Source organism: Miniopterus schreibersii, assembly GCF_964146895.1.
Source record: "Miniopterus schreibersii genome assembly, chromosome: 7".
In the NCBI taxonomy this organism is placed as follows: Eukaryota; Metazoa; Chordata; class Mammalia; order Chiroptera; family Miniopteridae; genus Miniopterus; species Miniopterus schreibersii.
The window spans coordinates 36432819-37009534 of record NC_138108.1 but is presented as its reverse complement, the minus strand read 5'-3'; the positions used below and the strand labels follow the sequence as shown (position 1 = coordinate 37009534).

Genomic DNA, 576716 nt, shown 5'->3' with positions numbered 1-576716 from the left:
GTTCAGAAAAATAAACAGAAATAGACAATTAAGAAAATTCTATATTTTTCTGTGCCTAAAGAGAGAGAGAGAAACTATCTCAGGTTTCAGTTTCTTTCAGAAGCCTTCAAAGGCTTCACATCTCTCAAAATCACTTTCAAGGCCTGTCTTAGCTTGGTTTCTCTAAACACAGAGACTGAGACGGAGGGTTGCATCTGGAAAGTTTACTGGGGAATGCTCTCAGGAAATATATCTGTAAAGAAGGAGGGTAAAGGGAAAAAGCGTAACTGCTGTTGGTTACAAAGGAGGCCTCTGCCAATTTTAAGGGGACATCTAAGCTCCTTTTAATTTTTAAATTTTCTCTTGAAACCCCTACGATGAGACAGCCCAAAATGAAACATGAGCTAGTGCTGAAAGATGACTCTGGGGTCAGAAAGCTCTCAGCTACTGGGGAAGAGGGGAGAAGTTATTGCTAATGACACAGCTTGTCCTAAGCCGGAAGGCGTCTAGTGCCTGATGTGCACAAAGCAGAGGGAAAGTGCGGTGCTGCGCGGCACATAAAATCAGACACGGGGTGTAAGAGGCCTCGACCCAGGGGAACGGGAAAGGGTAAAGCTAGAACTGGGACGTCTAAATAATGCAGGGCTTGGTGTTTGGGAACAAAACTGGGCTGGATGGGACATTTTCAGAAATAACTACAAAGTGTTTTACCCTTGAAACGACAAACTCAGGAGAAATGGAGTGACTTTAACACTGAGGCAAGACACAGCACAGCCAGGGGCTACGGTGCAAGGTCTAACCAAAGAGTATCAGTCAGACTTCTAAGAAAACCTGGTAACATAACCGTCCCTCGCGTCCGTGTTTCAACTACGGAAGATGAAATTGAAAGCTTTTAGGGAGGCATCCAAGAAGAGATTAATCACACACCGAAGCAAGACATCTGATAAATACAGGTGAGTGGAGCACAAAAGTAGGAAATAAAGCAGAATCAAATGTCGTTGGGAAATTTGGAGTAGGGGTGAGAAATTAAGCAGAAGATTGGCTTATGGGTTTCTGTGAAGCCAACAACTTGTCCGTCAAAAACACGTGCTTTAAGCAACGAAACAGACGACTACATACAAGGACATCACCAGATGGCCAACACAGAAATCAAGCAGACTATGTAACTGGGAGCAGAGATGAAGAGGCTGTGTTCTCCCTGCCGGAACTAGACCAGGAGCAGACTGCAGTGCTGACCACGAACTGCTGGTATCAAACATTGGAGTAAAGCTGAAGAGCACTAAAGGAATTGTAGAAACAAAATAGAACAGAAATAACATTCCGATGAATTTGAAGTCCACATGAAAAATAGATTTTAACTGTTAAACTTAATTGAACAAGAGCCAGAACTATGGACTGAAACTAGAAATATTATTAAGCAAGAATGCCAAAAGACAATGCAGGAAGTAAAAAGGAAAGAAAAATCGAGATGGATGACAAAAGAAACACGAAACATTATTAAGGACAGGCAAAAGGCAAAAGTTAAAGGTGACAAAAGTGGGTTAGAATCCTTAACACAGTTTTTCAATGACTACCATGTAGAGATAACGAGACCTATTGCAGTAGTCAATGTAAGGATAGATGGGAACAACAAAAAAAGGAAAAGCGAGATTTCTACCAGAAGATTCAAGAAATAAAAGGGAGAGTCAAACCTAGACAGGAATGCTGAGCCGCTGACAAAAGTACTCATTACCCGATACGGAGAAAATAAAGGGAAGGTGCAAACAGTGTATTGAAAACCTATAGTGAAAAGGCAAAAGAACGAACGATGCCTTTGAAGATGATGCCTGTGAAGAAGAACCTGTAATTCTAGAAAACGAAGTACAAGTTGCCCTAAAAGTATCGGAAAGAAAGAAATCAACAGGGGCAGATGGGATAGCAACAGAATTATTTCAAGCCACAGAGCCTGAATCTGTCAAAATCCTAACAAGAATCTGTCAACAAATATGGCAAACAAAACAATGGCCTACAGATCGGAAACGTTCCATAAATGTCCGGCTCTTCCAAAAAGGAGATGCCAAGGAGTGCAGTAACTATAGGACCATTGCTTTCATTTCCCACGCAAGTAAAGTGATGCTCAAGGTGATGCAACAGAGGCTCTGCCTCCTACGGAGCAAGAAATGCCAGATGTTCAAGCTGGATTCAGAAAATGATATAATTGTGAACATTCACCAGATGCTGGGGTGCCCTAAAGGATTTCAGAAGGAGCCCTTCTTTGTGTGGATCATGAAAAGCTGTGTGTTGCTCTGAAAGAAATGGGCTCGCCTCAGCACTTGATTGTCCTGATGTGTAACCTGTACTGTGGGCAGAAAGCCATTGTTAGGACAGAAAATGAGTGACAGAATGGTTTCCTAGGCAAAGGTGTCAGACAAGGGAGCATTTTATTTCCCTGTTTGATTAATCTGTACGCGGAACATACACAAAAACCTGGGCTAGACTCAGAGGAAGGAGGAGTGAAAGTGGTGGGAGAAATATCAATAACAAGATATGCAGATGACACCATCTTACTGGTAAAAAAATAGCAATGATTCGAATTGACCTCTGATGAAAGTGTAAGAAGAAAGTGCCAATGCGGGTCTGTATTTGAACATCAAGAAAACAAAAATCGTAACTACAGAAAAAAATATACAACTTCAACAAAGACAATGAAGACATTGAATTTTGCTCACCTTGGTTGCCATCAATTTAAATGGAGGCTGCAGCCAAGAAATCAAGAGAAGGCTGAGACTCAGAAGGGCAGCAATGAAAGAATTAGGAATGATCTCCAAGAGCAAAGATGTGCCCTTAGAGACCAAGGCTAAGATCATCCACACCCTGGTACTCCCAAGTACTATGTACCGATGTGAAAGTGGGACACTGAAGAAAGCCGATAGAAAAAACTTGATTTATCTGAAGTACAGTGTTGGAGGAGAGCCCTGCGGGTACCCTGGACAGCCAGAAAGATGAACAAGTAGGCCCTAGAGCAAATTAAGCCTGAAACATCGCTGGAGGCAAAAATGACAAAACCGAAACTGTCCTACTTTCAGCACATCAGGAGAAGGCAGGGTTCTTTGGAAAAGGCAATAATGCTGCGAAAGATAGAAAGCAGCAGGAAAAGAGGAAGACTATGAGATGGATTGACTCCATAAAAGAAGCCATAGGCATGAGCCTACAGGAGCTGAGGAGGGCTATCGAGGACAGGACACTGTGGACATCACTCGTTCAGAGCCACCAGGAATTGGAGCTGACTCAATGGCACATACACACTAAGCAAGGGTGGACCAAGTTGAGAGGGGTCGAGACCATTTTGTTCTCACATTAGTACAAACCTTGGGGGAGGCCGTTCTCTGCAGCCAAGGGCCAGGACCATGGAAAGACACACAGTGAGCCTATCGGCAGCTGCTAGGGACGGGTGCACCCACCCTGAGGAGAGCATTGGGGTGGAGTGCCCATCCCCTACAAGGCCCCACATGGTGTGACCTTTTCATATTACTGACCTCATCCCGTTTAGCTGCAGTGGCCTTATTAGTTCCTTAGACTGCCAGGCATGCTCTCATCTCGAGGTCTTCGTCCTGCCTCTTTCCTCTGTCTGGAACACTGCTGAGGCAATCAACTGCCTGGCTTGCCTGGCCTGGGACAGCGCTGGTTTCAGCACCAGGATGCTTCCTGGGAAATCTCTTAGTGGCACACAAGCCAGGATGTTGGCCACCTTGCCCTCCTCCTGATATCTGCATGCTTCACTCCCTCCCTCGCCTCCTTCAGGTTTTTGCTTAAATGTCATGTTCTCTGACCATCCTATTTAAAATTGCACTCTTACCCTCACACGCATAGCTTTTCCAAGCTTTTGTTTTTTCTCGTTAGCACTTAGTACCTTCTAACATACTACATCACTTATTTGGTTTTATTTTTAGTTTAGGAACATAAACTTCATGATGAGTTTCTGGCACATAGTAGGCATTTGATGAGTATGTGTTGAATAGATGGAATAAATATTTCTAATATTTTATAGAAAAAATATAGCTCCTGGTTCATATGAAATGAATGCAATTCAATGATTAGTTACAATATTTCATTTATCATTGTTAATTATTTGGCAATTATGCTGATAAAAGGTCAAATTGATCACAGAATCATTTCTTTAGTAAGTGAACGGAGAAAGGATTTAAAATGAAATCATTCTACTTGGTGGTTGATGCTAATGATATGCTATTTTAGAATTTGCAACTTGAAAAAAATAGGCTGGAAAAAAATGGGGTGATCTAATTAACTGGCAGTATTGCCCGCTGTGAAATTAATACATGGTAGCAGCCATTTCTCAAATGCATCTTTATAAGCAAATATTTAAACAGGAGCACAGGACAGCTATGAGATTGAAATTTCACCAGTTGTAAAGTCAAATCATTTGATTTTCCTTTATCTTCAGTGATCTGTATTTTCTTCAAAAAAAGAAGGGAGGGGAGGCCCAGAGGAAGAGACCAGTATTATTTATTTGCACTTGAAAGAAGTATTTTTAGAAAACATAATAGATATTCAAACACACATTTCCATTTCTATAAAATGTAATAAATGCCTAAGCAGTTAACCCAAACTATAGTTTCATTTGTTCCACAAAACATGAAATATAATAAATATGAACTACTCTCTCATGATATTTTAAATGAACTTTTTTGCTTTTGGTTTTAGTAGAGAATGAACATTCCTCCAAACCCATTTATCACCTGACCTTTAATATGGACAAATTAATTATTATTCTCAAGCCAAAATAGAAAATTCTTTAATTTTATTTCTGAAATATTTTATCCTAATAAAATGTAATAAGTGAAACCCAACTGAACACATTGTAACATGAGAGAAATTATGTCTTTTGCTTCCCATGATTTATACATGGATTCATACATAATATCATGGAGTTAAAATAGATCCTATAACTTTGTTCTATTTACAGAACAATAGAAGGAGCTAATTAACCTAAGTACTTTATCTGAAAAGGCCTGTTGTTGTAACACAGGGTCCAAAGGCTCCCTTTGCTGATCAAACTTTTGTTTCCTAATATTAAAAAGGCGCTGAGTTCAAATAATATTTATTGTGTCTTTGTTGCAATTCGACTAAAGGCAAATATACTTTACTCTATGTCCCATTAATAAGTTTGCATTCTCTTTAAAGTTATATGTTAAATTGCAACATGGACTCAAGGCATATATGAAGAACTTTTATTTTTTAAATATATCTTTATTGATTTCAGAGAGAGAGGAAGGGAGAGGGAGAGAGAAATAGAAACATTAATGATGAGAGAGAATCGTTGGTCGGCTGCCGCACGCCCCTCACTGGGGATCGAGCCCGCAACCTGGGCGAGTGCCTTGACCGGGAATCGAACCACAATCTCCTGGATCCTAGGTCGATCGATGCTCAACCGCTGAGCCACGCTGGGCCAGGCTAGATGAAGAACTTTTAAAAAGTAACTGAAATTGGTTAAGTACTGTTATGGGTTAAATTGTGTCCTTATAAGAAGAGGAAATTTGGACACACAGAGAGACACCAGGGATGCGCAAGTACTGAGGGAAGACCCTGTGAGGACACAGCGAAGGCAGCCATGTATGAGGGGGACTTCTGTGCTGCCTAATCCAGAAACTGGAGAAAAAATTCAAAGGTCATGCTAGCATTTAGTGAACACTTACAAAGTAATTAGGAAGTATACCTGCTTATATTCGTATATAGTTTATATAAATACATAATAAACTACAGATTTTTATTTTGATGGGAATATAATTAATGTCTTATTTTTTAAAATTCCTCATATTTAGCACAAATTTCTCCCTAAAATACACTCCTTCACTCTTATTTACTTACTCCCCCATGCATGTTATGCCTAATAGCATTATCGCGTTCTTTGATGTCTCCATTTTATGTTTTGGAGTGCAGTTTCGGCTAAAAGAACAAACAGAAACTTTCTTAAATATCAGAAAAGAATTTTTGCATGAGTAAATTTTAGGTAAACATATCAATCATCTAATCTGACAAAGTCACAGGCGATGAAATATATTACACTTGGTAAGTTTTTTGTTGTTGTTGTTTTGAGGATAATTGAGGCCTATATCATAAAGCTGTAAGTCTGAATAACAAAAAATCACCAGTTTTATGATGGTTTGTGATCTGTGGTGAGGTCAGGACAGAGGAGAGGAACGGGGTCATGGGCTCTGGTTGTCCAGTGAGTGTCTGGAGGGCCCAGCGCCGTGTCTGGTTCAGCTGTGCCGAGTTTGTTCTGTTATCCATCCAGCCACATAATGCCTACGGAAGGCCTACCCTGTGCAGGTGCTGGAGAGGGTGGAAAAGGAACCAACATCCTAGGTCTAGGTCACGTCTGTCATGTGTGTATGACATAGGTGGCAAGGCTGCAGTGGGGAAATGTCTTTTCCGTAAGTGACGCTTTTTCGGCTGGATGTCTAATGTGGAGAGAAATGAACCCTGACCCTCTGCCTTCCATCATCCTTAGGACTCAATTCCCAATGGATTAAAGATCTAATGCTTCTGCAAGTTTTAGAAGAAAACTTAGGAGAATATCTTCTTAAGTTTGGGATAGGCAAAAATTTCCTAAAATGAATGTAAAAAATGGTAACCATAAGGAAAAAAAATTATATATGGGATAGCATTAAAGTGATAAACTTCTCTTTATCAAAATATTATTAAGAATAAAAAGACAAGCCACAGAGAAGATACTTGCAATGCATAGATCGCACATCTAAAATGCATAGGCTTCTGGTTTCTGCTTCCACATGGAAGAAACTGGGAAGTCACCACTCTGCCCTAACAAAAGTAAAAAGCCAACAGACTGACAAATCACCAGCTCTTCTTGGATCCACGAGAGGGGAGGTCACAGACCCTTGGGTAATTTTGACCTTCAGGTTCATAGAACTATAGTGACTGATTTCCTCCTCTGCACACAGACTGCAGTCCAGGTATCGGCAGAACCTGGTGAACAGTGTTGTTTTGAGTTACTGTTGCTTATCTCCACTACACAGGTTTACCTGGGATGTGGGTAATTCATCAAAAGGAAGATTAGCCCAGAAGCTCATCAGTTCTCTATAAAAATTAGCTTAGTTTACATACCAAAGTTTCCCTCATATACATTTATAAAGAAAAGACCAGTGTCCCCTCAGCATCTTGAAGTCCCATTTTAGCTGGGCCGTCAGCGGTGCTCAACAATCACTCTGAGTCCACTGTTGATGGCTCCTTCATTCATTCCCCACAACATCTATTTGTAAATCTTCACAAGTCTAGTTAAACCCCCTGAAGTACACTATCTCCCTCTTTGTCTCAGAAGACAAACTTGTTTGTATTTTAAAGAGAAAAGATTTTCAGAGGAACAAAAATCCCTCAATTTCCTGCCCTTCCATGTCAAGTTTGTGACCCTACCCGCCTCCAATCTTTCCCTATTTCCTTGCCAGCGCCGAAGTTCCGCCTCTTCCTCTTGTATTTCCTAAGTCTTATTTTCTGCTTCCCCTGAGCTCCCAGTTGATAAATCTGATAGACACTGCAGGTCCCATCTTACTTTATTCCCACCTCTTGGACCGTTCTTTTCCTGGCCTTGACACCCTGTGCCTGAGCCTTCCCTTCTTTCTGCACATATTCTCCAGAGAGAATCCCCTCCGTTTTATGACTTTAAACGCAGCATCTGTGCTACATGCTGAGGATTTCCAGAGTAACATCTCTAGCCCAAACCTCTCTTCTGCATTCAACTCTTGTAGATCCAGTTGTTAACTTGCCATCCTCCTGAATGTGTCACTTCACATGTCCAAAACATGTTTTCTCCTAATCCAGCTTGTCTCCCAGCTCTGCAGCTCAATACCCTCACTGCCATCTACCTAGATGTTTACGTCAGAAACCTGAAAGCTATCCTCAGTTCCCTTCTCTCCTTAACTGTCTACACCTATAACATCTAGTCTAATAGCAAGTCCTGTGATATTACCTCCAAAAGAAATCCCAGACCGTTCCACTTTATCTCCTAATCCTAGGCCACATTGACCTCTCTTCAGAGAACAGGCTCCCTGCTTCTGTCCTTGCTCCCATGTCCGATTTCAGGCCCGCGGCCCTTTTCCCGTGGGCCACTGCCACAGCCTCCTGCCTTCTTTCACTCTAGTCCCTTCTGCACGTTGCTGCCGTTGGACCTTTTAACACCTGCAATCCAGAGGCTTTAGCACCGCCTCTCACGATCTGGTGTTTCTCTGTCTCCAAACTTATTTCCCTGCCTTGCTCTCTCTCACCTCTCACACATGTTACATGCTCTCCGCACTTCCATGCTCTCCCTGTCTGTTGCCGTGACAACCACCCATTATTCATCTGCCTTACTCTTATTTGCCCCTTAAGAGGTTCAGTTAAGATTTTATCCCTTTAGAAAACCACTCTTGATTTCTCGAAATTCAAGAAAGATGGCCCTTGAGTTCCCTAACTTCTGTCACGGCATTTATCTCAGAATCTTCTCTCTCTCCCACCAGACTGAGCAGTTTGAGAACAGAGACTCACATTGTGTACTAGTGACACAGAGTAAATTAACAGATGAAGAATACAGTTTTGAATAAAATTAGGGAGTGCAGATGTCTGGGCACAAAATAAAAAGAGTTGTGGGGTGAAGCATTGAGTATACTAATTTTCATTTTTTTATGTGCTTAATTTAAAAAAATAACTGGACTATCGTATGGCAGTTATGAGACTAAGAGAGTGTGACATGAGAGTTATCAGAAGTGGGGTCTTGCCCTACATTAGACTCCTAACTAATTGAATAATCCTGGACAAACCACTTAACTGATCTTGGCCTCAGTTTCCCCATCTGGATAAACTTGTTCTTTTAAGATCTTTCTCAAGTCTAAAATTCTACTGCTCTACAAATGGAACAAATGAACTACTCTGTAATGGAACTCTTCTCTTTTAAGAAGACAGCTTAATTTAAAGGAGTTCAATATAAACTTCTGTTTTGAGACAATTTTTATATCCTCTTTGATGTTAGAAAGTAATCCCACCATTCCCTAGGACCAGTTTAATATCTGAGGGTGGCTTCACAGCAGTTCTGAATTTTCTGTTTGCAGGATACCAAAGAAAGCATTAATTTGCTGTCTTGGCATGCCTGACGTTTAGTGAAAAATGTATGAATAACTAACTACATGTTTCTTTTGAGCTGTATTTTCCAAGCCAGTGTTCCAGGAGATGGAAATAGCTCACCTCAGTAGAGGTCAAGTAAGTTTGGGAAATTGCTGTGTCCTAAAGCCCTTTTTGGAGGTGCACAATCTATTTTGGTCTGCTGAAGGCTGAGGAAGTCCTGTAGTGTAGAAATGTGCTTAATCCAGCATTTCCCTAACTGATGTGAGCATGGAACACTTTTCTCATGGCACGCGCATTCATATCCTGTGGCAATTTGTTCAGATGGCACCAACTTGGGAAACTCCGATTTAGAGCAACTTTCTACTGTTCTTTTTCGTTTTTTGTTCACAAAGTTCCTTGTATAAGCAGAGTGACTTAAGCTAGGACTATTTTTTGGCTTGATCAATGGCCTTGATGGTTCCTTTCCAATCTCACCATTTTCTCCACCTGATGCATCTTTCTGCTTTAGACTGCCTGAATGGGAAAGGTAATTTTTAAGGAGTTTCTTGAATTCCACCGAATAAGCTTCCATTTTACTTTCTTGCTACTGATTACAGTGGCTATAACCTTTCCTTTGTAACATTTTAAAACTTGTTATAGATACATAGCTACAGAAAATTTCCAGCTAATCTATTGGGCACTTAAGGTTTTCTAAAAAGTACATTATCTTAGAAATTGCTTGAATTTCTTGTCCTGGCACACTTGAACCACACCTTGTTGGTAGTTATATCACTTAAAGTACAGAAGAATATATTCCTTCCATATCCCTTCGCACAGAATAGATGCTATTCGGAGAAGTCAGTTGAACCCTAAGTATGATATGTCATCCTGTTGTTAGCAGTACAAACGGAAACTCTGTAAAATGTCTCTCTCGTGGTTTATTATTCAAACAACAGCTTCTCACCTCTTTTCTAAGCACATCTACTAATGCTTCATCAATTTAAGATCAGAGTTGAGGCCCCGAGCTGAAAAATTACAAAGCTTCAGTTACTTGTCCTACTTTATAGGGATTTATTTTTCAAGCAGGCCGAGAACAGTGTTCTGACGGCTGTGCTGCCGGACCTCACAGGCTCAGCGTGACTGCAGACAGCTGCAACCAAAGTTAGCAAGAGGCTAACAGGCTCCGGCCTGACTGCGAGCACCATCAATAATCTGCAGCGAGGGCTGCAGGCCGCAGTCAAGAGAGTTGACAGCTGTCTCCTGAGGAGCATTTCAGAACAATTTCAGTGAGCCTGATTGTAACCTCCTTTTAAAATCTTTTGGTTTCCAATGTTGGAAGATTGAGTAGTTAAATGTGGCTAATCTGAATAATGTCATAACAACTCCATTTAGAATTCAAATGAAACAATACATTTGAAGGAGCTGTGACATAAATGCTGTTTAGAGAGAAAACAAGGTATAATTATTATTAGCACTGTTTTTAAATAGCAGACCCAGCTCTAAAAAGGAAACTGTGGTTATAAGATACACGGGTAAAATAGACTGACCCAAACCCCTCCAAAAAAGTTATAAGTATTTTAACATATTATTTGTAGATACGTCATTTTATAGGTATGATAATTAAAATAGCATATTGGCCTAAGAGCAGATAGATTAATGGAATAGAATAAATAAACGAGAAATTAATAGTATAAGAATTTAATGTCAGATAGTAGCAGCACAAATTGAAAGGAGATGAGAACATTATTGAGTAAATAGTCATGGTAACTGGATAGGCACAAAAATAATTATCCCCATCTTGTACTATATACTAGTGTTTCTAGTAGGGGTGGGTATATTAAAACTAGAAAGCCTTTAGAGCTAAATAAATAAATGCCAATTTAAACATTCAGTAATAGGAATTGCTTATGTAAATTGTGGCACATTTATGAGATGAAATTGTAAAGAGCCATTAAAAATTATGATTACTGTCTTAATCCATTCAGGCTGCTGTAACAGAATACCAGAGGCTGGGTGGTTTATAAACAACAGAAATTTATTTCTCATAATTCCAGATGCTGCCAAGATCAAGGCACCAGCAGTGTCTCTGTGTCTAGAGCCTGCTTCCTGGCTCACAGATGGCTGTCCTCTCTCTGTGTCCTCACATGGTATAAGGGGAGAGGGAGCTCTCTGGAGTCTCTTTTAGAAAGGTGCTAATCCCATTCATGAGGGCGCCTCCTCGTGATTTACTCACCCCCCAAGGCCCTGCCTCTTAATACCATCACATTAGGGGTTAGAATTTCAACCTATGAATCTTGGAAAACACATTCAGCCTATAGAAGTTACACAGAATATTTGGCAATAAAATGTTTTATATAGTATTAAGCAAAAAGGATGGACCATAGAAAAATTCATGCACCTATATTACGCAAGATTAAATGCAAATATATGTGAAGAAAATCCTAAATAACAGCAGTATAAAGCAGAGAGCAGCTTATTTCTCTGTTAAATGAAAGTGCGTTTGGATGCCTAGGGCTGGTACGCTGATAGCACACAGATATTAATCTTGTTGTTCCACTCTGCAAGGACTCAGCCTCAAAGCTGAAGATGGAGGTGCCTGTGTGTGTTTCAGGCAGTAGCATGAAGGAAGAGATTAAAGAAAAAAGGCAAAGGGCACTCCTGCTGTCTGTGAAGGACAATTCCCAGAAGTTGCCACATGACCTTCCTGCATAGATCCCTATGGTCTCATCAGTCAGGAGGCCTCTCCTAGCTGCAAGGAAAGCTGGGAAATGAAGTCTCCAATCTGATGGCCACGTAGAGCCAAGAGTCAGGGGCTCTTATCACCATAGAAGAAAGGAGTAGAAATTTTGGAGGACAACCAAAGGACTCTGTTTCAACACCGTTTTATTACTATGTAAAAAAGCAAAGAGGGAAAGGAATGGGGAAAAATAAACCAAAGGAAGAGAAATGTCACTGGAAGGAAAGACACCCAATTCCTACCTCGGCTTTTCTGTTGTTGATTTTAAAGTCCCTTCCTTTGTTGTGCAGCCAACAGGAGTTCCTTTTTCCTGCCACTTCTCTGAACATTGTTCTCACCTTTCCTCGTTCTGGGATTTCCCTCCCCAAATACCCAAATTCTAAATGCCTTCCCCTCTCTTTAGTATGCAGAGCAGTTGGCCTCTGCCTCCTTTTAGTCTTCAGTAGGTGTGCAGGTGCTGAAAAACAAAAAACCTAGATGGTTAGGGGACCCACTCTTCACAAGGCAAGGATGTTTATTATTTCAGTTCACAGGCAATCTTCTCCCCAGAAGGAAGCTGTAGTGAGCACTACGCCAGTGAACCACTGTGCCCAGCTTGCCCACAACCTCTGAGCAAAAGCTGCCCTGCCCCTAACCTGGAGCTGAGGCTGCAGGCTACAGTCTTTGACCTCATTTCCTTTAAGCCACAGCTGGCTGGACCAGAGATAAGCATCTGATCCAAGAACAGCCTGGAGACAATAGTACAGCCTGAAGAAGTGACAATGGAGGTGAGCTGGGCCAGTGAGAAAACACAGTGTTCTGAAGGCGAACGGAAAGCTGTAGTAAGAAGTAGAGGACGGGGAAGGGGGGAGGGAGAGGAGAAATTGGTTGATCATGGTATTTCCATGTGGAAATTTCTTCCCAGCATTTCTCAGGAAATTTGCATTTTTTTTTTTCCTGAATTCTGAATCCGTAGAAAAATCAGCTGAGAAACTGAGAAAACAGAGGCAACTTACCAAAATTTTCCTGTGAGAATTAAAGCCCAAGAATCAACCTGGAGACATCGCTGGATTAAATGCTGACAAGGGACTCCTACTGCACATACATGAATTTACCTTACACCTGGAGTTGCTGTGGGTGTTCTAGTTGGCCAACCCTCTTTTCTGTGTTGTTGAGGCCCACATATAATACAGTTCTTCCTTCCATGAGAATCCTGTTCTCTTTATTGGCACATGTTACCTTACTATAAATTATTGGAGGTAATCTGAGCATATCAAAAGACCCTAACATACACAGAAATTTAGAACTAAAGCAGCGATTTTCAACTGGTGTGCTGTGGCACACTTATGTGCTGCATGCAAGAGGCACACTCGTGTGAGCAAGAATATTTAAAACATGCAATACCTGATTATCTAGTCAGGAGCACTGACCTCTTTCCCTTAGACTGTTAAATAAAAAAATGATAGCAGCCAACACAACAATAGCCATCCAGTGCGAATGAATCAAAATTATACCTATTTTTTTTGTCAGATCGGCCAAAAATATAACATATTTTTGGATGTGCTGCAGAATTTTAGCAATTAATTTATGTGTGCCATGAGATGAAAAGGTTGAAAATTGCTGAATTAAAGTGTCAATCAGGGTGTGATTGAAGAACATTAGCATTTACTTTCAAGTAGGTATAATCAATGAAAAAAGAAATGATTTTATTTCCCCTCTTGATTGAATAGCTTTATTTACATTAAAATACAGTGTAATCCTAGGCTTACTATCTCTGAATACTGCATTACCTCATAAGCCCAGGTCTGGCCTCAGCCTGATATAAGAATTGTTAAACAGACTGAGAAATCATACTGATTTTCCATATATCACTATAAAATGCCTACTACACTTAGTAGAATATAAAATTATTTCTTTGGTCTGAAGTCATTATCAGCAAGAAAGCCAACACTTCCAAAATAGAACTAAAATTGAAAAATTGTGCAGATGTATGGAATTCAGGAAACATTTAACAACTTCACCAAGCATGTTTCTTCTATTATAAGTCATTTAAATGTGTTACTAAATTGTGTTATCATTTCTCTTTCCAGAATTTGAATGGAGTTATTTCTTTACTCAATTTTTCTGTCCCTTGTTTTGTTGAATTACAGCCAAAAGAAATTTTATATCATAGATCAAAGAGCCCCAAAATAAAAATGACATATAGATTCATTTCCACATCTACTTAAAATTAATTTTTTTCTTTTATTGAAGGGGCAATTAACTTCACCTATGTATCCACTATCTCAACATGACTATTTTCTCTTTGTAATACTAAACCTTATATGTCCACATAATTTATACATATTTCAATCTCTGGCAACTTTATTATATTTTAGCATTTCATTTTAATCAAACATGAATGCAATTCTTCATTGTTTGACTATTTACTGTTGGGATACAAATGACCTCAAACTCTGTCTGTAAGATTTCAGCAAACTTCTGTAAAGGGCCAGCTAGTAAATAGTTTAGGCTTTGTGAGTCATACAGTTTCTGTCTAAATTATTCAACTCTTCTTTGTAGCATTAAAGTGGCCTTAGATGATATACAAACGAAGGAGAGTGGCTGTATTTCAATAAAACTTTATTCATGAAAGCTGAAATTTAAATTTCATGTAATTTTTATGTATCACAAAATATTCTTCTGTTAAAAATGTAAAATCCACATTTATGGGTCATACAAAAACGAATAGTGGGCTGGATTTGACAGGCGGGCCATAGTTTGACAACCCATGTACTGTGCCAGATTCATATGTGCAATAAATATTTTCCACATGATGTTTCTATCCACTTTTACCGCTTAGGAATGAACATTACAGTATTAGCTAGTAGTAGCCAGAAATCAAGTTTTGAATTCATTTAAATATTCCAACACTGTGTTATCAGGATGATAGGGAGAAAATAACTAGCTTTCATTTCAGTCAAAGTGGTTTAATCTTATACAGAAATAAAATTGGATTAATAATGCCTTCTTCTCATCCTCAAAGGAGAATTGGAAGAAGTAATTAGTGATTTTTACATCATATAAGAAGTAAAATTGCTATATAAATATGGAATTTAATAGGTATATGGACCTGGCTTTCATCAAGCCTCATTATGAATGCCTGGATTTATACAAAGGAGAGCGCAGGGTTATTGCTGACGTTACCCGAGAGCACATGCTTGTATCACTTTATTCAGCAAGCTCACTGAGTACATTTAAAATATAACTTGGTTTGCACATGGTTTTCCCACAATTTATCTCTCATATAAAATGAAGAACTGTGAAGTATTACAAAAACATCTACAAAGTTTTCACCCACCCACTTTCTACCATGCACACTGAGAAGCACAAATTGAAGTTCAAAAGGATGTATCATCTGGCTCTTACTTCAGAGTGATCGGTGGAGCCCTGAAGGCCCATGGCTGTTACCCTACAAAGATGTTTCTCCATGTGTCAAAGGAGCCCTTTGGTATACACACAGCAGAGTTTATCTGTATGTTAAATTTTTACATTTAGGAAATTCCAAAAGGCTAGGAACAATCCTTTTAATCCCATCACTTCCTAAGTCTGCCTTCCTGATCAGTCTTTCCTATTGTCTGTATTCTGCTTCAGTCACTGTTTAATGCAAAAACCTTTTGAGCCTGGCTGAAAATTCAAAGCAGGGACTCAACTCCTAGCCATGGACAATTTGCTCCCATTGCTTTTGGAAAGGTGAGGTTTGCAGCAGCTTCTAGATACCATATGCGGGTGTTTGCTATGAACGAGATGCTTTCTCAGTGGTGGTAAAACCTTTGCTCTTCTCCTATTTTTTTTAACACAAATTGTAAAGTGGAAACTCCTACGCTGTCAAGTGAGAGTAGAAAGTGACTCATTTGATTTTGGGCTGGGTTCCACTGTTGCCAGGTGGTAGAGGAACCCTCAGGTGTGACTTGGCCGTTTTGGAGTCAAAACCTTGCCATGTATCTCAAGAGTTTAATTCTGGTGGAAAAACTTCAAGCTTCATAAATCTTCTTCCATGTTTCCAATTAAATATTTTTTATTTGCTCTGTAGAGTCTGACCCTTTCAATTCTCTTAGTTTCTGGCTTAACTATAACAAGATCATGCCAACACAAAACTCACCTAGTCTCAAGTGGAATATTAATTTACTTTCTAAAGGAAAATTAGATTTTAAAATTCCAGATTTACATAGTTTTCCACAAAGTCCTTTATCTAACATTAAAGCTTACCTTTATTAAAGTCCTTACTGTCAAATAATTTTACAGATGTGGAAAGTACCACAGGCAAATAGAGTAACTTTTCTAAAAGTTGTCAGGGAATCCTGGATTCCTTGAATTTGAATATCTTGTTTATCCTTTGGAGTTACTCCCCATCTAAGATTTTCAAAACCCCCTTAAACTGCTGTTAAGTTAAATAGGTTTTCCTTAAGGCTGAGTCAAATTTCTTTGGACATTACAGAACATTAAACAAAAAACACATAAATATAGCTCAACTTTTTTCTCGTGAAATTTCTATACTCAATTTTCATCTTTTACTTTAAAACATAAAATAGCTTCTTAAATACATTTTCCTGATTGGAATTTGAGAGTTCTTACTTATCTTCTATTTAAAATGATATTTCAGATGGTTTTGGAAAGGTTCACTATGACATCAACTATTCAGCAGGACTCAATCTTCATTTTCCAGATGAAGTCACTTCTACAGAGGGAACTTCAGAAACAGACATAAAAATCAGTTCTTATATTCAAGGCTTAGATCATTGAACCATACACTCTCTATAAAGTACATAGGAAATGATGTACATAGTAATATTATTTCCTTTAAATACTTTTGTATGTTTCTCTAGTGCCCTTAAGAAAGACTAGGTTCTCAATTTTTAATTCATAAGTTAGCATTTGTATTGACATTCTACATGTGTCTCTAGATTCATAAATGATTAAATATTGAGACTTTTACTAGATCAAGAACCAGAGAAGATAATACACTGATACCTAGCCTTACAAATCTTTAAGGAGGAATGGAAACTGTGGTTATGTAGAACTGACTGAAGAAAGATGAAGAACAACGTTATCTAGGACATGAAGGTTATTATTGTTAATCAGAAGACTAAACCAAAGAAAGGGCAAGCAGGCAAGAACCAGAATTGTGAGTCTTAATTATAATGTAGTTTTCTAAGAAATAGACCAAGAAGCAACTATTTTATTCATTCTTTCCAGCTGTAAATAAGGATTTCTTGGAAATCCAGTCTGACTCCTGCCCTCTTTGAACTCATGATCTAGCTGGAGAACTTCTAATCTGTAAGAACAAAGCGTCTCTTACCATTTGTGATGAATTACTCCCCATTGCCCAATTCAAAATTCAAAGGATTTCTTAACTATACTAGCAAAGGTACACAAATGTCACAGAAATTGCTTTGACTGTGGTATGAAATGGCTTAGCTTCCAGGTCTCAGTGGTTAAAGGTAAGATGCTTTATTGCATTCAGATATGTAGGTTGCCACATCTGAGATTAGAAAAGTGTTCAGACATATTGAGGTAAATTCAAGGAAGAGAAATGTGTATCTTGTCATACAGTAAAATTATTGATTTTATTTCTGTATTTATCACCAAAGCATTATACTTGTCCTCTTGAAGCTTCAGTTTTCTCATCCATAAAATAAGATACTTGTATTAAATCTCTAAGACCCCTTTCTAGATTTAATTCAATGTACAGGGTGGGGCAAAGGTAGGTTTACAGTTGCTCATATGGAAAATAATACAATAATTAATAAATAATAATACAAGAACAAACTCTGTACTTCACGTACTCATAACTGTAAACCTACTTTTGGCCCACCCTGTATTGCAAGAATTTAAAAATGAGAAGCTGGTTCATTCATCAGATACCAGGGCTGATATAAATTGAGTAATTGCAGGTTCTAGGGTTCCAGTGACCAAACAACTATGATAAGTAGAAAGAGAGGTAATAACACAGAAAGGAAGAATGTTTGCTTCAGAGGCTTAAGAGGCAGACAGCAAACATGAACCATAATCCTACCAGCCCGGCGGAAGCGCGCTGGGGCCGGGTGTGCAGGCCAGGAGCGTAGCAAACCAAAACTCTTCTGACTGCATGTTCCCTTCCTGCCTCAGCCCCGTTTCTTTCCTCCCATTCACAGCAAATGTACTGAAAAGGGTGGTCTTTACCTGCTAGCTCATGATCGAATTGCCATTGAGCTTCTGACCTTTTCCTCCACTAAAATGGCTCTTATAAAGTCACCGGCACTCCCATATTGTCAAGCCCAGGGATTAATTCTTCTTCCTTCCCCTCTTCTCAGCCGGAGTGACAGTCCGCGACCCCTCTAGCTGTCTCCTTGAGCCCAGCCTTCCTGACTTCTGCCTGCCCCTCTGTTAACTCCTTGCAGTTCCCACCTCTAGCTCCCTCTCCTGTGCCTGCTCCCTAAACACTGGAGTGTGACAGAATTCGGGCTTCTCCACCTACACAACCCTCGGTTCCTAGATGACCTCCTTGGCCCCATGGCCTTAGAAAGCAGTTACGCTCTAATGACTTCCCAATATTTACCTTCAGGACTAAACACCCCCAAATTCCAGATTTGTAGAGTTCACTACATACCTGCTCTTTCCCTTTGGATGTCAATAAGTATATTAGACTCTACATGTCTAAAGAAAATGCTGGAAATGATCGTCCATCTCTATTTCTAGGAAAGCTGCTCCTCACTCAGGCCTCCCTATATTAGGAAATGATACCAATAAACCTCTCATTGCCAAAGTCAAAACTTGGGCATAATTGTTGATATTTTTCTTTCTCTCATTCCCCCCATCCTTACCCTGTCCTCACCATCTAATCTTTCAACTAGTCCTGCCAACTTAACCTCCAAAATGTATCCTAAATCCATCGGGTTCATTCCCACCATATCTACTCTGCTTAAGCCACAACACCCTTTACATGGGAAATGGAATAATTGTCTTCCTGCTTCTACTCTTGTCAATCCAAATGATTTTTTACTGAAAAGGTTAAATTTTTATTAGTTTTTTAGAACTGTGGTTTGTACTCAACATATTTTAATCCCTTTATGCCTTATTATCAAGAAATAAGTTACAAGTCAACTTAAAAAAATTATTTTGAAATAATTTTTGGTTTACAAACTAGTTGCAAAGAGAGTACAGAGTTCTCAAAGGGCTTCACTCAGCTTCCCCGAAAGTTAGCATCTTATACACACAACCTCAGTACATCACCAAAACCGAGGTATTTACACTGGCACGAGACAATTAACTCAACTAGAGACTTTATTCAGATTTTGCCACTAAAGTCCTTTCCTGCCCCAGGATGGAATCCAGAATATCGAGTTGTCCTGAGTCATCATGTCCCCGTAGACTCCTCAAGTCTGTCTCGGTTCCTCAGTCTTGCCTTGTTTTTCGGGACTTTGACACTGGAGAGTACCGCTCAGGGATTCGGTAGACTGTCTCACGCACTTCAGTTTTACTTTGTCTCGTGCTTCCTTGTGCTTAGACTCGAGTTACGGATTTGGGGGAAGAAATACCACAGAGGTGAAGTGCCCTTCTCATTGCATCGTAAGTTATCTTTTAAAAATATAAATAACTCATGCTTTTTGCTTTTCAGCAATACCCATAAAGGCGGCCCACCACTCTTAAAACAGAACGCAGGCTTCTTCCCATGGTGCGCAGGCCCGCCTCGTGCCCGGGCTCCCGCCCGCTTGGTGGCCGCCTCCTGCGCTGCTCGCCCGTCACCGGGGTCCAGCCCCGCCGGTCCTTCTGTCCTTCCCACGGCCACGCTCCCTTCTTCCTCGCGGCTTTCGTACCAGCAGTTTCTTCAGCCCAGTGTGTTTACGCCCTTAAACATTTGCATGACTGGATCTTGCTTGTCACTCACACAACAGTTCAAATGTCATGTCCAAAGAGAGTTTTTCCTTCCTCTGTGTTTAAGGTTACCTCCCTTTTAGATCTTCTCTATCACATTTTTTTCCCTTTCACCACACCCATTACTATTTGAAATTATATATATATATCAAATCTTGCTTATTGTCAGTTTTTCCCTCTAGAATGTAGAATAGGAACTCATCTTAGGTGTTCATTACTATAATTTATGTCTCAAACAGTTCTTGGCACATACTGACAATCAATAAATACTTGTTCAGTAAATAGATGAATGTCGTACAGAAATAACCGTAGACTTCAGATTGTAGAGCTCTATGAGACTTGAAGATGAACCATTTCTACTCTCTCATTTTATCGACGTGCTAAGTTACAGACAGGTGAAGGACAGATAAGCTGGCTGGTTACTTAACCTAGTTGCATAGCTAGTTAGTGGCAGAGCCAGTGATAAAACTCAGATCACTTGAGTCCCAGTTCAAGCATTAAAATATACCCCATACTTCTTTGGTGTGTTTGCATAGGATTTCAGGTATAACTTTGGCTATCAGTGGTTTCTGACCCACCTTTGAAGCCATTGTGTTATAAGTAAGAAATGAATTCATTCTAACCTCCCCCTGCTGCCTTGTGCACCTGCCAGAGGAACTTGCATAGTGACATAAACTGGTGTCATTATAATTCATATCTCTTCCAGCCTTACCTGCGTTCGCAAAGCTCTGTAAAATATTCCTGCTTATTTTTACTTGCCTTTCTTTTCCATCTATACATCAGCTGTCCCAAACTTTTATAATTCACTCATTTATATTTATTAAATTACTTTATCTTCAACTTCTCATGAAAACAGAAGTGACCTGGTAAACAGTTTCTCAACTTCCCACCATCTTAACTATGAACATCCCTTTACTTTCATTGATTTTTCTCCTATTGATATGAGGCTGCTATAAATTAAATTTTCAATCTAAAAAATGCTTTGATGAGCTAAATCTTCCTTCTTCTTCTGGGAACTCTGTTTCCCCTTGAGGTCCCTGTCACCATTACCTCCTGTTTTTTTTTACCTCTCAGATCACATCTCAGACTTATTCACTGAGCTTATCTACCCCTTACAAAGTGTTTCACTCTGGGGTTTCATTCCAGCTCTTTTCTAATGTTTAAAACTCTCTCCCCAGGAAACTCATCCATTCCATATCTCTGCATAACACCTGTAGGTAGGATACATATTTCCTGCAGGGATGTGAAGGTGATTTGGCTATATTTTCAGCTCCCATATTTTATCTGAACTTCATATTTGTATCTCTAACCAGACATGGTTATAGTAGATACCTGCTTACCATGTGGTGATGAGGTTCCCAAAGCACTATTTTCATACTACATCTAACTGAGATTTGCCTGGAGATACCGGTTTTCAATCACAGCCATCAAACCTGTCAGCAGATGCTTATTAAGAATCTGCAAGGCATTGTGCTAGGCCCTTTCTCTCCTGCTTCTAACAACTCCATCAGGGCCTGCTTGACTTTGACAACATTAATTCAATCAATGAGAACTTTGATGAAATTGATGTAGGAGAAAAGAACATATAGGGGCATAGCTCTAAATTAAACTTAGAAAATGTTTGTCTTTTTTTCCACCAAAATTTATTGTGTATGAAAATTGATGTGTTCTACATTGTTTCTAAACAAACTGTGAAGAAGTTTCTATATTCCAGCCCGAGGCAAATGAGCACCTTAGGAAAAAAAATACCAGAAGGGTGACTCTGTACTATGTAAGAACCCCAAATTCATCTTCTGCCTCTAGAAGCTGATCATTTCTGACTGGCTGATTCTATTTTGAGCAATATGAGAAAGTATATTTTCTGGACATCAAAGATAACAAATACTGCACTTCTAAATAGATTGATTTGAAGATGTTCTAAGAATGCATGAAGCAGGTGCACACAAAAGACAGAAGGATCCAATGTCGTATGTGGCATTGGATTCCAAGTTTAAGTTCAGACTAAATAGGGAAGATCAATGAGTGATATTTGCCTTGGTTGTGTAGTTGGGAAATGACAGCACTCTCACAATGTGTTTGCCTATCTGAGTCTAAGGATATTAGTGCCATGCCAAAAAAGAGTCTGGAGTGTAAGATGTAAACATGATTCCTGAAAATGGAAATAAAAACCCATCATACAGCCCCCAGGAAATATGTGAAACATTGGTAAGATAAAAGGCAAAGTCTGGTATGGGAAGAGATAAGTAATAGTTCTTGAAGGAAATTCTGCACCCTAGTAATATTTGGAATTTGTGACCTTTGATACAGTTGAAATAGCATGATATAAGGGGTTAATTATCAAATAAGTAATGGGATACCTATAAATCAAAACAGGAGAGAGTGCACATTCCTACTGTCCAGAGATGTGCAGCCCAGACAGCACTGATTAGTTCCACTAACCCAAGATTCAAACTGTGAATGCAAACACGATATGAGTCCAATGTTTAAACAAATAGCTAATGTTCAGGCTCTTTTTCCACTTTGTCTTTGTTTTTATGCCAATTCCAAGGAGAGCCTTTTTCATAACTTGCCAATCAAGGTATCTCTTTAAGTCTCCCTTTCAGTCTAATATCTTTTATAAAACATTTCTGAGATGAGATATAACAGGAAACAAAGAAAAGACAAGGAAAATTAAATGACTAATCACCTAATTAAATTAGAGGCTTATCTCCTACCTCTTTGCTTCCTGCAGCTGGCTAACACCTATGCATTTCGGAAGAGTTCAGCGTGCTTTGCAAAACCATGGGGCCATAAAGAAGCGTAACCTGTTTCTCAGCAAGCTAAGTTAAACAGATGCCAATTACCACATTTTCTGGCTTAATTTATGCACTTAAACGGACTCTTTTCTTAAGAGGGGCAGATTATAAAAGTACAGGGCCATTATGCCATGTGCGATGGAAAACATTTCACGTCATCTGTAGGACTCAGACACAGTTTGTTCTATTCAGCCTGTGAAACATTCTTAAAAAGCCAATTTACTAAAGATTACAAGGTCTTCAAGCTTAGTAATATTACCTCCGTGCTCAATCATCTTCCTATGTCGTTCATCGTTCACCTTCTCCCTTGAAGGAGGCAGAAGACACAAATTCAACTTTCGGGAAGTTACGGTTTTGCTGGGCTAAGTACAGAATCTTAGCCTTGAAGCGAAGCCTCAAGGAGCGAGGGGAAGCTCAACTCGGAGGTGTTTCTGAGGGAAGAGATGGGAACAGGATCTCCCCAAATCACTTGATGAGTTCTTGTAATACCAGTACATTGTACCTAATCATTTAGAAAAAAATGTATTAACCGATTTGATTAAATACGTACTTATTGAATATCTACCACAGCATGTGCAAGGTACCAGGCTGAGCGCTGTAGAGAGTTACCAGGACAAACAAAAGACAGACTCTACCACCAAAGAAGTGACAGGAGAATGGGGGACTTAGACGTTTATATAAATCTGTCTCTCCATCAAAACTGTAATAAGGGTCAACAAGATATAACCACAATAGTGGGGTCAGAGAATCATCTTGCTCAATATGATTTATCTGGCAAGTGGCAAGTGGTTTTCTAATGTCTTCACAAACCACAAAATATGCACTAGGCATGTAGGTACTGGAAAGAGCCCCATTAAATGGGAGAGGGAAGATGGGAGCTGGACTGTGGAAGAGGGAAACAGTGGAATTAGAAGACATTGTGCCAGTTACATTATTTACTTAGAACAATAATTAGGGAATAATTACATTTATAAGCAAAAGAATGGTCGGAGGTTGTATACATAGAGTATTTTCTTGCTTCTAAGGTGCATGCTTGTCTATAGTTTAATATTTCTGAATTCCAGATTCATCTTACAGTTAACATGCATATTTACTATAAAGCTGTTATTAAACTGAAGTTACTTCTTACAATCAGTGACCTCTTAGACGAAGAAACCCTTGTTCTGTCATCCACTAACTAATCTGGGCTCTCTGAGTCTCATCTAGCTTTCCTTATCTAAAAAATAGGAATGACAGTGTCTCACAGAATTTATGACAATTAAACGAGATAATGTATATAAATCACTTAGCAGTACCTGGCACATAATGGGCTCACAGCCAAGCACAGTCATGGTCACTGTTATTTGTGCCTCTGCGGGTGTGGGCCAGTTCACAGGCTGAGATCCTTCACTGTGAATCAGCTATCAAATACTTTCTGTCAGAATTTTATCATTATGCACAAAACATGACATATTCCAGTCCTGAGCCTACTTCTTGAGAGAAAGGGACCATGATAGGGTTGAAAAGATAAGGCAAATCAGAGGGGGGTGGGGTTGCCAAATGCTGCAAACCTTCCTTGGGAACGTGGCCTCTGAGAGAGGAACCGTTGCTCTGCGAGCAGTTTCTCTAACGCGTCGGAAGAACACGTCCATTTCCATTGTGCGGAAGGGTGAGCAAATTGTGGCTTCTCATCAAAGAATTCAATAGTGACAATAATATGAGGACAGTTAACGGATGACAATGACAGCCACGAATGGGGAGAAGGTCTTCGGAAGAATAAAAATTATAATTAGACCACAAGAAGGATAGAAGAGTGCAGAAAGTAGGGGGCTGCTTACAAGTCTGCCGAGGCTACCTAGGAACAGGGTAGCTTTGTTGAGGCTGTTGTTAGAAGGCGGCAACATAGACTCGCCAGAACAGGGTGCAGGGCTGAGCTCAGGAGGGCTACCAACCGCCTTGAGAGCAACAGCGACATAAAACGGGGAGCTGTGGCCCGTGCTTCAGGGGGTTGGCTGCATAAACTAGGTGTGTGCGCATATGTATGATAATTTTATAACCACATTTATAGGAAGAAGGAATAACCAAAATATAAAGAATTTAGATTGTATGGGGGGGGGGGGAAGTCCTAGGTACCACCCTCAACTGGAATGTGCAAGACAAAAAAATTAAACTCAAGGAGACATTCTATATAAACCAGATGTGAGTTGGCTAAATATAAGGCTTTCTTTTCCCAGTAATATTTACATTTTAGGAGGCAAGTCCTGAAATAAATTCTTCTAAGCTGTAAGGTACAGGGAGGAGTAGGGATTCTAGCACCTGCAAGGTAGCTATTTTTGAGATAGAGAATCTTTGCAACAGCTGAGATGAGTTTATATCACACACACAATCTGTTCTCCTGCCCAAGGTCAGGCTGGCCAAATGAAAAACTGCTCTTCTTTAGAAAAGGCTAATATCATCTGCAGCAGCAGCTACAGAACAGCATACGCTGTCAATCCAAACCAGCACGATGAAAATTATTCAAATCAATCAACTAAAAACAAACACATACATAATGCATTCGCCACCCAACTTTGTTCTGTTTTCCCGGCAGGGTTCATAATCAAGGGAGTTAATAATGCTCTTTAAAATGCAAATATACATGTTTTTAACCTTTGAAAGGCCTTGCTAAATAAAAAAATAATAAAGTTCTACCGGGTGTAGTTCATGAAAGCTCTTAGGTGGAAAGCTTTTGACTCACAAATTCCAGTGTAAGGCAGAAGGAGATTGTAAAGAGAACAACACCTATGTCTCCATAGGTTCTCCAAGATCCTTGAAAGTCCTAAGCCAGCGTTCACTGGTGTGTCCCCCCACCTCCTGCATACAGGCAATGCAGAAATAAGCAAACGGCCAAATCATTCAGGGAAAAAATCAGGTACTCTCAACATCAGCCTGCAGCTGACCCCCAGGATCTCTTAAGTCCTAAAACCGTCACCTTTCGTTATTCTTCGGGCCTTTTTCATTGTGTTAAAAGACATGCAATTGAATTCTCTACACTCCTGTCTAGAAGGGCACCGGCCATTGGCCCTCTTCAGTCAGCAGGGACAAACAGGCACCTTGTGCTCCAGCAGCAGATCTCCCAGCACACTGAGTCTCTACATCTGGAAAATATTTGCTTCTTAAAGCATCATTCCAACTGTGCGCTGTTGGCAGGAATTCCTGCTGTGCAGACTTTTGGTGTTTATTGGGAGAGCCCCGCGTGCTGGTGCAAGGATGCCCAGAGGGGGCCCTGGGAAATCCTCCTGAGCCTCACAGCCGGGCTCTCTCTAGGCTGCAAGCTGGCGCTGTATTTGAGCAATGTGCCCTAGCTTCTGTCTGTGTGGATGCAGAGGCCACTCCTCTGTGCTGTCTGAACACCTTCAGTTTCTTCCACTATCCAGCTGTTGCCTTTGTGAGAATAAATCTTGAGTTGATTGGTTCTTAAAAGCCTTCAAATTGCTAGCAATTCATTAATGCTAAATTTGGTAGGTTCTCACAAAAAATTCCTATAGATTAAGTGAGTATTGTCTAACTCTGAGAAAAAAGGTATTGTTAAAGTTAAAATAATGTTATGCAGCAACTACGAAAAGAGAATTAAAACTGGATTTTCTTGAGCATTCAACTGAAATTTTAGTGGACTTTCAACTCATTCCTAAAACTTCCTGATGTCAGGAAAGTAGTTAGATTTTATAAAGGACATCAAAATCATCTTGCAAACATCCTCCCTAGGTCCCTCATACTATTCTCTCTGGATAGTCTTGACTCCATTTCCAGGACCAGGATTTAGCCAGGATATATGTGAACCAATCAGGGTAACCCGTACCCTTGACACCTTTACTAGTTCAGGTAACTTGGGCCTAGGTAATTAGCACATGAAACAGTCCTTGCTAAGTGGTTGGGGGAAGCCTGTCTCTTCTCTCCTTTTGGTTGTGAATGAGGAGAGCAGGTGGCCCCAGCGGAAGTTGGCAGCCAGGGTGTGAAACCAGCCTCAGGGCAGAGCTGATGAATGACGGAAGGTGGGCTCAGAGGTCCATTTCTCACAGAGTCTGTACCCTCCCTCAATCTCATCTCCACCCCCACGCGGTTGCTGGACTTTTGAGCCCCAAATCCCCACTTACTGTTTGGTTCAGTTTGGGCTGGGTTTTTTGCTTCTTGCTTCCAAAAGAATTTCAGCCGACGTAAAGGAAGGTGCGATCTGAGTACCCACAAGTTTCTCCAGCCTTCCGTGGTAATTCTTTATTTTAATGCTGTAATTCCAGCCCTCACCCTGGGAGGCTGCTAGAAGTGCCGCGAGCTCTCCAAGGGCTCTGGAGCGGCCAGGGAATGAGTCTTTCTCTTGCTCCCTTGTTGCCTTTTCTCCCGTGGTTGGGGCCACTCTCATAATCTCAGTTCTCTCTTTCCCTTCTTCAGTTTCAGGATGACCACTCTGCTCTTTCTGGGACAACTGCAGTCCCAACCGGGAAGTTTCAAGTCAGTGATCATAACAATCTCTGCACTGGGGGAAGGCAGCCTTTTATTTAATTACGGAGAGAATCATTGTCGCTCTGTAGCACCTCATTGCCTGAATCCTGCACCCCACTCCCCCAAACACCACTGTAGTACAAAGTTTGGTGCTTTATCTTGACTAAAAATTCATTAAAATATTTTCCCCAAGAAATGGTCAGTTTTCTCTAAGGATGTTGCAGCCACCCCCATTAATACAGAATCCACTGCAGTTGTTTTATGCTAGTACATATATAAACACTAGGCAAGAAACTATGATTATGGCTGAACTTTTTCTAATGCCTGAAATTGATTTCTGTGTTTTAAATAATAATGAATACAATTTGAGAAAACGATTAGAGGATATGAACTATGTCTTGTTGACTAACATAGCACAATATAATGAATACTCAGAAGTTTAATAAATATTACTTAATGTTTAGGTATAAAGTCAGTAAAACAACTTTCTTATTTTATTGGAATTCTCTTTTGGATATAATTTAGCAGATACAATTCTTTCTATACTTTCTATTACATTATTTTTTCATTAAGAAAGGCTTTGTTAAATCTCCCTACTCATCAAAAGTGCTTTCATCTGATTTATTGCTGTATTTCATCAGGGAAGGTCTAGGCAAGTAAACATCATTGGGGAAGTATATGAATCTGGAAGATAGTATTATGATTAATATTATGCTTTAATTAAGTTACATTGACATTCATAATACATCTCTATCTGGCTGATAAGAACGAATATTTTCTTGGATATAGAACAATGCGTATTACAGGCAGACAGTGATCAACTACTAGTGCTTGGTTTTAGTACTTCAGATAAAATGGATCATACTCTACGGGGAAATTATAGAACTAATTATAAAGAGCAATGATGCTCTGAAAAATAGATTCTAAGCAGGGGATAATTATAACAGTTACTGATAAGTCTAAAATTTTAAAATCTAAAACTTTTCATGAGTGGGTCAGATTTTAACATTGTCATTTTCTCTTCAAAAGCCACCATGATTGAGCGGCTTCCAAGATAACTCAACGTGCAACATACTACATAAAGTGATAGGGTCAGATACCATTTCTGCTCATGGCGAAGATCATTCCAATATGTCCCCCCCTTTTTTAAAAATATGTCTTTATTAATTTAAGAGAGAGAGGGAAAGAGAGAGACAGAAACATCAGTGATGAGAGAGTCATTGATCGGCTGCCTCCTGCACGCCCCCTACTTGGGATCAAGCCTGAGGCCTGGGTATGTGCCCTGACCAGGAATCGAACCTTGATCTCCTGGATCATAGGTTGATGCTCAACTGCTGAGCCACACCAGCCGGGCTAGGTCCACTTCTGAACATCAACAGAACTCAAGTCAACCCAGCCCCGATACACAAAGTATCTTCTTTTCCTTACAACCAGCGATTAACCACAGGCTGTAAAAACAAATGGAATTACTGCAGAGCTTGGTGCTTCCAGGCTCATTACATTGTGCTCTCAGGTCATCTTCACCTTCCCTACACCTTCCACCACACAGACATATATACATTCATTGAATCTTTGCCAACATACTTTCATTCACATCACTCTCTACCTTGTTCGATTTGTTACAGACACTAATATTCTTTTTGTTCCTCAAACATACCAAACTTGATCTTACCTGGGGGCCTTTGGTGGCTGTCATCTACTGGCAGGCTCTTCCTTGTATGGCTAACTCCCATTCAGGTCTCAGAGCAAATGTCACATTCCCAGAGAGTCTTTGCCTGATGGATGAGTCATGTTAAAGTTGCTCACTTTCCCTACTCACAATCACATTACCCTCTTTTTTCCCCCTATAACTAGCCAAAATAATCTTTGTTTATTTGGCTAATTGCCCATCTCCTTGTTCACATTCTAGATCAAAGTCAGCTTTCCCAGGGCAGAGATGTTGTTTGTCTTTTTCCCTTTATAACCCCTAGCTTCTAGAAGGTACTCGAAAATATTTGTTGAATAAATGAATGAAAAAATGAGTGAATGAAGGTACGAATGAAATTAAGTAAAAATCACAGGTGTACATCTTTAGAAAGGAGGAAGGGGTACCCCCCCCAAATAGGCTTTCATGGTAGAAAAAGCTTCATGGACTGGGTTTATGGCTCTGGTTGCAAGAACCTCCTCTCCCCAACACTGCCTTCTTGAGTTATTGGCCAGTTGCCCTCTTTTAAGGATGGAGCCTGAAAGATTCACCTCAGATCAGGAATAACCCCATCAATTAGATTTCTCTTTCCCCTCCATATATTCTGGCACCAGAACTAATGGGGAGGCCACTCAACCATAAATCGATTTGTAGTGAGTGAGTGATCAGAAAACGCACAAAAGCTACAGAGGCAGGAGGCCTCATATTTCAAGATTTTTGGAGCATTCTGCTGTCCTTTCAATTTCCTGCACTTGTACCTATTAAAAGGGAAAATACTAAAGTGTTCTTTTGGGCGTTAGGTGTTAGCACCACTCCTTGAAGAATACATTCATTTTTAATATTTGTCTGGAATAACCTATTGATTTTTAGGCAAGAAAACAGAAATGTGTTCTATTCTTGTACCTTGATTTCCCCAAGTCTTACATGTCCTGAAAGCGATGACATGATCAGGATGCGAACCCTTTCTTGCTCAAACTCTCCTTCTCTCTACCTGTTCATGCTTTGCGCACCCAGAAACTTAAATTAGTAGGAACAGGCGCCAGAATATGGAGGAAGACCCTGGGCAAACTCACCAGGAGGTGGCAGGGATTCTTGAATGTGTATGTGTATATGTGAAAATATCTATTTCCTGTCTTAATACAAAAGGATTTAGAGCAGTTGATACTAAAAGGCACAAATAAGCTCTCACGTTCCATCCAGCCAGCCAAATAAAAGACGGAGGGACACAGAAACGCTGCCAGGACACGCGATGTCTCTGTGTCTGAATAATTCATTTATTCATCCATTTATTGATCATCCATTCATCACAGTAATATTCTAAGAGTTAGAAAGGCAGTTTCTTTCCCAAGTCATACTGTTCGAGGATGAACTGAGGAGCCTAAATAGTGTGACTGTAGAATCCCTGGGCAAATATACTTCTTCAAAATTATAATGCGTTAGCCCTGTTCCCCAAAAGGCCAAAGAAGACCCCAAAGCTATTAAGCCAGTGCTTCTCAAACTTTAATGTTCATGAGAATTACGTATGGAATTCTTTTAGAATGGAGGTTCTGATTCAGTAGGTCAGGGTGAGGTCAGAGACGCTGCTTTTCTAACACGCTCTCAGGTGACAATGCTGCTGCTGGTCTGTGGGTCACATTTTGAGGAGCAAGGGTTAGGTGAGGAAGACCCGCCCGGACCCAATTGGCTTTATACTCTCTGATACGCTGCCCTCTTGTGGCTCCTGGAGGAACTGCCCTCTGCGCAGGCATTTTTATTGAATTAAACATCAGCAATCATTCTCTAATTACCCCAGGTAAATACTTTCCAAACTTCAGTCTCCTCAAAACACTTTCATATTTTCCCGTATCTACATGTCACTCCATATTTCCACATAATTTCTAACATATCCATATCTAACCTCTTCTCCAACTATTTTAATTGACTTTCTTTTCCTTAAGTAGATTTGTTTTCAAAGGAAACTTTATATCATTACCTCAAATGAAAAGAGCAGTATCATTTTTCACAAATACAAGGTAACTGTAAAAATAATTGAAAGGAAAACAAGACAGTGTTCAAAAGTCCAGGTGGATGTCCTCCAAAGCTCCAAGCCCAAGTCTTTGTTAAAGGGAGATTAACAAGTAGTAGAGAGTGTTAAAGACTCAGGTAACTAAGCTGACTTTCGCTTTGATAACGTCAGGGGTTTGAAAAGGAGCTGACTACAGATTAAGTACTGTGCAATTCAATGTATTTAATGCAGTGGCACCTCCTAAATCATCTCTTGGGGAACTTGCTGTAGATAACGTGTTGAGGGTTTTGTTCTGCATATTCATGTCATTTGTACTTGAGAAGTGTATTTATAGCTCTAAGCTAATCACTGTCACAACAGGATTGGTCTAAGGCAAAATATGTGTGAGTGGAGCCAATGGCGTAGAGGCATCCTGGGTTCTTTATTAGACAAACATGGTTTATTTCTGCACCGATTCACTGTCAGTTTTCTGAATGCTACTAGAATTTCTACCTGGAGTCATAAATAAGCTTCTCATTCATGCGTCCTTTCAAGAAGTAGTAATTGAGTTCAAAAGTACAAAGCTTTGAGGAGGGTGGTAAATGAACTCTACTTCCCTTCAGATGACTAATCAGATCAATGCTGAGTCCATCTCCCTTTACCAATGAGTGAGATGCACAGAGAGGCTAGCAGATTGTAGAAAATAAGCTCTTTTTTTCCTTAGTAGAACTACAAGGAGGTAGCTTTCCTCTCCTTCCATACATAAGTGAAGTGTGATTGCTACTGGCTACTGTAGATCACCATAGCGCTCCTTCACCGGCAAGGGTAACAAGCCTTTGAGTGGAGCGGGTCTTGTGGATGGCGGATCAGACAGCAGGAAGCTAGGTCTTCAATGACATTGTTGATTGCAGAATCGCCACCTCTCAGGCCTGCCCCGGCCATCCTCCTGAGTTAATGGATTTCTTTCATGTTTAACCCAGCATAAATTTGGCTTCCAGAACATGTAATCAATAGCATTCTAACTGACAAGAAAGATACAAAGGAAGTATGAATTCTAGGATTTTTAGTCTAGCTGGGAAACCATAACACATAAAAAAGTTAAATATCAGTGCGTTTCGGCGTAAGTCAAGACTTGTATGGTCATGGTCTGATTCTTATTAAGCACCTAGTATGAACCAGGCTCTGTGCCCCATGTTTTACATACATCGTCTCATCCAGTGGCTTTCAAACAGTAAGCAGACGTTGTTATCCCAGCTTTAAGGCCGAGGAAGTAAAGGTTCAGACAACTGTGGACTGTGACCAGTTTCACAGTGAGTGAGCTGACACTGTGGTTTCAAATTTTACGTCTTTTCCACAGGGTTCCTGAGAGAGGGAAATTAGGTAGAAGTCAGTGTAGCCAATTAGCCAGACAGTAGAAAAAAGAGTGGCTTTGAGTTCGGATAGACCAGGCCTCTGCTTCTTACTGTAGTATAACCTTGGATAAACTACCTAATTTCTCTGAGCCTAGTTTTTTGTTTGTTTAAAATATAGAATAACTATACCTACCTCATATGGTTCTTGCTTGAACGGGTAAGATGATATACCTATAACGAGACCACACTGCTCAGATGGAGGCTGGTGTGCGTGTGATTGGGGTGTGGGAAGGGTTTGACGAAGGAGCTGAAATACCACACTCACATATTATTTGCGGGGAGGTGCCTCTGTGTTTGGGCAGGACCAATGCTCATTCATAAAGAAGTATTGTTGCGCCCTGGCTGGTGTGGCGCAGTTGTCTGGAGTGCCTTCCTGTACACCGAAAGTGGCCGGTTCGAGGCCGGGTTAGGGCACACTCCCAGGTTGTGGGTTCCATCCCTGGTTGGGACGCATATGGGAGGCAACTGAGTGATGTTTCTCTCTCACATCAATGTTTCTCTCTCTCTCTCTCCCTCCCTCTGTCTAAAAAAATAAAATACAAAAAAGAGAGCAGAAAGAGATTAAAGAAATGTTGTTACTTCACAAGACGTTGCCACCGATACTCATTTTTAAGGCTTATAGTATGAAGCTTTACTTGTATATCCTGCTACATTTCATTCTTTGGCTTAAAAAGTTTATTTTTAATTCAGCGTCCTTTGGGAAATAGAAAATGGAAAGTTCAAATGTACCCAGGTTTTGATTTTGAAGCAGTAGGTATTTGGAGATCAGCAGCTGCGGCGCAGAGCTCTTACACATCCATCCTCGGGGTACCGGAGGAGCAGAGGCCATCGTGTTCCTGTTGACCGGTGAAAAGCCCCCAGGCTGAGGCCTGCCTCCCTGCTGCTGAACGCAGGACTTTTCCACGCGCCCCGTCTTTTCATTTATGAAACATGATCTTCCGCAGACTGTGTGAGACGGACTTTGGGCCTTTCACCCTGCAGGGACTTCTCGCCCACTTTCCTGATCCTCCTGAATTTGCGCTTTCTTGAAAGTGAACTTTTAAGTCCTGGGAAATGATTGTTTTTTCAATCGACTGCTGCTGCCCACAGAGTCTCTGGCTCCCTTCAGTGACTCAGCACCTTAGAGAGAAAAACGGTTCTGGAGGGGATGTTAAGACAGGCCACGGGGAAGAAAGAGATCAGATGCCGCCTTCGGGAAAGTCGAAACACCAGACTTAAATATTAGAGAAAAACCAATGGATGACGGAAATCCTGTACGGACAATGGAGAGGAGAAAGAAACCCGGGGGCTGCCTTAGGAAGGAGCAGGGCAGGTACCCGAACAAAGGGCCTGGTCACTGACTGCGTTGTTGGGGGGGGGGGGTGCTCTGCAGAGCCTCCCCTCCTTTGTTCTGATTCTTGACTTTGTCTTCTCTTTGCTGAAGTTGAAAGTTTGTAGGTAGAGGAGTTTGTGTAATGAGCAGATTCAATACAGAATTTGAATTTGGAAAATTTCAAAGAAACAGAAAAAAGTCACTGTTACCTCCTGTCTGATTCATCCACTTAAAACCAAAGCAGCCGGCCTAGTCCCCGAAAAAACAGTCCATTTTAGGTTGTATCTATTGTCACAGTGGATCTTGGCAGAACTGTTCCTGTACCTGGGACATGAACTCAGCTATTCTTCCTGAAAACAAGTAGCGGGAAAGGTCTTCCATTTGTCATGTTCTCATCAAGACAGCAACTCTTGAATCACTGTAGATTGTTCTAAAACACAGAACGAAACAACAATCCTCTCCTCTTCATTGTGTTGACTTGAAATTATAGTCATAACTTCCCACCACAAATTTGCTTTTATTTACTCATTCATTCACTCACGTCTCCCTTCCTTCTCCCTATCTGCTTTGAAGAAGTATATAAAAATGAAAAAAAAAAGGGGGGAGGGAATCAATTCCTGAATAAAATCAGAGATCAGTACACCCAACGTACATTCATGCATTTGCTGGAGGAACACCATATATTTGGCCCAGAGCTTTACAGCATCTAAGGCAGAGGGGTGTGTGTGGCCTGTAGTTTTAAAATTAATAATACAAATTACAGTGTCCATAAGATTACAGCAAACTCCTTCTGTAGAAAGATCGTGGTGATTTTTGACCCAAGGAAAAAAATCTCTCCTGAAGTGTAACAATGTGGAGAGCAACTGTTTCAACAGCACTTCTACATTTAATGCAATATTGGGTTTCATAGGATTGTTACTTATAAGATCCCTTAACACAAGCTAATGCTTTCATGGCCAAATTCAGCTCCGTAAAGGTAATCCTGTAAGGAGCTCAACAACACGGTTATAGGATACAGCTGTAAGATTTGGTGGTAAAATGTCAAGTCCCAGAGAAATGATAGACTATATGGCCATCTGGGAGTTTTACCTCCAAAAAACATTTTTTTTTTTTTTTTTTTACAGTCAAGCTTTTTATCTGTTTTGGACAGCAGAGTTCAAGGTTATGCTCTGTGGAGAGATGCTCAAGTATAGATAATCTATGATGACAATGAAGGGCACATCTATCAGAGTCAGCTGAGCTGATGGTAGAATTGACATTTTCTTATGAAAACTAAGGAGTTTAGTCCAGAGAAAGGGCTCGGTAGGAGGCCTCTACCCCTGGGGAGATGTGCCTGTGATTGTTTCAGCCATAAGCAAAAACAAAAACAAAAGACTCCTTTCTCTTCAATGCTAGAAATTAGAAAAAGTTTAAGATTTTTTTATGCTTTACTATGCCTTATTTTTTAGAATTTAAAGATAATATATGGCCATTTCAAAAATTTAGAAAATACAGAGAAGCATAAAGACAAAAAGTTAAAATCATCTTTTATTCAACCACTGGAGATCATCAGCATTGACATTCTATTTTCTATATTTTTAAAAGTACAAAATTGGGATTTTAGTGTATAGCACTCTTTCATCTCATATTATATTATGAGCATTTCCCCATATCATTAAATATTTATTAAATCATTATTATATTTTATTATTGCTTGATATTTCATTGCATGGGCAAACCATAACTTAGTCATTTCATTATTTGGGGCATATTATTTGTTTGTTTTTTTGTTTGCAAACATTCTGGTCAGGGGACCCATCTCTTACTTTGCTTCTGCAAAGATACAGTCTCTGCAGTCAGACTGCTTGGGTTCAAATCTCAGTTCAACCACTGTATGACCTTGAGAAAGTTGCTTAACCTCTCTGATTCTCAGTTTTTTCATCTGTATAGTGGGAATAATATCAGAGCCCGTCTCCTAGAGTTTTTATCATAGCTGTTGTCTATTAAAGAGCTATCACATAGAAAGGCTTACCAAGTGATAGCTATTATTATGATTATCTTCAAGAGGAGCCTATCCAGAGTTGTCACATCAAAGATCCAAGTTCAGGTCTTGGGTATCAAGATCCCAGGTATTGCAACCTGCTTCTAAGAGAATTGGAAGCTTCAGGAGGAAAGGAAGAAGGTAGCCATTACGATGAACATTTCAGTATTTAAAATAAAGGTAAAGAGGAAAGCAATGAAATATCTTGGGGTTCAATATTAGTTTGTTAGGGGGTACCAGAACAAAGGACCGCAAAGTGGATACTTTTATTGTCTCACAGTTTTTTGTAACTTTATGTTTCACAGTTCTGGAGGCTGGAAGTACAAAATCAAGGTGCCAGCTGGGTCGGTTTCTCCTGAGGGCTGTGAGGAAAGGATCTGTTCTGGGCCTCTCTTCGGCTTGGAGATGGCTCACTTCTCCCTGTGTTGACTCACATCATCTTTGCTCTGTGTGTGTCTCTGTGTCCAAATTTTGCTTTTTATAACAACACCAGTCATACTGGGTGAGGGCCCAATTCAATGAGTTCATTTCAACTTGATTACCTCTATTAAGACCCCATCTACTAAGTAGGTCACATTCTGAGGTACTGGGGGTGAAGACTTCAACACAGGAGTTTTGGGAGGGACACAAACTCTTAACAGGTGCCAAAATAAGCTTCATTTTACCTTCCTCTTTGGAAGAAAATCACTTCATCGAGAAAGACAAGAACCACACCTGTTCTAACTTTTTAAGTAGCCCACAGTAGCATCAAAAGCATGGGTGCGCAATATAAGCTCTCTCTGAGAGCCAAGGTGCTGGCCAAGGCTTGGATGCAGGGAGAGACTCAGATTGGATAACAGAGAGGTCTGCGGGCCGTTTTGTCAAATTCTACCACTCAAATGGTCTGTCTCTTCATCAAGCAATTCTTCATGAGTCCTGAGGTGTTCATTATACTCCTGAGTCAGCTACATGAACATTTTACAAGACCTGCAAGATACGGTAGTGTGAAGTTTGATATTGTTTCAAGTCTAAAGGGACTTCGTGTCCTTGGTAAAAATCAGAGAACAAAACTGAACGTCTGATGTGACTAAACAATGGCTTAAACAGATAGGAGAATCGGAGAAAATCATGGAGAAAATGTTTTGTTTCCTACAATTCAAAACTAAAGCAATAAGCTAATATGTAACTATAAATTTAATTGGCTGAAGGAAATAAGCGTTCTAGAAGGAGATCATATGTAGGACTCAAATAATGCAAGAATATATAGGACTGGATGTTCAGGGCAATGAAAACCTAACGGATCAGCAATAACTGAGCAAATATCCTTGGGAGGGGAGATGGAGATTCAGCTTTACTGAGCCTATTCTATCTTAGTCATTCTTCTTACTACCAACTAATAGAATCACAATTGAAGTTAAATCGCCCCTAGATTTACAGAGCCGCAGGGCTTGAAGAGGCATTAAATATGAAAGTGGCAAGCAAAGAACTACTGACAAAATTACAACTCAGAGTCTCCTGTCTTTGAAGATGGTTCTAAATTCCGAAACTTGTACAAGGCTCAGTACTCAAGCTCCAGTACTCTTGCTTGAATGTCCAATCTAAAGGCTCAAAACTGATCCTGTGGCATCTCGGAGCACGACAGATTCAAAGGTTCTGCCTTCAGATTAGATTTTGACTTTCCTGATCTAAGGAGCAGCTGATCACACGATGGTGCCTGGGATCTCCCTGGTCTGTGCAGGAGTTCAGCATGCAGCATTACTCAGGTGCAATTTTACCTCCAGTGCTGGACAGTGTTTGTCTAGAGGAGGGGCCAAGAACTGAAGAAGCTTTAGAAAGGAGAGGAAACTGAAAGTAGGACAGCACTTCGAAGCACATTTGTCCCAGTGGCTTTGGGTATGTTATCAGATATTTGAGGAGTTTTAATGTTTTCTAGCCTTTCTAGTTGAAACAGGGTTTCCTCCTTTTTTAAACATCAAATGATGCCACAGGTAATTTAGGAGCAAGGCAGAGTAGGTTTTTGATAATATTTTACCCAGCTTTAGATAGAATTGGACAGCAGGAAATCATAGCGCTTTCTGAGAAATGTTTGCTGGTGTATTTTGCTTCCAAATTGCTGTCAGTTCTGACGTGTGCAAACACTGAGGCTGCTTGGGAATCTTCCTCTTAGTTTATAATAAGCCAAATGCGGAGACATCATTCCCTGGACCTTGAAATGATATTTATAATTAATTCATGATTTGTTTCAAGTGCACCCAATTTAGTGAATGAGTAATTTCCATCCCCTCATCAGAAAACTTACATGCAGAGGGATCTACCCAAATTTTAGTTTTACGGTTGTAATGGAAACACACAAAGAAGGGTATATAAATAAAGGGGCATGAGAAACTCCATGTCATAAATATTTTATTCTCAAGTTTATATTGCTCTCTCCATCACAAAGACCTGTAATATATGTCTGAAATATGTGTCTGTAACAAACCTTTCTAACAGATACTTCGTATGAATAATGAATATGGCTTAGTGACTTAATTTAACTATTCTGGGGTTTTTTTTGGTAAGGTAACAAGGACTTTGATTCCTGAAAAATTGGTCCACTGAATTCTTAATATATTTAAGAATAAGAATGAGCTAGCTATTGCCTCCTGTTTGAAAATCAAAATTAGAATGTCTTTCCTCCAGTAATTTATCCCATGCTATAAATAGTATTTGCTCATATTAACAAGGAACTGGCCTACTTTTCTTTAACCAAGAGATAAAAGGTAACTGACTTTCCAATTACTGAGTACTGCTCTTGCTATCAACTTGTCTCGTTTTATAAATATATTGAAATAATTTAAATTCCAAACCTAGGGGGGAAAAAACTGGTAGAACTAGAATTCCCTGCCTTTCTTATCAGGAGAAACAGGAAAGTATGCCTAACAACATATCTGGTTCCTCAGCATTATAGCTCCAGAGGAAATATTTGGAAATATTTTTAATTAAAACCCAACAAAAGGTAAATTGCAGAGTGAATGACAGAAAAAACCGAATGCCAACTTTATCAGAAGGAATCCATTAGGGAGACCCATTAAAACTAGGAATTCATGGTGACTTGCGGTTCTGGGAGACAGAAAGTGAGTCTACTGCTACTCAGAAAATATTTCACAGCAATATAAAATAAATTCAACAAGTACAGATAATTCAATTGGACATCTTAGTTCTCTGGACATTCAGGGACAAGCCATGTCCTGCTGGGGTTGGCACCTGGGCTGTGTACTGGGAGATCCCGAAGAGAGGGGGGTATATCTACCTCTTTTGAAGTCCCAGGAAAAAAAAGATATATGCTTATTGTAAAACTTCAAAAGTCACTGAAAATATCCAATGAGAAAAATGAAAGTAAACTATGATCCAATCCCTTAGAGATAATTCATTGTTGACAGTTTGATAAATTGTCTCCTAACCTTTTCAGGGGCTAGCAATATCTATTATTTACCTTTCTATTTTAGACAGCAAGGTAGGAATATTTTTGTTATATTAACTGCTGACCTTAAAATTCATCATAGGTTGAGGCTGGTAAAATATCTTAATAAATAATTGAATTAAAAGGGGAAGGCTTAGAGGTGTTGGCCAAGGTGTAGGTTGATAACCGAACTTCAGAAAATAGGGCAGAATTGCTCTTCCTGAGAGAGGGAGAGGAGGTTGTTTTTTCCCCCAAGAATGGGAAGAGGGCAGAGCTGAGAAGAAATAATCAGGAGAAGTAAATGAGGGAGAGGAGAGAGGAGCCTAAGGATGCTGCGAGACTCAGCACTGCATGGAGGAGTAATGAGAATTCACGGTACTGGGGTGCCAAGAAGTGGGTGGACACCAGCATTCTCTCATGGGTATTTCATGCCATTTGGTTCATTCCTAGGCTCCCAGTGATTCAGTAAAGACTATTATATCCACACAAAAATTGGTGTGAGTGAGCTTTTCTTGAAGTTGTGTGAATGGAGACCACCCCAGAGGAGGCTGTGAGACATAAGTCCCTTCCTCCTTTGCCTCCTGACCCCCTTGAATTCACAGAACACCTGGGAAGGTTTTAGAATCTATAAGACTTGAAAATGGGGTTGGGTGTTTAACCACCTTTACCTTTGAGGGTTATAATTACTCTAATCCAAACCATGCTGGCGAGGCCCCTCCCCAGCCTTCTTTACTGATTAAGATGGAATCCCCTGCAAAGAATGTCTCTCAGATATTTCTAATGGTTTTTGGTACCTAACATGCACTGAGGAACACGTCCCTGAAACTCTTCCCCTTGGGTCCCCCCTTTCCATCAAAATACTTTCACATCGTCCAAACTACTACCACCAGCGTGGACACGAGCTCTCCAGTAATTTCCCCTCAGCACGCCTCAGACCTTACAGAAAGACAGGGGCGAATGGAAGGGAAGCCCAACACGAAAAATAAATTCCTGCTGCAGTCAAGTTCAGCATGCCTGGGATCCTCTACGGCCCGAACCATCTTCCTGACTTGTCACCAGCTTGTCTCCACGTGGTCTCACCATCTCCAAGTCTCGAACCCAGAGAAAGAAGGAAATGTTTTTCTTACCTCAGTCTAATTCCAGCTCACCAAATCTTCACTTTCTCTCCTAGGCTGAATCTCTCCTTAGCGTGATTGACAGTGAAGAACATCCACCTCTCACAAGCGAAACCCAACTCAGACTCCAAAGTGAGACCTGGCTCTGTGTCCCTAAGAAGAAAATCACGAAGATGATGCTTTTCCGTCATCTGGGTTAGATGGCTTTACCCTTGGTTAACGATGTAACATTATTTTTATAAGAGAAACATGTAAAGTAACTGTAATACAGTGTGCTATTCCCATTTCCTCATTCACTTGACAATGTATAGTATCCACCATTCCATGTAAGTACATATTCCCACCCTTCTTTCAACAGCTCTATGCGACTCCACTAAATGATCATTCTGTGGTCTGTCCATGAACATGTTGGTAATTTCTAAAACATGTTGCAAGTATTTATTTTAAAATACTTTAATAGATATGTAAGTGGAATGTATAATTCAACATTTACTGTCCAACGCCTTTTAAAGTTGTGGTCAAATATCTATAACATAAAACCTACCTTTTTGAGCATTTTAAGGGTACAGTTCTGTGGCTTTAAGTACATTCACACTGTCCAGCAACCACTACCACCCATCCTCAGAACTTTCCCATCTTCCCCAACTGAAACTATGTCCATTCAACATTAACGCTCCATCTCCCCTTCCCTCAGCTGCTGGAACCAACATGCTTCTGCTTCTATGAACTTGACTACTCCAGGTACCTTGTATAAGAGGATTCTTACAATATTTGTTCCTTTGTGCTTGGCTTATTTCTCTTAGCATAGTGTTTCCCAGGTTCATCCATATTGTGGTGTGTATTAGAATTTCTTCCTTGTTAAGGCTGAATAATATTCAGTTGGATATGTATGCTACATCTGGTTTATCAATAAACACTGGATCGCTTCCAGATTTGGCTACTGTGAACAATGCTGCAATGGACACGGATGCACAAATATCTGTGCGAGTCCCTGATTTCAGTTATTCTGGGAATATGTCCAGAAGTGAAATTGCTGGGTCACATGGAATTACCATGTTTCATTGAGTCACCATGTTTAATTTTATGAGGAATTCCCATATCTTTTTCTACAGTGGACATTTGGATCATTTTTAATAATACAAAAACAGCTCTATACATATATTTCTGCACAGTCATGCAAAGTATTCATGTAGGATAAAGTCCTAAGAGTGCAGAAGTAAAGTTACTGAGTCAAAAACATCTTGGAAATATTGCCAAATTTACTTCCCAGAAGACTGTACTAATTGACACTCCTACCTGTAGTGCCGAAACACCCTGTTTCATCATACTTTCAAAAATTTCACACGAACTTTTAATATTTGCCAAGATAATCAGTGAAATTTTTAGCTTGTTAAGGCTTGTGTGTGTCTGTAATCATTAGTGACATTGGACATGTTTTCAATGTTCTCTGCCCGTTTGCATTTGCTCCTCTGAGCTTTGCCGATTTATGTGCTTTGCCGATTTATGTACTTTGCCGATTTTTCATTGGGTTGTCTTTTTCTTAGTGACTACAGAGAGCTGTTTGCAAATTAGAAACTTAGCATTTTGTCTTCACAAATACTACGCATTTTTTCAGTTTTTGCCTTCTGACCATAATTGCGGAAGTCTTTTATAAATAATTTCAGAGTTTAAATCCTTATAGCATTGTCTTTTCTTTATGGCCTCTGGTTTCGTTTTATGCTCATCAGTGCTTTCCTCACTCCAAGAGATATTAAAATATTAATTCTCATTTATTTTCAGTATTTTACTGTCTTTTAAAATTCAATTCCTGGATTTTACTGGAATATATCTTGGTGTGAGGAGAGAAGTAGGGCTTTGTGTATTTTCTCCAAATGGTTAATTAGTTGTTCAAATCCCTTTTGCTTGACCAATTCAAAATACCGATATTAGCATTTACTAAAATATCACATATTGCTGCTTGTTTGTCTTTCTATTCTGTTGATATACCTCTCTTTTACTGTGCTGATAGCATACAGTTTTATTTGTTATGGCTTCACACCACCTTTAAACACATATTAAACCTATTCCTTGCCTTTAGTGCCCTTATTTTAATTTTGCTATTGCTCTTGTCTATTTTCACTCGCACATCCTTTCAGATAGATTTTAGAAACATTTGGTTAAGTTTATTAAAATTCCATTGAACGTCACTGAATTTCTGGGTTAATTTAGAGAAATTGACATCTTATAATACTGAGTCTTTTTATCCGGGAACAAGACATTTTTATCTATTTATTAAAGCTATTTTAATTTATAGTTATCTCTTGATGACTTGCCGTTGAAAATAAGTCTTAATTTCAAGTGTTTGTTGAGAACCACCTGTTCTTTTTGATGATCTCCTTTGTTTTTCTTAACTGCTTTTATTCTCATCATCTACATTCAAACTGTAACTCATTAGGAATTTGGAAGCAAAAACTTTAGAATAAAAATATCTAATTAAACTTCTACCTGAGAAGACAGAGACAGAGATAGCAACACTCGTGGCGGCAGCTGTCCCAGGCCTCACGTTTCCCTTCAGGTTGGAGGGTGCGCCCAGGCCCTCTCGGGGGGGGGGGGGGGACGGGGACGAGGCACAGCAAGAAAGGAAGGGATAGTGGATAAAGCCTAGTTCCTGCAGAATCGGAATTTTCAAATGGGGCTTCTTTATCTTATTTCAAATGTTGTAAATTCTAGAAAATGAGATGTGCTCATGACCCCAGATGAATAAAAGGGCTTCTGAACACAAATATAAATGATATTTGGGGATATGCAGAGTGCTACTTACACTCCCTCCAGTAGCGTGAATGACTAACTGCCTACTAGCAATATTCCAAAATTGCTTTCATTCTGGAAAGGAAAATTAAAGCCTTTTTAAAAAGTGGAATGAAATTTGGGTTGACGAAACCTGAGGAAAATGAGTCAATCTCCTATGAAACTATTTTTGATGCATTTATAAACACCATAGTGCAATATAAATGATCTTCATTACTGGCATCTCTGGAAAGATTGATAAAATTCTTTTGTAGTGTACAGTTTACAGGATAAGTCCAAAGAATGAAATAAATATGTTTTAAAGTAAATATACAGTGAATTTACAGTAAAAGGCCAAGGAATGGAATAAAAATATTTTTTAAAAGAATGTCAAAATCACCACTAGAGGGTACAATAAGCAGCCTTTCTTCCAGAGACTTGAGCAGAAGAATATTACAGAGAAATAAAAGGCAATTGAGAATCACAGTACTTGAAACAACCTCTATAGGTCATCTGGAAGAGAAATGGTTTTTTGGAAATGTTCATCAGACCTGACATCTAGCCAAGGGCAGAGGGTATCACATGATTTACAAGGGCACAATTTGACTTTGGTAAAAGTAAAGTGAGTTTATCAAGGAATACCGAAATGTTTCTGAAGTAATTACAGGGAAAAACAAACAAGCCTTTTATATACATGGAACTGCACATCCATCTCGCTCAGCAAGCCTGTTGTTTAAAGCTCTGAGAGTGATTTTTCTCTGGAAAGATAAACTCCACGAGGGCTTAGAAAACAAAACAATGACATAGGTTTTCAAAACTTCAGCAAGATCCACGTTAGCAGTAAAAGAGAGAGACAATGTTCTCAAACTAGCTAGTGACGACTGCCATGAGACAGACGCAGAGTGTACAAATTCCTTATTTCAAATATTTTACCAGACTAGTGGAGCCCATGCTGTGAAAAACAAACACATTCCTCATTAGAACTGTAAGAGCAGTTTTTTGTTTAAGTTGGACCATCTCATCCAATGCATCACCTAATCTGCCGTAATGGTCCCTGAAAAAAAAGTCCTTTCCTTAATACATGATTTCCCCTATCTCCCATTATAAACGTGCTTCCAACTTTCACATTTTAAGTATTATTCTGTTCTCCAGAATAATTGTGCTTCTTAAAAAAACACACTGAACTTCATAATATAAGAGAAAATAAGGCAAGCAAACCTCATTATAGGAGGAAAATTTAAGCCCTCTTTTATGAACTACTTTTCTAAGTATAATGTTGCTTAACAGGTACATGGCGCCTTACAGAGTATAATGTACCTTTACAATAATCTTTTGATCTAGTCAGGTAGGTATTTTTATTCACAGTTTCTAAGGACAAAACAGAGACTTGGAGCAGTGAGAGAAGCCTTCCTCAGTCTCCCAGTTAATAGAGTATGGAGCTGGAAAGTGGGAATTTGGGCTCCTTAATCCAGTCCTATTGCTACTACACTGTGGTGCCTACAGTGAACCAGTGTTAGAAATCCCCTTAAATGGTGGGTTGACATTTCTCTGAAAGAACTTTAGCCTTAATAAGAGAATTTTCTATTTGTCTGTGAATGTTCTTGTGTTTATGTCCAGAATGTGCAGTTACTAAGCATTTCGATTTCTCAGTCATTATAGTTTCCCAGGTCTATTTCATCATCTGGGTACAACAGCCCAGGCAATATATCACCAAAGGATTATTATATTTCTCCAGTAGTTGAAGTCCTTTGGCCTTCCTTATAACATTGCCCTGTCTTGTTTTATTGATTACCTAAAAACATTCTCAAAATGTACAAAGTTGTTGAGTGTATGCTGAAATCTCCCTAGCATTTGTTAAGAATAGTTTGCAGAATTTATGTATATTATTACTCAGCAATTTAAAGCACATGTATTAGATGCTGAAAAATATTTATCATAATTTTATATTTTAATATCTTGAACAGAAATAACACTAGATGTGCTTTACAGAAAATAAAAAATACAATAATGTCTTTAACACCCTAATCATTTTAGCATGATATGGAGACAGAGTGCTATAGACATATTCTTTCCTAGAAATATTTAATTTAAATCCCAATCTTGAACTTAATATGGCCACTGACCACTTTTAAATGGATTCCTAAATGTTGATTATAATTTCATATAAACTTGATGTGGTGAGGGTTTCAAGCCTCAGTCATTTCTCTTCAACATATTTTTGTCATGTCTATATGTCATCTGTTCTATTATTTACTGTGTACATGTTTATACATATATTCATAAAACCAAATTTTCTTTTAATGATTTTTCTAATATATATTAAAATAAATGTGTGACTTTAAACTTTAAAAATATTTTTTCATTAACCATTTATAGTAATTATGGAAACCATAAATGCTGCATGTACCATATTCTGTGAGACTCTAGTCTAGTAAAATGAATTCTGAACTAAGAAGTAGAGGCCTGGATTGAGGTATGAACATTACCATTTTCAAACTTTGATCACTAAGCAAGTCAATTGACTTCCCTGAGCCTGAACGTTATAAAGCTGTGAGGATTAAAGAGCTAATGAAGTAAAGATCTTTGCACATGCAATGTACTCAATGCACTGAAATGTTAGTTTCCATCCCTGAAAGGGAATTCCACTGAATAAAGACCATGTTTACCCAAGTCAAGACAGTATGATTTGGTTCCAAATACTTTCTTCTCTCTGAAATTCTTATCCACATCATATGCAGAAAAATTCTGGTAAAAGACACAAGCTATTTCAGAGAGAACTGACTGTTGATGAAACCAAATGAGGAGGCAGATCCCCATTGTAAATGCTTTGTATGGACATTCACACAATTATTTATCGCATGCTCTTGGGAACCCTGTTGTTCTTTCCAAGGCTGCAAGAACAAAGGCCCACATGAAAGGGTAATGAGTCTATTGTAAGGCACTCAGAGACCTCATGGAATATAAGGACACCTAATGGCATTCAGCGAGGTCTCATGTCAACCAGAGCTGGAAAACCAACCTGTCTTCCAGATGCATCCTGGTCTCTTCTTTGTCTCTGTCTTGTTTCTGCTCATTTGGGGCTCTTTCTCATCACAGTTTTCTTTGCTCACTCATCTATGTCATGAGTCCTAAATAGCAGTAAGAGAAATCTGGTCCAGCTTGTACATTTCCATGAAGCCAGACGTCTCTGGCTCACCAACAGACAGCCTCCTCTGGGAATCCACCTCAGAAACAATGAGCTGTGAAGGGAGGGGAGATGCACTTTATTTATTGTCATGAATATATAAATTCCTTCCACTACCCAACCCTTCCTCCCAAGGTATTAATAACATTTTGCTCGGTGTTGTGGGGCACATGGAAGATCGATAGAAACACATGATTTTAAGATTGTTTTATTTTTTATGATACATCAAATGTCTGAAAAATATCCTGTCAGTACAACATACTTTACTTTTTAAAAAACTGTTATTCCTGTGATTCTGGCTTTCAAGTTAAATCTACAGTCCTTTCCTGGGCCAGGCCACAGAGAAATTGGATTTGTGAATCTGACTCCTCTATCAGGAGGAACATAGCTCCAACAAACCCTTCTAGAGTGGGAACTGAGGAAACAGTTACTAACACCCTGATGGTTCACTAGCTATGACAATATTGTGATAAAATATTTCATTTCTTAAGCAGGGAATCAGTAGTTATTTTTCCCCAAAATGTTGATATCCCATCATGCAGACATAGGCTAATAACATACAATACCACTAATTTCAGAGGTGAAAATTCATATTTTCAATGTAATTTCATATAATGAGTGAATTCAACACAAAGTCAGTAACTTTCTTATGCAAAATTTTACTCGACTCTCAACATAAGACTCTCAACATAAGCTTAGGTAAGCTCTAGCATACCTAAGAATCAAATTAAAGATTCTTATCCCCCAAGTCTGAGAGAGCTCCAAGGAAACTGCCTTTTCTTAAGCACTCCAGATTTTATTGGTGCAGGTGATCTGAGCACCACACTTTGAGAAACATTTTTGAGAAAACTGTTATGCATGAATGAGAACAATCTAAGTGAGCTCCTTGGGGGATGATCTGGTTTCTACTTTCTGCAAAGGGATCATCACATCATATACTTTACATTTGGGACATTCATGCACTAGATATACTAGCGTAAGTCCCTCTTACCTACTTTGAAATCGTTATATAACAACTGGTTTTTTGAAAACAGGGTTTTTCTCTGTGCCTAGGGAGGGAGCCTGGACCCTGTCTGGTTAAGTGCAAGCAGGCCACCCTGGTGCAGTGGGATTCTTGTGTTGGTTTTGTGTTAGACCACAGTCCTTTATCATACATCGCTCTAGTGGTTTCATGCTTTCAGAGGATGCTGGAAAAGTAAGAAAGTTTGTTCCACTTTGAAACAGTTGTTTTGCCAAGGGAAATGTGTCTTTTGAAACCAGGTACATTTTCTTGGGTGTTAGAATACATCATTGTAGCAAATGATTATAGAAATGCTATGATAGTCTTTGGGGCTATTTTAAAACAGTCATACCATATGATTTTTTCAATCATAAAACTTACAAGTAATACCAGTTCAAATTGAATATTGTATGACTACAGTACTTAAGATATTCTGGAGTCCACAGGGATTTTTTTTCCCTGTCTCTAAAGGGAAAATGTAGAAAAATTGAAGGCATGTGATAGCATAAGAGACTTTAGGTTATTTATCATAAAGATCTCCTGGGGTTTCAATGGAATTTCAAAAAATGATTGTACCAACCAGAAAAAGAATTTAAGAAACAACAAAAGCAAATTTATATTCCAAAGTTTAACCTGTTTTTTTGCTTTGTTTTGTTCTTCATAAACCAACGCTTCCTATGTGCTATTTATAACCCTCTATGTTCTTTACCCTTAGGTTTGATGCTGTCCTTGGGTTCTTAAAATGCTTTTTTCTGTTTTAAATTTCTTCTTAGCCCTGGCTGAACTTATCTTTGTTTTTTATTTTTTATATTTTTAATCTCTGTACCATGAATAAAGCTAGATTCTGGAAACGTTTAATTTTATTTTCTTTCCCCTTGGAGATTTATGTTATCAACCATTACACTTTTTCAATCAAATTTTCAGAAGCCTCCAATGATTTTAGCTCTCATTGCTCCATATACTATTAAAGAAAAACACAATTTATTTTCTAAACTAATGAGACTTCTGTATCAGGTATGTTTTATCATGGTGTCCCTGTTATAAAGCCTGTTTTTTTTTCCAGCCTCCAGTCTGAAATATTTCTAATTATCCATGTAGTCTTAGCCCAGAGCTCCTTTCTCTCTCTCTTTGTTAATTTTCACCCAAGGATATTTTTTCCATTGATTTTTTAGAGAGAGTAGAAGGAAGGGAGAGACAGAAAAAAGAGAAACATCAGTGTGAGAAAGACACACCGATTGGTTGTCTCCCGCATGTGCCCTGGCTGGGGCCTGGGATCGAGCCTGCAATTGAGGTACCTGCCCTTGACTGGGAATAGAATCTGAGACCCTTCAGTCTGAGGGCCGATGTTCTAACTACTGAGCAAAACCGGCTAGGGCAAGAGCTCCTTCCTCTTAAAGCCTTTCCTGGGGCTCTCCCGATTACTTTGGTGTTCTTTGTCCTATTTTCCAATCTCTAGTCCTACAATTATCCTATGGTAATATAACTGTTTACCTATCTTCTTGTTAGATGCTCATGATAGGCAGGGAACTTTTTTTGAAATCCAGAGAGCCTAGTGCATTGTCTACTAAAAATAAAATGCCAAGTAAATATGTGAAGGAATGTATATATCTTAGACTCAAAACCATATGCTCCAATTTACATAAACATTGAGAATTTTATTTTGGACAAGAAAATGTGAACAAGAAAAACTTCCTTGAAATGTTAAAAGTGTTTTTTTTTTAAATCTTAGAGAGAGGAACATTGATGTGAAAGAGAAACATCTATCAGTTGCCTTCTGTTCGCTCCCTGATTAGGTATTGATTGTCGGGACACAGTCCTCTACAAGTCTCATAATTTCACACATCTTGGAGGCACCAACGGCCTTTCCTCGGGACTATCTTTTCAAAATTGAATGTACAGCTAGCAGACTTGGAGGAAAGTGACTCCCTCTGTGACAGAAGGAAGATTTATTTCCTAATCATGATAATAAGACAATATCTACTTCTGGGGCAAAGTTCACATAGACTTACAGTCCATTATGAAAGATTCAGGTTTCCTAAACTCAAAGTTTCCTGTAATGTGATCAACTAGTATGCAGGAGTGAGGTGGCTCTCTTCCTGTCATTTGTGGACACTCAGACTTCAGAAATGTATGCAAATGCTGACCCTCTGAATACCTCTATTGATATGATTAATTAAGTCCTTTGTTTCTGACCAGGAGTCTGTGCTGTGAAGTTGGGGAATGGAGGAAAGGAAGGTATCAGCAGCGTTGATATTTTCCCACCCACCCTGCTCCCTTCTACGCTGTCTACTATACTTCCTAATCCACCAAGTCTAGGATGTTTGTTTTCTTAATTCCTCTACCTATGTTAATAGCACCTCAAGCAAAACATCATGATTAGGATCACCAACCTTGGCTCTGTAAAGGAGAAAGTAAAGGAGTTTAGAAAACCCTGTGGACTCTTTTTCTCCATAAAAACTTGTGAATTTTGGTGTCAAAGCTGAGTATTAACACTTTTTTCCTTTTTGCATTCCTGTTTTAAAAATTCTAAACCTCCCCTAAGCAAACTTATTGGCAGAATAGATTCAAGATTAGCATAAGAAAAATGCAAAACAGAAAACTTCATGAATATTCTTAAAAAGTATCATTATTTCTAGCTCTCAGGAACTACTATGGAGTGATTCCCATCTCCCACTAATATGTAGAATCAACCAGTACATTGTGGTTAAGTTTGGAAGCACTCTTTGCATAGAATGTTTCTTTGGTGTAGCTGGCTATTTCAATTCCTATATTTCTACCCCTTTAGAAAGCTCAGTGTCCTTCATGCTAGATAAAGAAACTGAACATGTGGAAACCTATTGAACAAAACCAAGGCACTCCTGTAGGTATTTCTACATTCATGACTCTCTCCAGCCATTGCTCAGAGCTGAAATATGTATCCTACTCCCATTCTCAATGCCATTGTCAGCTTCCCTAAGCATAACTCAGAATGGTTGAAAAGCAGCTGAAAGAGAGGACACTGTCTAGCAATGTGATAAAGTACATTTTATTTCTATTTTGAGAAGTGTGTCACTTTAGATTTTCACTAGGATGACATTGGGTTGATTTTTCCCATTTATATGTAGTATTTAAGTTAGAACTCATATCACCGGGGGTGAACTTTATTTAGGGACTCCAAACTGCATTCTTTTCCTGGATCTAAAGTATCAATTCAGTTTTTACAAGGTGGAGACAGGGAGGTCAGTCAATAAGTCCACCAACAACATTGAGTCACCTTCTTTCTGCTCCTCTCGGGTGCACACTGAAAGTCATTTGAGTACTTACTGTTCTCAGTTTATCTCAATTCAACATATTGATCATTTGCTAGGTGATTAGCATGGTTCTGAGCATTGAGTGGAATATTTAATAAGTACCTGGAGCTTATAACCTTATTGGGTCAACTTGATACTTGAATGGAAAATAATATAAGGCAAAATAAAAACTGTGCCAAAATATATAGTAAACCAAAAGAAATGGAAGCATATATCTATTACAAAGGTTTGCATACAAATGTTAATAGCAGTTTTACTCACAATATCCCCAAACACAAAACAACCTATATTAGTTTCCTATTTTTGTATAACACATTACCCCCAAATTTAGCTACCAACAAACACTTATTATCTCACAGTTTTATAGATCAGGAATTTGGGAGCAGGTTAGCTGGGTTATTCTGGCTCTGGGTCTCCCATGAAGCTACAGTCATCTGAAGTCTGGTCTGAAATTAGATTTGCTTCCAACATGGCTCACTTGCATGGCTGTTGACAGTTTCCCATTACAAGGGCTTCTCCATAGGGCTGCTTGAGTGTCCTCACATTACGGTAACTGACTTCCCCGACAGTGGGTAATCCAGAAGAGAGCAAGGAGGAAGTCTCAAAAGTTGCATGCTATCACTTCTGCTTCATTCATTAGAAAAGAGTTGCTAAGTTTAGTCCACAATGCAAAGATATGAAATTAGGCTCCACTTCTTAAAGGAACTAGTATCAAAAACCTTGTGGACATATTTTAAAATCACCATACAACCTAACTGTCTACCAAAAGGAGACTCCATAAAGAAATTGTTTGCATGTTGTACAATGGGATACCACACAGCAATAAAAACTACTGAAGTTCTTTTTTTTTTTTTTTAAAAACTACTGAAGTTCTGATACACATATGACATAGATAAATCTCAAAATAAGCATGCTAAGTGAAAGCAGTCAGACAACAAAACAAAACAAAACAAAAAAACACACACAGACTGGAGGATTTTATTTATATAAAATTTAAAAAACTGCACACTAAGCTATATATAGAGAAAGTAGATCAGTGGTTGCCTAGGGACTGGGTTTGAGGGCATGGACTGATAAAGGGAAAGAGGGAGGGATTTCAAAGGAACACAAAGAAACTTTTTGAGGTGATGGACATACTAATTATCTTGTGACAATTTTAGAGATATGCAAATATGTCAAACTCTTCAAATTGTAAGTTTTAAATATATGCAATTGATTGTATACCAATTATACCTCAATAAGGCTGAAAATTTATGGTAAAGACAAGAATTTCTTAAGTTCATATACTAATTATATTTTCTAGAACTTTATTTTTTTAGTTCTGTCTTTTTGGTCCCCAAATAAAATTAATAAGTCTGGGACTTATCCACTACAGGGTAGTTTTCATCACTGAAGGAATGTAATAACCTCTTTTAACATAAGGTAACACTTGTGGGATTCTGGGTTCTTACTCAGTTAATCAACACACTTCAGGTTATTTTTATTTAAAAAATATGCCTTGAAGAGCTTTATATAGCCAACAATGTCTATTTTGTTTTGTGTGGTCATCCAAAATTAAAACAGTTTCTTCCTCCACAAATATGCTCCTTTATCTCAATTTATTAAATCATTCACTCAGAACCATGATCTAGAAACATCTACTACTTCTTCATTGACATCTTCTTCCTTAACCCACCCCTCACAATATGTTTACTAAGTCAACAAATATTCATTGAGCAACAATTATACGCCAGACATTGTACTAGTTATTTGGTGTCCAGGGGGAAGCAAATGTCCTTGATTAGTCCACAATGCCTCTTATGCCTCTTACATTTTTGTGGAGAATTTAGTCTCCAAGTCTGGTCAATTCTATACTGAAAATGCCTCTTATATCTTCTCTGTTCCCCATTCTCATTGTTTCTGATTCTGTTTAAAAACTCATCATCTCTTGCCTAAAGTAAGTTTCTAATTGGTATCTGTCTTTTTTCTCTTTTCAGACTAGCTTGTTCTCCATAGAGCTGACACAATCTTCTAAAATGCGTATCTGATTACGTTATCCTCTGATTCAGGTCATTTTTGATGGACCCATATTACCAACTGAATGAAGTCCAAGTCCCCTCCATGACTTGACCACTACTTATGGACTCAACCTCCCCGACGCGCGTCCCTCATTTATTCTGGCGTATGCTGTACTACCCAAAGTTCCTCATCACGCTGTGGGCTTACATCTGCTAATGCACTTTGTTTCTGCTTGGAAATGAATGTTGATCTCCCCTTCACCCAGTAAATTTCTGTGCATCCTTCAGGACACCATTCACATGAAACTCCTTTCTAAAAAATACCTATTCATAAGCCAAATTTATCAGTTTCTCAGTCTCTCAAACTCCCACTCATTTGTGTGTTCTTATAATTTAGCAGTTATCAAAGTATAGTGCAACTAAGTATTGAGGAAGAAAAAGCAGCCTTAGCTTCCAGCTAGGCCATGATGTTATCACAGAAAATCAAAATGACATGAAATTACTGAGTAGCTAATCCACTTAATGAATTAAAGCATAAACAAGAACCCTCCATAATCATATCTGAATACAGACAAAAACAAGGACACTCTACTAATCACAGAAAATAGGCACACATCCCCCTTCCCCAGATAACACAAGAGGCTGCTGCTTCTTTACCAATTCCAGGTTTAACCCCATTCCATTCCTCCCTTCTCCCACATAAATATTATTAAGATATCTGGTCATAGAATTGCCCCACTTTCTCACAGTACCTAATCCAAACCAAATCTCTGCTTCCTTGAACTTTCCCCCAAATTAACACCAAATCCTATAAGTCCCCCCAACACCCTTTATCCCCCATGGTGTGAGGTCTCGTTTGCTGCAGTAAATAATAAGTCCACCTTTGTTGGAATGCAAGTATATTTCTGGTGGGGTTTTGCTGTTGGGCATCAAAGCATTTACTTATTTGATCTTTCTACCAGACTACGAAGACTTTGAGATCTGGGGCATTCATTCATTCATTCATTTTGGGACTCCCTGTACCAAGCACACTGCCCGACTAGATACTGAGTATATGTTTGCAGGACAAATGAATGAATGTGTATTTTATGATTGAAGGCACACACTTCAACACCAGAAGCTGCTTTCAAAAATCATGCTTTTTCTCATCAGAGTGCCCTGCTAGTCTGCTACTGACTGAGTTTGCTTTTACATGTGCAGGTGCTCCTGTGGTGGTGTTATTGGCTTTGGCCCGTTCCCACCATCAGCAGAGCTGATGTCTTCATTTTTGCAGTGGCAGTGTCCTGTGTTGTACCTGCACAGTTCTTCACGATCCTTACCTTTCCCAGCATGCACAGCTACACTGCCCACCAGGAGTGAGGATGCCGTTACGCCAACTATACATTTCTGGAAATAAGTCGCAGTAGGAAAGCAGATTAGGACAGTTTAAAGTGGGGGAAAGAGAAGCTATGAAAAACTAGGAAGAAAATTGATTTCTGACTACAATTAGACCTCATACTTTCTTTGACTTCATGGATGATTCAAGATAGAGTATAGTTGTCCTCTCTCTTCAGGACTTATTTCTATCTATAGATTTCCAGAGCCCTCTCAACTTTAATCTGATGGATCTTTCTGTTTTGTGCTTTGGTAACATATTATTCAAAGTGGAATAAAAAATTCTAGTTCTAGTTCTAGCACTATCTTGTTCAGTATAGCAGAGTGCTTAAGAACTAAATTTTTTTGCATCAGAAAGACATGAACTGGAATCCAGACTCATCCAATTCCTGAATATGTGACTTTCAAGTCACTTAGTCTTTCTCAATCTTAATTCTCACCTATAAAATAGGCATATCAATAATAAATACCCGATAGAGTTGTGGTAAGAATGAAATGAAATGGCATATAAAAATCTTCCCTGATGCCCAGCCAGGCATGGCTCAGTGGTTAAGCGTCGACCTAGGATCCAGGAATTTGTGGTTCGATTCCCGGTCAGGGGTGTGCAGGAGGCAGCCAACCAATGACTCTCTCTCGTCATTGATGTCTCTATCTCTCTCACTCCCTTCCTTCCTTTCTCTGAAATCAATAAAGATATATTTTTAAAAAAACCCAAGCATTCAAAAAATATATCTTCCCTGGCACATAATTTGCTCAAAAATTATAGCTGTTATTAATGTAATTAGCTTATTATTTTTCATTAGCAGAAACTGCATTTCTAAATCCAGGGTGGAAGTAAGATACTATACATTATATTATATAATGTACTACTTTATACATTACCATGATGTGCAACATATCATGTATATTATAGCATATAAACTAAAATATAATGGTTTATATTATAGGATTTAGTCAAACTTGTCATTTCAGTAATAAAAATTTTGCACAACTGGTACATGTATATTATATCTTGCCTGAAATAAACTAAATCTAGAAAAATAAATTATTCACAATACCTATCACAGTGGGAGCGTTAGTGATTGGACTTGATGACTTTCCAGATTCCCTGTTGTCAGAAAGAGAACAGTGAATTTCATAAACAGCAGGACAGACCAAACCAAGTGGGAAAAGATGCAGAAAGTAGATTGGCCCTTGGGAGGGATAAGTGTTATTGTCATATCCACCTGCAGATGACAAAAGGGAGTTCAGTCAAACTGGAAATGTTAACAAGAATGGTGCAGGTAATTGGTTGGACTAAGCAGACCGTTAGCAGTGGCGAGAATTCAAGAAAGAGTTGGAACACAGCAGAGCAATGGGGTGAAATACGTAATTAAGTTATATTAGTATTAGCAGTAGCTAATATTAATGAATCCTTCTTATATGCTAAGAGTTGCACTTGTTAGCTCATTTAATCCTCATAACACTCTAATCTGGTGGACACTATATTATTTCTATTTATAAGTGAGGAAATGGAACTAAAGTAGAAAATGGTGAAACCTGATTCCAAACAAAAGTACTTGTCAGGTCTCTTTGGGTTGGAGTTTCTTCGGTATATTTAATCTCTGACAATGTATTATTCATGTTTAGAAGATCAGTTTGGATCATTTTTATATCTTTCATGTTTGTTCTTAACATGCTTTTGTTTTCCTCCACATTGTGAGCATATGGAATACAGGTGGGATAGCTCTTTTTTGTGTTGTTTATTAATTCTATCATTTGCATAATTTCTGGTTCCATTTTGATTGCCTGAATAATTTCTCCCTTATTAAGGATCCTATTTTCCTGCTTCTTTGAATGCCTGGTAATTTTTGACTGTATGACAGACATTGAAAATTTTACTTTGTTGGCTGCTGGAAATTCATGTATTTAAAAAAATATTCTTGATCTTTATTATTAGACAGTTTAATCTTTTTGAAACTTGCTTTTAAGTTTTGTTAGGTGGAACCAGTTCAGCCTTTAGGGCTAATTTCACCCACTAGTGAGTCAATACCTTTCTGAGGATTCCACTTGATGTTCAATGTATTAAGCCATTTTTCTGCATTAACTCGACAAACACCAACTCTTCCTGGCCTCTGGTGAGTGAGCTCCAATGATTGCTCTATTTAACCCCTTTGGGTGGTTCTTTCCATGGCCTTGGATAGTTTCCTCATATGTATAAAATGATTAGGACTCAGGTAAAGATTTGGTGGGAGTTGGAAGGAACTCTTAACTCCAGAGTTCTGTTTATCTGCAGTTCTCTTTATATCTGATTCTCTGCTCAAACTCTGGTTTTATTGGCCTGTGTGAACCCCCAATTTTGCCTTTCCAACTCAAGAGAATGCCTGATTTCCTCCTCTCTGCATTGCATCCTGAAAACTTTCTCTAGGCAATAAGCTGAAGCAATCTTGGAACACATCCCATTGGATTTCTCTCTCTCAGGAGTAACTGTCATGTGCTACCTGCTCTCCAATGTCTGAAAACCATTGTTTCATCCCTGCCCCCCACCCCCAACCACCACTTTTTAGTTTGTTGAGACTAGTGGGTATTTCTAGTCTTTGTTTTTCCATCTTGACCAGAAGTAGATGTCTCTGGTATGTTTTTACAAAGTTCCCTGAAGCTACATCCCGAGTGAGCACATAATTTATATCCTAAACAAAATGCACACAGTTTAATCAACACTTTCATGAACACATAGCGTTCTACCTGGACTCCGTAAACTCTTCATTTTTAAAAACATATATCTTATTGATTTCAGAGAGAGGAAGGGAGAGGGGGGAGAAAGAGATAGAAACATCAATGATGAGAGAGGCATTGATCGGCTGCCTCCTGCACGCCCCCACTGGGGATCGAGCCCACAACCTGGGCATGTGCCCTGACGGGGAATCGAACCACTATCTCCTGGATCCTAGGTCGATGCTCAACCCCTGAGCCACGTTGGCTGGGCAATAATTGTGGTTTATGTTGTTCAACTGATATGGCTTTCTGACCAAATAGTTTGCTCCTTTAAAAATTCCAAGAAATTGGTAGTGACTGTCTGATCTATTGTTGGTGTAAAGAATTCTGAGATTGTGTTTGGACTAAGCTGAAAAGAATGACTTTTATTTTACTTTAAAAAACATTTTTAAGAAATCCTCACCTGAGAATATGTTTTTATTGATTTTAAAGAGAAAGGGAGAGGGGGAGAGAGAGAGAAACATCAATGTGAGAGAGAAACATAGATCGGTTGCCTACCATACACACCAGGACCAGGAATCAAACTCACAACCTGGGTATATGCTCTGAATGGGGATCAAACCCATGACCTTTTGGTGTATGGGACGATGCTCCAACCAACTGAGCCACATCAGCTAGGGCTCCACAGTTACTTTTTATTCCAGTATGACCTGTTAAACGTATTAACATGGCTCATGTTCTGAATTAAGAAAGGGTAACTACATCTGGCTCTGGTTTCATTGGGTTGCTTGGCTTGGGTAAGTCATACAGAGTTACCTAAGATTCTATTTCTACAAAGGTAAAAGGTTTACAACACATATTCCACAGAGGTTGACTAATGATGAAAAATATATTGCTTAGTGATATATATATATATATTTTTATAGTATATATATATATATGTACTATAAAAATATTTTTTAATTGAGGGAAAAATAAAATTTAGGTTAGTGATCAACTTTAGGGAGCAGGAAGAAGACAAAGGGAAAGATCTTACAAATATAGTAATTTTATTGTTCTTAAATTGGGTACAGGGCTCATAGTGTTTATTTCCTTCATAATTATTATCCTTTATAACTTATATAAATATTATATATACCTTTTGAATGTACAAAATATTACCCAATAAAACATAAAATAAGAAAAAAATAATTCCTTTGATAAAACACACTAGCATTTGAGTAAAGGATACTCAGAAGAGCAAAAAGATTCAGTTCAGTTCCCTAACCCTACATACATCTGTATTCTATGTTAGACTCTTCTAGTTTAATTTAACACATATGAAAGAGATTGCACAGGGTATTATGGGAGATAGTCGACACAAGCCTACTCTGACTTTCTTGTGGACACATAAAATATAATTTAACTCATATAAACATAATTTCTTCTGTGCTTATTACATATCAGTCACTGTGCTCTATACTAAGGATTCAAATATGGAAAAGTCTCTCTACTTTATAGTATTTCAATAGTACTGTTGGCCTCATAAGCTTGTATAGAATCCATTTGAAATACAGGAGAAGCTGCATCCAAGTGAAAGGTGACAGGAGACACAGACTGGGGTGACTTAACAGTTTCTAGTTCCCACAGTGGCTGAGCTTGATTTATCTGCCATCTCATCTAGCCATGTTATCTCTGCCTAGAATTTGATATGTGAGCAAGAATGGAAAGCTATTGATCATAAGTCACCTTGGGGTAGGACTCTGGAGGGAAAATCCTAAAGCTCTTGCTGCACGGGTCCCTGGGGTTGCCCAGGTTTCTGTTCTCTCCAAGGTTGAATTGCTCAGCTCTTCCTGAGATTTCTGGGAGGCATCAAGAATTTTCCCAATAAATCTTCTGTTTCTATTCTTTAACCACAATCCATTTCTGTCCCTTACAACCCATGAAATTTACCAGGTGCTGGAGGTTTCAGAATAGAGGCAGCATTTGAACTGAGACTTGAAGAATAAACATGGATTTTCTAGATAGACATCTAGGCAGAGAATATAGATTTTCAATTTGCATATTGGCTATTTGTCAGAGCCAGATTATTTTCACCCATAATAGTCCTTTGGAATCTGACTGGTCAGGGTGGACAATAGGAACAAACACTACTGAGAACAAACTTGAAGGATCTAGGAAAGACTGCATTAAAAGATGTCTCTTTTCTTCAGCAATCCATGTACTACAAGTTTTTGAGCAGATACCAAGTACAGATTTATGTTTTTGGTGGTGTTAGTTTAAAAACTAGTTATTTCATGCCAAGAGAAGTTTATATACACAAATTATATAATTTTAAAAAACTCTATTTTATACATCTAAAAATGAGGAAATTTAAATCATTTAACTGGAATACTCAAAATTGATCATTTATTTGCAAACATAACTGGGAAACCCAATAGCATAAAGTAGTCTATCAAATGTCGGCATTATAGAATGCTCAGGCAAATATCTTGGCTTTAGTAAAGCCTACAAAATGTTAATTGGATTAAAGTCTCATTTGCTTATTACAGAGATTAGGTAAGCAGGTAACCAAATCAATCAGTTGATTTACTTGCCTTAATCAAATAAAAAGTCAATTAACTTGAAGGGAAAAAAGTCAATCATATAGATAAAACAGACAAAAAATAAGATCATTGTTGGATTAAAGAAAAATTCCATTTTGAGAGCAACTGGGTTGGCATAGTAAGAAAGAGCTGAAAAGCTGAAAGTAAAAACACGAAAAGTTTTGATCCTGAAAACTTTTTGGCCACTTCTTTTTGGTCTGATCATTCTATCCAGATTGCAACTGGATAGTTCTGCAGAGGCTTTGAGGGTCGGGAGGTCCAGGGTTGTTGAAAGGAATCAGCAGTTTTCCCAGGGACATAATGTAGCAAGCACCGACTTGCTCTCCCTCAGAGTATACCATCAGGGCAGGAATTTGCCAAACTAATCTAATTTGCCATGTAATTAGCAGATTTAAACACATGACCTCTCCTTGGACTCTCCAAAGAAACCTAAAGGATTTACAGCTTTGCCTGTCTGAGGGATTTAGAGTGTTTTCTGACCAAAATTCCTGTTCTATTGGAGATTAGTTGGACAATTTCTTAAACTTAGGATTTGTGTGTCTAAAAATCCACCAGACTTCAAGGAGCTAACAAATTCTCAGGAGCTTCTTAACTGCGGGTGCCCAAGTGCTTCTCTAACTGAGCCAGCAGCTGTACAAACCTTACATTAGAATCCTGACAGAGAAATGCAGGAAAGGACCAGGTGAAACATCAGCTATATATACTCTCAAATACAATCACACTGATGGAATCAACAAAAGCATTTTGTCCTTAAATGTTTAAAATTTTGTCTGTGCAGATATACACCTAAGGAATTTGTCAGCATGGCATGTCCTCAGAAATATAATAAGTGAGATAGGTACCCAAAGGTTTGGATACCATTTTGTTTTTAAATTCTGTTGCTTTTAAAAGATATACTTAGGAAGTAAAAATCAATAATTATGCATATGGTTGAAAACTGAAAAGTACCATTAAGCTTAAAATGAAAAGTAAGTCCTTGACCAAACTTCATGTCTTGCTACTCAAATATAATCTTTTGGCTATTTTTTGCTGCTTCCTCTATTCTTAAGTCTCTATTTCTAAATGACAAACCGATATTACTATTTCTTCAAGTTATTAATTTAGGCATCCTGTTATCACAGATGTTATACTACCTTTCCCTGCCTCTTACCCATCTCCTATTATATACAACTATTTTAAATTAAATCAATACTTAGTGTGAAATCATTACAATCTTGTAAATACTAGCCACTGCAGAGCTAAAGTGTATGCTCTATGCTATGATACATTTCTCCCTTTGCAGCAGTTTTTTACCTTGTAAAACTTTTTCATTTGTAGTACTTGCTCTCCACAAATCCTCTCCTACCCAGTGCCCAGTCAAAAGGCTCCATAAAATAAAGTGAACTCATGACTAGTTCTTCCTGGAAGGCATCTGATTGTGGTCTCTCTGTTCTCTTACTCCAACATGGGCTGCATGGCCGGTTACCTGGGGGTCCTCTTAGCTGCTTTATTTGGCTGGTTCCATTGGTCTCACATTTTACATTTTCTTCTTTTTTATTTTACTCCATGATTTTGCTGGGGCCCAGACTTCCATGGCTCCTATTGAAAGAATGAATGGAAGGAAAACATCTAATCCTCTGCACATCTGAATATGTCCTTATTCTAGATTCATCTTTGAATAATTTGATTCAAACTGCTTTAAGCAAATCATTACTTTTATAGAAATGAAAAGTTAAAGGATTGATCAGGCACAGCTGGATCTAGGTGTTCAAAAAATGTCTTTAGATTATCTCTCTTGTTCTGCTCTGCTCTGCTCTGTGGCTGCACTATCCTCAGACAATCTCTTCCTGTGTGGTGGTAAGATTCCATGAGCTCCAATCTTAAATCTTATCAGCCTAGAAAACCCTGAAAGAGAACTCTTTTTCCAGATTGACTCAGCCTGGATCTTGAACCCATCCTTGGACCAATTGCTATGACTGAGGTGAGGGGTGGTGGTGTGAAGTCAGCCCTGCCCGAACCACATGGACACAGTCAGATATGATTTTGAATGTAGTTAGAAAAATGCACAAGTCAAATCTGGCATCAGATGATTGGACATGGAAAAAACTTAATAAGGATGAACTGAGAAATGACTTTAAAGAAAGGATATCAAGAAAGTGTTAATAAAGTAGCAGAAAGAACAAAGTATTGGCAAACAAGAAAATTAGGAGAAAGCAGAAATGCTGGGCTGAGGCAACTCCCACGTCAAAGTTACAAAGAAAGCAGAAAGAATTTCTTGTAAAGAACGAAGACACACAATCCTTGCTTGGATATGCTTTTAGATCATATATTGAATATAGACAATGTTTTGATTGAACTTAATTTCTTCTATAAGATACTTCTTTCTTCTACTCAGAAATGGCTAGTGAAGGAAATTTATAATTATACTTGCTGATATATCCCAGTAGCATACATATGATTGATGGTCATCTGGGGGAAACTGTGAACTAAATCACAATTTATTTGTAATAAAGTAGGAAAATATATTCATTGAAAGAAGAGTGGATATTTTCAGTGCTCTGGAAATAGAGTTCTTATTAATTTATAGATTTAAAAGGCCACTCTGACTCAGCCTCATAATTTGAGTAATAAAACTCTTCTAGTGGCTTTATAACAGATTTATAAAATAAATGAGCAAACTTAATCAAACCACAGTGCTTGGCCAGTACAAACGTTTTCGTTGTCAGCAATTTACTCTTTCATTTGAGAGATTTAGTTGTAAATATGAGTGGCTACATGCCTCATGTTCCATGAATATATTAGCTGGATCTTCATAAATGCATTCTTATGGTAAATTAAGAAAAGAACATTCTTAGCAACCAGCTGAAGTAAAAATATTTTTTTTCTTTTTTATAGTAATGAACAAACAATTTTTTTCAAGTTCCATAGAGATACATATTAAATGAATTTTTAAAAGAATCTCCAGGGTATTATATTTAAAGGAGTTAAGTTTCACCATTTATTATCATTTCAGTTAATTAGAACAAATAATACAGAAGTGTCCACTTATTAGATGTTTTATGTATCTGGGGCTTCAACTTGGAAATACTTATATAGGCAGACAAGGTTATTGATTTATAATTTGCATTTTAAAATTAGAGACCAGAAAGATAAAAATAATTGTTGTCTATAGTTTGTAGTTGTTTCCTTGAATAGACTGTGCAAAGGGGCTGCCTACAGTGAGGGGGAGGAGCCTAGGAATTCCTTCTGCCCATGAGGTTCCAGTGGGGCTGATCTCACTCATATGTACCTTAAATTAATTCCATAAGTAAAAATTGATTATACATTATTATGGGGTCATAAACTTTCTTGAGGTTATGATGGATGTCACAGACCTAACCCCTGGTAAAATGCTCATTCATACATACACACATAATATATGTAATTTCTGAAGATCAGCTATAAAATCCAGAATCTTTGGACCAGACTAAGTTCTTTTATGTATAGAGAAATGGATATTTCCTCTACAATATAAGTGTTGAAATAAACATGTAAAACAAGACATAGATTAATGTACTGATTTAGCTTGGGAAGCCACTTGTATAAAAATTAGACGAATTTTACTCACAAGAGAATTTGCTTTAATGAAAAGAGCTAAGAAAGGAGGAAAACTACACTTATTAGGGGGACATTGAATCAAGGGAAGATGGGAGGTGGTACAGCCTGTCAAGTACTCCTGCTGACCTAGAGGGTTTCAGCCTGTGGGAGAAGACCTGGAGGATGGTGACAAGATTGCGTGGCAGTTTGGGGGTTGGGACTTGAGAGTAGGGAAAATTATTTGGTGAAGATTGCAATTTATGTGGAAGTTGTTGAGAGGGAATGAAGCAAAGGGGAGAGGAAATTTGTAAAGTGTATATAGTGCATAAAAAGGCAACACTTGTACATTTTATATAACAACTTTGAATAAATTTGTCAATTTTCAAAACCTAAAAATATAAATGCTCTACAACTCAGCATATCTAATCCTGCAGGAACTCTTATATATATACATAGATAAATTTTTATAGCAGCATTGTCAATAGTAGCAAAAATTAGGAAATATGTAAATAATATAAATATCCATTGATATAATAGACAAAGAAACTGTGAAATGGTCACAAAGAGGAACACTAAACACCAGTGAAAATTAATGAACCAGAGCTACATATATTAACAAGATGCAATCTGAAAATATAATGTGAGTAAAAGTAAGCAATTTAATATGTGGTATACACACATACATAAAGTTTAAAATGTATGACCAGATAGGGAGGAACAAGAAGGCGGCTTAGGTAACAGCTGTACCCTCAGCCTCCCGCAACCACATCAAAATTACAATAAAACAGAACCACCATCACTCAGAGCCTCCTGAAATCCGGCTGCACAGAAGCCCTACAACCAGGGAGCTGAGGAAGCACCGAGAGCGGGAGGAGGGGCGGAGATGCAGGGGATTGGGGCTGAATTCTGGAGACTCCGCCGCAGGCCCACATCTGGTGCCAAAGGTTAAACCTGGAGGGACAACTCAGCGGTGGAGGTTTCCCAGAGGTGAGAGGGGTCCCAGCCCCACAGCAGGAGCCATATTTGAGTCGCCAGCACCTGACTCATACCTTTGGCCCCGCCCGCCCCATGATTCCCGGAGGCCCCTCCCCTCCCCACCTGCAGGCTCATCCAGGCCATTTCCAGGGGCTTTTCTGTGCAAGCGGTCTCTCGAGCCTCATGCTTAGGACTTTCCTAAAATCTCTCAAACAAGCAGCAGCTGGCCCCATAGGGCTTGATAAGTGGCCCCAGGCCTGGCACTAGTAGCAGCTGCACTGGCTCATAGCTTGGCCTCTCCTGGGCACCTCCAAGCCCAGCACAAGTAGCAGCCAACTACGGTTTGCTGGGTAGCTCATGCTGGGTGGCCCTGGGCAAGGCACTGGCACAGGCTGACTTTGTACCTCCCCGGAGTCCCGAGACAGTACACCTGGTGGTCAGACTTGACCACATTGGATTACAACCCTACCACAGCCACGAGTGACACACTCAAGGGGCACAACTGGTGAACACCAAAGCTCCACTGAAGTAAATCCTGCTCCATAAGGGTGTCTCCAGCACAGCAGCTCTCTGGCCATAGTTGCAGCTGGTCCTCACAGCTGATTGGTCTGGGGGTCAGTTCCTCTCAGTGACAACAAAAGCAACCAAGGTGCAACTACAACAGGACAGTGCATTCAGCCCACACAGGGGAGCATCTGGAAGGCCCAGCTCAGGTGACTGGGGAGGCTGAGCCACTGGACCCTACAGGACACCTACTACACAAAGCCACTCTACAAATTCCAGGAGACACAGCAGCTCTACCTAATACCTAGAAACAAACACCAGGAAGCAGCCAAAATGTGGAGGCAAAGAAACATATCACAAAGGAAAGAACAGAAGAAATCTCTAGAAGAGGAACTAAATGAAATAGGTCCAAGCAAGCTAACAGACACAGAGTTTAGAATAATGGTTATAAGGATGCTCAAGAATATTAGTAAGAGTATGATGAAAATAACTGAGAAAATCGATGACATAATAAAGTACCAATTTGAAATGAAGGCTACACTAACTGAAATGAAGAATAATTTACAGGGAATCAACAGTAGAGTAGAGGACGCTGAGAATCAAATCAGCGATTTGGAACATGAAGAAACAAAAAACACCCAACCAGAAGAGCAAAAAGAAAAAAGAATCCAGAAATATGAAGACAGCATAAGGAGCCTCTGGGACAACTTCAAGAGGCCCAACATTCATATTATTGGGGTGCCAGAAGGAGAGGAAAGAGAGCAAGAAATTGAAAACCTATTTGAAAAAATAATGACAGAACACTTCCCCTACCTGTGGAAAGAAATAGACTTACAAGTCCAGGAAGCACAGAGAGTCCCAAAAAAGAGGAACCCAAAGAGACCCACAGCAAGACACATCATAATTAAAAGGCCAAAGGTTAAAGACAAAGAGAGAATCTTAAAAGTAGCAAGAGAAAAGCAGTTAATTACATACAAGGGAGCACCCATACGACTGTCAGCTGATTTCTCAACAGAAACTTTGCAGGCCAGAAGGGAGTGGCAAGAAATATTCAAAGTGATGAAAAACATGGAACTACAACCAAGATTGCTCTACCCAGCAAATCTATCATTTAGAATTGAAGGTCAGATAAAGAGTTTCTCAGACAAGGAAAATCTAAAGGAGTTCATCACCACCAGGCCAGCACTAGAGGAAATGTTGAAGGGTCTTCTTTAACAAGAAGCTAATGAACAAAAGAATCTGATGAACTAAATAGATCCAGTGACATTGACGCATGTAACAGGTGATCATATTTCAGAGGGAAGAGGGAAGGGGGGTTGGAGGGTGGGAAGAGATTAACCAAAGAAGTTATATGCACATATGCATAACCCATGGACACAGACAATGATGAGGTGAAGGCCTGGGGAGGGGGTGGGAGCAAGGTGGAGGGGGTCAATTGGGGGGGGGGATGGGACACCTGTCATACTTTCAACAAAAAAGATAAATTAAATAAATAAATAAATAAATAAATAAAATGTATGACCATGCCATTAGAAATATTTAAGTATTTAGTGAAAGAACAAATAAATGCATGGAAACAATCAACATCAAATTAATGAAAGGGGTTACCTCTGGGAAGGTGGTGAGGGTATTCCATCAGAGATGAGTACACAGGTGGCTTCAATTCTATTAGCACTTTTTTTTTTATCAAGGTGAGTAGTGGGTACATGTGTTTGGTGTATTAGCCTTTGTTCCTTATGTGTACATTAATTATAAGAAAAATTAATGATTACCACAATCAAGGTAATTAACACATTTATCAACTCAGCTATCTTTGTGTATGTGCAGTGAGGAAACTTAAGATCTACTGAAGTGGGTTATTCTTTAATGATAAAAGGAACATTTGAGAAGAAGTTATAAGATGTCTAAGTCTCTGTGAACCTAGGAATGCCTCTCCCCTTTCGTGTAATTTTCAGAGATTTAATGAAGACTTAGTATGTTTCATTGCTTTTCATTTGCTGACTATTTATTTGAAAGAGACATTGAGTCATGGGTGCTTCTCACTGGGTTTCTTGATTTATTTGTAGCACATTCTAAAAGCTCTCAGCTGATATTTTGGACTTAGACTGCCCTTTGGGTTAAAATCACTATCTAGTCTCAAACCAAAATTAAAATTTTACCATGCCCATTTTAATTACCTTGCACATTCAAGTCTTTAATTCATTTTCATGGATTTTTGTGTGCACTGTGAGGTAGAGAGAAATTTTCCTTTATTTAAAAATGGGTATCCAGTCATCCCAGTACCATTGACTGGTTTGTTCTTTCCCCAGTTATCTACAATACTGTCACATCATTTCCAAATGTGTTATACGTCTGTTTCTGAGCTCTGTTCTGTGTTACATTGCCAATGTGCTAGTCATTTTTTGGCTTTATTATAAATCTTTAAATAATTTTTTTTTCAATTACAGTTGACATATATTAGTTTCAGGTGTACAACATAGTGATTAGGCATTTATATAACTTATGAAGTGATCACCCTGATAAGTCTAGTTCCCATCTGATACCATACATAGTTACTAGAATATTATTGACTATATTTTCTATGCTGTACCTTACACCCCCACGACTGTTTTTATAATTGGCATTTTGTTATAATAACTCTTGATAGAACACTTCTACTGTTTCTCTCTCTCTCCCCTTATCCCCTCCCTGGGAACATCTTGGCAATTCTTGGCTTTGGCCTTTCCACAGGAATTTTAGCACTTGTCAAATTCCTAGAAAAGCCCTTAGGGAAATTTGATTGTAATGCATGGAATCTATACATTAATTCAGAAAGAGCTAGGACTCTTAAGAGCTGAATATTCTTATTCACTACCGTATCTTCTTTATTTATTTAGATTTTCTTTCATAGCTTGCAACAAAATTTTATAATTTTCTCCATAAAAATTTTAAACATATTTTATTAGATTAATTTCTAGGTACTTTATGTTTTTGCTGCTACAGAAATTAGCCTTTTCTTAAGAAGTATGCTTTTTAACATTTTTGTTTTCACTGGCATACAGAAATACAATTGATTTTTGAATATTGATTTTATATCCAGTCACTTTGCTACACTTTATTAACTTGAATAATTAAAAAATGTATTTTAATGTTATCTATGAATAAGTAAAATTTGGTTTGTTCCTTTTCAATCCTTCTATCTTTTAATTAATTTTCTTCTCTCACTGTGTTAACTAGAATAGGAAAATATAACTGGATTAGGATTAGGTATCTCGATGTGAGGACAGAAATACCATGTTAAATACAAGTAGTTATAGCAGTTATCTTTCTCAATACTGATTTTTAAATGGAAAATTTCCAAAATTTCTCCATTAAAAATGATACAGCAGTAGTTTTTGGTAGATACCCTGTATCAGATATGTAAGTACAATTTTTTTACATGAATTTTCTAGTATCTGGTTGCATTCTAGTAGGAGATGGGGGCTTTAGCCCAAATGCTTAGACATTCACTTTTTATTATCCAAACATCACACGCACCCAGTTCTTAAGAAATGGATGACTTCCTTTTCTCTTCCAGGAATGACATCAATTGAACTGCTTTTATAATTTGAAGTTTTTGGCCAGTCCCCTTGCTGTGGACCAGATCTCGTATCAGCTACTTAGTAGCTGAGTAATTGCTATTCAGAATTTTTTTTTTTTTTTGCAAGAAATAGCATGCCAGGGACTAGAGAAATGAACTTTCAGAACAATTGGAACATCAATAAATAACATAGTGGTGAAAAACACTGATAATTGAGAAATATTGTCAGCTAAATGAGAGCCTAAACTTCTAAGTTTATGGAAAAATACTCCACTGCTCTAGAGAAGGCATATGTTAAAGTAGTCAGTTACTGGGACTCACACATCAAATTAATAACCAAGCTTGGAGAAATACTTCACCTAGGTGTTCAGGATGGACAAACTATTACATCATGTCATCCACCAGGGGGCAATAATGTGATGCTTGAAGTCTTGAAGTTCCAGAATACTAGTGCTGAAAGAAGAGTTGGGATCTAAGCAACAGTGCCACCTTGAGCACAAGCAAGGCAGATATTCTTCCTGCTGCTTGATATGGGGCCTCAGATAATGGCCTCTGCCCCTGATCAAGGTGACAGTGGGGCAAGATGTGTCACAGTAGGATCACACATTTTTATCACTCATTACTGGGCATCTTTCAAACTCTTGTATGGGTAGAACAGATTCACGAATCACTCTCAGGCTGCATACACATTTGGAGGTGGGAAATATCCCCGTTTGTTTCCATTGTGAAGAGAAACATCACCTCCAATGGTTAGGAAACAACCAAACCCCTTTCTAGACAGGACTTGTAGGGCACCAGGATTGGATCTTCGTGATTGCTTCCTGGGAACTTCCCTTCCTCCCAGTTCCAAAGTTTGTGAGTAGGGTGGATTGAGTGTACCTGAGAAGAATCCTGTTCAAAGAAGGAAACAGAGTGAACAGAGAGAGTAAAATTCCTTTTCTGAAAAGAACCAGAAAGATTTAATTGGGACACAGAGTATTTAATTCACTAGATGTCAGAGGGTTAGGCTGGGAGTGAGGGTTGGTTCTCTGTTGATTTCTATACTAAGGTTTTGGAGTCCTGAGGCAGGACAGGAAGATAGCTGTGGGTGGGATGGACTAACCCAACCTGCAGAAACAGAAGCACAATGAATACTTTGTTTCCTTTGCTAGTGTGTAGTGGGTATGCGATCAAATGATCTGTCCACATCCTTGTCAGAATAATCCTAAAATGTAAATTTGAAGGCAAATAACCTACTCATTTTTTAAAATATGTCAATTACTTTGGCATTTCATCATTAATTTTTTGTTCTAAATTAATGCTTACCCATGTCTCTTGGTTGTTCTTTCTTCTCCCTTTGTTGCTTCCTCAGTAACAAGGTGAAACTTGGAGATTGTGGAAAGATAAAAAGCTCCAGATTGGTAAATAAATAAGAAAAAACCTTTGTCACAGAATAGATAGAAAACGACATGATTTGTGGGGCCTAGTGCAACATGAAAATGTAGGCCCCTTGTTCAGAAAGCAAGAAAAAAAGTGCCATTAAAAAGTACTGCTGTATAAAGCTTTCTTCATAAAACTATTTTATTTCTTATAAGACATAGTAAAGATAATTGTCATTTTAAGTAAATAAAAATTAAAAATGTGAATTATTAGCATGAATTTTACCATTCATCCTTACATGGTGTAGTGCCAATTTTAATAAGTATTTAACTTATGTGGAATCACCAGTATTTCACAGCTCATATGTACATATGTATTGCATTTTTGCTTAAACAATTGAAATCACAAAACTGTTTTATCCATTTCTTGTTACCCACACATTCTACCAACACTCTGTCTTTGGATTACAGATGAGTAATGAAAAACTGAAAGGAAAAGGGACTATGTATGGGTTGCTCTACCTTTCCCTTTTCTTTTATGTTAATTGTTAGCATAAATTTTTGCTAAGTAGTATGAATAAGAGAGAATAGGGTTCTTTGGATATTTATGTTTCTTAGAATATCACTAATTTCTGCATGACCTCTTGGGGCTGTCAGGGTCCCCACTTATTTAGTCTTAAATGTGTTGGTATAGAATGAGCACAGCATCTGGTGGACCCACGATGCATGGGAATTTGGTGAGACCCAAAACTAGTACAAGTTAAATTTGTTGTGGAAGCCACATAGCAATTACTAATACTATATTAAAATTCACAGTTGTCTCATGTCATTGATGGTTCCTTTTTTTTTTTTTTTTTAAATCTGTCCATGCATTCATTCATCCAACAATCCATTTATCTATTTATCAGAGTTTGAACCGGCTTGGCAGGCATCTCTGCTCAAGGTAGTTACTCAAGGCCAGGGCCAATAGAGAAGTTCTACAAATTGTGATTAGTTGCTTTGTCTTATATTTCTCCTTTAAGCCATAGATTTCCCATCTATTTTTATTTCAGATACAATTTATATGTCACGGTGAAGAAATCAGGTTATTTTATGTAGTTTTTCATAAAAGAACCCTAAAAATTCCGCCAAAAATGAATTCCACCAGTAAATGAATTCAGTAAAGTAGAATACAAAATTAATACTTAGAAATTGGTTGCATTTTTATTACACCAATAATGAACTATCAGAAAGAGAAATTAAGAAAATCCCAGAGTGAGCAGTAAATTGGGGCAAGTGTGGGGTGTGCACGTAGAGGGCTGGGTTCTGGGGCCACTCTCACCTGCTTTTGGAGGCCTGGGAAGCAGAGAGGGACTGGTGCAAAGCTCCATGCATCAGCGCCTTTCTTCTTCCCTTTGGAAAAAAGTTGGCCTCCAGGACTGCTAGGTTTCAAGGGGTTGAGGTGACTTCAAGCTTTACCAAGGTGCAAGAAGTTGGTTGAGGGGCGGCGTTGGAAGGCTGGTGCAAGGTGAGGAGGGCAGTTTCCAGAGAAGCTTGGACACTGTGTTGCACCTGTTGTCACCATCACTCATTCAGCCAAGCAGGCAGAGTGGCACAGGTCCTTGGCTAGGATCTGCTGCTCAGCCAATCCTGGCTCTGGAGCCCGCCCCAGGCCAACACAAGAGCGGCTCCCAGGGGCCCCACCGGCTTAGCACCAGCTGTCTGCACAGAGCCTCTGGAGCTGGCCCTCCATGAAGCCACCGGTGCTCGGGAGAGGGCGGGGACTGTGCAACTTGGCTGCAAAGGCCAGTAGTTTTGGGATCTCCTTTGAAAGAACACTGCTTTGTAAAAAATATTTCTAATAGGTAGCTGAAGATATAGGATTTTGGCAATATGCAATATAATATACAAGTTGTAAAAAATTACAACTAGGTAAACTTAGGTTTTAAAAAAAATCCCATTTACAACTGCTTCAAAAAGAATAAAATGCCTAAGAATAAATTTAACTAAGGAGGTAAAAGACCTGTACTTGAAAAACTTTAAGATACTGGAGAACGTAATTGAAGATACAAACAAATAAAAGGATATATGGTTCTCACGGAGGAAGAATTAACATTGTTAAAATGCCCACACTCCCCAAAGCAAGATTCGGTGCAATCCCCACCAAAGTACCAATGGCATTGTTCACAGAACTAAAACAAATAACCCTAAAATTTATATGGGACCACAAAAGACCCTAAACAGCCAAAGCAATATTGAGAAAGATGAACAAAGTTGGAAGTATCACGCTACCTGATATAAAACTATATATGATGCCATAATAATCAACAGAGCATAATGCTGGCATGAAAACAGACACATAGATCAATGGAACGTAATAGAGGGCCCAGAAATAAACCCACATCTATTTGGTCAATTAATCTATGACAAAGGAAACAAGAATATACAATGAGGTAAAGACAGTCTCTCCAATAAATGGTGCTAGGAAAATGGGACAAATACATGCAAAAGAATGAAACCGGATCACTTTCTTGCACCAAATAGAAAAATAAACTCAAAATGGATTAGACTTAAATGTGAGACCTAAAATCATAAAACTCCTAGAAGAAAACATAGGCAGTAAACTCTTTGACATTGCTCTTACCAATATTTTTTCAGGCATATCTCCCTAGGCAAGGGAAACAAAAGAAAAAAACAAACAAATGCGAATACACCAAAGTAAATAGTTTTTAGACAGCAAAAGAAACCAACAAAATGAAAAGACAACCTACTGAGTGGGAGAACATGGTCGCCAATGACACATCCGCTAAGGGGTTAATATCCAAACTAGATAAGGAACTCAAGCAACTTAACACCAAAAAACCAAAAAAACACCACACCCCAAAATCCAGTTAAAAAAATGGACAAAGGACCTGAATAGACATTTCTCCAAAGAGGGCATTCAGATGGCCAACAAACGTATAAAAAGATGCTCAGTGTCACTAATCACCAGGGTAGTGCAAATTAAAACCACAATGCGATATTGCCTCATGCCTATCAGAATGACTACAATCAATTAGTCAACAAACAAGCGCTGGCGAGCCTGTGGAGGAAAGGGAGCCCTCGTGCACTGCTGGTGGGATTGTAAATTGGTGCAGCCCCTGTGGAAAGCAGTACAGAGGTTCCTCAAAAATACCATATGATTTCACTTATATGTGGAATCTGCAAAACAAAATAAAGGAACAAACAAAGCAGAATCAAACTCATGGGTACAGAGAACAAATTGATGGTTGCCAGATGGAAGAGGGGCTTGGGGATGGGTGAAGAACATGAAAGGGATTAAGAAGTACCGACTGCCGGTTATAAAAATAGCCATAGGGATAGAAAGTACACCGTAGGGAAGATAGTAACTCTGTAATGACTGTATGGGGTCAGATGGGTACTAGGCTCACTGGGGTGATCACTTTGTGAGATATGCAAATGTACAATCATTATGCTGTACATCTGAAACTAATAGACTGTTATATGTCAACTGTCATTGGAAAATAAATTAATAAAATAAAGTTTCTCACAGTTTGGCTTTTGCTAATGGCATCTTCACTGTATATTTTAATATTTCCTTCTGTTCTCTTTCTTATGTAAATGTATTGTTTTCTCAAGGCTTGATCAGATGGAGGTAAGAAATGTTTTACAAAACTTTTTATTTTTTTACATATTTTTTTGGTCAAAGCACGCCGCGACTAACCTCAAAAGGGATGGAGGAGTGAATCAGCAGCCACCGAATCAATACCTTGGTCTTCAATTTCTTCTGCATTTTTGGTCTCTAGGGTTTTCAGTACTTTGTTCGGAGCTCAGATCTTCATTTAAAGAGATGTTTATCATGTCTTACTTTGTATTTCTAGGTATTTATGGTAATTAGGAGGGTTTATTAAAAATGTTATTGTGGTACATAGCCTTCAAATATAGCAGCCAACAGTCCCTCCCATTCTTTTATGCTCATGCTGCTTCTCACATCAAGAAGCTGAGTCTATTTTCTCTCCCCTTGAGTCTTCCCAATAGGATGTGGTGGAAATAATATCCTGGGACTTATGAGCCAAGGTCTTGAGAGTCTGGCAACTTCTGCTTTTATCCCCTTGGAGCCCAGCCATCATGCTATGAAGGAATTTAGGCTAGACTAATGAATATTAGCGACCACAGGAAGAGAAGCCCTGGATTATGAGTGGGCACCTTTGAATGTTCCAAACCACAGCCCAGCTTGCAGTGAAATGCAGGTATGCTAGTGACCCAAACTGACATAATTTGAAACAGAACAAACCAGCTAAGCCATGCCAAATTCTCGACTCACAGGATCATGAGAAATAACAAATTGGTGTTTTAAGCCATTAACATTTAAGGCGATTTGTTTCACAAAAGATAGTGAGACAGTGCTACTTGCCAGAAAACATGAAGGATCTTTTTTACATGCAAATATAACATATTATGTCTTTGATGTATCTCATACCCACAGTACAGTGGAAAAGAGACAGATATATAATTAAAATATGATTCAATAAATAGTATAATAAAAGCATGCACAATAATACTACGAGGGTCATCCAAGCTAGCCCTGGGAGAGGGGAAAAAGGGGTCAGTAGCATAGAGTTATTCATAATCTTGTTTTAAATGAATTCCTCTGTTCTTTTTGGGCAAGTGACTACATCTTATCATTTTTGAATGTACTTTGACTAGTATGCTTTTGGGTACATTGCTGGCACATAATTAGTGACTGAGCTCAATGTGGTCTAATTTTGGAAAAACACGTAAATCACATTGTTTTTAATCTCAGTTTACTAAGAATATACAATTGATGTAGCATTAACATAACTTTTCCGTGACTCAAGGCTTGAGTGCCCATACTGATAGTGACATGGTGTGATTTCAAGTGCCTTATGAAATAAAAGCCCTAAGGTTCTTTCTTCTCCTCAGGCTGGAGGTTCAAATTTCAGTGTAAGTATGCTATTGCTTTAGCTAAGTAAGGGCCATGAGGCTAGCCAAATATACCTCTTCCCAGGAGGAGACTGTCACTCAGCTGTGATGAGTTATTTCACTCCAATATAGATTGGTTTCATATCATTCCAGACAGCTTGTTCGAATGGAAAAAGAAGCAGAGGAAATCTTAGGATGTGAAGGGATCTGCTAAAGATGATCATTGCCTACCTACACTTTAGCTGAGGGACTGGTCCCAATCTTCTTGTTAAAAATGAAACAGAAAAGAGAGTGGAGATTGTCACACTCTGTATGTGCCCACACATTTTCCCAAAGGACAGAATATTCATTTCTCCTAGATTTAAAATCTATTATTTTGTTATAAAGTACTCTTTCAGAAAGAATATCTAGTTCTTTTTGGTATGTTGGTTTCTTAAAAAATGATTTCAAACTAATTAATTCTTAGAAATTGTGGTAACATATATAACAAAATTTACTGTTTTAACCATTTTTAAATGCACAACCATCAATGCCATCCATCTACAAAACGGTTTTTAAATCTTGCAAAACTGGAACTCTATATCCGTTATACAATAACTTCCCATTTCCCCTCTCCCAGCCTCTCCCAACCACCATTCTACTTTCTGTCTCTATGCATTTGACTCCTCTAAGTACCTCATATGAGTGGAGTCATACAGTCTTTGTTCTTTATGACTGGCTTATTTCACTTAGCATAAAGTTTTAAGATTCATCCATGTTGTAGCATGTGTCAGAATTTCCCTGGTATGCTGGTTTTTATGACCTTCTTTCAATGTTTGTTATAACTTCTAAAAGAGTCATCTCCAGACATAGAAAGTTAATGAGCATAGAAAGAAAGATAACCCCTCTGTATCAGAAAATCAAAATGAATGTCAGTGCCTGATGGTGAAAACTTCAGGTATATTTTTAACTTTAACACATGTAAGAGTGAGGCTCTAAATTTCCCTTTATATCCCTTTAGAGACAAGTTCCTTGCATGAAGAGGAATGGTGCTGGCAGCCTCCAGGGAGCACCAAAGGCTGTGAGTTTGCTTGCCTCAAGCCTTAGCCTGAAGACCTTTATAGCAAGTTTAGAAATAGCAGGTTACCTGGGTCCTGTTTGCGGTCCCATTGATATTCATCACTGCATAGAATTCCTAGCTGGGGAATTTGAGGGAGAAAATAATTCCAAGGTTTCCTTCTAATTCTGCTAGGAGGCCTGGGGAAGTAGTAAGCAAAATAACTCTGTTATATTCTGTTAACTCAGCTTAACCCTCAAGAGAATGGCCTGAAAACCTGAAGGCTCTAAAGTCACACCAAGGTTATAGATTCTTTCACCACAGGGCCACAGGAGAGGAAATATTTATTATATGCTAGGCTTTGGGTTAGATACTTTTCAAATAGTAGCTTATAAGTTATCTATTACATTGTTTTTAAAAAATAATAATAAAGGTTAGTACTTTGTCAACGTCAAGTTGCTAATAAGTGTCAGAAAGAGAAAAATCAGGTCCAATTCTAAACCATGGTACCTCTGGAAATGTCTATTATGCACTGGACATAATTATGGCTATTTTTATTGTATTCCCTTTAATGACTGAAGGAGGTAATTTTTTCAATTCATAGGTTAGAGGACTTTGGTATCCTTGGAATTATTATGGAATTTTGAAGTACTCTAACAACAACTCAGTTGATTCTGGCTTGATGCTTATTTAAAAAATGAATAACTAGATGTTCTATGATTTACTTACAAATGCTTGAGCTTGTCCAAGTCACAGGAATAGACTTGGCATGATCTTGTTTATCAGAACTAGATTCCAAAAAGTGTAAATCCCAGAAAAATTAGGATTTTTTTTTTTTTAATCTTTCAAACTCTGTTTAGTGAGTTGAATACAGCAGGGGAGTGCAAATACCACTGTTAATGAGTTTCTGTTCTAACAACAGTTTGTTTACCTCACCCAATGTGTTGATTAAAAAAACATTTAAGATATATTAAAAATATAAAACCTGCCCTATAATAATAACCAACCAACTGTCATGTGATAACAATGCTCAGGGGCACCTTTTATCTAAGGATTTCACAGTGTTTTATATACTCATTAGCTCACAACCCATCTGTTTTGCTCCATTTTATAGTGAAGGAATGGATGTGCCATGGAGATCACACAATATGTTGGTGCAGTACCTTAATAGGGAATTCTTCAAATTCTGAGTGTTCCGCCTGTCCATTCCGGACTTAGTATGAATTCACCAGACACGGGAAGCAAGGAGCACAATAGCCAATAATACTGAGAGTGTATTAAATGCTAGGCTTTGTACTAAATCCTTTATAGGTACTAGGTCATTTATACCTTTAAGAATTCTATGGGTCCTTTCCTCAGCAGCACGTATACTAAAAAAAGAATTCTATGTGGTAGATGCTATTATTGTCAGATGGAACTGAAGACCAGAGAAGTTAAGTTACTTGACATCAATTTACAGTAAGTGATAGAGCCAGGATTCAAACCAGGCAGAGCCCATGTTCTTATTCATCTCATGACATTGCCTCTCAACATAATAGGCTTTGTATTTTTAAACACACTGGAGCTTAGTGAGGTTAGAGAGAAATCAGTCATTTTGCTTTGAAATGTATAAAGTATTTACCAGTATATTAGTAAGGATTCTCCAGAGACATGGAACCAACAGGATGTGAGTATTAATATGTGTGTGTATATATATATATGTATAGATGGAATGGGTTTACATAATTATGGAGGCTTTCAGTCTTTGGTAGGTCCAAAATCTTTAGGGTAAGATGAAGACCCAAAAAAGAGTTGCAGTCCAAGTCCAAAGACAGTCTTTTGGCAGAATTCCTTCTTTCTCAAGAGAGGTCAGTCTTTGTTCTAGTAAGGCTTCAACTGATTGGATGAGTCCACCAACTTAATTGTTCATCTCATCCAAAAAATATATTCATAGAAACATTCAGAAGAATGTTTGACCAAATACCTGGGCTCCATGGCCCAGTCAAGCCAACACATAAAATTAACCATAGTTGTCTGCTATTGGCTTTACCTATCTGAGTGTACTGCCAGGGTTCTGACCCTGCATTTAGTGTTCATTTTCTCTCAGCTAGTCTTTCATCATAGCTCTGGCTTATTAAGGATCTTCACTGTGGACTGTCTCAGTCATTTGAACCTCCTCCATTTCACCTCCCCTCTGAAACTCACTTGGTTTTGGTTTCCTGTTCTCTATGGTTGGTTCTCTCTACTTCTCAAGATGACTAATTTAAGAAACCTGAAAATTCTAAACACAATTCTTAGCTTCCCAGGTAATAAAAAAAGACCAATGAAATTAACTCTTTTACATTTAGGTCTTCAATTTTACACCCTACTGGAAACCATGGTGGGCACTTACTGATTGTTCAGCAAATTAATGAATGTGTTTGGAGCTTTGGCCAATTCTTATAGTTTCTCTCTCTGTTTCCTCATCTGTAAAATTGTGATACTATTACCTGGTTATTCAGGCGTATTAGGAGGTACATATCAGAACATTCACATTAAAATGTCTTTAGGAGAAACCAGATGGCGGCGTAGGTAACAGCTGCACCCGCAGCCTCCCGCAACCACATCAAAATCACAACTAAAACACAGAACCACCAGCACTCAAAGCCTCCTGAGATCTGGTTGCACAGAAGCCCGACAACCAGGGAGCTGAAGAAGCACCGAGACCGGGAGGAGGGGCAGAGACGCGGGGGGGTCGGGGCTGAATCCCGGAGATGCAGCCACGGGCCCACACCCGGTGCCGCGGGTTAAACCCGGGAGGGAATCTCGGCAGCAGAGGTTTCCCGGAGGAGCGAGGGGTCCCAGCCCCACAGCAGGCCCCCTGCCCAGGGCTCCAGGGCTGGGAAGAGATGTCCCCACAACTCCGGGCTGTGAAACCAGCGGGGACTGTCCCTGAGGGTCGCGGAGGCTGCGGGAGCCCCAGCAGCTCCTCTAAAGGGCCCGGCACGGAGTCACTCGGACGCTCCCTCTGAGCCCAGCGCTGGGCAGCGGCCTGAAAGGACCCGGGACACTCGGGGAGGAACTAACCTGCCTGAGATCTGGGCGAGAGGTGGAGGGCGGCTTCCTCCCAGGCAGAAGGGCTGGCGGAGGCCATGGCTCCTTTGGCGCGTCCTCCCCGCACACAGCCGGCAGGCAGGCGCCATATTTGAATCACCAGCACCGGACTCACACCTTTGGCCCCGCCCCGTGATTCCCGGAGGCCCCGCCCCTCCCCACCTGCCCCTCATCCGGGCCATTTCCAGTGGCTTTTCTGTGCAAGTGGCCTCTCCAGCCTCATGCTTAGGACTTACCTAAATCTCTCAAATAAGCAGCAGCTGGCCCCATAGGGCTTAATAAGCGGCCCCAGGCCTGGCGCTAGCAGCAGCCTGCATTGGCTCATAGCTTGGCCTCTCCTGGACACCTCCAAGCCCAGCACAAGTAGCAGCCATCTACGGTTTGCTGTGTAGCTCATGCTGGGTGGCCCTGGGCAGGGCACTGGCACAGGCTGACTTTGTACCTCCCGGGAGGCCCCAGAGACAGTGCACCTGGTGGTCAGACTCAACCACACTGGATTACAGCCCTACCACATCCATGAGTGACACTCAAGGGGCCCACTTGGTGAACACCAAAGCTCCACTGAAGTAAATCCTGCTCCATAGGGTGTCTCCAGTACAGTAGCTCTCTGGCCATAGTTGCAGCTGGTCCTCACAGCCGATTGGCCTGGGGGTCAGTACCTCCTAGTGACACCAACAGCAACCAAGGCTCAACTACAACAGGACAGTGCATTCAGCCCACACAGGGGAGCACCTAGAAGGCGCAGCTCAGGTGACTGGGAGGCTGAGCCACTGGACCCTACAGGACACCTACTACACAAAGCCACTCTACAGATTCCAGGAGACACAACAGCTCTGCGTAATACATAGAAACAAACACCAGGAAGCAGCCAAAATGTGGAGGCAAAGAAACATGTCACAAAGGAAAGAACAGAAGAAATCTCTAGAAAAGGAACTAAATGAAATAGGTCCAAGCAAGCTAACAGACACAGAGTTTAGAATAATGGTTATAAGGATGCTCAAGAATATTAGTAAGAGTATGATGAAAATAATTGAGAAAATCGATGACATAATAAAGTACCAATTCGAAATGAAGGCTACACTAACTGAAATGAAGAATAATTTACAGGGAATCAACAGTAGAGTAGAGGATGCTGAGAATCAAATCAGCAATTTGGAACATGAAGAAACAAAAAACACCCAACCAGAAGAGCAAAAAGAAAAAAGAATCCAGAAATATGAAGATAGCATAAGGAGCCTCTGGGACAATTTCAGAGGCCCAACATTCATATTATTGGGGTGCCAGAAGGAGAGGAAAGAGAGCAAGAAATTGAAAACTTATTTGAAAAAATGACAGAACACTTCCCCTACCTGTGGAAAGAAATAGACTTACAAGTCCAGGAAGCACAGAGAGTCCCAAAAAAGAGGAACCCAAAGAGACCCACAGCAAGACACATCATAATTAAAAGGCCAAAGGTTAAAGACAAAGAGAGAATCTTAAAAGCAGCAAGAGAAAAGCAATTAATTACCTACAAAGGAGCACCCATATGATTTCTCAACAGAAACTTTGCAGGCCAGAAGGGAGTGGCAAGAAATATTCAAAGTGATGAAAAACATGGAACTACAACCAAGATTGCTCTACCCAGCAAAGCTATCATTTAGAATTGAAGGTCAGATAAAGAGCTTCTCAGACAAGGAAAAGCTAAAGGAGCTCATCACCACCAGACCAGCACTAGAGGAAATGTTGAAGGGTCTTCTTTAACAAGAAGCTAATGAACAAAAGAATCTGATGAACTAAATAGATCCAGCGACATTGATGCATGTAACAGACGATCATATTTCAGAGGGAAGAGGGAAGGGGAGTGGAGGGTGGGAAGAGATTAACCAAAGAAGTTATATGCATATATGCATAACCCATGGACACAGACAATGACAAGGTGAAGGCCTGGGGAGGGGGTGGGAGCAAGGTGGAGGGGGTCAATTTGGAGGAAAAAAATGGGACATCTGTAATACTTTCAACAATAAAGATAAATTTTAAAAAGTCTTTAAACAGTAGACTTGTACGGTTGACCTTTGGACAAGAAGGTTTGAAGTGTGAAGGTCCACTTACATACAGATTTTTCCATTGATCCACATAGTTCAAATCCACGTTGTTCAAAGGTCAACTGGCGGTTGGGAATCCATGTATGCAGAAGGATGACTTAAATTATACATTGATTTTTGACTGTGTGGGCAATCAGAGTCCCTAACCTTTGTGTTGTTCAAGAGCCAGCAATAGTATGTGTAAAAGATGTCTGTACATTCTAGAAGCAGTTCTTTCCCTAGGACTCCAAAGCAGTGATTTTACTTTGATCACCAAAACAGTCACAGTGAACATTTCAGACCAGCGGAAGAAGGAAACACTGACACCTGTAGGAGGATGAGGTGCTGAGAGGGACCGACTTGCAGGGGCAGATGGGATTCTTAGTGCCCCTTAAATGTCACTTTACAGGGACTCCTTTGAAGAGCGGTTCTGTTCCATGTATATATGTTGACATATTGGCTGCATTCTATTAAGGAGTAAAATAAACTACTTAAGAAAATATGGACATTTGACTGGTATAAATGGGACAAAAGAACACTTACAAATGACATCACAGTAAGGGGACGCTTCAAACAGTATGTCTCATCCCACAGCTAAAGGGAGCACTTATGTTGGCTATCACAAACTCAAACTTATTGAGCATATTAACTAGATCCACAAAGGAGGAAATAGAGCCAAAATAGATCTATAAGAAAAATAGCAAAAAAGAGAAATCAAATGAAAAATTAAAGGGAGGCACTGAGCCAAAAAGATTAAGAACTGTTTCCCTCTGAAGGCATTGCTATCAGGGTAAGCTTCTCACTCCATAACTCTCTCCTCCCTCCCTGGGGGCTCTTTAGCTTCCCTCCATTTGGGGCAGGTGACCCTGAGAGAAGTATGTTTGCTTTGTTTCTGCAAATAGATTTTTCTCACAGCCTTCTTCCCCCAAGCTCTCCAGATATGCTCAAATATGCCTGAGCCCCATAGAAGACTTTGGGTCCAAAAGACAACCTTGCTACTTGAGTTTAATTAAATTTAGAAAAGATAATTTTACACATTTTATTGCCAGTCCTCCTGCGTTTGTAACAGAGGTTGTATTACCATTTTTAAACAGCCTTAGGGGAAAATCCTCTTTCTTGGAGAGAGTGACAACTTATTCTGGGGAAATAGTAGGAGTGGTAATGCAGAGTGTTGATTTGATTAATTTTACTGCCTGTCTGCATTGCCTGGGAACAGGTAAAATAACCAAATAAAATGATAACATTTCATCTTCACGATCTCCATTATAGAGTCAGGAGGAACTTACTCAATTGTGGAAGCCGCTGTGCAAGGCATGGGTCAAAGATTATGAATGAGATGTTGAGATCCTGAAATCAGAGGTACACTTACTAGGGGCCCTCTGAATCCAAGCTCCAGTGGGAACTGAAAAAGCCAGGGAATGGTCCTCCCCTGGAAGAGGGCACCCCCATATTATGGGTGGTGCTGGAAGGGGAGAGAGGGGCCAATATGAACTTTCGATGGAGGCATTATCTCCATCGGAGCCTCATACTTCTTTAATTTGTACTGATTCATACTTAATTCCATTCTTTCCCTATTTTTTTCTTTTCCCCCTTTTCTTTTCTCTCCAAAGTGGTTCAATTAATTCACAAATGTCTTGCTTATCTTTTCCTAGAACATTCCATTTCCTTCCAAGCATCTTTGGGAACAGCAGAAAACTGTTCCCCATTTAACCTGTGGGGGCAGCAAAACCACAAGCTTTCTTCCCCCTTCGGCACCTGCTGGGCCGGTTCCCAGGAGGGAAATGAACACTGCACTGCCCTCCAAGTGCCAGGGATCCAGCTTTCCCACGGTGGCTGCGAATAGAGCCGAGCACGTGTGCAGTCACTCCAGAGCCTTCCCTTTACCTTTGCAGCTAAAGCAGTGCCCTACTCGTCAAAAATAGCTTCTGATCCTAAATGTCACATTGCTCCTGCCCCTAAGGATTTTGACTCGTCCGAAGTTGTCAAGTTTCAGCATTACCTAAGAGCTGAGCTCCACTACCTGTGTTTGCTTAGAACAAACATGATTTTACTCACTTTTTGAGACAGTGAGAGTAGGTGAGCAGGCCCTGGGAATCAAACACTGAGTGGGAAGACCTCAGGGCTCTGTCAGAGAAGTTAGCCCCCCACAGCTGCGGCTCCACCTGCCCTGGGATGCAGAGGCCTTGACATCCACCGGCTTTATGAGCTGACACAAACCATGCTCAGCTCCTCCACATTCCTGTGCTCACAGATGATCCATCTTTGCTTCCAGGTGTGAGGGAGTGAAAACGTGCAGGAGGCCTTCCATTACCTATTGGTTTCTCTCTTCAGTGGCTAATTTGGGCAGAGCTCCGTAATGGGCCAGTCAAGACTTAAGAGTCCTGGGAAAAGTGATTGCTTTTCTGCCTGTTAATGCATGTTTTCTAGCTTTGCTTTAGTGAATATTGGAACAGAGGCAGAAAAGGGAGTCACCCTACTTTCCTCTGAGATAGTCATGGTCAGAGCATGAGATAGTAGTCATCTAGTGGCACCCCTAGATGAGAAAGCCCTTAGCCAAAGGATTTGTATTTAGCTAGCAAAATGGGGTAGAATTCAAAAGATGAAATGAGAAAGTAGGGAGAGGCCCCCTCTTCTCTTTCTGTCTCATAAAATAAGTTCTCTCTCTGCTGCATAAAATATGATTCTGGTTGTGCTGTCGTCTCCAGCGCTAACAAAGACGCATGGCTCTGTGCGAGGTTCCCCCTGTGGAATGATTACAATTATTTTGGTCTGGCACCAGTAGTCTAACAGATTACTCTGTGCCACTTTAGGAATTTCATATTTAGATATGTAATTTTAGGAGATTTAATCCAGATTTTATTCTTTGCTGTGAAAATTTTAGTAATCAGTGATAACACCCTTCTTCTCAGCCCTCCGTGAACATAGTGCCAGGGGACAGTTCAAATGGTCTGGAGGTCCGCATATGGGTGGATTAGTCGGTGGTGAGGGGGAAAAGACCTCTTTGAACTAAAATGTCCTCTGTCCCCCACCACTCATGTATCTGGAAGGCTATTTTCTTTGTTCCTCAGGCTTGGGAGATGTACTTTGCCCTCAAGTACTAGCCATCAGAGGCAGCAAACTTCTCTTGCCTTTGTATCTGTGGTTCTTTTTCAGCTCTAAATGGTTAGTGGACCTCAAACCTGACTTTCCATTAAGATCACCTGGCCAGTTTGTCTGTTTGTCTTCCTATTAAAGCCAGGGCCCACCACCTGAGATTCTGATTCGGTTGGTGGGATGTCGAGGCCATGGTTTTTATATTTTTTGAGAACTTCTTAGGTGATCCTCATCGAGTTTAAGTCCTCTGGATTAAATTCATCTCAGCATTATCATAAACAATAAATTCAAGTTAAAACAGACACATATAAAAACTAACCTGCTACTAGAGATGTTACTTTTTTTGAAGGTCTTAATAATTTTCAGGGCCAGGTGGGAGCCTCATTTATTTTGGTATTCTTAACGCAGTATTTGGCAGGTTGTGGCTTGTAGAATGAATTAAGAAAGTAATTATTGCCTGGTCGCTGTGGCTCAGTGGTTTAGCGTTGACCTATGAACCTGGAGGTCCTGATTTGATTACTGGTCAGGGAACCTGCCTGGGTTACAGGCTCGATCCCCAGTGGGTGGCATGCAGGAGGCAGCTCATCAAACGACTCTCTCATCGATGTTTCTTCCCCTCCCTCTCCTTTCTTCTCTCTGAAATCAATTAAAAACCTCATTTTTTTAAAAAAGTGATTAGTCTTGTTATGATAGTGATTCATAGTATATGTCCAGAAGTCATTTGTATTACGTCTTCAATTTACAAACATTATGGAACACCTGAAATTAAGAAAGGGAAAAAAAGTGCTGTACTCAAGCAGCTAAAATAAAAGTCAGAAAGTCTAAGTAAGAATGATTCCAATGTACTTTACTCCTGGGAGCATCCCTCAGGCTGCTCTGGGATCCCTGTTGTTATTTTGCACACAGTTCTAACAGCCTTGCTTCTCTAGTTCTCCGTTCACAGAAACTTACAGGGGAAGGAGTGACTGCTTTGCAATTGGACACTAAGGAAAATGGCACATCAAAAAAGTTAACAGTGGAACTCAGAGATTATTATAGCTTGAGACCCTTTAGGGTGAGGGCAAAAGTTCTACATACCCAGCCACCGTGACTTCGAGCCCCGTCATTCATTCATACTCACTAGTGCAGGGCTCCACACAGGGTGCGTGGAGATTAACGACAGTGGGTTCTTTTTTTTCCCCCTTTTTAAAAAAATTTGGTTAAAATATTACAGATGTCTCTTTTTCTCCCCAATGACCCATTCTACCCCATCCTATCCCCCTCCCCAGTCCCTCTCCCCACCATTGTCCGTGTCCTTGGGTTGTACATATATGCATATAAATTCTTTGGTTAATCTCTCCCCCTCCACCCACCCGCCCTCCTCCATCCCTCTGACATTCATCAGTCTGATCTATGCTTCCATGTCATTGAATCTATTCTGTTCATCAGTTTATTAAGTTCTTTAGATTCCACATGTAAGCGAGATCATGTGATGTTTGTCTTTCTCTGCCTGGCTTATTTCACTTAGCATAATATTCTCCAGGTTCTTCCATACTGTCCCAAAGGGTATGAGATCCTTCTTCTTTACAGCTGCATAGTATTCCATGGTGTAAATGTCCCACGGCTTTTTTGTCCACTCATCTACTGATGGGCACTCGGGCTGTTTCCAGACCTTAGCTATTGTAAATTGCGCTGCTATGAACATAGGGGTGCATGTATTCTTTCTGATTAGTGTTTCAGGATTCTTAGGATACATTCCTAGGAGTGGGGTCACTGGGTCAAAAGGCAGCTCCATTTTTAATTGTTTGAGGAAGCTCCCTACTGTTTTCCATAGTGGCTGCCCCAGCCTGCATTCAAGGTGGGCTCTTTCAATGAGTATCAAGCAAGCCTCTGGTTCTTATTCTTGCTCTTTGTCTCCTTCCTGTTATGTTGGGTGGGTGGAGAGAGCGGGGGTGGGCACACCTGATAAAATGCAGATTTCTGGCCATCACTCCTGCCCTCCTGAGTAATTAATAATCTCTGGGGGTGGGCCCAGGAATATGCATTTTAACAAACTTTCCAGATGATTCCTCTACATACTACCTCATACTACCTTTTGAGAATCTGTCGTCCAGGTTGTACTTTGCACCTTGGTGAAGACTTGGCAGTCAGTTCAAGGTTTTTGCTTGTAGACAAAACTAAGTGACCACCTTTAGAAAACGCTGCTTTGTGGTTCGAGACCAATGAAACTTTTCTCCTTTTGCTTGGTGTTCTGCTTCCAGGTCAATTTCAGTGTTTAACTGTTTAGTATATTGATTTAAAATAGGCTCAGCCATGTTGAGTAAAAGCTAGCCTTTTGTCTTAACAAAGGTGTGAACTTGACTACCAGCTATCAGAAAGATACTGCATCTCAGGGGAGCCTCCTACCAGGAGCTATAAGGAGGAGCCTACTGATCTTTTTTGTTTTTTAATTTAAAATAATTGATTTTAGAGAGAGAGAGAGATGAAGACACACAGAGAGAGAAACATTGATTTGTTTCCCATATGGGCCCCAACCAGGGATGGGGCTGCAACCTGGGTATGTACCCCAGCTGGAGTTGAACCCATGACCTTTTGCTGTACAGAACAATGCTCCAACCAACTGAGCCACACTGCCTGGGCAAGCCTACTGATCTTCACCTTGGAGAGCCAGAAATCAAAGTGCAGAGTGTTTCTTCACTACAGGGTTTTCCTATTAATCACACAAGCTTCCATTTTAATATTCAGTCCCATACATGCCATGTTTATATTTAGTAGTAAGTGAAACAGTTACTGGCAACCAAATAATAAGTTCTTTTAGGGGGAATGTTTGAATGGTATTCTGACTCCTTGATGTGAGAGAGAGCTTGCACCATCCTCTTATCATTTGAAACTTCTGGGCCTTGTAGTTTAAGCAGCTGTCAGCTGCTCCTCAAGGAAAGTGTACTAGCTATTTGTATTTATATAGCCAGTGCTCTTTTCACATATAATCCTTCCCTGCTGCCTAAACTGCAGAGAATAAAATATCAGACAAATATGCCTAAGATGATGGTCATCTCACAGAGAAAAAAGGAGGCCCATCTTTCCTTTCAGTTGATGGCCTAATTATGAAACTGTATTTTACAGTAAAAATATACTTCCAGTCAATAGTGAATTTGAATGCAGGTCTTTTGAGTCCAAATTCTGTATTATTCTCATTTATTTTTCCTCTATCCTAATTTTTCTGTTTACTAAAATAAAAATGAAAAGCAGGTGCTTAGTGACAAGCTTGCCCAATCATCTGCAGATAAGTGACTTTTTATAATGAACAATATGACATGAAGATGTTTTCATTGTACCCACAGAATGCATTCCATCTGACAACCAGAGGTTTGATGCAGTTAGAGCACCTAGTGGGGGAGTAGAAGAAAACATTTTATTGCCACTCTGGCTTTAGAAATTTTAGCTAAAGAAATCAGAGCAATTCCCTATAGTCACACTGCATAGCTGCTGAGAACCTGCATTATGTCCCCATGGAGCTAATTACTTGGAGGAAGGTAGGAGACAAAGTTGAGCATGCCCTGTGGGATCTGCTCTTGGTCTACACAGCTTCTCCTCAGCCCACCAAGTTACCAGACACTGGCATTTTCCCAAAAGAAGCCCTGTCACCTCTGATATTCGGGCCATCATATTAACAAAACAAGGATGTGATGGAAGGAACACTGTAAAGAGATGCCGGAATCTACACAGCAGACCTACAGAGGTGAAATGAAACCCCTCCACCTTTACCTGAAGATGCTTGTCTCGATGCTAACTTAATCTTGTAACTATCAAAGAGTTCCTGGCCATCTCTCCCTCCCACCATGATCCTCTCCCATGGCACCCCAGGGGTTGGGTTCTCATTTCTCAAAACATCCCCAAACTCAGTCTCCTTAGACTCCCAAAGGGATCTTAGCACAGCAGGATTTCCACCCAATGCTCCGTCAGCTTTCCCCTTTGTTTTTTTCCAATGGGAATCTCTTGATTCTGTTTCTCAGCTATATTAACTGTAGTGTAGTTTTCCTTAATGCACTGTCTCAGAGAAAAATTCTGCACAACCATAACCATTTCTGCTCCAGAAAGTAAAAATTATCTTGGGGTGAAGGCCTGAGGAGAGGGCAGGAGTGGGGAGGAAGGAGTAAATGGGGGAAAAAGGGGGACATCTGTAATACTTTCAGCAATAAAAATAAATAAAAGAATTATCTTAGAGCAGAGAAGGAACAAATCAGGGGGTGATGTGTTTGGTGCATAATACAATGAAAATTCTAGTCTTTTACTTTTACAGTAGTTTAATGTTGTTAACAGGTATCCACACAGCTTTAAGAAAGAGGCCTCTGTAGATGCATTGTCCCCTGTTCTGTCCTATCCAATGTTAATAATATATCATTGGCTTTCACTTATTGCAAATCCCTTCCTCTGCCTATTTATGAGTACATTTCACAATGTGCTTTTAAAAACTCATTATTTAGTTTTTAATACCCAAGAGGCTGCTTCTCTCCTGAAGAATAAATGGCACTTGAGATGAAGAGAAATGCTCCTGAGACAAGGGTTGCCAGATTTAGAAAAACAACAACACAGCCTATCCATTTAAATTTGAATTTCAGATAGACAACAAATATTCTCTTAATATAAGTATGTCCCCAAATATTGTATACTTATTTATGGGACATACTTATGCTATATGTAATAGTGTAATAAAAATTATTAGGATATTATACTGAAAATTATCCATAGTTTATCCGAAATTCAAGTTTAATTGTGTGTTTTATATTTTTTTCTGGCAATCCTACCTGTAGTAGTTTTCAGATTCTACAGAGACCAGAGCTGGACCATGTCAGAGTAAGCAGCACATTTTTAAACTTTCCCAATAAGTGGAATGGGTAGAGTGGTGGTGCTGAAAGGTTGCAGGTTCGATCCCTGGTCAGGGTGTGTATGGGAGGCAACTGATCAATGCTTCTCTCTCTCTCTCTCTAAAAAAATCACACAAAAAAGCAGAAAGAAATGGCATAAGAAGAGGTATTAGTTCAAATATATATATCCTTTCAGGATTGACCCACTGTGCCACCTCAGAATCAGGCTGGATGATATGTCTGTTTAGTAGTGTTTTATAAATTATTGTTCAAAGCTACTCCTGGCTTAGTTTTGGGAGCATTCATTTTAATTAATTGCTATTCTTTTGTACTTCCTCCATGAGGTGATTTTTAAAAATCTTAAACTCTGAATATAATCAGTCAATTCCTGAGTCTATTTAAATATTGACATTAGAAAATTTTTGAGGATTGAAGTAATCTTTAATGGAATAGATGGTGATACAAGAGAAATGAAATATAATTGCCATTGGAGTCCATAAAAATAAAAAAGAGTTCTCCAAAGTGTTAAACACAACTCCTTCAGAGTATGGTGTCCATAAACTATATCTGAAGGTCCAACTAAAGTTTAGTGTATCTGGTATTGGTTAGAGCTCAAATTAATCATATTTTAAAAATAACCAAATTCTGAATGCCAAACTGGAATCCTAATAGACTCTAAAAGTGACCTTACTATAAGTCTAGAATATTAAGGTCAACAATTTTCAAATAGTTGGATAAACTCTTTGGTAGAGGAAGCCTATTGCTGTGTATCACAGCTGCACTGCCATCCTTGGCCTTCATTTTTAGAAATGAGAATTTAGGTCCTACTCCCACTCCAATTCTTCTCATTTTAAAAAACTTATGTGGTTTGGGCTTATGGTAGGGGGAAGGGGGATCTGTAATAGCTTTGTTAGCACTCACTTCAAAATTCTACAACAGAGTGGTAGATTAAAGATGGCTACAAATTCTCTGCTCTTCTTCATATTGAAAAGCAAATAATTTCCTTTCCCTTGAACCTGGATTGACCTTAGTGAATGGCTTGATCAATAGAATGCACCACAAGTGACATGCTGGGAGTTTTGAGACAACTTTATAAGAAGCCTTTTGACTTCCACCTTGGCCTCTTGAAATGTTTTGAGAGTCCAGAGTTACCAGGTAATTATCTGAGACCATGTGGCCGGGGAGGCCACATATGGGCTCTCTTGTAGACTGCTACAATAGTTAGCCTTCCAGCCATTTTCATCCAGGCAGACATACAAGTGAAGCCATCGTGGGCCTCTAGACCAGCCCACGCGCCAGCTGGTCACTACCGAGGGGCCTCTTATTGCTGCCCCAGGGAACAGAAGAACAGCCCAGCCTAGCCCTGTGAGAATTCCTGATTCCTGAAATTGTAATAAAATAAAATGGTTGTTATTTTAAGCCACTAAATTATGGTGTAGTTCTTTGAGCAGCAATAGATAATCAGAACAAATAGTGATGTATTAATCTTTACATTTAAGAACAGAACAAGGTGGAAGGAAAGAGGGGTGAGCTGATTAGAGAAGGTAAATGGGAAGAAGTGAGATAAAATTCTCTAAAAAGAGATTGTGATTGCCACAGACATGAATAAAAGATGGGCTAGGGATTGAAAAGATTCACAGCAAGCTTAAAAAAAATCAGTCCCAAATTTTTGGCAGGCTGCTACTGTGGTTTTGGGCCACACTCACAACTTTGGCCCAATTTCTTAGAGATTTGGAGGGAAAACAGCAGTAGTGTCTCGCCTCATGCAGATGCCGTGAACAGTAATGAATAAACATGACAACTAAATGCTGCAAATAAGAGCTGAAAATGCTAAATATGTAAAAAGCAATCTTTGCATCTACTGAAAATCTTTCATCAGATGATTTCAAATGGATGGTGTCTCAGGAGAAAATAACTTTGAAAATACAAACAGATTTTTATTTTTTGTACTTTTATTGAAAAGGTACATTTAAAAAAATACACAGACATTTTACCATTTACAGATTGCAGATACAGATGCTCAAAAAGAGTTCACTCTGTTTTGTTGTGTTATGATACCTCTTGCCTCTGATACCACAAACATTCCAGTCTTGTTGATACCAGCTTAGAAAGGGGGCATGGGAGCATGACCTGCAACATACTCGGTGAACAGAAAGACAAATTGTTCAATTATAAATTTTTTATCTTCTGTACATTATTGCATTAGGGAGCCACAAGATTATGTAGCATCGTTACAAATGAAAACAGGTTAAAAATGAAAAAGATAATGGCACAGAAATACATGGATTCATTGTCTTCTTGCAAATTGCACAAGAGGTGCAAAAATGTGCCATTTAGGAAGCTCTTCTCTGTTTGTCTACATTTGCTTTAGCAACTCAAACTGGTGAGGGAGCTACAAAATAAGTTAAACAAAAATAGCAAACAGGTAGTAATTATAGCTATGTTATATGGCTTTCTATTTCATTTAAATATCACCAAATAAAATGGAAAATGAAGAAAAATACATTACTTTATCTTTTGTTCTCTTAAAGAGAAAATTCAAAGCTACTTTGCTTCCTAACATGTGCACAGCAACTAAAAGTGTTTAACTGAGACAAGAGATACAGATCTAGCACTACACAGGGCAGGACAGGACGTGGGTCTAACACAGGACACACTCCCTGTCACCGACAGTGCACCGGGAGGGGACGCCGTGAGCTGTTGGTAAGATGGGTCCGCAGCAAGCGCTCGCGTGCGCCCGCGGTTGTTCCGCACTAGCAGGGGCCCCGCTGGACTCCAGAGTTATTTACAGACGTGTGAGGAAGACCCTATTTTTCAAGCCCGTCAGGAAAAGATTCCACACTGTCTCTGAGCCGCATCACACTCATGGAAAAAGAGTTCAGAGAATGATATATGTATAGTATTTCTTTTTTTTTTCCTGACCAAGACAGTTGCAAGAAACCAAGTATCTGAGACACCCCGGTGGATGGGCGGGGAACAGGGGCTGGAGCCTGTGCTGCTGGGGTGCTGATGCCAGGCGCCCCTCGGAGCGCGCCGCACCGCGGCCACGGGATGGGCCCGCCGTCGGGGGCGGGCTCGCGCTCTGCGGCCGGCGGGGGGCGCTGCAGCCCCGAGCCCTGGGCCGCGGACCCCTCTGGCCGCCCTCTCGCCGCCCGACTCGCTGGCCGCGCCCCCGGCTCGGGCTCAGTAGGGCGCGAAGAGGATGGAGGCGGGCGCGGCGCGGATGGGCCCGTGGCCCGGCCTCAGCAGCGCGGGCGGGACGGCGGGAGCCGGGAAGAGCGAGGCGGCCGGCCGGGGCGGCGGCAGCGACAGCGCGGAGGACACGGCGGCCGCGGCCGCCAGCGGCGAGGACAGGAAGGCCGGGCCCAGAGGCTTCATCAGGTCCTTCTGGAATGCAAGTTTGGCCTGAAGGAGGGAGAGAACAGGAATGGGCTGGGAGGGTGTTTCGAATAAGCTCCGCAGACGTGTTTCCGTAGTGGAACACGAACATTAGGAAGGAGCCACACTGTGAAAGCCTTTCCTCTCAGGCGTGGAGGAAGGGCCGTTTTCACAGAGCAGGCCGCGGGCTCCGGGAGCGCCCTCGGGCCGACTCGCGTCCCTGCTCCTTCGGGGGGCCTCTGCCCTCGGCGGGCGCGAGGCCGCAGGAGGCCCGGGGCAGGCCCTAGACCCGGAGCAGGTCCTAGCGCCCGGGCAGGCCCTAGAGCCCGGGCAGGCCCTAGAGCCCGAGCAGGCCCTAGAGCCCGGGCAGGCCCTAGAGCCCGGGCAGGTCCTAGCGCCCGGGCAGGCCCTAGAGCCCGGGCAGGCCCTAGAGCCCGGGCAGGCCCTAGAGCCCGGGCAGGCCCTAGCGCCCGGGCAGGCCCTAGAGCCCGGGCAGGCCCTAGAGCCCGGGCAGGCCCTAGAGCCCGGGCAGGCCCCAGCGCTGCGTCTCACGGCGGCCCCGACGGCACAGCAGGCGCCCCGGGGCTCCAGTGGACGCGGAGCTCAGCTCAAAATCCCCACGGTCTTAAACCTCAGCGCAGCCTCGGAATGGGGCTTTCCTGTTGTTGTTTTTGAAGAATGTTTACGACCCTTCACCTCACTTCTCCGACAGCCGCACTGGGGTGGGTGACTGGGCTTCTAGACACTAGGGACCCACGGGGCGCCGTGGAAACAAAGTTTCCTGGCCACTGACAGAGCATTCCCTGACACACTGCAGCTAGCGCAGGTTTCTGTCGCTGGAATCGCCTTGGTGGGCTAGCAACTTTCTCTAGGCCAAGGATTCCCGGGGTGGAACCTTCCTGCGAAGTAAGAAATCGATCCCTCACTTCTCCGTTTTGCCATCAGGAGTTTTGAAGCTGGGCTTGCTTAGGGCGGGTTACATTGTTTGCACCCTCAGCACGGCCTCCAGCGGGCCACCCCAGCTTCAGCCTCCTGCGGAGCCTCAGCCTGGTCCCAGGGAGATTATGAAACCCACTCATCTGGGAATTTACAGGATGCCTATGGCTGAAGTCCTTGGGTATTTTTGCAAAGAAACTGGAAACAGCACATATTGAGAGCAGGTGAGACAGGCCGATTACCAACATGCCTGCTAGACATGGAAGGAGAGCAGCACACAGGCCTACCTTACTTTCTGGGGAGGGAGGGGGGAGGGGCAGGCAGAGGGAAAGGGGGGGAGGGGAGGAGGGAGGGAGGGAGGGAGGGAGGGAGAAAGAGAGGGGGGGGAAGACAGAGGAGGGAGGAAGGTATTAAATGAATGAATTCTTGTTTTCTGAAAGCAATTCCTTTTTTCCCAGGTACAACAGTCATCACTTGTCCTTGTTCCTCAGCCTTTACTTTTCCTTATAGGCTAAAGAAGGTAACATTTTCAAAAGGTCTTGGTAAAGGGTACGTTACGGTGTTAGCTCTAAAGAGGCTCTGCTTCTCTTCTCTCAGGAAGATTTCTTCAAGGTGCCCTACGGCAGGAACTAAGCAGTTCATTCTAAATTTTCTATCTATGTGGGCTATTTAAGTTCCAAACCTTTCAGGACCCATTAGTCCCTAGGCCCTCCTTACCCACAGAATCTGCCCAACCCAGCAAGGCTGCCCCACACCACAGGTGAGCAGGCAAGGTGAACTTACTGCTAAAAGGCTTGGGCTCCGCTGGAGTTTGTTGTAAGGGCTGTATTTCGGCTTCAGTGGTTTCCCTGCAACTCGATCCTTGTGTCTTCGGCTAGAAATGTGCTGAAAAAAGTTTGATGCATTAGCTGAATCTAGATGTGAGTTTTATTCCATGTAAAATATACTTCCTAGATAGAGGTAGCTGGTTTCACCATGATTTAGGAGACTTTCATAATCAGACGGAGCTGGGCCCAGTTCCAGGTACAAGTTCCACGGTAGTGTGGATAAAGACTTGCTCCCCACTCAATTGAAACGCCTCTCTGCCTTCCCTCTTTCTCCATAGCTCTTATCCGACTTTGCCTGGTATTACCACCGTGACTGTTGAGTCTGTCCCCCTAACCCGATTTTGGGTTGTTGGAACTGAACATCTCCCTTATCTTCCAGAAATTCCTGCTTGACTGTGAGCTCCAGGTATTGCTGTGCTCATGTGTCTCTAACACCAGTCTGAAATCTGACATATATGTGCAAATATTTGGTGTGGACTTTTTCTTCCACAGAGTACCTGTATTTTGTATATTTTATGTATCCTATAAAGGTTAATAAATTTAACTTTGAGCACAGTGAGAACCATTATATAGATTAGGAGGTATACAGTCAAGTGGTGACCCCAAACAACAATGACTACTAATTCAGAGTACATTACCTGTTTGAGTTGAATTTCTGAATTAACATGAACATCACAGATTTCACAATGAAATGTCTTGTTCTGTAGTCCTGACCCCTTACTACCATTCTGCATCTTTAATCTTGATCCAGGTCTAGGATAGGACTTAATTGGACCAGCCCCATTACGAGCTTCAACCATGGTCTTGTGTTTAGATCCTAAAACAGAAAGAGACATATATTAAATAGCTATTGAAGAACTACATGGAGCTCTTTGTTTTCTTATTCTTGAGAAGTTACCTTCAGGTTGAATTTCCCATTGCTTTTATTTTTAATGACCATTTTAATTCTTATTATAAATTTAACACATTTTCATTGTAAAAAATGGGATAACAGAAGAATATAGAATAAATATATAGGAAATATAGAGAAACATGAGAAAATAAAGATTACGCATATTATCAACACTCAGACATAATCAAAGTTATCATTTCAGTGCATTTCTCTTCTGGTTCTTTTTTAGTATATAAAAATAAATATAGTCAATAATGTGAGAAGTTTGCAAGGTGAAAAATGATTATTAGAATAATAATTGTAAGGTATAAAAATGTCAAATTTCTATATTGTATATCCGAAACTAATATAACTAATATAATATTGTATACTAACTACACTTAAATTTTAAAAAATCAGCATAAAAATATATTTTTCAAAATTGGGATCATACTAACTAAATATTCTGAAAATTTCATATATCAAATTATATACATATTTTCTTCTAATTACATTTTAATGGCTGAATAGTGTAGTCTGTCACATTGGGGTACTCTAATTTATTCAGCATTTCCCTGCTGAAGGACTTTTAGGTTGTTTCCACTTTTTTCTCTTGTAAGTGTATTGCAGTGAACATTGTGCATAGATATTTGTCTTCCCTGTCTCTTCCTTATGAGTTTTGGGAACTAGTACATACTTCCTGAGAAAACAAAGAACAGAACAGGTTTTATCTCCAACCTGCTTTGCCTTGCTGTTTCTAAAGTCAGTATGATCATACTTTTCTCAAAATCATACATTTGAATCAAAAAAGTAGAGAAGACATTGAACAAACCTAATGCTCGAACATCTAATGGCATTCTGACAGGAAAAGTTGGGTTTTGCTATAAACATTATTTAAATCCCAACAGTAGCCGCTAACCTGTGTTGTGTGCCTCCAGCTGTGACAGGGAGTTCACAGCCACTTTGCATAGTGAACAGTAAAGCAATTTTTTGGCTTTTTCTTCTTCTGATTCAGAGACAGTACCAGGCGCTCCATTTGTGCTCTTGGAGGGAGAGGCGTCTGTTCCAGGTGGCAGGGGTGTTGTGCCAGATTTGAGGAGAAATGGGCCACCTTCAGAGCTTGAAGACTGACTGGAACTGTTGATTTTTAGCTTCCCTTTGTCTTCTAAGAGAGACACAGAGAGATGGTATTAAAGCCTCATGTAGCATATCAACACAGATAAATTGACATAAAGGAATTAAAAATAGGAATTTGATTTCAATATTCAGTTTTACCCTAGCACAGAGTTAAGTCCATTGAGTCTGATTAAAACAGAATTCCATGCCATCATTTTCCAAATCAAGTCACTCCAAAGTCATGATGACTTATGAAAAATGACTTCAGTCTCCCACTTGAAGCAGGTAACTTTCTATCTAATATCCTTGAGTTGTAAATTTTGCTCCAGGGAAGTCTTATATATATAGGAAAACCAGCTATCCTCCAATATGATTACCCTATATGACAGTACCATGAAATAAGTCATTAGGCAATGGGAGTTTCATTTGATTACTCATGTTTTAATTAGGACATGAATATAAAGTTAAAATTCAAATTTTTACACCAAGTTAAAAATTTTAAGTTTGGGGTGTGGAGCAGAGGAGGGAAGAAACATGGTTTATTTGGGTTATGATTAGTTAAGTTTTGCTGTTCTTTGAATGGAAATGAAATTTATCTGAAATACAGGATGCAAAGATTCCATTATAGTTATTAACTACTGCCACTCTAAGTCAAATTTTAAATAATGAGTTTAACCATAAGCACAATATGAGGATTAATCAAATAATTTACAGTTATCTTGTCATTTTGATCATGCAGCTGCTAAATGCTTCTAATCCTCAGGGTCCATATGCAGTCTATATGAGGGGCCAGAGTGGCTTTAACTCTTGGGGGTGCATTTGCTATTCAAGATGGGCTCTGTTCAGTGGCTCCTCTGGGAAAGAAACTGGAACTTTTTAGGCAACAGCAACATCCATCACAGGTTTAATCCTACTAGAGCTGGTGCTCTTAGAAAATGTCCAAAGATAGGCTAATAAACTCATTAAGAGAGGAAGGGAATTAAAACTGAAAATTTATTTGTTCATTGCCCTAGCTAATTTGGAACTCTGTACCCTGGGCCTGGATGGCCAAGAGGGCAGGTGTGACCGGGGAATAGCAACATGGCTGTGTGTCTGTTCTGCATATAAGGCAAACCAAAGCTTTCACACACATAAAAAATAAAAGATCACATTTCTACTTAATTGATTTAGGGGTCGGCAGGTGAATCCCATCCCTTTTTATACATTGGATCCATCCAGGTCAACACTAGATATAGCAGGGCTTCTAAGGATTAATTCCAGGTTTGGGTGGTATTTAGAATAAGTGGATACCCAGGTCCCTTTTTATCTTTGGGTTCCACAGTCTATATTCCTTCCCAGCAACTTTATTAAAGCTTCAGAATACCATGAAGTCTGACGGAAAAGATGACATTCACTAAAATGACCAGTAGTAGGAGAGAAAAATAAAACCATCCTTCCTAAATGGTAATAGTGAGTAAATTAGATTGAAGATTATTTGAGGCCTGGAACTCTCTCATCTATAAGGATCCCTCTGATTGCAGTTGCAGAGCAATTTTATAGAACACACACAGTGATGTTATTCAGTAATCAGAATAATTATTCACTAATTTCATTCGCCCTCATGGAATTACTGTTTCTTGTGATGGAAACTTAAGTTATTGCATAGCAAAATCTTTCCTTCGATCATTTCATAAAATATTTCATATAAATTTGACCTAAAGAATCTGACCTGTTTTAGTCACTTATTCATTCTCTTTCTTTTTCATATTACTATTTTAATGTCCCTTATATTGATCTACTTCATATATTCCTACATTTATAAAGAATTTTACAATTTATGAAGTGCTATCACTTACATTGCCTTATTACCCCTCACAGCAAACTTGTGAAGTAGGTAGGGCTGCAAGTGAGAATTCCTTTCCTCAGGATGAGGGAACGCAAGCTCGTGAAGATTAAATGATGTCCCCCAGGTTATTAGGTCGCATAAAGGAGCATGTTTTCTCTAGCTATTCACGGGCTATAGTGTATTAATCTACCTGCACAAAGGGAGGACTTCTATGCATTAACATGATAAAGGGCATACAACAGCCACCCAGAAAGGTGAAAAAGCTGTTGTGTTTTCTTTTAAAAGTACAGTTTAGTTTTAAAGCATATTTCCCTTAACATTCAACAGTTATCTGATTCTGGGAACATTGAGAAGATGAACAAAATTATACCTTTTTCTCTGTATCCCTATTCTAAGAAAAATTAAACATTTCCTTTTTATACCTGTTTTTTCAAAAGAGGTCATTTATTCATTAACAAATGCATATTAACACTATGCTAGTTGCTGACAGTGTGCTAGACTGAAGAACATAGTAAATAAAGTAGGCACGGACTTTTAAAAAGTATCAGTTTAGCATGGGAAATGAGACAGTCATTCAGAGATCCCTAATTTATGATGGAAACTGGTAAGAGGCACGAGAGCATAGAGCGGGGAAATGATTACTTCTGGCTAGGAAAAAGACATTTGTCATGAAGAAAGTGGCATTTTGGCTGGGTTTTGAAGGTCAGATTTAGATAAGCACAGAATGGGGTGAAAAGCAGTGGGAAGTGAATGGGTATAAGTGGAAGCGTGGGGAAATGCTTAGGTGTTAGAAAGCTTGGGGTCTGCTTGGTTAATACCTGATAGTTGAGCACAGATGATGGCAATGGGAGTAATGGGGGATATAATTATAAAAGTGGATTGAACCAGAAGGCAGAGAACACCTTAAAATCATTATATTAGATACTCAGGGTAGCCATTTCCAGTTTAAAAAATATTAAGAGGTATGGTGTGTATAACATGATCTAACATTTAGATAAATTACATTTTAGTTTTTATCACCTAGATAGGCCAGAGTCTTAAGCTTTGAGAATATTAGGGAGACATTTTTTGACTGGGAATGTGTAAATGGTTCCATCATACTCAGGGAATTCTACCATTCAGTTGATACTAGCTAGTCAATAAGACAGATCCCCAGATCAAGAAAGTCGGTTATACAATCATATATTAAATTATGGCATTCTTTCTGGATGTATAAACTTATAAACTTCAAAGCCTAAATTTTTTATTTCTCATTTTAATTGCTTGATTTTAAAAAAATCAAAATCCATTATATTATTTCTCTTTCCTTACTAGCATTTTAAAGCCTCCTCATTTTGTGTATTAGAAAATTTAATTAATGTACTGTTTACTTCTGTTTTAATAAAGAGGCATGCCATCTGAAACTTCTGCTTAACATGAATTCCACTTTCAAGTGTTCCCTCACATGAAGCAGGGCTCTGACTGTCTTAATTATTTCCTGATTACTCAAACACCTTTTCAAAGGTTTTACCCTCCAGGATTTTGAAACAAAATTTGCTTAGCTACATCAGAATTGCCCTTTGTAACAGATACCCATAATTTATGCAGCCAAGTGAATTTAGTTCTTCAAAGTAGCCTTCTTGGGAGGTTCCACGTTAATTTACTTATTTTCCAAAGCTCTAAACATTTTTGAAAACCTCTTTTTTGGGAGCTGTTTTCATATCCAGTTGATAAACCATATGAAGGAATCAGTCTTCAGTGTTTTTTACTCCAGAAACTTTACTCAAATTAACCCACCCATTCATCAAACTGAGCACTATATAACCCAAATACAGCCTCAGAGGATTAGTATGCTAACACAGAAGATAGAAAGAACATGCCCAAAGTTCTAAAACATTACACATTGGGCCAATCTAATGCTGGTGGTTCCTTCACATCCAGTGCCATGTTGTCATGCCTCACTCTAAATTCTGGAAAAATCTGTGTCTTTAAGCACAGTTGATCACTGGGAAGCTGGCTAATTCCTAATTAACTACATTTCCATCCAATTTTCATCTCTTGGCTTTTAGACTAATCCTGGAAGCAGTGAAAGTTGTCTGAGTTGAAGTGATTCTTCATGCATCAGATTCTGTATGTCCTTACCTTAAAAAAACAAAGAAGCTCATTTATTTTAAATAACTTAGGACCCATGAAAATCAGGTGACTAATTCGTAAGTTCAAAATGGTCTTATACTATAACTGTCTGCCAGGCTATGATCCTGACTCAAGATGTCCCTGCTCTTTCCATTTGGATGCCTATGTCAGTCGCGTCCAATAATATGGCAGTAATCGCCCTCCTTGTCTGAGGTCAACTGCATGACAACTGCCCCACTGTCCCTTGTGTCACTTTGTTGGGGAACAGAAGCTGTCGGTCTCACACTCAGATAAAACAGTGGCACCTCCAAATATATCTCCATGTTGAAAGCTGGCACTGATATTAATGAACTAGTCACTCCTTTTTCCTTGCAATTATTATAAGAGTTTATTTGAGCCAAACAGGATTTGCCTGCACTTGTCACTTTTCTAAGGGAGCACAAAAGAGGGCTTGTTTGCTAGAGTTTGAATCTAATGAACAGCTTTCTCCTATTTTGTGTAGTTTTCCATTCATTTGACTTGTACAATATAGAAGTCATATTTCAACTTCTTCAGGTTGAGAAATGGCCCCCTTTCGATCTGTCACTGAGAGATGTGAAACAGTTATTTCTGAGGCAGCTTTATTATGGAAAATAACTAACTCACGCCACTCAAATCAAGTCCCTCAGGGAGAAGGTTCAGTAATGATTCAAAAGCCAGGAATAAGACTAAAAACTAATTTTCTAGGTGGAACGAGGAGCAGGTTCTTTCTCTTCTAACCGAATGGCCTTTACCAAGGAACCATAGGTTCACAACGTACAAGGAAAACACCTGAATTCTGCTCCTCCCACCTCTTCCCTCGCTGGATGGAGAGTTTAGGGTTTAGCTTTGATAGTCCAGGCAGAGGGAAATGCACACTGACAATGTGAGGGTCAGTCTGAGAGAGAATGAAACAGTTTTTCTTCATCTAAAAAATGTATCTTTATTTAATACAGAAAATACAAAAAATTTACTGTCAGCCAACAAGCTATTGCCTCAGGATGTTCCAGGGGGGTAAGGATCACCCCTCACTCTTTATGCATCTAACTGGGTACTGCTTGCCCTAAGGAGACAGTGCAGACATTCAGGGGCTGGACTGCCCAGATGTGAGAAAGCTACCAATCCTTTAGAACTATATTGTTAAAAGCTAGTCATACTTTTACATTGCTAATCTAGCATTTGTGCCTAGATTCAATCTGCTGCTTTATTACTAAGCTCTCAAAGCCATCTGTATATTGAAGACCTATAGGTTGAAGGAGAAAGTTTGCTGACCATAGAAAGTGATATTAATTTAAGAGGCCTGTGTCCCCAAAGGGGGTCTGTCTGGGGTTTCTCATCATGCTTGGTCCCTTAGGAATTTTGAGACATGAGGACTCATAACTGTGACTACAAGAGGACTGAGCAAGGAAGATATAGGACATCGCATTACAGACTGTGAACCTTCCAACTACAATACAAAGCAAGAAGCTAAGAGGCTCTTTCCCATCTTACCTGTGGCTTGAGGTATATAAACCTCATCAAGTCATTAGAAGAAGTAATCATGCAAATACCATGTGGAGAATAGGGGTGGGAAATGCCAACCATAATCCTATCACACTAAACAGAAGTTTCTAACCTGGGGTCTGTGGACTCCTAAGGGACCCAGGAGTTCACAGGATCCATGAACGTGAATGGAAAATGTATCTTTATTTTCATTTATCTCTAAATGAAATTTAGCATTTCTTTCTATTATAATTGAAGGCAACAAACCATAGCAGCTTTAGGAGTACCTGTAACTTTGTCACCAAGAGAAATCAGATATTTTCATTGGATATTACAGTTGTCATGGAAAGCTTGAATACCATTTATGCTCATCAACTCTTCAAAATTATGGCAGATATTAGACCTATTGCTATATCTTAATGAATGCATTGTATTAATTACTGTATTGCTATATCATAACGAAATTGAAAACTATTTCAATGTAAGTGGTTTTCTTTATAAAACTACAAATTTTATTTTATGGATTTAAAAGTATTACTTTGAGACTAGGCTATAAAAAGAGGTGAAGAACCTCTGTATTTATGTCTATCACTTCATTCTGCCTTCATTTCTGTCCATAGCCATCATTTCGACCACATTCTTACCAATATCCTAAATTCCCTCCTTCATCCCCAAGTGTCCTTTCATTACGTGAGTTATTTAAACAGGGCAGCTTGTCACCAGTCAACTCCTGTGAAGTCCTGGTCCCTCTGATGAGAGGACTCTCATCTTTTCCCCCTCTACCTCCAAACTAGGGTCCTGGCTTGTGTGGCTAAACCAGACAGAGAGAACTTAAATCCTCTGCCTAGGCCTCTTTTTCCTTCCCAGACAAGGTCAGCATCCCTTTCTTTTCACTCATCAAGCTTGTCATCCAATGTTCAATATCTACCTTTCCAGACATGCTTTCATGAGGGCAAGGCCCAGGTCCGCCTGACTCACTGTCACGTACCCAGTCCTAGCCTGATGCTGGATGTTCAGTGGGAATTCAGCAAATATATGCAAATAGATCCATGGATAAACCATTTTTAAACTTTCAATTTAATATAATTTGAAACTTTTGGATTTAATGTATTACATGCATTTTCCACATTATTTTATTTACTTTAAAGCAGTATAATATTCTATTGGATACAAGTACTTTAAATTCCCTCGTACTGATAGTCTTGTTTACAGTTCTCATTAATACAAGTAATGCTGGGATGGAAATCTTCATGCAGAATGTTTTATTTTTCTCGCTTTGCATTTAGGATTATTTCCTTGGTATTAATTAACTGGTCTAGTGGAATGAATATTTTTTTGGTTCTTGATTTATCCTATGACATTATTTTCCAAAAAGGTTTTCTCAATTTAGGTTTTCTCAGAAATGGTTTCCTGAAATGCTTTAATATAAACAGAACATCTCATGATTTTTCTAAGTACTTTAAAAACTTTTGCTAGATATTAATTATTATGTCTTACAGGTTAGTCAAAGGATTGGGTAAAATTTTGGTTGAAAAAAATACAATAAATAACTTTTCCTAAACTCAAAATGTGGTACACTAATTTTCACATTGAATAAAAACATTTTATTTGTTAATAGAGAACTAAGAACAAAGATATTGTGCTAGGAAGACAGATTATTTTAATTGAATATGCATTTTGCTAGTTAAATGGGTAAAAATTATCCTAAGACTGACAAAAGTTCAAATATTGGGGAGCAAGGAATAAAATAATCTCTATTGAGACAAGAAATTCTAGTGTTTATGTCATGTCCTGTTGAAAGAAAATAAAGCACATATCTTTTAGAGGTTAAATAATTAACTGTGTACAAAAAATACCAAAAAATTGTACAGTAAGAAAAATTTTTACCATAACCTAGGAATAAAATGTACGGACTGACATGTTTCCCTCATTTACTGACATAAATGCCAGCAGGAACTTGTGGGGTGGGCAAGGGTGCGTTTCTCATTCGGATTACCTCATCCCCACCCCCACTCCTTTGATCTCAGGAGCCAGCCCTGGCTTCAGGAGGGCAGCTTCTCCGCATGAAGCACCCAATTTTCTCCTTCTACAAATGGAGACGTTTTAAACTGTCCCTTCTTCGATTACTGTAGCTGTATACAGAGCAGATTTTTTTACCTATGAGGTGGGGCATCTATCTCATTGAATATGAAGAAAAAGAGCCAGTGTCTTTTGTCCTGTCCGTATTGTAGGGAGGGCACCAGAGCTTCCCCTATTCGACTCCACTTAATGAATTCATTTAATATGTGCTAACTGTATGACTGCTAAGAACAGGATGAAGCACCAGGAGCTGCAGGGGCATGATGGATGAGATGCATTAAGAGTGAGTAAAAAGACATTTCGTCCATTGCACAGAAATGTGAGGAAGACCAAGAAGGTCCTTCTACATCTTTAAATGTTCCACTGGGAAAGTCACGCTCATCGAGTCTTAATGTCCTGGAATGAAAACACAAGTGCCATAATTACTAAGAGACAATAAAAGAAGCATGTAAAGAAGAATGTAACTGCAGATCACTGTTGCATGGCAGCAAGGCATGAAATGATCGCAGAGTCTCGATAAGGTCAGGGTCTGGGGATTTCTTTGAACAAATGGTTATGTTTTATGGCTACCATCTATTGAGTCGTCTGCTAAGGGATAGGCACTGATCCAGGCACATTTATCAGCTCATTAATCCTGACAACAAACCTGGGAGGTAAGTATTAGTCCTCCCATTTTATAGATGGGGAAATGGAAGGTCAGTGAATGTGAGTTGGTCATGTGAGAAGTGGAGCCAATCTGACTTCAAGCTCATGCTGTTTTTACTATGCTATATGCAAAGTAGGTAAATATGGCACTCAAGAATCATACCTTGGTCAATATAACCATATCCAAAGCCACTCAAAACTTTAAAAAACCAACAAAACCAGTTGTAAAATAGGGCATATGGAAAGGGATAACACACTTTTCTGAGATATCAGACTTCTAGAAATATCACCTAGTGAAACATAATCTCAAGCCTTCAAAAAGCATGTGCAATAAAGTTCATGAACCTTCATCCAAAGGTAGCGTATCATGGTAGTGAACTTGAGGGACTGCCCTGGGGAGACTGGCCTTGAAACTATTTTCTGTCTAAGTGACTCTGAGCCACTATTTCCTCTCTCTAAGTTTCACTTTCTAGCATCCACCAGAGGATTGTTATGATCATTAAATAAGGTAGTATATATAAAATATTTAGCACTTTAGTATCAGGCTACATAATGCTCATTCAGTTTCACATTAATTATTACTAGTACTGCTGTTAAGATTATATTTTGTATATAAGTCTAATAAGCTTGGATCTGTTTTTCTAGAATATGCTATATTAGGTGAGCATAATGAAAGATGAGAGCCAACCACCTTTCATTGATGGCAGCAAGAGACAGTTGAAATAAGATACCACAGAAGGACCAAAAAATCAAAACAAAAAAAACCCGGATTACTTCAATCATAGGCATTTTTATTATTATTTACATTTGCAAAGTTCTTTCATAATTATTTCATTTGTTCCATCCATCACTGCTGTGATGTGGGGATGGCACTGTTCATATTTCACAAATGAAAAAAGAGAGGCTCAGAATTTAATGCCTTCTCTGGGGTCATAGCCAGTCAAAAGAGCAAAGAGTACCACAGTCTATAGATGCGCTTGCTGTCCAATACAGTAGCCATGTGTGGCTACTTAAAATGAAATATTCAGCTCCTCAGTAGCATAAGCCACACTTCGTGTGAATAGCTATGTGTGGCTAATGGTACTCATGTTGGACAGCACAGATAATAGACCTTTTTTATTACCACAGAATGTTTAATTAGAGAGTGCTGCTTATAGAAATGGGAGCGCCAAACCATTACTGCATAATACCATGCCCGATGTCCATAACAGTGAACCTGATTTTCAAAGAAGTCAGGTAAGATGAAAATACTATAGACACGATTCTATAAAAATTACTTTAAGCTTTATACTATAAAGCTAAATTTGTGTGACACTAGACTGTAAGCATAATCAGAATCGGGCCCAGAATCCCCAAAAATGCCTAGTACCAATGCCCTTGCACATGGAATCTATGAATATTGATTGAGTAGTTCTATTTGATCATCCACTGATTTCAGGAAAACATGTCACTGTTAAGAGAATTCTTCCTGAAGCAAATAAGTGAAGTGTCATAAAATGGAAGTAATAACCTTTATTAAAATTTCAAGGTCACTTATGGTTGTGCTGTTACAAAATTATTCAATGTGCTTATAAAGTCCTTTCATATTCCAAAATCTTTTAAATGCAGAAAAGTTTTTAATGGTGATATAAGCATGAAGGAGATATCCAAGATTTTGCTTTTTAGAATAGTTTATAACATATTCCTAGTAAATCATAAGTTAATAGGTCTCAGTAAGTCATAAGACAGTTTTAACTTTCAGTTTACTCTCGTAGAGCAACAGTGGGTAACAGCTTTTAGAAGTGGAGAACCTAACAATAAATGCTCAGTATTATTTGGAAGCAAAATAAAAAAAGCTCAAAAGTTTCAGAAGTTAGTTTCCAGAGTATAACACACAATTAACTACCTAAGAATGTTCAGCCTTGCCTGGCAGGTTGCTATGTCAAATTCAAGGTGGATGGGCGAAGATGGAGGCAGCTTCATTTTTTAAATTGACTTTGAAAGTCTTAATGATATATGTACATTTCATGAAAATATGAGCCTTGGTATAATGGTCTGTTCTCTTTAGACAGATGGGACTCAATTTATGTTCTACATGATTGTACCCCAGAATTTCATACTTAAGATGTTTGTCATAAATACAGTTAATCTATTATTTTATGAGGGATACTAAATCTCGGCCTCCTGGATTTGGATAGATGTCTGCCAAATTTATGATTGTGCCTCTCTATAAATGACAGATGCTGCCAAAGCGGAAAACTATCATTTTTTTCCTACTCAACAGCACAAGGTCCTGTTGTTGGAGACAGAAAGGGGGAAAGAGGCAGTTACGAAGACCTTGCTAGCTAATCGATGGAGTCCTGCGGCAGTCAGCGGAAATGAGAAGTTGTCATTTGGAAAACTTGGCCCCATTTGTAACAACACACAAAAAAATGCAAAACACACAGGGGAACCCATAAAAATAACGAGGCGAGGGTCTGCATTTGTATCCTTGGCAGAAAAACTCTTGGACAAAATTGAAAGTGCTCTTTCATAAGGCAACAGGGTGATTGTAAAAAGCTGAACTGCAGCCTTCCCAGGCGAATCATACTGATTCACTAGTTGATAACTGCTCTGGGTTCACACCCAAGAGATTGCCACCAGGCAGAAGGATAGTATACTGAACACTGAAATGGGCTGTTTTGAGGTATCCTGTCCTCTTCCTCCTTCTGTCTTTTCTGACATTGTCATCTCACAGTCTGCACAGTATGGTCATGGGTGTGGGATAAATAAAACGATCTCCATGTCCCCAGTGGGAATATTTTAGATGGACTGATTCAAAAGGCTACTGAAAATTTGAACAGTGTTTAGGACAACACAACTGGATACCCTGGGAGGCCGTTCAAGGCTCCTGCCATATTGGGGATGCCCCTCCCAGTGTTGACCTCTGTCTCAGTCAGAATATTTGGCTTAGCCACATAACATCTACAATTGTCAAGCTGGAGCTTTGAGAACATTTGTCATTTACCTCAAATGAGTGTTTTCATTCAAACTTGTCCTTGAAAGGATCTGTGAGTTCTAAAGCTTTGCTCTATTAGTTAAATGCTACAGACAACATACTGCATAGGAACGAAAGATTATCAATAAAACAAAGCCTTAATGGCCCTTTCAATGCCATAGCTCCTACTGAAAAATATCAACAGTCAGCAAATAATTTAAAAGTAATACATGGTCCTACTCACTAATTCTTTAAAAAGTGGTCTGACTTTGCCCATTGGGATACTCGTATTTTCTCCCCCAAATCAGAGAGATGTTTAGAAGTAATGGGAAAATGGAAAATGCATGGAACAGGGAGCTCTGGGTTCCTGCTCTGACTCTCCTTGGCTATGAGTTATGAACCTCAAACAGGCCACTTAATCCTTCCAAGACCCCAGGTTCTTCACTGCTACCATATTTTTGGGAGCAACTTGAAGGTGATAACTATTTTTTTTTTTTTTTGTATTCCAAATATCCAACACAATAAAAACACACATGCTAGGTTAGAAGTTCTTTGATGGCAAGAAAATATCTTTCTGTTCACTGTTAAACCCCTGAATCTGGCAAAATATACAGATATACTATACTATGTAGTGTAGTAATATCTGTTTGTTCAGTGAGTAAATGGATATAAAGTTTGTAGTATGAATTGGTGAAAGATGAGTGCTAATTTCAGCCCTACCAGTTACAGGGTTGGTGAGAGGGTCATATGAAAACATATACGTGACTGGATTTTATAAACGGAACAAATTTAAGGTGTTCCTACTGTTGTATTTCAAGCAGAACATGCTGGTTTCATCATCTTTGCTCTTAACTGCATTTGTAAAAATATCTGTAGTATTTTAATCATTCCATTGGCTTTTGTTTATTTAGACAGCAACTGATTAAAGGCTGTTTAGCTCTAAAGAGCTTTATACACTTTGAAGAACTAGAAATGTATTTTTCCCCCAGCTTGGTATCTAATTAATTTTTAAAAAAATATCTACTGCTAAAGACTAGACATATGGACCATTAGGTTATCACAATATTTTATTATTTTCGAGAAAAAAGGTTTTTCCAAGGCACTTCTTTTGAACTTGTTATGAGTGGTTAAGTGCTGTCACAAAAGAACATTCAATTTGATGTATGGGGCGTATTATCACAGGGAGGTGTATTGTCATATGGCATTATGACACTTGAACTCCAGGGAGAAATTTGGGTAAAGTGTCTGGCCAATATGTTCTCACCATCTTCCTAAAGCTGCCTAATGCTTGCTGTGTTTTGACCCCAATTCTCCCAAAGCACATTTCTCCTCCCTTCTATGTTTTGAACTCCCATTAATGTGTCATTAAAAGTTGGGATAGATCCTTGGAGACCATAAAGTCATTTCTTTGGATTTTACATTTAATTCTACCCAACTTCTAAAAAGTGAATAGGACAGCTGTTCTTACTTAACTGCATTTAATGAAACATATTTTTTTCCTAATCAAGTGCATAATTCAGGTAATAAAATATTTGACAAAGTATTGTTTCATAGAACCAACAATATCCTATAAAAAAGAAAACCAGGCAGGAAATCAGGAGATGATGAATCCTGTTCTTCCAAACACTGGGCAACCTCTAGCAAATAACTACCACAATGGGGTCTGGACTCAGTTTGCTATTTTTTAAACTGGAGATAACATTTCCTAATATCTGATCAATCTGGGTTAAAAATTCATTAGATAATATGTGTAAAAGGCTCTGTTCTTTAAAAAGGAAGAAGTGTGATATAATCAGTATTTATTATCTATCCATTAGATAACATAATTCAGTGATTCTATAACATAAAGAAAAAAACCCCTTTATTACCAAATTTGGGTTATCTTACTCCTTCTAGGCTGCAGAGCTTTTGGAACCAGCATTTATGTGACCTAATTAATAATGGTCTCTTCTTACATAGTCTCTGTCTGATGAGGCTTTTCTGAACCTTCCTCTTACTGCAATGGATTTGTACTCTAAACGTCCTGGGCACCCACAGGAAAACATTTTAAGTCTCTTCCTTAAAACCTACAGTGATTTGAGCCCTGCCTGGCTGGTTGGAGTGTCATCAAGATATGCCAAGGCTTCGGGTTCGATCCCTGGTCAGGGCACATACAAAAATCAACCAATGAATGCATAAATAAGTGGAACAATAAATCGATCTCTGTCTGTCTGTCTGTTTCCCTCCCTCTCTCAAATCAATAAATAATAATAAAAAAATCTATAATGACTTGAAGGGAATCAGAAGAGAAGTGTGTGTGTGTGTGTGTGTGTGTGTATGTGTTTCCAACATCAGAGAGGTCCCTAAAGAGAGAGGCAAACAGAAAGGGATATATTCTCTTAGTCTCCTTTAATAGACACTGGTCCTCAACTACTCACTAAAACAAGATGACTCATCCATCTTGGGCCCTGAGGGGCAGATGCAAGTGCGTGAAAGCCTATTAAACATCCAATTTCATGGTGTACATGCTAGAAAAATGAATTTTTTCTCTTCTATTCTGAATCATTTAGTTTGAACTGACTCAGAAAATCTGCTGACTCACTGGGACTGTGAAATATAGACTCTTCTTAAAAGGTACTTCCACTAGTAGCCCATTTCTAACTCCAAAAGTTCTTCTGTTAGTTAATTCATTACTTTGTAAATAGTTCTCTTAAACTCGTTGAATTCATTTGTAACTCTGAGGGGAACTCTACAAAGATCTTCAAAAATCAAAATCTTTTGTTATTGAATACATTTTCAGATTCATTTAATTAACACCACTCTCTCAGAAAACACCGTTTTGCCCCTCCATTCCCCTTCATTGCAGTAAAGGAACACGAAAACATCTATTGTAGACAAGTTTAAAAATTCTTTCACTAAAAAAGTTTATAGTAAAAACCAAACATAAAATGAATATAATGGAATAATAAAGTCAGTATTTTAGATCCATTTCTTGATTTTTGTCTAAACACATTGTGACCGAGTAGCCCATATATACATATATATATATTACACACACATATATACTTAAATGTATATATTTAACAACATGGAATGGTAACATATCAAATGCGTAGATTCCATGCAAACACATAACCTCCTGTGAAGGAAACATATTAATATTATAAAAACAAATCATGGAGAAAACATGCAACGGCTGAGAGGAGGAGAGGGTTGGGGCAGGGGACCAGGAGGAACACAAAGAATGTAAAGAACAAAAAGGGTCATTGACCTGATTTGTCAGAGCTGTTGCCTGTGAGTGGAGTGATGGAGCAGCTGAGATTAGCCTTTGCGCTGTCCTTGGAAGGAACCATTTTGGGTTTATTTTTCGTTGCCTCTAGTGCTTTGACCTTCTTGGCATGTTTACTTCCTTTGTAGTGGGCCTCGGCCTGGCTCTACAAAGGAGAACAAATCAGGCTCATTTTTTTGCTACTTACAAACACCACAATGGATGGTCATGCAGGAAAAAATACATTCAATCATATGCAACATGGACATTTACCACTCAGCACTCAGCTATGTCTGGCATTTAATGACGTGGTAGAGCCGTATCTAAGACGTTTTTGCATATCGAAGCTTTCACTACAACACAGAGGACCTGTGTCTTTGAAAACCAGAGGTCAACAGGGCCAGGGCAAAATTGTGACGAAGGTAGGCTTTGTCCTCAGTGCCTTCTCCTGCTGTCCGCTGGGTGTCCTACCCAGGCATGTCCTTCCACAACCATTTCATTTTGCCTCCTTCAGCTGAAAACCTGCCTGCCCTGAACCCACTTTCTTCTGGACTGAGCTCTGAGAACAAGTGATGTAACAAAGCAACCTGCTAGTGAGTGGAGGTGGCACTGCATCTGGAAGTCATCTCCATGTGTTTCATGCAACTTTTTATTTTTCATGATCCCAGTTCTAACAATAGATGATGTAAACCACAAAGGGGACAGGGACGATCCTTGTTTCTGATCTCAGATGTGATTCTGAAGTCAAAGCAGTTATTGCTACATTCATACATACACAAGGCATGGGTACAACTGTGACTTCAGTATTAGGTCAAAAGGAAAAAAAGAGATCAAGACAAGTGACTACTAAAAACCTTTAAAAGACAAAAACAAGTTACAGCAAAACAAGAAAACATTTAGTCAACTTATTGACATTTGGAAAACTCCTCTCTGACTAAAGAACAAGGATTTTATTTTTTTGGCACCAAGTACTAATGTACATATTAATGAAAGAATAAGTATATTCACTTCGATTTCATTTTGAATGACCCTGAAAATATAAACATCCACTTGGTGAAAAAAAGTTTAACATACCTTATATGGCATATTAGCTTACTTTTAAAGATGAAATGGATGATAAAACCATCATACAAAATGAGTTTTTGTGAGAGAATTTCTAAAGTAGTAACTATTTTTACATCAATTCTCCATATATAACTGTATGTGTTGAAGATGATTATACCAATGTTTCCATTCAGTTTCCTCAGCAAGCACAATATAGGTGGTGTATGTGCATGTTTGTGTGTGTATCTGTGCAGGTAGGTAGACAGAATTAACAATGGACAGAATGAGCCAGGTTATAATTCTATGTTTCAACAAAAGATATATGCATAATTTTCCTAGCATATAATCCCTCTCACCCAAGGTCAGTGCCCTTGTATTGACTGTACACAGTCCCTAACTTCCTGAATATCGATTTGTAACTGTTTTAGATCATCATTGACCTGTCATTGTTCTTAGTTGGTGTGCTCAGGAACTTCTCATTAGATACTCTGTTGAGTTGGAAAAAATCCCAAGGGAGGAGAAAAGGAGTAACATTATTTTAAGTCTTATTTATTAGCAACCAAGAATGTTTAAATCCAGCTAGTGTAGCTGGGTAGATATAAATTAAGAAAGTATACAAATAAAAATTTAAAAATTGATAATATGTAGTTATAATAATAATGACTAATAATATTAAGCCTTTGCCAAACATAGTTCTAAATGTATTGCATGTATTAGCTCATTTAATCATCATAACACCCTGTAAGGTAGGATTATTAGCACTTTACAAATAAAAAAGTGGGCACAGAGAGGTTAAATAACTTACCAGAAGTCATACAGGTAGGTGTAGAAGCCATTTTGCAGATTCAAATGCTTATGTGTGCATCCCTATTTAACTATATATCCATACACGATACATATACATACTCCCACTAATATCACATTATAACTTTATTAGAAGTAAAAACTACACAAAAAGAAAGCACACTTTTAGGTATATAACAATTTCACCTCCTCTTTCCAACTATACTAAATAGTGAGATGCTACATTAGCATCCTTTGGCTAAAGGAGCTTATGGTTCTCAAAATAAAACCTCCTAGCACAAGATAAGCAGAGTGTCACTTCCTCACTACTATTTCCTGGCATCAGTGCAGAAAGTTAACAGCATCAATTAGCACTTGGGACAAAGATCCAACTAAGTGACACCTCGCTGGATGCCAAGATGGAAAGAACTGTCCCTCGCCATGATCCACTTTCCCTTTGAGTTCTGGGGCATGGAGAGAAGTGTAACAAGGGTTCTTAGCTTCTACTGATCATTGTTTGGGAAAGATCATGGAATAAAGACGGTGGCAGTCACCACTCACTCACTCACCCCTGGCATCCTCCCAATTCCCCTGCGATATTCTTGGTAGTAGCACTTTGCTATCCTTAGTACTGTATCTGAGGCAGTGTCAACAGCTTCTAAGTCCCTGGCAAATCTTCAAGAGAAACTGAGACGTGGTTAATTAGTAACATGATTAGCCTGACTTCATTATCTAGGAATCTCCTTATTTGGGAAGTGAGAGGAACAAGGACAAGAGCCAGAAAACCCATGAGTCAGGCAACTCAATCAAGCCCAGTCAACAGTGGCTCTTGTATCACTTCTAAGAGACCTAGTTGACCAAAATAATTTACTTTACACCTCAATGGCTAGTCAGCAGACACATATTTGTCTAGCACCAATGGCTTGCTTTCTGCTTCCCTGCCAAAAGTGCTACTGTGCCCCCAAACAGAGTGATAAAAAACACCTCTTGCCAAGAATTGCCAGAATTAGAGAGTTGCCTAAACCACCATTCTGACCTCCATACAACGTTCAGTGGTATCTAGAGTCTCCTCTCAGAGGTCACTCTGGTAACTACCCACCACCCACTGGTAGAGAAATAGCTTCCATTCTTCTCCATATTTGTTGCTAAAGCCATTCATTTCCCCAAATGCTCTACATCTTTCAGAACCCTATTGGGCCAAACAAAAGAGATAAATAATGAGATAATGTATTGCTTTAAAAATCAAAATGTAGTAATGAGAAATTCTAAAATTCACTGTGCTCTCATTTCTGGTTTTCACCTTATTTCTAATTTGTGCTTCAGAGAAGTGGCTAGGATCTTGAAACATGATGTTATAAATGTGTTCACTTTGTAGAGGAATTCATAAAGTGGTTGGGGAAGGTCAATGTCATCAGAGAAAGTCCTCAACTATTTATTTACCAATTAAACCAATTTCTTTTCTTTTTTTCTTTTTTTTTTTTTTGCATTTCAAAAAGTAATTAGAACTATTCCCTTAATTAAAGGAAGTTCATCATTAAAACTATTGGCATCTGTTATTCTGAGACAGATTTCAATGTGTTAAGCAGTGTTATATGGGAAACGGCAGAGGTCAGTTAATTTTTAGAAAAACTCTATACACTAAAATGCCAAATATAGCAGATGTCAAGTGAACTAACATAAAAAGGAGCGAAACTAACAAGGGGAAAACCTAATTACTTATTCCACAAAGAATTATTTAGCACCTGCCGTGTGCTAGACATTGTGAAAGATTAAAAGCAAAGACCCCGACTTGCAAGAATGGGAGCTGGAAGGAAAGACATGCATGCAAATAACTAGAGCCCAAAGCCCAGAGTGCGCTGTAAAACGGGAGGTGCGGGGCAGCAAAGCGTTGTGGGCGTCAGAGCAGAGGCAAATCTCTTCAGATTGCAGGGGATCGCGAAAGCTGCATAAAAAAGGGATGTGAGAGCTGTGCCCTGCTCTGGGGACAGAGCTCTGAAGTGGCAGTGTGGACGGGGAGGTATTTCAGGCAAAGGGAACAGAATGTGTGAGGGCCGTGAGGGCCCGTGAACTGCGCAATGTTCCCTAAGCACACCTGCTTTTCTGAGTCACTAGAACACACAGAGAGATAAAAGGATCAACAGGGAAGGGCTGCTATGTTGTGCTACCTCAAAACTTATCTTCTGTAAAATGAAAGACATAACAGTTCTAAAATTTTTAAAAAAGTTATATTGTAGGCATCTTGTACAGATGGTTATGAAGAGGTTGCCTTTTTCTTTTGTTTTAGGCCAAGAGTCCATGAGATGCTCTGGGCAGACCCCCAGCCTGTTTGTGGGCTTGCTTCTTTTATTATTTTAAATATGTTTTTATTGATTTCAGAGAGAGGAAGGGAGAGTGAGACAGAAACATCAATGATGAGAGAGTCACCAACTGTCTGCCCCCTGCACAACCCCCAGCAGGAACCAAGCCCACGACCCAGGCATGTGCCCCAACTGGGAATCGAACCATGACCTCCTGGTTCATGGGTCAGTGCTCAACCACTGAGCCATGCTGCTGGGCAAAGATGTTGCTTTTACATCACAAATTTTATCCTGTGCTCTAAATTGTAATCCAATATTAAAAGAACAAATTATTTATATTGAAGCTTTCATAATTATTTGAGATAAAAGCCTGGCATTTGAAATACTATAGTTAAACCTATTAAGAAACAAACTAAAGATTACTGAGTAATAGCTAGATAATTACTTGAATCTTTTGTTAACATGAGACTGTTTCTAACTATTAAAATGCTCTTTGCTATACTTGTTGCACTGACAAGACTACACATTCTCAGAGACAAAGCTACAAATAAGATGCACTCAGGAGCAAGGCTTACTTAACCCAGAGCCTGCTAGTAAGTCTTTGTGCTGATATTTACAATGGTAAGGCCTGCAATATCAGTAACCACATACTCCTGGCTTTGATATTCACTTCACTCAATCTTTATCTACTGTGATGGGTTGAACAAGAAGTCTAGACAAAATTATAACCATTAGGAGATTTTTTAGCTTAAAAAGCTACAATTTCTTTGCTAATTTCTAATTTTTAGCTAAGTGAAACACTCCAGGTTTCAATGGCCTGTCCAGAGTCACTACACTGTGTAACTCTCTGGGGGTAGGGGGCACTCACATATATAATTCAGTGTGGATGGTGTCTTCTGACTCTTGCAAGGCCATCATTCTGGCTATGGCATGCCATATCTACTTGCTTTATGGTATACAGGGTGTCCCCCCCAAAATGTATACACACTTTAACAGCTGATAGCTCAATTTTGAAAATAAAATGTATTTTAATAAACACTGCCTTTATAATTATTCAAAGTGTGTGTGTGTGTGTGTGTGTGTGTGTGTGTATATATGTATATATATGTCTTCACATACTTGGGACTCCCTACATATGTAAAAAAGCTCATCAATTCCAAATATTTCTATATCACTAAAGACAAAAGTGGTAGCGTCTAGGAAGAAAATGACGTACACTCTAGACTACTAATTTTGGGCCTAATTTAGATTTTATCAACTATCGCAAGACAGAAGTCAAGTTTTGGAGCTGGAACTGATTTAAGATGCCACTACTTGAATACATGAGCATTATATTATATTCATTCACATTATACATTCCATGTAGGCAAATTAACTCATTCCTTAAAACACTAAGCTCTTTAAGAGGGCTTCCGGTTAATATTCCGAATGTCACCTCTTAGTCAGCTAAGAGTCTTGATGCTCATGTTTCCGGTGCACAATTCACTGGTGAAAGTACCACACACATGGGAACATGGAGAAACTATAGATGGACCTAAAAACTATGACAGAATTTACATGAAGAATTAGAAAAACACTGACGTTTGAGTTTAAAATCATATGGAATACAGCAAAAAGTGACTTTAAAAAAAGTGCTTTTGAAAAATCAAATTGTTTCTTGTCGAGTTCTGAGTGATCAAAATTTGATCTCGTACCCAGATGTTCACAGCAGCACAGTTTACAATAGCTAAGATCTGGAAACAGCCCGAGTGCCCATCAGTAGATGAGTGGATAAAAAAGCTGTGGGACGTTTACACCATGGAATACTACGCAGCTGTAAAGAAGGATCTCGTACCCTTTGGGACAGTATGGAAGGACCTGGAGAATATTATGCTAAGTGAAATAAGCCAGGCAGTGAAAGACAAATATCACATGATTTCACTTATACGTGGAATCTAAAGAACTTAATAAACTGATGAACAGAATAGATTCAATGACATGGAAGCATAGATGAGACTGATGAATGTCAGAGGGATGGAGGAGGGAGGGTGGGTGGAGGGGGAGAGAGTAACCAAAGAATTTATATGCAGATATGCACAACCCAAGGACACGGACAATGGTGGGGAGAGGGACTGGGGAGGGGGAAAGAACGGGGTGGAACGGGTCACTGGGGAGAAAAAGGGACATCTGTAATATTTTAAACAATAATAAAACTTAAAAAAAAAAAATTGATCTCATTTTCCCAGTGAGTTTTATATTTTAATTATGTGAAGGTGGAATCTTAATTTTAGGAGATTTCCAGCAATCTAAGATTCTTCCTCTGGATATCCAAACATATATCCTATGTTTCCCATTTAGAATTGAGTAGAGCAGGGCAGGGCAAAAAAGAGAGTTATTTGAACTTGGCTACTATCTGAGCCACAAAGTCTTTCATTTGTTTAATTCTGCTCTCTACTTCTGTTCTCTCATTTTCAAATTAGGCCATAATTTTTAAAAAAAGTTTATTTATTGATTTTTTTTTTTTTTTTTTTTAGAGAGAAAGAGAGACCCAGAGAGAAACACTGTTCCATTTATTTATGCATTCATTGGTTGCTTCTTGTATGTGCTCTGACTGGGGATCGAACCCGCAACCTTGGTGTATTGCAGGGCTGGGGAACCTTTTACCTGCAAAGGGCCATTTGGATATTTATAACATCATTCTCGGGCCATACAGAATTATCAACTTAAAAATTAGCCTGCTATATTTAGTCAAATATTTAATTAACTCACCCCTAATGTGACGGCTGGAACTGCTTGTCTTTGGTGAGGCTTTGGCAGGACCAGACCAAATGGTTTCTCGGGCAGTGTACAGCCCGAGGGCCGGACATTCCTCCCTTGGTGTACTGGGACGATGCTCTAACCAACTGAGCTACCTGGCCAGGGCCAATTAGGCCATAATTTAAAATTATATCCTTTAAAAAACTATATCTATAAAGGTAAACTTCACCTGAGAATTTTAATATCTTAATTCTACTTATGAATACTGTCAATTATAGAGATCATGTTTTGAAAATAACTTTTCCTCCTAAGTTAATGGAAATAAGCTTATGTGATTTTTTTTCAGTATAGATAATAGAGTTTTATTTAATAAAATTTCTTTGACATCGCCACAATTTAGTTAAGAATGCAGCAAAAAGTATCTGATGTGCTTATCCTAAGAAATAAGACTGCTCACTTCTTCATTTTACATTATATTAGATTTTTTTTGAAAGACATATTTACTTTATCTTCTGGGTTGGGGGTAAATGTCTGTGTCAATTTAATGATAAATGTTTGTGTAAAGTCCTAGTATGCGCACTAGAGTTTAACTGAGGCAAAGTGAAGCAAATGAACCCTGGAGAAATATGCCCTTAATCTTTCTCCCAAATCATAGGGGAGTGATCGTGAACTCCACCCAGAATGACTTGACAAGCTAGATTCCCTACGTTATTAGGCCCAAAGTGGGAAAATTAGTGCTCTGTACACTAACATGATCTTGATTATGAAATAATGGGAGCATTTATAATTTATTAAAATATCTAATTTTCCTCAAAGAATTATGCATTTGGGAACCTAACCTGTTCAAACTTCTAAATCTTAGAATTTTTATGAAGCATATGGATGTCATCTTTTATTTTTATAATACGTTATAAAACATTAAGGATTTGTTAATAATTACTCGATTTTCTTGAGTCATTTATTTCATGATTTTCCCTAAAGTATTTAAAAGTAACAATTATCTACCTCTCTTAAATTAATTTCACATTTTATATTAAACTTGGAAATTTTAGTTAATAATTCCCAACTATTTAAGAGTTTATAGTGATTTCAGTTATATCCCAAATTTCTAATGTGTTTGAGAGTGTTGCTATCTTTCAGTGGGGAAATGGATTGCCATTGTGTGCTGTGTAAGAGCAATTATTGCCACTCAGTGATAAGTAATGCAATATAATTCAAGTCTATGCATTAAAGCTGTGACTACAGCTAACTAATTCAAGTCTTCTGATCGTCTTTTAAATTAGGCTCCCGGGCTTCAACATATTAATTTTTAATCAGGCTAGAAGGTAGTACCTTAACTTCCATTTCCATATTAAAGAAATTTACATGAATGATACAAAATAAATCTAAAATTAGAATTTGCTTTGTGTCTCCTAATATTTGATATATAATATCCCTAACATAGACCAAAGTGGCAAAGTAACTTTGAAAGTGCAATGCTTAGAAAACTGGTTAAAAATGGCTTTAGTAAATTTTATATATGTCTAATATATTATTTATTTATCATTATTCATCTGAAAACCTAACAATTAGGTTTTTGTAAACCTCATACTCCAATGCCCTAGACTAATTTTTAAAACCCAGCAAATATTTGATAATTCAAAATTAAGTAAATTATGTAAATGTAAAGATTAGTACAATATCCTTTCAAAACATACAAATATAAATAACAGAAAATAAAGAAACTACATTTATACTAGTTACCTAACCAACCTGGGTCATGTCCTTACACTAAAGTACCAGATTAAACTAGAATTTTTCATTCCAGATTAATCTCACATATAAGAGACTGGTCTACTGGAAGCAAAACTAAAATAAAATGCCCATAACTTTGAATCAGCCATAAATACCAAACTATTTCAATGTAATCAGTGAAATGTTAAGTGGACTTCCAGTGTCTGATTCTGGTGACACTGTCTAAAAGTTCTACTCACCAATAACAGTCATGACAAAGGTTGTTCACATACAGTATGATCCATGTGAATGCTGTCCTATTCATCTTTGAGTCTTCTGAAGCACCTGTTACATGGTACATACTCAAAAAAGGGTTGGTGAATTGTATATAATATATATGGGACAGAGTAGGAATAGTCTTCTAAAAGTAAGAATTTAATGCTGAGGGTCTGTCCATTTATTCTTTGATTCAACAAATATTTATTAAATACCTATTATGTTCCAGGCATCATCCTATGTGTTGTGGGATGCAGGTCTAGTAAAACTTACATTCTAGCATGGGGAGATAAATAATAAAATATCAATTTACATATATTTTATATAGTAAGTGCTCAGTGATAAGTGATACCTTTATGAATATGTTAGGTGGTGCTACAAAAAAATAAGAAAATGTAAGTAATATAGACAATGATGGGATGGGGTACCATTTTAGGTATCAAGTAAAGTCTTTCTTTTGTGGGGGTATTTGCAGAGAGACCTGAATGAAGTGAAGGAGATGATCAGGCAGGTATCTGGGAGAAGAGTATTTTAGGTCTGGGGAACAGCATATGGCTATCATAAGGATTTTGACTTCTATTCTGAGTAGGTGGAAAATCCCAGCAGTGTGTTGAGCAGAGGAGTAACCTTGTTTGACTTCTGTTTATACAATGATCACTCTGGTTACTGTGTGGAGAACAGCTATGTGTACCATGGGGAGGTTGGGGTGAGGCAAAGTGAAGACAGGCCGTCACAATCATCCAGACAAGTGGTGTAAAGGGTTCAAAATTAAAGCCCACTGGAGGATCAGAAAGGCTTCCAAAGAATGATTTTCTTAACCAGTTGTTATAATATTTGGCAGATCTACAATCTTTGGACTTGAATCAGTCATGATTTCTACAGGATTTTATTTGTATAACCATTGCTAACCATTGCATTTGTATTTTTTAAGTTTACATTGTATTCCTTTTTAAAATTTTTAAAATTTTTTATTTGTTTTATTCTTTTTTAAGAGAGAAGAAGGGAGAGAGAGAGAAAGAAAGAAACATCAATGTGAGAGAGAAACATCGACTGGTTGACTCCCACATGCACTCTGACTGGGGACTGAACCTGCAGCCCAGGCACGCGCCCTGCCCAGGAATCAAGTCCACCACCTTTTGTATATGGGCTGATGCTCCAACCAACTGAGCCACACCAGCCAGGGCTACATTGCATTCTTTTTTTGTGTGTCTAGGTAATATAATCACACAATTTAAAAAGTATTTTAAAAAGTATACACAATGGAAAGTCTACCTTTCAGACTCATCAACTAGTTGTCACTTTCTGTGTATCCTGCCAGAGACAATTTAGATGCCTATCAAGAAAATATATACATATGTCTGTATTTTTCCTTTCTTTCATTTTTAGACAAATGCCTACACACCACATATGTTGTTCTGCATTTTGCTTTTATCTTAGAGATTTTTAAAACGAGTAATTAGAAAGTTTCCTGATTTTTTAAATGATTGTGTATATTTATTTCATTATATAAATGAACCGTAATTTATAGCACCTTATTGATGAATATGTGGGTTGTTTCCAAAATTGTTCTGTCACCCATGATGTAAAAGTAGGCATTAGATACTTTAAATGATTAATGTCTTCTTTGACAACTAGAAATAATTTTAAGTACTTTAATTGAATTAAAGCAGACATTAAAATTTCTCCTAATTAGTTTTATACCTTAATTTGTAATTATGGATATGTGGTACTTATATGTTCTCCTAAGCATATTTCTTGAAATCAGACAACAAAATGTGCACCTCCTGCTTCAGGCTTAATAAAATAATATGAACACTGGAGAAAAGAAAGGGCTTTGAGATGGGTCTTCAACAATAAAAAGAGTTCCAAAGGCAAGAGGTATGTACTCCCAATGAGGAGAAGACTGTGATAAAGAAATGTCTGGAAAAACCAATTTATGTTTAGGAAAATGTGAATGTGGGTGTGTGTAGAGTAGGAGTGGAAGAAAAGATTAGAAAGGTAAGTGCCAGATTATTTAGGCCTTAAATACTAGATAGTGGGATGGTAGTTAACAAATAGCATACTTAATTACGTAGGTAATGAGAAGCCACTGAGGGCTTTTGTTATAGCAGAATCTAATAGCAGCAAAGGCCTGCTAGAAGGAAAGACAAGACAGGAGAGTAACTAGAAGATTCTTACCACAGTGAGTCAGGGAGTAATGGTGTTCTTAAATATACAGATTTCGAATTTCAGGGACATTATAAACCAAAAGCCAGAGCTTTTATAGAAAAGGAGCTATTCCTCCTAGTAAGACAAGTCTCTCTAACTAAAGATGCTGTGCCTTTTTGCCTTCCCAAGTGTCTGCTATTCCTTCTCTTTTTTACATTTATATTCAACCCCATCCCACAGCACTTCCTTATCATCAGTGTTTAAACAAGCTCAGATCTTCCCAACCCCAAACCAACCACTGCTCAACCTACATTCACTCCTACCTTGTAACTCTGCTACGTTTCACAGACTGATTTGTTAGATTCATTTTAGGCACATCTCCATTTTCTCTTCTCTAATCAGTCCTCTTCAATCCACCAAAACAGACATCGCCCCCAATCCCTAAATCTTAAAACCAAGAACATCTTTTATGCTTCATCTTGGTTGACTGATCAGGTACACCTGAGTCTGCTGACCTCTCAGTTCTTCTTAGGAAAGCACTCTTTCCCAGGCTCACTCTTAGGTTGGTGTCCCTCCGCCTCCATTTCAGAACCATCCTCCCCTGCCCAGTCATTGAATGTCGATATATTCCAAGGCTTAGTTTTAGGCCTTCTTGTCTTCTCACTCCAAACTTTCCAGTCTGCTTCCTATTTGGTCTCACCCACACTACAACTTCCCAACCATCTCTAACACCAATAATTTCCTGGTTTCTCTAGTCCAGATCTCTCTCCTGAGCTCCAGGCTCATAATATCCACTTGGATATCTCAAAGCACCTTGAACATAAGTTCAAAACCAAACCTTTGCTATCACTTGTCTCTGCCTTGCTGCCCAAACTACCTAGTCCTTTCCTATCACTCCCTTTCAGCCAATAGCATCACTCTACATCAGCTGTAAGAGCCAAATCCAGGAATCAACCTCATTGTCACACTCTACCTACATCCCAGATTCAATCAATCCCTAAGTCCTACAGATTTCACCAGCTAAATATTTTTCTAATCAAGCCAATTCTGTCCAAACTGCCACCTTTTTTTGCCTGGACTACTGCAATAACCTTTTTAGCGATCACCCAAAGGCTCCTCTTGCTCTCTTATAATCTGTTCTCCACACAGGGGCCAGAGTGATATTGTCAAAATGAAAATCTGATCATGTCATCCCTCTGCTTAAAAAACTCAATGCCTTTTCACTGTTCTTGGTTTAAAATAGAAAATCATATTCAAGACCTATATGGCTGATTCCTTCCCTCCCTCCCTCCCTCCCTCCCTCCCTCCCTCCCTCCCTCCCTCCCTCCCTCCCGTTTCATTTGGTAGCAGGCTCTGTTTTTCTCTGAGGAACTGAAAGAGTGTGTGGCTGAAATGTGAGTATAGTGCTATCCTTTACACATGCCTGAAATACTATCTCTTTTCTCTTTTCCTAGCTAACTCCTAGGTATCCTTCAGAACCCACCTAAACATACTTCCTAAAAAAGTCTTTCATGATGCCCCAGACTAGACGACATCCTAACTTTTTGGATTCTTTCCTTCATAGCAGTTCTTACAATTTTAAAAATTATTGATTTTTATAATTTGATTAATTTATTGTCTTTCCTCACTGGAAAATAACCTTCATTAAGACTTGTACCTATAAAGTTTTTGCTTTTCACTCAATCTGTTGCACTTAGCACACTGCCTGAAACATTCTAGGTGTTTGATAAATACTGATTACATGGATGGATGAGTGAATGAATGAAGAAAGAATCTTTATTACTTGATGATAGAATTAAAGTAATGGTAGAGGAAGAAAAAATAATTGGAGCTTACTCTAAAAGTTTCAGGCCTAAATGACAAGGAAAATGATGAAATGATGAACAAAAGATGCAGTTATGGTGGGATGAGGAAATTTTGCAGAGGAAAACGAGAATTCAGTTTGGACATCTATTTAGACTGCCCAAGAGACACACAGTGGAAAGACCCAACAAACAACTGGAAAGAAAATTGGTGGTTGAGGGAAGGGGCTGGAGACATCCATTTGAGAACCACATGGTAAGATGATAAATAAAACCCTGTGGAAGTATGAGATTCCTGAGGAATTAAGTACAGAGAGGAGAAAACCTATTTTTAAGAAAGAATCTTGAGAAACAGCTATATTTAACAGTTAAGAAAAGCAAAAAAAAAAGTCACAATATTTTCAGGATAAAGAAAATAGGCCACCAGGAAAGCTGGATGTACCAGAGAGTAATAAAATACAGAGGTCAAGGGAAGTAAAAATTCCAGAGGAAAAATACATACATGCAAGGATAAAAAAGGAACTATAGTCTTACCAAAGAACAGTAACTTCTTAAATGCTAAAATACTTTTCTGTAATTTCAAAACAATCTCATGAAATAACTGGAAAATAACATGAGGTCTTTATGTCCTGGAAGAACATTTGATGACGTTGCACAAAAAGTGTAGCGGTGGCCATGTCTGTGTGAAATAAGAGGCCTATTTATAGCTATTGCTCCCAGGAAAATTACTGCGCCTCACCCATCACTTCAAAGAGCTGAGGAATGCAGAGCATGGAGAGAACCCAGCAGCCAGGAAAGACTGCAAACACAATGTCAGGTTACAAAAACTGCTCTGAATTCAAAAATAAAAATAGTGACAAATAGTTATTATTAATTATTTGCTATGTACCAGGCACTCTGTTATGTACTTAAGAGATAGCATCTCTTTTAATCCTCATAAAACCATGTGAGGCAAGTATTATTAGCCCAAGTTTATAGACTCTGAAAAGTTAGGCTTTTATCCAATATCACACTGTCAGAAATGGAAGACCCTGAATTCAAACCCAGGATCAAAAGATTAGTCTCTTAACCACTATGCCACTAAAGCAAGGCCCAAGCTCAGGGTCCAAACAGCATCTACTGGGAAAGATCCAAAGCACAAAAGACTGTCTCCCTTTGCTACTCTGGTAAAAGAAGATTTTCATTTCATTGGAGTGAAAGATCTGGAGGTGAAAACAGGTCTGGGGGTGTGACCTTCAAGGTCTTATAGAGTATAGTTTTCACTGTACAGAATGGACTCAATTATTCTCAACCAATCCTTGGGTTATCATAAATGAAAGATTTTTAAAAAATCCCCTTAAGGACCATTTATTCAAGAAATATATATGTACTGTGCTAGGCACCAGAGAGAGACAGCAATGCACAAAACATACTGTCCCTGTCCTTATGGAGTCAATAATCGTGTATGTGTGCGTGCGTGCATATGTGTGTGTATGCATGTGTATTTTGAAAACAGATATTAAACAAGGAGTTACATAAAGATGTTTTTAAAAATTGTGATATATTTCATAGGGAAAAGTACTGGGTGTCATAAAATTATTATTGATAGTGGGGCAAGTTTAGACTGGGGAGTCTAGAAAAGCTCTTCTGAGGAAGAGACATTTAAGGTGAGACTGAAGGAAAAGTGTGGACTAGACCAAAAGTAGGAGGAGCAGAGGCAGCTTGGCAGGTTTATGGGAATAAAAGAAAACCATTGTGGCCGAAGTCTGCAAATAATGGGGCCAGTGGCAAGAACTGACAAGAAAAGTGCATTACTAGTTAGAAACCTTCTCTCACCTCCTCTCTCTCTAAAATCAACATAAAAACATATCCACAGGTGAGAATTAAAAATAAACAAAAAACCAAACAGATAGCCCAGGTCAGAACACAGAATCAGTGATTTATTGATTATTCAGTTAATTTGATCAATATAGATAATTAAATTGGATTAACCTTCCCTCAAAACAATGTCTATTGGGCCTGCAAGAGAAATCCATGCTGTCTAAGTTAAAACACTTGACTCAAAAGATTTTCAGAGAAATTCTAACCAAGTCACAAAAATATCATTTGCTTTAAAAAAGAGAATAGTGTTAGACATTGCTAAATGATTACAATTTCAGAAAAACTTCATTAACATAGACTGATTTGGGTGAATGGCATAATGAAATGGTAAAAAAAAGGTTGAAAAGTAGAACATATTTGAACAAGTACTGTTAGTTGATAACTGTTGGCTACCAGAGATTCTTAGGTGATGCATCAAAATATATAAGAATTATTTTAAATTATACCATTGTTTGTACTTCAGCGAGTGCCTTTACACTAGTTAAGTAAGCTTGAAAAAAATGGCTCTGTTGGTATTATAAATCTCTATGCTTTAATCTCCTTTGCAACATCCATCTGTATTTTCTTTGAAGAAAGAATTTGGACCAAACAAAAGTTCAACTCAGCCTATACCTGAACATCACAAACCTCCAATTACAGTAGTCCAAATTAACAAGAATTCTCTGCATTTATAAAAATAAAAACTTAACAAAAGACAATTATTCAACGTCTAGATCTTTAGAAAACTAGCTTGAAGAGAATGTCTTTCAGATATTCAAACTTTGTATTTTTTAAATTTACATCTGCAAATTCTGTAATTCTCTTCTGGCATTTTACAAATATAGACATCCATCATTTTCCCAACATATACAGATGTTAATGAATACCCCCTCCCATGACCATCTGTGTAAATGTATAAATTAAAATTTAAAAAGAGATTATTGGTATTTTTAGTTTAAAAGTGCATACAGAGCATTTTGTTGGCTTAAATATTTTAAATTATAAACTGTAACAAATAACCTAACTACCCCTTTAGTGAATCTATACTCTTGCATTCTTCTCAAATGATATAAGAAAAAGCCAATAAAAACCATGATATAAACAAATAAATCATCACATAAAAGGATTCCATAGATGTTATATCTTTCCAGAGCAAAAAGCAGGTAATCACTTCAAGCTCACAGTTCAGAGATAATGAAAGCTACATTTCAGAGAACATTCAGTGGGCATTATCAAGATGAAAAGGAAACTATTCGGTGATTGCGAGTATAAGTCAGCACTACACATCTCCCATGCTAAATGCAACATGCATTTAAAGCAGAAGTAGAATTTCATTAACAAACATTTACAAACGTCAGTGGTATACTGGAGTTGGGCAGTTCACCTTCAGGAAATAAGAAGTTTTACTGTCTGCAAATAATTTAAAAGCAATAATAAAATTGACTAAAAATCAGCTTGCTTTTTATTATCACTATAATCTAGCAATTCTAAACTTTGTAAGCAAATATTTCTCCTTGAAAAAAATTGCTGGTCTAAGTTCTAAACAATTGCTGTGGTTACAGTTGAATTTTAGCAATATATGTAAACTTAAAACTAGCACATTTTTGTTACTTACCTTTTAATTAACTACATGAAAGTTCATATAGGGAACTTGCAATTATATCAACGTTACCAATGGAAGCTGTGGAACGTTCACTTTGTGAGAAGGGAAGATTCAGTCACGTTGGAGAGGTCCTCTGAAGTGAGCATGGTTTCAGGTATGCAAACAGGCAAATAATTTTACGGGGGTTCATGGATCTCCCTGCAGCCTAGTCATGGACAACATCCTTAAGGAAGCCCTATCTATTTTAGCTCTCGTATTTAATGATTCTTCAATTTTTTCTCCTTCAAATCCTGATATCTCTCAGGCGTCTCCCCTGGTTTCACCTCCTCCATGAACCCCTGAAACTGCAGAGATAATATATGTGGAGAGTGTCTAGGAGCCCCTGGCAGAAGAACAGGCACCCATCCAAGGCTAGCTTTCCACTGGCCATTATTATTCTAGCTCGTGTGCTGTCCCCTTTCCTAAATTTATATTACCCTGGAGCTAACATCATGCGGTTCAGCAGTGTTTTTAAGTGCACTCGTTTTGTTTCCCTAGGTAGATAATTAGGTGTTTGAAAATAGGGAACTTGTCTTATATTTCTTGAATCTTCCTTTCTTGGCAGGAACTATTCTGACGCTCTTTTGTCTCTGGTCAAGTTCACTGCTTCTTTACTCTCCTTGAAGAGCTCACATTAACCAGCAGCACTATTTTCCTACAAAGTCTTCTTAGCTTGAAATTTTAGAAATTGGCTAGAGTAAGTCTTCCTCGCATGCTCTCCTCACGCCCCCGCCCCAGTCATGTGTCATTAGGTCTCTTAGGGCCAGTCAGGTTTCCCCCCAAACCTGCTCTTCATGCTGACCCACCACATCTAAAGTTCTCTGGCCCCGGGCAAATGCTGTCAGTTATTTCTGAGAGCTGCCTGAGAGATGAAAGCAGCTAAACGTTACGTCCTTTGCAGGTTGTTCAGTGAGCCACTTGGAATAGACAAGATTACTTTTTGTCGCATGCAGGTTTTTTTGTTTTGTTTTGCTTTTGCCTTACGTAAGTAATACCTTTTATCTTGTTGTAAAGGTTATGAAAAGTAGTCAATTGTTCACTCAAGCATACAGAATGAAAGACAAGCTATGAGACAGCAAAATGCCTAAATGAAGCCTGAATATAAACTTTAAAGCAGCAACCAATCATTTAGGAAACCTATAGGTATTCAGCCTAGAAATTCTACCTGATAGCTAATCATATGTTGAATAAATTTTTAGCTAAAGAATCCTAAACCACAAAAATTGAGTGAAACATTATCTTGTTAAGGATTCCACAACTAATCTTAACTAAAGCAACCCATACCAAGCAAGGAAGGAAAACCCACAAGCTTTCAGCAGTCTTTTTCCAGTCCTCAAGGAGCAAGGCAACTTTTAGATGACAAAATCACCACGAAAATGACTTGAAAATCCTGCCAGGAATCTTTTACTTCTCCTATGAGTTACAGGAATTTTACACAGGGAAAAAGAAGACCCAGAGTATTTTTTAAAGGTGTTATTAATGTTTGGTCAGCAAAGCAATATTGAGTGGAAACGTGCCAAAGCTTGCAGTAACGATGGTGAATTGTAGATACCATACTTAATAGTTTTCCAGAGATGTTTAGGTACTGTCCTTGTAACATTCACATTTGCTGTTCTTCACATCATACTAGGCTGATCATCTTAACTTTGAATATTATTAAGTACATATAAATAGCTAAAGTAACATGTCATGTAAACATCTATATGTTTTAAGAAAAGCCAGAGAAATACTGAATAAAGTGTATTGCCTAATTTCCCCATTAGTTAAAGATAGGATCTGAGGAGTCTTTATAAGTCATAATGCTCACTTTTTAAAAAAACTTCCTTTTTATCCTAGTCTTCTCTTTCAGTGATGAATTTAAAATCAGTCCTAGCCCGGCCGGGCGTGGCTCAGCATTTCAGCATCAACCTAGGATCCAGGAGATCGGGGTTCGATTCCCGGTCAGGGCACATGCCCGGGCTGCGGGCTCCATCCCCAGTCGGGGGCGTGCAGGAGGCAGCCGATCAATGACTCTCTCATCATTGATGTTTCTCTCTCTCTCTCTCCCTCTCCCTAAAATCAATAAAAGATATATAAAATAAAATAAAATCAGCCCTAAATTATCCATTCCAAATAAGGTAGTGCTGAGAAAGACTGACATTTTTATAATATTACAGTGTTGCTTTAGAGGCAAGTTAAAAAAAAAAGAAAAGTAACTAATAAATGCCTCAAAAAACATGACTAAACTTTTAAAGAACTTTGTTACACAGCAGCTACTGAAGGCAACTTAGCACGGTATGTTCCTGCTCCCTGTAATCTTGCTGTATTTCTGTCATACTGAAGCAAAAAATGTTCATCATTTTTTCGCCTCTGTCTACAAAGCAGAGAGTTACCTTCCCAAGCTCCTGAGATTTATGCTTTTAATTACCTCCTATCTGCTTCGCTACCTTCTATACCTACGAATCAATATAAATAGTCTTATTTATGGGGAAAATGTAAAAAATTTGACCAAAGCAGGCTATCACTTTCCAGATTTCCATTTGATGCTATCAATTCCTTCTCTCTTCTGTGCTTTTTTTCTTGACAAAATCAGTTGGTTTTTAAAACTCATGCAATTACTCATTTATCTAATCACTTGTACTGCTTAATAGCAGATGTAAACTTTACAACTAGCTTTTGAGCTCTAATCCCACCAATGAGATTAGTATCATTGTGGTATCTCTTTATTTAATCATCAGCTGCAGAATTCAGTGTAACTGTGGTTTTCTCCAAACCCCCTTCTTCATAAACTCACTTTTCAGTGAGGACCTGCTTTCGTGGCTCATTTCGTTTCTGAAGGGAGGTCACTATCAGCATAGGTGAAACCTGGCAGGCTAGGCACCAGTGTGCTTCAAACTCTGCCTCTCACATTTTATTGGCACCAATTCTTTAAAAAAACCCCAACAAATTACATATATATTTATAGATAATTGCATATGTACAATGTATATATGATTATATAAATATATTATAGGTTAATAGAGAGGCTGCTAAAGGAGCTGCTCTCTATCTGAAGGGCTTCAAGAGAATAGAGTAGATGTTTATGGGTGGCAGGCAGTGACTGTATGTGAGAGAAGGCAAGAGTCAACCTGCAGAATTAACATGTATAGATAGATATCTGTTGAACATATCTGACAGTGGTGACGTAGGGAGGGTCAAATATTGAAAATGAACATTCAAAGTTTTACTTAACATATCAGTTATCAAATGTGATGTCTGAAAATTCAGAAAATATAGGATAAACTCATTTTTTAAAACAGTATGTTGGTTAGAGTTTCAAACAATGTGCTCAATACGTGCCCCTCACCATCACCAAGGGCAGTGCCTCTGAGTTTAAAGCAATGAATCCAGTCATTAACCTAAAATAAAACCAACTTAATAAAGAAACTATGAATGTCCAAGAAAGAACCAGAGGGAAAGAGAAGATAGAGCAGAGAAGATGGGCAGGAGCAACTTGATGGTCTAGTGGAAGAGAGGACGTTTGCAGAGGGAAGAGAAACACTGATAACTCGTGGACAGAATTTCTAGAGTTAAAAGCAAGCACGAGGCAGCCAATAGCAAAACATGGGCTCCCTTAGAAGAACTGATCCCTCAGAAAATGCAAGTAAGTGCCCTTGCGGCCGAGTGCCTCTCCTGCTTCTGCTGCGAGGGCCACCCGCAACTGTGGTGTCCAACGGTCCCTGTTTCGGGCCGCGCTGACCCCAGGGAGGGAAACAGCTGCTGCAGGGACTCGCTGCCTCAGGGCAGCTGGTGGAGAGGTGCAGCGGGGTAGGCATGGTGGCCAGAGGAAATGCAGGGTCAGCCCCGAGCACGGGAAAGGACACTTACCTGGACCCAAAGTTGTGGCTTTCTCTCTAATCTCATGACTGCTGAGATCTCTGCAGGATGATCGAGAGTGCCAGGGCCTCTAGCAGAAACTGCACTAATGCCTCTGAGGTGGCAAATGGTGGATAGGCCAGTTTGTTTATGCAAGACAGAGAATTTGTGTCATGTGAACTGCTTAAAGAAATCAGCAAGTAGGCCCAAGTTTAAAACTAAAAAAATGAGAGATAGGCAAAGAGAGAGGCAGAAAGACCCCGGAGGGCATAAGTAAATAACCTTATTCAAATGAAAACTGCCAGGATGACAAAGATGCAAAATGCAGTGGGAAATGACACTGCAGACATATCAACCGCACATTAATGCAGTCACATGGGAATTGAAGGTGATCACTGAACGATTTCACTTTCTCAAATTTCAGAGAGATTTATAGTAAAGAATAGGAGAGAGAGTCAGGTCGCCCACAGAGCGTTCATACAAATGGTTGGTCCCCCTGCCATCTTAACTTCTAAGCAAACCTTTAGTTTCCTGCCACGTGTAATGAGTCTAACATAAATCAACGAAATGGCATGAGGTCATCTCCTTATGTCTTGACATGAGGAAACAGAACGCAGCAAAAGGAACGGTGAGCTAAGATGAGAGCCAGAGATATTAGATAACCGAAAACCAAAATGAAGGCAGAGAACACAACAAGATTAAAAACCCAGAGGAACCACAAAGTAAGATGAAATACAGACAATGTAAACTGTGAGCGATTTGAAGTCTATAATGCTATTCGAAAGGCAATACTATAAATTTGACTAAGCCCGTGGGGTCAGCAATTAGGGACACTGCATCTCATGCTTAATCAATTGTGGTATTAATGCTGAGTGTCAAAATTTCAGGGTCAATTCCTGAATTAAAATATATAAAACTTGATTTAAAAGATCATTATGCTTTCATCCCCATTTGCCTATGAAGTATAAAGGACCCAGTCATGTATTAAGGGTATTTATAATGAATTAGTCTGTGATAATAATAATAAAAATAAAAGATGATCACCTTTATTTTTAAACATTTAAGAGAATCAAATTGCCCTGATTTTCTGTAAGAATCTGTTGAAGGATCAGTTTCCTTTACCCTTCTGTTGCTATTTTCCAAGGAACTGATATTAATATGCAAATTAGAAATTATGTGGGATCTGCCAACTTACGACCTAGCCAAAAAGAGAAAATATTAGCCTCAAAAATATTTTAGAAGCCTATATTAGGAGCTAGTTTCCTGTATTTTGGTATGAAAACCAAAAGCCCAGTAATTTTGAGTATTATTTAAAAACCAACTACAGAACAGTACAGAAGACCTATTTTCCTGGAAAGCCTTAACGTTAGAAACATTATTTCCCATCTAGAGAGTAAAGATTCAGATTTAGGCTTATCAATTTATGACTATACTGCATTTGCAGTATACTCATTCATTCATTGGAGAAGAAAGGGGCATTCAGGGTTGGGATAACCCCATTCAGGGCTCAGCTTAAACCATGTTAGCGGGGGTGGGGGTGTTGGGAGGTGGGGGTGTCTACGAAGAAACTTGGGATTTGGGTGCTGTACACATTTGTGCAAATGTCTGGGACTCAGTTGGAAAGACCTATTATTCCTGGACTACAATGCCTGCCCCCTGGCAAAGTTAATGGTGTTAATTTGTAAAGGTTCATTTGGGAAATGTTTGTGATTAATGCTTGCTCATTTGCATAACACTGTATTGTGTAAATAAAGCTGTAGCCTTTTGCTTTCCAATAGTGGAGTTCAACTGAGATGATGAAAGCTGGACAAAGAGGGCTACTATGGGACACTTAAACTAGGTCACATTGAATTTTAATGCATGAAGCCTGCCCTGCTACATTTTATATGGGTAATGGAAAAACTGCAGAATGCAGTCTGTTTACTGTGCAAATCTGCCTTCCAGATTGTTCAATAACCATATTTTCTACCCTGAAGAGTGAAGGCAATTCAGTCTCAGGCTGATTTAGAAATGTTATTAAAGAAAATAAGGATGAGCATCTTCTCAATTCTTACATTAAAATGTAAATAGGGTAATTATAAAATAATAAACTCTCCCCCAAATAAAAAATGCTCGGTTTCAGAGCTCAGTTATGCAGATTACAGCACCATTACTAAACGGAGAACATGTATATGTCACACTTGTGAATTTGCCATCCAGACTATGTGGCTTTACTGCCTAGAGTCTAAGTAGACTCAGAAATTTTCTTTCTGTCTCCACTATCAACAGAGCTTTTGAGTGGTGACAAGGAAGCTGGTGGCCACGTGCTCACATGTGTGCATTTGTCCCAGGCCATAGAGTGAGTACAAAGACAATTACTGACAAGCCCTGAAGCTCAAGTGAAAGGTGAACCTACTCCCAGAGCAAGTCCGGGGTATAGAATGAAGACTGGCCCACCAACCCCAGCCAACCCATGATACAAACAAAAAACAAGACTTGCTGTCATTCCTTCTTGGTCTTAACTGTTCCACCTGTAAAATGAGGGTGTTTATACCCTGTTCTTCTAGCAGAAATGCCATGGAAATGATTTCTAATCATAGAACTGGAAAGGTCCTTCTGAAGATCATGTAGTCCATTTTAAGCTACATCATAGGAGAGGAAACTGAGGCCCACAGTGGTGAAGTGATTTATTGAGTTAAGACTTAGAACACATTCAAAGACTCTTAATTGAGTGTTCTATATTAGATTGTGGCCTCTCTATGTATGGAGTAATAAAAATATAGAGCAGAAGGCCTGGAACAGGTCCTGGGAGGATCTGATAAGGTTAAACCTTAGATGCTTTCATTCACACTGTTAATAAATTTGCTGCTGGACTCTGGAGCCTGGTACAGTGCTTGGCATAAAATAAAGGCCAATAAATGTGAAGAAAATGAGCAAAGTTATTAAGGGAAGCAATATCATAGAATAGGAAGAGCTGTGGATTTAGAAGCAAGAGACCTGAATTTACGTTTGAGCTCTGTCATTTGCTGACTATGAAAATCTATGTAATTCTAAAGGTTGGAAATGACCTGAATGTCTGCCAATAAGGGACTACTTAAATAAACTATGGAACATCCACATGTAGGCTACTGTATTAGTTTTCTATAGTTGTTGTAGCAAATTATCCCAAACTTACTGGCTTAAAACAACACACATTTACTATCTTAATATTTCCGGAGCACTGTGTTCTTTTGGAGGTTCTAGGGGAAAATTGGTTTCCTTGATTTTCTAGCTTCTAGAGGCTGCCCACATTCCTTGGCTTGTGGCCCCTTCTTTCACCTTCAAAGCCACAATGGCCAGTAGTTGTCCTCACATCATATCACTCTAACCTTCTTGTTAAATGCTAAATATGAAGCATGTCTTCAGGTGGGCATTCCTTTCATAAGGAGTCAGTTATGTAGGGAGCATTTTCATTTTATATTCATAAAGTTATAGATACTTTAATTTCCCTATGTGACTGTAGAAATCTGGATAATAAGTATGCAAAGCTGTTAAATATTCTTGGATCTATTTCACTATGTATTATTCTGTATTTTCTTGCAAAAGTCCTTTAATTATTTTACCTTAAATCTAACAGTAATATTATACTTTAGTATATCTCTAGTAGTTATGTCTCCATAGTTTTGTCTTTTGCAGAAAGTTATATAAGTGCAATTATATAACAGTACACAGAGTATTTCTTATTTTAGTATTTCCAATAAACACGAATCCTGTAACATACTCTTTGCAAAATGGCTTCTGGGGTGAAGGCATTTAAGAAATATCACATATCATATGTAATCTCCAGATTCAGATTTGCACTGGCCATTGGCTTTATTTGGTAATTAAATATTATAAATATTCTAATATTATTTATTTTGATTTCATGTTATTTTATTTCTACAGTATAATTAAGCTGGCCAGGTAAAATAATTTACAAACCTTTCTCTATATTTCCATGTTTTAGAAAATATAAATTGTATAGTAAATTATTTTCTTAGGTATTTAATATGATTTGGCACACACACACATGAAATGTGACACTTGTTATCAAGAGTAATAACAACGGTTTTCTTCAGCATTCGTTGCATTTTAATTATTTTCATACTTCCATTGCATTTTAAACTTTAAAACATATTTCCTGCTATTTGAGTATTTTTCAAAAGTAAATATAATTGGTCAGATTAAGTGTAAAATGGTACAGGTGAGTCTGATTACATAGAGAGAGCCTTGATTTTTTTATATTAGCCACTCTTTTGCTCAAGTTTCTAGTGTTTAATCGAAATCCCTTAAAAACCTGGCACACTAAAATAGTGGGCCACCAAGAGGAGTGGCTGCTACAGATTATGTAAATAAAAATATATATATATCCATATATATATATTCAGAACAATCAGACTTTCAGCTTGACAGACTATAGAGAGCAATGAAAAGGTGATACTCACATCTGAATTAAAGCGAAGCTGGCAGACATTACAAGAAATAACTTGTTTCTTCTTTGGGGGAATGGACACTCCAAATGTGTGGTTAATGACTGCTTTTTGCACAGGATCCATCTGAAGAGCAAATGATAAAAGAGTCAATTTATAACTTCAAAGGATAGAAAATAGTGTGAGCAAGTAAAAGTAGCTGTATTATTCCTTAAGGTTTTACTTTTCATTCCCAAACAAAGATAATAAAGAATCTCATTCAATAATGTATTTGTTTCCAGGAACTGAACAAAAACAAAAAACTTGTTTGAAATCATAACACAAATCAGATGAGAGTCCCAAGAAATCATATGTATATAAGGAGCCTTGAAAAACCTTAAAAGAATCATTAAACAAGAATATTTAAAATCCAAAGGTCAAGGTTAAAATTAACTTGTTAATGTTTTCCCTACGTGAGGTGATAATACTTATGGTAGTCTGAAATGACGTCAATGACAATTATTACAAATATATTTAAGTTTCTTATATTTTAATTTATGGCAAAGTCATAAATTACAGGTTCATGTCACAGCCCAGAAAATGTTGATCTTTATTTTAAAATAATTTATTACTTTTCATGGACTATAGATGAAATGCATTCTACTGGAAATGCATGTCACAACTGTACACTCAAATGCCCATAACAGATTGGTTGATATGCAACCCTTGTTTAAATACTGATCAAGTAAAATTTTTTTACTTATAACTTGTGACTTTCCTCCTGCATATACCATACATATTCAGAAAAATATACAGTGATGAAAGTACTCAACCACAGAAAAAGTATGGCACAAAGCCACGAAAATACTTGGGAAAAGATAAAGCACTATTTGCAGAGCCTATAAAAAGAGACACGGCAGTGATTCTCTTGTGTACTCCAGATAATAATCTCCAGCATTAAGATTGGACAACTGGCAGTTCAAAAAACAATGAACAAAACACTACTTGTAAACAGATGTAACATGAACTGACACCATCGTCTAGGAAATCTCCTGAGGTTAGAGCTTAAATTAGTTGATGATATTTTGTAGAGAGGAGAAATTAAGACTATCCCTGGTCAGGAGTATAAATCAACAAAGTGCAAAATTGGCAATTAGAAAAACTTAAATACATTAGAAAGAAGGCTGGATTACAGAATTGTTGAATAGTAAAGTAGCCTATTTTTGCTACAAGTTTAAGATAGGTAACACATAATAAAAACAGTTCTGTGGTTTGGGATACTTCAAAATTCAGAGTGGAGTTTTCTGGAGTAATAGAACAATTCTATAACCTGACTGCAGTGGTGGTTACACAAATTTATATATGTGTTAAAATTCATAGAACTATACACACTCCCCCAAAGTCAATTTTATGTACAATAATTTTAAAAGTATAAGAAAAAATTGTTAATAGTTATTATGTTTAACTATTAAGTGTAATATAAAATTACTGGAAAATCTGGGGATTTGTTTTGTTCAAGACAATAATTGATTACATTAAATTGTATTTAATGAGAATAAAAAAATAAACAAGCATCCATAGGCAAAGGAAATCTGAATATTCACTTTCTTAATTTACTCACAAGTGCATACACTTAAGTTTCATTCATCCATTTGTAAAACATGAAACTATACTTTCTGATTGTTATTAGAAATGGAAATCACTTTGGACAGGAAAATAGCCTTCCTATGTTGGTAGGATAAAAAAACAACTACAGTTTTTGCAAAATTAAAACATAAGAGCATTTTATTGAGATATTTTCTGTTCCCAGACTCTACAAAATACATTTGGTGCTGCATAAGCTACATGGGATAAAACTACATGAACACCCTCAAACACCAGGTTTCACATGCCACTTTCATTACTTCTGTCCTCCACATACTATTGTTTTATTATTATTCAGTTAATATTTTTCTTTAAATCAAATTAAAATAGACTTTAAAAAACTTAGCAATAATTATGAAATCAAAGTTTTAATGTACATGCTTTCCTATTACTCAACATTAAAAAATGAAAACCTTCATCATCTAAAATAAATAGGTACATCCTAGTTGTTCCCATACCACAATACAGAAACATAGACAAAAGGTACAGCTGCAAAAATCTTGTTCTAAGTTTTTAGTAAACCAAGATATTGGTTCACAGCTCCAACATTACCCTTGAATATAAATGTCCCCTCAAATTTTAAAAAATTGTCTGCCTACATAATTTTAAAAATAACTCCCGATACAAATTTATGCTACTCGAATCTCCTATTTGCACATGAGCCTGAACATTTCCATTTATGTTCCCAAGGCTGGAAGCTCTCCGCCCTGAGAGGTGACCGGTGGCTGAGCTCTCCAGATCCAAAGGCAGCCGAGTTCCCAGCCACCTGCTCCCTGCAAGCCAGCTAAGGCGGCTCCCTCAAGAAACTCTCACCGCAGCTGGCTTCTCTACTTTACATACACAGTCCCACTTGTACCCATAAAATCAAGCGACATAAACGCAGCCCTCTACTCCGTCCCTCATCACCCATCATATAAAACTTTCATCCTCCATGCTTCTCACTTGCAAGAGGTTTATTTCTATTTTCCTCTTGATTCCCTATTTTCTTAGAGGTAGTATTTCAGGGAAAGATTCACTTGTTTTTTCCTGCCTAAATCTCTTTTACTTTCTCTGCTGCTAATCACAGAATTCTATAATTATATTTCTTATTCATCATTTGGGGAACATGATTTAGTTAAAAGGAAACTTGAAGTGGTGTAAAAAAGAATGCCCCAGCCTGGCTGGTGTGGTTCAGTGGTTAAACGTTGACACCCATGCACCAGGCGGTCACAGGGTCGAGTCCTGGTCGGGGGCTTGCAAGAGGCAGTCAGCCGATGTTCATGTTTTTCCCTCATTGATGTTCCTTTCTCTCTCTCTCTCCCCCTTTCTCTCTCTCTAAAAAAATAAAAACATATCTTTTAAGAATTTATTTAAAAACAAGAATGTTCCGTTTGCCAAATCATCTATCTTGAAACTCACACCGTCTAGATGATATTTTGTGTATTTTCCATCTGATGCCATAATTACAAATACCTGAGTCATTTCAGTGGGATCCAGACTTGTCAAGAACATAGAAAATGTTTTCAGATCTCTGTCTTTATCTCTTTTTTTAAAGTGTAAAGTGGTAAAAATCTGAATTTTTTTCTTATTCTCACAATACTATAAGAGTTAGATGAAAATAATTATGATGTAAACCTACATTAACTTAAAATTTTCCCTCCATTAATGCAATGTAATTTCTCTATAATCATAATGAGATATGTATAACTAAATCAGTGGTAATCATTTTATTCAATCACCAATTTTCAGGATGAATAAAACTTTCAAGATGAATTAAAACAGTCTTATAAATCCTAAAATGTGATACATGCAAAGTGATTCAATTTAGTGTAGTCAAACTATATCTATCATAAGAATTTCATATATAGAATACTCAGGAAAATTATCAGAGGTATTGCAATTATATAACAAACTCTTATTTTTAAAGATTCAACTGACATTTCATAGACATTTGATTATTAAAAATGAGCAAGTGTCTCCAAACATCTTTATTAAAATGTTTATATCACTTTTAAACTAACAAATTCCTTCATAAGCACTCAAATTAAATTTGCACTCATGTTAGTTCACATTGCACAAGAAAGCAGTCTGTGGATTGAGAAGACTGAGATTCATTGGTAAATAATGCTGAAAACCCTACCATATAGCTCTAGCTGCTAATATTCCTTACCTGACAGAATTTATTGGTTCCAAATAAGCCTCTTCTTTTCTAAAAGAGTAAAAGTTAGAAGTAGTAATCTGCAATTTTGAGGCTAGAAAGCACATTTATATAAAAACATTTTTAAAACCCTATTTTCCCTTTGCTAATCTCTGATTTAAAAGCCTGAAATGCTTACTAACTAAAAAGCAGCAAGAGTTAACACTTGCCACTTTGTCTAATGAAAATCACATAGAAATGAAAGCAAAACCTATTCATGCAATTAACTGGTAGGTAATAAAAATGAAAAATGGGGTTGTGGCTGTTACCAAGAATCAAGGAGATAATTGGAGGCCTTGTATGGAAAAATTAACTATTATATTATAGTACTTATGAAGGAGATTAATGAAGCTGGCCTTGTCATACCATTGATTATATGTTCAATATCAAAATAAGAACAACCAGGTATCTTTGGCGTATTCACCAAGATTATGGAATCATAAATCTGAGTGAATTTTTAAAAAGATCATTACTTTCACTGAGTATACCAAAAAGTAATTTACATCTGTACAGTATAAACAATCATATAAATATATGCAGCTTCCAATAAAACCCAGCCACAGGGAAAAGAAACACACTGCAGCACTTCACTAAGGGCAGGATGAACACCATGGGCTGGAGAGAATATAAGGTAGGGACCCACGATCAAAGGACTTCATGCTAGATGATATTTAGATTCTGGATAGTATTGCTAGATGAAACTTCAGGCATCAAAAACAGAATTGCAAACTTTTCAACGGTCCCAATAATTTTCAAGAGCCCTGAGGTCTGAGTTGTATTGTGAAGAGTCTTAGGATTTCCCTGGCCATCAAGTGGGGCTGGGTATGGAAGTAAACTGACTGCCACCCAATTCAAAGCAGAAAGGAATGCTCAAGAATTACACTGGGCTTCCTTCTTTGAGGGTAAATGGCTGGACACCCACCCTGTTCTTAAAGATGGGGACATTTCATCTTAAATTTAGCCGCCTGCTCTACCCAGTGCCCTGAAAAGCATTTGGTAAGCACGTATCATACCACATAGCAGGCAATGCTAGCTTTCCTACTAAAAAGAGGCAGATACCGGTTTCAGCTTTTCCAATGTAAAGATCAGTCACCCGACAGACCCTTCTGGAGGCCTAACATGTTTCAGAGGCTGTCCCGGGCATGAGGGGGGAGGACGAGGCCACACAAGAAAGGGCTTAATTATAAATGTTGAAAAGTGAATAAAATAGTATCAACTCTGGTTAACTGGAGGGGGGGAGGAGAAGTGACCATCAAGCAAAAATGAACCAAAACAGAGGCACGAGAAGGCGCAGAGAGGCCTTTCTCCTCTGCCCCGCCCCTACTTAGGACTTTGGCCCCCTTTTCTGATTTCCTCAACTTTAAGCACCCAAGAGCCTCCCTTTAACAGTGACATAGATGTGTCACCCTCCTGGGCTATTTGCCTTTTAATTCCTTTTCTAGCTGTGCAGCGATAACACTGAACATGCTGCTGACGGCAGCTTGGCTTTCCGAGCTTTTGCTCTGCGCTGAGGGACGACCTCGCGGGGAGTCCGCCCTCACGGGGGGGGGGGGGGGGGGGGGACACCATCACCGCCCTCCTTCTGCTAAGGGGGCGCCCGAGTTTGGAGGGGCAGCGCCCTTCGGCCAAGGTCAGGGCTGGAGCCGGGGCGCCGCAGGGCGGGAGGCTGGGGACAAAGGGCCAGTGTCCCTAGAGTTTCTAGGGCCTGGAAGGCAGCTGGCTAGTCCACCTGCTCACAAGGCCTCCTTGGTGCTTAAGTAAAGGTGTCCTGGAAAGTGTCTTTCTTGGCTTTTCTCTTTTTGACCCATTTATGCCCCTCTTGGGACAAACTCCTTTCTTCTGTGCAAGGCCAGGGGGGCCAGCGAGAAGCTGGGGCTGCCCTGCCTGTCCCCGCTGCAAGGGCTGGGCTCGCGGGGCCCGCGCACACGCACAGCACACGCGCGCGGACATCCCTGGGAACACTGGGAGGCTGCACACAGCAGGCGACGGTTATGTTTTGCACCCGTCCTGGTTTTTCTTCAAAGAGGACCTCGGTTGCTAAACCCTTGTGATTTAGGACTTCCTGGAAGTTGGGCAAAGCATCCGGTTTTTTATAAGCAAGGTATGTTCAAATTACAGTCGTACAAAAAAAGTGACACGTTTTCCTCCCTTCTTTTTTCAATATCTGATTTATGGAAAAGAACATGAGAATAGGGTCTCACTAAAACTTCATGAAGCGACACATTTAAAAGTGTCCCTGTGTCACTGAAGAGCAATATTTCTCTGAAGTTACTTCAGAGAAATAACTTCTCTTTTATATTTAAATACTCTGACCACATGATTTTATATAACTGTTTTACTTTTCTCAAATCCTTGAAAACTTAAACAGAAATAAAATAGACACAACTACCACAAAGACAAACTTTTTCTCAAGTATCAAAAGATGCGAACAGTTTCATATCGTGGGCAACATTTGCTCAGCCACATAACATTGTACTGTTTTGGATTTCAAATCAGAAGGCTCAATAAAAATGAACCACACGGAACGTTACAGTGGGATTGCATGCTACTGTGAGACCTGTATTTTTGCATCTGAAATGTGTAAAAGCTGTGACCTGCCACACTGACACTGCTTCTCCTACCCAGGGCACCCTAAGAGGGGCTCACCTGAATGCCATCATTGTCATTGAAAGGAAGACAGATGGCACGTCACTTTCTCCACAGATCGTTGATTCAACCAAGACCCATATGTTTGGAAAGGTGTGCCCCCACGAATCCCCAGCTCATTGCTAAAACCACGTATCGCCTGTGCCTTGCAAACAAAATCAAATGTGTCCCCATTCTACTGGGTTACCATGACTCCACCAGAAGGTCAACCAGCCATTCAGAACTGGCCTGAAGGCTAAACTAACAACAGAACAGAAAGGAACAGAACACATACTGAAGAAAATAATAGGTCACCTTATATCTAAGTCTCAGACCTAACAAAGCTATTATTATTACTACTGCTACTACTATTTTATAAAAATGTTGTAGGCTGTTAAGTATTTTGAGGATGGCTGACAACTAACAGTACCTAACTACTGCAGAAATTAAGGGGGACCTCAGGATCCTTTTCCAGAGCCTCCTGAGTGTTGGTCAATATTCCCTGTAGAAAATACAAGTGGGAGGCAGCCCACTTAGTTGCAGCAACCAATTGGAGCAGATCACAGATTAGAATTTCCTTTCCCTGCACCCCCCCCCCCCCCCCTTTTGTGTTAGTGGATTTAGAGAGCTTGATATCTTACACTCAAATTCCATATAGTCAGGCAAAAGCTCCGGGATTCATCAAACAAGTTGTATATTCCATTGACAAAATCAATGACTAGTGTAAGGAAAAAACACTGTGGTCTATTTTGAAAGAAAAACTGCATTTCCAGTGGGTTTTTAAAAAAATAGAAATTCCATCTCTTTTGGAAAAATAAAAACATAGGATACTTAAGAGATCTCTGTTTCTGCCATAAAATAATGTCATTTTTCTTTATATATATATATGTATATATATATATATATATATATTAAATATATCTTTATTGATTTCAGAGAGAGGAAAGGAGAGGGAGAGAGAGAGATAGAAACATCAATGATGAGAGAGTCATTGATTGAGACCGCAACCCGGGCATGTGCCCTGACCAGGAATCGAACCCCGATCGCCTGGATCCCAGGTCGACGCTCAACCGCTGAGCCACGCCCGGCCGGGCAATGTCCCTTTTCTAGACCACTCTGATAGTAAAAGATGCAACCTTTTTAGAAGTTAAGTATTTCATATCTACTGAGTTCTGTCCTTAGGAATTTTTGCTCCTTTCTAACACATCACACATTTATAAATAACTTTCAGTTTGCACAAAAACTGTATCTTCTTGAAAATTAATTCATTTAACAAAAGTTTATTAAGTGGCTGTCATGTACTCTCTTAGGAGCTGGACATAGAGTGGAGAGCAGCCTTCAAAAATAAAATGTTCTAGTTGGGGAGACATATCTAAAGTAAAAAGGTATTTTCAATGTTTTAAGTACCATGAAAAAAATTAAAACAGGATAATGGGAGTGAAATAATATCTTACTATGGATAATTCCTATAAACATTTTGGTTGTCTTGATACAACTGTGACTCAGATACTTTTATATGTACAACCATACTAAATATGTAAAAATAAGAACTAAAATTCCATGAATTCCGGCAGTTGATACAGAATCCAAACTCATAACAACTTGTAACAGCTGTGGAGTAAGGGGCATGCTCCTCAGCTTCCAATGTGGTCTGTGAGATATTTGCAGAGGATTTTCTTCAATGACCAAGTCCGAGGACAGCAACTAGATCTCAGAGCCACCACTGTCATCATATCCCCAAGGAGAAAGGAAACCAAAGTGATCTGCATTTTGGAAGTTCCCTAAGTGCCAGACGCATCTCATGTGGAAACCTTCCTAGTGGGTCTCTGTACAGTGTGATTGGCCTGGGACTTAGTGAGTAGCAAAGTGACGTGAGCTACTTCTTTTGTTTTTTAAATAAGTACATGTTTTTGTCTAAGACCTAAGTCTTCTGTAACAATATTACAAGAAAACAATGTTTTTCACTTGTAGTACTTTTAGCACTTTAAAGAGTTACCAAATGGTAAAAGCAAAAAGCTAAAAGCAAATGAATGGGTGGTTTCACCACCTCCCTCTCTTTAGTGGAAAACCAGTTTAACACTTTTGACAGATAATTTTTAAATTGTTCTGAGTAAAAAGAATACTTTTTAAAGTTCTTTTTCAGACAGTAGCTGTTTTGTAAAAGGAAGATGCCGTAAGATTAGACCTGTGCACTTTCCTGAAGCTGGATGTCTAACTCCGACAGTAGATCCTTGTATGTAATAAATATGGCCAGTACAAATGTAAAATGTTCCATTTTCTTGGCTGGCTCCGTATGCCTGGTGATTTTCCATGCTGCCAGGGATCAAGGGTGATGCAGCAAAGCTGTAGTTATGCCGCTGGGTAATTTAAGAAGCCACATCAAAGAGCATTTCAAAAAGTTCAGTTTAACAAATAAGACTTTCAGCTTATGTCAGCAGTGGTTATGAGACTTAATTGAAGGTCCACTCATACCTCATTGCATGGACACACACATACCCAGCAAGCTTTGGAGTGTTGATGTTCCTATTCAAACATTAGATGTGTAAACTAAAGAACTAAAATTCAATTGCATATGTGTCCATATTGACGTTAAAAAATATATTTTGAAAGGTCTAATTGGTTGATGTGATGTATTAAGGGAGACCAGACCACCCTCAACCCAACTGCAGCTACTCCTTTCAATGTAGGTAGAAAGCATTCCGGTAATGAGCTGAATTATGTCTCCTAAGGAAACCCAGTGTTTTTCTTTGTTTCCATTCTTGAACAAGCAAATACTTAGATGTGACTAGAAACCATTAAAAAGAGAGGTATTTTTCCGTCAGGACACAAAAAAAGTTCTCAAAAGGGTTTCCATTTTATCAAGATTTGATGCTCCTATAACTAAAATAACTTTTGGCCACTAAATGTATAAAGATTTAAAAGATCTGTAAGATCTGTCAAAGACAAGGTAACTAAACATTCATATAAAATTGTTAGATGCCCTTTTGAAGTAGAATGAGAAAAGTTACAAAGTTTTTAAGGAAAATGAAAAACTACCAGAATCTTTAAGGGAATTATTAAGATGTTAGGTCTATTGTGAATTTTAATAGCACAGAAAATGAAACGAAATGATGACAAATACTGTTAATATTTTTTGTCTGTGGAAACGTTACTATCTTCAAAATATTTTTAGTTGGTATTTCTCAATGAGGTATATTCATTTTTCAAAAAGAAGCCAAACATCCCAAGGTATGCATAGTTGACAATAAACTATATTACCCACAGTAAAACACCAACAAAGCTAGTTAGAGAACACTATTCTGAGTGATGGGAATAGGAACAGGATTCACCAAGAGAATTTAAGATAAATGAGTCAGGTGTTTCCTATGTTCTTTAGTACTGTGTCTCCTCAGGGTAAAATATAACAAAAAATAAATCATTTTACTGGACTGAGGGATATTTTTTCAATAGATGTGAAAAATATTCAGTAAGATCTTCATTTGAGAATGAGTCATGAGGAGTGATTATTCTACGGTACATTGGAAGAAGACATCCATCCTGAAGTTTGCAAGGACAGGCTAATATCTGACCTAGAAGACAATCATCTAGTTCTTGGTGTTTCCCACTGTTGATTTTCTTTTTTAAATAGTGACTTGAAAACAACCCTCCCCCCCAACTGTCTCCAAGAGTAAATTTCCATAACACAAAATTCATTACCAAAAATAGGTCTCAGAAATATTTCTTTAAAATAGAATTTTTAAAATTTTTTAGGAGGAAAAAAAAAAGGCATACAAGTAACTAAATCACTTGCTGATACTTATGCATGTAGTTAGTTTTAAAAGTTATTTTAAAAATTTATCGGTGCTACGTCTCCAAACCTAAGTAAGTAAGAATATGTGTGCTTGTTTTCTGGTAAACGGGCTAAAAACTTTAAAAGGGCTTTCTAAGGGACTAGGGAAGTAATGAGCTTTCTTGATTTAAAAATCAATATACTTTCTGAGCAGCCAAATGCATTAACTGATATTCTTTCAAAACCATTCTGTCAAAGCTAAGTTTGAGAGGCTGTTCAAGTAACTAATCAGATATATCCTGAAGCTAAGGCAAAAACAGGTCCGTGACGCAAATTAAAAGGTATTCGATGAAAAGAAAACCCCACCAGACAGGAAGAAGTTCAAAATCAGAAACTGGGCCTGCTGGAATGTATTTCTCATTCTGCAAAGCAAAGCAGAAATGAAGCATTTTCCCCCTCAAGTGGAGGACAACACATTTCTTACTCTTGCACTAAGAAGAGGCCTAACAGTTGAGGACTGACCAGGCTCCATGCAAGGCAACGGATCTGCAGCGCTCCGACCGTAAGCATCTTGGGCTCTACTCCCCATGCTACTCTCATCGCACAGTGGTAAAATGTCAGAGATCATCTCCGTTTTCGAACTGCTTTTTTATTTGTTTTAGTTTGAGTCCCAGAACCTTCCCCCCACCCTAACCCCAAACAGGATCCTACCTAAAAACTCAATACAATGAAACCCTGAAAACAGTTCTTGTTAAAGCAGGTAGGCCAGGCCCTAGACCCACCAGCATGTCTTTAGTAAAACTTCCTCACTTGAAAATGGGAACAGATTTGGGGTATTTTAATAACTTGCTTTTGAGCCTCTTCGGCTAAGACTAGAACCCAGATCTCCTACTACGGTTCCAGATTTGCATAGTATAAATATATGCCAAACATTGCATAGGATATTCTTATACCATGACTTGCTATTTATCTGAAATTCAACTTTATCTGGGCATCTTGCATTTTATCTGAGCCCCCTCTCCAGTTCCCATCCAAGGATGTCACTGCTATACCCATATTGTTTCTACTTGTCCTTCTTCTTGCAGGCCTGCTTGTCACACTTAATATTTTAGGACTTTAATTAGAAAAGTGGTCCTCATGGTTTTGTGGACAGGTGATATAAAGAATATTTGATGTCATTTATTGACCTCGCTATTGCCTTTTTTATTGAATGTATATGTGTATACATTTAACTCTGCTCAGCAAAAAATTATTTTTTGGGTTCAACTCTACACTTGTATTATGCAAAATAAACCATACTTGTAAAGTGAAATAAAGAGCATTAATAAAGTGCCTTCCTTTGCTCTCTGCAGTGATAATTGCTTTATTAAATAAGGCTCTGTTAATGGTACATCTTGACATTTTACATTTTATCCATCTGATTTATAATCATTTTCATATGATTGCAAGGAGGCTATAGTTCAAACCCAAAGTAGTTTAAACTGAACTGTCTTCCTTTTCTTATCAATTTGTAAGAAAATTGGAGTCACTTTTGGGTAAAACAACTTTACCCACAAAATTTATTTCAAATATACATAAAGTCCTCTCTGCATCTCTATGTTCTGAATAGAGTAACACATATAAGATAAAAAAGAATACAGCAAGTGACATCGTCAAGTTAAAAGTGTGCTTATATTTTGGTTGCATTTTGGCCATGGATATGGCATCAAGGTTTCCCAATCAAGCAACGGAGAGAGACCTACATGAACCACATAGCAAGTTGTCGTGAAACGTAAAGTCTCTCAGTGACTTTCATGAACGTTTTTATAGTTTTAATGTTATGACACAAAAGTCATGTGTATTTATAATCAATCTATTCATGATGAAGATTTTCAGCCATGTTTCTCAATTATTCTATCGTTTCCTTCGGAAATTCAGCCTATCAGAATGCTTGCCACACCGAAGTCTTCACAACACTCATTTGAAATTTTTACTCACCCCTGTCTTTCTCAACCTCTCACACTTTTACTAAAATGAGACAAATACCTATATCTAACAACATGAGAAGTTATGCCATCTTAATTTAGAAGATTTCATATAATTAGTCATGAATCACCGAATTCCTGCCTCAAGAATATTACAATAACAATTGTTGGCAGGTATCAAACCACTGCAGTGGGACTGGCCTCCAAAGCTGGGGTTAAAAGCCGGCCTCCGGACATCAGTCATGCTCTCGGCAGAGAATATTTCAGTGATATGAAGGCTGAAATGGAGACTATAATCTTTTGTGATTACCCTTGAGGCTGATGCAAAAAGGAGCCTATGAATTGCTGATATGATGACCAAGCCCCAGGAAATTCTGATATTGGTCTTGCTCTGTAACAAAATGATGGTTCCTCAGAACCCCACATCTGGGTGCCCAAAGCCTCTTCAGGAGAGACTCACCTTTCAAAGGGGCCGGGCCCGCAAGGCAGCCGCTCTCTCTCGGAAGACAATGGACGGTCTGATTGCAAGACAAGGAGTGATGAGCTATGGGCTACAGGCTGCCTTTCTAGAAGGTTCTTTTGTGAAGGAACTGATTTAAAAATGAATCTGTTTTAAATCTCCCCCATTCCCCTCACACAAAGGCACAGAAGTCTAAAGACTGATACATTTCTCTGCTGTTCCTAATAGCTATGGAGCTATGAATATCTTGGCTGGTATAATTTTTAAAGTTTTAATTAGGCTAATACTTGTATTTTGAAAACAAAGTAGTTCATATACATATGTACATACCCTTAAGATCTATACAATATTTTGGAATAGAATATAAAACTGTTCATCTATTTTGAGTAAGTATCAAACTTACAGTTAGATGTCACTGCTCAGGGCACACAGGTTAAGTACTTCTAATATGATTGGCAATTTAAATTCAGAAGGAAAAAAAAGGGAGAGGAATGGTGAGGGGAGATCTGTAACAGTCAAAAAGTCAAAGAATTTTTAGAATACATTTTCATTATCACTATAGGAAAGAGAATTCAATATGTTGACTACTATGACTAAGTTTAAAGTATTTTTTAAAATTGCCATTTTAACTAATGTCAATTTGACTAATGCACAATTTCAGAATAACAGTCCTATATTTGGAAGTCAGCAATACTTTAAAAATATAACAGAAAACGTCATTATGTCTTAGGACTCACTGACAATGTGTTATAGGTACACAGCTCTCATGTTCAAAATACTTTTATACACTGTCTTTAAAGTCTAAATATTGTTGAAGGTAAACAAGGAAAAATGTAATCCAACCAAGCCAGTTGCAGTTATTCCCAGCCTCCACCCAGTGCACCCTGCCCCCAGTCCTGCTCCAAATTCAGTTATAGTTCCCCTTCATTGCTTTCAGGCGGTCAGGTGATTTTGATGGTCAGGTACGTCCTACTATTGTCTCATTCTACTGACATAAATTGAGCACCTGCTTAGTACTAGGCATAGCTACTTTAAACTGAGTGTAAATTTCTTAAATTCAAGAACCAGGTCTTGGCCATACGTATATCCTTAGCATCTACCTTAATCAGGATTGCTCTAACACACCCAGCTAGTAGCCCCAGTGATAAACATAACTTGGTTTATTTAAGGTAGTTGGTTAAGAAAGATCAGAGATAAAAATAGTCATAAAAATCTTAATGTGATTTATAAGAAATGGTTTTGCTGTTTTAAGGGTTCTTTCATAAACATCTCATTTGATATTCATGGGTATTTTAAATTATTAAAAATAGTATGGTGATATGTTACATAGTTATGATTTTTCCCCAGGCTCTTACTAAATTCCAGAAATTTTCTAAATATTCAGTCATATCCCTCAACTCTCCATAAACATAACTCAAATTTTAATGATGTAATGGTATAGATTAGGAAGGTATTATCACACCTACTTTCAAAATGAGGAAAAGTGGAGTAAGGGGGCTTTCTCAGGATCAAAGAAAATGAGTCTAGATATGGGTCTTTTGACTCATATCTACTCACTCCTCCCCTTTACCCTGGCGCCTGCTACCCCAGGTGGCATGAAGGCGAGTCAAGGTCAGGTAGGACTGTTAGAAGCTTACTTTGGAACCAGTCAAGCAGCGTTACTTCTCTGAGAGCTAATGCTCCAAGTGGCTTTTGGGAGGAGGTGGGATATAACTGATGAATGAGTGACTAAATATCGAATGTCACCAAGTCCTTTAGAAGGAAAGTAATTCAAAAGTTAAAACTTAAGTATATGACATGTGATAGTGGCTATTAGGAATCATTTTAGCATCTAATAGCCCAGCTCATTTTGGGAAATAGAGATTTTGTGGGTTTGATTATATTATGATGACAATGAACTATTTTATATATTATGGAAGTTTGGTGTCTACATGAGGAAAACAAAGAAATTAGACCCAGACACACGTTTTTAATTGTTGGAGACTTTGTGCACACTTCTAATTATTTGTAAATCCTCTGCCTGTAAAAGAGGTCAGATATATGTTCTACTATATCACTTAGATCTTGGCTCTAAAAACTGTTTACAACAAGGGAAAACAAGTATAAGATCGACAAGAAAAAAAAAATCTATCTTCTAAATAGAATATACTGCAAAGGAGAGAATTTCAACCTGACTTTAGGAGCCACCAGGATTTATTGGGTATTTAAAAAAATATGTCTCACATGAATAACCTGTGAGTAATACACACATTTAAATTTAGGATATGGTAGGGTGGAGATAAGCTCTTGCTTGTCTAATATTTAGCTTTTTCCTTTTCAGCGGCAGAGCTGTCTACTGGAAGAAATTAGAAGATTAGATTATATTCTTCAATCTTCTGAACTGTAAAAAAGGGTACAACAATGACACATGTAACCTGTTTTATATGTAGATGTATCTAAAAAACTAACTGTAGAAGTCTTTAAAATATGCTAAAGCCTTCTGATACTAGAATTCCATAAAAATTGGGTATTGTTTATATAATTTATGCCTTTTCATCTTATTTCAAGCATCAGGACGTGAAAAGGAGGGTAAGAAAACATAAATTGACAGCTAAATCTGTGAAAAAGTATTTTTCCAAGATTCCTACTGAGCTCCTCAAAGATGTTGAAACTTCACAGATTGCTAAATAGCACTTCAATTCATCTTTAGCACCCTCAACGGCAACTATAAAAGTAAAGGGACTGGAATATTCCAAAACATGTTTTTCCCTTTCCAAGAGAGATTCGAGACTTAATTTTGAATGGAAGAATCTGGAGAGAGGGAGGAAAAGAAATGGTCTGTGCTATTGGATGGATTCCCACGCTTTTGATAAAAGTATCTCAGGGAACACCACCATCAATTAACGTTTATAGAGCAACCAACTTAGAAATACTTTTTCTGGGCTGGAGGGAATGTTTTACACAATAATATTTTGCCACTTTTTACATTCATTAAGCTCTCCTACTTTACCACAGGCACATAAAGGCTTGTTCACTGAGAGACGCTAAGAACAAGGTTGTTGTTGGTTCTGTCTTTTTTATATTAACTGACAATTTGTTAAGAACAAGATTATTATTATTATTATTATTTTTTTAAGAAGAGGGCCTGACATAGACACTTTTTCCAAGTTGACTCTACTCTTGAAAAATGCTGACCTGGGACAGCACCAAGACTGAAGACCTGTCTTGCCAGAAAATCTGATGTACCCTCCAAGTACACATAATCCTTGAAACTCTAGCACTAAAGATGAAGCCCCAGAGCCATGCGAGGTTGAGACTAGGATAATGGAAGGGGCATGCAAGAGGACATGGCATGGTGGGCCTCCAGATGCCTCTTTTCTCGGGCTCCTGAAACCTGTGCTCCCTTACCCCATAAAGACCCACCAAGGTCTTAATCTGATGTTTCTTGGCAGCTTTAATCAACTGAATTGACTATTATGCTCTATGAGCAGAATCCTCTACTATGTTGTGATGAATTATACAAGAGAAGGAAGTAATTTCCATCAGACAGTGAGCAACTTCTGTCTTATTTGCTATAACTCCTCCTTAGCACAATGACTGGCACATGTACACATTCAGTGAGTGGTTATGAATGAATGCCTGTTCCTAGGTGCCCTGAACAAAAATTTAATAAGGGAGAGAAAATATATATGACCACACATTATATAAACAGACGTGAATATATACATACAAAACACAGAAATAATATCGGCATTTTCTAAAAGGGTTTCAAGAGTCAGCAGAGAAAAGGAAGGTATGAATACAAAGTCTTTAGTAGATAAATCTTGAGACTCTTGAATAAGGCAGGGGGCATGAATTAAACTTAAAAAGGACACGTTTGTTTGTGGTTTCAAGGGGAGAGGGAGATAATAGTGCAGATGTAGTATTTTTTCCCTCTTAGTGGACACGTTTACATAATTTTTTGCTCTGTCACATTAAATAGGGATGTAAAAACTTCTAGGCAGGAATCTATGCTCAAATATGTATACAAAATCTTCATTAGTTTTGTACCACATTTCAAAGATTTCCTATAACCACATTTTTTTCTAATGATCTGGGGAGTATTGCTGTTGACTTATCTAAACGCTATAATAGGCCATTCTCCTCTTCCCTTTTCCAGTAAATTTGAGTAACTACGGAAAATTTCAACTTGGTATATTTTAATATTATACATTTCTTTAGAACATATAAAATAATATTACCCTTCAATATATTTTAAGCATATCCTAAAAGTAAAAATTCGACCATATTCTCTTTTTTATATGACTGGGATAAATGTGTCATTTCAAATAGCTGGACATACTAGTATCCTAGGAAACATGGAATATGTAACTTTTTAGTGACAGAAAAGCATTACTAGAGTAAAAAAGAAGACTCAATAGCAAAAATTCACATTTGGGTTGCATTAGCAGAGGTAAAGTATTTTACTTAAATCAAACTAAAGGAAAAACTCAAATTAAAGAAAAATATGTATCCAAGTATTTAAATACGGAATTTATTAAGTAGATAAAGGCATTAAAGACAGGTAAAAAAGTTAAATGTTCTGGCTTACCTCAGGTTTCTCTACAAGAAAGCTTTATAGGAAGCATGGCATGAATTAATAGCAAAGTGTGATCTTGACTCCCAAGTTCTTTATTTTAGATCTTCTGGTTAAATATATTATTAATTCAATTACAAGAAAGAAAAAATCTAAAAATTTGTTGATATTGCCATACTGGGAATGACCCAGAATTTCAAAGACTCTGGCATGATACAATAAATGGTAAGCATACAGGTCATTTCACAGCCTGTCACGAATGATTCAGAGAATCACAGAGCAATTTGGGACTTTATCCTTTAGAAATAATATTTACTCTGTTCCACATATTTGTTCATGCATCAGAAAAAATATAATTTCAAGGTAGGCAGTAAAAATCAGATTATTTTCCACAAAAATACGATTGTTGACTCTTGCAATAAAGCAGCAGTGACCTCCATTGTACTTGTACTTTCCTGGAGCAACTGCAAAAACATGACAGAGCCGACAAAAACATTCAAAATAAATAATCATGGAAAACACCTGCCAATCTGCAGAGACACTGACAGGTGACTCTGGTCTCCAGGCAGCTCTTGATTATAGCTATAGCTCTGGGGAGTCCAACAGATACAGCTCTGCATGTACCCAATACATGGCTGTTTAAAAGAAACCTGACCTACTTATAATCACATGCAATATATACATTGGGTATGTGTCTTAATCTGCTTGGGTTGCCATGACAAAGTACCATAGACTGGGTGGCTTACACAACAGAAATTTATTTTATCATAGCTCTGGAGACTAGAAGTCCAAGATCAGGGCTGTAGCATGGTCATGTTCTGGTGAGTACTCTCTTGCTGGCTTGCAAACGGCCAGTGCTCCCTGTGCCTCACACGGTGGGACGAGGGAAAGCTCTCTGGGATCCCTTCTTAGAAGGGCGCTGCTCCCATTATGAGGGCCCCGCCCTTCTCACTCATCCGACCTTAATCACCTCTCCAATTACCTTTGCTGGATGTTAGGGCTTAGGGAAACTGGAGAGGAAGATGCAAACCTTCAGTCCACTGCACCTATTTTATTATGGCAAATTCGTACTATCCACTGAGGTAAGGATACAATTTATTTCAATTCTGAAGAAGTGTCTCCCCCCCCCCCCCCCCAGGATATGTTTTACTGATTTTAGAGAGAGGGGAAGGGCTGGAGAGAAACACTGATGTAGGAGAGCAACACCGCTCGGCTGCCTCCCACAAGCGCCCCACCGGGACTGGGACCCAAAGCCCAGGCGTGTCCCGACCAGGGATGGAAATGGCAACCTTTCGGTGGGTGGCCGATGCTCAGCCAACTGGGCCACACCGGCCAGCGCTGAAGACACATCTTCGTAAGGAGAACTTAATGTCAAGTGTTATCTCAGTTGTTAAACACCAAGTGTTAAACGCCAAGTGTTATCCTGGTTGAACAAAGATAAAAAGTGGATCCACAGTGAAGGAGATGGTAAATTCTAACAGGAGAAACAGGTGCATATATTTTGGAAGCTGCCAAACCCTAATGGACAATAACTAGAGGATGACCATGGAGCATTTAGCATTTAAAGTGAATAATAAAATAATGAAAATATCTCTACTAGCATACAAAAAAAATTCATTTTTTATTGAACACTATAATAATTCAGTAACTATTTTCATTTTGCCCATATGTCTTGGGTTTTATTGTCTTGCTTTTTCTAGTCTATTTATTCTATTTCTTACAAGTTTCTTAGGCCCTAGGGTAATTTTGTTTATCTTTTTTCCAAAACCCAGAACTCTTTAGTGCATATGCTCTCAATAAAATTCAGTAACTAACAACTTTGTTTTCTAACTAAATGCTCTTAAAACTGGGGCTTAGGAGAGGAATTTAGTAGATACTTGCAAAGTTTCCACAATATCCATACAGAGAAAGCCAGAACTATAGCTGGGGAAAAGTGTGTAACTAATCATTGCCTTTATTTTATTTATTTATTTTAATTAAAAATTTTTAATGTTGAAAGAATGACAGTTTTCAGGAAAATAAAAATAAAAGTAAACATCTGGGCTTATCACCTCATACTTAGAAGGGGTGCAGAAATGCTGGCATTCCCTTTGCTGGAGGGGGAAGCAGGAATATTTAAAATGAAGGAACTGGGGGCCTTTCCTTTGTCTTTTTTTCTCTTTCTCTCTTTCTTCCTTAAAAAAAAAAAAGTGTTATTAAGCACTTGGGCCAGACACCAAGTATACAAAGATAAATGAGATATAGCTCCTGTCCTCAAGGGCCTGACATTCTGGTGAGGAAGATAGATAACCAGGTAATTAGACTATGGTGGAACAACTACAATAATGGTGGTAATCTGAGGGTACACATAAAGAAACTAGCACCATGAATAATGCTGCAGTGAACATAGGGGTGCATATATCTTTGCAAATAAATGCTTTTGAGTCTTTCAGGTAGATATCCAGAAGAGGGGTTGCTGGGTCATATGGTAACTCTATTCTTAATTTTTTGAGGAGCCTCCAGACTGTTTTCCATAGTGGCTGTGCCAGTTTACATCCCACCAGCAGCGAATGAGGGCTCCCTTTTCTCCACAGCCTCTCTAACACTAGTTACTACCTATCTTGTTGGTAACAGCCACTCTAACAGGTATGAGGTGGTATCTTATTGTGGCTTTGATTTGAATTTTCCTAACAGCTAGTGAAGTTGAGTATCTTTTCATAGATTTGTTGGTCCTTTGTATTTGTATGTCTTCGTGGGAGAGGTGTCCATTTAGGTCCTCTGCCCAGTTTTTAATTGGATTGTTTATCTGGTGTTGAGTTGTATGAGTTCTTTATATATTTTGGTTATCAACCCTTTTGTGGGAGCTGTTTTTTGCAAATATCATCTCCCAATTGGTTGGTTGCCTTTTTGCCTTATTGTCAGTTGCTTTTGCTGGGCAGAAGCTTTTTAGTTTGATATAGTCCCATTCATTTATTTTTGCCTTTACCTCCCTTTGAGGTCAAGTTCATAAAATGTTCTCTACTCGGAAGGTTCAAAAGTTTAGTTCCTATGTTTTTATCCATGTAATTTATAGTTTCAGATCTTATATTTAGGCCTCTGATACATACTGAATTAATTTTTGTACATAGGGACAAGCTGTAACCTAGTTCCATCCTTTTGCAGTGGCTTCCCAGTTTCCCAGCACCGTTTATTAAGGCCTTTCTTTTCTCCATGTGTTTTTTGCTCCTTTGTCAAAAATTATTTGCTTCATATTTATGGTGGCCATGACATGGAGACAATCAAAGTGTCCTTCCATAGAAGCCTGGATAAAAAAGATATAGTACCTATATACTATAGAGTCCTACTCAGCTGTAAGAAAAGATGAAATACTGCCATTTGCGACGACATGGATAGACCTTGAGAATATTATGCTAAGAGAAATAAGTCAGACAGAAAAAGCTAATAGCTATATGATTTCACTGGTATGTGGGATATAAACCTGAAACTCATAGACACAGACAACACTATGGGGGTTGCCAGAGGAAAGGGGGTGGGGAGTAGTAAAGGAAAAAGGGGGCCAAATATGTGGTGGCCCTATTAACCAATGTCACCCCAATAACTTTAGTAAAATTTAAAAAAGGAAATAGCAAAATTTGAATTTCTAAAACTTTTAGCTATGTTCGCAAAGTACACTGTTTTCCTTTTACTGATAATAACTATGAGTTAAAAATATTTCTTATATTTACTAATATTATCCTTGACTAAAAATAAAGTAATTAAAGTAGCATTCACCTCGGTTTTCAAAGAACAAGTGGATTACTGAGTAGAGTATACTTGTAAAATTTGCTAACAAGAAACTGTAACTGTTTTTAAAATATATTCTGCTTCATAGATTTTGTTTGTAAAGAGGTCCATATTATGCATTCAAAAAAGCGGGTATAAGGGGGATAAATGGTGATGGGAAAAAAATCCTTTCCTCCTTTTACTTATTGAAAAAGTCTGCTGAAAATTGTCTACCATGTTTCCAGAAAAGAGCACAAAAGATTTCTGATTGAGCTTTGTTCACAATGAATGAGGTGGGAGGTGACATGGACTGAAAGAGCTAATGACATGTAAGAGCTGGGATATGAGCTTCAAAGTTAGAAGATTCTAAAATTCAAGTCTCAGTTCTTCCTTTACTAACTCTCTTTCCTCCTCGAGACAATAGAGATAACAATCATGGTCTACTCAAATGTTCTCCAGTCTGGGTCCTTTGAAGGATATAAAACATCACAAATATATAATAATCTAGTGTAATTATTATTAGTGATGTAAATAGTTTTCTAGGAAAATGTTGACAATGATTTTTATGTAATTACCTTAGGAAATCTATTGGGTAGAGTTAAACACTAGAATGGAAAAACCTATAGGAAAAGGGGTAGAGTAATTAAAACTGTAGCTTAGTGAAAAAAAATTATAGGAAACCCTCCAATGATCCTAGGAATTCATTTTGTTACTAGATGATAGAGGGTCCTACTGCAATGACTTAATTTTTAAAGTAGTATCAATAAATGCCTTTGATATAATATATAGAAAAAAAATGATTATTTAATGTAGATTTTTGCTGTTCTTCATCTTAACCAAGAAGTACTTTCATTTGAAAATTACAAGTTTATTTTCTTCCAAGAAGGAAAAAAAATAACTTCTATTAATAGAATTATTCTTTGCATATTGTCAAATGCATCACAAGGTTAATTGCTATGTATAATAATACAGAAACAAACAAAAAGGCAAGTTAGTTCATGTGTAAGCCTTAAACAACATTATAAGCCACTGTGACACTCTATTTTTATGTTAAAAAACCCTTTATGAAAATATTCTTTCCATTTTTGTTTTACAGTCCTTAAGGACAGAGAGGTATATGCAAGGCACTTTGATAACTGAAAAAAAGTGACTTAGAGAACAGTGTTAATCTGATCACAATTGTAAAAAGACAACTGTGATTGTATTCCTTTCAGGTATGTACATAACCTATTTCCAGAAGGGGGCTGGAAGGATGCCCACCAGCTGCTGAAGAGCACTTTCCTCCAGCAAAGGGAGTAAGTTTGTTTGCAGGGGTAGGGAATGGTGAATTTCACATTTTGCTCTTTGAATGTTAATGTTTTATTTGAATCTTTGAAACAAGTATCTATGTATTACTTGTGTTAAAAAAAATACAGAGGTGACCCACAGTAGGAGCCATTTATGCCTGCCCACATCATCAATGCTGCCTCCTGACAGCAACTGGACTTGTGCTATAGCTACAAACGCTGTCTTCCAAACGCACATTAATCAAAATACAAATACCAGCTAAATGTTTTAGGAAGTATGTAACTGAATTCAGTGATGTTGGGAATATACCCCCTGTGTTTCCACAGAGGCTACAACAGGCACGCTTGAGTTCAAGTTCCCTGAAACGGCGCAATCTTTGGGTCGGTCACTTCTGATGGAGCAATGTGACCACGGGCAGGCGTGGTTTGTCTTACTGAGCTGTTCACCTGCACTAGAAATGATGCTCACCCTTTAATGCTCTTTTAAAAGTACTGTCTGACTTGTCCCTGAAAAACCGAAAGAAGAAAAAATACTCAGTTATTTACCCGGTAAGTCAAGGCCAGTGCTTTTTAAAGTTGGCTGAGCCCCTAACCTCTAATTGCCTTACCAATGCTCAGCCACAACAGAAGGCCTGTCAGCAGATTTTATTTACAGCCCTTGAGAAAGAAGCCTCTTGCTGTTTTCATTTCATACAAAAGATAAGTTTGCAAAAGGAAACATTTGGCAGTACTTCAGATGCTCACTGTCTGGTGGTGCTGATAATGTAATTTTTTTCTTGATTATGGCAGCTTCTATAAGGCTGTATCCTTTATGTTGACCATCTTGCCCCAACTGACTGTACTTATTGACTAAGCAGACATAATTCATGCAAGCACCTAAACTCTTTTTAACGTTTTCTCTTACTATAAGTTTAGAATCTGGCTATGAACTGATTTTATGCTGTATTCTATTGTTGAAAGATGTCATGCTCTCTACTTGGCTAACCTGCAAAATATCTTTTATTCAGATTGAAGGTCAGCTGGCCTGAATGAAGAACATTGGTAATAACAGGTAATTCACTAATATTTATCGCATATTTTAAAGGGGATGTCAAGGTGTTATACAGACAACTAGATTTAAATGAGTTTTTTCTTTTTACTAATAGAGTCAGGTTCACATACTCTACAATAGACTCCAAATGAAAATTCTGTTTGCAAAAGAGTGTTTATCTAAAATATCTCTCAAATAAAAATGTACCCAGGGCGATAAAGCATACAGTTTTTTACTTGGGTAGTTGGGAAAAATCAATGTGGCTTATCTCTCTAAATTGTTTTGAGCATATGAATGGCATCCCAAAACAGTATGGCTCTCAAGCCACTGAAAAGTCTATCAAAATTGCTCAAAGCAACAATGAAAAGTTACCTGTGGAAATTGTTGCAAAATAAATATGCTGGCCCTTGTTTGGACTAACTCCCACGGGTGACGCATTACCTTCCGTAACACAGCTGAGCAGTATAATCAATATATGGTCTAAAATGATCCACTTTAGGAACAGGCTCCACCAATGGCCTACTCACGAAAGAAACGGAGGAGGGCATGAAACAGAAACGCGTTTACTCACTGTGTTAAAATTTGGAAAGAGTCCCACAGCAGAGCTGCTGTCCACTGGGAACGACATAAACGGTTTGACGTCCAGCGGAGGCTGCATCATCAGCGCAGGCGTGCGCACCAGGGCAGGCAGGGCGGCGGTGTGGCAGGTACTGCCTGCCGAGAGCGAAACAAAATTAACTCAGTCTCTTGCTCACGTCATCTCCTTCCCCAACCTGTGATGCAAAAACAAGACTGCTGAGCTGCAACCTGCAAGCCAGAGAGCTCCTCAGGAAGTAAGCCAATGGCCCAGGAGGGGACAATCCAGTTCAAATTGGTCGTCTCGCTCACTGTCTAGGACAGTGGTGCAGAAGCTTCCCTCCGGCAGGGGCCAAGCTGCTCCGTGTCCGCTGGGCTACACGGCACCCCGACCCTGCTGGCCGAGGGCTGGGCTACACGGCACCCCGACCCTGCTCCTCCTGTGGTCTATCCATTGCCCCGGCCTAGCCAGAAGTGTCGCAGAAGCGGGCGGGAGCCTCGGAAGCCAGATGCTCTTTACTGTCCAGTTACTGGATGACCAGGAGGCAAATCGGAGATAATTACAGGGTCTATCACAAGGGGAAGGGATCGTGGGCTCTTAGAGTTACCGTCTGCTCCCAAGAAAGTTATGACAGAAATAATTTGTTCTCTAAAAATACAAACTGAAAGTTGGCCTTTACTATGTGGGAAATGGGTGGTTGAGACAGATTGTGAATCTTAAAAGGCTTATTGCAACCTGGGTCGGTGCAGGGTCCTGGGGGACAAGGAGGAGTGGGGACAGGAACTCAAAACTTTATCTTCGACCTTTATTTCTAATGAGCCTTGTATTATTTTAGCAACTATCCCTTTTAATAATTATATTAGCTGTCATCTCTTTAGATATCTGGCCTAGGCCATGAGTAGGAGATTTAAAGCTCTTTTCTCCAGGAGCCAGCATTCTTCTTTAGCCTGTGGCCTCCACATAGCAGGCAAGTAACAACGGTTGGTGAGGGTGGTGCTCTGCGAGACAGGCTCTGCCATGCCCCCCTTTTAAATATAACAGTTTTATTGAGATATAATTCACATACCAGACAATTCAACCACTTAAAGTGTACAATTCAATGGTTTTTAGCATAGTCACAGAATTGTGCAACTATCACCACAATTTTAGAACATTTCACAATCCCTAAAAGAAACTCCATAGCCATGAGCAGTCTCTCCTCATTTCCTCCCTGTAACTTCCCCAGTTCCTGGGCATCCACTAGTCTACTTTCTGTCTCTAGAGATTTGTCTATTCTGGGCATTAGATTTAAATGACATTATACGATATGAAGTCTTGTGTGACTGTCTTCTTTCACTTGGCATAATGTGTTCAAAGTTCTTCCATGTTGTCACATGCATCAGAATTTCATTCCTTTTTAAGGCTGACTAATATTCCACTGTAGACGTACCACTTTTTGCTTACTTATCCATAAGTTGATGGGCATTTGGAGTTGGGTTGTTTCCACTTCTTGACTATTATTAATAATGTTGCTATGAACACTTGTTTCTAAGTTTTCATATGTACATATGTTTTTACTTCTCTAGGTATATAACTAAGAGTGGAATTGGGGATTGTTAAATCACGCGGTAATAATATGATTTAACCTTTTGAGAGCTTCCAGACTGTTTTCCAAAACCGCTGAACTATTTCACATTACCACCAGCAGTGTATGAGGATCCCAATTTCTCCTGGCATGCCTACATAGCACCACAAATTATTTTATGCATATAATCCCCTTCTGACTTCAAAGAGAAATAAACAGTATGGGAAAATGCTCCTATTAATATTTCCACCATTTTCCTTATACAGTGTCCCAGAATAATAAAAATACCTATCTCAATGATATTTTTGGTAATGAATTTCATCAGTGAACTCTGCATCATATTTTAAATCATTCCAGAACATTATTGGCAATGGTGTTTAATAAACTGTCATACCTTATTTACACTGATCCTAAAAACAGAAAAAAGGAGAAAGGCATCTGAAGCACTTATCTGTTATGCCAAGTCTTCAGGTCAGTCCCATCCTTTAGAAAATATAGAGTAAAATCAGCAAAAAGAGAATAGCCAAAAGTATAGATCAAACAGCAATGGTTGTTTTCTGATGCCAAAGTAAGTACTCTGATCTCAGCCTGGCATTCACATAAGCACCCTGTATTTAATTATACCTCTTCTTCTAAGTAGGTAACATTACATTCATTGCTAACTTCAGAGCTGGTAGATCCAAGATGATGTATTATATCAATATGTCAAATGTTGCAGAGTCACTTATTAAAATATTTATTTTAAAAGCTTTGCTGTGAAATCTTAGCTAAGTTGAAAAACAGATTTATTATATTAGATCAACAGCCTTTTACAATTTACAATTGTTATAATTGTTAAAAGTCTAAAGTAAAACATTTTACAGAATCATTCTATTTAAAGCTGCCTGATGAACAAATGTATAATTATTTTGCCACGGTGGCTCCCCCAAAGAAAAGAAAATGCTAAACCCACGATGGTCGCTCTGATAACAACTAGGTAATACATGGCCCCCCAGAGCCTGGCAAGAGTCACTTTGTACTAACAAACTAAAATCAAACAGAATGAAACATGGAACTTGACAAACAGATTGCTCCATCAACAAAGGTCAGAATGCACAACGATCCCCTTACCCAATCAAATCTCTATGCTAATAAAGACAAGGCTTGAGAGTTACTAAACTGCCACCATTCATTAGCATAAAAAACTTAGCAGCTGCTTACCATTTCATTAGCATTTTAATGACAGACAATTTGCCATGTTAAACACAGATTGTTTTAAAGTACTTCTGAATAAATATAAACTAGGCTTTCATCAATTCCCTCACCTCAACCTTGCTGTTTTCACTTTTAAAACCTGCTTTTTAATATTGCTTCACCAAGGTTGATTGCTTCAAAGGAAGTTTTAGCAAATGGGAAATGAATGGGAATAAAGTGCTTTTTTTTTTTTTTGCACAGTTTTTGAACCCTCTGTCACCTTATTCCAGATTTTGCTGCTGCAGCTACTGCTGGGAAGCATTTCTCTTCTCCTCGGGATACCCAAAAGTCATTGGGAAATACAAGCAGAAATTTGGCCAAAATGCATTGCACCCTGCAAGAAAATGCTTAATTTCTCTAAAGCTCAAAACTTACTGAGGGCAAAAAAAAGCTGAAAATGTAATGAACATGTATTTTAACACAAAGGGTGGTATAATGTACCCTTACGTTGCTGTTCTCATGGAACAGGACCAACCTTTGTTGTTTAAACTATTTGGCAATATTATATGAGACACCTCCTCTCTGTTTGAAAGCATAGGATATAATCCTATCTATCTATCATCTATCTATCATCTATCTATCTATCTATCTATCTATCTATCTATCTATCTATCTATCTATCTATCTATCATCTATCTATCTATCATCTATCTATCTATCATCTATCTATCTATCATCTATCTATCATCTATCTATCTATCTATCTATCTATCTATCTATCTATCTATCTATCTATCTATCATCTATCTATCTATCATCTATCTATCTATCATCTATCTATCATCTATCTATCTATCTATCTATCTATCTATCTATCTATCTATCTATCATCTATCTATCTATCATCTATCTATCTATCATCTATCTATCATCTATCTATCTATCTATCTATCTATCTATCATCTATCTATCTATCTATCTATCTATCTATCTATCTATAGATAGGTATATAGATATACATGTCTCATACTGAATCAAGTCATAATAGGGTTCCACCTTATTTGACAATAAGGTTTTTAGATTAGTATGAAAATTAAATACAACACACAAGCATGAACACCCCAAAGATCTAACAGTCACCACTCTCTCTGTGAAAATTACACATGCCCATATTGTCTCTCATAAGAATGAAATTAACTCTTTCCCATATATGTTATTTTGATGGTAAAATCCAAGTTATAGTCATCTTTAGCTATGAAACCTTTAATATGTGAAAGACAGTTCATCACTATGATCATAAAGAAAACTATTATTTCAGCCAACTGCCTCTGTGACATAATAGGTGCATTATTATGTCAATGGATTATGTGATAATCCATCACAATAAAACCTCATTTGAGGACAAGGTGACACCTGAAATTATTCCCTTATTCTCTGACCTTTAGAAATACAATCTTGAAGGTCTATTTAGGTTATAGCTTTGAGGATTCCTAGTGGCTCTTCTTTATGTACCATAACACAAACAAACAAAACACCTTGTTCTTAGAAAGGAGAGTATGCAAAATCACAGAAAGGGTGATTTTGTAGAGGGGGAAGCATTTGTAGAATGAGTTAAACTATGTATACCATTATTATATGTCTGCTTCAGTGAGTTCTGAAATTAAAAAAATCTAACATATTATGAGTATATATCAGAGACAATGTCAATTATAGAACCCTCAAAGATTTCTTTAAAGAAATTAAATGAGTGGCATTTCAGATTTTCTACCAAACTCAGTTTTCTCTTTTTATTGCTTTCCCAGCTTTGTTGCCCTTTCTACTGAGTAACCTTCCCTCTTCCCAGGACAGTCACCACCCAGCATCTCCTTCACCCCTTCTCTCATTATTTACATTCTTTTATTAGTCTGCCATGGGAGGAAAAAAAATTCACCAAGAGACCATCAAACATGGCCAGTAGGAGGGGGCTGTGTGGACAAGGGCTGTGACTGATAAAGGGTTTTGTTTCTGAGAAGGCCACACAATAATAATAACAACGCTTGTGTAGTGTATACTATGTGCCAGCACTTCCCTAAGCATTTTACATATGTGTACATATATACTACCCTAAACATGTTACATAGCTCTATACGTGCATACACACATATAGGTATGTAGATACTTGTAGGGATATCCATATATACTCACTATAGAAGGTACATATACATATATATACACATATATTCACAATAACCCATCAAACAAGGCACTATTACTAGCCCCATTTTACAGATGAAAAACTGAAGCACAAAGTGGCTAAGCCCAACTTCATCCCGCTTGTATGTGCAAGAGCCAGGATTCAAACTCAGGCCATTTGACTACTTAATTCTGCTCTGCACCACAATGCTACGGTCACCAAATTGCACATCTGAAAACACTTTGTTTAAATAGATACATTCTCCAGCACATAGGAATACTTTATCACCAGACTAAGGGAGTTAACGCCTTGCTGACTGGTCATGAGATAACTGGGGTCTGCACTTACACTAATTTAAGTAATTTTAAACACCTTGCTGACCAATCACGAGGGAAAAGTAGCTGGGCACATGGGCGAGTTCTGGCTCAAAATAGCTGGTCTTAAAACGCATCTCTTCTCCAGCTGGGAATTAGTTGCAACTTTTGTTTGACCTTACCATACTACCTGATACTAAAATAACTAAAATATGTAAAATTTTTACTGCTCTATAAGACATATTCTAGAATATATTTATCTAAAAATAATCTCCCCCCCATAACAGTGTTATTTAATTCAATGACTACTCATAGGGCACCAACAGTACAGGGCACAGTGCTGACAGCTACAGGGATTACGAATTTAGCCAGAATTTATTTTACTTACTAAGAGAAGATAAGAAAATAATAACAACTACTACTATTTAATGAGGTACTCTCTACGCCAGGTGCTGTGCGAAGTGATCTGTGCCCCTTCTATTATTCAATTATAATACAGCTATATAAGATTTACATTATTATCCCCATTTTACAGATGAGGAAGGTGAGGCTCAGAGAAATTAAGATCGCCTAGTATGTGGTAGGGCCCAAGTCCACACTCCTGACCATCTGACTGTAAATTCATGCTATCACTCCATAAAGTAGGTTCTATTTGTGAATATGTGAAAGACTCTGTCACCAAATATATATAGGAAATACTGGCTTCAACAAAGTTTAAAATGGTTCTTTTCTGCAAGACATCTCTGAGCTTTTCATACACTAACGGACACCGTGGATGTCTAGGCAAACATGACGTCTACCCTCAATTTCTTGCGCATGAACCAGTCCTCTTTATCTTCACAGAGCTCCCGGGCCAACCATGACGCTATGGCATCCTCCCCGATTCAGAGAAAGCTGACGACTGCCAGGTTCACCGCTTTGTTGTGGTGTGGCCTTGGACAGGTGACTTACTTCTTTATACCTCCATTTGCTTTTCTAAAAATTGGGGCACGTAGCATATCTACATCATAGGGTTGGTAGAACTAACTGGGATGTTTCTGTGAAAGTGCTCAACCCTGTGCCTGACACAGCAAGTGCTCGATAAGCTTGTTACTGTAGCTCCCCAGGAGCATAAATAGTTAAATCCATGAATAGTTATAAAAGGCAGGGCATGTCACGAGTCATATGTTATCAACAAAATGTTAAGGGGCTTCAAGAGAGAAAGAAATTACATCTGGTTAGGAGTTGGGTTCAAAAATGTTTCTGTAGACGAGCTCTCTCCTCTGTGCTGAAGAATGATAGTTTGAGAGGGGAGAACGGCTGAGGAAACTGCATCAGCAAAAAGCATAGAAAAATGGAATGTGTTACAGTTAAAAACCTTTTTTAAGGCACTCAGGTATTCTTAGGGTTTCTGAATAAAGACAAAAGCAGAACATCTTTGTGACTTTGGAGCAAGCAAAGATTTCTTAAACAGAAAACAAAAGGTGCTAATAAAAAAGTAGTAAACATACTGTATTATTAAGAATAAGAATGGAAGAATAAAATACTACCAAGGGAACGGAAAGGTCATCCTCAGAGTGGGAGCTGATATTCACTGTAAATACAAAGGGCTTGAATCTAGCAAAAAGAACGCCTACAAATCAGTAAGAAAATGGTAATATAGTAGGAAAACTGGGCAAAAGGCTTGAATGGATATTTCCCAAGAGTAGATACTAAAATGTCCTGTAAACATTTAAAAATATGTTTGACTTCCTAAGTCATTAGGACTATAGGAGTTAAAACTACAGTGAGATATCATTATATACCACTAGAATGGTAACAATGAAGACATTTTATCAAATGCTGATAAGAACTCTTAAAGTATAAATTGTTACAACTTTAAAAAATGATTTAGCAATGTCTACTAAAACTGAGTATATACATAACTTGACTGAACAACTTCACTTCTAAGTATATACCTAACAGAAATGATATATACTAGAATGTTGATAGCAATACTATTTATAATAGCCCCAAACTGGAAATTAGCCAATTTACCCATCAACAGTAAAAAATAAAATAAAATAAAAATTGGCATCTTCACACAATAAAACACCCACCTAATGAAATATATCAATGAGAAGAATGACATACAGGTTGGGGCAAAAGTAGTTTTACAGTTATTTGTATGGGAAATTCAATAATTAATAAATAATAATACAAGAATAAACTCCGTTTTGTGCATTTACAACTATAAACCTATTTTTTGCCACACCCTGCATAACAGACCATGCAAATGTAACACTGAGAAAAAGAACTGTATGTTACCATTTATAGAAAGCACAAAACCAGGCAAAATGAATCTATGCTGTAAGGACTGTGGCTGTCCTCGCAGGAAGGCTGAGATGGGGTGGGGTGGAGTGACTGGAAGGGAGCGTGCGAGGGGCTTCTATAGTGCTGGAAATGTTCTTCTACTTGATGTTAGTGCCAGTTGCCCAGGTATGTATGTTTGTGTACATTTATTCAACATGCATTCTTGTGTATGTTATACCCCAAAAGAAATTTCTTAAAAGTAATGTATTCAATGCTATTAATTTTAGTAAACAATTTTGACAAATATAGGCAAAGTTCCCCAATAAGAAGAACATCTCCAAATACTGTCAAGTTTGTATATTTTTAGGACAAATATATTTTCTGAGTTCATTTTTCCACTGCCAGCTTGATTTTACTCAAAATGATTTGTGAGAAAATAAAAGTTCTCTTTAAGGCTGATGCTTCCTTGCTGAATTTCAGAAGTGGAGAGAAGAGACTGATATAGAATTCAGTGATGCCAAAAAGAAAAATGTATGTATCTAGAACTCTGAATCTACAAAATCTTAACAATTGGCAGTTTTGTGCCTGACTCTCCCTTGGGGTGAGTCAGGATTCCCTCCAAAGAGCTCTAACAGCAGCATCCTGGCAGAATGTTGCATTTAAGAATAAATCCTTCTGAGAACCACACTGAAGTTTATAAGCGAAAATGAAGTGCTATATGTAAAAACAGCAGTGAAACCACATCATGATAGATTTTAAGCCACAATGTCTTTTGGGTTTAGTAGTATGCCAGCTTTTACACAAAATGATGAATCTTTCCCTAAGATGCAATGGATAGCTTTTCAGATGCTGGCAGTAGAATACAGATAGCCAAGTGGTGATTCATTTGTATCTGATTACTTTGCCCATGCACTGAGTTTCTTATATTTAAATCTTGAAAAAAAAAAAAAGGGTAAGATTTATTTACTATACAGTACCAAATATAGTTTGGTTAAACATCTGACATAATCCGTTGCAATCATTTTTTAAAGATATATTGAAAAATCTGAGAATTTCACAATTTAAGAAGATAACTGGTTTTAAAAAAAATCTTCAGATCCAATTGTCTTCTTTTGAGGAGAATTCAAAATATTTTGCTTTGTTATAGTTTTTCCACTGCAAGAAATTTGGAACATCAAAAAAGAAAAAAACAACGTTCTGACAAATGCTTTGTCAAGTTTTTTGAAATTGTTTTTAATATACCTGACTTATCAAAAGGGAATGTCATGTGCTTAGTTCCTAAATTACTAAGCCTTTAAAGAAGCCAAAATTATCTCCAGACAGGGATTTACTAAAATTGTCTGAGGTCAAGAAGGGATTGGGAGGTCACAGCAGCCTGACAAAATTTTCTGGCAAAAAGACCCAGGGAGATGGTGCTGAGCTACATTTGCCAGTGACTCCTGTCTGTGGCATCAAGACACTCTGCTGAGGTCTGAAGCCTCTTTCTATTCCACACAGAGAACTGTCTGCTCTCCCCTTACAGCATGCCGGGCACCTAAGGGCAGCACAGAACTAGAACTTTTTTTTTTTTTTAGAAACCTTCCTAAAAATACAGGCTTTCTTAGGAAAAACAACAACTATATTTCTCAAACCACTGACTATTTCTAGAGGAATTATGCTTCGTAAAATTTTAGAGGTAAATATAATTTAGGAATCTACCCTTCATTTTATATGAGAAAACTGTGATTGGGAGAACTTAACCCAGTTCAGTACCTGTCTGATTGTTAGCGTAGGTAGCTAGTTAGTATTAATAAAGAGAGCAAAAGGAATCAGACATTAAACCAGATTAACTAAGAAGGTAGAGCTTCCAGACACCCCAGGGGCTAGCCAAATCCAACCACGGGGATTAACAACATCCCCTCACCGCCCCCCGCCCTGTATAGGGAGGAAGGACCAGCTCCCCGATTTCCCTGGGGGATATCTGGTCCGCTCACCCAGACTATGGGGGGAGGGATAAACAATAAAGGGGAAAGTCCTCTGCTGGGCACATGCCCAGTAGAAACCAAGATGGTACGGGGGCAGCAATGCATGCCCAGTGGAAACCAGACGAGGGGAAACTCAGGCAGGTGCAGTAGGTCCCCAAATGGCTACATGAAGGGGCAGAGTCTAGCCTGGAAAAGGGGTCAGATCGGATAAGGGACACAAAACCCTAGAGATCCAGAAAAAGGAGTGGTTGGGGGAAGCCCCAGCAGAAGCCTGCGAAAAGCCAGGAAAGAGATGGGTTAGTTTGGAAGGAAGCTTACCCCTTCCCAAACCCAAGGACATATAATCAAAGCTTAACAGAGGCTGGTTGGGGCGCTGTCTCTTGGTAGCAGCTGTGTGGGTCCAAGCATGGGTCCAAGTGCAGCCTTGGTGGGGACGCGCAGGTGGGAAAATGAGACACAGAGTTCTGCATCTCTGGGCCCTGGTCCTCCTGGGCTTGGTGAGGGTAAGTGCGGGCCTGTCGCCCAGGGACTGGACTTCTTCAGGGAGATGGAGCTGAACCTTCTGGTCGTAGATGAGTCACTGGGCACTTGGGGTCGGCCCTTTGTTCTTACTCCAATCAATCTTATCACTACACCTCATGCCCCTATGAAAATGCTTTTCTCGTAACTCTGTGGAAGAACCTTATTTCCACCACAACATGATGGTGGAATGAAACCCAGAACTTCTTGCTCAGGGACACTGTTGGACTATTTAAGCCTGTGTAATTAAAGACGTGCAAGAATCATATATTATCTTTTTAAAAAAATTAAGTAGACTGGTGTTTGGTCTGTTTTCTCTTTGTATTTTGACTGAAATTTAGAAGTATTCATTTTCAAATGAGATTTTAATTTCAACGTTTTAGTAATATCACTGATGGAAGAAATTAAATGAAAGAGAAAAGCCTGAGTGGTCAAGAGCCAACATTTCTTTCCTTTTTAAAGAATGGCTGAAGATTGATTGCAACACCTCATTTTAAATAATTCTGCTAATATTCCCAATGGGAAAAAAGAGAACAAACCCCATTAACGCTATGCTTTTAACCGTACTGTGTAGATCAATAAAACTAACTCAAATAGTCTCATAGTAGGAGGCACATTTCTGTTGGTGGTTTTTACACTGAGGTACTATCAAAACTGCAAGCAAAATGCTATCTGCAAAGACACATTTTTTTTTTTAAAAAAAGCAATGACAACTGACCTTCCATTGGAGATCAAAGCTGTAGGGCCTCTGAGGCCTCTAGCTAACTTTAGGCCTCTGCAGCTCACACAAAGGGCTTTGCTGTAGGGGCCGCATTCAGCAACTCAGGATGTCAGCGCACCAGGCTGTGGCTATAAATTCTAGCTCCAGGACATAAAATCTTTTTCCCCCTAGTTTCAGAGAATTTCAGCTCTCCCATTCAGTGTCTATGCTATTTGCATTTAGGAACCAAAAGGAAAAAAATAAGGAACAGTGGTTTACTTAATGGTCCTTTAAAAAAGATATTTCCCCCCAGAAGCTTGCTCAATTTAAAGAAACAGAGTTAATATTTGTTCTACCAGTGCTCTTTACTCCCACCTTTGTGGAGAAAAGAGATTTGCCTCACTTAAATATTAACCAAACATTTCATAGCTATTCAAAAGCTGTTGCCCATTTTTTTTGTGTGTGTTTGTTTTTAAAAAGTAATAGGCTTCTATTAGAAAATGGGAATAAACAGAAATGGTAAATTTGGTTAAAATAAAAATGGTAAAAATTGTATTGTAACCCCCCCTTTTTTTTCTTTTTGTATGCATATGCCATGGCCACCACAATTATAATACACTATAGAGTATTCAGAAAAAAATTCTAGTGGAGGATTATAGTCACGGTGACCATCACAGAAGATGCCACTCTGGGTCCTCCATCAGCCAAGAGACCATTTTCACTCACCCAGAAGCAGGAGAGGCAACTCCCCAGGCTTCTGTGCAAGCAGCATGAGAGCCACCACTGCATCCCTGGAAATCTGGTGTGAGATGGCCAAGCTAGCCAAGTCAGGGATGGGGTGAGCAGAGATTGTGAGTGACAGGGAAATAGTGGGGTTAGAATGGGGAAAAAGGTGAGGGGGATTTGGAGAGAGAAGGGAGAGTGGTCAGTTTGGCTTAATTTTGTAGACTGGACTAGAATTAGCACCAAAACCTTATTTGGAATTTCCTAATATCTCACTCCTAAAATAATTTCCTTCTCTCTTCTCTTTTGAGTGTGTGGCAGACATCTGTATAGAACGAAAGATTGCAGAGCAAAAACTATATGAGCAGGAACAATCTAGTTAAGCAGAACATACAACTCCTTCAAACCAAGGGCCTGGGCAACTGGGAGACAACGTGATATCACCCTTATCCTGAGACACGGAGTGTCCTGTGACCCAGGGGATGCTTGCACTCCAAAGCGTCTTTCGTGGGTATTGAAATGAATGGCCAGTCCCTGGCCTGCCTTCCTGGAATTCTGCCATTGTCCAGACATCCTGGAAATGGATGCTACTTGCTTCAGTCATGCATGGGCTTCTGGGGCACCAGTGACATGCAAAACAGCATCAGATCAGCCCTCTGAGGAATGCCCAAGAATTTTCTGCATTGGAAGTGATTCATCTTAAATAATTGCCCCTGTCCCTGTGTATCATGTTTATTCTTGTACCATTATACAGACTTTGTACCAGTTTTTCTTCTGTGGAATTTCTTTTTGGCTTCCCAAATGACTCCTCACTCACCCAGTGATCTCCAAAAGTCAGAGAAAATGCTATTTTAATAAGGAGCCACATGAAAAGTAGAGAATGTAATCATAGTACCCATCACTTTCCTTTTCAATGATTTGCTCTATAAGGCAACAAAGGAATGGAAACACTTTCTTTTAGACAAACATTTATTTTCACTCTTGGTCTCTTCTGAACTTCAAACAGCCTTTTAAGTTCCTTTTGTTTTAAAGGACAAAAATGGAAAGTAAACAATTCATAAAAAAGTACCTGGTGTTCAATGTATTTAATTTGACAAAGCATGTTTCCACTTAAAGAAAATGCAAAAACCCCCACAAAGTTCCAAAACTGGACACTCTCTATTTGCAAACTTTGATTGACTTATGTCGGTGTCTTTTTTTCTCTAATACTCCCTTTCTCTGCCTCTGTCCTATACATGTCTCACTAGTCTCCCTCCCTCTCACCTGTTTGTCTTTTCTGCCTCTCATCTCTCTTATGTCTCTCACGTCTATGGCAATTCACCTGTCTCTGTCTCTTTTTATCTCTTTATGTGTGTATGCCTATCTGTTTCATCTTTTTGTCTGTCTCTGTCTCTTTCACCATAATGCTGCCAGAGAACTAGAAAGCACTCAAAATTTGTCGTTTGCCTTGCTTTGCAGCTATATTATATTAATTTTGTTTTCAATATTTACTTCTATAAATCAAAAGATTAATAATGAGATTTTGCTAATCTCAGAACAAGTATGTCCCTGTGACAAGATAAAACAATTAAATTAAGGCCATATCTTTGGGAATGTCTCAAGTAGTCACGTCAGTTTCAAACCCTTAAAGCCACCATAGAATTTAATGGTATACTTTTATAGAAATTCATCACCACTGTCCTGGGTTATATAAATACTATAAATTTTCATTGGGGAGCACAGGTACTTTTCCATATGTTAAGTACATTTCTAAAGTGCTACGTGGCTTACAATCACCCCAAGTTTTTCTGATAAAGAAAAGAATGCTCAAAGATAAATAATTCCATGACTAAACAAACACACAAAAATTTCTAAGAGTGGTAACTACACTGAGCAACAGTGCCTACTAAGAGGTGCCGCATCACAGAGTCTCTGGGACCTTGCATTGGCTTCAATCCATTCATTTTTTTGCCAGAGTGTACAGAACCCTCCGTGTTTACCTTTCTAATCCGCCAATAAGTGGAAAAAAGAAGTCGACGCTCTTTCAATATTTTCCAAACCACCTGAAATCCCACTGGGGACTATGAGATAAAAACATCTCTCTAGAGCTGAGAGTTTCTAAGCTCTTTCCTAACAGTAATATTTATTTATGTCTAAAAAATGGCAAAATGGAAAGAAAAAGGATATTTTAGTTGGGGGAAAAGTAAAATGATTATAAAAATAGAAACAGGAACTTCATAAATATTGTATACATGCAAAATACATCTATCCACATAACAGACAATACTCCCTCCTAAGGAGCTAAACTTACCTGGTTTCCAGAGAGATTTCTATGCCCAAGGGTCTAAATAAACATGAAGTCATTGAGTTTTGACTTGAACTAGAAGGAAGATTAAAAACTTGAAACGCGCCTATCAAAAAAATCATGTGACAGGAGTGCAAAGAGCCCGCGTCACCCAGTGTCCCTGCAGGCTACCAGCCAGTCTTCTGCCAGCCAGAATGCCCATTCCTGAGTGGGCACATTCATCACTGTCACGCGCTTCCTGAAGAGGGAAGAGAGGCAGGGTCCTAACACGCCCGCATCGCACCAATCTCATTCTTACCGGGCAGCTATTCTGAGACCAGCTTCAGAAGCAGCAGCAACCGCGGATCATAAAGACAAAGGGAGGGTGGGAAGCCAGTCGCATCTTCATTGTATTTAGCAAAGTGACTCGCTATTACAGTTTGAATAGAAACAAGTTTGGAAAGCCAAGGTGATTCTGGGTAAGGGAGTTGCAAAATTAGCAAATTCTCTTGGCTCTAATTCTGATACTTTTTTCTTCTTCCGAAGTGGATTTGAACTGTTTCACATTTTGGCCACGTACCTCATGAAAAAGTTCCTGAGGTGTAAATGCTGATCAGCCTGCAAGGCTCTCCTTCGTCTTTAAATGACGGTCCGCGGCCACTTCTGCACTTGAGCCCTTTCTCAGGTGTCACATGGAGAGGTAAATAGTCCCCAGATTTCAACCTGGTGCTCCCGTGAAAGGCGGCGCTAGGGCACGGCCCAGGCAGAGCATCTGAGCAAATCATAGGCCCTCTAATTGCCGCTTAGCTCTAATTACTATTGAGGATAGTGTTTGCAACCTGATTCCGGGGACAGGGCGGGCTACCTCCTGAGGACACTGAACCAAATATATCCTAAAAGACTGACAGGTTACTTTCCTTCAGGTACTTTTTCTGCCTATCTCCCAGAAACTACTGTTTTGTCACAGTAAGAATGAAATCAAATAATCTGACACCCACTTCTCTTTCCCAGAAACGCCATTCAATTCTCTCAAAATATTTATGTATTTTAACAATTTTGAATTTTTGGTATCACTTAAGGGGATTTTTTTTCTTTTCTAGGTGAGCAACTAAATCTTTATCTTAAAATTGCTTTTTATTTCAAAATGAAACATGTTCTCAAAATATGAACTTTATTTATATTGTTAGCCCAGAATAATTTGTTTGTATACTGTTAGGCATGAAGAATTTGTTTCCTTTCCTGTGGATTTTTAGGTTTTAAAGAAAGATTCACAGCATATAATTCAAAAAAACTATAGCAGATCATTTGATGTTTAATTTGATTATTGGGAATGTTTTTGCATTTCATTTCAAAAACCTAACTTCAGTTATATGGGGAATAATCATGGTGAAATGAGCAGTTGTGTAGGCTTGGAACTAAATGATACATCATTTACTCATATATGTAACTAATTTCACTCTCCTTCTAGTGGCTTCTGACCATGTGATCAGGCTTCTGATATATCCATGTTACACCGTGTGGCTATGACTGACTGGTTGTTTTGCTTATGCTAAGCTTACTGTCATTGATACTGATGAGTTAGCTTAGCGGGCATCTGACTAAATGAAAAAAAAAAATCCAAAACTTGAAATGACTGATGTTTGCAAATGTCAGGAAGAGTTTTACACCTTTGATTGTGCAACTCAGCACATTTGCTAACCACAGCCAACACTTTGGTGACGTACAGAACAAATTACACCCACACAAATTCAGCGATTTGGAATATCTGTTTATGTCAGATTTGCATGGTAACTACCAGGGACTGGTAAACCTAAGGGAATAATTAGATGCAGCAATCAAAACGGTAATTATAAAACCAGCTCTCAGAAAAGGAGCATATCTCCAGGCCCAAAGATCTCAGTTGTTATAACAAAATAGCATTCTAAATGGAACGTAGTATACTAGCTCTATACTTAATTTTCCCCCAAATAACAATTGTGCACTTCTTGCTCACATAATATTTAGTTCTTCATGATTAAAATAAAATTATAGTCACTGCTGTGGTTTTCAATTTTTTATTTTATTTTTAAAAAAATCTATACTTATGATAGACCTCTCCTAAGAAAACCCTTTGTTCAGGAGGGATTATGATGATGCTTTCTTTGAAGAATTTTTCTTTCATGGAGCTAGGCAAAATATTCCTTTTTCTTTCATGGAGCTAGGCAAAATATTCCTTTTTCGTTCATGGAGCTAGGCAAAATATTCCTTTTTCGTTCATGGAGCTAGGCAAAATATTCCTTTTTCTTTCATGAAGCTAGGCAAAATATTCCTTTTTCCTTTTTTTGCCTGCCCTTAAATCATGCCTGATTTTCGGAGTATTTTTCTAGAACATTTCCAGGTCTGGCACACTAGTCTATCCTCAAACCCCCAAACCCTTTATTTATATCTCTCATAGGTGCTTAGCTTAGTTCAATTGTATGCAAAGTGTGGTCCTGAGGCCAGCAGCATCAGCATCACCTGAGAACCTGTTAGCAGAGCAGATTCCCAGACTCCATCCCAAACCTGCGGAATCACAAACTTGGGGGTGGGACCCAGCAATTTATGTTTTAACCAGCCCTCGGGGTGCCTTGAAGCACGCTGGCGTTTGAGAACCACCGGTCTATGGTCATGTAGGTGCTAAGAGCAGTGGGAGGGTCGGGGAGGGAACACTTAGCCTGTGTGGGGGAAGCTACAGGAGAGACAAAGGCTTAGCAGAGAAGGGGCATTTAAGTGGTTCCCTAAAAATGGAAAAGGCCTGTAGGAGTCGGGAAGAGGCACATCCCTCACCTGTCAAGCCCACCACCTGTGCCCTGGAGTTGACAGAGGCCCAACAATTCTAAGACTATCCCATCAGCCCCATCCTTGTTCAGTTCTTCCAGTTTGAAGGAAAGCGAAGGCTTGCCTCATTCCCGTTAGCTTCCTTGTCTACCAACGGCTCTCTTTCCCCCTGAACTGTGAATTCCTTTTAAAGTGGCCTACACTTTCCTTTTTACTTATTACTATCACCCCACTTCATAAATCCAGTGATCCAGCTTCTGATTTCTCCAGCCTAATAAAACTATAGTTTTGAAGTTCTTTATCAGTCCTCCTTGACCTTGAAACCATTGGTAGAATATGACCCCATATTTAAATGACCTCTTTTCCAAGCTCAGCCTCTGTATTTCCAACCACCTGCTGCACCCCTCTCACATGTATCCCATTGGCACCTCAACTTCATTTGTACAAAATTACACTAGTCACCCCAGTTCCTCTACCCCAAGGGACATTCCTCCTCTGTGGTCTTTTTATCGCTGGCAGGAACCACAAGGCTCCCAGTTACACAGACTCTGAATCTTGAAGCTGTATTTCACTTCTCCCTCTTCCTGGTCCCTAAATCAAGTTAGTTATCTTTATGACATCTTTCACCTCCTTCCCCTTTTCACACCCATTACCATTACCTTCATTTAGGTCTTCATTAGCTGTTCACTGGCATAATATTTTAATCACTGTATTTGCCCTGTAGTCAAATAAATTATTAATAAAAACAGCTTGACTCAATCACTTTCCTACTCAAATGCCTTCCATGACTTCCTTTAGTGACTTATGGACTCTGAAATCCAATACACCTGTTCAAATCCCCACTATGCTACTTACCATCTGGAAAACATTAAATGAATTAATTGACTTGTTAAGCCCCCGTTTTCTCAGCTGACAAGTAGGAATAAAACAGTAATCATATCTAATGAGGAGACCTGAAGGAGCGAATACATGTAAATTCTAACTTAAATACACAGAAGCATTGAAAGATTTAGTAAATAATAAGTATTAGTCTCACCATCACCAAAGCCATCGACACAGAATACAATTCCAAACCTCAGTTCAGTATCTATCACCATCCTCAGACTTAACTGAAAACCATTTTCCTACTCACACTTTCCAAAATACGCTAAACTGAATTATTCCTTAAGGGCAAGGACCAAATCTTACTGTTCTTTGTGTCTATGGCTCCTTAAACAGTGCCCTACAGAACTGTCCACCACATGAAGCACTGGCAGGTTCTTGTACATAATTTTCTTAGTTCTATCACTTTGTTCAGGCTTCCCAGGATGTCCTTCCCTTTCTGTCCCCTTTCAAACTCTCTCCATTTTCAAGTGGCATTTTAAATGTCATCTCTTCCAGGAAGCCTTCGCACTTCCATCAGAAGAAAGTATCTCGCTCTCCTCTGAACCCACAATACATTTAATTTACATCTCTTAGGGTACTTAAGACATTCTATTGTGTATGTGTCTTTTTCCCCAAGGAGCTTTAACCTCCTGGAGGTTTAGAACCACACTTGATTTACTGCTGTTTGCTTAGTGCCTTGCCCAGAGTAAACATTTAATGAACGTGTTGAGTGACGGGTGAGGTAAAGGGAACAACATGTACATTCTTATTATAAGAACTGCACTGCTGCACACTGCCTGATTACAAGTTTTCTTTCCCATTGATAATCATGATGGTCTTCAAAGAGTAAATGGTTTATGAGAATTAAAGAAACAAGTTTAATAGGACCCCCTATAAATGGAGTGTGTTCCTAACCTTGGATTTAAAGTTAGCATTCTAGAACTCAGTAGCATTTTCCATAAAAATAAAATCATAAGTGGTTGTTGGATTACTGGGCTAGTTCTCAAAAGCTTAATAAACCCATAGGAGAGGTGTATTAGATAGAACATTACACCAGCAATAGCACCTCAATGCCAACATTATATGGGGTCTTGAAAAGGAATCAATATCTTATGAATGTTTGTGAAGATGTTCAGTCTTCCTTGCAAAACATAAAACCATGGATTTTCTATTCTTCTTTGTATTTTAAGACATACTCAGAAAGCCATAACCAGAAGCCAATTTTCTTGTGTATTCCAATGATTACTTTTCATTGCCAGGGTGAACGTGATCTGGTTAAAGAATCGATTTATAATTGTCAATTACAAGTTGTAAATTTAGAAAATAAAAGCCGTCTATGAAATTGTCTATGTGTTAAAATTTTTAGAAATCAGAACTCATTTTCTTTTTAGCTAAATTCTAAATTTCAGCTCCTTTGTTTCCATTCTGGATAATTTTAAATTGACTATGACAACTGATAACTCTAGCTTCAGTTCCTTTACCCATATCCCCTGACAAATACATAATGACCTGTTAATAAACTTTTAATTACACTCATTAGGGAAGTCAGTTATTTTAAAGTAACTCTTGAGTGAGTAAGTAATTCTTTTTTAATGTAAAAATGATTGCATTTTGCAATGATCTGAACTGCAATTTTAGATTTTCACAAATTTACTTATTTAAAGTAAGCAAGTCCACAAACAAGAAGTTATCTATGAAAAAGACATACTTTCACTGTTACTTTTGCCCCCCCCCCCCACTGTGCTAGGCATTATGGTAAACTGAAAACTGGGGTCCCTGGTCCTTAAGAAGGTAACTGTCTATTTGGAGAAGTAACATAATATACCTGAAACAGTCAGAGACTAATACTAAGACATGAACTTAGGGTGGATTATGGGTACAGAAAGCGAAGTAGTACAGGAGAGAATACAACCTCCACAGGGGCAGAGATCTTTGTTCATTAATGTATCCTAAGCACCTAGAACTGTGCCTTGCACATACTATGAACTCAAAAAACAACTGCTGCACCAAAAGGAGAGGCAAATGTGGGTTAGAATGCTGGAGACGGTTCTACCGGGAAGGCGGACTTGACAGAGGCCATACAATATGCGAGTCTTTGGTTCCTCCTTTGCTTACCACCCACGTCCAGTCTATTAGCGAGTCCTATTGTCTCTACCTCCAACATATATTGCAAATCTTTCTGCTTCTCTCCATGATCCTGCCACACTTTAGTCCAAGCCATCAACATCTATGTGGATTACAGCTAAATGCTCTTAACAGATCTTTCCGGGACCACTCCTGTGCCCCTACACTTGGCTCTCCACACAGCAGCCAAGCAGTTTAAAAATATAAATCTTATCATGTTACTTCAGTGCACAATGGTTTCCCACTGCACTGTGAATAAAACCTTACCATGGCCTACAGTTAACACATGATTAAGTCCCTGTTACTTCCAGAGCCTCACTTCGTATCCCCCCTATTACCTCCCCTCCCCCCCTAGACCTAAGCTTCCCGTCTCTTTCTCAAACACAAATCCATTCTTATGCCAAGGCTTTTGCCTTCGCAGTTCCCTCAGTATGGAACTCTCTTTCCCCAATTCATTTGTGTCTCAGCTCAACTGAGACACGACTGAGGCTTTCAGCAAACTCTTCCCTGTTACTTTGCTCTGCTTTATTTATTCCATCCACTTGTCTGTCTCTCAGTTTCTTGTTTTATTTCTTTACTTGTTCACTGTCTCCTCTCACTAGAATATAATCTCTCTTATAGCAACAACTATATTGTAGGCGCTCTATTCCCAGCTTCTAGAATAGTGCCAGGCCTATAGCAGGCACTCAATACTCATTTTAAGTGAATGAATGAAGGACTATACTTCCTCAGCCTTTTATAAAGTATGACATTTTTAAAAGATTAAATGATTTAAAGGACTTACTGCTGTTTTTTATTTCCCATAGTATTCACTGGCCATACAAAATGCTGTCATGAAATCGGTACCATATAAAATAAAGGTATTTCATTATCATAGTAGGGCTGACATACATTTGGCAAGACTATGTTGGGTATGTGTGAGACATGGTTTTTTTTCAACCTACCAAATCTTTGGTGCACATTTCCATTTACAGGTACACGAGGATCCTCACTCAGGTCCACAGATGTTACGGGACCCACAGCTATGCAGACTTGATATAAGGGAGCAGAAGGAACGGCAGCTGTCCTCGTTAGAGCTTTCTCGAGACAGAGATAAGATTAAACTCAGCGCACAGCCTTATCCTAAACTAAGGATAAACTAACTTATTTTTTTGAACTTTCTAATGCTAAAGTAGATTTTATTTATCTTTACTCATCTGTATAACAACGGCTAGCACATAACATTTATTATATGCTAACACTGCTCTAAGCACTTTATGCATGTATTAATTCACCCAATCTTCAAATTAACACAGTAAGAGAGGAACTTGCCATTATCTGCATTTTGTAGATGAGGAAATAGGACACACGAAGACTAAGTATCTTGCACAAGGTCACAAAACAGGTAAGTGGCAGCGCTGAGATTCAAATGTACACTGTCTGGCTCTAGAGTCCATACTTGAACCATTACGGTATGTTGCCTTGGCAATACAAGGTATTGTCTTTACACTGGTAGAGAATCTCTTGCATCATACATAGCATAAAAGAAAAAATACATATCAGATGTCAGCTACTTCTAAATATGCAGGTTTCACTTCCAAACATTTTGAAGTTGTTTTTCTCATTACTGCCAAATAAGGGTCTGAGATGCTTAGCAGAAAGTGACTTCATGAAGCAGTTCTGTATCACGTGGGAAATCATGAGGAAAATCTAAATCGAATACCAAATCGCACTGTGCCTTTAATATCACTGTGAAAACAGCATGATTTTCTAGGACACACTGTGAAGTCTGTGATAAGATAGCATATCTTAAAATGACTTGAAACCAAAAATGGATTTCTGAGTGTTATCCCCAACTCACCAAGAATGTTCTATTCTGACAAGTTAGAACACGGGGATTTAGACCTCAACTTAACATATAAAGCCTTCAAGTGTGCAAATCTCAGAGACTTCTGCATAATATTAGGGTAGGCTATTTATGAAGAAAGTTCAATATGAGCTGATAGAACCAAGACAGAATGCCAATAAGACTCAGGTTGCTTCGTCATTCACATAAGGTCCTTCATTTATTCTAACTCCACCTACTCCTTTCTTTTTAAAGGGATGAATTAGCTTTCTTACAAAACATGAATGAACCCAGGAGTTGAGTCTCCTGAACATGGCACATGTTGTGCAACATGACTCTTACATAATAAATCTTTCAGAAAGCAGGTCTTCTTTCCAAATGGGACTGTCTTCACTTTTCTCATGTGAGACTTGGCAAATGGGACTTTCTGGTCTGACAGGCCACTCCTCTGCTCTTCAGCTGACAACTCTTGTATACAGACATCAGCCAAAACCTTAGCTGGAGCACGTAGGGGATCAAGACTTTTGAATCACGTCCATCAAGAGAATCCATCATTCCGGAGCTCCCTGCCTGCCCCATGTCCCAATAGCATCTGGTGCAAGCTATCTCAGCTCCAAGGAGAGGACACAAAAACCTGGATAGGGGGAGGATTAGCTGTCAACATGAGGCTGGTAAATGTCTGCATGCAACAGTTTGAGAAAAGGGGTCCGTGGATTCTAATTTAAATATCTCTGGCATAAAGCCTAAACAAAAACAAAGCCCCCAAACAAATGCTCATTTGGGAGAGAATGGAATCAGATTTAATCATTTCTCAAAGGTAATGATTCAAAGAGATTAAAACTCTCTGCATATGTTTCTGGAAAACTGTAAGTAAACTGAATATCTTTTTGTAAGTCAAATTTGATTTTTGATGTACAAGAAGAGCCAGTGAATAAAGGACCTCTGTAATGAATCTTTCTGTAAAGCAAATACTTGTTTCATAAGCTGCAAATGTAACCCTGAGTTTTTCAGTTTTTGCAAAAGATTCAGATTATTCAATATCAGGCTTGTTTAAAATAGAACACATCAAGATATATGAATAGCAGCTGACTTCTGTTAAAAATGTATAATATAGCCCGGAGGTCAAGTTCAGGTTTAATACAAACTGAAAAAGAAGAGACTCCTCAAAGTCCTTGCTTTCAAGTGGACAGAAAGAACCTTAGTTATCCTCTGCTCTGAAGACCTCATTTTATGGATGAAGAAATTGAGGTTCTGAGAGGTTACACGACTTGCCCAAGGTCATTGCAATAGTTACAGACAATAACAGCTGTAAAAATAATGACAGCGATTATGATGATGATGACAGACAGAACTATGATCTACCGAGCATTTACTTGAGCTAAGCCTTTTAAAGACTTTAACCTCATGTACTTTCACTACGACTTTAGAAGAAGATTTTATTACATCTACTCAGCAGTGAAGCACCCTGCCCAGGGCTCCACAGCCACTAACAAACACCTCAGAACCCTGTTTTAACTTGAAAGAATGTGCTTATAGGCACTAGTCTAAGCTGCTTCCCAGAATACAGCAGAACGAGGGTCACATGATCTTGAAGTATAAACAATTAAGAGGTTAGTTAGGAAAGAGGTATCTATGACCTTTAAGGTTTGAATGGATTTTTTAAAAACTACAATACTATACGCTCACAGATAAATGCTAAGAGTATGACAGGAGCACAAGTTCTAGAATAAATCCAGGTCACCTCCTGCTCGCATTATCACTCTTAGACACAACTCTCCCTACTCAGGCTTCTCCCGTCTGCAGGTCAAGAAATAGGCCCACATGGAGTCTACACTGTCCCTCTTCCACTTCTAGACCACATTCTGGGGACCCGGGATTCCATATGTCCATGTCCTAATAGCCTGGAACCACTCCCAGGGCCCACAAAGGTCTCTTTCCCAGCTCTGTCCCCCCGAGGTAGGCAGCACCTGCGTGGGCCCGGGAGTGGCCTCCAGACGGCTGTTCTGGGGAAATGCAGCTGGCGCTTGGCAGTGGGGCATGGGCCACGCTCCTGTAGCACAGGACTGAGCTGGGGCAGGAGGAAGGGGGCTGGAGCCGCACTGTGCTTGCAGGTTCTGGCACAGAACTTCGAGGTGTCTGGGAATTCTAAAACAATACCTGGCCTTCTCGGGTTCTTATGACCATATATTTGTCAATGTACAAGGATAACATATCCTTTATTTATCAGCTTAGTGGCTTGATTTTTAACTTTAAAACAGATATATGTGTGCCCTGACTGGGTTGCTCAGTTGGTTGGAGCATTGCCCCATACACCAAAAAGGCTGCGGGTTCGATTCCCCAACAGGGCACATACCTAGGTTGCAGGCTCCATCCCTGGTTGGGGCACGAACAGGAGGCAACCAGTTGATGTTTCTCTCTTGCCTTGATGTTTTATTTCTCTTTCTCCTCTCTTCCCTTTCCTTTCTCTCTCTGAACATCAATAAAAACATATCCTCAGGTAAGGATTAAAAAAAAATTATTTAAACAGACATATGTAGGCCTCAATTTGTATTCACAAATGGTAGGATGGGGAGGGTAGGCCTGCCTGCTTTTCTGCTTCCCGGTGCTGTTCTCTCTTGGCTTTCCTGGTCCTGCGATCCCTTTGGCCTGGCTCCATATCCACTCTGGTCCCGGTTTCCTCACTCTACCTTTAATGGTGACCTGGTATGCAATCCATCTCTCCAAACATCACCGGACGTTAATGGCTGACTACAAGCCATGCACTGTACTAGGTGCTATGGATATAGCGATGGACAAGAAAGTCTCAGTTCCTGCCCTCACGGAGCTAGCCGGCTGTGAAGAGCTCCCTTAAATGCCGAGGAATTTAAAGCACAGAGTGTAAGTGTGATGATAGGAGTAACACTGCTATGCTGAGGGAGCATAACTCTTCATGGGTGCCCAGTAAGGCTTTCTTGAAAAATGAAGGTCTAGACTGAAAACCTGGAGGGTAGGATTTACCCAGGGAAAAGAGCCTGGGGCAGGGGAAGAGAAAGAGCCAGTCCAGGCTTGTTTCAAGTAGAGGGAACGACATCCAAGGCCAGGCCTGAAGCCAGAGCGAGCATGGCTGAGAATTTCAGTATTAACTGAAGTGTGTCTCCGGAGTGAGAAATGTTGAAGAAGCAGACTGGGACCAGGCCGACGCAGGTCTCACAGGTCACATGAATGTGTCAGATGTGACCTAAAGGTAGGGAAGAGTCAAAACCAGATTTCAAACAAGGTCATGACATGATGAGGCTCTCACCCTAACCACTCCAAGTTCTGGGTTTGGGTTTTCGTTTCTCAACACCACATGCTGAGACTGAGCCCAGGGCCTTAGAGCTGGACCTGGGGCCCGCCTCTCCCTGCCGCCAGGAGGGAGGGTGGACAAACAGAGCCAGGAAAGAGGGGATTCCTGAGGGAGGTTCTCATTTGTAATTCCTCTGTAAAAGATAATCACTCGTGTAAAATATTTGCCTATCATAAAAGTTACCAGGACTAACTGATAAACGACAATATGTTTGAATTTCTACAATTATATTTGATTTTCGGGTGTCTCAAATATTCTAGCAAGGATTCAGATTTAGTCAATATGTCAAGATTTTGCTCTCAAGTATTTGATGCTAACCTAATAAATGCTGATCTTTTAAAGATAAAGAAAGTTAGAAAGTTAAAGTTCTCAAACTTAACACATGCATTTCATAAGACTATATCGGAAATTAATCATCAATATATCTGACTTATAGTCTTTTCTCAGCCTCCAAGAATATTTCACCTGGGCTATTACCAGAATGAAAATTTTAAGTAACAGAACTTAATTTCAGATAAAAAGAATGATATAATTTTTATTTTTTATTTTGCCAGTCTAAATATCAAATGATATGCTGGCAATCCTTTGTGAAGTTAGCAGCTACCAGGAAAAAAAACAGAAAAACAAACAAACAAAACTCTAAAGGATGGTTCAGTTCTTGAAAACACACTTTTCAAAAGTACAGTGTATCCTTTTGCTCAATATTGAGAAACAGTGTGTGCATTACTCAATAGCTATATCATATGCAGAATAGTTGGTTCTTTAAAAAAAAAAACACTAAAATTTAGGTTAAAAGCAAAATTTAGGAAAGTTACTTCGGAACTTTTGAACAATTGTGCTGTGTGAATTTTTGAAGTTAAAAAAATAGAAATCAATACTATGTAAGAAAAAAAAGAAAAACAGATGAGAAGCTTTCAAGGGCTCCATCAATATTTTAAGCAAGCTGAGAGAAGAAAAAGTCATGTTGTGTCAGTAATGCCAAGGCTACTCAGATCTAGTGCCTATGTGGTTTTGGATAAAGTTCTTAATTTCTTTATATCCCAGCTTCTTTGTGAATAAAAAAAATAGTGTCAAAACAAACTCACTAAAATGCCATAGAAATTGAGGTTTATAATGAGCTCTGACATTCACATGATATAGAGTATTATTATTAGATCCACCTTATTTTATCTTTACACAGACCTACATTCCTATGAACCAAAAGAAATGATTTTTTAAATCAGTCCTTTACTGTAATATCTTTTAAGATTGATAACAGACTCTTTCCCCAGGAGGAATGGGCAAAAAAACTTAACAAAACGAGGGTGCTTTAACTGAAGTATTACCTATGCCTAGATTAAGGGGTTTGAATCCTACATATGAACTGCATTGATAGTGGGGCAAATATTCACTATGATCTATTCGGGGAAAAACAGAACTGTGCCTTTCTGTGGATAAAATACAGACCAGAACTGCCAATAGTCAGACAGGCAGCATTGTCCTCCTCAGAACACTGGACAATAAAATGAACTTTTCTGTTTATCCTTCTTAAAATTGTTAGGAGTTCTCTTAGTGCAAATAACGAAGTAGAAAGTCCATGGAGGCAGAATCTACACTATCTCTGTTTGGCCTGAAGCAAGGTATTTATCTGTTTCATCCTCAACGAAGAGCAGAGCGGACTAAAAAAAGTCCCTTAGTAAAACAGTGATAAAAATCTGCTGGGTAACCACAAAAATAATGATACTGAAACACTCGTGTTGTAGTCAAATTAACTGTAGCTAGTTACAGGAAAAGACCATTGAACGCCACAAAGCCTATAAACAAACTAGATGAAAGCGATGCTAAAAGAAGCTAATTTAAAGTATACTTGCACAGAGGAGATTGTATCCTTCACATGGCATAAATCATTAATATTTATAAGTACAGAACAACTAACTACCATCTTCCCCGATGGTTCAGAAGAGTTGGGCAATGACGGAGGACTATGAGGGAGGGAGGTTAGGACGGCAGGCTAATGAAAAAGAAGTGGGTTTTGCCTATGGAGCTTTGTTTCACTGGCTCTCCCCCTCCTTCCTTCCTGAGCTCTCGTCAGCCCTGCCTTCTGAGATCCACCCATCCAGGTCCTCCTTGGCCTCTTTGATCAAGTTGCTCGGTCTCCTTGAGGCCTGCTCTTCTTCCCCCGGTTCTGTGCATATGGATGTTTAGGTTTCAACCTTGCATTCAACATTCAACAGGTTTTCTGCCGGTGGCCCTCTACACCCTCTCCCTGCCTCTCAGGGCACTATCTCTGCTAATGACTGCTACTCAGAGACCTGGCCTCTGCCCCAAGCCTCAGACATGTACACCCAGATACCTGCTGGGCACTGCCAACTGCATGCTCCATAACCAGGTCTAGCACCAAATTTCTCTGGGCTGAGAGATTGTACTCTGAAGTGTGATGGAATGAAGTTACTCACCCTGAAGGAATATCCTGAAATAATAAAAGATATATTTAGGAGAGGTAGAAAGCCAGTGGCAAAGAATAAGAAAGGAAAAATGTTAACAATATTTCTTATAAATCTTCAATGAACAAGAATTAAATATTTTAACAATGCTTTTAATCACCTGAGCACAAATTAAATTGAATATTATTTGAACTTTAAGTTCAAATAAAGGATGGCCCTTTGTTCTCTTGGGTTTGTTTTGCTCCTCAATAAATGTCAAAACCAGATTGAGAAACAGAAGTAGAAATGCTGTTTTTATTTGGAATTCTCCTTGCTTCCAAGCATTGCTCCTTTCCCATGCAAAGTGCAGAAGCTTTCAAAGGCCACTCGTCTGCAAGGCTCCATGTGGTAGCTAATTACGCCCCCCTACCCTTCGCTGCAGAAAGCTAAACGGCAGGGAAGGGTACCAGGAAATACAGGAGAAAAGAACACGTTTCCTCCTCTACCAGAATTTCTGTGTGAAGTAGAAGTGGTAATCACTTTGGCATAACATTTATGCCAAAATGTTTTGGTATCATTAAAAGAAAAATGGTTTTTTTAAAGGTTATGTGCCCATGTATTCAGATTATGTTCTCAACCTAATGTTAATGTAATGCCCAATGGTATATTTAAAAACTTTAAAGTGTTACAAGATTTTCATTGAAAATCTGTAAAAATTTCTTCATGGGTTCATTTTTTAAAGTAGAAGATGAAACATGTTAATTTCCAATACATTTACAGAACAACTTGAACTGGATTGTTTCCCTGGACAGCTCCTCTCCTTCTATTCTTTAAGTTCAATGATGGCAATTCTACCACAGCACAGGACTCCTGCCTTTTCTTTTCTTTTCTTCTCACAGCTGCACAACCACCAGGTCGCAGATGTTTAACCCTACAACATGCCTCAGTTCATCCCTGAGACTGACCACTGTCTTAATTCAGGCCCTCATCTTTTTCCATCAGTACTGGCTTCTTCACTCCACTTTTATTTTCCTTAGATCCATCTTTCAGGCTGCTGCCAGCAAGATATATCAAAAATCTAAATTGAATCACATGACTCCTCTACTGAAAACACTTTTATTTTCTTCATCTATTCAACAAATATCTGCTGAGGTCCAGGACCTATCTGTCAGATCAATACAGCATTGGGAATGTGGCATGAACAAGCCAACAGGGTTTTCAGGCTCATGAGCTTTGCTTTCACCATGTGATTTACACTAATGTGGCTTTTATGTTCCTCCACCAGGAGACCCCTAACTACCATCTGAGCTTCATTTCTCACCATCCCTGTGTCAAACATTGTATCAGCAACATATCTGTCTCTGATTTCCTGTATACGTCATGATATTTCTCACCTCTGTAATTTTCTCCCACTGACCCTTTGCTCTCCTCCCCACTTTCATCTGCCTATTGCTATCCATTCTTTCATAAGAGAGGGAATCTCTCTTTGGCCAATTCAGGCTGTGTGAAGTATCCTTCTATTGTGTTCCCATAATACCTACATTCCCCATCACCATACCTACCACACTGTGCTGTGATTTGTATGTGTAGTGTGTATATAATCATTTTAGGTACACTAATTCTAGACAAATATTTATTTTACAACTATCAAACTCAACATAATGATTCATATATTTTATAATTATTTCAGAGAAAATTGGTGGCAAAAAGATGCTGATATTTATAATTATAATTTGGGGAAGAGAGCAGGAGGAAAGAGGTATTTGGATTGCATCTCTAGTCCCGTATCAACAATGGGCTTTAAAAATTCAGGAAACTCAACCAATATAGATGAAATAGAACTGACTGACTTGTTCCAGTAATCTCTGCTACACTAGTGTCTTTGCCTTCTTGATGGAGGTATTAGTAATTGTGTTGTGATAAATGCTGGTCCTTTCACTAGAGCAGGGAGATTGAGGAGAAACCCTCTTAACAGAGATGGCTTTAAGCATTCTTCTATGGGATATAGGGAATCCAGGAGAAAACCAGATATGAAAATATTCTAAGGTGGTAGAAAGTAATCATTACCTGCAAATGGGTAATCATGACATGGAGAAGCTCCATACCATCAGGCTACTACAGTAAAAACTAAGACTTTCCTCAAAGCCTACAGACCACTATATGAGACAATAAGGACACAATAGGCTGGCTATCCAGGGCTGACTGGATTGAAGGATTGTTGTTTATTAAGACCAAGATTAGTGGGGAGTAAGACAGAACTACCTCCTTAGATGAGATCTTGGAATAATTTTTTTCCATTTTAAGTTACTTCTAATTTTAATTTGAGCAGATATATAAAGTTGATTATATATATCAGATCCATAAGTTCAAAGTGAAAGTAAATTTTCTCTAATAACATACACAAAAAAGTACACATGAATATAGCTCCTTTCTATGTGTAAGACCTATTACTGTAATTCTCTAATTATATAGAGCTGGTATCTACTTTAAATAGAAACTTAGTGTATGTCAGTATATTTCTAGCAGAAAATATGGCAACTGAACCTGTGTTCTTTTATAATTACCATTCTGGGGGAAAATCAGGTTAATTTAAGGGTTTATTAAAATCTTGTAAGTTGTATAACCTCTTATTCTTATTAGAAAGAAACACTACAGTTGTTTTTAATCTAAAGTTTGGATAATTATGTTTCAGTAGTTTTAGTAAATTACTAAGATGAATACTAATTATGTCCACAGTAAGGAAAACAATGAATAAAATAATTGCTATGTGGTTAGTACTGAAATCTGTCTTAGTTTAAAAAAAAAAACACCCAAATAACTGGTGGCCAATGAATAAATGTGAATGTGCTGAATTCCTGTAAGTTTTCTTGGGATGATATATTAACTCTCGTAATGTTTTAAAACTGACATATGCTCATTTTTCACATTAAGAAATTAATAAGTTTAATTATTTTTCCTGTTTTAGCAATTACTCATTATTTAATTACATATTTATATGGTATTATTATTGTTGGCTAGACACTTTAGACATTACTTACTTTCCTTAACTACAGTACTCTGAATATGGGGTATGTGTGCACCCATCCATGCACACATGGACAGAGCTTCATATCATGCTTATGTTTATGTATGTTGCACATTTAAGTACTGTAGATATCCATTCATAACCTCAAATCCATTCATCCATTCGTTGAAATACTTATTAAGCATCTACTCTGGGCCAGGCCCCGTGTTCATCCTGAGTAAGACACCTTCCCTGCTCTCAAGAAGCTAGTAGGGAGAAAGAAACAAGCACACATGACAAGGGCAACGAGTGAGTTACGTACACGGTACCGTGTAACTCTCCTTTCTGAGAGCATACCACAAGTTAAACCATAGCTTAAAACTGTAACAATAGTACACAAAACCAAACTGAAGTAGGTACATTCATCTTGCCTTCTCAAATCAAAACCATCAGAGGGTGTGGGTGGGTGTCTGTCTACAGGTGTAGAGTCACTCTGAGACCATCTACGAGGCACACATAGGAAGAAGATAATCTTATGTTACTATCCACCTTAAGCATCTGTGTAGTCATAGATTCCCTTCCCAGATACTGAGAACCATTTAAGATCATCTCAAATCATCGGCGTTATTCATTCCCAGTCAAGATGATTCAGAATCGACTAACCTACGAACCTAGTGGGAAGCAGTTCTTTTAACTGGCAAAGTCATTAGACTCTGTTCCTGAGCCTGAAAGTCACACTGGCCCTTCACTGTTTGTTCAGCTGATCACAGATCAAAGGTAATTCCATTTACATTGCTAGCAGACTTTGCTCCAATGTGTGTTCATTCCTGGTTTGGTGTAGTTTCTCCTACTTAAGAAAAGCTAATTTGACCTCCTGCATGAAACTTTAACTAGAACTATTATCTGAATAATAACATTCCCTTACTCATACACCCACCCACCGACCCACACACCTATTATTTTCTAATTACCTATTTCCGTATGAGAATCAGGATTCATTTGAGTTGACAAGTAATTTGATGTGCAAAACAAATTAAAGTATGTGTTTAACTTAGCCTGACATAAACATTAAATTACCTGACAAATCTGGGCACATTAGGAGAGTACCTCCCAGTTATTATTGTTGACATATCTTAGGCTTATAGAATCCCACTAACAGAAAAATATGTATTTCAATGAAGATTAAATCCTGGATAGTATAGAGAAAAATTGCAAATCATTTGAGTTTTCTGTATATCAACTTTTAAGCAGCTAAATCTTTGCTTCTTTAATGTTTCCTTGATCACAATTATTAGAATATGTTGACTGCTGTTGGCTTATTGGGATAAAATGAAATATGAGAATTTCAAACTCAGTGTTCTTCATTAATGAATACTAAGTGACCTCAAACCAAAGCCAGATAACTAAAAAAACCCCACTGGCTTGCTTATATTATAACTGGAAGACTTTAAAATACCTGCTAGTTGCTAACTGTTTTGAACTGTTGCTTGATCAAGCAAGAATAAATATACACACACACAGGCAGAAACTGAGGTGACAATTAAAATGCTCATGTCTCAGTAAAATTCGTATTATAAATTTTAACACATAACTTGTAAAGTATTTCAAAATCAGTCAATAGGTTCCATAATTTGAATAACAGTTTATCCTAAAGTCCAGTAAAATGTATAAATTTGGTTTCAGAGTTAAATTAAATTCAATAGGATTTGCTATGTGCTTAAAAACAATAACCAACAATTTCAAACAATTTTCTAGGCAGCAGGTGCTATGCTAAGTGATTTATATGAGTTATATAATTTAATTTTCATTAGAACCCTATGAGGTGGACTCTATTATTTCCATGTCACAGAGAAGGTTGAGGAATTTTAGTGAGTTAAGTAACCTGCCCACTTACTGTTAACAAGTGACAGAACTTGGACTGAAAGCAGACCTTAGTGATTCCAGAGCCAAATTCCAGCTTATATTTGGTCCACTGTGGGTTAGAAATTAGAAAGCCTGGAATGGAGTCTCAGTGTCAGTCAATTATTAGCCCTTAGACCTTAGGAAAATCACTAACCTTCTCCAAACTTCAATTTTCCAATATATAAAATAGAGCCAATAAAACATCTTAACCATTCTCATAGAGTTACCATGAGGATTCAAGACATAACGTAGGTAAAAAAACTGTTGAGTGCTCTACAAATATCACTTTATTATATTGTAATATGTTAACATTTTATAACTCCTAAAGCATTTTGTAGGGCCAAACAATGACATTAAACCAAATATCTTATTAGAGAAAGAGACTTTACGAAGCCACTGGAGCAAACTTTTCTTCTATGATAGGAAATTTTAGGCAGGTTGCCCAGGATGGCACAGGGCAAGTATTAGAAAAAACATTCACCCTTTGGAGATACGATGATACATGAAAGGGAGATCAGTGTTATGGTCTGAATATTTGTATTTTCCCAAAATGCGTATGTTGAAGGCCCAACCTGCAATGTAACTGTAGTTGGAGCCAGGGCCTGTAAGGACGTGAGAGCTAAATGAGGTCATACGGGGGAGGAGCTAATTCGATAGAGCCAATGCATTTAGAAGAGGGGGAAGAAACACCAGAGGGCTCTTTCTCTGCCATGTGAGGACACAGAGAGAAGGCAAAACTAACTGCAAGCCAGGAAGAGAATTCTCACCAGAAACTGAATGGGTGGGAACCTTGATCTTGGACCTCCCAATCTCCAGGACTGTGAGAAATAAATGTCTGTTGTTTAAATGACCTCGTATATGGCATTTTGTTATGGCATCCCAAGCAGACTAATACAACCAGTATCATGTTCACCCTTCATGGTGTCACTGTCACCCAAAGACCGGGGCCAACTGAGCCCTGTCCAGCTGTCAGCAGTGTGTTCTGATAGATCACATGAGGGGCGGACAACCTGCAGTTGGGGCCCATGAATGTAAGAATGTCCTAGGCAAGCTTAGCATAAATCAGGCTTAGTATAAACTGCTTTGCTGGAACAAAACTCACCAAGCTCAGCAGGTTACAGTAAATATCCTCAGGAAAACAATCAAACCAAACCAGTAGAAAAAGGTAAAAGTTCTGAATGATGGAGTCCCACATCTGTAAGTCTAAATTACAAGCTAAAAGCTGAATCCATGCAAAGAGTAGATAGAAAAAAAAATTCTGATTAACAAGATTACAACTGAGCCAACAAAAGAATTTCTACATTAGAAATAAGTAACATGGTTCACTTTGCATCTTCCCCTTTTTGACAGAGCACAGCTCCTTCTAATAAATCTACCAGAGTTTCCTGAGCTAGAAGGGAAACTAAAAGCAAGCACACTTTGGGAAATATTACATCTGCAGCTTGTTTTCCTTGGGATGAATATAAACCTTGTTTCTTGGGAGTTGGATCTTAATTTACATGAAGATAAGCAAGTTTTCAAATGCAAATATAACTTCCCAGGAAGGTCTAATCCTAAATTCTGACTCATGCAAAAGTCATAGTTGATGAAATATTTCCACCTACCTTCTCCTTTCTTGCTAATCACCGTCCAGATGATTTAAAGGGAACATCATCTGGGGAGCATTTATTCCATGTGAGGCACTACTCAAGGTGCTTATGGCAAGCTCTGCTAATTTTCTTGCCAATCTCCAAGATACCAGAAGTATTAGTTTAGCAAACTGTATCCCAGATCAAGAAAACTTTTCCCAGCTCCCCTTGCAGCTAGTTGGAGCCACGACTAGGTTCTGGTCAATGAGATATGAGTGGGAGGAAAGGGGTGCTTCCTCCAGGCTCCCTCCTTCCTGTGACCTGCCTGTGGAAGGGTGGTGAGCTGAGCACGTAAGAGAAGAAATGTAGACCAGGGTGGCCAAGCAGCAACATGGAGCAGCCATAAATCTGTTAGCGCATCCCCGGATGTTAGATGAGAAAGGAGCAGGTCTGTTTTGTGAGAGCCACTGTGCCCTTGAGCTCTTCTTACAGGAATCTATCCTGTGTCTTCATTAACAGAGGACGGTGCATACACCTTTTACTAGAGGCCTGAGATTGGACTGAAGCACCTCCTATCATCACATCTGTAGTAAGTGGTAAGGCTGGGATTTTGATCAAGTGCCTTTCCCATTAGATCTTATTTATACTAATAGAGAAAAGATTACTAATTTGTAGAAATTTTGTTTCATGCAGCTTTCTAATCCCTGATCTATTAATCTCATAGGATTACAAGAAGGCTTCAGTTTCACTGCATTAGAATCAGTGCTACAAATCCCTATTTTTCTAATAAAGTGCCTCACAGTTACCAACTCCCCCAGGACCTACCCCTCATAAAATGTTCCATTAGGAAAATTATGGAAAAAAAGTATGCCGATGCTCTTAGACTATGAAATGAAGGGCTAGTCAGAATGCCCTTTCACTTTACAAAATAATACACTATAAAATCACAATAACTCAGAAATTGATTGGAGGGTTTTAGTGTACATTTTCTTTCTAATCCTCAAGCAAACACATACATTTGTTTTTAGAAGGCAACATATGTGCAGTCATTCAACATTTGACAAATATTTATTGAGTGAGTGTGCTCGAGTACTTCTTTAGATATTGGGGAAACAGCAGGAAACAAACCAGACAAAATCTCTGCATGCACGAGGATTATACTCAAATGTATTTAAGGTAAGTAATGCCCTACACAAGTGAACATAGCAGGCTTTCGATGTGTGCCAATAATTTGTATTTTTAGAATAAACTCTGTTTTTGAATAATTTTACCTCTACAGAAAAATTACAAAGCTAATACAGAGTTTCCATATACTCCTCACCTAAGTTTCCTCTGATGTTAACATCTTATGTTACCACAGTACATTTGTCAAAATTATGAAATCAATATTGGCACACTTCTATTAACTAAATTCCAGCCTTTATTCAGGTTTCACTAATGTCCTTTCTCACTCCAGGATCCAACCCCAGAATACCACATTACATTTACTCACCCAGCTTCTGTAGTATCCTTTAAAGTGTGAGTTTCTCAATTGTTCCTTTTTTTTTTTCATCATGACCATGACAAGTTTAAGCATACAGGTCAGGTTATTTTGTACATGTCCCTCAACATGGTTTTTAAATATTGTTTTCAAGATTGGCCTGGAGATACGAGCTTTTGGAAAGAATACCACAGAGGTAAAGTTCCCTTTTCGTCACTTCATACCAAGGGATAGATGATACTAATGATTTATTACTGGTGATGTTCACACTGATCTCCAAAGACTCCTAGCTCTGTTTATTGGAGAATGGGATTTAGAAACAGATCTGGGCACTGAGTGTGTTTCTTGCCACTGGGGTGTTATTTTCCACACCCTTTCAGTAAATAATGTGATTTAAAAAATAAAATAACTTTTTTTCTTTAAAAATTTTTTTAAACTGAATTTATTGGTGGAACATTGGTTAATAAAACTATATATGTTTCAGGTATGCAATTCTACAATACACCATCTGTATATTGTACTGTGTGTTCACCACCCCAAGTCAAGTCTCCTTCCATCACCATTTATCTCTCCTTCACCCCCTTCTACCTCCCCCATCCCTCTTTCCCTCTGGTAATCACCATACTGTTTGTGTCTATGAGTTTTTTTTCTTTGCTTAATCCCTTCACCTTTTTCACCCAGCCTCCAGATCCCCTCCCCTCTGACAGCTGTCAGCTTGTTCTCTGTGTCTATGAGTCTGTTTCTATTTTGTTTTTTAGTTTATTTTGTTCATTAGATTCCACATGTGAGATCATGTGATATTTGCCTCTCTCTAAATAGTTTATTTCACCTAGCATAATCATCTCCAGGTCCATCCATGCTGTAGGAAAGGGTAAGAGATCCTTCTTTTTTATAGGCCCACTGTATTCCATGGTGTAAATTGTCCCACAGCATTTTTATCCACTCCTCTACTGATGGGCACCTGGGCTGCCTCCAAATCTTGGCTATTGGAAATAACATTGCAATGAACACAGGGTGTATATAGTCTTCTCAAATAGTGATTTGAGTTGCTTCAGCTATATTCCCAGAAGTGGAATCACTGGGTCATAAGGCAGGTCCATTTTTAATTTTTTGAGGTAACTCCATACTGCTTTCCACAGTGGCTGCCCCAGCCTGCATTCCCACCAGCAGTGCACCAGGGTTTCCTTTTCTCCACGCCCTCGCCAGCACTTGTTGTTTCTTGACTTATTGATGATAGCCATTCTGTTTCTGACAGGGGTGAGGCGCTCTCTCATTGTGGTTTTAATTTGCATCTCTCTGATGATTAGTGACGTTGTGCATCTTTTCGTATGTCTGTTGGTCATCTGTATGTCCTCTTTGGAGAACTGTCTATTCAAGTACTTTGCCCATTTTTAAACTGAGTTGTTTGGATATTTTGGTGTTGAGTTTTGTGAGTTCTTTATAAATTTTGGATATTAACCCCTATGAGATATATCACCGGCAAATATGTTCTCCCAGTCAGTGGGTTGTCTTTTCATTTTGTTGATAGTTTCCTTTGCTGTGCAAAACTTTTTTAGTTTGATGTAGTCCCATTTGTTAATTTTTTCTTTTGTTTCCTTTGCCTAAGGTGACATATCAGAAAAGATACTGCTGCGAGAAATGTCCGAGATTTTACTACCTATGTTTTCTTCTAGGACTTTTATGGTTTTGAGTCTAACATTTAAGTCTTTAATTCAAAGATTAAATAATTTTTGAATGTGAGGCCTAATGAGCTCCATTTCTGAAGCTCTACATTAAAATATAGCAAATCTATTTTGGAATACAAGCACGCATACATACAGGGTGTCCTAAAAAATGTATACAGATTTTAACAGCTGATAGCTCAATTTTGAAAATGAAATTTATTTTAATAAACACTGTCTATATAATTATTCAAACTATGTGCATACATTTTTTGGGATACCCTATATGTGTACATACATATATAGATACATATACATACATACGTATATACACACACTAATTTAGAAGTGGTAAAATAATACTAAGTGTAGAATTCTTTAAATGCAACTATAATATAAATGCAACTATAATATAATATAAATGTTATTTATATTATAACATGCTAAATCTTAATTTACACATGAGCAAATATACTGTAGTGGAAACTTGTTTTGGAAGGCACCCTAAAAGAGAGAGGGCACAGCCTTCTTCAGCCTGCCATCTAGCCTGCAGCCGAGCACTCAGCCGTGATGACTAGTGCTTTAGAAGGAGTTTTGAGTACTAGGGCCATAGTTTAGGAATGGTAAGGTGTTGAGCCTGGACTCTTGAATGACTTTGGGGAGTTCATAAATCCTGGATTGCAGACATCCAGACCATCTTATGTGGGAGAGAAATAAACTGTCAGGGCTCAGTTTCTGAGTCAAATGTAATTCCTAACAATATAGGTTATTTGGAGAAGAGGCAGAGGGAAGCAACATTTATTGAGGACCTACTATATATAAGGTACTTAATTTATATACTTTTTAGTTCATGTAATCATCAGAATAACACTATACTTACAGTTGAGGAAATTAAAGAGTAGTGACACTAAAGCTTTTGCTTAGGTTGAAACATCTTAGTATTGCAACTAAATCAGAATTTAAACCAAACCCTGCTTTCCCATCACAACATGCTAAAATGACTTCTTATAACAGGTACCCAGACCTATGTTGAATACTAGCAATGGGTGCAAGCACATACATTCTTATATCTCACTTAACAAGTAACATAGAACAATATTTAAATACATAAATAAAATTATATGTATTGAAATATGAAATAAAACAGACCTATGCATCCATAGTCTGAGTCCTACTTCTCTCCACAATCAGGACATCGAATAGTAGAAGTGGTAACAGGGCCATTTTTGGAGTATAACCTCAGAACTTATTGCCCTCAGTCCACATATAACTAGTTTTTCTCTCTGGGCTAGAATGGGCAACCATTCAAACCATCCATCAATCTACCCACCCACATATGCATTCATATTTACTAAGTATCTACTATAGGCTTGTAACAAAGGGTTGGGGGGCTATTGCCATCTAGTGAGTAGAGGTCAGAGATGCTGACAAATATCCTACAATGTACAGTCCCCGCAACAAACAATTACACAGGAAAAATGTCATTAGTGCTGAGACTAAGAAACCCTATTCTGTTGTAATTGCATATTCTCATTTATTGTTTTGTTTCTCTCACTAAACTGTAAGCTTTTGGAGAGCAGGGACTGTGTCTTATTCAACGCTATATGCAGAAAGTAACAGGTCTCATGTCTCAGTGATTTCTTCCACTCCGTAGCTACTGTTCTCATCTCCATCGTCTCTCCTATGTGCCTCTTTAACAGCCTCTTAACTGGCTTCCTCAGTTCTAATCTTTGCCCTTTCCAAGTCCTTGCCATCCTCTCTAGGGTGATTTTTCTAGAACACATCTATGAACAGTGCACAAGCTCTGCTTGGAACCATGGCGTGGCTTCTCACTAAATCCAGAACCTTATGTCACATGAATACTGTTCTGTTGCTCCAACCATCCATTGCATGTTTCATCTCAGGCTTATTTTACAGCCAGACATGACCTCTATTCAGTCCTGAGGCTTGGTGCTGACTTAGCTCCTTCAGGCCTGTGCTCTTACACCTTCCATCCCCTGTGCATTTGGAGAGTGATATTCAAACTCAGTTCGAGCATCTTCTCTGTAAAGTCTTTGTCAATCTTTAGTCTCCTACCCAAACCCAGAGAGAACTGACCACTCCTGTTTTCGTGCCCCCCCCCCCATGTAACGTATACAAGCTTCTTTAAGAGATTCAAAACCTCTACATTGCATGCTTTAGTTTTTACAGGTGTTTCTCCTTGAAGTAGGGGCTGCTCTTTATTTTTTTATATCTCACTGAAACATGGCACATACTAGGAGCTCAGTATCTATCTGTTGAATGGATCTGATCCAAGCCTCTATTGTTACCAATGAGGAAACAAGACCCAGAGGAGTTAAATGACTTAGCCAAGGCCACCCGCCTAATGAGTGCCAGAGTGGGAGACAGGAGGTGTAGATATTGCCTGGCTTTAAACCAGGGCTGTCAGCACTATCCCAGGATGCTATCCAGGGCCCAACGTTTTGGGCTGCTAACTTGGTTGAACAAAGTTTAACACCAAATATTTCCAGTGAATATATTTGAAGAGAAACCACTATTTTTTTCTGGTTGAGGAAAAAAGTGAGCTAGATAAGTTTAAATGGCACAATATTTCATTTTATTCCTCTCTGTTCCTTCTACCCAGGTGACCTCACCAAGTAGTATTTACTTACATATTTTCAAAGAGTTCAAAATCCCTAAGTACATACTAGCTGAGGACAAATTAACTATTACCACATTCCTTTTATTGAAAGAAACGGAGAAAAACCAACACCTGTCTCAGATTAAGAATTTACTATAAGTATTTCATATTTAAAAAATCCATAATAAGTTGCAATTGTTTTTGTTTGCTTTGCTATTTAAAGGTAAGGATCAAGAATGAAAGAGTAATGCATTCTGGGCTCCCTTGGAATTATGTGACTAAGGTACCCAATATGAGGAGACTGAGTCTGTGTTAGATTAAAACATTTTTTCTAAATGACCATGAAGATAACTAGCTTGTCTTCTTCCTTTATGATCATAAATAAAACAGAGCATTTAACTGGTGAATATTTTTATTCTGAATACTTAAATAGTTCTTAGTATATAACATTAATATGTAAAGGCCCTAACAAGTGCATTAAAACTGCACAACAAGCTGCATTTTAATAATGCAGAGATTATGTGAGAGAGAAGCTAATTTCTGCCGCTTAGGTAACATAAGCAGAAAACAATTTCCTGAAAGAGCTGAAGCTTATAAGTAAAAGGGGTTTAATATGCACATGTCCCACAGATGGTAGAACTTAACATCAGCCCCATAAAGCACAGGAAGAAAGAAAAGATTAAAAAATATATATCCAAACCCTGGTTTCTTTCAAGTCTTCTGCTCAAAAGAGGGTCCAGGATACTAATGAATATTCAACTTCTAGTTTCTTCTAATAATAAATTCCATTTCTAAATCTATGAAAACAAACTTGCCCTGCACTTAGGTTCTCTCAGGAGATAAAGTAGTCTTTCCTGTTCCTTTAGGAGCTGGTGGCGTTTGAATAGGAAAGGACGAGACAAACCAGGGCCAGGTGAAAAACCAAGAGCCACTTTGTCACCTGCAGTCTCTACCCTCCATTGGAAAGGTGGGCATTTTGCAGACCCTTCTCTCTGGATTAGCAAACCTTCCGACGTCATGAACCCCTATTCTGCTTGGGCAACTTTTCATTTCTAAGAGGGGCAATAAATACAGGATATTTATATTGAACATCCCACAAGTTAAGACCTTGTCCTACCATCATTCCTCATGCAAGCAGAGAGCTAGGGGGCTGGTATTTGATTTCTGTCAGACTTACCCACCATGATTGCTAAAATCATCTTCCAACTTAGCCTCTGTCTCAGAAAGGAGCCCGAGGCCATGAAACCCACTCAGCCATCACCTGCCTCGCTGCAGCGATTCTCCGAGCAGACATCCTGGGCTAGCATAATTGGCTTGATAGCCCGAGGTCAGCCTGCCTGGTGACTGAAGAGTCTTTCCTTTTCCACCTTCACATGTTATAATGCACTGTCCTTTGTGTACATGGACCATGTTCCTGTCCCACCATCAATGGTGGTGGACCTGAAAAGCAAAATGTGACCATCCAGTAGGGCTGAGCTTGAGGGCCATACATAGAAAGTACATGCCACAAAATGACAGGAATTCTTGAAAGACCTTGCCCAGCTTCTCAAAGAGATCTCTGCATTTATCTGTATCATAGGTTTTCAGAAACCTGCTTGTATCTGACTCCACACCTCTGGCTTCTTTGGTGTTTTCCTATTTCGGTGTTAGCTTTCAGGCAGCTTTCTAGTTTCTGGGGCAGTTTCATATATTGACTGGTACCCCATATATTTACAAGGAAAAAGAAGCATTAAGTAATAGTCATACTCATGCGCATTGGAAAGAATTAAGAAAGGCGTGTCAGATTTAATTTTGAATTTTCTTGTTACTTGTCAGTCTGCCTCTCAGACTTAACGCCAGGAGGGAATAAAAATCCCCATTCCTCTTTGGTGCTCAGTGGCATACACAGCATGAACGGGGGGCTTAACTCCCGTCTAACTGGCTCGGTTTCTGCCTGTATCAGCACAGAGCCAGGGACTGAGCGATCCAGCTTCCTGTCCACCCTCTTATCAAATTCAAACCAAGTAGAGCTGCCCAGACACACACCTTCCCCAGGGAAAGGAAAGCAGCAGAGAATAGAACAAGGTTGGAAAGAGAGCCTGTTTCTGAAGTGGGCCGATTGGGAAGCCATTTAGGCACCTCTTTAATGCCCAGCTAGTCCTGCCCCGCAGCGGAGAGAAATGGCAGTTCTCCCCCGCCCCAGTCAAAGCCCAGGTTACATGTGTGTTTCCTATTTGTATGTATCCTTTCCCTGAACCTGACACAGGAAGAAAGGTTTACCGTAGGGTCCCAGAATTTAGACATAATTAACCAAGCCTCACTTTACCTATCTAGCTCCATGAATGGTAGTAAGAACATCACTGAGACACCATCAGCCTAGTCCCTGGAATACAAGCAGTTTTAGAATCAAGAAACTGTCCCGCTTCAGTAATAGGAACTGATTCTTATGGGAAGCTATGCCACCAGAGAATTTAAATAAAAAAAAAAAGAAAGGCTGTTACTATGATGTGAAGACTTATTGCTGGTCTAAAACCTAGCCTTGACCTGCTGATATTTGTTTTCGAAGCAGATCTAATTATAGTCCGCTCTCTAACTCAACGTTCATCATTAAACTGTCACTACAAGGACAAAAATTATAAAAGGGGAAAAATTAGCACAGTATAGCAGAAAGTCTGGGTTTAAAAAGGGCTGAGTTAACATTCCTGCTGTCGTGTGGAGTCTGTGTGTAACCCTCGAGAAGTCACCTAACCTCCCCTGGAACAAGGACACCATCAGCTCCATCAGCACACGACACCCATCTTACAGGGGGGTCGGAACTGAGTGAGGGGGGGCACAGGCCCTCGAGCCAGACCACCAGGGTTTGAAGTCCTGCTCCATAACCTCAGTGACCTTGGGTAAGTGAGTGAATCTCTGTCTCACATCTGTCACCTGTAAGATGGGGATGAGGTTAGAATGCGTTTCACAGAATTACAGGACAATGCGCCCGTGGGGTTTAAGCCCAGGGCCTGGCATCTGGGAGTTTCACCTGCACCCATTTCACCTATTTTACCAGTGACTGCTGTTATTGTTGTTGTTATTATTACTACCTTTATTTTGTCATCCAGAATGTGCTAGTGCTCAATAAATAGTGGCTTTACTTCTCCCTTTTATATGATCTTTCTGCCCCCCTCTGAGAATTTTACATGTTTAATACTACATAAATATTATTTAATTATTTTAGCTTTCCTTTCAGATAAATGTTTTCTCTAACTCACACTTAGTTATGATGACTGATGGTAGCAATGATCCTAGAAAGTTAAGGTTTAATGAGACCTTAGAGATTCTCTAATTATCTAGCTACTTATTACAAAGATAAAGTATTTCAGTCCCAGAGTAGCTCATTCCCTCCAGGAAACAAAATGTAAATATATACTTTATAATATTTTCATATAAAGCATATTTTTATTTATGTTCAAACTCTTAGAAACTCTTTATAATCATAAGAAATTCTTTCATGTTAGATTTTAAAAAAATTATTTTTATTGCTTATTTCCCGTTCCACACGATTCAAAATGATCCTTCAGTCCTTTATATATTATCGGTATAATGTGGTTTCAGAGATTAAGGGAAAATGCGAATATTTTTATTAAAATCTATTTTACTTTGAGCAGAACATATACTTTGTTGACTGGGAAAATACTGACAGCAATCAAAGGGCTTCGGGGTTAGGACTCCAAAGCATGCATTTCAAGCCCAGTGAAAGGCAGGGGGTTGGCCTGGCTAATACTTCTTTTCCTATGGACTTTCTTGAAAGATTTTGTATTATAATCATCCCTAGAAAGTTGCCTAGGGAACTTTGAACTTAAGTTCAAGTTCCCTAGGGAAACTTGAACTTAACCCCTCTAAGTAGGGCTAATTGCAAAAGCACCTCCAGACTGTTCTACCCACAGGGTGACCTCAGCCCCTGGTGGGGCTCTATTTAGGGCGGAGAATGAAGCAACAGGCCTGGCTCTGTCCGCTTCGGCTTCTACTCCGCTCTGCCTACTGAACACTAAGAATAGATTCTCCTTAGGGGTCGACACAGGTTTTCTCTCCTTTCCTCATATACTGAAGATGACGCAATGTATGAGTTGTCCTCATTTAGAGCTAAACTGAGGCTCAGGCAACCTTTCAGGAATTTATTTTATCAAGTGTCAAAGCTGTAGCCTGAATCTCAGGTCGCCCTCCAGGGCCCATTCTATAAGGTCACTTGGACCCTAAAGTCCCTTATACCCCCCAGGGACTCTAGCCACCAGCTTATCTTCTTTTTCCTTAGTAAAAAACAAAGCCCAGCCCTAGCTGGTTTGGCTAAGTGTTTAGAGTGCTGGCCCATGGACTGAAGGGTCCTGGGTTCAATTACAGCCAAGGGCACATACCTCAGTTGCAGGCTCAATCCCTGGCCCTGGTCAGGGTATGTGTGGGAGGCAACCAATCGATATGTCTCTCTCACATCCATGTTTCTCTCTCTTTCTCTCTCTCCCTGCACTCTCTGAAAAAGCAAAAAAAATATCCTCAGGTGAGGATTTAAAAAAAACACACACACACACAAAAACAAAGCCCAGAACCTGCCCAATGGTCCATAATGAGAAAATATAGTGGTTTTAGCAGTGATGAGATTAGGTGTCTTGTGATTACAAATTGGGCAGGAACAGTATCTTTTCAAGAATGAAACAACTGAAACCTGTGTATATTCCACTTATGAAGAACAAACAGCTGTGAATCCCCTTAAAAATGACACAAATATGGGACTGGCAAATAGAGCTCTCTTTCTCTCTCTCTGCTCTTCATGTAGATCTCCCAGCAGTGAATCAGCTAGGAGCTCACCACACCCCTCCTCTACTCCGTCACATAGGTAAACATCATGCCTCCTTGGAAAAAATCCTGTTTCCTTAAATAATTTAACTGCCATTTTTATTAATTCATAAGTATAGCACTGACCATTGTAATTTAATAGTCTCAGTAAGGTGGATGGTTAAAACACACAATTCAGTCATAACAATTATGACACAGGCTCCACTTTTTTCCTAGAATGCTTTCCTATGGCAATAAGTACATCTCATTAAAAACTCAGAATGAAAGCATCACACTGTGATTAACCTCACGTTACCTTTATAACAGCAGAACCGCACAGCACATTTCATCCTGTAAAAGTGCTAATAGTTAGTAATTGGGAAAAAGAACACTGAACAAAAGTACCCCATAAGATCTTTGGACAATGCTTTTTACAGAAAAAAAAAAAAAGTACTATAAAGACTTCTGAAATTGTGTTCTGTTATTTCACAGTCCAGATGGGGTTGTTGCATTATGTTAATTATTAACAAAGTAACAAAATATTAAGCTGAAATTGTGTTAGCTCTAATTAAAAGTTGTAGGTCTAAACTGTGTATGGAAGGTTTTCGGCAGCTTTTGTCAGATATTTTCCTCCTCTGTGTCTTCGTTTATTGACAGCAGACTCTAATGCCTTCTCAAAAATTGCTGCAGTCTTATGTTAAGTATATTAGAAGTGAACACTGTGAATATTCTAATATTCTAACACTGTGGGAATATTGTCTATGACAACCTGTTGGGAAGTCTAACACCTAGGCCTTCGCAATGGGCTTTATTTATTCAACCCACCATAAAAAGTTAGTGTGAGAAGGGAAGACAAAGGAACTAACTTATCTGGGATTCAATTACATTTTCTCCAAAATATTAATATCACTTTCAGTTATGATAAAAATGAATTACTTGCTATCAATGGTAATAAAAGCTTGGTTTGGAGCAAGAAAGGGGCAAGAAACTTTTCCCTTAAACTGTAAGAAACGCTGAAACATAACTCCAGATTTCCTTCAGAAATTACATATGAAAATAATATTAAGTATCTGAAAAAGACACCATTCTATTAATTTTATTCTGTTTGCTGAGCATTTCAAATATTCTCTATTTAAATATACTTTCTCTACCTAAATTATCAGCAATAATAGAGTTATAGAATCTTTGAAATTAAAAAATATCCATCATGAATACATTTTTATTAAATGTCCATTTATATTTCTAAAATATAATTTCAATAAGAATTTTTACTAGGAATATTTTTTAAAGTAGTGAATTGAAAATGTCCTCTCATTTATTATAATTCAACAAGAATCTGGGTAGTTCAGTGTTCACTCATGTAAACAAGAAGAATTGCTTAAATATTCAAAAACATTCCCAAAAGATAATACAGTTCCGAAGACGACACAGAGAGCCCAGTGTCAGGAAAGGCAGTTCTCTCTTCGCTGTTATTAATAAGACACCGACTTAACCTGGTTCCACCAAACTTTCAACAACTGTTAACATTTTTTAAAGTTCCTACATTTTCTGCACCCTCCTTTAGCCCGTCTTAGTTATAACTAGGGTGGCCATGTCCCACCCAAGCCAGGACAGTTTTAAGAATGAAAGGGGATGCTATTAATAGGCACAGACTGGGACTGTCCCAAGCAAACCTGGCTAAGTGGTCACCGTAGTGACGGCCCCCTTCCTTCATAACCTTTCTGCTGTCACTAAGTTAAACAGCACACGTGTAGAGTCGCCTTCTCCAAATTACACGTCTACTTCCAGGACATGTAAGTAATGATGGGAAAAGGGAGAGCGGGGGAGTAAAAAAACAACCAGGCAGATTTATTTTAACTTTGAAAAGGAAAGGCAGGTAAAAAGAAAGGAAAGACCAAAGAAAATAAGACCATTTACTAGGGAAGGCAAAGGTTACAAAAAATTCACTCTGCCATCCCAGTTACTCACTTCTTGCTTTCTTTTGAACCCTTAGCTTACTAGTATAGGTTAGAAACTTGCTTTTAGATTAATTTGTTATTGCTACTAAGCAGCTCTAATTACAACTTACTTTGCCAACCACACAAATAAATCTAAATAAATATTACATTAAGGAGTGGTTAAAGGGGTCCGGTGCTCCCAGATGGCAGCGGTGTTCATTTAGTCATCAGCTCATCAACACACACTTTAGAATACCTACGTTTTTTGCATGCCTCACAGCAGAAAGGGGATTGCTCACCACGGCTGGTTTCTAGTCTTCTTTGTGACCGCCTGTATCTAAGCCCAAAGGTTCCAAGTGTTAGACAGAGAACAATAGCCTAGCATTTGACTTGAGCCAGCTAATGGCACTTGGCCGATGGTTTACTCAGTTACTAAAACTGCCATCTCTGCTTTAAGCCCTTTGTAATCTGATGTTATTTTTGACGTTAGTGTTTTTGAATCTAGTTCAGATAAAGAGGAGCTACAATGCCAAAAAATGCTTAAATGGGACTCTCACCTCAGGACAATATCGTATACAGACCATGATACAAAGCCACGGTCTCAGGTGCTAACAAGTGAACTCTTACCGTAAGTTACAAATGATTAGCAGACTTTGCACATCTGTGATAATATAATAAAGCAAATTCTATATTAACATAAATAAATGCCAGTGAAAAATACCTTGATTTTTATCTTCATTTAATAGCAATCACTAAGCATGGAACTTACACTGGAGAAAAATAAAAAATATCATTTAAAAATTTATTAAAATCTAAAATTACTAAGATTCAAAGAAAAAAATCATTCTTTAAGTATCTGATCTTTTTATTACTACTTCCAAAGCAGAGAATTTGGCCTTCCTAAGTGAAATGGCTTTCCTAGGCCTTTTTAATTAAAATTATTAGGCTCCATGGGGGTTAACAGCTATGTCAACCTTCTTCTAATACTCCTTCCTGGAAAGGTTAAAGGCCACATTTCTTCTGTGCTCCTGTGGCTAGGGTTCCAGATGTGATTTGGGTTCCACAGTTAGGAATGCTAAATTAGGGCGCCTGGGGAGAGGCGTCTGGCCGTAACAGAGATGAGGGTGGTGGGGCTACCCAATCCCGGCAGCGACGGAAGCTCCTTTCAAGGCCCGGATCTGTGATGGCTTCAGCAGTGACATCCAGATAGTCTAGCTGGAGGGGGAGCTGTTTTCCAGCTATCCAAAATATTCTGGAAGTCACCTCACATGTTCTAATAAGTCCTTTCTCACTGAAATAGCTAACGTGGACTTGTTCTCTGCAGTTGAACCCCAACCAATACATTATCCAAAGTAGGAACATAAAATCACTAGTTTCCTTACTCAAAATTTTAAAAATATTGTGAGCATAAATTTCTTCTAACAGATCTTTGGGCTTCCCGCCTTAGCTAATTTCTTATCTTTCTCCAGTATTCTAGCAACTTCTTATCACACCATACAACTCCCTCTCCTCCCTATCTATACCTTTTATTGCTACTCTTAAATTAAAAAAAAATACTCAAGTTGTTATTTTTGGAGTATTGATTTAGCCATTCTTCCAATCGCCCATCTCCATCCATATATATTTAAAACATGTAAATATAGACCACACCATTTGGAGACTTAATTGTGTTTTTATGTGATAAAACCTAGGGTAGGAAAACAAAATTTGCCCAAATGAACTTTTTCTTTGAAGTGATACTTCAGATTGCTATATGGAGTTTCTATATACGCTTTGCTTGGAAATCTCCTTAGCAAGATATCCCAGTTCATCTTTGACAAGTTATGTTTTCCACATAACTGAAGGAAACAATTCAACTAAGCTTTGCTACTATGTAAGAAAGATCTCCATCCTTCTAGTTCCCAAGAACAGGTTCTTCACTTCCTCCTGTATCCCCACCAGCAGCATCTGTAATGCCTATATTTCCACTAAGAGTCTGTTCAAGGCAATCTAGGATTTATTTTATCATGCTTCTCAAAATTCTTCCAGCCTCTACCCACTTTTTGATTCCAAAGCCAACCCCACATTTTCGATTATTTGTTACACAATACCCCACTTCCAGATATCTCATCCATTTCTTCAGAGAGATCCTATTTCCCTCCATTCCTGTTCTTTTCTTGGTTCTTGTGTTTTTAACCATAGCTGGTGTTTATATTTTTATGGTGAGTTTAGTGCTATCTTAAAACATGCAGCAGCTCTTTAATACAGTACAGTGGTAGCCAACATCTAAGAGATATATATTGTTTTGTTCGTATTTTACAGATAAAATACACTTACATCAGCACTTAGGTTTGGATGGAGACATAGCTTAATATGATGTCAATGACTGAACATGCAAAATTCATTTGTATCCTTCACAGTTATCACCCCCAAATCAGTGCTTCACTCTTGAAATTAAGCTTCCACTAGTCTTTCATGTTCCTTCCATCATGTTTCCTGTGGTCACACCACCTGAGCTTTTCACACAACCAATGCATAGATATCTTTGTGCCAACCAATCGTGGGTCCTATTGATACACACTACATCTTAATATCATTTTATTTTGTATTTTAATTGTCTTGGGAACATTAGAATTTTTCTTATGACAGATATAAAGTGTTTATGTTCATACCTTATAGTTAGTGAGAAAAATTGGATAATATTATTGGTCTTTAGGCCTTTTTTCTCTTGGTTTAAACTTTAAGTTCTAAGTTGAGGTGTCCCAATACAAAGAAATCAAAACATACAAAACTCTTTGAAACGATTGAGTCAACTTTTCACAATGCCAAGAAGTAAAAATCATCACTACTAGAGCTCAAGCATTGGAAATCTCAGTCCAAAGAAAGAATCATGAAAAAAAAAATTCCCAAGTCAGCAAAAAAAAAAAAGGGTTTAATAGTATAGTTGCCATGGTAACTGCAGCGCTGCAGACCAGTGCATGGTTTGTAAAGTGCCTCTGTTTTAGGTTCTTTAGGATAAAAGACATTCTATAAATTCAAAAATTTGAGAACTCAAAAATAATACTAGTAAATCTTGAAATGCTTTCAGTAAGAGACCTTAAAAATACAGTCAAACCTAAAAGCCATCAAAATGAGCTTGTGTTCTGGATACGCCTGAGCGCCTTGACTGCCTCCTCCGCCACGGCCGTTTCCAAAGCTCTAGCTTCTGTGCTTCGCAGCCTGCACCTCACCGGCTGCGGTGAGAGGTGCCCCGTGGGTGCTGGGTGGCCTGAGTTTGCCCATGGTGATATGAAGAGCTGCTGTACTGTGGAGCTCACCATTTTTCTTGTTCTCTAGGCCCCCCCATCATGACACGGTTCTAATGTACTTTGGCGTTAAGTGTCCAAAACATGTTCGGGCCTTCCTTTAATGAATGTATCATTTGATAGATTTGTGTATGTCAGAGATAAAGTCCGTTTTCAGTCAGCACTATTCCAGTATGCATTAAACACAAAACATGTATGTATGGGCTGGGTGTGTGTGAGAATTTGCACATGATGCCTTAAAAGCATAAATCATGTGTATCACATTATCACAATTTTGAATTTAGGTTCTGAATAGATTATAAAGTTGTAATAAGAATGTCATAATAAATTTCATGTAATTAAGGTTTTGTTTTCACCGCAAATTTAAAAAATTCTGACATCTTCTAATAAATACCGAGTTGTTTGACACTAAGAAAAATTAGCCTTAGAAATAGTTTTCACCTTTCCAAGAAGGATTCACTAATTCTTGTGGTTCAGAAACTTTATTTTGAAAACAAGCATTTTTGTACTCATTCTTTTAATAAGTTAGTGGGATACTTTGCTATAAGCAACATTTTTATATTAAATGCTTCAGATATTTACAGTGTAAATAAGAGAATGATTCCTGAGAACACATTGTAAAGAATTCTAAAAATATGTTAGGAATTATGGTTTAATCCATTTATAGGGAAAGCACATTGTTTAACAAAATGTAGAAAATAAATGAATAAAACGATGTTTTAATGATTGTATTTATAAACACTCTGTGCTTGTGTGTGTGTACGTATTAAAAAATAACAGAACACTCTGTAGGAATGAATGTGAGACCTTTTTGAGAAACAGATGATATTTGACTTTTCCAACAGATTACCTGCCTTGCTCTTACACTTCTATCTTCTGTAGAATCTCTTGAGTGATCTAATTACTGGTACACTTATTTGTGGTTCAAAAAATACCCACTTTAAGGATTTTGAAACTGAATTCCAGGAAGGCTCAGGAACTTGCTCAAAACTATGCTGTTTGAATTCCAAAGCTGAGACTCAACCCAGACTTTCTAACTCCAAAAACCCAAGGTATCCATTCCTTTGTACATCTTAGCACTAATTTCATGCGGATGGAAAGTATTTAACATAATGAAAATTAAGAGCAACAAAGTGAAAATTCCTGATAAACTTATATTGCATACTGTCATATCAAAAAAGAACATCTAAATGTTTAATTTCAACTAACTGCCAAAATGTCTCAGCCACAGCTGAAAAATGGGCAAAACTTAGAGAAACTCTTTTTAAACTCCCTTACTTAATATTTCCCCCAAATAATTAAAAAATATGAATACTTTAGTTAGGCTTATATAAAAGTACTTTCCCCTAAACTTTTGTCTGTTAAAGTATCTTCATTAACGGAGATTCTACATGACTCGTTATGGCATTACATGCCAGTACAGTATTTTCCCCACAGTAGCTGCGCAATAAATACTTTGGGCGGCAAAACCAGCTCCTGAGCATTTCTTAAACCAAAACCCAGCATACCAGGAGTGATTAGATCACCAAGGGATTCCGTAGGATGGATGTGGGTGAACGAAGCAGGCTCTCAGAATTCAAAAACCACTCTAAAGACTGTTGATAGCCGGGTTTGATGACTTCGTAAAAACAGAGCATATAATGGCGACTGAGGAAGAAATTCCCTCTATGGTGACAGATAAGTGTCCTTCCCCCGTCTAACGGGCTGTGAGGTTAAGCTGCCGGTTCGCTTCTGGGCTGCTGTGTCCAGTTGGATTCCTTCACTATCCTTCCTTACAGGGACTGCAATGACCGCTCTGAATACGCCTTCCCTGAGGAACAAGGGAGGCCTCAGGAAATGTGTCAACTAACTTGTATTGGCCTAATTTGTTGCCTCTTTGCTGGCTCACTCGTCACCGTAAGTGAAACAACTCTAAATGGAACCCGGGCCTTCGTTTGTGCCGCTCTTCCCGCCCAGACCCGATTCAGTGGTTTGCCTCGGCCCAGGCCCAGCCATCACCAAGGGTGAACGTCTGCAAAGATAAGGGTTCCCTAATAACAGATCGAATCTGGATTCTGGCAAAGAAACGAGTTCCAGCGCTTGGGGAGCTAAAGGCACCACTCAAAAACAATGTGACTCTTCCTTAACATATCATTTTAATATGCAACTAAAGAAGGGGGTGTAGCATTTTGACTGAAAAACTGCAAATGTAAACTGGACACTCACATGTTTGACAATATAGTAAATTACTTCTGTAGGCAAGTAATTTACCAGAGAAAATCTTATAATATTCTAATCAAAGGAGCATTGCACAGCTTCCCAAGGTGGCTACTCTGAATGAGAAAATACTTATCTGAGTGTGCAACCTGGGGAAAGTATCGTGTATCCGTTTCTGTATCTTTGGCTCACACATTTTAGCTGTCAAATCTTTGTGCGGGCGCACTCCTTTACAGGGAAAGGATGACGTCGCTCCTTAGGCTGGTTCTCCAGAGGGGCACAGCCACGCAGGTCCCTCAACAGAACTAAAGGGCGGCCTCGCCTTGCATTCCGCACCCCGCGGCCTCCTCCGCAGGCTCTGCGGCGCTGTGGCCACTTGGAGGCGAGAGCCAATCCCCCATCATTTCTCTTTCTTCCTCCGTCCGGGACACCCTAACAGAAGCTTCCAGAATTGTATCACTCGGAGAAAGACCCACGTTCCACTTAGGAAAAACGACTCCAACTCCCCCTTTCCCTCCACAACAGCGGCATTTAAACTCCCCCTGGAGAAGGAAGCGCTGAAGGGCAGCCGAGTGTCTCAAGAGCTTTACAAGCACGTGTGGGTAGGAAAGAGAAGGCAAGGCGACCGGGACCTTGTCACCGCATAGGCCGCTTCCTGCCTGGCTGAGGAAGGCATGTCGCCCACCTGTCTACCCCTGGCGGAGCCATTAGCTTTGACCTCATAGGACCAGACTGCGTCTCCTTACAGCCCTCTGAGCGCATCGGCCTCTCTGGGGGGGTTCCTCAGCAGCACCCAGACCCTGCACCGAGGCTGGCGCTGCTGCGAGCTCATCTTAGCTCTGTGCCCAGGGAGGGGAACGAGGGGCTGGGGCTGGGGGAAGCAAGATGAAGAGGTTTTGAAGTTCGCTAAGCAAATACCCCAAAGCCATAACAAAATGCTCATTTCACATATAAAACTCTTAGCTAGTATCTGGGATGGTCATTTTTCTGCCTTAGGAAACTGGATGACAGGTAAGGAATAAACAATTTTTCTGACTTTTAACACAATGGTCACTAGTATATAAAGTCTCTAAGTTTTAGTATGGTAACAGTCTTGCAGTTTCGTGTTGCTAAGTCTATTTTTTTATAGCTCTGGCATTATGAAAAAATAGAACTAGATGTAAAAAAACGAATTGTGCCTTGTGCCCAAGTGACTGGGAGGATCCTCCATGTTCAAACTCACATTTACCACTTGAATTTGTGACACGGTTATGGCAGAAGCACATGTTTTTGAGTTACCTGAAATTCTGTGTCAATTGCAATATATCCATTACAAATACTCCTTGGGGACAATAGGTACAAGGTCCCTTAGAATCAACAGAGCCGCCGATGCTGTTACACTAAAATTCCATGATCAAAAGAAGAATTTTTAGTACTTAAACATCTTGCCTCCCAAATGTTCCATGAGGACAATTTGCTTTTTAATTGTCTGTTTCTCCATTTAAAGCTATGATCTGCTTCACTTTTGTACTATGAGAAGATCCAAAGAGTCAACAAAAAATAGGTTTCAGGAGCAGGATCAAAATGACTCCATTTTTACTACCTAATGACAAACCTACAGTTCTCATAACATTGAGCAAGATGTATGCAAAGTTTATAGCATCACATGCAATTCAATGCCTCTTTGTAGCAGGTTCTACAACAAAGTAGGAATATTACAATAGAAGGGTATATCAGGATTTTCAGGATTATCAACCACTGGCATATTGCTTAGACTCACTCTAGAAGTAGTTCTTTTATTCCATAAACTACCTGAGACTTCATTTGAAAATACCCCAGAAGACATTTACAAAACACTTGCAGCTGTCCACTAATAAAATGTACAAGTGGGGTCCGAATATTTCTATGAGCTTATTTTCAACACACCGAACAATTAGAGGTTCAGAGTCTCATTAATCAAAATACAACATACAAGTGTTCTTTTCTTTTTTGAAAGTGTTACAAGAATTACAAACATTCTACCAGCAAATTACCTAAGACTGCCAAATTGGAATTGCGTTTTTAAAATATGCCAGCATTTCTCTGTTAGCCCATTTAGTTATAAATTACTTCATTTTTGCTTGTTTGGTTTTTGCTTTCTGCAATGGTAACTACCCTGCAATTTTTCAAGGGTAAATATCCTATATTTTGCCAACAAGTAAGAGTCTGGGAAACCAAAATGATTTTTCAGCTGGAGTAATATTTTTTAAATGGAAGTTATCATAATTCAAATGTTACATTAGAGGATAAAATCCTGACATTATAACATAAATTACATATTTGGAAAATTCATGTGTTGTCAAAAGGCATGTCTTCAGCAATAACTCATTAAAGAAGTGTATTCTGACATATAGTTCTCACCGCTGATTGGTATTTTAAATATTCTTTATCTGCAAAGATGCTAATATTTTCCTTAACTATCTCTAAAGGTCAACATGATTCCACAGGTATCTTCAAACCAATTTGAGATTAAACAATGTGATTCTTACTATTTAATTTACCTCCTCATGGATTTCGTTTGTTAGAAAATCGGTTGAACTTTAGCTAATAGTATTGTCAGGACAGAAAAGAAGAAATGAGCATTGGTGCCAGAGTGAGACCCTGTGGATTCAAATCCGACTCTGCCCTTTTCATCTGTATGGCCTTAGGCACATGGGTCCTCACCTGCGAAGTGATGCTAATGCCGCCCATCCCTACAGGGCAGTCTTAAGGATGAAATGAGACAGTATGCCCCGTGCAAAGTACACACACTCACTGGGCTGGTGTCAGTACAACCTTCCAACGCAGCCCAAACTAATAGTTTTATTGTGCTGGGATCTGACAGAACAAGCCTGGATCTGTAAAATAGTGTTTCTGGGATCTCAACTTTTCAAAAGAAATTATTTTCAATCCCAACAATAATGCAATGGCCAAGGATCTTAGAACACAGCATTATTTTGTAACATTCAGTGCATCATGGTAAACACACAGCAATATCACACTGCACTCTCTTTTTCAACCATAGTCCACCGTCAACACTGCTCCATATTAGTTTCAGGTGTACAGCACAGTGGCCAGACAATCACAAGGTGTTCCCTCCGACGCCTCCGGCACCCACCCGGCGCCACACAGTCATTGCAGCATTACTAAGTTCCCTAAGCTGTATTTTACATCCCCATGACTACTTTGTAACTACCAATTTGTACTTCTCAATCTCTTCACCTCTTTCACCCGGTCCCCCACACTCCGTCCCCTCTGGCATCCACCAGTCCGCTCTTTGTGTCTATTTTAATTTTGTTTGTTTATTTTGTTTTTAGATTCCACATATACGTGAAATCACATGCATACCATACATTTTCATGGTACTTTATAGTACTCAGAGTGCTATCTCATACATTATTTCATGCAACCGTAGCAACAATTCTATGAAGCAGGGCAAGCAAATAGTATCTCCCGTTGACCCTTGATAAAGGCAGGTTGACAGTAGCTGGTTACTTGAAAACGCTCACTGGGCTAGTTAACTAATGGAGCTGCAACTAGAATTCAGCTCTTCTGAGTCCAGTGCTGTCTCCACACTCCCTCCCTACATGAACTACAGTGATTCTTTATTTATGGGACAGTAGGAAAATGCTACATGGTACACCAGTATTTACTGGAAGTTAAGCACAAATCTTCCTTCAGCACATGCCTCTGTGGTCATGTGTGATCAGTTTTAAAGCCAAGTCCACTTAGAACACTTACATCAAAAGCCTTCTCTAAGGATTAGCACTGTGGGAGTTACCAAAGGGAGTTCAAACAGACGCTGCTCTCAATAAGTTTAAAATCTAACAGGAAAAAATTGCCAAAGGGCAAAATAAAGCAAATAACAACCTAAAAGTATAAGGCAGACTATAAAAAAGATGTACAGTTTGAAAAAGTGAATCCTTAAGAAAGGGTTAGGGATGATTAGGAAAAAGCAGCTATTTCAACAAGGGGTGGAACTAAAAAATAAAAATAATTCCCTTGCAATAAAATAATTGTCCTATTATCTAGAACTTCTGAGTTAACTGACAAGAGATAACTGTAGTTGGAACTTAGAACTCCTACCCACAATTTAAAAATATTTTCCCGGCCGGGCGTGGCTCAGGGGTTGAGCGTCGACCTAGGATCCAGGGGATTGGGGTTCGATTCCCAGTCAGGGCACATGCCCGGGTCGTGGGCTCGATCAATGACTCTCATCATTGATGTTTCTATCTCTCTCTCTCCCTCTCCTTTCCTCTCTCTGAAATCAATAAAGATAATATTAAAAAAAATAATAAAAATACTTATGTTGGCAATCTTTATTGAATATTGTTCATCATATAAATTCAAATACAAATAATATAGTAGTAGGTCTTAATATCCAAAAAGGTTTTTCCAAAGTAAATGTTTTTGCATATTGTAAATATTCATAACCATATTATAGGGCTTATTCTGTACAGATTTTAATTTGTTGCAAAGTGAAATAGCAAGATGTTTTTAAGGAAACCTTCTTGTCTACTTATAAATAATATCTTTGTCAAAGTGGCTTCTGGAGGGAATGGCATAAACTATGTTTCCAAACTATAACATTTTTAATCCAAAAACATTTTATATTCAGTAGCAAAAGGGAATAGCAAGTATTTTCTTCTCATACAAGGTACATAATTGTGAAGTGATTTGTTCTCCACAATGCATATTTTAAGAAGTACTCATTTGATGTTATTGTGTTTCAGGCTCTGTATCTCTTGAAACAGTATACCTAGTATCTTTAATATAACAAAGCCCTCTTCCCTACCTTAAGGATTTTGAATACCTAATGGGAGTATATTTAAACATGATTAAAATATACAGTATGATTTTTATAAAATGCATATAGCAATGTATTTTGACATATTAAATGTTAGTAAACATTTTTTTAATATAAAGATATTTTAATTCTACCACATGACACTTTACATACCATTTTTAGGCTGATCGGAAATACTTTATGCTTCTTTCTGTGATGTTTATTTTTTATTAAAATAGGAAATCAAGACACACTGCTTCGTGTATAGAAATTATTATTTTTTTGTAATAGCACTACAAGTGTAAGTAGTAGCTGGCAGTCAACACATTTGTAGAAATAAACTAAACATATCTTTTCACATTACAAAATTACCTCTGCTGTACTTGCTGGTCAGAGTTGATCAAACGATCAACTAGTGTAAATCATGTTTCAGCTGGTTGTGCAGCATATAGGTTGAGATTAGAATTTGAAGTAGAATTTGAAAAGGAGTCTCCTTGTTCAGAGGGGGAAAAAAAGGCTAAGAGTACCCTGTGACACTGAGCTCCCCCTTAAAAGGTGTCTAGGGTTTAGGGCTGACCAACAACCACATAGTTTTAAAGGCCCTTGTCATTACTATAGGGCTGGACAGTAGACTGTCTGTGTTTCACCAGCTCATGGGAGTCACAGATGCTCTTGAAATGCCTCATTAGACATTTGGCTGTACAATACTGTCTTCAGAAGGTGCAATTCTGCTTTCTGATTCTTCATGTTTCTTCTCTTTCACTCTGAGAAAAAGGTTTTTTCCTTTCTGGTTTGGGAGCTGTGGAAATCTACAGTTTTCTAAACTCTAGACAGGAGTTTAGGGAGATTACCATCTATAAAATATGCAAATAATTTAATGGCTGCCATGTCATTCTAGTTTTTCATTTTTCTGTTCTTAAGAGTGTCCTTGACAAAATATATTATTTTATAAAAATAATTGAAGTGTTTCTTTCTCATTGTAAAATCAGTACAGGGTAATCATAGAAATTTTGAAAAGCACAGGAAATAATAAAAATGAAAATGAAAATCGGTATTTCCATCACCTGGGAATAACTACTTTTGACATTTAGGTGTTGGTTGCATTTTCCTAATTTCCATAGATTCCAGACAGAGTGAAATCTGGATGGCCTGAACAAGAATTTCTCAGGCTGGGAGTGCTCTGGGAGGGCACACACCTGGGAGATCGTGTGTGGGGGTAGCTGCTAGGTCTTGGGCCCGCCTCTCACTGGGATCTGTGGCTTCTCCTTTGATACCTCTTACTATGTGCTTATCTCGATCCCCTGAACCAGACTGTTTGGTTCTATATGGACTTGGTTTCTGGCTTGTGCATATCTGATAAGCAGACATGTGTGCTGGGGGCCAGTACAGTGGGTGAGTAGGGATGGGCCTGAATATTTGAGACTCAAAGTATAAATAAATGCATCCCAGATATTAGTAAATGTGGGGAAAATAGGCTAGAAATCTAGGGATGGGAGGAGCTAACAAAATAATTGGTATGTGGGAATCTTGAGTACTCGCAAAGGAACAGCAGGTCAAATTTAAGGGAAGGAGGAGGTGACTAGTGAATGTTAAAAAAGACTTCGGTAACTCCAAGTCTTGATGACAAAATTTAATATTCAAAGTTTAGGGTGAATTACTTTCTCTGGCAGAGAGATTTCTGTGTTTCTGGTGACTGACAAGTAAATGCCATTTCTATTCACTGCTAACTCATCAGGATGGAATTTTCCAAATACTTTGTTTTGAGACACAAGCTTTGTGTGTCTTCTCAGAAATCCTTAACTGCTCCCCCTTTTTCCTCTTTCTTGGTTTGCACCCACCCCTCCACTTTCAGACTTGGACACTGTAACCCGAAAGCGCAGGGGTGGCACCTTCCGCAGGAGTCGGGAGGGAGCCACAGGTGACCCCCCTTGCACACTGTCCGAGGGTCCCAGGTGCCGCGCCGGGCGCCTGCTGACAGCGGCTGGCCTTTCCACAGTCATCTGGACACAGCGGCCAGCAGAGCGTCTCATCGCTTTGCAGCTTCCCTCGTCTGACTTCCCTTGCCCCTGAGTCTTTTTTTTTTGCAAAGGCAGTTTTATTTTTTAAAAATTTATTTATTTTTATTTTTGTTTAAAATATTACAGATGTCCCTTTTTCTCCCCAATGACCCATTCCACCCCGTCCCATCTCCCTCTCTAGTCCCTCTCCCCACCATTGTCCCTGTCCTAGGGTTGTGCATATGTGCATATAAATTCTTTGGTTACTCTCTCCCCCTCCTCCCACCAGCCATCCTCCTTCCCAGTGAGATTCGTCAGTCTGATCCATGCTTCCATGTCACTGAATTTATTCTGTCAATCAATTTATTAAGTTCCTCAGATTCCACATATAAGTGAGACCCTGTGATGTTTGTCTTCCCCTGCCTCCTTGCCCCAGATTCTTACTCTCCTAGGCCTGCACTCTCAAATAAAATCAGAACTTTAATCCTTGCCTCGGGCTATGTTTTCTAGAGCAGTGATTCTCACATTTTAATGCAGACACAAACCACTTGGGGATCCTGTAGAATAAAATGCAGATTCTATGCCAGGAAATCTGGGATGGAGCCTGGGATGCTACATTGCTAACAACTTCCCAAGGGACATCCACACTGTTGGCCTTTTACATAGCAAGGCTCTAGAACACACAGAGTAAGAGCGAACTCATTACCACCTCCATGTAAGCTCTTTAGGGGTCAAGACTGTGTGTGTGTATTTTCCCCCACCCCCATTCTATCCCCTGAATCTGCAACAATAACTAGAATGTAGGAAAGTGTTCAACAGATATTTGTTGACTGAATAATAAATGAATGAATTCTCCTACATGACCAGTAATTCCTAGTCATGGTGAAAGTTTCTAATTTTAACATTCAAAATTCTAAGGTAAATTACATTGTTTGGCAGTGAGTTTTCTGTATTTTAAAAAATATTTTAAAATTGATTTCTAGAGAGAGAGGAAGGGAAAGGGAAAGAGAAAGAAAAAACATCAATGTGAGAGTGAAACATCCATCGGATGCCTCCTGCACACCCTGACCCCACAGGGGAGTGAGCCCGAATCCCAGGCATGTACCCTGACCAGGAATCCAATGGGCAACCCCTTGGTGCACAGGATGATGCCCACCCAACTGAGCCACACCAGCCAGGGTGGTTTTCTGTAATTTTGATGGCTCACAAAGAAATGTTTGCAATGGACTGAATGTTTATGTTCCCCCAAAATTGTGAGAAAGAAATGTCAATTATTTAAAAGCCACCCAGTCTATGGTATTCTTTTATAGCAGCCCATAACAAGAGGATGTTGGACTAAGAGGATGTTTAATGCTAAAGATAGCTATAAACTTATATGACCCCAGCATCAAGGGGTTAAAGCCAAAAGTCAACGGGTTAAAAGAGTTACATTTTAGAAACAGGTTGCTGGTTTGGAAGCATAGATGGGTAGCAATGAGGTATCTAGTTCAGGAAAGCTTGTTTCCAAAGGCCAACCCTCCTTTTAAAGCCTGGTTGTCTTCTGAAACAGGCACTAGAGAACAAAGAGAAATGTGCTTAAGATCCATTATATTGGTAGCATCTCATGCTTACTCACCCAGCACTTCACTTTTCATACAATATTGTTTATTACAGAGGGTAAATGGCAGTTTTCTGTTGAATTTTAACATAGTGCATCATATATAATTCATAAAAACTGCCAGCAGCAGCAACATGCTCCTTTGGTATTAGTCCTACTTAAGAAATGTGACACATTAGACATGTGTGATGGGCGTTGTGACTATTATTGGATGTAACTGACCTTGTCCTACTGTCCCTTCCGTTGCTACCCACAATCATTTGGACATTTAAGATGTTTTAGCTGACAATATCAGCAGCTATTCTTGTTACACTTTTACTGTTGTCATAGAGACACAGAAGTGGCCGAACAGAGTTTTCACATATGATGTTCCTGATGAGGGGGTGATACTATCCTTGCTACTATATGTCACTGAATTTGTTTCTGAATTATTGCATCAAGGTCAGGGCTTTCCCCTTGGAATTTTAAGGAATTTCCAAACATCCTAAGAATTTCTACCAGAAACTCCCATTTGAAAGACTCTTTCACAGTGGTTCTCAAAGTGTGGTCCCAGTAGCATTAGCATCACCCACCAACTTATTAAAGATGCAAATTGTTGAGTCCTATGATGGTTTACTGGCCCAGTTAGCTGGTAAAACATTTTTTCTGGGTGTATCTGTGAGAGTGTTTCTGGGAGAGATTAGCATTTGAGTCAGTAGACTGAGTAAACCAGATCCACCCTCACCGATGTGGGGAGATGTCATCCAATCTGTTGAGGGCCCACGCAGAACAAAAGATGGAGGGCGAGTGAATGGGACCCTCATCTGCTCCTGGTTCGGAGGCCTTCAGACCCTGGCTGAATTATATGACTGGCTTTCCTGGTTCTCCAGATTGCAGAGAATGGATCATGGGACACCTCAGCCTCCATAACCATGTGAGCCAATTCCTATAGTAAATATCCTCATATATCTATATCTCTGTATTGCTATACCTATACCTATCTATATATCTTTATACATATATATATATATATATATACATATATACACTATCAGTTCTGTTTCTGTGGAAAACCCTAATAGAGATCCCATTCCAGGCCCATTACCTCAGAAACTCTGTAGTCTGTTTTAACAATCCTCTAGGTTATTAAGATGTATGTGCTAAAGTATAAGAACTACTTCTCTACTAACTATTGTCCTGTCTCTGAAGACAGCTTTTATGAGAAATATTAAGGTACTCAAGAATCCAGAGATAAACTGAATACAGATGTTCTCCCTAAGGATATATGAAAATTTAAGGTATAAAACAGCATTTTTAGAAGTGGGCTTGAACTATATAAATAGTACCATAGGAGAGGTACTTATTAAAAATACATAAGTCTTAACCCCACCCAGACCTAGTGAATCAGTGTCTGAGTTGAGGCTGATTGCCTTGTAAAGGGCTCGCCAGACAGTTCTGAGGCATTAATTATGGTAACCATAGAATAAAGTATAGCTTATGTTAACATCAGTTATCTCGGGGTGATGGGGCGAAGAACAATCTTTACTTTCTATATACTTTTTGAAATTTTTCAGTTAGATGCAATGATCATATACTACTTTTATTATCACAAAATAGCATCAAAGCAATTATTTTAAAAGGATAAAGCAGACAGAATAGCACCAAATCATCCTGGAGACTTGAGGGACTCGTGGATTTTCCTTGCATTACTTGTATCAGAATGAAGAGCTTAGATCCTGGAGTAGTACTGCCTGGGTTCACATCCTAGAGGCTTAATTACTAGCTGTGTAACTTTCCTCCTAAAAGCCCCAGTTTCCTCATCTCTTAAGCAGAGATAGTAGTAACAGTGTCTGTTTCACAGGGTTGTCATGAGAATCAAATGAGAGTACTTAGTACAGTGCTTAGCACATAATGGGAACACGAAACATTAGCTATTAGCAATATAAGGGTATCTATGGCTTATGGCTAGTCTTAGCTCTCTATTTTCTATGTCATATATTAATTAATCATTCAGTTTAATTGCAATGCTTAAAAAACTGGCCGTGACTCTAAGTGGAAGCTGTCTGTCTCTCTTCACGGATAATAACTCCTCTGCTTCACTGTGGACTCCCACTGCTCTCACTGACTCTTGTCCCTTGCCATGACTTGGACTCGCCCTCCTCTGAACAAAAAGCCACATCTTAGCTCTTTCCCCATCCAGTGCCCCATGCCTTCGCGTTTCCACTTTTCCCCTTTCAGTTTTATGTCTGTTACCTTTCCCATATTTATTTGACCCCCGAAGGTTGCAACTGTCAGTTACCTCGGTGCATGTAAGAAATGTTTGCTAAATTCTCTTAGGTTGAAAGTTCAGCATCACCGGGTATTTTTTTTCGTTTTGGACATAATTAATGATTTGAGTTTCTGAGGCTCTGTCAAATAGAACACTTCTGAGTCTGAAATTGAGAATTGATTTTTAAGAAAAAATTATTCCTGGGTTTGTACATGCAGGGCAGGGACTGACGCTGGGCCCGGTGCAGCCCCGCTGGGTACTCCTGCGGCCGCTGTTTGTAGGTCTGGCAGCAGCCCAGCCACTTTTTTTTTCAAAGACAGATTTGTATGGGTCAAAGGCTGAGCACTTGATTGGTTTTTTTTTTTCCTCCCAGATTTAATCAGAGAATTTTAAAGCATTGAGAAAGGAATTTAGGAGAAAAATTGATCAACTTCCTACTTTCTGGAGCACTTTTATATACTTTGAGGCAGCGGTTTTCAGTTTTTAACATGCATGAGAATCCCCTGGAGGTCCACTATAGATTGAAAATTGTGCCTTCCATTCATATTTTGAAATCCTAGCCCCTAAGGCAATAGTATTAGTGGGGGGGGGTCTCTGGGAAGTGATTAGGTCATGAGGGCAGGGTCCTCATGAATGGGGCCGGCACCCTTACAGAACAGACCTCACAGGGCTCCTGGGACCCCAGACACGAACTCTACTAGTGAACTAGAACCTCCCGGCCTCCAGACTTGTGAGAAATAAATTTCTGTTGTTTATAAGCCATGCAGTTTACAGTGTTTTTTGTTATAGCAACAGAAATGAGCTCAGATGACGGTTGTTGAAACGGGTTGCTGGGTCCCGCCTCAGAGCTTCCGATTCAGTGGGCCTAGAGCGAGGCCTGCAAACTGCCGTTTCTAACAAGTTCCAGGCTGGTGTAATGCTGCCAGCTCAGGAACCTCACCTTGAGAACTACTCTCTCAAAGAGGCTATTCACAAGAATCGGGAGGGCTTCATCCCCCTAAAGGTGAGGGAAGTTAGTATTTAGTTATGCGAGGAGCCCTCCAGTCACACTTGCCTGTTTCTTGCTCTCCCCCTCTTTCCTTTCTCCTGCTTACTGAATATTACCCAGATTTGCCAATTCCAGCCTGAGAAAGGGATCACTCCCACACTCAGTAAATTTCAGAGGAACTTATGACAGAATAAAAAACATTTCTAAGCCATGCCTTAGAATGTCTGAACACCAGTTAACCACTGATTATAATTTTAACAGCAAAATATAAAAGTTAGCTCTACTGATGCCAACCTCTGTATTTCTGCCTACTTAGTTCAAATCTCACTTACCTTTCCACAGTGGGTCCAGTCCCACTTTAAGCTTTTGCACTTGCAGCTTCCCCTGCCCTAAATGTCACGCTCTTCCCTGTCTATTCCTGTCCTCGCTTCTTTCAAAACACAGCTTCCTAAGATTCAAGGCCCCGAAAACGCCTTTCTTTAGAGACTTTGACTCACACAAATAATTCACTTGTTTTGCTCTCCAGTGGGTAAACACAGCTCTGAGTTCCATTATTTCATTTTCTATTATTTTCTAGTATCTTCTGGCCAATTTGTCTTATTTTTTATTTTGCTATCTTCCTCCGACCGCGGCACCCTTCTCCTAAAACCAGGAAATTACAGGGAATCAAAACAAACTGACAACAGTGTCTCCTTTCACTGCCTGAGCTTCTGACAAATGATGCGTGGGGTGGGGACGGCCAGGCTACCCGAGTGGGAGACCAGGGGAACCAGGGGAGCGCTAGGCCTGGCTTTCCTGCCTTGACATTAAGAAGTCCACACTCTACTACCCCCAATTATCTTGGCTTCAGTGGCTCCAGATCCTAAGAGTAGCCTGTTCATTCTTCCCGTCCACTTAGAACAGACACAAGCCCCATGCTTAGGAAGAAAGCACAGCCAGAAGGGTGGCTGCTTTCGTTTTGTGCTTAATTTTTGCTTCAGTGTTGCGAGCATATATTATGCAGCCGGTGTAAAACAGCACCTGGCCTGTTTACTAACACAATGTTATAAAAGTAAAACATAATTAGAAAAAAACTGGATGACTGGGCCTTAGGACAAAACTCAGCCACAAATTATCACCTCACACACGTAACTGCCACAGTAATTGGAAAGTGGAATAGATGCCAATGGTTCAGGCCAGCCAGGTTGGGGTTCCCTGCTGTAAGCATGACCGTTTCAAGGTGCTCCTTAACATGGCATCGCTGGGACCATCAAAAGCACAGCGAGGGCACTATGGACACGGCAACAGCCAGTAAAATCAGGGACTCACGGGGTTCCAGGGGCAAAATATATTCAGCACTTGTTTTACGGAAATGATTTAGTCAACTAGATCAGTGGTCACATTTTTATTACCGTTAGTGACCTTTTTTTTTTTTTTTTTTTTTTTTTAAACTTTGATGTTCAACATGGCTATCCAAAAGCTTTGGCAGAAGCTAGGTAGTCAAGCTCTGTCTGATTTCAGTCCTGTCCCCCCTTCTAGCCATGTACCTCTGAGGATCTCCGAGCACCTCCTGCAAACCTCTACCACCTCACAGAGCAGAGGTGAAAAAGCCACAATGATACCTTATCGACTGAGAGCAAGAGCAATCACTGAATATTAAGACAATAGAATACAATCCCCAACTTTTCTCTACTCATTTACTTAAAAGGTAGATTTATTTATGGGGAAGGAGACACACTCTTCTTATAAGCCAGCCTTCTGTTCACTGTAAACATTTCAACCTGGTTCTTTGAAGGTACTCTTCCCAAACTAGGTAGTGTATATAAAAAATACATATAGAAAATAAGTAAAAGTTCCATTAACCTTAAAAATTACTATTAAAGCATTCATTCAGCACAAGGGGAGTATTGCGGCATAATCAGGAGATTCAGAGTCAGAAATACATATGATGAAATTCTAGTTCTGTTGTTTACTATGAGGCCTTGGCAAGTCTCTCAACATTTTTGAATGTCAGTTTCTGATTTTTTTTTAAAAAATTAACACTGATAATAGTGTATTTCAGAGCGACTGTGAGGCTCAGATATTGACTAGTCAACTTCCTGTTCTGAGTGACGAGCGAGGATTAGAACTTCTTTCCCTTGAAACTAGCTACACACAGAGGCAAACATTTCCTGTTCACTTGCCTGAGATTTTCCCCGGGTGCAAAATCCCAACTGGAAATTCCCCCACCTGTAACTTGTCTACTATTTCCCATAAAAGACTAAAGTGAAACCACTCTATAGAGACACCCTCTGGTCGTTAGGCCTCCGAGACTCTCCCTACTGCAATAGCCTGAATAGAATCAGTTTCCTTACTCTGTTGGTTTTGTCTTTGTTATTATATGTGTAGAGATGCCTGGCACATAGTCAGTCCTCAGGAACTGGAAGCTTTCATGAAGGACCCCTGTGAATGGTGCTCTGATTATGACCTACGGAGGTGAGCAGAGAGCAGCATTTGCATTGGTATCTGCTGAATCCAGCAATTCCATACATTTATGACATTAAATCTTATTTTTGTTAAGTTTTCCCTTTTTCCCATGACCATAAGCTAATTTTGGCAGATCAGTAAACAATACGAGGTGGGGCAAAAGTAGGTTTATAGTTGTTTGAATGGAAAATAATGTAATAATTAATAAATAATAAAAGAATAAACTGTTTCATGTACTCACACTGTAAACCTACTTTTGCCCCACCCTGTATGAATTAACTCACAAACTATTTTAATGTGAACTTTATAGTCACCTAGTCATAAAAACTATAAATAGAGTTGAGTTATAATATGCATCCTAATTCTTTAAGACCTATTTGAGATGGCTCCATCTCCATAAAGCCTTCTCTAAGTTCTGCAGTCGGAAATCATCTCTAGTCACTGTGGTCCAGTTTGCATTTTTCTGTACTCTTTTCTAATACCATCTTTCATATTATGCTCTACATTAGTCCGCACTGTGTACGTGTCTAATTTACCCCTTAGATTTTATGTTGATTGAGACTAGGTGCTGTGTCTCACTTTCTGTGGCACAATGTCTTAGACAAAGGAGATACTCAGTTAGTGTGTGCTGAATCGGGTCTATCTACTCTTTGATGCCTTGGATCATGCTAATCTTGGATCATTCATAATGTGCATATGAATACTTCTTCATAAAATGTCAGAGTCTAAGAGAAGATTAAATAATCAAGACAGGATGATAAAGAAGGGGGTAAAAAAAGGGAGGGGAGTTGAAAAGATAACACTGCATTGAGAAATCTAACAAGGGAAAATTACACAGGAAACAAATGCATCCTGAGTAACTGTTAAATAGAGAACCTATCCCAACTCTACATATCTATAATACACAAAGGTTTGGATAAGGCAGGCTATAGTCAAGGTGTTTAGAAATTTCACCTACACTGACAAGTCAGAAAAATGGTAAGGTTGTGACACACAATGTTCTTTTCAACAGATCACCAGTGGAATGTTAATAAATGTTAACAACCTCGCTCTGAGGGAGAGGGAGCCCTGATCTGTGGCACTGCCAAATTTTCATGGTGGAAATATTCCCACCATAGCTGATATTAAGCTGTCACCGTGTTAGTTAATGTAAGTGTGGGAAGAGACACACACAATTGGCTCTCCCAAGCCAGCGAGAGCTGGTTCCGCGACACCACTGCCAGTTCCCTTCCTCCTCGCCTGCCTTCCTTTACTTCCTTCCAATGAAGAGGAAGGGAGCTATAGCAGGGCCAGGAGAAAGGGCAGCCGAGGAACAGGGCCCCATGTGGAGTTCTGCTCCTCAGTTTCCCCTCTGGGGTTGTGTTTTGGAGACAATGGATCCCCTCCAATTGACATCCTCCATCTCATTTTTCAGTGAACCTGAAAATCCAGAAATCACTTTGGAAATAAAAGAAAAACCTACTGTCTCCTGTTAGGCCACTGATGGAAATATTGGAAGACTTGCTTCATGATAAATGTTACTCTCAATCTAACAAAATGATGTGAATTTAGCCTCTCTGAATCTTACAGAACTATAAAATTATATATGAGAAAGATTGAAGCCACTAAATTATCAGGAATTTTAGCTTCTCCACTGTTACACTAAGCTATAACTTTATGGTTACAAGTTACAGCTCATCAGTTGAGCCAACATTTGCTTATTAAAAATGTAATTCTTTTTTTCCTCTTATCACAAAATATGCTGAAATAAAATGAAAAAATTACCATGGTTCTGAGCATTTATGCAAATTAGTAAGGGCTCAGAGACCCATAGCTAGGAATGAATGAGATCTCCTAACAATTAATAAAAATGTAACATAATAGTCCATCCCTGAACTTGGTCAGGGTCATCGCCATCAGATGCATCATCTGACATCCTTCAGCCTAGCTTCGGCTGGTGTAAACAGTGAGCCCACGGAGTGTCCTGGATTTATCTTCAAGGACATGAAGATGAAATCCAACTTTTGCAGCATATACTTTGTGGCATATAATGACACTGGAAAATCCCCATGAAAACCTCCCTGGAATAGTTCAGAGAGGTACCAAAGTTAAAAATAAACCTATTTTCTAAGTTTGGGCTAGAATGATTTAGGAGGGCATCCTCCAAGGAAGATTTAAAGAAGTTATTTTGGTTCCAACTCTATATTTTAGAATCTTGCAGGAGTTATGTATGTTCTTATTCTGCATTTTCAGAATCTTGTGTTATTTTAAGCTATATATAAGAATTTTTAATCGCAACTAGTTGGATAATCTTTCCATGTCCCCACTTGTCTAACTGCCACACCAGAGTGGTCTTGCATGATTCTCTGTAACTGGCATTGTCAACTCACAAGAGACGGAAAGCAGACTGGCCTGCACCCTGGAAGGGCAGCAGCTGTGTCAAGGCTGGGTGGCTGGCAGAGCGCCTGGTGACGGTCCAGCTTACACAGCTGGCGCCGACAAAGGCCAGTTTGTGCGTTACCGTCATTATCCAGGCTCCCCTGGGAGCCCTCAGAGGGCAGACACATGCTAAGTTCCCAAACATTTAGATTCCTTTTCAATTATTCCATTTAAAATATAAGCACCAACAACCAGATGAATGTGATGTCATAAATAACAGAAATAAAATCCATCCCCACAGTTTCCTCAGGAGCGATTGTGAGGCTATTTCTTTGCCTACTGAGAAGTATAGATGCAAGAAAGAGGCTCCAAGAAAGAACTGTGAAGAAGCTTATTGCCTGATTATAAAGACAGTGTGTGTATAAATATATATTTAGATAGGTGCATGTTTACACATATGTCATGATTTCTTATTTATAATTCAGCCATTATTTCTTATTTATTCATGCCTTAAGTTGTGTAAGTCCTTTGTGGAAGGTGCAATATGAATAAATATATGAATATATGAATAAATGTGGTGAAAGTAGTATGCTAGGATGAGCTTTAGTCATTACCACTATTAACAGTAATTACTTAGTAAGCTCATAGTACCGTGTGTGCAAGGCACGTGATGGGTGAGAAGATAAGAGAGCATAAGGCAAAGCTCCTAACCCCAAAACCATTGAAATCGAATTGAGCTAATAGAGCTGATACATACGAATATAATAAATACACTATACTATAATATAGATACTACACACACACACACACATGCCAAATAGTATTCTTCCTGCTTAAGAAAGGAATTAAAACAGACAGAAGGTGCTTTACCTCTTCTTAAGAGTGCAAATCCCCTCTCCTAATGGATGTGCTGTCCTCACAACTTCCTCCACTCTCCTCTAAATCCAGGGCGATTTTGTTTAAAACAACAACATTCCAGCCCTGTCCGTGTGGCTCAGTGGTTGAGCATCACCCCAAGCACGGTCGCCAGTCCTATTCCGGGCAGGTCACATGCCCAAGTTGCAGGCTTGATGCCCAGGCAGGGGCATACAGGAGGCAGCCAATTGATGTTACTCTCTCTCTCCCTCTCCCTCTCCTTTCCTCTTTCTCTAAAAACCAATAAAAAAAATCTACAAAACAACAACATTCCAAGATGATTTCTTAATTCAGGTATCATTTTGATATGTACCACAAATGGGAGAGTTGTTTTCTTTTCATGGACTTTTTTTATTGCACGTTTTAAAGCATCTTAAAATTTCTATTTATTTTAATGGGCTCAGTGACAAATTTTACTTCACAACTGAGAATGTACACACACACATACATACACAAACTGAAACATGTTTCACCGAACATTACCGATCCTTTCTATGTGTGACACGTTCTATTTTCTTCTCTGTTCTGTTCCATTTCATTTCTTAAAACATTCTCATTATGACCTGCTAAATTAAATTAAGTATAAATAGCGTTAAGGAAACAGGAAGTTCTAATTTCCAAGGGGTAAATGTTTTAATTTTCTGAAGGAAAATTATTCTTTTCAAATCAAAGGCATTGGGCCAACTTCGAATGGAGGATACACTGTACTGCTTCTTATCTCCTAAGTATTTGCTCAGAAATCCAAAATATGTAGAGTTATGATTCATGGAACTCTCCCTCAGAAGGGGAAATACACCCCCAAGTTCCCAGTAGGCACACGTCAACCCACACACATAAATCAAATTTCGAATGCCTTCAGTATCAGTGTCTCCAGATTCTAAATAAGGACTTAACTTACAATTGAGCTTCTCTCTAAAAGCCTTGGTTACAATGAACTTTAAAAATATATTTATGTATGTGTACAATTAATTCTGAAAACTGCATTATTATAAATCAGTAATGACCTTAATTTTAGATTTCTATACAGAAAAAAATACATTGTTCAGGGGGGAAAAAAAAAAACAAAGGAAAAAAAACCGTCTTACATTAACTGATATCACGGTTAATCACCCAACTTAAACAAAAATTTGGAAAGTAAAACGCTACTATTATTAATAACTCTGTTCAAACAAAAGTCGAAATTGTGAATGGAAACATTTCCAACTTGCCATCATAACCTTTAGGCTTATTCATGCCAGAAACATTTCAGCTGAGTCTTAACATTTCCTAGGAGAAGATTAAGTATGTCCTAGGCATTTCACCATGCCAACTCTAGGATAATACTTAATTCTTACTGTGTATTTGCAGTGCCAGATCCCATGGACAGAAACCCCACCTTTAACAGATAGTTCTGTTCTAGCCACAATCATATCACTTCCCAGTCTACCTATTAATATCCAACCAATTAGAGCTTCGTGAGCTTCTGGCAGGTTTGTGACTGTGCCTGAAACCTGCAATTTTAACTAATTATAGAAATTCTGGGCAGGAAGCCCTCTGAAAAGATGATCAGCCCCATTCCTTTCTTTTGAAACTCTGAAACCACCCTTAACCAAGAGTTCTCTCTTCTATTTTAACTTGAAGAGAAGAAAGGATATTAGCATGAAGATCACTCACTATGTAAATGGAACCATAGTAGGTCATTTATTACATGTGTGATTTCATGTAATCCTTATAACTTAATGCAGTAGGAATTATTATCTCCATTTTACAGAGGGGAAGCTAAGGCTCAGTAAAACTAAGTAAGTTGATTAAGGGCATGGAATGAATATTAGAGTTAGGATCTGACCCAGAGTCTGACTCCAAAACCTAGTGTGTCTGTCATCTCTCCCAGCAGTGGACTGCAGCTGCTCTACAGGCCAACAAAAGGGCGGATGGTGCCCAGTTCTTCCCAACTCCACAGTCAGTAACGTCACATCAGTAGGTTGGAATCCGCCACAGTGGAGTATAAATACTGTGCAAATGGAAAACATTACAAGTCAGGGCTTCTTCAGAGAGTCATTTACCAGCACACCACTACTTATGCATAACATTTGTATTTAATATTTCACAAATGTCACGACTGGATGTTTCTAATGGTTTTTTCCCCCTCATTTTCAAAAACATAATAACAAGAGTGTAGGAATAAAATCTTTCAATATGTGCTCCCCACATTTACTTCCTGTGTACCTTTGCCTTACCATGAAGGAAAACTTCAGAGTTATCTAAGAGTATTTGCAATAATATAATAATCCCCATGTCTCCATCAACCAAATTTAATAATTATCAACATATGCTAACCTTATTTCATTTATACTCCCCAAACACTCTTTTCCTTCTCAGATTTTTAAGCAAATATCAGATATTAGTTCATTTTATTTGTAAATATATCAGCTTGTATCTCTCAGAGATAAGCTCATTTTTAAAACATTATAACACTATTATCATACTTTAAAATTATCAGCAATTCCTTAGTATCATCTAATATTCTGCTCATATTCAACTTTTCCCACTTGCCTCAAAGCTGTCTTTACAAAGTTGCTTTGTGCAAATCAAGAATCAAAGTCCATATACCACATTTGGATAAAATGTCTCTTAAATATTAATTTATCTTAATATGTTAATTTATTTTTTATAATCCCTCCCCCTCTTATTTTCCTCTTGCCATTAGTTTATAGAAGAAATTGAGGTCTTGTTCCATAGAATACCTTACATTGTGGATTTTGCTGATTGGATTCCATGGTATCATATGACATGTTTCTCTTTCTTCTGTATTTCTTGAAAATTGGCAGACATAGAGGCTTGAGCAGATCTGTGTTCTACTTCTTGACAAGTATATTTCATGGGTGGGATTGTGTACCTGCTACTGCATCACATTAGAAGGTATATAATATCTGCTGTTTCTATTTTTGGAATTAGTGGGTTTTGGTGTTTCCAGCCTAATGCATCTCTTACAAAGATCCCACATCAACCTTTCACCAAATGGTTTGGGAAGGATCAATAATCACTTCCTAGATTCATTATTTCAATAGTGGCTGCAAAACAATGATAGTTTAGTTCTTTAATTCCTTCTGCACTTATTGGCTGGAATTCTTTTATACAGCAGACATTTTTCTTATCAACTATTTGGTTAACCTGAATTACAGTTTTTTTTCAGGAAAGGCAGAATAAATGTTTATTTCTTTACCTTTATCAACCAATTTTTAGAATGAATTTATGCCCTCCTCTCCTTCAAAAGTGATCAAAGAGGTTTTTGGTTTTTACTTTTTTTCATTATTTTGCAATCATGGATTTTTATGGACTTGAATATATTTCATGTGTTTCAATACATTTCAGTCATTTTTTTTATTCTTTCAAATTAGTTTGTATATCTTTCTGTTGCGACCCCATGGTTTTTGATAGCTTCCTTGCTTTCTAGTATATCCCAGATTCTTGCACATTTCCTGCCCCTCTAGAAACAAACATTTTTTTGAGGATCCTGATTTCTTGCTGTGACAAGTGGTTCTTTTCTACCATTTAGATAACGCTGTCTCACTCAGGAGAGGTTCTCAAACAGAACACTCTGAGCACTCAGCAAATACAGATGAGGTACAAAGAACTGGCAACTAGCTTCTGAAATTGTATTTCTTAGAGCAAAAGCTGCCATCTTATTACAGGATCTACCAGGTTAAATGTATACAATATAATCTTTACTATAACCCAACTCATTACTGATTGTCTCAAGCATGTGAATGGGAGACTATCTACAAGACTATATTGTACATGTGCTTTATATATTAGTAGAGGATTGGGCAGGCCCAGACTTTGTGGGACCTGAAGTCTAAACAATTGGGAGGAAGCTCTTTTAGAAAATGAATATGAAATTATAAATACAAAATTAGACAAGAAAGTGAATATTTACTTAGGGTGAAGAAAAAAAATCACTGCAAATTACAAATGTGAAAAAAAGCTTAAAAATACAATGAAAATCAGAAAATACAAAAGATAATATATTTTTATTAATTTACTCCTATATTGTTTGGTTGCCTACTCTTTGATCACTTTTCATATAATAATGATTTTGTGATCTCATTCTATAGCGATATCAGAAAGATAATTCAGTCTTTCCTCTAGCCTGGCTGCCCAGGCTGTCCTTTAATTTTTGAAAGTTGGAGTGCTTAAAAACTTATGACTTAATACACAAACATGCTCTTACCTATAAGATTACTATGGTGTGTGTCTTTTTCAGGAATTTTGGTAAATTCTGTTTTAAGCAATTCCCATTTTAAAAAGGAAAAATGTATGATGTGTTTATAACTCTACGCACCAGTATATTATCTAGTATACTTCTGATAGGCAAGAACTTGTATTGTGACTAGGGACCAATCAGAACTAAATCATCCAGTTACGAGTTTACATGTCTGATGACTGAAAGAAGTTTTACACAGATGAGCTTCTGGTTCTGTATATTTCAATTGTTATTTCTCCCGAGCTGCCTATATACTTCCAGGGCTGGGTACTATAGGGCACAGTCATACTCAACATGGCCCCTGGCCCTGCTCGGTGAGTCAGCTGAGTATATGCCAGGACCAGAAGCCCGTCCTTCCCTGGGGAGGCTGGTAATAACCTAATTACACACAGAAGCAACTGCAGACCCATATGGAGCCCACTGAACCCAGAATAAATATATCTCCAACCCTCTGTCCTCTATGCCCTAGGCTATCTCCAACTCCACTCAAAGTGAGGAAAGTGAGATGGAGGGAAGTTGGAGTAGAAGGAAGCAGTGGTCTTCCCCAAGTGAGGTTAAATTACTTTAGCAAATATTACAAAAGCATACCACCACTTGGACACACTGGGCAGACCCCCCAGGGCCTTGGAAGGGCCCATGCAAGTGTGGGGCCCTGACTTGAAGTTCCACAGTAAGTCTCTGTTCCAGGAGAGAACCATCCCCTCCTGCTCAGTCTTTCCTTTCCCGAGTTGTTAATCAAAACACTTTAACCTTTCTTTTGGGAACTGTTTTCCAGCTTCCAGAATGTGTATGTAGCTACCCTTTGACTCTGGCCCCATCCTCGGTGCCTCCAGTGCATGCAGACAATAGCCAGTGGTCCCCAAACCCTCCACCTGAACGCAAAAGCATCCTGAGTTCGCACTATCTTGAAAGAGTAATAGCGCCAGACTCTTTACTGGTGGAATCAATAGTTTATATGAATCCATAGTTTATAAGAGGCTGTGGATTAAAATTTTTCTTTTATTCAAACTCTTTACTGGTGGAATCAATAGTTTATATGAATCCATAGTTTATAAGAAGCTGTGGATTAAAAATACAGGACACCTATATAAATATATCTAACCACTCTTGGCAGAACCTGAGTACAAGTGAAAACATAAAATAGTCGTAGCAAATGTATAGCTATTATTTTGGATAGTCCTAGCAAGAATGAGAACCACATACTATGAGCTCCAGTGTCCTGTGTCTGTCAAGCCTGGGAGTCACCAGCAAGCATTTCAGGAAAACTTCCAGAGCTATTATTAGATATAATACAGACTTTCCTACCTAGTTCCCAGCCTGGAGATCTCGGGCACATGCCGCGGTGACTACAGCAACAGCAATGCTCGGCATCCTGGCAGACAGTCTGCCCAGGACCGGCAGCAGCAACTGACCAGGGTTTTGCAGGAGGAATTTTTATTTTTATTTTTCAGATGCTTCAAAACAAGGACAAGGTCGTTCTCAATGCCAGAACTTCTAACTAAGCCGTAACTTTTCCTCGTGTATCAAAAGTACTGAGAGAAAAAGACAGAAGACAAAAGCAAAACCAACAAAACCAACAAACAACCTTGTTACTAAGAAAATAAGCCTTTAAAATGAGAAACCGTGGATATCCAGAATGCACCAGTAAAATTTAGCACCAGCATCACCAGCAGGACCACCAAAACCACAGGTCTGACTCAGTTTGCACTTCCTATCCTCCAGGCACTGAGCTAGGTGCACATGTTAAACTTTGCAGTACCCCGAGTTTACACATGAGGAGAATGAGAGCAAAAACACAGGCAATCTGACCTGGCTGACCAGTGTGCCCTCAGGCAGTCTGACTCCAGGGACAGTTTGTTATCTCCTGCTCTACACTGCCTTGCAGTATAAGTGTGCCTGAACAAACTCTTGATCCTGAACTTGGAGTGGTAATAAAAGGTTAACTCTTTATTAGTACAAGGAAAAATGTTGATGCTTTCCTTCTCTTTCTAAGCAAATCTTGCAGATGATGACGACACTGGATTTTTCATGTTAGTAACGTAACAGATTTCTTAGCATTTAAAAACAGTAGTTTTTGCATACTCGAAATTAGATTCAATTAACATTAGAAAATAAATTCTTAAGTCAATTATATTTTTTAAAAAGTAAACCTAAACCTATATCAAACTGATTAGAAAAGGGGAAAAAAAAGAATTAATTCACATATAAACATTTTTTAAAAATATTCTGACTATATATGGAGAGACATATATCCTGAAGACAAAAGAAATTATAGGAAACCATGAACCTGACACAGTAAGATTGTTGTTGGTGGCGGTATTGGTGTGGCAGGTCTGAAGCTACTTTGTGTGCATTGTAGGACCGAGGAAATAAGTAAATACGCATATTGATATTGTGGGGTATGGGGATTCTAACTTGAAAGAAGAGAAATCCAAGTAGGAGATGGGAGAAGGAGAGGATGATGCTGGAACGAAGCTGGTGGTAGTGTTGAGCAAACCTAGTGTTCAGATCCCGGTTTTAGGCCTCGGCCTCCTGGGGCAGGAAAGTCCAAGGTGGCCTGAACATCTGGATGTGGCCCAGACTATGGGCACAGCCTGGCGAGGGCACATCAAAGAGAAGCAGGAGCCAGCTCTGAAAGGCCCAACTTGCCAAATCTGGTACAATTTGAGCATCAAAAAGATACTGAGGAAAACAGATTATAACACCACTGAACTGAAAAGTGTATTCATAAATACATAGTGATAGTAAAAAAAATTTTTAAGGGGAGAAGGAGGGGAAGAAGTAGCAAGCAAGTCAGCCACTAAATGTGACAGTAATGACAGAAACAGTAAACCAGAGTCTTCCGGCCGCACAAAAACAGCGAGTTCAGGTAAGAACCATCAACAGTACTAAAGCCACCAGGGACAAATGCCAGGGGACAGGGAAATCACACCGCTACAGTGTCGCTGTCCTACCATACACAGACTAGATTTGAATTTAAAAGGGAAAAAAACTGCTTTACAATGGAAAAATCATGTGGAAATTACATTTACCTTAACATCACCGGTAACAGAGCACAATCATTCCCCACCCTGCGTGTCCCGAGGACACTGGGAAGGGCGCAGCACTGCCCGCGCAGGTGCCCCCCAAACGCTCACGGAGTCCGCTGGGGGGAAACAGACCCGAAATGAAGGGCATTCTGAAAAACTACTACTCTGAACTTTTCAAAAATATCAACATTATGAAAAACAGCAATACCACCAAACACACACACACACACACAAAACAAAAACAAAGCTGGAAACTGGTTAAACTTAAAGGAAACTAAAGAGAGATGACAACTAACAGGATGTATAATCTTCCTGGCTTGGATCCCAGATTGAAAAGAAGAAAGTTACTATAAATGATATTATTGGGACAATGGGGAAATATGAGAATGCTTGTTATATAATAGTTCTTTTATCAATATTGCCCTATCGGTACGATCCTGGCATTTTGCAAAGAATATTCTGGTTCTTAGAATATCCATGCTGAATTATTTAGGCGTGGTGTCTTGATGTCTGTAATAATTCTCAAATGCTTCAGCATGAGTAATATACATAGATGTATATTAATGATATATAAATGTCTGAACATAAATCAATATTCTATATACATTAGAGAGTAAGAGAGCTAATGCAAGTGTGGAAAAATTAGTATTTACTAAAGTTAGGTGAGGGGAGTATATGAGTGTTCCTTGTACTATTTCTGCAATTTGATGTGGTTTAAAATTGATCAGAGTAAAAAGTAAATTAAAATTGGAGATATGAGGTTCGATTTGAAAATAATGATCCAAGATTTGCTAAATGGGGAGAGTGTATTGCTAGGGAGATGGTGGAAATGCAGACAATCACCTCTCTGAATGAACTTAGGGTAAACACTGAATCGATCAAGAAAACTCAGGAGGTCCTATTTGATATTGTGGTTGGTAAACTGAAAAAACACACAACTACTACTAGGAAAAACATTTTAAATAAAATTTTAATGTTAGCTTGATTCTAATTGAAGCTTTTACTTTTTATTTGTGAACAAAATGATATGCTGGTCACCACCTTAGGTCAAACTCATGGGTTATTTGGTCCAAAATTCTCTAGTTTCTAGTTCAAAAATTATGAATGCACTTTATCTCTCAAAAGATATATTTTCCTTTACCTTTCATTATAGCTCTATTAAACATGAGTTTTCTGAAATCCTCTTTGAATCTCTTTACTTTAGAGGTCTGTACCACCTATCGTGGCAACAATTCCCATAATGGGATTACTGCAGGAAAAAGTAATTGCTTTTATCTATTACATTTTATTTGCCTCTTTAGAACTCTGTGGTGCTTTTAAGGGATTTTATGAACACGTGTGTTTGGTCCCATTCATATGCTACAAAATTTTACAGTCTTCAATCACATTCCTTTGTTTTTCCAGCCTGAAAAAAAACAATGTTATCCCATTCTTTTCAATCAGTCTAGCTATTGCCAATTAGATGTCACCTCGTTTACTTTTGTTTTTCTTCAATCTTCCCCAAGCAGTTAGGTTTTTTTTTCCTAGAGGCAAAACAAAGGGAAAGAGAACATATTTCTCTAAATCTCTTTATACAGACTAAGGTACATTTACTGTTTCATTTCTGAGACCTTGATGATGTCTACCAGGTATTATTGTTTTAAATGAAAGCCAGCATTTGTTTGCAACTGTACCTTAGCTTATAATTTCAAGAGACAAACTGTAGGGTCCTAGACCTGTGCCCCACCTTCTGGAAGGGGACCATGAAGATGGGTCTTGTGCAACTGTACTTGTATACACACCCATGTGCATTGAGCTCTCTGTGGAGGAGATCAAAGGTTTTCATTTGATTATTAAGGGGATCATAACCTTTGGAGGCTTAAAAACCACATTGGGTCTAACCTGTTCCCTCCGTTTCCTCCCACTGCCTTCGCTTCATGTCAGCATCTTCCCCCTGAATGCTGCAATGCTTTCTGGCCTGCTCTCCTGCCTGTGTCTCCCCCTCCTGTATTCCATTCTCCACAACTCTACCAAAGTGATTTTTTAAAAACATAACCAGACATTCTACTCTGTAGCTTATTACATGCTTAACAGTATGCTGAGCACAAGAGGTATTCAATAAATATCACTGAATAAATGAATGGATAAATGAACTCCTGCTGACAGTCTGAGGCAGCCCAGGGCCCAGAAATAAACCTCCCTGACTTGCTCCCTATGACACCCTAAGACCTTGGAGCCTATGGATCTGGCACTGTATTAGGTGTAATAAAATATATTCCAATATTTTAAATTAAAATCATAATCTGCAAGTACATTACAAAAATTGCTCCTTGTTTAAATGTCACAGATAAACAGGTTACAATTAGGTTAGTAGGTATGTGGTACTGAGTTTGTTTAGAATGGCCAAGAATGTTCCCTTTGTGGAGAAGATTTCAAAGAGCTATTATGTAAAAGAATATACTATTTAACATACTATTAATATATAATCATAGATATAAGCAAAGCGGTAATCTTGATCTAGGAGCAGAAAACTTTTAGGTATTATAATTTTATACATGTTTTTTCTCCCTGGTTATCAGTGTGAGGTGCCACAGCTTTGACTTTTAGACAGAGAAAGACTGCCTGCCCTCCAGGTCAGGCTGACATAACTCATCCTGGAGTCCAGCATACGAAATTCCCATATCACACTTCATCTATATGAGAACAGAACACTAAACAGCTGTGAACTTCTACAATAGTCTATAACATTCCCCAGAGAGAACGGATTACACACAAAGTGTCCTCTATGAAGATTCTAGAAGACTAAAGAAGTAGAGTGAGAGATTTCACTTCTAAGGGTTATGTGTAAGCAGTATGTTTTGGAGGAAGAAAGCACATTTGCAGTGTGAAAAGGAAATAAAGTCTGATTCACAGGTAGCTCCATTATACCAAAGCCTCATGTTTAAAACACTGGTCTATGGACAACTTTTGCTTGATAAATAGGGTTTATGTAATTCAAGGGCAATCATACAAAAAATAGGGACATATGAGAGGTGACATACATTTTCAAGATAGGGAGTATCTGAAGACAAATGAAGGTAACAGATATTGCGAAATGCTGACAGGATGACATGGTATCCTCATGCTGGAGGTTGGTGCGTGGGCTGCGGGGTTTATGGTGAAAGGGGAATCCCGTGACAAGCAGTCATTTTGAAAGTGTGCCTTTTTCAGTCATTTGGCTATATCAGTAACTCACATTTATTTCATATACAGTGAAGAATTCATTGCCTTTATCAGAAGTAGAAGAAAAGGGAATTGATAAGGTGGGGAGGTGAGAAGCCCAAACACAGAAGTCTTTTGTGGTTATCTACGTAACATTATACATTGTTACACAGAATCCATTAGTCATAGCACAAGGCTTGGCTGAATGACAGCTAAACCATTCCCTATGTTACTAGACAGGTGTGGGGCACTCAATCCACTAGACATTTTACAACAATGTGTAAAATGTAACATCAACTGAACATTTTAAAACAATATATTCAATAATGTATATTCAGGTGAAGGTTCTCTAAGTGTAAAGTAATACATTTAATGGTTAATCTGAAGAAAAAAAAAGTTAACAAATATACTAACGGTATCCAAAAAGTCTGGAAACACAGGGAAAATATGATATCTGTTGTGCTTTAAATTAATATTTGTATATATTGCTAAATATCTAGAGGTTTTCACCTAAAAATATGTATGGAAGATTAAAAGAAAAAGCACACCAAGCATATTATTTTAAAATATAAGCTAACATACAATATAAAAATTAGTGTATACTCTTTTCCAGCCTCATGGACACATTATATTATATAGCACAAAAACCGTTCAACCTCTTTCACTACAAATAAATAAATAAATAAATAAATACAAAAACAAAATCCCAGTAAGAAGCCTCTGAAACTAAGAATGATTTTTTCATGAGAACTCCCAATGTGACCTCTAAGTTGATACAGGAGGATCTGAACCTTGCTCTGCAGAGGTCTCCAAGGTCTGAGCACTAACCCGCCAGCATGGTACCACGTGTTTGGGCTGGTGGTAAAGTAGCACTAAGGCCTAAACTCCAACACTGTGGGTATTTTCTTAAACCTAAAAACTATTGTCCTCTTCATGGAATATTATTAATATTAGCTTTCCTTTGCTTTATCAGGAACAACTTTTCTCAAAAAATAAAAAATAATAAAGAAAAAGAGAGTCAGGAAAAAATGAAGAATATACTCCATAGGAGTGCTTCTTTCTATTAGAAAAATAGGTGGAGCCTCACTGGGCATGCACAAACTCTACTGCCAGGGAAACGTTCTAGTCTTAGATTAAAAAGAGGCTTGTTGGCTTCCTTTTCAACATGTCAAAGGATGAGCTAACCTGACTTACATAAAGCATTGTAAGGAACTGATTTGCAAACATGACAAGGGCTCTGACCTCATAAATAGTTATAGAGTCCACAGTTACAACTGTTAAGATACACAAACAGCAACGACCACTATTAGAACAACTTTTTCATGGTTATGTAGTTTCATTATTCTAACAGTTTCAATGAGTATTTTTCCAGAGTACAAGTCTACACTATTAGTATAAAGTATAAGTTCAATGATCCATAAAACCATAGTTTCTACTGAGCCCCCTAATTCAGAGTCATGTGGTTTATCCCCAAACAGTGTTAACACTGTGTTTGGAACTGTTTCATGTGTGTTTCAAAGAGGTGAACAGTTTGTGCCAATGGATTCTGGGAAACACTGCTTTTACGAGTGAGTACTTACGGGATGCCTGTTAAATAAAAGCGCATATTGCTAACAGTGAGGCTTTAACATGCTCGCCTGAGCAGCCAGGAAACTGGGCATTATGGTTAGTACCACAGCTCTCATAGTCATCTTCATCCAAAACAATGCAATCATTCGCTAGTCCCGTAGCCCATGACATCCTGCCATTGCAGTTATTGGCATATCTGCTTCCCAATGAGATGAACAGTGCCCTGAACACTAAGATATTTTACTAATTTTTCAACTGCTACATATACTAGCATGTAGTAGATGCTCAGAAATCACATGTTGAATGTGTGAATGACACTAAACACAGTACCAAATACCTCACATTATTTATTTGGTAACCTCAACAGTTGAGAATTCAGCAAGGCACCGGAACTTGTGCCTCCCCATTCCCCAAAAGCATTAAGAGATTAAAGATTCTTAAGAGAGTCTCTGAGGTCTCAAAGACTTAGTTGAGGAAAAATAAAATTTGTCATAAACTCCGTGAGGATGGAAGCCTTTTCTGCTTTGCTCACCTTGATATCCCCAGAGCCTTTAATGAGCATAAGAAATGCTTAATAAAAATGTGTCGGGAGAGTGACTACAGTCTTTTCTAAATGCATAGGGCAAAGAAAATAGTTGAATTCAGAACTAGGAACTAGAGCTGCTATACACATGGCAGCTATAACACATGCCAGCAGATGTCATGGAGCACCAGTAGGCCATAAAAAAGCACGGTCAAAAATCCAAAAGCATGACAAGACAGGCCCATATATTTTAAGAGCAAACCTCATAATCTCTCACTAGACCATGTGTATTACCACTACACATCACAACAATTAACATTTTCACTAAGGATCCTGAGTTAAAATAAAATTTAGAAGCCAATCAATGTCTGCAATAATAAAGAAAACATATAGGAATGCAATGCACCAAAGGAACACTTCCATCAATTATTGTTCAAATTAAATACGGTGGGGAAGATGTTTAGAAAAGAGTTCAGTTAACCATGTATGCCGGTTGCCCTCTGCTCCCAAATCCTTTCTCTACTCTTTGCCCATTCTCTGTGGGAAGAAGAGAGAAGGTAGAGTATTTCTTTCAGTCTCCATCCTTGCCTGCAATCTGGCAGTGGCATCTTTCTGTGATAACAGCTCCTATTGAGTAGTCCCCCTTTCAGCTTCCAATTTCACCTCTTACCAAACTTAATCTCCATTACCTCCCTTCTTCAACAATGGGTCAGTAGGAACCTTAACATCTATTGTTGACTCCCCTAAACCTTACCACACCTCTGAATAAAGGTTCTCTATTAAATTCTCTTTGAAAATCCCACCTGATTATGCTCTCTTTGTGCAATCAGAACTCTTTGACTGATACGCTCAGGTCCTTCTTAATTTGTATAGACTTAGAACCAACATATCAGGCAGAAGTCGCTTATCAAGCCAAACTATCTCTATTTCTTCCAACCACATGAAAGTACCCTGACAGATTCAAGAGAGTGTAAGACAAAGATAATATGAACATGACCAGCAGGGGCAAGCATTGTCTCATTTCAGAAATACCCCAGCTAGTGAACAAGTTCAGACTGGTCAGTGCCTTCCCCACCTCTGCCAAGCCCCTTTTAATCTTTCTAAAAAGATGAAAAATAATTGACAATGTTTCTCCAAATTAGTTTTGGATATTTCCATAGAAAGAAACAGAGAAATGCATGTGAGTGAGAGGAGAAAAAACAGTTTCCACAGAGAAAGGTCATGGATCTGGCTCTACTAATTTTCTAGTGGTCTACAGAGGAAGAACTTGCATTTGGTGACTTAGAAATGCAAATATTATTAAGGGATGGAGTAGGGGGCATTACATGAACTTCCAGCACAGGTAGGCAGGAGCCTATCACCCTACCTGGAACAGATGGAAGCATAGGGAATGAGTGGAAAGAAGTATTGGATTGGTTCTAATTTAAACTTTACTAGGTGAGACATCATGGTTAAATCACTTTGGCTATTTTAAGTGAAATAAATAGGGATGATGAAAAATACCATATTAATTCCTCATGATGCTGTGGTTCCAACTATGTGAAAATTATTCTAACCTCTTAGTGATGACATGTTTAGATTTCAAGTTTGAGGAAATTACTTCACTTGTCAGTCCTCAAAGGGGCTATCTTATAAATCTCAACAATTCTGCTGAAACATATGTCTCCTACCATTCTGAAAACTCTGCTGTTTCCACTGTAATGGCAGTAATTGACTTGAGACAATTCTCTGTGAAGCTGAGAATACCTATTGTGCACCAGAACTTCCAGGGTGTCATTTAGCAAATATGTATTCTTAATCCAACTTTGCAGCCTAATGGTTTTTTAAAGACAAAATTTCTTCCAAAATCCTCTTAGAGTATGATTTTTAAAGCATATGGAAACAGAATCTGAGCCAATATATTTTATTCCAAATGAGGCTCTTTGATTTCTCATATGCTTTTAAAATGTGATGTTTGTCTACCTTGTGAAATTCTGTTCTCTCAGCTCCCTTAAAAACTAGAAAGAGTCTTAAATAACTGTATCATTGCTGCTTTCTAAATTCCATTAATTGTGGTCTATTTCTGTTGGATAAATGTGTTCCCTACCTACAGCATTCTTTTCACTCAGGCCCTCAAACTTCTTTCTCATGTCAAAGCCAAGAGTTACAAAGCCAGACTCTGGAATGGAGAACACTACTTCACGGCTATTGTTATTAAAGGATTTTTGTATCACAAAAGTAGAAATACTGTTGATGAGATAAATTACCTAAAAAGAAGATAAACTGAAAAGGCAGGGAGAATATATCATGCATTTCAGAGCTGCTCATCTATTCCATTTTGCCATATCACTGTCCTTATTATGAAAGCACTCCTCCTTCTCCATTGAATTTTCATCCATAGAGGTGTCGTAATCTTACAAAGAAAGCAAAATAACCTGGGCACGAAGTTGGCAGGCGAGAGTTTTGATAGTCTATCACAAAAGCAGAACAATTGCTTAAGGGAGAGAGAAAGGGGGGGAGGCGGGAGAGAGAATATGAATATAATCTTTTCAAGGAAACAAAACCTTCCACGGAGTTGTATCGATACTAAAATTTGCCCAATTCTACATGAATTCTCAAGTTTGAAATACTGGCCGATTCTCACTATTTCCTTTCAATTAATTTCTCTAGCCTACAATTCCATGCAAGTTGGTGAATATCTAAGTAAGAGAGATGATAACACTTTTATCTCCCAAATTTAAACCTATTTTTCTATATAATTTTAAAAAAGAGTAACTGACATAAAAGGCACAACACATAGAATTGTTGGCACGCACTAATTGGCACTAATTGGCACGCACTTATCAAGTATCAGGTTTTATGTACATTATTTTAACTAATTGTTAAGATACTGAAACTTCACCATGTGAACATTATGATGCCCAAGTAAACTAAAGACAAGGAAACTAAAGCTTAAAGAGGGTAAGTGATTTGCCACGGGTCACAGAATAAGAGAGGGAGGTGGAATTCACATCCAAGTACATCTTGTTCTCAAGTGTCTCCTCCCTATTTCCTCTTATAACTAAAATGAGTAAAAGGTACAACAAATGACCACATTTGACTTATTAGGACATAAATACTGGTTTCAAATATAAGTACTAAGTCAGACATAAGTTGCTTTATACTGAAAACATTTAGAAACAATTCAGCAAAATTAGCACTCTACAGGTTGCTAGCGTCCCTGGTCTGGGGCAGTTTCTTAACTTTTCTTTCATTATGGTGTCCCAAAGGGGTCTTCGTGACATTTTTTTCTTAATCGCTCTCATTAAATTTTAATACCACAGTTATACCATATGTCCGCTTATGTATTATATGTGTATCTCTGCTCTGTATGTAAAAAGAGTTAAGATTTCTTAAAATTTTTGCCTCCTGGAATGAATGTTTGCCCCTTGAGGGCCAATGGGAATACATAATCTAGAGGGCGTAGCTGTGTTTTTTGGGGGGGATTTTTTTTTGCTATTTCAAAACTTCTCAGCCCACTGGCTATTACTTAAAATTGCATGGGCCTAGGGCTTTAGATCTTTAGCTTTAAGTTCTTCAGTGTGTTAAAATGCAAATACAGAGAAAATGTTGATGCACCACTATAAGCTGGTTAGCTCTTAGTGTGGACGGCCGAAGGACGGGAAAGCCGGCTGGAGAGGGGCAAGGGGGCTTCCTGGGGGGGGGGGGGAGGCGAGAACAGAGCCTCAGGACAGTCCTGCTGGCCATGCTAACGCAGAGTAAGTCCTTTAAGATGCCAGCTCCCATTGACGAGGAACAAGCAATCCCAGTCAGGAGCCACCTCAGGCCCTCAGCCTGCTGAGTCATGTGTAAACACTGGGTTTCCTGCCCGTCGAGGCTGCTGTTTGGCTCCTTTCAGATGGGCCTGCGTGTTCCCCGCGGCGACGTGGCAGCAACAAGGAAGCTTATGTAACGTCCGAAGACGCCGCTCCACGCCACGGCTCGTTTTAGCCCAGGTATGAATAGGAGGCGGGGGTGAATTCACAAACACTGCTTTCACGGGCCCTCGAAAATATAACTTTTCATTCCCTGAGGTCGAAATGGCCTCAACCATGGAAGCAATTATAGCTCACAGCTCTAATTGAGAGTTAGCTCTGGTTGACTCGAAACTCACACAGGAGGATAATTCACTCATCTTATTGGAACACGGGAGTAAATAACTTCATAAAGCTCATTTAGTTTCAGCAGTCCTGGAAAGTATGATGAATCCAAACAAATCAGCAGTTGATAATTTAATAATACGACAGCAATAATTGTCTACCGTTTATTGGTCGCCAAGTGAAATGCTCAAGTACCAGTTGATGTTTATAAATATTCCCTGCTTAACCCTTACAGCAAGGGTTTTCCTTACATGAGGAAATCAGTGCAGAAAGTTTGGGTGGTTTTCCTGAAATCTCTCAGAACTAGAGGAAGAGAAATTCAGACTCCTATCTTAACGATGCCACCTCAGCCACAGTGAAATTATCTTAGTGAAATGATGGGAAGACTCAAGTCTGTAAACTTTTAGCTTCCAATCAAATGAAGAAATCCTGGGCAAATGGAGAGGGAGAGGGAGGGGGAGGGGGAGAGGGAGGGGGAGGGGGAGAGGAGATGGATATGGTATGTCGCACATTGAGATTTTGCTTGTGAGAGGCTACTGGGTAGATGATTTCAATTGAAGTATAGCTTTATTATGTCAGTGTCTTCAAGACGGGTATTTGTCAGAATGTTCTGACTTTGAAGGTTGGGAAACACATGCATGTGTATCAGGACCTTGGTAAGTAATAAACAAAACGGTGGCTACTGCACACAAGTGCACTTTGCAGAGGCTGGGAGACCTGTCCCAAATTGTCTATATTACTCATTCCCCGCCAATGGTAATGAACCTTATGATATGAAGGGAGCTCCCAAGTGAAAGGATGGCCCTTGTTTGAAATTTCCACTGTATTTTATACATGTATATAGTGCCTCCAACATGACAAGATAATGAAAATGAAAAAGGCAGAAGTGAAATAGCAAAAATAAAGTAAAACTCAAAGAAATCATTGTATAGAGGAGGTAACCCATTGGTAAGAAGTAGTGTTAAAGATCTGGGACCTAAACTTGGGTCTCCTAATTTCTAGACCAGTATTTTCTTAATAACAGTACATCGTTATGAAGCAGAATAATAAATAAACTTGAAATTACAGTAAAAAGTGATCTATAAATAGATAATTAATTATGGGCTTTCTCTGTGCAAATTGATTTGGTATTTAAACTATTTAAACACACAACAAAATAAAAATATAATTTGTCTCTTAAACTACTAACATAGTTATGTTTATTATGTCCCAAATGGGTTGTCAAACATCCCTAAATAGTGATTTTGTGAATAACTCCAAAATAAAGGCTAAAATTGTTCTCAAGTGGGAAATAATGTGTACAACTGGTCAGAGTTTAACCATTGCAATAAAAGATGTTTTCACTTAATTTCCTGGACATTTCAGATGTTTGTTTAGCTTTTATTAACTGGAAAATTCCTCAACTCATCGTGCACTTACTGACATATTCTATTAGGAAAATGTTTGTTTTTCAAGTAAATAATCCAAGACATAAAAGTCAGCCGGTGTTTCACAATATTAACTTAAGAGTAAAAGAAGCATTTCATCAATGAAACGTTTTAAAAGTGCTTATGTAGCTTCTAATGAAATTCTTATTTAAAGATGCTCCTCTATAAAGTGAGAAGCTTCCTATATCAGATCTTCTTTGAAAGCTTTTGCCAGATTTCTATTAACACTAATGTATGCAAATAATATATTTTAAAAGACTTATATTGTATAAGATATACTTGTGAGTATTACTAAAAATATGCAGCATACTAACACTTTATCTTTTCAATGTTTCATTATTGGAAACTAATTTTAAAACTGGCAATCTGGGTATTTCCATATGTTTTAAATATTAATAAAATAATCATATAGAATGAGCCCTTTTTAGAAGACACAGCATAGAATTTTGACAACATATGGAAGCTGAACATATTTTTAAGGCAGAAGTCATGTTAACATTTAGATCATGAAGAATCTTGTTGTCTACAACAGCTACTGATATAACCCCAAAATGTTAGCTCATCCTTATGGAAAGAAAAACATATAGTTACCCTAATCATGACTGCCTCTTTAACTTACACACACACATTTCCGAGATCATTCCAAGCTGCCAAAATTCATCACATAAAATCCAAGTAGGACAAATAATGCTAATTATGGTATTGCCCAAGCACTGTGTGAAATCTGTGCAAATCTGGAAAATGACAGACAAAGCCAAGTTTACCTCCATATATTCCCAAACCCTTCAGCACAAATCTACCATCTGTAAGTTTCGTTACTTACCCAGAAGCATGTTTCTTAGCAATAGTCAATTCAGCCAGTCTGTAATTTCTGTATAACAAAGGTATCAAGAGCTGAGAAGTACTTTAACCTGTCACTCGTCTTATTACAGAAAGAGTAGGAGCCTTCACAAGCTCTTCCTTGTATCCTAAGCCTGCTGGAGGGCTGGACCAACTCCACTCCCTCACTGTGTACCTCTGTTGAAACTAACAAACAATACAGTGACTGTCAGTAGACACTGCCTCCTCAGCTTACAGAGCCAAAAAAAATTATGGAAAAGTAGGTTACTTCGCTGGAGTTGGAGATGTAAATTCTGAGTTGATCATGCTGTTTCATTAAAATTCCAAGTACTATTTTCTACTAAATTCACAAAGAAATTTTTTTTTAACTTATGCAAATAATTTCATAAAATCATATTTAAAGAATGTAACTACCCTCTTTCCCCAATGTTTTCTCTCTAACAATTTAAAACACATTTTGCTATTAACTAGCATATAAAGAGGTGTGGGGTATGTATCTGTTATAAGTGAAGCAGATGTTCAATATTGGAGAAATGACAGCACTTTCAGATTTTCTTGGAAAGCAGCATTCTATTGCGTTGCAGGATAGAATAGTAACCATAAGTAGAAGCTGTGGCACATGTGAAAGTTCTGCCTATCACATGCCCAGTAATGCAACTGAAGGCAGAAGAAATTGCTAAATCCCTCTAAATAGAAATTTCAAAGGGATGACTTGCTGGTGTGAATAATTCACAGGTCTAAAAGGACTCTAAGGGTCTGTGCCATTGTTTACTGAGAGTGTTTTCTCTTTCTTAGTGACACATAAAGTAATGATGTGACTTACAGTAACAAAAAAACTTAGATTTGACAAAATATGATGTTATTGGGAAATAAAACAATCATTCTTAGTAGCAGCTATTTAAAAATTGATGATCAGTGTGTTGATTTAAAACAGGGTGTTTTTGTTGTTGTTCAAAGTGTGCTGTGAAAACTATGTAAAGAATCGCTGGGATGCCTGCTACAAATGCAGGCATCTGGGACTGCCAGTGAGCTATTGAATGAATATCTTTGGTTTGAGACCACTGACCATTTCACCTTCAAGTAAATAGCAATTTAATAAGAATAGCACCACTGGAGGACTCCTAAATGTTAATTGTAATTAATATATATCTGAAAAAACTACAGTTGATTCCAAATCAATTACAATAAACCTTTGGTATTGCCTAAATAATGTAAAATTATACAAGGGCAATTCTATGACAGTTGATTCCAACAGGAAGTTTTAAAAATCAAGCTGCATAAATATTCCAGTGTAGCTTTGTGAAGGAACAGGAGAAAAAGCAGAGGGCAGAGGGCAGCAGTGGATGTGCATCTCACCAGGCCCAAGGCAAGTAGCACTTGACAGGAAAGCAGGATGCTGGGAAGGCCAAGTACATGGAAGCATCACATCTCCACGTACGACTCCAGCTTCAGCCCACTACTGACGGGATTCCCTGCATCTGGAAGAAGCGATGCCAGAAGACCAAGATACAACCACCGACTGGAAAGTCACCCTGTATCACTGAGCTTGTTTTCTCAGTGACAGAGTCGATTTCTATGCCCATTCCACCTCTAAATGTATGTAAGGTTTAAAAACTTTTATGAAAGTAATAGGGTGTGGCTTCTTTCAAAGTTTTATTAAGATAAACCTCGTGAAAGCAAATGATTGATTAATCAAAGAAAAAGAGCATCTGTTATGGTTTGGATTGTGTCCCCCAAAATTCAGTTGAAGTCCCAACCTCTAGTATCTCAGAATATGACCTTATATGAATACAGACTCCTTACAGAGGTACTGAAGTTAAAATGAGGTCATTATGGGTGGTCTTAATCCAAAATGACTGATGTCTTTATAAAAAAAAAGACACTGGATACATATAAGGTGGCAAGGGAAGACAATGTGAAGAGACACGAGGAGAAGTTGCCTATCTATAAGTTAAGAAGAGACGTCTGAACGGATCCTCTCTTCAGACCCCTTGAAAGGAGCCAACCCAGCCAACACCTTGATTTTGGGCATCTAGCTTCCAGAACTGGGAGACAATAAATTTCTGTGAGGCCACCCAGTTTGTGGTTCTTTGTAATGGAGGCCCTAGCAAACTAGTACAGCATCTCTACTAGGTGCTATAAGCATAGGCTAACTTCATACAAGAGCTGACCACCACACACTCTTTCTCTAAGAAGTTTGAATAGCAGTAAGAAGAGCTATTTTTTGAAGGTAATTTAGAACTCAGATGTTTTATATTTGTACTTTCTTTAATTTTTCCTTAGTCAAGTTGGTCATGCATTTGTCTATTTAAGTAGATCCCCCGCCTCCAAGAACTTGCTGTTGGTTTTTGTCATCCTGCTGTATTTTTTCTTGTGTTTTCTACTCTACTAATGCTTTTTTACCTTTATTAACACCTACTTCCTGGCTTCTTTTAATTAATTTGATACATTTTTTTTCTAGTTTTTAGGATGCATACATGGCTCATTTATTTTTCATTTTTAAAAAATATTAAAACCATTTAAGAGCACAGTTTTTAAAAGTTTTTCCTTCTATTAACTTTTAGGTAATGTATCATTTTAGTTTTGATTTTCCTCTTTCCTCCTTACTTGATGGTTGAAAGAACTGAGAAATAAAAATAACAAGATATCTTTTGTTCTGCCTTCAGCATTAATTTAGTTTGCTACAAATTTAGTATTGTTTTAACTATTTTTGATCAATTAACTATACATAAACTAATTAGGGTACTCCAGGGGACATCAGAATTGCTTAACTTTGGAGTTTTAACTTTCCAATTCTTTTGGTGTATTATTAATCATCTTTCAATCCTCTGTATGTTTATAATTTTATGGCAAAATGGCAATCATTTACCTACTAGCACAGTTTTAATCAATGACTTTCATTCAAGGAGAGAAATTATTTTAAAAATCTACCTCTTGAAGTAATCTGTCATTATCATTTAAAAGCATTAACACTTAAGAGCAGGAGTTGGTTATATGTCAGATACTCTTTGAGGTGTTTTACATTCAATTCTCATAACAACCACTGCACAGATGAAGACATTGATACTAAGAAAATAAGCAAATTAGTCAAGGTCACAAATCTTCCAAACTCCCTCCTTATAAAAACCAGTGAATTGAGACAGCAGGCATTTCCAGAGAATGTAAAATATTTCATATATGTTTTTCAAATTGAAAACATAAATCATTTTTAAGTAAAAGGAAATTTGTTCCTAAAAATCAAGTGGTCCTTTGTTTCTTTCTCTCTTTTTTTTCCTTTCAAGGGCGATTAAAAAAATTTTTTTTTCTTTTAAGGTACAATGAAAGTACTTGAGAGTAATTCATTTTATTTTGAACTATATCTTTATCTCAGACTTTTCTATCATGCCAAGTATTAACTTCTAGCAGCACATCTTCTATGTTAATTCAAGAATCCTCATATTTAGTGTCTAAAATATATGCAAAATTATTTAGTTACATTCATTTTTAATACTTAGTGCCTAGTTTTTACTTAAGACCCCCTAAAGGCATTAACTTTTATTATTTCTGGTAAAATTATGCTTAACTGAGGAAAAATTGTAGCTTAATCAGCTTTTCAATTTTCTACGAGCACAGTGCTCTGTAGATGAAAGATAATTACCATTAACTAGGCTGCCACTTACTTGAATAGAGTGAATATTTAGGGAGTTATATAAGTTCTGAGTTTGAGATCCACATGGACCCAGAAAAGAGAAAGAATAAAAAGAATTAAAATTGTTGTATGAGTGAAGATATTTATAATATACTAAATGCTCAATAGCATAGGAATGGGTGTGTCAATATTATGAAATATTATAAAATATATTTAGTGACACAGGCAAATGTTCTCTATATAAACAGTAGGGGAAACTATGTCGAACTGGATATACAATAGAGGCCATATATGTAAAGAAGCCCATTCTATACCTATGTGAATGTTTGTATATGTGCATATCTACAGATACATGTTTGGAAGAAAATGCTGCAAAACTGCAGATTTATAGAAAATTTTACATTATTCTTTATTCTTTTCTTTACTGTTACTTTTTTTCTTTTAAAAAAAGGATATTTTTTTCCATTGCTTTTCAGAGAGAGTGGTAGGGAGAAAGGAGAGGGAGGGAGGGAGAGAGAGAGAGAGAGAGAGAGAGAGAGAGAGAGAGAGAGAGAAACATCCGTGTGAGAGAGACACATCAATTGGTTACCTCCTGCATGTGTCCCAGCTGGGGCCCAGGATCAAGTCTATAACAGAAGTATGTGCCCTTGACTGGAATCGAACCCGAGACCCTTCAGTCCCTTGGCCAACGCTCTAACCACTGAGTCAAACCGGGTACGGCTACTGTTACTTTTTTTTGTACTAAAATAAAAAACATACTTCATTTTAAAATTTGCAGTGGGAGAGATTTGGCTATTTAAAATAAAATTTATAAAATTTACAAAAACCTGAGGTAGAAGTAGTTAATTTTGATAATCTCACTTAAAAACCTTAGTAGGCAAATGTTGAGAATTAGTCAAGTTCTCATTTCTTTTGGGCGCTAGTGATCCTCCCTCTTATTGGCCTGGAATAAAATTATAGACCTGAGCAACTATGTGGAGTAAACAAAGGCAGGAGACTCATTGATCACTGTTGCCAGTGCAGGTGTACAGTAACTAGTGTGAAATATATGCACCCTATGTTCATAGCAGCACAATTTACAATAGCTAAGACCTGGAAACAGCCCAAGTGCCCATCAGTAGATGAGTGGATGAAAAATTTGTGGGACATTTACACCATGGAATACTACGCAGCTGTAAAGAAGAAGGATCTCGTACCCTTTGGGACAGTATGGAAGGACCTGGAGAATATTATGCTAAGTGAAATAAGCCAGGCAGAGAAAGACAAACATCACATGATCTCACATGTGGAATCTAAAGAACATAATACACTGATGAACAGAATAGATTCAATGACATTGAAGTATGGATCAGACTGACGTATCTCAGAGGGAAGGTGGGGGTGGGTGGGGAGAGATTAACCAAAGAATTTATATGCATATATTCCCTTCACCTGTAGTACATATGAGCATGGAAAGCCTGCAGAGAGGCAATGCAGGGACTCCAGCCCAAGGATAGGCTTACATGCATGATTTCTTTTAAGGCCTTAAATCTTTTTAACCACTGTGGTAGCATTGCCATTTCTACCCAAGTATTTAACTTATATCAAGGAAATAACTTATATGCTGAGAAGCTATGGCTCCCCAGAAACCTTGTATAACATGGCTCATATTGAACTATTTGGTACCAATGTCATGAGAAAATTTCCATGACAACATTGTGACATATAATTACCATGGTTCAGACACATCAGATCTGTGCACAACAGGACACAGCGAAAGAATTATTATGTCATCAGTGATGTTACCAGATACAGCACCTGCTCCCCTCTTACACTGGATAGCAGATGCTCAAATAATGCAATGTAGGTTTTCTCAAGATAGATGGTCAGCTGTGCCAAGCTTTTCAATGGTGTTGAATTTGAAATGCTATCGTTTTTTTTTCTTTTTAAAAAATCTCTACTTGCCTGATGGGCATCCACTCTACCTTGGTTATTTTCATACAAAGCCAGCCTGTCATCTCAGGTGGAGTTTGCCTAGGGCAGCAAAATGCTCTGTGACTGTTTGCCCGAGTGAGCGATGGCCAGCTGGGGGAAATGTGCCTTTTCTACCTTGCCTACGGCAGATACTTGGACAAGAATGGAACACTTTGGACAAGCTGGACAATTTTGTAGTGAGATGATATTCAGTAAACGAAAAATGTTTAGGTACATCTAACTCTGGGAAATGAAACTCAAAGGGATTTTAAGATTTGCTATCCATTAACATAAAACCTAAACATAAAAAAGCCATTAAAAAAAAGTCACCAATCAACTTTGTTTTCTTTCAAGAGCTGGTTACAGTAAGTGTTTGAAAACAAGACTGGAAATCATTTAAAGTATCCTCCAAAGGTGAATTCACTGGAGTCAAAACTGCTGGAACATAGTTTGAGAGGCATATGGGTACAGCTACCCTGCATCTGACCTGTATTGTTAAATTAGCTATAAAAATATTTGTGTCAGTAATATACTTTTCGAAGATAATTCATATATATAAACTCTAAACAATATTAATAAGGAAAAAATAAAAAATTTTGCTTTGTCCCAGGGAATGAGTTTACTTGCTTTAACCATGCAGTTTTAAGATTTAAGAAATAGATGTTATGAAATTTTGAATACATGTCATATGATCATAGAATCTCAACAGTTACCTCCAAAACCATCTCATTTTATTAATTAAGAAACTGAAACCCAGAGAGACAAATAACTTTGCTTATTGCCACCCAGCTGGGGAAGGGAAAAAATTATAAGAATATTTATTCATTCTCTAAATCTTTCTTGAGTCCCATTGTGTGCCAGGCACAGTTCTGAGTGCTGAGGCTACAGGAGTCCCTGCTCTCATGGAGCTTACATTAGGCTAATGTTTCCTGATTCTGATTAGAGAGCTCTTTTCATTTGCTCACACACTTGTCTCATTAAAGGGGCTAATCTATACAAATCTTGAAAAGGTTCCAAGGTGTGATAAAAATGCTTTTTGTTGTGTTTTTCCACCTAAATTCACCTATCATGGTTGTTTTTTTAAAGATGATCACATTTATCCATATTAAAAAGAAAACCCCCAGACCTTTATGTTACGAGTCTTTCAATAAACAACTTGTATTGTAAGATCTATGTTATGTGTTTTATTATATCAATGTAACATATTTGGATATAATGGCATAATATAATTGAAAATATTTCAATTTTTTATTTCTGTCTCCCCAAAACAGAAAAATTCAGAGATTCAGAGATAATGATGCTATTTTTTCCCCAGCTTCACATTAGGTACCTCCATTAACATTCAGTAGTCATCATGATTGAAGTGAATGATTTAGAGAAATAGCTCTATAGTATCAAGTAACCTGTAACAGTCTGCAACTGCAGCAGTAAATCAGGAAGAATTCTACCTTGTGGTTTTATACACTCGCATTCTGCAGGAGTCATGTCCTGCTCATGTACTACAACTTTTAGCAGGAAGAGCCGTAGACAACCACATTATGTAAATAAGGCAGAATACCAAGCACATTGCCAGGGCTTGCCAGCCTCTCCTGCCCAATGTGACCCCTCTTTGTACATGACTCTCCCATTCAAGCCACTCTTGATTGGACCAGGGCTGGGTGTACATAATGGGTTTAGGGACAGCTAATCATCAGACATATAGGATTGGTGTCCTGGTTTAAAACAATGTTCTAATCAATCCTTCAGGAATTGGGAATATGCTAAACCAGTAATGTACGTGCTGGAGACTGCCAAGCTCTGACCAGGTTCACAGGTGGGCATGTTCAAGCCAAAGTTTGTAGGAAAGGACTTGTCACTAGAGAGAACAGATCACACTGGGAAGGCAAGAGACTATGGGAGGCAGAGATTGTCTCTGAGAAAAAAGACTGCTCCCTGTGGTTTTCTAGGTCATTGACACTTGTTTCCACACGTCCCAGCCTGCTGCAATATTGATCTTGGACTTCATGAGTTTCACTGTCGTATGCTCACAACAAACCTCCGCCTTTTTAAGTTGGCCTGTGTCTATTGCTTGCAACCAAAAATATCCTGGCCAAGAGAAACAGCCTTTCATGCATCTATAGCTAAGTTTTTACCACAACAAGAGGGCAAAAGACAATCACAAATAATGGTACTTAATTCCTCTTAAATCTCTGAAGGCACCCTATCCATAGGTTAATTTGGGGAACTGGTTATTATGTCATTAATATTTTATGACATGGTATTTAATAAGTTAATTTCTATAGCCTTCTAAATATAAACTATGAAAATTACTGAAAACCATAGTACTGAATTAATCTTTTCCAATTTCAACTTCAAAATAGTTTTTGATGATACTCAAATATGTACTTATCTCACTTCTTTTTCTCTAAAAAGGTACTGGAAAACAGGCACCTAAAGAAACCACAGTAAGTAACAGTCTTCTGGTTTGCCATGGTTCTGACATTCCCTTTTATCAAAGTGCTTTCTGGCTATTTTCCCCAATTAATTTTCTTCCTAAAATAGTACATTCATGAGGACTTTCTCCTTTATTCTCCATCTAATTAGTCATTGATCCTTTCCAAACTCGATAAGAAAACACATTTTCTCCTTTGTTTTGCTCTTAAAGATTTGATCACAGTATTCTGCTCAACTTGTTCGTCTTTATCACACAGTTCCTCTAACACACAGATTTTTTTCTTCTGTATTTGTTTTGCTCCTGTTGGGAACAAACTCTATAAATATTATTGTTGCCACCTGATATACCAGAAAAAAAGGTTTTATTTTTTATAATGTAAAGAAAACATTTTCAGCCAATGCAAATGGTTTAATTGAAAATATGTATTAAAATGTCACAGCAGGCATTGTTCAGCTATGGCTTTGAGCCATCTGAAGCACTTTACCTTGTCTGGGGTTTTCCAACTTAAGAGAAAATGAAAAAAATTTGGATAGTTAAAAGGGGAAATATCAATATGATTATAAGCTAGAACACAGTAGGAAAGAAAAAATGTAATAAAAAGAACAACAAGATGCAGCCTTCGAGTATATATATATATATATATATATATATATATATATATATATATATATATATATATATGTTACATAGCATGGAGACGACATATAGAACTACTAAGGGAGTGTCCTTAGCAGTAATAACACTAGCAACAAACACTTCAGTGCCAGATCCTTCTCTAAATGTTTACCTGTATCAACTAATGTACTATTTTTCTACTTTCATAAGTGAGGAAGCTGAAGCACCCAGACAGTAAGCAAATTATCTGAGGTTCACACAGCTAGGCAGTTTAAGAGTAGGGATTTGAAACCAGGAGTTGTGGCCCTCAGCTGGGACCTTTAATCATAGGCCCTCTCTGTAAATACTTTGACCAGTAGGTCTCAAACCAGTTGTACCTTAGAACAAACTCAAGAGCATTTCAAAGCATATACCACCTCCTAGGTTCCAACCCTGGAGATTCTGATATTATGGGTCTGGGTGGGCTTGTCATCAGTATCCTTAAAAAATGCCCAAGTGATTCTAAAGTGCAGAGAGGCAAGACCACTATGGCTATTTAATGGTCCAGCCAGAAGCAGAATCTAGTTACTCTGACTTTTTCCTCTACATTATGACTCTCACTTTCAGCAAACTGAGGGAGAAACATGAAACAAGTATTTACTTGGAGTGATGAGTTTGAGTTTCTTACACCAAAAAGGAGAGGATCATAAAACACAAAAATGGTATTACTTTTGGTGGTTATGAAAACTAAGATGAACTCTCAATTTTCTGAAATAATTGTGTTAATGAGAAACTGATGAGCATTTCCAAATTCCCTTTCTTAAATACTGTAGCACTACTATAATTTAGACACCAGAGGTCTCTGCTATACAATTTAAAATCTCTATATAATACAGAGCCCTCCTGAGAAACAACTTAAGGCAAAATGTTTTAAAGGAGGAATGAAGGCAGTGTGTGATATTTGTTTGTGTTGAAGAAATCAGCAATCGGGGGCAAAAAGGCCCGATTTGTAGTGTTACCAAGTCGTGATGTAAATGTTCCCACCCTTGCCAATTTCAAGCTACCCGCCTGAGAGACATTACTGAATGTGCAGCTGGGAAGAGATGCTCAGAAACACACCATCACGTAGTGTCTTCCCCATATGTATACAATAGATGCAAAAAACCCTCCAAGGAGCATAGGTAACAGTAAAATATAGTTAAATAATTAGGAAGTCATGGGTTTTGAATACTTAGTACCTTTGCTTTAAATATAGTTCGTTAAATGTATGTTTATATAATTTAATTTTTAACAACGCTGTATTTAATGATTGGCTTGTAGAATTCCTGAAAATTTAATAATCAGCTCTTTCAAGCTGGTCCAACATATCACCGAGAAGGCATTCATTCAATCACACATTTTTCTTAGAGAAGGGCAATATTTAATTAAATAAATTGTCAAGCGTAAGTCAATTTTCATGGCACATATATACTCCACATGGGAGAAAATGAACTTTCTCCCTTTATTTGACTTTCTCAGGGTTGAGAACTTTTGATAAAGCCCTCCAGAATAAATCCAGCCTTCATTTTGAGCAAGAGAGCATAAAGCTTAAGGGCATGGGCGCTGGGGTCAGAACGCCCGGGTTTGCGTCCTGGCTCGCCCACCTGCATGCACCTCTATGACCTTAAGAAAGGTACTTCAAAAGTTTGACCATCTGTAAAATGGGACGATAACAGTACCCGCCTCACAGGATTGTTGGCGCAATTAAGTCAGTTATTACATGTAAAGCACTTAAAACGGTGCCTGGCACATTGCAAATGCTCAGTGAATGTTGGCAGTACTATCACATGAAAGAGCCTTCACGTACGTAAACTAGGTGCTCTTGAGATGACCTCTTAAAGTTCCCCGAACACACCCAGAGCTTTTGAGGGTCCTTGCTTTCTCTCATGCTCTTCTTTCCACCTGACATGATGAGCTGCCCTGTCTCTTGTTTTAATTTCTTGGGGTGGCAATGGTTAATATGAAAACATAGGTTTCAGGTGTGGGTTTCTATGTTACAAGATCTGTATATTGTTCTGTGTTCCCACCACCCAAAGTCACATCTTTTCACGTCACATATATTAAGATCCCCTTCACCCCCCACCCCCTTCCCTCTGGCAACTGCCACACTGCCATTTGTGTCCACGAGATTCAGTTTTATATCCCACATATGAGTGAAATCATATGGTTCTTAGCTTTTTCTGACTTATTTCACTTAGCATGATATTCTCAAGGTCCATCCATGTTGTTGCAAATGGCAGAAATTCATCCTTTCTTACGGCTGAGGATTCCATTGTGTACATGTCCCGCAACTTCTTTATCCGATCCCTGATGGCACAACATTTTGGTTGTTCTGCAGTGTCTTTTTAAGATCAGCTCAAAAGTGTCATTATTATGTATTAGGAGACTAATATTGCATTCTATTTTTTACACAGTATTTATTCAACAACATTTAAATAAGCATCTGCTTTGTGCCTGGTACTGTGATATGCTCTGTGGGTAATTAATGAGCAGAAGTGGTCATAGCTCCTGCTCTCAGGGAACCACAGTCAAGTGAGAAAAACAAATTATTACTAGAGTAATGACCAAATAACTGTAAAACTGGAATTGGCAACTGTGACATATTCTCAACTAGACTTAACAAATACATTGGTCTTAAGAACCTTTTAAGGGATATTTAATTTTTCAAAAGTTAAGGGGTAATAAGTGATTGGTTCTTACTGTGAAAAAATTCTTCTTTTAAATATAATCCAAATTTCACATGAGAAATTTTACCCAATACTGATCCCCACTGAATCCTTCTAAAGTCATTATCAATTTTGTCAGTATTTAAGAATTTTTAGGATGCTTTCATGTAATATCAAATGACAAACTGCTGAATTTCTACATTTACAAAATTTTATTTCTTTACTTACAAAACAATGCAGATTATATGGGATATTTTAATAGATTTTGAAAATTTCTGCTTTTCAATGAGTTATCGTAATTACATCTTAAGCAATGTTTAATTTGATTTTGACTCCAGCCTCTGCCAGAGGAAGGTGGAGACATAGGTCAGCACACTGGGTGGGCTGGCCTGCTAGTTCCAGAGAGGGAAAATGGAACTGGTGGACAGGGCTCACAGGTAGGGAGAGAGCCTGCAGACTCCACAACCCCCAATTACTGACTCTTTACAGCCTTCACGGTTCTCTAAACCCAACCCAGGCAACACTAATTGTAGGAAACTATATAAATGGAAAAACAAAAAACAAGGTTTTGTTAAATTTGTAGGTTTGGTGACTAAGTTCAGTATTTTAGTCCTTTGGTAAATTGGCTTTTAGATGATTGGCTTTAGTCTGATTGGCCTAGAATTATCTATAGCAGGTCAATCTGACTTGGTCCTAAGTCATCAGCTAAGACTATTCTGGCCCCGTAAGGCTAGACCGGAGCCAGAAGGGACGGGTGAGCGTCCACTGATCAGGTGGGCAGAGAGGGAGAGTAAACCGGAGAGCAGCTGGGGCACACGCTGGACAAGCCAGCAGAAAACCATTGCAGTAGTTTGCCGAGCGGTGACCGTAGCCTGGACCGGGCGGGAGTGAAGAATATGAAAAGCAGTCCACAGATTAGGGTAGTGGCCCTCAGCTGGGTGTGGTTTTGCTCCGCTGGGGCATCTGGCAATGCTTGAAGACGTCTGTGGTTGTCACAACTGGGGTGAGGGAAGTGCTACTGGCATCTAATGTGTAGAGGCCAAGGATGCTGCTGAGCACCCTACAATGCACATGACAAAGAATTATCCGACCCAACGTGCCAACAGTGCTTAGGCTGAGAAACCATGGACTAGAGAAATGCTTAAGGAGTAACACGAACTTCAGGTCAGAAATAACATAACTTCAAGTGTGACACCAGACTTATCAAAATAAAATGCAATGGCCACAAGAAAAACAACTCGTGTCAGTAACTACTTTAAGGACAACAAAATGTAAATGAACAGGTGCAAATCAAAGCATTCATTAAATACATATGTATAGCGATTAAAATGCTTAGAAGGGATAGGAGCTATAAACTGCATCCCCGGCTTGACAGAAATACACAGTGACTAACTCTAGCATTGTATGCAAAAGGGGCAGGCACTTCACTCTGGTGACAGTCAGCAGGATCTAAATTTAGTTTATACTCTTAGTGCATTAAAATAGCATCAAGAAGCTCAGGAAGTCTAAAACCATCACACTCCACACTTCTGTCTATACTGCTCAGAGCTATTTGCCCAAATCCCTGTTGCCAGTGTCGTTATAGTTTGTTAAAAACATGTCATTTGCAAAGTTCTCCCCCCAAAACAGGAAACAGAGTTAAAGCAATGATTCCAGATAAAATCATTGGCAACACAAGTATCACAATGTAGACGTTCATAAGTAATATATCTTAACTTCTGAAGATTTGTAAGAAGTCTTTTGAGGCTTTTTTCCTGTTACTAAGAGAGTGAAAATGCTTTCTCTCAGGGGTCCAGTGTCACAATGGTAAATTAGAAAAACAAATAAATATTACTTAGTTAAACAGAAGGTCTACTAATTGCCTATCACGTGACTTGAGTAAAAGTTGAAGTGTGGAAGGGCTGAGCAGGCCTGTTACTGAAAATGGGAAAATATTAAGATTGTACCTTGGTGCCTGAAGTTATCTGTTTAATCTCTTTTCTATTCAAACAAAGACCAGACAGACAAACTCAAAGAGATTACATTTTTCACTTCATTTCACCAGACCTTCTAAAATGCAGTTTGAGATTTGAAAAAATTGCTTTGTTTTCTGAAATTTTAGTTCAAGATGTATTTCTTCTAGTAAAGTACTCTCAATTGTTGCATTCTGTACTCATCTAAGCAGATACACATCACTAGAAAAACGACCCTAGAAGGAGTTTATAGTTAATGTCCTAAAGCAAGAATAATGAATAGTGTGTGTTTTTTCTATCAAGGAGCCAGGAACCAAAATAGATAGATAGATGATAGATAGATGATAGATAGATAGATAGATAGATAGATAGATAGATAGATAGATAGATAGATAGATAGATGATAGATAGATAGTTAGATGATAGATAGATGATAGATGATAGATAGATAGATAGATAGATAGATAGATAGATAGATAGATAGATAGATAGATAGATGATAGATAGATGATAGGTAGACAGATAAAATATCAGCAGCTTCATAATTAGAGTCAAATTAAATAATGTTATATTTTTAAACAGAAATACATAAAATTCCCTCCCCTCATGGCCAGATTTTTTTTCTGAGTTAGATACATGAGATACAAAAAGTATCTGCTTCAGTCATTGTGTCTCCTCACACTTGTGCTGCACACTTCATGCCAATACTCCCAGTGCTTATGACTGTAGGTCTTTAGCTAAGTACATGGCTACTGGAATGAAGACTACACTCCCCAGCCTCTCTTGCAGCTAGGTGTGGCCATGTGACAAAATTCAGGACAAGGGAGGTTTCCCAGTGTTTCCTTAGAGGGAAAGGAAGTTACTGTGTGCTTATTTCTCCCAGCTGCCTGGGATGCAGATATAATGGCTGACCCCTCGGAAGTCTCGCAGGACACTGCGGTAAAAGCCATGTGCTGAAGATGTCAGAGCAAAGGGAGGAGCCTGGTTCCCTGACACAATGGAATACCACACCAGACATGGGTGAGCTACAAGCTATGTCTAAGGGAACAAGAAATACATTTCTATCACTTAAACATCTGCAAGCCACATATCTGATAAGGGGTTAATATCCAAAACATATAAGGAACTCAAACAACTCAATAGCAAAGAAACAAACAACTTGATTTTAAAATGGGCAAAAGAACTGAATACATTTAAAAAAAAACACAAAAAATCCCACAAAAACAAAACAAAATGAACACGCCAAACAGAACATATAAGTGGCCAACAGGTACATGAAAAGTAGCTCAGTATCACTAATTATCAGAGAAAGGCAAATCAAAACCACATTGAGACACTGCCTCACACTGGTTAGTATGGTTATTAAGAAAAGGACAAGAGATGAGCGTTGGTGAGTTTGCGGAGAAGGGAACCCTTGCACACTGTAGGTAGGAATGTTAACTGATAGAGCCATTACAAACACAGTTGGAGGTTTCTCAAAAAATTAAAAATAGAACTTACCGTATGACTCAGCAATCCCACTTCTAGGTGTATATCCAGAGTAAATGAAATTAATAAAATCAGTACCTTGAAGAGATATCTGCACACCCGTATTCATTGATCATGACCCACAGTACCCAAGATATGGGAGCAACCTAAGTGTCTGTCGATGCAAAAATGGATAAGAAAAATGTGATACACCTATATTTCTATCTACCTACCTACGCATCATCCATACATCCACCCATCCATCCATCCATCCATCCATCCATCCATCCAACCATCCATCCATCCAGGAAGGAGAAGAAAAGGCAAGAAAAAAGGGAGAGAGGAAAGGAAGATGAGAGAGGAAAGGGAACAGGGAGAGAGACAGACAGAAAAATGACAGTCCAACAAATGATTAACAGCAACACAGTAATGATGTTTTGCCTCAAATAGATTTAATAAAAACTTTTGCATTATAAGTTGGCATATAAATACACACACACACACACACACAAAACGGAGTATCATTTATCCACAAAAATAAGGAGGCAACCCTGCCATTTGTGATAACATGGGTGAACCTGGAGGACATTATGGTAAATGAAATAAGTCAGACAGGGAATGACAAATACTATATGATCTCATGTATATGTGGAACCTAAAAATGTCAAACTCACAAAACCAGAATGGTAACTACCAGGGTCTGAGGGGTGGGGAAAATGGGGAGATGTTGATCAAAGGGTACAAACTTTCAGTTATAAGATTAATAAGTTCTGGGGATCTAATATACAACATTGTGATTCCAGTTAATGATAGTGTATCGTATACTTGAACCTTGCCAAGTGAATGAATGGTAAATGTTCTCACTACACTAAAATCAAAACAAAGACAAACACAGAGTAACTATGTGGTGTGATAGATGTGTTAATAAATTGATTGTGGTAATCATTTCACAATGCATATATATATCAAGTCATCACATAATCTACCTTAAATGTATACAATTTTTAATCATCAAATATTTCTATAACTCACTAAAGGTGGGGGGAAAAGGGTTATCTACAAAATTCCTAATATAATTAAAAATTAAATACTGAAAAAGTTCTCTCAGATTAAGAATGAGACAAAAGTGTACTTTATACTTCCAATCAATATTATTCTGAAGGTTCTAACTAATACAATAAGACCAAAAAAAGGGGGGAGGGGAGGTTTTAAGGATAGGAAAAAAAATAAAGCTAAATTTATTCGCTGATATGATTTGTGTGTATATAAAAATCTCAAGAATTTCAGATAATTAGATATATTAAGTCAATTTAGCACGATACGAAAGTCAGTCAATAATAACAATTCAATGCCTATAAAACAGTTGGAAAATAAGATTTTAAAAAATTAAACTATTTAAAATAGCATAAAATACTAAGTACCCAAAAAAAATCTCGACAGTAATACAGTGTAAGACCTCTATACTGAAAACTATAAACCATTACTAAAATAAAGAAAACCCGTGGCTATACCGTGTTTGTGGATCAGAAATACTCAATACGGTCAACATGTCAATCCTGCCAAACTGACCCACAGATTTGATGCAATCCCAATTAAAATTCCAGAAGTTTCTTTTTCTTCCTTTTCTCTATTTTTAGTGGACAATATCATTCTAAAATGTACATGGAAACAGAAAGGACAAAGGACAGGTAAGACGAACCTGAAGGAGAACAAGGTGGGAGGATATGCATTTCAACATTTATTCTAAAGTCATAGTAATTAAGATCAGTACTTGTTTAAGACCAGACAAAAAAAATCAATGAAACAAATAGTTATAATATGTCCAACACATACATAGACATCGCCTTTACGGTAGAAGAGCAGTGGGGAAAAAATTGTCTTCTTAATAAATGGTGCTTAATCCATTGTACATGCACATGGGAGGGGGAGGGGAAACCTGATTCTTTTTTTATAAAAAAATATCTTTATTGATTTCAGAGAGAGGAAAGGGGAGGGAGAGAGAGATAGAAACATCAATGATGAAAGAGTCATTGATCGGCTGCCTAGCTCACAACCCGGGCATGTGCCCCGACTGGGAATCGAACCCCGATCGCCTGGATCCTAGGTCGATGCTCAACCGCTGAGCCACGCCCGGCCGGGCAGAAATCTGATTCTTTAGCCATACCTCACACCATACACAAAAGTTAGTTCCAGCAGGATTCTAACTCTAGACATGAGAATTAAAACAATAAGGTTTCTGTAACAAAATAAAAGAAAATATTTGCATGTCCTTGGGATAGGTGAGGATAACTTAAGTAGAAACAAAAAGTCCTAAGCACAAAAGAAGAAACTAATAAATTGGAGAATGTTAAATTAAAGAATTCTATTTATTATACTAAGCCATTAAGAAAGTAAAACACCATCCCATAGAGTGTGAGAAATATTCAATTCATTTACAGATGCTCCTCCAGTTACAATGGAGTTACATCCTGATAGACCCATCATTGTAAACTGAAAATATCGTTAAGTCAAAATGCAATAAATACACCTAACTTACCAAACATAATGCCTTAGCCTAGCCTACTTTAGACGTGCTCAGAACACTAACAGTGGCCTACAGTTGGGAAAAATCGTTTAACACAGTGAACACATTGTAGAGTGTAAGTTGTTTACCCTCCAGATCGCACGACTGACTGGGAGCTGCAGCTCACTCCTGCTGCCCATCAGCAGGAGAGAGAACTGTACTGCCTACCACTAGCCCAGAAAAGATCAAAATTCAAAATTCCAAGTATGGTTTCTACTGAATGTGTATCACTTTCATACCAGCATAAAGTAAAAAAAAAAATTGTTAAGTGAAAGCATCGTAAATTGAGGACTGTCTATATTTGACAAAGGACTCATTCAGAAGAAACAGCCTTTACAAATCATAAAAAAGGACTGATAAACCAATAGAGGATGGGCAAGAGACTTAAGTAGGTACTTCGCAAAAGAAAATATCCAAAGTTTTATAAAATTAAAAAAATTGTCAACCTCATTAATTATCAGGGAAATGCAAATTAAAACCAAAATGAAATGCTACTATATACCCATGAGAGTAACTAAAATTAAGTCTAACGGTACCCAGTGTTGGTGAGGATCTGGAAAAACTAGGTCTCTCACACACTGAATTTTCCAGTTTAGAAAAACTTTTGAAGAAATCTCTTATTGATGAAAATACACATACCTTTTGATCAAGTAATTCAACTCCTAGGGTGTGTGAATGTGTGTGTGTGTTTGTATGTATACATATGTGTGTATATATGAGATATTTATTCTATTGGAGATATACAGGGTGTCCCAAAAAATGTATACATACTTAACAGTTGATAGCTCAATTAAGTGTTTCTTTTCAGATTTAACCCATTGGAATTAATAATTATTCAAAGTGTGTCTACATTTTTTGGGAAACCCTATATATATTTCTTTATAGTAGTATGATTTGTAATAGCTTTAAATTGGAGATAACTCAAACGTTTTTCAATAGATAGATTAATTATGGTATATTTGGAATATGGGACACCATTCAGTAATAAAGCTGACTCAACTATATTTCTTTCCAACATCTCAAAAGAAGCCCAATAAAAAAAATGCATATCATATCATTCAATCTATAAAGTTAAAAAACAGGCAACACAGCTGTAATATTAGAAGCCAGGACAGTGCTTATCTTTGGGAAGGAGGTTTATGGATTTATTGGTTTAAGATGGGCACAAGGAGTCCTTTTGGGTTGCTGGCAGTTTACTATTTCTTGACCTGGGTAGCAGTTATTTAAGTGTATTAACTTTGTTATAATTCATTATGGTAAACACTTGTGATTTATAAACTTTTCAGAGCTATATTCTATTTCATTATAAATTTTATTTGAAACATTATTATCAATTTTCTTCTTTTATTTCCCCCATCTATCCTTTTTTGTTTTCCACTTTTGAGTGTTAAATATTAAGACTTAGGATCTTGATGTCTTAGGAGAAAATGTATTGCTGTAATTATTAAAAATAGTAAGTAGTGTTACAAGTAGGGCAATTCACAATACTCATAATAACCCTGTGAGAGATCAGACCCAACGGAAGTTGTTTGTTGTTGTTTTTTTTAACAGATGTATAAACTGAGACTCAGAGGTGATTCAGTTTTGTTCCCAACTGACACATCTACAAAGTGGCAGGGTTCAGTCTAAGACTTCAATTCTTGATCTCATAATGCTGCGCTTTCTATTGGAGCCATTTAAAATAATAGGTAGCTAGAATAAACGACCTGTGATTGAAATAACTGTATGTTATATATTCTAACTAGACTCATTGTGAGTCTTAAAAAGTGCACTGCTATTTTCTCTCGAACCTCTTTATTTTTAAAAATAAATGCATTTATTGAGGTCAGTAACAGAAGAACATTTCTACTTATTTCTATTTTTTCCACATCAAATAATGTGCATGAACCATGTTTCATACCTTTTTAAATGTAGCAATAAATTTCAAATGTGGGTAAGATTATGTTTTGGATGCTCTTTTAAAACTAAACTAAGTAGTATTACTGATCTGTTCAGTGACCTTACGTCCTGAAGTTCTCTAGTTGATTTTTCTAGTCTTAGCAAGGAAAGAATGATTGATTTTCCCTTCTAGTGGTTATACAATTAGAAGGATGAAAGACAAAGAAATATTTTAGACTGTGGCTAAAGAAACGGGTTAGAATACTTTACTAATAAAATAATGGGTATGACTACTCTGTATGCTTAAATCTTTGATCACTGTAGAACATAGCTCCAGCTTCCACCAGGTGTTTTAATATTGCACACCTTTGATAACAGTAAGTACCAGGAAAAAGAGTTCTTATGACTTAATTGACATCATCTACACTATTGGAAAAAAACATAATTCAGACACTTTGAACTTGATGATGATTCACCTTTGAATGTGGGAAACACTTGCTGTTCCATTGTTGATGGTAGTGTACATGGGCACAAACTTTATGGAAGAAATTTTGGAAGTGGTATTAACAGCCTAAAATGGACATTTCCTAAGACTCTGTAACTCTATTAACAGTAATTATTCAAAGGAAACAACGAATGACACACAAAGATTTACCTGCAAGGGTATTTGCTGTAGCATAATTTATAATAGTAAAATCTTAACTGTAGATAAACGTCAAATAAAAAATTATTAAATCATCCGAGGCTTATTAAAAAATAGGGCACTATGGAGCCATTAAAAACAACACTATAAATGAAGAGTTGTTGTTAAATGGTATTTAGCCAGGCAAACCAATAATATTCAAATTCTGTCCTTAACCAGGCACCTTTCACCTGGTATGCAACTGAAGGACACATACGAACATGTGACAGGGTCCAACAAAGGAATACATTTCGCTAAGCCTCCTCTAACTTTTAATACTTCAATGCCAGCAGAAATAGCTCTTTCTGACACATTTTTCCTGCATCAGCAGGACCTGGCTTTACTTGTTACAGTGCGCGCTTTCCTACCCACTCCCTCTTTGGTGACCCTACTCCCTCCAAACAGGTTCAGAATACAACTTCTGAATTTCCGCCCTGCTTTATTTGATGATTCTCCCGCTCTGCTTCCACGTGCAGGGCTAACATGATTTATCGGACCTATGCATTCTCCCAGTTTCTTTACATTTCCTATTGTTCTTGTTGTAACTACAAAGTAGACATCGTTTTATTTTTGACACTGATCTCTTGTGTCCCTTATTTCTGATCACTTCTGCTCTGATTCCAGGTCCTAGCGATAGTTTCCTCAGTCTAATCATGCACCATATTCTGAAACCTTTTGGCCTTTTCACTGAGGTTTGTCTCTGTCTCTGAACAAACCTATTTACTAGAATTTAGATTGATTAAGGCCCAGGCCTGAATAATCTCCTTCTTAGCCCTCGGATTCGTGATAATTTCTCTGAGTGTTTATTCTTCCTCAACCCAAGAAAAAATATATCCCTCCATAAGTAGCTGTCCCCAATCTTATTATTATTGTTATCATTATTATCATTAACTCCCCTGCCCCATGAGGTTGAATGAACACTCTGGTTCTCTGAAGTTCATAGCTAAGATCACAGCTCACGTACTGGTCCTGTAGGCTCAGGGTCCCTGATCAGGAAGAAAATTCACCCCTAAAGGGTTGGAGAGCAACTGGAAGGTGGAAAAACAGCTCAGAGTTGTAGAATCTCAGTTTTCTTCTCTCTCATTCTCTCTTTTTGGATGTATTTTAATGATTTATAATGCAAACAAATAGTGAGAATTAAATGGGACAAGAAAATACATTCTAAATAGCATACAAAAAAGCATCCCATTCTTGTATCACATGTAATCTGGTTTTCAAGTCCACGGTTTCTCAAATCTCCCATTTATATTCACAGTCTGGCAGCAGGAGCTTCCATTAGCAGATCAAAATCAGGCAAAATGCTAGTGACTATTTCTAATCATTCTAAATGTATGTTCTGGATCCCCTTTGTGCTCAGATTAGAAATAATTTCTAGTCAGAGACACACTCAGAGTTCAGCTTCTTGGTGCACCATGGTTGTACAGCTGCTTCCATTCGCACTCTGCTTAGCAGCAAATAACAAGCTCTACACCATAAACAAAATGAGAGAGACTGAAGTCACTGCGATTCACCTCCTTCGCTTTAAAATGGTGAAATAAAATATTCATGCGAGACCATTATGTGGTTGAACAAAGAGAGAGGCATTTCCTCACACTTCCTTTAACCTGTGAGTACCCAGAGCCTCCTACCAGGCCACCCGTTTATACCTACATCTTCCTCACCCATGAGTGAGGAAGGTAGAAAAAATCCTGGTCATGGCAAACGATGGTTGTCAAATGACATCAGAATCAACAAGTGGGACAACCAGTCAGTCTTCCTAACAGCATGACAAATACACCCAATCACATTTTAAACATTCATGGGCGCTTGGAACAAAAACACTCCCAGGTTCATCCATGGAACAAAAACACTCCCAGGTTCATCCACAGAATAACCTATTTCCCCTCGCGAAGCCCGAGGAGGCCCAAGGCAACCTACCCGTCCTGGGAACCGAGGAAACGTAAATGAATATTGAATACGAGTTTATTTTCTGAATTAAAATTTTAAGCACTTTAAGTGAAACAGCAAGGCTGAAAGTAATTTAACATCTTTTAAGATAATTCAAAGTGCTTAATTCATTTAATATAATTATCTCTTAACTGTGTTATAGAGTCTCTATTTTCTTAGTGCTCTTTAGAAAGGACAAAATACCCTTCCTCTTACCATAATTTTCCCCTTGTCTCTATCTAATTGAAGAGCTTTCTATCAGGAAACTTGAAAAATGGATAATTACTGCTCTGGGGCCTCTCGTCAACTATGAACTTGGGAATTAGAGTTTCTGGCCTTGCTTAATGAAAAGTGGCTGAATTAGATTTTCTTCACCCAATGAGTATCTTTTTCTCTTCTTTTGGTAAAAGTTTCCCAGAGAAGCTCTCTTAATAGCCACAGGCAAAGCCCATAATTCTGCTACTGAAACAATGAGATCTATTTTCCAGATCATCAATCTTCATTCTCCAGACAGATACAATTGTTTGAAGAGTTGCAATTACATTATCCCTTGGTGCTTCTTCAGCCTCCACATTTGACTGATTCCACGGTTAACAATGAAAAGGCCAAAGAAATTGAGGATTAATTTTTTATCTCTAATAATAAAAAGTTCATTGCATTGAATTTCCTGGTATCAGCATCACTGCCCTCCTAATTAAAAGTGCAATAGTTATATAATCCTGCAAAAGAAAAAATGGAAGTTGATACCCATTCATGGACTATATAATTCAAATTTAGGAACTGCAATCATCCCAACTGTATGGACAACACAGTTTTTGCTACCTATAAATAAATAAATCACCTTAAAAAGTGATTTTTAAGAGGCTTTGCCTCTATAGCTAAAATTAACCCATCCTCTGAGGTTAACTATTACACATTTTTGAACAGCAAGAATAAGGTCCGGTAGCTTCTGAATGAAATGTAGATCATCAAGATGAACCACACACAGTATCATCGCATGTACGTTCTCCCTTAGCTAGCACCAGAGGCCAGCAGGACACAAGCACCCACCTGCCTTCCAATAATCAGACAGGGAGTAAAGGCCTCCTCTTCTTCACAGTCCCTTCTCTTCCCTCTTGGCACTACAACTCCCTGCATCGCATCATGTTACAATCAGTTCTGCTCAACTTGGTGTTCCCCCTCAGGGCTCTAGCAAGAGATGCCTCCCCTCCACTGCCTGCCTTAGAGGATCTGATTCCACAGGCCTCCACTGGGACCCAGGAATCTGAGTTTTTCACAGGACTCCTATGAGATTAAGTGGAGCCTACTGGATGGATGAATGCTTGCTCATAATAAATTGTTAATAAATGACAGTTGTTACTTGTTATTCTTGTACGTCATCAAATCCTTTTCTTCCACAAGTCTCAGTTTAAGAACTCTAACAATACGTGCTTAAATCTGGGTGAACCCAGGCGGTTCCCTCAGCCCTGAGTCAGAGCTAGGCGAAGATTACTCCGATCAACTCCATCCGCACCCACCTTGCTGGCAGGGAAGCCATGGTCAGGTTCCAGCAATTGGTACCTCAGTCATATTCCCCTCTGGTGAAAAATGAGATCTGAAGTGTTTAATTTTTCAGAAATATATTCCACATCACATCAATTTGTGCTATCCAACACACTTTAAATCCTTGAGTTATTATTAATCAAAGTCCTAAGAATTGCTCTTGAAAATTCTAAAAAAAAATTAGTAATGCAGAATTAAAAACCCTAATATGATTCAAAAATTCAGTCTTCCATCTTTAGTCTTTCCCCTCTGTGCTCACTAGAGTTTCCTCCTTGCCCCTTCTGTTCACAGGAGTAACTCCTTGCCTCTTCCCATGCAGGCTTGTTCTTTCACCTTCCAACTCAGCACCCTGAGGGGCCCACTGCAAGCCTGGGCCACACAGGCCCTGGCTACTCAGTGTGGTCCCTGCACCAGCACCATCCCATCCTGTGGGCTTGTTAGAACATACAGTGTTGGACTCTGCCCAAGAGTATGAAACCAAAATGTGTCTTTTTAAGTTTGGGAAGCATTGATTTAGAACACCTCTAGTCAGGCACAATTTTTCCAGGAGATAGGAACTGCACAGTTTGGTCTATATTTATTAGAATATCCCACGAGCAATGGTCCTTAACCTGTTTCTGCCAAGATACACCCACAGGATGACACAAACTCCCGTAACGGGGAGAAGTCACCTCTGGGGTGATTCTCACCCTACTCACCCTACTCACTTCTTTTCTGAGTCGCTTTTTAACATCAGCTAGGACCTGAATGACTGCAGTGGGGAGGGGGAGAAACCCCTTCCATGCCTCCATATCTATAACACTTCCCTAAGTACATGAGCAATAGGGAAATACGAATTATGATCTCCCTCCCGTACTGCCTGTCTCATGTGACCAAGTAAAGTGATTCAACTTGAAAATGGAGAGAATAATGCAATAATGAATTATTTCTGATGCAGAAATGCTTAATGAATAATTTAAAAGCATTTTACAATCTCAAAGTTCTCAGAGCTTGATAACTAATGAAAACAACCCAGAGTTCCACTGGCTCAGTTTTTTACATTTGTATTCTGCTCCACAGAGCTGTTTCTGAAACTGATAAACATGTAACATCATTCAATATTCTTTTCATGAAATAATCACTGATACGAAAAGATTGACAGAACCAAGAAAGCAATAACCACCTGTCTTGGTAAACAGACATTTGGTGGTTATAGCTCCTTCAGTCTCAAGGGACGAAACCAAACAAATGTGAAGTAACCAGGTTTTTGTCTGACTGTAATATTAATATTTCGATAATAAGATACCAAAAGGCAGAAAAATAATTCTATATACTGAGTCCTCAAGTAATGCAAGTTTGCAGAATAAAAAAAAAGTTTTTTGTTTTTTTTATAAGAGCAATGTCAAAAAATGTATCAGAGGTCCAAATATATATATGAAGGCTAAAAATATCAACACAATAATTAGTGGACTCATTTACACTCAAATATAGAAGTTTACCTATTTTAGTACTACATTCAAGGATGGAAACTCAAAGAAATACCTAATTATTGTTAAGAGAGATAAATGAGAAATTATTTCTTAATGATCCAAATTCATTATTACTCTCAAATTCTGTACATGAGGGGGTTTGTTTGTTTGTTTTTAAATATTTTTATTGATTTCAGAGAGAAGGAGGGAGAGGGAGAGAGAGAGATAGAAACATCAATGATGAGAGAGTCATTGATCGGCTGCCTCCTGCACGCCCCCGACTGGGGATCAAGCCTGCAACCCGGGCATGTGCCCTGACCAGGAATCGAACCAAGATCTCCTGGATCCTAGGTCGATGCTCAACCACTGAGTCATGCCAGCCAGGCTGTACATGAGTTGTTATGCATCACTGCCAACTCATAACTAAGCCGATCTGATAACCAACTCATAGCCACATCGATCTTTTATCAGGCCTAAAGTTCACTACTGTACTTCATTTAAAAAGAGTGACACAGTTAGAATATTTAAATTGGTATCTTTAGAATAGGTGAAGAGAGGACAAGTTTATTGCCAGACTATAGAGAGTTTGGAATAGCTCTCAGCTTAGCTGTATTAACACGTTTTAAAAACCTGGACTTACATCACTGAAGTAACTGTGCAAATATTAGTCATTAATTCCAGCAAGTTATGAAATTTGCTTGTAAAATATGTATTTAAATTCTTTAAGAAAAAATATAAAATTTCTCATAAATAGATATTTTAAAGTTAATAGACATCCTACTGAACATATTGGCATATAACCACCCTATTTCTACAGCAGAAATTGAATAAAATATTCTAGAAATAGTAAAGAGACTGGGCTTTGGAGCTTTTAAGTACAGCAGTTGTAGACTATTGAGAGAAGACATCTGTGAGCTTTGACTTATCTTCTTACCCTTTGACTCATTCTATCTTTTTAAAAAATTTTCTCCATATTTCCTTAGGGCCATATGACTCTTGCTTTTATAGGTGGTTAATTTGGGTGGGTTAACTGTGTTAGAAAATGATGCAACTGAGGTCACAACTGATATTCTCCTAGGTCAGGGAGCTTTACTCTGTTTCATGGACTGCACCCCTAACTAGGGCGACCGTATGATTCATCATCCAACCGGGGACATTTTTGAGAGTGAAAGGAGGTATGATTTATAGTTATGGGGTCAAGACCTAAATGTGAGAGCTAAAACTAAAAAAACTACTAAATGAAAACATAAGGGTAAATCTTCATGATCTGGGATTTGGTGAAGGATTCTTAGATATGACAACAAAAGCCCAAGCAAGAAAAAAAATAGGTAAAATAGACTTTATCAAATTTTTTAAAACTTGTGCTTTGAAGGATACCATTTTAACCACACAGAAACTTCTTTAATGTGACCTTTTCTCCTTCCTTAACTTTTGATTCAAACTGACCTCATCCAGGAACCTGACTCACCCACCTTCTTCTCCCTTGCATGTCACTCCATTAATCATTAAGCCCTCAAGACAATGAGGTTCTGGTCAGCATCAAATAACCTTAGGAACAAAGCCTTAGGTCTGTTCACCACAGAAACAGTTTCAGTCAAACTAGAGATGACATCTAGGCCTCAGCTGTGTTTCAACTCTAGGCCCAGAAAAGCAAAATGACCCCACAGACCACACCCTTGTGAAACCAGACGAAGCAATGCCATGGCTGACATCAGGACCAGATTTGATGACCAACTAGCCCCTACCCTAGTGCTGACCAATCAATAGAGACCAACCCTACCCATGACCCTGACTCCATTAGTCACCATGTTCACTGATTTCCCGCCTATGTAACCCATCCCCTGGAAGCCCTTAGGGAGCCAGGTCTTTCAGTATAAGTTCACCTGTGACTCTGGGTTTGGCACCATTTCCTTAAATAAACCTTTACTTTCTTTGCTACAAACTCCTATTTGAGTTTGATTGGGCTTTGATGTGCGCAGGCAAACAAGCCCCCTTTAGTTCAGTAACTCCATCAAGAGAGTGAACAGACAACCCACACACGGGGCAAAAATATTTTCAAATCATATATCCCATAAGGAAAGTGTACCTAGAATAAAGAACACTTACAATTCAATAAAAGACAAAAATTTCAATTTAAAAATGGGTACAGGATTTGAATAGACATTTCTCCAAGGAAAATATACAAATGGTCAATAAACCCATGACAAATATTGACATAATTAGTTATCAGAGAAACGCAAATCAAAACCACAACAAGATACCCCTTCACACCCACTAGGATAATGAGAATTAAAAAGCCAAATAACAGTAAGTGTTGACAAGGGTGTGGAGAGTCAGAAGCCCCATATATTGCTGGTACAAATATAAAATGGTGCAACCACTTTGTAAGGTAGCCTGGCAGTTCCTCCAATGTTTAAATATAGAGTTACCATGTGATCCAGCAATTCAATTCTTAGATATAGACCCAAGAGAAGTAAAAACATAGGTCCACACAGGAATTTGTAGGTGAACGTTTATGCCAACATTATTTATAACAACCAGTATAACAACAATCCAAATATCAAACAAAATGTGGTATATCCCTACAGTGAAATAGTATAGGGCCCTAAAAAAAAGGTACTGACACATGCTACAACATAGGTGAACCCTGAAAACATGCTAAGTGAAAGGAGCCAGTCACAAAAGACTACTATATGTTTGCACTCATATTAAGTCCAGAAGAGGGAAATCTATAAAAATAAAAAGTAGATTAATCATTCCTTAGAGACGAAGGTGGCAGAAGAGGGCAACTAGGGGAATAAAGGTTTCTTTTTGAGGTGATGAAAATCTTCTAAAATTGACTGTGGTGATGGTTGCACATTCCTGTGAATCTACTGAAAACCACAGAATTACACACTTTAAATGTATCTCACTAAATCTGTTAAAAGAGAAACATGTTTAAAAATTATGATGGGACAATAAGTACAATTGGGATGATCTGGGCCAATTTTGATGCCTTATCACTTACCTCTAATCTCACCCAAGTGTCTGATCAACTTACTTTCCGGAGAAAGACTGGTGAGAAAGTTGAACAGTTTTATACTTATACTGACACTGTTTGAAAACACAAGTTTAAAAGTATGTCTTAATAAAGTAGCTAGGGAAGAATTTTCAGACAGGAAGAAAACATTTTGATGCATTTAGAGATATTCTCACGCACTGTGGCCTCCAGACCACTTTTCCGTAAGCCCGAATCACAGCACCATGCTAACCATGAGGCCGATTAAGCATGTGCTTCAGGTGCCCACAACGCCAGGCCCCACCCTCAGGCAACTCCAGCTGCAATGAGCTGTTCATCTCAGCATACGTATTATGTGTTAATACCAGGCTTTGAAAGCTTAGTATGATTTTTATTTTGAATTATAACATCTTCAGCCCTGTGAGGAAGGGAATGTGGACCCACCCCTGACTGGTCAGGTCAGCATAAGAATTTGGTACTTTCAAATGACCCTTGAGATGGGGAAACCCCTGATTAACTGAGATGAAATGTCCCATCACCTTGGAGTCAGATTTAATTTTGTTTATGAAAATAAACATATGTCATTTTTTTGTGCAACTGATTTTGTGAGGTAAAATTCATCCCCACCTCACTACCTCTGTCTATCTAATCAAGACTATAAGCTAACCCTTTCGGCTTCTCTATAGTCCAGCTGGAGATTAGAATGTAAGATGCCTACCAACTCTATGGTTTTAAGACAATTCTCATAACAAGGATTTCTGTGCTCTTTTCCTTTTTCAGTAAATTGAAACAATATTTGTAACTGTGTGAACTGAACAACTAAATTCTGTAAGAAATGGAATCATTAAAAAGAATTTGCTAACCAGATAACCATTTATGTATACGAAAAGAGTTTTTGACAAGCATTTTAAGAAGGAAACATAGTTTGTTATTAGGAGGCATGGCTATTTTTCAATAAAACATGGCTAAAGCAATAGTCATGGTAAAAATTAAAGTATTTATGTCACAAAGCTTTTAAACTGGTTTTTAAATAACCATCATATATATTGAAGATTCTTGAAGGCAATTATTATTTATCCACTCTGACACCTCACAAAAGCATTTCAGCAGCTGAGAGGACAGGATAACTTAGAGTATCACATAAATCCCAGAATCATTTATTCAAATCAAATATCCATTTTTACATCAAGGGCAACTTACTTCCTCATAAAAGAACAGTGCAATATTTTACCTAGAAATGAATGTTACATATTTATAACTCTGGCTGGTAAATCCCAGTCATACTATTATTATGCCATTAAACTGGAAATATAGGGAATTGAAAAGAAGAGTGATCATAATAAAATCACTTTATTCTGCACATAACACCTGAAATTCAATCTAATACAACTTCCAAATACCAGAAGTGTAATGTTTATGGTCTTTATTGAATAATCTTCTTTCTTTGACTAAAGTCAATAAAAAGTCAACTCTAAACTTTTCAGTGAAGCTAACAACCACTGCATTAAGCTACAAGGTCACCAAGATAAGAATAAAGCCAAGAGGTCATCCATCTTTATGATCCCAGATAGCTAATGCTTTAGTGGTTTTCTTCTCAATCCCAACACCAATTTAGTTAAACATTTTCTCTGGACTTAACTTTAACCAATGTTTTATGTTAACACACTTTTGACTTGCATATTCATATTTGATTTAGAGTTAATTCAAGGAAATAATAATATCAAATAACATTATAAATATGCTGGAATGACATTTAGGTTTGGAGGAGAGAAACTTTTTTTTTCTTGCGGTAAAATATACATAAATGTACCATTTTAACCATTTTTAAATGTACAGTTCAGTGGCATTAAGTACATTCACATCATGTAACCATTACTACCATTCATGTCTAGAACTTCTACATCGTCCTGAACTGAAACTCAATACCCACTAAATTCCTTTTCCCCGTCTCTCTCCATGGAGGAAACAATTTTAAATAACATGATTTTCAAAAACAAAGTTGGAATTACACTCTTAAGCAGAAATCCTCAATTAAAGTGCTCAAGTCTGTTCTTGCACTTTAGAGACAAAGATTGAGCACCATCATTTGTTGAAATATTTCTGGCATTAGTGATGCATGCCGTTGTAGGCATATTTGTTGATGTTATAGAGTAGTCATTTATTTTGCATTTTGGCTGTGCAATTATTTTTAAATATGAATGGAAATACTACAAATATATAGAATAATAAACTCATATGATTTAATAATTCCTGCTTTTAACAAAAGATTCAGAATACATGAGGACGTGGATATTAAATGGTGCATTTGTTTACCCAGAGGAAAACGCTGATCTGCTTGAACAGGGAGGTGTTTTGTATGATTTTCCTACGGATGTCTAGAGATTTGTAGATTCATCTATGCTTTCATATACCACATCCTCTGTGGTCAGGTGATGGCACTATGAGTAAACATATGAAATTGTATATAGAAACAGAGAAATTCTATCATTAGCATTAAAATTAGTTTAAAAAAATAAAGAATAAATAATTACTTGTAAAGATCAATGAGGAGAAAATAAACCAGATCTCACAAAAAGTTACCATTTTAGGCAAAGAAACTTTCAAAAAGCACCTGATTCAGATGACTTGGCCACATTGGAAGGAAGCGTATATTAAGGAAGAAAGTCTATTATAAATGACCTTTCTCTGTTTGTAATTAGTCCTCAAGTTCTTCAGCCCATGACTCCAAAATGTAGTCTTGTATAATGAATACATGTTTGCTGACTGCACCTCACGGGCCACAGTTGGTCCGCCCAAGCCAATTCCATTGCTGGCGTGCCATGGAATCCTTCCCGCAAGCCATTCCAGGGCCTAAGGGTACCATATTCATTCACCCCAGGCTGTTCATGCTACACTCAAGTTCTAACTACCACCATCAATATGTCACGTGCCCCACACTCTCTGGCCCCGTGCAAATGCTGCTCTTCCAATGTGAACCCCTGATCTTCAGGTTATATATACACCTGTGATAATGGCAGACAGGAAAGTATGACAGCAAAGGCGGGCGATCAGCTGGCATGGGATGCTAGGGAAATTTAGCTGGGTGACTGGTGGGACTGGGAAAGCAGGGACGACGTGGTCCGATTTCCACGGTGATCGTAAATGCTCATCTTGGTATCATCTGAGACTACCACGTTTACCTCATACTTCAGAACAAACTAAAAATGACTGCAATACTCACCACCTTCTTAACTTTCTAATGTCATTAATATTGATACAAGATTTTACGGCTCATACACTCTGAAAATCTCACATGCAGTTTAGAAATCCTCCACGCCTCGTTTCTGGCGGGAATATTACTCACCCATTGATGAAAATGAAACAGGGCACCAAGGTAAGGATTCCTCTGAAATAATTTTCTTTCTTCATTTTATTGCAGTCTCTTCTTAATAAGCAATTTATATGTAAACTCAAGAATCCCATTATATGCTTACACGATAACAATAACTAATGATTAGAGAGAACTTACAATATGCTAGAAACTATCCTAGGAGTTTTACATTAAACTGTTCATTTAATCCTAACAACAATCCATTCAGGTAGCAGCAATTATTATCCCCATTTAATATACTGTGTAAAAAAGGTAAAAAAATAGATTAAAAAACTTAACCAAGGCCCCCCAAACCTTACCTAAGGCCCCTAGAGAAGCCAGATCACACTCTTAATTAGTAGTTTTAAACATTAATATTGTTTTTCCACCTGGAATTGGCTTTCATTTTCCGATTCTCCCTGTTTATAAGAAGATTTGAAAGAAGTAAATGGCAGTGCATGTTGTTTCTCTGAAAGCCCTGGCACTTGTTAGTCTTGCCTGAGGTTTTTGCTATCTCAAGGCACTAGCCTCTGTGAGCACCTTGCATTTTGAATTAATTCAGTAACTGGTATCTCAATTTTTTTGGCATACATTTTATAAGCAATTCGCTGCTGAACCTCATAAAAGGGTCAGTTGACTTGGACATTTGGTAATCATTGTCCTGCTTAAATGACTTCTCAGGGTTTAAAGCCAAAATTGGAGAATCCCCTGGAAAGCACAAAATAGGCATTCTATCAAACCGAGAAAATGGGTGTATCTTGCTCGTCTAAGTATCGTTATAAAAGCACCCTCTGGAAAGAAATAGGCACTGCTCCAAATAAAAACCAACTGTATCATCATCAGTCTCCCAGAGATGAATTCTTAATTCATAAGTGGGAGTGAGAGGGAGCAAATACCAGTTGTGTCTACCAGCGCTCAAGGGAACTTTCATATTTTCATTTTTAAAAAGTGATACTGGCTGTATTACAATGATTTTATTATTAATTTTAAAATTCATGCTAATGCAAATCTATTAATATTACCTTATATTTTAAGATTTATAACTCCATATGACTGTTTTTTAATAATTTAATCAAAATAGTAAAGAACTGGGTTGTTACAAGTATTTTATTTCCATTTGTAGATATTAATGTAATCACTAGAAAACTTATGAGTGAAAGGCAGGCTTGCTTTATTTATTAATTCATTTAGAGTCATCTGGATTCATTTACTGAAGAGTGAGCCAGGTGCTAAGCAAATGCACTTGCAGAATTCAGGAAAATTTTATTACTAGAGCACCATGGTCCAAAAAATTTTATGACAGATATTAAAACTGGTTTTGGGTATTGTACGTGATGTGCTTATTAAATATTAAGACAGTCTCGTAAGTCGCACCAACACAAATGAATTGCCTTAATTTATAGTGACATCATGTAAACAAACACAAAAATGTTCAAATACAGAGTAAGATTCTCTCTCTGACACTTTCAGTTAAATATAGTTAGAATGGGTTAAGTGTATGTGTGTGAAACTAGGCTAACGGGACAAAAATAATTGCTGGATAAATAGAATAAAATTTTTATTGTTTTTATGTTTTGAGAGATTGAGAGCCTTGGTGTTATCTGTGATTCTGCTCTTTCTCTCGCATCCCCTATCTAGTCCATGAGCAAAGCACCTTGGAAAGAAATCCATAATTTAATCATTTACTTTCACTGCCACCATCCTGGTCCAAACAACAGAAATTTCTTCTCTGAATTATCCCAGTAGCCAACTAACTGTCCATCTTCAGCATCTTTGCAACACAGTAGCCAGGAAGATTCTAACAAGTCCTAATACCCAACCCCCCATGACTGCAATTTTCATACCAAAGTTCTGAGGGTGCCGTGGCCATTCTGCTTGCTATCTCCCCTCGACAACTTCCCTCCCTGTGGTTCTCTCTTAAGTGGGAACACTGGCCTCCTTGCTCATCCTCAGACATGTCCGGCATAATCCTGCATTTGCTCTTCCTATTTCTAGAATGCTCTCTGCTCAGAAACTGTATGACTAGCTCTCTCCCTTCTGAAGGAGACAGGCTCACCCTCCCACCTCCTTTCCAATACACACACCCTCTCGAACCCCCTTCCTCACTTTATTTTTCCTTCTTAGATTTATCCCTAACATCATACACATGTCACTTATTCACCTTATTTAGTGTCTGTCTCCTCATTAGAATGTGAGGTCCAGGAGGCTTTGTTCTCTACTTCTCAGCACCTATGACAGTGCCTGGTACATAGTAGGTGCTTGATCAGCTTTTGTGAAATGGACTAAATGGATAAATGAATAAATTCAAGATGAACAGAAAACATAACCTGACAAAACAAGAATATTCATTAAAACACTGTAAAGGGAAATAAGAAATAAGACACACAAGCATGTGTGCAGTCACCCACTCTTCATGGAAGCAAGCAGGCATGAAGTGCCCACAGGTAACTCTTCCCAGAGGATAACACACACGGTTCCTGTACAGTAGCACTGGGAAGATGAACGAGCCACCGCACATTGCTCATTCCCTGTGGGGCATTGTTGGGGCATCTCGGCAGGGCTCCAGACCCAAGTGGCAGGGCAGGGCTGCACTGAGAGAGAGCTCAGGAAGGAGAGGAAGCAGGCCTAAACCAGACTACAAATGACCTCTTTTGTCATGCTAAGCAACTGGATTTAATCTTGAAGGTCACAGGCTAGAGAGACACTAAAAAATTTCAAGCAAGAAATTAAGACTTGATAAGTTTTAGGTTTTATGAAAGTCATTCATATAAGGATGTTTATTACATCGTTATATATAGTAGCAAATAAATATAAACCCTATCCCACAGTATGGAATTAGATAATACATCATGGCAAATCCATGCAACAGAATACTAAGTCTACATTAAAAATGATTTAGATAAGAAGTTATCAGTAGTTTCATGATATATTGTTATAAAATAATAAATTTTAAGAGAGCACATATAATATGGTCCCATTAACTTTAAAAAAAGTATCTCTGCATAGAGAAAGTCTGTGAAGACATGTAATAGGATGTTAATAGCAGTACTCTTTAGATTATAGGATTTGAGATCATTTTACATGCTTTATTACTCCTCTGTGTTATCTGAATTAATGTTACAGTGAGCATGTATGGCTTTTATAATAAGAACAAAAGCCTTTTTTTTTCTCATTTTAGAGGGCAAAAAATGTAAACAACTCAGACTGGAAGAGAGCGCCCTACTAGAGACCATGGCAGCAAACCCAGGGGGAATGTGAATTAAGAATGGAGAGAAATGCAGAAGGTAGAACGGAAGTAACTGTGAGGTTTTGGGTTTGAGCAGCCCTGTGCTTGGGAGAGTCACTGACTGATGACTAGATGCCAGGGCCCAAAGGCACTCGGAGAGGAAGCCTGAAAGTTCTTATCCTGCAGGGTTTGCAGTGAATTTGTAGCACTTGGTTAGAATACTGGGCATTGACTAATACCATGGCCAGCCTGCTCGCCCAGCTGGGTGTCCACACGGTGCCTTCACTCCAGGCATCTCTGAAATATAGTATATTCAGAGGAGCATCCTGTTCCTCTCTGTCCACCAGATGACCCTAGTGCCAATTCTTTAAAATAATTGCTGCCACCTAACCCTTGTTCACCCTCCAAAGGTAAGTACCGCCTGCCATCTTTTCTTTACTTTCATTCCTATGCTACTCTGTTACCCTTTTCGTCTAAACCCACAGAGCTCACGTCACTCTAAAATCACTGTATATTTCTAATCCATAGTAAAAAAAAAAAAAAAAATTCAAAAACCTCCCTACTTTCCTCAATCTCTGTCCTAAAGGCTTCCCCTACCTCCTGCCCCCAAATGAAATGCAGCTCTCCTATGAAGACACCGCTGCCCCGGAGCCCTCAGTGAGCACTGCTCATTCCCTCAGGGTGGGGAGTGGGTCACTGTCCTCCTTGCTCAATGCCACCTTTAAACATTAGGGCTCGTCATATTTCTCTCCACCCCCAAAGCTGTCATCAGATTATTTCAACATCCATGTGGGCAAAACATCTGATAATCTCAGGTCTTTTATTTGAGAAAAAAGTTGAGGAACTTCAGAGACCCAAGTTCACCTCACTGTCCACACCCAAGATCACCCTGCACCTTGGCCACCCCTGGCAACTGTGTCGCTCTCCCCTCCTTCACCTCATCTCCCAATCTTCTTCCCTTCTCAGTGAAGCCCGTCTGTACTTGGACCTCAGTGAGAAACATGAAGAAAGTTCAACAGACCAGGGGTTAGCAGACTTTGTCTATAAAAGGCCAAATACTAGAAATTTTAGGCTTTGCCAACCTACTGTTGCAACTACTCGACTCTTCCACTGTAGCATGAAAGTAGCCACAGAGGACAAGTAGCAAGGAACAGTAAACACATGGGTGTGCCTGGTACCAATGAAGGTTTATGCACAAAAACAAGCAGCGGGTCAGTTTTGGCCCCCAGACCAGTTTGCTGACCCCTGAGATACATCCTGATTCCCTCTTCCCCTTCTCTTTCCCCTTTCCTCTTATCTCCTTATTGGTCCTTAATCCCCCTTTTAGTTCCCAATTCCATCATTCCCTCAAGAACATTGACATCTCTGTTGATATATTACCTTTGGTCATCTTGCCTGGAAAAACTAAAATTTTCAGTTAACCCAACTGTCTACATTCTCTACTCCTGGGTTGCTAAATGGTGATGAAGAAAATTGTCCTTTCTCCTACTGATAGTACTATAATTCCTAGTTTTCAATCCCCAGCTTTCAAGCCTTCATAGCAAATTTTACTCTTCCTGAATCAGTTTTCTCTTCTATTCTCTCCAGTAGCAGCTTCAACCCCTTTCCCACTTTGCTCAAGAAATCTATCCTCTTAGCATCCTAATTCCAGCATATTACCACTTAACTTCCTTCATAGAGAAAACAGAATATGTAAAAAAAAAAAAGAAACTCCCTAAACATTTTTCTCTCCCACCTACAAGTGTACTATCATCCAAACCTGTATTTCCTTCCCTCCTATCATACTGGAAAAGGCTTCTTTCCTCCTCCCCCAACCAATGCAGCTGCTTTCTTTTTTGTACTGGCTCCTTTCCACCATTTTAATGTGCTTAGGTTTTTCAGAAAAGAAAAGATATTGATGTGTGGGTGTGTTTATATATTATATATGTATAATTCAAACCAAACTTTCATTAAACAGTACTTATTCTCACTACTTGTGATGTACTCTAATATTGTCAATTCTATATTTCATTTTCCCCTATGCTGGCCAACACTCACTCAATTGATTTCATACCCAATTAATGGGTCTGCCTGATAAAAGCTTGCATATGTGCAAAAGGAGACATGTATAAGAATTCACACTGCCACATTCCTTATAGTAGCAAAAGAATGGGAATAGCTTAATTGTTCATCAATACAAGGATGAATATATAAATTGTTGTATGCTCCTCAAACAGAACACTACACAGCAAGTAAAAATTGCACTTACAGGTATCAAACATGGATATACCTTAAAGATAAAAACTGATAGATAAAAATAATTTGCAGAAGCAAAATTATGATATAATACTGTCTTAATACTTCTCAAAGGCCTCACTTCCAAATACCATCACATCAGGAATTACGGCTTCAACATATGAATTTTGTGGGGGGAACACCCCAAATCCATGTCCTTCTTGTGTGCAAAATATATTTATTCCATCCTAAGAGCCCCAAAAGTCTTAACTAGTTCCAGTATCAACTCTAAAGTCTAAAGTCCAAAATCGCACCTAAGTATCACCTAAATAAGGTATGGGTGAGACTTGGGGTGTGATTAACCCACAACAAGGTTCCTCTCCAGCTGTGCACCTGTGAAACCAGACAAGTAAAGTACTTCCAAAATACAATGATGGAATAGAAAATGAGCTTTTCTGCAATCTGAGTATTCCTCCTATGTCTCTACAGTGAATAGCACTAAGTCTAAGACATCATATATAGAGTAAACAACCACAAAACTATAGATATCGTCACAATAATAACATTTTAGAAGAGTGTTTGCATGAGGACTGTATGTGAGTCTTGATAGAGGAATTTACTGAGAAAGCACTGGGACCAAAATCACATTTATAGCCTGTTCCTTGAATTAACAATGTACACTAATTTATTTCCTGCACCTAAAACTTCTTAAAATACTTTAGTTCAGAGTCTACTGCAGTTACATATCATACAAGCTAGAACACATGAACAGATCTCTTCCACCTGCATGATAAAATGCTAAATTAAAGTTGATATATGCAAAATCTCCCCTTTAGTTTTATAACAGGTAAATAATGAGTTAATTATTATTAAGTTTTGCTTTTATTCTTGCTTTCACTAAAAATGTTAGAGTGCACATTTAAATAATTTATGTCTGTTTTTTCAATATTATTGAATTCCATCTACACAACGCAACTCAAGGCATAATAAGAACCACCTCAAAAATATTGTCTAACACCCCATCAATCCTAATAGACACATGATTTTGCTAGGTTCAGTGGGTTATGTTTGTAATGTATCTTTATCTTCTTGCTTTTCAGGGTTACATTGGAGAGATCAGTCACCATTTTATTTTATCTCCACCAAACTAATCTAAATAACTGTACATTCAATGTTCCAGTGACAACACACCAGTAGAGAAGGTTTAGGCGTAAGGATAGGTATTCTGAAAGTATCGCTTTAGCTTGAATAATGGTTTTAATAATTGAGTAGGTCATATTTTTCCATTCTTGAAATCTCAGTTACGAAGAAATATGTCTTCAATAAATCTCACATGCTTATAAACTATGTGTGTAATCCTTGACCTTTTTCCATTACAGAATAATTTAGACAGTCTCCATATTGCCTTGAGGAAATACTTTAGGAGTATTAAAATTTTTTTGAGTTAAGTCTAGTACCCATCTGACACCATACATAGTTATTACAGTATTAACTTGGGCAATCACTTTGTAAGCTACACACCTGAAACTAATATAATATTGTATGTCGACTGTAACTGAAACATTTAAAAAGAACTTCTTGACTTAGATTATATTCACTACATCAAAATATATACATGTCATGTATCTGTTTCACTTACGAATCTTATAGCAAATCATACACAGTGGTGCCTCGGTTTTCTAATGTGATCCGTCCCGGAGGCCGTGCAGGGTCTGAAACGTTCGGAAACCGAGGGACCCACAGCCGGCAGCTGGGCCTCAGGGTCTCGCCCTCAGCGGAAGGCGCGGGGCAGGTTCCACTTCCGAGGCGGGTTCGGAAGCCGAAGCATTTCCCTCCGGGTTTATGGCGTTCGTAACCCGAAATGTTCATCCACGGAGACGTTCGAAAACCGAGGCACCACTGTATACCAAAGATGACTTTTACCGCCTTCTCACATGCTTTTCCAGAACTTCCACGTTCCCCCATCAAAAGGTAGACTTTAATTCCTCTCTGTATGATTCTGGGTGAGTCTTTGACTCTTAACCAACAGAATATGGTGGAAGTGGCAGTGAATATCTTTCTAAGACAAGGTCATGAAAGGTGATGCACCTGAGACAGAAGCTGGAACACTAATACTTGGCTCTCTAAGCCACCATGGCCCCGAAGGCAGCCATGCAGTGAGGGGACCCAAACTAGCACTTATGGAGAGACCAGGTAGGTAATCCCTGAGACTACATTCACAGATGCAGAAAGATGCCCACTCAGTCTCCAGTTGTTCTTGCTGCAGCTACTGCTTAACTGTAACCACATGAGAGCCATGAACTCTCACAAACTGCACAGCTGAGCTTTAATCAAATTACTGACCCATAGAAATTCTGAGATATAATGACTGTTGCATACTAAACTACTAAGTTTTGGGGCAATTTGTTAAGTAGTAATAGTAATAGGAGCAAACTATTTAAAGTTTTAGGCTCTCAAAATTAATATTTTTTAAAAGTAGATGAAAAGCAAGAATATTCATATAAAATAAGAAAAGACTATTTCCAAGTGGCCTTTAACTTATTTCCTCAAAACAAGCAAGTTTCCACTTTTGGCTTCCATGAAAGTGAATGGAGTTACAGGAATTTTTACAAAGTATAAAACTTTTGATGAGATAACCACCAATTTTCTTTAAGTATTATCCTTCTTCTAAAAACATCAATTCTATCTTGCTCTGACAAGATATATAAATAGATGTGTGTGTGTGTAGGTCAAGGCCCAGTTTGGTGCCAGATTATGTGAGTGCTCAGTAACTATTGGTCCAACTGAACTGGAAGAGGGCCCTATGATTATGAAACGTGATCCAGCAAGATCACAGTCAATTAGTTACTGTGTATCCTTTATAGGTAAACTATTTTCATGGAAGCTCATTTACTAATTTACTTTATATCACATTTTTCACTTATTTTTAAATGATTCACATACTCAAAAAAGAAATGAGCTATGAGATTTTAGTAATTTAATGTATGGAAACATATGATATTTATGGGGGAGGGGGAGAAATCACAAAAAAAGTAAGTTCTTCTCAGGTACTTAATATAAAACCATGGTCAAGACTTATTCAGGCTAAAAGAATATCCAAGTGAAAGCAGTACATAAAATCTTTGATTTTATTAAATTTTAAATTTAACATTCTCAAACATTCAGAACTTACAGTTAACATATTGTTTCTGGTATTTTTTTAATTTTAATTTTGAAAACTTATCATTACCTTGTCATTAGTTGTTATTATTTGCATAAATGTGTCAAAATCTTTGAAAGCAACTTCTCTTTACATGAATAAATATTTTCATCTGAAGACTTAATTTTGTTATTAAATTACTTAGCAAATAGGTTTCTAGATAGGTAGCCTTATAGGTAGCCAGTGACATTCGTAATGTCTTAATTAGTAAAGGCTGAATGAGGCTCCATTAGTCCAGCAATATTTTAAGTAGAATATGATGTAAAGTGTAAACATTTCTACGGAACGATCTTCACAAAAGCAAAGGATATTATTATTTAATGTAGAATGCATTTATCTAAAATTTTACTTATCCACAGCATGTTAACTCTAAAATAATGAGAATTTTAGCTTCACTGTTCTTAATAGTAGGTCTTAGAAGTATTTTACTAACTTTATTATGAAAAGATAAGTATATATTTCCTTTATTGTAGACCAATCCTATCTTCTGTACTTCAAGCTATGCTTAAATGTACTTTTTACCATTCATTACATACTAAATCATCAAAATAAACACTGAGGATTATGAATGATTTGGCTTTTAAATGACTGCTTCTGTATATCACTTCTTTATAAATCACTATTTTTATTTTAAAGGCAATCAATCATAGAATCCACAATAACAGAACTGGGAGAGGATGTGGGAAGGTTACAAATTTACTCCCACTTGGTAATTCAAAGTGTCAAAAAATGTAGCTTTTTAAAAAAGTGATCTAATCTTCCTCAGGAATCCTCCTTACTTACCAGTGTATCATGAGCTTGCAGTCTCTCACCTCAACCTCACCATTGCCACCATCCCCACTTTCTTGGGCTTCTGCACGTTGCCTACGCACAGCCTAATTTAAGTGGGTCTCTTCTTCCTGCTCCCACCCATAATCTGACCCCACGTTTCAAAACAGATCACGGGTAACGGCCCCTTGTTTTGGCTTTCTCATTAACATATTTAACACTACCACTGCTAATCCATGAGTCAACCAAGACGGGGAGGTTGACAACCATTATATCCATGAGCCTCTCACCTCCTCTCACTTTACCTGTCTCTTCCAGCCCTCACCGCAACTAAATAAAAGGGAGATCCTCTTCATCTCCTTTTTCATTATATGTCCACTATAAATACATCAAGCCTTCTCCTTGAGGTGGCGTGTTGATCTGTTTCCCCAGAGGTCATAATGGCAGATGAAATACAGCAAAATACTAGCTTACTGACCTCTGAGCTTCAAGAAGGAGGAATGAGCTAAGCTAGTGGTAAATGTGCGGGCTGCAATGTCCACTCAGTATGGCGAGCAGTGGTTTGGATTCAGACGGACTTTCACATTTACAGCACACAAAGGATTTTAACTATGGCCAGGTTTACTTAGATACAGCAGAGTAAACACAGCATGTCTGTATGACAGCATCAAAAATATCTTCAATAGAAGTTCTTACAGCAGCTTCCCTAATCCCGTTAAGATTATGCTCAACTCAGTTGTAAGAAATGAGATCCCACAAGTGAATGCAGGCTACTCTGACATAGGAAGCCTCATACAGGCAGGAAACCACATCTTATAATTGCCTGTGGGTGTATTTTCCAAGCCCCTATAAGATACACACTCGGTTATTAGGGAACTCTCCAGGGAAGCGGACACTGTTTGCTCCAACATACTTTCATATGCTTGTGATTACATGGGCCCTTGGGTATGTATGTCAACTAAAAGTCTTCTTAGTCCCAATAAGCAGCTGTCTTCAAAATGAACAATAATGAACACAGCTGATACTCCACATTTATCTTAACTAAGTAGGATTCCAAAAAAAACAATGTTGGCAGAAGGTAAATCCAAAGTCATCATCACATGCAAGACAGGTTTAGATTTGATAACGTCCCTCAAAAGATAAATCTAAAAATATATTGACAATTTAAAACAATGATAATAAGACCTAATTTGTGGAAATAAAATAGTCTGAAATTAAAATACTGGTCAACAATAGAATATGTATAAATTTCAGAGAGACTGTATATTTCAGGATAATGGTAAAGATATTAATTTCAGACTTTAAGTATTATGTTAAATATCTGAAGTAATCACTAAAAGAGCAAATGTAGAATATTAAATTTCCAAACATGCAGAAACCAGCAATTGGATTTTTAAGAAGAGACAAAACTCATTCTAACCAAAAGCATAAAGGAGGAGGAGGGAGAGGTGGAAGAAATGGAAAGTTCATTTACGATGACAAAAGGGAGGCCTGGCTAGTGTGGCTCAGCTAGTCGGAGCATCTTCCTGGACATTGAAAGTTTTTGGGTTCGATTCCCCAAAACTTACAGGAATCAGGGCACATCCAGGAATCAACCAATGGAAACATAAACAAATGGAACAACACATCAACCTCTCTCTCTCTCATCAATCAATAAACTTTAAAAAAATAGAGTCGGGAGGCAACTAAGAAAGTGGGGTCTGTGCACATCTTGTGCCTTGGTTCTTAGAGCTGCTGTTAAGTTGCTAACCTGTTGCTAAACTCAGCTCCAGGCTCGGTCATTAGCATCTTGGAGCAACTCCCCTATGGACACATATGGACTTTACCTCCTCCTGTAGTTTTCTCCTCCCTCACTGGCTTATTGGAGCTAACCGATCCCTGTTAACCTGGGCAACAAGCCTTCATTTGCATGAGAGAATTACACTTTGTGGTTTTTGCCTTTATAAACCCTGCCTTTCCTTGTTTTCTCCAGAGTGCAGTGTGGGTTGCTACCTGAATCTGTCTCTCTTGGTTGCAATCCTTTTGCTCAAAGAAATACCTTTTATTCTTTACTACAGCCTAAACCTTTTTGTGTGTGTTTTTTTTGGTGGGGGTTGACACGATCAACTGAGAAAATACCCACTCTCTAAAGGCCTGCATCCCGGTGCTGACTGCAACCCTCCCCTTTGAGACGCTGTCAGGTTCTGGCACACCCTCAACTACTGGGAGACACTAAGAACAAAGGTGGTGTCCTGGACAATCACAAAGGTTTGAGAGATATATCTGTATATGCGCGCGCGCACACACACAATGGAATATTATTTTACCTTAAAAAAGAAGAAAATCCTATCATTTGCCATACAGTGGATAAACCTGAAAGGCATTACACATTATACTCAGTGAAATAAACTGGACAGAGAAAAACAAATGCTGGATGGTATCACTTATATGTGGAATCTAAAAAGAAAAAGGTCAAACTCATAGAAACAGAGAGTAGAATGGTGACTGCCAGGTGTTGGGGAAAACAAGGAGAGGCTGGCAAAAGGGTACAAACTTTCAGCGATGAGGATCTAACGGGTAACTTGGCCACCCTAGTTGATAATACCGCATTATATAATTGAAATTTGCTAAGCGAGTAGAGCTTAAGTGTTCTCACTCCCTCAGAAAAAGTTAAATATGTGAGGTGACAGTTGTGTTAATTAAGGGGATGGTGGGAATCCTTTCACAATGTAAATGTATGTCAAATCATCACACTCGCACTTTAAATATATTAAAATTTTATGTGTCAATTATACTCCAGTAAAGGTGAAAAACATTTAGTATTAAGCAATTTACAATGAAAAAATAATGAAGACAAGAACGCATACTTTGACCATTCCTATTAAAATTACCAATTTGTTTGCTTATTTGTTTGTTTAAATCCCTGGGTATAGATAGTGGAATAAGACAAAACAAAACAAAACAAAACAAGAAGTATAAGGTATAAGGAACAGAGAAGAAGAAACAAAACAGAAAAGACAATAAATAAGCCAATGAAATAGAACAGAGTCCAGAACCAAACTTGGACACGTGCAGAACTTGATTTTTAACATGATGGGTATTGAAAACCAATGGGGAAAAGAAAATATTCACTAAACAACTCTGGAACAACTGGTTATTTAGAAGAAAGAAAACTGTGTAAAATTCACTGTATAAAAACAACGCCAGGTAGCACTTGTAGAAGATTAACATACTGAGGATCTGTATGACCCTGGGCAGGGAAAGACTTTTTAAACAGAATGTAATAAGCACAGATCTAAAAAACAACGTAAATATTTGATTATATTAAAGTTAAGGATTAATTTTATCAAGATTATAAAACTAGTGAAAACTTATACTATAAATTGAGAATACCTGCAACAGAGAAAACGGAAAAGGAATTAGTATGTATATTATATAAATACCTTTACAAATCACCTTTTAAAAAAACTGATGACTCAAAAATGGCCATTGGATGTGAATAGGAATTTCACAGACGGGGAAACACAAATGGCCAATAAACATGAAAAGACGTCCAACCCCATTAGTTATCAGACATATGCGAATTAAATCCCCAATGAGATAGCATTTCACAACCACCAGACTGTCAACAATTTTAAAAAGTCCGTCTCAAGTGTTGCCAAGGATGCAACACAATAGCATGCTCGCTCACCTGGTGTTGCTCAAAGTGTACACTGATCGCTCAACTTGAGGAAATACTTTGCATTCGTTCATTCACTACACAACGACCGCCCGTTCACTACGCATCTGGCTCTATTCTGGGGCCACAGCAAGAACGCAACAGATGAAGGTTACCATTTCGAGCTGAGCACGCACATCTCGTATGACCTAACTCCCCCTCCTGCAGAGGATATGCCCTAAAGAAGGTAAGTATATAACCTAGAGAAATCTTTACACACGTAAATGTTCAAAATGCACTGCTTCCAATCAAAGTAAGAAAGAAGAGTGACAGCCAAAGCGTGCATTATCAGTTGAATGGATGAATAAATTGTAGTATGGGGTACGAAAGAATACAAAACACTGCCGGACCTGAATGGACTACAGCTACATATCAAAAGAATATAAATCGCAAAAAAAGTTAGCGAAAGATGGTGTGACGGTGGGTAAAAACTAAGCATATCTTGAAAACATAAGCACATTTAGTGGTAAACTATAAAGAAAAGCAAAGGAATAATTAACATACAATTCCAAAGAATTATTTCTAAGCAGAAAGAAAGTAGGGGGGAATCTAAGGCAGGGTTTTATTTTTTAATTAGGGGGAGGTATATGAGAGTTTGATTTATCTTTTCAAAATTACATCTATGATTTACATACAGTTTTAAAATATTTTATATTTTACATTAAAAAATACCTTACGCCCTTAACATTAATTAGACTAAGTTTCTCTGCTTGGATCTCGATTTGAACCAAAACAATAAAGTAATAAAATCAAAGACTCACAAACATCACCGTTTATATATCCTATAAAAAATAATACATCCTAGCCCTGGCCGGGTGGCTCAGTTGGTCAGAGTGTCATCCCGGACACCAAAATGTCGTGGGTTCCGTTCCAGGTCAGGGCACAGACCCAAGTTGCAGTTGGATCCCTGGTTGGGGAGTGTGCGGGAGGCAACTGATGGATGCTTCTCTCTCACATTGATGTCTGTCCATCCGTCTCTGTCTATCTTCCTTCCTCTCTCTCCCCCTCTCTCTTTCCCTTTCTCTCTTCCCCTCCCTCTCTCCCTTCCTTCCTCTATCTCTAAAATCAATAAAAACATAACATTGGGTGAGGATTTTAAAAAAATAGTAAATCCTATAATAGTCAGCATAATCTTCTCAGTGAAAAATTTAAAAGCAATTTAAAGTCATCAAAAAACTAAATAAGGGAAAGGGCTATATGATAATGTGATTATCAAGATCAAAAATCTGTAATATTTTACAAAATTGTTTAAAAGTTCAATTGAATTGGTACTCTAAAAATATTTATATGTGTAAATTTTTCCAGAGACATGCCTACCGTGGTAGCATTACTATAATTTGTCCCATTAACAAAACTTAAAAATGGTTAACAAATATGTTAGAAAATGATGTTTCAATAATAGAAACTTATTTATATAAATTGATTCAGCATAGAATCTGTAATGTTAGAAATCATATTTAGTGAACTTTATTCAAATACAATTTCAGTTGAAGGCTAGCAGATGAGGCTAAGAGATGCTGTTTCAGAACAGAAATACTGAAATGTAGGCTCCTTTTAAAAGGTCAATAATTGTTTTGACCCTTTAAACCAAATTCTAATAAATAACTCCTCTTCAGTAACTGGGAAGTTAGGAAGGAAATACATATTCATATAATGCTTGATGCATGGAACAGTGCTTGCACACATAAATGTATTATTTTTACAGAAAATTCCTTATTTTAAATTATATAAAATAATTTAAGGGTTAATATATATTTTGAAAATGAATTTTAAATCTATGCTGCTATTGGTTAGGCATATACACTTATGGGGTGGGCAAAAGTAAGTTTACAGATATGAGTATGTGAAACACAGAGCTTATTGTATTATTATTTATTATAGTATTATTATTAATTATGTATTACCTTCCATATGAATAACTATATACCTACTTTTGCCTCACCCTGTATATAATGAGGAAGTTCTCACAATACATGTAAACAAATGAGGATTACAATGAATTAGTATCACCACTGTAGATCTATAGTAGTAGATCTAATGCCACATTAATTAAACTCATAGAATGAATGTGTAATTTCACCTATCAGATCAGGAAGTACACAGGCATAGTTTTCAAAACTTCTGTATAGTATGAAAAAAGGTTTCTGTGATTAAAGGTTGAGTGTACACTGTTCAATCAAATAATCTAATTTCTAAACAACTAAGTATTTTTAAATGTCAAGTGAAATTAATCTAGGCGAGCTGTTGATTTTCAGTGAAAAGGTTAGTCATAAATGAAATACTGCATTAACTACATTTCCCTATGACATACTTTGTATAGTCAATAACAAAAGCAAGATTCGGTTACCTTAAAATTACCTACCACATATATGAATGTCTATGTGTGCGTGTATGTGTGTGTGTGTGTGTGTATGTATGTATGTAAATATATATATATTTTTTTCTTTTTCTTTTGAGATATACATACACAAGGTCATTTTAGACTTTTTTCTGGGATGCTCTGAATTAAGGTGTTGGGCTTTTACCATATGGTTGGTATGTACTCATAATGTTCTCTATTTCTCCAGCTCTGACTGTGTTTCACATTGCTCTATAGCATGAAACGGACAAGAAATGTTGCAAAACCAACCAATGGAAGCACACACGTGTAATAGGAAATTACTATGTGCACTGTTTGAAAAAGAATGAAATAAATATTTGTTCATTTGATTACAATGACTATGTTCCATCTGATGAGACGTTTCAGATAAAGAACCCCAGATTCTTCTAAATGTATGGACCTTTATCTATGTATAAATATTTAAAAAATGAAAGTAGGTTAATCTAAACAGTAGTGCACTACCCCACTACCTTACAGGAAAAGGGGTAGTGTTCCTAGAACAAAATCTTATAGGCATAGCATTTGTAGGTAAGATAACAGGCGTTTCAGACCTTCTCTCCATAGCAGCCTTGTCAACCTCCTTTACAACAAATATGAAATAACAGTTTAAAAAAGGAATGGTGTGCAAAGTCACCTTTGGTATTCTGTGTCTCCCTTCATTAAAATCTCTTGTCTATTCATTGATCTAATAAAGTAGGTATCATTATTTGGGGTCTCAGAGGTGGGCCACTTCATACCTCCTTTCATCATCTTAATACTTGTCTTCCTCTATCCCTTCTAGGCCCATCAAGACACAGTTTTAACAATACAGTCAGACAAGCCTGGAATCACATTCCTAACCCTTACATTTACTAGCTGGGTGACGTAAGGGCAGCTTCTCTCTGAACCTTTGTTGTTCACTCGCATATGAGAGTGTTAGTACTTATACAGCAACAAATATTTAAACATTAAATGTGATTTTATATATAAAGCACTTAGTATAGTGGTTGGCACAAGGTAAGACCTCAATAAACTGTGGAGGTGATGGTTTAGTATTTTCATTATATCACTTTTTATTGCTTCTATTCTAGACTTTCTACATTATTTCATCATGGCGAAGTCCAATATCAGTAACACAAAAGTAGCCAGAAAATGCGTTATTTCTGTTTGCTTAAGTGACTTGTAATGATGATGATAAGAAAATGTTATTATAATAAATAATATTAGTAATAATTAAACATCTTCCACAGACATTATTTCATGTAATAAGCATGTGAGTTTTTTAGAGCAGATATTATTTTCCTTATTTTGAGGGTGAGGAAATTAAGCCACAGAGTTGGAGTAAGTAGGAACTAGACACTGACTAGACTGATCCAGTTAATGCGAAATGAAGACCAGACCCACATCACTTCAACCCGAGGATTCCACAATGCGTGATTTAAATGAGCATCCATCCCATCTTGAATTATGAACCCTTGGGTGCAAGTAGTGTTTCATGAAACACCTAAACTATGGTGATCCGTTCAAATGAGATGAAAAAATACTCAACATTAAAAACATATCATAGCTACCCTGAAAGATGATTTGAGTACAGCAGAAGAAAGATAATTTATCAGATAATCCTTCAATTTCTATGACTTTATTAGTTTTATTAATTCAAAAATATATTAAAATAGACTCTAACATGAATTATCCTACTTAAAATATCCATCAATTTTATCTTTCCAAAAAGGAACACTCCAAACAATGTAAAATATAACTGATTTATTTTCTGGAATACAGAACTAAGCAATATTAGGATCCTGCAGCATAAACTATCTTATAATGTAATGCTTGGAAAGGGTACTGTATAATTGGGAAAAGAATATCTGAAAAGTATATGAATGCTACAATTATAAATGACTACTTCTAACCTTTTAAGGATTAACCATGGGAAAGAGCAACAATGCTCACCACCCAAAAATATAATCTACGTAAACAGACTATAATTATATAGTCTTTCTGCTTGGGTTATATTTTTATTTTCATAAACTTAGAATTATATCCAAAACAAGGATAAATTGGGAATTATATGATTAAAAATGTAAACAATGAATGTGTCAAAATAAAAACTGTTTTGCATAACCACTATGCAAAAACGCCATGCCACGCCTAAATCCTCCGTATTTAGGCCATATGGTGCCCATCAAAGCGACCATAAAGTGACTGAGAAGATTTATGTTGAACACCGAGGAAACCTTACTTGTGAGCAGCTGCCTAGGCTAGCTGGGAGGCAGCAGGTTTCACTGGGTGACTAATCACATCACTGGGGGCACTTTTGTGAAGCACACAAAATGGATATTTAGTAGTAAAATACTTGCAGACTGATGACAATGTAGGCACTTCAAGATATTTCTGAAGAGCGTGACAATCACAGTACACACCCTGAATCTTAAAACTCAGGAGGTTCATCCCCATTCTCAGAGAGCAACTGCCCTCTTGTCAGGTTTGACTCTGTTTTCAGACAAAAGTGAGTGAGAAATTTGCCTGAATAAAATGCACGTGATTAGACTCCTGCAGCATAGTTATCTTGTGTTCTGAGTGGCTAATTATGGAGAAACCCATAATGCATTACACATTTTCTTCTCTTTTTTTAAATCTACAAATGCAGTTAATTTTCAAAAATCTATATGAAGGGTAAAAATGTAGCTATGAAATGAAGTTCACGAAAGTCATGAGGACATGAAAAATATCTTAGAATTTCCAGTGTAAGTGGTCCTTAAAGAGTCCTTTAAAAATGAAGTCTGAATCTCTCGTTTTGGCGAGGTCTTTGAAGCCCAGAGGGTTATGTGACTTATTCAGGTCTCAAAGTCAAGCCGTAGCAGCCTCAAAATAAAAATCCAGAAAACCCAAGTCTCACCTGGTGCCCTTTCTACCTCAACAATGTCTTTTATATGAAAGGGAGCAGTCATTGTGTAAGATCCACATTTGTGAAGTTTAGATTTTAAAAAATTATCTTTCTCATAGTTAATCATTTTTTTGGCCCCAAACAAAACAGCATTAATATATGTGTAAACTTTTTTTACTTCTCACCCAAAGATATGTTTTTATTGATTTTTAGGGAGAGAGGAAGGGAGCGAGGGAGAGAATGAGAAAAACATTGATGTAAGAGAGAAACATCGATCAGTCGTCTTCTGTATACGCCCTGCCCTGGGATTGAATCTGTAACCTAGGTATGAGGCATGACTGGGAATGGAACCCACAACCTTTGGGTGTACGGGACAATGCTCCAACCAACTAAGCCACATGGACAGGGATAGATATGTGTAAATATTTTTTAAATAACTTTTAAGTCTACTGTTACCTGCTCCCAATATGTTGTATTTTCTTCCCAAAGAATTGATATCAGCAGAAATCCTTAAAACTGGTTAGCAAACTAAAATCTTTCATTTTTAAAGATGATATCTGTAAATTCTCAGTTGGGACAGAAAAAAAAAATCAACGCTGGTTTACTGCATGAGTGATAGAATGCATTGTGAAAATACTCTTCAAAAACACTTGTCATTTTGTTTATTTATAATTTTTAAGCCCACTTATAAATTCTTGATAAAAGATCAAGTTAGGAATCTATTAAAATTTATTTAAACCAAGGTAGCACAAATAGTTTTTAAATTTTTCTTAAATCCAACCCCCAAGGTAATGTCTTCTAAAAAGATTCTAGTAGTTTATGCTTTAGAGTATCACACAGACAATATGTTAAATTCTCACTGGTAGAGTTAAAACATGACCTCATAGAAAATTTAGCTCATGTGAAATATTTACATTGAAGTCAAAACTGGATTAAAGAAAACTAATGAAAAATTCTTCTACACTCTAACAAAAGAGAAATTAACTTTCTTTTTGTTCAAGTTCCCTGAAAATCCCAAAAGAAAACAGTTAATTCTCTAGGACATGCTGAAAGACATAGGTACAAAGGCAACACAGCTAGAGCTGAATTAATCAAGCAAACATCATTGACAATCAACAGAACTTTCCTGGTGATTAAACTCAGTTTGAGACAGCTGGAGGTGGACCCAATCTAGTGGGAGATGCCATGAAAACAGAATCTTAAGAGTGCAAAATGGTCTTAGAAAACTGACTTTGTAAACAGGTATAAACCTCTCAGTATTTTCAAGACTACAGGGACAAAATCTGAGTTAAAAACCAAGACAGTAAGTCTTCCATTTTCATATTTAGTGATAACATATTAACTAGTACAGCTTCTTACCCAATGCCATTCTTATTTTTCCATTAAATAAGGCTTAAATACTCACCTTCTCCAATTTCCTAACTATTCCAAGGGTCCCATAGATATTAGCAATCAGGAGGGCAGGAAATTGAATACCATCCAGTTCCAAGGCTAGGATTGCTTTAATTGTTAATTCTAAATCGTTAGATCTTACCATATCTGGATTCTTGATCAATCTATTTAATGGGAAATAAAATGTCTGGGTTTTGGCTTAAACATTAATTACTCTTATAAAGGTCCCATTTTGATGATAAATCACGTAACCATCACCTATAGAGAACTTTAAATGGCCTCTTCCTTCATTCCCCTAATCCCCAAGAAGACTTTCTTCCATGTAATTTACTGCTAGGAAGGAGCAAAATACTGACCTCACCATCACAGAAACATTTCAATTTACACCTTGACTTTTTGGCCCCACGCTCTGTCCTTTCTCTTCACTTCTTTCTATTACGAGTATAAACTTTGCTTCTTCCAGTGACGACTGTGCATTACTCTTCTGACATCTTCCCACCAGTGCTTAGCTGGCTTGGAAGCACAGACCTAATTTAAAATACTAATTCTATAAGGAGGTGCTTCCAAACCACCACCTAACTTACAAATCAACGATCACAGCACCGTTTATGTGTAACTTGGATGCTGCCTCTGATAAGAGAAAAATTTAGGACAAAAGTTATGCTTAATAAATGCTACTGAATAAACACCTGAAAGAATAAATGAATGAATCAGAGAAACATTTATGGACTGGAGTTTTAGTGTGAAGTGATAGGAAAATTCTTAAGCTACAAAAAGACAGAGAAAGGATGGCAGCAAGATACAGAAGCATATCATCAAAAATGTGATTAAGCTGGAAAGGGTCCCTGCCGCGTACTAGTTTTCCACAACGATCAGAATGTCCTAAGGCACCAAAAGTTATAAACTTGGTCAACTGGTACATTTTTTCCCTTTCACTGTAGAAATGTAACTCAGACTTCATCCTGGAATCACTAGTTTAAATGAATCAAATTTTTAGAAATAAAATGGAATACAAGCAAAATATACATACATTGACTTTTAACCTGTAATGTTCAGATCTGGCCAGTATCGCTCCTATTTTGCACAAAAGAGGTAGCCGAGACGGCAAACCTAGCAAGGAGTGCCTCTGCTTTTATTTTTTCACAATTACCATGTTTTTAAGCATTGTGCCAGGCTCTGTAGCATCGTAACTTCATTTGATCTTCACTCCTACCTAATGAGGTACCTTTCACAGATGCAAAAACTGAGTTTAGAGAGTAGGGAACATTCCCACACAGCCGGTAAGGGTCTGAACCGATGGCTGACCTGATGTCAAATCACAAACTCTTTGCCACTGTCACTCTTAACAGTGCCTTCACGATGAACTCCTTTGTGGTGCTTCTTTTAAAGGTTCTCCATTACCTGCACAGTGGAGCACAAATGCCTTAAACCAATGGTTCTCAAAGGTGGCTTCAGAACAAACTGAAGAGCTTTTAAAAACACCCATGCCAGTGATTCCAGTTTAATTGATCAGGGCAGAGCCTGGGCATCGGTACTATTTAAAAGGTCCCCAACTAATTCTAAGGTGGAACTGGGACTTGGAATGTTCCAGAGACTTGCACACTAGACTCTCTGCAACTAGCTTGCCTACTTTGCCCAAATGCTATTTCCTGACAGTTCTTCACAGCCACCCTACCCTCCACACATAACACAAACAGACCATCATTTGGCACTAATCTTTACACAACGAAATAATACCTATCAAAGGAAAGAAACTTACTTGGATTAGGATTTCTCTCTCTCCATTCTTATTCACCTTTTGTAGTTGGGACATTATAATGCCTGTGCTGATTCTTGAATACTTTGAACTTATTAAAACTATCTAACATAGCAAGCGTGTGAGGCATCTTTCCCTGTTCTATTTCTGCTGTCATTTTTACATGGCAGAGAAAGATGGAAATTCATAGAATATTAGCATTAGGTCAACAGAGATGGTGTCCTGTTGGCCCAGCCAGTAAGAGCATTGTGCTACTGAAACTAATAATACTATGGCTTTCCTGTCATCTAGTTGGCTCTGTACGGATTCACAAACTTAATCCAGTAAGCAATGCATCGATGCATATGACCAGCAATTATGCAGCTGATCATAACAGGGAAGGGCCTATATGTATGTGTGTGTATATATATATATATATGGCTCTGGGAAAATCCAATAGTATCATCTTCATTTGCAAACAACAGCATATTCTAAAGAGCAGCAGTATAGCCAATTTAGACCAGTTAAAAGACTGGTCTAGTTCATCAAGAGTCAGCTGATCATACTATTAATCAAGTCCTTCATGCCACATTTCTGCAAGCTGACACTGAATTATGAAATAAAATCACTCCCACTTCAGCTCAGCTGGGATTTTGAGCTTATTAAACAAAAAGAATGAGTTAAGTTAACATTCAAACTCAGCGTTAAACCCCCAGAAGCAAGGGAATTCATGATAACACATCCATCATCTCATCGTGACTTTGTATTACAACCCCAAAGGTAAGATCACCAAGTGCTGTGAGTTTCTCAAACAGAGAACTAAATGTAGCAGATTAAAAACAAACCCACTGCACAACAGAGGAGCTTGGTTCTGCACCGAATGCTGCCATGCCTGTGGAATTAGGCATGCTTGCTATTATTTTAACATGGTTTTGGTCTTTCTTCCTGTTCCTCATAATATGGTAGTGTGACTTGCATTGAAGGATGTACTCTGGAAGTTTTTTTCTTCTCCCCCCCCCCCCCCCAAAGCTGAAGTCCCTTAGGCCCTGGTGTTTCACATGGACACTCAATACTAAGACAACAGGAAACATTTTATGGGAGGGACACTCAAGTGACTGTGTACAAGTGTGAATACTTGAGGAATATATACCCAGCAAGTTCTGGAAGGAAAAACACATCATCGGGCAGGCTAAGGCTGGACCCTGGGAATAGTATAGAGGGTCAGTGCAACACCAGCTTTTCACCTTGAACTTATAGGGAGCAGACCCTGGAGAGGACAGAGAGCAACAGGCTAGATCACCATCCAACACCTGGGGAAATGGCCTTTGCTTTACATCTTTCTCCATCTGGTAACTGGCTAGAAACCATGCAGTCGTCATCTGGCAGCCCTATGAGCTGTTACGGTGATCACTTTTGATCGCATTACATTCCTTCCATTTTCCCACCATGTCTTTCTTCTTTCATTTTATTTTTATATGAATATATCTGTTTTTCTCAAAAGTAAACCATGTAGATGATGACAATCCAAAACTATAAAAGGGTATAATAGTTAAATAAAAGCTTGCTTCAGGCTGTTCTCCAAACTGGCCTCAGAGTTCTCATGGAGTCCAGTTTGGAGAGGAGCCTGAGGGAGGTGGAGACGCGCTATGCCCTGTGGAGGGAACAGCTCAGCGGGATCCTGCTGCGCCTGGAGTCAGAGCTGGCCCAGACCCCAGCCGAGGGGCAGCATCAGGCCCGGGGGCATGAGGTCCCCCTGCAATCAAGGTCAAGCTGGCTGCTGACTGGCACCTACTGCCGCCTGCTGGAAGAAGGAAAGCACTTGGATCTTGGTGACACCCTGGACAACAGAACTCCATGCAATCCATCCAAAGACCACTACCTGCGGGATGTGGACAGCAAAGTGGTGTCTGAGGTCGACACCAAACTTCTGAGGCACAAAGGCGCAGAAGCGGGGCACCCCTTGTGGGGAAATAGGCTAATAAAAAGTTCAGAGATCATTAAAAAAGTCTACTTCAAACAGCACAAAAGAGAATATAACTTTGAACTCAGTCCCCAGTCTCCCTATGAAATTCATTCATTCCTTTCCTCTCTCTTTCTCCCCTCCTACACCCTTCTCCCTCTCTCTCTGTATGTATATACATGCACACTCACATTAACACACAAACACATATACAGCACTTACATAAATATATACTTTGTTCTGCATATTGTTTTACTTATATCTTGTACATTACTCCATATCAGTTCTTATAGATGTACTTTATTCTTTTAAATTACTGCATAATATCTGCTATGGTTTGAAGGTTCGTGAGCCCTCCCAAATTCATATGTTGAAATCCTAATGCCCGATGTGATGTATTAGGAGGTAGGGCCCTTGGGAAGTGCTTAGGTCATGAGGCTGGAATCCTCAGGAATTGGATGCATGTTCTTATAAAAGAGTCCCCGCAGAAATCACTTGCTCCTTCTTCCACATGAGGATACAATGAGGAGTCTGCGACCTGGAAGAGGTCCCTTACTTCACCATGCTGGCACCCTGATCTCTGAATTCCAAAACTGTGAGAAATAAATTGCTGTTGTTTATAAGCTACTCAGTTTGTGGTATTTTGTCACAGCCGTCCAAAGAGGCTAAGGCAGAATCACCCAGCGCGATGAACCATAATTTTTATCATCATCTGTTGCTGGGTATTTTTGTTTATATTTTCCTACTACAAATAATGTCATAATAAAGTCCTGAATGTATTTGTATATATATACACATGAAAGAAAATGTATTGTTCTATGTATCTTTGTATACATATGCAAGCATATATGTTCACTAAATCTGGGGTACAAAAATTGCTGGGTCAAAAGATATGCATATTTTAGGTTTTTATAATTATTGCCACATTGCCCTGTAAATACTTGAACCAATTTACATTCTGTTCACCAATGTATGAGAGTGCCCCCATGTCCGCACATGCTAACTCACTGTATTATCATAAGGCTTGATCTTGCCCATCTGACAGGTAACAAATATCGTGCCTCACTGTAGTTTTACTTGAAGAATGAATATTCTTATGAACAATAATATCAAGTCAAGTTCTGCACAAGTGCTCACAGATCCTATATTCAGGTGTCTGATACTAAATTCAGGTGTCCCATCCTTTAGTCAATGTTTTACTGTGTGCCAAGAGTTGTATTGAAAATTATGTATTAAAAGAATTAGGACACAGTTCCTATACTTAAGACAGTCTAGTAGGAGAGAAATACAATTAAAAAATAATAAATATGCATTGTGATAAGTACAAGAGAACATGTATATTGTTTGGATGTAGAAATGATTAACTCTGGGTAAAGAGTTTGTTCCTTAACTATACCTTACTTATCTAATTTATTTTTACAGTTCTAAACCTAGCAAATGTGATAAGGAACATAAATATAATACTTTGGTCAGCAAGAAGTATGACTATGCCAATTAGAGCTAATAAAGTGTCTGATAAGGTGAAACTTATTTTAACTGAGTCATCCATACTTATAATCTATATTTATTACAATAATTTATATATACAGAATAAATTATAAAACTATCTTGTTTGCTAATTGTTTTGGGGACTTACAACTTTATCTAAAACAATAAACTCTAGCATTTCTTCATTCATTTTGCAGATTTTTTTAGCTCTTCTTTTGATTAACAGAATGAATCAAAGCACAAACTTTCACCTTCTGCCCTTCCTCCTACACAATTCATTGAACTATTAAATTTTTAATACATGGTTATTCTTATTAACTGTTTAACTTGTTATACCATACTGGCACTAAAGTATGAGGTGTGCTAAAAGTAGTCAATTAGATTACACAGAAAGCCCATTAAGTATTCAGATTCTATAAAATGCAGTATTAATCTCAACATCATGGACTGGTAGACGACTCCTTGAGTTTTTACTATTCCAACCTTCTTTAAAAGCTGTTTTGCAATCAACAAGAAAGCTTTAAAACTATTCCTGAACTCAATCTGACTCACTGATTACACTACCTTTTCACATCTTTCCTTAGTTTCCAAACTTCGTCCCATTGTTTGTAGTCTACTGATAAGGCCTCATCTGAACATAAACATTCACGCTGGGCTGCCCGCAGACCTAGGCAGAAGATGCTGGTGTAACGTACGGAAGCCTTTCAGTGTATGTGTGTGGAGGGGGAGGTCAAGAGGTCTAGGTTTGACTCCCAGTTCTGCTGTCTCTGGCAAGGCACTTACCTCTTCCTCGACGGCGATTTAGTTTTAGTTTAATGAGCAAATACTACTTTATCCACTTCCCAGAGTTATGGTAAGGATCAAATGAAATAACAGGTGGAAAAAGACGAAGAGTTATAAGCAATAAGGTTCCCTGATGCCCTTCTAGAACCTCCCTTCCTTTCCCATGCAGGCCCAATTCTTTCTGCCGCCTTCACTGACCCAAAGCTCCCCATGCTGTGCCCTCCATTTGGAATGCCTATGCTCCAGGCCCGTATCTCCCACCAGTATCCACCTGCTTTAGGTTTTCTCTCTCAGACCTAATTTTTACTAGAAGACTGCTATAATATAAGAAAGAATAACTTCTAAATAATAATAGGCTACACATATTAAGTACTGAGCACATGTCAAAGCATAAGGTCATCGTTGGCAACTTCACAGCTTTTACTATAACTTACTACATCACATCCCTTCCATTTCCCCTTGACTTACCACACGAAGAACTTTATATGCATTACTCTAACTTGATCTTCAGCACAAATCTATGCAGTAAAATCTATTACTTTTATTGTTTTACAGAGGAAATAGAGACTTGGAAAGTGAAGCGCTGTTTCCATGGTCATGCGGCTAAGTTGTGGTGGAGCAGTGCTTTAAACCTTGCAGAAAACCCTCCCATAGTCACTATGCTCTGCGGCTTCTCCTAGACGCAGACCTGATGTGATGAACAAATGGTCCTGTTATATTTCCTTATTAATTTAGCAAGTTCATATCATTATGGGGTCTGAAGGTGGAACACCATCTACTCTAACCATCAACCCAAGCCTTACCCTCCTTTCTCACACACCTAAGTCACATTCTGCCTTCTGCTTCAAAACCACCAGTGAGGGACACGCACTACGTCCAAAAAAGGAATCTTCATATTCAAACAGCTCCATTGAGCAGTTATTTATAGCAAGTGAAAATCTTTGTTCTAGAAAAGCCCATCCGCTGATCTTAATTTTACTTGGAAGCTTTATTGAAAAATTCAAATTCAAATGTTATAATATCGTAAATACTCTAATGATCTCTTCTTGACGTAGTACTCAGTGCACCTTGGACACTGGTGGTCACTCTCAAATGAAAGTACCTAAAGCTCCCTCCCTTCTCCCAATCTCCAGGCATGTTCTTATCAGTTGAGCAAACGTCATTGTTACAGATACTCTGTTTCTTCTACAGCCATCTAAGACACCATTAAGATTGTGGGAAGCAATCATATCATGCTTTTGACTCATATGGGTTTATACTTCACCTAAACTCCTGTATCTTTTCTCACTCCCTCTTCCATTTAATATAGTTGAAATTGACCGTGTTGGAATTGGTCCATCTTTCTAAAACAACAGTGGTTCTAACTGGGGCTGCACATTGAAATCATCTTGAGAGCTTTACAAATATTGATTCCTGAGCTGCACTGCCAGAGATTCTGATTTATTTGGTGTGGAATATGGCCTCAGTGTTGAGGTTTATATTAATCACATTTTCCTGTGTATTTATTATCTCAGCTTCATATCATCTACAAATTTAATGACCAGGTCACCAACATTCTCACCAAGTCACTGCAGAGTCCAGGGAACTTCACCTTAAGTTAATATTGGCCAGGTGGAATTGGGTATGGGCATTCAACCAGTTACAAATCCACTAAGTGACATTATCATTCAGTCCACAGTTTTCTCTTTTGTTCACAAAATAATATCAACAAAGGTTTTGTTAAAAGTCTTACAGAGAACTAGTCTAGGGCAGTGGTAAAAACCATGGATTCTGGACCCTGACTGCCTGGGTTCAAATCCCAGCTGAGTTACCTAGATGATTTGGGGCAGGTAACCTAATCTCCCTATACTTATTTCCCTACTTATAAAGTAGGTATAATAGAACTTGTAGGGTTGTTACACAAATAAAATGGGTTTATACAGATAAAGAGTCTGGCATATAGGTAGCTTGAACATATTCGTTGTCACTGCTGTTATCACTGAGCCCTGTTATACACTCTTTATTGCATTCACACGATTAAAGATAAGGACAACATTTACTGACAGGGATCTGATGCCAGTTCAATCGGTTGTAGCTGAAGCGAGAAATAAGTGTTAGAGATCATTTCCAAGCTGTCCCCATCTTCTCCTTATCCCAATTAAAGCATGATTCACAACCCATTCTAGGATTTCTAACTACTGTGTACACAGAGTAACATCCACTGTTTGCTCCCCTAATATACATAACAGGGGTTGTGTACCTAAATCACACAAAATCCAAAAGCTCCAGTTAAGCAAGAGGTAATTAACTTATCCTGAATCCAGTATTATCCATTGTGCAGGAATAAAAACACACAAAATGCACAAAAATGTCACAGTCCCTGTGGATTCATTTCTAAATCTGCTTGTTCCTCAATATTTTGACATTTTTTCAAAATTCTGGTTCCCCTTTTTAGTAACCCTTGAATAAACTTGAGTAAAAAAATACCACTTTAATTTGCTGGAAGAAACAGAAGTTAGGAGACGTAAAGTCATTCCCCCCATCTCCTAAAAAAAACCAACACTACCAAAGAGTGGAGCAGAGGGAAAAAAGAACTTTATAGATCTCCCACTGAAATTCAGACACCACTCTGAAATGTCAGCAAAAGGATGTTCAGCTCAGTGCCCCAGTGGTCTTGCAGGCTCCCTGATGGAACCAGGAGATAGAAATCTCCTCACTCTGAAAGAATAGGATTCCCTGGAGGAGGCGTGTATTTATTATTCAATTGCCATTCCCCGAGAAAATACAGCTATTGAGCAAGTTCACCTTATAGGAAATTAAAAGATAGGATCTCTCAAACTACTAGCAACCTTAACTTTCTCACCAGTGCCTTTTCTAAAAATCTGAAGACGACTGCAAAGAAAAAAGTTTTTGAGGATAATTTGTGATTGAAATTTAGATTATGGATTCACATTGGTTACTTAAAAAAAATTTTTTTTAAAAATTTATCTTTATTGTTGAAAGTATTACAGATGTTCCTTTTTACCCCTCATTGATCCCCTCCCCCCACAGTTTACCCCCTGTCCCCTGGCATTTTACCATAACAAACAGACCACACAGTCTAATGGGACCGAGGAAGGTAGGAGGACATTGGCATTGACGTGGGGACTAGAATAGAGCAGTAATTAAGGTAAAGAGGAATCAGAGTCTTTCCCCAAAGAACACAGTGTAGACAGCAGAAAAGGTCACCAGTATCATTTTAAACAATCATAAGAAGTAATGCATAACACAAAAGTAAGAAAACAGATTGATGAAAGGAGGTAAAAAATAATGTATTTTGAGATCCAAAATAATCACAGAAATAGCTAGCGGTAGATTGTTAACAGACATTAAAATGGTAGTAAATCAGAATCTGCCCTATAAAACAACAGTCACCGAGAAATGACTTACATCAATGGGGGTACCATTTAATTGAAAGGAAAGTATGGTTTACTGGACACTTCTTTTTTGGGCTGGTAGAGTTAACCCATTTCCAAAGCTTGGGTTAACTGCTCTCACATTCAACTGATCAATTTGGGCTAAAAATGGTTTTCCTGGTTTGACAGGTCATATGACTGATGGAGAGAGGACTGGGGTGGCATTTTAGACTGGGCACGAAAAGGTTAGCTTAAAGAACTTACTCCAAACATCTCCTCTGCATTATTCACTAGCCAACTGCAACACAGCCTGACCAAAATTCTGTTCCAGTAAGTGTAAGTTTACTCCTATCTATGTTCTTCCTCTTGAGAAACAAATTTTACACTGATGTCTAGTCGCCCCTGTTGGGAATATTTACAAAAATAGCGGAGAGGAGGGGGATATTAGGAAGTGAGAAGAGAGCAGAAAGGTAGTGCAGAAAGCTGAGCGAGCAAAGAGGGCTTCACAATTCAGCCCTGGGGGAGGCGAAGGGGCACGAATGAGCCCTTATTTCTTATTCTCCTGCGGGGAGGTTGCCAGATGTGCCAGGGCGACACTCAGAGCCAGGAGAGAAAGTTGTGGTCTGTTCTGCTGACGTTAAAACTGGAGTAATTCTGGGCTGGCAGTAGTGTTTTTGACAAATAGCTTAGCATCTGTACAATGGGTATTGCATTGCTATATTAATAGTTTGTTTAAAAAAAATCCATAAAAACCTGCCTATAAATATTTTGATAGCCTATGAGGCACATAAATAGGTACACAATGAATATTACGCCTATTCTATTTTACTCAGCTATGGTGCACTGAATAATTACACGTATCTCGTAGCTGTTCCTCTAAGTCAAGTTTGCTAGTTATTCTGCCTCTCTGAGAAAACTGGGAAGGGGCAGTCGAAAGAGTCCTAAAAGCAAAGGGACTATGAACATTGAAATAAAGTCCAGATGGAGGGGTGAAGGGGGCACTGAGGGAGGGACCTCTCATTAGGCATCTTAACTGGAACAAAACAAAATTAATTTATACACATCTCACACCTGTTGAGGGAGGACAATCCTGAAAATGTTCTAGTTGGCAAGAGATAACAACTGGAAATTAATTGTGCAATTCTCAATATTATTTATTTAAAATGTGATGCCTTTATTATTTTATCTCACTATTTACAGGAGGCTTTCCTATCCTTACTCATAACTTCTGTTTCACCAATCCTATTTTTTATACCATTTTAAGTTTCTCAAATGGAAAATTTCTTATCATAGGAGTTTCCAGGCATAAACTCTAACAGTAGAAACTGATTGCTTTGACAGGAATTTGAAGCCTCCATTTGGCTCTGGTAGACCCAGTTATCTAACTAATTATCGGAGACTCACCTTACTTAGAAACTAGGTAGGGTTTCATATTGAGTATAGCACACCCAGGCAAATTTGAATTTCATCTAAACAACGAATAATTTTTAGTAAAAGTATGTACCAAATATTGCAGGGGGCATACTTACACTAAAACTATTCATCACCACAGCAACATACTTCAAAATGAAATACAAACTATAAAAATAGTCCAAGCTAATTACTGAACATATACATTAGGAAAGCTCAATGAACTTGAAGAGTGTTTTAATTTTAATCATGTTTCTCAACTAAAGGGAGTTTACTACATCTGCTAGATTTCATAACTAATCATTTTTTAATCTGCTGAAGGAAGCTCTAAATTGTTATCTCTTGATATAAAAGTGAAAAGATGCAGGTAAATCACTGAGATACATGAGAATCTCACATCCTCACAATAACTCCCTAAATCCCATCTTTTGTGAAAGAGAAATTAGTGCTACGACTTCCGGCAGATATGCTAAATTATCCCTCCTTTCCTCTAGTAAATTTTCTGTGATCTATGTACTACAACAAGTTTCACTATTCTAAGAGAATATTGACATTCTAAAACTTCTTTAAAGGTTTCATTTACTAAACACATTACATCATCAGAAAATTTAAAGAGAAAATCTCGATGCCCTTCTAACCTTCTAAGTCTCAACCCACAAACCCAATTTGTTTCTTGGGCTTTGGGAAAGCGAGAAATACAAGATACTTATTTGTAAGTCAAAATCTAAAACAAAATCCTCCTGACGAGCTAATGATGACCTGTGACATGACATTCCCAAGAGAGCAGAAGAAAAATAAATTGTTTGAAATTATGCTTCATCTAAAAACAGAAAATCTTCAGTTACACTGCCACATATTATATCCTTGCATTTCAATGAATAACACTTTATCTTGAATCCTTAGTCATATGTAATCACTTAATCCAAGGGTTAACAAAAAGAAATCACAAAATTCAGTATTTCAAAAGTGTCTGCAGTTCCACTGTCAAGGCCATATGAAAGAAAAAGTATAAAAACACCATTCCACCATGTACCTTAGTCCATTACCACCACGCAAAGAATAAACACAAGAAAAAATAATTCATTAAATGTCATTGGCAGTTAATTTTTATTACCTCTATTTCAAAATGCATGATGACCAATAAAACTTTCAACAAGGTTTATTTTCTGATGGAAAGGAAAAGGCTAAGGAAATCATTCTTACACTTACAAGTACATTTCATCTATTACCACTCTATAAAAACAAATAAAAACTATTTTTAATATTTATATAATTTTAGCATTTGAGAGATTATGCTTTTCAAGATGAGGCAGTTTTATAAAAGAAGACATTTTTCAACATATTTAATGTATCTTGAGACTGTTTCATTTTATTCGTAACTAACCCTCCTCATAGCACGTATATGTAATAGCGGACGGGTAGTTTATATCAAGTAGAAAATATATTTAAGCCTTGCATTCTCTCCAGTGGTGTTCTAGGATGTATTAAGAAACAGGGAGATATGCCTCAAGACAGATTGCACAATATGGTCAACACTAATAGAGTGGTTTTCTACAAATGCATTGCAAAAAGTTGAACAAATACTATATTTCAGAATATAGCTGTTTTAATGTCACATGTCAAGTAAGCTCCAAAGTGGGAAATGTTAGCAACTTTCAATCTGTAGGTCCTGATTTAAACAACACAAAGGAAATTTGGAGAAATGACGATGCATTCAGAAAGTAGAGTAAGTTGAAGGTAAGGTCTCTTCTTGAGGGTCTAATTAGGTGTCCCCCCTCCCCCCCCCAGTCTCCCCTTTTTAAAAATTTATCTCATGGAGACACCTTAGCGGAAGCTATCAGCTTTGACAGAATACCGAAATCCTGGCAGTGAACCATAAATTGACCATTACCATAAAAAGAGCTGCTAAATGAGAAACCATGTGCTCAGTATAAAACTAATTTCATGCTTTCAAAAGCACACAGTGGCTTCTAGCAAGATAGTGGCCCTGGGACTTGCTGAGACAGATTGGCGAACACAAATGGTTTGCTCCTGATGCGTCTGCTTAGCCAAGCTTTACATGTACTGGCAGTAAATGGGGTTCTCGAATCTTCTGTCAAACAAATACACACTTATCTATAACTTGAGAGCTGAAAGCTATAAAACAGCTGCCTCAAATAAATTAGCAGGAAAAACACATACACATGCACACGCACGTATATACGTACCCCATGTACCATGCTAGCTTCCAATCAAATAAAAATAGATTTCTCTGCAGATCTAATGCTCTAAACCGACACTTAATAAGCATACTGCCATTTGAACACATCATAACTCTCACAGTTCTTTCTTCTTTAGAAACAGCTTCTAATCTTGTAGGAATTACAGTTGAGGAGAGCCTAAGCAATAGGACTCCATCTACTCAGAGGCCAACTTTGAGTTTGCCCTTACCTAGTTGGCTTTCAAATACTCGACACTTACACTGCCACATCAGACCTCTCTGGGCATGATGATCTAGTGGTTTAACTTCCCAGGTGAGTGGCAGGACTTTATTTACATTTAAGTGATAAAATCTGCTACATTTGAGACATCACGTCTAATTACAACATGCTTTCGGAGGAAATGCTGCTAATTTCCTCCTCTCCTTCAGTATACTATCTCTAGAAATCAATTACTGTAGGTTATCTGATGCATGACAGGTCATAACTTTTAATTATTAATAATGTCAAGCTTAACAAGGTGTCAACTCCAGTATGTAATCCATTTCACTTACTTTGTCAGTTATGTCGTAAACAGCACTTGTTTCCTCCTATATATATTTCATGTCAAAGATTCTACAAAGTACATTTCGTTCCCAGCCTTGTAGCGTGTGTACCCGAAGCACATAATAACACTGCTAACTACATGCTTAATGCAATGGTAGCCGATCGCACAGTACCACTGACCTGTTCCGAATGTTTAAAATACAAAGGAAGTCACCTACTGGTGAGACGTCCTTGGCAGACAGCTAGCACAGAAAGGAAAGAATGCTATCACAGCCATTTAAAGAGTTACTTGCCAATAACATGAAAGAATCATATATTTTGCTCTTCGGGGCTGCCCCTCCGGATCTGTCAGCGCGGTGTGATGAACACAATTGATAACTCCACACGATTCAACACAGCGTACGAGAGAATCTGCCACCGACACCCCAGATCCCTGCGTCCAAGTTGTAGAATAAAAATGCTCACCTCTGCTAGGAAGTCCACTCCACATCCTGGCAGGGCTCTCACCGGCTCCGAGAGCAACCAAGTTGGATAAACAAACTTCCAGGATGAGCCCAGCGTAAGGCACAGTGCTCCCGAGACTTGGCTCCAGCCCTGAAGAGCTGTGTGACAGTCCCACACTATGTCAGTGCAGCTCCAGACCTTCCCAGATGCTGCCTTATTGCGCTGCTCATTGAAAATCCTTTCCACGCTGGCAACATTTTAGGGAAGGACAAGCACACCCGGAGTCATTTGTAAAGAAAGCAGAGCGATTTCAATTCTCTATCTCCACGCGTGCTGAAGCCAGCAGCACTGTCAACCTCCAAGTCTGAGGTGGATTTAAGCCGAGAAGCAGGCAACCTAAGCCTTCATTATCAATGCATGAAATCAGCCACTGTGATCAAATTCAAGCAAACCACAAAAAGGATATGATTGCGAAAGGCTCCACAGATTTAGCACCAAACCTTGTGGAATGAAGACTCATCTATTGAAATTGTGTAAATGTTAAAAATAGCTCTCTGGCTTTTCAACAATGAGCCGGGTACAGAGAAGAAATCGGTAGTCTATATTATAAGGACTTATCATAAAAGCTGCAAAAATCAAAATAGCTGTAGGTTCCTGGGACTTCTCTATAGACAAATGAAATCACCAGAGGCTATTACAATTATAACACCCCAAAATGACCATATGTTTGACACAGATACCCATTAAAAAGCAAGTTTAAATATCTATTAACCCCTATGTGCCTGTCTCTAAATTAAAATAACAATGGTAATAAAAATATGCAGGGCTATGCTAGCACCAGGGCAAAATACAATCAATTTTACTCTAAAACAAATTCTTAAACAATAAATATTTAAATGTATCCTGTGTAAGAAGAAAATAAACATACATGTTAGAGAGTACTTTTATTACCATAGTCTTCGACTGCTGTTTATTATTAAAAATCTATGGTGAAATCCATACAGCCATGCCCCAGCCACCCTAAATTTCTATCTTTACCTCTCACCATCCTTGCTCTTCCATTACTTACTGTAAGATGCCAGAGCCAGCTGGCAGAGTCTTAAAGAGAATCAAGGTAGTTATGCCCCAGAAAGTAGCAGCAATGATATGAGATCACAGGATGTAGGACTTGGACATGTGCACACTAAGTGCAGAGGATAAGGGACATAAAATATCAAAAATCACAAAAAATCCTGGAAAGAATTCTAGTAGGCAGCATTGATAAAGCACACATTTAAGGTTCCATTCAGATTTCTTTAAATGGGTTTTAGGTTCTCATTAAAACTCTAAAGAGGAGAAAATCAGGATTCAATAGAGGACCTTCTGTGCATGAATGTGTTCGGTTCTCGTAATACTACTAGCTCTTTAGGGGCCACATTTAGTGGTGCCTACGATTCAAAGCATCTGGATAAAAAGCAACATTCCACAACAAGCATTTTCTTACCCAGCATTTTGGAGCAGTGTTAACCATGGCACACCCATGGGTATCCCCATTGTGTCCCTATGTGTAGGCTCGACTCCTGACTGGCTGCTACTTAGACAACCTTCATTGGGCACAGTTGTAGATATACATGAATGGACACACATACAAGCATATGTGTGAGTGTGTGTGTGTGTGTGTGTGTGTGTACTCATATCATAGAAGAATGCACTTCTACTTTTGCTGGCTGAATTCCATTTGCCGTGTGCCTCATGAAGCCCCTAAGACAATCTTTGAATGTGCTATGGGAAATGGCACTGGGCATCACTGATTCAGCAACTGCTCAGTGTTCTCTGTTTCTCTCTTTCTCTGTACTTCTCTTGTTTTAGAAAACAAGTCCATGAGAGACTGTGTGCCTAAAATTCTTTTTATCATTCCCATTCATGCAGCTCCTTAGAAATAAAAGTTTAAAATGAAACCATAATATTTCATGATAGGTCTTCAATCTCTTATCTAAAACCCTCACTGTTAGAGGCATTTCAGAAATGAAGTGCTTTCAAATTTTGGAAAGATAATACTCTGCAGGTAACATGAATTATATAATGCCTCCATTGGATCCAGGTCACACCCTAAAATCAGACACATTAATATTTCTGTAGAAAAACATGTGCTTGTCCATACTAGATGGAATAAATAGACTATCATTAACTTCACATCAGTTCAGGTCAAGTTTTGCTATCAATATGAATTACAAAACCTTCTCATTTTCATAGCTTCTTGGATTTCAGGAATTGTAGGTAAGAGATTATGGACCTGATGAAATGCTTACCTAAACTGTTACAAGGTTAAGGATTGGAAAGTATTACCTAAGCAAATGTTCTCTTGCTTGAGCAAGAGATCTGAAGATTAGCATTGCTTTAACTGGATGGGCAAAAAATAAGAGAGAAGACTGAGACACGAAGCAGAGCAGAGATTTGGCTATAATGCAAAATGACAAAACTAGGACATGAGAACAAAAGGCAAGAAGAAGCCATTCAGAATTACTGTGTCAAGAAAATAACAAAACATAATGATAATATCAACCACTCATTGGTTACCTAATTTATACCCAGTAACGTAAAAGCCACTTGAAATAAATATTTCTTGTAGCAACCTACTTTATAGTTCCAAAAGGAAAATTTAAAAGGAGAAATATATTTTCAGAATGAAGCATAAAACATTGGGTGATTGCACCCTCTTCTCAATGTACCTAAAAGCAAAATATCCATAATGTTAAACAACATTATGTAAGAATGTCTGAAACAATAAACAAGATTCACCTTATGAAATAAAGGGCCTTGCTTTACTTTTGTATACTATATACTATTTGGAATAGGAGTTCTTCAAAACCACTTGTAGGAAAAAAGTAGCAATATTCTTTACCATCAATATTCAAATTATTTTACTTGAAAATCTATTTTTAAAATATTCCTAAGGAAGTATTATGTTGTATTTACTTGGAATTTTCCTATGGGTGTATTTCCCAAGCAAATACTTTTTTATAGTAAGTATATTAACAAACTTTAAACATAACATTGACACTATTATAGACTTAAGACTTTGGACCTATATCATTCATTCACTTTCTTCTAAGAGATCTTGGTCAAAGGGTACAAAGCTGTGGTTATGTGGGATGAGTAAGTCTAGTTATCTACCATACAACATGACTATAGTTGATAACACTGTATTGAATATGTAAACTTGCTAAGAGAGTGGATTTCAGGTGCTTACACCACACACAGACTAAGTGACTATATCAGGAGATGGACGTGTTAATTGACTTGACTGTAGTAATCATTTCACTATATAAATGTATATCAAATTCTCATGTTGTACAACTTAAATATATACAATTTTTAATCAAAATGTAAAAATCTACAGGTATCCACCCCTCAAAAGAACATTTCCTTAGAGTCTTTTGGGGTTCAGACTTGCAGTGAGTGGGGAGGAATCCTACCGACGATTATTAGAATGCCAGTCTTCCTATTCACCATGCAAATATAGCAAGATGTGTGGCTCCAATCTTAGTATCCAGAATATGACCAGAAAGTCACTTTCCATGTGATAGAAGAAACGGCATTTATTTGTTTTTTAAAGTACAACACAATTTGGTGAATTCTTTCTTTAGCAACCAAAACAGTGCCCTGGTGGTTTGATGAAATTATTTCGACTTCTAAAAGTAACTGCTTATCTAGAGTGGGTAACTTTCAAGGATCAAAATAAGCAGCTCCTTACACCTTTTACAGCATGCCCACATAAGAAAAAAGTTACTTCCAGCATCTGTAGGCCAAGACCTCTGGACTGCAAGACAGGCTCACCAGAGGGCTGGCTCGTGAAATGAAGTGGGTCAACATGATGTCAATTCTATCACACGCAGCCCATTAAATACGCAATAACCAGCCCACCTGGTTCCTCCAAACTCCTCATGTAATCAGGGGAAAAAGCAAACGTTTCACAGTCAGTCCAAGAACCAACCCCAAGTCAGTTGTAACGTCCCACAGGGACGCCTAACTTGGAGTGATGTCCAACACCCAACAGCCTCCTTGGCTTTGATGCTGTCGGGTGTGAAAGTAGAACATGTGTGTGGAGAAAGTAGGTCAGTCAGGGTGACCACACGTTCACCCACAGTGAGGAGATACACTCACTAATTTAAATTTCTATTGAGCCAGCTACCAAAAGCCTTTCTCCCCAGATTAGTGTAAAATAGGTAACAAACACACACAAAAATAGGTTACACTTCTATTCTAAGATAACACCAGGATTTTAAGTGGGTGCTTGATGAGTCAAATCACTCAGCCACCCACACACTTGCCATAATTGTCTAAGATTCAGTTTCCACCCTGAAAGGTGTCAGTACTTTGCTTTTTAAAATCTAAAAATCAAGACTGGATATAAAACATTTATCTGTTAATAAATATAATATATGTAAAAGTTCATAGTCCAAAGTACTCTTAAAGTAAAAGACTATCAGTCCTTCACTAAAAATGGGCCAAATGTCTCCTTTAATTCTTTATTGATAAAGTTCCATTCAAACTCCTTTACATATCAATTCCTTAGAGTCCGTACTTATATAACTGACACTCATGTTTAACATTTTAAAACCACATGTACAGAAAAAATACAAAGCTGTTTTTTAATGCCCCTTTTCAGGTCAACCTTAGGTATAGTTCTAGATTCCTAACACCACCCAAAATGTCTGGGGCTCTATCTCATAGCATTTGGGGGGTTGGAGTTAAAACTTGAGCTTTTATCTTAATTCCAAATTGCTCTATTCTCACTCATAAAAAAACCTCAATCTCAATAAACCCTACAATATAAATCTCAATTAAATTTACCTGGGGAGTACAGATGTGGAGCACTAACTTTACTCTTTTTGAAAGAATGAAATTCAGATTTGGAAAAATACTTGGAAACTTAGAGTGACCAATCCTGGGTAAGACAGTCAGAAAAGTATATCGATATTCCTTCTACTGTATCATCACTGAGTCTGAATTACTCCCAGACAATTCCCAGTCTCTCTCACAAGGACTTAGAATTTAAACCAAGGAAATTAAATGCCCTCTTTTCAAGGATCCATGTTGGTATATTCTTACCAAGACCTTTTGCCCTTCTAAGTCTGTTCTTTCGTAGAAAACTAGAGGAAGTCATATGCTCTCTACCTAAAAAATGCATTGTACAATAATTTTTCCATGAAAATTTTTAATGGACTTATAATTAATGGGCCTAGGGAAATAAGAGCATTGTAAATAATTTAACCCACCTGCCTCCACACTAAAATGCTTTATTTACCTAGTGCACTTACTGTAGAACTCATTGATACTTCATCAATGATTTGTTATACTTTCACCATGGTACATACATTTTGCAAAAGATTTCTTGGTTAAATGATAAAGGGCAAACTGATTCATCAAAAATATATGAAAAGCAAGCATTTAAAACCATATGTCTCTACTGCAAAAGTAAAAGACATTATCACACTGATGAATTCTAGCCCTGTCTCTGCATCTGTCTCACAAACCTAAGTTTGCATTGTTAAATATATCTTAAAATGAACTACAACTTTTCCAGAGAGAGGGCAATAATATATGTTTAGGTAATAATTTTTATTCCTGAACACTGAAGAAAAATCTCCCCTACACCCCCCCCCCCACTCTACCTCTTTAACACTCTCTCTCTCTCTCTCTGATATCACCCGTAAAGATTCAGCCTACTGCACAGATGCTTATAAAAAGTCTGTCAAATGAGCATCCTCCTGATCACACATGCATGTCACACGTGTCCTCACCTCTTTGAGTATTTCTCTGCTTTCCATACTCATTAATATAATTCTAGCAAAATGTTACAGGACTAAAATGAGGAAAATATCTCACTTTCAATATACTTGTGGCACCATCTTGTGGTGAATCAATAGTGTTACAGTTTCAAGTTTAAGTTCTAAGGTTCAAAAATGTGAAAACCCATTTGAGGATAACTTTTACATTTTATTATTTATTTATCTATTTAAATTGAATTGATTGGGGAGACAATGGTAATAAAATTATATAGGTTTCAGTGTACACTTCTATAATAAATCATCTGTACATTGTCTTGTGTGTTCACCACCTCAAATTGTCTCCTTTCATCACCATTTATTTCCCCATACCCTCTTTTATCACCCCACATCCCCCTTTCCCTCTGGTAATCACCATATTATGTCTGTGTCTATAAGGATTTTTTTGGCATAATCCCTTCTCCTTTTTCACCCAGCCCACTAACCTCCTCCCCTCTGTCAGCTGTCAGTCTGCTCTCTGTATCTATGAGTCTATTTCTATTTTGTTTGTTAATTTTGTTCATTAGATTCCACATAAAAGTGAAATCATATGTCACTTGTCTTTCTCTTACTGACTTATTTCACTTAGCATAATAATCTCCTGTGTATTCATGCTGTTGAAAAAAGTAAGATTTCCTTATTTTTTACAGCTGAGTAGTATTCCATTGTGTAAATGTACCACAGCTTTTTTTATCCACTCATCTACTGATGGACATGAGCTGTTTCTAGATCTCGGCTACTGTAAATAATGCTGCAATAAACATAGGGGTTCATATATTCTTTCAAATTAGTGTTTTGGGTTTCTTCGGATATATTCCCAGAAAAGGAATCACTGGGTCATAAGGCAGTTCCATTTTTAACTTTTTGAGGTAACTCCACACTGCTTTCCACCAATCTGCATTCCCACCAACAGTGCCTGAGGGTTCCCTTTTCTCCACACCCTCACCAACACTTGTTTCTTGATTTACTGATTACAGCCATTCTGATAGGGGTGAGGTGGTATCTCATTGTGGTTTTAATTTGCATTTCTCTGATAATTAGTCACTTTGAGCATCTTTTCATATGTCTATTGGCCATCTGTATGTCCTCTTTGGAGAAGTGTCTATTCAGGTTCTTTGTCCATTTTTCAATTGGATTATTTGTTGTTTTGGTGTTGAGTTGCATGAATTCTTTATAAATTTTGGATATTAACCCCTTCGCAGATGTATTATTCATTGGTGAATATGTTCTCCCACTCAAAGGGTTGTCTTATAATTTTGTTGATGGTTTCTTTTGCTCTGCAAAAAACTTTTTAGTTTGATGTAGTCCCATTTGTTTATATTCTTTTGTTTCCCTTGCCCAAGGAGATATATCAGAAAAAACATTGCTTTGAGAAATGTCTGAGATTTTACTGCCTATGTTTTCTTCTAGGATTTTTATGGATTTGAGTCTAACATTTAAGTCTGTAATCCATTTTGAGTTTATTCTTGTTTATGGTCCAAGAAGGTAGTCTAGTTTCATTATTTTGCATGTATCTTGTCCAATTTTCACAACACCACTCACTGAATAGACTATCTTTACCCCATTGTATGTTCTTGCCTCCTCTATCAAATATTAATTGACCATAAACACATCAGTTTATTTCTGGGCTATTCTGTTTCATTGATCTGATGCCTGTTTTTATGCCAGTACTATGGTGTTTTGTTTAACTACAGCCTTGTAGTATAGTTTGATATCAGGTAGCATGATTCCTCCAACTCTGTTCTTTCTCAAGATTTCTGTGGCTATTCAGAGTCTTTTGTGGATGCATGTAAATCTTTGGAATATTTTTTTCTAGTACTGTGAAATATGCCATTGGTATCTTGATAGGAAGTGCATTGAATTTATAGACTGCTTTGGGAAGTATGGATATTTTAATGGTGTCAATTCTTCCTATCCATGAACATGGTATATGCTTTCACTTACTTGTATTTTCTTCAGTTTCTTTCTTCAATGTCATAAGTTTCTTAGTACAGGTGTTTTAGATCCTTAGTTAAATGTATTCCTAGGTGTGTTTTTTTGAAGCAACCATGAATGGGATTGTTTTCTTAGTTTCCCTTTATGATAGTTTATTTTTGGTATATAAAAATGCAACTGCTTTCCGTATACTTATTTTGTAGCCTGCTACTTTACTGAATTTATTTTATCAATTCTAGTATAGTGATTAACAGAGGGAAAGAGGGTGTGGGGAGGTAGAAGAGGGTGAAGGGGGGATAAATGGTGGTCGAGGGAGACTTGCTTGTGAGTAGTGAACACACAATACAGTATACAGATGATGTATTATAGAATTGTACACTTGAAACCTATATAATTGTATTAACCAATATAACCCCCATAAATTCAATAAAAATTTTCAAAAAAATAAAGTATGCTGAAATAAATGTCACTGGTGGCATAAAACACGTAGCTAACTAACTGTCTTTCACAAGCTGCTTTTAAGATTCTCTCTTTGTCCTTAACCTTTGACCTTTTTTTTTTTTTAACTCTATATTTGATAAATTGCTTGCCTCCATTTCATTTAGCTCTTTTTGTGGCAATTTTTCCTGTTCTTTCATTTAGGACATGTTTCTTTGTCTCCCCATTTCTGCTGCCTCTGCGTTTGTTTCTGTGTATTAGGTAGGTCTTCTATTACTCCCAGTCTTGGTAAGGTGGCCTTACATAGTAGGTGTTTTGTGGGACCCAGAGGCACAGTCTCCATGATCACCTGAGCTAAGTGCTCCAGGAATTTCCCCTGTGTGGGTTTTGTGGGCCCTCCTGTTGTGATTGATTCTTGATTGCTATTGGTCCATTTGTGCATGCAGTCGAGCCTCAGGCTGGCTAATTGTGAGGATCTACCCTGATCACAGTGTACAAGCTGCTTTGCAGGTGGTAACCACACAAAATGGAATTTGCCTCAGCAAGGTCTGGTGCCTACCGAGATCTCCCTTTGGATACGCGACTTATGAAGCTAATTGTATCCTGCTCTGATGTTATCTGAAGCTGGCCACTGAGTGTGTTGGTTTTGGGGCCTCTTGCGGGAGGCTCTAGTGCAAGCCAATGTCATACACTGCCTGTGACTGGCCATGGGCAACCTGTTTGGAGCTAGAAATCAATCCACAGTTTGTGGCGACCCCTGCTGGGTCTGGGTGTGGGCAGGAAGGACGAAACTGTGCACCAAAGGTGGTTTTACCAGCATCAGGCCTGGGAACAAGTCAGCAAAAGTCCCAAGGCACACTGAGATCCACCTCCATCTGCCTCTGCCTGCCGACTGCCTGTTAGGCTCAGTCACTGAGTCTCTGGTGGTACTCCATAAGTTGTGTGAGGTAGGTTCTCAATGAGTTACCAAGTAGGAGCGAGTGGTGTTCACCAAATCAATACGGGTTCAAACTCAGTGCCCGTGCTGTGTCTGAGGCCACTCAGCAAATGTCCCAGGCATACCAAGTCTAGCAGCTAAGAGAGTACCTCTGTCCTAGCAGACTTTAAGAGAACTCCTGTGTCCTAGCAAATTTTAAGAGAGCACGTGTGTCCTAGGATACTTTTATTTTTATTTTTAATATATCTTTATTGATTTCTTGATTTCACAGAGAGGAAGGGAGAGAGAGAGAGAGAGAGGGAGAGAGTTGAAACATCAATGATGAGAGAGTTGTCATTGATCAGTGTTAATGATCGGCTGCCTCCTGCACAACCCGGACTAGGGATCAAGCCCACAACCTGGGCATGTGCCCTGACCTGGAATCAAAGCATGATCTCCTGGATCCTAGGTTGATGTTCAACTGCTGAGCCACACCCACCCGGGCGCTAGCAGACTTTTAGAGAACACCTGTGTTTCTCCCTGGCAATCAGAATCCCTGCTGATTTTCACAGCCATATGTTATATGGGCACTTATTCCTGGCTCTGGTGCTCTTCTGGGGAGCCTGGCTTGGGGTTGAGACCCTAGCTTCTCAGGGGGAGCTTCTGCAGCTGAGATATCCCTCCTGAATCTCAGCTGCCGCCCGTGGGAACAGGATCAGCCCTTTCGTACCAAAGCCCTTCCTACCAGTCTCAATGTGGCTTCTCCTATAAACCCTTGGTTTTAAGACTTCTTTTCAGCTGGTATTCAGTTTGTTATTCAGGTTGATTGTTGTATATTTTAGTTGTAATTCCATTTTGGTCCTGAGAAGAGGTGAGTGTAACATCCACTTACTCCACTGCCATCTTGGCTCTGCCAAATTTTACATTTTAAATACATATGAGATGCAGTGGATAAAAATGACCTATGTATTTCAAAGCTCATACACATGTTTTAATAATCACAATACCTACCACAGTGTCCTGACCCTATAAGCTGTTTTTCTAATGTAGAATAGGAATAAAAATAAGAGATCATTAGAAGGCAGAAGGTAAAAACAAACAAACAAAAATAGCTGAGGATTCTGGAGGATCCTGGAAGCATTGAAAAGAAACACAGAATATGGCAACAAAGAGCAGAACACTCCACACTACACTCCAACTGATAACCCATCTTCCAATCTTGTTCTCCACTTCCCCCACCAAGCCATTACCTCTACTTCCTACTGTAAAATCCCCTAGTTTTATCATCCTTACCTCCCTGCCCCAAGGTATCCTCAACTTAAAATCTACTCAAGCTCAGTTCACAATTCTCAAGGCCAAATAAAAGATGCCCCTTCTCACATCAAGAGGCAGAGTCTGTTTTCCACCACTGGAGTTTGGACTGGTCCTGTGACTAGCTCTGACCAAAAGAATGCAGTGGTTGCATTTTCTGCTCTTGCTGTCTTGCGATGCTGCTCTGTGACTCTGTGTAACAAAGCCTAGTCTAAGCAACTCAAACACAGAGTCTACCGGAAAGCATGATCCAGCCTACAGTCAGCACCAGTGGCCAGACGTACGAGAGAGGCCATCTTAGGCCCTCCAGCCCAGTCAACCTGTGCTGGCTACCTGAGTGACCTCCAGTGAGTCCAGGACAAGAAATGCCTAGTTGAGAACAGCCCTAATCTCGGACCCATAGAATCATGTGTAAAATAAAGTACTGTTTTTTAAAAAAATTCTAATGACTCCTGCCTACCTTCCTACTTCTCTTGTTTTCCTTTCTAATTCTCTCATTCAGTTTCAGCCAAATCTCAGGTTTTTAGACATGCCAAGCTTTTTCAGAACTTAAGATTCTAAACATTCTCCTTACTCCCTTTGAATCACACTTCTCCGCCCTCTTTGCTGGACTAACTCCTGTTCAGTCTTAAAAGCTTAACCTTAAATGTGATTAGAAATTCTTTTGGAATTAATTGAAGGTGAGAAAGAAATTGTGCATTTTAGTTAGCATGCAACTGGGAAAAACAAACATCAGATAATAAGGAAATAGTCACGAATTCTTTTCATTTTTACTTTTAGAAAAATATGTTGTAAGAAGTTATGCGAGGTAACGCAGAGTTCAAGACAGATCTTAGACTTTGAATCTCTGTGTGGCCTTAGGAAAGGCCTCCAAATCTCTCTAATTCTCAGTCTCTATATTTATAATGTGAGGAAAATCATACCTATCTTGTTGGGTTGTGAGGACTGAAGTCATTATTTCAGTAATTTCATGACAACCTCTATCTCCAGTGCACCTCAAAATCAAGTACAGATGTGTCTCTCTTACCACAAGTCAGCAGAACTTCCATACTTTGAGCCTGATGTTTTATAGTTTTAAATATTATTTGTACCAAACTAGTGCCAAGGGCAGGATCAGAGACCTCCCACTAAGAGAGAATACTTTCCCATTCTGAGGAATTGTCGATCCCCAAAGCCCAAGAATACAAGCAATCCTCCCCACCGTAATCCTTAGGGCAACTTGAAAGGCGCAAACGCTCCTTGAGGACACAAGAAGAATAAAAGACAAAGTTAATATTTATTACTCTATTTGATGATTTACCTGCTTCTGATTGGAAGGGGGAGGGTATCCGAGTATCAAGTATCACTGAATGATATTTAGGGAAAGCCTCTAAACAACAAAAGCTGGCCTTACCGCATAAACAGGCTGCATCCCGAGAGAGAACATAAGTCCTCTGTTTTCTGATTCAACTTCCACATCAGGTACGCTCTCTGAGCAGTAACCTGTCAGCACGAACTAGGCAACTGCTGTCCAGCCTAACTTTTATCTGTAGATGAAAGGCAGTAACACCATGGTGGGGAATCAGGCCACAGAATTAGGCCGACTTATTCCAAATCCAGCTGTTACTTAACCCCCTTATTCATCACCCACATTGTAAGCAATAATGCTAGAACCTTCCTCATAAATCCGCTATGAGGATTCAAATGAGGTAACCTCCTTTGCACAAGACCTGGCACACGGTAAGGCCCCATTCATCCACTTGACCGCAGCCTTTCAGTCCACCTTCAGTGTTTTTTATGGTTCTGTGGAAAGTACAAAGTTGCTTATAAAGCTCACAGTTGGGAGTGAGAGTTGGCTGATGGGATTGGGGGGCTATGCCACTCTAGTTCCATGACATAATGCATCTTTCCATGGGTCAGTGGAGGTCCCAGGAGAAGACAAAGAAACTCAAGAAGAAACTCTTTTCCGATCATTTCCCAATTACAGAATTATTTAAGGTAAGAAGCTCCTTTTCTGGGTATAAATCCTTCTCGGTGTGTTAGATTAGTGTTCTCAAAGTGTGATTTTGGAACAGGAGCTTCCTCATTGCCTGGGAACCTGTTAGATATGCAAGTTCTCAGGTTCCGCCCCAGGTCTACTGAATCAGAAACTCTGGGGATGGAGCCCAGCGAGCTGCATTTTAACACAGCTTGTCAGGTGATTCTGATGCAAGCTAAAATTTGAAAACCACTGGGTTAGATCATCAGTCACTCACACACCAACTGCTTTACATTTTTAAAATTCAGATTCACCTCAGAGAATGAAAGGGTGAACGGGACAGGGATGATGGGGAAATTTTACAGGAGTAGGCACCTAGGATCAAAAATAGGTCTCAGCCTTTGATAGCAGAGGGCAGGACTGCCACAATGTTGGAAAAAGAGGTACCTGTGGTTGAGGAATGGAGCCTTTTGTTATTAACTGGAGGTGAACTGGGAGGTGCAGCTATATCTCAAGGCCTCCCAATCCCTAAGGGAACACAGGGTCTGTTAGGAGCACTGGTGACCCACAGAGACAACCAGAATAGCAATCATCTACCAAGAAGAGCACTGCAGTCTTGCCAAGGCTGTAAGGCAAGGACACCTCTCCACCTCACCGTTGCTCCATGGTTCGCCATGGTTCCCTGGCAGAAGGGCAGACAGAGGATCAGCATGAAAGACAACTGTGCCCCACCCTCCACTCCAAACTCCAGGGTCTGTCTCATCAAATCTTAATTTGGTTATATGTAGAAGTTTTTATAAATACAACCAAATCTTCCAAATCAAACAGTCCCTCTGAATATATAAAAGTGAGAAGTTCTGGGCAGAGAAGGAGTTAAGGGTGCTGCTACCCAGCAGGAAACATACATTTGATAGATCAAAACTGAGGAAAGTGACCGGAAAAATAAAACTGTGTCAGGCTTGCTTCTCATTGAGTTGAGACTCTAAACAGTAGCTAACATGCACATGCACAATAGCAACACCAAGGTGTATATCATGAACAGTTTCCTCTTTCATTAGGCATTCCTCAAAAAGATAATTTTTAATGACTATGGTTCCCGTCATTCATCTTGTAAGTGGACTATTAGGAATTTAATCGTTCTCCTATTGGACATTCAGGATACATCTAATATTTTGGAATTATAAATCATGTCATAATCATCTTTATACATACAACTATGTCTAACTTCTATTTCAAAGAGGAGACATTATTATACCTACTTTTTTTTTCCCAGATGGGAGGATTAATGCTAATCATTTTCAGAGGTTAAGTGACTTGCCTTCATCATATGCTAAACCCAAGTCTCCTGAGAGTGAATCATTGACTATATTATCAATATATGAAAATTGTCCTTTATGCCTAATATACAGATTTGACAATCTGTCTCATTTTCTTACCCATTTTTCTACATATTAATGTATTGTGTTATTCTAGATGATGAGCTATGTTTTACTTATAGAATATATCCATAATTACCTCTGTATATCTTTGCTAAAGTTATTTTATGTCAGCCAGCTAATGTCACTAACATGGGAGAACTATAGAGAAATTAAGGAATCTGAGATTTACATGTGTGTTTTCAAGCAACCGTTCATGCCCACAAATATATGACAGCACACATGTCCGAATTTAACCTGAGTGCTACTGCATGGCAGGAAACAGCAGGAAAATAGTGACGAATCATGGCTTCGCTATTAACTAACTATAGCTGGAACTCTAGATCGGCCATTTCCATGCCATGTGAACCTAGACTGATGATTTTATCTCCCTGTGCCTCCATTCCCAATCTGCAAATCAGGAATAATCACATTATCTACCTCACGGTTGATGAGAGTATTAAATGAGATAATTCCTATAAAGTCCTTGGGACAAGAATATGGCCCTTAGAAAATGCTCAATTAATGTTAGCTACTAATATTACTACTTATCAGAAGCTATAGGTTAACAACCTCAATTTACGCATAGATATTTGGATGTAATTCAAAGCTTTACTCAGCGTTATTTACTCTCTGATTTAGATATAAGACAGAAATCAATTTTAACCTAACACCAACTATATTTTTAATATGTAAATGAATATTTTTGAGATGTAAAAATATTTACAGATACATTACCGTATCAGTATACTTATAATAATTATAATAATACATAAACACAAAATGAAAAAAGTAATTTTTCAGTTTTTGTAAGTCTGTATCCTATAAGTTCCTGTAAGTCTTTCACAGCATGGTAAGTATTGACTGGGGAAATAATTTAATGAAATTAAATTGGTAAACAGTTGTTAGGCTAACTTGAAATATATATATGTCTACAGCACACATACAAACAATTATGCTGGAGCTTCGTAAGGATCGTGTCATAACTTCCCAAAACCAAACACTGCGGAAAAGCCCTGAGTGACACCCCAACAAAGGGCCACTCTGCAGCATCTCCCTTCAGGTGGAAGCCTTGTCAGAGGCTGGAGTGGAAGTGCAGCTCTTCCCCCACGTGCAGGAGGAGGCTTATCCCGGCCACCCAGGTAATCCTGCGCAGAAGGTTCACTTTTTGTAGACATCTTCACCACGGATAACAGTAAATTTCACATTTTTCTTTAGTTACGTCGCAGTGAAGATACGTAATGACCAGCAGTGTGGAGGAGGCAGCGCTGCCCAAGGACAAGATAAAGGATTTTAAAAACCGATCCGAATTCAGGGCAGCTGCAGGAATGCAAAAAGCCCAGCCCACGGGACAGGGCGAGAGGCGAGAGGCCAAGGCGAGCGCTCCTGGCAGTGCCGGGCGGCAGAGGTAAGGCTCCCGGCTTTGGCATCGCCTGTTCCTATTGTTAGAACTCCGCCCCCACGGAAGCACTGCGGCTGGCAACTCTCTAAAAGAAAGTAGCAAGTCTAACACCCAAGATTAATGCTCCTTTCCTGCATGGTGCTGTTATAAATAGGGCTGCAGCTTTTTATACACTATCAAGTAGAAGGCTACCCAACAGAAAGCAGACAAAGGAAACCCAACAAAGCCTAATTTTATAGAGGGGGGGGAATGACGTCACTGATCCATTTGAAACGCACTGCAAAAGACTTTACGAAATGTTCATGCACTCTGGGCGTACAGAAACAAGCCAAGGGTCCAATAGACAAATTTTGTGTGTGTGTATATGTATTTGTGTCTAATATGTATATGATGATGATAAATGTGTACTGAGAAGTAACAAACAGCTGGTGGATTGGGCCTGTGAGGAAAAGAACACACATTACTGCGGTGGCGGCTTTCAGGTGAGAGGTGAGTCTGCCTACCTGCGCTGGCGCCGGGGCCGGGGCCGGGGCCGGGGCCGGGGCCGGCCAGCAGCTGCCCTGCGCCCTGGGCTGGGGGCTGAGGCTGTCCATCGCTCAGCTGCTTGACCCGTTTGCGGTGCGATTTGCCGTTGTAATGGACCTGGGCCTGGGCTGCAGAGTTCAGCTGGATGTTGCACACCTCGCAGAAGGAGAACAGAATTTTCTTTTTCTCTTTACTGAACTGGTCCTCAGGCCTGTCGGTTTTTACCCTCTTGTCTTCAAAGCCCCGTAGAAAAGTTGCCATATTCATAATTCCATCTTCAGGGTAGTTGGCAGGGCTCAAGTAGTACTTCATACCTGGAAAAAAAAAAAAAAAGATACACAACTGCTTGTGAAACAAATGCCTTCTTATTTTCTAGTATGATTATAATTAATTTTCACAGTATGGTTGAAGCTAAAATTCTCCCAGCTACGCAGTGGTCACTCTTGGAAAAAGTCATCAAGAGTAACTGACAGAGCAAGTACAGCCTTTGAACATGTGTTCCCCCCATCTGGGACACTTTCTACTCCATCCTTGGCCCTCCCCCCATCACTTCTCAAGGCCTTTTCTCTCTTTTAACTCTTGCCCACCCCTGAGATCTTAGCTGGAGCTGTCCCCTCCCCAGGAAACCAGTCTGAGCCTGGAGAAAAGGCAGATCTCTGGCTCCGTGCTTGAATAGTGCTGTGTGACCTCCCTGGCTAGCATCTATGACCAGTGCATTTTATATGTGTTTGTGCAATCATTTGATTTATGTCTGTTCTCCATGGAGTGTGAACTCTGAGGGCCATAACCTCATTTCCGGGTATCTCTTAGGCCTAAAACAGACCTTTTACATAACAGGCATTCAAATATCTACTGGAGAAAGAAAAGAATAAATGATGTTATGAACCCAGAGCTGTGAAAAATGTAATGTAGACACAAAGGTATATATACTAGACACACAGGTGCACACCTACAAGCAGACACATGCCCTAAGCTGTGGAGGAGGTAAATAACAAAGACTAAAACACAGTAGGTCTGCAACTTATATTTGGTTGTATTCCAAAAGCCCCTTTACAAGCCAGTCAATGGGAATTTGAAATATTTCCTTATAGGTAGTGAAACAAATTGTATTTAGGTTTCCAGATTAGCCCATAAACATCAATTTAACCTTTGATGAGGTTGAAACGCAGAACATCTGAAACATAAAATAATAGAAATATAATATATGGTGAACTCATATTTGAAAATAGAAAAAGAGCGAAACAGACTAAGATATAATTTTGTTTATTTTTAAGTGCTGAAGTTTTTCATTTATTTATATAAGGAAATAGTGATAGACTATAACTTGAGTGAAGATTTTAAAGGAGACTTTTCAGTACCTCCAGGACCTTAGCTGATGAAGACAGCCTTGGCTTTTTACCTTGTTCAGTTCTACTTTTATATATGTAATTTCTTCATTTTAGCAATACCAGTATTACCAGAATTTTCATACTTAGTGTAATTATTGCCAGGTTTTTGGTTCTCAGTTAGAATAAAGAAAAGGACACTCTAAAGTAAGAAAGAGGAGTACAAGAGTCAGGGAATACTGGCCGAAACCTAAGGAAAAAGGGGGTATGCATGAGAAAGAATTGGCTGAGGTAGACAGTCGTGTGCCATGAGGGATCAGAGAAACAAAGGATCATGGCTTGTGAAAGATTTCTGCCTACGGGAAAAACTCAGGAGGTTGAAAAATGTTGGATTTGAGCAGTTGTGTTCATCTAAGTTGGCATGGAGCTCTATGGGAAGGAAGGAGCAAGTAGAGACTAGTCCATATTTGGATGTTCACTGGTTGAATGTTTAAAATTCAGAAAATGAGTTATAGCACAGGGTATGACTATGAAGATAGATATGGAGTCTATGCATAGAGTATGCCATACAGAACTCCTTATTTACACCCATATACCCTATTGCAAAATGCTCTTAAGCACAGGCTAAATCATAACCCTCTGAGAATTGTTAGAAAAGTCTCGTTTTGACATGTAAAACCTACTTGTCCCATAGGTACTTTACTCTGAGGTCACCATTTCAAGGAACTCTATTTCACAAAATTTTCTAAGTGAATTCCTTTTAGCTCTCCACAAAGGCAGTTTTCTTCTTTAAAATCTATTCAAACTATACATAAATCAGGTTTAAGCAATTCCTGTAGCTGAGTTATAAGTGAAATGTTATTTGAACTGCACACATACCAATATTTTTGCTTTTATTCCCTAAATCCAAAATATCATGGGGTCACAAAAACATTTTTCTCATAAAACTTTGGAAGATTCAGTGCCATATAAAAGTTATGTTCAAACATATTACCTTAGATCCTTTCTTAAAATATTAAAATTTATCTTAAGAATTAATGGAACTAATTGATAAATAAAGAGATAATTTTTAAAAAGAGCTCATCAATAATATATCATTCCCAGTCTAGAAAGTGAATCCATTGTAAAACGTAAGGAAAACCAATGACTTTTAACCTTGCAAGGCTAGTTCAGGCACTATCTCCTTGAATCACTGAAGTCTAAGTGTTATATTTCAACTCAAGCAACTGAGATCCTTGACTCAGCTGAGGACTGATGACGCTGTGGTCTTAAAATTTCATCATTTTGGACATGGCTGGCCTTGCCCCTGTTGCTAATTAACACATGGTAATTCACAGAAACAGGACCTACATCATGATGTTCCTTTTTAAATTTGAAATCTAAAAATATGACTTCTTTGTATTATCTTATAAAAGAATAAACCTGCTTATCTGTGCTTTTCTGATTGCTATTTGTCCTAGAAATAAATCATGCTTTAAATTTATTTAAATATATATTATTTTAAGTAGTTAGAAAGAAACCTTTAAAATGGAATGAATGGATATTCTAGAACTGTCCTGTAAAAAACCTCTTCAGTATACCGGCACCTTTCATCACCTTTATCCCTGTTTTACTTTCTCCCAGGGTTACCCTCCAAGATGATGCCACGAGCCTCCAACATCACACTCAGGGGGCACTCGCGGGAGGAAGTGATGCCTGGGGAGGGGGGGGATGCATGCTGTCCACAAAGTCCCAATTTATTAATTAATCCTAGTTGGGCAAGATAAAAACACACAGAGGAGATTCGGGACTCTGACACTGATTCTTGCCCACTTCATGATGTTGCCAATGTTTGGTTCTGACTCCTACACTCCTATTTCTAAGGTAAAAAGTTGACTTCATGGGTGTCAGGCTAAAAACAACATCCTTTCCTCAAATACAATTTATGGGAAAATTAAGAGGTCAGCAGATAATGTTCATTTTTTGGTATGTTTCAGTATTTATTTCATAATAGAATTCAGATATGGGAACTATGGTGGAAAAAAATAAAAAATAAAATAAGGAATTTTTTAAAAGAAAGCTTAAAATAAGCTAGAAGAAGCAAACACTGCTGCTCCTTGTTCAGAAGAGCAACTACGAAGAATTCTTTGCTTAGTAGTCCCAGAAGTACTTTGAGCATACTTCTACAGCATTTTAACTTTATTGTATTGGACTGAAATTATTGCTTAGTATTTGATTTCAGCAGGCAGTTCATCTGTCTCAGATTTTTTTCTGATCACCTACTGACACTTTACTGAGTTCTGTCTAGAAATATAGATTGTAATAGGGCTCACTGGCCTAAAGTGAATACCAAGAGGTGTTGACACTAATTGCTGTGTAAGAGAAACGGATGTTTTAATGTTTCTAGCAGTTTGTTTCCCTCAAGGAAAAGATTTGAATTCAGCTTTGGGGGCACACTGCTCTTTTGTTTTGGGGAAAACATCTTAGAGGATCTTCCCATTAAGTGGAGATATGAAGGTAAGGCATGGACTCTGGAGATAATATGGTCTGAGGAGTTTAATCTGCATTTCATAATCATATAAAAGGTTGTTTTCACTGCAGTACAGTAGTATCTCTTCACCTTATCTTGTCATTCACAAATTTTTTTCCTGTAAATACTATTGTCCCTAAAAGTTTCTGTTAGATACTGGGAGATGAGCCTGTTTTCTTGTGCAAGCACTTAACCAGAGGAGATGGGTGGAGACTGGAAGCCACCGAGAACATGAATGCATCTTACCTTTAGAAAGAACAGCCTGAGATTGCTGAAGCTCAAACTTGACCATACTGTATAAGCCCCATATTTGGGATCATTTCAGATTAATCAACTCAACTTTGGGGAAAGTACTGATGTTGTTCTGAATTATAACTCAGGACCTAAAGGAAAAGACCATGCCTCTGTGGATGGGTGCAGAATTGCCACAAAGGAAGAGATTCTTCCACTGTCCTTCTAAAAAGATTCATAGGGGCAGGAAGTAGGCGCTTAGAAGGATAAGCCTGTAACTGACTGTCACTAGGCCTGGGGGACAGGTGACTTGTGATCCAGTTATTAGAGACCTGTTCTAGGCATTCCCCTTGTGGGAAAGCTAATGGATCCCTGAAATATGGAGACAGGCCTGAGCCTGGGCAGAGACGGCTACATAATAGAGAATGCCTGTGGGGGACTTTGGTCTGTGAACTCAGAGAAACTCCATATCCAGTAACATGTATGGAGTTGCCCACTTATATCTTCTTTCCTTTTTTCTTTTGAAATCCTGAAGCCACGAATGAAGTCATGCAAACATCACAGCTGACCTTCCTGCTACCGTGGGGAACTGTGTGAGCGTCTGGAACGGCACCCCGGGTAACAGCTCTACATGGGAAGGCAGCGGCCGGAGGCTGAAGATGCCACTGACAGCAGAATCACGCAGTGTCTAGGCCGGGCAGCTGCTAAGACGCTGAGTCAAAACTGACTTGGAGTAGCCCAGGCATTCAAAAAAGTGTGCAAGAGGGCAAGCTGATAAAATATGGAAATTTTTGCATCAAGTAGGGAAGAGGTCTGAACTACTTTGAATTAGGTAATATAATAAGTAAATAGCCTGGGGCATTCGAATTACCCAACGATAAATAAAACAAGGTTATTTTATTCCCATTCATTGTTGTAGATCCTAAGCCAACCAGATGCCTAGCACTTAAAAGGTGTTCCATGAACCTTTGGCAAAATAAAATGATTGTTATAATTAATTCAGCTGAAGTTCTTTATATTGTATCTATATGAGATGATAAATGTTAGCTGAGCCTACTACAATGATTATTTTATAATATATGTAAATCAGATGATCATGCTGTATGCCTTAAACTTGTCAATTACTTCTCAATAAAAATGAGAAAAAGGAAAGAAAAAGAAAATCCTATAACCCAGCAATAGTACTCCCAGGCACATATCTACATAAACCCTTGAACAATGTGCCAGGAGACACAGATAAGGATGTTTACATTTGCCCCCAGCTGGAAACAATCCCTGTGTTTATCACAAGGAGAATGGATGAGTAATCTGTAGTCAATTCGTGCAACAGACACCAAAGTGGAAGCAAATAAAACAGCGAGTGCACACACACACAGTAAAAGGCAAGCTTTGCTCCCTCAAAATTATTACCTCAAAGACATAATTAAATAATAGTTAAACTCATAACATAATACAATTTCTATTTCCATATCTGAAAAGTTATTTTTAACGATGGCTTAGGCTTTGGCTTTACGCAAATATTTAACACATGGGCCTTGGTGTTGCACCAAAAAGTGTACATGGTACACCTGTAGCTATAAAAAAGATAGAACACAGCTTACTGACTGGGCTATGCAGTCTTCTTCACAACGGAAGGCCCGATTCCACCCGCCCTCCGCTCTGCCTGGCCCCACGGCGCAGCACGAGACAGCAGACACAGGGGGAGGCCTGGAAAGCATCGCGGAGCGCGAAGGCCTGGGCGAGGGCAGTGCTGCGGCTGGTCCTCCCACAGCACCTCCGACACCCTGCTCAGCGGGCCCTGGGGCCCTCCAAGAACAAGCTCTCCTGGCTCCCGCAGGTACCTGCCACTGCACCTTCTGTGGTGTGGGAGGGAACTTGAGTAATCCCATAGATTGCTCCACACAAGCCAGACCCCGCCATCAAGCACATAATGTTCTCAGTTCAGTGAAGTCTCAGGTCATCTTAAAGAGTTTACCAACAAGAATGGTGTTTTCTGGCTTTGGCTATGTAGGAAAGTGTAAACTAAAGAGACCATGTTACACAGTCTAACTTCCAGTCACACTTTCTGTACATACCATCTTGACACATTTTAACATTGGTTGAAGTCTTTACTCATTATAAAAATAATTTATATCATTCTAGAGATTTTGGAAAATACAAAGAGCAGAAAAGAATTAGGGGAAATCCTCTATATTCCTACCATTCAAAGTTAAACACATTTTGTTGTTTATTTCTAGTCTTTTAAAATGCATGTATTCTTTTCACAGAATTCTGGTTTGACAACACATATTTGAACTTGCTAAAAGTTCAAATATATAAATATATTAGAGCTGAGCTTTAAATTGATTACATTTACTTGCAATTAGGTTAACAAGAAGTCAGCATTTTATCCCCTCCCCCATAAGGATCAAATGCACCTGTAACAAGTGTTCTGTAGAAGAGAAACAGTGCAATGAGTGCCTCCAACAGGGGGTGCCCCGGCCAAGGCAGTCTGAGGGGTGACGTTCGCACTAGGAGCTAAAGGATGATTAGGAGTCAAGAAGAGAACATTCCAGGCAAAGAAGGTGACATGTGCAAAGGTCCAGAAGCCCAGTCCCTCTAGAGTAGAGGAAGCAAGAGGACTGAGGTGTGAAAGACAGCTGAGGCACTAAAGAGAGGTCAAGAAATGAGGGACCTTTCAGGCCAAGCTGGGGTGTTGGTCTCGGGAAGGTGCAGAGTGTTTTAAACGGGAGGACTGATACGATCAGATTTGATTTGTGGAAAAACACACTTGGCCTTCAGAGAGGATAAAACATGTGGGACACAGTAGAGAGGCTGCCATGTGAATATAGACAAATTCCAGGGAAGAGAAAATGTGGATGGGCCTGGATAGTGATGGTGGAAGCAGAAGAAAAAAGTGGAGAGGTTCAAAAAACTTGAGAAGAAAAATCAACAGGACTTGGTGATGGATTAAATGGGCCTGTGGGCAGAGGGAGGGTTTGGTGTCAAAGATGAGTCCATGGTTCTAACTAACACCCTGATCATGTATTAAATGTACGTGGGACAGTTTTTTTTTTAAATGGATGCCAGGGCCCCATCCTTACAGATTCTGATATAATTGGTCTGGGATAGGGCCATGCCTAAGAGTGGACACCTCCCCAGCTGTTGGGCAGCCAGGGTTGAGAACCTAAAAAGATCGCAGCTATTTGAAAGTAATCTCTGTCCTACTCTGGGGGCCGGCTGTGCAGCTCTCAGTACATTTTATCCGGAAGCCAGCTAGGTGTGGAAAGGGCATTTGATCCCTCCATTTCAGAGAGAAGCACCAGTACTTTGGGGCCCCATGAGACTGCAATCCCCAGGATACAGACAGCAATCTCCAGAATATAGAGAGCCTGCCCCAGAACCTTCTCCTCAGGTCATGAATGATTCTGTCTCATCCTTAAGACACAAGTGTCTCAGAGGACCGGAAGGATGGAGCTTTCTGAACCACATCACATGCAGAAGATAGAGCCCCATATTCAATTCTCAGAAGCTAGCCCAGCTCTCATTTCCTGCTATGCAGAGTTTCCCCTCCTGCGCTTGGCTTACACACCTCCATCCTGCTTCCCTGGAGCAGTTTTCGCCTAATTCTCAACACCTACCTAAAAATGAAATGAATGTACCAAGACCTCCTGTAGACCTCATCCTTGACTATGGGCAACTTCTCTCAACTTCTCTACTAGTTCCCTTTTACCCTGGTTAAGAAAGCTTTTTATTCTAAGCATCACAATAGGGTAGTCTTCCTAGCCCTTCCTGGGAACTTTGTTGATATTACCATTTGGAAAACCAAGTATAGGTAAGAATTATTTTTCAAAAAGTGATGTTTAGAGATATTTTAGACATTTTAATTTAAGATAATGTATTCCCACAGATAACTGTTTTCTTAGGAAATGTACTGGCACGGAATTTGTAGTAAAAATAACAAACTTACATAGATTGACTATGTGATTAATTAGCCAAGTCAGGAACTTTTGCCCAAGAAAAATGCTGAATACAGGAAGATAGGTGGACAGAGTGCCCACTCAATAGATGTAAAATAGAAAATAGAACTATCTCAGCATATGGTCATCCTATGCTTACAACGTAATGCTTTATGACAAGAGGACTTTAATGATGAGCCAAAGCCAGGAAAGCAATAATTCAACCTAGACTGTTCAAATGTACTTTCTCTACCCTTTTTACATGAAGAAATAAACCTTGAAATCTTATGATTTCTCTAAAGGACTAATAACTAGATTGTACTGTTACTTTCATACTTTCTGGAATACACCTAAAATACGTATGCCTTGAACATATCTATCATTGAAAATTTAAAAGTTATGTCTTCTTTTTGGAAAACAAAACTGATAAAAAAATCTTAACCTAGTAGTATTTAAGTATGTTTTTTAAAATTACTTTGAATTTTCTTATTACAAAACTAATGGTTCATTCTCACCAATTAATCCTTAGATTCAAGGCAACCTTAAGCAAAATACCAGCAGGATTATGTTATGAAACTGACAGCATGATTCAAAATGCATATGGAAGTTCAAAGAGCCAAGAATAGCCCAGGCAGATCTGAAGGAAAATAGAGCTGGAGGACTTATACTACCAGATACCACAGCCTATTATGAGGCTATAGCAATTAAAACAGTCTAGTTTTGACCCAAGAAAAACAACAACCAGTGGAACAGAAGGAAGAATCCAGACAAACCACACACACACACACACACACACACACACACACACACACACAGTATTACCTGATTTATGATAAAGATGATAGCGTAGTGGTAAAGGTACTCATTTCTATAAATGGAATGGGTTTATTGGATATCAATATTGGGGGAAAAAGTATCTTAATCCCTACACCTCACACTATATAATAATTCTAGAAGTATTGCAAATCTAAATGGTTCAAAAAATAGTAAACCCTTTAAAGGAAAAGATTAAAAGACCATGTTCATGACTTTGGAGTAGCATAGACATAAAAAGTATTAATCATAACAGGACAAATTTTAAGTTGAAATATGTTAAATGTTTCTTCATCAAGAGACATCATTGAGAGATTTAAAAATCAACTCACAGAGTGGGAAGATATGTTCACAATGTATTTATCCAATAAATGCCTTGCATCCAGAATATATAGGAAAACTCTTGCAAATCAATAAGATAACCAATTGAAAATGAGCAAAAGCCTTGAATTCACAAGAAAGTAATATCCAAATGACCAATAAACATATGGAAAGGCACTCAACCTCATCAGTCATTAGAAGAATGCAAATTAAAACCACAGGGTAGTACCACTACTCACTAAAACGGTTAAAATGAAAATGACAGAAAATACAAAGTGCCTGATAAGGACCTGGAGCAACAAAAAGTCAAACAAGCCAGGTGAAGTACAAATTAGTACAACTACTTCAGACAACTGGCAATGTGCACTAGCGCTGGGCACATGCAGAGTCTAAGACCCAGAGATTCTACTCTCACATACCCAACAGAAATCGGTAACTATACTCACCCAACGTACAGTATTCACTAGAATGTTCATAGAAGCACAAGTCACAGTAGAGCTAAACTGAAGAGTGTCCGAACATCCATCAACAGTAACATGGGTAAATACAGTGTAACATACAGTACTAATTCCCACAAAGGAGTAACATGCAGCAGGAGATGGAACGATTTACAGCTACAAGCAACAATATGGATGAATCTCAGTAATATTAAGCAGAAGCAGCCAGACCAAAAGATTACAAATTGTATGATTTCATCTATTTATAGGAAGTACAAAACCATGTAAAATTAATGCATGCCGGTGGAAGTCAGGCTAGTCATCACCTCAGCGGTGGTGGTGGTGGTGAGGGGTGGGCAATGACTGAAAGTGAGCACAAAATGAACTGACTGCATATTGTGTCTTGAGCTGGGTACTGGTTACACAGGTGTGGTCAGTTTGCAGCAATTCATGGAGCTGTACATTTATAAGAGGTATACATTTCTAGATGTACATTATACTTCAATGCATGTTAAAAAACAAATGTTTAACATAGGAAATTTTAGAAATATCCTAAAAAATAAAAATAATGCCCCCTCAAACCCACTACCAGAGAGATATGCATTTTAATTTAGAGTACATTTTTCTAGATTTGAAAAAATGTGACTATATATTTATAAAAATCTGATTACTGTACATATAATTTTGTATATTGCCTTTTCAGTTTACATAACATAAACATCTTTCCATGCATTAAATATTCACCTTTACTATCAGTCCTAGTGACAGAAAAATATTCACTCTACAGAGATAATTTAGCCAAATTGGAGTCTCATTCCTGGGATATGAAGACCTGAGGAAGACCAGAGAATCCTAGGTAACCCCTAAGGCCTGGGTAGATTAGAGAGAATCAAGGACCACCTAAAACCATTTCACTTCCCCTAGAACCTAGGGTGGTGGCATGACAGTCTTTTTTCTACTTTTTGACTATTATAAATATTCCTGGAATTTTTAAAAAATCTGTCTTTATACATATCCATGATTATTCCCTTAGGATAAGTTCTGGGAAGTAGAATTCCTAGGCCAATTTTTAATACATATTGGCAATTTGACTTCTAGATAAGCTATACCAATTTACACTTCCATCAGCACTGTGTGAGAATGTTTATTTCCCGCACCCTCAGCAACACTGAGAAGCTGCTGAAAGAACCCGTCGTCAATCTGACAAGCATAGCCTGTTTTCAGACACTCTTAGGTGATTACGAACATAATTGGGCAGTGTTTCATATGCACTTTATGTATTACAGCTTTTATTTGTGAATTTCCCATTCATTGCCTTTGGTTTTTTCTTTTTCCATTGGAGCTTGTCTCTCTTATTGAGTTTAAGAGATATTTTTGTATATTAAACACATTAACTCTGTCTCTCATATATTGCAAATATTTTTCCATTTAATTTACCTTTCATTTTGTTCATGAAGATTTTCAGATGTATTTAACTTTTTATGTTTAATGTCATCAAATCTATCTACCTTTTCATTTACAACCAGTATCTTTAGCTTAGAAAAATCCTTTCCTGCCGTATGTTATTGAAATTCTTAATTTTTATATTATCCACAGCGGATACAGTCGAGAACCTCCAGTAGGTGCATGAAACCACAGATAGTACTGAACCCTATATATACTATGTTTTTTCCTATACATACATACTTATGATAAAGTTTAATTTACAAATTAGGCACAGGAAGAGATTAACAACAATAAATAATAATAAAATAGGACAATTATAACATACTATAATAAAAGTTATGTGTACGGCTTTGTGGCCAATATTATCAAGTAAAGTAATGGTTATGAACACAAGCACTGCAATACCCAGACAGTGGACGCGGTCACTGAAGGCTGCTAAGTGCAGGGGGTGGCAGGGCAGCATGGACACGCTGCATGGACACGCTGCATGGACACGCTGCATGGACACGCTGCATGGACACACTGCATGGACACGCTGCATGGACGCCGGTGGTTCACTCCCCGGGCAGGACAGAGCAGGCTGGTTTTGGATTTCACTGTTCAGATCGGCGCACAATTTAAAACTTATGAATTGTTTCTTTAATTGTTTATTCAATTTCCCATTTAATGTTTTCATGGGTAACTGAGGCTGCGGAAGGCGAAACCATGAATAAAGGGGGACTACCGTGATTCCATAATTGCTGTCAGCTTCAGGCATAATACACCGATGAAGCAGCAGCAGCCTAAAGGCCCATGCGATCTGTTAACGGAGCCGAGAGCACGTGAGGCAATGTGCACAAGGCTGCAGCCTCCGCCGGGGCTGCACTGCCAGGCCAGGCGCGGGGGGAGATAAAGCTGGAAAGGCTCTTGTTGGACAGAGTACTCCTTCCTGGACACTGGCGAGGAGCCACGCTCCTCCTCAGCTGCTGGCAGGGCCCGGGGTGTGTGGGGAGCCCCCTCCAGCACAACCTGCTCAGAGGCAGGAGGACTGGGCGTCCCTTCTGGGGCTCTGACTTGAAAGGAGCGGAACACACGCCCAGGAGCAAATCCGCATCCAGCTCTTCCAGTCGACGGCGCTCTTCGCTTCACCCACAAAATCCGGACACTAGAGGTTTGCGGAACAAAGCTTAGGTATCCTTTTATCATTTGTTCTTCCAAAAGTCAAAGAAGGTGCCATTACAAGATGCGCAGCAGACGCAACGTTTTAACATCTGTGGCTATTCAAAACTAGCACACAGGCTTTCTTATAAGGATTCCAGTCCTGAAGATTACTTTTCCACATCTGAAAGTGTAACTTCTAACAATAATGTGATTTTTATTCTCTCCTTCTCTTGTGATAGCTGAAAACTTGGTCTGGAATAATTGAAAATGCAATGCTTTATGTGTATACACACACACACACACACAAACACACACTGGTAACAGTTAATCTGGAGACATCAGTGAGTTCAAAGCCAGTACCTTCTATGAGTAATTTTATCTGGCCCTTGGCAGGTTCTTATCTTCCCTTGTAGTTACCCTATTACAAGCTACAGCCACTAATGAGGAACAAAGACAGATTTAGACAAAGGAATGTGTTCTTTTGGGTCAAAGCACAGAGCACGTGTAACGTACTTAAGGGTAACATGAGAAGAAAATAGCAATTCCCAAGGCTTGTAAGAATTCAGAACACCGGGTCTCGACTCAAAGCTGACAGCTTCTATGGGTGTGACAGGCTGCGTGGAAACGAAGCCACAAGCCCTGTTGGAGAAATTAATCCCAAAGGTATTACAAGCAGAAAATGACCCAGTTCCTGAGAAGAAGGTCAGGTGTATAAAAGATAAGAACAGGCCACAAAGACTCCAATATCAGAGCAATTGAGATCTTCAAATTCTGATTGTAAGAATCAAAATCAGAAACTGCAGAGATAAAAGGAGGAAACGCCTTGTGGAAAACCAGTGTCCTAATGCTCTGGGGGCAAGACCAAGCCTCCAGGTTTGGAATGAAAGAGGACCCTCCAGCTTCATTATGTGACCACCCCACTGCCAGCGGAACTGATGTGAAGTAGAGAAGGCAGGGAAGATGGCCTAGGAAAGGCCTGTGCAGAGCAAGAGTCTGGTAACAAGAAAGTTGACTTTGCTTGAACTTTTTTTTGGCTTTAACTTTTAATTTATTGTCACTTCTGACTACCTGTTCTTTCCATATTGATTCTCTTTTAAATGGTCTTTTGCCCTTTTAAAATTGATCTTCAAAAATGTTTCTTTGCCAAATATATCCACTGCTTGTGATGTTCCATTTGATGACATTTAAAGTCTTTGTGTTCTTACTTTCCTCCTGAAAGAAATGACTGACTCCGACTTAATTCCACTATAGAAAATAACTGCATAAATAGGGAAAGCCAAATTTATTTGTTGCCCCAAAGTGTAACTGCTAAATTTACTCTATAAAATGTTCATGAAGTATAGTCCCCCAACTATTTTTAGATAGGTTCTTAATTTCAAAGTTATGAAGTTGTAAAAATCACTGATTTACATTCAGAGAAGACTTAGGAAAAGGACAGCTGTGTATACAATTTGTTCAGCCGGTCAAATAAATCTTTATCAACTGGTGACTACAACAGGTTATAGACCAGTTTTGTATTTTCAAATACAGGATTGGGTACAGGTACTTTTGATTTATAAGTAGCTGGCAATCAACCATCCTATGTGCCCAGGGACTGTGGAGAAAATGACACACAAGATGGGGAGACTACCTGGATTTACAAGTTTGAATACTTGAAACACTGTGCTCACATCAACAAGTGAAATTCATGTGGTGTTATACCACCAAGAAAAATTAAGGAAGGACCTTAAGCATTTTAAAAAGGAGCATCCTTCAATTTCCATGAACGTCTGTCTGTTGAAAGATGCATTGAAACATTTATCAAACTCTCCCTTCTTTCTCCCTCCTCTCAAGGACCCAGGTGAGGAATGTAAAATATACTAATACTAAAACAGCAAACACATTCGTAGTATGTTGGAGTAATTTTAAAAGAACTCATGCCAAATATACAAGAGTGTTTGCCTATTTGGGGCTGGGAGGGAGACATAGGGAAATAAAAGGGAATAATACAAAAAAGGGTCCTCTCTCAAAAAAGTGATGAGTGAAAGCCTGCCTTGACCTGAGGGGTGTGATGAACTCAATTCTCTACATCTAAGGTTAGAAAATATATAATTTTTTGTTGTTCGGAAACCACCATGTAACAATGAATGATGCAGCATTATGTTCCATGACAACAGGTTCATGTAAGATTCTCAAGTAGCTTAATCTGCTTATGAGCAGAGAAAGGAGGTTCCCTATAGTGTTGCTGACTATGGATCTAAGCTCCTCCCATTTTTACAGTGACTGGGCAAAACTGAAAAGGGGCAATATATGCTTTTGAAGACTTTCCCTCTTTGGCGTTATCATAAATTGCTATTTTGCTTCTTAGCCTTTATTCTGCATCCCCACTCAAGCCTATCCTTGAATTAACTCACATTAAGTTGTTATTGACTGATAAAGACCTCTCTGTCAGAAAGCAATGAATCTCTAATGCAGTGGTGTTTAAAGAGGTGCACATTAAAAATACCCAGGGAGCTTTTACCAAAATCCATACGTCCAAGTTCGACCTCTGCAAACACCGATCCAGTAAATTTGCAATTTGTGTAATTGGTTAGAATGGGGAAGAAAGAAGTAAAGTATTTCTTGGAATGCTAAGAAGCTTAGGTGTTCAGCGGGTCCGGAGCATTTCTCCAAGTGTGTGTCTCCACTTCCCGGTCCCACCACATCAGATCTAAAGGCTTCTCTAAGCTGCTTGCCTACCAGGAGCAGGAGGCCAGTACCACTTGGTATTGCACCAGTCGCCTGCTTCTCAATCTATCAAATGGTCCCAGCATCCTGTGGAAGAAAGTGACAGCTCTGTCAGTCACTTGATACTTGTCCTGAGAAGCCACGCATCTGAATGGGCATCAGATTTCTACTCTGTAAAGGGAGGAGCATGAATTAGATGAACTCAGAAACTCCTCCGTGTTCTAAAATTCCTACAGTTTATACAGCTTCATGTTTATCTGTTGTTTATTTGCTTTTCTTATAGGAGAAAATCATAGTGTCTAACTTAATTTGCTGGCAATATTTTACTGCCTTGGGAAAATGATCTGCCCTGATCCTTATGATCTACAAGTCACCCTTTGCAAAGAAACCAACAAGGGCTGCTGTCAGTTCTGGGTTTGCATGGAGAATATTCCCTCTCATCTCACTTGGTGATTGAGTGGGAGGCAGCAGGCAATATTTCAAAATGCAAACTGACATTTAATTATACAGAAATCTCCTTCCGCTATCACTTCTCTTGCCAGGCTGATTCTCATCTACTTGAGCGTTTTTCCTTTCCGTTGACTCCTAGTTTTCCAGGCCTAACTGAGAACAACAGAAAATGAGCCTCAAACACTAGATTTATAGTCCTGCTACTTCTTGTACATAATAAAATCTTTAGGTGACAGTGACATTTGCAAAATGGTGCTTCTGAGACATATCTGAATCCCTAACATCCGTACTGACATTCTCAAAATGTGGCTATTTCACAGTATCTATAGCAGAAATAGAGTATTTATATAAACGTCACTTAAAAGTTTAAGTGGAGATTCTGGGGAAATGTGGGTAGGAATGAACTGTTCCATTTTAGCTAATTAACACTAAAATGATTCAGCAATGGAGATAAGCCAGGAGATAGGCCACACAATGAGGGGAGTAAGAACCTTGCATCATTAATCAAAATAACCTCAATAATCAAGATAAACAATATGTTAACGCAACAGTTTAGATCAGTAACAATGTGTGGCAAGCCATACTGGAACCTGACAAAAGGAAAAACATTTTCAATACTGATCTTATCTTTATGCAAAATTTTGACTTTTGTTCTTGGTGAATTTTTTTAATTGATTTTGATTTTTTTGAAATATAGACAAAAGTAGTATTTATATTGATTATGAATTTAGGGCATCTCCTTAAAGCCTTAAAGTTTGCCTTCTTTACCTTAGGTCTGGCCATTGACGACTCTAATTATTTTTATTAGAATTATGAATTTTGTGTGCGCCTTTAATAAGTGATTGATACCATTTCAATTATTTATTCTAAGCAGCGACTAAAGAAGTAGAAATATTTTTTTTACATATGAGAAATAGGAAACCCTGAAAAGTGAAAATAACCTGACAAGGGACACGCCTCATGCACATTCTATTATTAAAGGCGATGGGGGAGAGGAGGGGAAGAGAGAAAAAAGGAGGGAGAAACATAAGAAAGGAAGAAGAGAGGGGAATGAACACAGAGCCCAAAGGTGTTGAAACTCAGAGCGCCTAAGGCTCACCTGGCAAACCTGTTTAAAATGTAGTCTTACAGTGATCCCTATAGATATGAGTTAAATAAAGCTCCCAGAATCTGCATTTTAAGTGATTCTAATGCAAGTGTTCTAGGGACCACACATTGGAAAACGCTGATGAGAAGCACCTGACCTGGCAGAAACTGGGCTATGAATCTGAAACACATTTTCCTATAATCCCCCAACAACCTTAAAGGTCAAAATTAAGGCTCCTTTCTTTGCATATAAGGAGAAAAAGTCCAAGATAATCATCAGAAAATTGCAAACTCAAATGTTGAGTGAGTAGAAAATCAGAATTCAACCCAGATCTGTCTAACTTCAAATTTCAGGCTCTTTTCACTGTACTCTCTGCGTTTCATGAGGAAGAAAAGGGCTGCACTGCCACACACCAGGGACACCAGGTTGGATCAAGAAATCTAAATCAGCCCAAGCGCTGGTGGTCAGGCTGCAGAGGCAGGCACCCGGACAGGGGCCAGCAGTGCGTGCAGGTGGAGGGAAAGGTAACAAGTGATGGCGTGGGGGCAACGCAGCGAATTCAGGAGGTAGAAAGTAATGTGCACAGCAATGATTTCACTTTGCAGTTTAAAATTCAAAATCAGAAGAATAACCATTATGTCAGTGCTGCCCATTATATGAGAAAATGATATAATGTATTTGCAGGTGTGACAATAATTTAGTTTGATGGGGCAAGAGCAATATCTTGTTTTCTAGTTTGAGCCCACAGTCGCCTGTTTTCACTGGAAGCCGACATCCCTGGATTTATCCCTCATTCTGCCTTTCTGGGCCTTCTGTCTCTGATCCCGAACTCAAGCTGATCTTACTGGGCCAGGCTTCTGCTCCTATACTCTTAAGTCAGGTTGTCTGCTTTTATACTCTTAAGTCAGATCTTCTGTTTTTATACTCTTAAGTCAGAACTAGTTGAAATCCATCTTCTCCAGGGAAATCACTCTGGTTAACTCAGTATCATTCCGAACTTCACACATTACCATTATGTCACACAACTTCCACTTGTGTTGACACACTTACTATTTATGTATCCATGCCTATGTTCTTAGGCCTGAAAATGTATCTAGATCATGGATAGATTTGTAAATAGATTTTCAGTTTCTAGAGGTGTTTGAATATTCTAAAACTTAATTACAGAAACTCTGTCACCTAACAAAATGCTACATACCATGAAACACAGTCAGTGAGCACTTATTAAAGAGAATGATAATTAAAAAGCTACAATGGGGTAGGGCAATAGCTCTACAATGCTATTTAGAAATGAGTTTTTCTCCCCAAAAGAATACATTTATACGCTTCTAATATTTAATAACCATTAGACTCTTGTTATTTCTCTAGATCTGGTTGGGGGTAGGGGTGGAGGAGAGAAGTATACATTACAGCCTTGAGAAAATTAAAATCTTATGGAGGAAATAAAAACCAATGCTCATAATTTTAGGCCAAGTTACACTGACTCTTCAATCAGAATAAAGGCAAGAGGGATCCATATGACCTCACGAGTTGACTTGGATGAGATGGAAACACTGCTGGGCAGGATCTGACTGGATGTAAAGGAGAGTATATTGGGCCTAAAACACAGAGAGAAGTGATGGCTGAAGATCCAGTCAGGGGTGTCATCGGCATAAACAAGACCATGTAACAGGGAGGCTGTGTGTGGAGGGGAGTTTAAAAAGAAAATGAAGGAGTAGAAAATAAAGAATCATTATAAATCTCACATCAAAGGATTCTGACTAAATCAGGAAGGGGACATTGGGGCAACTAAAAAAAGTTTTCTAGAGACAAAGACTTCAAGGACTTTGAAGTCAGAATACAAAGAGCCTGCAATTAAGGAAAAGACGGGTAACTATGGCCGAGAGTTCCCAGATGGAGGAGGTAGGGATGGGATGTAGGATACACAGTGGTGCCTCGGTTTTCTAACGTGATCCGTTCCGGAGACAGTGCAGGGTCTGAAACGTTCGGAAACCGAGGGATCCACAGCCCACAGCTGGGCCTCAGGATCTCGCCCTCAGCAGAAACCGCGGGGCATGTTCGACTCCCGAGGCGTGTTCGGAAACCGAAGCACTTCCTTCAGGGTTTACGGCGTTCGTAAACCAGAATGTTGATCCACGGAGACGTTCGGAAACCGAGGCGCCACTGTAATGGACAAGAAAGTTTTGGAGGGAAGAGAAAGCCTTAGAAGCAAGCTATGGATGCAGAGACCTGCTGGGAAAAGTTGGAGGCTCTGCAAGGAGCTCGGCCCAGAGAGTTTCCATCATGTTCATCATGTGGGAGGTGAGATCAGCTCCTGAAGGCAAAAAGGAAGCGAGGGTAGATGGGAATGTCCCAGTTAACGGTGGTGGTGAGTTTTACAGGGTTAGTGCCATCTTAATTATCTATGATTGCACTATGCTATGCGTGTTAAATCTTATATATGTAAATTACTCTCATATAGGAAGATTTTAAATTTCATACAAAATTTATAAATTTACATAAAGATATAGCTATACCTTCTCCATCAAAATCATAAAGTATAAATAATATGAAGACTAGATATATTTAATGATCTAGAAGGAAATGCCAGTTTTCATTTTTTTACATTTTTTTAATATTCTGAGTCACCCAACTTTTTAAAAAAATTTAATAATTTGTGTTATTACACAATGCTCAGAAATGAAAAAGGAGTGGTGTTAGTGACTTGGGTTGGCAGAGCTTAATAAGTGACATTCAATTTTACAGGGTGGGGGTATAGGAAAACCCACCCACAGAAAAGGGTTTGAAAAACAACTAATTTTAAGTTTCAAGAACATGTACTCTTATACCAATTTGGGGGAAATTTTAGGGACAGTGTCCAAGTTGCCTCCATTTCAATGAAGTGAGAGATAAAAGATGCCCGGTTTAATCAAGGCTTCCCAAATCTCTTCAGTTTTGTGTGTTTGGAGTCAGTCATCAGACTGCTTGAAGCACAAAGCTAGAAAATATATATATTTTTAAATGCATCACAGGTTCATACTGATGTCTTAATTCAAATTCAGGACTACAGTACAAGGTTTCTGTTAACCCCACTCATCTTCACTGATCTTCACCTGTATCTTTCTGCTCCAATGTCTCAAATTCCCATTTGCAAGGGCACCGACATAATTACTCATCTGTTTTATCTCACAATACTGGTCTCAGGATCACAATACGATTACTAGCCCCAACAATACAATTACAGTAAATAATTTCAATTCTGTTTGCATTTCTTTTGTTCTTAAGGTGTACCACCAGCTATAGTCAAATTACCATGGTTGAAAGTTGACATAAGTTCTTTTCTATGTGGTATGCTACTAATTTGTTTCATAGGTTATTGGCTTCACTTTGCTTTTGACTTTTAGGAATTGTATTTTACATTTAATTTTTAAATAATTATGTAAAATATTTATATTTTTCCAAGTCATAACAAGGAATTCTAACTTATCTACTATAAAGTCCACTATAAAAATAATATTTTATATTTAACAGTTCATTCATTCTACTTTTACTATAACTATACCTCCTCACAGGAATGATAATGGTAGTGTACTATACATGCATTTACCTATCTCATTTATTTCACTCAATAGTTCGTGCATCATATAACTTTCCTTAATTATTATGTGGAAACAATTGCTTATGCTAGTTAAGATAATGTGATGACCATCAGATGTCACATGTGTGAGATTCAGCAATGTAATCTAAATAAAAAAGCCATCCTATTTTGTGTCTAAAGACCCAGTAATGATTAGTTCTAAATGCATACTTTCTGACTTCCTTCACCAATTTTTGCTCACTTTGGGGTTAAAAGGTCCAAACTTCCAGTTATAAAATAAGTTTTAAAGATGTAAGGTAAAGCTTGATGACTATAGTTAATAATACTGTATTGCATATTTAAAAGTTGCTAAAAGGACAGATTTTAAAAGTTCTCATCATAAAAAAGAAATTTTTGTAACTGTGTATGGAGACAGATGTTAACCAGACTTATTGTAGTGATTATTTTGCAATTCAGTTGACCCTTGAACAACGTGGGGTTAGGGGCACTAACCCCTGCACAGCAGAAAATGTGGGTTTAAATTTTGACTCCTCCAAAACTTAACTACAGTGATCTCTCTCTATCATGCAGGGGATTGGTTCTAGGACCCCCTCGGATACCAAAATCTGCAGATGCCCAAGTCCCTTATATAAAATGTCCAAAGGGCACAAGAGTTGCCCTTTGTATACACACAGAGTTGGCCCTCCACATCTGCAGATTCCCAGCCACAGGTCAAAAATACTGTTTCAACCCATGGTAGGTTGAATTCATGGATGTGGATGTGAAACCTGAGCATATGGAGAGCTAACTGTATATTTATTGAAAAAAAAAAGCCATATAGAAGTGGATCCATGCAGTTCAAACCATGATGTTCAAGGGTCAACTACATATGTAAATATTGAATCATTATGGCGTACACTTGAAACTAATATAATGTTCTCTGTCAACTATACCTCAATAAAAAGCATACCTTACACCCTCATTTAAGGTGCTAGTCAGTGTAAAAAGGGAGCACTCTGCCAAAAATTAGTATATGACTTCTCTTTTCCCCTTTAAGCATTTGTAAGAGCAAATATCCCACTAAGTAAAATCTTGCAGAGAGCTCTAGAATGCATGTAAGTTATTTTTATTTTTACCAGTTTCTTATTTGTAGAAATTTGATGATGGAAAAATTTGGAGTCAGAAGAACTGAATAAAAATCTTAGGGATGTAAGCTGCTAACTAGTTGGAAGACTTTAGGTAAGTCACCCCACCTCTTAGAACTTCACTTTTCTCATCAGTCAGGTGGAGATAATGCTACCAATGCCAGAGTGCTGTTGTGAGAAAGAAACAGCTATTTGAATGTAAGAAATAAACCCCACAATACTCTCTAAATGGAAAGCATAATAAATAGGGAATTAAATGGCTGATTTGATAAGATCCAATCTTAAAACTTTAATTTGTTTAAAATGATGACAACATCTGACTGTGAATGAGAGCTTTACAACATCTAAGCTACAGTCTGGAGACTGACTTTTGCCTGAACAGAACTGAGTTATAAATATCTGTCTTTGGATTTGACATTCAATTCTGAGATGAATTGAACATTCTTTAGAATTTTAATCTGACGTCCAAGGGCTAAAACTCTGAAAGCACATAAAACATTTTTAGGGGGGTAAAAAGGCAACCTGTTAATCTCAAGTGACTTTTAATTCCAACTCTGATTATTCAATATAGAAAACCCATCTTCAGATAGAAATTCATTTTTGAAAGTGCATCGCCAAAGCTTTTACATAATCTAAGTTGGAGAAGAAATGGATCTATATTTTATGTTAAGGGAAAATAATACACTAAATTAATCACATTTCCCTTAAAACTTTTTAAACAGAAATAAATTTCATTAAAGAAAGAATATTATACTGCAGAACCTTTGACTGTGATTCAGCAAATGATAAAACAACAGGAATAAATAAGAGATTTATGCACTACATTAAAAATCAGCTATGTTCATATTGGCCTTCTTTGGCTGTTACGAATCATACTCACTGAAATTATTCATTTCTGCCAATGAACTTCAAGCGTAGTTCCTGTTTATAATAGAAGCTAAAGAAATCTAACTCTCTGCTTTTAAACAAAAATCTGCTTTGGGGTGTACATTGAAGGGTTATACCTAAATTCACATGTAAAAATAAAAAATACTGTACATACTTTTTTTTAGTGCCGAACTTCACAGTTATGCATTATTTTCCTCTTTCCACTTAAACCCTGCATGCTGCCAACAGCATTCTAATAATGAATAGCTCACTGGGAAAGGGGCAGGGAGGGCAAAGGAGTTGGGTTATTAAAATTTTCAAACACACGGAAAACCAGAAAGAATAGGTCAATGAGCCTTCACATAGCCATCGCCTAGATTTGACAATATCAAGCACTTGCCACAATTACATCTTCCCTTTATTGTTTTGTGGAAGCCTTTCAGAACAAACCTCCAACTTCATGCACACTTCAGGATATATCTCTACAAAGGATGGACATTTTCTTACATAACTACAACGTTATTTCCACCATAATGAAATTGCTAATGGGTCCTTGATTCACTTGTTATGCAGTTCATAATCAGAATTTCCCAGTTCTTTCAAAATAGTCATCTTAGAGTTGATATGCTCAAAGTAGGATCCAAATAAAGTCTACACATTACATTTGTTACTTCTCCAAAGCCTGTTTTAATCCAGAAACATGCCTCCTCCAACTTTCTTTCCCCATGCCACTGATGTAGGTTTTCTCTTGTTGGAGAAAACCTCCCTGTCTTTTAAATAAATATTTCTTAAGTGCCCAATTCTTGCTAGGTGCTATTCCATTTATCACCCAATTTAATTTCAAAATATCCTCATGAGGTAATGTGGCAGACACAGCTGCTTGTCTACCAAAATTTGGGCTTTCTCCACCAGGGTATGAAGTGGTTGCTGGGAAGCAGCTGCCAACAGAAGCCATACAAAGGAGTGCTCATTCGGATTAAGGCTGGTATAAAGCACTTCTCAGTGACAAATGCCCCCAGTCACTTCCCCTTACCTAGTGTCAACTGATGGCTGGTGAACAGGAATCCCCAATTTGGGGTACAGCATAGAAGGGAACTCTTTTCAGTGCAAAGCAGCTCAATTGTGACCCAGCATGTCTGTGAGGCAGTCCTGGGCCAGGCTATTCAGCTCTTCTCTGCTCCCCCCCTGTTCTGCTCTGCTCTGTGCTGGCCTGCTCCACTCTGCTCCAGCAAGACATCTTCAGCCTTTCAGTTCAGCCCCAGAAACAGTCTTTGTTGGAAAGAGAAAGTGTGCTTTTAGTGCCAGATGGGAGCTGACTGACATAGAATTCCCCACTCCTGATCCCTGATTGGTCCATCTTCATGCAAATGAGGACTACAAATCCTCACAGTTTGATTGGTCCAAAAGGCACTGTTCTGATTGGTCAGAATGGAGCCACTCTAATTAGTCAGTGAAGATGTAATGGGAATATAGCTGTGTAGCACCAACTGGGTGAGGAAACTTTCAGCCCTATTGGTTGAGAGAGGGTTCTAGGAGCTCCTTCATAAGGCCTGGCTCAGGCGGCAGGAGCACAGGCAGGCAGTGCGGTGCAGAGGGCGGGGGTGTAGTTCAGGGAAGGCTTCTCCCTGAAGTGCAGTTTGTAAGAGAGAAATGTGTAGAAACGGCTGCTAGGCTCTTTTTTCTTTTTTTAATTTGAGCCCAGTTAGCCACCAGGAGCCCTTCCTAATCGGTATCTTCTTCCTTGGGGTGTATACTAGGAATGTGTTCCCTGCAAGATTTGTGGGAATATTTGTTCATAAACATCCTCCCAAGACAATGTTCTTAACTCCCTTCTCCGTGCTAAGATACTGGGAAGGCCCGATTCCACCCGCCCTCCGCTCTGCCTGGCCCCACGGCGCAGCACGAGACAGCAGACACGGGGGAGACCTGGAAAGCATCACGGAGCGCGAAGGCCTGGGCGAGGGCAGTGCTGCGGCTGGTCCTCCCACAGCACCTCCGACACCCTGCTCAGCGGGCCCTGGGGCCCTCCAAGAACAAGCTCTCCTGGCTCCCGCAGGTACCTGCCACTGCACCTTCTGTGGTGTGGGAGGGAACTTGAGTAATCCCATAGATTGCTCCACACAAGCCAGACCCCGCCATCAAGCACATAATGTTCTCAGTTCAGTGAAGTCTCAGGTCATCTTAAGGAGTTTACCAACAAGAATGGTGTTTTCTGGCTTTGGCTCTGTAGGAAAGTGTAAACTAAAGAGACCATGTTACACAGTCTAACTTCCAGTCATACTTTCTGTATATACCATCTTGACACATTTTAACATTGGTTGGAGTCTTTACTCATTATAAAAATAACTTATATCATTCTAGAGATTTTGGAAAATACAAAGAGCAGAAAAAAATTAGGGAAAAATCCTCTACGTTCTTACCATTCAAAGTTAAACACATTTTGTTGTTTATTTCTAGTCTTTTCAAATGCATATACTGTTTTCACAGAATTCTGGTTTAACAACACATACTTGCCAGAAGTTCAAATATATAAATATATTAGAGGTGAGTAGGTATCTTCTTCCTCAGGGTCTATACTAAGAATGTGCTCCCTGTAAGATTTGTGAGAATATTTGTTAATAAACACATCCTCCCAAGACAGTGTTCTTCACTCCCTCCTCTGTACTATGACACTAGGTCACACTTCTATTATATCACTTCTTACATTTTAGTTGTAGTCATATCTGTCTTCAACCCACTACACTGGAAATCCCAGCAGGATAGAAAGTACACCTTACTCAACTTGGAATCTCTAGGGCGTAGCACAGTGCCTAGCATTTAATAATTTGTGGACTAAACAGTGAAATAAAACAATTACATATCCCACTTTTCGAATATGCTTAAGAGGCAGGTACAGTATATAATTTATCGGAAAGGAATCCCTCTAACGCATCCACAAAAGAATCGCAGCACTAGAGGGGAACCAAGGCGTGGAAAGCGGTGGTACACCAAGAAGTAAAGCATATGAAGGAAATGAAGGGAAAAGGTAGCAGGGAAGAGTCCAAGAGGAAAATGTCAGACTTTCAAGTAAGAAATTTCTCTGAAATACTAGAACATAAAGCAAACCAAATTATAGAAAGAGGCCATAGACCTGTCACTTTGTGTTTGCACTGGAACATCTCTGTCTGGTTAACAGTTAAGCCATTTTTCAGTAATGCCAGGGTTGAGATAATACAAATCAAATCAATGTTTAGCAATCTTCATTGTTTAGAAAGTCGAACCCAAATCCCTTGCACTTCAGCTTAAGCACATTTCTTCTTTTCCATCATGAGAGGTGAGCAGCTGGCTGCCAGGCTAAGCAGATCTCTTTATATACTCTGAGATCCTCCAAATATCCACTGCTTATTCCAATCCTTAAAATATGCAGTTCTCTTCACACCCTTCCCTTATGCATCCTGTTGGGAATGTTCCTTTATGCAATTCATCATTTTAAATCATCCATTTTATGCTACATTCCTTAACACCTTTTGGGTATCATAACTTCACCTCTCCCCAGGATCCTTCTGTCAGTGTCTCTAGTTCAACTGGCTACATCGAACCCTTCTCCCTCTCAAACTGGCATTCTGCTTCCTACGACTAAACAGAAGGGCTTATTTTAGATAATAATTTACCTTATATTTCATTCTTTGTTTTGAAATGTCCAATGATAAAATTAAAACAGTCTCAATCAGAATCAGGAATCCAAGCTTAGAACAGTCTCCATATGTCTTGGGAAGATGTGCCTTCCTGGAGATAAGTTGACAAATTTTTAGCACAAATTAAACCTCATAAAATCATTCCTCGAGTGTTTCTACAAGTGTTCCACAGTATGTTCTGCCATCATGTCACCCTCTGAATGGTAGAGCCAGTTTGAAGCTGAATGATATCGGTTTAAACAGCCCTGCTCACAATTTACAAATCTGAAAATTGTGCCTGGCAGGTAAAGTGAGTGGTCCCAGGGAAAGAGAACAGTAAGAATGTTCTCCACGACACCACACTCCTACCCAAAGGTTTGACAGATAAACCTACTAGTGAAATAGAGCTAAAACAAAAATGCCTTTTTTAGGCTTTGGCAATAACAGTAAATAATAACAATACAGCAGCTAACCCTTCTATAGCACTGACTACATGCTAGTAAATACTTTACATGTATTAACTCACTCAATCTTCACAATACTTTTGCAAGAGAAACATTTTTTTGGGGTCACTGTCATAAATTTTATTTACTGTAGAGCCTCAGGATTAGAGGCTAAGAGCTTAGAATTTTTGAAAAACTGTATTAAATTTATTGGGGTGACACTGGTTAACAAGATTATAAGTTTCAAGTGTACAATTCTATAATACATCCTCTGCATATTGCATTGTGTGTTTACCACCAAAAGTCAAGCCTCCTTCCATCACCATATATTTAACTTTCTTTACTCTCTTCTACCTCCCCCCACCTCCCTTGCTCTCTGGTAACCACCATACTATTGTCTGTCTATGAGTTTTTTGTTTGTTTTGTTTGTTCCTTTCTGTTTTTATAGCCAACATATAAGCAGAATCATATATTTCATGTTTTTTTCTGTCTTATTTTGCTTAGCATGATTTTTTTCAAGGTCCATCCATCCTGCTGCAAATGGCAGTGTGTCACAGTGTGTCATCCTTTCTCATGGCTGAGGAGTATTCCACTGTACATGTCCCACATCTTCTTTATGCAATTGCCCATTGAAGGACACTTAGGTTGTTTTCATGTCTTGGCTGTTGTGAATAATGCTGCAATGAACAGGGTAGATATATCTTTAAGAAAAAGTGTTTTCAAATTTTTTTTGCAGGGGGGCAATATCCAGAAGACGGATGGTTGAGTCAAACAGAAGCTCTGATCTTAATTTTTTTGCCAAATCTCCATAGTGTTTTCCATAGTGGCTGTACCAATTTATATTCTAAGGGAGACTTTTTTTTTTTAATCATCCTCATGTTACTGATAAAGAAACTGAGGCCCAAATCACTAAAGTAACTTGCCCAAAGTCATGCATGATTTAGCTGGGATTTAATTCCAGGGCATCAGGCCCCAGAGTTTGTGTCATTAATCCAGAATTTATATTGTAAATGGTTCACATCTCTGTGAAGTAGGAAATGTGTCTCCTAAGGTAATACATACTTAGTAAATGTGAACATTTCCAAAATAATGTTTTATCTTACTTAACAAAAAAGAAAAAGAAAAAATAACCAACATGGTATCAACATGATTTCAAGGCGGCTGTTCTATCCACGACAAGTGATAAACTGCTGAGAACATTTTGCTTATAAAACACAGAAATGTCATAACATCTTTTTTTTTTTAATGTAGGAGAATGTTAGTAATAGCTTGGTTGGAGGATGGGGGCAGAAACTTTAAGCCAGCTATTAAAAGGAAAAACCACTACGTAAGTTATTATTAAATTTGACCACACTAAATATTTTTAATTTTTTTTTTAATCCCAGAAAGTTAAAAAACAAGCCAGAGACTGGGAAAAAGAAATTTGTCAGGATTAGTGTCCAAAATATATAAAGAACTCCTGCTAATAAATAATAAATAGCAACCAACCCAGTAAGAAAGGGGCCAGATGATCAACATCTCCAGAACTTTTCCATCCCAATCTTTCCAGATCAGGATGACTAGAGCCATTCACCTTTAATAATGTACCCTGGCATTTCACATAATTAAATTTTTTTGAATCCCACTTACCATGTTTTGGAGATGTTTATGACAACAACATCTTAGTAAAGACTGGACACAGTTGGATGAGATTCTCACATGTTAACTCAGAAAACCCCAAAGGTATGATTATTATTTCCATTTGGCCAATGTGCCACAAAATGGTGATGGGCCCAAAGTCACCCAGAAGTTATCCGGTTCCAACATCAGCCTTAACCACATGCTATTATTACCTATGAACATATGACAGATGAAAAGATGCTCAGTCTCACTAATGATCAGGGAAACGCAAACTTGCAGCATACCATTTCCCACCCTGTGCAGAAGGGTAAACATTTAAAAACCTAACCATGAGCACTATGAGGGGGTGGAGCTAGCGCAGTCTAGGGCCTTCTAGAGGGCTATCTGGAGGGTGCTGGTGCAAACACTGTCAGGTGCATTTCTAATATTTACGAAAACGGAATATGTGTATTCTCTATGCTGCAGCAGTTTCTCTTCTAGATATATATGGTAGAGAAAACATCTGCCAAGAAAGTAAGTACAGAAATGTACATGTCAACCATAATAATAGTAAAAATATATATGAATAATATATATATAAATGTCCAAATGAAAAAGTATATAAATTGTGTATAGTCATAAAATGGAATAGTATTCAGCAGCTGATATGAATAAATTGAAACTAACATCATAATAGATGGATCCTAAAACAATAGTATCAAATTAAAAAGTTGAAGGATGATACAGTTGGCTACCATTTATATAAAGTTAAACAAAATGAAAAAATATTACATATATTCTTCAGTGATACATGAGTGTATATAGTAAAGTACACAATCATGAATGCAGATAACAAACACTAAATTCTAGGCATGGTTACCTCCGGGAAGGGATGAGGCAGGGCAGAGAGGATCTGTAACTGTGTCTGTAATAATACAGTGTTGGCTTTAAAAAACACACACTTAACTATGGCAAATATGTCTAGATTTAATAAAACTGGGTAGCAGGTGTGTGGTGGCAATCTAGTTTGTGTATTTATTTCTACATTTAAACTATCTCACAATAAAAATATGAAAACAAATGAAATGTGGCATAACAGAGAACGTTCCAAAAATCAGTAACGAAAAAAAGTCAATTGACATATTTCATCGAAGTCCTTTTTTGAGAACACACTGCTCCATAGGAGCATCTGTTGTTCTGAGTCCTTAACTTTGACGCCTCCTGCCTCCATTTAAAGATTTAACAAAATAAATTATTCCTGTTATAGCCATTATAATAGGGAAAAATGTATACACATTACAGTTTTACATAAAAATGCAAAGTAAGAGGAATCACAGAACACATTACAATTAACAGGAAAATATAATTAGTGACAAAATGTTTATGATAATATCAGCAACATGTTTGTCTTCACCTGGAAAAATATGCCATAGGACAGATAACACCAGGTGAAATACGAAAGTAAAGTGTTTTACCATTTTTTATAGAGCACTGGTAGTCTCTCTTCTGCATAAGAGAAAACACTGAGGGTTAATGATTTCGAATCAATGATTTTGAACTATGATTAATGCCTCTGGAATATCAAAGGTAAAAGCTCAGGGACAAAAAAAAAGTCACTTTGTGTCCAACTGTGTGTTACTTCACTGGCCCATTACTCTGGGGATTCCCTATCCCACCATCTAAATTCCAGTATAAACAGAGACCTTATTATAAATTCTGAGAGGCAGGTATGGTATGGGAAAGACCAGATCAAGAAGAATGACACACTAGAGCTTTGCTCATGAAAGAACTCAGCATTTCCGGAAAAAACCCTCTTTTCTGTGTTTGCTATTTCTTGCCATTGAAGTATCCCCATTCCCTTTATAGCAGACTCACACTCACTCACGTGTCCTCATGTTCACGCGCACACACAGAAACACCACACTTAACCGGAGACATTCAAGTGGGGATCTAAATTACACGCAGCATGGCTAAGATAGGAAATACACGTAAGAGGCCCAAGAACAAGCGAAATACAAAGAACAGATTTTAATCACTTAGTCTTATTTTACATAGAATGCTAAAAAAACTCATCCTGTGGCATTCCAGCCCACTACAGATACTTTTTTTTTTAAAGGCATAGACACAACATCTGGAAGTATCAGTAAAAGAATATGTGGGGAGAAAATACAAATCTGTCTCAGGAATTTTTGAAACCCAATAATCAAGAGCCACTTACAACACGAGCGAAGAATCGATCATATATGGAGTAAGTCACAAGACTGCTACAGTATTATAATGATTCAGTCTTGGCTTTGAATTTTCAGGAAAAATATGACATTTATTCAGTGTACATTAATAAAGAAGCCTGAGAAATGAATTTTAAGCTCCTGATTCTAAAATTAATTTGGCCAAACAAATATGTTCTGAAAAAAAGTAACAAGGGTATTTATCTTAGCATTAAGAAACGGAGTAATGAAGTAATAATTTTAAAAATAAGACAGTGTCACAAGAACAGACAGTCAGACTAATGGAGCAGAATTGTCTCCAAACAGATAATAGGAAATAGAAGTCAGTGATCTCTGATAAGGGGAGCGTAGCCATCAATAAATAATTAATAGGTGGTACTGAAACACTCGATCAACTATTTGGAATACTGGCTATTTAAGGGGATTTATACTCTTACCTCAAGCCATATGTTAAATAAATTTCAGACGGGAAAAGCTTAAAAATCATTTCACTAAGGCCACTGTTTATTTAATAGAAGAAGGACTGTAAGTATAAAGAAAAATGACAAAAACCAAAAGCACATTTTTTTCCAAAATGTAAATACCTTTATTTGGAGCACTTTTTCCACTGATTTACTCAGGAGTCCTTCTACTCAGCCTCTAAGAAGAAAAGCCTTCTCAGAGAGGTCTTCCATGACACCCTGCATATAAAATTGGCAACCAGCCCCTTACCCCGCTTTTTGTATTCTAATGTGTATTTCCATAGCACACACCTCCACCTTATATATTATATGTTTGGATATTTGTCTACTTTCCCACTCAAATGTGAGCCTCAGAGCCAGACACTTTTCTGTTTTGTTTTCTTTATAGTCCTAGGACCTGGGCTCATAAATATCTGTTGAAGGAAGGAGCAAATAAAATATTTTCCAGTACCAACTAGGCACCAGGCTACTGCACTGGGTGCTGAAATAGGAAATTAAGTATTCTGCTCTGAAAATTTCTATGGAGCTCAGGGTTTTTAATTGTAAAAAACAGAAACCAATCTGGACTATCTTTTTGTTTTAGGCAGTTACTGGCTCGGTCAATGGGGGTCTCCTGGCCTAACTGGGGAGGCAGGAGGCAGACAGCAATAGGATCTGCCTTCTCTTTAGGTTCTCATATGGGAGACAATTTCTCTAAAGGGGACATCAAGTAGGGGCTTCCTCAAGTAGTAGTTCGATATGTTTCCTCGGTACATTTTCCCAAATGTTTCTTATCCGACTAGCAAGACCAAAAAAGGGGACAAACAAAATATATACCTAAATAAAAGCCCACAATTTTTAAATAGGAAATTTTAGAAATATTAATGATACCCTTCCAATTAATTAATTGCTATTCTCTCATTTCAATTCTTTTTTTTTTTTTTTTCAAGAAAGTCACCAATGGACTAGGTATAATTTATGGAAGATTTTTTCCTTTCTCTTCTTCATTAGCTACAAAATCCCAAAAGTGTGATTTCCAGATTCAGTTGAAGAAACATGAACATACGATGGGTCCCAGATGGTGCTTTCCAATCTTTTACACACAGAAAGGAAGCTTTCGCTGTGAACAGTGGGCATTTCCAACTCCGTCAGAAGCGGAAGAATGACACATATCTGTCCTCACACATTCACAAACAGAAAGCTCTGTTTCAAAACGGCAGGTCAACTGCCCGGCTTTATTTAGTTTTCTACTGAAATATTAACTTTTATTACTATTCTGTTACACATTATTTCTTAATTATTCAATGATCATAATCAATGAAAGCAAGTAATAAAAAGTAGCACAGAAAGACCACTGATACATGGCAAAATAGTTGTTCCTTGAATTCCATGATGGTTCTTCGCCAAATTCTCATCTCACCTTGTTGACTCAACAAATGTGTATATAAAAGGCAATTTTTTCATCTACTTATATAACCTTCTTCTCAGCACTTACTTCCGTATATGAAAGCAGAGTAAGTTCATGAAGTTCTTTCTCTTCAACTACATGTGAATAATTAAAATGAACCTGTATCAAAATCACCCATCTCGCTCCAAATATAATCACAGGAAATAATTGGTCTGAGTCACTCTCCTGTATGCCAAAGATGAAGACAATGTAAACCAAAGACAGAAAAAGTCAGAAGTAGGTTAAAAAACAGTGGAGAGAAAAAGAGAGCAAGAGTGTGTGTGTGTGTGTGTGTGTGTGTGTGTGTGTGTGTGTGTGTGTGAAAGAGAGACAGAGAGAGAAGAGCATATAACAGGTAGGAAGAAGCACAGGACCTTCTCACTTCCCTGCATAATGGGAATGTTTTCTAAAAAATTATGAAAACAGAGTGCTTTATTAAAATTTGCCTTTCATATATAAGGGCAGGTACCTCCAAATGTCTTAATTAAACTCATACAAATTAGGTATAAAAAATATCCTACAATGATTTAGCAGCAGGACATGGAGAATTCAGTTGATTTAAGCATACCACTCTATAAGTTAGCAGAATGCTGTTTTTCTTCCAGTTTAAAAATAACCTGATATAATGAACTAATTTTTCCTTCACTAAATGGCTCTTTAAATCAGTACTACAACTGACTAATGTCTCTTGATTAAACATCACTTAATTTTAGCTTAGGGTTTAACAGACAAATAACTTCTGGTCACAATTAAATCCCTTGCTAGTGTGTTAGTGTTATACATAAACATAAAACACACACTTGCCAGAAATGTTCCAACTTTTAAAACTAACTGCCATGATGTACTGACACAGTATCCTGACACTTCAGGTCAATTCACTCTGCCTTGCTCTACAGAGCTCACTGAAAGGGGTGTACAACGCAAAAGTCAACAGAAAGGATACAAATGTTCTCATATTCAGTGTGAGCCCTAAAACTCATCAGATTTCATAAACCCCAAGATAAATCTAGAAGAACATCAAACTCATCCAGGGGAGCTGCTCTTCCCCACAGATACACTTCCAAAGCCTCTTCATCAGATAAAAGTAACAAAGGCAGGCTTTCTTTTCAGCACTCAGCTAGTATTTTGGTGCATTTTATACCAGCATCTCACAGGTATGTGTGCATAAATATATGCACTTATAAATACACATGCACACTCAAATTTGTTCCACAATCTAGTATCACCTTGCTTAATTTTCCTAAATCAAATAAAGTCTAGTTCTGAGTATCCTTTTGCCAACAGTATTTGTTAGTTCACACTCCTTCCTGCCCCGATCCTATAAGGACACCAAGAAATTCAGCAAACTTGAGGATGGGCTATGGCTTGTCTTTGTGATCACCATCAAGATGCTAGTGTCTAAATCCCGAGGACAGAATTCTTTTAAAGTAATTAAAATTCTTGGTTTTTCCGTGAAAGAAAATTTTATACACAACAGATTTCTACAATATATATTGCACTGAGGTAATGAGCTAAATAAAAGTCTACTGAACACAGCGATTTACAAAGGACTGTGGGAAAGGGTGGGTTAATAGGCTCTTGTCTTTCTTCTCCAGGTTCTTCTTGCCTTCTCTTCAAAGGGGGCTGTATACGTTGTCCAAGTGTGAGGCCATTCCACAGTTTATAGTTATCAAATTAATGGGCCTTTGTACATCCCTCACTCTCAACTAGCTTTTAACTAAAAGCAATAGACTAACATGTAAAACCAATTTCTTTTGGTAACGTACTTTAAAATTCAAGAGTAACATAAGGTAGTAAGGATGAAAATTCTAATATCCTGTCTGACTCAGTATAATCCTAATTATCATCATCATCAGCAGCAGCAGCAGCAGCAAAGCAGACCTTGGTGTCAAGAGTGTTTGGTGGAGTCCTGCACTCATGGAAGTTGCCATTTCTAAGTCATTTGTGTTTCTAAGGACATTTGTGTTCTCAATGCCATCTCCACATACTGAACCTAACTTCACTAGACTTTTGAACTTCAATCTGTAACTAAGGCTGGCATGAGAATGCCAATTGGCTATAAAGGAAAGACAGAGTAAACCTAGACATCTCCCTTTGAAGTGAAAAGTCAAAGATCTCAGACCATTAAGCCTTAAAAATTTAAGTCATTGGGATACCTTTTCCATTCTAAAACATTATTCTCTTGCACACAAAAATGAACAAACCAAAACAGGAATTCTAGGCTTATGGGAGTAAGCCATCGATTGCATATAAGGTGTGATACCAGTATGGATTTTGTATAAAACTTTCCTGAATATATTAAAGTTCTGTTAGTAACTATATAAACTTGGAGGTTATGAAGGGAAAAAGATGATTTTAGCATAAGTATGAAAAATCTCCCCTACAGATGGGCTCTCTCCATTTGAGAACTTAAAAACAAAAAGAAAAAAAAAAGAAAAAAGCAATGCAACTATCTAGTGTTCGAGAGCTCAAAATTCATAATGAATCAAAAGATAACTAAGCTTAGCCAAAGAAATATTCCAATTTACTAACCTTGATTCCATAAGTGAGATAAAGTAGTTGAGGTAACGAGGGTGAGATCCATTCTTCTACCTAGATCTTGTCCCCATACATCAAATTCTTCAGTTATAATCAAATACTGGCTAGAATTGCTATGCTCTATTACACAGGTGCAGTGCAAGTGTCTTACCAAAAAAGCAAATTTTAATTGTAGGTGAAAAGATGAAGGTGCTTGCTATGACTAGACAAGTTTACTTTTCTATCTGCCTAGCTCTTCCAAGCCAATCAAGGCTACAACACTGAGTTCATTTTTAATGACATCTTAGCTTTTTGTCAAAATTTGGTTCACTATCAAGTGTGTCTGTAACATTCTCCTTAACCCTCCTCTCTTTTGTTTCCATTTTCTCTCTTTGTACAGAGCATCCTGACTTGGATAGTTTTTCTTGCATTTTTATGGTTCATCCTGTCTCTACCTCCCTAATCCAACACCCAGACTCAAAGGCCTTCTTGTGTCAGTCACAGAAATAGCATGGCATTACTCTTCACAAGGGATGAGTCTCAAATATTTGCAAATCAAATAGTTTGCAATTATTTTTAAATCTTGTATTAAGTGAGGAAGTTTTTGGCTGCAAGTTAACTGAAACTCTAACTCAAAGGTTTGAGCAATAAAAGTTATTAATGAAAGTTACTGCAATAAAAGTTTTGTTTTTTAAAAACAAAAAAAAAGTAAGAAAGGTTATTTGTTCATATAACCAAAAACACCACTGGTAGAATTTGGCTGGATCCAGCTGCTGAACAATGTCACCAATACTATCTTTATACCCACCCTCTGACCTTAGGTATTATATTCACCCTCGGGATTGTTTTGATCGCAGATGATCTGCAGTCCCTCCCAAGGCTACAGCTTCAATTACTTTCAGTAGGAAAGTCACAGTTGGTTTCCCTAGTAGCTCAACTAAAATGACAGTATCGTCTAGTAGTACATATCAGGATGACATAATCATCACTAAAAAATATCGCTGTGGCTAAGGGGATGGGAAACACTGACTGCTGAAACTCATCAGGGACTCCTGAAGCTGAAGGAGAGGTCTGTGTTACCCAAACTTCACAGCTGGGAAATTCGAGACACTGCATTCGAAAGAGAGAAGGGACGTTCTGGAATCAACTGACAGACACTGACTACAAAACTGAACCCTGAACATATATCCGGCTGTGATTCTTCTGCACTTTTTATTCCTTATAATATCCTACACAGAAGAGTGTAACATTCAGCAGAGTCAATGTGAATGGTGATATTAGTAAAACACAAACATACAGAGAATAAATGCTGAATACAACCTTGCTAGATCAACACATTTGGGAATCATAAAATGAGAAGAAAATAAAATTTATGAATCATATTTAAACAAACTTGTCATTTTATTTTATTTTTTAAATATATTTTTATTGATTTCAGAGAGAGGAAGGGAGACCGAGAGAGAGAGAGAGAGAGAGAAACATCAATGATGAGAGAGTCATTGATCGGCTGCTTCCTGCACGCTTCCTGCTGGGGATGGAGCCCGCAACCCGGGCATGTGCCCTGACTGGGAATCGAACCCCGATCTCCTGGATCCTAGGCTGATGCTCAACCGCTGAGCCACGCTGGCTGGGCCAAACTTGTCATTTAAAAAACTCATTGTGACCACAGACCTATGTTTTGCTCTTTTTTATTACTGTTTTGTCAACTCTAAAGCACCATACATTTAGAATCACAGTTGGAAAGAACATTTGTTTCTCCAATATTTTAATTGTAATTTTATAATTTTCTTGAAGGATAAAAATCACTTTTACATAGGGTGGCCGTACATATCAGTTCACCCAAACGATTCTTAGTTTATGCCTTTTGTCCCTGGGGAACTACTAATAGAACTTACTTTCACTCTCAAGAAAGTCCTGCTTTGGACAGTAATTTGGTCAGTCTAATTTTAAATAAATCTCAAACATTTATATTACATTCTAAAACAAATCTGAAACAAGAAAACTATCCGATCAAATGAAATTTAAGTTAAATGGGCATACTCTTCATGTGAGTAAAAAAAAAAAAAAAATGTTTATTTTATCATGCTGTAAGAAATATAGCCTCACTTCTAACGTCCGAAAGAAAACTCATTTTAAACCACAGCTGTTGTGCTTTAGGGAAGTGGATTAAAACTCATCATTATCCCTCTGTTAATACTCTTTCCTGGACCAATCAGTGGTTGTTCGATGTTTACAGACCCTGGACACAGAGCTGACTTGAATGGCCTTTGTATTTAATACAATCAGATTATGTCTAATCTAAATTCGGCGTGTCCTTTATAGGACAGACAAATCCTAATCCCCCATTTACAAAAGCAAAGCCAGGCCACGTCCCGATGGCTATCTATTCATTTCCTTTAAAAAATTTTAAATTAAGAGACAAAAATTAAAATAAATTTTACATTCACTCAGTCTAAACTTAATATAAAAATAAATATTTGGAGTGGTGGTTAAGCCACATTTTGATAGCCTAAATTACGTTATTATAAAACAATTCTTTTCTTTCTAAAGAATACAGATTAATAAAATAAACTACCCCTACTATTGTAAAAAAGTAAAGTCAAGCTGAAAAGCATCTCATTTCCTGTTTTCTGAATTACCTGAGAGTTTATCTTGAAGCTCAGATTATGCAATTAGCTGCCCCTATACTTTATCAGTTAAGCCTTAATGATGTTTTAAAGCTGAAGTCGCCACAAAATGACTCACCCAACCATTGTAAAATGAGCCTTTCTGCCTTTGCCTTGCCAGGAGGCTGCCCTCAAGTCCTGCTTCACCATGAACCTTTGAGGCTGAGAGCCACTTTCAAGGACGTGAGGGGGTGAAACAGGTGGGGACACCACCTCCCCCCTCCTTAGCGCATGGCTTTCACCATCTGGCAGCCCCAACGTCCATCTCCTTCACTGCCACCCCCTTCCTCTAAGGGTAGAATTCACTGCTAGCACCCTGATGACATCTCCTCCCTCAGCTCTGCGAGCTTCAGTGAGACAACTTTGACGATCTTCCTTTTAAATTTTTACACTGTCCCTGTCAGCCACATGACCAGGAAATGAGGGTCTAAAATTAGAAAAGAATGGATAGACAAAAACAGCCCTGAAGAAAAAAGAAAAAAAAACTATCTAAAATGTAGCTACCACCCTCCACACGGTAGCATTTGGGGTTTGGAACTGACAAACAGAAATGGAGTTCAATGTTTAAGTAAATAAGAGAGACATTTTTCTAAAGACATTAGGAAGGAAAAGAGTATTTCCACAAAGACTGATAGTGCACTGCTTCTTAATACAACTCTCTAAAGCTGCAAATAAAACGACAGCAAAACAGGCAAGGGCTCCGATGCGCTCACGGGTTTCTTCAGGGATGGATGTGGAAGGCAGGCTTGTTAAGAAGAACGAAAAGACATTTCAACTCTAACTTTATGATTGATTTCATTCCTGTTTTTTTAAAAAAAACCACCTCAGACAACACTTTCCGCAGCCCCATCCATCTCTATGGAGCAAAGAGCTATCGATACCTCTGCTGAAAAGCAAAATAATTCCTGAGAGGTGCCTTTAAAGTATTGAGTCCCCACTCTTAAAGCAGGGGGTCAGTAGCAAACTATTTCTCCACAGTGCACACAGTGGAGCTATATCTAAAATGAACGTGGGTTTTTAAAATCTGTTTTGTAAGTTATTCACAATAAAAGTCTTGCCCAGATTCCTCTCACTGCCTAGCACCTACCCACAAAATATATACTAAAAATAAATATCAAATGCTCTCAAATCTATAAATAATGTAACAAGAAAGGTAAGTTTGAAGCTGAAAAATAATAAGACATACATCCAAGACAAATTTAGTTGACTTCTGGTTTATGTATCCATTCAAAACATTCAATTCCTTCATCCATTCAATTGCTATTAAGTTCTTACCATGTTCTAAGTACTATGATAGACCAAAGACAAGTTGTAAACTCACCTTACCTTTAATGATGTTAAACTCTAACAGAGACATGCAACTATTTTAGGAGATAATGATATAATACACTATCAGAGACTGATAAATTCTTCAAGCTGCCCTCAATTTACTAAGAATCCACCATGTACCACATACTGTGTTAAGCACTAGGGATACTGTAGTCAACACGGTAGGCCCAAGGAAGGCCCAAGGAAGGCCCAAGGAAGGCCCAAGGAAGGCACAGGGAACTTCAAGAGCCAAGACCTGAAGGTGTGGAAAGAGTGTTAATAGAACTGCAAGCAGCTGGGTACTCTGGAGAGAGACCGCGTGATAAGAGGGATTGAGCAGGGAGGGGCAAATAGGGACACAGGGACAGTCTCGGTCACAGTGGTCCTCATATGCTTCCCCCCAAATTAGAATTCTACCCCATAGACATTGGTAAGTCACTGAAGACTTTTAGGGGAGCATCTCTTTTCCACTGTTTTAAATATTTAATAGCTAATTTCATAACAGCATGTGTGCCATTCTACGGAAATGATGATTCAGTGGGAAAATTAGTGTTCTGCATTTATATATTTGTACATATAAATAATAATTTATTTGAAATATGTAATTTTGGCATGCAAAAGATAAGTAATAATTCATAGTATTAAATATTATTTAAAAGTAGACTAAACATACATTTTAAAAAGAGAACCGCCTCACATTTCCTTACTCTCCCCCATTATTAACTGCTACCAATTAAATGCAGCCTTCATTGAGGCCAAAGTTGGATGTAAATATTGCCTTTCATGTAGCATGTTATTAAAATATAACATATATACATACAAGCGAAAATCGTAAGTATACAATCTATGAACTGTCACAAAATGAACACACCCTATGAAATCAGCATTAAAGAAAGAAAGAGCAATCTTACCAAAATCCCAGAAGCCTCCTCAGGCTCCTGCTAATCATTTCCTGCCTCCAGGGTAACCACTATCCCGACTTCTCACTCCATGGATCAGACTGGCCTGTTTTTAAACTTCCTAAAAGTGGAATTATGCACTATTTATTTTTTGTGAGTTTTGTCCACGTCATTGTGTGTATTTATAAGTCATTCATTTTCATTTCTCTGTAGCAATTCTATTGAATAAATATATCAGAATTTATTTATCCAGCTTACTGAAGTGTTTTCCAGTTGGGGTTATTAAAAATGTTGCTGCTATGAGCATCTTGTGTTTTGGGGACATAGGTATACATACTTACGGAACTGCTGGGTCTGCCTTATTTAGTATTGTTCATTTCTTTGTAACATTAATACTTTCAAACACAGAGTAAATGTAAGATAAGGATATGTGTGAAACCACAGAAGAATATAAGAGGTGAAAATACATCCTACAAAGAACAGCTAAACCAAAATTTCAACATTATTTATTGTTTATCAATTCTTTCACCATGAGCCCACCATATCAAGTATCATTTAGAGATAATGGCCATTTTGGAGAGGAAACTATTTAAAGTATAACATGAACCCATTTCTGCTTTATAGCTTGATTAAAGAAAGTCTTTAAAAAATAAACCCTTTATTCAATTTTATCTTTCAGATAATTTGCTTCAACATTAAGCAAGCTATCAAACAGTGAGTGGTTACATTCCTTCTAAAAAGAAGGAACCATGGTACAAAGGAAACATTTAGAGAAAAAAATGACTTGGCTTTTCATGAAGTTTGGGAGTTTGAAAAGTACAAATCACTTCAAGAAAAACTTTAAAACCTTTCCTTTAAACAGGCCTACATAACCAAATCACGGGCGACTGTACTTCTGGAACTATTTCACAAGATGTGCATGACTTGAAATGTATGTGCTTTATGGACAGCCTGGGCTCTGTGCCTGGATATTTTCCTAGAGATCATCTCATGTTTTTATTCCTAGGATCAATAGTGTCAGCAGATGTTAAGGCTTGTTAGCCAAGTACAGTGATGGATGGATGGATGGATGGATGGATGGATGGAAGGAAGGAAGGAAGGAAGGAAGGAAGGAAGGAAGGAAGGAAGGAAGGAAGGAAGGAAGGGAAGTCAAGCATTCAAGAGTTTCAAAAATCCCCCAAACAGTAACTCAAAGAACAGGACAGATAGAAAAGAAGTTATAAAAGAGTGGAAGTGCTCGAACAATAACTACACAAAACATTTCACTGAGTGACTAGGTCTTCATTAAGAAATACGACCAGCTCTAAATCATGCACACCATTCCACATCTTTCCAACTTATTCTAAAACATAATAAAAAAACGAAATGTCAAAATGTTTCCCTGATAAACAATTCCATGTTCTTGATAATATTTCTCCACATAGCTGAAGAGAGTTTGTTCGCTGGAAAAGCATTAAATACTCTCCCAGGTCTTCAGTGATTAAAGTATCCTCTTATAAATGTCCAGGAATACAGTCGTGCATCGCTTAACGATGGGGATAACGCTCTGAGAAATGTGTTCTTAGGTGGTTCTGTCCTTGTGGGAACATCGCAGAGTGACTCAGGTGGAATTTACCACTACACACCTAGGCCACAGGGAACAGCCTATTGCTCACAGGCTGCGAACCTGCACGGGATGTTACTCTACTGAATACTGTAGGCAACTGTAAAACAATGGGAAGTATTTGTGCTTTCATGACTTAGACATCTGCTCAAATGCTGTCTCCAACAGTAAAAAAGAGAGGTCGGTTTTGCTGTAACAAGTAATAAGTACACGGGCCAAGGGTCCAAGGCCTGGGCCGGGAGTCAGGAGACCGGTGATGCTGCTCAAGCTCTGCCAGCTCTGTGACCAGCACTTGTGTCTCTTGGGATCTCAATTTAAAAAGACTGATAGAGAAAATATCTGAGTACCTTCTAGTTCTCAGATTTGTACATTTGGCACCTTGGAGATGATAAATTCTGTGGCAGAGGAAAATAACTCAGTCAAAAGGCATTAAGAAATTACGATAGGGTGTGGCGTTTCAGCTTAGGCAAGGCTGCCTTGGTGTAACATCCAGCTGCGGGCTGAGGTTCTGAGGCAGAGCCTCTTCCCATAGGCAAGTCTCTGAGTTGCTTAAGAGTCTGATTAATTAGTACTGGGAAAATGAGTCCCAGTTGGTATCTCAGTGATTCTGAATAATCAAGGCCCTATGCAAAATTGAAGAATAAAAAAAAATCTGGCCCAGTGCTGTGTTTACAAAGGAATCTCCCTCCTCCGACCAAGGCCCACCTCCGCTGCCTACTCCCTTGCTTCCCCACTGCACTGGGCACACATCCCAGGATGTTCCTTGAGGTTCCCTATGTGCTACAAAATATTCACCTCTCTAAAAAGTGCAGTCTCACTGCAGCTCCTCAAGGACTTAGAAGGAAAGCAAGCAGACTGAAATGAATCACAATACAGTATAAATGGCTGAAAGGAGCTTAACCCTTCCAGGGCCAGAATTTGCATTTTTAAAATGTAATATACATAGACTTTTCAAAAGTGGAATTTGGATTAGTAAGAGGAAGTTTTGTGGGCTTTTAAATTTTTTCATTAGTTTTCAGGAAAGGAAAGAACACGATTCTAGGACTGCCTGCCGTTATTACTCATCGCACCTTAGCCTACCAAGTCAGAAAAACAAAACCAGACACTAAACAGCCCACCACCCCCTTTCTGAAACATCCCTAATCCAAATCCAAACCGGCCTGCAAAATGGCAGGGTATGCATGCTCTTTAGGTGGACAATTTAAATTATCAGCTTAATTTGTTAAGTATACAGTTTATAATAAACATCTCATCCCACACTAATAGTCAAAGCACCCAAGAATTAAAGTAAGATCATTCTCTGAGAAAACATTCAAGACATAGCTACAATTCGTTTTTGAACCACAGGAAGAGCAGAAGTGATTTTGCTGACGTTACCTCCAATAAGAAACATTTTATTCATTCGAAATTTCTCTGGTTTGAGTCCAAAACACAATGTTATGTAAAAAGCTTTTCAAAATTATTTTAAGGCTTCTCAAAGGCTGCACAACCCATTATTCACATTTCTCTACATATACAACCCTGGGCACATTGAAATTTAGATACATACACTTTTTCAAACAATCTGATATTTTGTGCAATTTTATTTAGACAAATTTGAGTATCTGACTACACTTTTTAGTTTTCAGTCTTTTGATTCCCCAAATATACCCATATTTTGATTATTTCAAAAGAATACAAAGGAAAATCATATAAATAACATGACATTTTTATTTGAATCTATTTCAGACCTCACAAATAAGCTGTCATCCACAGGAGAAGCACTGCTCTGTAGGAGACACACACCTTCAAAAATAATAAGAACCCAGTGGGAGCACAAATACAGTATCCTGCTAAAATACAGTATATATTCTCAGATATAAAGTTTAGCGATTATCAATTAAGGGGGGAAGTATTAATGCCATTATCAAGACAAGAAGAAATAATGTCCTTTAAAGTTCTACAAATGTATTGAGACCCATTATGCCATTTGCTATTTTGATAAAGCTACTCTGTTTACTAATTGTTAATATGCACACTGCTGTCTTGTAAGAGCTTAGTGTTAAAAATGACTCATGGTATTTTGAACACTTGACTTTTTATCCAGTTTTGACTTTTCAACCATGTTAACGTTTTACATATTAATAAGTTAAATTTAAATAAGAATGGATGGAAGAAACTAAAATGGATTTCAAACAGAAACAAATAAACTAAGTAATATATCAAATAGACAACACAACCATACAGAAGAAAATACAAAAAGAATGCAGGTGGTTTTTTAACATAATATATGATTTTACATCCTCAGTGAAATATATTCTAAGGACAGAAAAAAATGCAGAGATGTTGAGCTTAATGTGTTTGTTGTTGGCACTGGTGTAACAATTCTAAAATTTGGGAAAGAAATTACTGCGGCCACAAATGAGTAAATATTAATGTACTGATGTTGTTGGTACCCAGGGTTTTTCTTTGTGGGAGAAGGGAAATACACATACAGACCAGGGAGGGAGAAAAAGAATCAGAGGTTTCATTAAGAACCTGTGTATGTGGGTGTGTGTATTTATTTATTAGCTCTGTCCACTGAATGGTTCTAGAAGTAATGATACCCCCACCTGAAAGCAACGATACTCTGTTAGCAATAAACATCTAGTTCCAAGATGCTGGTTGCTCAATAACATCCCCACTAAAAGAAACCAGGACATTTTGGAGAATCATTGATGTCTAGTCTGGAGAAGGTAAAGTACAAAGTAAGCCTGAAGCCTCTTTCTGTGGTAACAAAAAAAACAAAAAAAGTATTCATAAACTGATTGAAAATGTCTGAGCTCTTCCTAGTTAAATTTGGGACAATTATAGTATCAAAATGTATAATGAGAGGAATACATTATAACATAGCAAATTTTTAACAAATCCTTGAGTTCATACTGATTTTTTAAAAATAACGAGGGGGAAGAGAAATTTTCTTTACTAAAGTAAGTGAACTAATGAGCACTGACAAAACAAGAGAAATAGAAAGTCATTGTTTTCACATCCACCAGAGCAATAACTGACTCTGGAAAGATGCATCTGTGGATGCTAATATCATTAGGGGAAAGGCTGCTAAGAAACAAGATATTCACAGAATCTCAAAGTATCTCTCCACAGATTATTTATTGATTGCAAAGGAAAAAAATACCTTTATAATGGGGAAATCTGGCAGATACACCTTTGCCAGTGATCAAGTTTAATATCATCAACATTAGGATGAACTACCATCGTGAGCCATCTGATATTATGCACTATGAAGGACACAACGTCACCTATGGAGCCTTCTTGCCAAATATATTTAACCTAAATCTAATCATGAGGAAACATCAGACAAATCCAGACCCTCAACTGTGCAGAACAATTGGCTTGTACTCCTTAGAAATGTCAATATCATGAAGGCTAGGGGGCTGTTCTGAATTAGAGGAGACGAAAGAAATATGACCATCAAAAAGTCAGCTATAAAGGATGAGATTGGGACAATTTTAGAAATTTCAATATAGGCTGTATGGTAGATATAAGTATTATATTGGTAAATTTCCTGGACATGTGAAATGTCATGATGTCTACAACCAATTTTGAAATGCTTTAGCAAAACAGAACAAAACCAAGTATGTATATAGAGAGAAAAGAGATAAAGCAAAGTGACAAATTATTACCAATTGGTGACTCTACATGAGGGGTTTCACAACTTTTCTGTGTATCTGACTTTTCTTAAAATAAAATTTAAAAAATGCTAGGGGAGGTTGGGAACCCTGAGGTAACAGGACACTTTTATATGTGTTTTGGCTCCATACTCTTCTTGTGGGGCCTGGACCTACTGGGGTACATGTAAACCGAACAGGTGCACCACAGCGCCTCTGGGTGCTGGTGGACGTGCAGGCCGGGGAAGCTCCAGCAAAGGTCTTCAGAATGTGGCACCTGACGGAGCACTGTCCCTTCCTTACTGTGGCCTTCAAGGCCCTACACTCTCTGCCCCTCAATCTCAGTTCCTGCCTCTCCTTTCCTGTTTCTATTTCTCCTGCCCATCAAGGTCCTTCCTCCTTGGACTTTGTGTTCTCTGTGCCCTTTGCTGGGGAAGCTCAGCCTTCATTCATATCTTGTGGGTCTTGGCCAAGGGGTCCCCTCTCGCGGGGGTGTCCTTCCCTGACACCAGCTCTAGAGCAGCCCCCCATTCCCTGCATGCTCTCTCAGAGCACCCTGCTTAAGGCTATTCTTCATACACTCACCCCATGGCACAAGTCAGAATTGATCACACTTATGCATTTATTTATTGGTGTTTTATCTGTCCTCCCAGGAGGGGGCCTTGTCTCTCCTGGCCACTGCTGTAACCCGGTGACTCGATCAATACCTAATGTGCTCCACAAACACTTATGAACTTAATGGACCGATGGTGCTAAACCACTGCAAAACCCTGCAGATTAAATGCTGTATTGCTTCGCCCACAATATTTGTATTTAGAGCAAGAAAATAAAAATGCAAAATCAGAGAATTTCAGCCCATAGTCTTTTGTATTTCTTTTATAAAAGGCTGTCTCAAGATACCTGAATCAATTCCCTTGTGTTTCCTAATGAAACAGAAGCATATTTGCAAACAATCACAAGTCATAGAAACTGGACCTTCCTGTCCTTGCAACAGGGGATGCAACTGCTGCTTTGTTTGCCCCTAGAGCTCCAGTCATCAGCCAGTGGAGAGCATTAAACAATCAGAGATGGAAACTCATTCTGCCCTTCCACTTCATTAAATCATATATCATTTTTACATGTGAGCCACCAGGCTATAAATCACGTAAGACAGAATGAGAGCTAATTAAAGGGTCAGCTGAGCATATAATTTTGAATTCCTAGGCACCCAAAAACTGAGATTGACAATAACTGTGATAAAATCCAGAATCATTTGCTAACTAATAAAGCAAGGACTCTCAAGCTGCCAGCTTACTAAGCCATGTTTTCATACATAAAAGAATGTACATTGAATATAATTCTTATGTGGTAATAAAATTTTAGTCATTTATCCCAGAGTGCTTCATTAAAATACACTTAGATTTTATTTTATTTTATATTTGGTAAGGATTACAAGGTCAAACAAATACCAGTGAATTGTGTTCTCATTTCAGATTGAAGCTCACTCCCGAGGTAAGAAATATTATTGTTGTTAATGGTATTTATATAGCATCTTTCTTTCAAAGTACATTCAGGGAAAACAGGTTAGTAGAAAGAAATTCCACTTGTCAGGAGGGAAAACGAGAATGGAGTTAGACCAAGACGGCCAAGGTCACTAAACAAGTCAGGAACTGTTCTGAGAGCAGAGCCTGGAGAGACGGCTGACTCACCGTGGTTTTCCTTCTTCCAAATACACTGCTTCATTTAGAAGATATTTTGAGGGTATTCAAGTTTACGTATTTTATATTTGCATTCCTGGCAACAAGGAGCTTTCACATTAGAAAAAACCCAACTATCTTACTTAGAGTATAATAAATATCAAAACTATTTATTTTCCTTCCTTTACAGATCTTTATAGTTATAAATGAAAGCTTGAGATCTAACACAATGAGATCTAGCACAGTGAGATATAAACACTAGATCATAGTTTTTAAAAGAAGAAAGATACTGTCTATCATTACTATAATTTAATAACTTTAAAAATAAGGTGCATTTTCAGAGCTCTTGCTTCATGATCAGAATTTTACCAACTTTAATACTACTTCAGAATCACAGCTAAAAGAAACTAAAATTTCAAATGTTAAATATCCTCACAGTGTATTTATTAATTCTTTAAAATATAAATCTCCAGTATTTCCTGTTCAACTCCCAGGGTAGAAAAGAAGGTTTCTCTCTGTGGATACAGAGATGAACAAGGTGAGAATTAATGAGTTACACAGATCAAGTTTCCAAAGCCGCGCCTGTTTTTAAAGCCTCTTTCCAAGTAACCATGACAAGTACAGGAGGTGCAAAAAAACCAAGCTTGCGCACCACATAGAGCATTCGAGAGATTTCTTGGATCTTTCCTAATTTGATGTCATAGCAAGAACCACTGATTGCAACAACACTGGCACTTCAGCATGTATGAAACAAGAAAACCACACAGGAAATCCTGGTTGTACAACAGACTTGTCTTTTTATCCCTCACACCAAAATCTTCATGACGTGGAGCGCCTCACTTCTGTTCACATGGAAAGTGTGGTTAAGATTGTTTGGGATACTTCATCCCAATATCACTGCTATAATACATAGGGTTCCAGCCCCTTTGCAACTCCAAAGAAAATGCTTACTGTGTTGCTATTTCCAAAAGAAGATTCTCCAGGAAAAGTAAAGCACAGGCTTCTATGGGACGTAAAGCTATATATAGGTAGATATATAGCTAAATCTACAAGCAAAAAATAACAAAGGAGAACACTGGAAGCTGCACAATATCTCTAGTCTGCCCTATTTGAGCACTGTTCACTCTACCTTAAATGAGAATCAGTAAATTTAATTTTTTTTCATGGCCAGAGTCACAGAAAATGAAATTAATTTATATATAACTACCTTTAAAATACATTTTTTCCACTCAAAAAGAGTATGAACCAATAATAAACAGACTGAGAGCTAAATGTCAGTTATTATTATAAACAAAAAAAATGGCATGTTGCTGTTCCTTGCAAAAGTCAACAAAGTCCTCTCAGCTTCAGTGCTATATGTCTGTCTTAATTCAAAGAACACAGGTCCTATAAGCCACCTGGAGGGAAAAAAAATATCTAGATTTGTCATTCCCACTTGGATGCTTTCTGGAGAATTCTCCCCCTGAAGAAGATTCGAGCTCGCATCTAGAAGACAACTGCTGAGCTGTAGTCAGCTAATGGCCTCTTCCTTATACGTTAAAATTCTTTGGGGACTTGTTAAAGAACAGCTGCAAACACTCAAGTCGCTGAGCCACCCCATAATTCCTGGGTCTGGAGCTTCCATTAACCTCCCAACACACCTAACCACCTGGACCTTGCCAGAGAGAACTGTGCGCGGATGAGGTCTTTCCTACCACCCAAACCAACTCACAGCTCTCATCCATTAATTTTCATCATTGGCCAATGAAATGGAAAATTTTCCAACCGATAGATCACAAAAGAAAATGGCCTTTCTTGACCAAGTGAACAAGTATTATCCTTACGCTCAACTACTCTTAAATATAATATTCAAAAATATAATATTCAATTTTATTGTACCATTTGAAATGATATAAGGTAAAATTTTTTAAAAAGGACATTTTGTGACATGTCTCTGTGTAGTTCAATTCTTCATCAGGTAAAACTTTACCATTCACAGATGTTCAGAAACCAAAGTGTTTCAGATGGCCGACTGTGTCAATTTGGGTCCCAATGGGAAAGAAATGCAACATTCGAACTGGGACAATTTGAAGAGGGTTTATTTTAAGGAGCTATTTATAAGCAAACAGTCAGGGTAGAGAGTTGCCACAAGGATACACAGGAACCAGGGGCTGGCGCCGAGGTGGCATTGCCACCAGCAGAGAAGCGGGCAGGTACTGAGCAGGAGTTGCTCATTTCCAAGCTAAATGCAGATTCGGGAAGGTTTTGACAAGGGCCCTGAGCACTATGCAGAGGAGTCTGGGTTGTCCATGTGCAAAACTGAATCACAGAAGTTCTCCGACCAGAGCAATGCTGTGATTACATCTCTGTTCAGAAACATTCCTACGGTGGCACTGTGGCGCTGAAATTAAAAGCGGGAAGGAATGAAATCTAGGAGACCATTTAGAAAGCCATTACAACAATCCAGGAGAGGGAGAAATTCAGTGTTGTCATCCTGTGGTTTATACTTTTAAAAATCCCTGGTGCCTAATATTTTGTGATATATAACGACAAACACAAAATGTGTCCCTTCAATTTTGAAGTTTCTGTGTTCTCTCGCTGACTTCTCTTGCTTCCTTACCTCCCGGGACCAATCATTCAAGTCCTAGGGAGTCTAAACTTCTAACTTTCCTCTTATTTCTGCCAGTGCTTTGATAAAGGCCACATTTATCACACAGACCAGCATTTCTCAAATTATGTGCAAACTGTTCTTGGGGATTCCATAAAAAATACAAGGTTTCTGGTCAAATACTTAGGGGAAGATCTGGGATAAACAAATTTGAATAGCTTGCTTCTATGGCTTATGAATTCCTAGAGAGGGGTTCCTCCTTTCATAAAAAAATCTGGTGACATCCCCAGGGACAGTGGTGCGACTCAAACTATAGATAGCAAAATGCTGACAGAGACAAACTGAGCTTTTCCCTGCATATCTGTAAAACTTCATTCGGTCGGCTGACTTTTTTGTATCTATTGCCCCAGGAAAGAGATCACATAGCGTAAAGCAAGGAACAGGGTGATCAATTCTTGCAGTTTTGGGCAACAGGCTTTGAAGAATATGAGTGAGAACAAAGCTTCCTACATTCAGACTAGATTAAAAGGACAGAGAGGGAAACAGTCAAAGGGTAAAGTGAGAGAGTTTCAACTTACGTGGGTACCTGAAAAGGGGACCCAGGTCCCAGCCCATTCACCAGCTCTGTGCTGAGCCATGACGGAGGGAAAGGTAACAGAAACTCCAAAAGATTTGGCGGAGCTACGAACCAAGGGAAGCTGTGCCTTCCTGGGAAGATGGAGCCCTGAGGGAAAAAAAAAAAAAAAAAGAAAGACAGTAAATAAAATGGCTAAAATATAATTTCATATCAATATTGGAGTTTTTCAACCTCAGTACTATTGACATTTTGGTCCCAAATAATTCTTTGTTGTAGAGATAGTTCCTGTGCATTGCAGGATGTTTATCAGCATTCCTGGCCTCTATCTACTAGATGACAGTAGGGACAACCCCCAGTTGGGACAACCAAAAATGTTTCTAGACATTGCCAAATGTTCCTAGGGTAAAAATCCCAGTTGAGAACCACTGGTCTAGGTAGACAGAGTCCTGGAAAATCTCAGTGTTTCTTTCAGGTGTAGTACAGGTTCTGAGTATCTAAATGAATCATTCTGGAGGATACAAAGCACCCTGAAATGTCCTAGAACCATATGGGATAAAGAAAAATAAATGCAATGGCAATGGATGCCAAAGAGGACTGATCATTCCCAAGGACAAAATGGTACACTCCCCTGGATCCCTCCACATTGTAACTGTGCTGGTTAAGAACAGAGATACTGGAGCATACTAGGAGGCAGGCTATCTAAGTTCAAATCGTAGCTCTAATCATTAAGAGCTCTTTGACTTTGGCAAGTCACTCAACTTTCTGGGACTCGGTTTCCTCACGTGCAAGGTAAAGATAATAATAGAATATACCACCTAGGGTTACTATAGTAATTAAATGTGTAAAAACTTGTAAACTTCCAGCTCTTTACAACAAAATTTTGAATAAGTGGTGGCTCTTACTATGTATGTAATTAAATCCAAGTCAGAGGAGAGTGTGACCCTGAATTATAATGAAATTTCTACCATCAAATCAAATGAGGCTCACAGTGAAAACTGAAATTCACAGTCGGTCTCCCTGCATCCAGTCTAACATTCTTTGTTTCCACCCCTCAAAGCATCTTCATGCCACCATTGTGGCCATCCTTTTAAACCTCCAATCTAATTAGACAGTGGTTTCCCCATTATCGACATCATGGTCACACAGAGATGCTTCAAGAGTTCAAGGCCGTGTGGGGGACGGTACGGCATGAGGCTCCACTGGGTTTCTGTGTCAGATTTTATATAGAAATTATATGTGCTCTTAAATGTGGTTGAAAATCATCGGCCTACTAGATGGAGATTCCACCAGATGGCAGTCAAGGCCACCCATGAACAGCCCTTCCCCCTCCCTCCAGCTGCTCTCATCAACACAACCCCAGGATCCAGATGAAGAAAGTCACTGGTACACAGCACACGTGGCATTAACTTCATAGTTTTGCATATGCTATTTCATTTCCTTGGAATACCTTTATCCTACAGAGAGGAAGTCATTGATGGGATCTTTTACTGGGGAACATGCTCAGATTTGCATTTTTGAAAGAAATGCATGGACTGAAGACCTTTTGAGACTTTGGTGCTGGGGTGGGGGGGACTGCTTCATGTGCTGTAGGACCCTTAACCACGGCTGGGGGTTCCTGTGTAAAATACGCAACTTCCTTAGATGATCACATTCCCCTGTAAAGTCCTGCCATAGGGGGGCGCTTCAAAGAAGCAGACCATTGGATGGACTAATCTTAGGGTATCAACCTCTTTTTCTGTTCTTTCATATTTCCCTGCTTACCCTTCGCATAGGTCTGTCCCTGCTGCTCTTCCCTCCCAGGATACAGCCCCTTCAAGGGGCCTCCAGAACACCAAAGCCAACCTCATTTCTAGAGATATAGGCAACTTCTGCTTTCATCTCTGCAATGCAACTCTCCCCCGAGGCACCAGGAGCACAGGCCTGGCAGCCTGATAGAAAGGGGAAGGAAGTGCATGCACATCTGGAGTAACACACAACTGTATCCCAGTGAATCAGGATTCCACCTGCATGTGTATCTCACCGAATCACAACCTCTTTCTTTATACTTTTCTAAAATAAGTTTACACGACTTTTGTGTCAGAAAAATATACTATTAAAAAAAAAGCCTGATTGATACACACACCTATGTCGCAGCACCATCGCGCAAGTTAAACTATAATACAGGCATATGACAGAGAACAGCGCCTGGTAGCTGCCTTCTCCCTCTTGCAAACCTTCAACCTGTTCATTTGGTGATGAAGGGTACTGCTGTTTCCTCAGGACGGTCCCCATTCATTGCCTTCATTCGTGCAGTTCAATGCCACAACCCATCAGATCACCTTCTCCTCTGTCCCATTTGGCAGCCAGTCTCAGGACTGCTGCTGGTTTTCCATCTGTCAAACCCAATCTATCTTCAGCACAGAGGCAGGGCCTGGAGAGTACACTGAGCAAAGACAACGAAGGCACACTGGTTTCACCCTGGATTTGATTGACTTTGAAAGGAGAAAGAGTACTAATAACGTGGAAAATTCCCTAGCAGGGACATGCTTCTTGGCTTTGCAAGAGTTTGGCTAGAAGTGGGCTTCCAGCCTAGGAGATAATAGCCCCATACTCTCAACAGCTTTTGCAGTCTGCCCAGCTACAAGGATTCCTCTTAACCCCAGCAAGAGGGGAGTGAGGTAGCAGTCATTTTGAACAATTCCGTATAGCGTGCCCTTACTCCTTGTGATGGCAGATTGGTCCAGAGAAGATACCTAATCCAAGCTAGCCAATTAGATGGAAGGGAATATTCCTGCATAATCTCCTTGAAAATGGAAACCAATTGAAATTGCCTCTCCCATTTCCTAATGTGTAACCTAGGGTAAGGCCCTTAACCTCGCTTGGCCTATTTCTTCATCTGTAGAAAGAATGGTTGAACTAGGGATGTTGCAATTTCCTTTCTGCTCTTGCGTTGTGGTTTTCATGATGAAGGTGGGTTCTAGAGTCAGTAAGGCCTGGGTTCAAGATCATGTTCTGTCCGTCACTAGACTTAAAAAAGTTCCTAAAAAAGTTCCTCAACTTCTTAAGTATCAATTTCATCATCTGTAAAATGAGGATGATAATAGTGCCTACCTTGTTATTAAATGATGTAATACATGTTCAGTGTTTAAAACACAACCACACAGTAAAGCCGCCTATGGCCTCTGGTTACTATTGTTATTGCTGTTATTTCTATATGAAACATAATTTAAAATTTTCTTGAAAGAAAAATGAAGGAAGGAAACCAATGTGAAAATGTCATAATTATTCAGTCAAATGAATTTTTGAGTAAGATCAAGCTGTCTGGCTCAACATTAGTGCAAAGAGGTGGGGAGAGGAAGAACAAAGAATCAATATGCCTCTCCAGCCATGTAAAAATGTTCAGGATGTTTAATTAGGACCCAAGGAAAAAATGTGACACTATTTGTCTTAAGCTCTATCACTCTCAGAACTTAAATAAAAATTTAAACTACTCAACTTGAAGAACCATGTTGTAGACTTATTTTTTCCATTGTCTTTCTTTGTAACCTTGTCTTGGTGACATGTACAATATCCATAGAGCTGGAATATTCCTTCTTTCTAATGTCAAAAGCATAATGCTCACTACCGTAATACCATACAAGAATGATTACCTCAGATTCAATTGATTTTCTCCCTCTAGAAATTATCCTAACACCCCTAAAGGTGGTAATGTTTTAGAACTCTCCAAGGGATATACTAGGATGTCTATTAGAAAATATTTTTCTCTATATAGATGGTACACTCTGGCAGCAACTTATTGACCCAGATTTACTTATATATGCAGCCTTATCCCAGTTCAGTTCTTTGGTGAGTCACATGATCTGACAGGGTACAATGCAATGAACTGAAAAAGGGTAAGAGAATATAAGACAAGTGAGAAAAAATAATACTGAAAGAACCAGTGCTGCATAATGTGGCATAATACAATGCCAGCCTTGAGAGACTGGAAATCGCAGCAGTCGGTGGGTTGCCAATAGTGAGGATGTCAACCCCGGGTACTTCAGCCAGAACAAAAATGTCATCTCACCTGTAAAACTGAGAGCAAGTGTCACCAAAATCAACAGGGACAGGAATGAAAGATAAGGTCATCATGCAAAGGGCATGTCGTTATCTGCCTCTCATATGAAAAACTATGGATCACATGCATCACATTTTCACATGATATTTGTAAAGATTCGCAGCTCTTGCTCCATTTTCTGAGCTCGTATGTGCAAAGCAACATGTGCACAAATGACCCTTTCAGATGGTCACACCAGGAAACTGGCAAGAGTTTCCCTATTTGGGGGATCGCAGGGACCTCCGGAGGAATGTAAGAACAAAATCATCCATTATCTCATATTTACAGCTTGATATCAGATGCCCTAGAATTCAAAGTATGTTTAGGTGGTCCTGAATATCTTTGAACAAAAAGAATCACTGTCATCTGTCCCATTCAGTTATCTTGGCACTATCAAGAGTTGTCATGTTGTGTGGCTGGCAGGACTTTTTCAAAGCCAATTGGTTCTTTTGCAAGATGATGAATGAAAAAGGGAACATTTCACATATTCTCCTCCCAGGCAATATTCTCCCCACTGACATACTTGCATATAGTAGTGACTGAATACACACTTTTAGTAGACTATACAAAGTCACCTTCTTGGAGAAGTTAATAACTATCAAAACAGTAATTAAAGCATGTTTATATCCCAAATTTGGTATTATTCAGGTACTTTTATGTTTACATTTTAAAGCCATACTCTTTTAAAACATCTAGAATGGCTATTTTCAGAATTTGGAACTGAATATAGGGGGCCCAACAGCCTTAGCATCCAGAAGTTATTTCAGAAACAGAGGCACAAGATTTAATTTAAATCATCCTAGTCATTTAGATGTCTAATCTGATATGTTGCCCACTTGTCCTGTTATATTTACATATTTTCAAGTGGGACTTGGCGACATAAGGTGGTGATATTAGAAGGCTCTTTACCCAGAAACAAACTTAAAAAGCCTTTAACTGAACAAGCATTCCTTATCCTGCTTATCTATTTGTGTGGCTCTAAGGACCCCCTCAAAATGCTGGGGGTGGGGGTGGAGGGATAATGCTTTCTGTTTTATTTTACCTATAAAATACAGGAAGCTGTCCTGAGGCACTTCAGGCATGTTTTTCCTTTACAGAGCGGCCTCTCAGTGAACCCAAAGGGTCTGACCATGTGTCAAAAGCTCAGAGTGAGAGGAACTTTTAGTGGAGGAAGATGGCTCCATTCCATTACTGTCCTCAGACTTTAATGTGCAAATGAAACACCTCGAGGTTTAACATGGAGATTCAGGTTCAGCAGGTCTGAGGTGAGGCCTGAGATTCTGCATTCCTAACAAGCATCCAAGTGCTGCTGCTGGTCCACGCACCAACCTTGAGCGGCTGGGAGCCCCCCTCCTCGGCAAGACCCCAGTCCTGCTCTGCCACTACTGAGCTATGCCACTCTGGGCCCATTAGGTAACCTCAGTGCTTTAGCTCCCTCCTCTGTAAAGCGAGGGAAGGAATGGAGGTTCTTAACAAATTCAGGGAGTTGAAAATGATGTGAATGAATAAATTCAGATGAAAGCAGTTGAAAAAAAAAAAAGTTCAAGGAGCTACTCAGTTAAGAGTATTTAAAATCCCTGAAGGACATAAAGATAACTCTTCCCCTGAAACCAGCAAACGGGATGCGTTGCTTCTGCTGCCAGTTTTGTGTCGCACTGAGCATATTGTTTTTACATTCCCTATCAGACTGCTGCTCTGGGAGCCTGCCCTCCGGCCAGGCTGCAGCTCACCACCTGGCCTTCTACACAACATGATTCCTGAGTAGCCCCGGTCTCCACTCTGCAGCGTAGCACAATCCTCTTGATAACTTTTCTTCCAAAGTCCCAGATTCCATTAACATAATCTCAAGATAATAGTTATTGAATTATTTGCAGGAAGGATGAGAGGACAATTTTCCATACCAGTTATAATACATAATTTATAGAATTTTCTCTCTTAAAATTCACCTACTGATACCTGCTTGTTTTACACATGATGGTGAGAGCCAATAAAAAGAAATTCCTTCCCCAATGTCACAAAAATAATTAAGGTTGGAGACAGGAATGGAAACAACGTATTTAACTTCCAGTTCAGTACCACTGACTCTACTGTACCTTGGAGGAAATTTTCCTAAACTCTTCTGGAAAGTCACCTGAAGCTACTGTTGGTTTTGTGGCAGAAGATGATGGTGGTGCCACTGGACAAAAGCAATGTTGAAGCAAAGGAAAGTAAGAGAGACTGGAATACAGAACATCGTGGCTTCAGTAGCAAGTCATGCCTCCTCTGAACCCTCAGACGAGACTCGGGAAAGAATAACTGAAATACTGGATCACAAAGGATTTCCCGAGATGCTGCTGTTTTAATCCATTTTAAACAGAATATATCTTTTCAAGTATACTACAACAAATAAGCCACCTATGACTAGAGTAACTGCTTGCCATATGATTAGGAACAGCTTGGATGCAGGGACCTTGATGGCACCTGGCTCTAGAAAGAAGCCTGGAAGCAGGAGAGGGTGCCAGAAAGCAAGATCTGGACCAAGGGGGAGGTGCTGCACATGAAACGAGCCAGCCAGGATGCAGGTTGATTAGCTGTAAAAAGGTGGTCATGGGTACCAAGAAAAGAATGAATTATGGAGTTGTGTGGAGAGAAATGGGCTCAGGGCAGATTTATTATGCTCCATTTCCACTCTGCTAGCAAGCTGCACAGTCTCAGAGGTACAGATTTAGTCAGGATTGAAATTTCACATCCAGGGACTCTATCTCAAATAATCTAATTTGGTGAGATGAGAAAATCGTATCTCATAAAACTATCATCCCCTTTTGAAAGCCCATATCAAAGTTCACAGGCTGTTGAGGTATCTAGCCATAGTAAAAGCTTCTATCATAGGCCATATGGAGACAACGGACTTAAAGATAAAATTATTTTCATAAGAAATGCTACTACTTGGTATGTGCAGTTTGTTCTTTACAACTTCAAGTTCATAAATTTTTATAAGGTGTTTGTTTATTGTCAGGCTCAGGAGCTGCTGTGTCACCGTTGCTCAGTCACAGCTTTTCCAAACAAAGGAATCTTGACCTGGGTGTGATCCAATTTATGGTGACCCCACACCCACTTCTAGTGTCTCCTCCGTAACATTCGCATCTTCTATGCAAATGTTAAAATAAATATATTCCCAATCCCTTTGAAATGGGTTGTCCTTTTGGCCATTGCACATGCAGGAGCAGAAAGCCTCAGTGGGAAGGGACCTTGACTATCCTCTAAGTCTAGATGGAGGAGAAATGATGCTTAGGAGCACAATAAAACCATGCCAAGGCTACTTCCTCAGGACTTGTGTGGGGTGTCTTTCAGGGGTCAGAGAAAAGAGGAAGAGAGGTGGGGATGGGGGGACTACACTATTTCCAATTAGTGGCAGCTATCATTTTCCAGGTGCTCATTAGGTTTCTGAGTGAGACTAAGTACTTCAGGGATGTTATCTCATTGAGTCCCTGCAACCCTGTGGCATATAGAATATTATGCCATCTTACATGAGAGGAATCGTTAGGTAGACGGATTTATAATCTGCACAGGTCATATTGCAGGACTCGAATGCGTCAGATCGCAAAGAACACAGTTTTATTCCAAAGTCACCTCCCACATTGTTTCCCATTGTCATTCTTGATTCCTGGTTATCTGGAGATAGCTACCTAGAGGAAAAGGACCTCGGGAAACCTTGGAAGGGAAAAGAGATTATGAACTGCACTATTTCAGGCCTGAATGAGCCCCTGAAAACTGTCTCAGCAGAGTACTCAGTATACAGGAAAGAAATGGCAAGGTGGTCACAGGACTAGTTTGAGGTCACAACAGCTAGTTAACAGCAGGAGCAGGATTTCCTCTTCATCCTACCACTAGTGCTGCCAAAGGCAAACATCTAGTTGGGTTCATGAAGGGGGGGTTCTTCTCTACTTTGGGGGGCTTTTTTTCATCTCATTCTCTTCTCTACCTTCCCCTCTCCCCCTGAAATAGAATGGATGGGACAGGTAATTAGAAGGTGATTAGGATTGGAAAGGTAGGACCAGAGGGAAAAACAATATTCTGGTATTGTTTTAGTTCCTTAACTTGAGGATAAAAGTCATCCCAGGTACATTTCTTTTTTGGGGGTGAGGGGGATACAATGGGAAGAATAATAGAATATTCAGTCAATAGACATTAGCTTTTCCTATTTGTCAGACACTCTAAAAGTCATTGACTTGATTAATAAGTCAAGGGGTCTGCTCTTGAAGAGTTTACAGTCTAGTGAGAAATATCAATACAAGCAAAACAAACTGATCATTACAATCTAATACAGAAAACACAATATGAAAAGAAAAGATTATCAAGGAGTTTAGCTCAGATATTGTGGTATGCAGGGCAGCCTGTAGGAAGTCATCAAAGGGGCAGGAAAACAACGGCAGAGTTCTGGCTAAGAGGCAACAAACTGGGCTATGCGCCTTTGGCTGTTAAATGAGATGACATTCTGGTACATAGCAGGTGCTCAGTAAGTGTAAGGTGATTAAGATGGTAGGAAAAATGAAGTAATTGTTCTTTCATTTTTTTAATAAGTCTAGGAATATCAATTAACCTACCCGCTTTCTTATATGTCTCCCTCCCCTGCCTACTGTCACTCCACAAATTATTTTATCAATAATGCCGAGAAGGGAACAGATTGTAGGGATCAGCCAAGTTGAGCTTCTACTCAACACTGGAAATTCTTCTGTCTTGTTTCTGGTGGCTAATCCTCTCATCTGTCGCATACTTCCACTCAGAGCAAGCATGAACTTTCAAGGCCATTTTTGGCCATTATAAAGTTCTCTCTCATATCAAGTTGAAATCTGCCTCCCTACCATCCCACCCACTGAATCTGGTCATGCCTGCTGGAACTTCAGAGAAATGAATCTACTTCTTTGTCCACATACCATCCCTCGATGTCCTTGCAGACAGCTGCCATGTCTGTTCAAAACCATCTTATCTGGCACCAGATGGTGAGACAGAGCCTTGTCCTACTGCTAAAGGTGGTTAAGAAATGGCAGCAGGGGGGTGGGAAACTCACAAAGATTCTGCTTGTGTCTTTCTTCACTCTGGGCCACTTAGAGTGGCATCAACCAGTGCTGGAATCATGCTGCCAGTGAACACTTTCTCATGGTCAGAGTAAGACTTAACAAAAACAGGGATGTGGGCTAGACTGAGAGGACGTTGAAGTGCTACGACCTACCCAACTAAGCACAGCCCCAGAGGCTACTACAAATCTGTCCTGCGCAGGGCCTCTCAAACAAGCACCATTACTAGCTCTATGGAACAGTTCAGATGTTGCCTTTTAAATTTGTTCCTAACGTTACAAAAACTTGCCATGTGACCAGTAACTTTCTTTTGAGAAGATCCATAAGGTCTGACATTGCTATCTCCTATATACAAAACTCCCTCACATTTAATTTGGTTGGTGATATCATTTTTCAGGTAGGTAGATATATATATATTTAATCCTTACCCGAGGATATTTCCATTGATTTTAGAGCATGGGGAAGGGAGAGAGACGGAGTGAGAGAAAGATCGATGTGAGAGAAAAATATTGATCGGTTGCCTCCCTGACCAGGAATCAAACCCGAAACCTAGGTATGTGCCCTGACTGGGAATCGAACGCACAACCTTTTGGTGTAAAAGATGATACCCCAACCCACTGAGCCACACCGGCCAGGCAGGTAGGTATACCTTTTTTCCAGTCACCCACCTACACCAACCCCTGTTCCCTGCAATTACCAGGGAGTCTTCGTTATTGCTGAGAAAAGAGGTTGACATCCAGGAGACATGAGTCAGGCTGAAGGCAGAGTTCTGTCATAACATGACCTTGCCATGAGGAGATGCTAAACTGTCGACTTTCATGCCACCTTACCCTCAATCATGCTCTGAGGTTTTCTTGATAACAAAAGGTTCCTCAACAAAAGAGAACAGCATTGTTGGATTTCAAAATTAACAATGATAGAGTATTCACAATATAATACTTAATCACTATTAATGTCATACTTTTCATTATTTTATAGAGCAACACTGAAACATTCCATAATTTGGGTTTTTAAATGGGTCTATTGAAGTACATACTCCGGAGACTCAGAACTGTTACACGTACACAGTAAACAACTGTTCTTGCTATAATTCTGGATAATTCAGAAACATGATTTCAAGAAAGCCAATATTTCCAAAGATCAGGTTGCCTTTTCCTCATGCCAGCCAAGAGCACATTGTACTGTTAGTTTTCCAGTGCGGTATAAGAGGAAGACAACAGATCTGAGAACTTGTGAAATTCTTGACAAATTTAAACCTTGCTTATGTAAGCTATACACAGGGAGCAAGAACGACTTCAGGGATTTGAAAGGACTCAACGGGGTCTCTCTGCCAGGACAGCAGCAGCTTGAATGGGAGCCATCACATCTGTACACTTGGCACGGCCCTTTGGGTCTCCACTTGGCAGCTGCAGACAAGGGACAACAGGAAGAGACCAGAGAGAAAGGAGTCGGTGTTTCTCTCCGTGAACCACAAGGACAGGAGAAATGGCTGTTCTCAGGATGCAGAGAACGAAGAAGCCTGGAGCCGTGAGAGGGAAGTGGCACTGCTGACACTCAGGAGTCGTGGTGGTCTCCGTACCAGCCACATGGTCACGGCCATCAGCATGGTTACCACAGCCACTGGGGTTGTCGGAAGCTGTGAGTCATGAAGGCAAAGGCAATGCTCCACACAGCAGCAGCTAGAGAGCTTCACTGAGACACAATCACCATCCGGGGAGCCAGGGACAAATTCTGGCTACAAGATCTCGCCTCCCACCACTTCCTTTTAGACTCTGTAGGGTTAGGCCTGGGCCCTGGAAGGGTCACAGAGATATGGAGGGAGGTGGCAGGTGGTCCACATTGCCATGGAGAACCAAGGTAGACTAAGTCTGTGGGTAAAGGCCAGCGGGCAGTCAATGAAAGAACAGTCCGGCTGTCTAGAATTCACACTTGGCAGGCTCCGCATGGGTGACTCTGAGCAGGTAAAGGAAGGGGTGTTCTGTGGTTTTACAACGTGGAAGAACTGAGCCTGGAATCTTTTACTGGTCTTTATGAAGAACCACTGTAATTCTGATGTGCAGAATTACTGCTAGAGAACAAGGACTACTTTCCAAGTGTGGTCTGTGAATCAACTGGGATAATTATAAAATTTTTAAATAACATACTTAGATTACTGGGTCCTACCTTTAACCTGACTCATCAGAAATTTCCAGGGTGAATTCCAGGAATCTGCTGGGGCTTTTTTTTGCAAGCTCTCCCAGGATTCTCTTACAGAATCTAGTAAGTCCAAGCATCACTTACTAGAGACATTTGTAGGACCAGCCTGGTGACTGCAAGCATGAGACACAAGAAGAAGGCCATGCAAAAAAGGAACAAGGCTAAGATTTTACCGCCCACCTTCTGTGTAGGGAAGATTTTATTCCTATGGAAGTAAGGCTGAACCATTAAGGACCATGCATGTAGCAATTAGGTATATATGGACATCCACTCTTTGACAATTCTGCACATAGTTCACAAATTATGTCTTTTTCTTGCTAATTACATTTTTGTCTAAATTCTAACTTACAAAATCCAATTCAAGTATTAAAATAAACGCCCTTAAACCCAGGACGATCCAAGTAACTATTCAATTGCAAGGCAGGTGCCCAAGAGAATGTCCTTGAATGAGTCCACCCTGGTTACACGGTCCATGGTTATATAAGCTGGCTCCTATACCTGGGTCACTCTCTGATATGGGTCACTTTCAAACATTCCAGATTTACACTCGCCTACCATGAAGCATATTCATGCAGAAGCTACCTTTTAAGCTATGTTTAAAGACCACTTGGTCTTTCCAAAAATCCTAGAGCCCAAGCTGTTTATTTTGTTATTCAAAATTTGTCTGTGCTTTACGTGGTTACAAATGTTCAAGAGTCCTTGCAGTGCTTACAATTCCACACCTCTATTCTCCCGTACATTTCAAAGTTCTCCTAAAGTAAATGAGGAAAGGTAGAGGAAAAAAATACATAATTTAAAAATACAAAGTACTTTTCCAACTGGAGTCTCAAAAATGAGAGTTGCAAAAGTCCTCTTGGCAAAGAAATCAGTGTACCTAGGAGGTATTCGATATTAATTATTCAACTACATAATGTCTAATAATGGCTACTTTACGAGTACTGTAGGTACCAGGAACTTGGCTAATTATGTTATATGTATTATCTCATTTTACCTGACAATAATCCCATGAAAAATTCGCTCTTTATCTCTTAGACTTGGGAAGCTAACACACAGAGAGGTTAAGTAACTTGGTCAAAGTCACACAGCAATAAGTGGAAGAAGTAGAATTTGCATCCACAAAGTCTGACTCCAGAGCCTAAATTCAACTGTTAGCCTATACTATTTCCACCTAAATTAGTACTATGCATGCAGTGAATGAGATGTGTTTAATCATCAGCATTTTCAGATATTATTTAAGATTATGCGCAATGACCAATTTATTTTAGTAAAATATTGCATATATATAAAATCAAAGTGCCTATGTTTATTTACAAGTATGTTTATTTGTGTGACAGGATAGTAAGAAGTTAGGAAAATTCCTTGGCGAGTGGAACGGGGAGACTGAGACAGCTAGCTGATTCTAATGGGCCTCATCTAGCACCCCGACTCGCCCGCCTCCTTCTCCCTAGCAGGACCACTCCCTTAAGCATTAAGCCCTCAGGACAATGAAGTTCTGATCAGCATCAAATAATCTTAAGAACAAAACCTCAGGTCTGTTGACCACAGAGACAGAGTTTGGTCAAACTAGAGATAACATCTAGGCCTCAGTTGTGTTTCAGCTCCAGGTCCAGAAAAGCAGCAAAATCAGACAAAGCAACCCCATGGCTGGCATCAGAACCAGCTGCAATGACTAATGACCCCCTACCATAGCGTGAGCCAACCAATCAACAGAGACCCCAGCCCTGAAGAACCAGCATATTAATGGACACACCTCGAAAGCTGATGAATGTTCTATTAAGATCCTCCCCTGAGACCTCCCCTGAAATTCCTGCCTTTAGAAAACAGATAAAAACCCTTAAGACAAAGGACCCAGTACATGCTCTCTCCCTAGAGCATGCCCAGGCCTTCTTTCTTCAGGTGTGTATCTTCGCTTTCTTTCTCCTAAGCTCTAAGTGTCCTACAACACTTACAAACGGGGGAGCATCAGGCAGCAGCAGCTAGTCCTCGGCTAACCCTCGAACCTATCTCCCAGGGTCCTTCTTCTGCCTCTGTAACTTGGTTCCTGGGCCCACACAGCCCAACTGGCTCATTTCTGCCTCTGTGACTTTCTTTCTAAAAGGCTCTCTGAGCAGCCCACTGGAATCTTCTCTTCCAGTATACTTCCTCTTTCACGCTAAATAAACTTCCTCTTGCACTAGAGTTCTTAGCTCTGAATTCTTTCTTTGCCAAACTCAAGAGCCAAGAGCTGACATCACCAGTAACATTTGTACATACGCAATGGCATTTTATGCTTTGTATTCTCATTCTCAGCACTATATTTTTCACAACGTGTAAGGTAATAATACCTCTCCCGAAGTCTGTGAGGAATTTAGGCCCTGGCCAAGTAGCTGATTAGAGCAGCATCCCGATATGCCAAGGTTGTGGGTTCAATCCCTGGTGAGGGCACATACAAGCATCAACCAATGAATGCATAAATAAGTGGAACAACAAATCGATGTTTCTCTCTCTCTCTTTCAACCTTCCTTTCTCTTTAATCAATAAAAAAAGTATCAAATCTGAGGATATCACCCAGTCCACCCAATTTCTATGTGAAGTTTAAATTCTAGTGTTAATACTAGTAGAAGTTTTCTACCCTTACTTGTAATGTTTACTCTTCCTAGGCTCAAATTTAAATATTATAAATTCTCTGAATCTTATTTTTCTAATTTATCAGTACGGATTTTGCACAAAGATCCCTTTTAACCCTAAAGACAATTATTTTCTTTGACTGAATGGTAGTCATTTCCATATCCCTAACTAATATTTCAGACATAACAATCTATTAAGCCTGAGATGAACTGACCAAGAGTCCAGGGCTCTAGACTCTGAAAACCTTACGTAATAGAGCAACAATCAGACTGACCACTCTAACCAATAAACATCAAAAATCACAGCTCTCTGTGGAATTTTACACAATTTTAACATGAGTATATTGAAGCAAAGATTTAAAAGAATTAGCAAATTAACTCTCATAATGGGTCTTTTCTTAGTGTAGCTCAAAAGTTCTTTTTAAAAGTTCATAGCATCTTCTTAATTGTGTTGTTAAAAAGATCACATGTCACAGTATGGAAAACAAATTTTAGTGAAGATTTAATTTAAGAGTAAATAATGTGGAAATGAAACATTTTGTTCCAAGAGAGAAGGATGGGAAGGGTACCCATCTGCAGTCCTTTCACATGTAAAAGAATCAGCATAACAACTACTGACATTCAGGACTACCTACCTAGGCCAGGCCTGCAGGAATTACTAAGCACCCCTTTTATTTATTTTCAGATGCGTACAGAAAAAGAAGGGATGCGGGCCCTCAGTTAATATTGCTTATGTCCATTTATTCAATCTTTGCTTTGCTGATATAACGATATCATAATAGCATAATGGCTATTCCGGAATCTCAGCCAAAAAGAGAAGAAAAAGTTGATTAGTTTTAGCCTGCATAGGACAGGATATCTGTGAGTGTGTGTGTGTCTGTGTGTGTGCTCTTTTCCTAAAAATTCCATTTCCCATTACAAAGTCAGAAATGTAAACATGAAGTATAATTCATATTTATTTCCAAAATAAAATGCTCTCTTAGACCCATGAATTTCAAGCCTATTTGTTGATGATAGAATAGTCTTTATTAAAGAACTAGTCATTTTTCATGAAGTAGATACAAAAGCCTGGTCATCTTTTTGTATCACTTTGTATGTATTTTAATCCATCTCTGCTATTTATGAAATTATAGAGTTGATGTGGCACCAAATGGATCAATGGATTGGCTTTTATTAATATATAGGCCTTCTGTATTTTTTCACTGACTTGCAAAAAAATATGCTCATAAATTTCTTTTCAAACTGATTATACTGTGCCAAATATGTTGAAGCTGAATAGGGGGTGATGACAGCGTTAACTCGAGTAAGATAAGATGACCCTTAAGTGATTCAGGGATATAAACTGTAATAGTATTATTTTCATGATAAACAACAACTGTTGTCTCTAGAACAACCACAGTGTGCACAGCACCCCATTGCTGCTCTTACCAATTCCTCACAACAACCAAGTCAACTCATTTCAGAGATCAAGAAATTGATGCCCAAAGTTAAGTAACCTCCCCAAGCTCTTCAACTTGGTAAGGAACAAAGTCAGGATTTGACTCAACACAATGCTGTGTTCCTAACCACCAGTCCACACTGCCTTTACAGACCAGATGCTGTAGTTCTCTACACAGGCTGGAAATTAGAATCATTTAGGGAGATTTTAAAAATACTGATAAATCATTCCCTCGAGATGAGCTAAAATCATTCCCTCGAGATGAGCTAAGAACAGCACTATTTATAAAGTTTCTGAGAGGATTTTAGTGTGAATCCAGGGTTAAAAACAACTGGATTAACAAATGCCAAGGATGGTTGTTGTTTTTAGAAAATACAGTACAGGTCTTTCTCCAAGGAGTGCGAGAACCACCAAAGCTCCAGTAGTTTATCTAGAACAGAAACACTAGATGGGGGCATACATCTACACCAACATCAGCAGACCATCCTTGTTTCTCCACAACCTGCTCCTTCTGTCCCACATGAAGATCCCACCTGGCATCTTAGTGCTGAAGCAGACCCAGAAAACTGTGTAATCCATACCCTCCAGCCACAAACCAGGAGCCCAGGAAAGAAGCAACTTAGCCCAGTGTCTCACACCAGCAGTAAAGGCAGAATGAGAGCTGGAGTCTCCTGCGCCTTATTTCACTGCTCCTTTCATAGAAAAATTTAGGAATCGGTAGGAAAACAGCTGGGGCCAGAAGTCAGCCAAGGTAATCTGAAGAGAATTTCAAGAAACAGAGAGAGCAAAGGAAAGAAAAGGTCATAACACGACAAAAAAGGAGAACAGCCACAATCTAAAAATGACTGATGGGTGAACGAGAAGGGATATATGATAAAGCAATAGAACTGGACAGAGAAAAATACAGCAGGGAGAACTAGCCCTTGCAGTGCCTTATCAGCAAAACAAGGGGAAAATACAAGAGTCACCACACCTTCCATTCAGCTTTGGGAAGCACGCTGAAGCCTACAGTACTTTCAAAATAGGAAGTAATATCAAAGCAAACACTAACTAGACAAATCACCGGACAGAGACACAGAGGCTGCCAGAAACTCCCAAACCCTGCGAAGCAGCATCTACTACCACTGCCACTCAAAGTGGAGTTCGTGGATCATCTATTTCAACATCACCCCGGAACTTGTTAGAAATGCAGTATCTGCCTGCCTCCTCCCTGACCTGCTGAACCAAAATCTGCATTTTAATAAGATCCCCTCTTGATTAAGATGCATACACAAATTTAAGAAGCCCTGGCTCTACTATAAGAACCAAATTGAGGAATTAAAACAAAGAGCTATTGTAGGCAAAAACTGGAACTAGAGAACTAGGTAGAAGTCAAGCTAATTAAATTATTTGTGAATGCCCCACGATATGCAAGGCCCTGAGCTGGGTATTCTGAGAAATGGATGCTTGAGGTTAGGCGTGGTTGGCCTGGTGCCTGTAGGGGAGAAGGCAGAAACCACGTATATATGAGGAAGACCATGACTTGTGGTCCAAGAGGAAGTCCAACAAAAGGGTTTGGAGAAGCAAAAGCTGAATTCAAAGGGCGATCAGGAAGCACACAGCCATTGCACCGACTCTGACAGGCAGAGAAGTAGGGAAGTGGGAGGGCCTGTTTCAGGCCAAGGGAATTGCATAGGCAAAGATGCAGAACTCACAGGTCTGCTGGGTGTTGCAGGAACATTGCCTGCAGCCTAGAGCAGTGTTTTTTAAATTGTTTCAAGCAGACTTGTGATTCTACGATGGTGCCTCAGAGACTACTAACAGTAGGGAGGGGAGGTTGATGGGATTGCTGGGGCCCCATTTCAACCACATAAGATTATATTTTAACAGTGGACTCCACCATTGAAAAATAAAATTGGAAACATCACTGAGCCAATACCTAAGTACTTCTAAAAATTATTACCTAGAGCTGTGCCTGGCATGTAGCAGTCACTCAAATATCCATTGAATAAATTAACAAATAAGTCAATGAATCTATGAAATCAAAGTAAAAAAATGTGGAGCTACTGTGGGGCTGGGCTGCAAAGGGTCTTAAACATCAGAGGAGACATTTTTATGGCATTTGGTGGGGCACTGGAGACAAGTTTATTAGCCAGTGACTGAGCTTGGCTCTGCTTTAAGGAGCTTATTCTGCAAACCAAGTGTAAATGGATTGGAAATGGGAGGGAATGGAGATGGGGAAACTAGTCAGGAAGACATCATGGTAGTCTCTAAAAAGAGATAAGAATCTGAATAAAGGCATCACCAAGGGGATAAAAAGATGGAAGAGCCGGCATCATGAGGCGTTGTGGAAATGGAGTCTCTGCGACTTACCTGTGTATTATATGTGGAAAGCAAAGATCCTGAGAAGGTCCTGGGTAATAGGGAGAAATACAGAAATTAACAGTTACCCTGTTCATGGAAGGAGAAAGATGTTGATTAGAATTTAGACTTGTTAGGTTTGAAGCACCTGAGAGTAATATAAAAGCCATCTCATAGGTGGTTCAAAATGTCACTATGAAATTTAAGAGGGAAAACAGAGGTAAGGATGTTACTTTTTTTTTTTAAAGTATATTTTTATTGATTTCAGAGAGAGGAAGGGAGAGGGAGAGAAAGAGATAGAAACACCAGTGATGAGAGTCATTGATAGGCTGCCTCCTGCACACCTCCTACTGGGGATGGAGCCCGCAACCCGGGCGTGTGCCCTGACCGGGAATCGAACTTCCATCTCCTGGATCCTAGGTCAATGCTCAACTGCTGCGCAAGGATGTTACTTTAGGAAAACAATCTAGCACTAATAAAAGGACACCATGGAATAAAAAAACAACATGCAAAAAAGCAAAAAGGAGATCATCTATTAAGCAAAGAGGATCAGGAGAAATATACAGAATTTAAAAAAATGAACAAGAAAAGGCAGGATAAAAAGACCATATTGAGACACATGGGGAACACAGACATGAGTGGGGGAGGTGGCAAAATAGAGAGAGTGAAATGGTGGGTTTGGGGGGCTTCTAAAATCCCAGAAGCAAATAAAAAGCCGTGGGAAACTGGGACAAACTTGCACACTGTGCTTTAAATCTTTGAAGACATGGGATCTTATAGGAACAGGAGAAAATCAATTTTGCTCTTTATTTCTGTTAAAGATTTCCACAAATAAGTCACACCTGTGAGAAGTAAACCAATTGCTTGTGTTTTTAATATAAAATTGTTGTTAAAAACCAAGCAATAATATCTTCAAATTCAGCTGAAGAAAAAAATCTGAAGGTGGGGGGAGGACAGTTCAAGGATTTAAGATTATTTTTTCTTTCACCGTAGAAGCTCCGCACAGCATTATTCTATGTAGACATCTCCCCTTTTAGAGCTGTGTTTGTTTTGCAGGATTTTTATTTTCTCTCTGAGCCAGGTCACTAACCTAAGAAAAAAGAGTCTGAGAACACTTGATATACTTTGATAGATCTTCATGTAATAGTTACACTTCATAAAAGTATCCTCCAACTGCTCTCAGGTCTCATTAAATGGCCAAATTTGGGTGACACATACTAATGACAGTTCCTTCTCTGGCTTGACTGTAGAGGAGACACCACCCTTGGTTTCCTTTCTACATCAGTTCAAGAAAGATACACTGGGTGTTGGGAGCACAGTGCAATACACAGATCTCATATCATCAAAAAGTACACTTGAAGCTTATATGATCCTATTAACCAGTGTCACCCCAATAAACTTAATAAAAAATTAATTAATTAACTATGTGACTCGGGAGTGGGAAGGAGATGGATAAGAGACTGAATGTTTAAAAAACAGAAGAGAAATAAAATAATTGAAAATTTATTTTTTTAAAAGGATACATTAAGTTCAACATTCTATTTTTGCTCTGGGAATCTGTTTATTGGTCAAAAGCTGTGAAGTACCAACATTTCCCCCCTACAGTTGCTACTTAGGGGTTATTAAACTTCTATAAAAAGATCATTACTTAGGTGATGCAAAATAATAGAATGCAAACAGAGTACATGAGGAATGATACTGCAAAACATTGATATCACTGGGATGATTCCAGAGAGGACAGGAATTTTTCCTTTCTTAGGAAGATTCACCTTCTCCAAAGAATTTTACTACAAACGCAAGAGAGGTCAAGGAGAGCGACAGGAATAGCTGTTTGATTTGTGGTTTTCAATCCAAGCTTCCTCCAATCACTTTTGGAAATGAGTAGGAACATAAATTATAAATCCAACAGATACTTGATTTATGGGAATACAGAATCTGAACTACAACCCACACTTTGAACAAATAAACATTTTCCACCTTAAAACCCTTAAGCCACAACAGACCTTGCAATGCAGCCTTGCATTCTCAGGGTATTTACCTAATAGAGGGAAGGGGTGGCGCATACTCACCGCACACACGGCATCAAAATAAGACGAAAGCACTCTGAAAACCAGTGAAATCGGGCCCTGAAATATTTCAGGAAATTCTTTCAAGCCAAAACCTTGAACTTTATATCTAAGCTGTAGCTTATTGACTTTATGAAAAGCTTCCTTTTTAATTTGATAGGTGCCTTTCCTACAGCTTCATGCATTGTTCGGAAGCTGCCAGTGCCCAAGCTGGGCTCCGTAAAGCAAATGTTTTATTTCTTTGGCTACATCGTAACAAAGTTTGCATTCACCTTGGTGTGATGCTCCTGAGCAAAGCAAAACCAAAAGGAACTGCAAGCCACATCTCTGTATGGAAAGGAAGACGGCGTTCGCCCAGCCGGGAACCTGAGCGCGTTCCAAACCTGAGCTGCTCTTGTACCCACGAGGGCAGAGGGCTCGGTGGCCGTTTATTTTCCTGGAAGAGCCACCGCACTCCCCATCCAGGTTCACCGTAGAGAATGTTCCTCCTCCAGTCTGGGAAAGCATTCGGGGAAGCTCCGTCCTGCCAGCTCTCGCCACCGGCCCCCGCAAATAACAGCGGCGAAACAGATGGTGCCCGCGCCGCGTCCCCTCCGCAGTCCCACGGGGTCCTTCCCCTCCGCGCGGACACCGCCGCCCAGCGCGCGGCCCGGACCCCGGGATCCCAGCAAGCAGCAAACTTTGGGACCTCCTTTCTGCCCCTCACCACCCCCGTTTCACCTTCAGGCAGCTGCAGAACTCTCTCGGGAACCCCAAGCTGCCTTCCTCCCACACCCCCTTCCCCCAAATACTCATTTATTTCCCGACGAGGAAGAGAGAGACGCCCAGCCCCAAACTTCCCGCCCAGGCGGCGGGGGCCTGCGGCTGACACCGAGGGGCACTCCCCCGTCCCCCGGGCCAGGCTCTCCTCCGTCCTTGGGAATCCGAGCCCAGAGCCCGCGAGGGGGACTCCACTCCTTCCGCCGCCGCCTCCTAACTCCAGGGGCGCACGGGAGCCTCGCCCCACACCCGGCAGCCGCGGCCGGCGTCCCCCTCTACAAGTGGGACCGCGGGACAAAGTGGAACCGCGTCGGGAGGGGCTCCGGGCCGTTCCCGGGGCGGCTCAGCCCGAGGCGGCGGGCGGGCGCCGGGCGGGCGGCGGCGCGGGGTCGGGCGCGGGGCTGGGCTGGCGCCCGAGCTTACCTCCGCGCGCGGGCCGCTGGCGCGTGGGGCAGCGGCTCCTGCCCCGGGGACCTGCGGCTCGCGCTCCGGCGGCGGCGGCGGTCCCGCCGGGGCTGCGCCGGGGCTTCGCGCAGACGCTTTCCCGCGATCTGCCGCAGCCGGGGCGGGGGCGGCGGCGGCACCGGCGACGGCACCGGCGACAGCTCGGCCAGGCGCGGTCCCGAACCGTCCAACTCCTGCAGGCGCGGGGCAGAGGCGCCCGACCGCGGCCCCAGCGCCTGGAGCCTGCGCGCCCCGCCTCGCCCAGGTGAGGGGCGTGTGCCCGCGGCCTCGGGGCGCGCCGGCGGGGGCTGCGCTCAGGCCGCGGGCCCGCCCGGCCTCCGGGCTGGCGGAGGACCCCGGGCTCAGACGCGCCCACGCCACTCCCGCGCGAGGCTGGCCACGGCTCCGCGGGCAGGGACCTGCGAGGCACACGCTCCGGGGCGAAGGAGGCGGGACCGTTCCGGGGCGCGCCGCCACTGCAGCGTCTCCCGCAGCATCGCCGCCTCCAAATCCCGCCTTGGCCGGCGTGCGCGCCCCGCCGGGCACAGGAGGCTCCGTCCCGACCGGGGTCCTCGCCGGCCCCCGCCTCGGGCTCGGGGCTCGGGTCCCGGATCACATTCCCGGCCGCGGCGGAGGTCTCGACACCCGGGTGCCGGCGCGCGGCGGGGCGGGTCTTTGGAACAGTCCTGAAGCCGGAGTGAAACTCTTCCTGGAGATCCCGAGACCCGCTCTGCGGTCCCCCCGCCGGCTCGGGCTGCGGGGCCGCCTCGGCGCCTCTGGCGGAGCGGGAGGCCCGCAGCGCCCCGCGTCGCCGCCTCGCCGGCCCGAGAGGCTGGGGCGGGGGCTCCTGCGCCCCGGGTTTCTCCTCCGTGTGTATTCAAGTTTTCAAAACTGAACCATGTCACTGGTTACCCCGATGCAGGGCATCTTCTGGAAACAGAGACATAGCCAAGGTGCTGAGTTCTGAAGGGGAGAGAACTTGGAAAGAAAACATTTAAGGGGAAAGGAAAAATAATTTTAGAAGAGTGGTTTTCTGAGATGACTTCTTTGGCTGGAGAAGCGCAAGAGTAATGAAGGACAAGAGAGCTGTGTTAGTAGAGATTTTTTTTTTTTTTTGACCAGATGATTTTAAAATATTATTCTTTGGTTTTCTTCTCAGATGATTGACACTAACTCCATCAATAATTAATCCAGCAGCTGTTAATGTCTTGGCATAACCGTCCAGAAGTAAATATCTTAGCGTCCAGCCAGAGCCAGTGCTGCTCTCCAGGGTGGGCTTGAAACCTGACAAACACACACTCGCACACCACCCTGTAGCTTTCAAAGAGGAGCAGGTTTATGACTCACCTTGGAATTTAGGGCTGTTGCAGGCACCCACACACCTGAGCGACCCTGTGAGGAGGAACATCCATCTGACAGACAGTTTTTATATGTGTAGAATTCTAGATATTTGCGCATCCAGGTGGGCATTCTCACTCACTCATTGCTAAGGGCAGACACCTACTGGTACATTTATTCTTTAAACTGTCCCCTATGTGAAATTGCTACAGGAAGCAAGCACCAAAGTTAAATCACCCCCCAGAAGAACATGAGCTGTGATGAACTGCTTAAGTTGTCGTTTACAAAATTAGAGCCTCAAGGTCCCTTCCCATCAGTAAGGGTTATTTTGAAAAGAAGTCATTCATGAGTCCCTGGAGGTCAGTAAGGTGGGGTTCTGGCGGAGTAGGACAGGCAGGAAATTCCAGAGGCAAAAGCCTTCCATGAGAAAAACACCCAGCTTCCATCCAGTGCCCTGCACTTCAGAGCTGGGAACTGTGTGGTTGCTGCTGAGCTCAGATAAATATTGGTATCTCCAGATAACCAAGGTGCAGAGCACTGGAGAGGGGCCCTTAAGGCATCAAGTCAACACCTTGGACTGCACTTGGAGGCAAATGAGTAACCTCTGCGGAGCAGAACACCTGTGAGAAGTGTTCCCTGTGGCTTGCACAATTTAGCAGCATGAGCATTTTTTATGTCCTGCAAAGTACAACTGTATCCCTCTCTCCTCCCTGTCTATTTTTAATCACCTATGGAGTAGGGAATAATTTGAGGGCTGCTTTCCTAACAACAGCTGAAAGAAGCATTAAATATATGCAGACAACTCCCAATTTCCCCCTGTGACATAGCTAAGAACTGTGCCTTCGTGTCCTTAGCCAAAGGCAAGATTAAGGCCTCTGGAAGCCCAAGCACAGAAATGTTTCAGAGCCTCCCTTCTAAATGCACTTCAACATGGATTCAACATTAAACGAAAAACCACAAGGTTCAAATATATAGGAAAAACAGCTTGTCTTTAGATTTCCTGATTGCACATTTGTGTCTGTTGGATAGCTTGGCACTGCCTGTGGCTGTCCAGTTTTACCTAATATAAGGGGTCCGCCTGTCTCCAAACTCTCCCACCACCATTTTCCTAGAACCGTCATTGCGCGTCCCTGGCGATAACGGAGTAAATCAACTTTGAGAACTATCAGCCTTCGGTGAGGAGCTTTGGCAGCGGGCAGCTGTCAGGTTAGCAACACAGAGGCCCCTAAACGTGGAGGAGGGACATAGCAGAAAGGGGTGAATTTAAGCCTTTTTCTACTGTTTGCGTTTATGAGGTGCGCGGTGCATTGCTTCCTAAACATCGAATAATATCGGCAGACAAACTGCTTTTAACTATGTCCTTAAAGTCAGTTTCCAGTGGATAAAGAACTTGGTGATAACAAGAGCAGCGTCAACGAATCTGAAGGCTTGATAAATCCGTTTTACTCAGTAAGAAATGGGTAAGAGCTTACACAATAAGATGCTGTGAACAAGGCTTTATAGACATTTTCGATTGCTCTGCAGACATCAGCAACACTCAGGTACCAAGGCTGGAGGCCATATTTTGAAAACCACTCTTAGCAGCAGAAGAAAACTAGGAACCAGAAATAAAAGACTCAAATTCCAATCTCAGCTGTCAATTTTAAGCCTAGAAACCTCAAGTGTTTCATTTGTAAGACAGGACTAATTATATCAGCCTTGTCTCAATGGGTTTCTGTAATAATCAAAAGACATATGGCGTATGAAACACTTTGGAAACTATATAGGAATATCAGTACCATTGGTTGATAATTGATCTGCTCATAGTTTGCTTTTTTTCCCATTGCTTTTGAGATATTTTGCAAATTTTCCTGAGTGTCTTATAGCTCCCGTTCAGTTCTCCAGTAATTTCCACTACGACTTTTTCCTGATAACTTTTTTCGTATGGCTCCAGCATCACGTCACGGGGAAACGTGAGTTCTAGAGTTGGACGCACAGGACTTGAGCTCTGACTTAGCACTTGTTCACTACTGATATTCTTCATTCCTTCTACATTTCAGTTTCCTCATCTGTAATATAGGAAATAAATATACCATTTTTATTGGGATAACCCAAGGACCAAAGCAAAGGGGAAAATATTTTTCAAACTGTAAAGGATCTGACAGCCCTGGCCGTCAGATGACTATGACAGTCGGGCATTGTCCCCCATACCAAAAGGTTGCCAGTTTGATTCCTGGTCAGGGCACGTGCCTGGGTTTTGGGCTCCATCCCTGATAGGGAGCAGGGTGTGCAAGAGGCAGCAGATCACATCCATGTTTCTCTCTCTCCCTCTGCCTTCCTCTTTCTCTGAAAATCAATAAAAATGTTTGTTTTTTAAAAAGATCTGACAAACGTTCAATGTAATTTAACAACTACTCGGGAAGTAAATAGGTTTATCTCCATAATGAGCAACAAGGTCTAGAACAGGCCCCAACGCAGGTTCAGCTAACATCTTGTATTTGCTCAAAACCACTAATATTTTTGTAAGGATCTCTGCCTACTTGAGATGGGCAATGATGAATTGAAACACAATGTTGAGGGTTTTTTTAGAGTGGGTAACTTTCATTATTATATTCTCATAAGTGTGATGAGAAAATAATGAGATAGGTCTTAAAGGCTAATGAGTTGGTTTTATGCAGAAATTCCACTTAGAATTTGACCTACACATTTATATCTAAAAAAAAATATATATATATATATATATATATATATATATATATATATATATGAAAAAATATAGGAAGTTTTAAATGGAAATCTTAAGGTTATTTCTGAGTTATCAATGTTTTATATTTGTCTTATTTTTAAACCTAACTCTATTATCTCTTAAATCTGACTGGAGTATCTGCATTTGGAAGAAGAGGGATATATAAAACAAGTTGCTAAATCTCAGGCTTACTGGAGGAGTTATGCTAATCTTTCTTCTCCCTGTCTTAGGGGATTGTTGTTTTTTAATGTGAATCACTAATATTCTGTGAAAAAGAATTGTCCTCTTGGCCTACAATTATTTTTTAACTGGAGATTGAATTTCTTTTTATCTTTTCTAATTTGAATCCTCTTAGCAGAGAAGGGCCATGTATTTAAATTCCTCACTCGCTAATTTGTGTCTTCCCTTTTGGTCATGAATACATTATGATTTCTTTATTTTGATATTTTAAAATTAGTTATTTAAGTATTTTTCCCAAGTGTGACCAAGATCTGTTTGTTTTCCCCCTTTCCTCAAAAATTTATTTTCGCCCGGCCGGGTGTGGCTCAGCGGTTGAGCATTGACCTAGGATTCAGGCGATTGGGGTTCGATTCCTGGTCAGGGCACATGCCCGGGTTACGGGCTAGGCAGCTGGTCAATGACTCTCTCATCATTGATGTTTCTCTCTCTCTCTCCCTCTCCTTTCCTCTCTCTGAAATCAATAATGATATATTTTTTTTAAAAAATAATTATTTTCTTGAAATCTAGTGGAATTGGTGCTTTGCTGTGACATTGTGCCCCTTTTCCAAGGCGATAATGTCTTTTGTGTCCAGGAGTGATTAATATTGTAAAAGTATTCCTTCTAGAGTCTAACTACAGCTTTGCAGTAATAACTGTGCCTCCTCGTATACATCTGTCCTTTGAAACTTAATCCAGCACTGCCTTGGGCCCCCAGATGAAGGTTACACCGACTTCACAATACCCCCAAATCCTTTCCTGATTAGATCGCAAGGTGATTACCCTGGTTAGCACAGATTCCCATTTGGTGCTTTGCTCTGAGATAGATAAAAAATAATTAATCTTCCTTGAACGGTGTTTGCAATTTTGATTTCTTCCCACTTTTCATAAATCTGAAGATGTGTTAACACTCCTGTCAAAAACGATTCATTTTTCCTAATCAGTCCTCCAGTTTGCTCCCTGGTGCATTTAACTCGCAGCTGCCTGGTAACTGGGGAAGCTCTCCAATGACTAAAGCCTTTTGATTTAAACTTGGTTTTTTTAAAGTTTTATATTTTTACCTATGTCATAATTTTAGATACATTACTAATTTTGAGCTTAGTGTGTTGAATGATTTTCAAAAAGCTCCAGTGTCTGGATAGCCAACACTTGGCCCTTAATTGAAGACGGAGCTCTATGTTCCACTTATTTTGCATGCATTGCCTCATTTTATTGTCATAAGAAGCCTGAGGGAGAAAATAGTAACACCATTTTACAGATGGGGAAAGTGAGAATCTGTACTTTTGAGATATGCCCAAGGGGTCACACACTGGAAGAGCTAAAATTCTAATTCAAATTTATCTTCTCTTTAAAAAGCTCTTTATATGCTACTTCTTGAGGTTAATCAAAAGGATCAATTAGACAATAAGTTCCACTGGGAGTAGAAATCACATCATACCTGTTATTTAGTTCCTTATAATATCTCATACAGAGCACCGTCCAGATATCTGTTTGCAGTGTAAATGATTCCTCATTTTCTATTTTTCACTTGCTACAACTATTGTCACCATAGCATTTGAAGCCTTTCTCAGCTTTGCCACCTTAAGGCTGGATTTTGGGAAAGGAGTTGAGAGGGCTGAGGAGGAAAACCCCTATTTCTTGACAAATTCCAAATATGATGAAGCCTTTGACCTCTCAGTTTCCTTCTATGTTGGGCAACCATCAGAATTCTACACTCTCTAGAAATGAAGTGGTTTTACTGCAGACCACACAGTGGTTGCTGCTGCTGCTTTTACTTCAATACCAACTCCTTCTGTTGATCTCCCATCAGTACCTTGCATTTTTACTTTGCCCTTCAGGTCTTTGCTCTTCCCCGTTTTCTAATCCATCAATCTTTTTCCTATCTCTCATTCTTATTAAGGATAATAGACTAATAATCTACTCAATTTAAAAACCGTTTTTGCTTACATTTTTCACCTTCCTTATACTGGCTGAAGCTCATGCATGTCCTTTTTATAAGGGGCCAGCTCCACTTGGCAAGTTTAAAGGGCCATCATAATCCTGACAAAATAATTCAGGATGATTTTGAAGCTGTCCTAGTTGGTGGTATTTTGTGAGTGCCCCTTGTGGTCTGAACTCTTTACTCAACCACCCTCCAAGAGTTTTCAAGCTATTGGGATCAAGCCTAAAGTACAAGTGACAATCATTTGAACATCAAACAGCCAAAGAACTCCATGCCAATAAAGGCATATTCTAGTGGAGAGGTTGCAATCATTGTAGTTCAGGTGGGTTTTCTGAAAAAAGTTCCCTGAAGGAGATGGACCCAGCTGAATTATAATGGAGAGCAGAGATGGTGTGAGCAATAGTGAGGGATCATGAAAAGACCTAAAGCTTGGGGGACAAAGACTGAAATTCTAGTACAAGCTACTTGGAAAGCAAACTTGGGCAATTGATTTAAACTCCCTGAGCTACCTGTTGGGCATTGGCACAATCGTGTAACCTCCCAGATTCACCTCAGTGAGCCTCAGCTCTCCATTTTTTAACATGTCCTCGCTTGCATTTACTTCACATTTATAAACGAATATTTTTTACTTTAGATGCAAACATCTAAACTTCCAAAACAGATCAACTGCATAGGTAGTTTAGTAGATTAGCAAAAATTTATTTGCCAAAAAGATTCTTCAGAAGGTCTGATTTTGTCCCTAATCAGATAACGAGCAGTGCCTGGAGACACTGTGGTTAAGTCAGGGATGTTGCAGGGATCCAGTATTACAGGGCAGGGATGCTGCTAAATAATCTACAACGCACAGGACAGCTCCGCACAACTAAGAACTACCCAAAAATAGCCACGGTTGAGAATTCGAAGGACAATTTGTGTGAACAAAGGACAGGATATGCTATATTCATGCTCACTAAAAATTAAAAACATTTAACACAACATGTGATGACATCAAAGTAGCAGACTTTTAAATAGTTGTACAAACAAAACAATGAGGCAAAGATATGGTGGAATGGATGTCTTATTCATGGGCGCAACTTTTTCTATAAATAGTGTTTTGTCATATTTATCAAACTCTTTAAATGATTATTCCTATTGACTCAACAATTTTAATCTAGATCTATATATTTTTAATATAATGCTAAATGTAGGGGGAAAAATGGGCCACAAAAATGTTTATTGTAGTTTTACTAATGATGAGAAAAACTGAAGGCCATCTAAGGGGAATTGTTAAATATATCCCATTAAAAGAATATTATGTAGCTATTTTTGTTGAAGTTCGTTAGGACTTTATAGTAACATGGAAACTTATTGATTGCAACATAAAGAGGAAAGGAGAAAATAGCTATGAAAGAGCATGATTGCTACTAAGTAAAATAAATCAATGTATGAAAAGATTGAAGGAAATGAAAAACCCATCCATATAAATTGATTTACAAAAGTTTTGATTGATGCAACAATTTAAGCACAGTATAAAGGCCATATAATATATACTTGGATATATCTTCACAATTGTATTTTGTGACATACACCATCTGATATTTCTTTCACATATGTATGTTATGTTTTCTCGATATTAAAGCCTAAGAAGACAAAGAGTTTGTTTTCTATTTTCTTCAACATACTAAGGATGTCATTATATGTTATATGAGACCATTAAACAATTGGCATGCTCTCATGCACTATTGATGGGACTGTAAGTTGATATAACCTCTCAGGAAGTTACCTTATTAGTGTGCATATCTTTCAACACAGCAATCCCACATTATGCAAGAGACACACTAACACATCTAAGCAAAGCAGTTATGTACAAAGGCGTTCATTATATTTTGGGTAACAAAAACATTTGAAGCAAACTAAATTTGCCAAACTACAGAAGAATGGTAAAATAAATTATGCTATTATATGTGAACTAAACATTTTATAAGCATAATGTATTCATATATTAACTTTTGTTATAAAAGTAATGAATGCTTTTCAAAAAGCAGTTAGCAGAGAATGAAGTAATATAGACTCAGTTTAACAGTGTGGTGATGCTCAAGCTAGTAAAAAAAAAAGCTGAAATATCAGTTTTTAAAACCTGAAGATCATCTGTACTTATCTATGTATTTATTTTGCTTAATAAAAAGTCATAAATATTAAGCACAATTTGGACAAAGAATGAAGAGTCATAGTCTATCTAGGTTAGCTTTAGGATGCCACTCAAGCTTATGCTGAGATTCATTAAATTACATTTCATTTGTTTTAATCTCAACTAATCATTATATTTCCTTTCTTATATGTGCTTCCCTGATGCTGGGAACTTACCCTTCTCAAGCAAACCCTGCCATCGCTAGACTGGTTCAATTATTGAATGTGTCTTCTTCACAGTAATTCCAAATTTACATTTTTATTTTCATTTCTGCTTTAGAATCTTATTTCTTCTAAGCAATTTTTAAGTTGCATACCAGACTTTCTGCTTATCTGTTTCCACTGAAAGAAAAAAATGCCATGAGGTTGGGACATTTGAGGCAAAATTTGGTATGGCACCAGCACACCTTTCTTGGCCTGCGTCAACGCCAACAATAACAACCAGAGATTTACCCACTAAGCCCTCCCTCTCCACTAGTGCTAACCTGTAATTCACACTCAGTCTTCCTTTTCATCACTCCTGATATCCTGATATCCCTACACCAGGTCCTTTTCGACTATCCATTTCTTATCTCATATTAACTTTCCACTCAACCATCTTAAAACCCCCCACACCTCTTATCCAGCAGGAAAAGCTTAACTCTTGCATTCCGGGAAGGTAGAAGCCACCCACCTTGAGCATCACCAGCTATCTTCCTCACCACAAGGAACACCTCAGAATTTCCTAACTTTATCTCTCCAAGGTGAGGTCTCCTTCACGTATACTCGATACCATTTCCCTTGTTTCTTTCAGTACAGCCCTCCTCTAGATTCTTGGTCTCATTTCTTCTTGCCTCTCCATCATTCAAGATAATAACTGCATTTCTGAAATACCTTCAGTGTCTCCTATTTCACTCACTGTGCCCTCATACAATTAACATATTCAGGGGTCTCCTATTTTCAAAATAAGAAGAAAAACAAACCACCCCTTGACTTTGCTTTCACCTAAAGCTATTGTCTTCTTTTATTCTTTCCTTTGTCATCAGCATTTATCTAATTATTTTAACACGACACCCTCCCATGTAGCTCTGTTGTAGAGCTAGAGACATAAAAACAAATGAGATACAATCTCTGATTTGAAAGCATGATCTATTTTGGGCAGCAAAGACACAACACATTTCTTGGAAAAAAACTGACTCCACTTGCTGCTTGTACTTCCTCACCTTCTCCTGGCTCATATCCATCATCTCAATCAAATTTCCACTTCCAATAAAATCAGTGATCTATTGATTCTTAAATCTCAAGGCTTCTCAGTTCCCTCTCTTTTTTATCTTGACTTTTAGGGTTGACACCATTACAGATGTCCCCATCGTCCCCTCCTCCATTGCCCACCTCCACCCAGCCCCCACCCCCTTCCCTCTGGCCCTGTCCACACCACTGTCTGTGTCCACGGGTTATGCATGTAAGTTCTTTGCCTAATCCCTTCACTTTCTTTCATCCAGTTCTCTTCTTTTTTGACTCTTCTCATTTTAGAGGATGTTTATGATTGGCAAAGTATTTTCACAAGTACAGTGTATGCTCAGAGTTCATTCTTACAGGAACCCTGTAAAGGAGATGCACCGAAGCCCAGCTGCCCACTCTCATTTGTCAGCTGAGGCTCAGGAAGAGTAAGTCATTCCCCCGAAGTCACGCAGCAAGTACATGGCAGAGCCCGGGCTTGATCTCATTTATGCCTTCCACGGCTGACTAAAGGAACCACGAGATGCCTCTGTCTTAGTCAACTGCATGCAAAATGTTTGAAGACATTTACCCTGGCCCAGGGGCTCAGTTGGTTGGAGTGTTGTCCTGTACGCTAAAAAGGTTGTGGGTTCAGGTCCCAGTCAAGGCACATACTTTGGTTGTGGGTTTGATTCCTGGATGAGGTACATACAGGACCAACAGATTGGTTTGATCTCTCTCTCTCTCTGAAAATCAATACAGACATATCCTTAGGTAAGGATTAAAAAAAAATGTTTGAAACCACTTTTCTTTTCCTGACCTAACCTGACAACACTTCTTGCAGCACTGGGCATGGAATGAGTACACAGTAATTGTTGCTGTCTAGGTTTCGACACAAGATGCATGCCAACCTTAGGCACCCGGGTGGGAAGATGGTACCGAGTTGTACTGAAAAGCTGTCCTTAGGATTCCCAACAGGAAAGTACTTTATGCAGGCAGGCAGACCCTGGAGATACTGCAGGTTTGCTTCCAGACCACCGAAATAAAGGATCACAATAAAGTGAGCTGCAATCTTTTTGCTAGTGGAAGGTCTTGCCTTGAGTTGTAAAAAAAAAAAAAACGCAAAACCCGTGAAGTGCAATAAAATAAAGTACAATAAAACAAGATGTGCCTGTATGTGACCCAGCTTTAAAATTAGGATCTTTTGGTGCCTGAGTAACTATCAGCCCCAGGGAGAAGAGCAGATGAACCCTCCTTTTATCAGATTTCACTACTAGAAAGTAATGTTTTAGTGAAGTTACAATTAGCAAATAATTATATTTCAAGTATTTTTGAGTAATCAAAGAAATTGGGCATCTTAATGCCCAAACTAAATTCACTTGATTTCTCGACCTATATAACATTTAATTAATAGATTAATTCCCACCTTGTTATATTCTAATCATCCTGCAACTCGTATGACTCTGATATCACCTAAAAATGTCCAAATCAACACTTCATCACTTTCTTGCTTTCTTATAAAAAAAATCATGAACACCAACTACCTAAAATTGCTGCCTCCTCTAATTTGTAGATAACTTTTTTTAAATTGCCTGCATCTGTTGTCCCAGGAAAATTGTTGTCTGATAAACGTAGGTCTCCACCTGCTTTTTCTAAAGTAAAATATATAAACACATCTGGGTTTTTATCTTCTAAACAATCTCTTGCTTAGAGTCCTAATTAGTCCAGTTGTTTGCTTTTATTTTATACCATCTTATTTGAACATTTTACTGCCATTTGAAATGTTTTATGAAACTTGCTGCTTATTGCCTTTCTCTACTCCAATATGTAATTTTTCCTTAATTTGGCTTGTTTACATTGCTTCCCTCGTCCTTCACAATTTCTTCGTAAACGGATATTTTTAAATCTCTTCCATATGTCTCTATGACTGGCTTAAGATTTCTGGTAGGCACTTATTTGTGTGAACTGCTGTCTTTTTCTTTCTTTTTATTTCCTTGGATAAAACCTTAATTTTGTCCTATGTTTTGAAGGGCTTATGATTAAATTGAGTAAAATCTTTATGTTTGCAATCAATCAGCCACTTGCTGGGTACCCCTCTCATGCACAACACTGTGCTAAGTCGTGGGATGGAAACGCCAGGCAGAAGGAAGACCATGAAAATAGAATGGAATACAAGAGCTCTTAAATTCAGGGGAAATTAAAGTGTTGGTTGGGTACAGGGCAGATAGGTATCTAAAAAATCAGGACTCACAAAGAAATCTGCAGTAATAAGAACCAAGGTATAAATGGACTCTCTCTGCCTACCGAGGGGATAAGCAGTGATGAGGTGGGGTCGTCAAGAAAGGTCCTTTGCTCGGGGAAGTGTCAGGATGTTAATAGTCCAGCTGGTGGTGGCAGTATTCCAGCTGGAGGAAATGGCACAGAGGTAGAAGTGAACAACTCACTCAGTGTCTAACTTGTCGGATGGCAGAAGGAATCGGGGCCAATGGAATTTGAGAGAGCAGGGGCAAGTTGGTAAGAACAGAAGAAAAGAACGGTGTTGGTCATTTTTAATTTGTGGAAATTCTTCACATAATTTTGATTCTGGATCTTTATTAGTTTCTTATCCCCCCCCCCCCCCAGTTTCTAACTTGTCTTCTATCACTTTTTAAAGATTACTTGATGAGCACAAGTTCTTAACTTTGGAGTAGCAAATTTATCGGTCTTATCCTTTAGCACTTCTGTATCTTGTTTAAGAAGTCCTTCTCTCCTTTGAGAATAGAAAGATATTCATCTATATTTTCTTCCAAACATTTCTAAGTTTAGCTTTTGACATTTAGGTTCTTAATCCATCTGTAGTCAGTGTTAGTGAGCCACATTTTTCCCAGCTCAGTTGGTTCAATTGTCTTTCTTTTCCCTAGTGATCTGCCATAAACTCTGACATACACTAAAAGTTGCGCATGTCTGTTTCAGGTTCTTTGTTCTGTTCTTCTGACCAGTTAAGAAGTTATGTCCCTGAACACTGATTATTTTAAATGTTGCCTTCATTACAATAGCTTTGTAATATATTGTTATATTTGGTATAAGAGTAAACCTGTAGACCAGTTTGGATATGATAGCTTGGGAGGTAGTAGATAGATGGATGAGTCTTGAATGGACAAATGATGGTAATTTTCATGAACCCAGGATTATGATTAATCTAATTTTATGCACTTGTGGTCCAAAGGTTGCTGTGAGTGGGGAGTAAACACGGAGGCTACTGAGTGCTTTCTGGGTAAGGTAAGTATTTTTAAAAATTCAAGTCATATTTTAGATTATATAATGAATGCCACTGAAGAAAACAGCAAACACAAAATATTTATACCAGTCAACTCAAAATTAGACAATTTGACTATCAGTTTGAATAATCCACAATCCTAAGAAAAACCTGTTACCTGTCTTATAACTCACATCTTTTGAGGGTATACGCTGTGTACACTCAGAACCTGAAATAATAATCAAATTATTCAATAAATAATTAATTCAATAAATAATCAAATGCTCCTTCTGCATTTCCGTGCAATCCTGTTAACAGTCAGCGGCAATTACCAGCCACCCAGAGGAGCAGACACACCGTGCTAGACACCAGGAAGAGCTGTGAGAGGAGATACCTGAGTGAAGCAGCCACACCCCTGTTGTTCCAGCTTTTATTCAAGCTGAGAATACAAAATTAACCTAAGAGAAAATGTCAGAACACTTAGAGTAATAAGTGCACATTAACTGTGTGCATTGGTGTTGAGAGGATACGGGCAAAGCAGCAGAAGCCCCTTTGGAAGGTGGGGACAGAGCTTTCTCCCACTATGAAGGATTTACTATAACTTCTTACTGTTTTTCAAACTGTGCCCGGAGATCATTGGCAAGTTATGATTAACGTGTATTTAAATAGAACAAATACATATTGTCTATAATACATGTATTATAGATAATGGATATCTTCAATTTTATCTATAATTTATAGATTTATTGTAGATTTATTTATCTATATATAAACAGAAGAGAATAGTTCATAAAGTAAAAAATAGAATTAAGAAATAAGTAAACGTTTATTAAACTTTTTGTTTCAGTTACTTTATATGTGTAGGTGTGTGCTGGGCATTAATATAAACTAGATTTCTTCCTGTGGAGAGAGCCAACATGTTCGAAAGCCACTGCCTTTATACCACAGTAACATGAGCAACAAAAGGTTCTGTCTGTATACCCAGCTGAAAGGCCAATACAAGAACAACCACCCTTTCTGTTCTAGAAACACTGTGATGACTTCTCAAGGCCAAGTTCTAGTCACTGGTTGATAGGCTCATACTTTGTTGCCTTGTCTTTTCAGATTTACAGCTAGGTAGCAATCTTTGCCTAAAAGAACTTCCCCCATTCCTTATACGTACTTGCAAGGATGGGAATTCTGGTGGTAGCTTCCAGATATTTATAGCTCTGCCCTCAGTTCAGAAGTTGTCTCATCTTTCAAATCTTCATTCTGATTACTCAACCTAGAGCAACACTCTTCAGCAAGGAAGTGCAGGTCCTGCTGCTCCTGCCTGTTCTATTACTCCCAGCGAGCTGAGCAATGCCAGGATAAAACTGTGGGCACGAGAGAACCTCACACTGTCCTTTCTAAAGGCGTATGGTTTATTTCAACTATATTATGTAGAATGAGTTTGTACTTATTTAGTGTAGTGCATAGGCCATTACACTATCCTCTAAGAGTAGGTCTGTAATTGTTCTGTAGCAGCTGCCTTGCATCGTTTCTTTCCTAGATAAGCTCTGTTTCTGAAGTTGAGAAAATAACATATGAACTAATAAAGTTGAAATTGTCAGCATTTTTCCTGTAATGCTTAGTTGTCAAAAGTTCGTGAAACAATGAAAAATAAATCTGTGAAGAAACAGGATAAATGGATGCTATTTAGGGAGACAAGTTCTATTCATTTTTTGTTTTATTTTGTGTGTTTTTTTAGTGTCTTTGTTTTTAGTGAGAGCAAAACAAGACAATCCAAGAACCAAGACAAGGTCAGTTTTCAGATTGGTCCTGAATACATCAAATGAGCACATAGTTAGCAGGTGCCTGCCAAATTAAGAATAACCTAGAAAAGAATCAAAGAGAACACAGAGCCAACAAAATGTAGGAGGTCAATAGGTCAGAGACTGACTGACCAATTTTTACTGTTTTCGATTATCTTTGTAGCACCGGAGTTCATGAGCTCCCATGAGAGCAGAAAAACTGCACCTGTAGGTGGCAAGCAGAACCTGAAGCTGCAATTACGTCAATTATCTGTTACAGGGGAGAGTGCTAGAGGTAAATAGTATGAGGGATCATTTAACTAATGCTAATCTACCTGAGTAATGAGAATGTGCTTTTAAATTTTATCATTGATTTTTCATAGAATGAGAGGTGCAAAATCAGGAGGCTTTAAAAATGACATTAAATTTATTTTGACCAAGACAAATGCATTTGATGCACTAAAAGGAAAATTTTTGAGGTTCAAAACAGGGACATTTTCCTAAGCATACATTCTATCCATACAAGATTGGTCCTGTCCTTTCCTTTGGTGAGTGAAACTTATGAACATTCATAACAGAAGCATTTAATAATTCTTTTTTATTGTTTTCCATGCTCATCAGACATTTCCTCATACTGTGCTTTTCAAAGACGGTGGCCCATGGGAGTCCTCCAGATTGCCCTTGGGATGGTCCCAACATACCAATATTTACAACTATAGCTACATTGTTATTTCTGGAATAAATTTAACTTGGTGGTTTCTCAAAGGACATATTCTCAGAGACTTTTATTTTATGAGGATACACTATGGACCCCTCTGAATTTGAGAAGTGTGGGTTGCCTAATAAAAACCACAAATGTAATTCCTCTCCAGAAAAGTAAGTAGGTTTGGTAAATTCATTATTGGTACTAACTGTATAAATGCTTAAAAAAAAGAACCTTCCCTGTGAATGGCTTGTTGGTTTTGCAGATAGTTTTCTTCTTTTAGTATGTAGAAATTACTGTGTAGTTAAGAATTAAAATTATATAACTTTATAAAATATGCCTAACCTCCCTCATCTAGTCTACTTTAGGCTTCCTTTTTTTTTTTTTTTTTTTTAAGCTTTTAAACTACATAATAAAGTTTTAAAGGAAACACAGAATATCCTAATTCTGGATTTACTGTATTAGGTGCCTAAAGAGGTAAAAATCTGTAATACCTGTCATGAAAGAATTAGTCCGGTATTGCCATTGATGCTGGAGAGCACCGTGACCTCTACATTCAAAATCAGAAGGGGAAACAAGCAGTGCCTGTCAGTGGAGTTCTACAACTAACAGGGAGGGCTGCTTCTTGTTAATTAAGAGCCACTCAAGAATGGGTTCTTGACTTTAGTGTGGTGTTGTAAATATTCCCATTTTAGAGTGCAGGATTTTGCCTGGCTGGCATGGCTCAGAGGTTGAGCATCAACCTATGATCCAGGAGATCAAGGTTTGATTCCCAGTCAGGGCACATGCCCAGGTTGCGGCTCCATCCTCAGTTGGGGGTGTGAAGGAGGCAGCCGATCAACGATTCTCTCATCATTGATGTTTCGCTCTCTCTCTCTCTCTCTCTCTCACCCTCTTCCTTCCTCTCTGAAATCAATAAAGGCATATTTTTAAAATTTAAAAAACAAAAGAGTGCAGGATTTTTATTTTTAAAGAAAACACACATCTGTGTTTATACCAGATCTCACGTAGACATTTCCTATTATTAGTCATTCTTCTGTCCATCACTACAGATGTTAAGTATCTTCTACACTTCTCCCCACTCTCAAGGCTAAAAACGGAACCTAGCGTTAAGCGTAATAGTAAATGAAGAGGCAGAGAAAAGCTGAGATGAAACCCAGGTGCATAATGAGATGAATTTGTCCTACCACTTGGTCACCTCAATAAACAGTACACTTACAATCTAGACAAAATTATTGGTTTTAGCAAAGGTATCTGGAAGGGAAATGGAATCTTCCTTCCACTAATTGGAATTTTTTAAATTTACTTTTTAACTGTAGTTAACATATAATGTTATATAGTTTCAGGTGTAAAACATAGTGACTAGACATTTATATGCCTTACAATGTGATCACCACAAGTCTAGTAACCGCCTATCACCACACTTGGTATTCCAATATTATTGCCTGTGTTTCCTGCACTGCACACTGCATCCCCGTGACATTCTGTAATGGGCAGTTTGTACTTCTACTTCTCTTCACCTTTTTCACCTGTCCCCACTCCCTTCCCCCCATCTGGCAAACATCAGTTTGTCCTCTGTATCTATGAGTCTGTTTCTGGATTTTAAAAAATTTTTAAAAAAATATATCTTTATTGATTTCAGAGAGAGGAAAGGAGAAGGAGAGAGAGAGGGAGAAACATCAATGATGAGAGAGTCATTGATCAAGCCCGCAACCCGGGCATGTGCCCTGACCGGGAATCGAACCCCGATTGCCTGGATCCCAGGTCGACGCTCAACCACTGAGCCACACTCGGCTGGGCTGTTTCTGGATTTTTGTTTGTGTTTTTTGTTTGTTTGTTTGTTCATTTATTTTGTTTTTTACATTCTCCATATAAGTGAAATCATACAGTATTTGTCTTTGTCTGATACATTTCACTTAGCACCATACCCTCTAGGTTCATCCATGTTATTACAAATGGCAACATTTCATACTTTTTTACGGCTGAGTAATTATTTCCATGTGTATGTGTGTGTGTGTGTGTGTGTGTGTGTGTGTGTGTGTGATGTGTGTCACATCTTCACTATCCACTCATCTACTGATGGACACCTAGGTTGCTTCCATATCTTGGCTATTGTAAATAATGCTATGATGAGCATAGGGGTGCAGATATCTTTTGAATTAATGATTTTTAGTTATTTGAATAAATACCCAGATGTGGGCTTGCTGGGTCGTGTTGTAGTTCTATTTTTAATTTTTTGAGAAATATCTCCATGTTGTTTTTAAATATGCATCCAGAATTGTCCTTGAGTTAAAAATCTCAGTTGAAGGCCTTGGATCTGTTTGTCTGGTACTGACTTAATTCTCTTTATAGCCTAAGAGCTGTATTCATCTTACAATGAACACACATTAGATTCGTACTCTCTGGAGCCACACCATTCAATGTTTCATTCAATGACACTTGGCATCAACTCAAAGGGTGTACATTCTATTATAAGATAACACACTCATAATACGCCACCCAGGAATAAAGCTTTTCCAGAAGAACCCAGTATTGACCTCGTTACACAAGGGTTCCAGTTAGGGTATACTGAGGCTTTACCTAGTAGCATTTCCCATTCTTTTCTCTGGGGATAAGGGAGAGATTGGAGAGCATGCCCTGTCCTCAACTCCACTGATTCATTGAACAATATTTATTGAGGGCCTACCATATACCAAGAGTTTCTCCTAAGAACTTTAATATCTCTAGGACTTTATTGTCAGCATCACTTTCTTTCTATAACTTCAAGACTTTTTGAGAACTTGAAAAAAACAATCTCTCATTACCAAAAAAAAATTGAGGATTCAGATATGAGAATTGAGCTTAGTCCATTCTCTATAAAACCCTTTATGATATTTAGAAAAGAGACTCAAGTTTATCTCTAGTTAGTGGACCTAGACATGGAGTACCAACTATATTTTAAAGATTCCCGAGGAAAATAGAAGCAAAGTATAGTTTTGTTAAACTGAACTTTCATCTATGTGGCCAGTGAAAAATGTAGATCTACTTTAAAATGGTTTTATGTAACTAACATTTTCTAAGGTTTCCTCTAAGAAGAGGAAAGGCAAATGACACTGCATAAGATCACAGAATGAAGGACTTGTGTCATTGGGGTACTGTTCTTGAAAAATTAATAGGTTCCAAAATAAAGGCAGATGATTAATACTGGCTTTCATTTGATCTATAAACCACAATGACAGGCACAGCATGCCCCTGACTTTGCCTGGCATTGTGATTTAATAAAAAGAGAAAACTTAGAAGAAGACTTATGAAGGGGAAAAAAAAGCTTCCATATTGAGTCAGAAACTTCTTGATTGATTTACCCACCTTCTGATTTCTAAATCTTGATCAGAAGGGTTCTGTGTATGGTGGATATTTTCTTTATCAAGATAGCATTATAAAAGGTGTTAGTTTTTTAAATACAAATGACAGTTTTATAGAAGAAAAGTGACAGACAGCTTCATATGTTCTAAAGAAAATGCATTTGCAAAGAAATAATAATAACGCTGAGGAGAGTGGGGGAAAGTAAGTGTGCCAATTGTGAGTGTAGTTTTATGAGAAAATCACCATGAAATTTTGGTTAACTAAAATCTATTTGGAAGACTATTTGTAAGAATGAGTTAGAAGATGGTTAAGACCATAGAATATGTTGGTTTGAGTAAATGTACCAGCCATGTCCTAGCAGGTCTCAGAGGTTTTAACTGGGGTTGATAGACCACTATATGGGTGAGAAAGATAGACTATCCAAACCCCTGCGTAAAAGGTAGAAGCCACTGTAGAAACCTGTTGCTGTCACAAAACCAAAGGGAAGTCACCCCCCCTTGCGTTCCTCCAGGTTCTTGCCCTAGTTGTTGTTTACCATAGTTACAACTCTGCTCCAAGATGGTCTACACCCACCAAGTCACCCGAACTTCCATTTCCACCTCTCACTCTGGCTCCTGTGATGCTTTCTCCCCCATTCTGCTCCCTGAGCACTTCAGTCTAAGCCTGATCCAAGGTGACTAACATGCCCTGCCTAACTTTGCTTCCCAAGATTTCCTCAGAGACCATAGTTTCTCCCCTATCCTGTCAAGCCACTCTCCAGGGAATTCGTAAGTCAAAACAAATGGGGACATGCTCTACATTTTTATGAAGAAATGCTGTATCCTGTGAATAGACATTCACCTCTGCGTCAGCGGCTGGTCTTAGTGTTTTTGTATTGTCTCGTAGTCACTCATTTTCTTCACATTTATTGAGCATTTGCTATTTGCTCCAGGCCTCGACTCAGAGTTAAAGACATAGTTCTCATTCCCCTGAAGAACCCAACCTGGTGAGAAAACTCACTTTAGATATTATGGTAGAGGGCCCGCAAGTGCTTTGACAGATGGAAACACAGGGGCTACTGGGCCACTCAAACCAGCTTGCGTGATTAGTCCGGCTGCCGATCACAAAATCACTGGGTGGAAAGGTCATAAAGTGACCTTTCTCATAAGCAAGTTTTCTCCTCAAATATCTTGAGGATGAAAAATATTTGTTGAGTATCTACAATGAGCTGGTACTGTTCTAAGAATATAATTGTGGCACTCATTCCTGCCCTGAGGGAGCTTACACTCTGCCTGCTGTATCTACCAGAGAACACATGAGTAAGTAAGACATAGACTAAGGAAGATAGGATTAGGTGCTCAAGAGAAAAAGGAAAAGAAAGCAGGGACGAAGGATATGAAAATATAGGGACATCAATACAGTAGGGTGACTAGGGTAGAACCTGCTGAGAAAGTGACTTCTGCGTAGTGATCCATAGGAAGTGGTAGAGTGACCTGTGATGCCATCTGGGGGTGGAGGGTTGGGAAAGCGTTCTAGACAAAGGGAACAGCAAAACCACAGCCCTGTGGCAGGAAAGTGTCTGGTGTGTCCAACACAGCAAGGAAGTCAGTGTGGCTTGAGATCAGAGAATGGGTTGGGGAGAAATCACTCTTGAAGAAGAGGAGATGAACTCTTCCCAGAACAATGTCAGACCTCCCTTAGAAGACATGGCATTTGGAGAAGGAAGCAGTGAGGCTGTGACTGAGGACAGCACTGTGGGAGGAGGGCAAGGCCCTGTTTCCCAGGGGCTGGAGTCGGCCTCGTAACCTCCAGTCCTCACTCCATGCTCTCGTTAGAGCATTTGATGTACACACGTCTTCCAGGGAAGATGAATGGAGGTAGTAATCTTAACAGATCACAAGAAGGAAATCAATGACCTCAGGCATATTTAAGGAAAGGTACAAAAGTGACAGTGAATCCTGAGTATTTATTCCCCCCTTCCCAATGTCCTTTCTCATTCTGACATCTTCTTGCACAGAAAGTCACCACTGAATTTCAATGAAACAACATTTTACAAGACAAGACCTAAACCAGCTACAGTAAAGAATTGAGTCTCCAGAGAACTTTCAACCTCAAATTGGCTCACCATCTAGGAAAATATCTCACAGAAAACACCAGTGCATCTATCTGGTCTCAGATCATTCAAAACCAAACACATAGACACACACAAACAAATAAGTAAAAATTCTAGCCAAACAAAAAAGGGTACCTTCATGACTGCCTCTGAGAGAGTAAGTTCTTAAAAATATTTTTGTATTTAGATTTATTAACATTGCTAAAACTTCACAGTTACAGTCTACTGTCTCCGATTACTATAAACACTAAAACAACTGTGGTACATTTACACAAGGGAATACTACTGGGTCATAAAAAAAATTGGAAATCTTACCTTTTTTGACATCAGGGATGGAACTGGAGATTATTATGCTAAGTGAAATAAGCCAGACAGAGAAAGACAAATACCATATGATCTCATTTATATGTGGAATCTAATGAATAAAATATACAGGTGAACAAAATAGAAATAGAGGCATGGATACATGGAACAGACTGACAGGTCTCAGAGGGAAGGAGGGCTGGGGAACTGGATGAAAGAAGGTGAAGGGATTAATAAAACATATACACAAACACACAGATACAAACAACAGTGTGGTGATAGCCAAGAGGGAAAGGTGGGTGGGAATAGGTGAAGATGGGCAAAGGGAGGGGTGAGTGGGGACAGAAAGAGACTTTGCTTGGGGCGATGGGTGCACAATGCAGCGTGCAGATGAGGTTTTATTGAGTTGTACACTTGAAATCTGTATGGTTTTGTGAATCAATGTAACCCCAATAAATTTTAAAAAATACAATTCAGCAATCAGAATCTAACCTCCCTCCTGACATCAGAGCAGACTTAAGGCTGGCACCAGGAAAGGAGCTAGTGCCAGAATTCAGTATGGGGGGGCTCATCCAGTTCAGACCATCTGCCTTTGGGGATGCCACCATTAAACAGCTGCAGGATGTACTCTCCAGGCACAGGCCCTGTGACCCCTCAGCAGCATCGCTGCGACCCTGCTAGGAGCCCTAGTCCCAGGAGAAGTACAGAGTTATGCAAACAGATTTAGCTGTCTCGGAAAGAAGCTTTTTCCCCTATTTATATCAGTGGGGGTTCCTCTGTCATACCATTTATTCACTGCACTCACCTGGAATGGCCTCTAGAATCTCTTTGTAAGCACTACGCTCTGTTCCTGCATGTAAAGGAGGAAATTAAGGAGAGAGGAAGAGAAAGATTTGCCTGCTGATATTTTTCTCATCTGCGTACCTGCTAACCTACCAACAGGCCTATGAATTTGAGCATGAAAACTGAGGTTAAAAAACAGCCAGCACTACCACCAACCCTATAAAAGGATACATTTTTACTGCTGGGAAATGGTCCAGAAGAATTAAGAGTTGAAGAATGCATATATAAATTGCTTTTTGTTTTTGTAGAAAACAAAACAAAACAGGTGCTGATACTCTTATTTTAATCAAGTGCAAAATGCTTCTCCCACTCTTTTCCTGTTCCCACACATCATCTTTCCTGGCCGGGTTGGTGTGTGGACTTGCTGTTCTCACCAAAGGACTTAGGAAGAAAACTAATTTATTTAGGATGGTTGAAATCAACACTGCATTTACGAAGTAGGATCCATAGCCCTTACCGGTTCTTATGTGACACATTTGCAACCCATGCTATTGGAAGTGAGGGACACTTCATCTTTTTATAAATGTCTCCCTGGTGCTCTCTGGAAGGGAACTATGTCACCATCAGGGGGGTGGGGCAACTCTCTGAGAATCAAGGACTAGGCTCTTAGGCAAAAAGAAGTCTTCCTCTCCTCTGATTGGGAGCCAGGGCTCAGCCTGCTTAAGAAGGGCTGTCAGCTGCAAAAGTTGGGGTGGGGGGCTGGTCCTTTGAGGAGGGCACCAATGCTCAGTTTCTACCAGAGTCTCCAGCTCTATGGAGATACTTCTTGTCCTCATTCAGAGAAATTCCTAGCAAGCTACAGAACAGAGCAGCCCCGGAGACCAGGAAAGGAACTTGCTAAGCTCCTCACCAGGCAGGCCTAGAGGGTCTGGGGTTGCTGCACTCCTGCAAGGTCTGGGCAGGCACTGCACCTGCGGACATAGGTACGCAGACATAATGGGTTATACAGTCAACCCCTCCTCGCAGAATGGCCATGCTAGAGCAGTGGTTCTCAAATGGGGACAATATCTGGAGACATTTTTTATTATTATGACGGAGAGAGGGAGTGCTAGATTTGGGAGGTGGAGAAGCAGAATGCCTTGGAACCAAATGCAACAGATAGCCAGCTCTGTAGGTGGCAGAAGTTTGGCCTTTTCAATCAAACCTCAAAGGCTTCAGACACCTCCAAGTAGGGTGGGATATTTTTGACTGAATATTGCACTTCAGAATCAGACAATAGTATCAAATATTGCTAAAAATTGGAGTATTCGCCAGTGACTGCTTTAAGTTAATGGCTTCGCCTTCTAGGCGAGTCTTTCATTTTCTGTTGGTAGGTATGTGTGTACCGAGAAGGGCCACAACAAATGCAAACACACAGCCCCATCTGGGAGGAGGCAGTGTTTAAGCTGTAAATGAATAAAGCCCAGGTCCTTTGTGCCATAGACAATGTTGATTTAAAAAAAAAAAAGTTACACATCTTTCTTTGCCTACATCACATTATCGACAACTGTGGGCTTAAGATAAATGAGCTGTCTCCCGCCCCTCAAGACTGCAGCACTGGACCTGAAAAATTTCCTCCGAAGGATTCCTCAGGAGTGACTTTTCAAAGGATAGGCCCAGGCCCATGAAAGAGCTCCCTTCTTTGTCCACGGACATCTAGGTTGTTTCCTTATCTGAGCTATCCTGAATGATACTGCAATGAACATGGCAGCGCAGATCTCTTCAAGTGATTTTCTTTCCTTTGGATATATACCCAGAAGTAGGATCACTGGATCATATGATAGTTCTGTCAAAAAACAAAATTCAAGTGGGTACATTTAAATATCTATTGGCTTCATTATGCATTTGATTCATAAATCAGGCAGCACCCCATCTAGCAATTAGAAGAGCATTCGGAGGAAATGTACAAAATGAAAGGCTTTTATAGGAAGGAGGGGGGGGCAAAGGAGCTATTAGGGAAAGAAAAGAAAGGATCAGCTAGAGCATCTCTTGGAGGGGAAGGGAATGGCAAGGATTTTATCATGCAGAGTATATCCTTTTCGTTTGGGGGATGGAGAGGGCCCATGTAACTACCTTACGGGTGCTTGACCAGAATATTACGGACTGGTTAATTAAGATTACATTTGTGGTGAAGGTCAAACTGCAATTAGGTCAGGTATTAAGTCTAGGTTTGGTATCATAGGCTTTAGCACAAGTGATGCCATTTTGGGTCTGTGGTTTTGTCTTTAACAGTTCTAATTTTAATTTTTTGAGGAACTTCCATAATGGCTGCATCAATTTACACTCCCACCAACAGTGTCTAAGGGCTCCCTTTTCTCCACCTCCTTGTCAATGTAAGAAACTTTTAGATATAAGTAAGTCCTAGAGACTACTGTATAAGATGGTGACTATAGTTAATAATATGTATTGTATACTTAAAACTTGCCAAGAGAATGCATCTTAAGTGTTCTCGCCACACACACAAAAAAGGAACTATGTGAGGTGATGGATATATTCATTTGTTTATTAATTTGATCGCAATAATCATTTCACAATGTATATGTATATCAAAACATCATGTGTACACCTGAAATAGATGCATTTTTTGTCAATCACATTTCAATAAAGCTGGAAAAAATTTTTAAATACAAAAAAAGAGCTCCTTCCTCTCCTCAGGAGACTATTACCCTGGGAGAATTTACTGAAGACAGAAGGCCAAGGTGTGTGGGCATCAAAGGGGGGCAGGTAGAGGGGGGACTATGCACCTTGAAAGAGTGTATGTGCATATTTTCTGGCCTTTGCCTTAATGTCCTTTCTAAGCGGAACATGCTCTGCCAGTAATGAGCATGCCGCCTCCCCTTTGGACCTCAGCTTCCTCACAAAGACGAGAGTGGAATTCAGTGATCTCTAAGGTCCCTTTTCAACTCTAATATTTCTGGATTCTATGTGAACAATCATTTCGTGCCTGGGGAAGAAGGCCAAGTGGCTGAATCCTCTGCTGCCCATCTTCAGCGGCCTTGCACAAACTTCACAAGCACAGAGACTGCTCTGTGGGTGACAGGCACCCAGACACCCATTCCTCACCTCTCATTCTTGCTCTGAACACATGCTTTCTATTCCTCCTCAAGATGATGTGAGAAGGGCTTTAATGGTTGATTTTATGTGAGGATCTGATGATAGAAAAACAGATTCTAGTCCGTACTTTACTCAGAGGATCATTCCACAGAAGTTGAGCTGCTTCTAAAATAGTCCCCAAAGTAGCTTAAAAAATAATGGAGATTCTAAAACCAGATCATTTCCTGATGAAAACCCAAGGGCTCTTCAATTTTTAATCCTTGCTAAAATCAGCATGGTTTTTCTTTTTCCCATAAAGGTATTTAGAATGAAGTCCTTGAATTTGCCCCTTGGACACATTTACAGGTTGTGTCTAATTTCCTAATTCTTTTAATCAAGGCTCTTCTAGCTTTAAATCATAGCTAATTATCTTTTGGGGAATTAGGGTGCTTATTCCTATTTGTCTGACAAATATACAGCATCAAATATTCATCATTTAAATGCAATTAAAATATAGAATCACGAAAACATCATTGCAGTGATTTAAATTGCTACAGTTTTAATTAAGGGATTAGGGCAATTGGGGATAGAAGCATAATATAATGCACAATCCAGAAGCCATATTTCTATAGGTTTTTAATAATTTAAAACTTCTATGACTTTAAAGATAAGAGGTATGTGGGTGTATTTGCCAACAGTGAGTAATAATAACACAGAAGGAGAATAGAGAGACATGGGTAAAAAAATATGAAAACACAGATGTGCTGGGAAATTTAAGAATCTGCCTGCCTAGTGAAATGTTTAACAGTCCTGATATTCTTCCAGGTTAAAAACAATACGTCAGAATAAAACTTTGCATATGAGTAGACGATGGACTTCAGTTGTTAGGAATCATGTCTCCATTTAAAAAAATCTTACATATTATATTCCTATTTCACTTGTGGGACTACCTTAATTTGAATGCTTGCAATTGATCTAGAATGTGGTCCATAGATGATAAAACCTAACTTGCGGTCAAAAACTTTAAAATTAATTGACACTTTTATTATTCAGCTGGCCTCCAAAATGAATCCATACAAATTATATTGCCAAATATAAATTGTTTGAACTTTAGCTGCCACATCTTCCATATAAACCAACAGCAGCTATAAACAGTGTTAACTGAAGCGAAAGGTGGTTTCCCTGCAGAGGATGGAAATGTGAAGTCTCTCATGATTTTTAGCCTCGTATACTTTTATAATCAGCATCTCTTGTCACATTTTTAATTAAAGTGGTATCAGTGCTTAATGCAATACCCAAGCCTGTTGGCTTCCCAGGCATACTGTATGTGTAGCACTCACATACTAAGATGGGCATGTGTTGGTTCTCACTTGGACCCATCTCAAATGGCTGAAGGGGCAGCTGTGCACCTGCCAGGGACTGAGCATCCATGTACCGGCTCCAATGGGCACCTGGGTCTTCAGAGACTTTTTGAACAAATAACTGAGGAGTTTATCTGGTCTAATGCCCTGACTTTTAGCAGAATAACTGAGATACCTATATAAGATAGAGATCTAGATCAGTACTAGCCAATAAAAATTTAAGGAAAGGCACCTATGTAATTTTAAATTTTCTGGTAGCCACATTTTTAAAAGTAAAAAAACAGGTGAAATCAATTCTAATAATATATTTAATTTAGTCCAAATCATAATCATTTCAATAAGTAATCAGTATAAAAATTATTAAATTATTTTTTTCATGCCAATTCTTTGAAATCTGCCATGTATTTTGCATGTGCAGTCCATCTCAATTTATACTAGCCACCTTCCAAATGCTCAGTAGTCACATGTAGCTAGGAGCTACTGTGCTACAGTGCAGCTCTGGACCAAATGGTTTTTTGACACTGAAGAGATGAAAAGCCTGGGAAATGATAGTCTCTCCCTCCAGAGGGCAATCTTTGGCCTCTGAGATTCAGACAAAGCCACAGAAGTTAGATTTTTGTAGCTAGTTGTAGGGGCAATGTTTCTAGAAAAAGAAATTCTAAGTATGTATAGGAGATATAAATAAGTAGTGATCTATTCATACAATGGAATATTATGCAATAAAAATGATCTACAACTACATAGAATGATAAGAATGAATCTTACAAACATAATATTGATTGAAAGAAGCCAGGTACAAAAAGTGCATAATTTAGGCACCCAATTACATACAATACAATACAGAACAAAAAAGAGGCAAAATTAACTCAAGGAACAAAAAGTCAGACAGCAAGTACTCTTGGTAGAAGGCAGTGACTAGAAAGGAGCACAAGGGAAACGTCCAGATATTGGTCATGTTCTGTTTCTTGAACTGGATGTGTTTTACTGATGAAAATTCATTGGCCTATACTTCAATATTAAGTTTTTTAAAAGAAAGGTAAGAGGTAAGTAATAAATTTCTACATATTTCTGTTTTGGACCAATACCAAATGACATCATTAAAAAGATGTTACCTCGACCAGTGTGGCTCGGTTGGTTGGAATGTCCTCCCATACACTGAAAGGTTGCGGGTTTGATTCCTGGTCAGGGCATATACCTAGGTTGCGGGCTCGATCCCTGGTTGGGGTGCAGACTGGAGGCAAGCAATCGGGGATTCTCTCTCACAATGGTGATTTTCTTTTTTTTTTTTTTTTAATATGGAACGCTTCATGAATCTGCCTGTCATCCTTGCGTAGGGCCAAGCTAATCTCTGTATCGTTCCAATTTTAGTATATGTGCTGCCAAAGCGAGCACTCACATTGGTGATTTTCTCTCTCTCCCTCCCTCTCTCTCTCAAATCAATTACAAAACAAACAAACAAACAAAAAAACCATAGCCTTGGGTGAAGAATAAAATAAATAAATAAGTTATGTTAATGCTTCTGATCTATTTTTTAAATTTTAGATTACAAAGTAAATTATAAAAATAAACAAAATCAAAGCTAATAGATATTTATTTCTGAAGATCAACTTCAAAAATGGCCAGGGGTGCCCTGGCTCATGTGGCTCAGTTAGTTGGGCATCGACCTGTGTACCCAACAGCTGCTTATTCGATTCGTAGTAGGAGGTGTGCAGGAGACAGCCTCAAGCTTTCTCTCTCTTTCTCCCACTCCCTTCCCCTCTAAAAATAAACTTAAAATCTTTTTAAAAAATGGCCAGGGACATGGGCACAGGAGAGAACTGGGACTAGGTTCAGAAGCAGCCTAATAGGTATCTGTGTGGGACTGACACAGGAGGGGCATGGCAACCCATCACACCCTGTCTTTTTCCCTGAAGAATGTTTTATATTCTTGCCCTGATTTTCCCCAATTGGCCCTGCATCTCTAGTTTTAGAGTCTTTGCAACTGAACTCAAGACAAAAGCTTGTCTGTGAGCTTTGAAATAATAAGTCTAAGGATGATAAATTGGAGCATCTTGGTAGATTTAAAACATAAGTGCATCTGATTCCTAGACTGCTAACAGCTCAGGATCACTACCAGCTTTTTGAATTGTATCCCAGTGGAAATACTATGTTTGGAAAACTTGTCCTAAGTTTATCATTAAAAATATTTCATTGTATTTTGAAGGCTTATTCTTGGGAAACTTTTACTTTTGAGAAAAATTCCTGACAATTCTTTTTAATTGAAAAAAGAAAAAAGAAGATCCATCTTGTAACTCAGGATGCTGTGATTCACAACCATCCCAAGGTCACTTCCATAGAGTAATTAGGATATGGTCCCCTGGCTGAGACAGTCTAACAGGAGAAGGACCTCTGCTTGTCATCTCTGCAGAAGCTCTTGTATGTACTCAAGCCTGACCAGATTCCTCATCAATTCTACTATGTGCCATTGCCACTGGGCATTAGAATAAAAAACATAACTTACAGGATAGCTCAAATGCTTACCGCTGGAGTGTCTCAGCCTTCCTGCCCATACATTTCCAGACCAATATACCATTAGAGTCTGCTGTCCTTAGTTCCCATATGTGCGTGGCTGACACTTGATGTTTTTGAAGAATGTTTTAATAGTTATTTCTTGAGATGTCTCTCATGATGAAGGCTGAAACAATAGCTTAATTGCTTTTATATTATCACAAATGCTTTTTTATAAAGCCCTGGACCCTATAAATCTATTTTTGTTGACTTAAATTCATAGGATTCAAATATTATGGATTGTACTGTCATAAAACTGTGCACTACCCCTAAAATACTCCTAAAATATATGGTTTTGCTGGTGCAATCATTGACATCCAAAGATGAGGTTGCCTATATTCAGATGTAAAACTTTAAAGTTGTGACCCATGTAATCCAAACTAGGAGTGGAATGACAGTCAAGACACAAAAGTTAATTTCCCAACAATTCAAATTCTTTGTTTATATGCTTGAAGGGGCCATGTTGAGCACAATGATATTTCTTAAAAAACCCTTTCCATCTCAAATACCTTCAATATTTGCCACAGTTTCTCCTGTATCTCTTCTCATCAGCACTCTAATTCTCCCCTTTAATTAAAACTCTGCAAAACAATATGCTGTCTAGAGGAGGTTGGAGGGCAGAAATGAAACAGGCAAAATCTGACTTCTCTTTAGAAGAACAGAGGAAGGAAGGGTGGAACGAGCATATGTTGATACACAGTGTCAGTATCAGATTTGCATTGTCTTAGGACGGGTTCCTGGGGAAAGAGACTCTGAAATAGAGATTTGCCCACCAGAGGCTGATTGAGTTGAGCTCTCGGGAACAACACCCGTTAGAGATAAGGAAAGGACAACAGGGCAGTTCCAGAGATGGAATAGAGGCTTCCCACAGTCCTACAGGGAACTATGAAATTGGGATGGCCCTTCAGAGTTGTCCCAAATCAAGACAAGGGAGGTCTCCGTACTCCATAATCAATGGTTCCTGTATGTGGGCTGCCTCAGAAGGGGGCATGACCTTGGCATGACCCTGTCTTTAGCAGGGTGGTTAGGAAATTATCTGAGAGCTGACAGCAGCCAACGTTCCAGGCAGCTGAGGGAAAGAATACCTCAGCCCAGAAGGGGGCATCTAGGTGGTGCTTAGCAGCACCCATTGCAAGCATTGTATTAAAAGTTGTCTTTTTATCCAAGTAATAGGACTTACCTGTCCATATGTTGCTATCTGTGATCATCACTCTTGACTTTATGATCTTTGGGACATCTTTGTTCCTAAATATTGTTTTGGAAGGCCTCATCCGAGTTTGCCTAGTCTGTTGTTTCAAACCAGGTAACAGTTATCCCTTGCATGGAAATTGTTCTGCAAATGTCTGTGAGATTTTCCTTACGCCCAAGCCTCCTCCTATGAAAGTTTCTCTCTAGCTTCCTGAACAGCAGTTCGGATCTCTTCTTGCCATTTACCCTCTGCACATTTTCAGGCCAAGAAAAGTTCCCTTTCAGCAGTAAAACTGCAGTGCAAGTTTGATGTTAGTGACGGTAAGTAGCTGGCACAAATGAAATAGCTCTAGAATTTAACCTCTCAATACTACATGCCAAATCTCCCAGGCCTTTAGGAAATCTGGTTTCAGCACATCTCAAGTGCAGCTTGAATTTCCCCAGCTATGTTGATGCCAATACAGTTTCCAAGCCATAGATTTGTTTGATTCTATTTTCCCCTTCCAATCTATTTAACAGGTATTTTGACTGGGATAGCAAAAGTGTGTTTTTCTCTCAGCTAATGTCCTTAGTCTATTGCCTATGGTACATAGTGTGGTATATAACCTTAAGTTCCTTCAGCCTGATATTCATTTAACTTGGTAGTGAGTCTGTGCCTGTCATAAAGGGTGCTAACTCAGCACATAGGTACAAACAAAAAGTGGTCCTAAATCAGTTCCCAGCTAATGTTTGAAAGAACCAGTAATGAATTCTAATTTGTTTTTTAAATCCTCACCCGAGGATATGTTTTTTATTGATTTTTAGAGAGAGAGGGAGGGAGGGAGAGAGAGAGAGAGAGAAACATCGACGTGAGAAAGAAATATTGATTGGTTGCCCACCATATGCTCCTTGACTGGGAATCAAACCCGTGACCTTTTGGTGTATGGGACGATGTTCCTACCGACCAAGTCACCCAGCCAGGGCATGAATTCTAATTCTAACTCCATCTTCTCATTGAATGTAACTGGGACATGATATATCATCCCTGACATGACAGTCCATACCATCTTATCATGCTTTAAAGGACTTTTGAAACTTTCTGGTAAAAAAACTAATTAGTGTTTCTAGAAATACCTGACTATCCATGGACACCCTCTCTGTTCAGCCACGACACTACTAGGCCTTGCATGGCACCAGTCAATAGATACTGCACCTTGGCTAGTTCTTTCCTTGTCGTGGAACCACATCCTAGTTGGTGGGAGGCATGTCAACTCCAGGCCATTGACTGAAGTGTGTCACAGAGTCAGAATGAGCAGCCAGAACTTAGAAAAACAGCACAGTTAGGTTTTGGCACAAACATGAGGAGGATCAGGAGCTCAAAGCCAACCATCAAGCCAACCATGAATACAAGGCTCAGAGAAATGAGAAGTCAAGGAGCAGGGAGTCCCTGGAGGTCAAGACAAGGTGAGAAACAAGATGGAAGCAACTGGGCTTTATTCAGTAGTGACATGGGCATATCATAAGCCTCCCTTAGTGTCTCAGTCATTGAATTGTTTAGCTTTAGCTTTCCACAGCTCATGATATTCCAAACCCCTCCAGTGGCCTACCTTTCATATAAGGAGCTATAAAGAAGAGCCATTCTGTTCTACTTAAGGGTATAAAAACTAACTTTTTTCCTTTTGCCATCACAGAGAGCTTTTAAAAACTGACTAATTAAGCTTCACAGTAATAGACTGAAAGTACAGCCCCCTACTGAAATAAAGTCCTATTTGGAACAGAAGCTTTTTTGAGCTATAACTAGACAGCATTTTAAGACTGCGCTGAGGACAACATATGGGACTGAAACCCAAATGTATGGAAATATGAAAATAGGACAGGAAGCTGAAATAGATGTGCACTCTATTTCTTTAGTATAAATAGCATTGTTCGTAACCTCAGGTATATGATTCGGCAACTGCTAATGGAAGTCATTTCCAATATTACAAATGAGCAAGCAGCAGGTGATTGGATTCTTTTATACAAATGGGAAGGGTCTCAGAAAGACTGAAACACTCATAAATTTCAGTTGGGTTACATTTTTTCCACTCGTTGACATGATCAGAGTCCAAATCTCCTAAACTAAATAAGAATGACTGTTTACCCACCTAAACAGTAAGTTTTGATTGCTGAAAGAAGCCAATCTTAGTAAGGGTGGGTGCAAAAATCACAGAGCTGTTGGCCCTGTTACAAACTCATGACTATCACACTCACCCAGGCTCTTACAGGCACTGCCATTCATTTACTCCCCCCAGGATGAATCCCTATCTCATTCACAATTAAAATGTGTTCTCCCCCTCTTTAGATCCCAGCTCCTTTGTGCAGCCCTCATTCTCAACATAGCACCCACTGCCTAACCTGAATCCATCCAATTTCTTTCCCATCTGCATCTAACTTTAATTTTTACTCATCCTTCCCTCATTTTTTTCTGCCTCAAAAAACACACACAAAAAACCCCCACTCCAGGTTGTGATTCTGTGTGGATCTCCTTCCTTTGGTTGGGGCATCATGTGGATAGGGGCCGGGTATGTCTTGTTCACTGCGGAAACCATAGTGCCTGCTAGCACAGGGCCTGACACATAAAAAAGCATTAAGTATTTATTCTGGTTGTGGGGAGGGTTGGTAAGGGTCCTGGCCCTTGAGCCGCCACTAAAAAAAAAAAGTGTCCTTACTCACTTCCAAGACCAATCTTTCCCCTCAATCCTATGTCTCCTTATCTTCTTTGGGGCCTCGTTCCATCCAGCAAACCTCTATAACAGCATTTTTTGTTTGGTTGGTTTTTGTTTTTTAAATCACCTGTTCTAAACATCTATTGCTGCATAACACGCACGCAAAAACTTTAGTGGCTTGAAAAAACAAGAACCAATATCTGCCTACAAGTTTGAATTTGGACAGAGGAGTGTTCCTCAGTGATTCAGGCCGCATCTTCTGGGGCTGGAAAGACCAACATGGCTTCACTCATGCCTGCTGCCTCAGCTGAGGTGCCTAGAAGAGCTATGAGCTGGCTGGCCATCTCTCTGCCTTTCCATGTGGCATTTCCATCTAAATAGCTTGGGTTTCCCCTGCAGCAGGATGGTGTCTGGTTCAGACCTCTTTTATGGTGGCTGGCTTTTCCAGAGCACAAAATCAGAAGCTGCCGAGTCTTCTTAATGTCTTGGCTTGAAAGCCTGTGCAAGAACATTACATTGTATTGGTCACAGAGTCATTTCAACTTCAAGGGGTGGAACTGCAGAAGGACATGAATAGTGGGAGGCAGAGCGCATTGGGGATAACCAGTGCAACAGACTGCCACCTGGCCTCTTCATTGTCTCCTTAGAATCAGCTTTCCTTCTGCTAATAAAACTTTCTTCCCAACCTTATTTTCCTCAAAGAATTATAACCTTCTCTCATTTACACTTCATCATCATTTCTCTAAAGTACATCTTTACTTTAGTTTCCAACAAGGTAACACCTCTCGTTTACTCCGCAGCCCACTGCAGTCTGGCCCCCTATCTCATCACGTTATTAAAAATGAACAGCAACCGTCCAATTGTTCAATCGACATTCCTCTTAGTCTTCCTTTTACTGTGTTTCTCTGAATCATTTATTTCTGTCGACCTCCTTCTTGAAATCCTCTCCTCGCGTGGTTTCTGGGATATTGTGTAGTTAGTGCTTCTCCCAACTTGCTCTTCCTTAATGTTTTTCTCTAGCTCTCCCTTCCTCTGCAGAGCTGTAGGAGGCAGTGCCTCTACCCCCGTGCGACTCAGTCTGTCACTGGTTATCATAATCCTACCCCAGGAAAACCTAGAAGCCACCCCCTCTTCCCGTTCCCATGGCTCCTACGCAAATTCAGAGCCTCATTTGCTCCTCATTAGTCAAACGCAACAGTCTTCAGCGCTCCAGATTCAGCCCCCTCCGGTCTTACGAACTGCTCGAAGCCTTAGTTACCTTCATTACACAGAGCAATCAGTGCTCAGGAACTTTCCCCAGATACCTATTGCCAATTAGGAAAATTTAGTCTTCTTGTCTTGGTTTGTCAAACTATAATTCTGGTCTCGGGCCATATTTCCAAATACCACAGCAAGTTTGCATACCTAAGTTTCAGTCCCATGGGACGTTTCACAGCCTCTAAAGGTGTCTTATGTTTTCCTGGCTCACCCTCTCCCTTCAGGACATTCGGTCTCCATCATCTTTGCCTATTGAAAACTCCCGCATCCTTTAAGGTCCGCCTTAAAAGCTCTAGTTTCCACACAGACTTCTCAGTTAGAACACATGACTCCACTTGCTTTGTACCTGTGGAATTGTGTTTAGATACTGCTTTTAGAGCACATCATGTAAGTGATAATGTGTTATTTTAGTGTTCCTCGCTAGATCATAAACCCCATGAGACTGGAGACTCCGTAATCTCTGCATCTAGCACAGTTGATAAGAGCTTAATATTGCTGAGTTGAATTGAATGAGCTTTATGAAGTATTTATCGGCTTTCAACCTTTAGCCAAAGGTTCATGTAAAATGAGAAATGTTTCTTTTAATGTATGTGATTCAGTTGCCAGCTTAGAACAAAGGCTGTTTGCAGACAGGGTTGCTAAAATTCTGCCCAAGTCAAATCACTCAGTGGTGTAAATATTAATTAAAGTTAGAGGAACACTTAAAAGATATCTAAAATTTTCAAGTGACACAACTTTGAATTGTTCCACATTACTCAGATAATTGCCTTACTTCACCATCCTGTTTTACATGATCACTCTAGGATTAATCACTAACTGATATTCATTAAATTGTAATAACTCTCTGGGATATATGCAACAGTGACACTGCACTCTCACTAGCAGCATGCGGGTATATAAACATTTTAATTAAGTGTGTAATATAGCATGCAGATAAATCTATATGGAATGGAATAAGAACATATTGGTATTTCATGTTACAAGTATAAAATACTTGATTACTCCCAGTAACAACTACAAAATTACACTGTGCCTCGTGAGCAGCAATGAAGGCTCTATCTCATTTTCACAAAGAGATTTATTCCTAAGATGTATAGATCAATAAATCAATTCTATTTTCCTATCTCCCTATAATTCATTTAACATTCATTTCTCATCCATCTTTGTCTAACAATTTCCAACTTTTGTACATTAGACTGCTTAACCCACCCATAGAGTCTCTATCAAAGTAGTTAATGGTCTGGAAACAAACACTAAAGAAGTTCCTGTTTTAAAGGAATGCTAGTGTGAATACTTCTGCAAACTGAGTAATTAGATTCTGATTTATACTTTGAAAATTCAACTTTGCATAAATAGTTCACGTATATACTTGCAATTTATGATTACATTTGGTTCTAAAGATAGTTTGAAAATTGATTACTAAACTATTAGAATTAAAATTTTCCATCCAAGTCATTTTAGTCAAATTCTCCCAAATGATACTTTTTAACTCTAATGCTGGTGACCTGTAGCACATTAGCACCATTAATGAGTAGATCAATTTCAGGATCCTGGGACCCAAGGGTCTTGGATGTCAGTAGGGAGGGATAGGAGAATGGAGAACAGTTTGCTCTTTCAGCCCTTGCTGGGTGGTTCTAAGTAATACTGCAAAAATGAAAGCTTTTCTGTCAGTACTCTTGCCCTAAGGTTCTCTTTTTGTAGTCTGTCGCTTGGATGGCATTAAAAGACATGTTTCAGACTTCAAGATGACGTAAAGAAACCCATCTTATCTCTTCCAAATTGCTCTCCCAACCAGTTGGACTAGGAATATAGGGAGCAGGGACTCTGGTGTGAAGAGGAGAGAGAGTGCCAATCTCAGAGAGAGAGAGTCCTTATCTCTCAGAGATACACTCCCAAATATTATAGATAAAATAATATCTAGGATTTTTTCAAAATAATACAGGAGTAAGTGTGTGCATAGCAGAACAGATTGAAAATTGTTAATTCTTTTTTTTGGTAATATATCTTTATTGATTTCAGAGAGAAGAAGGGAGAGGGAGAGAGAGAGATAGAAACATCAATGAGAGAGAGAAACATCAATGATGAGAGAGTCATTGATCGGCTGCCTCCTGCACGCCCCCTACTGGGGATCATGCTCACAACCCGGGCATGTGCCCTGACTGGGAGTTGAACCTCAATCTCCTGGATCCTAGGTTGATGCTCAACCGCTGAGCCATGTCCAGCAGGGCAGAATTGCTAATTCTTAAAGCTGTTGATATGAGGACCACTGTACTATTGGCTCTACTTGTTTATACATTTGGAATTTTCCATCATAAAAAATATGTCTTTAAATTCTCAAACCTGCATCTGTTTTTATGCACAGCCTCTTTCCTCTGCTCCTCACTGGGGCAAAATTCCACATAAGATTCGGGTCTACTTCTTCATCTCCCATTCTCATTCATTCCAATCAGGCTTTTTGCTTCCCACTACTCCACCAAAATTCCTGTCATCCAGAGTCCCTATAACCTCCATCTTCCAAACCCAAACTTCTGTTCTCATCTCATTCAACCTTTAAGCAGCATTTGACAGCTCTGTGACCATTTTGGTTTCTGGTTCTCTCTCAGTTGTACGAGCTTCTTCTAATTTCACCAGCTTAACCGTGTTTGATTCCCCTCAAACTGTTGTAATGCCTCCAGGCTCCCTATGGACACATCTTGCTAGGTCATCTCACTCAGCTCCACAGCTTTAAACCCAATCTAAATGCTGATGACACCCAACTTGGCAACCCCCTCCCTAAGCCCCAACTAGTATGTCCAACTCCACTGCAATGTCTAACTGGCAGAGATCATAAAATTAGTGAGTGTACAATGAAACTCTTGACCCCGCTTCCTCCCCTTTGCATCCCCCACTCCACTCCATCTTCCCATCTTAATGAATGCATCACCATTCCCCCAGTCATTCAGGCAAAAAGCTCAGTTATCTTTGATCTTTTCCCCATACTGCACACATTCAGTCTGTCGGGAAGTCTGTACGCTCATTTAAATATATCCTAAACCTGACGTCTTAGTCAGGTTGGGCTGCCATAACAAAATACCATTGACTGGGTGGCTTCAATGACATAATTTTATCATATCATAGTTCTGGAGGCTGAGAAGTCCAAGATCAACGTGTTGGCCAATTTGGTTTCTGGTGAGAGCTCTCTTCCTAGCTTATAGAAGACTACCTCCTCATTGTCTCCTCATATAGCAAGGAAAGAGAGAGATTATTTATGATGATGTTAATCCTAGTGTATCAGAGCCTTACCCTTATAGGCTCATTTAACCTTAACTGCCTCCTTGTAGTCCCTGTCTTCAAATACAGTCACTTTGAGGGTTAGGGGTTCAAATACGGATTTTCAGCCCATGACATCTGACCACAACAATTTCAGGGCTTTTACATTTTCCTCCTGCCTTGAATGTTCTTCTCTCCAATCTTCTCAGGGCTGGCTCCTTTTCAACATTCAGATCTCAGGGCAAATGTCCCTTTCCAGAAAGTCCTTCCCTGATCACCGTGTCTAAAGGAGCCACATAAATTCGATTAACCCCAGTTATTCCTATCATTGTCCTAGCTTTATTGTCTTTATAACCCTCATTACTACTCAAAATGTCACACATTTATTTGCTCACTAAATACTCCCACCAGCTTCACAGGAGTGGGGGTCTTGCCTGATCTGTTCTCCCCAGGGCGCCCAGGGCCCAGAGCAGGAAGTGCTTGGAAGGGAGTGGTGAAATACTTAATAGCGGGGCCCTGCCAGCTGTGGTCATCTGAGCTCTAGTACCTAGAACAGTGCTAACTAAATGAATGAATGAGTGAATGCATCTTTGAACTGTAACTTAATAACTGTTCTATCTCCTCCTTAATTTCTTCCAAAGTTGTGATCTGTATAGTTCTCCCTAAAATATTCATTTTTTCCTCTCTTTCTTAATGAATGTATAAGTTTCAGACTCCCAGATATTCTCGATGATTCTAAAGATGATTTGAGGATAAGTGACTAGAAGCTTACATTAAAAGTATATGAAACTATATTATCTTTTAATAATAACTATATCCAATTAGCCATGTGCTCTGAGTTACTTTTATTTCTTTAACATTGAGATTGAAAAGTTGGAAATACAGTATTTCTAACAAAACAGAAATTGAAAGAAGTTGTACTACTCGATTGTTCCACTTCTTTTCTTTATACCTATATATACCCATATATGTGAACACTTACTTATATTTGTCTATAACTCATTTTCTCACATAGTAATATACCCTGGCTATTCTTTCTGGGTTAGTAGATCTACCTTGTTCTTTAAAAAAAAAAAAAATTAATTGATTTTTTTAGAGAGGGAAGAAAGGAGAGAGAGAGAGGGAGAGAGAGACATCAATGTGAGAGAGATACATTGATCAGTTGCCTCCTGTATTCACCCCAACCGGGGATCAAACCTATAACCAAGGTATGTGCCCTGACCAGGAATCAACCCTCAGCCTTCAGGTGCATGGGATGACACTCCAACCAGCTGAGACATATCGGCCAGTTTGTTCTTGGTAAAGGTTCCATTATATTTCATTGTATGAACCACTGTTTCTTGCCTCTATGGATGGCACTGACCATGTCTCAAATAATTTGTTATTACAAAGTCTTTTAGACATATGTATTTACAGACTTGTGCAATTATTTTTGTAGACTAGATTCCTATATTGAGATGGATCTCTTAAGTAAAATCAACATTTTCATTCCTGAATTCATGTACCTATTTCAATTTCTTCTAACAGTGTAAAGCATTACTCTCATCAGCTCAAAATGTGATCATACTTTTACATTTGTGCTGATAGACAAAATTATCTTGCAGTTTAATTTGCATCTATTTAATTATTAATGAGATAGAACATCTTTACATGTATCCATTGACCATTTGTAATACAAGTTTTATATTCATGTTGTTTTGTGTCTTTATAACAAAAATACTCTAATGAGATGTGAGAGGACTTATAACGGAACACATATAAAACTACTGAAATGAAGGAAATGAAACAATTAGGGAGATTACGCTTCTGTGTTGTATATAAGGCACAAACCCACTTCACATATGTTCATTTCAATCAACAGTCATGGGATGCTTACTATAAATCAGACACTCCTCTAAGCCCTTGGAGGCAAAGATTAATATATGACCCTGTCCCTGGACTTATAGAGTTTCCATATAATTAACTAAGCATGCTAAGGGGTGAAATTTAAATATAAAAATGATCAGCTTGGCAGCTCCATATAAAAATTATAAATTTACAATAACATTAAGATACAGAACCAGAATTTAGGTCATTAATGTGAAGGCAATACTTCCAATAAGAAAAAAATATAGGAGTAGGTTTTCACTATATGGGCAAATTGATTACAGGTTAGCATTAAACACATAATAGATTTATATAATAAAAATGCGCTGAAGTTTCAGTAGGTGAAAACAAATTTAATTTCCTCGGCTGTTGGGAGAATATGCATGAAGAATTGATGAATTGCCTCTCGATTCTTAAAACCTCTGCCTGTAGATTCTCTGCTGGTTTTACAAATGGCTGAGTCCACTGGGATACTGAGTTTGGATTCTCAGGCATATTAGCTCATAAAGGAGTCATAGTTTGTAATAAAATCATTCCAAATATGAAAAGAAAATGAGAGTGAGAACCATGTGTGCAATTCTCTGCAAAGCTGAGAAACAAAATGCTCTCACTTCAGACACCTTATCAAATGCTCCAAAACTGAAAATAATTTAGCTCAGGATTTGACACCCAATATCCCCAGATGCCTGCATATTTAGAAAAGTGGGGCTGCCCTGATTCTGGCACACAGCAGAGGTATTTAGGAGACAAAATGCAATTCCCTTCCCCCTAAGCTGCCCACAGATTATACAGAGTTCAGAGATTGACCACGAGGAATGGACATTTCTGATTGTACAGTACACCTATTGTAGTAATCATTTTACAATATATGTAAAGCAAACCATCATGCTATATACCTTACATTTATACAGTGATGTTTGTCAATTATTTCTCAATAAAACTGGAAAAAATACAAAAAGCCCTTCCTATGCAATGGTGATATGCAACAGAGTTGAGAAACAAGAATAAGCAGCTGAAAAGTAAGAGGCTAAGGCAGGTGAGGCAAGACTTGGAAGACGCCTCCTTGTCACTGGGTCACCAGCCAGGCAGGAAGCTTGGGGAGACCCAGGCCAGGGACTCAAACCTGAGGTTGAGAGGCTGAGAGTCAGTGGCAGGAATGCAGTCCCTGCAAGGCTGAGCCACTCCAGTCAGAGAAGGACCTGTAGCATCACTGACCTGGTTCTGAATGAAGAATTATTTAAATGATGCTTTTTCCAAAACTCTGTATAGGACAAAACGGGTCCTGACTATGGGACAGAGCTGAATTTGTGGGGGATGGAGCAGGGGAGCACACCTGACAGGTGACTCAGGAAATGGAGAGACCAAAGATTGTTACAGTCCAGAATCTGTTTTGTTTTCTTAACCTTTCAACTCCACAGATTTCTTCATATGCAGAGAGACCCTGGGAAACCTCAACTCTTGACCCTTGGGTAAACTCCCACTCTGAACATCAGTCTGAGAGAGGGTTGAGAGCCTGTGCGCCTTGCATAAGTCTGACGGAGCAGTCTATTGATCTATTTCCAGCACAGAGTGGGCTGCAGGGAAGAGTTGAGCAGGGGTGCGTGGGTGTGGGGTGAGGGCGTATGTGAATAGATGCTGATTCTATTCGCTTCAGTTTCAGAAGGAACTGTTTCTGACCTTGTCCCAGGTTTGGGCGGTAACTCTCCTTGGAACGTGGACACTCCTAGCACTGCTTTTAGACTCCCTTCTTTTCAAAAGTGATAATAATAGTGTCAAAACCAAATTTCAGCCCCTTTATTTGAAAAGATTTCAGCAATCTTATTTACAATAAAAGGAAATATAGAGCTTTAGAATTAGCTACTGTACATATTTACTCTCCCCTGAGCCCATCTCTCCCCAGCATAACAGCTCCACTCCTTGTTCCCTCTGCTCTTGCCTCTGCTCACTTGTGATGCTTCAGTGAGAGGAGGTGGTTCCTTAGCACAGCTCATGAGGGAAGCATGTGAGTGGGAGGTGGGTTTCACCTGACAAATGCCATCCCTGCCAGCTTCCCAACAGTAGGTCATGAGTAGAAGGAAAAGTACTGTATTTCTATTTAATGGAGCTTTTAGGAACAACTGGAACACTTTCTTCAGGTAAACTAAGAGGGAAAAAAGATGATCCCAGCCTTCTGTGTTTTCAGTATCTTGATAGTTCTGTTTGTACATAAATGGTGTTTGATTAGTTAGTCCTGTGCTCAGGGTTGGGGCAAGGACAGACCACAGAGGCTGGTCAGCTTTGAGTGACAAGCGAATGCCGACTCAGGCCCGATTAAGGCTAAAGTTTTCTCCTTGTTTGAGTGGGGAACTAGCAAACAGGCTGTGCTAGATGAAGGATACACATGGTGTGAGTGGACTTGGCCTCTAGGGCTCCTTCGTTCTTCGGAATGCACTCCCAAAATTTGGAGTGCTGACAGCTGTGCAGAGCGAGGAGTCCACTGGTTCAGAAGATCCTTAGATGGGCCTGCTGCCCTTTATACTTTTATAAGAGGGATGGGGTGGTGGGGGCTGCAGGGGCCTAGCACATGCTGGACTAGTGGTCCAGGATTTCTTTGGCATCACAGCTACACTATTGCCTATGACCCCCTTTGTTTCTTGTTGAGCCATAGGGTCTAATTTGGGCTTTTGAGCAAGTGGCCTGGGCATAGCCCATCATGGTTGTGAGGAACAAATAATACAACAAATAATCTACTCCAAACTCTTTGCCATTTTTACCAAAGAAATTCTAAGGTGAAGAGTAGCACTTTGTCATAATAAATGTCTCAGTACAGTGACCCCTGTGACAACATTTAGAGGCAAGGCTTGTGTGATGGTGAATTCAGAGATGTAACTCAAAGGTCTCTTTTAATAATCTGAAGTCTCTAGTTGTTCTGGGGACTATTTCATCCAATGGCTGTCCCATATACACCATGAAGTGGGTTTCTGAGTGACTGGAATAACCATGTCTGCCACACAAAGCCTCTGCTAATACTGGGTGCCACCTACAATTCTCATTACCTGCCTCACCTTCTTTCTAGATTTCATCCAGGCCATGGATCAGCTATGAAGCTTCTCGAATTTTCCCAAATCAAGACTTTATCCAGTGGTTTTGATATATTTAATGTATCCCTCAGATTGTTCTTATACTATTTATTGATTCACTTCTTCAAGAGACATGTATGAAGTGTCTGATATTCACCAAGTGGTGTTCTGGGCACTGAGAAGCCCAACAGAGATAAAAGACACCATTATGACTTCTAAGGTACTCTCATTATAGTTGGACAGCAAAGAATCCAGAACAAAGAAACTCTTGATAGAGGTCTGCAAACATTTCCCAGACCAACTATGTTGTATATTATTTTAAATCATTCTCTTTTTGGATGGTGGTGTATACAGTCTCGAAGAAGACCTCCAATGCCCTCACCTTCTGATCTTTAACTTTTAATAAGGTCCCTTCCCACATTAAATCAGTGCTAGTCTGTGTGATCAATAAAATGCATACAAAAGAAGCGACTTCTGGGGTCATAAACAGTATCACAGTTTTCACCTTAGATTGTTCACCAGTGAGCCACATACTGTAAGGACACTAAAGTGGCCCATGAAAAGGAATTAAGACTCCAGCCATAGCCGGAATCAACTCACCAGACACATAAGTTGGCCACCTTGGAAGCAAATGATCCAGCTCTCATCAAATTTTCAGATGAGTGCAGCCCTGGCCAGCACATGACTACAACCTCATGAGAGATCCCAAGCCAGAACAAGCCAGCCAATCTAAGAGCAGGCTGCACTAAATTGAAAGTTTACAACATCAAAGCACTAGCTGAGGGTCTTACATATTATCTGTGTGTGAAAAATATTTGTTAAATGAACAGTATGAGTGATCAATGATAGACTGGTACATACACAAAATGTGCTATATTAATTTTACATTTTTATGTTTCATGCCAAGGGCTCTTTTGTCATTTACACTTATTTTTCCTATATCAAAATTAGACTGAGGCTTGAACACCATCTATTACATCTTTTCTGCCTGCCTACGGCATCTAATATAATGCCAGATACTCGATGTGCGTTCAGGTTGACTAAGCATTTAACACCTTAAAACAGAAATTCAATAAATGTAGTCCCAGTGACATGCAAGAGCAATGTTTCTCCTTGTGTGTCTAATTGATTACCAAGGAGTATCCTAGAGCCAGGATTTTTGAAACAACTATCAATACCAGACTCAAGGACACAACTGTCACCAGGAAGGGCCTGCTTTGGAAAAAGATAATTGCTAAAGCTGAAGATACCCGCCTGCAGTCAGTCCATAGACTCTTTAGATATAGAAGACTCCCTCTGACCCCTACATCCACCCTGAAATCAAAGACTTCCTCCTAGGAGTGACTTCCATCCCAGATTGAGGGACAGTCAGAGCCTAAAAGTCAGTATTAGTGATGATGCTACCTAAGAAATATCTGAACCGCCACAGGGAAAGGGGAGAGCTCCATTGTGAATTCATGTCAAAGCAACACTTACAACGTCTAGCTATAGCGGACTCTGTGGCCAATCTGCTCACCAAGAAGGCTCCATGCATCTTGCTCAAGACCCTGCCTAAGGAGTCAACTTTACCCTCTGGATAACAAGCCCTTAGCTCCAGCCCTTCTTATGAGTGGCTTATTTCTCTTCATTTGCCTTTGTCCATGCTGTGCCTTGACTCATTCACTGGATAAATTTCCTTTTATCCACTCAAGTGCCACTTACAAACTTGTGACTAATTAATTATTTTTCAGTTTCCAAAGTAGGAGTTTTATTCATTGGGGAGTAAATGCTAATAATACCCAAACTTTGAAAGGAGTAATCAACTAATTTTTAAGAAGAAAGCAGCCTAAGATCTGATGATAAAATTATTCTTTAAAAATAGTTCTTTGTGATATTTGAGATAGCCAGGGTTATGAAAATGGTAACATTTTTGTCAACTGAGAGAAAATACAAAAGTGGAAGGAATATAATAAATATTCAAGCCTTATAATGTACTAACATTTACCATTTGGACTTTCAATAATTTAATAGAACACCAAAGCAAGTTTTTATTATTCAACATATTTGCCTCTGGATTATCTGTCAGAGATATAAATGACTCTAATTCAATCATGTGTATCTTGTAGGTATATGAATAACTTCACTGTTGATGGCGTCTGTGTTTTGTGTTCCACTGTATATTTGCTATTATGAGAGCAATAAATATAATTTTATAAAAGAGAGAGACAAAATTATATAAAGTGGAATTATATCTAAAGGGAATGAAATAAAGTAAAAAATATTAATAGAACATTAGGAAATAAATTGACTTTAAAATTAACATTATGGTACAAAAGGTTTTGAAAAATTTGTATACCCTACAAAGAATTATGATCGATGAATGTCTTTTGGCTCTGAAACTTACTTAAATTTAACAATTTATCCTGAAAAATCCTGGTATTTAATTTCAAAATTCAATAAAATATAGCAAATAAAGCATGATCATCACAATTTTCAAGGAATATTTATTAAGTTCCTGACTGATTCCTTTAAAATTATATCAAGTACACAAATAACAAAATAGGGGTGCATTAAAAATTGATCTTTGTGTAGCTTCTATGTTCACTCTCAGCCCCGTTCAGTTATAGCATTGCCTACCAACACCACCACATTTATAAAGTGCCCACTAATCACTCTAATGTCTTGTTTAGTATTCCAGACAACCCTATGGCTAAGTACTTTGCATGCTGCAGAAACTGAGAAGAACTGAGGCATAAAGAATTTAAGTGATTTGTCCAAGATCACACAGGAGGGGCAAGGCCAGAATTCAAATTATATCTATTTGACTCCAAAGCCTGAGCTCTTAATTATTGTATTGAGAGTAATTAAGAGCATTAAGTCCCCTTTGAAAGACCTTCCCATTTTCCCAGCCCATAAAATGTCACTCTGTTTTCTAAATCAAAGATTTTTAGTATATATAATGTTTTGGATATATATTGCCTAATATTGTTATATACATGTTTAAAGTGTGTAAAATTTTCCCTTTGACTACACTGTAAGTTTCATGAAGGCAGGTTTATGTGTACTAGGTACTGTACTATTACCAAAAAAAAAAGAGATAATTGTTCCTTAGGGTGTGGAGAAAAGAGAACCCTGTACACTGTCGGTGGGAATGTAAATGAATATAGCTATTAAGGCCACAGTATGGTGTTTCCTTAAAAAACTAAAAATAGGACTGCCAGATGACCCAGCAATCCTTCTTCTAGGTATTTACTCAAAGGAAATGAAATCAGTACCCCAAGAGATACCTGCACTTCCCTGCTCACTGCAGCATTTTTTATGATAGTCAAGATACAGAAATAGCCTAAGTGTCCATTGATGAATGAGAAATAAACTGTGATAGATATGATGGAATATTATCTAGCCTTAAAAAAAAAGAGAGATCCTGTCATTTGCAATGAACCTGGAAGACATTATACTAAGTTAAATAAACCAGACAAAGAAAAAAACTGCATGATCTCACAAATATGTACAACCTAACACAGTCAAATACATATAGAAGCAGAGAGTAGAATGGTGGTTACCAGGGACCAGGAGGTGGGTACGTGGGGAGATGCTGGTCAAAGGGTACAAAGTTTCAGTTATGTAGAATGAATGAGTCTGGAGAACTAATGGACAATATGATGGTTATAGTGAATAATACTGTATAAAATAATAGGAATTTGTTAAGAGAGTAGGAGTTCTCATTACAAAAAAAAAAAAGTAACTATGTGAGGAGATACATTCATCAGCTCGATTGTAATAATAATTTCACTATATATTTTTTTCATATATAAATATAAAATCATTATGCTATATACCTTAAATATATAATTTTTATTAAAAATAAATACATTTTTAAATGTGCCATATACTCTTCCAGTATTCCAAACCATTATCTCATACATAAGTACTTAATAAATACTAAATGAATTGAATTGAATGTGACTATTTAAAATAGGTGTATATGGTTAGTAACATATTTAATCCATTTATCCTAGTAGTGTACTAAGTACCTTACATATATTATCTCATTTAATCCTGGAGGTAACCTGTGAAGTAGGCTTCATCATTTGAACACATTTTTCAAATAAAGAAATGAAAGAAATATTAAATAATTTGACTAAGGTCACACAGATGCTAATGACAGTCTGGGATTCAAATCCAGATTGTCTAAAAAATGATGTTCTTATCATCTGCTACACTGTTACATTAAAACTTGGCTAGAGAAAGTGACATTAACAAAAATATTTTTTCTCCTGGGTTAAGGCTGAACAAGAATAGATGAAATAGTGGCTGCCCCAGTCTGCATTCCCACCAGCAGTGCACCAGGGCTCCCCTCTCTCCACACCCTCACCAGCACATGTCGTTTGTTGATTTGTTGATGGTGCCATTCTCACAGGTGTGAAGTGATACCTCATTGGTGCCATTCTGACAGGTGTGAAGTGATACCTCATTGTGGTTTTAATTTGCATCTCTGATGATTAGTGACGTTGAGCATTTTCTCCTGTGTCTCTTGGCCATCCGTATGTCCTCTTTGGAGAAGTGTCTATTCAGGTCCTTTGCCCATTTTTTAATTGGATTGTCTTCCTCTTGTTGAGTTGTATGAGTTCTTTGTACACTTTGGAAATTAGCCCCTTATCAGATACATCCTTGGCAAATATGTTCTCCCAGACTGTGGGGTTCCTTTGTATTTTGGAGCTGATTTCTTTTGCTGTGCAGAAGCTTTTTAGTTTGATGTAGTCCCATTTGTTTATTTTTTCTTTTGTTTCTCTTGCCCTACGAGATGTATTGGTGAAAATTTCACTATGTGAGATGTCTGTGACTTTACTGCTTATGTTTGTTTTTTTTTCTAGGATTTTTATGGTTTTGTGACTTACTTTTAAGTCTTTTATCCATTTTGAATTTATTCTTGTGTATGGAGTAAGTTGGTGATCTAGTTTCATATTTTCGCATGCAGCTGTCCAGTTTCCCCAGCACCATTTATTGAAGAGACTGTCTTTACTCCATTGTACGCTCTTGCCTCCTATGTCAAATATTAACTGACCATAATGGTGTGGGTCTATTTCTGGGGTCTCTATTCTGTTCCGTTGATCTATATGTCTGTTGTTGTACCAATACCAAGCTGTTTTGGTGCAGCCACTATGGAAAAACGTATGGAGTTTCCTCAAAAAATTAAAAATGGAACTGCCTTTTGACCCAGTGATCCCACTTCTAGCAATATATCCTAAGAATCCTGAAACGCTTATCAGAAAGAATATATGCACCCCTATGTTCACAGCAGTGCAATTTACAATAGCTAAGATCTACAAATAGCCCAAGTGCCCATCAGTAGAAGAGTGTATAAAAAAGCTGTGGCACATTTACACCATAGAATATTATGCATCTGTTAAGAAGGATCTTGAACCCTTTGGGACAGTATGGATGGACCTGGAGGATATTATGCTGAGAGAAATAAGCCAGGCAGAGAAAGACAAACATCACATGATCTCACTTATATGTGGAATCTAAAGAACATAATAAACTGATGAACAAAATAGATTCAGTGACATAGAAGCATGGAACAGACTGACGAATCTCAGAGGGAAGGAGGGGATGGGTGGGGGCGGGGGTGGGGTGGGGAGAGATTAACCAAAGAATTTATGCGCATAACCCACGGACACAAGGAATAGTGTGGTGAAGGCCAGGGGCGGGGAGTGGGTGTGGGGTGAAGGGGTCAAGGAGGGAAAAAGGGGACATCTGTAAAATTTTCAACAATAAAGATAAATTTAAAAAAAAAAAGAATAGATGAAATAGAAGATATATGTCATGGTTGTATACTATGTGTCTGAGTACATGGGACTGAACGTTAGGGATATGACTGGTGGGTAATTTAATACTTACTGTGGAACAGGGGAGAAGAAGAAGGGAAGGAGAGAGTCTTTTTAGGTATTTCACTTACCTGGGAGAGAGAAAATTGGATTCAGTCTAAAGTATTATCTGTAATCCTTCTAGAAATAAAGCCCAGCATTTAAATAGCCTCAGGTTTCATATGAGATTGCCAACCATTTCTATTGGAGAAGTAAAGTTACCTTTATTTCTACAACTTGACTTTCTGAGATGAAGCAGCTTGACTATAACAGCTGGTCCATAGTCCCTTGTTACTGAATTATTTAAAACAAATATCTCGAACACTCTCTTTTTACCACAAATCTCTTGGAAAACATCGCCTTCTCTTCCTCCCTCAAGTCTGTATTATATTAAATATTTTATTCTTTCCCAGGGGTCAACCTGGAGTCTTTCCTTCACTTCCTCTTGCTTTGCTCTTTCCTGATAAATGCTTCACCCAAGAAGAGATTCAATCAAAACAAGTCACAGGGCAGTAGGAGAGATGAAGCATGTTTGGCAAGGAAGGACTGACCTCCACTGTAATTTTTCATACGCTGATGACTCTCTTCTGCTGTAAACACTGTCTTCAGCGAGTGCGTCTGTTCTGTTGTCTCTAAACCTTTGCCAAAGTGGCTACAGTGCACTGGAATACCTTCATTTGATGGGAAGCAATTCTGTGATAGTTTACAAGAGGGCTCTATCAATAGTCAATAGAGTCATCAATACTCAGGAGCAAAATTCATTTTGGAGAACACAGAACTGAAAAAAGACTTAGCAGACTTTTCTTTTGGCCTTTAAAAAAATTGCATTTAAACGCACACACACACACCCCTTCATGTTACCATTTCTTAAATGGTTAATATGTTTGGCTGACAAAGCAAAAATATAGGCGTATAAAGAACCGCTAATGATGAGGAACTGGAGATACAGCAGGCAAAGGTGAACTGCTGCAGAATGAGATACAGCTGAGCAAAGCAGAAATAAGAAAAGAGGAAAACAGTTTAATACCACAGAGGGAGATTGTCTCAATCCCAGGACGGGAAAATAAATTTGTCACCCTAAGGAACTGACCAGACGCACACCTTTTATGTTCATTTCAGCATTGTTTATAATGGTGAAGACAGAAATAATATGAATCATCAGCATTATGGTTCACTCATGTGAGAGAACACCATGAAGCCATAAAAATGGGTTGGAGAAGAATATTTAATGACATGAAAAAAATTCATTAAATATTATAAAGAAATAAAAACAAGATTACAAAATGAGAGATACAGCATGATGGAAACTAGATAAAACACACAGAGGTATTCACACACACACGTAATATAAAGATGGGAAAGATATGCATCAAAATGTTATCAGTATTTAGCTCTGGGTTATGAACTTATGAATTATTTTAATACTTTTCTCCCTGCTTTGTATATTTCTCAAATTTTCTAACATTAACAATTCTGACAATTACAAAATAAAAACAATACTTTGTATTTTTAAAAAAGAAGAAAACAAAGAGAAGATCTATTTTTTGCAATAAGGCTGACGAGGTATCCTAAACAGTCCCTTTGCTAAAAACAAGACATTCTGGATTAAAATAAAAAATAAAACAAACAAATAAAACCCCTCCTTTTAAAACATATTGCCAAGCTGGTAGAGATACAGAGAGGCTTAAAACAAAGTAAAAGAGGAAATGCAAGGAGGTAACTAATTATTCAGCTGCCCCGTTGAGGCAGGAACCGGAGCCATTTTAGGAGGATTCCCCACCTCAGGTATCAGCTTACCCGCCTGGATGTACATGTGACCTTATCTGACCTCTGGAACCCCGCCCACTATTTTTGCGCCCAAAGCAGGCCCGACCTCCGACCCTATAAAGCTGCCCCAAGCCCTCTGTCCGGGGCCCAGAATTTGGAGATGCCTCCTCTGGGCCCGCATGCGTTAATAAAGGTCTCCCTTCGCCTCCTCCGGTGGACGGCCTGGGTCTTTTCCGCTACATTTCCTGACCGGAAACGACTCCCGTGCAGGTGCTTTGCCACCGGTGAGGGACCCGCGGGGGATCTGCGGAGCTCAGAGGCGGGAGGGAAGCGCACGCCCCGGTCTTTTCGGGTCCGGCCTGTCCAGAGCCCCGCAGACGGCCACCCGCGGAGTCCACCCACCCGGGCTGCCGGGGGAGGACGAACGGATCTGGACACGGGACGAGGTCTCTTCGGAACCGGTGAGTGCCCCGGGGACCAGGAGCCCGAGACCAGGCCCACCCTCCGGGTGGAAGGAGATCACCTCTCTTGGCCCTTTGGCCACAGGCAGGGACATCCTATCGGGCGAGATGTCTAAACTCGGTTGACTGGAGCGTGCGTGTGAGTGAGTGAGCGTCTGTGTGGCTCCACGGGCGCTCGCCCACGGAGTCTGAGTGGGCCCCAACCTGCGGTTCCGTGGTGACCTCATACGGCTCAGGGCGGCGTCAGGCTCTGGGGGACCCCGTCCCTCCCTGCGAGTCTGATCCGGGTCAGGGGTTTATACTGACCTGCCAAAGCTAAGAGGCACCTAAATCCTCGCGAGGGGAGCGGCCAGGTGGGCAACCTGAATACCCCCTCCCTTGTTTGTCTGCGCCGACGTGGGAGGAAGGGCTATGGGGGGGGCCTTCGTCAACGGTATTAGGTTGTATGCTTAGGAACTTTGACCGGTTCAGGGGACAGGGCCCCTGGATGACCCCGGATCAGCTCGGCACTTTCTGCTCGGTCGAGTGGCCGTCATTCGGGGTAGGCTGGCCCCCTGAAGGAACTCTTAATCTGGGGATCGTCCGGGCAGTACACCCAGTAGTGACAGGGAAGCCAGGACATCCCGACCAATACACATACATAGACAGGTGGCAGGAACTAGCCCGGGAGCTACCGAGTTGGCTTCGCCAGTGCCAGAAACAGACGCCCCGAACCACAGGGTCACCAGGGCCAAGAAGAAGGCTTCCCGAGTACTAGTGTCCCGCCCTAGGGAAGGCGGCACCCGCCAATCTACAGGAGTGACCCAGAGGAAGAGCCGCCATTTAGCACATCCCCACCTTATGCCCCAGAGCCAAGAGCCCCGGAACCAAACACTCCAGAGCCAAAGGCCCCGGAGCTAGAAACCTCCCCCCACCGTCAGTTTCACCACAGTGTCAGGCGGAAGCAGTCCCAGCCTCACCAGTGGCAGCCAGACACCATCCCAAGCAGGCCCTACAGCTACCTTTAAGGGAGACCCAAGGGCCCCCGCAAGTCGGCCCGATGGGACTGAGCTACCAGGGCGTACGATAGTCTACTCTCAGCCTTTCACTACCACAGATCCCCTCAACTGGAAGCATCACACTCCCCCGTACACTGAAAAACCGCAGGCCTTAATCGACCTTCTGGAGTCGATTATGCAAACTCACCGCCCACGTGGTACGCCTGCGGTCAGCTACTCCTCACCCTATTCAGTACAGAGGAGCGCCTTCGCCACTGTACATACCCATGGTGCCATCTACCGGGAGAGGACTACTTACCGCCGAGGGGAAGGACATTAAAAATAGGGCTGAAGTACTTAGGCCGCGAGAGGCAGTGTGGGCTCCGGCCAAGGTGGCAGTAATCCATTGCCGAGGGCACCAGAGAGAAGGAATAGAAATAGCAAAAGGAAACTGGCGGGCAGATCGAGCAGCTAAGGAAGCAGCCCAGGGTGCAAGTGCCCCAGCTGGCACTCCAGCTCTAGAAGGAGCCATGTTAGATCTCAGCCCTATGCAATCGGACTGTACTTCTGAGGAACGAAAGTGGGCGACCCAGACGGGGTGTACTCAGACTACGACTGGCATCTGGGAACTGCCAATGGGCGGCTGTATGTGCCCCAGACCCAGGCGAGCAATCTAGTGAGGCAATGCCACACCCTGACTCATCTAGGGAAAACGTCCCTGGAGGCCTTGCTAAAGAAATATCACTACTTCCCCAACCTGGCCAGCATAGGCGCTACAACTATGGCTCCGTGTACAACCTGTGCTCGGAACAACACTGCTCCACGCCCACAAAGGACCGTCGCCATTCAACACGGGACAGCAGCCCTTTGAGGACCTGCAGGTCGACTTCTCGGAAATCAAGCCAAGCTGGGGTTACAAGTACTTGCTAGTCCTTGTCTGCACCTTTTCGGGGTGGGTAGAGGCTTTCCCCACCTGGACTGAGAAGAGCCGAGAGGTAGTAAAAGCCCTTTTAAGAGAAATAATTCCCTGCTTTGGACTGCCGACCTCCATCAGCAGTGATAATGGGCCAGCCTTTGTCGCCAAAGTCATCCAGGAGCTAGCAAGGCAACTAAGAATAACCTGGAGGTTACACCCGGCGTACAGACCTCATAGCTCAGGGAAGGTGGAGCGGATGAATCAAACTCTGAAGGAGACACTAACAAAATTCCATCAAGAGACTATCCTGCCATGGCCTGATTTACTCCCCTTAGCTTTGTTCAGGGTTCGAAACGGTCCTAACTCCACGGGCTACACACCCTTCGAGCTCGTGTACGGGCGACCACCAGCAATATTGCCCATCCCGAGGGGAGAACTATGAGTAATCAGGGAAGCCAAGAAGACTAGGTATCTCCAGAAACTGGGGAAGACACTAGAACAGGTACACAAGGCCGGACTAGGCCCAGACCCAGTCCCTAGAGGGGGGCCAGCTCACCCTTTTAGGCCGGGAGATTACGTGTGGGTTAAGGACTGGAGGAAGAAGCCACTCTAGCCGGCTTGAACGGGACCCCACTTAGTCATATTAACAATCCCTACTGCCCTTAAGATTGCAGGAACAGCGCCCTGGGTCCATCACACCAGAGTCAAGAGGGCAGTCGATCCTGAGGTCAACGGAGAACCTGAGGACCGGTCCCAGCCGCGGCTACTCTCCTTGAAGCTAAGGAAAGGACCGACCCACGAATGGATCGTTGTCCAGCATGGCACCTCGCAGCTGCCGGGCTCCTCACCACAATCTTTGGAGTAGGACTGGCGGCGATGGCACCTCAGGACTGGAACCTGTGGGGGCGGGTAGCCCTTAGGGGGCTATACCTCAGTTTTGCTTGTTTGTGTGGGTATACAGTTTGCTTCCTATAAGTGCCCCTGCCGTTATCACAGTGCCCCGGTGCCAGTGCAGCACCCCGAGAGAGAGAATAAGACTCAGGTATAGTATCGTAAGTAGTTGAAGGAAGCCCCTTTTCCTATAGTACTGACATGCCACCAGACTGTGTAAAACCAAGCAAGGCACAGTGTACCTGGAATAATAAGGTTTACTGGACAGGGGTTATGCAGGGAACTAGGGGCTACCAGGCTCAGAAATGCCAAGGATATGGACCACCCGGGCGGCAGGTATGTTGGGACCTAATATGGCCATTAAGTAACATGAATCATGAGAAATTTGAGGAAGCAAAAAGGAATGCAATTAAGGAGGTAACCTGGAGACTAAAACAACAGGAAATAACCTACAAGGGGGTTAACTTCACAAATTTTCAAAGAACCCTACAGGAGTTGAATCCAGTGCTACAGGTCCAGGGAATAGTGCAGACCATCTACTCTGCATACCAGAACGTAAGCAACCAGTCCGGGGTGATAACACAGGAAGTAAAGGAATTAAAAGAAAGCATACAGGGAGGCAGAGAGGAGGCTAGTAACCGGAATGGGGGCCTGGACACTCAGGCCTGGGTCCGGTGGCTCGTTACGTTATGTAATTAGAACGGCCATCCGGACCCTAGAAACCACTGTTACCAGAAGGGCCACCGCCAAGATTCTAGCCCTTCAGCAGGTCCATTATCATGGACTCCGGGAAACTGAAGACCGGGAGGATAGGGACATGGATCATGATGCAATAATTGCTGCAGCAACAATAGCATCAGAGGTAGGAACCGCCGCCATTTTAGGAAGATTCCCCATCTCAGGTATCAGCTTACCCGCCTGAATGTATTTGTAACCTTATCTGACCTCGGTAACCCCGCCCACTATTTTCATGCCACAAGCAGGCCCGACCTCCGACCCTATAAAGCTGCCCCAAGCCCTTTGTTCGGGGCCCAGAATTTGGAGATGCCTCCTCTGGGCCCGCATGCGTTAATAAAGGTCTCCCTTCGCCTCCTCCGGTGGACGGCCTGGGTCTTTTCCGCTACACCTTCACCCTGAGGGATATGCCCAGCTCTGGGGAAATGACCTTCAGTTTTCATAGCCACTTGGCGCGTGAGCAGTGGCACGAGGGAGCTGCCGCCACCAGCCCGGGAGCTGAGAGCTGGCGCACGTCCCTCTTACCAACTCCCAGTCGGTGCACCACGCTGGTGGCTTGAAATCGGCCACGTGAGGACGTATACCACAGAAATCGGCAAATCAGGGAACTATTTTTTGTCTTTCTGGAGAGCCAGTCCTTAAGCATTTACCGACATACTACTAAGCACAAAGTTTAGGGCTGTGGAAGACACAGTCCAGCTGCAGACGCCACACAAAGCTGGCTGCCACAGAGCCACGCGCGGGGAGGAAGGGGCAGGCGGAGGGCAGCTCGCCGCACGGACGGGGCGCCAAGGAAACAGACCTGACGACGGCGTGGGGGGGGGCAGAATGTCACCCCAGAACATTTAACCACACGGTTACCCTCACGGAAGTTTCAGGGCCGGAAACTTATACCGCCTCCGTGGCTCATAAAACTTTCAGTCAAAATTAAAAAGTTGTCCCAGTTCATAATAACCCCATGCTTCTGACTGATGCAACTATAAATCCTTTCTGTGGAAACACACCTATAACTCAGCCACAAAAATTAGCACAAATAAAAACTATCAGCTCACATTTAAAAAAAGAAAAGAAAAAAAACACCCGAGAAAACAAGGCGGTGAAAAATAACAGACAGGGAGGAAACAAGATGGCGCGTAGGTAACCGCCGCACCCGCCGCCTCCCGCAACCACATCGAAATCACAACTAAAACACAGACCCACCGTCACTCAGAGCCTCCTGAAATCTGCCTGAACAGAACCCCACAACCAGGGAGCTGAAGCAGCACTGAGACCAGGAGGAGGGGCGGAGACGCAGGGGGATCGGGCCTCAACGGGAGATGTGGCCGCGGGCCCACACCCGGTGCGGAGGGTTAAACCCCGGAGGGAATCTCGGCGGCGGAGGTTCCCTGGAGGAGTGAGGGGTCCCAGCCCCACATCAGGCCCCCAGCCCAGGGCTCCAGGACCACGAAGAGACGTCCCCACAACTTCGGGTGGTGAAACCAGTGGGGACTGTCCCTGAGGGTCGCGGAGGCTGCGGGAGCCCCAGCAGCTCCCCTTAAAGGGCCCGGCACGGACTCACTCGGACGCGCTCCCTCGGAGCCCAGCGCCGGGCAGCGGCCTGAAAGGACCTGGGACACTCGGGGGGGAACTAACCTGCTAGAATCTGGGCGAGAGGTGGAAGGGCCGCTTCCTCCCAGGCAGAAGGGCTGGCGGAGGCCGTTGCTCCTTTGGCCAGTCCTCCCGGAACACAGCGGGCAGGCGGGCACCATATTTGAATAGCCAGTGCCTGACTCTCACCTCTGGCCCCGCCCCGTGATTCCCGGAGGCCCCGCCCCTCCCCACCTGCCCCTCATCCGGGCCATTTCCAGGGGCTTTTCTGTGCAAGTGGCCTCTAGAGCCTCATGCTTAGGACTTTCCTAAATCTCTCAAACAAGCAGCAGCGGGCCCCATACGGCTTGATAAGCAGCCCCAGGCCTGGCACTAGCGGCAGCTGCATTGGCTCATAGCTGGGCCTCTCCTGACACCTCCAAGCCCAGCACAAGGAGCAGCCAACTACGGTTTGCTGAGTAGCTCATGCTGGGTGGCCCTGGGCAAGGCACTGGCACAGGCTGACTTTGCACCTCCCGGGAGGCCCCAGAGACAGTGCACCTGGTGGTCAGACTTGACCACACTGGATTACAACCCTACCACATCCACAAGTGACACACTCAAGGGGCACACTTGGTGAACACCGAAACTCCACTGAAGTAAATCCTGCTCCATAGGGGTGTCTCCAGCACAGCAGCTCTTTGGCTGTAGTTGCAGCTGGTCCTCACAGCTGATTGGCCTGGGGGTCAATTCCTCCCAGTGACGCTAACAGCAACCAAGGCTCAACTACAACAGGACAGTGCACACAGCCCACACAGGGGAGCACCTAGGAGGCCCAGCTCAGGTGACTGGGGAGGCTGAGCCACTGGACGCTACAGGACACCTGCTACACAAAGCCACTCTACAGATTCCAGGAGACATAGAAGCTCTACCTAATACATAGAAACAAACACCTGGAAGCAGCCAAAATGTGGAGACAAAGAAAAGCCAGAAAGGAAGGAACAGAAGAAATCTCTAGAGGAGGAACTAAATGAACTAGAACCAAGCAAGCTAACAGACACAGAGTTTAGAATAATGGTTATAAGGATGCTCAAGAATATTAGTAAGAGTATGATGAAAATAACTGAGAAAATCGATGACATAATAAAGTACCAATTCGAAATGAAGGCTACACTAACTGAAATGAAGAATAATTTACAGGGAATCAACAGTAGAGTAGAGGATGCTGAGAATCAAATCAGTAATTTGGAACATGAAGAAACAAAAAACACCCAACCAGAAGAGCAAAAAGAAAAAAGAATCCAGAAATATGAAGATAGTATAAGGAGCCTCTGGGGCAACTTTTAGAGGCCCAACATTCATATTATTGAGGTACCAGAAGGGGAAGAAAGAGAGCAAGAAATTAAAAACCTATTTGAAAGAATAATGACAGAACACTTCCCCTACCTGTGGAAAGAAATAGACTTACAAGTCCAGGAAGCACAGAGAGTCCCAAACAAGAGGAACCCAAAGAGGCCCACAGCAAGGCACATCAGAATTAAAATGCCAAAGGTTAAAGACAAAGAGAGAATCTTAAAAGCAGCAAGAGAGAAGCAATTAGTTACCTACAAGGGAACACCCATATAACTGTCAGCTGATTTCTCAACAGAAACCTTGCAGGCCAGAAGGGAGTGGCAAGAAATATTCAAAGTGATGAAAAACAAGGAGCTACAACCAAGATTGCTCTACCCAGCAAAGCTATCATTTAGAACTGAAGGTCAGATAAAGAGCTTCACAGACAAGAAAAAGCTAAAGGAGTTCATCACCACCAGACCAGCACTACAGGAGATGTTGAAGGGCCTTCTTTAAGAAGAAGCTAATGAACAAAAGAATCTAACGAACTAAATAGATCCAGAGACATTGATGCAGGCAACAGATGATCATATTTCAGAGGAAAGAGGGAAGGGGAGTGGAGGCTGGGAAGAGATTAGCCAAAGAAGTTATATGCATATATACATAACCCATGTACACAGTCAATAACGGGGTGAAGGCCTGGGGAGGGGGGGGGAGCAAGGTGGAGGGAGTCAATTGGGGGGAAAAATGGGACAACTGTAATACTTTCAACAATAAAGATAAATTTTAAAAAAAGAAAAGAAATAACAGACAGCAAAATTGGACCTGCCAAAGTCTTATATATCTAAGCTAGGCACAAAACAGAAAAGAAGTTAATATATGTTTTCACAAATAAAACAGAATTATAGAACCAGAGGCATGAAAACACGGAACAGATTGACGAATCTCACAGGGAAGGGGATAGGGGGTTAAAAGAGATTAACCAAAGAATTTATATGCATCTATGCATTGCCCAAGGACACAGACAACAGGGTGGTGAAGGCCTGGGGCAGGGTGGGAACTGTGTGGAGCGGGCAATGGGGGAAAAAGGGGGGAAAATAGCTGTAATTCTCTCAACAATAAAGATTAAATAAATAAATAAAATAAAATAAAAGAATTGTAAATATGAGAACAGAGTGAGAATTCATTAAAATAGAAGAAACAAACAAACTTGTGAGAAATAAATGGAACTTTTAGAAATAAGAAATTAAGGAATGGAAATAAAAAACTCAGTAAATATGTTAAACAGAATATTAGACACTGATTAAGAGAGAATTAGAAAAATCAGAAGGCAGATCTGAAGAAAGTATCCAGAATGTTGCAAAAAGAGTGAGAAAAGTAGCATATATGTAAGGGAGGTTAAGAGATATGATAGAATGATTACAAGGACACGTATGTGGTAACTCCAAAAATGAAAGCATGGAAATGATAAATATTAAATTTAGAATATTAGTTACCTATGGGATGGAGTGAAGAATTGGGTCATATGGGCATATAGGGCTTTAAGTACACAGTAACATCTATTAAGACTGGCCAGGGGTACACAGGTGCTCCTTTTTATTGCTGTTATGTATGGTTTTTAAAATATTATTATGCTGTCAATATTTGATAAAAAAACCTTTTTTTTTTTTTTTTTTAAAGGATATCTTTTCCATTGCTTTTTAGAGAGAGTGGAAGGGAGAGAGAGAGAAACATCGGTGTGAAAGAGACACATCAAGGTACGTGGCCTTTGCCAAATCGAACCTGGGACTCTCCAGTTCACAGGCTAACGCTCTTAACTGCTGAGCCAAACCAGCTAGGGCTAAAAACCATTTTTACAGTATCCTGAAAGGAATGCTCCACAGTGGTAACTGTAGTTGCATTTGAGTCCTGAGACTATGAGTATTTTTACTTTCCTAACTTTTCTGATACTTTGACAATTTCCTTCATAAAACTGTATTAAATTTTCAATAAAAATATATTGATAAATACACTTAAAAAGGAAAGCATAGGTTTCCTAACATAATAAATGTCTTCTCATAAAATAGCAAATGCAGATGATACTATTATCTAGGAACTTGTCTTTTATTTACAAAGGGAAAAAAATTTTAAATGCTATAAACTGTACTCCCCTGGGCTCTGTTTTTTCTCTGGTGGGTAAAAGTTTCCAATGAATTAAGGAAGCTTTTAAATTATTCTTTGGAACTTATGCAGGCTCTTACACTGAATTACTTCTGTTTCTTAATCATATTTAATGACAAATTAATTAGAGATCTGGGACTGGTAAAATTATAATAAGACTGCTGAGATTTAAACATGTTTTAAACAGAGTCTGTGGCAAAAATAAGGTTGATTTTTGCCTTAATGTGTCTATAGAAAGAGAAAATTAGAATAAGGCCCGTTGGTAAGAGAAGCATGGGCACTGGTGGGTTCTTAGAGACTTTACTTAGGCTTCAACATAATTTAATAACTAGTTGAATAATAATACATAAAGGGGAAAGCAAAATATTTGTTTAAAGTCCTGTATTCAACTTACCATAAAATTATAGTTTACAAAATCATTTAAGCCAAACAATGAGATAACATTTAAAAAAAATTCCATTGGAGCCCGGCCGGGAGTGGCTCAGCGGTTGAGCATTGACCTAGAATCCAGGAGATCACGGTTCAATTCCCGGTCAGGGCACATGCCCGGGTTGTGGGCTCGATCCCCAGTAGGGGGCGTGCAGAAAGCAGCCGATTAATGACAACTCTCTCATCACTGATGTTTCTATCTCTCTCCCTCTCCCTCCTCTCTCTGAGATCAATAAAGATATTTTTTTTAAAAAAAAATCTCATTGGAAGTTGCTTCAGTTTTTTTAATATAAAAAATAAGCTATCATGTAATATGCTTAAGGGTGAAAACTGTTTCCTATTTTAAAAGTACAGCTTAGATAGCTGGCCAGTTAGCTCAGTTGGTTAGAGCATGGTGCTAATAAAAGTTCAGCTTAGCTTGCAATGTTTAAGTGGCCTAAATCGTCATAAGTATCCTTTTGGCTTCCAGCCATACTTATTGGGGTATAATCATATACAGTGAAATACACAAATATTAGTGTAAAGTTCAGTCAGATTTAACCAATGCAGACACCTGTGTGGAAAGCCTTTAAAGGTGGGGGTTAAATCTCTCCACTGTCCTGCCCTTTCCCAGTCTTTCTAGTAATGACTCCGTGAAGGCACACAGAAGGGATGTGACGGCGAGGAAATGTTGCCTGGGTGTCTCAGGGTTTCTGATGTAAGACCAGCCATCTCCTTCTTACCCACTTTTGTGGCAGCTTCTTCCTCCAGCTGTTCCACCGGGGACAGAGCATCTGCAGACCTCTCCTCTCACTTTCCCAATTGTAATTCATTAGGTTTCTTTGCACTGTCAACTCTCTTCCGTGCCCCAAAGGAAAACAAGCAAACAACAAACAAACAAACAAATGATGAATTTGTAAGTTGTCCAGATTGTTGTTAAGGTAGAAGCAATGCTTTCTTGTGACTTTCTACATCCTACACCCCGACTGGATACAGAAGAGCCAGAATATAAGTACTTAAATAACATAAGACTCTTAAGCACTACACAACAGTGAGTTCTTCAGGTAAGTTTGCTACTACCCATTTCCCCAGGGGGACTTTGATACATTAACTTGGCTTTGATCCTAGGGGTCCTCAGTCTTCTCTTCATGAAGCTGCTTTCAACATGATGGAAGTTTCATGAACTATCACTGAGATTATGTCTACTGCAAGTGAGCATTCCCCTACGCAAGCCCCTCAGTTGGGAATCCTCCTCTCTCTCCCGAGATCTCTCCACCACCCGGCCCTGTCACCGCAGCCCCCTCCTCTCATCCTGCTTGTCCAATTCGCTCCCCAAACTCTGGGAGATGATTCCGAAAACAGACAGCTGCCAACTAGCTGTGAAGCCCGGCGATGGCCCCCCAGCACAGTTTACAATGCTCCTTATGACCCGGCTCTGCATTTTACGTACCACCTCTCTATTCTAGATCCAAAGATGTTAATCCTATTTTCACCCAACAACTCTGGAAATCATTCTGTTCAGTGGCAGGAAAGTTAATACAGTCAATTTGGGGTGGATCCAGTGACATCGTGGTTTTCTTGCGCCTCATTTTCTCCCCTAGACTGAGTTTCTCGTTCTGGATTGTCACGGGTGCGTCTTGGAACATTTCAGTTGTCACCACTTTCCTATACTGGCAAACCCTGAAATGCCTGAGCTCTCATTTACCGTAGTCCTAGTGGGTTTCACACTGTATCAGCCGCTGCGCCTTTTTTTTCTTCCCATGAGGCGCCAAACCACAAATCCACAGGTTTTCCGTGTCCTATTCACGGAAAAATCTTTTGGTTACTTCTCTCTCCTACCTGAGTCTCAGAAGCTCTCCTGTCTGTTCATTGTTCAGACATTTCTAAGATACTCTCCAGTGCTGTGGTGATATAAAAAATTCTGCAGGGCTTGTCGCCTTCCCAGAAAACCCAAAAGAGCAGCAAGGTGCAGGATTCCCTACCTGAGAATTTCCTATTTGTTTTCAATCCTCACCTGAGGATATTTTTTCCATTGCTTTTCAGAGAGAGTGGGAGGGAGAGAGAGAGAGGGAGAGAGAAGGGAGGGAGAGAGGGAGGGAAGGAGGGAGGAAGGGAGGGAGGCGGAGAAAGAAACATTGATGTGAGAGAGACACATCAATTGGTTGCCTCCTGCACACACACACACACACACGACCGGGGCCGGGGATCAAGCCTGCAACCGAGGTCTGTGCCCTTGGCTGGACTCGAACCTGGAACCCTCCAGTCTGCAGGCTGACACTCTAACCACTGAGTAAAACTGGCCAGGGCAGAATTTCCAATTTATGTGGGGCTCTCTGTTCCCCCTTGAAGTTCAGAGACTCTTTATCTTAGATGGGAGTAAAAAAAACTAATTCCTTTTCATCACATAGTCTTCCAAATACCTCTGCCTTACTCTTGAGCTCTATTTTGAAACCCAAAAGCCAAGACCTGCCATCTGTATTCTCTGTTTCTACGGGGGCAACTCCCATTGAGGTCAGTGTTTCCTGTCTAATGACTTAAACACAGAAAAGAGTGCACCAGGTAATAGAAAGTGATGGGAGAGAAGGGAAAAAAAATACCAGTTAATATTTCAAAATATCTTCCATGTAGGCTTGTTTTTGTCCCTTCCAAATTTAAGGTACTGGGCCCAGTAGAAGTGGAAAGAACAGAGATGACAGCATTCCCTGGGAAACAGCTCTCCGCGAGGACTCGCTTCGAGGTGATGCTATTGAACCTCTGCCAGGAGGGCGCGTACCAGTAACACACGTCAGGGGGGCAGGGGCCAAGAGATGGGGTACAGCCTGCAATGGTACAGTCCACAGAACTAATTGATTATGTGGGATTCTCCTAAAATCTCGTATTAGAAGCCTCCAGTTTCTTAGAGGCAAGGACATTATAAAAATTATTGACAGTCTGCCCCGGTCAGGTGGCTCAGTTGGTTGGAGCATCATCCATGCACCAAAAGAATGTGGGTTCGATCCCCGATTGGGGTGCATATGGGAGGCAACTGATCAATGTTTCTTTCTCACATCAATGTTTCCCTTTCTCTTTCTCTCTCTCTCTCTAAAAATTAATAAACATATCCTCGGGTGATGATAAAAAAATTGAGTTTTATTACATTGCAATAAATACATGCAACTTTTTCTGAACTTTCTTTTTTATGTTTCATTTGAAATCATAGGGTTGGTAGGGATCAAGATCAAGAGATATCCTTAAGATATTCCCAAAATGGAGAGGTCTTTCTTTCAAAGGATTGAAGGAAAGAATGGTCACAACCCTCCATAGTAAACTTGCTCAACATTTCTCCAGCAGGAAATGTATTCCTTTAAAAAAAAGGCTCAGCTGCTGAAGAATAGTTTTGACTATTTTCTAAACAGATAGAAAACAGTGATCAGTGTGGTTTGTGGAGAAAACCTTAACATATTGGAAGGTCATTCTGGGAGCTTTCAAAGAGGCTGGTATAGTAAAACAAAACAAAACACCTCAACAAAACAATGCAATAGACATTTAAAATGTTTTAGCATTTGTGAAGCTAAATATTGGGATTTATGTTGTAAAACTGACCACTTAGGAGAAAAGACTAGAACAAAAAGAAATCTCCATCATTATTCAAATCATTTATTAAGTGTGCAATAGTATGTGGGGTTATGTTGCTTTGCAAAAATTTCACGGGTCATTATTATGCATATCAATTAGCTTTTGTTGTATAACAAACTGCTCCAAAACCAGTGGCTTGAAAGAACAAACATTTATTAGTTCTTAAAGTTCTTTTTAAAAAAAATATATCTTTATTGATTTTAGAGAGAAGGGAGAGGGATGGAGAGAGATAGAAACATCAATGATCGGCTGCCTCCTGCAGGCCCCCAACTGGGGACCAAGCCCGCAACCCGGGCATGTGCCCTGATCGAGAATCAAACCACGATCTTGGGATCATAGGTCAACGCTCAACCACTGAGCCATGCTGGCCGGGCAGTTCTTAAAGTTCTGAGCATTGGCTTAGTAGTTCTTCTGGTCTGTGCCAGACAGGTCAGGGCTTGCCCATGTCTGGTGCGTGGCGGGCTGATTGGCCTGGTGGGTGGGGTGGGCTCACTTATATAGGTGGCAGTTAGCTCAGTGTGGATGAGGGGAATGGCAATGGCCTCATCATTCGGCAAGCTAGCCTGGGCTCCCGGACTTGGTGGAAGAAGGATTTTTCAGCAACAGGAGAGGCCAAGCCCCAGTGAACAAGACCTATTCAAGCCTCCCTGTGCATGGCATTTGCTAACGACCCATTGGTCAAAGCAAGTCATATGCCCAGATTCAAATCCCTCACAGAGATGTAAAAATATATTCCTATTGAATAAAGGGTTCAAATTTCAACTAGGGTTCAGATAAAAACTCAGATTCAGTGTTGGGTATCTTTTGGTCCCAGTGGTGGAGTGATAGAGCATGCCTCTTACTGATAAAAGGCAGCAGGGAGAGATTAGAGAAATTCGTGGCCACTCTGCTATCTCCCCCATCATACATCTTTGTTCATAGTGAAGAGGCCATGATTACAATTGTATTTGGGTTGGAAAGAGCACAGTTTACTACAGGAAATTTTAGACATCACTTTCTTTTAACTCGCTTTTGCTACTGAACAGAAAGTGTACAAGTCCTAAGGGTTTACAATTCAACACATTAGCCCAAAATGAAGAACCATGTGTAACCAACACCTATGTCTGGAAATAAGACAATATCAGCACTCCGGTCGTCCCATTTATCCCTTCTCCCAACACCAGCCCTCTCTCCTTCCCAGTCGTAACCATTATCCTGATACATTTGTTTTGCCTATGTGTTGGGCTCATACGGTGTGTTCCCTTGGGTCTGACTTCCTTTGTTCAACATACACTCATTAGACCGATTCATTTTGTTGATACAGCCATGGTTTTATAGTTTACTCTCTGTGTAGTATTTCTTATGACTAAAGCTCACATTTATCTATCCAGTTTACTATTGATGCATGTTTGGGTTGTTTCCAAGTTTTGACTATTAAGAATATTGCTGTTCTGAAAATTCTTGTACATGTCTTTCGGTGCACATTTGTACATATTTCTGTTGGGAAGAGAGAAGATTGAAAATGTTTGCAGCGTTCTTACTGCTCAGTTTTTGTTGTTGCTCAGTTTCACGAGGTATAATTGACAAATAAAATTGTAAGATATTAAAGCGTACAAAGTGATGATTTGATGTATGTATGTACTGTGCTAGGACCTCCCCCCTTCAAGTTCATAAACACATCTACCACCTCTGACCAAATTTCAGTTATACAACAGTGTTAGCCGCAGCCACCATGTTCTACATTAGGTCCTCAGACTTTATTCATCTTGTAACTGGAAATTTGTACCTTTTACCAACCTCCCCTATTCAACATGCAGTGTCCACTCTTCTGTTGGGCACCTGGCGCACAGGGAACATGTATGTTCAACTTTACTACTTCTGTGCATTTTTTCCCTTTAACACAGTTATAAATATATTTTATCTTCATTTTGGTGTCCTAGGTTTTAAGCTAAAGCCTTCTTGCCTTCTACTTTCTCTTAATCTACTGTAAAATACTTACATTTGGACTCCAACTGGGTTAATAGTAGTTGATCTTGCATTTAAAATTTCATAAAACCCACAGGATCCCAAAGTATACCAAATTATTCTTCCTAGTAACAAACTAAAATGATCTGTTTCCCCATTCATTCATCAAATGCTTATGGAGCACCTACAAGAGGTTTTAGATTTGAACCGGGGGATACAACAGAATGTAAACAAAGGCATGTAAAATTGAACTTCTGACCTCCAAGAAGTATCTACAGTAGTAAACGGCTCATCAATAACAGTCTGCTCCTCTCTGGTGCCTCCCATCTCTCCAATCACTTTACCAGTGTTTGCCTCCTGCCTAGGCTAGCAATGCAGCATGTCTCATTAACTGCAAACACAATTTCCCCTCCTCTAGATCCCCTTTGGATAACTATCCATAAGAGTTTCATTTTCTCCTTTTTTGGACAAAAATAGTATTAAGGACAAGAGCAAAACTATTCTCAAAACTTAAGAAATTGTGGCAATATATACTGTTCACGTTTTTTTCTGCATTTCAAGGAAGAGGCCTCTGCATGTATTTGTGTATAATGGGATTTTCAGACTACATTTATTTTGTGTAAGAAGATTAAAAATGTTCCCAGTGTTCTTACTGCTCAGTATTTCATATTGTAAATGATCGGGAGAATACATTAGTTGTTAAGGTAATGTGCTCAAGTATCTTTGTGGTTTTAAGGAGGTATTACTGCTCCCAAAATAGCTTTAGTTAGTCTTTTTCTCTGGTAGTATGAAACCAATTTTTTGTTGTGAATTGAATTGTTGCATCTGTGCAATACATTTCAAGCTCTGAGAAGAGTGCTTTAGGAAAAATGAGGTTCTCTGTTATTTTTTAAAATGGAGCACTAGTAATAAAATTAACCCCACTTAAAATTAACCTCATTTAAAATTACTACTACTAAAATTAACCTAATTTAAAATCACTGACTTAGCTGTTTCCACGATTAAGAGCCACTGAAGGTCCTTCGTTGTATTTTTTCACAGGCCATTTTTATTGGGTCTATACTTATTTCCATCTACCCTCAAGGACTTCAAGAAAGCGTATGCAAGTGAAGTATAGTAAGGTGGGGAAAGCTGTCCTTAACCACCCAAATGATTCCAACCTGTCCATCAACGGGAATCACCTTGAGTAATACGGATGCTTTCTGTCCAAGTGGTACAAATCCAACTCGAAGGAGCTTAAGTAGAAAAGTCATTAAACTGAGAAGTCTAGCTTCAGCGAATTCAAGTCAGGAACTCAAAATTGTTAGGACTCGCCTTCTCCAGCTGCGCTGTTTCCTTTTGGGCTACACTGACCTCCCTCTACTGCTGATTAGTTTTTTCCACAGTGGATGCTCCAGCTTCCATGAACACCCTCTTGGTCTGCGTGCCCTTCACCGGGGCCCTGCGTTCCATGCTCTAGACTGAAAATCTACTGGGGAAGGATTCCAAGGGCCTGTCCCTGAAGTGTCTGATCAAAAAGTAAGGTGTTTGTTTGGATATGAATAATTTAATTATCTAATATAGGATTAAAAATAATACTATCGTCTCAGGTGGTTGTTTTCCATTTCTAAAATGAGTTGGTTATAATAAAGAGCTACAGTGCGAACCAGAACCTATAAGGGACAATCATATTAACAGGCTAATCACGCTACCATTTGAAGAAAACCTACCTCTTAAAATGTCAACCAGAATGTCTTCCCTAGGATATCAGAATATTTTGCTAAACAAAAAATTTGTTAGAATATTGCTGTCTGCCACTCTATTTTTCAAAAAAAATCTCGCCCTCATGAAAGCAAGAGGGCAGTGTAAGTAGACACTGCTTTATGAGTGGACACAGTGGCGTTTCCAGAACAAGCACTACCATTGTGGTCCACTAGAGAGTGATTTCTAAGTGCCAGGGCCATGGCAGTGGTAGCCAATTCGGAACAGTACTTCCTCCAAGGGCATATTTGGCAACGTATGGAGACAATTTTTGATTGTCAGGAGTAGAAGATTGGAGTTACCGGCGTCCAGCAGGTAAGGCCAGGGATGTGAATGATTTGAAAGATTTGGACAAGCAACCAGAAAAGAATATTTCATGTAGAGGGTAAAAGGGAGGCAGAAATCCAGAGATGAGGAAGAGCAGTGTCTTTTCAAGACAGTTAAACAGCCAGCCTGGCTACAGCACAATGTGTGTGGTGAGCAACTGTTAAGAAAAAAATGCTTTCACCTGTCATTGGGATAATATGGCCATGGAATCAGGACTTGCCATGTTTCAGCTGGGTAGACACTGCTGCGAGAGCTGTATTACCTTACCATTGTTGCTGTAAAAATTAGGTATACTCTAAAATGCCTGCTGCATAGTAGTGTTCAAAGGACAGCAGCTCCTACAACAAATATTAAGAGACAGGTTGCATTTGAACTTCAAAGAAACTCAGAGTAAACAGGCTGGGGATCTACATTTCTCCTATAGGCTAGAGGAGCCATTGGACTTCAATGCATAAGGGAATGACAGGCTGAAAATAAAGCTCCAGGTTAATCTGAACCTGGGTGGATAGTACACAGGTGGTCACTGTACTATTCTCTTGGCCTTTCTGAATAGCTAACATTTTTCTAAGTACTATAACTTATTTCTTAAACTTTATTTTCTGTTTTCCCCTGCAAGAATTTGGGCTCAGTGGAAAACAAGTTCCCTGTGTGATCTTTGTTATATCCTCAGAACAGTAACCTGGCACACAGATGATCAATAAACAGTTGTCAAATTCCAGCCACGAAGGAAAAAGGACCAGAACCATGGTGGGGCGGTTTGGGTGGCAAGATAGGAACATATACCGAAGATTCCCAAAAGCAATATTGATAGAATTTGATTTGGGGATAGGGGAACAGCTTTGAAAACTCAAAAGTGATGGAAGATTGGTGGAATCAGTTGCAGTTAAGTTAGAAAACATGCAGATTGGAGGAAAAATAAATTGCATTTTGGATACATGAAGTGCAGAACTAAAACCTGACAAAAAGTTTACAGCAATTTCACTAGAGGAGATTGCTGAGGCTAGCAAAGTAAGTAAGGTTTCTCAAGAAAGATGAAGGGTCTTATCCTCCCACTACAATAGACAGCAAGAACTAAAGCAATGATCTTTGTATAACAAATAAGGTCACTTCAAAATTAAGTAATAATTTTTGAAGGTTCAGAGTGGAGTCACTAACTAGTTATCACAAGCTTATTTACCTGTAGAGATTGTTTTGTTTAGACTGCATAATTTTGGGCTGCTTTAAATTACTAATCATTGCCAACATTAATCAGAATATATACAAAAATTCTGATTCTTTCTCTTGGAAACCAGGCAGCTTTCTTTTCCACAGGACAGAACTGGATAGAGCTGAGCAACTGTTGCTGCCTTTAACTGACTCCAATTCACTACCCAACTCGATTTGTCTCATTTGTGTTATCCACCTGCCCCTCTAGGTATTTGCCCTTGCAATCCCTGGTCTGCTGGTACTATAACCGCTTTAAATGACAACCAAAAAAAAACCAAAAAAAACCCAGTAACAATAATAATAGCACACCGAGCACTTAGTTCTAGGCCCTGTTCTAAGCAAGCCACAGTAATCATTCACTATTTGCAGGAGTTACTATCATACCATTTTACAGATGAGAAAACCAAGACACAGAGGTTAAAGGACCTGCTCAAAAGTCAACAGGCAGCAAGCGGGATAGGTGAGATAAAAACCCAGATGTAAATGTGCAGTCAGCCAAAAAATATTCAAATTAAATGGTAACAAATTATTCTATATGAACCAGTCACACCCCTGACTCTGAGTAACTATCTTCTATCTTCTTCTACCTATGGGAAGTTGGCCTAAGGTGAACTCGAGTTTCGTCTCTCTCCAGAAGGCATGTAATGGTGGTAGAGATTAGTCCTCACTTTTTTTAAAAATTATGTCTTTATTGATTTCAGGGAGAGGGAGAGATCGATGAGAGAGAACCATCAATTGGCTGCCTCCTGCACGTCCCCTGTGGGGGATGGAGCCGGCAACTCGGGCATGTGCCCTGACCAGGAATGACCTCCAGGTTCATGGTTCGACACTCACCATTTAGCCACTGTGGCTGGGCTAGTCCTCACTTTTATCTACAGAAAACATAAAATGCATAGATAGGACTAATTCAAGAAATGTATGTTCTAACTGGAGATGCACAATGCACTCAAAGGTGTTTAAGGAGATTTGAAAAGAAACAAGTGCGTGGGTATAAATGGAAGCTGTAGGGCACACCCAAGGTGGAGGGGACACAAGGAGTGGAATAAGCAGAGCCAGGAAAACCATCTGCAAGTTTCAGTTAGGGTTTGGAGGAGTATGTGCAAAGATGTGTATTTAAGTAAACAGGTTTCCTAGAAGTCACACTAGGCACTCTGGACCCTCTCCTCAATCATCTGTGAGTGTGAAAGTTTGTCTGACTGAAGAAATGTTCGGTGGAATAAACATGGAACAGAATGAGAGAATTTGAAAGATCAGAAACAGTATTTGACTACCTTGGAAAAGGGAGGACTGGGGGGAAAAGCATCTGGGTTCTAAAAATGTTGATGCACAAAGCATAAAAGTACGAAACAGATGTGAATTAGAAAAAAAAAATCAGTTGAGTCAAAATGAAAATGGCATAAAGTATTCGAGTCAAGAATGTGACGCTTCCAGGAGAGACTTCAAAGGTGGTATGGGCTGTAAGGCCACCATAAAGGGGCTGACCACGGAAGTAGGTGGCTAGGGATGTCGTAGGGACAGAGAAACGAGGCAGGCAAGAAAGTTCAAAAACTGAAAAATGAGGAGGAATGTATGCAAAATATCTAGAATTCAGATGATCCTTTAGAAATGCTGGCCCTAAAAAAGTAAAAACTTGGAAATATAGGCAACATATTTCTTGTCCACATATTAAAAGGACTAAGGTGAAAACCTGCCTGACTGGCAGGCGGCATATGAACGCCTCGCATTCGATGCGGTGGAAACGCGTCACGCGTCACAAGGGCACAACAGTCCAGCTCTGACCCGACCTTCCGCCGCGGCCCGACGGGTCGCTTACACTCTAATCCTTCTGCTTGAAGGTAGAGAGGTGTTCTGTTAACTGCTTTATTAAAAGTAAATTAGGAAGGAGCAAAAATCCAAATAAGTAGATTAGGGGGGCAGGAGGATTGGAGGAGGAGAGAGTATTTCTTTACATGGGCTTTATTTTTACTTATACTCAAGCTTTTAAACAAAACTAGAAAACATTTTGAATCAGAGAATGCCTGCAAGCCAAACATTACAAGGGAGGTCCCATTATTCTTGAACCCAGGCATGGGCTAAAAGGGGTTTTATAAATGTTAAAGCGAACAGGCAAAGGAGTCTACTTAGTAGGTAGGGTTAAATGTCGGTCAGTAAACCTAAAATTTCAGAGGCGACATTTTATTTCAAAATTAATAAATAATATGGTCACAAAATAATTGGTGAGAGTTACAATGATGGAAACTCTTAAAATTCTTATAAAAACTTGAAATTACTTCACAGTTATGCTGTTCACATTTCTCATGACTATATGTTTTTCAATGACATATTAATGCAAATTAAAAATTAAAAACATTAATTCACCAACAATAATATAATGTCAACGCTGAGAAAAAGCACTTGTCACAAAGAATTTCAAGTAAACATTAATCTAGAAGTCCAGAAAGAATGGTTGTCAATGTGAGAAGTCCTAATTATAAATAATATAGCTGTGTATCTGTTTAAAGACTAACATATACCTAGCTTCACCAAAACACTTGTGAAAAAAATTATATATATCTTTTTTGTTCAAGACATAACATGAAACTTGAAATAATGCCTCTATAAAAAAATGTGACTCCTAAAAAAGGTTCATAGCATCTCATTAACAAAGCAAAAATGTTAACCTGAAATGGTTCATTTATTTTGGTCTCCAGTTACAAATAAAAGGTCATAATAATTAAATTATAACAGTTCTATGACAATTGGAAACATTATCAGAAACAAAATTTTGGTCAATGAAAAAAATCACTGATTCAGTAAGTATTTAATCATTTTATTAACAAAATATATGCAAGAAGTACATCCCTCTCTGGTGAAACTGTTCTCTTCAAATAATTTTATGTGGAGGGCCTTGAGATGTATCAATTATATAAACCATGTTAAAATGAAAACATTTTTAAAATGTACAATACAAACCAGTACTTTATACAAGAATTCTCTATAAAGTTCATTAATCAATGTAAAAAATAATTTGTTTCAACTGAATATAAGGCATGTTCAGTTTGTGTAATTTTGGGGAATTACTTTTTTTGCTTTGTTGGAGACTTCCCTCTCCGCCGGTCCTGGTGTTTCTTTGACTCTCTGGGCTGCTCAGAGGACCTGCTGGATGTCCCCCGTCGCCTCCCGGCACCATTCTGACGCCTATCTTCATCGCTCCGAGAGCCCGAGTGTTTTCTGTCCTTTTCTCTGGACTGTGATCTGTTTTTTCTTCTAAAATTTTCACTGTCCTTATTTCGGTACCTATGCTCATTTTCAGAAAAAGAATTTCTTCTCTCTCCTCTCTTCTTTTTCGGATCGCCATAGTCATTTTCCAAATTTAGGTGCACTTCTCGGTCTCTGTCATTCATGACTCTGCTATAGCTATTTCGTTCAGAAGGAACACCTCTGTCTGAAGTGTGTTTTGTAACAGGGTCTCTCCAATTTGGGTCCCTTGAATTTTTATCTCTGAGTTTTTCTGACCTCCTTTCTCTTTCAGTCCTTGTTTCTTGGTGCCTTTGCTCTGATCGTCTTTCTTCTTGTTTCCTATCATTTATTTGTTGTTTCCTGATCAATTTATCTACTTCTTTGCTTCTCATGTTCCCTTGTCCCTTCTTTCTTACAGCTTTAGCTACACATGCAAAATGAAATATAGTTAGCTTTAGTTTTAATCTGAATTTCATAATTAACAATCACATTTATTAATACAATGTAGGTTTACTAACTCAGGTAAATTGGATGCAAAGCTAAATTGACTGAATGAAAAGTCTAATGACAGAACATCTTACAAAATATTTGAGAGTATATGATATGTCAACATTAGTTACCAAAGTACTGCTTTGATCCTTAGACTCAAAACAGTGAACAGCAACTTTAACTAGAGCAAATGTAAAATCTTTTATGAAGTGACTAAAATAGTACATTTCCACTTACAAATTTTATTCAAAAACAGAAATTCCAGTCCATGTGCATTATGCCATGTGAAAGATATGTCAGCTCTAGTACATAATCAAAATATAATAATCACATATGCCAGCAACATCACTTCCTAAAGGCAAGAGGGAGTGGGATGACTGGGTTTGCTTAACAGCACAAATACATGTATTTCAAATAAAAATCTCTTCCTACTAAAACAATAGTTCTGCTCTCCAGTGCTATTAGAGAAGTATTAACTATACCAGTGGGAGAAGCTAGGTTAAGATATATAATCATAGGCTTTATACGAGCCACTAAGGCTTGATTTCTGAGAAAATTCTTCTAAAAAGGCCTTGAACAATTTATTTTACTGATATAATCACAAATATAAATATTACATAATTACAGTGAAATAGCTTACCATTTTAAGCTATAATACAAATGTAATTGCTTTATCTGTATACTTACTCTGGGTACATAAATCAAAGGTGCTGAGATGACCAATATTTCTGTCGCATTCATAAGTGTACAGAAAGAAAAGAGGGTAGAAGACCACCTATCCTCTTCCTACCTCCACCCAAATCTCATGGTACCCACCTGTTTTTCCTCTGCCAAATGCCTACCCGTGACAGTCAGTTGGTTTGTCACTAAGGACTTATTTCTCTGGTTCCTGTCAAAAAGGTCAGCTGAGCTGCAGCTCCCCAAGCAGAAACCATCTGGCTCTGTGTGAACATGATGCCTCTCTGACCCTGCTCTACACCGCTCTCACTGCTTCGCTGACACTAAAACCTGTGCTACATAATAATATGCAATCTCCTCTCTCTTTGGCGTCTCCTTTACAATTTTCCAATTTGGGGGAAGTTCATTCTGCTTTTATGCCATTTAACATTTTATTAATAAGACCGAAAACTCTACTGAAATTGTACGATGAGGCAAATTAATTTTGAACCGCAAGCTTCCTTATTGCAGCAATTCATGCTGTGTTATCATCTGTTCTCAAAACACATATCATGAAATAACAAATTCTTTAGAATTAAAAGAGGTGAATGTTAAGTGAACAATGTTAGCATATTTCAATTCAAAAAGACTTCCTGTGAACAAACGGAATCTTGCTCTAATAATATAAAACACCAAGAGTGTCACTGTTCTGGCTGCCACATAGTATGTAAAAACACTTTGAAGTGTAACAAGCCAGGGAATAAGAAAAAAAAGACCAGGTTTACAACCTTCTAACGCTATAGGGAAAGGTGCTCCCTCTCTGAAATATGCATTAAAAAGTAGAAATAACATGCACCTTACATACTTAGACTATTTCTAATTCAGACTAAAATACTACGGTGGAAGAAAGCAGAGCGCACCCTGCAGAAAAAAACACAAGACCTTTCCAGAAAAATGGCACAGCTGAAAAAATCCTCTACTATAGCACTTCCAGGTCCAAGTAGAAGGGAGAAGGCTATGGAAGACCCTGCTCTCGCTGAAGAACAACTAGAAAGGCTGGATATAAATGTAAAATCTTCTGCTTAAAGGCGATAAAGATCTTGAACTACCTGAGATACTATAAAGGAAGGCAGTGCCCAAGAAGAGGATAGCGATATGTCCAAAGAACGCAGGAGTCAGCTTGAAGGAACTCCTAATTGCCAAAGCTGGAATGATCTGAACAACAAAATAAATTATAGTATTGGACTTTAACCCACAGAATAAGATAAACATCCATGAGTCCACACTGATAAAATATTAAATAAATGGGAGGAAGGGACAATCTTTTTTACAGAGGAAGTTCAATTACTAAATGTAGAAGAAAAGAGAAAAACAGGAAAATCATCATTTGGCAAACACCAAAACAGTAATAAGTGTTCCAAACAAGATCCAAAGATGGATGTGAAAACTGGACAGTGAAAGTTAGAGAAGAGGAGATCTGCATAGCATCAAAGTATCTCCCTTTAAGATCTAATTTACAGAGACAAATCTTTCCATGAAGAAATCCAACAGACATCACCTTAACTAAGTCATCAAAGTTAATGTCACCAATAAGATACACCAATCAAACTCTTCGATGAGACTCTCTAAGAACACATCATTTTTATGGTACTCTAGCAAAAAACACATTCTCTTTATATAGCTGTACACTTATGAGATATCCACTAAATGTGTGATACATGTCAATAACTACCATAAAGCATCACTATTAAAAGTAAAAACCAAAATTTCTTAAAACATAAACATCAGGAAAGCTCCTGTAAACTAGATTACAGACATAATGAATGATATTTCAGTCATCACTCAAATAAATATTTGCCAATGAAATATCTTCATTTCTACGAAAAGGCTTCCAAAAGGTAATCTTAGCATTGTAAATGTTGTAATTTACTACAGACTGAAACAGTGGTCAATGATCACTTCTATTATTAACTGTGGCTTTTAAACAACTGAATTCTAAAATAAAAAACGATATTATTTACTTCTCTCACTGTAAACATCACCAGCAATACACTTGTTAGAAAAGAGCAGGACTGACTATGAGCTTTGTACCTGGGGCAGAGCTCTGGCTGCTGGCGGATGAAGAATCGCTGTCTTCGCTGGAAGACTCCGAGCTGCTGTCGCTGCTGTCCGAGCCAGAAGCAGAGGAGCCGGACTCTGCCGAGGAGGACGCCGAAGAGGAAGAGGAAGGGGAGGAATTATCTGGCTCAACTTCTGGTTTCTGTGCCACGATGACCTTTGGTGTATTTTTTAGATGCTCACGCAATTCATCCCTAATTAAAAATACGATCTCTGTTAGACTTTGCTTAGAAGGCAATTGTGACATAATTTTGTAAGTTGAAAATAAAATTCTGAAAATAATCCTTACGTTAAACCTCCAAGACCTATAGAAGTAAAAAAGTTGATGGCAAACCGAGTGTTTCTGGGATTATCTCGGGGTAATAACCCTTCAAAGAATGGCTGTAGGGTTCTAAAAAAAAAAAAAGAAGAGAAAATGAATAAAAGAGAACAGAACAGATTGCTTAAATATAAAGTTCCCTATTTAAAGGCAAAGTTCTTATACAGTCACTTTTCAGAGTTTCTATGTATTAAATTAGTAAATAAAATACAACCAAGTAAATTATTTATATAATTTATTAGGTTAGGCTACATGGTATCTAAATTAAATGAATAGGGTTCTCTCATAATTTACCAAACTTGATTTCTATAACTATACAACAGAGATTTTTAAAAAACTATTTTATACACATACCACACACACAGAAGATATATGTATGTAACATATACAAACATATGTCTATGTACATGTATATATATGTGAATGTATATACAGAAAAGTAAAATAATCCTCTTTGTATATATACATGCAGACATACACAGCACTGTGCAAAGCACTGGGGGAGGGGAAAAGTAGTCAACAAAAGGGAGAAATCATGTCTATTCATGATTTATTAATATATTCATGTTTATTGACTGCACATAATTATTATTTCTAGGGAGTGGAACAAAAAAACCCCAATAATATACTGTGGTTTTGAGTGCCATAGTGAGTGACTAACCAACATAGTCAGGAAAAACTGTTTCACAGAAAAAGGTGACAAATAAGAATAATTAAGAGTTTGCTGGACAGAACAAGAGAGGGATTCTTAACTCTGGAAATAGAGGTAAAGAGGCATGAATGAGTCAGGCCTGCTTAAGCTGGGCAATGCTGGTGTGGCTGGAGTGCAGCTCGCTGGAGTGAGCTTTACAACGTGAGCCTGGGAAAGTAGGCAAGGACAAAAAAATGAGTGTATAAAAAGCCCAGGGAAGCGGATGGAATAGCAGAGAGCGAGCATGAGAATCCAGGACAGACCTCTGGTGTACACTGGAGAGGCAGGCCGAGGAGAAGAGAGAGACTGAGAAGAGTAAGGGAGAATGAGCAGCGAGGAGCCACAGTGCGCAAGTGGTCAACCGCGTGAGGGAGGCCGAGAAGTCAAGGGGCATGCGGACTGAGAAAGGCTGCCTGACTTGGCAGTAGTCACTAGGAGATTTGCAAGGATGATTTCAGTAGTGTGAATGGAGTAGAAGCCACTGGGAGTGGCAATGGGCAACCTGAACAAACAGCAGATAAAGCTGGAATGGAGATTACATAATAGTCCTGGGATAAGACCTAGGTCAATGTAATAATCTGAACAATTACATTACATATTCATGTGTACATATTCATAATTGTCCATGATAATAAAAGTTAATTATCATTCTAAGGCTCAAAATTGGGGTAAAAATGAAAATAAAACTACAAATACTCATTTTCTGGGTTTTAACTAAATTGAAAGAAGCATTAATCCTGTGTTTTCTCTACTGAACTAAAAACCATCATTAAAAGTTGCATGTTGTCCTGGGCCATAGAACATGCAATTCAGAGTGGTAACTAATGAAGGAAAGTCTAGGGGCTTAACTCTTGCTTTACGCCGAGGGTTGACGGGTCACTGAAGTGAAGCAAAGCCCTGAGGACAGGCAGAGTAAAAAGTGCTTACGACACACGTACTCGTCCTTTAATCTCGCGTTAAGCTTCGGAAGACCCATGTATTCACACAGCTCTTGGAAAAATATTTTCACAAAAATCCTACTGGAGGAAGTAGTGGTTTCTTCACTCAGCCTTATACATTCAAGAACCTGAGAGTTAAAATGAAAAAAGACAACTTAATTTTGTTCAAAAGACAAGACAAAGTGACCAATATTTATACTCAAAGTTTCTCTTGAAATTATGATTTAGTCTCACCTTCAATCAGAATTATCTCTATCTCCCCATGGAGGGATACGTACTATTTCTTGGAAAAGTTTAAGACTACTTCTCTGTGCTAATGTTTAAAATGTTAGATGCTACAGAAACAGAGTTCATGCTCTTTCTTGAGTAACGTGCTTTTTACAGCAGGGATATATTACCTTGAGTATATAATGCTGAAGCAGAGGCTACTAGCTCCTAAATCTCACTCATCAAAATTTGGGCATATGAAGGTTTGAGGCAAAAAGCAACTTAAGTATTAGGCTATAGTTTTTTATAGCACATGTAATCCACGATAAGGGTAAAGACAGAAAGTGATGGCTTACCCTGAATAGTAAGACTCCATGGAGAGATGTTTTACAATACACAAAAACAAAAGCAACCTCCAATTTGTTGAGTTATGTGTTCCAGGAGCCCCTTTGCTTCAACTGTTTAAAACTTTAATTTCATTTTCCCAAAGAGGGAAAAAAGAAGTAAAAAAGTTTATTATGATTTGGCTCCTAGGTTAGCTTACAAAATGCCCATTAATGTAGCAGGACATACTTAGTACTTAAAAATTACAAAAACCTATGCAGTGTTTCTAAGCTCAGTGCTGCTTCATTCTTCCATCAGGTTCTGGCAGTCCACAATGTGATCTTCTTTGTTTAGTCCTGAATGCAGTTTCTTTCTACTGGTTGTGGAATGAACAGTAGTTGTACAATAAATGCCAGCTTAATGAGTGCATTTCAGATTCTAATCCAGTGCATACTTCCTCACTAAGAACACCTTTCCTTGTTCTGTGATTACATAAACTCCTCCCTATTGCTTACCCAAATTCAATGTCTGCTAAAAAGGACACGTCTTGATAGAATAAACATTTCTCTCATGTCCTAACTAGAGGAAGCATTGATAATCAGTCCCTCATGAAACAAGCAGGAACTCAGCAATGCATTACTACCAAACCTGGGTGTATATTAATGTGTGCACACATGTATGTGTACAAAGACAAAAATCTATAATAATTTTCATGAAAATACTCATAGCCATCACTATTAAAAACCATTGCTTAATATCATCCAGAATGGTATTTCTTACACTCATATATTTATGCACTTAGCTTTTTGATACCATGTTATATGAACACAATCTCAAAGGTAGCTATTATAGTAAAAGTTTCTACCCATTTCATTTTAAAGTACATTTCCTACATAGGAAAAGTATGGCTATATTATACTTAATACAAATTAGAGACTAACAGGGGATTAGAAAGGGTGTATAAACAGTGACCACCATCTACTTACGCTCCATGGAAGTGAGTCAGTGTATAGAAGATGAGCAAACATCTTCGCAACATTTCTCAATTTGTTTGTTTCCAAGCGATGGATGGTATCATATTGTTCTTTGAATATACTTTCAAAGGATTCCATGTACTCTTTCTTTAGCATGCAAAATCGCTATTAAATAAAAAAAATTTGAGTATCTATACCATTATGAACATATTAAATCCTTCTAAATTTACTGAATAAAAAATAAATATTTTGTATATCATATCTTTTTGTGCTATATGATGGGATGCTCAAAAAAGAATATACATTATCCTTATCTACCTAGGAGTATATGCTACAAAATTATACACAGCATAACTGTACAAATTATACAAAATTATACAAATCACAGACACATTTGTATTCTATACAAATATATTTCTCTGTAGGTAAAGTTTGGATTTAAAAATTATTTTAGCTCGTGCTCTATTTGTTCTACTTAAACATGCACGATTTCAGAGCTGCTTTCAGACTTTGAAAAGACAGTACTTAATTGTTCTCTTTAGGAAATTTTTACAAAGCATGAAGAATTTCCGAAAGTTCCAGAAGAGTGCTATGCAATGGTAAAGGACTACAAAAATGAAGAGGGAAAGGAGGAAGGTGCACAGTGGGAAACCTGAGGAAGGGAAGAACAATTTACTTTTAGCAAAGATATATTATTATATTAGACCAGACCACAGAGCAGACACTTTAATTCACAATATTCTTTCTTTAAAATTATATGTATTGGGGTGACATTGTTTCACAAAACCATACAGGTTTGAGGTGTACAACTCAATAAACATCATCTGCTACTCCAATGTGTGCCCACAGCCCCAAGCTTTCCTTCTCCATTTTCCCCTCCATTGCCCACCTCCACCTATCTCCACACTCTTTCCCTCTTGGCTATCACCACACTGTTGTCTTAAAAACTGCCTTAGTGATTCCATTAAATTCCAACATGAAAAAGAAAGCTGGAACTCACCCCAGCTAATAAGCCAAAAAATTTCTCATATGTTCTTTGTTGAGCACAGCAATCAAGTATCATGTTGCAGAGTTCTTTCTATTTGGAAAAATAACAATGATTCAAAACACGATGAATCCATGTTGTATGAAAATTTATTAATATAATAGAGACAGCCTAAAATTTTAAATAAGGATACGTAAACACAAAACTTCTAAGACTTTGTGAACTTTAGTGATTAAGACAAAATTTAAAAACAAGTTAATCTATGCTAACTGTAATTTTTAAAAGCCTTCAGTCCGGCAGACACTTTCCATATATCATTCATGCTAATTAGATTAATTATAAAATTCTAAATTTATGTAAGTGTGAACCACTTTAAGAGAACCTAGTATATGAAACAGAAACATCAAAAAAGACACTGAATAAACTGTATTCTAAAAAGCTTCCATACACAATTCTTTTAAATACAGGTCACCAATACGACACCTCACCAATACATCTAACAATTTAGCTATACACCTTTCAAAGACTTAAACTCAATTATTAGGAAATGTATTTAGTTTAGTATAGAAAAGGAAGAACATGATGAGTCTTTACAGAAAAACAAATAGGCACACGCTTCAATATTAACTTAAATGAAACTCTGGTTGATAAAGAAAAAAATATATTTAGAAGAACAAAGAAAAAGACCTCTATGGCTGAATTTTCTAGCCTCAATACAAATGTTATGCATATAGATCGGTCTACAGCTTAATCTATACAAATAGATGGGATCATTATATAACTGCTGGAATAATATATTGTCTGATCAGCTATTCATATGCCAGAATGTGAAAATTCTGTTAAACTAATAAATCCAAGAATAAATCAGGATCAGGAAATATCACAAATGATTTGTAATTAACAAATATTACTTATTAACTCCTGAAATAATTCTAATGAAATATGTATTGATTATAGCAATTTCACAGATGAAGAAACTCAGGCAACATGGACAAATCAATGGAGACAAAATGAAAAATACATAAATTCATTCTCTGACCACTGCTGTAGAATTGACTAAGTATCTTTTTCTACAAAACACTTCTTATTGAAAAGTTTAAAATAATTTTTTTTCAAATATAGTAACTATAATATATTTGCTTTCTATAAACAGAAAGCAAGCTTAGGAAATATAATGTATACTTCTTTCAGTTAATTTTTACTTTTATTTAATTTACCTTTATATTTTCAATTAGCAATTTTTACATTTTGTCATATTTAATAACACAGGATACAACCTAAGTAAATATTGTGAACATTTAAAAATTAGGTCAATATGTATTTACTGCATATATTTATGTACAAAGGAGAGGAAAGGGGCCCTAGAGAAGCACAGAACACACTCTAGAGTCTTGCTGTCCAGGAGGGTAGCCCGCAGCTACATGTAGCTATTTTAATTTAATTATTTAATATTATATAAAGTTAACATTTTAGTTCCTCCGTCACACTAGCCACACTTTAAGTACTCAAAAGCCACAAGAGAGTACTGTGCTGGACAGTGTAGAATATGAATGTTTCCACCACTGCAGAAAATTCTTTTGGAGAGTGCTGTTCTAGAAGCTGATATTCTACTTATAAAACAAGCTATGGAAAGGCCTTACTTCACAATACAGGGTAATTTTTAGATGTCTTTATACTGCTAGGTTATTATTTTTTTAAAGATTGGTCACAAGTTACCTCTATTAAATAAATGTTTATAAATGTGTAAGTTTTGAAAAGATGAACTTTGTAAAAATTTAATATAATTTAATTTAATAAGTAAAAACTTAAAATGAGACGTTCTGACTTCTGCCTTATTATGTTAATTTTACATATTAAAAGGCTTTCCTACAAACACTGTATTTTACAATAACATAAGAGTTAATCAGGTTGTAAACAGTGTAACATGGTAATATGCTGATAGCATTGCTAATAAAGTCAGAGCTAGTTACAAAACAAATTACTTTCTTCCCTAGACTAACTGCAATTACAAGAGTTATTCCCTGTGGCTTATAATAATTAAATATTTTAACATTTTAATTAAATATTATAGCAGTTTTAGAAGTCCTTTTGAGTGCATAAAATAGATGCACTCAGACATTCTTCCATGTGTTATCGAATATGTTGAGGTTAGTCCTAATATTATCCTCTGGATTAATATTAATAAAATTTATAATGACTTAATTATATTCCTCAAATAATGTGACAAGATCATATAAGAATTTCAGTTTCAATTATAATTTTAAAGGTTAATTCACAAATTTCTTTCTTTCCAATGAAAACACATCAAGTGCACCTTGAGTACACACAGGTACACTATTAATATACTAATAAACTTTAAGAGGGAAAAAAGAATTTTTTTAATTTGAGAAGAATGAATTCTTCTCAAAATTCCATATTAGGGCATTTCAAGAATAAATCTATATTTTGGAACAAAGGCTGAAAAGGTTTTTTGGAAAAGGTCAGACAGTAAATATTTTAGGTTTTAGAGGCCATACAATTGGGTCTCTGTTTCAACTAGTCAGTTTGGCTGCTATAGGGCAAAAGAAGCCATACACAACCAAAGGGCATGGCTTATTCCAATAAAACTTGACTTACAAAAATGGGCAATGGTCTAGGACATAGTCTGCCAATCCCTGTAACGGATCATATTTAAAGCCTTAAAACAAAGGACTTACAGCTAATAGTAACTTAGCTCAGAGAGTCAAGACCTTTTAGAAGAACTAGAATCCAAACAGCCTATTGTGCTTAGCATCTGTGCTCAGTCCAGTGCATGTAAAGCAAAGTGTGAAAAACAAAACCCCAAAAGCCTTGGCTCAGGTTCCAACAATCTAAAGTCTAGATGGACCAGCGTAACATACACAAGAATACAACTAGAAAAACCCACCCAAGATAACCTATTTAATCCAGTCTTTACAATCCTTGGCATTAGAGTTCTATGATACTTTGAACAGTGAAGTATACTGAGTTATAAGACTATCAGTCCCTGGAGGAAAAGAGGAGGATATTTGTAATACTTTCAACAATAAAAATATATTTTAAAAAACACCTATGAGTCTTATGGGCTAAAACGGGTCTAATATGTACTTTATAGATCGTTGAACACTTGACACCTTGCATAGTGCCTGACATATACATATGGTATATGCTGAATAAATTTTGTTGAATGAATGGATAAAAAAGTGATACAGATTATTAATTAAGGCAATGTAACAACATGTATGATGATCTTTATAAATTCTACCCCCAAATAATGCTTTATTGTATAAAGTAGAAGGACCAGGTAATTCATTAAAGAACAAATTTCCTATTATATTTAGGCCACAATTTGATTTACAGGCAACCACTCAGAAATTTATGTAAAGTGGTGATTCAGAGACTTTCTCCTTTTCCCACATCGCATTCAAGTAGCCAATTTAATTCACTAGGAGTAGCATATATGAAACACGCCAAGACTACTGAGTTTTAGTTATTTTAAATTCTAACTTATTTTAGTTATTTTAAATTTTGATTTATTGTAAATTTTAGGAAATCTAAATTTAAATAATAAATATTTAGTACTAAGTTATATTTTCAATTCATGAAACTTATTAACTGTCCTAAACACTTTTATAACCAATATATTTCCTAATAGAAAAAAAAGTATCAACTTACTGTTTGGCTTTCAGGAAACTCCATTTTCAGCAATTTGTGAGCACATTCTTCAAAATCTAAACTGTAGAGATAAAATGCTCACAATAGTTAGGTTAAAAACTTGCAGCATAAATTTTAGTACTCTTATAATATACAATAATCTTACTTTAATAGTTGTTTTAAATACTATATTATAATTTCATATTATTATACTGTGTATATAAAAAAGACATAGCTCTTAACTCTACAAGAAAGGTAGTACTGATAATAGACTAGAATACGGATGAACCTTAAGCTATACTAAGTGAAAAAGGTCAGACACAAAAAACCAGGTATAATGTGATTCCATTTACTTAAAATGTCCTGAATAGAACATCTGTAGTCACAAAAAGTAGACTGAAGTTTTTATTACACTACTAAATTATTTCCACTTCTCTCTGATCCAAGTCAGGAAGTGGCAGAAGATGCTCCAGGAGCCCAGCATGACATCTAGTGCTTAATCACCATTTTTACAAGTTATCTTGATTCACGCCCAAACACAAAGCTTGTGCATTTTATAAACACTAAGTATAAAAATAGCAAATAAGCAAAATCACTTACAAGTAAAAAATTTGCTTTCACAAAACATTCATATAAATTGTGTTTAAAATATCTTCCATTTGCTTCATGTAAGAGAATTATCAAACTCAATGAGAACCTGATTAATAATGTTAATATATTTGCACTTTTCGTATAATGTTCAAATCCTCATTCTTCTGATAACAGCAGTATAAAATAATTACCCACTAGAATTTAACAATTATGAACTTAGTTTTATAGTTCATCTGTATTTCTCAGCTTCTGTTACTTATAGGGTTTCATAAGCACAACAGGGTAATAACCCAGAATGATACAATGCAATAGAATTTCTTAAAAAAACTAAAATGAAAAAAATTTATTTTAGGAAAATTTATTTATCAGGAAAGAACTTTTATAACAGATAATATTAAACAATATTTAGCACTAAGATTAAAACATTAAAGTACAGTTTATAAATGTCAATAACACACCAATGCCAAAAAGTATTTAAAAAGACATGACATTTTCTTTTCTAATGTATTATTTCTAAGATAGTCCTATTTATCCAGTAAAGATAATAGTACAGTCACAGTCCTATACACTCTACAGTTTTTTCCCACCTAACATTATATCAGACCCCCTGCCCATATCCATAACAATGCCCCATTAGCCTAATTTTCTTTTCTTTTTTTATCCTCATCTGAGGATATGTCTATTGTTTGAGAGAGGAAAGACAGAGAGAGAGAGAGATGTGAGAGAAGCATCGATCCATTGCCTACCACACTCGAACCCACCACCTTCTGGTGCATGGGACAATGCTCCAACCAACTGAGCCACCCAGTCAGGGGCAGCCTCATTTTCAATGGTGGCATAAACTGGACATTTTGACTATTTTGTGTTTAATAAATTGTCTCCTTTTTTTTTGCACTGAATAATTCTGTATATAATTCTCTATTGATATGCATTTCTTCAAGAAATATAATAATGAAAAAGAACAGTTAAATGGAATGGACACTTAGATCTTAATTCATGTTACTGAAAGGCTTCCCATAAAGAGCCTATCAATTTAAATTCCCATTAATATTGTTTATGTGCATCTCACTAAAATCATTAGTACTGAGTACTGTTGCTTTAATGAAATAAACCACTTCAGTTATTTTAATGAGCAATAGTACTTATTAGTGATGTCTGATAACTAATACTTTTTATGTTTTATAATCCACTATATGAATCTCCCAACCATATCCTTTAAATACTTTTCTATCAGTCTTTGTGTTTCTTTCCTAAACTTTGTTTGAGCTTTTAAGTATACTGACCTTTGTCATATAAATTATTTTTACTAGGTATTTAGAGGCTGAGGACTCTTAATACCAATACATAAGGCAGTAGTTATTGCAATGGGTATCACTACATAATAGTGGCTGTCACTGTGTCTTAATGCTTTAATTTTCAAGTTTTTTCTGTGATCCAGAGATTAAGGTTAGGTCAGCTTAAAAAAAAAAAGGTTGCTTTTAAATAATTATTCAAAGAGCTCCACAGGAACTCGTCAAAGTTCATGTTAACAGCAGTATTAAAACAATGAATCTGTTGTTTACAACTTACTACTGTTGAATTTCTAAAAAACGACATACAAATAAAAGGTCAAACTCTAAATTATCTAACACAATAATTCCTCATCTTCCACTTTAATCCTCCATGAAAGAAAGATATTTTTTTTTCTTTCATGTGAAAGGCAAAGCAATAGGTAAGGATAAACCAAAAAATTTCTAACCAATGTTAGCTGTTTAACTTTTCTTCTTGAATATGAATCTAAGCCAAAAAGCTTTCAGACAGAATGAAAACAAGATGACTCCTACTTATGAATCATTATTGCTATTACATCATACTAAATGGAAATATACAAAACCTAGTAACAAAGCAAAACAGAGAAAACATTCCTCCTCCGGTGTAAAATGTAAACACTGCGCCCACTAAATCAATAGATTGATTCACATACAAAACAGCAGATATACTAAACATTTAACATTTTCATTTACTTTTCTTTAAAACCAAACTCACAGCCTTCAAAGGGAAAAAGGTTTTGTTTTCACGACATGATAGTAGTTCTTACTTAACATTGCTCCAAAGGGTCCTAAAAACCTTCCTAAACCTAATTTCTATTTCTATACATTTCCATTTGCACAACAAATCAGTGTCCAAGAGTTAACATACAATACTTCTCTCCTTAGAACCAGAATTAGAAAACAAATTAGAAAAAATATTAAATTTCCACTATGCAATTAAACACTGTGCTAGCTCTGTAATACAGAGTTGTTTTCAGGTTTTTATCAGTGATATCTAACTATAAGAAATAACATAGCTAAAAACAAATAAAAACACACTTAGTTATGTAACACAGATCTCTCAAATAAGTAAAGACAATTTGCTTTTGAAGCAAAGAACCAACAGTAGGGACCTATCAGCCTGGGCTTGAGATAGGGGCAGAGACTCAGGTAGTTTGAGAATCCCTAAAATAGTATCAAGTTTTCTCTCATCAGATTGTGAGACTCCCATCTCCTTGTTCATTTGCTATTAAAAAGAAGAATCAACTTAGCTATGGTTATCTTACCTTGACTGAATAGCAAGATAAATTGTACGACGAAATGAGACTAGATTAATTTCCGTTTTGTCATGAATAGTCACCTTTTGTCCTGAAAGAAACATAACAAAATTATGCACCTACGAAAATAAATGTGAAGAACTGAAAATGTATTTCTATATAATAATTTTCTAAATACATTTAGAATCTCGAGTTTAATAATAATACTCTTTTCTACAGTGTAAATTAGTATTTGTAGAATTCAAAGTAACTGTTTCAAGTCTTCCATCATATTGTAAAGTACTTTAATACCTTTTGTTAGCTCAAAGAAGTCCAGAACCAAGCCAGGAAAAGCTATTTTTGTTTCTGTGTCACCTGCTCATTTAGACACTATAAAAGGCTGCACTCATAATATTGCCTGGTTAAACATTATTTCTAGAGTTCTAAACAGTATGTTCATAATCTGGAAGAACTATAACTTATGGGTAGAAATACAGTTTCAGAGAACACTGGGATTACTGTGACAAGTTGGATGGGTCCAATATAAATATGTGTATTTGTCAAAATTTTCTCTTCTCTAATGCATGAAAACTTTCCTGTTAAATATTTAATCAGTTTTATTTGAACAGTATTTTCAGATAAAACAAAGAAATTCTAAAGTAAAATGTAGTACACGGATAGTAAGATGTTTTAAACAAGGAAGACAATGGAAAAAAATTAAACTTATTTTTATAAAATACATCACAGAAGAGCAATCATACTCTAAGACAGAACTAAAATACGTTATGCCCTAAAAGGGAAAGAGATAGTTTTAACATTTTCAAATATGTAATACATTGTAAATAATGACCAGTAAGTATAGGTAGGTTCTGATGTTTTAACTGATACTCAACTAAAGTAGTGAGCTAAGTTTTTCTGTAAAATATAATGTAATCAAAACTGAAGAGGAAGAACATCATGCCTACTTTTGTATAAATATAGAATTTAGCCTCCCAAGTCTATTTTGCCTAAATGAACAGCAAATATCTAGTCATTCTCATCTGTCACATTAATGCCACGGTTACATAAATCATACGCACTCAACATGAATGCACCTTTTTCATAGTTTATAATCAAAGACATAAAACGTCAAATTAAAATTATGATGATGTTAAAAATGAATTTCCTTGTTTAATAGTTTTAGAGCAAGGTTTTTCAACTTGGCAATACTGACATTTTGAGCTGGATGATACTTTGTTTGTTTTGGGGGGCAGTCTTGTGACTTCCAGGATGTTAAACAGCATTCTTAGCCTTTACCCAGTAGATGTCAGTAGCGAATCCCCCACCCCCACAGATTGGGAACCACTGTTTTGGAGAATTACTTCAGAATGAATTTAATTTCAAAGTATTTTATAGTACAATTTAAGCAGGTTATACTTTTACCTTCTTCATCTTCTTCTCCCTCTTCCTCCTCTTCCTCCTCCTCCTCTTCACTACTTCCAGCATCTTGGTCTGTGTTCGAATCACTATCTCCTTCATCAAGAATTTCTAAAAGAACAAAGTAAATTTAGGAAAATATTAATGAGGAAGTGACACCCATGCATTTCATTCTTTGAAGACAATTAGTTCACTGAAATCCATAATGGTGTAACAGCTTATCAACCCACACAGATCATCACAAGGCCTCCTGTCACTGCCTACGTGGTCAGAGAGCACTGTAACTAATTTGACTAGAGAGGCACGTGTCATTCTTCTGACAGACAGAGAGTAACCATGAAACAAGGAAGGGATGAAAAAGAAAAAGTAGATGAAAGTTTCCAAAAGAGCAAGAGCACACTGGAGTGAAAATATTCTTAGTTCATCATCAGAAAGAAGACAGTCTATAACAAAAAGCTAAGGCTTGCTATAGAAAACAAGAATTTAGGCTAAGAGTGTTTTTTGAAAGACAGAAAAGAGAGAAGAAACAATTGCATAATAGCATTCACTTTAAATAAACACCAATGAGATTTTTATTTAAATGTATACCTATTAAACAGAACATTACACTCAATCCAGACTTTCTATATGTAAAACAGAAGCCAAAGTTTAAAAGGCTTTAGGAAAACTGGTAAGATGAGCAGCTCATTGGATTATCACTACTTAAAATACAACTACTTAAAACCCACACTCAGAACTGGATGAAAATAGTGATGTAAATAAGACTTTATAAGGCCAGTCATCATATTAATAATACACAAGTAACAAAAACTAAAATTATATTTTATCCAACAGTGTGTGCTCTATTAGCCTGATAGAAGATTTTACAAATCTGGCCAACACTTCAGTTTTTTCATTTCTATTATGATCAGAGAATTTTTAAAAAAAAGTTTTGGGGCCAATTCACTTTTAGGAAATTTCTAATGTCTTTCTATTTACTAAGCAGTATAACTCAGGAGCCACATATAATATTGAATGTTAGCAGAGAACTTCATACTATGAAGAATAAATCATTTTACAAACACATAGAGCTGTCATTCAGCCCTTAGCAGACATACAAATATCCTCAAGACTATTTCTAACAAATGTTAGAAATAATCTGAAGTGTCTAATTTATTATTATATAACATGGTTTATACAGACTTTTAAAAGAGGAAACTATTTAGTATTCAATAGGAGGAAGACAGGCACTCCTGCTGTTTTCCCAAATGCTGTAAGACCTAAAACACAAGTACACCTGAGTCACTCTAAGGTGCTAATTACTAAAGCTGTGCCCACTTCCTGCTGCGACCGTTTTTTTATGCCAGCTCTAGAAGAATATTTTATGAAAGAATGAAGGTCAAATGAATTGTCTAGTTGTTTACATCATCGTCTCATCTGTTCACTTTAGAATCTATTTACTGAAATTGCTTAGGCAATGACAACTGAATTTCATTAACTGGATAAAGCAGTGGTTTCAAAGCATGGTCTGTGAGTCCCTGGGTGGGTGGTCCGTGGGGTTAAAACTATTTTCATAGTAATACCAAGACATTACCCTCCTCTCACTGTGCTGACATCTGCAATGACGGTCCAAAAGCAATGGGGGTTAACCTGCTGCAGCATGAGCACAAGTCAAAGCATCCAACTGCAGGAGCAGCGGTGCTCTGCTGCCTCCACACTCCAGTAGGAAGGAAAAAGCCAGTTTCAGTTTCACTTAAGAATGTCCTTGAAAAAGTAGTAGAAAATTACTGACTTTACTAAATCTCAGACTTTGGATAGAGGCCTTTATAATACTCTGAGTAACAAAACACAAAGTTCACATATAGGGCTGCTGTTAAAGACAGATGTAAGATGATGGTTATCTCAAGGAAAAGTACTTATATGATCATTTGAGTTGCAAGATGAATCAGCTTTTTTCATTTTTACTTCAAACAATGGTTCACAACCTAGAGTTGTTAGGAATTTGGCACACATTTACTCAAATATAAACAAAGTGATACTGTCACTTCAAGGAAAATAACTGTTTGCTACTATGATAAAATTAGAGTTTTCACGAGGAAATTAGAACTTTGGAAAACTTGTATCCATCCCTGGGAGCTTGACAGTTTCCCAATACTTAGATTTTTCTGACAAGACAGGTGATAGTATTAATAAATGTGATTTCTTGATTTTATATTAACTTGTTAATTTAATTTTGATAATGTTAACGTATTAATACTTGGAAAATGGGCATAACTCAGTGAACTGGTATTTTCCAAATGACCAATGCAACATGTTACAAAATCATGCACCGATAAAACATTCATTCAGATGGACAAGCCAAATGGTTTTAATTTAACAGCATATGAAAATTCATGCATATTGTTTGAGGTTTTACATTGTAATTTATCTTTAAGAAACTACTAGCTATTAAATATTGGCATAGTGTTAAGGAGGAATATATACAATTATCTGAAACCATTATTAAAATACTCTTTTCTTTTTGAGCTACATATCTGTGTGAGGCTAAAATTTTTTTCGTATACCCGTCAAAACAACCTATTGCAACAGATTGAAATCAGAAACAATATGAGAATCCAACTGTTTCCTATTAAGCCAGACATTAAACTGAACAAAATACAAAAACATGTCATTCTTCATAAATTTCTTTGTTGTGTAAAGTAATTTTCATAGAAGTATGTGACATGTCAACATGCACTAGGTTGAATGCTGTTATTTTAACATTTTTTACATTCTCAGTTTTAATTTCTAATAAATGTTTATCACTATAACCCATATAAACAAAAGCTCTTTTTCCTCAATAATTTTCAAGAGTAGAAAGGGATCTTGAGACCAAAGAGTTTAAGAAGAGCCATACTCAAGAAAAGTGCTTCTTTCCTAGCGTTGGCCAAATGCCTAAACCCTAAAGAAAAGGGTGGGGAATTCCCAGTTTAAAAAAAAAATCATACGAGGTATAATAAATAATAAATAAAACCATTTAGCATGTTTTAGGAAGACTAGAAAAAGAAGTTCAGAAGAAAAAAAGAAAATGGGTCTAAGGAGTTCTCCATGTTTGGAAAAATATTTAGTTTCTGGAGGTTGCATTGAAACTCCCCAAGGAAATCAGCATCTAAGAGGAGAAGCCAATTCAGTGTACTAGATTTTTAGGATAATATATAGAAATAAAAAGCATCTTACACCTTTACTTTCCACTTTAACACGCCACTTTTAAGAATGACTAAAGTATAGAGTGCAGGCAGTGACAGAGTTCTAGGTCTCTGCTCTCTTTTCCTAGGAGCTTTCAGAGGAGTAAGTACTTCTCAGGTAAAATCACAATTCAGGAAAATAAATCCATAAAGTTATCATATAACTATAATATTTAAGTATGTGATATAAGTATTATATAAATATAGTTATATAAGTAGCCCTGAATATTAGCTTTAGAAAAAAAGATGACAGAAATGTGAAAAAAAATAGTATCATTATCTAAATACTTGCTCTGTGGCAACACAAAGCACTGTATTTTATTTATCTTTACACAAACAAGGAAAATCTACTCTTACATCAGACAAATAACTTCTTCCAGGTCACTTAGCTAGCAACGGCAAAGACAAAATACAAACCAAAGTCTGTCCAAAGTTAATGCTTACAATATATTAATGATGAACAAACAATAATTATCTATCTATTAAGCGTTGATACCTAAACACTGTGATTGATATTATCAGGAGGCTATTAGCCTGCTCTCATGAAATAATGAAGTATAGCACTTAATTGAATATTAAATTGGATGTCATTTAAATTAGTAATTCTTAGGCGGTAGTAAAGTCAAATCAAGTCCACTAGTAATACATGAATATTTCTTAAGAGGGATAAAACTTAAAAGTTACAAAACTGAAACACAGGGAAAGAGGAGAGGAAAAATTATATAAATGACTTAGAATGAAGTAATACCATGAGCAAGCACTAGGGTGGAAAATAATGCATGCAAAAGCAGTGAAGAGAATAGTTTCAATAAGAGCAGATTTCATTAGGTGCAGTCAGTGATCTATACCTTTCTATGAGTATTGGAAGTACAAACATTGCTTCCACTTAACCAAAATAAATTATTTAATAAAATTCTACATACCCTTCTTAATAGCTTTGTACTTCTCTTCATTCTCCATAAAATTAGGATCCATCTTGAAAACATCTTAAAAAAATAAAAGTTTAAGTATTTATTTTCTGTGCTTACATTTGTTGGTGCCCCACTTCCCAACCATCACTCACTGACTTACTAAGAACATCTTCTGGATTATAGTCATCTTCCAGAGGGAGCATATGGGTGAACTGATCATCTTCTTCCACTAAGTCAAGTCCTTCTAAGATAACAGGGTGGTCCTTGAATCCATCTTTTCTTACAGCAAACATCACTTCAATCATGTACTGAACTCTTTTGTCAATTTCAGATTCATGAAGAATGTTTCGAAGGCGTTCAAATATAGCTAAAGTTAAACAGAAATAAAAGACAATAAAGTAAGCACTAAATGTTGTACTACTCAAACAAAAGCTCAGTGTCAAAACCAGGATATACACTTACCATTGATACCTCTTGGTGACACCTGTGTTAATTTGAGGCCACATTCCTTGAGAAAACCAATAGCTACTTCAACACTGTCATCTGTTGGTCTTTCCAGGAGCAAAGTGAGCATCTCTAAGCATAAAACTTCATGTGCCTTAAACAGAATAAAGACATAGGGGACAGAGAAAATGCTTTTACAGATATAAACCTAGTACTGACAGTATTTTTAAAAGTTAGTAAATCTGGTTTTTGCAGTGTTAATATTGTATATATGATTAGTAAAGTTTTATAATGTATATAAAAATACTTCAAATATGAGATACAACTATTCTTTCACTTTCATTATGCATCTGTTAAGAATTTCCAAATGACTGTTCAAAAAATCTAAATTTTTGACACTGAATAAAACTATCTGGCTTATTTCCATAAGAAATATTCTTCTTATACATTACATAAAAAAACACACACATTATCTACAGGAAATGCAATAAATAACCTCAAAATATAAGTTAAAAATCATGACTAAATTTTAATATAAGTTAAAAATCATGACTTAATTTTAATCTGAGATATTTTCATAGTCACTATATGAAGCATATTCTCCATAACCACAAATCTTTATAACCATTTTCCAATTCATTCTATCAGCAACTGTTAAATAGAAAATAGTTCTTAAATTACAGAAATAATTATTTTATCAGAAAATATCTAAGTTTCCGGTACACAATGACAGTTTTAAACTTTTTTTTTTTTTTTTAACTAAATCAAACTATTTACACTGGCCATATTAAAAAATTAACACTTATAAACAATGCCAGATCGAGTGGGAATAAAATTCTATTGGGAAGCTTTGCTGTGAAAGAAAAAGAACTAGGAATCAAGTTACAAAACACCATACACAAGCCTTTCTGAAGTCGGACACTTATTTAAGATGGGAGGGAAAAGCCTAAATCTCAACTCAAGAAGTTAACTTTTTTATGTTGAGCACAAGATAAAAAATGTGTACTATTTTTGGGGGGGTAAGGGGCAAACAGTGTTATAAGTGACAAGAAAATATTACCCTGTATCACAGTTGGGAAGATCTAAAATATTTATCATTTTAACTATTTGTAGTAATGCCAAAAATATCTCCAATATAAGTAAAATAGCCTGGCCGGGCGTGGCTCAGCAGTTGAGCATTGACCTAGGATCCAGGAGATCGAGGTTCGATTCCCGGTCAGGGCACATGCCCGGGCTGCGGGCTCAATCTCCAATGACTCTCTCATCTGTCTGTCATTTCTGTCTGTCTGTCTCTCCCTCTCCTTTCCTCTCTTTGAAATCAATGAAGATACATTAAAAAAAAAGAGTAAAATATATATTATAAAACTGAAACATACAGCTGTGCTGATGTAGACGTGAAGTTTTCATAGTCTTAAGCAAGTTTTCATTGTTATAATATAGCTAATTAGATATAAATCTAAGGTTTCTAAGAGTAAACACTGAAAAGAATTTCACATAGAAAAGAATTAAAATAACATTTAATGTTAGAGAATTAAGATGCAGTGTGAATTCAACATTTTTCTTCTAAATATTAAACATGATAATATATATTGAAAGAAACATTTGAATGTGAACAAGAGCAATTTTACTATCTTCAAGTTGAAACAGAAGTGAGTCAAAACTCTCAAATAGTGGTTGAATACAAAATAAACACAAAAACTGAATAAATGTATAAAATTATTTGTATTTAAAACTGATTACAACTATTTATCCTACCATATTTTATAAACTGAGTCTATGAACATATACTACATATACTACATATACTACATAGTTGCAGGGACTAGGGTTTTTTTTGGCTTTTTAATCAGATATTATTAGGTTCTCATGAACACCATGCACAGGGAAAAAGAGTGGAGGAGATACCAACTTTATTGCTTTCTCTGAATTCAATTACTTTCTCTGAAAAAATGATTTGTAGTTAACAAAATTAAGAGATCGTTTTGATAAAACAATGTCTGGTTCTTCTTCATATTAAAGAATATTAAAGATATTTACTACAGTTTTAAAATATTATCCAAAATTCTATTCCCAAGGACTATAAAATCAAAATCAAAAACAAAAACAGAGATGTGTCACTGGAGCACATCAAACCTGTGTGATATAATGTCACTAAAAGGCACCAAGTTTTGAAGATAATTACTTACCACATTTTGGTTAATAAGATGTGCCACAAATTTTGAAGCAGTCAGACAAAGTTGCTAAAAAGTGAAGGTAGAGAAAAAGTTAATCTATAAACTAAAACCAGTTTCATTTATCTATAGAATCTATAGTTTACACACTATTTAAAATATGTAATACACAGGATAATTTTATATTAAAGTTAAAAGATAAGAACTAATACAGGTGAGAGAGTGCCATTTCTGGCAAAACAGTTATAATTCTACAGCTTCAGCCATCATTTCTGTGGCTCACCATTAGTGGCCAGGGATATTTAATAGAACAAAAAAAGTTCTCATGAAATATGCAGTTTTAAAAAAGAATTCCTATGTAGAAATCAACACTGCTCACTACTGTTGATACTGCTTATTAGTCTGCCCTTATGTGGCAGTTGTCTTACAAGCCCATCATATATACCTTATCATTTCTTCGGTAGCCTTTTCGAAAATTAAGTATTAACCTCTTAAGGATTAATTCTCCAATTTGTGGAAACTTTGAGTTGATGATTGCCACTAATGCTGCATAAACGTGGGTGAAGATTGGAGAAGCACTCTGTGCTTGCAAAACAGATCTGGACAGCAGGCCTCTGTTTAAAAAAAAGTATCAATGATAATCACCATTTTAATTAGAAGAATAAAAACCTCATTTAAAATCCAGTAATATTACTCCCCTGTAAATAATCACAAATGCTAAATCAGGACTAAATTTATACGACTTTATCTAGGGGAAGAGTTTATCTTTCTAATAAATAAAAACTGCTTTTGAGAAAATAAACTGCAATTTGTGCTTTTATACAACAGACAGATTTTACTACAATTTTTTCTTCAAAAATTTTTCTCTCAAAATATAATTCCTCTTTTCCAGTTTCTGTTTGTTATATCTAGTCATAAACTTGAGATTTTTAAACTTCTTAGAAATAATTTAACATTTTCAAAATAGTGAAAGACCTGCTTCAAAAGTATAAATTTAGACAACATAAGATTTCCACTACTGGTCCATTATTTTATATAGAATTATGTGATTAAAGATAAATCTGGGTGGTTCCCATCTTTAAGCCTATTTTCAGTAAAATAAAAATGAAGACCTGGAATACTCATATGAAAGATAAAAACACAAAGCAGTGCAAGAATAATGCTGAAACAATGAGAGCAAAACAAAAGGTTCTACTTTAACTCATTTTAAAATAAGCAATGTTTCTGTATGCATTTGATAAGGAGAGAGATGCAAAGTGGGCTAAATAGTTATTTTTAGCAATATAATGACAAATAGTTATTAGATTGCCAAAAGGAAGGAAAACACTCTCTTAACAGTTATCAGGTTTATGTATGACAACTGAATCACTAGAGTAGAAAGTGAGAAAAGAGAACTCAGTAAATGGTAAGATCTTAAGCAACCCCAAAACTTCTCTGAGTCTGCTTCTTTCTGAGTAAAATAAAAGAGCTCTACCCACCTTTAAGAATAGTGGCTGCCTCTAGGTCACCTTTCTATATCCCCACAACATGCTATACCTTACTTTATATCCCCAGTGTTTTTTGACATAAGGAACCAGGGTCATGTGAAATGATTTTAAAACAATAAATTGAATGAATATAGGGTATCTCTGTTTCCTGACCCTTTTAAACATCACCAACTACTTAAAATGCTAAGACATTCTCTTCTGCTTTTTTAAAACTTATTATTGATCTTCCTCATTTCTTTGCTTTCATTAGAAATTAAACTGGTGTGAGGAAGCATAAACACACATACACACCCCCCACACACGATATTCATTATTCCTCATGAGTTTAAATTATTGGAAGTATTCAGTCAGTAAACGTCTGCAAAAATCATTATATCACATTAAAACTTCTCAAAAAGCAAAATCTCCATACAGCCTTTAATAGTGAAAAACAGGTTATTTATTAATAGTTTACATTTTTTTAAAAAACCTGCATTTATTTTTTTAAAATATATCTTTAATTTCAGAGAGAGGAAAGGAGAGGGAGAGAGAGAGACAGAAACATCAATGATGAGAGAGTCACTGATCGAGCCCGCAACCAGGCACGTGCCTGACCGGGAATTGAACCTCGATCGCCTGGATCCCAGGCCGACGCTCAACCGCTGAGCCATGCCCGGCCGGGCCCAAAACCTGCATTTTAAATATTCTCAACTACCTTTGAAATAAAGTAGCATAATAAATGAATAATTATTGTTCATGTAGGTATTATGTTCCTTTGAAAAACTGTTATGAAATATTGCAAATAAAACAGCTGATGCTTACCTTCCTCTAACTATATTTTCTTGAAGGAGTTCTTGAATAATAATACCTATATTAGAAATGTTGACTTTGTTGATAAGACCATTGATTGACTTCTTTAGGGCTTCCCAGCTCATCCTCTGGTATGCTAAGCTAAAAAATATAGATTTTAATAAAGATTAAAATTTAGTCAATAATCACAATAACAAGAGGTTATAATAAGAACATAAAAAGTATTTAGTTCCTTTATTTTTAAAATGAATGTTTTAAACTATAAAGAAATAATAATTATAGGAAAAGGGAAAGTCATATGAAATCATGGGGCTGAACAACTGTTCTAAATATTTTAAAGAACGTCTCTACATTTATGCGGTAATCCCACAGCTATACCAGCTGAATGCTAGACAGATACACTCTTTTTTAACTGCCACTGCTCTCCAATATCAACCTTTTGGTATGCTACTACCTCTAAAGAAATAAAATCTATGACTTAATAACTAACCTGATCAATAAAAATATTACTGATAATCACCACTTCTATTAAACTTTGATCAAAAGACTATATCAAGTAAAACTATACTTCCTAATTATGAAGCCTACAATTGACCCGATTAAGTACCTACTAAAAGCAAAGGTGATAGATTTCTTTTAGAAATTTCCACTTCTCTTTGTTCCCTTTACAACCTATAAACAGACTTCGACTGTATATAAAATGATCTTCCAGGAATGTACTTAAAATTTTATATACTGCTGACTCTGCCAACTTTATTCATAAGAAAGACTTGGATTAACAGCAATGTTTCTGGTTTTTTACAATTAGTATTGCTTTGGGCTGGACTAGAGACAGTAAATACTTCTCACTAATGCTGCCACTACTGCCTTCTACAAGAGCTAAATGCCTACATGATCACGAAGCTCCACAAGCCACAGAAGCCATCTCCAAATCCCTTCTCAACATAACCTTCCAAGCATCACTACCAAGTGTTGGAATATGGCACATAAAGAGAAACATACTTATCAGTTTTAAATTTAATGTCATCTAATATCCCTTTCTAGCACATAAATTTTTTAATTTTATTTCAAGTCTCTACATTTTCTTTTACATAACTGACCTTTCTACTTCAAGCTCATTCTTAAGAAACACATTTAGATTTCATTTATATAAGGTTCTCAAGTACTTTCAAGTTGCCATTAAAATACCCACAAAAGATGTAGGAACACTCTTGGCTCACCCAGAATCTGTTTTTCTTCAAGTATAGCTACCTTCTAACCGAATCTTTTTACAAACTACCTGATAACTGAGTGACCATTTCAATCTTGGACCATACTTTTTCTAGGTATTATCTCATTCCACTACAGAAAAAGGTCTGAAAACTTAGCTACACTTTCCTATATAGCTCCTCAACATCCCAATTATTTTAAAAAGGGAAGGAAAGGTATTTTGAGTGTGAATATTCATCTATGAATTTTGAATGTTTGCCTTAGTGTAGCAAAACATTATAGTCTAAGATGTTACGGTTTAAGAAAAGGAGGGGAAAGAGAAAATTGCTGATTTAGTTCTATGGATTAGTACAGGGGTTGGGAAATTACACCCATGAGCCAAATGCCGCCTACAACCTGTTTTTGTAAATAAAGCTTTATTGGAACAAAGCTACTCATCTATTTACATATTGTCTATGGCTGTATTCCTGAGAGTCAAGTAGCTACAACAAAGACAGAATAACAGACAAAGCCTTAAATATTTACTATCTGGCCTTTTCCAGAAAAAGTGTGCCAACTCCTGGTTTGGGAAAACCAAAGAGATTCATTTTAGGTCAAAAATATCAATATTCTTGATTATCCAGGAAAAACAGATAGTAGCAATAGGTAAGCATGCAACTATGAAAGAAATAATGTAAAACAGCTAAGCAATATTTCCTCAAATTTTTAAATTCATACATGCAAAGAAATAAAGAAGTCATGAGCTAATGTCAGCGTAAATAGCATGCAGAGCTCCAATGGAGCTTACAGAGTAAAGAAGGAAAGAAGTCTAATCTGAGAGCTCTATCATCGTGGACTAATGTACATTCTCAACAGCCAAGGTTAATGTACATTCTCAACAGCCAAGGTTAATTAGACCATAGTTGTTGTTTTTTCCAATGAGGATATCATTGCCTTGTATTCTTAGTGATATCAACATGCCTGTTTTTATCTGTAATCTGTTCTTGCATCATCCTGAGCTTTGCAGGAGGAATGTATGCTCCACCAGTACGAGTAAGGAGAGGGTCCAGCTCATCTTTCTTCTTCTTTGCAGTAGGTTCATCCTGAGCTGAGGAACTCTGGGTTACCGATGGGTCTGGGCTTCTTCTCCCAGGAGATGACGATTTCCTGGACCTTTTCCGATCCACATCTCTTTCTCTTTCTCTTTCTCTGCGTTTCTCTCGGTCCCTACTTCTGTAACATTAAATTTTTGAAAATGGAAAAAAGACAATATAAAATACATTCTTAAACATATTTCTTCATATCAAATGAATGAGACCGTAAGTGAGTCCCATAAGTTCAGACAAGGAAAAGTGGTGTAGAATGGTGAGAAAGTGCTTCACAGAAAAAAATGTAACTTAAATTAGGTCTTCAAGGCTTGACAGAATTTATATTGAGGGTAAGAAGGGGAGGAGGGAGAAGGAAGGGAGAATGGCTTTCTGCAAATAGTAGAAGGTGGAGTAACTACTGAAAAACTGAGTAAGGGTGCTCAGGCCAGAATGAAAAGACCAGTCAGGAAATGATAAAGAATCATGTATAATGGTAGTTCAAGTCAGACTGAAATCTTAAAAGCAACACACTTTAAGAAATCATTAATAGTTTCTGAGTGGGACAGTGACATGAAAATAGTGTTTTAAGAAGACAAACTGGCCTGTGATATACATGATAAAGGAGAAACCAGAGTTTATCATCAATAATGACAATTTAGGAGTAAGACTATATATTTGAAATTGTTTCTTGATACAACTGGTATTTTTGTTAAGAGCCTCAGATCAGAAGGTTCTGTTTATTTGAAACTATTTTTAAGAAAATCAACCATTTTCTAGCCATTCTTGCCTTTTGCTAACTTTGTCCACTTTGCTATTTTTTACACATAAATATACTGCTTTGGAAACTCAGATCATTCTGCTCATGCTTTGTGCAACCGTGAGTTATATGAATACAGTAAATAAAAACTGTTTCATATTATCTATATATATATATATATATTTTTTAAATATATCTTTATTGATTTCAGAGAGAGGAAAGGAGACAGAGAGAGAGACAGAAACATCAATGATGAGAGAGTCATTGATCAAGCCCACAACTGGGCATGTGCCCTGACCGGGAATCGAACCCTGATTGCCTGGATCCCAGGTCGACGCTCAACCGCTGAGCCACGCCCGGTCGGGCTATTATCTATATTAATGCAAGTACTGCACTACCAGGAAACCGCTGAATAAATTTTACCTAAATCTAGAGGGCATACTGAGATGGTCTGTCTTAATATACAACAACACAACCTACAGACAGAGAAAGCAAGTCATGTTTTGAAACTGAAGTATAGAAACCTCCATTAGTCACAAAGGCAGATGCTCTGAAATCCAGGCAGATTTGCAATTGAATTGCTTCTTGTTATGAATGTAACATGTTCCAAGAGAGCAGCTACAGCAGGGATTTACTGACGTTCCTTATGATTCTTCTGAGAACCACCAAATAAAACTAACTGGCTGATAAAATCGTGTCCTTACAATTACAGTCCTTGTTCCTTTAGAGTACATGAGCAAGACAGTCTTCTTTGAGTCCAAATAGAAATATTTCTCTTCAAATGCTTTTGGACTGTTAGCTTTTATATTCTACATAATGCACAGACTGCTTACTTCACAGTGTGACTGTGTGGATCAAATGAGACTTTATTATATACAATGGACAAAACACAGACTTACAGTGAAGTAATACAGTGAGGGCTAATAGAAAAATCATGAGCTTTAGAGTCAGAATTGAGTTTCAATCCTAGTTTCATCACCTACCAGATAGATAACTACAACTTCAGGTAAGTTACTCAATCACTTCAAACCCAATCCTCATTTGTAAACTGTGAAAAACTGTATCTAGTTTGTATTTGAGACAATATTTAAAAAGCCTAGCTCACTAAATATGGTGGTAGTGGTTGCTCTTCTTAAGGTGCCATTAAGGTGACAGATGAGCCTGGCTTTTGGAGGTATATTTAATCTGACATTTTAGGACTGGGTATATATTAGAAAGTAAGCAGTGAGAAGGAACTTTTGATTGCAGATAACAAATAATGCATTTAAACTCCAAATTGCAGACATATTTGATCAAAATTCTAGTAGGGGTACAGTCTTGGTAGTCATGGAGTGGATAATGACAGAGACATCAAAAAGGACATGGAAATTAGTGGACAATAAAACATGGTAGACAAGTTTTTGAAACTAGATGACTAATAAGGTGGGTGGTCGAGTTCTCCAAGACTAAGAATAATTTATATTTAGATTAAGACCACAGATTGGTAACTTCATTTTCAATGTCCATTTGCCATTATGCAGGAAAGTAAATTAGATCACTCTATGTCATATAATATACACGACTTTCTTTCACTCAGTAAAGAATCTCAAGAACACGCATGAGCCAACTCCTCATGCAGTAGTACAATATAATGAGTAAGAGCTTTGGCCCCAGAGTCAGACAGATTTGAGACTAACATGCTTCTAAAACACAAACAAATGACTTAACTTCTCTAAGCCTCAGTTCCTAAATGTATAAAAAGACATAACAGTATCTACATTCATATACTTGCTGCAATTGAGTTAATTCACATGAAGTCCTTGTTAGAGCATCCATTTAATGCTAACTATTATTGTTTATTATAAAGCATAAAGAAAATTTAAACAAATACACTTTTTCTATAGTTAAAATTTCAAATACTAACCGTGACTCCATGCTACCGTCATAAGAACGGCCTCTTCTTGAACGCTCATTGTCTGACCTGCTGTAATCAAAGTAATCTCTATCCCGAGGGGATCTTTCTTGTTCTGCATATCTAACACAGCAAATAAGGAAACCAAAGTTAAAAACAGCTATGTTATACTTAGGAAAGTCATACATTGCTAATGTAAAGCAACTCTACAACTAAAAAATGTCATCAAACTGTTTTTAACAGACAGCTCATTTACTGACACCCATTCATTCAGTCTTGATCATAAATGCTTTCAGTTTGTGCACAACATAGCAACTGCTGGAATTCACTTAACCAAACTTGTCATCCTAATTCACACTGTCCTTAGCAAGACATATATCTGGATATCGTATATAGTCAGCATGAAAAAACACTATCCTGCAAATTACTTCTTTTGCTTAGTCTGTATCTACTCATTTTATCAAAACACTGAACAAATGAGACCAATTTCATCAGCTGATCTCTACAAAGGCCAGTTTAATTCCACTCCAAGACTTTTCTAGCTATTATTTTTGAAACTATATTTTTGGATGGCAGTGACAGTGGACTGAAATTACTACGAAACAAGAATGGATAGTATAAAATCTGCTACTTGAATCTTAAAAGTCAATAAAATCAGAGACCCTTAAGAGAAGTTAAATACACACCCCCACAATAAATATGCATAGTAACAATCTATTTTTATATACACATTTACAATTAATTTATACATACACACATAAAAACTGTGTGTTCTGTGTGTAGAGAGATTATTTTTTTAAATATAGAGAGTAGGTGACTGATGAAAGATAGTAAGTAGTTGCAAACCATGACAACTTGTCCATGAAGCAAAGGTTTTAAGAGACAGCAGAGTAGAAGAAGAAAGTACATATGTAGTGACAAAGAGATTAGACAAATGAAAGGAAGTTTAGAGGGTACTTTCCCCTTCACAAATTACTTTAATGGTCATAGTTTACTAAGTGAAATAACTGAAGCCCCATATGAATGCATGATGAATATAATAGTAATATTTCTGGAACTTTGGTCTTAACATGATTATGATATATAAAAAATATTTTAAAGACTATAAAAAGCTCTGTAAATGTAAAGGATAGTAGTAACAGCAAAAGCAGCAATAATGTAATTTCAACTCAGTTTCCCACTTTTACAAACTCATTCTGTTTAGTACTGGAGATATTAAAGTTCTTTCCTCTCACCTAAAAATTACTTAAAATCTAGAATTATTTACTAGAAAGACCTAGAACACTCAGTCAAAATGATTTGTCCTCAAGCGCACTCAAATAATATTTTTATAAAACCATCAAAAAGAAGCTGTTCACCCTAAAATTAGGAACCTAAGAGCTAAGTAATTTCTTAAACTTATAAAATATTTAAACTGAATTCAGAACACATAAAACTGTTTACCTGTCTTCTGGAGAGAAGGTCCTCTGATATGAACTGTTGTTCTCCCTTCTGTCATGAGCTGAAGAGTGCTTTCAAAGGGAAAAAGGAGGAAGCACTTACAAAATTATGTTAAAAAACACAGAGATGATGAAATATATATCTCAAAAAATTGAAAATGCTTTAAAAATTACTTCAAAATATTTTTTTTAAATGTTTTAACCAAAAAAATTCAAGGTAGATGAAAATATTTCTCAATTTTCAATTCCACCTATTTGATATTTTATTCCTGTATAATAAATTATAAATTTATAGAATACCATTTTTATAAAGGCTTTGCCTGGTGAAAAATAAGATCAAAGCTTTCTTTTGGTGAAAAACATGACTAAAGGCCAGAGGTTTTCTAACAAGAACTCACTTTTGTGGTTATTCCTGTCTTAATACTGTATTTACCTTCTTATTTCCCTTGGTTTATAATAATCACAACTTTAGTCCAGGTTAATGATTCTAGATAAAATAAATGGCTAGAAAGAACAACTCTAATATGTTTATAAAATGCATTCATTTTTGTTTTCAGTAAATATTATTTGAGTGTCTGATATGTATGGCACTACATTAGGCTCCAAGGATTTAAAAGACATGACTTGAAAGATATAGCTTCTGTGTCAAATCCTTTGAAAAATAACAGACATACAAATAACTTCAATATAACATGAGACTGAAGAAGCATGTCACATGAGACAGAGATACGAACCATCCAGTTTGAGAACATACCCTAATTTAAAAATCCAAATATATTTAAGAAGCCAAAATGTTTATTTCCATAAATAGATACATTTATTATACCACTGGTCAATATTCATAATGATAAGCTTCTTTAAAGAAATAAAATAATTTTAATTAACCTAACTTTAAGAAAAGAAAAACAGTATGTTTTTAAAAGTATCTTAATCTTGAAATCTAAGAAAAAATAAATCAAATAATGAGTAACTTGTTCTGCACACTTAGATGCTTGCCTCTTTAATGGGAAAAAGATACATTTAAAAACAGAAAATTACACTGCACAGAAATGTAAACAATTGCTCAAACTTCCTCTTATTTTATGATTATCTAATTAACAAAAGAAGTTTGAGTCTAACATTATCACAAGCAAATTCTCAGTCTCATTAACTGCTGAATTTTGTAAATAATATACACTACCAAACTTATCTATGTAAGTAAATAAGCATGTGATCAAATTTATAATTTATAGGAGCCATAGTTAGGCTGCAGTTTTACACTCAAAGCAACCATCTTAAAACCCTGGTTCTAATATGTGAAAGTAAGTCTTAAAATTATTTCACTTAGCAACACAATGAAGTAGAAATGTTCAACATGTATACATAGGTTTCCGTAAAACCTGATATCAAGATCTTAAGCCAAATATGGAACACAAGATTCATTCAATTCCTGGTACCGTCAAACATAGTATTTACTAATGATTTATTACAAGACATAGCCTTTCCTGGGTAGACACTGTGGAGGGTGCAAAAGATAGGAAAACCTCTCAAGGGATTTATGATCTCGTAGGAGAGAGATGGTTCTAAAGAGTCCCACAATTAAACATCAGACTACATGTTCCTGCGAGAGAAGAGAGGGAGGAGGAGGAAAAGAAAAGGAAGAGAAAGAGAGACAATAAAACTGCAAAGCCTACTTTTTCTGTTACAAGGCACTGCAATTATTTTGATTACATTAGGGAGATGGCCTCAATTCTGTGCTAATGATTTTTAACACATCTCCACAACATCTGTTGTGAGAAAGAGGGAGAAACCAAAAATATTGAAATCGTGAATCAGGATTCATCAATATGATCGAGTTAACAGATGACTGGCACACGTGGCAAGAGCTAACAGGAGATCTTGAGCACGGCGCAATCACCATGGTATAGAGTACTGAGGGATGGCAGCGGGGAAGGGGGACCTGAACTGGGCTTTAGTAGGTAAATAGAATTTCACTATGTGAAAAATCATTTTGAAGAGTAATCCAAATAATAACAGGAATTTCCCAATCTCCTTTATCAGACTTTAGATTATAAGTCAGAGCAGTAATTGAAAATAAACATATTGTCAAAATTACCATTAAAAATTCTCTAAATTGTTCATTTAGCAAAACAAATATGGTACACCATGCAGTACTTGTAGTCTCTTACAATGTAGAGAGCAGTACAAGGAGGTGAGTGAAGCAGGGAGCCTGAGTCCAGAGGCTCTGAGCATCCAGTGGGCTCAGGGAACAAGTCTTCAAGAGCAAGGGAGAGGAGGGGCTAAAGGAGGTAGGGGGCTTGCTTCTAGCTACCTAAGGAAGCTAAGTAAGGCTCAATAGGAAAACAAGTGATCCTCAGCTCAAGCCTCTTGAACCTAATAGATGAGTCCTCATAACATCAAGGGAATATCTGAGTTTCCCCTGAAGTAGGGCGCCCAACCCAGCTACCTTGGACCTGCTTATGGCTAGCAGGACAAAGAGAGGGAGGCAGACTAAACTGAAAACTGCCTAGGGGGTCCAAGCCACTAAGTGTATGCTGACTGAAGACACTTACTTCTAGGCTGAAGGGATTATCAGAGGACCCATCAGGAACACAAGAGGGAAAGGTGGAGAAGCATAGTCTAAGAGGAGCAGAAAGAAGATTCTGAGAGAGAATAAACACTTCTCCCTCTGCATAAAAGGTATCAGTCTGAATCTGAGCAATCTAACATGACTCAGTCAGGAGTCAATTCCACACAAGGTATTTTTCCTTATGTCCCCAGCTCCTAATACAATCTGCCACTTACCAGGCCCACAATTAATTAATTGTTTAATTGCCTTTGGCCAAATGAGTACAAGTCCCAAAGAGATTTCAGAGCAATCTACGAAGGTAGATGGGGCTAGCTTTGGAGATGGTAAGCCTCCTGCCAAAGGAGATATGTAAGCACAGGCTGGATGTGTACCTAGCAGGCAAGCTGGAGAATGTTTTTTTCTCATTGTTGACAGAATTTAGAAATGATGGCAGCAGAGCCTGCCTCAGTCTGTAAGTCTATCAATTCAGTTTATTAAGGACTTACCATGCACCTGGACTTATACCCAGTGCCTGCTGTTAAAGGAGCTCAGAGTCTACTGGTTTTCTTTAAAGAAGTGATATGCCTACTTATAGATCTGTGCAGTTGAAAAGTGGAATGGTTTGCTCTCCCACTAAGTCCACCCATAGCAGAGAAACAGCTCTAAAAGCAGTTGGAGTTACTGGCCCATTACTGCTCTGACCTCATAGCATCCCTATGGTCCCTTTTTCATAGCCTGCTCTAGCCACACTAGACTGTGTTTGCACTTGCTGTTCCCTCTGCCTGGCACACACTTCCACCAGACACCTGCATGGCTAACTTCCTCATATCCCTCAATTCTCTGCTCAAATGGCTACCTTTTCAATGGGCCTTCCCTATTAAAAACTGCAACACCCAATGCTACTGATCAACCTTACCCTATTTCTTTTCTTCATAGCACAAGTTGAGCACTTAACACTAACATACCATGTAATTTACTTATGTGTACGATGCCACTCTACTGTCTGGTTCTAATGTCTAAATTATAGAAATGCATTTTTGTTTAAAGAATAGGTAACTGATTACAAGTTGTTTTTTTTTTTTATTACAAGTTCCAAACACTTACTTTTATCTGTGCCACACTACTTTTCATTTTCTGTTGCTGGCTGATCCTATAAATTAGACTCCTTAAGCTGGTCCAAATAACAAGGGCTGAATGGTATGAATTCTTTGACAGTTTACTTTTTCTTTCTGGAAGGGTCACCTATAAAATATACCAAAGAAAGCTTTGTTAACTTTGATCACCTTATTTTTCTTAGTCAGTAGGCACAAATATAACCAATAATTTAAAAATAGTTCCACATAACAATGTATAAACAACACATATTAGTAGAAAAGATTCAGAACAAGAGAGCAAATAAAAAAAAAGGAATATTAAGCACAATAAAATATTTTATTCTACTGAGAGGAAGAAAAGTTAATTTAACAATTGATGTCGGATAACTGTTCAACTTGTTCTCAGTGAGACAGACATACCTACATCATAAAACAGTACTGTGACATTATAAAAAAAACAAACAAACAAGTGAACAAAGGAAACAATTATAAAAGAAACTCTGTATAAACTGAGTATAAAATATCCAATGTTTCTATATAAAATAATAAAATATCCAATATTCATGTAATAATGATCACTCAGAGATTTACTCTGCATGGAAATATAAGGTGCTAAAACATAATCAATGTGACCTATCAAAGGCACAATGTTTCAGATGTATGCACTTATGAGAACTAAGAATTTGGTTCAGAATAAACCTAGTCATCAACATTAAATGATAAAATAAAATGTCTTTCAATATCCATCTGTTAAACAAATTTTAGGAATTTTTGAAAAATGCTAAATTGATAGTTATGTTTACATAGAACTGCCATTCAAGTATTTTATTGGAATTACATATCTAAGTGGTTTAGGGTTTATGAGAATTGCATATTTAAATGGTTTATAGTATGGTGTATAGCAATAAAGTTACAAAACTAAATTGAAATTAAAAAAAAAATTAAAAGAGGTAGAGAACCTAGAGGAAGAACTGTTCTCAGTACCAATATAATTGAATACAACTAGGAAAAAATTTTAATTTGAATGCCAGGAATGATGTTACAGATTATCTGGTACAATTTCTCCTTTTTAAAGATAAGAATACTCAAGGTCAGATAAGTCATTTTAATGCCCTAAGCTATAATAGTTAGTGGTGGGCCATAAGTAGAAACCTAGACTGAGGACACCCAATTAAGTATTCTTTTCATTAGACCATATATACAAATAACTTTGACACTATAAAGTGACAGAGTTGCTACCATTTAATATAGATGGGGATGTACACAATCACTAAGTCAAAAAAGTTTCTACTGCCATGGTTATCATGGTATCAAGGTTAGTAAATGCAATATATATGAGATTCTTTACAAACTTATCAATGTATAAAATATAATTTCAATCTAAAGCACAGACCTCTTCTGTATTTGCACCTGCAGTTAGGCTAATGTGCCACTAGGGGACTCCCAGATGGGAGGGAGCCAGAGCAGGGGAGTTGGGTATAAACTCTCCCAAATCTCTGACTAGTCCTGTACCAACACATGTATGAAATACCGCCCTACTAACGATCAAAGAAGGGAACTTAGATGTGAACAGCTGTCTATGAGAGAATTTGCAATTGAAGTCTAATCAAGTTAATTGCCTAAACATCACTACTCCTCAGACAAATGTAATAGAATTCAATGCCCACGACACAATTAAAGAAAAAATCTTATCAGAAAACTGTGGCCTAATAGTAAGAAAAAAGACAATCAAAGACACCAACACTGAGATGATCCAGATGTTGGAATTAGCACACAAAGTTTTTAAAGCATATTCAAAAATGCAAAGGAAAGCATGCTTGCAAGGAATAAAAACATAAAAATTTTCAGAAAAATACACACTCAAATAACAATAACAAACACAAATGATATAGGAGAACCAAACTGAAATTCTAGAACTGAAAAATATATTAAGTGAAAATTTCATTGGATAGATTTAACAGCAAAATGTAGATAAAGTCAGTGAGCTTGAAGTAAGATCAATAGAAATTATCCAATCTAAAGAAAAGAATGACAAAAAATTTTTAATGAACAGTATCAGGGATATGTAGAACAATATCAAAAGGTTTGATATATGTATAATTAAAGTCCAAGAAAAGAGAGAAAAATGGGATAGAAAAAACATTTAAAAATTAGCCAAAATTTCCTCAAATTTGGTGAAAGGCATAAATATATATACAGATATAGATATAGATATGTGTATGTAAGATATTAGTCGAGTGAAAGTGCTGAAAATCAAAGACAAAGAGGAAATCCTGAGAGCAGTAAGAAAAGAAAAACAAACAAGCAGACATTACATACAGGAAAATAACTGAAATTACTGCTAACTTCTCACCAGAAACTAAGGAGAACAGAAGACAGCAGAACAAGCTTTAAAATACTGAAAGATAAAAAAAACTGTTGCCCAGACGGTGGGGCTTATTGGTTGAGCATCAACCTATGATCCTGGAGATCTCGGTTCAATTCCCAGTCAGGGCAAATGTCCGGAGTTGCGGGCTCGATCCCTGTAGGGGGCGTGCAGGAGGCACCCGATCAATGACTCTCTCATCACCGATGTTTCTCTCTCTCCCCCTCTCCCTTCCTCTCTCTGAAATCAATAAGGATATATTAAACACACACACACACACACACACACACACCTGTTAACCTAGAATTCCAGCAAAAATAATCTTAAAATGAAGATGGAATAAAGATATTTGCTGATTAAAAAAACAAAAACAACTAAGAGAAACTAAGACTGCATCACCAGCTGACCTGCACTACAAGAAATGCTAAAGGAAGTTCCTCAGGCTGAAGAGAAATAATACCAGATGGATTTCAGATTTTCAGGAAGAAATGAAAAACACTAGGAATGGTAACTTTCTCAGGAAATAGGAAAGACTACTTTTCTTTTATCTAAATACATAGTCTGTTTAAAGCAAAAAGTATACCTCAAGGAGTTACAGTGTACGTGTTCTAAAGATAGAACCATTTACTGTTCCCACAACTCTCCAGTTTACATATTCTGCCCAATCTCTACCAAGACCATCTGATGACTACCTCCAGTCTCACAAACTCTTTAAGTACCCTTTCTTAAACACCCCTTTTGAGGCACCAAACAATTCCCTTGCTGCAGCAATTAGGACTCCTACTGGTGAGTTTTTATTGGTGGGCTTTAACATACAAAACAAATAAACCAGTTTCTCCAAAAATTCAATGGCAAGGGGGATAAAAAGAAGAAAAAAGAGCATAACAGTTGATATAGAATAAAAGAGACTAAACTTAACAAATATAATGTGTGGCTCCTGAATTGAACAATTTGCTCTATTCTAAAATGGGATGTTTTTATATAGTAACAACCCATGTTAACTTCAATTCAACACTAACTCAATTGATTAATATCCCCTATCCAGCCTTCTTTCTAAAAAGGTGGGCTGAAGTTCTTCTCTCTGCACTGGGGACAAAATAGTGGAAGAGAACACTTTCTAATCCAGTAAGATTATAAATTTGCTGACAATCATCATCATATGCACATCCTGGCTTTCTGTGTAGAAGAATGAGAATAGGGTAATATTTGGAGTCTCAGAATTACTTATATTCTTATAGATACATATTTTCTAAGAGAACTTATCTTAGTACATACTTAAAACTCGTTTCAAAATCACCCGTTACCTAAACACTGTGCCCAAGTTAATAACAGAGCTATTCTAAGCACTAATGACAATATACAAAGTTTTAAAAAGCATTTTCTTCAAATATATTTCAAGTATTCCACTGAGACAAAAGTCATTTTAAAATAACATGGTGACAAGTGACCCAAAGGGACTGATATGCAACAGTGCAGGCAAGCTAACCACCACTGTTCAAAACCAGCCAATGGGAGAACTATCAACGTATATTATACAGTAGCTCTGCAACAAAATATGCCATCTATACTAATAGGTTCCGTAGCACATTCACGATGTTCCAGGATATACAGAGATTAACTATTTAACTACATCTCCTATTTTAGAAGTCAGAAAGGTGTAACTCAGAATAAGATAGCAACAGCAATATGAATAATAATAAATTATTGCATCCCCAAAGACATTATACCAGGCACTTCAATCTTTTCAATCCTCATACTTATCCTGTTTTGGTACTACTTTTAGCCTTATTTCTTAATGGGAGAACTGAAGTACAGAAATTTGAAGCAATGTGTCCAAATAAATTACAGCTAGTAAATGGCAGAGCTAAAACTCAAAAAGTTTTATCTTATGCTATAACCATCTATTACTGCATCACAATGAAAATGCCTACATTAATAAACTGATGCCAAACAGACAAATAATAATATGTAAACAGGTATAGTCTCTACTATCCAGAAAATTTTCCCATCCTAAACTGACCCATTCTTCCAAAGTTCCAGATAGCAAAAGTTTTGATGTTAATATGAAACACTGCTTCTTTTTAAACATGCATAATAATAATTTTAAGGATACCTTTTTTTAATCAGCTTACCTAGAATTCACTATGACCAGATACAATATGAGCAAATCAGTTAACTCTATTGTGCAAAATTTAGTATTTTCCTTTGATATTCTTCTTGGATCTTATACCTCATTTCTCTTCTCAGCCTACCAACACATTAGGAAAAAAAAAGCAATTTTCTATGTATTTTATTTCAACTTTACCTTACTTATTTAAATTTAATGAGTTTTCTTTCTGATCAGTGTCATCTTTCCTCTTTCTACCCTTCAATCACTATCACCAAATAATATTTTGGCAATCAAGTATAGTCTGTTACACTTCCATGTCCCCAAATGTAAGTGAAAAATGACAATATTGTAATGTAGACTGGTACTGCAGTTCTAACAACAACAACAAAAATGTTTAAAGTACTATCATCATCCAGATTTATACAGAATATGCCTCAAGGGAAATTCTGAGAGTTCAATACGTGCATACTTGATACTTGGACTAATTGGAAATTCCTGCAACGAGAGCAATTTACCCAGTTTATAGCTCTCACTGCTCTTTTTACCACCACTATGAGGATTTTATAATGAATTATTAAATTTCTCTCTCCTTGTCACAAGTAAGCAACTCACCAAAACCACACCTTTTCTCCTGAGCAAGGAGGAGATTTTATAAGATGTAGTTTAAAAATGAAGATTTTGCCATCAGTTTTAGCAAGCATTAGAACGCAAAATATTTAATAACATCTGTAAGAAGGACTTTAAACTGTTAACTATGAAACTAAATTCTGCAGTTAGCTCAAAAATTCAGAAAATGAGAAAGTATTTAACCAATGGCCAAAATGCACTATTTTCTCTATTAATTTAGTAGAATACTTCTACCATTGTCCCTTACAAGTCCTCAACCCAGGTTAGAGGAACTCACCAAAATATACTAGCATAAAACTGTTAAAAGGAAAGTGGATTCCCTTTAGTTTGCTCTTCTGCATTCTACATAGTAACAGCAGGCTTGGCAAACTTCAGACATTTCAACAGTTAAAAAAACATACCCACAAATCTTAGTTGTCTAATGGGGGAAATGGTAATATTAAACAAAATAAAAACTAGTTTAAATTTGTTCTAAATGAAAAAAAAAAAATGTAGTGGGAGGGATGGGATCCTCAGGAAAATCCTTGAATAGGATCCAAACCTCTGCCCCTTCCAAACAGTGCTTTTCCTTCTCAGGGAACAGACAGTAGCAACGGATTGGCTACAGCTCTTTTTTTTTTTAATCCTCACCTGAGGATATTTTTCCATTGCTTTTCAGAGAGAGTGAAGGGGGGGGGGGGGGAAGACAGAGAAAGAAAGAAGCATCAATGTAAGAGAGACACATTGATTGGTTGCTTCCCACCCGTGCCCTGAACCAGGGCCAGGGATTGAGCCTGCAACTGAGGTACATGCCCTTGGCTGGAATCGAACCCAGGACCCTTCAGACTGCAGACCAACACTCTATCCACTGAGCAAAACCAGCTAGGGAACAGTTCTTAGGCATTGATGACAAAACCGCCATGGCCTTTTCCTGTCCGTACTGAAGGAAAACCCCTCTGTTTAAGAAAACCATTTTTTTTCTTGCTATTTTTTTGGATATGCACATATTAGTGAAAATTTTGTCCCACGATATACCACATAAGAAAAATGATGTAATTTGACTTTAACATAGTTTACAATTTCAGGAAAATAAAAAGGCCAACACACTCCTCCTATCCCTTTCAGAAAAAGTCACCAGGTACAGGGTGACACCCCTTATCTGCAATTCTGAAATGTGAAAATACAAAGACTTTTCTTTTTAAGCTTGTTTTCAACTCAAATGGCAGCAAAACTTAACATGCACCAACCAGAGACTTCATGAGACTCTCATTTGATGTGCTGCAGATATATTAATGTGTTTGACTAGAGCATGTTGCCAGGACCTCAAAAGGGGGATTACTTAATATATCTGCACTGTATTTCTTTTCTAAAATCTGAAAAATTCGGAATGTCCAAGAATCACAAATAAAGAATTACAGGCCTGTACTCCCTGCTGTTTATTCTCAGTCACTGCACACTCATAACCATTTTAATGACCGAATATTCATATGTTTAAGTACACGGCTGGAGGCTGTGCAGATAGTATCTGGATACTGTTAGGGTTTTGTAAGTGATGAGAAATAAACACAATAAAAAAGCCTTTGACTCGTCTCTGACTGTGTAGAGGAGATGGCACCATTTGGGAACATCTTATGACAGACTCAGATGAGTAAAAAAAAAAAGACAAAATCTAAAAGTTCTTATCTTTTTAATGAATTCAGTGATACTAATATTCATACTAAAAATAACTCATTATAAACTGGGAATTGCTATTCATTAATTTCTTACATCATGACGCCAGTCCATATTGGTTGGTATTTAAGTAACCAAAAATACGGTCTCCCACTCCCACTACTCCAAAGTACTTACCAAGGTTACTAAATCCAGGGACTATTTCTTTCTTTCATCTGACATTGCTTTAGAATTTGGTACTGCTACCCCCTCTTCCTGAAGTTCTCACTTCTCAGCTTACAGGGACACTGGGTTCACCTAGTTTTCCTCCTGTCTCTATTACTCTGTCTAACATTTACTGTTCCGTAGAGGTTAATCTTTGCTCGTGGATTTTCTTTTGCTCATTGCCACATTCCCAACATCGCAAGCTCTCAATACAAATTTACTAAACAAACAGTCCTTATCTTTTCTCCATATTCCCTCTGGAAGACCATCTCTAACCCCCCCTTCAACTAACATTTACAAGAATCGCTTTTACTCCAGCCCAATCTTCTCTGCAGAGTTCAAAATCCTTATGTCCAAATGCCTACAGGAAACCTCCATGTGGGTGTCCAAAGGTCCCCTGAACTAGTTAAGTCCAAATTGGAACTCATCATTTCCTTCTCTTCAAACTAGCTCTTCCTCTAAGATGTTACCTACAAAGCTAGCCAAGTAAAATTTCCCTTTCCTCACTCCCAGTCAGTCTCCAAATCCTACTGATTCTACCTTATAGGAGATAGGTAGGGGGAAGCCTCTGTTTAGGAAAGATCCCATAATGAGACAACCTTCATTTCATTTTAGAAGAAGGCAAATTGTTTTTGAGATCTCTAACAAGATTTCTCACAAGGTCTTTATCTCTCGGCTCTAAAAACTTGAGCAACTTGCCTCTAAAAATATAAATTATATACTTATACCACTAACAGGTAAGGCTCCACTGTATTTCACCCATGCAGGGCAAAAGGATCCTTTAAATACCTGCAAAGCTGCCCAAAGGGAAACCCAGGTCTTAAATGAAAAGCACATTCCACTATAATATATTCAGTATTATTCCACACTTTCCAAATTTCCTTCTAAGTTTATAAAATGGAAATTTTGTCTCAATGTCTACTGTATCAACTATTTCCATATATTTTTCTCTTATAGAAAAGAATTTTTCAGTAGCAGTCCCTCTAGTTACTGAATAAAAAATAAATCCCAAGGGACATCTCTACTGTTATTAAACCCTCAATCACTTGTATTCACATCCTCCTAAATCCACGTTGTCTTCCCTTGGTTCACAGCTCCATTACCTCAATTACGTGACAAAAAGATTTAACTTTCCTCGTTAGTCCCAGCATCTCATTCAGTGAACAAATATTATTTATAAGGGTTTTCTTGGTCTAGTATTAAGCTAAATTTATACCCATTTTCATAACAAGGAAGAGACAAAATCTTAAATTTCAAACATATACCATAATCCTCACCACTTTACTTAATATATGCCTTGTAGTAAAGAAATAGCTCTAGTGTTTCCAATCACTTACTGAATGCTTCCTTTTTCATTGTGTTAAAATTTGTATTTGTGCAGAAGAGTCTCCTTTGTGAGGTCATAAAAATTGAAAATTTTGTCCTGCTCAAACAGGAAAACAAAACTAAAAAAATGATGAGGCTGGGGCCATAACTGATACTTCTATTAAGTGCTTCAGAAAAGTATAAGAATGAGAAAGGATAAGCTTAAGAGAAAGAGCAGTGTGCTCATGGTCTTTTTCTTTTTTACTTTACCCCCTATTATTTGGAAACAAATTAAGCATAGAGGGTTAAAGGCAGCGTATGTGTATAGTAAGATAATGTATGACTTAAGCTGCACAAAAAGCACTGAGATCTGAGATATCAAAGTTCCTTTCCTCAAGCAGAGAAGAACAGTCTATGTGTTATAGCAATGTTACAAACACAATACTACTGGGAGAGGAAGGGCAACCAAGTAAGTGGGTCTGGGGCATAAAGAAAGAAGAGAATCTTGAACCTGAATCTTGAAGGACAAGTAGGAAAGGGGGAGAAGGTCATTCCCCAGATGAAAAAGGGGAAAAGGTCATTAAGGAAATGGATGTGTAAAGACTCAAGAGACATAAAAGAATTTAGGGGATTCCCAGTTATTTGAGTAGAGTACAGGATGCATACAGAAGATTAAACAGAAATGAGATGGAACACAAGATATCCATGAAGCTAAAGCATAAATGACCTTGTTAGGAGAACACTGGATATGTGAAGTTCTTGGTCACTGCTATATATTCAGAACCTAGGACAGTGCCTGCCACTCACTAGGTTCCAATTCTAAAATTAAATATAAAAGAGTGTGGACTTTTAATGATTATTCCTATTTTTTCCTACATAGAACTCCCTGTAATAGTATTTTGACAACTTTACCAAGGAATACCACAGCAGCCTTGTCCCACCTATCAACCCCTACTTCTAGGAACCCCCAAGCTGTCATCAACGGCAACACAGCACTACTAGGTGCCATCCGCTATCTGTGTTCACCCCAGATTAACCTGATGAGCAGCTTGAATAAATCTCCCTATTGAGGTGAAAAACCAAAACAAAAACCAGTTCCTTTTATGGTACTGCAAGAGGAAACTGGACCCTCAAATACTGTTATTTTAACTTACAGGAACAAGTCTAATTACTGAGCGTGCTGTATGCCTTCAGTCACACAACTTAGTTCTCCCTCCCCAAAATTTTGTTCCTCAGCTTGTCCAATTAAGTATATGGGCTGGATATATTCTGCCAACTCTCACAGCACAGCTTTGAAAGTGGGCTTTCTAAGTATTTGATTCAAGAGCCATCTAGTAAACCCCATTCTAAGAAAACTTGGAAGTGGTGACCTCCAGAGATTTATGAAGTAGTCCCTAGACACACACATTACATTCCACTACAGAGGCTCCTACCAGCAGCTGTCCTGATAAAAAGCTGTCCTAATAAATGAATTCAGGGAAGGACAGTCAAGGTAACTTTTTAGGTAGAAGTGCTGAACTCTGTCTAGCCTAATTCATTTATGAGTCAGGCTCCAAGCCAAGTTAAACATAAATCTCCACAGGGTCTCTCATTCCCATTAGCTAACCTATTCTGTATGACAGAAGCCCATTATGTCCCCGGGGCCAAAGCAGCCCATATCACCTTTTTGGTATTTCTTCAGTGGGAAAGACTTATTAGCTTGGCTACAAATGGCAAAGGTTTGCTTTAATCCATTGCTTCCTCCTGATGTATTATTTTTGAAGAAAATGCTTTGAAAGTTTGCACTTTGTTGTAGGCACTGAAATGTCTCTTCCAATGTCCACTTGGGAACTGCACATACCAAGATAAAATATTTAGGCTATAGGTTTAGTAAGTCTGGAAGTTTGCTGAAAGTACTATACCAGAGGCCTTTTTTGTTCCATTACCCTCACATGCTAGGATTCTCAGACTTGAACAGAAAAGTAGAGAAATGCAACAAGGAAACCCTCAAAGTCACCAATGGGATTAGCTCTATTACCAATAACCACTTTTTTCTTGAACTAGCCTTAGGCTAGCCATGACTTATACCAAGTTAGGGATACACCAGGCAGTACAAAATTCATACTAAATACAAGTGGGCAATAAATGTTCGAATTAAGGCATGTGCTTTTATAAATACATGTGTCACTGTGTACTGTCTTAGGTGGTCTCAGGTACAACAGCGACTGTAGGCCACTTGGCAATGCACAATTACTAGGGAGGATTGCACAATCCAAAAGCTGGGAAAACTAATATATAGCTAAGGCTGCTTTAAGGAAGACAGTTAAGTAGTCTAGGAAGTGTCAGAATTCCAGAAGTGATAGGAACTAAACTATCCAAAGTGGGGAAGGACAGGTGGCATAACAGGGCTATACTAGCTGGCCACAGATGAAATACTTTGAAGCAAGGAAGGCAGCAAACCTGATTCTTGGGGTGCGGGCAGACCATAACAGATCCCTAGGAGATGGGCTAGAACAGTGGCTCTCAAACTGGCATGAGAATAACATGGATGGTTTGGTAAAAAAGACACTGAAAAGCCCCCTCCACCCCCCCCCCCAACCCCAATTTCTAATTCAACAGGACTGGGATAAAGCTCAATAATTTACATTACTAACAAGTTCCAAGCAAATTTTCAGAATCACTGGGCCTATGTTCTTGGTCTCTGAAGTATCAGAGCCCCAGCCAAATGGGGTGGGAAAGGTTCCATAGAAGTGACCTGGGCACATAAATGTGGAAGGGCAACATTCAGAACCAAAGAACAAGAACTGAGACAGAGAATTCATCAACTATGTTACAGTAGTACCAATGACATTGTAGCTAAAACTGTATGCCAGGCACTGTGCACAATGCCTTCCTTAGATGCAGTCTTTTTCTCCATCCTCAAAACAACCCACAGAGGCAGGTATTACTATTAATCACAATTTTCAGCTGAGGCTGCTGAGACTAAAGATGTTAGGTAATCTGCCCCGAGCGGGAGACTCCGTCCGTGCTGAAGCAACACTGAATCTCCGGCTTACTACTCCACACCCAACACAAGCGTCTCCTCCTCCTGCAGAGGCTGCCTGAAACGCCGCTTCTTTTCATCAAAATCACACCTTTAGTGCCAATTCTGAATCTGCTTTTCCATAGCCGGGTGGTAACTGAGGTTAACTTTGCAGTTCACAGACAATCCTAAAACCAAAGTCTGAAGTTAAAGAGGGGGCGGGTAAACCGGTCTTCTGAAGCCCGAGTCTGCTTGTCTATCTACCTGCTATTTCTAGTCCGGACACCTAAAAATGCCAAGGGAATTCTTACCACACTTTCCATCAACAAAGTCTTGCCTCTGAAATAGTCTTTCCCCCAGTTTTTTTCCTTCTTTATTTATCTCAAAAAATTGTGAGGATTAAGTGAAAGCAGGTTAAAGCGGTGTTGCAGCTGGCCTCAGTGAAATTAACTACTATATGCAAGGGTATTGTAGGACCCTGCCCTCAACGGAGAAGCGGCCACTGAACAGCCAAATCGGGGAGCGATCCCGTTCCGGGGGGGAGCGACTCACGGAAGGAAGGAGGGTGACCGAGGCCGTGCGACACGTCCCGAGGAACAAAGAGCCCCGAGACTAACCCCTGGGAAGAATCATTACTCACGGGGCAAATGTACGAAAACGAAACGACATGCTAGAGAAGCAGGCACAGGGAAGCCACGCCAAGGACGGGAGTGGAACTTTCACTATTTTTTAATTAACTACATTAATTCCATTCCCATGGCCTGCGGCCCGAGAGAAAGGGGCCCCGCGCCCCAGCGACTCGAGCTCTAAGGGATTCGAGCCCGAAACGCACCCCACAGGGAAGGAGAGAGCAGCAGGGCTAGCGCCGGGTTTCCGCCACAAAGACCCGGCGGGGAGCTCGCCGCCGCCCCTTCCCCACCCGCTCAGCCTCCGCCGCCCGCCTCGCGGCCCGCGCGCGGCGGGAAGACAGCCACGCGCCCCCCGGCGCTGCTGACGGCCGCACCCGCGACCCCGCAACCGCTCCTGGGCCCCCTTCACTCCCCGCCCGGTCCGGCAACCCACCACCCCCACTCCGGTTCGCTGCCTGTGGCTAGTCTACGGAGTTAGATAATTACCTGGAACTCCACCGCGCCGCCATTACACCGGAAGTACGTCACTTCCCCTTCCCGGGCACCGCAGTAGGAGAAAAGCGGAACGTGAAATACATAAAAACCTGACGCTACATTGGCTTCGATACGTTATCCTAGTAACTTATTTTTAAAAACGTATCATAATACCACATTCAGGGTAGTCGATCTGGTCACGCTTCCTCCTTCCCCAGACGGCGACAAAAGAGAAATGGACATAAACTACAAAGTCCAGCATCCACCGCCTGCGAGGGTGGAAATGACGTAAGCAGTTGTAGTTTTTAGGCTGTGAAGACCGCAATGTACGACGGGAATTGTAGTTCTGGATAAGCGCCAGCGAGTACGTTCGGGCGGCTGGTGGGAAACCTGGTAGGGTTTGGTCGTAGCAAAACCAAATACTTTAAAACTATTTCTTCGCAACTGCAAAAAGCAGATCCTAGTAGTTACTGCCCGTGAACATCTTAAAAAGAGCAGACACGTTATTAAAGACTTTTTCAATAACTAGACGGAGAACCTAAGCAAAAATATTACCAAGGGTTACATGCCTACCAGATGAAAAGACTCCAAGACCAAGTGAATGGGAGAGGAGTGGACCACAAACAAAGTGAAGTCATGAGAGGCTAATTCTGTAGAGAAGATGATGCCTCTATTTTAGGTCCTTCTGTAAGCAAACGGTGTGCTGGAGTTAGGAAGGGGGAAAGGGGAGGAGAAGGGAGGAAACGATGGGGCAGGGGGAGGCCCGCCCGGGGTGCACTGGTAGCCTCTGCAGCACAGCCTTGCTCGGTCGCTGGCCGGAGCCACCCCAAGGGAATGCGGCCTCCACTCCAGACCTGAGGTGGACTCCAAAGTGCTAACAGCTGAAGACTGTCATCCAAGGACACGCCTCCCAGGTATGGAAAAGGGCCTTTTGCTGAAGAGGTTTCTGAGCAGCAGTCTCTGTGTCTGTCCCAGTCCACTCCTTGCACCGCGTAGATTCACTCTGTACACAGCCAGGGAGAGTGCCGCCGGGTCCCAGGGGGCCTCTTCCTGGAGACAAACGGAGAGGAGAGAAGTTAGTGGGCAAACTACAGGCCCCATCTGTGAGCCACAGCTGCACTCATTGCCCCTCTCCTCCACTGTTCATTCTAAATTCCCCTCGCCCTCTGCTGGTCTCAGATTAAACGGGTGGTGTGAAAACCCTCGTCCCTGAGACATCTGAGTGCCTGGTAGTAATCTCCTTCTCAGACAGGTGTTGCTGCGTTCGCCCATGCGTAGTCACTGTTGGGCAAGGTGGCACTAAGAGATGCCCGAGTGGATCGCCTGAGTTCAGGAAGTCCAAAGTGCTAGGCAGCCCGTGAAGCTGAGTTCAGTGGGAGTCTTGCTGTGTCCCCTAGCGAGACCATATCGCCTTTGGGGACTAGAACTTCTGCTTCCACAAAGCTTGGAGTTGTAGGAACGGGAAACACTATGTCCTCAAGTAGGTCATTGAGAATGAGGGTAAATTGGGCTATTCCTGTTTTAATCGCTTGTTTCCTGGACCCATATATTGTTCCTACTGGGGACTCTGAGCCATATCAGGGTCTACTGCACCCTGGGGAACAGCACCTCGTTCCTGCTGAGTATTATTTTCTAGCAGGTTCTTGAACTTCCCCCTTAGCAGGCCATTCCAGTGCTCTATTAGTCCGGCAGCTTCTGGGACATGGAGCATGCGATACAACCAGTGGAACCTATGGTCACAGGTTTCCTCCTGCATCACCTTTGCTGTGAAGTGTTTTTTCCCAGTCAGATGCTATATTGTGTTATATTCTATGTCTGTGGTTGGGCTTACAAAATGAAAGCCCGACAGAAAGGTCCAGCATGAGGATTACTTATTAGAAGGGTTTTGCACTGGGCAAAAGTCTCGGCCCTTATAGCACATCTTGCTTGGCCACTCAGCTGGATGAAAAATGGTAGGTAGGAAATGCAAATGCATACCCAAAATAAGTGATCTATTTCCATGAGATGGAACTGCTGCCCCTTTCTGGATGGGAAGGTCCCAATGTAGTTGATTTGTCTGGGATGGGCTTTTTTTTTTCTTTTTTTTAATACCAGTCAGGCAGTGAGGGATCCAGTCTCAAAATCCCACCTTACCACTTTTTGGGGTCATTCCTGGTACCAGTTGGATCCTCTGAGAAGTAAACAGAGGTAGAGACAGAAGCATAAAAAAGCTTACTGGGGAGAACCTGTGAAAGGAAAAGGCAGGAAGCAAGATTGGGCAGGAATAGTTAGACTACAATGCAGATCTGACAGTGTCTGAAAGCCCAACAGAAGGGTCCGGCGTGAAGATTACCTATTAGAAGGGTCTTGCGCTGGGCAAAAGTCTTGGCCTTGTAGCACATCTTGGTTGTTAGCTGAGGCCACTCCAAGAAGATCATGTCCTGAGCTCAAAAGCTGAGGCCAACCTGAAGGAGTTAATAGCTGGAGGCCACAAGTCCTTTCTTAAAGGAAAGTCTAAACATCTGAAAAGTGCATTTCTATATCTGCCACAATAGGTATTAACACTAGAGAGATGCCAGAAAAAGTTAGGTTTGTGTGGTATACTGCAGATTTCTTAATTACCTCACCACTATTGTAAGGATAGCATGGGAAGAATTCAGATCAGAGCCTTCCCTAGGTTAAGTTCATTTTAAAATTTCAGAAATTATAGATTTTAAAAGAAGGCCCTGGACATTTGTCACTGCCCTCACGGTCTATAATAGGTTCTTAGTTCATGGGAAACACTGATTAAACTTTTATGGGATATCTAATAGGGAATTTTTTATTCTGATATTATTGGTGTTGTAATAAATTGACCACAGCAATTCAGTCTCATTATTAAGCAGGCTTCTGCTTCTCTCTGAAGCTTGCCTGAGACTAGTTTAGACAACAGGCTAGTGATTGTGTCTTCAGCAAAAAACAGTCTTAGAACCCTTTGGAAAAGACTGCACTAGGGTACATTTCTGAACTATGGGTATTTCAAAGAACAGTCCTTTTTTTGGTTGCAGAGTAATATTTCATTGTACATATATACCACATCTTCATCCATTCATCTATGTTTGTACGCCTAAGTTGCTTCCATATCTTATTATAAATAATGCTGCAATAAGCATAGGGGTACATATATATCTTTATAATTAGAGTTTTTTCTTTTTTTTTGGTATATAGTTAGAAGTGAAATTGCTGGGTCTTATGGTAGTTCTGTTTTTAATTTGTTGAGCAACCTTCATATTGTCTTCCATAGTGTCTGTACCAATTTACAATCCCACCAACAGTGCAGAAGGGTTTCCCTTTTTCAGATCCTTCCCAACACTTGTTATTTGTTGATTTTTAATTTTTTTATTATTAATTTCAGAGAGAGGAAGGGAAAGGGGAAGAGAGATAGAAACATCAATGATGAGAGTCATTGATTGGCTCCCTCCCGCAGGCCCCCTACTGGGGACTGAGCCCAAAACCCAGGCATGTGCCCTGACGGGGAATCGAACCATGACCTCCTGGTTTAAGGGTTGACGCTCAACCACTGAGCCATGCTGGCTGGGCTTTTTGTTGATTTTTTTTTATAATAGCCATTCTGACAGGTCCAAGGTGATATCTTGTGGTTTTGATTTACATTTCCCTGTTGACTAGTGACATTGAGCATTTTTTCATATGTCTATTGGCCATCTGTATGTCCTCTTTGGAGAAATGTCTGTTTAGGCCCTCTGCCTATTTTTTAAATTGAATTGTTTGTTTTTTGATTTTGAGTTATATGAGTTCCTTATAGATTTTGGATATTAACCCCTTATTGGATAAACCATTTGCAAATATCTTCTCCTATTCACTCGGTTGTCCCTTTATTTTGTTGATAGTTTCTTTCACTGTGCAGAAGCTTTTTAGTTTGATATAGTCCTGTTCGCATAGAGACAGAAAACAAACTGACAGTTGCTAGAGTGGAGGTTGGTGGGGGGATGGGTGAAAAAGGTGAAGGGAATAAGAGGTACAGACTTCCAGTTACAAAGTAAATAAGCAACAAGGATGTAGTATATAGTGCAGGGAATGTAGTCAATATAATAATTTTGCATGGTGACCGCTACCAGACTTATTGTGGTGATCACATTGTAAGGCATATAAATGTCGAATCATTATGTTTTACGCTTGAAACTAATATAATTATTTAGTTTCCAAACTGTACTTTATTAGCAATTTGTTTTAAAAGAACAAAGTCTTGGGTACCATCATCTAGGATGACATTGTTTGGGGAACTTCTAGAAAGGACTAGTGGAGCATGTCAAGATTTCCAGGGCTCTTTTCTGGGAAAAAGCAGACATAGGTCATCAAAGCTAACTGCCTCATCCAAGGCCTAGCAAAATAAGAATTAATCACAGAGAACTTAATAAACTGTTGAAATTTCAATGTGGTAATTTATTCAGAATATTTTTGGTATTTTAATGTTCTGTGTCTTTGTAGATATATAAGAGAGCCCTTTCTTTTTCTTCTGAAGCTATTTCAAATCTTCTGCCTTTGGAATGCAATTCTCACAGATACCTAAGAATTGAGAAACAAATTATTTTACTGAATGTCCTTACTCTCATAGCAATATAACTTTCTATCAAAAAACAATATTTCCTCTATAATTGGATAAATCAGTTGTGCAACAAGGTTATTCTCAGTGTCACATTTGAGAATAATTCTCATTTAATCACGTAGCAACAGGGTTGACTTTATATGTGATGACCAGCTCATGAATGACACCAGCTGTTGACTTTAGCTGGGAAGGGCAGTCAGCTGAGTAATGACCATTTCCTTGGAGACCAGAGGACCTGAGAACACTGTGCTGATTTAAGAATCTTCACTGGTCACTTTTCCTTTTAAAGCTCAGATGTCCTTTTAGAGAAGAGGTGGGTGGGGATGGATCCAGCACATTAGAAGTTTGCCTAAATACCTGAGCATTACTTAGGTTTTTTTGTTTGTTCGTTTGTTTGTTTTTTAGAGGGACAGCAGTAATAACCTGCAAGGGGGTGTTTGGAAATGTGTAAGGGTGGTTAAGGTGTTGTCATTAATCTGTTACTTCCATTTTTAGAGGAAGGAGGTAGGGATGAAGAGGGGACACAGGATGCTAAATGTCTGCAGAGTTCTAGGAAGAACTGTCTCACCTAACATGCCATTTGAGTTATTATGAGAAATGCAGAAAGAGGTTAAGTCATTTGGGTTTAGAGAAGTGGCTTAACATTTTTTTGTTTTTTCTTGTTTGTTTGTTTTTTCTTCCACAGGGTCCAGTGGGTAGGGCTCTTTGATTAATTTAAATCAAATAAAGAATTACCTTTGGATCCCATATCTAATTTCTAATGCGATTGGTTCTGTTACAGCTACTTGAAAGCACAGTCAATCCAAATACAAAGTAATTGTAGCCATATGTATATATTTAAAACTAGGAGTATAGGTTCCTGGAAGGCACAAAATATATTCTTTAGTTGATTTTCTTTAAGCTTTGTTTTGGACCAGGGTTCCTAAATCTCGGCTGATCGTGTTAGTCACACTGAAAAGCTGAAGCCCTGACCCACTGTTGTGTGACTCAATTCGTATCATATTCTGAACGTTTTAACGAGTCTCCACTGCTTATGTAACCCACATGTAATAATTTAAAAGTGTGCTTGGAACTATTTCTGACAGTTTCTATGAAAACACTTTAATTGGGGTGGCCAACAGTTTTTAAGTGCCACAGGGGATGTTTTGATATGGGAGATGGGTGGGAACAAAAACAAGAAACCCACTAAAAAAGAGGGTTCTCTTGCACCACCCCCCACCTGTGTTTTTCTTTCTGATGATGTTTCCAGAAAGCTGTTCTTTTCAGACAAATGTTAAGTTTCCAGAAGGCAAATCGGGCCTTTTTCTGTAAGTGAAAGCAGAAGCAGGAGAAAACAGTTAACAGGAGAAAGTGGAAATGAAGAGGAAAATGGGATCTAAGAGTAAAAAGGAGCAAAAAAGGGAGCTTAATAGCCATGAAAGAAGAAAAAGTAGAGAAACGAAGAGAAATAAATGAAGTGGTAATAAGAATAGATATTTCTGAGTCATAATCCAAAACGAATTATCAATAATGACCTTGTAGTTCAAGAAAACAAGGAATCTTTCTTTGGAACAAGAGAAGGAGGTGATTTTGGTGTGTGCTGTGTGGTGGAATCTCAGCACTACCCAGGCAGTTGGGAAATAGGATGTCCTGAGCCAAATCACCTAAGTTTAAATGCATTAGTTAATTACTCTAAAGCTTAGTGCTTAAAGCAATGCTTGCTATCTCACATTTCCTGAGAGTCATGAATTGGGTGCAGCCTAGCCCAGTCCTCTGGCTCAGGGTCTCTCCGAAGGCCATAATCAAAGTGTTGGCCAGGGCTTCAGTCATCTCAAGGCCCAACTGGAGAGGGTGCCTTCTGGGCTCACTCACATGGTTTTTATTAGGCCTCGGGTCCTCACTGTTGACTGGAGTCATCACTTACCTGCCACTGATGTGGACCTCTCCCTGGAGCAGCTCACATATGGTGGCTGGTGTCCCTGAGAGTGAGCAAGTGAGGGAGGGCACAGCCTAATTTCAGAAGTCATGTCTCATTATTTCTGCCGTATTCCTTTGTTAGAATCAAATTGCCAGGGTGAACCCACACTTGGTAGGTCAGAGGGTGGGGAGGGAATGACCCAAGGGCGTGAATATCAGGAGGTTATCTCAGAGGCTGCCTTATGATAAAGCTAACCCACCAAGCCTCAGTTCTCTTCACTCTAAAATGAGGATAGTAATAGCATTTACACCATTTAACAATACAATAAACAACATTTGAGTTGTTTAAGGATGAACTAAGATGCTATATGTAAAATAAGGTGCCTTCCACGGAATAAATAGTTTGGAAATATTGACCATTTTTTGCTCCTAGGGATTTTTCTCCCCATTCCCTCATGCAAGCAGTTAGTTTCTTTGGAGCATTCCTCAGGAAAGAGATATGGTGGAATGGGAAGCTGAAGGTGTGCTGGTGTTCCTGGCTTGGTTTTCAAAATCCTGGATTCTTATAGAAACAGAAAGTTTGGGATGGAGACCGAATATATGGGAAAAACAGAAAGGAAAGAACTGGTCCAGGGAGGAAGAGCAGATTGAGTGCTGAGCTTTCTACTTAAATCAGACATAACCTATTTAAAAGTCTTTGTTTTCTAATTCTTTTGAATAAGCAATTTGGTGAAAATTATGACATTTGAATAAGCAATTCAGTGAAGGAAAAGAGCCCAAGTATATGATGAAGAAGGAGAGTCTTTATAATCTCATTTAATCCTGGAGCATGTCTTCTGTAATCCCTGGATTAAGTAGAATGAAAGTGCCCCGAAAAAGCAATAATGGGGATTTCACTGCCTGAAGTTTAGGTTTATATTGCATTAAAATTTAATACCACTTGGTAGTATTTGAAAAGTCATATATCTGTAGTCAGCAAACTAGTTAACACTGTCTTAGGATACAATAGATATTTTGTCCTACACTCAGAGCTGTTCTAGGGAAAATGCTGACTGTTTGGATGGCTTAAAAGTTGCTGTCCAATATATTGGAGCATTTAGGAATAAAAAGAAAAGATATTTCTCATATTTTTGTGTTTTATGAGTAACTAGGAATTATGCCTAAGCACAGTTCACAGTAAGAGTCACCATGAGGAACATGAATGGTTCTCTACTTTCAAAAATCTCCTTACACAAACCTAGATGAAGTATGAGGTGCCATATCTCCTAGAGTCCATTAGGCATGCCCTAGCTAAGGGACTCCTTGGAAGGCCATCTCTGTCCTTTCCTCTGCTTTGCCACTATGGTCCAGGGCTTGACTAATTTTCCCCAGATGGATGTCCCTTTACTCCTACCTTCCCTCAGGGTCCAGGGCCCCCACCTGCTCTGTCTCAAGCTTTCTCAAGAAGAAACAAAACCTAGCCAACATTGTCATAATCTCTGAGGAGATAACACATACCAACAAGAAAAATGGAGCACATTTCTTTTTCATTGTCTCAAGCACCTCAATTCCCACTTTCTCCTTCATTTGCATCTCCTAAAGGCCCATAAAAATGTATTTTACTAGAGAGCTGTCTTTCCCCCAATCTAAATTTTCTGTCCCTAGAACAGTAGGCACAAATTTCAATCTATACCAAACTCCATCTAAAAAAACCTCTCTCTAATTTCTATCACTGTTCCTAATTTAATATTTCCAGTATGTGACGATATTGAATCAAAATGATTGTGTTGTTGGTGTGGGCATCTGCAGCTCATTTTTTGCTGGAGACCCTTTAATAAACTATATACAGATGGTGTTGTTCAACGGAAATGTAAAAATGCAAGCCATAAATATAATTTTAAATTTTCTAGTAAGTAAAAAAAATAAGGTAAAATTAATTTCGAAGGCCTTTGTTTTCAGAAGGCTCGTATCTCTGGAAGGCAGTGCAGTTATGCATCCCTTGAGTACGTTCTGTGAAATGCATCATTAGGCCATTTCATCATTATGTGACCACCACAGAGTGTACTTACACAAACCTAGAGATATAGCCTCCTGTACACCTAGGCTAGATGGTGTAGCCTATTGCTCCCAGGCTACAGACCTCTACAGCGTATTACTGCACCGAATACTTTAGGCAATTGTGACGCTCTGACATTTGTATATCTAAACATTTTAAACAGCAGGAGATTTAATCAAGCCCAAGAGAAAATGCTGCAATCAAGAGATGCAGTAAACATGATATGTTACTGCTGGCAGTGTAACAGGGCACACTTTTACAGGCAACTTTTTTTTTTATAAGTAGAAAGAATACCCTCTAATGATAAAAGGTATAGTATATTCTTCTTTTTTTTAATCCTCACCCAAGGATATTTTTCCCATTGCTTTTCAGAGAGAGTGGAAGGGGGAGAGAGAGAGAAACATTGATGTGAGAGAGACATATCAATTGGCTGCCTCCCTCACACGCCCTGACCGAGGCTGGAGATCGATCCTGCAACCGAGATACGAGCCCGTGGCTGGAAGCAAACCTGGGACCTTCAGTCCCCTGGCCGAGGCTCTAACCACTGAGCCAAACTGGGGGGAGAAAAGAAAAACAAATCTAAGACTACCTAAGTTGGATCTCGAGACAACCAGTGGGCATGGGCTCACTGAGGTAGAGAATTTAAGAGTCGCATTGGGGTGGGGGAGTCATGGGTGGACAGCAGTAGGTGAGTGGATGTTTTCTGAAAGCTGGAAGTCCGTTGCTCTTTAAAGGCACACTGTGAGGCCACCAGATCTGCTGGGAATGTTCCTCAAAAATAAAAGTATAGTACAGTAACATAGTGACTTCTTATCAAGTATTATATGCTGTGCATAATTGTATGTGCTATACTTTTATACAGCTGACAGTGCAGTAGGTTTGTTTACACCAGCGTCACCACACACACATGAGTAACGCATTGTGCTACAATAGGATGGCTACGATACACTAGGCGTTATAATCTCACGGAATCATCGTCATATGTGGGGTCCGATGTTGACTGAAACCTTGTTATGTGGCATGTGTATACGCTGTAGTGGAGGGGAAGAGGCTCACATAGTAGAGGCAGGGAGAGCTGGAGGGACAGAGGCGGGTAAGTCTGTAAGTAGGGGGAACTTGGGCCCCATTCGAGGGTATTGCCTTGGTATGTGGGAGAGGTAAGATAGCAAGATTGCAAGAAGATGACTACTCGCACACGAAGGAGGCAGGATCCCAGGTTAGTAAAGATTTGTCCTTTCTGGCACCAACATGCAGTCATCATGAGTCAGTACAGGGGCATCTCTGCAGTGATCAGTGTGGACCAAAGATGGGATGGGGCCTCCTTGGAGATATTTCTCTGAGTGCGACTCTGGGCCTTGGGACCTAGTAAAATTGTACTCATCTTTTTTTTTTTTTTTTTTCCTGGATTGGTTACTTACAGGTGTCAGCATTATCTCAAAAGCTTTCAGGAGGTTTTCTGGAAAGATGGGCAAGATTTTAGAATTGTTTTAAAGACACCTTCAAATTTTTACCTGATTCCTTCTTCCACCAGTAGGAAATATATAGACCTTATTTTTGCATGTAGGAAAATATCAACGAAAACAAACAAACAAGCCAGTCACTTCCTTTTCCACATGGTCCATTCCCAGACTGCTGTAGAAATTGACTTAACTAGATCAAGCCCCAGCTTTTCCCTGACTCCATCTCTTTCAAGCTGAACTTTGAATGGTCCAGAGAAGGTGTATGGAGAGGTCAGAATCTAACTTCCTCACCACATCCCATTAGAAAATTTCTATCACTAAGCATGTGCCCTTGCATGAATGGTCCAGCACAGTTTTGTAAGGGTTCATTTGTGAAGGACAGTGAGGAATAGAAAGAAATGTAAGTTGAGAGAGAAACAAAATCACATCAGACATATGTAAACATTTAGGTTTCTCTTAACCATTCTATTAACATGTTTCTTGACTTTACTCAAGTTGCTTTTTCTGAATCATACAACTGAAGATGACTTTGTCTTTTCTTTGCTCCTTCCTTTAGTTTTTTTCTGCTTTACTTATCCATTCATTAATTCAATAGGTATTGATTACCTGCAATCATCTTACGAGTTTCTATTAGGTCTTTAATTCTTCACAATGTCCCTGTGACATAAGGCAGTTTGCAGATCCAGTGCTATACCAGAGAGGAAGGAATGACCAGAGTTATTCTACTATCAGCAAACTTGAGGGCCTAGCACTTGTACTCCAGTGATTGCCCTGCTCTCAAGTCTGTTCTTAATTTGCTCAGGGAACTAACTATACTGGAACTATTTCATTAGATATAAAAGATTAGAGAGTAGGAGGGACTAGGGGAGATGTCATTGTGGTTTATCAGTAGTGTCTAATCTACCTCTGGTATTTAGAACAAACAGAATAAATCCTCTTAATTACTAGGGATCAAGTGACATTTCTGGAATGACTCAATGGTGCCATTACTGATACTGCCATTTTATATTCATATTCCAGAATATTATGAGAAGTTTTTTCAGTGCCTACTGCTGCATAGTCTTTCCCCCCATATAATGTTACGATGTATGTATAATTTATTATCCTCTTTTATACAGAGAACTGAACTTGGGCAACTTGTTCAAGATCACACAACCAGCCCAGCCAGCATGGCTCAGTGGTTAAGCATCGACCTAGGATCCAGGAGATCATGGTTCGATTCCCAGTCAGGGCACATGCCCAGGTTTCGGGCTCGATCCCCAGTCGGGAGCATCTAGGAGGCAGCCCATCGATGACTCTTATCATTGATGTTTTTATCTCTGTCTCTCCCTCTCCCTTCCTCTCTCTGAAATCAATAAAGATTTATTAAAACACACACACACACACAAAAACACACACAACCAGTAAATGAGACAAGGAATCCAAACGTAGGATATTCTGTTTCCAGAGTTTCTCTGCTCTTTCTATCTTAACAATTGGCTGAATTTAAATAAATTTAAATACCAACTAGCTATAATTTTATCTCAAGGAGGAATAATTTTATATTCTAAGCGCATTTCATTTCAGGCGTTCTTCGATTGGCATTTTAGACCTTCTTTCTGGACACAAAGACATTTTCTCTCATTAAAGACATTTGCATGAAAATGAACTAATTTCTCAGTGGTTTATCTGTTCACAGTTTCCTCATTTTTTACCTGAAAGTATAAACCTCAGTGTGAAAGATGGCAGATAACTAGTGTTCAAAACCTGGAGGAGAAAGCTGGAGCTCAGAGTCCCTGGAAACCAAAACATGTTGAGTCAAGATGAAGGAAACTGAAATTCGTAAGGCTTTTTTACTCACAAACAGTCTGGGCATTTGCCCATGGGGAAAGGCATGGTAAGAGCAGGACATTTTAAAACTAAGCCTCCAACACTTACTTTACGAAATACTGCCTTACATCATATCAAACACACTTAAATGTACCCACATGTCCCATTAAATGTAATTTCTGTGCAGTGAACAGAATGTAAATGCTTTTTATAGTTTTGTTTTTGAAATTATTTATGTTTAGCTCTGATTTGTAAAGAATCATCGTGCTTACAAGAGAATTATTTTAAAATGAGACAATCTAACTTACAAATTGCTGTTGAGGATAATTAAATTGTTCTTAACATTAAACTTAATGATCAATGAAATAAACATAACATTTCTTTATAGACATTTAATTATTTTCTTCTGTGTTTGGAGCCAGTAACTTTTGGTTTTCAAACTAGAGCAATGCTTTTTTAAAAGCGACTTCATTGAGATGTCATTCACATACTGTACAATTCAGCCATTAAAACATACAATTCAATGCGTTTTAATATTCATAAATATGTTACGATCACAATCAATTTTAGAGCATTTCATCACCTCAAAAAGAAACGCCATTCACTTTAGCTATTACCCTCCTTACCCCTTTCCCTTCACTTCCTCTCCAGCCCTAGACAACCACGAATCTATTTTTATCTCTCTAGATTTTTAAATTCTGGGTATGTCACATAAATGGAATAATATAATATGTAGTCTTCTGTGACTGGCTTCTATTACTTAGCAAAATGTGTTCAGGCCCATTCATGTTGTAGCATGCACCAGCAGGTCATTACTTACTATGGGTGAGTAATGTATCTGTTATATGGATAGATCACATTTTGCTTATCTGTTCATCATTTGATGGACATGTGGGTCATTTCTTCCTTTTGCCTGTGGTGAACAGTACTGCTTAAGCATTTGTGTGCAACTATTTGAATACCTATTTTCAATTCTTTCGAGTATATACAAGGAGTAGAATTGCTTGATTATATGGTAACTCTGTGTAAATATTTGAGGAACTACTAGACACCGTTTTTCATTTTTACCGGCGGTGTATGAGGGTTCTGATTTCTTTACATCCGTATCAACATGTGTTATTATCTGGCTTTTGATTCTAACCTCCTATCTCATTGTGATTTTAATAACATTTTCCAGGTGACTAATGGTGTTAAACATCTTTTTATTCATTGATTAGCCATTTTTTTTAAAGAATTTTTTAAGATTAAATTTTTAAAAATATGTTTATTGATTTTAGAGAGAGGAAGGGGGGAGAGACAGAGAGAGAGAGAGAAATAGAAAGACATCAATTGATGCGTTCATTCATTTTAAAAAAAAATCCTCACCCAAGGATATGCTTATGATTTTAGAGAGAGGGGAAGGAAGAGAGAAAGAAAGAAACAATGTGAGAGAGAACATCAGTTGATTGCTTTCCATATGTGCCCCGACCGGGGATCAAGCCTGCAACCTAAGTATGTGCCCTGACTGGGAATCAAACCCACAGTCTTTTTGGTGTGGGAGAGGACACTCAACCAACTGAGCCACACCAGCCAGTGCTCACTGGTTGATTCTTGTATGCACCCTGACCAGGGATCAAACCCACAACCTAAAAGAGTGTATCAGGATGATGCTCTGACCAGCTGAGCTAGCTGGCCAGGGCATTAATTAGCCATTTTATATCTTCCATGGAGAAATATCTATGCAAAATCTTTGCCCATTTTTCAAATTGGGTGGTTCTATTATTATTGAGTTGTAGAAGTTCTTTGTATATTTGGGATACAAGTTCCATATCAGATACATGATTTGCAAATATTTTTCCCATTTTGAGGGTTGTTTATTTTCATTTTCTCAGTGGTATCCTTTGAAGCACAAATATTTCCAATTTTGATGAAGTTAAACTGATTTGTTTTTCCTTTGGTTGCTTGTGCTTTTGATGTCATATCCAAGAATCTTTTGCCAAATCTAAGGTCATGGAATTTACCCTTTTGTGGTTTTTTCTACAAGTTTCATAGTTTTAGCTCTTACAATTATGTACTTGATCCATTTTGAGTTAATTTTTGTATGTGGTGTGGGGAAAGGTCCAGCTTCAATCTTTTGCATGGGCTATTCGGTGATTTCAGCACCATCTGTTGAAAGACTTCCCATTAGATGGCCTTGGCACCCTTATTGAAAATCAGTTGGCCATGACACATGATTTAACTTCTTGACTCTAAATTCTATTCCAATTCATGAATATACTATATCTATTCTTTTTCCAGTGTCACACAGTCTTGATTGCCATTGCTTTGTTGTAAGTTTTGAAATCAGGTAGTGTAAGTCTTCCTACTTTGTTCTTTTTCAAGATTGTTTTATCTATTTTGGGTCCCATGTAATTTCATAGGAATTTTAGAATTAATTTGTCAATTCCTGCAAAGAAATCCATTGTGATTCTCATTGGCATTATCTTGAAGCTATAAATCAACTTGGGGAGTATTGCCATCTTAACAATATTAAGTCTTCAAATCCACAATCATGGATTGTTTCCATTTATTTGGATCTTTTAAAATTTCTTTTCAACATTTTGTAGATTCCTAAGTTTTGCACTTCTTTTGTAAAATTTATTACTAAATATTTTCTTATTTTGTGCTTTTGTGGATGGAATTGTATTATTATTATTATCCTCAGATTATTCCTTCCTAGTGTTTGGAAATCCAATTGATTTTTTGTATATTGACCTTGTATTCTGCAACCTTGTTGAATTCATTTTCTACTTTGAATAGTGTTTTAGTGAATTCATTATGATTTTCTATATACAGTATTATGTCATCTGTGAATAGAGTTTCACTTCTTCCTTCCCAATCTGCATGTCTTTTATTTTTTCTTGCCTAATTGTCCTGGCTTGACCCTCCAGTACAATGTTGACTGTACATGGTGAAAGAGGTCGTTTTTGTCTTTGTCCTGATCGTAGGGGGAAGGCATCTAGTCTCTGTTGTTATGTATGATATTAGCTACATGTTTTTCATTGATGCCCTTTATCAGGTTGAGGAAGTTCCCATTTATTTTTTTTCCCATGTGTCTTTATCCTGAAAAGGGGTTGGAGTTTGTTAAAATTCAAGGGGTAATTCACTCAAAAACCTTATTTGCTTCCATCAAACCTCATACCTTCTAGTTACTATTACTGTACTTGGATTCTCAAGAGATATAATAAATAATGCATTCTTGGTCAAATGCACTCTTTATTTCCAAACAGGGCTTTTACCCTGAATATTTTTCCACTTTCCTTTCCAAATGAGTTAGCCATCGAAACCTCTTTTATGACCATCCTCTAAAATTACCATATGACCAAAGTCTGGGTATCCAGATTAATCCTCTCTTTTCCTGGTGTAGCACCTTCATCCCCTCTGCTAATTATAGTCACAGGTGTTCTGAAACAAAAGACTGGGCCACCAAAGGTTTGCCGATAGAGAAGAAAAAATGCAGGTTGTGATGTCATTCTGTGATTCTTCATTCCATCTGTAAAACATTTCGTTTGCTAATACTGGGGGAAAGGGTGAGTTCAAGGTATCATTTCATGGTGACCTTCTGTGTGTCCTTAATGTGGTACTGTGTCTTGATGCATGACAGAACCTTTGCTTGAGGCATTTGAAGTGGGGGTGCTGCTGAAGATTGCTTCATCACTAACTCTGGCAAAGGGTGTTGTGGAAAAATATTGTGGACCTCATGAATTTGTTGTTAATATATTAGAGTTTAATAATCTAATGAACCAATGAGTAATAATGCTTAACAGACTTTAACTTCTTAGTAATAAACAATTCTTAAGCTAAAAAATTAGTCTATTAAGCTTAGAATATATGAGAAGCCGAGCTTTGATTAGAAGTTAGTATGGAGTAAGGAGCTAGGTAATCAGCAGTGTTTGGGGTGAGCCAGTCAGAGGAGGACACTACACAGGAGTATCCAGCCCAAGAGAGGCATGAAAAGGGATTTGTGTGCTGAAGGGTCAAAGAGACAGAGTGTAGAGTAAATTATGTTCGGAGGAGGTAAATGAGGACTTTTGCTTTTTCATTAATTTGCCCACAGCTAACTGCCCTGTTGACATCAAATTGGGCATCACCACTTCTGGATCTTAACACATAGAAAAGTCATACTGTTCTGTGTTAGCTAACTAATTTCTAAATAACATCATTTATAGTTTTGGGACATGCCCTCAGATTGCATCAACCAGTGACAGCAAGTAATGGTGGATATTCATCATTTTTAATGATCCGAGTGTGCACTCCCTGTACTTCCCATACTCTTCCCGAGGGTTCCCCAGAATAAGTCTTTAGGAATGCAGAGATTCGGAATTATTCACTTTGAGTTGCTTGCAGGACTTCTTGGTTTGAGAAATAAGCCTTTAGAAACATAATGATCTTTATAGACACATTTGATGCCCCCAAAGAAACAAGACTTCTCAGAGGGAGTGTCCTTTTGGGGACTCTAATTATACACAGAGTCACCAGAAAGGTGATATTGATCATGGAGGTAAAAATAATTCTCAAAGCTCTGTCCCTAATGCCCCATACTCTGCTAGAACAGGTTGTCCTATGCCTGGAGGTCTCAAGTAATGAAAGACCAGGCCTCTGGACATTGCCTCCAGAGCCCTAACCTACACTGAGATTGAGGAGTTAAAGATCATCGCAGGAAAGTCAGTCTTGTGAATGGTATGTGTGTGTGTTGGAAGGAGGAAGTGAGGAGGAGGCCAGTTCCAGAGCTTGTGTGACTTCAAAGCTTGAACCTTTTTACTGAGCAAGTTAGAGCCAAATCCTTAATCCTAAAATTTCAAGTGCCCTTAGATTCACTTGGAACCATGCTTAGAACATCACAAATAAGACAGGAAAGTCTCAACTGCTGCACCTGCTCAGGCTTCATTCCATGTCACCCAGATCCAAGATCTGAGGGATTTTATGTATTTATTTATCTATCTATCTATTTATTTATTTGAGGGATTATGTTTATACTAGATGAAGGTCTAGAGTAGATTTAGGCCCAAGCTTTCTTCCATCTTGCATTCCCAGGTTTCTTTCATCCCATTGTTTCTCTTAGGTCTCTCTTGATTTTATTCTTCAGGGGGCCATGAAAGAGAGAACTGATCCCTCTGGCTTGATTTATGGTCCCTTTGTTTCTTCCTGTAAAGATCCAATGGAGGGAAAAAACTTTGATCCCCTTTAAAAATCTACCTCTCTCCCCTCTCTCAACCCTCTCTTCCTTCCTAACCTTCCCCACAGTGATGATAATATTGAAAACTGGAAGATCCCATTTCAGTACTGGTTCAGTGAAATTCTTGCCCTTCTTAGAGTTGGATGGTATCAAGGGAGGCCCTACAAGGTCTTAGCCTCTATTGCCTTAGAAACTGAGAGGAGAAAGTTGTTTCAAAATTAACAAAACAAATTTGAGGTGATATTTTCCCCCATATAATGATTTTAGCAAATCATAGCATTCTTATGCTTTACAAATGAGAAAATTGAGTCTCAGCTAGGTCAAGAGACTTGCCTGAGGTCTCAAAATGCTACAACTCAGGCTACTTGACTAGATTAGTTTTCTTACTGTTACACAACAGCTACTCCTTAACAATTTATAATTTTAGTTTTATTTTTTTTAGTTGTAGCCAAGGGGATTTTGTCACCATAATGTATGAAATCAGCCTGGTTCAGGTTAGAAGAATAAAGTCTTGGGAACATTTCTCAATAGAAAAAGAAGAAAAAGAGAGAAAAAAAGTGTAGATGAAGTATTTATACATCAAAGACTGTTTACAATAAAGAACCAATAGATATCACACGGTTCTTTTATTAAATAGAGATTCAATTTAAAGATCTACAGAGTAACTGAAATAGAAGTGTTGTTTGTAATTAATTGGGTTAGAAAAGAGCACTCGCACAAATATGGATATCTATGTGTACTCAGTTTCTTTTGGTCTTGTTTTGTCAAATACAACAGCTAAACGAACAACTTCCGGTAAATGCCTTGCAAGGAACAGAGTGTAACAAACAATGATGATGATGAAGCAATGTCCTCTAGTAAGATGAGTTTGGGAGCACTGCATATGTATATGTTACCTCTCTTCTCTCCTACAACCCATGTCCCTCCTTCACATTGAATTGCCATCCAGAGAGAACAGAATTGATATGTATTCCCACTAATTGTATATGTGTGCACCACTTTTTCCCCTCTCTTACTAACATTGGCTGCTATCAATCCCCTTTTGAAATGTTTCCATCATAATGTAGTAAAATGAAATCTTATTTTAATTTGTAAGCTTCCTGATTGCTAATGAGGTTGAGTCTGTTTTTTTTATAATAGTAATAATAGCTAACAGTTATTGAGTGCATTTGCGAAGGCAATTTGTTTGCTCAATTTCATAAATGGATTGCTTCCTTCACTCCTGAAAGTATTCCTGTGAGGTAGAATATCTGATCATCTTTACTAGGAGATGAAAAGGCATAAAGAGATCAGTGACTTTTCCAAGGTCACACAGCTAGGAAGTGATAGCCTAGACTTGACTCTAGGTGGTCTGGGTCGAGAGCCTCAAGCTCTTCAAAATGAGTTATGCTATCTTTTTTCAAATTGTTATTGTCCATTTGTGTTTCTTCTTATGTGAATGATCTGTTTTTATATGCTTTGTCCTTTGTTTTATTTACATAGCCACTTGGTGATTAAATTTTATTACCTAAATCATTCTGATGCTTCTGGGTTGTGTTTCCAATGCCTTGGTCTTGTAGCAGATAAAAAGACCAATTTGTAGTAGATGGATCAACAGGAAATGGCTTGAATAATTTTTAGAAATTCTCAGACTTGGAAAATTATTATGTAGTGAACTATTAGGTACTATTTTACATGTTTTATTTTGATAATGAAGAAATTCCTGGGATTTTGTTCCCAGTGCCCCAAAATAGTAACTTAGAATGTTTATAATATTTTAAAAATAAATAATTAGTTATTATACCTACTTAAGATATTCTTAAATTAAGCACTTAAATAAATCAACTCTCAATTTTATTTTTCTCAAGGAGATATAGTTGCCAAGAGTGTTTTCATTTGTGAGAATATTGCACAATTTTAATTGGCAGAAAACATTTGTGCCAACCGAGTTAAAAATTGTTCAGAGAGGCTTCCAAGCAAAATTGTTAATCTGAGATGTTGACTTCCTTTTTCCTTGTTGAAAAAGGGAAGGTCACAGGTTCCACTCAGTATGTTTTGGTTAGTTTAAAAAAAATGAATCCTACAAAACAACTTCTGCTCTCTATTTCTCTCTGACTCTCTCCCTCTCTCTCTTTTTTTTTTTTTTTGTGTGATTCATTTGTTCATTGATTAACAGAGTTTTTGCCTTTCAGTTAATTTCATTATTTAACTGTTGTTTTTTGAAGGAATACAGAAGGGTTTTCTGCTTAACTTTAGTAACATAAACCAGCCAGAACACACACACACATACACACATACTTGTGTTTGAAACCAAGTAAATATTTCAAATGTTGCTCTCAGTTGAGTCTAGAATCACATGACAACTGAACTATGCTATTAAGACAGGTGGAAGGAAGAAACCGTTGCTAAAGGGGTGCCCAGCCATGGATGTTTTTGGGGAAGTGCTTAGTTCACATCACTGCTCCGATGTTTACTGAGTGCCCACCACGAATACAGGCGAGAGACCGCGAGGGATTAGCTCGGCTGAACCCACTGCACTGGGTGTCGGCCCAAGCAGAGGACGGGCTCTCCCATTCATCAGGATCCCACGCGGACAGTCCTCGGGCCCAGGCTGTCCCCTTCCCTCTTACCTACTCCGGCCTCGCATCTTTTCACCCTTTCTTTTCCGATTGCTTTTTCAAAAATCATCCCATATATTGCTTCTTCTCTATCTTTTAATGTGGATTCTGTGGAAACACGAGGGAAAACGTTGAAGAGAGGCAGGGAAAAGTAAGCCTGTAAACCACCGAGGCAGCCCCATTCCCTTTCCTACCCTCGTCTTCTCAACCCCACTGTTGGAATTTCCCCATCATCTCCCGAAATGTACCTTTTGCCCCACCCTGCTGCCGACCCGGAGACTGTGCCCCCATGCGTTTGACTACATAAGCCTTCCCGTATCACCTATGCCATCTCTATCTTTTCTCCTAGTTGAAGCAGAAGAATGAGAGAAACAAACAAACTAGGTATGTAGTAAGCCATCTTTTAAGTCACATTTTTATTCATTTATTTGTTTTTCAGCTTCGTTGAGGTATAATTGACAAATAAAATTGTAAGATATAGAAAGTATGCATTGTGGTGATTTTATATACATATACATTGTGAAAGTCGCATTTCCCCCCAATTTTATTGAGACATAGCTGACATATAACATATAACACTGCATTCATTTTAGGTATACAACATAGGGATTTGATATATGCTCTATCAAATATGAGATGTGAGATGATCACCGTGGTAAGTTTAGTTAACACCGCTCAAACTCACATAGTTACAGATTTTTTTCCTTCTGATGAGAACTTTTAAGTCTATTCTCTTAGCAATTTTCAGATATACAATACAGCATTATTAACTATAGTCGCCATGCTGTATATTACATCTCAGAACTTATTTATCTTATAACTGCAAGTTTATATCTTTTCCTACCCAGTCCCCTCCTCTCCCCTTTGGCAAACACAAATCTGACCTCTGCTTCCACGAGTCTGGGTTTTTTAGGATTTGACATATAAGTGAGATCACACAGTATCTGCCTTTATTTGTCTGATTCATTTCACCTCGCACAATGACCTCAAGGTCTATCCATGTTGTTGCAAATGATGGGATTTCCTTCTTTTTTATACTGTGCAGTGCTCCACTGCATGTCACATTTTATCTTTATAAAAAGTAAAGCTATGAGAAAAATCACAAAAGTTGTTCCGTGCTTGCTTTAAGGCCTAGAGAGTAGGGTAAATGCTGTGAGATTACTGTTACTCATTTGGCTGGCGAAAAGCCCTAGATAGAAGCAAAAGATGCATTACTAAAGGTAGGAGTAGCTTGGCTAATTCTTGAGGCTTTCAGCAGATGGGAAGGAAGTGACAGGGCATGACCAACACGGTGGCCTTATTTGTTATCCCTCCCTGGAGCCTCTTGTCCAGTTCCTTAGATCCCCATCAAGTCGTATTCTACTGGAGTCCCTCCCCTGGCCATGAGAGCTGCATTGGAAACATGGATCCTGCAAGTGCCGGGGAGCAAACTGTTGGAACCACAGCTGAGTTTACTTGATGTGTTTTGTTTGGTTGGCATTTCTTTTTTTTTCTTTAAATGTGAAGGTTTTCAGGTGCGGAGTCTTCAGTTTACCACTGTCCCCACCACTCCCTGTTCCTAAATACACAACAGTTTCAGCTGCTTCCCAATCTTGAAGATATTTATGACCCCAATTACAGTTCCATGGCTGGAAATGGGGAGGTGTGTTCCTAGTTCTTCCTGGGCTTTTGAAGGGTGAGGCCTTTTATGGCTGTGTTTTGGAGAAAAGGGGAAAGGGCTACTCTGATGCCCTGTAAGTGTTTTGTTTTGTTTTTAATTTTTTAAAAACTTGACTTGTAAAGCCAACTCCACGGACTGCGTTCTCCATCACCTGCCTCCTTTCACACACAAGCTCCCGTTTCGCTCTGTGCTGAGTGTCCATGCTGAAATGCTGAATGTGTTTTCCTACAGGAACATAAATGCACATGAATATAGTTATTATTTGGAAAAAGCAATGACAACAAAATGGAGCAAAACAAATTCTGACACCCACACACCCACATATCCCTGACTTAACAGAAGAGTCCAAGAAGTCTTTCTTTTTTCTTGGCAATTTCCCTGCAGAATTAACCAAACAGTAAGCTGTTTATCTGTTTGTTTGTTTATTTATTTCATCTTCACCTGAGGATATGTTTTACTGATTTTACAGAGGGGGAAGGAGAGAGAGAAGAAGAATGAAACATCGATGAATAAGAGAAACATTGATCTGTTGCCTGCTGTACTTGTCTGTCCCCCTCCGGGATCGAACCCACAACCTAGGTATGTCCCCTGACCAGAAATCAAACCAGCAACCTTTCGGTGCATGGGAAGACACTGCAACTAACTGAGCCACACCGGCCAGGGCCAGTGAGCTACCTTAACTTCATTTCCAGGGAGTAGAAGAGAGCTGGACAGAAATTGAAGAAAATGTCTGAAAACATAAATCAGCAAGTTTATTATTTGAGGTAAAAATGAAATTTAATTTAAAAAGTGTGCTTTTTGTTCTACCTATGAATGATAGCCTATAGAAATCAGAACTGAAAAATGGTTGAGATAGTAAATTATGTTTCTATATTTTACCACCATAAAAAAGTAGAAGGAAAAAAAAAATCAGCAAGAACTGAGACAAGTTAGGAATGGTGACCTGATAGGAGAGCTTTAGTTTCCAAAGATCACAAGCTCAGTATGAGAATGGCTGTTCAAACAAAGAAGCCAGTTAGCATGTGTTTAAATTCTTCAGTGTCAACTGCAATTAAGTTTGGATATTTTCCTCTTTTAAACTACAATAGCTGAATCAAAGCAGCAGGGACAGCAAGGCGAAGGAAAAGAAACATAAACCTTGTGATACAGTGTATTCTTAGAAATTGATATCCTGTGCAATTTGCAAGCAAATGTTTTAATTGAATGAAAATCAACTTAACATCCATTAAGAAGCTGTCTTAATATTGCATCATTAAGTAATAGCAGTTGTTGATTTTTCTTAACCACAAGTGGGGAATGTGAAGGAGAAATTGGAGTAAAGGGACATTTTGGAATGATGCAGCTGACCTGTGAAACCTGGTCTGAAGTTACTATAGTTCTGTCTTGCTCATTTTTTGTACTTTTGGGGATTTCAGTGGTGCTCGTCAGTAGGGAGAAGAAACCGGGACGGGAAAAACAATTACTTCTCCTGGATGATGGATCTTAAACTTCTTTTGGGCTATGGATAGTTTGGAACTTTGATGAAAACTCATTTGCATATATACATAAACTATCTCAAACCATCTATACATAAAATTAATGAGGCTTCATAGATCGTCTGAAACTCATCCATGAGTCGCCCAGGGTTCATGGACCTAGAGAGAAGAACCTTTTCTCTAAGGTTTACCTTCAAGTTGGGGAGCCAGCAGGCTGATCCCAGAGTAAACTTGACCTCAGTGCTGGTCCAGTCCGGGAGGTGGCAGATAGCAATAGGAGGATTCGGCAGTGCTGCTGTGCAAAGCTGGGGAGGCATCACCAGGTCATCACATTATTCCAAACCAGGCCCTAGACTGCAGCTGAGAGTAGAGGGGACAGGTCTCCCTGTCTCCATACATGAGCAGTTTCAAATAGCTAACCAGGTTCACAGTCCTTTTTAAATAGGAGAGCCTTACAGCAGACTGCAGCAGTAAGCAAGAAATTAAGGCAAATCCCCTAGCCTGGGCTAGCCCAGGAGGGATTGAAGGTAGCATGCACTACTTGGAGGGCCCATGGAGCTAAGGGCTTCTGCTTGCCAAACACCATACCTTTAGCAGCAAACTAAATTTATAAGCAGAAAGGAGATCCTTTTTGGACTTGATGCCCTGGTTTTAATTTTCTCAGGAATTTCTGAGCTGAAACCTGTGGGTAAAGAGTGTCAGAGACTATTGTTGAATCTGACTAAACACATGAGGGAGAGTTAATTTACCCTTTACATAGAAGGATACACATAGAGCCACTTTGTAAAGAAATGGTTTAGCAATCACTGCTGCTCTCCTTGGGTGAAGGGCAGATTAGAGCTCGTTACGTTATGCTGTTCACTAGCAGGCTGTCTGTATCAACCCAGTTCTTAAGCATGACATTATTTTCCCCCCCCAAGTCAGTGACTGAGGCTATGCTTTAAGAAGAACATATTTATTATCTGGTGTTTTTCCCTCCCTCTTAATGGTTTGCATCATCAGACTCATCCCTCCAAGAACAGTCTGACTCACTGTCATCTGGCATATCCACACCTGCCGCATTTCAGCCCTGCTCTGTCCAGCATAAGTCCGAGCAACATGCTGTTTAAATGGAGCCATGCTGACAGTTTCCGTTCATTCAAATAACATGTGTAGATTTGCATGGATTAACATTCAGAGGACAGAAATCTAGTTTTTATTCAAATAAAAAGACCATGGGCAGACTCATATCTCCTCATTGCAATAAATCAGTGAATGTTATTTACCAAAGATTTTTCATCTAGGCTGCCAATAAATTTATGCCAAGGTCCTTGTACCTTTCTAAAGAAAACATCACTAGACATGCAAATAATACTATTTTCTTATTATTGGGAAATAGCACTAAACTAATAAAAAAAACAAAACACCAAACCTCATTAAGTGTCCCCTCTGCTCATTGCAATGGAAGAATCTACTTTTGAAATTGCTAGATTTACCCAAACTCACCCACATAACTTCTTCATTATTTAAGAGGATGGGATGTAAAAGGCTGTGTGGGTTAGAATGACAGGGGTCTTTCAGGAATTGATTTTGGTGAGTCAGATACCAGTTAAATGCTCGGTGACCCAAAGGAGACTGAAGAGGAGAGTGGGAGGAGATGGCAGGGGTAAAGATGCAGAACACAGGGGTGCCTGTAGATCTGGTCTGTCATGGGAGCTGACAGCCTTATCTCCGTGTTGGAGCACGGATGCCTTGTAGAGTGCTGCCCATCAACATGTATAAGGACAATTTACAGAGCACCGGTCATAAAGAAGGTGGCTTCATGTAAGCTGCATATTTGTGGAGCAGAGTCCAGGTAGTCTTAGAGAGTGAGTAATTGCTTTTTTCTTTTCATTGTTGTAAATGCTGAATCATAAATATAAGCCTAGAGTCTAGAGTTTCTTGAATTCTTTCCCCCAGGCCATCCCTAAAGAAAATTGGGAGGTAGAGTAGAAGTGTCTGACACCTTCCTGTTCTTTGTTTTCACTCCCTCCAAATGCCCCCAACCCCTGAGACCCTCCCCAGGCCTCGGGTCTCCTTTCTTTCCTATTCCCATCAAAGCCTGTATCTTGTTTTTAAAAATTCAGAATCATATTCACATCCACATGAAGCTTCAAAAATAACTACTGACTTTAGCTTTGCCAGAAACAAACAAAAAAACAATATACGAAACAGTGGTTTTCAAGACAGTAGACAATGCAGGACAGTGATCCCTGAGAAGCAGGAACAGATATGAGCCTACAATGTCCTGGACTTACTGCACTGAGAGAGCATCCAGGCCATGAAGTGCCAGGAGGGGGAACCCAGGTGTAGCCTGGGAGACTAAGTCGAGAAAAATGGGAACGTTTTTGGTTGTCCCTGTGACTGGGGGTGCTACAGACATCTAGTGGACAACAGTTGATGGAATAGTCCTCAATAACAAAGAATTTTCCCTGCCAAATTGTACAAGTGCACTGCGGAGAAACACTGACAGATGCTTTCTGCCAAGACTGCTGAAGAGGCTTAGGGCATATCCAAGACCTTCTATTGTAATGACGCTGGGATACCAAGGACAGAACAATTTCTAAAAACACCATAAGCATAGAATTAATCTTTGTTCAAGAATTCTCTAATGAAGAAATTATTATAACATAGTATGTATTTCGACCAGGCTGAAGGCTTCAGAGAGAACATTCTTTTTTAGGATGTTGTAAAAATCCATTATCCTTTCCTTAATAATGTATTCCTACCTCTTTCAAATTTTAATTTTATCCTGGCATTGCCTTTTGTGAACAGGTGTGCTTAAATAAAGAAACGTATGGTTTTAACGTGGCTTGATGAGCTGAGAGCTGCGTTCCTGCAGATGAAATGGCACTTCAGGCAAAGGGCAGGCTGCCCACCTCAGAGCATTCTGATCATTAATTATGAGTAAACATCTTGGCCTCTTGGTGATAAGTGAAAAGAAGCAACTCTTCCTATTTAATGACTATATTAATTATGAAACCAAAAACATAAATAGGGTGGAAAAACAAATCTTTAGTTTCAAAGAATGAGATTATTTTGTCCAGCAGTTAACATAGATGGAAATCAATACTTGTGTAGTAACAGGTGACTGACATATTCAACAGAATTTCTTTTATGGGTAGCTGGCCTTTGCTGAGGGGAGTAGAAGACAACTGTTGGCTAATATGCATTTCACTTCGTTCCCTTGGTCAATGTCCCTCCAGAGTGCTCTGTGGAGAGGAATAGTGCCAGGTGCTGAGACACGAGTGAGCAAGGCAGAGACTGCCTTGGCTCTCTTCCTTGCTCAAGTTGCTGTCAGTTCATAAAAGTGAAGTGGTTGGGGCTGGAGAGGGTGCTTTTGATGTGGGCTTGGTGTGGAAAGGACACAGGGAAGGAGTCGCTCTGGAGGAGTTGGGTCTGGGGAACAGCCCTGGCACCAATACATGCCCCTAAGCAAATCACATTGCCCCCTGGGCATCCGCTCTTTCATCTGGGAAAGGAATGAGTTGCTCTGTGATTGGAAAGGTTTTTTTCGGCTTTAATTTATGAATGAAGGAGATCTGCTCTTTGCCCCAAGGGATGGGAGTTTCTCCCAAAGCAAAGTTTATGTGCTAAGCAGAGGCCATATTTACTCTTCTCCGATGATTCTCTCTCTGCGAGACTGCTAGAGTGTGTTGTACTGAGCAAGATGACAGTGGCGGAAACCATGGAGCATTCCTTCTTTTCTCCAGATCTTCTTCCCCAAGGTGAGAGTTATGGTTGTCCTAGATCCCTTAGGAGACATTTCAGAAGGCTGAAGGCTCTTCGGGTCTGGTGGTTATGCATTCAGTGCAGTGCGTGGACAGGCCCAGTGTTCTTCCCTGTGTAATTGGTGATGGCCACTGCTTGGGAACGCGAGGAGGCTTTGCACAGTTTTAGTGCCTGGGTCATAGAAAAGACATACTAACTGACAACACTGCCTTCATTTGGAATCTGTTATGATGACTGCCTTTTGGACTGGGACATATGCATTTTAAGAGGGCTTTTTCAGCCAGGGCTGGTAAGTAGGTAGCACCTAGAGACAGTCTTTAGACTACAAATGGGAGATGGATTATAATGCTGTTTGAGAAGCACTCTAAGTAGTGTCCTCCTCTCTCACCTGGAGCTTGGTAACTGAGGCCTGCTATGGTTCATGGGGAAAGAGCAGGCACACGCCTTCCATGGCTTTGTCGTGGCTGGTCTAGATCTAGTGAAGGAATGACTGTGATTACAGGCGCATGCACTGTTAAAAGCAGATAAGGGATCTGGAAAGGAACCTATTCTGATATCCTACAATTGACACCGGAGAGCCACCATTACATATAATCTCCAAGCTGTGATAGTACCAGCTTTCTTGCAGTTAGTCCAGAAAGTGTAGGTTTCACAGAATTGAGTCCTGCCCTCCTGTAGTGAAGAGGCCAAGAGCCCCTGCAAACATTAAAGTTGTTGAACTCAAAGAGAGGCCAGTTTATATTGGTATGTAGGAGATCCAGAAGAAAATGTCACCCAAAACCAGAAGTATGGCTGATGTTTGTTCTTGTGATCTATGGTCAGAAGGCACTTGGGAGAAATTTGGGTTAGAAAGAGAATGCATGTGGGACCAGATGTTTATGGGAATCTAACTAAATGCTGACTCTGTAAGTAACTCTGTATATGTGTCTTAAGTTATAAGCCCTCAAGGGTAGGAGCACTGTTACTTTTAGTCCCAGGTCCCAGCAAGGCCTCTGTGAGCCCTCAGTACACATCTGTTGGGTTGGATGCAAGCTTTTGTCAGCCAATCCTACGACTTCTGAAGTCCAAATCAACCATTTGGTTCAGGCACTTTCCACATAAAGAGCTTTGAAGTATGCCATGAGAAGATTTTTGCTCCCAGGTCAGTCTTTCTGGGCACATTGATAAATAGCACAGAGCCATTATTTTCAAGTCAGGAGGCCCTCATCTGAAAATCTCTGGAAAATAATGTATTTTCTAGGAAGTTATGAGGTTTAATGATAATTCAGTTTCCACAGGTACTTTGCTGGGACATTTAGTTTCCTTTTTGCCTTTCAAACATAACAGTGTTTGAAAATATAAGGAACAAACATAGCAAAATCTACAAGATGAAAATAAGGTAATAAAATTCAGAATGGCTTTTGAAGTTTATTAAAGTTGAGTACTCTTGCCTAGATACAGTTTTGCTTTTTTTGTTTAAATGTAGCTTAAATCAAGCTAAGAATCAATCCAAACAACTTTTCCAATTAATTTTGGCACAAATAGTGCTAGTTTGCTCATTATGTTATTACTGTCTGGAATCCTGTTTTCTAGTTTCATTTATGACTCTCGAAAAAGCTTTTTCGTCTGATCTAATGTGTCCTTTGAGAACTATTAGACTTGAGTGGATTTCGGAGAAGAATTCTGTGAAAGTTTTGGCTATTATTTTAGGTCTGGATTGCTCGTAAAAATACATTGATGTATATTTGAGTCTTTAAGATATTAAAATTTTGTTGACTATTTCTTAACATTTGAAGGATTATCAGAAGATAATGAAATAAAATTCTTTGAGTTTTTATGTTATAGGATTATGGCCACTTCTAGGTAGGAAAATATAACTTAAGCTGAATGGTAAAATTTCTATTACTATTGCTCAGTCTGTGAAAGAATATGTTCAGTCCTTAGAACTATCACATAGGATTAATTTGTACTGATTTGTAAATGTACCAGACAGCAAGAAGCGAGTTATTAAGAAGATAGAAAAGGAGAATTATTCACCCTAGTAGGTTTGGCTCAGTGATTGGAGTGTCGGCCTCTGGACTGAAGGGTCCTGGGTTCGATTCCAGCCAAGGGCATGTACCTCGGTTGCAGGCTCAATCCCTGGCCCCAGTTGGGGTGTGTGCAGGAGGCAACCAATTGATGTGTCTCTCTCACATCGATGTTCCTCTCTTTCCCTCTCTCTCTCTCTCTCTCTCTCTCTCTCTCTCCTCTCTCCCATCCACTTGCTGAAAAAGCAATGAAAAAGAATATCCTCAGGATAAAAAAAATTAAAACAAAAGAAAAGGAGGATTATTCAGCCTTAATGAAGCTTCTTTTCTTTTTAAAACTTTTGATTTTTAATTTTTTTCTAATTTTTTCAATTGCAGTTTACATTCAATATTATTTTGTATTAGCTTCAGGTCTACAGCATAGTGGTTAGATATCATATACCTTACAAACTGTCCCCCTTGATATTTCCAGTACCCTCCTGGCATCACACACAATATTGCAATATTACTGACCATATGTCCTGTGCTGTGCTTTGCATCCCCATGACTGTTTTGTAACTGCCAGTCTGTACTTCCCAATCCCTTCAGCTTTTCACCAGTCCCCCAACCCCTCTCCCCTCTGGCTACATCAGTCTGTTCTCCATATTCATGAGTCTGTTTCTGTTTTGTTTGTTTCTTTGTGTTGGTCTTTAGATTCCACATATAAGTGAAATCACATGGTATTTGTCTTTATCTGACTGACTTTTTTTCACTTAGCATAATACCCTGTAGGTCCATCCATGCTGTCAAAATGGTAAGATTTTGTTCTTATATATAGCCGAGTAATATTGCATTGTATATATATGTCCCACAGCTATTTTATCCACTCACCTACTGATGGGCACTCGGGTTGCTTCCATAGCCTCATTAATGCAAACAGCACTTCAGTGAGACAGGGGTGCATATATTCTTTCAAATTCGTGTTTGGGTTTCTTTGGATATACCTAGAAGTGGCATCACGGGGTCATAAAGCAGTCCCATTTTTTAATTTTTTGTGGTAACTCCATACTGCTTGCCCCAGGGGCTGCACCAGTCTGCATTCCCACCAGGAGTGCACGAGGGCTGCCTTTTCTCCACAACCCCTCCAAACACTTGTTTGTTGATTTATTGATGGTGGCCATTCTGACAGGGGTGAGGTGATAGCTCATTGGGACTTTAATATGAATTTCTCTGATGATTAGTGACGTTGAGCATCTTTTCATTTGTCTGTTGGCCATCTTGTATGTGCTCTTTAGAGAAGTGTCTAATAGATCCTTTGCCTGTTTTTTAATTGATTGTTTTTTGGTGTTGAGCTGTATGAGTCTTTATGAATTTTGGATATTAACCCCTTATGAAATGTACCATTGGCAAGTGTGTTCTCCCATTCAGTGGGTTTCATTTCATTTTGTTAAGCAAAAACTTTTTTTTTTTTTTGCTGTGCAAAACCTTTTTAGTTTGATGTAGTCCCATTTGTTTATATATATATATATATATATGTATATATATATATATATATATACACACACACACACATATATATAATATTTGGTTTCCCTTGCCTGAGGAAATATTACTCAGAGAAATGTCCAAGATTTTACTATGTTTTCTTTGAGGAGTTTTAAGGTTTCTAGTCTTACATTTAAGTCTTTAATCCATTTTGAGCTTATTCTTTTTTTTAAACATGTTTTTATTGATTTTAGGGAGACATCAATGAGAGAGAAACATCAACCAGCTGCCTCCTGCACGCCCCCGGCTGGGGTTTGAGCTGCCACCGGGCATGTGCTCACCAGGAACTGAACTGGTGAGCTCTCGGTGCATGGGTTGGCGCTCAGCCACTGAGCACACTGGCAGGGCTTGAGTTTATTCTTGTATATGGTGTAAGAAGGTGGTTAATGAAGCTTATTTTTCAAAAATTATTGTTGTTCCCACAGCAGTTCATTAGAGGGGAAAAGGCCAAAGTTAATTCATGAATCAGAAATTATAAAGTCTGACAGGATGATATTGTTATTTCATAATTAGAATACTAAATGTTAAAGGTTTAAAATTTTATTAAAAAGCTACTCCCTAGATTTTTGAGCCTCTAGAATTTATTTCAAATATGAAATTTTAGCAATTTTGATACCTAGTTGAGCTGTAATTTTTTTTTTTTTTATTTTATTTGAAAGTAATGTGTTGTGTTTTTTCTCCAAATAAGCCTCTGGTAACATCAACCTGAATAGGAATACAGCAGAAATAAATTAACTTCAGGTTAAAAAATCTCAGAGGACTTAAGATACTCACAGTTGAAAAATGCATTAAAAGAAGGGAGTATTTCTTTCCATTTATAAAAAGGCTAGTTTGAAATTATGCTTTTAAGAAGCAATTTTAATACTCATGATGATTGTGAAACAATATAATTGAATGCTGAATTGATATTCTATTAGACTATCTAGAGACCTCTCTTAAAATGATTGTAAGATTTCCTAATACGATCTTAGTGTTTGCATTAAATTTCTGGAAATTTTAATGAAAAGGTCAGCAGTTGCAGTCAGAAAATCTTTAAAGCACATGCAGTTTCTGTTCTGTTCTGTTGTAAAGCTTCTCAAAGCTGTCACATTGTTTAAATCCCAGTGAAAGGATTGGAATCAGCTATAGTCAGAGTTTTAAAGTACAGTAGGTAAAGTTCATATTTACTGCCCAGAAATTCCTTATTTGGTGCCCTTCCTACATTCTTGATGTGAGTACCTCCTCAACTCCTGTTTAATATAGACATATAGTACTCATATATGGCTCTCTACATCAAAACCTGTTTGCAGATAAAGAGTAGATAAGAGATAGCCACACATTTACTCAAAGAAGTAACCTGGTGATTTATCGTATATCTTTGAGAAATTAAAAAACACGTTTTCTTTGCTGCTATTAGTGATCACAGAAGGCAGGTATCTAAAATACAAGATTCTGTACTTTGCATCAGCTTGATAACTGCTTTCATAAGACTGTCATGAATTACTGAGCCAAAGAAAGGCCTTGTGTATCACTTAGTCCAATTTCCTTATTTATGGAGGTGGTGGTGGTGGTGGGTGGTTAGTGGGCGGGATGGAGTGGACCCTGAGGCCGAGAAATGATGCTGCTTTCCCAGCCTCACAGGTACACTGTCAGTGGGAGATTGAAATTCAGGCCGCCCAGATGCTAGGACAGAACTCAGCCTTGTGAAAAACAGTTTATCATGTGCTGATTAAGAACACAGGCCTGGAGTTGGACCTTCTGGGTTTAATTTTGGCTGCAGCCCAGCCCTGGCTATTTATTTAACCTGTGCCTCTGTACCAGTGTCTGCCTCAGTCTTGGTAAGGAGATTAAATCAGCTAAATGAAGCTTAAGATAGCCTGGCATGGTGAGCACTGCATAGATATTAATAAAACCACATGGCTTTGAGGAGGCTGATCCGCGCTGCCATTTGACCTATAGTTAGAATCATTTCAGTGATCATTGCTTTCAGCCCATGCTGTACTGTTACATGTTTTATTTTTTCAGCCCATTAGAGAGGTGATTCCTGTTGACCTATGACTTTACCCCTGAATAAAAGACTATTAGAGCTACCATCAAAAGGAAGCATCGGGCTACGTATCTCTCGTACTTGTATATATTGAACCAAAGTTCATATAAGTCAGTACTTTAAGCACGGAGTAGAGAGTTCTTTGGAACGATTCTTGCTGCCCGTTTCCAGGGTAACACTCGATGTTTCTTTTGCACCTACTAATTGCTGCTGCTGCTGAAACAGGGACATGCTTCCTAACGTGTTCGTAGTCTGAAGACAGGCCGAGTAGCTGGGACTAGAACTACATACTGTTTTTTATTATTCTGGTTGGCAGACATTTCATCTCTACATCTGTGTTAACCCACAAACTTCTTGTTTTAGGAATTATTCAAGTGCTTCCAGAAATGTAGTACTATGATTCTGTCCCAATGGCTGTTACAGTTGACATGGATGCTAAATTGTTTTAATCTTGACATATCATTAAAAGACGTTCCATTGCACCACCTCAGTGAGTTACAGTGCTCATCTGACAGAATAATTTTTTGAAGAAACACTGCCCCCTTGTGTTGTAATGTGGTATGCTACTGAATTAGGGTAATTTGAGGAAGAAAAGCTGGTCAATTCCCCTTAAGAACAGCACATCTCACTTAGAAAGAAGGTTAAACAATGTGTATTGTGTCCAATGTTTTTTTACATATTAACAAGTAGTAGCAGAAAAAAATACAGACAGGATGCCTGTATTTATTGTCTAGTATCAACAAGGAGCAGTGTAAATGTTACATTTTAGAAAGATTATAATCTATCTTTAGTGACATTTTTGTGTCTGCTTTGGTTTTAGCACACCATTTTACCTGGAAGAAATACTACTAGCAAATTAATTTATTTGTAATAGTGCTTTACAGATGACAAAGGACTTCTGCTTATGTGACCTCATTTAGCCCTCAATAACTTTAAGTTTTGATACACATTCAAATCCCTAGAAAGCTGTAAAAATAGTAGAAATCACTCCCATATAAAATCACTCCCATATACCTTTTACCAGGCTTCACTAATAGTTTATATTTTATTCACTTTATCATTAGTACTCTCTTTTGCTTTATGAGTGTGTCTATGCGTGAGTGTGTGTGTATTTGTGCATTTCATTACTATAGGTATAGAATACATTTTTTCCAAAACTTATTGGCATTAAAAACCATTATTTATATGGGTCAGGAATTTGGATGAGGCACAGTGGGCATGGCTGTGTCCCCTCACTTTGTTTGGAAGTCTCAAAGGCTAGAATTATCTGTAGACTTGTTCACTCACATGTCTGCCAGTTGATATGGACTAAAGGCTGGGAGAGACTCAGATCCTGTCCACATGGGCCTCTTCATGTGGCCTCTTTCTTTATCTAAGGAATTGAGTCCTTTCATCTGGACTTATTAATGTCATCTTCTTTTCTTTTTTTCTTGTTATTTCTTTGCCTGTTTTGGATTAATTATGTTTTAATTACACCTTTAAAAATTTTTTCCTCTGGCTATTTGAAAGTTACACACTCTATTTATCTTCTTTGGAAGATTACCCTAAATTTTTTTGCACACACATAAGGTCAGTGTATCTGCTTATGGTCTTATCAAGGTCTAAAATTAATCTAAAGAAAAACTTAAGCAGTTTCACTTTCCTGTTTTCTCTCCTACATTCTATTACATACTAATGTTAAGGTCATCTGGTATTATAGACCAGATTGTCAATAATTCTATTTGCATTATGTGTCAAAAATTATTTTGGCTATATGAAGGACATATGCCCCAAGTAAATTTGGAAGGATAGATAAAATAGACAAGCAGCCCTGGCCGGTGTGGCTCAGTTGGTTGGAGCATCGTCCTGTACACCAAAAGGTTTTGGGTTTGATTCCTGGTCAGGGCACATGCCTGGGTTGCAGGTTGAATCCCTGGTTGGGTCTAATATGGGAAGACAGTTGATTGATATTTCTGTCTTACATCGATGTTTCTCTCTCTCTCTCTCTCTCTCCCTTCCCCTCTCTCTAAAAGTCAATAAAAAAAATATCCTCAGTGAGGATTAAAAAAAAAAATTGGAAAAAAACCCCTTCAGTCTCAGTTTTCTTATAGGTAAAATTGGGGGAAAAACACCCTAACTTTCAAGGTTGTTATAAAGATTAGAAATGTTAAGTCCCAAGCATGGCACAGAGTAGATGTTCAGTAAATGGTTATTATTATATCTTCTATTCTAGCTCCATTTTCCCTCCATGAAGCTCTTGCAGTTATCGACTGTTCACGTGTAGATAACAGAGTCCATCTGCTGACAGAGCACTGGCTTATGGTGTGTGTGTGTGTAAAATTTTTAAAACCTGGGTCTAGAGATATGCTACTCTTCTCTAGTCTAAAAATGTAAAAATTACAGAATTATGGGAAGGACCATGAATTCAAAAGAGTGGCAGCAAGAAATCAGAGGTTTATGTTTTGTATTTTCTCATGTTTAGTCATTTTAATGCATTTTTAGGATCTTTGCTTTCTACACCTAATGGTTATATTATTATGTAATATATTTTTAAATTGACCTTAATTCAACTAACATATTTTTTCACTTTATTTTAATCAATATTTTTGAAAATATAAGTATGATATGCCATGTTTCATATAGATCATATATAAATTATATATAATACTTTTCATTTTAATGGTTACTTTATATATATAATTTATGTATATATAATAACCACTAAAATAAAAATTCTTTGTATATTACCTAAAATCATATAACATATTTCATCAGTGTTGTATTACTTTGGGAAGTTCTGTTCTTATGATTTGTTATAGGCTTGCATTCCAACTAAGCAACTAGCTAGCTCCCTCCCTCCCTTCTTTCCCCTCTGCTGTTTACCCTCCCATTTATTTATTCATTTCTCTACAATTTAATGCCCTGTACTGTGCTCAGGATTTGATAGTGCTCAATGAGTAACTGTTAAATAATGAACTTTTTGCTTTTCAAAAATGACCTGAGGCATCATTTCTATTTAATTTGTCTTTTCCATTTCTGTTCACATTTTAGCCAGGACTTAAATGTATGGCGAACAAGCAGAAATCATAGTTGTGCCATGTACACAGTATACTCAGTTTACCTGAAAACAATAATATAATTCTTAGATTTGATAAAATCAAACCTTTTTTAAAAAAATATATCTGAGGATATTGAGAGTTTCCGATGTGAAGTAATTTACTAGAAACCTCAGAGTTAATTTGTCCTAGATTTCAAACCCAGGCTACTTGACTACTAAGTCAATTCCACAATATTTGGGGATATTTTCCATGCACCAGCTTGGAGGTTAGGGAGGCAAAGTTTTGTTGTCTGTTGTCCAATTCTGCTTCTTTTCTCTCCCAAACACAATCCTCTCACCCCCATGTGCTCATACACATGTTTTCTACATCACTTTCGGGAATTGAGATAGAGACTATGAAATTGCACTCTAATTTGGAATAGGTAACATAAGCTATGGCTTATTTTTCCAGTTTAGGGTGGTATTGCATTTGAATGTTTTGCAGTTTGGTGGAACGGTCATGTATTTAGGATAGACATCATTTGTATTACAGGAGCACAACACGCTTTGTGCCTGCGGACCACAGTGAGCAAGCCTGAGTTCCATAATCAAATAAGGATTGCATTAGGGCCTCCAGAAAACAAATTCATTGACTTTGTATTCAAAAGCTCTTTTGTATAAGATGATTTACATCTGGCAGAAGAGCCCGGGTGGTTCTGAGTGGAAAGCAATCAGCTGAGAGCAGCAGGGGCCTGGTAACGCCGTGTGGTCTGACAAGCGGCCCGGCTGGGCCCCCGGCGCAGTGGGCAGGGACGGTCCTCGACGGGGCGAGCTGGACTCACGCTAATGCCGGGCGGAGTCCCGCTGAGGTTTCCAGACAGAGGGCTTAACGCGAGGAGCATCTTTTATAAGATATGTAAAACTCCTTCGCTTACATCCCTGATGAATCTGAAGCTCTTTTCTTTCTCACGGAGGTCTCCAGCCATTGGGATATTCATGACAGGTGAACAAAATAAATTATTTCTGAAAGTCAGAATCAGGGCTCCCCCTGTGCAAACCAGAAGCTTGCCTTTCACACCAGCTCCTCGGTCTGTGTTCACTGCTTCGGCTGTGGGCACAGACATGGGTGTCCCCTCAGGGGTTCGCCCCTCACACATGCATGTGCGGGCGTGTGCATATGCTCCCCCCCATTGTTTCTCTCCCTCTTCCTACCTTTTATTTTGGTTTATTGGTCCTTGGTCCTTGTTGGGCAGAAAGAGAAAGGCGGGAGGAGAGATCACTGCGGGCTTGGCATGATGTCCCTCGAGGCACATTTTCTATGTAGCCCCTGTCACCGTGGGTGTCTCACATCGGCTACTTGAAATCCCCCTAAGGAGCTGGGTCAGAGATGTTATGTCACTCACAGGAAAGTCCCCTCTCCTCTCCCTCGTCTTTTCTTTCCCCTCTCCCCGCCCCCCAACTCTTATTGTTTCCCACTATTTTCTGAATTATATCACTGTTTAAGCTTTCATTTCTTCCCTCTGGCTGCGGAGTAGGTCTTTAAAATTCTGACCGATTTTCAGACTTTTTTGCCTCAATTTCCTACTTTCATCCTCAGCTCTGCTGTGATATTTATTCAATTTAAATTTAAATGTGTAATTGTAAATGTCTAAATTGTTTGAATTAACCTATTAATGTTGTGATCATGTCAAATCAGTCTGTAATGGAATTGATATAGATAGCAAATGTGGATAGCTGCAATAAAACTATGCTTTTTCATTATTTTCTCCCATAAATGTGGATAATTTTGTTAATGTACCACTTCAGTGTTGCTTGTGGAGGAAACATCATATATAAAATTTAAAAATTTAAGAGGCTCTGTGGGCACTGACACGGCCAAATCTGTGAACACACCAATTTTGGGCTCAGGGAAATAATATGTGTTTTTAATTAGCCATAGCAGGTACTATAATTTAAATTTATACTACTAAGATGTTCATCATAATATTGTTTAAAATAACATTAAAAATATTATAATATGTTTAATAATAAATATGAAATAATATTATTTAAAATATCAAAATTTTGGAATCATCCCACATGCTTGATATTGAATGGGAGGTTAAGAAAATTATATAGTTACTGTGTTGAATATAATGTTATCTTTAAATTTTTATGAAGAGTTTTTAATCCTATATATGCATTTAATATTTTACTTTACATTTGAAATGTTTTAAATTAACATTCATAATGGCCTAGTATGAAGACCAGATTGAAGTCCTAACTTTTACAGGGGTAGGAGTTGAACAGCTTTTCAAATGATTGGTCAAAAAATCAGATTTTGTAGTTAGAAACATCTTTTAAAACGAGATTGAGATTCTGTTTAGCAATCCATAAACAGAGCTACTCTAGTGATTAGAAACGCTGAAGAAGTACCACAAGTTTCTTACAGCAAATGCCCTCTTATCTCGACATTGGTGCTTACATTTTGGAAATAACACATTAGCGTTTGATTTTCTCTGTAACGTTAAATGTACACTACGGAACACACAGATCTTATGTGTTATAGTTCAGTGAGTTTAAGAAACTCTTTCACCCCTGTAATCTAACCGTGTAACCTTAATAAGATACAGAATATTCCCACTACCCCAGAAACTTCCTTCACATCCCTTCTCATTTAATCTCCACAATTGCTGAGGCAGGGGCTTCTCTGAATATTTTCACCACACATTATTTTTGCCTGTTCTAGAAAGTCATATCAGTGCATTTATACAGTATTTACTCTTTTATGTCTGGCGCCTTTCACTCAGCATAATGTTTCTGAGATTCATGCATGCTTGTGTGTGTCAGCAATTCATTCCTTTTTATTGTTGAGTGGTATCCGATTGTATAAATATACTATGATTTGCTCATCCATTTACCTGTTGATGGATGTGTGAGTTGTTTTTAGCTTTTGACTGCTATGAATAAAGCTGCTAAGGATATTTTTGTACAAGGCTTTTTGAGGGTGTATATTTTCACTCGGGTAAATATTTAGAAGTAGAATGGCTGGATAGTATGATAAGGGCTTATTCAGCTTGTGGAGAAATTGCCAAATTGTTTTCCAAAGTGATTGGACAATCTTACGCTCCTACCAGCAGTGCAGGAGAGTGCTGATTTCTTCACATTGTCATCGACATTTGGTGGTGTTGGCCTTTTCAATGTAGCCCTTCTAGTGAGTGTGTAGGCATATCTTATGGTGGTTTTAATTACGTTTCCCTAACAATTAATGAGCATTATTAGCCTTTCTAATATCTTCCTTATTAAATGTCTAAGTCTTGTCAGTTTTAAATCACTTTGTCCTTTGTCAGGTATATGTATCATAAATATTTTTGCCAAGTCTGTGGGCAGTCTGTTCAAGTGTTAAGACTCTCATTGATTAAGAGAATTAAAAAAAAAAAATCTTTATTGATTTCAGAGAGAGGAAGGGAGGGGGGAGAGAGAGAGAAACATCAATGATGAGAGAGTCATTGATCAGCTGCCTCCTGCACACCCCCGACTGGGGATCGAGCCCACTTCCTGGGCATGTGCCCTGACCGGGAATCGAACCCCGATCGCCCGGATCCTAGGTCGATGCTCAACCGCTGAGCCACGCCCGGCTGGGCGATTAAGAGAATTTTAATTTTGGTAATTTATTTTTTTATTCTCACTCGAGGATATTTTTTCCATTGCTTTTCAGAGAGAGTGGAAGGAAGAGAGAGACCAGGGATCAAGCCTGCATGCAACTGAGGTATGTGCCTTTGGCCAGAATTGAACCTGGGACTCTTCAGTCCGTGGGCCAGCGCTCTAACCACTGAGGAAACCAGCGAGGGCTAATTTATCATTTTTTAATGGCTAATAGAAATTTTGCCTACCTCAAGGTTATAAACGATATGTGATATATATTTTTAGAAGCTTTATTGTTTTAGTTTTTATGTTTAGGTCTATAATCCATATTAATTTAATTTTTATATATGGTATAGATTAGGGGATGTGACTCTTTTTCTATAGATATCAGTTGTTCCAGCACCAGCACCATTTAATGAAAATATTATACTTTCCTTTTGGCACTTTTGTTGAAAATCAGCTGATCACAGATGTATGGGGTTATTTCTCTGTTCCACTCCATTGAGCTCTTTGCCTAGCCGTATACCAAAACTGTCTTGATGATTGTAGCTTTGAAATGAAGTAGTCTTGAAATCAAGTAGCAAGGATCTACTTTGTTAAGTTTGTTTTGCTTTATGGCCCAGAAAGAGCTCCATGTGCACTTGAAAAGATTACGTATACCTTATTTATTAGGTATCATTTAGGTTAAGTTGATGGTGTTTTTCAAAACTTATATCCTCACTGCTTTTAAAAAAACTTTTTCCCCCCTACTAAATACCTATAAATGGAATGTTAGTATTTTGTTTTAGCCATTTCGTTATTACATAGTATATTTTATTGTGGTTTCAATTTTCATTTCCATAATGACTAATGATGTTGAACATTTTTCATATGCATATTGACAGTTTTTCTTCTGTAGCATTGTTTTTAAGGAAAATTTTGTGTTTGTGACTGAGAAGAACCCGGTGGCCTCAATTTTCTTTCTTTCAGTTAGTATTTTAGCTCCCTGCCATTCTTAGCCAACTGGGTATTGGAGTGATGCTGTCAAAGAAGAAATATAAAAAGGGAGCTTTATGCTGATACAGGATAAATTCAGAAAGCCCGAGGTGGGGAAGTTAACCTCTGTGCACAAGGTTCGCTTCCTGCATCCTGGGGAGACTGGATTTATTATAGCAAGTGTAACACTGACACTGCTCTGGGTACATGTCTATAGAGTTCAGGTCTTAAAGTCTGCCATTCCCTTAAAATAAATCCTGTGGATGTGGATTTTTAATATAAAAGTATGGAATGATCTCTTACATTACTAAGAGTATTTTGAATTATTTTAAAATTGTGGTTTCTTTGAAAAGTATGTTTCCTGTGAGAGTTTTTAATTGGAAGATGTTAGATACATTTGAAAAGGTTTACAAGGTGCTGTTGTAACTGCAAATTAGAACTGGTGAGATGCCTTTTCTGCTTTCACAAGGTTGGTTTTCTTCAGATAATATTGAGCCCCAGTATATTCTTTCTGTAATCTTTCCTATAACCAGATTTGCATGCACACATAAACACAAAAGACAAAAATTCAATTCTATAAAATTTTAATCTCTCCTACTACAGATCTGTTTCTAGATATATTTATATTCTCTCTCTATATTTATATGTATATTTACATTTATATTTATATACATATACTTACTTATTAGGTAACCTTAAGCACCTAAACCTGATATGTAGGCCTTCAGTTTCTTTTTTTATAAAGTAGAATAGTAATAATCTTGTTCCACAAAATTCTTGTGAAAAATAGTAAAATGAGAATATGGAATATTTATGTGATAGGGTTTATCAGCTGGGTCTCTCATAGAGTCTTATGGAGACAGAGGCAGAGAGAGAAGAGAGGAGAGAGAGAGGGAATTCTTTGGTGTCTCTTCTTATAAGGGCACTAATTCTATCCTGAGAACCCCACTTTCATGACCTTATTTAAACCTAATTACTTCCTAAAGCCTCATCTCCAAATACCATCACCTGAGGGTGAGGTGGGAGTAGGACTTCAATATAGTATTTTTGGCGGAGGGGAACACAATTCAGTCCATAGCACTTAGGCAGAATAAAGAAAATATGAGGAAAAAGAAAACAATCATAAATAACTATAGAATGCTATCCAGGCATTATACTATTTTAGAATAATTCTTTTGTTTTGCATCTATAAAACGTAAGTCATCAATTTTGGTGAAAATATATACAATGTTTAATGAAATTTCTGTAGTAATGTGGTGTGGGTATAAACTATAAGATGCTTTCTTCCCTCCCTTCCTACTCAGATCAGCAGGACGTGTATATTGTTGAGAGCTAGTGTGGCCCTAATCAGTTTGTGTTTTATTATTTATCATGGGTTTCCTCCAATGCCTCGAAGGGCCTGGTAGGTGGTGCCTTACAAATAAGGCGAGCGTTGCCTCATGGTTTCATGCAGAGATGACTGGCAGGGACAATCAATTCACCAGGCCACTCCATTGTGATAAATCTGGAAAAAGGCCTTTGTCCCATAGAGCTTGAGGGCATGGACCAGGTGAGTATCTTAGAGCTGTGCTAAGGCCTGTTTCCCAAATGAGTGCTTCAGAGGGAAACATGAAAGCAGCTTATGACTTTTGGTTAAATGATGTGAATGAAGAGTACATATAGTTTTGGGAAGGAAATATTATTGAGTTGGATTTGTTATGACAAAGTAGCAAAGGAAACACTAACATAAATACAGGAGGTCAAAGAGCCTTTTCATTTTTATTGTGAATTTCTTATTCTCAGCTTACATGCTTAAAGTGTTGATAGCCGAGTGGTCAGTTTTATTTACTTCCTTATTTTAAAAATACTTGTATTGTACCTACTATTTGTTAGTCCCTGTTCTAGGTGATGGCAACCCTATGAGCCACGAGCTATCATCCCCGCTTTATGGTTGATGAAATGAAGCATCTTGCCCAAGGTCATCCTTAGCATTTAGTATCTCCCAAACCAAATGAAAAAATTATATAAATTAGAGTAATGGTGCTTCAGAGAAAGGGTAGCTATTTCTCTAATAATAATGTATTCCCACCCATCTGAAAAACTGTCAGCATATCTGTGAGAACAGGATTTTGTTCCATGTTCAAATATTTATGCACAATTAATTAAACCATATGCACTTGACCAAAAAAATGAGAGGGACTGAGAGAGAGAGAGGGAAGGGGGGGGGGCGGAGAGGGAGAGATCCATTAAAGGGAAGAGAGAAAGGCGTGGGGAGGAGAGGGGAGGGGTGGAAAGGGGAGCAGAGAGGACAGCCCACAGGTGGGCTGACAGGTGGGCTGACAGGTGGGCTGACAGGTGGGCTGACAGGTGGGCGGCTCCTCCCACCTCTGCACCGGGCTGGTTTGCTCCAGAGTGAGTGTTTTCTGTGAGCTGTCAATCTGCTTGCTGTTCCTTCCTTCTCAGCTCCTCTGGGCATCTTGTTCTGCTAGTATTATTCTCACATTTGAAGTTATGAATTTCCCATGTACCATAATCCCCTACATACCAGCCAATACGTGCTCAGTCACAGAAAGAGTGACGTGTTCCAATACTAGAAGGAAAAATTAGTTTTTTAGATTTAGAAAAAGGAAGGGGGTTTCCAATATTTTACCATTTTAATGGACTTCTAAGGGTAATTTAGACAAAATGTGTTTTCACTGTTCAACTATGAAAAGCTTTCTTTATTATCTAATCTCCGTCTAAGATGTAACTTCACTCCCTTTACCCAGATGCATCAGGAAAAGTCAGTTGGCTTCTACAGTGCACAAGAACCAACCTGCAGAATCTGCATATCCTTTCCTGTGCTGCTGAGTGTCCAGGCCATAATCTCAAATGGCTCTCTCCATATAACAATCTGACAAACCTTTTAAAAAAGTAAAATATTAATTGAGTTATAACAAATAAAGTGTACAAACGGTAGGTGTACATCTCAAGGATAGTTCAAGATGTTCTCGAACAGCCTTGCTTAACCACATCAAGAAATGGGATTCCGCCAGAGGCCCTGCACCATACACCATTGCAGTCACTGTCCCTCCTGTGATGATGACCCCCGTCCTTTGTGCACCCTCGTCACTGGGTAGCGCAGTGTCCACAGGGTGATGTGCTGTAACCGGTTGCTCTGTTCTGACGCCAGTAGACATTGGGGTTGGTTTTGTTTTTTAGCTGTTGTGAACAGTGCCACGATGAACGCTGTCCTGAAGGCCTTTAGGTTACCATTCGCATGCATCTCTGTAGGTGTACAGGCTGGGACCCTGTTTGTTTTCAGCTTTAGTAAAGAGTACCGTTTTCCAAAGTGATTATATCAACTTACACTCCTCCCAGTGGAGCAGGAAGCATATCCTCATTAAAACCTCAATATTTTCCACCACTTTGAAATTTAGACATTCCGTTGTGTCTTGTTATACCCTTGTGGTTTAATTTCATTTTCCTGATGATTAATGAATTTCAGCTTTTTTTCATGTTTATCGGTGATTGAGATGCCTCTTTTATGAAGTTTTGGGGTCTATTTTTTGTGTCTTTGTGATATTGACTTGAATGAATAGATGTAAAGATAAAGCTATAGATGTAGATGATATAGATAGAGATTCAGATACAGACACAGGTATAGATTCCTACTTTGGATACAAGTCCTTTGTTGGAAATATGTGTGGCAGTGTTACCTTTACCACTCTGTGGTTTGCCCTCACTCTTTTTGGTGTCTTAAGTTGAATGGAAGTTTTAAATTTTAATCTATACGACTATATCATTTTTTTTCTTCTTATGGTTATCACTTTTTGGGTACTGTTTAAGAAATCTTTGCCTACTCCAGGTTCATGAAGAATTTCTTTTATGCTTTATTCCAGATGTGTTATAGCTTACCTTCCACATTTCAATCTGGAATCCAGCTGTAGAATTTTGGGCGTGGTGTGAGTAAGACATCAAGATTCCCTGTTTGAAAATATAGATGTAAAATTGTCCTAGTGTCCTTTGTAATGCCGTTATAACAGTATAATTTCAAAATTTCGTTTTTTTATAGTTTTCGTGGGTGCTTAAAAGAACACAGTTCTTTTAAGTGCTGACCTTACATCCTTGACCTTGGAAAATTCGTTTATTGATTCTCAAAGTTGGAAGAAATTTTTGGATTTCCAAAGTGTCCTGTCATAACATATTCAAATAAAGAGTCATTTTTTTTTGGCCTTTCCAACTCTTATTTATTTTTCTTTTCTATTGCATTTTATAGGCCCTCCGGGATAAAAGTTGGATAGCAGTAGTGATAGGAGCACCAGAAGGTGCTCATTCCTAATATTAGAGGAAAAACTTTTAATAATTCACCAATAGGAATGATGTTTGCTGTCGTGTTCTTGTAGAGACTTAGTATCAGATCACAGAACTTCCCTTCTATCAAATATGCGTTTAGCGAGCTGCTTATGTGGTTCTGCTCTTTTATTATGTTATTGTGGGAAAATCACGGATTGATTTTCAAATATTAAACTAATCTCGTATTTCTGAAATAATCCAGAGTAATGATGTGTCTTATCCTTTTGACGTGCTGCCGGGTTAGATTTGCTGCTGATATTTTGCTTAAGGATTTTGCATCCAAGCTCAGGAGAGGTTAGCTTATGAGTTTCCTGACTTGTTAATGTGCATTAGGTTTTTTCTTTATGTCGACCTCATAAAATGAATTGAGAACTGTTTCCTCCTTTTCTAACTTCTGGAAGAGTTTGTGTCAGATTGATGTTTCTTCTGATGATGGCGTATAAGCCTAGAGATTTCTTTGTTTGAAGGTTTTAAATTCCAGACTTGATATCTTTAAAAATACAGAAAAACCCGGGCTGGAATTGGGGTGGAATTAGACTGTCATAGATTGAAATGTACTGTCTATGGTCAGGAACATCTCTGAACAGGTCATATTTGAGCTGAGAACTAAATGCAAGATAAGTAGCCTTGTGCAAACTTAGGGACAGAAGATTCCTACAAGGAACAGCAAGAGAAAAGGCCCCAAGGTAGAATGATCTTGGCATGTGCAAGGAACATACAAGCATCTGGAGCGGCTTAAACAGAGAATGAAGGGGACGAGCGATGTGATGGTCAAAATATACACAAGGCTCATGTCAGGTGTGGGCTTGTAGACCATGATCGGGGCCGAATTTGATTCTGACGCAGTGGACATCCATTAGAGGCTTTAATACAAGGGAAGAATATGGGTTGTGTTTTAAAGACCATTCAGGCTGTGGTGCTGAGAATGGTTTATAGGGCACTGGAGAGGAGGAGGGAGATCAGGTAAAGGGCAGTGTGTCCTTCCAGTTAAATATGGTAGGTTGGATGCCTTTGTTCCTTCCTGTAACTCAGCTAAAATGACAGAGGAAGGACAAAAAGAAGTGAACTCAGGAAAAAACACACCACCATGGGTTGGGAGATGACAATAGCTGCATTATATGTATTGAGCAGGAGAATGGGGGTTTATTCTCTGGAGCTTTGGGTGTCACGTTTTTAAAAAAAATATATCTATCTTTATTGATTTCAGAGAGAGGAAAGGAGGAGAGAGAGAGATGGAAACATCAATGATGAGAGAGTCATTGATCGGCTGCAGCCCACAACCCGGGCATGTGCCCTGACCGGGATCGAACCCCGATCGCCTGGATCCTAGGTGAGCGCTCAACCGCTGAGGCACGGCCAGCCGGGCTGGGTGTCATCTTAAAGAGCAATGAGGTTAAATGAAGGTTTCATATTGAATAGCCAACCTCCCAGCCCTTCCCCTTCCTCCAGCCCCTGAGTTCTTCTGGACAGGCTTATATTCCCCCGGCAGGAGATTGGAGCGTTCATCTCTGAGGAAATCTAGCAGCTCAAGATTTTGTGTCTATTAGACTTTTGTGAGAGGCATCTATTAGCATTTCCTTATGCTTCTGAACCAATTGAAAGAATTTACTGAGTGGCCTTAGGACATTTAAACTCCTCAGAGGTTTTGATAATGGTTATGGAAATTATACCCGTATTTTGATCCTTGCTAAGACTGAGTTTTAATGAGCTTCCCCTTATTTTAACACTTTTGCAATGTTATAGTTTATTGTTTTTGTTTGAAAATTAGTTACTTCTTTCTAACCTATAATTCCTCAAACTTTGTACTCACTTTCTTTCATTCTTTTCGTTACTACTTTTTATCTACTTCTTGTAATCTTTTGTCACATATTATCTACAGAAACATATCGTTGAATTCAGTCCTATTTTTCCTACCTCTACCTTTGGAAGGACAAGATAATAACACAACCTGTATTCGAGTTCATTGTTGTACTAAATATTTTGCAACTACATAGCATGAATTGCCGTTTTCCTGCCTCTGGTATCAATTCCTTCAGCACCTGCTATTCGGGAATTAAGCCTTTGTTACATAGTTAATGTTTATTATTATGGTGATGCCCCACTTGTGGTATCAACGTTTGAATCAGTCAGGTTAGCATAATTTATACTTCATTAACAAACAGCCCCCAAATCTGGGTGCCTAAATACAACTACATATTTTTTGCTTGCTCGTTTAATGCCTGCAGCTGGCCCAGGTGTCTCTCGCGAGCTCTTGTATCTCATGTATTCAGTATTCCAAGCTGTTTGGATCTCCCTGTCAGTACATATTTCCACCATCACTATAAAAAAGAGTGGCTGAGGTTTAGAGCACTGGAAATATTTAAAATATTTCCATCTAGAAATGACACAGGTAATTTTTCCTCCAATTATTTGTCCAAAGTAAGATACAGCCATGCTGACTTCGAGAAGTGGGGAGGTGCCCTCTTCCTTGTGTCAGAGAGAAATCAGATTTTATTTAACATTAGTAATAATGTGCAGCATAGAAGATATGGCATCTCCTAAACAAGGAAAGGATGGTATAAATAAAAGTACTTTGTAAAATATAAAGAGTCCCTGGAAAAAAATGGTTGGACTAGAAATTTTTAAAAAAATCATCACAAGTAATAGAAAGATTGAGAAATTTCTAGAAAATAGAGAAAAATAAAAAGAGATGGGACCTCTTTTGGAATTCTATATTGAGCCAAACTATCAATCAAGTGTTATTGGAAATAAGGTTTCCAACATTGATAAGGGGCTAAGGAAACTCCTAGGATGAAGGTGATAGAAAATCAATGGATCACAGTCAAGTGTGCTGTGGGCCTAGCGAGCAACCAGCCTGGATAAAGGGTACATAAAAGGCTTCGTGAGTAATTTCTCCAAGACAGACAAGAGAAATGCAGAGATTGCCTGATGTGTTTGACTCTGTTGAAGAGAAATCCACATTTTGGGCCGTGGGTTTAGAGACGAATTGATGAACATGTCCACTGATAAAATGAGTAAATTGACTTAGGGCAAACAAAAAATATTCAAGACAGAAAACATCAGCAAAGGTCACAGTATGGCTCAATTGTGGATAAGATTTGCAAAATTACAATAGCATAAAATTTAGTATTTGTTTGTATCAAAAACTACTCTGTAACTATAATGGGGCATAGGGAGTAGAAGTGTGTGTTATAAGATATTGAAATAATGTTATTCTAGCAAGTAAATAGATATCTAAAGCAGACAGACAGGAAGTAGCAACATACGCATGTTGTTTAAACAAATGGCAACAAACCCCATAAGGAAAAGTTAAAAGATATGAAAACAATTTGCCTCTTCGATGTGGCAGTTGGAGGTGGGGATAGTAGACTGCTGCTTTTTGTTATGCCTGGTATAACTTTTTTCCCCTCAATTTGTCAATCTTTTCCTTTCATGGTCCGTGCTTTCACATTCACTATTATTTTGTATTGGTTTTGGGTGTACAACGTATTGATTAGGCGATCATATGCTTTACGAAGTGTTTCCCCTGATATCTCCAGTCTAAGTTTTAAAACTGTTACCTGTTAAGAACCTCACAAATAATGAAAGAAGATAATGTCTTGGATGAGGATGACAGTCATGAGGCCGTGAAGAAACATGTGTGGATTCCGGATATACCGTGAGCTAAAGCCACTGTGATTTGCTGCCCGGTCGGTGGCCGACTGCGCGAGGGGTGGAAGGGACGCACAGGACCCCGTCTTGGAGGCGGCAGGTTCGGGATGCCCCAGACCTCTCGGCGCAGAGGGCGGCCGAGGGTTGGCTGTGGGGGGCTTTTCAGGGGCGAGGCCTGGGCGCGAGATGGGCGTGTAGAAGGTGTCAGGTTTTAAAACTATACAACGTCGCCAGAGGGAGTGAAGCGGCAGTTGGAGGGCTGAGCCCCGGGCACTGGGGGGGGGGGGGGGGGGGGGATCAGTGCAGACGTCTGAGGGGAGCGAGCCGGGGAGAAGGGGAACCAGGAAGGCGGCTCCGCTGGAATCAAATAAAGTCCGCCAAGGACAAGGGAGCGGCGGGTGCTCCCCACAGGTCAGATCAGATGGCCTGAGACTGGCCACTGCGTTTGAGAGTGGGGAGGTGATTTGTGACCTTGATAATGACAGTTCCGGGGGAGTGGTTAAGTGAGGGTAACATGAAAGTGGTTAGTCCCGTCTGAATCTATGTTTATAGTATATATTTTATAATATAGAGTCTGGAGGCAACCCGGTAAGCGTAGAGAATGGAGACGACCCCGCGGTCTGAGTTCGAAGCTCTCCCTCAACCTCTTCGCTGAGGGTCAGGGCTGTGGGGAGGCGGCGGACCTTCCTGCTGGCTGGCGGGGCGGGCGGGGCGGGAGGGCGTGGCAGACAGGGGTGGTGGGGTCCCTTGGGGCTGCATGACTGGGCTTTACATGCACAGGAACTCTAGAAAGGGTGCCGTGATCACTCTTGAAAAAGAAGACTGGCTAATCTGCTCGTGTGTTAGGGGCGTTGTCGCGTGGAGCACCTCACTGCCTGCGGGCACGCTAAAGTCAGACAGATGGCCGGCAGAGCCCTTGGCCTGGGGCCAGGGCCCACGGGGACCGCCCCACGGCAGCCGTTTCCCTCCCGCCGCAGACGGGCGCCTGTGGGACCCCCGCTGGACGACTCGCGGCTGACCCGGGCTCTCCGTCGTCCTTCAGGACATGGTGACCCATGCGCAGGGGCCCCACGCGTGCGCCCCGAGGTGACCCGCCGGTCCCGGGCCTGTGCGTCGGTCGCCTTTGCTGTTTCCATCCTGCAGCCTGAGTGACCTGCTGCAGGAACAGCGGGGCGCGAACCTGGGAAGGAGGAGGTGTTTCTGCGTAAACCTTGGCCAACGCTTTGGGTACACTTGATAGAGGCGAGGCACTAAAAAATGATGCCATTAGTTGTGGGCAAGAAGATGTAAAAGAGAAAGCATTTTTATAAAAATCTAGAAATATTCTGTTTTCGGATTTCCTCCCGAGGGGTTTGTAAGTCTGGCTTCACTTTAAAAGCTCATTATATCATGGGTGTATTTTACGATCTAGAACTTGGGAAAATACAGAATTAACCGGATCGTCCTATGACAGGGAAGGTTCAGGGTAATTTGACGCGCAGTTCCCGTGATAAATACAAGGGCAGGCAGGCAGCATTTTTGTCGTTCTTGCTTACTTAAAAATTGCTGTGGCTTATCTCGTCAGTGTCCTGTGTTTGGCTTACGTTTCTGAGAAAAGGAAATAAGAGATAAAATATTGTGCTTTTATTGAGGATGGTGACCTTTTTAGGAAGGATCTCAGTCAGCTCCTGAAGGGAGATGAGTGCCCCGCGGTTGATAGTCTTCTATTCAATGCAGGGTTTCAAATTTAGAAGTTCTCTGGTTTAGAAACTATGAATTATTTATGCGGTATCAAGCTTTTTAAACCCTGTTTATGACAGCTTGGGACTTTGCCAATATTGGTTGAAACCGTCTAAATAATTTATCTTGTGTTCCTTCAATGTACAATGCATTCTGAAGCCCAAGGAACGTTAAATAAGTTTTATTTTCTGCTCTGCTATGCTGAGGTCAGGGAGGTTAAGCTCTTAGACGTCCTTTGAACACCTCTAGGGGCCCTGTCTTCCCTCAGCGTGCTCGGTGTTTTGCTTTTTTAACTTTCATTTTGAGCCTGTGTCCTATATGACATTTTCACTTTATTGAACTTCTTTTTAAAGAATCCTTTACTGCCCATTAATTATCTCTATTGAATTTTATACATTGTAATTTCAGTTATAAATCAGAGAGTATATTTGCAAGTAAAGAATTCAGTTATTTTTAGATCCCAGTGTCCTTTAGGAGTATGCACAATGAATTAGCCTGAGTTGATTTTACTGAAATGTGTGAAACAATACTAAACAACAGAGTTCAAGGTTTAATTCAAGAGCCAAAACTTGGGCATTTATTTAAATTTTATTTTAACATTAACTATGAGATAATGTGACTATAGATAGTTGGATTTTTATTTGCTTTCTTCATTTAACAGTGTTTTCAAGATTAATTCACGATATAGAAGTAGTTCTCTTTTTAATTTCAAAAGCTTTGTAATGAATACACCACAGACTATTTATTCTGTGTTTGGTGACTATCTACATTATTTCCAAATTTTTGCTGCTAAAGCAATGTGCATCCTTATGCTATTAGCAGTTCTCTCAAGTACACTGGTAGAGATAGAAGTGCTGTGCCAAACAGTTTGCATATCCTCAAATTTAAATATTTTTATTGAGGTATGATTGGCATATAACATTATATTAGTTTCAGGGGGATGATGTAATGATTCAGTATTTGTATATATTGCAAAATGGTCACACTAAGTCTAGCTAACATCTGTCACCTTACAGTTACAATTTTTTTTTCTTGTGATGAGAACTTTTGAGATGTACTCTCTTAGCAACATTCAAATATGCAGTGTTATTAACTACATTACCAGGCTGTTCATTACATTCCCATGACTTACTTGTTTTATAACTGGTATTTTCTAGCTTTTGACCCCCTTCACCCATTTTTGCCCACCCCTAACACCCATTAGTCTGTTCTCTGAATCTGTAAGCTCATTTTTTAAGATTCCACATATAAGTGAGATCATATGGTATTTGTTTTTCTCTTTCTGACTTATTTCACTTAGCATAACACCCTCAGCATTCATCCACTGTGTCATAAATGGTGAAATTTAGTTCTTTTTATGGCTGAATAATATTCCAGTGTGTGTGTGTGTGTGTGTGTGTGTGTGTGTGTGTACACTGCATTTTCTTCATTCACTCATCCGTTGGTGGACACTTAGATTGTTTCTGTGTCTTAGCTATTGTAAATAATGCTGCAATAAACGTGTGGATGCACATATCTTTTCAAATTAGTATTTTTGATTTCTTAAGATAAATACCCAGAAGTAGAATTGCTGGATCATATGATAACTTTATTTTTAATTTTTTGAGGAACCTCTATACTGTTTTCCACAGTGGCTGCACCAATATGCATTCCCACCAACAGCGCACGAGGGCTCCCTTTTCTCCACACCCCCGCCAACACTTGTTTGTTGATTTATTGACGATAGCCATTCTGACAGGTGTGAGGTGATGTCTCATTGTGGTTTTAATTTGCAGCAAAGGCCTATTTTCTGAAGTTGGATTTTTTTGTCTGTTATTTTTGCATTAATAATATTCCTACTTTTGCCCATAATCTTCTCATTCTTAGACAGCTTCTTTGGTTTTTCTTCTAAATGAGTGATTCAATTTTTAGTATACTAATCTCACAGTCAGTGGGTCAGGAATCCAGGCATGACTTAGCTAAGTCAATCATCTTAGAGTATTTCAGAGGTTGTAATCAAAGTGTCAGCTAGAGCTGCATTCTCATCTGAACTCGCCAAGCTCAGGTGCATGGCTGTTGGTAGGATTCAGTTCCTCAGAGGCTGGTGGCTCCCTCAGTTCCTTGTCATGTGGACAACCACAGCATGGCCGCTGGAGAGAGAGAGCCAGTCCTGTGTGGAGCCAAATCCCTTTATAACCTAATCCAAGAAGTGGCATTTAATCACTTGTGTTATAACCTATTTGTTAAAAGTGAGTCACTAAGTACAGCCTAAACTCGGAATGGGATTTTACAAAGAGAGTAATAGCAGGAGGCAGGAATCACTGGGGACCGTCTTAGAGGCCGCCCACCACAGGAATTTTGCCCAGTCACACAGTATTTCACCACCTCGTCTTCTCTGCCTCCCTTATTTAGTCAGATATGATCTTATTTCTAGTTCTGTTGGTTACTATTACGACTTTTAATAACATTCTCAAAACTTTCTCTTGTAGTCTATTACCTTAAAATACTTTCTCTTCCCTCTATGCTATTTAATTCGAAGACTGCTGGGTTCCCATACTTCCATCAGGTTTCTTCCCTGTCTGTACCTCTCAAACCATGGGTGTTAAATTTCAGTGTGAACATTGTCAAGGCTCATAGGATGTATGCTCTATGTTAGAATTAAAATGACATTTTCTGTGACTTGCTGATGGGTTGATTCTGTGAAATAAAAATCAATAAACAGAGATTACCGTACAATGAATATGTAAATATTATGTACTGTAGAAACTACTCTGGGAAATTCTATTATTTCATTGATAATTTTCATTCTTCTATCTTCCCTGTCCCCTTCCCTTCCCTTCCCTTCCCTTCCCTTCCCTTCCCTTCCCTTCCCTTCCCTTCCCTTCCCTTCCCTTCCCTTCCCTTCCCTTCCCTTCCCTTCCCTTCCCTTCCCTTCCCTTCCCTTCCCTCCCCTCCCCTCCCCTCCCCTCCCCTCCCCTCCCCTCCCCTCCCCTCCCCTCCCCTCCCCTCCCCCCGCCCCCTCCCCTCCCCCTCCCCTCCCCCCTCCCCTCCCCCTCCCCTCCCCTCCCCCTCCTCTTTGCCCTCCCCCCCTCCTTCCCCTTCCCCTCTCTCTAACTTCTATTATTTAGAAGGTTGGAGCTCCCGGGATTCCTTTATATCACCTGTCACTTCTCTCTTATTTCCCATCTTCTGGATTTGGTTGTGTTTTGCTTTTGCTCTTTATTCTGGGAAAATTTCTCAACCTTATCTCTCAGTCTTTGTCATGTATTTCAGCAATCCAGTTTTATTTCTGAGATCTCTTTCCCATTCCATGTACCTATACTATTTGAAAAATTTAAAGTATATAAATTAGTGAAATAAAGAATTGAAAAAATAGAGGCCTACTAAATTCTCCTGATTTGTTCATTTGATTAAAATGAACACAGGAAAAAGACAGAGGAAAAACGTGTACCTTTTGTGTTGTGTCCTTTTATATAGTTGGATAATTCCATCAATATTTAAAGTACCGGGCTCACTTTTATGGCCGACAGGAGCGGTTCGGGAGGTTCAGAGCTCCCGCAGATGTGCTTTCCTTCGCACATTCACCGGGCTTCAGTGATCACCTCCATTCTAATGACAACTGAATTAGTCTGTAACTTTGCCTTTATCTTCTAGTCTGGCTCTAGGTTTGCACTCCATCAGCCTACAGAACATTTCTGCCTTGTTACTTGAACTTGACATGCCCCCAAGCCAGACTCATCACCTTGGCACCACCATTTTTCCTGTCTTATTAGCTCGAAACCTTGTGAAGTCAATACGGCTTTCACTGCACGCAGCATTCCTTCTCGCAGCGACGAAGCCACCCCGTCACCTCTAGGGAAGCTGTCACCTTAACTATGTCTTAATCGTTAAACTCAGTCAAATTCAGCGAGCTCCCGGTCACTCATGTTTAATATTTACATTTCATATATATATACACACATAAATACATATAGATTTATTATATCATATAATTTTATATGTTTATATGTGAAAATATTGTCTGCCCTTCTTCTTTCCTCTGCAGAGGTGCGTTGTGGGTGGGGAGGGATCCCTGCCTCCGCCCTGCTCTGCCCCACTCGGCCCCTGGCTGAGATGTATAGTCCCCCTGCCATCGTTCTGGGTTGTCAGCATCGCTTCTTCCTTTTGCTAAGATGTCTTTGCCTGCTCCACCGTGGGGGAACTGAGGGTCCAATGTCACCTTCTGCTGCCATAATTTTTCATCACCATTTCGGACACCTTTTTGGGCCACCGAGTCTCAAATACCTTCAGTTGCCCGGGGATCTCTCTCGAGGGCTGTCAACAGATAAGGGCATCATCAAAACATGCGTGCTCCCGACTTCGCAAGCCCGATGCCATCGTGGGGAACAAAAAGGAGGGTTTGTTTCCCTCCATCCTTGGATCCCTAAGGATAAAGGAGGGCTGCACATTTTTCTGACTCTCTCTGATCCACACTTAGGAATGCGGAGGAGTCAGAGGAATGGGGGTGGGCAGGGTCCAAAGTATCTACGATCTCTTCTCCCCCCTAATTATCTACCTTTCCAGGGAGAGTCTGGGTGGAGGGAGGGCTGAGAAATCTTCCTTAACAATTTTCCTTGAACGTTTTCTGTTGTGTGCACGGTAAAACTTTATTATTATTGTTATTAACTTTCATTTAAAGCAAAGGATTGTTTTTTGCTTTTTTTTAAATCTTTCTTTGACATCTCAGAATAGAGCAAAGCCTGCCTCATGTCCCACAGCCCAGTTGAAAGTGGGTCAGGGTGTTAATATACTTGTGGAGAAAACACATCAGTTAATACTTACAACCGCTTACTAAGTTTGGACTTATCTTTAATTCCTTCCTCTTTTTGGCTTCTATAGCCAAGCTGCAAGACCTCTCCTTTCTTTAAAATACCTTTCTGTATTTGCGCCTTCCTTTCAATTCTGACAGCTGCTGCCCTAGTGGAGACCCCATCAAATACCAGGATTACGGAAATGGCCTCTCGGCAGACCTCAGGAGCTCAAATCTCCTGCAGTTTGAATCTGTCTTCTGTGTTGTTGCGGAATACTTTTCTTTAAACACCACTTCTATTATTTCACTCCTCTATTTTAAAAAAATCTACAGTGGTTGCTCACTGGGTCAAGTTCAAAACTATTTGCTTGACTCCTGGGCCACCTGTAATAGAGATTCACTTTATCTATCAAACCTTATTCTCACTAGTCTCAGCAAGAACTTTTCAAGTTGGTCCCCTTATTTTCTTGATCATCAAGCTAATTTTTGCCTTTCAACTCTGCTGTATCTTTTGCGGGTAACGTCTGCTCCTTCTATTTCTTGTTACTCCCATCTTAACCGTCTTTCAAGACCGACCCAGTTTAAACATCACCCTTTTCCTGATGTATCTTCCCCCGTGGAAACATTTCACACTGGTCTCTCTTGCCTTGGGTCAGCGGTTCAGACACTTTCCTGGAGTTTAGAATCACCTGGAGGTGGGAGAGGCTTTCAGAATTCCGACTGGATTGCATTCCATACCAAAGAAGGCAGACCGCCTAGGGGTGGAGTCAGCTGTCAGTGTGTTTTAGACCCCAGCTGATTGCAACCTGTGGCAAAGTTTGCCGCAATGGCTTCAGCTGTACCATGACTTCTTTTCACTTGGCTATATTTGGTTTAATATTGGCATCCAATTTTTTGTTGTTACTCATCTAGAATGCCAAGGGAAAGGAAACAAGTTCGACGCTGGAAGTAGACTGGAAGTAGACTGTTGGAAGTGGACTGTTGGTGCTCCACCCAGGTCCCTTCGTTTCCTTTTACCCATTTGTTTGCCCCCCTCAGTCCTCCAGCCTTGTCATGGTTTTCATTTCAGTGGCCAGCACCTCTGAACTTTATTTCCTAGGCCAACATCAGGTTCCTTATGTCACGAAAGCCCGGCTCCTTTGCTTCCAGTTTGGATTCATTTCAGGTTGAGGCCACCCTCCATGGGACTTAGTCTGAAACACATCCCCGAGTGGCCTTCCTCCCTGTTCTGCTTTCTTTCTCTCTCACTGATTTCCCCCGGGAGCACCTTCTTAATCAATCACTTGCTCTTGAATCCCCATCTCAGAGAGTCTGCTTCTTGGGAACCAGACCTAAAATACTTATCTTTCCTTCAAAGCATAGCACTGAGCACATATACAGTTCAGTGGAGATTTATTCGAACAGGGATTCTTGATATAAGAAATAGAAATACAATTTAATGAAGCCTTAGGTGAAGGTACTAAAGTATAATATATACACAGTTCTCTATAGAATTACATGTACTTTCTTAAATGTAATTTCAGAACTAGACATTTTGAAATCTTACTTAGGGTAAGAAATAGGGGGCAGGTAAGATTTTTATCAACGATATTTATAAAAATATCTGAGGAATGGTGTGGGACCAGGCAGCAAAGTGTCAAGGCAGTCGTGTGTTATTGCTATGCCACAAACGACAGAATGGGAGACCCTGCATTTAATTTCAGATAACAAATGCTGAAAGGACTTTTCCTCCTGACTCGGGCCTGAGAATTTGCATTTTTAACAAGCTCCCAGATTGGCCTCATGACGTCGGAGTCAGAGGAGGAGGGTCAGGCCAGACCCCTGTGGCTCATCAGTTTCACTAGCCCTGTCTAGGTAAAATTTTATTTTTATGAATCATAAAAATGAACAGCCATCAGTGGAACTGCCTGAGATATTCAGAAGCAGGAAAGCAGCAGTTAGCCGATCATGTTTGAAGCAATGATTAGAGAAATTAAATTGCCTCTTGTTAATGTGTAACTTATGTTCAGCAAATAGTTACCCTTAAGCTATTAGCTCACCTAGGAAAGAGTTTTGCACTGAACATTTTGTGGCCAGTGAAGCAGAGTTTTAACATTTTGAATTTTTTCCTGTTCGATTCCTTCTCAGGGCTAGCGGCAGCGATTGAGCATCTCTTTTCCTCCTTACCCTGACTCTTCCTGGGGTCTGTAGTAGAGAGCAGAGAATTTAACTTGTTCAGCTGTTTATAAGGTGTGTGGTTATAGGAATCATTTTGCATTTATACAGAACGTAAGCTTTTTTACCCTTATTTTCATATAATCTGTCAGTTATTATGAGGAGATTTGAGGTTTAGCATTTAAGTACAACCCATGAACATAATGTTTTGACATAATATAATTTTTCCATTTTCACTGCCTATTCTTACCAGACTTCTCTACAAAAGCTATGTGTACATATTTCTCTGCGTTTGCAAGTTCCTCAGCTAATGGCTTTGCTCTGTTTTCTTAGAAAATATTACGCCTAATTTCAAAAATGTCTTTCACACAGCCACGGTTTACTGTTTTGTTTACTTACTCTTCTCACTTGTGTCATAATTAGCAAATGATGTGGCATGTTCCCCTCAAAAATAAACCACCTACATTTTAGGCTGTTGAATGTAAAACAAAATTCCACTAGATGGCGCCATTGAAATGCAAAAGAATGTACCTTTGGTCCTTGGATGTCTCTATAAAACCCTCAGTTTGAAACCTGTTGTATGTAGCTGGTGCTTTTGGTGTGTGAATCAGGTCTGCTCCCTGCTAAACTAAATGGGTCGGGATGACTTGGTATTGAGGTAAGAGAGCATGAATGTTTCCCAGAGGCTCCCAGAGAACCCCAAGCAAAACAGTGAACAGACATGTTTTGTCCAATCCTCATGCAGGCCACTTCCTTTTTTAAATTTATTTTTCAGTTACAGCTTGTTTTCAATATTATTTTGTATTGGTTTCAGGTGTACAGCCTAGTGGTTAGATAATCATATACTTAAGTTTCCCCCCAATATTTCCAGTACCTGCCCGGCGCCGTACGTAGTTATTGCAAATTTGTTGACTATGTTCCCTAAGCTGTACTTTGCATCCCCTTGACTGTTTTGTAGCTGCCAGTTTATACTTCAGACCACTGCTTTGCTGGTATTTTTTGTGTTCTTTATAGAACTCCACTGATATCTAGGAACAATCTCGTAGTGACATCTCTGACCCTGGCTGCTGCTCGAGTCGGTGGATGCTTCACCCAGTCTTGTCGCCTAGGCTGACTGAGGGGACGGATGGATTTATTAGATTACTATTAACAATTCACTCATCTTTGCCACTTTGTCCAGTGGTTCTCAAAATGCAGTTACTGGACCAGCAGCACCACCTGGGAATTTGTTAGAAATGCAACTTCTCAAGCCCAAAGCCAGATCAGCTGAATGGGAAGACCCAGGGAGTGGGGGCCCAGCAATATGGATTTTCCCAAGCCCTCCAGGTGATTCTAATGCACCCCAAACGTGGGAACCGCCGCGTTAGATCCCTCCTGGTACCAGAACTCTCCCCCATTTGGGCTAGCCTCTCTCCTGCAAGTCCTTGAAGGAGAGACAGGCGGGTGAAGGACACTTTTGAAGAGGAGCTGTGCCATCTGACCTGCAGAGGGCTGGCTCCGCCCTCCCTTCGGGTTCTGCCCGTCACCACGGGGCGCCTCCCCTCTCCATTGCAGGGGAACGTTTAAGCCCCTTTCTAGCCTGTAAATAAAGAGGGAGAGCGTGGTGAGTCCTGGACATGTCCCTTGAGAAAGGGGGGTGAGATACCCAGGAAGGCCGCCGGGTGGCAGCGTCGCTCCTGCGCCGCCCCTGCCTCGCTGAACCCCAGCTTCTGGCTGGTCGCTGTGGCCAGGAACGGGGACCCAGCGGCGCGGTCCTTTACGGGCCCGGCTATTTGTCTTTCTCTCCTGCAGCAGGAGTCAGAACCCAGAGGGGGGAGAACCAGAAATCGATTGGAGGGTCGGAGAGCTGCTAGGCAAGACTGCGAGCCCCCACTGCCCCCCAGGTCCCCGAGTAGATGTGGGGAGGCTCTAAGGGTCAGCAGGAGGCCGACCTCGCTGACCCGGCCCGGCGGAGGCGTCAGTCCCGACCGGTGTCTGCAATAGCTGTCTTTTGTCTTTTAATGAGCGCTGAGCACCAGCCCGGGCAAATCACCCCGGGAGCTTTTAAATCTCGGGATGCCCTGGCTGAACCCCAGGCTGATCCCCGCCAGGGTCTCAGGGGTAGCTCCAGGGCTTCAGTGCAGTTTTAAACCTTCCCCAGCGGTTCTCGTGTGTTTCTAGGGCTGGGAACATTAGGAGTAACCTTGTGGCAAAATTGTTTCCATGAAGAAGCCTTGGTCGTCGCCGCATACCCTAGTGTAAATTTCAACAATGAGCTTGTTGTCTTGGGTGCTTTTGATATTCAAAATAGGGAGATTTTGTTGTGGGACAGAAAAGGATCCCTGGCCTTCCCTTACAACCTTCCCCCTTCCTCCTTTTCAGGCTCCCTCCCTCTCTCCCTCTTTTCCTTCCTTCCTGAAAATCCACAATTGTGGCTACAAATTAGAGCATACCATCCCTACTTAAAAGAATTTTGACCAAAAATATACACTGTAATCAATGTTCTGAGTTTAAAATATTCTAAACCACAAAATCCTTTCCCTTTTTGCCTTTGGTCACATGTTCTCAGGTGCCCTCAGGCTGCAGTCCCTATTTTAAAGGCTATAATAGTAAACATTCTGCTTGGGCTTGATGAAAGGCTATTTTCATCTCATTAGCTCATGCTGATTAGTTAGAACGAAAACATTGTATAATAGCTGCTTGCATAATTCCATAGATTTACTCACTGGAGTTGGAAATTATTCTCTAATCTCAAAACTCCTTTTGTATTGAACAAGGTGAGTTTTGTGAATATTTTTATGAGTATGTGTGAATATTTTCTATTTATTCTGGAAACTCCTATACACTTCATTGCAAAACTCTTAATAACGGGTAGCATGAAGCCTGGAAGGAAACATAGTTGTGACATGTGAAATATGAACTATGGTTCAACTTGGCATAAAAGCAGAGATGAGGCTGAGCTTAGGCCTTTGCACCAAAAGGGGGATCTAAAAAGCATCTCCAGAAATTCCAGTGTAGGTGATCCGTTACCAGTCCTTCCCTAGGCATCACCTTTGGAAACGTACACCAAAAGAAATAATTCGTTAGGTTCTTCCTCTGCCAAAGCTCTACTCTGTGAGTAGAGGTTCCATGAGAAAATTGGGCGGCTCAGGAAGAAGGAGCCCAATGAAGGAATAACAGGTGGGAATGGAAGGAAAGCAAATTAAAGTGGAAATTAAGGCGATTTTAGCTTTCAGTTGGGCTGAAGGCTAGGTCAGAGCCAAACCAATGGAAATCTTGAAGTGGTTCATTTGCAGGATTAGTGCTCTTTTTGCAAGTGATCCCTTATAGGTTTGTGGTGCCTTATGCAACAACAAGACAGGTTTTCTGGATTCTAGCGACCTCCCTCATCACTGTGCACAGGTCCCAGGCAGTGTGACCTGTCAATAATTTAGACAGCCTCTTGCATTTGGACCAAGATTATTTAATAAGTGATAAACTTTTGAAATCATGGCTTAGAGTCAGTTTACATTTAAAATGAACACACACAGACTCCCTGGCAGACGGTAAGCACTTCTCTACGAGGGATGGCAAAGTGTTTGAGAGACCTCTCTGGTATTGGCCGTAATTTGTCCTTTAATTGGTGAACCCCTATTCCTAGGGCATTATACCAATTTCAGGTGTCAGTGCCTTTCTGTCTAAAGACGTAAACCTGTTCAATGAGTGGGAAGCCACATCTTTTGTTTCAATAGCTGCTTTTATTTTCTGTTGTTGATATGTTAAAATAGTTAAACGCTTGCATTCATCTGAGCCTATTAAAGGAACTGCACCGGGGAACTGTGAGGTAGCATGCCTGGCGACAGCAGGCTGAATCACCCTGCTGCGAGAAAGAGATGAATAATGTTTTCTAATCTTACATCTATTGACTTTCTCCTTTTAAAACATATACACTATTATTGAAAGCTACTGCAGACTATATTTTGTTAACAGTTTACCTTTTTCACATTTTCATTATCAAATCAAATGGTACATTTACTTACATGGTTCTACATAAAATGAAATTGCTGCGTGACATTTCTTATTGTTTATAATTCCCATCTTGAAGGATCTAGTCACGCATTCTTGAAATTCTGTAAATGCTTTCAGTCTTTGTACTAATAGTCTTCATTTTTCTTTCTTGGCTATTTGGCTGCCAAACCCTTTCTCATTCTGAGCATTATCTTGCGTATGTTTTGTGATTTACCTGCTATTTGTCAAAACAATTTTTAGAATGACATTTTCTATTTTCCCATTAGAGCACAGCATGAAAAAGAATTGGATATAAAAGATCATATTGGTGAATATTTTCATTAGACAAAGCCATTTTGTGAAAACTCAGAATTCCACTAAAAACAATTTGAGAAAATCAATTACTTCATGAATTTAAGAACAGTCAATATTATCCTAAGATAATATTACTTTTTGGGAAACATCATATTTCCTTCTATAAGACAATAGCAGAAATGCATTTTCTTTTATATCGAGGCTAATTTTTTCAAGATCTTGTTCTTGTGGATCGTGATTAATTGTATGGTTCATGCGAGTCAGAATTCCTTCATTCTAGGATAGTCAGCAGTGTTTCTTGTCTCTGGGGTAGTGTTTGATAATCTGTAGTGTCTGTCACAAGAGCATTTTTATTAAATAGTAGCTTACTCAAGAAATTAATTTACTCTTATTTTTTCCTTGTTAGAAAAAGAGACTATTTGGCCACCTAGGTTATAAATCCCCTAAAAACTAGTAAGTGATTCATTGATTCAGATTGACATTTTTCTCATTTTAAAATCTCTGAAATTGGGATGTATCTAATAATCAATGTCATCTCACAATTATAACTGACATTTTATTCCTTCTTGGTGACATAGAATAATGATGCATTATACAATGAATGGCATCATAGATTTAAATGACACACGACTAATTTAAATTTGGAATTAACAGTGATTTAACAGTTTTACGTTTCCAAAGGGACTTAAAACCAGTTTTCGCTTTTATAGTTAATTGTACAATTAAGATTCTTGTGTTTTTACACACCCAAAGCCCAAAATGTTCTGAGTGCGAGGAAATAGAGAGCACTATATAGTGGAAATTCATCACAGTTTAGAGCCCCTTGAGGCATACTGCTGAGGACATCTACCACTCCTGGCTCTCACCTAATTTATTTTGAACAAGGTTCTCAAGTTAATTGCTATTAATTGAACCTTTATTTTCCGTAAGCATTAGGGTATAATTTTATGTGCTTTTCCTGGATATCCATTTTTAAACATCATAAAACATTAAAATTGATTATGAAAATACATGAGGAAATATTTCATATATGTAGGCTTTATGAGTTTGTATTGGTTATTAGAAACTCTTTTGTAAGTGACTTTGGGCTAGTTACCTAAAATGGGCTAGAATAGTACTGAAACAAGACACGCCTGTAGCACTCACTTAGACATATGTGTCATTGGAAGGGGTTTCCCTGCAGAGTTGAGCCTGCCTGAAGCTTTGACAGGTGAAGTCCAGGACCAGAGTCTTCCTTTGCTGGTAAATTTACTTTAGTGAAACATTCTTCATTGTTCCTCAAGCCTCAAAACTGCTTTCAAAATAAGGACCATTTCTTATTAATTTTGTTCCTTACCAATACAGTATTTATTGGGTGCCTATGAAAATCTTTTATAATAAATGTTGGGGAAGGAGCATGTCCAGCTTGACTTCGTCAGTGGTCCCTTACTCTCCCATCCCAGTAGGAAATTAAACTCAATTTTTTCTAATCTCTATGAACTCCTGTGTGCAGCTCCTGTATACAAAGGCCATGGTGATTGATTGATCCATTTATTCAACAATACTGAATGTCTCCTATGTGTCAGGCACCCCTTTAGAACTGAGGATACAGCAGAGAACAAGAGATAAAAGTCCCTGTCCTTATGGAACTTGCTTTCTAGTAGATGAGGCCAATTCTAAATGGAATAAATAAGTACATGTATAGTATGTTAGAG

At 38.8% G+C, this 576716-nt stretch overlaps 2 protein-coding genes across 8 annotated transcripts; both read right to left on the bottom strand.

Annotated features, from left to right (window-relative positions):
• Nucleotides 1-89691: 89691 nt before the first annotated feature.
• Nucleotides 89692-396046, bottom strand: ZNF385B (zinc finger protein 385B). 7 transcript variants are annotated; one of them, XM_081142156.1, is made up of 11 exons: nt 395999-396040; nt 375051-375188; nt 325762-326097; nt 157573-157715; nt 137545-137583; nt 133788-133898; nt 109235-109397; nt 94671-94916; nt 93519-93697; nt 92837-92938; nt 89692-91144 (listed from the first exon to the last, which is right to left on the bottom strand). In XM_081142156.1, the coding sequence occupies exons 2-11, from the start codon at nt 375100-375102 to the stop codon at nt 90923-90925; spliced, it is 1593 nt and encodes a 530-aa protein (XP_080998282.1). In that variant the 5' UTR covers nt 375103-375188; nt 395999-396040; the 3' UTR covers nt 89692-90922. The 7 variants fall into 7 exon arrangements, with proteins under 7 accessions (XP_080998282.1, XP_080998283.1, XP_080998284.1 ...); XM_081142157.1 differs by lacking the exon at nt 137545-137583 and having other exon boundaries at nt 375043-375188; nt 395999-396046; XM_081142158.1 differs by lacking the exons at nt 325762-326097; nt 375051-375188; nt 395999-396040 and adding an exon at nt 245262-245349.
• A 70616-nt stretch (nt 396047-466662) lies between these two features.
• CWC22 (CWC22 spliceosome associated protein homolog) lies at nt 466663-514763 on the bottom strand. The gene is made up of 20 exons (XM_081142681.1): nt 514519-514763; nt 502152-502289; nt 498504-498571; nt 497073-497183; nt 494306-494557; nt 492149-492277; nt 490306-490474; nt 489876-489929; nt 487708-487843; nt 487406-487612; nt 487258-487320; nt 483138-483242; nt 481746-481827; nt 478601-478661; nt 474944-475021; nt 473956-474108; nt 472439-472566; nt 470780-470881; nt 470464-470684; nt 466663-467650 (listed from the first exon to the last, which is right to left on the bottom strand). Exons 2-20 carry the CDS (start codon nt 502176-502178, stop codon nt 467064-467066), a joined length of 2733 nt encoding a protein of 910 aa, XP_080998807.1. The 5' UTR covers nt 502179-502289; nt 514519-514763; the 3' UTR covers nt 466663-467063.
• Nucleotides 514764-576716: the final 61953 nt, after the last annotated feature.

What these genes read in the sequence shown, in the direction of transcription:
- ZNF385B (XM_081142156.1), bottom strand. Translation starts at nt 375,102, where the DNA reads ATGGCTCAGCACAGAGCTGGTGAATGGGCTGGGACCTGGGTCCCCTTT. An exon ending in GCTGGAGGCACACAACACAG is followed by an intron (nt 93,698 to 94,670) that starts GTTAGCGGCTAC and finishes TTTCTGTTTTAG; the next exon opens with GATCTAAACACAAGACCATG. An exon ending in GGAGCCCAAGCCTTTTAGCA is followed by an intron (nt 91,145 to 92,836) that starts GTAAGTTCACCT and finishes TCCCTCCTTCAG; the next exon opens with GCCAAACTTGCATTCCAGAA.
- CWC22 (XM_081142681.1), bottom strand. Translation starts at nt 502,178, where the DNA reads ATGAAAAGTAGTGTGGCACAGATAAAA. An exon ending in TAATCCAGAAGATGTTCTTA is followed by an intron (nt 487,321 to 487,405) that starts GTAAGTCAGTGA and finishes TATTTTTTTAAG; the next exon opens with ATGTTTTCAAGATGGATCCT. An exon ending in AACGCGAGATTAAAGGACGA is followed by an intron (nt 470,882 to 472,438) that starts GTACGTGTGTCG and finishes TTTTTTTTTTAG; the next exon opens with AACCCTACAGCCATTCTTTG.